Below are 576,716 nucleotides of genomic sequence, written 5' to 3'. Positions count from 1 at the left end.
AAACGGCCACAGATGCCTTTTCGACGTGATGTTGCAAATGAGGAATTCGAAGGGCGGCGCTTTCGGTTTCCAGCTAGCGGCGAGGAGATGCCCACAGGTCTGACTGCAAATATAACGTTCTATTGTTCAATGTCCTTGAGACAGGGCCCATGGCGAGGAAGCAATGATTGATATGAATAGTTTGGGATGCGCAATAGCTACGTGGGCGATGAGGCCGGCCATTCCCAAATACATGTTACTTCACAACACTGGAATTACGGGCTGGGGCACTGTGGATTTTGCAGGCTGCATAACGCACAGACTCAATGGATGTTTCTAATGTTATGTGAGTAATTATTCAGGCGTTTTGATCCCGGGATGAGGGAATGATGAATGGATGCATGGGCAGGTGATTTGATACAGAGTTTGCCATGTACAGGGCTTCTTGGGATCTATCCGCCTCCCCTACGCTATGTGATGCAGGGCTGCCATAGTGGGACCATCGTCTATCTGGCCTTGTTGAGCCCTCCCTGTCTCGACGCGCCCTCAGACACTTGTGTCCATGCACGTTAACATTCCCATCTGATGGATTCTGTTTTGACAGACGCATGCACAGGTACACTCGTTTGTGATGGTGTTTGCACCTCGATATAGATGGTTATGAGTCGCAAGTGGTTTTGGGGTGGTGATGATCCTTTGGAGTGGGCTAGCATGCATATGGCTGTGGATTTCGTGTGATCATTGAAGTGAGTTGTTGGAATGTAGTTCTGATGGCCATTCTGTTCTTTTTCTTTTCTTTTGGTTGACAGGTATCTCCTCCCCTTTTGCCACTGCCATCTGTATGCCACTCCTGCAGATGGGTTTTACTCCCGACACCTGCTGCTTCGTGTTAATCAGTGGAGCAGCATTACGATCTTATGGGACGATCGCCAATGGCCCACATGCCCTTACGCAGTACTGGTGGCTCGGAGCAACATTTCGGCCTTTCAGCTGGACTAGTGCCTCCCCATTGGGACGGCCCTGCGGTTCTGTGCGCTTCCATGTTGCCTTTTCGTACGTGAATGTGTCTCTGTGTACCATGGGGGAACAGGGCGACACACAAGTAGTGGCTGGTCATTTCTTGCGGATGCAGCCCACAATGGTGATTAGTGTTTTGGAGTTCATGGCCTGATGGCTGTATGGGCTTGGTGACTTTGATGTGCATAAAATTTCTATTCTGATTTGGCCCGTGTAGCGTTTTTCTTTGCAAGTGATGTGGCATATGCCTATTTGGGGGGCGATGTATTGTGAGGAGATCTGCATTGGGTTCCAGCTTCGGAGTTTAGTTGCGTGGTACTGTACTGGGCGCGTTTGCCTACTAAGCCCGTGAGGTCAGGGATGGGGGCTGCCAATATGACAGTTTGAATGTTGTCATGCTCAGGGGCGGGGGATTGGGTTTTGTGTAACAGATGCCCGTCAGCCAGGTGGACTGGTGGAATGATGTGATTCTAGGAATATTGCTGGTCACAGGTGCCTGTGTTTGCGTGCGTTTCTTGGTAGGGGACTGTGGTCATGTCCATTGGGATGGCTTCTGTATTCGTGCCATCTGTGCCCTGCAGCTCCCATTGGCCCCTCTTGTGTTTCTTTTGTTCGTTGCCATGCATGGGTGACTTGTACATTTCAATGGTTGCATTGTGACTTCATTGCACCTACGGGGAGTTGTACTTAGTGGGCAGGGAGCGGTGTACAGGCACTCAGTGGGGCCGTTTAGGGTTGATTCGCGATGCCGTACTTCTCACCATGGCGGAATGGTACATTACGCCATGCCTGATGGCGTTAGGTACATGTCCGCTAGGGTCGGAATTGGCGTACCCTTGCGCCATGGTGGTGTTTGCGGTTTCGCATGGCGCGCGTGCTTGGTGCAGTTAGCGTTGGCGTTCACTACGGTGTCGCTAATGGCTTCGTACTTTGCGGTGACGGGTCATAGTCGCACCGAGCGCTATTCGATGGCGGTATTGCATTTCCGCCATCGTTTTCCGATTTCCGCAAGGGTCGTAATGAGGGCCTCTGACTTTCGTCTAGCATGACGTTGTGTTGTATCTGACCGGTTTCCAAACATTTTAATTGCATCAAATTCTAACTATAATCACTTATTCTTTAAGAGCGCCAAGAAAATGTAAGTAAAGATAATGATAAAATGTAGACAAATCAGTTCAAAACAAGACAGTTTTTGTCAACATCCCATATGCTGTTGTTGAGTATTTACTTATATGCCTGGTCCTTTGTGAAGGCACAAGTAGGGCAGGTTATTACGCTTGCTACAGTAATGAGAAGGAGGACATCTCTTGGGCTTTGTGGGTGGTGCCAGGATTATCCCGCGCATTTCCAAATGTGATTAGTGGGGCCCAGTCTGTCAGAAACGTTGTCATTGTTCCCTACATCGCTGCCTCAATTTTGGACATGGCAGCTACATACCATATTTTGGCCCACCATTCTTTTATGCCTATCTTGTTTTGTGACTTCCAGTGTTGTGCAATTACCAGACAGGCTGCTACTAGAAAGAAAGTAATTAATCTGGCGCTTCTAGCTGTTAGTTTGTAATGTCCATGTGCGTCTTTATTTCCCAGAAGTAAAACAACCAGTGGATCCATTTCCAGTTCAAACCCACATATTGCTTTGATCTGGGTGACTACTGTCTGCCAAAAAGTTTGCACTTTTGGGCATTCCCATCACATATGGAAAAAGGAACCTGAGGGTGTGTTGCTAACAGGTGTGGGGAAGGGTTGGAGTAATGTTGTGCATACGCTCTGGAGTGTGATACTTGCAGAGTATTAGTTTAAAGCTATTTTTCCTGAGGTGAACCGCTTGAGAAGTCTTATTGGCTCTTTTCCAGATATTCAACCACATGGGATAATCTATAGGCCTCCCTTCATCTGACCATATATGCGTGCAGGGGTTTAAACCTGGTTCCATTGAGCACCTTGTAAAGAGTTGCTTGCTTAGCTCCTGGGAGATAACCAATAAACAAATCCTCAAATACAGTGGTCTTGCGTTTCCCCAAGGGTGCAACTCGTTGGGTGGCTCGGTGGTGAAGCTGCAGATGCTTAAACCTATCCCTCTCCCCCACCATGTATGCCTGCCTACGCTCCTCAAACGTGCGAGGAAGGTTGTCTCTTTACAACTGGCCCAGTGTGTGTAGGCCCCCTTCTTTCCAGCGGGTAAATCTTCTCTTGTCCAAACCCGGGCGAAATTCCTTATTACCCCAAAGACCTGTTTTAGGCGAGGGAAATGTCACGTTATATTTATGTGCAGCTTTGTCCCAGTATTCCAATGTGGCATTGGAGGTTGGAAGACCCCGCACCCCAATCTTGCATATCTTGGGAGATACCCAGTATGCCTCATGTAGAGGGGTTCCTGTGATTTCTTGTTCATTGTTCACCCAATGTTTAGTTACCTGTGTTTGGGGCGCCTTCTGACTCTGCAGAACCGGTGCTAGCTGGGCCAGGTATAGATAACTTTCAATATAGACCCCCTGCTATTTTAGGTGCCATCAGTGTATGTCTGGCTACTTTCTGCCTCTTCCGGGACCATATAAAGTGAAATATCTGCGATTGCAGATCTTTCAGGGGCGTTTCGGTATCCAAATTGGCAGCACCTGGAAGACATATAGTCAATGTGGTAGTAGAGTCATCTTGACCACTGTTATCTTCCCAAAGCAGGAGATTTCAGACTTGCCCCATCTTACTAAGTCTTGTTTGATTCTAACTAACAGTGGGATGACATTAGCCGTGTAGAGGTCAACATATTTTGCCATCAGGTTCACCCCTAGGTATTTTAAGGTTCTTGGGACCCATGAGAACGGGAGAACTCTCTTCAGTTGTGTGACCGTTTCTGGTGACTTTGTAATAATAAGTATAGTTGATTTTGTTAGGTTAATTTTAAAGCCTGAGACCTCACAGAATCGTTCCAGTAGCGTAATGTGTGGTAGTGTGGTTGGCAGTCCTGCATATAAAAGAGGAGGTTATCCTCATATAGGGCCTGCTTATGGTGGTGGACTGCTATTTCAAACCCTTTAATGCCTCCAGATGAGCACACGAAACTGGTGAAGGGTTCCATAGACAGAGCGAACAATAATGGGGACACCGGGCACCCCTGGCGAGTGCTTCTGTATAAGCACACTGGATCGGAGAGAATACAGTTTACTTTAATCTTTGTAGATGGTAATACGAAGTAGCAATTTGCGGAAATGCTCGCCTAATCCGAACCCCTCTAGGACCTTGGACATATATGACCAATTAACATGATTGAACGCTTTCTTAGCATCAATTTAGAGTAATGCCATTGCTAGTTTGTGTTTTTGCGCCCAAGCTGAAAAGTCTATTGTACGCCGGATGTTGTCATGCACTTGGCATCCGGGTTTGAACCCTGATGATCTGCCAACACCAATTCTGGTAGGATCTAGGCCAGTCTTGTGGCCAGCACCTTTGAGTAGATTCGAGAATCGTGGTTGAAGATGGCGATCAGTCGGAAGGATGAGCAAGGGTAGGGTCTTTATCTGGTTTAGTAAGCAAAGTCGGGAGAGATTCCCCCATAGAAGGTGTGATTGAACACATCTCTGCAAAGGAATTAAACATCATTGCCATATAAGGGTAGAGAACTGCTGAGAATTTTTCAAAGAAGGTGGCCGTGTAGCCATCTGGACCAGGTGCTTTATTGTCCGGGAGGGATTGAATGGCGCATGCTATTTCTTCTGCTCTAATTGGTGCGTACAGAGCTTGTCTTTGTTCGTCTGTGACCATCACATGACCCTTGACCTCTGATGACATCACAGGAAGTGATGTCATCTTACCCCACCCCGAAGTGACATCATTGGAAGCGATGGAGCACAACCTTTCACCCCTTGACAAAACAGGAAGTGGCATTATATAGCAATGTTTCTAAGTACACTATGAAAAATATGGTTACGGAATCACTGTAAAGTTATATACATTGCATAAAAGAATGGATCACAATGTATCATTAATATCAGTGCTTATAGGCCCATATTAGCAAATTACTGTGAATGCAAGCAGACGTCCAAGGCCAAACGATAATGATGTGTTATTATATAGCACTTACACTTAAGCGCTTCTTAGAACAAATATACATACAATATCAACCAACCAGTGTTGGTGCTCATTTATCAACCTCAGCAGGCAGAAAGGCTGAGTTGACCCGGCCAGGAGTCGAACCTGCAGATCACACACACATTGCAGCAGCGAGTGCTCTACCCACTGACCTATAAGAGCCACATGCTGCTGGTCACAGCCGAGGAACCTCCAAAAAAAGGGGTAGCAAGGGAGACCATAGGGGTAGCAAGGGAGAGTTCAGGGGTCGCAGTTGCGACCCCTAAATGACATCCATGTCTGGGCCGGATCTATCCATACCACCGTCAAGTACCAAATTGAAGTCCCCTCCCATTACTAGCTCCCCTTGTTGGAATTGTGCTATTTGAGGAAATAAATCTGCATAGAACTGGGCTTGTTGTTGATTGGGGCCATACACTGATACTATGGTAAGGTCTTTTCCTGCTATGCGCAAAATAACCTCTATATATCTGCCCATGGCGTTCTATATCACTTTCACTTGTTCAAAATGTAGAAATGTCTCTATTAAGATAGCTACCTCAGCTTTCTTAGTAGCTGTGGAGGTGAAATACTGATGCTGGAACCATCGTGATCTCATCCTAATCTCGTCTCGGCTCAACAGGTGAGTCTCTTGGAGAAGGGCAATGTCCGTCTTGAGCTCTATTAATTTCGAGATTACGCCTTTCGTTTTTCTCTGTGAGTTGAGCCCCTGGACATTTATGGATACAATTTTTATATCAGCCATGATCTATAACTATACCAGGTATTTCTAGCAATCAGTTCCCGTTTGCGCAGACAAAAACCAGTTTATTGCTATGGCCCCGTTATACCCATTCCCCTCACTAGGATGTTGTACAATATTCCAACTCTTGGTGCAGTAATACTTCCTGCTACTTTTCTGGATGTATGGCCACACAATAAAAAGAGAAAAGAAGATGGTAAAGAAAGACAAAACGAAAATAACCCTGTGCGGGTTCAACATCAAGCAATCTACTTGAATAAGGGTACGTGTTCCTATTGCCCCTATGAATATAAATGGTTGCAAAAATAATCAACTTGCTGCTGCGGTTACAATTATTTCACTTGGTATACAGCTATTTGGTATCATAGTTTCAGAGTACTTGAACCCCCAAGTTTTCAGTGATGTTACTGAGGGAGCTAAATTGAGCTAGGTCACCAAGCCCGTCATTCAGTCTGGTGCTTCTTCGTCCCCCCTCCTTTCTCTTTTGTCTCCTACGGTCTCAGCGTCTGCTCTTCCTTGACTTTGTTTGCGACCATGGACGTGCCAAGGCTTCTGAGGCCATTTCTTCTGGCATATGTATGTTCGCTTCTGGGATCTTCAGGGTTTCTACTGCTGCCTTGAGTGATATAAACTGGTGTTGGGATACATCCATTTGGAACATGATCTGGAATGGATAGCCCAATTTGTAGCGGATCCCCTTTTCCGAGAGCCAGTGGTCAATGGCCTAATTTGTCTGCGGTGTATTGTTCCCTGGGAGAGATCTTGGAACAGCTGCAGAGCCGATCCTCGGAATAGTAGGTTGCCCATTGCTCTAGCCTTTGGAAAGATGAGGTCTTTGGTTTTTTAAAAATTGACCCGTACTAGGACATCTGTAATGAGATTTTGTCTCATCTAGAAGTTGAAGAACACTCAATGTGCAGTCCAGTGTAAGATCTGCGGTGTCGTCTCAAGAGTATCTCTTGGAATAGAGCTTGAATGTACCCTTCCAGGTTACGGTCTAGGATGTCCCTTGGCAATCCTCTTATTCGTACGTTGTTACTGCGGGAACGATTTTCGGCATCCTCTTGCTTTTCTTCTGCCATATGTCGGTAGGATTCCAGTACTGCCACCCTTTGCTTGAGTTGGTCATGAGATTGCGTTTGTTCGCAGAAGGCTGTTTCCAAGTAATCTAATTTAGATTCATTTTGCTGTACGGTGTGTGACAGTTCTTGAAAGGAGCTTTTTAGGTCTTTTGCCATCAACGCCATCTCTCTTTGCAGGGACTGGAATAGGTGCAAGATGTCCCCTTTAGTGGCAGGCCGAGCTTCCTCCTCAAGCGCCGGTGATAACTCTGGTGGTGGCTTTGGGTGTTGGAACTTGTCTCTGATGGAGGCCCCTGCTTTCTCCTTAGCTTTGCCTGTCTTCATCCTGCCCATAAATTAGATTTCGTAGCAGGGGGTGTGCTGAGTTCTTTCTGGCTGAGGTGGAGTAGAGGGTTTCTATTTTACTGTTATCACTTGATTTATACAACCTTCGAGCTTCCCACTGGAGAGGAGCATTCAGGGTAATTACTCAGCATGCAATGCGCTCCCGGGGAACTCCCCTGTGCTGTATGTCATTGCTGGGGGTGTCTGTTCACTCTTATTTTCTTTGGGTCTCGGGTGTGTTACTAATAGACTGCTGAAGATTTGGGTACCAAGGCTCACTCATCTCACAATACAGCCCGTGGGTGAGCAGGTTATGGCTCGTTGATGTGGTTTGAGGGGGTATTCATTCCCCAGGCTTCACAGCTCTCTGGCTGCTTGAGGTGGTGCAGTTTTGTGTGGACGTTGGGCTCAGGAACAGCTCCCTCCAAGTCAGCTCTAAATGCTGCTTTTATCTTGCTTGGAGCACCTGTAGCTGCTTATTCACCCCTCCCCCGCGAACTTTGATGGCTTGGGTGCCGTAATAGTCAGTCTTGGGGGGGCTCGGCCTGCCCTGCTTACTTGCCCCCTTGCCTCTTAGTTCAGTATAACCTGGGTGCGTGCCACAGCCCCAGTGAAGTGCTCCCTTCCCCAGAGCAGGATCAGTGACAGGGAGCTCCTCTGCCTGCTGGTGCCGCGCACCGCTCTTACCTGGAGTCTTAGCGGGGGTTTCAAATGGTGTGGTCCGCCTTTTGGTTCTCCACCGATTTGTTCCCTGTGGGGTTGGGGGCGGGGTGGCGGCGCCGCTCCGGCCACAGGGTTCACCCAGACAGGGGTTCTTTCTCGGTCCGTGCACTTGTGTTCCTCACTACGGCTCCGTCAGCGCTCCTCTTGCGATGCCGCGCTGAGTTGTGGCAGCCATTTTTCTTTTGGTTGCCGGCCCGGACAGACGGACGGGCTGAATTCTGTAGGATTTGCGGCTCCACGGGGCCTTAGATGGTATGTACAGCTTGGCGATAGTTTCTGTTACCGTAATTTGTCAAAGGTAAGGCTTCATAGCTGTTTTTTGGCATGCAGCAGCCTGATGAGCTTCCCAGGGCGACGGAGCCTCTGAGATTAGTCCTCCATTAGGTTCCAGCCAGGCCACGCTCTTTTTAAATTCTTTTTTTATTAATTTTCAGCAGCGAAAGACAAAAAAAAAAGTCCTTCAATGTACCCCCTGCTTCCTATTCTGACCTCCCTTTACCTCCCATCCCCATTGGGGCCAATATAACCATCAATAAGTAAGATACATAGCCATAGCATTCCAACTAGGATAAGTACAACAGTTTTAGGCACTGGGGACACCATTGGGCTCTATAGTCTTCCTGTAGGAAGGACTGGACCTCCCTCCAGTCCCTGGCAAATCGTGTTAAATTGTTGTTCATTGCATATGTGTTTTTCTTTTTTTCTTTATTTAGTGTTATACTTGTTAAATAAAACTTTGAACACGTTTAAAAATCCACAATAACAAGTTTAGACAAATACAGTGTACAAAAGAAAAATGGGTTCAACCCTTCATTTAAAAGATTACAAAAAAATAGCTAAAAATAATCACAATTCCTAATACATATAGAGAATTACATGTGCATATCATAATATATACACAATTCATACATGTCCATCATTAAAACACCAAAGTACCAAGTACTAACATCACAGATCTCATATATTTGATATCCTTTTAACAATTTCAATCCACATATAGTATAATGTAAAATTCATAATGGTACTTTCTCCCGAGTACAAAAAGCTCCATATTTGGTCAGTCTGGTAATTGTCAATTTGATGTCTTATATTCCGAACACCTTTAGCATGCACTTCATTTTGTTAAGAGATGTCTGGGTGTTTCTATCTCCCAACCACATAATTGACACAATCAAATTTCATATGCCATTTCCTTCCAAGCTCCAATATGGGATAGCGTAGGAAGTTACTCCAGTCTAAGCAATATGATAAATCTTCTAACCCTATGTTTGAAATGGTTAGTGAGATATTTGCATGGAGTGTCTGCTTGAAAACCTTGTTTAACATATAACGTATATTTCCTTTGTAATCCCAATATTGTGATATGAACATCTCTGTCCCATGCATTTGCACATTTAACTAACCATTTCTCATTATCTGAAATAGGTAGTTTATTCTGGTATTCAAAACCTATATCACAGAAAATGTTACCCACTCGTACAACACATTCCCAGCCAGACCACTTTTTATCTTAGTTTGGTATTTGACAAGAATTAAATCACATGAAATACTACCACTTAACAACCGAATATAAAATATTCCCTTAGCTATCTTACATTGTGTGTTCAACAAAATGATGCCTAATTCAGTATGAATGCCTTGAATCATGGCATTTGATGGTAGACCTAATGCTCTTCTCCAAAGTTTGCCTTCTACTTTCTTTATCCATTCGATTTCTCTAATTGTGAAGATTTCTAAGCCGTAGCAAAGGCTAGGGACATGTTTTATATAATAAAAAAAACTCTATTGGAAATCCACCTTTTGTTTTTGATGAAATTCAGTATTGTCGGAAATCTTCTTTCCCATTTTCAATGAGACATGTCTTTCCATTTCACTCATTTTCATAATTTGACATGTACATACTCAAATAGACATGTCTTTCCATTTCACTCATTTTCATAATTTGACATGTACATACTCAAATAGATATAAGATAGCACAACCTCAATTGTCTCATCACCCATCTTCCACTTCCATTTTGGATCTTTTATTTTTCCCGGTCGAATTGTCATCATTTTTGTTTTCGAATGGTTTATGAGCAAACTATTCCTCAAGGGCTAGTCGCATAAAGCGTCTATACTCCTTTGCAGTCCTATCTGCGTCTTATCCATTTGGACAGTGCCGTCAGCATAAGCCAACCAAACAATTTTCTGCTTATCTATTTTTGGAGGATAATTGTTACATTTTTCTAAATAAGAGCCCATATTAGAGACATATATAAATTATACAAAGTTGGTGCCAGGGGGCAGCCTTGCTTGATTCCGAAATTGGAATCCATTGTGTCAGTCAGAGCATCCTCCTGGTACAACCTAATCTGAAATTTGGTGTTGGTATAGAATTTCCTAATAAAATATAATATCATAGGGTTCATATTCGACAATTTTAATTTTTCCCAAAACAAATGGCAATCCACTGTATCAAATGCTCCTTTGAAATCAATGAAGCATATATATAATGCACCTTCTTTTTTCTTCAGGGAATCCTATATCTGATAGGGCAGTGTCCAGAGGTTAGATTTGAGACACATTTTTCTTAAATCCACTCTGTTGGTTAGAGAGCATCTTGTTACTTTTTATCCATTTATTTATCTCTGGAAGTAGTAATTTTGCAAAAATCTTAGAGCACACATCAATCATGGATACAAATTATCTCTCTCCCTCTTTTAAAATATAGGGATTAGAATCAAAGCTTTCCAGCTGGTTGGTATCAAGCCAGTTGTCATAATGGTAGTATATATGGGTCCCAAAGTTGTACCCCAAAATGCAGGATCTTTTTTATATACTAGATTCGGAATCCCATCAGGGCCATAGATGTTTTTAGTTTAACAATTACTCTTTCGACATCTTCTACCTCCCAAGATATACTCTTCTGAGTGCATTTTTGATGTGCCCTATATGTGTCTGTGACCCTCTCCTTATAATACAACTGTCTGATGTGCATTTTCCAAGAGTGCTCAGTTATAGAGTTAATTTCATTCCCCTCTGGTATATTCTTTGTGCATATTCCAAAAATGGCAAAAATCAGTTCCTCCAATCATATCCCGCATTAAAAACCAATTTTTGGCTGAGGTGGAAGCTTTGTCACCTAATAAAGTTCTTATACCTTGTTTTGAGGTGGGCTATCTTACTGAACATTAATGACATTTCCAATCCTTCATTTTTTAATTTTCTTGTTGGTTTACATAGTAATCATTTTTCGATGGTGAAGTGAGTTGGGAAGTGAACACAGTTTGGCATAGGACCATGCCTGGCTCCTTTTTGCTTGCTTTCCCTTTCTTTGCTACTTGGATCTCAGAACGGCATCTTGTGCACAACAATCAACTGCCTGGCCTGCCATGGAAGCTCAGCGCTCTGTTGGCTAAGCCTACACATCTTCATAAAATCTTGCTGGCTGCGCGAATGCGCGCACGCGTGTGGGGTAGTGAGTTTGAAAGTGAACACACAGTTGGCACAGTACTTTGCCCGGCTCCTATTTGCTTGCTTTCCCTTTCTTTGGCACTCAGATCTCCGAACGGCATCTTGAGCACCACAATCATCTGCCTGGGAGCTCGGAGCTCAGTTTGCTAAGCCTGCACATCCTCATAAAATCTCGCTGGCTGCACGAATGGGGAACTATTTACGGTGAAGCGTCGGGCTCCTGGCCCTTTTTTAGCTCATACACTTAAAAGTCCGGCTCTACTTTTGCTGGGTGTTATAGCGGACCGAGCGTTATCGATCACCTCACTGGATGAAGTCTTCGAAATGGGCGTGGTAGAAGGCTTGGGCAGCAGCCTACTTGATATCCCTGCTAAAAATACTCGCAGTGCGAAGTGTGCTTGCCCTCAACGCACGGTGAAACTGGCTGAGACTACCAACTAATTCTAAAATTAATTATTTTTATTTGGCACGTAAGAAGGAATGTGATTGCATTGTTTCTTCCACCAGAGTTTTCACGGAGGACTACATTCAGGAATTTTCCTCTCCCCTTAAGTGTTTGGGATCTAAGACCATCAAAATAGTGGCCAGGGCTCTTACTATTTCTTCAGTGCCAGAACACTCCGTGAACACAGCTTCCATCAATACTGCTTTGATCCAACTCTTATCTTCCATTTTAGTGCCCTCCTCTAATATTGCTTTTACTGTTTTGTTTTAATCACTATCTAATGACACAATTATTTCCTCAATCTGTGGGGGAAATATTGTGTGGTGCACACTCGTCTACCTCCATCTAATGTTGTTCTGTCTTAAAACATCTCATCTGTGGGTTTGCCTGGATCAAATTTGCTTTCGCCAGTGCCAGATTATTCTCTTGATATTCCTCTTGCCCCTCAAAAGACACACCACATTGATCAACTTGGTGACTTACATCCTGTTTTATTGCGTAGAAATATTGGTTTCTCCTAGCCAGCTTCCATTCACACCACTGCTTCTGTTGATTTTGTCGACAAGAGTTGCTCCTCATCGGCCATGTTCAATGTCCTGAAATCATTGCTGACTGATTTGACTGTTAAATGCAATGTAATGACAACTAAATTGGACTCTCAGTACTTGCAACTTGTTAAAATTATGAACATGGTAGTTGGGTTATTTTAGGCTTTTGTTCGCCAAGAATCCATTTTGACTGAGGTTTGGCATCATATGACTTCTCATACTGCGCCATTGCCAAATCCCTTGGCTTTGATTGTATCCTTAGATGATCCCGGATTGAACAGCCATTTGCCCAACTGCCCTGTGGAAATTGCCAAAAGAAACGGCCTCGTAAGGTCGTCAGCCAGGCTTTGATGTAGGAGGCGCTCATTCATTTTTTTGAAAAAAAGACACAGGCTACGGTGGCAGCGAGACTTTGTGGGAAACTCTGTGGAAAAACCTGTAGCACTGTTTCCTATTTTTTAACCTCCCCCTGATCCCGATTTTAAATCTGTTGTTGCTGGAAATGTTTTAATTTCCTCTAATTGTGTACTATTTGGGGATGTGCATGTGGGTATTTTACCCTTTGAAAATGGCCTACCTGCCCAAAACTTAGTGCCTCTTGTAGTCACTCTGTCTAGCAGTGCCCCCACGGATTCTTTGTTAATGTCCCAGCCCGTGGAACCACTGGCTGTCATGGTAACCCGTAAATACCAATCCCCCCCTGACCTCTGCCTTAAATGCTGCTGGAAAATCTATTGCCAGCACTTCTGCTCAGACGGAGAGCGGACTTGATTCTGGAGCCCTTTATATGGCCAATAGGGTACCTTCTCCTGGGAAGGCACTTGCTGCAAGCCCGCAAGATCTTGGTAGACTGATCCCAATGGGGGGAACATGGCTCCCTGCCCTTGTAAGCCCGATTCTAGGGCTCTTTTGATTCACTGTCTCTTTAGTGATGACAATGAGCGTTTTTAAAATGGTGCACGTTTGCTGGATGTATTTCATTGTGTCATTTTGCTTTGTTTTATTTGAAGCGATGACATAAAAATAGTAGACATGTGTGAACTGCACTGTAAAGCTACATCTGTTATCAGTTTTTTTGCAAATTACACCATGGCCTTCATTTTAGAACACTCCGACTCATTCAAACAATTAGGTTATGAGTGTACCGCTATTGACATTGCATATGGTAGAAGATAACAGCTATTGTTTGTTTGTTTTATTCACTTTTTATGCACGCCAGACCCAGGGGTAGCAGGGCGCGGTGGCAAGAAAATGCAAAGCTTACAGGTTACATCAAAGCATAGCGTACAATATAAAATACAGTGATTACAAAGTATACAAAATTCGAGAAAGGTCAATCCAGTTACAGGTTACATCCTGGCAGAATGTACAGTAGAAAATACTGTGAGGTCATGGGACACAAATACTTACAAAATATACATGGGACACAGATAATACAAAATATTATACAAGGTTCGAATGCAGGCAATCGGGTTGAAGGTGACATAGGTCATGTGAGATCAGCTGAGGTTAGTCGAGGTGAGGAGTTGGATGACATTTTTTCTAAAGCAAGGGTAGGGTAAGTCCACTCTCAAGTCTTGTGGTAGTGAGTTCCAGGTCTTTGCAGCCTTTACCTGAATGCTATTACCACCGATCATCTTAAGTCTAAAGTTCGTTATTGTCAGGCAATTGGAATTGACAGCTCTATTCGGTCTGAGGGATGTTCTCCTGTTTAATTTGTCAATCAGGTATTTGGGGGCGGAGTTATTGAGGGCTTTATGGGTCAGGGATAACATCTTAAGTGTTATTTTGTTCTCAGTGGTCAGCCAGTTGTGATGGCGTCTGGCGGCAGAGATGTGGGATCTTTTGTTTATGCCTAGTGCTGCTCTCAGGGCATTATTTTGTAATATTTGTAGTCTTTGCGTTATAGTTTTATTCGCTCCGGAGTAGAGAGCGTTGCAGTAGTCAATCCTAGAGAGTATTAAGGCTCTAGCCAGTATTAAGCAGCTCTTGTTGGAAAGGAACAGTTTACCGGCTCTTATCAATTTGCACGTGTAAGCCGTGGAGGAGGCAAGGGATTTTAGCTGTTTGTCAAGAGATAGGGTGGAACCAAGATAGAATCCCAGGGTTTTTACGTCCTTGGACACTTGGATGATATTCCCATCTATGTTAAATGAGGAGAATTCCTGACCTAATTTTTTGATATTAGTTTGAGTGCCCAGGATAATCAACTCTGTCTTATCATTGTTCAGACAGAGACCATGAGTGGCCATCCAAGCCTGGATGATAAGATATACCCTGTTCACCAATTCCGTGTCTTTCGCATGATCCCCAGAAAGCGGGAGGAGGATCTGTGTATCATCTGCATAATTAGTGTAGGTGATACCGAGATGGTCCAAATCATCAAACAAGGGCTTGGTGAAGATGTTATATAGAGTTGGGGAGACGCAGGAGCCCTGGGGGACACCGCATAAGATAGGGGTGGGATCTGCCACTGCCGAGGGGGAGAAGACTCATCGTTCTTTCACTCAGAAATGACTCAATCCATCTGATGGCTTCCGGGGAGAAATGGGCAGCGGAATCCAGGTGACTACAGAGGACTTTGTGATCCACCAAATCAAAGGCGGCTGAGAGGTCAAGGAGTAGCAGAAGTACTGTTCTCCCTTTGTCTCGTAGCTCGTCAATTTGGGATTTCAAGTCAATAAGGGCAGTTTCAGTTCCATGTAAGGGACGGAAGCCCGATTGTCTCTCTCCTAGGAGGTTGTGTAGTTCTAGATGCTTTTGAATTTGGTTATAAGCGGCTTTGTCCAGAATCTTGAGAAGAAACGGTACCGTAGTAATAGGGCGGTAATTAGTAGGGATGAGGGGGTCTAATGTCTGCTTTTTAAGTAGGGGGAGTACCCAGGACTGTTGAAGGTTGGCAGGGATGGTGGCTGAGGCAAAGGAGGCGTTAATCAGTTTGGTGATAAAGGGCGATAATTCTCTGGCAGCGTCTTTTATTAACTGTGCTGGGTAGAGGTCACCTTTTACAGTTAGATGGTTTAATCGACAGGATAACTTTTTCTACTTCCAAGGTGGTCAATTTAGAGAAGTGGGAGGAATCACTGTGCGCCAATAGATTATTGGTGTTGGGCATTTTAGGCGAATCCTGAATTTTAAGGACTTCTCTTTTTTACTGGATTTTATTTTGGAGAGTAATAATTTTATGTGTTAGGGCTTGCTGGATGTCTGTGCACCAAGGTTTGTCCTTGGTACAGGCGTCCGGTGTGGCGATCGGCGACTCAAATTCCTTTAGAATAGAAAAGAGCTCTTTCATGCTGCAATTAGAGTTGGCTATACGGTCATCATACGAGTTACGTTTTGCCTGGCAAACTTCTTTTTTGTAAAGAGAGGAGAGAGAGGTTAGTTTGGCTTTGTTGTCGACTGAAGGACAGAGCCTCCAGGTGGTTTCACTTTTTCTTTTCAAGATGCGCAAGTCTCTTAATTGTGGAGTAAACCATTTGTTTAGGTGGGCTTTTGGTTTGCTTGGTCTGAGTTTGAGAGGTGCCAGTTTATCTAGGGTAACGAGCATGATATTATTGAATTCTTGTACTAGGGTGCTGGGGCTTAGATTAGCTGATAATGCATTGAGGGTCGGTAATATAGCTGGGATCACTTTCTCTACCGTAATGCATTTTTTATTTCTGGTTAAGCAAGGCGGTGCTATTGGAAAGATTGTGGGGTTAGGTCTAGACGTGGCTAGGTTAAAGGACACTAAAGAATGGTCTGTCCAAGGTAGGGGTCTTATGGATAGGATAGTGGCTGAGCAGTTAGTCGGCTATCCAATCTAGCGTTCTTCCCTTCAGATGCGTAGGCTTGTCAACTCTTTGAGATAGGCCTAGTGCGTGAATAGTGTTGGCTACCACTGTAGCATTAGTATCCGTGGTGTCATGGAAACCTAAGTTAAAGTCCCCAAGGAGGATTATTTGAGAACAAGGTTTGAGGTTATTAGTGAGAAGTTTGTGGAGTCCTCATCAAAGGTGCCTAAGGGGCCTGGTGGTCTCTATAAAAGGTGGATGGTGAGAGTTTGATTATTATTTATCTGGAGTTTAGCAGATAGTCTCGCAGGATTGGATCGATTGGGTAGGTACTAGTCTGAGTGAGAGGCTTGTTTTGGAGATTATAGCGATACCACCGCCTCTTGCACCTTATCGGTCATTTCTGATTATAGTGTAGTCATCCGGGATGGCTAGCATGAGCGAAGGTCCTGCTGCATTGTGTAGCTAAGTCTCTGTGATGGCGGGAAAGTCAAGGTTGCCTTCTGAGATTAGGTCGGCAATGTCTAGAGCATGGGCGACAAGCGATCTTACGTTCAGGAGTGCTCCAACGATAGTTGGGGGTCTTGGAGACCTCTGTGGCTTGGGGGGGTGGAGTAGTAGGTGTATTAGATGTAGTGATCTTATTGTTGTGAGTAGGGCAAGTATTGGAATTGGGTGAAGGAGGTAGTCTAAAATAGCGAGGATTGCAGATTTGCTGGAAGTTAGTTTTGATGTTGGTAGGGGGAAGAGACCTACGGGGAGGTTCCTGCAGTTTGGTTAGCCTGGCGCGGAGTCTAAGGTTTCTACTAAGTGTATCACATGGACATGATGCAGAGGTGGATGTCTCAAGGGATCCATGGCTAGGATATAGGTATTGGCCTGGAGAGTTACAGGTCAGATGTATTACTGATGTCAGAGGAGGCAGGGTGTTAGGTAGGTTAACATCTAGCATAATGAATAGATGTAGGATAGTCCTCAGTAGGACTGTGTAAATGGCTGGTAGATACATAGTTATATAAGGAGACCTATCTAAGATACCACATTAGTAGTTGGTGGGAGCAGTTGGTAACCGGTAGGAAACACAATGTATGCTGGAGGTATTAGCATGTAGGAGCAATCTGGTAATAAGAGTCACCTAGATACTAAGTGCTAATATGATATATGTAGTCAATGACTCAGTAGCAATGATTCAGCTATACCGGCTAGGTAGGTGCAAGAGCAAATGCAATCAAGGTCGCAGAGGCAGAAGTTTAACTAAGCTGGCTAAGAAAGTACATGTGCAAGTGTAATCAATGACTCAGAGGCTGGGCCGACTAGGTGAGAACAGAATCAAATGCAAGCAGGTCTCAGCAACAAAGATTCAGCTATGCTGACTAGGAGGGTGCAGGACCAAAGATACAATCAATAATACTAGGCAATAGTTTGGCTAGGTCAAGTGGATGAGTGCAGCCGGTTACAGGTTAAAGTGGTCTGTTGGTGACCATGAGGCACAACACCATTGTAGTGATCTAATAGCGACCATAAGGCACAACACAATTTAGGGTGGTCTGATAGCGACCATAGGGCACAACACAATTGTGGTGGTTTGATAGCGACCATAAGGCACAACACAATTGTAGTGGTCTGATAGCGACCCTGAGGCACAACACAATCTAGGGTGGTCTGTTAGTGACCATAAGGCATGACCATACTAAATGCAAATATGGGCGCAGGGTATCCCTGGGCAAATCAGAGCAAAACACAAATGCTAAATGCAGATTAGGGTCAGAGCAAACACATAGAGCACAAATACTAAGTGCAAATATGGGTGCAGGGTATCCCTGGGTAAATCAGAGCAAAACACAGATGCTAAATGCAGATTAGGGTCAGAGCAAAACACATAGAACACAGAAGCTAAATGCAAATAGGGGCGCAAGGAACCACTGGGTAAGGCAATGTAGAGCACAAAGAGGTTAAATGCAGTTGTAGAGGCATAGTACAAGTAGGCGTATCTATACAGAGCATATTGGACTGAATGCAAATGTGGCGTGAGGCCCCTGCAGACGAGGAGATGCGGGGGAGGCCGTGCAAGAGATGCTGCACAATGCCAGACAGATATTTTGAGTCAATACGTTTCTTGCGGGTGAAGGGTGGTTGTGACTGACCAGGCGCAGGGGACACCAGCGATGTAGAGTACTTTAAGGCTGGGGGCAAGGTGTTAGGTGTTACCTTAGCTCCGGGAGAGTTCGTTGCTGGGCACCGCTGGTCAGGTAAGCATGAAGAGACCACGGGCGTCGTAGCAATCAGTGGCAAAAAGGGCATAGGAACATCGCCGGGCGCTGATTGCACTCGGTCAGCTCAGTCAGAGCCTGAAGCCTTTTTTCCTCGCCTTGCTTCCGCGACCCGGCTTCCGCCTGCCGACGAATCGCGTTGAGTTAAGGGGAAGCGAGGTAGCCAATCAGGACACGGTTAAAGGCCTGGTGGGGACAGGCAGAGGAGAGGACACGGCAAATCAAGGACGGCAGCCATCTTAGAATGATAAAGCACCTTGGGTGCATATGGTGGATGATGGCAACAAATGGGCTGATCAGCCCACGCTCTGTGTAGGAGCGTCGTGATGGTGAGGGATTGTCGTGTGCATTCCTAGCACAAAATAGGAATCAAATTTTGGTGGGACACCGAGGGGCTTATTAGAATTCAGCGGAAAAGGTATTGTTGCCCCTGGCCCCAGACATATTTCGCCTCTTATACCTAGCTTGCCTTCTGGAGCAGGGATTGAAGTGGCCTCGTCGGGTGAAGAGTACCATCCGGTATGGCTGGCCAAGTTGGTTGCTCAAATGGGGGATAAATGGCCCTTGGCTCTGGAAGTGTGGCGCACAGTTTGTTAGCTGGAAGACCCGTGGGTACTCCCAGCTATTTGAGGACATTGGGCTTATGGACTAACTTGACCAGTACACAATGGTGGCTCTTCAGGAGACTTGGTTGGCTGAACTGGCAGTGGTGGATGTCTGGCAACTTATCTATAAACTGGCCATACAGGGCCTCCTTGGACGCCCAAGGAGGGGGAGGGGGGGGGGAGTCTCCTATTGGGTTTTAAGAATGTTTTGAGTTTGGTGGAATTACCCAACATTCTTATGGGAAGGGTCTCCCTTCCTACCTTTAAGGGTAGTAGGGAGGTTGTCATTAATATTTACGACCCCCCATATAGGCAGCCCCATGACTTGGTGTTACTCGAATTTGAGGCCCTGAATAGTGCATTGATAGCTCGCCTCCCTTGCATAGCGTATGGGGATTTCAATTCTCTGGATTCGCAGCACTTTCAATTTGGCTGATTGTGAAGGGATAAACTCCTCACCCAACCTGGATGGTGGCTTGCTGTCTTGCTATTGCAGGAGGGGACTTAAGAAGGCCAGTTTACTTTACTCTTTTATGTTCACCATGGTCAATGGTGCATCCCTTTCGGAGTCCCCACATCAATGCACTTGCTTTGGACCTCAATTTGGTAGCATCTTGGACTACGTTTTTACTGCTAACAATTCTTATTTAGTTAGCAACATGGATATTTATCCGCGTTTAGTGAGTGACCACATGCCCTATGTGATGACACTGAACTTCAGTGTGACAGCCCTTGCCCCCGAAACTACCAGGGATTTTAGGGATAATGCCACCCTTAATCGCATAGCATGGAATGACAGACAGAAACTTTGTCCAGCTTTCGGTTTAAAAGTAGTCTTGGTTTCCTTTATCGAACGCTGTGTGACTAAGTGTATGGAAAACCGTCATGATTACCCTGCTGAAGTAATTAGGGATTTTGGGGAAGTTATAGGGCTACTGTATCCTCCATATTTGCTAAGAGAGGTACTAGGGCCAAAAGGACTATTCCCCCTTCCGCCCGTCTTGCCACTGTCACCCCTTTGATGGTTTCATTGCCACTAAGAGGAGTGAATTGCGTAGAGAGATGCCAACACTAGTGGGAATGGAATTGGCCCTCTCCGAATGTGCTTTAAGTTTAAATAAAGCTAAACATCTGTATCAGAAATGGTATATTACCAAGTGTTACCACTGGCGGTCTTTATTCAGCTTAGCCTTAGCTAACGACGCATGAACATTTTGGGGGTGGTCGATAGCCGCTGCCCTGCAACGTGCAACATCCTTGGTGCTCTTGAATCTGTTTGGGTTGAGCATGTGTTAAGAACTTCAGGTGGATGGGCTAATACGCTTGATGGCCTAAGTTTACTCATGGATAGATGGGATCCTACTCAAACCCCTAACAACATCTTGAGGATAATCCTCGCGGGACCCTGGCCCTGACAGAATTTGCAGTGCTGTGATTAAGAAGGATGCTGGTTGTTGGGCTACTGCCCTGGATTGGGTCTTCCACTGGATTGCAGAATCCCAATTTATCCCTTCCTCTTGGAGAGACAGCGTTGTCATCCTCATATGGAATAAGGGTGATTGATCTGATCCTGGCAATTATCGCCTTTTAGCTATACTTGATGCAGCATTGAATGTTTTTGCCTGCATGCTTTTGAGTGAACTATGGTCTTGGGCCGATGACGCCAAGCTTATTTCACTACATCACACCAGCTTTCAAAGGGGCCTTAGTATAACGACTAACTGCCTCGCCGACTGTTACTCTGTCAATTGTAACAAGTTTTGGCCAAAGTTATCAGATTGGAATATACCAACAGGACTACTGTCTATGATAATTTCTCTCCATACTAATACAAGGGTAAAAGTTAGACTGTATCATTCGGCAAGAGTACCCCTGGATTCCTACGGTAAGCGGCCTGAAGCATGCTTGTATCCTCTTGCCCCTTCTGTTTGATTTAGATCTAGCAGACACGGGCACGGCATTGGTCAATCAATAATCGATTTCCCCAAAATTGGGCAACTTGCCCCTGCAGTGGATGGGCTATGCAGATGATATTGTCTTGCTAGATCTCACTCCATCTGGCTTACAGGCTTCTGTGAGAAGCTCATTATGACAAGTATGATAGACACTAGTGATCACAGTTCAAGGGTGTTTATTGAACAATGAAAGTGGTATGCAGCTTGGAAAACGCCTAATCTAAACCTAAATTTAAGATGGGGGCAGGTGTCAACCATCAAATAAAAAAAGGCAGTCCTAGTGGCGTCAAGTCAAATAAAAGGTCCTATACTAAGAAACCTATTGCCAAACATCACAACTAATACAAAAAGAGGCGTGGGATGGTTCTCAAGAAAAGAAAGAAGTGTTTTTAAATAATAGGTCAGGATATAGTAGTCTCCCCTTCCCCACGTTTTGGACATGGGATAATATGGGAGTTTGGAGCACAGTACGGTCTCGGGCCTTCCCAGTATGAGGCAACAGTTCCAGTGACAGTTTTTAGGGCACACTCTCGTGTTTGTCAAGCATGGGATGACAGTTCAGCTTCTGACCCTCAAGCTTTCAGTAATCAGAGCTGTTGATGGCCAAGTCTTGTTTCACTTGAAAGTCTCTTGCCTTTGAGGACCGGAAGTGTTCAAACAACAAAACAAAAGTTCCTTTAAACTCTTAAGTGCCAAGGACGAGTATGCTTAACAAATTAAAGTTATTTCCAATGTTCACTGGGTGATGGTTTCACCCCTTGGTCCCCCTCTTCTGGGTTGACCCTTCTCAATATTATTCCTAGATTCTGATAGGGTGATGGTTTCACCCCTGTGTCCCCCTCTTCCAGGCTGACCCCTTTGAATTATAATAAAAAATGTATATATATATATCTGTTTTCATCTTGAATCTTGGATGATAGCTTCACCCCTGGATCTCCCTCTGTCGGGCTCGGACCTCTCTTGACTGTCAGTACTAGGTTGATGGCTTCACGCCTGGAACTCCCTCCGCCAGGCTCAGACTCCTCTTGACTGCTAGTACTTGGGTGATGGCTTCACTGCTGGTTCTCCCTCGGTCGGGCTCGGAAGCCTCTTCACTTTAACAGGATTCAATACCCTTGGTTCCTCAATGTTCAGTTTCGTGGTGGGACTCACTTCCCTTTCTTTTTGAATGCTTGTAGATCGAAGTGTTTGGATTGTATGGGGATTTTGCTTGACCCTCTGTAGGACTATTTTGACATATTCCGCAGGCCTTCCTACGTCCTTCTGGTACTTGTAGTTTTTCTCATATGGGGCTTGATCAGAGTGTCTCAAGTGAGCACACATGTGGTGCCGCTTTCCCTCTGCAGCTGGTCTCCCCTTCACACTTTTAGCAGTTCATTCAAATTTTATTAGCTTTGGTTCAAAACTTGCCACTTTGCAATTCTCACTCATCACAGCCCGGTTCTTATCGGTTCTCCCCTCGACTCACCGGCCATGTTGAACCGTTTGACTTGTGGCTTCTCTGGAGTTAAGGCCGGTACCACGACGTGGGAGCATCCTTTGCTCCTGCTTATCTGCATAGGCTTGCCCTGTGTTCCATTGACATCTGCTGCAGGACACTTGTGCTATTGTTTTTGCGGTTTTGGGTTCTCTTCCCTGAAGGTTCAGCAGGCCTGGGACGAAAAGGGCAAGGTCACTTCTCGCCTCACCACCCTCTTGATGCCTGCCGCCTTTCTCCTTTTGAACTGCCGCGTGGTAGCCATTTTGTCGTGTTGTCTGCTGTACTCGCCTTGCTCGCACTGCACTCTTGCGCTTCACCTTTTATCCCTATGGGGAAAAGGTAGGGCCGTCAGGTGTGTGTGTGATTTGTGTCAATTGCCTGACTTTGCCTGATCCTCGGGCTGGGGCATGTCAGGTACATAGATTTAACATTATAAGTCTGTTGTCTGTCACAATGTGAGGAAATGTTCAGAGTGGAAAAGGAAGGTGGCAGTGTTCCCGAGTGCCCTACAGGGTAAAATGGAAAAAAGGCATTGTCAGATTGTCCGATGTGATATGATGGGGAAGGTTTGCAAAATGGATGAGAATGACCGGGATGTAGAATAGAACATAAGGGATTGTGGGAAGGGTAGTACTCTGTCCTAGTAGATTGGGATTTCGGAAAATGATAATTGGAGGGACGTGAAGGAGGATGATGGGGAGCATTTGGATAGGAAACAGGAAAGCAAGGATTCTGAGAAAGATTATCTTTAAATACAACAGGATGGATAATAGATTTAGCAGAGGTGGAGGGGATGGTGAATTCTCAAAGGGGAAGTTTATCGGGTGGAAGGGAGGTCAATTTACTACAGCCTATAAATGCTTTGGGGACCTCCTCCTTGTCCCTTTCTCCGTTATAGTACCGCTTCTCACCTCCGTTATTTCCTAGAGTACACCCCCGGGATCCCTTATCCAGGTGATCCTCCCCCACTAATCCAGCCCCAGGAACTGGATCCAACAGCGATGGCCGTGTCCTGGCCACCTGAATAAGGGATCCTTGGGGTCTTACTGGGAGAATACCTTCAGGATTCTCACACTATCTTAGACCTGTTAAAAAAAAAAAATTGCAGATTCTTTACAACTTGTGGTAAACATTATCAAAACCAAGGTTATGGTGTTCCATCCGCCGGGTCATAAAAGACTATTGTGCCTTGGCATCTCGACAAGAATAACCTTGAAGTAGTTAATGAATACCAATACCTGGGAATCCATTTTGAGCATAGATTACGTGGCATTCGCCACCTAGATTATGTTAAACTAGAGTGTTCACAGGTCACAGGGTGCTTGGGGAAATTGCCCCGTTCTGGAGGGGGCTATTTTGTTGGGATCATGGCGTGATTGTATTTGGCCAAGATCTGTCCAATTATTTTGTATGGGGCTGAAGGTTGGGTTCCCAGTAACGCAACTGGAGTGGTGAAATTGCAGTCTTTGTTGGTCAAGAGGCTGTTTTGCTTCCCAACCTGCGCCAGGGTTGAGACCATTTTTCTGGAGCTTCGCATGTCTGGTTTGGCTACCTATTGGAGACTCGCAAATGCCCAGGATGGTCTTTGAATTCTATCATCTTTGATACTGGCTGGATTAAAGCTGCTCATATGCAGGGAAGTGCTTTATCTTCCATTAATTCTGTTGCCACTATGGGGGTAATTCATGGATTATTTGCTCTGAAAAAAACTGGATGTGTGAGGCATTCTGCCCGCAAATCCCTGTTTAACAAATGGGGATTTGCAGGCAGAATGGCGCACAGATCCTGATTTTTTTGGTGCAAATAATCCATGAATTACACCCTAGATGGTTGGCCTTGGCTCCGGGAGACCCACTGAGTTGGCCTCTCGAGAGGAATTGTTCCCTCTTATCACGAGCAGTATATCGTGGATCTTGATACCAAGGGGCCGATTCATGGAAGAAATGTGTTCCACAAATCGTGGCGCAAGCGTGAAAAAGCAAGCGCACAACTGCGATTCATGGAAGGCCCTGCGCGTTTTTCCCCCGGGAAGTGCGCCAAATCCATGCGAGGCACACACAGGCGCACACATCATTGCAACATCCAGAACGCTGTGCACGAGGCGCACAGCGAAAGCGCACAACGTTAGCGCACACACCAAAAAGGGGGCGGAACACGGGACGTAACGCGCGCAATTGAAAATAAGGGTGTAACTGGGGATGTACTGCTGGGAAGTACAGGGAACGCCCACACGCACGCGAACCACACTTCATGGAATCGAATAGGGGAAACCCGCGCATGGCCCAAGACACCCACAGACCTAAACGCGTCCGCCACACGAAGGCAGGCGGTAGCCTCCCTGTGCATTACAAAAGGGTGCGCAAACAAAAAACAAGCATATACTGCTACGATGAATGTCCCATTCTGTGGCCCCCTAGGAGAAATGACGTGTCACGCAACGCACAGGAATCCCATAAAATCAAGAAAAAGAGATAAGCAACCCCTGTTGCCCACGTGCATGTAAAAAAAAAACACGCAGTACGCTGTGGCAGCCAGGAGCACAAAAAATATGTACGCGATCAACACGCAGGTAGTATGACCGTAAAAAAAAAAGGGGTATGTGACAAACAGGGACACTCGCAGTGGGAAAAATAGCGGGTGACTCACCGTCTGCCTTGCGTGTAGAAGAATGCGTAGCCAACACCCACCCGCTGTGAAGTAATCGCGTGTGAACCCCAACACCTGGAAAACGCACGCACCGCTTTCCACGAAAAGCATGTACAGAGCGATGGAAACCCATGTGGGATCTTCAACCCGTGCCAGGGGAACGCACACGCGTGTCACGTCACAGACACGTTTACGCGCCAAGGGCCTTTCCTCGAATTTCACGCTGATGTGCTATTTTTCCCCGTGCCAATTCACTCCGTATCAAGCTGGCCACGCGACAACACATGGAAGACGACGCTCCTGCCCAGAAGGCCATTTTTCTGCCCCGCCAGAGCCCTGAGCCCGCTCCCACCTGCCTGCTGGCCACGTGCCCTGCTATTTGCTGCCTGCACGTCGCCCATCTGCAGGGGTCCAGTTGTTGTGACCACCCCTGCTGGAACAGAAGACTCGCGACTAAAGTTCCATCACTCCACAGCCCAGCACCAGGACCCAGTTGCCCACCCACACCTGCCTCGGGGGTTGCCATTGCAAACCCCAGCTAGAGAGGCAGAGGGCTACCAGCTTCAGTGCCACAGAAGTTGGTATCCTGGTGGAGCAAGTCCTGGTGAATTATGATGCCCTCTTTGTAAGTTCACGCACCGACAATGAAGGACGGAAGAGGATCTGGAAGGACATTGTGGCTGCCATCAACGTGGAGGGGGTGGCAGCCCGCGACATGGCACATGTCCGGAAGCGCTGGGAGGACTTCAGGTCCAGGACCCTCAGCAAGACCCGGCGCCTCTTGAAGGCAAAGCATGCAGAGGGGTGCTGGGTCCGCCTAACCAACATCCAGATGATGGTCCTGGGATGCATACACCCAGTGCTCCACCTCCAGGTCCTTCATATTCCGACCCGTCCGGAGTCGACCGGTAATTGTCCATGCGTACTGATTGGACGCGGTGCATGTTGAGGTGTGCCAGGAGTGTGCAGGTTGGACATATGTCTAGAAAGGGCCATGTATGTACAGGGACATGAGTCCAGTCATGTGAGTCACATCAATGGTGTATGTGTTTAAATGCATGATGGCCAAATGCATGTGTGGGTGAACACATGTTTACATTTCTGTGTATGTACTATGGCATGGTTGGGGTGTGACACATGGATGCTGGTTCCACCTTCATGTGCGTGAGTGTGTATTTGACATGTGTGCCACTGTGATACACCATGGATGCATGTGACACCGACATGTAGGAGGCTGATTGGCAGATGTGACATAGTTGCCGATGATTTCACTGTGACAGGTGGTGGAGATGTACAGATGCATGTATGTCTGGTGCCGTGTGTGCATGTGTTCGGCACCCCCATGTTGCATGTGATGTCAGGCTGACCTTTGGTTGCTCATGCTGTTGTATGTGTATGGATGGTGCTGCCTGCTGCATCATTCCTGTTATTTGCGCATGTGTGTGGGTACAAATGATGTGTGCTACGGAGTGTGATGCCATCTGTGAAGTTCGAGACTGCCACTCATGTACAACTGTCATGTGTGTATCAGACCATTGTACAGTGCCCTGATGCCTCTGTTCTGTCTCTCCCTGTCTGCAGCGTCAACTGATGAAGAGGGCAGAGACGGTGCTGTGGAGCTCAGCGGCAGGGATCCCACCGCCAGCCGGAGTCGCAAGGCCCAGATCCCCCTCCCAAGTTGTGATCTCTTCGGGGAGTGAAGAGTCTGGTTCTGCTCCCGCGGCCACAGCTGCCGAGGGTAAGTCCAAGAGGCGGCGGTCAGAGGTGGACTCCTCGGCAGCAGAAGGGGCAGCTGAGACCCCACAGGGGCCTATGGAGGAAGATGACACAGAGTCATCCTGGTTGTTGAGGGGTTTGGTTGAGGAGGAGGCCGTGGAAGGCCCACGCACGGGGCCTGGAGGAGGGATTCCACTGGCGCTAGTGGTGCAGTCCAGGGGCAGGGACAGGAGGCAGCACAGGCGGCCGCAGAGGTGCCTGTGTGTAATCCTGTCCCTGATCCTGTGACTGCATCATCTGGCACCAGCAGGGATGCCTTCGTCCAGACCCATTCCCAGGGAGGGTATGCGCAAACAACAACTGGCCTTCCTCTCCCTGCGGACGCAGCAATCCAGGACCGTGTTGAGTCTGTCCTGGCTGGGGTGGCGTTGCGTCAACGTGGCATTCATGAAGACGTGCAGGTTTCCGCATGGACAATGCACGTTTTTACGGATGCCTCGTTGACCGCATCGACCAATCTAGGACGGGTCACCAGGGCTGGGTTCCTCCGTATGCTGGACCTTCTACCGACCCCCTCCTCAACTGAACCCCCTATGTGCCAATCGTCCTCCATGCCATCTTCTTGGCCAAGTATCACCTGGCCACCCTGTGGATCTGCCCCTGACCCAGCGGCCAGGCTGGTGGAGGACACATCCCTGCCACAGTCGGAAGTCGTAGGTCCAGCAGTGGTGGCCACCCCAACAACTGGACACCAGCAGGAGGACGTGCAGGCATCGACAGGCAGGGCACACATGCACGGCAGTAGCAGGCTCAAGGAGGGAGCGATGATGGCTCGGGGCCATCAACATCACAGGGGCAGGCATCAGCCAGAGGGCAGGAGGACCCTGGATTGGGAGTGTCTTCCGTGTGGCAGCGGTAAGGTCAGCAAATAGATGCGGAGCAGCGGCGGGAGGAAGAGGCATGGCTCACTATGGTCAGGGCAGAGAACTCCATGCGCAGGGCGTTGAGGCAGGCTGAGTGCCTCGAGGAAATTCGCAGGGAGTTGGAGGTGGACATGGCTTTATCCCTGCGAGACCTCAGGGCGAGGGAAGAGGCCCGCCTCCAGGACGGTGAACAGGAGTTCGATGATGCCCTGGCCCAGGACATCAACAAGTGAGCCGTTGGACTTGCCCACCGCTTTTGTAAATAGGTCTGTAGGTGTAAGTTTCCTTTCTATTTTTATTTCTTTTGGGGCTCATGGACTAGGATTTAGGTTATGTTTCCTTTGGATTGTTGGGCTCATGGACACTTGGATGTTCATTTGTAAATAGTTTTGGACCTGGATTTCATTTTCTTGGACCCATGGTGGAATACTTTTCTATTTTGGAACTCTGATTTTTGTTTAATGGACGGACTCATTGGAGCCATTTCACTTTGGATTTTATTGGTTACAGCATTCATTTATTTTTCCTTTTTTGGACTTCCGGACTTGGAATATTTTTTATTTTATTATTGTCTGCTTTTGTTTTATTCATTTGGTTTATTCTTCAATACACTTTTTTTCTATAATTTACTTGTGTGGTCATCTCTCATTTGTTTCGTGCATGTCACAATGTGGTTTTTCACAGTCATGTGTCTCCATTGTGTGGGTCTGAGGGACAACGTATTCATGGGCATGCTGGTTATTTATTTTCTATCATGACATTGGAAATTCAATGTGGAGTGGATGGAATGCTTGGTTGGGTGTTTGGACTGGGGTGGCGTGGGGTGGGATTTGGGTGGCCATAAGGGCCATGGGTCTGGAGTGCGATGACGTGTCGGGTGGGGAGGGACATGAGTCGGGGCCTGCTGACAGGTGCCCGTCAATGGTGGGTGGGGGGACATGTGTTGGGGCTCACAAGTGCATGGTGCCATGTGGGCTGCCTGCGGGGCATGGTCAGGGGTGTAGGGTAGTCCCATGTGGTGTGGGCTTCCTGTGGTGCATGGGGAGAGTGGATGGGCTGCCTGCATGTATTCCGAGGGGTGTGCATGGATTTTTACATGCATTTTCGATAGGGCGAGAGCGGTATGTGTATTCCGAGGGGTGCGTTTGGACTTTAACACACGTTTTTGTGCTTGGGGGGGGGGGGGGGGGGGAGTTTATCCGGGTCCCCTGGCCTTTGCGCCATGTAGGAGATTTGTGTGATGCTTTTTGTGCATGGGGCAGGATTGGGGCTTTACTGGCGCTGCTGCAGGGTCGCTGCGCCACGGCTGGTTATGGATGTTAAAATCCATGAATACGCTGTGTGCTGAAATGGGTTTAGGCGCACGCGGCTGGCGCAGACTGCTGCACACGCACACTGTGCACCAGCCGTGCACGCCACTTGTGCGCCGATTTCTATGAATTACCCCCTAAGTCTAATGGTCAATTATATCCTTGCGCGGGAGCACATTCTGTATTACATCGGACAGTTTGTGGGTAACTCATTGGTTTGGGACTATCTGAAACTCAAAACGAATTCTGTAAAGACTATGGATATTATGGGTGCTTGGAATAACATCCTAAGGCACCTATGTTTGTGTCGCTTTTGTGGCTCTACACAACTTGAGCCTGTAAAACACTTGTTAACCAGCTGCAAAGCTATGGTGGTTAACAGCTCTTCTTGCGGCTGGATTGGACCCCTCTTATTCTAGGGAGGCCCTTTGGGCACTGATTATGGGGGGAGGGTGGGAATAGTGAACCTTGCATCACATTTTTTACAATCTTTTGGAGAAAAACTATTTGTATCCTGGAGGATTGCAATCTCTATTCATGTTTTGTGAGACGGGACCAGATGTTGTTGGGTGGGATTGTTTGGATTGAGAGTATATGCTGTTCCATGTTGTGGATTATGAACTGTACGGATTATGTTGATTGTTTTTTTCTTTTTTTTTGGTACTGCTATGTAACATGGGTAAATAAAAAAATCGTTTTGCTTTTATTATTAGTATAGCAAATGTTTCTCTTCCAAAGGAACTTTTTGTCCTAGTCTTTTTACTTTTCTGCGTGAAGCATTTTGCCTCTTTGTATATCCACCCCAAATCTTGCGTTTGCATGATACCATCTGGACAATAGTTCTTAACCAGATTCTCAAAGCATAACACATAATTATCTATTTTTTTCACTGTCCAATATAATTTGTTCTACCCTTATTGGTCATAGTCTGTCCAATAGTTTTGTCTTGCACATTGGATGTAAATTTTAAACCTGGTTGGTTAACATGATCGCTTAAATTGTTAGGGATCAAATGCAATTTGCCCATCAAATTGAACAGTGACGCTGGGAACAATATATAATTAATCAATCAATGACAAACTGTCCCCCACAGTCCAAGTAAACTGTTTAGAACAGCAGTCATTGCATATGTTGCCCACTCCAGCGCCACAAAGTCCCAGATGTTGCAGAGCCAGAACATACCTCCACTGCTGTGCTATGAGTAAACATTGCTGCTTCCCCAAAGACCTGGACCTGTGACTCCTGCACCTACCTCCAGAATAGCTGGAGTTTGGAGCATCTCCTCCAAATGTGGGACCAGGTGCCTACCTCCCCGCACCCTCTCTAAAATCCCGCAAAACACAAGGATACATCTTGTGAAGGTGAGTCGGAGTATAGTGCCACCTGAAAAATAATTTACAACAACATTCTTGTAGTGGAGAGGCCTTGGGCACCTTTGGTATCCGCCTCCACAAGCTCTCCCAGTCATCCCTGCTCATTTCCCTCCCAATCATCCTCTCCCAATGTACCATATAAGGCCATGTTGCCCAGGGCATGACCTCGTCCAGGATTTTATAGAGACTCGATACAAGGCCCTTTGACCCGCTGTGTGTTAAATGGAACTTTTTGAAAGGGGTAAACTGGCTGCTGCCTGCTGTTTTAGTCTCTGGGATTTGGAGCCAATGCGTATTTGAAAATATTGCAACCTCTTGTTTTCATCAACCCAGAAACATTGCTTGTACTCAATAAATTATCTGATGGTTGGGCCCTGAAAAATAGCTTGCAGCACATGGCATCCTCCTTCTTGCCATTGGGTAAATTCACCCTGTTCCTTTCCCAGCGTGAAGTCTGGATTATTAAAAATAGGTGGGACAAATTGGCTGTGAGATATGGGATCACATCCTTTCCTTCCCCATTTACCCCTGTCAGCCACCAACCTCGATATGGCACTTAAGTACATATGCCTTGGCCTGTGCTGGTGCAGGAGCCACAGTACCTCCCTCAGATTGTGCCTCACCACTGTCCGATTCAGAGCTACCCACTCACTGTATCCTGTGTGTCCCGAGAACCACTCCCATATTATCTGCAGTTGTGATGCCTCATAATATAGTTGGAAGTTGGGGAGCGCCATCCCTCCTAGGGTATGTCAACAGGAAACAGTTTATCCCCGTCCTCTTTCCCCTCCCTTCCTGTCTTTCTCAACTCCCTGAAGAATTTATTCAGAACCGCCAGCTGGATAGCCTGAAACAGTGGGCCTCATCACGACTTTGGTGATAACCCTTAAAATCGGCAGTAAAGCTATTAGTGCCGATTTTAAGGGTCCGTCGGATCACGAGTTGAAATACCGCTGGCGCAAGTACAGCCGGCTGTACAAGTGCCGGCCATAACAGCGCCAGGAACCATTTGCGCTAAAACTTCAGCAATCACGAGTCCGGCGTAGGCGCTATTAGCGCCAGAAAAGCGGTGGATAATCCGCCGAAAATACCTCCATCAAAAAGCTGGAGGTAACACAACACAGGCCACAGCAATAAGGCCCAGGTGGAACCAATGCAAATCAGAGGCCTACAAAGGAGCCACCCATGCACAACACACCCTCCCCAACACCATTACACCATTAGGAGCAGGGAGGAGACAGCAATCAGGGCCCAGGTGGAACCAATGCAAATCGGAGGCCTACAAAGGAGCCACCCATGCACAACACACCCTCCCCAACACCATGCTGCCATTTGGAGCCGGGAGCCTTGATGTTGACTTCTACCTGCTGCGCATGGAGCTACAGAGGCCAGCCAACCAGGCCAGGGCCCTGGGAGTGCAGGGGGCAGTGGGGATGAGGAGAAGTAGGAGGAGAGCAGCAACAGCAAGGCGGCCAGCCATCCCCAGGGTCAGGCCAACACCCTGGGCCCTGACTGATGGTCAGTTGGTGACAGAATATCGGCTGGACAGGGCAACCATCACCCAGTTGCTGGACACAATCCAGGGTGATATTGGCAGCCGCATATCCACCACCACGGCAGGACCTCCCCTAGTGAAGCTTGTGTCTGTGCTTCAATTTCTTGGGACTGGCAGCTACCAACATACCGTTGCCATGATGTATGGAATGGCCCAGTCCGCATTCAGTGCCATGCTGGGACAGGTGCTTGATGCACTGTTGAATCATGTGAACAAACACATTGCATTGCCAGCCGCACAGGTACAGGTACACCAGCTGAAGGGTCAATTCTATGCCATTGCCCAAGTCCCGAATGTAATAGCAGCCCTGGACTTCACACATGTGGCACTCGTACCCCCTCCTCCCCCCAGGCACATGAGGCTGCCTACAGAAACCGTAAACAGTACCATTCCCTCAACGTGCAGATGACATGTGGACCTGACCTCACCTTCAGCCACTGCTGTGCCCGCTACCCAGGATCCACTCACGACTCCATGGTCCTGCGCAACAGTACCTTGCCGGCGTACATGGAAAGGCACCGTGGCCAAAACACATGGCTACTGGGCGAGTACAAATGTATACCATAAAGCATGTCAATCCACAACTGATGGTGCCTGTCACAGAATCCATTATTCCCAATAGGCAGCAGCATTACTGCAGCATTCACATTCAAGCACCTTGCACGATAAACCTTGGACATGTCCAACACAGCAGAACACACCCATGCATGATGTAAGACATGTTGCAACACAGTGGCATATTGAAGCCCCACCACAATAAAGCCTCCTGTGTGAGTATCGCCATGGCTCCCAACACGGAGACAGTACAGAAATCCCACCCTGGCCATCCGACAGTAATGAAATTCCAAACCATAAGCTGGCACATCCACAAATGCACCACACATGTAGGCCGAGTAATGACAATGTACATCCCACGAACACTGTCCCCAAAATGGCCAGGGAAATGCATAGAGAACAGTACAGAATAGTGACGACCAGAAAATGCAACTTTAGCCAAATGGATTTGCGATGACACATGAGGCAGCCACTTCTGTCATGCAGAAGTAGATGGAAGGGCCCCCTTATCCTGCGACAAGTGAATGAGTACTGTTACATACAGAAACATAGGCGTCCCAAGTGGGAAAGTACCCCATTGATTCAATCGTGCCCGTAGGACAGCACACTCCACAATGTCATGGGCCAAATGACAAATATGGCAAAAATCACACTGATGACAGAGCACTGTACACCCACTGGATTTACCTTGTCCCCATACCGGTTTCTCTCCCCTGCAGGTGATTCTGGATATCCCCAGTATACATGGCTCATGACCCCTGTGCGTCACACACACATGGTGGCGGAGCGGGCATACAACCTTGGCCATGCCCGTACACGGATCTGCGTGGAGAGGGCATTTGGACTGCTGAAGGCACGCTTCCGGTGCCTTGGCCGCACGGGAGGGGCAATGATGTATGCACCAGAAAAAGTTGTCAAAATTGTACTGACATGTGCCATGCTGCACAACATCTGCTGTCGCAGAAATGTGCCACTGCCCCTGATGCTCATGTGCAGCCACCTGAGGATGGTAGTGAGGGCGATGAAGTGCCAGAAGGTTTTGCACATGCACAAAGGATTGGGCTGAGGGAGGGGAGGTTGGCAAAACAGGGATTGGTGGATTCTTTTAGAAATGGGTAATGGGTAAATTGGAAATATGTCACTTTAACATTAAATTGCATTAGTAACAATCACTACTGTCCATGCATTGTGATTTTTCTAACGGGATTTATTTTCCGTCCAACAAACCCCCCCTCCCCCCAGTGAACACCCAGCACACAATCCCCTCCTCCCCGCAGTGAACTACCCCCAACTGTGCAGATAGGCACATGTGTTTTATCAGGGCACCAACAACGATGCCATGCACCACTAGGATGGTTGTGGGTGCTTTCCTTTTCCGGGCCCCTCTGGTGTGCGTGCCCTTAGGTGGCGCATGGACCGGCACCTATGAGATGGCTCGAGGGATCCCTCCGTGGATGTGGTGGATGTCGAAGGGACTGAAGGGGCGGCCATCATGTGCTGTCGCATGAGGTTGTTTCCCTCCCTTGTTTGCTCAGCAAGTGCTGAAACTGCCTCCGTCAACTCCCTCACTCGTTGCCCGAAGCCTGTCAGGGCAGCGGTACATTGTTCAACGACTCTGCGTGTGCGTGCATTGTCCCGCGCTATGTATTTGCACCCATGCTGTAGAGATGCACTGACAGCCTTGATGTGCTGGCTCTGCACCTTGGCCATTGATTCCACCCTGGCCTGTTTTGCCTCAAAGATGTCGAGTTGGCCCATCACTGCTGCCCCAGTGATGAAGGGCACCCCTTGTGTGTCTTGTGTTGGCCTGCGACTTGTGTGCTGTCGGGGATGGGGGGGGCTGCATGGCGAGATGGCGCCAGCTTGGACTGGGCTGCCTGGCTCAGAGTGCCGGTCTTCTGGGCTGCAATATGATGGCGTGTCCATGTCCGGCTGTGGTGTGCAGACACGACGCACAGGCACATGTTGACTTGGGCTTCCCTGGGGTGTGACCATCCCTTCGGCCTCACTGCTTCCGGGAGAGTGCTGTCCTCCCGCATGATGGCCAGGTGGAGGTGTTGCTCCCACGTTGGGCTCAGATCCAGACCTCTGTCCCTCAGCATCGGGGCTGTGACTGGTGGCTTGGGGCGAGCTGGCGGTGGCCTCCCTGCGGCCATGTGGCTGCTGCTGCTGTCTGGTGGGGTTACGTTGGGGTGAAGTGGGTGTTGGCCTGGGTCGTCTCCCTTCCGTACGGCCTCTTTGTGGGGTGATGGTGCTGGTGGAGGCGCGCTGCCGTGGGCGCTGTGTTGGTGTGGCGTCCTCCCCATCATCTTCGCCCCGTTGGGATTCACGTGTGCCTGTGGGGTACATAGGGTGTGGTTTGAGTTCAATGCTGCATATATTTGTGTGATGCAGTTCATGCTAACAAGTGTGATTGAGGACAGTATCAATCACGCATTCAACTTGGATTCTCTTCAGTCGCCATGTGGTGCTTGTTTTGAGTGTTTATGGAAGTACACTGCATGGGAATGTTGGAGTGACAAGATTGCATGCGTGGTTGGGGTGCACTGCACTCTGGGTTTTGAGGGTGAATTCATGCACACTCAAACTCTACGTAGCTATCCTATGGCTATGGATGTCTATCCCCTGCCCTTCATGCACTGCACGTGCAGGGTCGTCTAGGCAGCACTACGGTTCAATGGATGTAGGCCTCACTTATGGGTGTATGCAGTACTTCACACACATTTCTTCACATTCATTCACTCAGGGTCTGCATGTGTGGTACTTTTAGCTGCATACATTTGGGGTGGGACTCGCCTGCAGTTGGTTTTACAAAGGTAGCGGAAATACAATGGCAATTCCAATCTGAACGAGAGTACCACCAGCAACCCCATACACGTGTTTCACCCTTGTTGGGGATCATCAGTGTGTATGGGGTTGCTGGTGGTACTCTCGTTCAGATTGGAATTGCCATTGTATTTCGGTGCTGGACTGCCCCTGGGCAGGACAAAGACTGATATGCAAATGGATATTTCCCATCTGTGAAAGGCACAGTGAGTAAAAGCAGTGGCTGCGAACTCTCAAGTGGTTAATAACCACTGAACAGGTTATCATGTCTGTTCTTGCGAGAGAGGGGCGCCCGCTACCTTTGTAAAACCACCTGCAGTTGGGTCGATGCCATTGCCTGCCTCCGCTCCACCAATGCCCTCGATGGTGCCAACATCTATCAGGGCTGTCATTTTCTCCTCCCAAGGTGTGAGTTCGGGTGGGGGTGGTGGTGGGCCTCCTCCAGTGGCCCTACCTACTTGCTCTCTGGTGCTGTGAAGGGATGCCATGGACTCGCACACGCAGGTCGTTCAGACGCTTGAGGCAATCCTCCCCATCCCGGGGCACGCGCCCCACAGCACTGACCCTTTGGCTGATTGATCGCCAAATTTGTGCTCTGCGCTGGCCACTTGTTTTGCGCTGCTGCAGCTCCTCGTGGTGTATCTCGGCCTCCTCGACCAGTACAGTTAGCTCCTGGTCACTGAATTTGGGCTTTCGCACCCTGTCCAGAGCGGTCTTGCCCCTAGTGCGCTCCTGAGACAAGTTTTGGGGTTGGATGGCGTGGATGGCTTCCAGGGGCTGTGATATCCGGTGGATTGTGATTTCCAAGAAGGCCGCCGCTTTATTTCCCCGTTCCGGCAGTGACGCGTTTACCGCGCGATATGGCGGTAGAGCACGGTGCGCCGAATTTAAAGGTTCGCGCTATTCACAATACTGACATGGACCGGGGCTCGTGCACGATAACTCGTGATCTGGCGGATTATCCTCCGGGGGCCTTGGCGTTAGCGCTATTTACGTCCGCCAGATAATCCGCTGCATTACCGCCGAAGTCGTGATGAGGCCCATTGTCAAAATCTGTACATTCAGAAGTGCGGCTCACCTGTCTTTTCTTTTGCGTTGATTTACTTGGGTGTTTCTGCTTGCATGGTTTCTGTTTGGTGCGGATCTCATGAATGAAGGGGTGAGCCTCCCCAGACGCCACCCTGCCTGAGGGAAAACACTCTGGCAAGGGGGCTCCTATGAGACTGCCAAAACAGGAAAACCAGTAAGAGTGACCAAGAACCAGGTTGGAAAGAGAACGGCAATGAGAAGGGATAGCATACGAGAAACAAAGGAACAGTAGCGCTGAGCAAAGTACTTGAACACCAAACATTGAGACGTGCTGAGCTCTGGCGGCGTCTGATTAAGAATTTGCAGGCTCCAGAGAAAGTGCTAGGAGACTAGATTGTTACGCCTGATTCCAGGAGTAACACTGGGCGCCATGTTGGGAGGAAAAATGGTGCTGGCGACCTGTGAACGGTGTCTCCAGGCAGCCCACAAGGACCAGGGACGAAAAGGCATGATAAACAGGTAGAGCAGCCGCAGGAGCGTCACCATCTTGACTGCTGCCATTCTGCCCACCCAAGAAATGCTAAGATTCTTCCACTTATGTAGATCCGCTTTTATAGTTAGTAGCATGGATGGGTAATTGGCTTTTAGACAGTTTGGTCCTACACCATAATTTAGCCAAAAAGGTTACAGAAGACTGCCTGACTAAACCAGGCATCAGCCCTGGAGCTGACATCTAGGCAAGTCCATATGGTTGCCTTGCATTTTGTATCTATTGGTCTCTAGAATGGCCCTGACAAAATAAGCATTAAGCACTGTAGGAAGTTGAATCTTTGTGACATGAAATCCTCTATATTGCAGAACACTATTAACCAAGTCTTCGACAGGTCGAATATGAACAATCTTATTAAGTTACTTTGCATTTATATAGTGCCTTATGTACCATTGGTATGATCTCAAGGTTTGCTGAAGACTGTATCTCTTTAGTGTGGTCTAGCTAGATATTAAGGGGTGCCCTGCATCCAACTAGTTTGTGGACTTCTTTCTGTTTCAGAAGAAATTAGGAAATACGTTTGGTAAAGCAATCTCGTTATGCATATACAAGTCTGATATAAGGACACACCTGAAGGACAACCTTGTCAAAGAAAACTGTAAATGGTTCCAAAGAGCTTGATACTAACAAACGCTACAAGCAGTGGCAACTTGCCCCTAATGGGTGAGGGCAAACAGACCCGCCAGTTTTAAGGAGAAACCATTCCAACCCAATGGAAACACAGAATGCTCCCTCAACTGCAGCAAGTAGCTGAGAATATGCTCCCAGGCTTTGTTAGGGAAATACTATTTCCCTTGACTTACAAAACCTCAACATGCATTTTCCTTCCCCAGCCTTGCATGACACATGGCACAAACATTTAGAGGGCCTGTGGCATTCTGTTGAAGGTGCGTCTGATCTAGTTATCAACTCAGGAACCAATAATGCAGAGGTGTTAAACATTCCAGCTTCCTATTTGCTGGTGTGCGGTAGTCACAGGGCCATCTGCAGGAGGGGTTTTGGGTGGCAGTGGCTGCAGTTTCAAGCTGGAGCAGAAGTGTTCTGTAGGTAAGGAAAAAATAAATATTTGTGTATTTATGGTAGTGGTTGTGTAAGTGCATATGTGAATGACAATGCAGTGTGTAAGTTGTCGCGTTTGTGAATGTGTATTAATGTGTGCATATGGGCGTGGGTAGGAGATTTGCGGATGGTAGGTGGGATGGTCCCAAACTGAAATCTTAATATTTTTACAGACATTATGGCAATGCCAACACGAATGTTCTAATGTGTGGATGCTGGCCTTTATTGGTGCAGCCACCACTACCATGTTTTCATATATAATTATGACTGCCACTGTTCTTAAAGCAAACATAAGTATGTTCTTACATGGACATCTATTTACACAGGCAGCACGAACATGTTTAGGGTGGCAGATTACTAGTATATTTGTGATCAAAGAACTGAAAATGAGTTGAAAACTACTCCTGTGTACTGTTAATGACTTGGCACCTGATGGTTTTGTTACATGCATCATTCTACAAAACCAATTGTAAAATGTTGTGGCATTTACCCAATTCTTCACAAAGTGTGCTGTAAAATGCATCATTGTAGCACATTATTTAAAAAAAAGGCTAATGGACCTCAAGATGTCGGCCGGCGGAGGAGGACGTGAGAGTGCCTCTCCCCTCCGGGCCGCGACAACAGATTGACAATAAAGCATCGTGTTGCCAAAGTAAACCTCTCCAAAGCGGGCGCACGACGGCCCTGACCGACAGGTGGAGGTGGAGGCTTGTAGAAAGGTGTACCCCTGCAGAGACTCAGTGAGCTCCGAGACGTGACCTGTCGGGGATCCATCGGAGGAGCTGTGGCGAAGGACAAGCGGGGGGAGGGAGGTCCTTGCAGACGTGTCCCCCAGCAAAGCAGGAGCAGTAGGATTAAAGCGGCCAGTTCTGATCTCCCCGCGGCCATTGTATAAGCCAGGGAGACTCAACTTCTCCCCCAGCAATACGGGGACTACGGGTGCCGTTCCACACCCCCAGGGGCATAGAAAGCGACAGAGAAGGCATCTGGAGCTCAGGGCGGGACGGCGACAGAGCATTTTAAGGGCGGCAGAGATCAGAGGGGCACCATCCATCCGCCAAGACAGCGCCGGGCGGGACGCAGGCAAAATAGGAACAGGGAAGGAAAACGGCATTGAGCATCCGCGAAAGAAAAACGGAAGGGAAACTAGACGAGATCACTGAACATCCCGATCCATAGGTGAGTTGGCAGACTGGGTTCGGAGAGGCCCCATAAAGAGTACAGAGCCCCCCTCCAAACCCACGGACTGGCAATTCAAGTTTAAAATGGGGTACGCCCCCACGGCGGCCAACAGAGGGTTCTCACACTCCTCGCAAGAGTAAGTGACAGCACCCCCCCCCCCTACAAGCCGCAAAAAACAACGGGCACAGCCGGGGCGAGGTCCACCGCAACGGCATGAGAAGCAGTACATCCCAAGAGGCCATGGGGCTTTATCCTCCCGTGTTGAAGACGTGTCACCTCATGGAAGAGAAAAGTTGCCACCAATAAGTACATTCTCCCGGAGGGACAGAGGGAGAATAATTAGCCTAGCAGCCATGCACCTGGGGCCTTTCCCGGCAGTGAGCGTAGAGAACATAGCTAAAGGGCACACAACATACGGATGACAGTAAATGCAGCCATCCAAGAACAAATATAAAATGAGATGGCATTTCAAAGAGGGGTGAACTGTGAAAATGAAGCTGCCTCCTCCTTCAAGAAGGGAGAAACACGAAAAGAAGGGCCTCCTTGAATTAGGGGGGAAAGCGACAGGGGGCGAAGCAACTAACGACCAACAGCCCGCTTCAAAATCCACCCCCACGCCAAGGTAAAAACCACGATACAGCAGGATATAGGCATAATGAGAAACCTCAAAACTAGAGCCCTCATGTCTAAGACAAAGGGTAAAGTGGCACACACATCACAAAACACTCCCCCAGAGCAACAAGAAACCAGCATAAGGCAACTGTGGAAGGTGGACAAACCCACACCATCGCAAAGTGGGGGACAAGGGCAAACACGTCAAATTCCAGAGTCATGACCTTAGCAGTCAATGGAGGCTACTAAGGAAGACATGCAAAGGTGGTTCAAGTAGTTTCAGGAGCAATTTATGTCCTCCTTTCAAAATCAATTTGAGTCACTAAAGGAGAAGATGAAACTGTCAGTACAGGAACTAAGGGTGGATGTAGCAAAACTGGAAGAAAGGACAGACACGCTGGAAAGGGCAGTACAAAACGTGGAGGAGGAAGTAGTACAATACGGGAAAACCCAAGAAGCCTTAGTTACTTACCTGTAACTGTACTTCTCCAGCATTGGTATCTTTCATAGATTCACATGCTTGAATATTGGCAGTCGTCGGACTAGGAATCCTCGCTGATAAATATTACATTTTTTTAATATACATCCTTTAGTCCATAGAGAATACATGTGAATACACCACAAGTGTTTCTTCTTTGGCCTCTTTGACTGGCCATTCCATTATTCCATAAAGAATGCATGTAAATACCCCATTATGGCCTATGAGCCATTCCATTGTGTAGTCCCTCCACCTCACTTTGGTCCTATATGGCCTCAACCAGTGAGGTGGCAGGGCTTAAGCTCCGCCCCAGTCAGCCATCTTCAGATTTTGAACAGTAGGAACTACAGTATGAGTGCGGAGCGTAGGAGCAGCATCTCAGGGGAGGAATACAGTTACAGGTAAGTAACTAAGACTTCTCCAGCATTGGATCTTTCATAGATTCAGATCCTTGAATAGAATACCAAGCAGTTAAAACATATATATATATACAGCAACACAATGGTTACATACTCAGGGAAAGGGAGCTGGTCCTACCTTATGCAAAAAGGTGGCGGAGCACTGCCTGTCCAACTGCAGATTCTTTGTTGGTATCCTCTGCCAGGCAGTAATGCTTAGCGAATGTGTGAAGGGTGCTCCAAGTAGCGGCTCTGCATATGTCCTTCAAGGCTACCCGTGCGTGAAATGTCACTGAAGCCGCTCTCTCTGCAGTGGAGTGCGCCGAAGGCGGCTTGGAGAGGGAGTCGCCCTTTGCTTGATGACAGTGGGTGATACATAGAGAGACCCAACGTGCCAGACCTTGCTTGGAGATATGTTGACCTTTTGTGAGACCAGAAAAGGCTATGAACAGTCTGTTTGAGGACCGGAACCCCTTAGTCCCTCTGTAAGTAGAATTTCAACTCTAGCCACATCTAAAGAATGCAATGTCCTTTCTGCCTCCGAGGTATGGTTCTGAAAGAAAGACAGCAGGACAATACGCTCTGTGTCATTTCCGATAAGACCCTGGGAAGGAATTTAGGGTGCGTTCTCAAAATGACATGGTTCTTCTGAAACAAAGTAAAAGGAGGTTCTGAAGACAAAGCTTGTAACTCACTGATCCTCCTGGCCGATGTAATGGCTATCAAAAAGTCAGTTTTCCAAGATAAGAATTTCATGTCACATCTGTAAATGGGCTGGTAAGGGGGTTCCATGAGAGCCGTTAGTACAGTGTTTAGATTCCAGGTTGGGACTGGTGAGGGCGAAGGAGGGTAAGTACGTATCAATCCCTTCAGGAAGACCTTGACAGCCGGAAGAGAGAGTAATGACTGTTTCTGGAGTCGTTGTGTATGCTGATATGGCCGATAGATTAACTTTGATAGAGGACAGTGAGAGCCCTGCCTTAGCCAAATGCAATAAGTAAGGTAGTACCTGCTCTACCACAGCTCTAAGTGGGTTAATTGTAGATGTCTCACACCACTTAGAGAAGCGATTACATTTCTGGACGTAGGTGATTCTCGTAGAGGGTGCTCTAGAGGCCCTGATTATGTCCCAGCAGTCTTCAGGGAGATTCAGATTCATAAGTTTACGCTGCTCAGGAACCAAGCCTTGAGGGAGAGGCTCGCTGGGTCGTGGTGAAGGACTTTGTGGTTCTGTTGCGTCAATAGGTATTGATGCGATTTGAGGCGAATTGGGGGCCATCGAGATAGATGCTGTAGAGTCAGGTACCACATCTGTCACGCCCAGTCTGGCACTATTAAAATCATAGAGCAATTCAGTTCCTTCTTTCTGCGTAGAATTCTCGCTATGAGTGGAATGGGGAGAAAGGCATACAGGAATTTCCCTGTCCAGTCCACAGAGAAAGCATCTCCTGCTGACTGATGTTCTGGGTACCTTGAGGCAAATTCTTGGCATTTTCTGTTGTTTCTGGTGGGAAAGAGGTCAATCTGTAGATGGCCCCATATAGAGAATCTGCTGGACTTCCTTTTCGTCTAGCTCCCATTCGTGAGATGACGTGTAGTCCCTGCTCAGTTTGTCCGCTAGGACATTGTCTACTCCCGGGAGATGTTCTGCCCTCATCTGGAATCTGTGGTGTAAGGTACATGCCCATAGCAGCTAAGCTTCTTGTGACAAGACCTCTGATTTCGTGCCCCCTTGCTTGTTTGTGTAGTGCATGGAGGTTGTATTGGCTGTCTGGACGGTCAGTACCTGTCCAGCTACTACTGGAAGGAAGGCTGTCGGTGCCCACAGTATCGCCCTGAGCTCTAAAACATTGATGTGGAGCTGTGATTCCTGGTCTGATCAAGTCCCTTTGGTTTGGAGGTCCGCCAGGTGAGCTCCCCAGCCCAAAAGGGATGCATCTGTCCTTAAGAGAAGGGTAGATGTTGGTGTCTGGAATGGCATTCCTTGTAGCAGGTTCCGCAGAGTATTCCACCACCAAAGTGCCTTGTGTACTGTCGTCGGTATCTGGACTACATCCTCCCATGAACCTATAGCTTGTTTCCCTTGGTGGTCCAGGGCCTCCTGGATTGGTCTCATGCGAAGTCTGCAATTTGGAGTGAGAAATATACATGAGGATGTCATGCGCAGGAGGGATTTGAAAGACCGTACCATGGTTGTCCCTTTTTCTGGGAACCATGAGGTTCAGCGGAGGATCGCTGTTACTCTGTCCGCCGATGGTCTTACCCTGGGAATGCTGGTGTTGAACTCGGCCCCCAGGAACTGAACTGTCTTGCTGGGTACTGGGCAGGATTTTATGTTGTTTATCGAAAAACCTAACCCTTTTAGGAGTTTTATAGTTTTCGAAACTGCCAAGCGAGCGTGACTGGAGGAGCTCGCCCTTATCAACCAGTCTAAATATGGAAAGACTTCCTTTCCCATCCTCCTGAGTTTTGCTGCTATGGGCACCAGACATTTGGTAAACACTCTCGGTGCTGATTTTAGCCCGAAAGGGAGCACCCGGAATTGGAAATGCAGGTCGCCTACAGCAAACCTGAGGAACTGTCTGTGGGCAGGATGAATTGGAATGTGGAAATATGCATCCTCCAAGTCCAGAGTGGCTAGGAAGTCGTTTCTGTTTAGCCACGGTAGGACGCCTTGCAGGGATATCATTTTGAATTTGATGCGTTTGATGCATTTGTTGAGTGCTCTCAAATCTAATATGGGTCTCCACTGGCTGTTTTTCTTCTTGATCAGAAAGAAGCGGGAGTAGAAACCTTTTCCCTTCTGAAGGTAAGGAACTGGTTCTATTGCTGCTTTGTGCAGTAATTTCTGGACTTCGGACATGACGTGCTGTAACATATGCACTTTGAGAGGGGTGGGAGCAAGGGATGGAGGTTGGTCTAAGAATCCTATGGTGTGACCCTCGCGAACCACCTGCAACACCCACTTGTCCGATGTTATTGAATGCCAGCATTGAAAAAATTGTCTTACTCTCCCCCCCCACAGGTGTGTGACGTTGAGGGGGAAGATCCGACCTGTCAATTTTGTTTGTTCTGGGCTTTACCTTGGGTAGAGCTGTGCCTTCCTCTCTGGGAGTACTTGTTGGGAGGATTGGTATCTGTTGCCCTGGAATGTGTTTCCTTGCATCTTTTGACCATAGGAAGAATTATTATATCCTCTGTCTTTTGACGATGAGCCTCGAAAAGGGCGAAAAGACCTACAGTCTCTATATTTATCCTTTAACTGATGGCTCGAGCTGTGTCCGTGTCCTTCTTTAGTCCTTTTAGGTGGTCATTGACCTTCTTACCAAATAACTCTTGCCCATCGAAGGGCATGTCCAATATTTGTGCTTGCACCTCAGGTCTGAAATTCGTGGCTTTCATTCAGGCCTGTATCCTCAGTACAGTGCCATGGGCCATCTGCCAGAATCCTGACTGAGCCACATCGACTCCAGCGTCGATCATGTGATCTGAAGTAGCTTCTCCGTCTGCAATGATTGACCTGGCTTCTTCCTGGAGATCCGCAGGTAGATGTTTGGTCAGCTTGAACATGTGAAGCCAAAGCTCGCAGTCAAACCTAGCTGTCATGGCTAGCGCGTTGCCCGCTCTAATAGTGAGAGATGCTGAGGAAGACACTTGTCTACCCATGGCTGCCAACTTACGACCTTCCTTGTCTGGCGGTCCTGACAGTGGTGATGAAGGGTTGGCTAACTTCTTTCTGGCCGCTACAGTGATAAGAGTCTGGCTTAGTATGACCCCTTAGACAAAGCGGTGCTGAGTCTGGTGCCTTGTATTTCTTTTCAGGTCTTGAAACCAGAGCAGGTGTGGATAATGGTGTGGCCAGTATCTTCGACCCAGACTCCCATATGGTATTGAGAAGAGGAATGGTGGTAACCGTTCTTCTGCGCTTGTCCATGTGTTCATAAAGCACGGACTTCTTCTCTTCCGGTGTAACTTGTAATTTGAACAAGTCTGCAGCTTTTCCAATAATTGTATGAAACGATACTAAATAGTCTGGTGGTGAAGAATCACCTGGAGAGTCTTTCTTTCTGGGCTTCTCAACGATATAATCGTCCCATTCGCTAGGAGCATCAGGCTCCTGTGTGATCTCCCCTTCCTCATGGTCAGAGAAATCCCTGAAGGGGTTCTCTTGCCAATCCAAGACCGACACAGACAATGGCACCATAGTTGGACCTCGAACTGGAGATCAAGGTCTATGTGACGATGCTGGAGACGGGACCCTTGTCGGTGAAGCACTGAGTGTTCTGCTCCTGGATCTACGTGGAGGCTCAGGCGATCATGCTCTTTTGTGGTCTACTCCTGGAAGGGGAGTTTCTTGGTGTACTATGTCGAGGTGAGCTGTCCCTCTGGGGGTTTCTCGACTCCTTTGGCACAGATGACCTATTCTTTTCTTCTTGACGTCTGTTGAATTCCTATTTGATCCTTCGCAATGATTCCATGAGCACAGGGTCATAAGGATCGGCAACGACCTCAGTAGACAGTTGCCAGGGAGGACTGTGTTCCTTGGGGGTGAGAAAGGGTTGCTCACCAAGAAATTCTGTGTCTGAGAACTCCTCTTGAAGAATGAGGTCAGGGAGCTCTGTCATCTCTTTTAAAGGAGAATTGTGCTCCAACTGACTCAGGAGCTTCTGAAATAGGAGGCATTGCTCCCATAGGCTTGGGGAGACTGCTCAAATTGGATGGTTTATCCGTGACGTCAGCGAGGGGCATTTTGGGCCCTATTTCTTCCTTAGATGAAGAAGTTTGCGGTGTCGTCGACGGTACTTTCGTTGACGGTGGCTTCGTGGACGACTGCTTCATCAACGGTGGTTTCGTGGACGAAGACTTTGAAGATGGTTGATGACTCTTATCCGTGGAGAGCTTTGTGGGCGAGAGCTTTGTCGACGAGCGATGAGCTTCCTTCGTAGACGACTGTTTCGATGAGGCTTGGAGTGTCGTCGATGAGGATTTGGTTGACGGCTTTGTCGTCGGTGGATCTCTATCTTTACTGCCGCTCGTAGACGGCTTCTCCGTGGACAACTGTCCCCCCCCTGGTTTTTTAAAAACGCCTCCTTACCTTTGGAGGTGGTTTTTTCTTCAGGATGTCCCATCTTGTGGCCTCCAGAGCCCAAGGGAGTCATGGAAGAAGTGGTTTCCAGCTTTCTTTTACTCTTTTGAGTGTGAGAGGAACTCCTTTCCACTGAAGAGGCCCTTCTCTTAGACGTTTGTCTCTCAGATGGTTTAGTAGACAGTACAGGAGATGTTTTGGCAGACTCCTCGTCAGAGGACAGACCTTTGGCTTCTAGACTTAACAGAAGTCTCCTGTGTCTGTCTTGCAGGGTTTTGGTGGAAAAAGACCTGCACATTTATTGATGTCATGAGGGTATAGGCAGTAGATGCAGTGGTCATGTTGATCCTTCATGTAGACCATTTTTTTCCTGCACCTCGTGCAGTCCCTGAACAGGGAAGGCTTCTTGGCAGCCTGAAGTTCAGCCATGCTGAGGAGAAATTCACTCGACGAATTTGGGGCAAGAAAAAAGATTCTCGTGCCCAAAAGTTCAGAATAGATAGCCCCTAAGCAGGGAAAACAGTAGAATATATTTTAAGAATATATATACTACACAAAAAAGGAGAAAATTATTCGAAAGCTCAGAGAGCTGGAGGATTCCTTCTGTCTGTTAGACTGCGGTGAAAAATCTGAAGATGGCTGACTGGGTGAGGTGGAGGGACTACACAATGGAATGGCTCATAGGCCATGTAAAGACCAGGGGGGGGGGGGGGTTCTGCACTTCCGCTCCCTATATGGTAGAGGGGAGGCACAGAGACCCCTGCCAAGAGTCTCCAATATTGGTAGTTGTGGTCGAGCAATCAAGGCCTTGCTTCTCAGGAGGTGATGCGAGCTGGTTCTTAAGTACAGTGTAGCCCCCATGCACCCACAAAGGAATGTCCACACTGTATCGGTTACAACACAGTCTTTATATAATGAATGTTCAAAGGTATATACAATATCACGATAACTCACTTTGTACTCTGAAAATGAGCAGTGGTAAATATATACAGTTTCTAAAGTGGTACCACTAACGTTATTAGATCGCATTAAAGTGCATATGGTCAGGTTGACACACAGATCAGAATAAAGAGGAAACCAGCAGTAGAGAGAGGAAGGAAAGCAAGATGGTTGAGCAATTGGCAGAATACTGGCCCCGTACCACTAGACACAGTTCTGTGCGGAGATTCCCCCCCCCCCCCCTCCTGGGCAACCTGTAGAAGAAAGATACAAGCCCAGTCCATATATTGTTCCCACTAGACTTTCCAATAGTTCTGCAACCCCAAAGTACCTTGGCGTTGTAGCGTTCCGCGTCGGGGAATCGACGGCCCTTCTTGAGTGTCCTCCCTTTCAGGCAGGAGTCACGGGTTGTCGAACGTCCGACAGAGAACAGGTCGAGCTACAACGGTGAAGTGGCCGCGTCGTTCCTAGCGGTGCTCTTTGAGGGGGGAAGCGTAAACGTCCTGCAAGGAAGAGGCGTGCAGGGCATCTCAGTGTCGATAGTTCTGGACCGCAAAGAGTTTGAAGAACTGTGGCCCAGTAAGGGCGTTTAGTCGTCGGCGTCTGTGGTCTTTGGGTGGCAGGAAACCCACCGGTGGATGCTCCTCAGTGCGTTGACGGTCAGGCCTTCTCCAGCAGGATACAGCGGCGACGATGCGGAGGAGAGCGTCCTTGGATCAATGAAATTCTTAGGCAACGGGAGCACGGCGGCTCCAGTCAGCGACGGCGGTCGTCGACAGTGGCGGACAATAGTCCGGGCGTTTCTCCTTGGAGTTCCGCAGCAATCCCCGTATCGGGTCGGCAGCCTGTCGAAGGTCTGTCTGTCTACCAGGGAGCTTAGGCAAAGATCAGCTGGTGTATGATGGTCCTCTCTGGGTCAGTCCTTGGAGGCACAGCAGCTTTCAGATTGTGAAGGAGAGCAACAGCAATTCTTCTCGTCCAGCAGGGCTTCAAGGTCAAGCTTCAGTTACTCCAGTTACTCGTCATAGTGGACTTCAGCTTCTGAACACGATTCCTAGCAGTGAGATATACTGTTGATCTCCCATTCAGTCCGCTGGGTCACACTCAAGCATCCAATCACGACTAAGGGCATTCATGCAGGCAGGCAGCCAATCAGGCACACGGGGCATTCAGGCCAATCACTTCTCTCCAGACACTCGCAACAAGTTGTGTATTGGGACAAGTACCTAGCCATTCAACACTCCAAGCTGCATTCATACCAGTTTCGGGCAGGGCTTTCGAGGGGATTGGGTCCTCCGACGTATTCCATATCTATGACAGGTAATCACCACAGCTGTGCTGCTTCGGAAACTTTTCCGGCGTCTGCGTCCTGCGTCGATACGCCGACGTCGAGGACCTCCTCCGACGTCCGACGTCATCCGATGTGATAAGTAGGACGCACGACGCCTGTAGCCTCAGTTCCGTTTTTTCCGCGAACGTGTTGCTTCGTGTTTCTCGGTTCTAGGCCTCGACTCTTTGGAGTTCTGTTCTTTCTGGTTCTTCGAACCTGTTCGTTTGTGAATTTCCTTCGGCGATGTCTTCCACTTCGTCTTCAACCCCGCGTCCGGGCTTTAAGAAGTGCGGGGAGTGTGGGTCCAAGATGTCGGTGACTGACTCGCACGATGCCTGCCTCTGGTGCCTCGGGGAGGCCCACGACACGGATGACTGTATCGACTGCCAGTCGCTCACGTCCAAAGCCTTACGCGAACGTAAGAAGAAGTTGTCGGTAGGTCGGGTGTCCAAGCCCCGGAAGTCGAAGTCGGCGGGGCTTTCGACGGATGATTCGAGGGGTGACTCTCCGCGTCATCGTCGGAAGTCTCGTCGGTCTTCTTCTAGGAGTGGGTCTCGCCACTCCTCGGCCTCTTCGAGGCATTCTCGGAAGCGCCGTCACCGGTCGCCTTCCAGGTCCTCTTCCGAGGATTCTGCACGGCACGTTGGTTACCCCACCAGCCATGCGACGCCGGAGGAATGGGCTTCCTTCGGGAAGAAAATGTTGGCGATTCTTGAGTCGCAGGGTACTCAGCCGTCCGCGCCCCCGAGTGGGGTCGGCCGTGTGAGGTCGAGAGACGCCGCTCGCAAGAGTGGTCGGCACGGGTCACGGGAGCGGTCCCGTTCGGACAAGGAGGCTCGTTTTCGCCGTACCCGTTCCAGGTCCCGGTCCTCGACGCGTTCGAGACCGTGTGCTCCTGTGAAGTCTTCGGGGAAGACATCGACGTCTGAGGCGTCGAGGGCGTCGACAGGCTTTCTCGAGGCTCCGGCTTCGAGGGCCTCGTCGACGCCGTCGACGATCAGGTCGTCGAGGGACACGCTCGGGGCTCCGGCTTCGAGGGCTGTGTCGACGCCGCCGATACTGGAGGCGCTGCATCTGACGTCGACGCCGATTTCCTCGACGTCGATCCTCTCGGCGCCGTTGCCGGTTTTCTCGGCGTCGGCGCTGATTCGCTCGACGCCATCGACGCCTTTCGTGTCGGAGGTGCCCCGTGTCACGGGTGTACCCCCTAGGAAGGCTCTGGTTAAGAGCAAGCACTCTCGGGTGCCTTTTCGCCACCTGGAATATATTTCGGAGGCGGATGAGGGTTCTGATGGCCTGGTTCCTAGTCTGGTGCCGGATGAAATTGTCTCGGCCCATAGTCAGTTTGACGACTTGAGGCAGTCACTGCATGATGCCAGTGGACTGGACACCTCTCCGGAGGTGGAATTTTGTAGGCCTGAGCCTGGCTCCCATGCCGATTCCTCGTACCGGCGCCTTATGGCTAGGGTGTCTGAGTATCTAGGATGGTCTGCTCCCCCGGGGGAGTTTGTGCAGGATGATCTGACGGACATCCTTGATGTTGGTCCCCCAACTGACCCGGTACTGCCATTCCATATGGCTTTACAGAGAAGGGTGGCGGCGGCTTGGACTGCTCCGGAGAGTCTCCCGGCGGTGGGCAGATCCTTGTCGCGTAAATACCGTCCAGCCAGTAGCGACCCCTGCTACTTGACCAGGCACCCCACTCCGGAAAGTTTGGTGGTGCAGGCGGCCCCGGCCCCGGCAAAGCAGGCGTCGTACCCTACCATCCCTCCTGATAGGGACGACAAACGTTTTGATGGCTGGGCGAAGAGTGTTTTCTTCTGGTGGTATGGCGCTTCAGGCGGCCAACTCCATTTGTGCCTTGTCACGTTTCACGCACACTCTGTGGAACTGTGTTGCGTTGGCGGCTGAACATATTCCCGTAGGGGATGAACGGGATGGTTTCCTTGCTATGGTCCAGGATGGTAAGGATGCCATGTGTGAGTCCGTTCAGTCGGGTCTGGACTTGGCTGAATGCGTCAGTAGGTCCATGGCGGCGAGCACCGTGATACGCAGGTTTGCGTGGTTGCGGAAGTCGGGGTTTGCTCCTGATGTGCAGTCCCGGCTCCTCAACATGCCCTTTGATGGTGAACACCTTTTTGGCAGCAAGGCTGACGAGAGCCTTGAGAGGTTGCAGACCTCAAAAGCTGCAGCGAAGTCGTTGGGCGCTGCAGTTCGCCAACCTCCGCCTTTTCGTCCTAGGGGACAGCAGTGGAAGGGTGGTTCCTTTCGCTATTACTCATCCTTCAGTAAAGCGAGAGCAGCTGGCAGTCAAAGAGGCCATCGCAGGGGTACCAGAGGTGGACGACAGGGTACCCGTGGTGCCAAGGCCGCTCGGGCAGTTGCCTCTTTGCCCTCAGGTAACGCCGCAGCCGCTCCCACTCTGTCGTGAGGCCATGTCCCATGGTTCGCCGGTTGGGGGAAGGCTGGCGCAGCATCTTGTAGAGTGGCAAGCCATTACTTCAGATGTGTGGGTTCTGGAGATCATAACCCACGGCTACTGTCTTCCTTTTCGGCACAGGCCTCGCGACAATCCACCGGGGAACCTCTCTTGGCGGAGTCCGGATCCGCTCCTTGCGCAGGAAATTCAAGCCCTGCTGGAGAAAGGCGCCATAGAACTGGTGCCTGTAGCGGAGAGGAACAAGGGATGGTATTCCCCTTATTTTTTGATTTCCAAGAAAGACGGGGGATTGAGACCCATCATGGACTTGCGCGGTTTGAACAAACTCCTCAGGAAGGACAAGTTCAAGATGGTTACTCTCTCTCAAGTCCTCCAGGCCCTTCAGCTTCGGGACTGGTTGGTGTCACTCGACCTCAAGGATGCTTACTTCCATGTGCCGATCCATCCCAAGCACAAGAAGTACCTGAGGTTTGCGGTTGGCGACTCGCACTTTCAGTTTCGGGTCCTGCCGTTCGGATTGACCTCCGCCCCGAGGGTTTTCACCAAGCTCATGGTGGTGGTGGCAGCGCATCTCAGGCAAGGGGGGATTCACGTCTACCCCTACCTGGACGATTGGTTGATCAGGGGGAGCTCTCCCGAGCAAGTCCTGGATCATCTGTCCGTCACCTGCCACTCCCTCCACAGGCTGGGCTTCTCCCTCAATTTAAAGAAGTCCCATTTGACGCCAACGCAGAGGCTCCAGTACATCGGAGCAGTGCTCGACACTTCCCTGGGGCAGTGTTTTCCTCCCCAGGTGAGGGCTCTTCACATTCAGCAGATGGTGCACAAGTTTCAGCATGCCCAGACGCTCCCAGCGTTCGAGTTCTTGAGGTTGCTCGGCCTCATGGCATCCTGCATTCTTCTGGTGCCAGAGGCTCGCCTGCGCATGAGATCTTTGCAGTGGGCACTCAAGATGCAATGGTCGCAGTCCTCCGGCAGGATGTCGGACCCGATTCAGGTGCCGCCCTCGGTCGCCCAGGACCTTCTGTGGTGGGCCGTCGAAGGCAACTTGATGAAAGGGGCTCCATTTTGGCTTCCCTGGCCGGAGGTGACGATCGTGACGGATGCATCCCTCACGGGATGGGGAGCTCATGCCAACGAGCTGACAGTCAGCGGTCGTTGGTCTCCGTCGGAGTCCAGACTCCATATCAATCTGTTAGAGCTGAGGGCCGTCAGGCTAGCCCTGAACGCTTTTCTGCCGACTGTGCGAGGAAGGAATGTCCTGATCCTGACGGACAACACGGTGGCCATGCACTACCTCAACAAAAAGGGGGGGCAGGGTCACTTCCTCTGTGCAGGGAGGCGATGCAGCTCGAGTTCTGGGCCATCCAGCAGGAAGTTTCGGTCTCGGCAGTTCATCTGGCCGGAGTCGAAAACGTGACGACGGACGCTCTGAGCAGGCAGAGCGCGATCTCTCACGAGTGGGAGTTGGTTCAGGAGATTCTCCTGGAGATCTTCGCCCTTTGGGGGACCCCTCAAGTGGATCTCTTCGCCTCCAGTGTCAACCGGAAGTGCGGGAGGTTCTGCTCGCGGGAATTTCCTCCAAGAGGAGCCTTAGGAGACGCGTTCGTGGTGGATTGGTCGTTCCCGCTGCTGTACGCGTTTCCTCCAGTCCCCGTCATCCCGCAAGTGCTGCGGAGGTTGCGGAAGTTCGGTTCCCGGATGATCCTCATTGCTCCGGCGTGGGCTCGGAGGACGTGGTACCCGGACCTTCTCGACTTGTCCATCTGCCCTCCACGTCGTCTTCCCTACCGAGACGATCTGCTCTCACGGGAGGGGGGTCTGGTTCTCCATCCAGAGGTCAGATCCCTCAACCTTCACGCTTGGCTTCTGAAAGGTTGAGGTATAGGGATTGGGACCTCCCTGAAGACGTGATGGAGGTGTTGCTTTCGGCCCGAAGGCCAGCAACTAAGTCTCTGTACCGTTGCCGTTGGCGTAAGTTCTGCGACTGGTGCAGAGTTCGGAATGTGGATCCTTTTGCATGTGACATCCCCATGGTTCTGTCCTTTTTGCTTTCTTTGGCCCACAGGGGCTTGCAAGTGGGTACCATTAAAGGTTACCTGGCGGCGCTGTCCATCTTTAAGCGCTCGTCTGATGAGTGTTCTTACTTTAAGATCCCTTTAATTTCACAGTTTCTGAAAGGGCTCACTAATGTGTTCCCTCCGTCACCTTTCCTGGTGCCCGGTTGGGATTTAAACCTTGTTCTTAGGTTTCTTATGGGTGCTCCGTTTGAGCCTTTACATTCTTGCCCTTTGAGGCTGTTAACTCTGAAAACTGTGTTTTTAGTTGCGGTTACTTCCGCTCGCAGAGTGAGTGAGTTACAGGCACTTTCAGTTAAGCCACCCTTCACTGTTTTCCACAAGGACAGGGTTGTCCTTCATGTTCGTCCTTCTTTTCTTCCGAAGGTAGTGACGGAATTTCATTTAGCCCAGAAGGTTGTTCTTCCGGCATTCTATCCTCCTCCGCATCCTGGTAAGGAAGAGGAGAGGCTCCATAGGCTTGATCCTAGGAGAGCTTTAAGCTTTTATGTTTCACGCATGTCCCGGGTCAGAGTGGACGATCAACTCTTTATTGGTTACGCTGGTAAGCGTTTGGGGCAAGCTGTGACGAAACAGACTTTGTCCCGCTGGATTATTTTGGCCATCTCGGAGTGTTACCGCTTGGCGGGTAAGGACCCACCGGCTGGCTTGCGGGCCCATTCTACCAGGGGTATGGCTGCATCTACTGCCCTGCAGAGGGGTGTTCCTATTCGCAACATCTGTGATGCAGCCACCTGGGCTTCAGTACATACATTTGTACGGCATTATTCCCTCGATTCCATCAGAGGGCAGGATCTGGCCTTTGGCAAGGCGGTCCTTTGCTCTGCTATTTGATTGGCTATTCTAAATTTGTTTATAAATTCTTTCCCTCCTCCTTGCTCTGGTACTGCTTTGGGAGTCTGTCATAGATATGGAATACGTCGGAGGACCCAATCCCCTCGAAGAACAAGTTACTTTCTTACCTGGTAACGTTCTTTCGATGGGATGGTCCGACGACGTATTCCATATCGCTCCCACCCTGCCTTCCCCGCTGCAGAATTTCTTTTGCGATTGCAGCTTACGTTCCGCAAGGCTTTGTGTCTGACTGGCAGTTGACTTATGTCACACGTTCTGGGGGAAAAAACTACAACTGAGGCTACAGGCGTCGTGCGTCCTACTTATCACATCGGATGACGTCGGACGTGGTCCTCGACGTCGGCGTATCGACGTCATCGACGCAGGACGCAGACGCCGGAAAAGTTTCCGAAGCAGCACAGCTGTGGTGATTACCTGTCATAGATATGGAATACATCGTCGGACCATCCCATCGAAAGAACGTTACCAGGTAAGAAAGTAACTTGTTCGTCTGTCATTGTGTCAACCACCAGATACTAAACACCCACAACATAGAATGCATATTCGTCACACACTCCATTCACCCAGGTCCCCCCCAACAGGCGTACCCACAACATACGGTCGTTGAGAAGGCCAGTCTGGTCGGCACTTCCCCACAGTACCATATACGGAACTTCCACCCAACAGCCAGTCAGGAGGAAGGGACAGAGGCAGGGCTTCCTGGGACTTCGGTGAGATCAAGGTAACAGGTGATGGAAGGCAAGAGGCCATGGGGGCCATTTTGTCCCCATCCGGAATCTACCGATTCCAATGACGGGGCCTGGGCATCCCAAAATGGAGGAGGACGCTCAGGGCACCAGTCATTTCAGCACGTAGCTGCCACCAGCCCGTACCCTGCTCTGTGGGTCACACACAGGTGCCTACAAACATACACTAGGGGCACAGGGTTGCACCCCTACCCATGGGTGCCATAAGGGTATCCCATGGGTCTGTTCACCAAACCAAAAAAAGAGAGAGAGCTGCACCGCCAGGAGTCCCACATGAACTCCTGCGCGGAAAACACGACAGAACACACGATAAAAAGCAGTAAAGGACAAGGATACGGAGGCCCTGTCCCTCCGATGCATTTCCAGCATCACAGGCCATAATGGGGTATTTACATTCATTCTCTATGGAATAATGTATGTATATTAAAAAAATGTAATAATTATTTTTATCACCGAGGATTCCCAGTCTGACGACGGGGAATATTCAAGCATTTGAATCTATGAAAGATCCAATGCTGGAGAACATCTGGTTTGCCTCACGCACAATTTAGAAATTCAGTGCGAGGACCTTGAAAATCACTCCTGCAGATCCAATATAAGAATCAAAAACATGGCGGAATCCGTGTAGGACAAAAACCTAAAAGCAACAGTTCAGTAAGTATTCACAGACATTTTGGCAATCAATGGGGATGAAGAGATTCATCTGGATTGAGCACATCGAGTTAGACCACGGAAGGCCGGGGTGCCGGGCGCACGCCCTAGAGATGTTTTGGTGGCCCTGTCCTCGTATCTTCAAAAAAGAGCAAATCTTAAAAAAGGCAAGGTTAGCAGGGCAAGTCTGGATGAACGGGGCAAGACCTCACCCAGTCCACGCTGCAAAAGAGGAATAAATGGGCCCTGTGGTGAAGTATCTGACGGCAAAACAAATTGGATACAAACGGACGTACCCCTTTGGTTTACTATTCGCTTGGGTAGGCAAACAATACAGAATCACAACATGTGAAGGACTGCAGACCCTGAATATACAAGAAGGGGAAGGGGACGGAGTCGAGAAACAAAGCGTAGACCGAGGGTGCAGAAAACTATGGGAATGGAAAAACCATTCAACAAAGGGAAAAAAAAGCAACAGCAACAAACAAAACGCAAACAAAAAATGACAGTTTGTGATGAAATTGGAGAAACATGAGGTAGTAGGCCCGGTATGTAAGCTGGAGAGGATATAGACAGCATACATACCCCGGCAAGGGCTAACTGGGTATATGGTCATAAGAGCACCTGTGGCCCAGGGGACGATGGAGTGGGGGCGCGGGGGGGGGGGGGGAGTGTTGGAATCTTAAGTGGGGTTTAGGATTCCCCTCAATGTTATCTCTGAGTACGAAGGGGGCCGGACGCGAGGGACATGTCGTCCAAGCGGCCATAGGATCCCACACCCTGCTCAGGGGCCTGGTTGGGTTAGGGTGGGATACACAGATTTGGCAGTTGGTCTGGGAAGGGGGGAGGGAAGGAGAGGGATGGCTAGGGGGCCAAAACCAGAAGGGGGAAGAAAGAAAAAGGATCCAGTTAGCAGGTGGGAGTGCAGAGGGATCCGGGGGAGATGGTTGGGATAATACTTCTCACATTTAATGTACAGGGACTGAATACCCTGGTGAAAAGAAAAAACTAGAAAACGTCCTGCACAGAGGGCAATTTGACGTTTTAATGCTGCAGGAGACCCATGTCAACAAAAACGATAAAGGGAAACTGCGAATTAGCAGGTTCCCCCCAACTGTATCAAGCGAATGTGCGAGAAAAGAAAGCAGGGGTATTGATGGCATTTCATAAAAGGCTGAGAATACACATACACGATTCATTGGTACATATAGAAGGGAGGTTTTTACTTCTGCATGTGACCCTGGAGGACAGCCCTCTAACGCTGGCGTCAATATGTGCCCGAATGCACGACAGGAGAGGTTTATGAGATATTCTGCAGAAATTAGAATGCCTCTCAAATTGAGACATAATAATGGCCGGAGACTTCAACATGGCATGACAACCCAAGTTAGATAGGAGTGGTAACAGGGATCGGGGAATAAGGGCCACCTCAGGGATGCTACGATGAAAAATTGACACTTTCCCTCCACAACCTCTGAAAAGAACTAAAAGGTCAAGAACACGGTTTCACTCACTACTCCCACTTACATCTAACAATATCCAGAATCGATTACATTTGGGCTTCTACAGGTCTCATGGGGGAAGACAGAGAGATGGAAGTGGGTGCAATCTTGTTATCAGACCATGCCCCACTCTGGCTAGAACTATTGTCAAGTAAGAGGAAAATGGGGCTCTAGCAGTGGAAACTTCCCACAGATGATCTACACAATCCCGTACATGCAAACCTGATTAGAGAGTACATCGAGGAATTTTTTAGGCTAAACGATACGGTGGAGATCTCACAAGAAACATTATGGGAAGCCTTTAAGGCAGTCACCAGAGGCCAGCTGATAGCTATTAAGACTTTGAGGAACAAACAAAGATACCAATGGGAAAGGGAATTAGAAGGGAAATTACGCGATATGCAGGAAGAAATGGCAAAGACTCCCAATAGCTCACTAAAACGAGCTTTGAGACACGTCCAGAGTCAATTAGAAACTATCCGAAAGAGAAAGGCGTAGACAAGTTTTCTCCATTTAAAACACTGGCATTACATTAAAACTAATAAAGCGGACAAACTCCTGGCCAGAGAATTAAATAAGCAACGCACGCAAAATATTACAAAAATACGAGATAAAACGGCAATTACAGACTAAGAATGAAGGCATAGGGGAAATCTTTAGGGAATATTACCAGTCCCTGAATACATCGGATGTCAGGACAGGATGATTATCTGTCAAAGTTATAATTCCCACAGATATTGAGAGAAGAACAAGTTAATTACCAACTGGTAACGTTCTTTCGACAGGATGTTCCTCCAACGTATTCCTCATCTTTGATATCTCGACCAGCTTCGGCTGGTTTCGGGAAAAAAAAAAATATCTCACCAGAAGGCGCTGTGCGTCAGTCGAGTCGGTGTCCCTCGAAGGCCTCCGCCAAGGGTGACGTCATCAGGTGTATATGTAGCACGTGCTGTGCCCGTTGGCCTCAGTTCTGTTTTTCCCTCCTGTTCGTGTTGTGCTGTCAGCTTAGGCAAACAGTAGTTAGCCCTGCGAGAACGGAAGCTGCAATAGCATAAGGAATTTTACAGTGGGGTAGGCTGGGAGGGAGATGAGGAATAACCAGTCGAAAGAACGTTACCAGCTGGTAAGTAAATTGTTCTTCGAATGGATTGTGTCCTCCAACGTATTCCTCTTCTTTGATAGACTCCCAAAGCAGAATGCAGAATTTGGTGGAGGGAGTAGAATTTGAAATTGTCAGCATTTTACAAGGCCGAATACAGTACCGCCTTACCAAAGGCAACATCCTAAGAGTGGGAAGCATCTAAACAGTAATGCTTTGTGAATGCATGCAGCAATGACCAAGTTGCTGCAGCACAGATAGATTTAATAGGTATGGCCGTTTGAAGGGTGACAGAAGAGGCTATACCTCTGATAGAATGAGCTATCAAGCCTTTTGGCGGATCCTTGCCTGACAATTTGTAACTTTCTGAGATACCATGAATAATCCACCTTGATAATGTCTGTTTTGAAACAGCTTGACCCCATTTCCTTCTGGTGTATCCAATAAGGAGTTGGTCATGCATTCTGAGTTTGGAGAACCTAGAACTATAAAAGCTTAAAGCTCTTCTAGGGTCCAACCTATGGAGCCTTTCTTCCTCTTTACCGCGTTGCGGTGGGGGGGTAGAACACCAGCAGAACAATCTTCTGATTTAGATGGAAATCAGATACAACCTTAGGTAGGAAGGAGGGTTTTGCCCTTAACACAACCCTGTCCTTGTGGAATACAGTATAGGGTGGCCAAAAGGAAAGTGCCTGCAACTCGTTCACTCTACGTGCAGAGGTCAATGTAACCAACAATATGGTTTTAAAGGTCAACAACCTCAATGGACATGTGTGCAAGGGTTCAAATGGGGTACAAATTAAAAACTTTAGAACCAGATTAAGATCCCAAACTGGGACTTGAAAAGAAGAAGGTGGGAATAGTTTGTGAGCCCTTTCAGAAATTGAAACACCAAGGGAATTTTAAAGTAGGAGCATTCCTCTGAAGAGCGCTTGAAAATGGAGAGTGCTGCCAGGTAACGTTTAATGGTTCCAACATTGAGACCTTTGTGTGCCAATGATAAGAGGAAAGCTAACACCTCTGGAGTTGAACATAGAAAAGGATCAACATTCTTTGCCCTGCACCAGTCGCAAAAAAATGTGTTCCAAAGGCAACAGTACGAGATTTTATTGCTGGTCTTCTTGCCGAAAGCAACACCTCCATGACGTCATCTGGGAGGTCCCAATCCTTGTTTCTCAGCCTTTCAGAAACCAGGCGTGAAGGTGGAGAGTGTTGACCTCTGGATGGAGAACCTGTCCCTCCCTTTGTGAGAGAAGATCCTGTATCTGCGGAAGACGAATCAGAGGACAGATGGACATATCTAGAAGGTCTGGGTACAACGTTCTCCTGGCCCAATCCGGGACAATTAGGATCATGCGACTTCCGAACTGTCTCAACCTCCTGATTACTTGAGGAATGACGGAGATTGGTGGAAACGCGTAAAGCAGTGAGAATTCCAAATCCACCACGAACATGTCTCCTAGAGCTCCTCTCAGAAGAAATTCCCTTGAGCAATACTTTTTGCACTTACGGTTGACGCCAGTCGCAAATATGTCTACTTGAGGGGTTCCCCAAAGGGCAAAGATCTCTTGAAGGACTTCCTGAGCTAATTCGCACTCGTCGGAGACTGTGCTGTGACTGCTCAGAGCGTCGGCCGTCGTGTTTTCCTCCCCAGCTAGGTGAACTGCCGATAAGGAGATTCCTTCTTGAATTGCCCAGTACCAGAGCTCCATTGCCTCTCTGCACAGTGGTAGTGATCCTACACCACCTCTCTTTTTGAGGTAATGCATGACCACTGTGTTGTCCGTCGTAAACAGGACATTCTTTCCCCTGACCGAGGGCAGGAAGGACTTCAGTGCTAGTCTGATAGCCCTCAGCTCCAAAAGGTTGATGTATAGTTTGGACTCCGACAGAAATCAACGACCGCTGGCTGACAGATCCTTAGCATTGGCTCCCCTCCCCATGAGTGAGGCATCCATCATTGCTGTAATCTCCAGCCAAGGCTGCCAAACATTTTCTCCCTTCAGAATATTGTCCTCGCAGGCCCACCACAGAAGATTCTGTGTGACCCTGCTTGGAACCTGAAGTAGGTCCGTCATCTTTCCAGAGAACTGGGACCATTGTGTTCTTAGAACCCATTGAAGTGATCTCATTCTCAGGAGGGCTTCTGGCACCAGAAAAATGCAGGATGCCATGAGGCCGAGCAACCTCAAGAAATCGAAGGCCGGAAGATTCTAGGCAGTTTGAAATTTGGTAACCATCTGAAGAATGTCTTGAGCCCTCTCCTTGGGTGGCGAGCTCTTTCACAAGGATGTGTCTAGTACAGCTCCGATATATTGGAGTTGTTGGGAAGGTGTCATCTGTGACTTCTTGAAATTGAGGGAGAAGCCAAGCCTGTGAAGGGAGTGGCAGGTGACTTTGAGATGATCCAGGGCTTGTTCGGGAGAATGTGCTCTGATCAGCCAATCGTCCAGATAGGGGTAGACATGAATCCACCCCTCTCCTGAGATGCGCTACCACCACCACCACCATCAGTTTGGTGAAGACCCTCGGGCGGAGGTCAAGCCAAATGGCAGGACTAAAAACTGATAGTGCGAGCCGCCAACAGGTATTTTCTGTGTTTTAGATGGATTGGCACATGAAAATAAGCATCCTGAAGGTTCAATTACACCAACCAATTCTGTAACTGGAGGGCCTGAAGGATCTGAGAAAGTGTGATCATCTTGAATTTGTCCTTCCTGAGCAACTTGTTCAAGTATCTCAAGTCCAAGATGGGTCTCAGTGCCCCATCCTTTTTGGGGATCAAAAAATTTAGGGAATACCAACCCTTGTGCCTCTCCGATACAGGCACTGATTCTATAGCACCTTTCTCTAGCAGGGTTATTATTTCCTGCACAAGGAGCGGATCTGGAATCCTCAGAGTGTTTCCCCAGTGGATTGTTGTGAGGCTGCGTTATAAATGGAAGGCAGTAACCTTGGGATATTGTCTCCAGAGCCCATGCATCTGAAGTAATGGCTTGCCATTCTTTGAGATGCTGAGACAGTCTGCCCCCCACCAGTGTTTCTTGACGCAAGCTATCAAAGTGGTTTTGAAGCGGTTGCTGCAACTGCTGATGGCAAGTAAGCTGTAGCTGGCTTTGCACTTTTTCCTCGTCCACCAGGAGTGTTTCTTCTTTGGCCTCTTTGACTGGCCATTCCTCTCGCCTTTTCAAATGAGGAGTAGTAACAATAGGATCGCCCCCTCCATGGTTGTCCTGAAGACCGAAAAGGCAGAGGTTGCCTAACAGCGGCCCCTAAAGATTTTGCAGCCGCCTTGGAGGTCTGCAACCTCTCAAGGCTCTCGTCAGCCTTGTTGCCAAAAAGGTGAGACCCGTCAAATGGCATGTTTAGAAGACGGGCTTGCACATCTGGTGTGAAACCCGACTTCCGTAACCATGCAATTCTGCGCATAACCGTGCTTGTATCCATGGACCTGCTGACGCTGTGTGCAGTGTCCAGTCCAGATTGAAGTGATTCCTGCATGGCTTTTTGCCATCCTTAACGATAGCTAGGAAACCTTCCCTTTCCTCCCCTTTTTTGTATGTGTTCCACCACCATTCATATGCACTCCCACAGAGTGTACGAAAATATGGCAAAGGCACATGTGGAGTTGGCCGACTTAAGGCCATGCTTCCAGCTGAAAATACCTTGTGCGCCCATCCATCCATGCGCTCGTCGTCCCTATCTGATTTATAAGATGTAGTTGTGGCTGCCTGGACTACCAAACTCTCAGGAGTGGGGTGTTTGGACAGATGGCTGGAGTCGCTACTGGAAGGGCAGTATTTCCTCGTGAGGGATTTATTCACCACAGGGATAGAATCTGGGGATTCCCAATTTTTGGCCACCCTATTTTGTAAGGCCATGTGAAAGGGTAAGATTGTGTCTGTAGGTGGACCTTGGTCCAGAATATCAGTAAGGTCATCCTGGATGAATTCAGCTGGTGGTTTAGCCCAACCTAAGTATTGAACTACCTTTGACATCAGGTGCCGATACAAGGAATCTGCGTGTTCCCCCGGCTCTGGTCTCCTGAACTCAGTTTCAGGTGATGTGTCAACACCACTAGCATTGTGCAGTGTGTCAACCAGATCTCTCATCTTACTCTTATCTGAGATTAAACAATCTGGCACATTAGGAGTTGAATACTCAAGGCCAAAGGGAACCTTCTCATCTTCAGACCTCTCTTCTTCCTCAAAAATCTAAGAGAGGGATTTAAAGTACTCCTTTGTAGGCAAAGGAGTGTACATTTTGTCGGGAACCACCAAAGCTGTATGCTTTGGGGGAGGCTTTGATTTAGCCTCTTTGTGGCTTCAACTCAGCCTTCTGAGCAAGTTAAAACTGGCAGTCATTTTTGGCACCGATGATTTTGGTGTTGACGTCGACAAATGCGTTGATGGAAATGGTGCCGACGGCGGCGAAGATTCGACGGTCGCCTTCAAAGATTTCCTCTTTGAATTATGTGGAGTTTTCGATGGCGTCGATGACCTCGAGCGCCCGTCTCGACTTGTGTGACTTTCTTTCATCGGAGACCTTGAAGGTTCTCGATGAGTCTTTCTTCGATCACTCGGGCTCGAGGGCACGCAAGTGTCAGAAAGGGACCGCTCTCGTCCGGCTTCCGAAGAAGGCACGGATGGAAGATTGCCTTTCTCAAAAATGTCTAGCATTTTCATACGAAATGCCTCCCACTCTGCAGATGAAGAATGTATGTGGGGCACTTAAATTTTCTGGGGGATTCATCTGACGATGATGAAGAGGATGGCGACCGATGGTGCCGTCTCTTCGATCGTTTCATAGAGGATGACGAGTGGCGGGAGCCACTACAGGATCTTGATCTCTTTTTGCCCTTTTCGCGTCAAGGAGGACAATCTCCAGATTCAATGGTTGAGGAACAATCAGTTTTAGGGCCTACTTGCAATTTTCCCTTCCTTTCTCGCAGGGCTTTACTTGTTATTGCCTGACATTTCGAGTAGGAATCCGTGATGTGGGCCTCCCCCAAACACCATAGGCACGAGCTATGCGGATCCGTGATAGACATTTTCGAATCGCATTCTGTGCACTTTTTGAAACCCGAACGAGGTGTAGTTGGGTGTCGATGAAGAAATGCCGTCGAAGTTTATCTGATTTTTGAATGAGGTACGCCGAGTCTCCGAAGCAAACACGTTTGCTGAAAAATGGAACGGAGGCCAACAGGCCCGCACATGTTACTTATACACCCAATAACGTCACCCTCGATGGAGGCCTTCGAGGGACACCGACTCGACACCATCGACGCACAGCGCCCTCTGCTGAGAATTGTTTTTCCGAAAGCAGCCGAAGCTGGACGAGATATCAAAGATGAGGAATAAGTTGGAGGACACAATCCATTCGAAGATGAAGAAATTGGATGAAGAAATTGGGTTAGAAGAAGTTAAAGCAATATCAGAACTGCCCCCAAATAAAGCCCCGGGCCCAGATGGTTTCACAATCTTTTATAAGAAGCATACCGACATACTAGCATCAATTCTGTCAAAACTATTTAATACATTTAAAGATAAAGGGAACAGCACCTGTCAATGAACGAGGCTAAATAACTGGTCTTCCACAAACAGGGCAAGGACCCGGGCCTCCCGGGACCCTACTGGCCGATCGCACTAATCAATCTGGATGAGAAATTATACACAAATTCTAGCAAATGAACTCATACATTTGCTCCCCAAATTAATAGGATGGGATGAGGCAGGCTTCATTCCCGCCAGACATACCTTCAACAACACGCAGAGAATTATACACCTACTAGAGAAAATTGGGGTTACCCAAATCCCAGCCATTCTAGTCTCGTTATAAGCGGAAAAAGCGTCTGACCGGGTAGAATGGTCTCTTCTGTTTCGCACATTGGAACATATGGGATTCGGGGAGCCTTTCATAAAAATGGTGCAAGCGAACTATAACATACCGGGTATCCGTATAGCCGTAAACAGCATCGTAACAGACAGGGTAATGATAAAGCGAGGTACAAAACCAGGTTTCCCCCTATGACCACTGCTCTATGCTATTTATCTAGAACCTCTATTAATTAAAATTAGGGGCTCAGAGCACCTTAGGGGTATCGACGTGGCAGAACCATCTCATAAGGTAGTAGCATATGCGATGATATGCGGATTGCAGAGACTGACCCAGAGCGTTCACTTCCGGCGCTAATATAGGAATTGGAGAGGTTTGGGAAAAATAAATAGATTAACTACAACCCCGCGATTAAAAGTAGCAGAAAACAGGGTCTCATATCTAGGTATTACCAGGTTACTCACCGTAGTGACCACCTTACTCCTAGTCCATAGTCCCCTTTCCTCCATACTTGTGGGACATCTCTCCGTCCTGTGGGACGGGACCAGAGCACTTTGTAAAAAGCATCCACATTTTTTCAAAAATGTGTCCCTCCTCTCTTTCCTGCGCGGGGCCCAGCACGCGGCCGTAACCCCGCCCACCTTGGCTCTGCCCCGCGCATCGCCCATCAGTCCTTTTCTATCGCCAGGTCAAAGACCCCTTAGCAATAACAGAGGAACCTTATTAGAGGGGGACGGCGGGCGGGCGTATGGAGGAAAGGGGACTATGGACTAGGAGTAAGGTGGTCACTACAGGTAATACTCCTACGTCCCGTCCCCTTTCCTCCATACTTGTGGGAGATTCCCAAGCACTCCTTACAGGAACTACGGGTGGATGGAACTACCCCTTACTGAAGCAGGTTCTTCAGCACAGCCTGACCAAACTGAGCGTCAGCTCTTGAGCTCATGTCGAGACAGTAATGCTTACAAAAACCAGATGGGGAGGCCCAAGTAGCTGCCCTAGCGATGGACTCCCAGGGGACATATTTCTGAAAAGCAACCGCGGCTGCCTTCCCCGCACCAGGTGTGCATGGATACTCTTAGGAGGTTTCAGCCTTTGGACTGTGAAAGACTCTGTGATGCAGGTGGAAATCCACCTAGAAATAGTTGCTTTAGACGCTGGCTTGCCCTGGGGGTTACCGAAGGTCACAAAAAGTTGAGAAGAACTCCTAAGCTCGGAAGTCCTGTCCAGGTAGAACTTAAGAGCTCTTCGAACATCAAGACAGTGTAGAACCCTTTCAGCCTCTGAGGCAGGGTTCGGAAAAAAGACCGGAAGGGAGATCGACTGATTCAGATGGCATTCGGTCACCACGTTCGGTAGAAAAGCCAGGTTTGTCCGAAGGACTACCTTGTCCTTGTGAAAGACCAAGAAAGGATGCTCCACCGACAATGCCTGGAGCTCACTCACTCTCCTTGCTGACGTAACGGCGACCAGAAAGGCACGTACTTGAGGTCTACCGCAGCCATTGGTTCAAAGGGTTTATGGCACAGCGCCGTCAGGACTACATTTAGGTCCCATGGGGGGGTACGGATTACGAACCGGAGGGTAGAGGTGTGTCAAGCCAGCAAAATGCCTCTTCACCACTGGGTTAGTTAGTTAGAGAATGAGAACAAAGGTCTGTAGAAAGGTAAGCGGAAACCGCTGAGAGAGAAGTCCTGCATGACAGAACATGAACCCCTGACTCTGCTAGGGTCGGACACGAAGGACAGCACTGTGTCAATCGTGGCCACCCTCGGATCCAACTTCTTCTCCAAACACCAACGACAGAACCTGAGCCATCTACTCCTGTATTGAGATTTGGTCGAGGGTTTCCTGGCTGCCAGGATAATGCGCATGTTATCCGCAGACAAACTCAGATGCTCTAAAGACTTGAACTCGGGCACCATGCCGCTAAGCTGAGCGATTGTGGGGAGGGGTGCCACATCTGTTGTTCCCCCTGGCGAAGAAGATCGGGAGTTACTGGTAACCTGATCGGCGGATACACCGACAGGTGTTGAAGTTCTGAGAACCAAAACCTGGCCGCCCACCACGGGGCTATCAGCAGAAGGGAACAGTTCACAGAGTTCTTCAACTTCCAAATTGCACGGTGAACTAGAGGCAGAGGCGGGAAGGCGTAAGCTCTCATGTTGTGCCATGGAATCTCGAGAGCATCCCCCAGAGAGAAGGCTCCCAGCTCCCCTCTGGAGGCATACTGAGGAAGTTTCTTGTTCACTGCCGTGGCGAAGAGGTCCACCATCGGTGTGCCCCAACGTGAGAAAATCCATGATAGGACCTCCGCCTTCAACTCCCACTCGTAACTGACCACTGTCTGCCGGCTGAGGGCATCCGCTGTGACATTCAGCTGGCCCGGGATGTGCACTCCAAGCAGCCAGTCACCATGAAGCACTGCCCACTCCCAAATCTGGATGGACAGGTCCACGAGGGGGGGGAGACTTTGTTCCCCCTTGCTTGTTTATGTAATACATTGATACCACATTGTCCGTTCTTATGCGGACCACCTTGTTGACAATGAGCGGACTGAACGCTTTGAGCGCCAGGAAGATCGCCAGAAGCTCCAAATGATTTATGTGCAGGAGCTTGTCCAGAGGCGACCAGAGGTCCGAGACCTGAAGAAGATCTAACGTCACACCCCACCCCAAAAGGGAGGAGTCCGTCGTGATCGTCACCATGGGGGCTGGGTCCTGAAACCCCGCACCCACTGACAGGTTGCTGAGAGATGACCACCAGTCCAGGTCCACTCTCATGGAATCCGAAATCATTATCCGCTTGGAATCCGGGTCCACAGACTGACGCCAGGAACTCCGAAGAGCCATCTGGGTCCGTCTCATTTTGAGATGAGCAAGAGGAAGAGCCACTACACACGAGGCCATGAGGCCCAGAAGCCTCTGGAACCACCAGGCCGACATGCTCTCCGACTGCGCAAACATCTGACACGTGGCTAACAGATCCGCCATTCTGTCCCCGGTCAGATACACTCTGCAGTCGATCGTGTTCCAACGAAAACCCAGGAAGATCAGGTCCTGTGAGACCGTCATGGAGGATTTCTGCCAGTTCACTGACAGCCCAAGATGGAACAGGAGCTGAAGGAGAGACTGGAGGTTACCCGCTGCTGCCAACGGACAAGGGCTGCGTAAGAGCCAGTCGTCCAAATAAGGATACACATGGATACCCTGGAGACGAAGATAGGCAGCAATCACCGACATCATCTTCGTGAAGACACGCGGCGCCGAGCTGAGGCCAAAAGGAAGCACCCGAAACTGGAAGTGCTCCTCTCCCAAAGAGAAGCGGAGGTGTCTCCTGTGTGGGTTCCAAATCAGGATATGCATGTACGCATCCTGAAGATCCACCACGCTGAGCCAATCGAGGAGCGAATCTTGCCAGACGTGATCATCTTGAATTTCTCTTGGGGTAGGAAAAGATTTAACTGGGAAAGGTCTAGGATGGTGCGCAGGCCAGCCTGGTTGGGTTTGGGCACCGTAAACAGCCGGGAGTAGAAGCCCTCCCCTCGCTCCCCAAGGAGAATGGGTTCCACAGCTCTGAGGTCCAGAAGTTTCTGAACTTCAGCCTTGAGGGAGGGTGAGCCCGACAGCTGAAAAGGAGGGTTGAGGGGTTGGGTAGGGGGTAAAGGCAAGCGGAAGCCCGCTCGAGCGATGGACAAGACCCATCTGTCTTCTGTGATGGTCTGCCACGCCTCCCAATGAGACGCAATGCGTCCTCCCACCGGGGTCTCGTGCGAGCGCGGAAACCCTCATTTGGCAGGCTTATCGGTGCGGTGCCACCTGAACCTGATGAGGAGGCTGAGGAGCTGCAGAAAAACCGCGTGCGTTGTTGTCTACGGCGGTTATTCCCCGCAGGAGTATCCACTCTGCGAGATTTGCGGTCGAGGAAGCCCCTAAAACCAGAGGAGGGTCGACTTTGCAACAACGGTCTCTGGGATTTGAAAGGAGCTTTGACCAGAACAGACAATGATTTAGCCGTCTGAGTGCTATCCTTGGTCTTGGTGAGCTCTACATCAGTAGTAGAATGAAAAAGCTCCTTACCATCGAATGGAAGGTCCAACACCTTGTCTTGCGCTTCCATAGAAAATTCAGTAGCATGCAGCCACGCCTGCCGTGAGGTATCAACCCCAAGCATCAGGCCCCGAGCCGAGGTGTCTACGTGGTGAGCCGCAGCCTCCAGGAGATCTTGGGCCAAGACCCTGGCATCGGAAAGGCCTCCTTTGAAGTCTTCCAACTTCTCAACCGGGATGTGCTCCTCAAACTCCGACAGACCTTTCCACATCCGCATGTAAGCTCCCGCCAATATCAATTCGGCGTTGGCCTGCCTGAGCTGCAAGGCCGAGTTGGCGAAGATTTTCCTCCTGAGGGAGTCGAGGAGCTTGTCCACCTTTCCCAGAACCTGAGTAGCCGTCGTGGAAGAGGATGCTGCAGGCCTGGACTGCAAAGTGGCCGCAGCCACCACTGTGGAGGAGGGAGGCGGACAAGACGACAGGGCCACCTATTCCGAAAAATGCAGCCTGTACCTTGCGTCAATCTTTTTATTGACAAAAAGTCCAGAGTGTGGCTTTTCCTAGACTCTTCGGACCTCGGCCAGAACGTCTTTCTGCAGGAACAGGCTGGTACGCTCCAAGGGAGACAGGGTGAACGCCCCAGAAAGCACGCCCTCCTGCAGAGCGGGAGCCTCGGGCACCGGAACATCTAAGAAACTCATGTCCAGTACCCGGTCATGAAAGGCTCTGATAGAGAAGGGAAGGTCCTTGTTGTCCTGATCGCCTTGAGGGTCATCTGATAGGTCAGGATCCTGCTGAGCCGTGTCAGGCACTGCCTTGTCCACTGGGGACAATGGAGGCAAAGACGGGAGAGCAGGGGGGGACACATCTCCTTGAAAAGCCCTTTGAAATATTCCCTCATGGGGTCGATGCGCATAAGAGCTTGAAATTTACCGAAAAAGGCATCCTCAAGAGATTGTTTCGGGACCTGAGGAGGCCTCTCATGAGGGCACCGGCCCCTCCACCGACGTATCCACATAAATCAAAGGAGCCGCCCCCACGGGCAACGAAATATTGTGCGGAAGAGGCATCCGGGCGTTCCAATCATAAACCAGCCGGTAAGGATGCGCACAAGGGTTCTTAGGTTCACCCAAGAGACCAGCCCTACACCAGAAGCCGATGGCGTAGTTGTAGGGGTAGCACCTAAAATGGCCGCCGCCGTCGTCGTGGCGGGAACGGGCGCCATTTTGTCCTCATCTGAGGGGAACTGCGGCACATGAAGTGAGGCAGGGGTCCCCGTTGATGGATCAGGGGTCTTATCTTAGCCTTAACATAAGGAACCTCGGCCGAGCCGGTACTATGAGGCCTGGAATGTTACTGTGACATACCAACCGCCAACTCAGCCTTCGAAGGAAGGACCTCGGCACTGCCGAGTAAAAGAAGAACTTTGCTTCTTTGCCCCCTCAACAGATCTGGTGTCACCACAAGAGCGGGAATGGTCCACTTTCACCGACAAAGCCTTGACCGGCCTCTCAGAACTGTTGGTAGCTTTAGCCTCTGTACGAGGGACCTCGGACCCAGGCCCGGTAACAGCCTTTTCTGCGCGGGCCTCGAACATCCGTTCGGTAACTACAAGCCCAGCCAAGGCCTCGGGACGCACCCCGGTTTTGTTTTTGAGGGAAACCGACAGAGAGGCCTCAGAGCGAACTCCGGTACCCCACGACTCAGTAGAACTGGGTCTACAAACAGCCCCCACAGGAGGGGCCTCGGAGCGTACTCCAGTGTTCACAGGCCCCTTACGGAGACCCTCAGAGAAAACTCCGGTAGAATTATTAGGCCCAACGGGCACCTCAGGGTGGACCCCGGTAACAGAGCGATCAACGCCCCTCCCGGACCGAGAGGAACCCGGGAAGGTATCTCCCGGTCGGGGTGCTCTGAAAAGTAAAGAACTTACCGGGCGTTTTTTTCTTCTCTTCGATGAACGCCTGAAAATGCGAAGGAGGAGTTCGTCAGAACACCTCCTCCCACCGCTCCAACCGACGTTGAAGTGCCCGGACCGAAAGGGAGTCACAGTAAAAACAGGAGTCCCAACGGTGATCCGGACCCAAACACTCTAAACAAAGAGGATGGGGATCCGCCCTCGCGAAGCGACGGTGACACGATGAACAATCTGGAAAGTCTAATTTGAAAGACCTAGACAGACTAGTAAACGAACGCTAGCGAGAGCCAGAGAGGAAAAAAGGGAAGACAATCTTCCGAGGATGCAAGTGCGTTCGGCCCCGATCGAGCGGAGAAAAGGACTGATGGGCGATGCGCGGGGCGGTGCCAAGGTGGGCGGGGTTACGGCCGCGTGCCGGGCCCCGCGCAGGAAAGGGAGGAGGGACAAATTTTTGAAAGAAATGTGGATGCTTTTTACAAAGTGCTCCGGTCCCGTCCCACAGGACGGAGAGATGTCCCACAAGTATGGAGGAAAGGGGACGGGACGTAGGAGTATAACTCACTAAAAAGATAGGGCAACTGTATGGCGCTAACTACCGGCAGTTGCTGGCAAGAATCAAACAAGCTCTAGAAAGATGGAATCCACTCACGATATCCTGTGGGGTAGGGTTACATCAATAAAAATGAATATTTCACCAAACACTACTTCCAGGCACTGCCGATTAGAGTACCAACATTTTTTTTTCAAATCCCTTAATAAGGCACTATCATAGCTGGATAAAAAGACCCCCGCCCGGGTGGCAAGAGCATTGCTAATAGCACCAAAGAATGAAGGAGGGCTGGACCTCTCATATTTCCAAAAATATGAGGCAGCTCAACTACAGGTAATCGGGGAATGGCCAGAGGATGAGTCTCACAACATTTTGGCCAAACAAGCGTTAGCAGATTTGCCCTTTTCGGAAATGATGTGGAAAAATAAATGACACAGACACCTGAATCTTCACATAAGCAAAGTAATGGGGGTGGGATTGGAGGTGTGGGACGAAGTTTTAAAAAAGGGGGTACTATCGCCAGCGCCATTTAGCCCGATGTTTGGGAATCCAGATTTTTGCCCAGGGCTGGAAAGGAGGGCATCTAAGAAATGGAAGGAAGCAGGCTGTTTAAAAATATGCAATATGTACCCGGGCCAAACAATTAGATCCTTTGAGGAGTGTACAAATGTACTCGGCCTGATGCAGAAAGACAGATTCAAATATGAACAATTGAAACCCTGGTTGAACACTAACGCTCACCTGGTATCCACGGGGACGCCACTCAGCCTGTCTGGACCTCCGACCACTTCGAACCCTTCCTTGGAATCTGCTCAACCAAACACAGGTCTGAAACACAGGATTGCCAGAGGTCAACTCCCTATTGGTTTTGCTGGTCTAACCTCCCCTTCTTTCGTGGGTCCCAACCGTCCCCCGGGTTCTCTCCTCACCTCGTTTTCTGATGTGGGGCGCTATCCGTCCTGCCTTCGGTGCAGGGGTGCGTTGGGTGATGCGGGCTGGATGGTGCCCAGTTACTTCACTGGCACAGGCCCGACGGACAGGGCTTGCTGTGACTTCAGCCCGACCAATAAGTGGAATGAGCCTTGCGAAAAGTCTGAGGGCTCTAGTCTCTTTAAACTATCTTTCCTTCCTTAGGTGGTGAAGGTCTTGGGGAGGAAGAGGCGCTGCTGAGGTGAGAGAGTGCGGAGCGCGATGCTAGTTGGTTTCCTTTGCACTAACCAATGTTTGTATTTTCTGTGTCCTTTTAGGTGCCGCAGTAACCCAGCGTGGAAGCGAGCTGAGGAGATGAGCTGCGCGGTGAGTAAGCGCAATGTGCAGCGCCTCATAAATGTCTTTTGCGCTAACCTGATGTGTCTTTTCCCTTTTTCAGATCGGCGGAATGCTCCGGAACAGAAGATGTCTGATCGGCAGGAATTCAGGTAAGGAACTAACTCTCCTTGTAGTTTTCGAGAGGGTTAAGGTACTGCTGAATGCTTACTAAAGTTTTTCTTCTGTTCTTCTCCCCTTTCGTAGGCGCGGCGCGCCGAGAAGATAACACTGCCGATGGAGTCTGCAAGACTGAGAAAGAGCTGGGCAGAAGCTGGATGCTCGTCAAGGTGAGTATTGGTAATGATGTTCTTGCAGGAGCGATGGCGCGGAAGAAAGAAGTAGGCCTCTTTGAGAGAGATCCGAGCACAGTGAGTGTCACACTGCAGGTGCAGAGAAACGCAAAGCGCGTTTCTTGTGCTGGGCGTGGTTTAAATAGTCTGTAGGTATCCCAGGTATCCCAGGTATCCCTGGGCTGAACCACACCCAAAAGGCTAGACTGCTCATTCAGTTCAGGGAACTGAATTACATGGGGGCATCCATTGGCCCATAATACATTGCAAGTCCAATGTTACATGGATCTTAGGGCTGTGTGTGAGATTGGTGCCAAAGGCGCCAAGTCTGGGTCCAAGTAGGTATCTGGGGAGATGGAGGTCCTTAGAGGCCAACTAGGTGATCGAGGCTTGGCTCCAGCCCGATATGCCGGAGGGCTGGGGGCAGGAATCATGACAAACACCCCAGGTATAAAACAGGCGGCGACAAGAGGGCTAACGCCATTTGAATCCTTCATTACATCCAACTCCGGATGAACGAAGCTGGTCTCAGACATATATAAACACTTAAACACGCACGATGAAGAAATTCAATGGACTTATATGAAAAAATGGGAAAGATCTTTAGGCGAAACAATCCCGAGGAATACATGGGAATATACCTGGGGTATCATCCCAAAGCTAATGCGAGCCATACAAGTTAGAGAAATGTGGATACAAATAAGGGTACAATGGCACTACACCCCAGAGAGGTTACATGTAATGTATCCACAAGTGTCGAACCAATGTTGGAGAGGATGTAAGCAAGTGGGGAATTGGAAACATAATGTGGGGGTGCCCGTATTAGAGCACTTTTGGGACAAGGTGAAATACAAAATACAATGGATGTTTCAGGAGTTGAGTCAGGTGAGCAAAAGAGTTTGGTTTCGCGGCTTGTGGGACCCCAAAGCTAAGGGTCTGACCAAATCACAAAAGCACAGTTTCATGAGCCTCTTAATCGCAGCCTGGCTAGTAATAGCACACAAATGGAAACAGCAAGCACTTCCTACGTTCCTAGACTGGTTGCAAAAAGTGTGATCATTAGTATCGATGGAATGGGTAACCTACAAGATACAGGGATATCCAGAGAGCTTTAAGAAGGATTGGGGTCTGGTACTATAATTTCTACAAGTGACAATATGGTGCAGTGGTGCCTGCACAAGCTCAGAATTCTGGACTTGCTAGGATCCTGAGAGTATGAACTCAACGGGTAGGAAGGACACTTCTAGTCGGGTGGGGGGGTGGAGGATAAGGGGGGGGAAGTTGACTGTTTTAAATGTTATGATGATGTATTACATGGAGAAACTAATAAAAATGTGAGGGGGGGAAAAAAGGCTCACTGTGTGAAGGGGAGAACCCCGAACATTCTTTGGTTGGATGGGGCTCCATTGCTATGCTTGGTTGCTAGTCTACATTCATGGGCAAGGTTTACACCCCTATAATTAAAACATTTACCAACCGTGCACTGCCTACAAGAATATATGACTGCAACAAGAAAAGTGGTTTTCAATGTGACCAGCTGTACATTGGCTCCGGGTCAATAGGTTTGAAAAGTGTGCAAATAAATGCATTCAAACAATCTTTTATCTTTAACTGGGTGAAGGGTCCTAACTGCGGGCTACCCTTAGATTTCTTATGATTGCGATTAGAAGCAAAAAAGGAGATACTCTGAATTCTGGAAAGCTCTGAGTGCTGCCAAATAAGATATATTCGAATCCACTTGAACATCTAACCTAGCCATATTGGAAATTAATGGCAAAACATTGTCTGAAGAAGAGGTTATTGGGTTAACATACCTCTCCAGATGTCAATAACAGAGTGTAGTGCTCTTGTAACAATATTAAGTGGACTTATTTTTGCTGCTTAAATGATATGCAAGTTATCATGGAAAAAAAACAAGCAATTCCAAGTTATTGATTAAGAAAAACCAGGATGCTAAATTAGTTGGGTGATGGGGTAAAGAAACTATCACTTGCTGAATGAATAGAATATTCAGCTGTGCAAGCAACAACAGAGCAATAACTTGAGTGGCAATATGCAAAGAGGAGCAGATTGTGTTCCCCCGTTGCTTGTTTAGGTAAGTAATTACTGTGCATTAAGGTGAGAACAGATTGTTCTGGATTGTATGTAAGGAGAAAGGCCTTGTGCTGCAAAATGTTGATCTATTTGTTTCTGTCTTCAACAGACCAAAGGCCATCACTGACAGCTCCGCATGTGGATCCTCTTCTCACCTCCTCTGCTAAACGAATTGGAAATCATTTGTTGCAACCATATCTGGGGTGTTCAACAGTTGCAACTCTCCAAAACAACAGAAAAGGTTCACCTCCGACTGAAAGTCTCAGGTCCTCTCCAGTATGGTACACACAGATACCACTCTCAAATCCTAACCAGTATACCACTCTCAAATCCCAACCAGTCTATAAAACTCAGTCTTTGCATAGGGGTCGTGACTAATTTTTGTTTACTGATTCCCTGACCAAATCAAAGTGAAAAGGAGAATCTAGAAGGGTTTGAAGCGCTGACAGGAATATGGCGAGACTTGAAGCTCAAACTAGTCATTAGGCTAAATAGGGCTATACAGGAATACCAAAAGAATCAGATCAGAGGCTATTACTGCCATCCTTTTTGGGTATCCCTGCATATTATCCCCACCAAAAATATTGCGTTACATATGGTCGTTTGTCTCGCCATAGGCAATATTTTCGGGGGGATAATTTGTGGGAGCGGGGGTTGCGAGGGTGTGCCCCGCACATTTAAAAATAATGCAGGGGTTGCGGGGCTGTCCCCCGCAGGGTCCATGGCTAAATATCACTCCAAAAATAAGGCGATATTTGTGCGGGGATATTAACACATGGAACCCCGTTTTGTATATACATGAGAGGCCAAGGAGCAGGAGCACAGAGTATGTGGGTGCTCCAAGGCCTGGGCACCCTGGGGAAAAGCAATCTGCCCTAAATATTTATAGACTTTTAATGGCACTTCACTAAAATCTAGTTGCCTGCACCCCTAGTAAATCCTTACATTGGCTTTTCTGCCATGGGGAAATTTATATTTTATTTGTATTGCGCTCATACACATGTGTTTCAGAGCTCGACGAGGCAAGCGAGGGGAAACAAGGGAGAACACAAACAACAATCTTACTAGGCCCAGTGACATTGAGAACGTGCAAGTGCAGGGGAGAGAGAAGGGGAAAGTGCAAGGGGCAGGGGGAAGTCGAAAGTGCTGTTCATAGGAATGAGAAACAACAAAAAAAGATAGTGCAGGTGGCAAGTGCTATGTTTAAGGCACCTACAGGGGGGTCTGATAAGTGCAGAGAGGGGGGGCTCTAGGGTTACAGATACAGACCCCAAGTGCAAAAGGTTACTAGGAGGCAGTGCAGGTGCAGGAGAGGGTGGGAAGTACCTGGGCACGAAATCAGAGGGTAATCAGGTGCACAATGCCTAATCAGAACAGATCAACTGGGGAGAGGAAGAGAGAAGGCAGACGCAAAGAGGAAAGTCTTGAGGTGCTTCCGGAACCTGAGATGGTTCTCCTCAAGTTTCAGAGTGGCAGGGAGGCTGTTCCAGAGGGAGGCCAAAGCCGAAGACAGATCTACCTCAGCACGTTTCTTTGAGAAATGACTGATGCTGAGGGGGGAGGAGCGAAGAGCTCGAGATGGAATATATTTGCGGAGGGAGAGTTGAATGTCTTTTGGACCCAGGCCCCAGAAAGCCTTGTGAACAATGCAAAGGATCTTGAATTTAATCCTTGCAGCCACTGGGAGCCAATGTAGAAATTTCAGGGCTGGAGAGATACGATCCCAGGGCTTGAGGCCCAGGACAAGTCACGCAGTCCTGTTCTGGATGAGTTGCAAAGGGCAGAGAGTAGAAGCAGGTAGATTTAGAAAAGGGCTGTTGCAGTAGTCGAGCCTAGAGAGCGCCTAGGGCTCAAGAAACAGTGAGCTTCTGGGGGAAGGAGAGGAAAGGCAGAATACCTCTGAGGAGGTGCAGTTGGGACTTAAGGAAAGCATGGAGTCGAAAATGACCCTGGTGTTCTTAGCCTCACAGGTGGGGGTAGGAGGGGGCCAAAGGAGACCGGCCAGAGTGTGACAGGAAAGGATGGAGAAGGTGTGCCGATGAGGAGGATCCCTGTCTTACTGGCATTAAGGCAGAGATGGTTGGCGGCACACCACTCCTGAATAGCAGACAGGCCGTCAGAGATGAGAGAAGGAGAAGAGGCTGCCGAGGGAAGCCTGAAAATGAGTTGAGTGTCATCCGCATAGCACTGAAAATTGGAGCAGAGAGAGGCAATGCGATGGGCGAGAGTTGCCAGGTATTCGTTGAAAAGCCAGGGGGAGAGGGAGATGGAGGAAAGGAAGGACCTAAGTTGGACCTGGGAGGGTCAATCATAGAGGAAAGAGGTCAGCCAGGCCAGAGCCTGATCAGTGATACCCAGGTTGTCACGGAGACGGTTGAGCAGGATGGTATGGTTGACTGCGTCAAAGGCAGAAGAGAGAGAGAGTAGAATTAGGACAGAAGGGATGGTAAAGTCAAGGTTGGAGAGCAGGTCTTCACAGATGTTCACGAGAGCAGTTTCCGTGTTTCTAGCAGCTCTAAAGCCAGATTGGCAGTCATGGAGACAACCAACAGAATACCGAATGGAGATTAAGCTGTGAGATGGCCAGCTTTTCCAAGAGTTTGCCCAGAAAAGGTGTGATGGAGATCGGCGATAGTTTGTCCACATAGGGGGGAAAAATAGGGAAGCACCATGTACTGTCTGTTGCCAATCGAGAACTGGAGAAAGGAAGGGAGGCCATTTTGGAACAGTAGGCGGCAAGAGATCTGTAATGGAACAGTAAGCCGGTCTGATAGCACAGCGAGTAGGACGTTCACTTTGACATACGTGCAGAGCCTGCCTATGCAGGTTCGAATCCCGGCAGGGCCAAACTCAGCCTTTCAGCCTTCCGAGGTCGATAAATGAGCACCACTCACCGTGGGTAATAAGCAGCGCTCAGATGCCTTAGGGTTCGTAGTGCTATATAAATTATTAAGATATGCATCTTCTTTGAGAACCTCCACACAGATCCACTCTCATTGGAGTAGGACAGACTGGTATGCACAGGTTTATCACCATAAATCTCACAGAGAAGATGGCGATTGAAGGAAGAGAGGTCGTAATGTATGGTTGTTCTTCAGTATTACAATGCACTTTGAGAAGTAGCCCGACCTTCTCTCGGAGATCATGACCTCCTTGACCAGCCTGATGTGTAGGATCTTGCTCATCCCCCTATGGAACTGCAGATCCCAGCTCTAGGTAGGATAATTGGGAAGAAGGGGGGAGTAGGAGATTATACCTATTCCCGCTACCAGCTGGATCCAAGTTTTATTTAAGATACTGGAAAGGTGATCTTCCATCCAACCCCCAATGGGAAGGAGTGCACCAGAAAGAGGGAGGCATTGCTTGAGTCTTGGTTCAGAGGAGGAGGGCTGAGAAGAACAAAGGACTTACCCCACGGATTACACCTCTTAGACATAACCATATCCTGCTTTGCAGACTATGAAATGTTTCGACAGCAGAGGGCGCTGTGCAGCATCGAGTCTATGTCCCTCGACGACTGCCATTCCCACGTCTGGACGAGACGTTGATGATAGTATAAATAGCATGCGTTGCGCCCATTACCAAATTTCTTAGTTTTTCCCCTTTCTGGACAGTCGACTTGAGGATTAAATAACCTGCATGGACGTTGAAAGAGAAGTATATTAAAATAATGTTCCCACAGTCAGAGGGGTAGGCTAGGAGGGCAACGCGGAATCTGTGGGTGGAACATCCAGAAGAAAGAACATTACCAGTGGTAAGTAATTTGTTCTTCTAATGGGTCCTCCCATGGATTCCTCATCTTAGATACACTCTCAGAGCAGTTTTGTAGATTGAGGTGGGAGAAGAACAAGTTACTTACCAACTGGTAACGTTCTTTCGACTGGATGTTCTTCCCACGTATTCCTCATCTTTGATGTTCATATCATCAGCTTTGCTGCTTCTAAAAATAAATTCCACACCAGGGGGCGCTGTGCTCGATGTCATGGCGTTGATGTCCCTCGAGGGCTGCCTTAGAGCGTCAACGTCATCTGTAGTATAAATAGCTTCAGCAGCGCCCATTGGTTTCAGTTCTGTTTTTTCGATATCCTCAACTGAGGATTGGACCAGGCGTACCCTTAGACCGTAGGATCTCAAGGAACAGAGTATAATTCACGTAAATTTTACAGAGGGGTAGGCTGGGAGGGTCGATGAGGAATACGTGGGAGGAACATCCAATCGAAAGAACATCACCAGTTGGTAAGTAACTTGTTCTTCAAATGGATTGTGTCCTCCCATGTATTCCTCATCTTTGATAGACTCCCAAAGCAGTGAAATTTTGGAGGAGGGAGTACCAATTAACTCTAATCATGGACCGTAGCAAAAAGACCTCCTTGGGATGAGGGCGGATCTTAACAGTAATGTTTCACAAATATATGCATATATGTCCAGGTGGCCACTGCATAGATATCCTGCACCGGGACACCCCTTTGAATAACTGTCAAAGTTGGTGTGCCCCTACTGGAATGAGCTCTTAGCCCATCTGGAGGTTCTTTACCTGCCAGTCTGTAACATTCTCCGATTGCCAAAATTATCCATCTGGATAAGGTTTGTTTTGTTACTGCCAGGCCCAATTTGTGGCCGGTATATTAAAAACTTTGCAAGTCTAAAAATGTAAAACACAGAGAGACGTTTTTGCGTCCAGCCTGTGAAGCCTTTCTTCCTCCTTACCTGCATGAGGGGGGAGGATAAAAAGATGGCAAAGTAATGTTTTGAGACAAATGAAAGTCAGAGACTACCTTGGGTGGGAATGAAGGTGGGACTTTGAATATTACTTTATCTTTATGGAAAATGGTGTGAGGAGGCTTACGAGAGAGAGCCTGTAACTCATTCACCCTGCCGGGCTGATGTAATAACCACTAGTAGGACGGTTTATAATGTGAGAAGCCTTAGACAACAAGAATGCAAAGGCTCGAAAGGAATGCATGCAAGGAATTTTAATACTACATTTAGATCCAACATAGGGACATGGAATGGGACTTGGGGTACACGTTAGTGAGACCTTTCAAAAACTGTACAATCAAAGGTATCTTGAAATAAGACACTTCCTCAGAGGTGCGCTGAAAGATAGAAAGCGCTGCTAGGTGTCCTTTTATTGTACCAATCTTAAGCCCCAAATTGGCTAAATGTAATAGGAAAGAAAGCCCCATAGGTGTGCCACATAGGAATGGATCCACATTCTTATCCCTGCACCAGTTACTGAACTTATTACGACGACACCGGTACAAAGATTTTGTTGCTGGCCTTCTGGCTGAGGTGTCCTTTTATTGTACCAATCTTAAGCCCCAAATTGGCTAAATGTAATAGGAAAGAAAGCCCCATAGGTGTGCCACATAGGAATGGATCCACATTCTTATCCCTGCACCAGTTACTGAACTTATTACGACGACACCGGTACAAAGATTTTGTTGCTGGCCTTCTGGCTGAGGTGTCCTTTTATTGTACCAATCTTAAGCCCCAAATTGGCTAAATGTAATAGGAAAGAAAGCCCCATAGGTGTGCCACATAGGAATGGATCCACATTCTTATCCCTGCACCAGTTACTGAACTTATTACGACGACACCGGTACAAAGATTTTGTTGCTGGCCTTCTGGCTGAAAGGAAAATCTCCATTACGTCACCCCGGAGGTCCCAATCCTTATATCTCAGCCTCTCAGAAACCATGCGTGAAGGCGGAGTGTCTTGACGTCTGGATGGAGAACCCGACCTTCCTCTTGCGAGAGAAGATCCTCTTTGTGGAAGAAGTATTGGAGGGCAGATGGACATGCCCAGAAGGTCAGGTTACCACGTCCTCCTGGCCCAGTTTGGGGCAATTAGGATCTTGGTTTTCCTGAACTTTCTCAACCTCCGGATTACATGAGGAATCACAGGGACTGGAGGAAACGCGTACATGAGTGGAAATTCTCAGTCCACCATGAACGTGTCCCCTAGGGCTCCTTTGGAGGAAATTCCCTTGAGCAGTATTGATCGCACTTCCAATGGACCTCGGTCATGAACAGATCACCCTTTGGGGAACCCCTCAAGTGGAAGATCTCTTGAAGGACTTCCTGAGCTAGTTCCCATTCGTGGGAGACTGTGCTCTGCCTGCTCAGAGCGTTTCCCTGCTTGTGTTCTTCTCTCCGGCTAGGTGAACTACCGCTAGAGAGATTCCTTCTTGTATTGCCTAGACCCAGAGCTGCATTGCCTCTCTGCATAGTGGTAGTGACTCTACGCCTCCTCTCTTGTTGAGGTAGTACATGGCCACTGGGTTGTCCGTTATTATCAGGACATTCTTTCCCCGTACAGAGGGCAGAAAGGCCTTCAGTGCAAGTCTGATTGCGCTCACCTCCAAAAGGTTGATGTGTAGTTTGGACTCCGATGGAGATCAACGACCGCTGATTGTCAGATCGCTGGTGTGGGCTCCCCACCCCGTGAGTAAGGCGTCCGTCACTACCGTCATCTTCGGCCATGGTTTCCAAAAATATTCTCCCTTGAGAATATTGTCCTTGCAAGCCCACCATAGAAGATCTTGAGCCACTCTGCTCGGAACTTGCAGAAGATCTGACATATTCCCTGAAAATTGGGATCACTGAGTCCTGAGGGCCCATTGAAGGGATATCATTTTCAATCTGGCCTCTGGCACCAGAAAAATGCAGGATGTCATGCGGCCGAGCAACCTCAGAAAATCCAAGGCTGGCAGATGCTGGGCATACTGGAACTTTGTTACCATCTGCAGAATGTGCTGAGCTCACACATCAGGAGGCGAGGCTTTACCCGAGGAAGTATCAGGACTGTTACGATGAATTTGAGTCTTTGGAATGGTATCATATGACACTTCTTGTAATTGAGGGAGAAGCCCAGACTGTAGGAAGTGGCAGGTAACCCTATGATGTTCTTGGGCCTATTCGGGTGAACAAGCCCTGATTAACCAATCGTCCAGGTAGGGGTAGATGTGAATCTCACATCTCTTGAGACTCGCTGCCACTACTGCCATCCGTTTGTTGAAAACCCTCAGTGCGGAAGTCAGCCCGAATGGCAGAACTCTAAATTGAAAATGAGAACTGCCAATCACGAAACTCAGGTATTTTCTGTGCTTGAGATGGATTGGCACATGAAAGTAAGCATCCTGAAGGTCCAATGCTACCAACCAGTCTTGGAGATGGAGAGCCTCAAGAATCTGAGAAAGGGTTACCATCTTCAATTTGTCCTTCCTGAGGAATTTGTTCAAATTTCTGGGTCTCAATCCTGCGTCGTCCTTGGGAATGAGAAAGGGGAATACCAATCCTTGTTCCTCTCGCTACAGGTACATGTTCTATTGCACCTTTCTCTAGGAGGGTTCACATTTCCTGCACACGGAGCGAATACTGAATTTTGACAGAGTTGTATCCCGGTGGATGATCCTGAGGTCTTTTCTGAAAAGGAAGGCAGTAACCTTGGGTTACTGTTTCCAGTGCCCAAGCATCTGAAGTAATGCATTGTCATTTGTTCAAATGCTGAGAGATCCTGCCTTCCACCCGGGTCTTCTGGGTCAAGACCTCAGAGTGGCTTAGTGGCGGCTGCAGCAGGAGCTGAGGGGACAGTTGCCGCTGCTGGGGATGATCTAGCACCCTTTCCTTGTCCACCACGAGGAAATCTTTTTTGTCCTTTTGACTAGCCTGTCCTCTTACCTTTCCAAATGAGGAATAGAAACGAAAAGAACAACCCCTCCAGGAAGATGGGCCCGAGTAGGAGTGTTGCTGAGGTTGACGTATAGAGGCGCTAAGTGACTTAGCCTCTGCCTTAGAGGTCTGCAGCTTCTTTAGACTCTCATCCGCCTTACTGCAGAACAACCTCAACCCGTCAAAGGGCATATTGAGTAGCCGGGCCTGCACATCCGGTGCAAAGCCAGACTTGCTCAGCCACGCAAACCTGCGTAGCACGTTGCTAGAAGCCAGGGGGCTGCTGATGCTGTCAGCAGTGTCCAGTCCTGACTGGAGACATACCCCCATTGCCTCCTTTCCATCCTTTAGAATAGCCAGGAAGCCATCTCGTTCCTCGCCTTCCGGAATGTGCTCAGGCGCCATGCTAACACAGTCCAACAGGGTATATGTAAACCTCGAAATGGTACAAGTAGCATTGGTTGATCTTAAAGCCATACTGCTCGAAGAAAAGATCTTGCGAGCGTAGACATCAATCCTCTTGTCATCCCTTATCGGGGGAATAGAAGGATAAGCAAAATGTCTGGTGGATGTAGCTGCCTGGACCACTAAACTTTCAGGTGTTGGGTGCTTAGTCAAATAGCCTGGATCAATGGATGAAGGTCTAGATTTTCTGGCAAAATGTTTGTTTACCGCAGTTCCAGACTGGAGTCTCCCAGTTTGACATGACTTTCCTTTGAAGGGCTGCATGAAAAGGCAGTACTGGCTCCTTCTGAGGACACTGGCTCAGAAGATCTGTCATGTCATCTTGTTCGTAGGTAGGAGAATTCCTGCTCCAGCCCATGAACTCCACAACCCTATGAATAATATTCCTGTAAGCTGAATCAGCACGATCAGCTGGATCAGGTTTGTCAAACTCCAGTTCAGATGAAGTGTCTATGCCACTAGCTGACTGGAGGCAGTGATAAAGATCAGACATCTTCGATTCTTGGTCAATCACCTCCTCAGGAGCGTTCTTTGTTCTATATTTCAACCCAAATGGGGAAGAATCCTCCTTAGAAGATTGTTCCTCCTCATAAATGCAAGTCAGACTTGAAAACGTCTTTCCTTGGCAAATGGGTATAAGTCTTACCCGTGAGTTGAGGCCATGAAGGCATCAGCATTGGTTTCGCCAATGGCGTCGATGACGCTACAGGAATCAAAGCTGTCTTTGACAGAGGCGTCAATGGTGTTGACGCTGGATTTCGATAGTCATGGAACGTACCTTAGACAAAGGTGTTGCCGAGAATGGTGTTGATGAAACCTTTGACACTGGTGTCGATGGAGGTTTGAAACCTTATGCCATTTTGTCCGGAGCTTCCTTCGATTTATGCACCGATAGGCTTGTCCGCTTGCTCTTTTTCCGAGGTATCGGAGAAGGTTCTCTAAACGGTAACCTCAACGATTTATCACCAGATTTAGAGAGTTTAGTAGTCTCTGACCTTCCTCTGTCATCCAAAAGATGAGCTTGGGCATGGCCTTTGCGTGATTTCATCGAGGGGGTCAGCACCGTATTCTCGAAGATACGCATCATCGAGGCTCTGGAAGCCTTCCATTTTCTAGGGGAATCATGTTTAGTTGGACAAGTGATAACCTTTGTGGAGTCAGAAGAGGTAGATCGGTGACGTCTCTTCTTCGCCTTAGAAGACAAAGATTTTCTCAACCGAATCCTCGATCGAGACTTCTTTGACTTGCGCCGGGACAAGTCCCTAGACTCCCCAGAGTCTTTATTCCTCTTCGATGAAGCCTTCGAAGTTTCCCTCCCGACCGCCAATTTACCTCTGCTTTCCGTGAGAGCTTTTCCTGGCATGGCCTGACAGGACCCGCAGTAATCAGTCCGATGTTCGGATCCCAGGCACCACAGGCAGATGCGATGGGGATCAGTGATGGACATTTTGTTCCCGCAATCCTGGCATTTTTTTAAGCCAGTTTTTGGGGGTCGAAGGATAAGAAGATGAAGACATCTTGATGAAAACTGAAGCACCGTTTAAAACACTTGAACAAAAGCTTTTGGACAAACGGAACTGAAGCCAACGGGCACGGTTCGAGCTATTTATTCTATGGATGATGTCGACACTCTACAGCAGCCCTAGAGGGATATCAACGCCACGATATCGAGCACAGCGCCCTCTGGTGTGGACATATGGTTTCCGGAGCAGCAAAGCTGATGACACGAATATCAAAGATGAGGAATGCGTGGGAGGACACAATCCATTGCAAGTGGATTTTTGTATAATTTTCCTGATTATAGATTTATATTGTGCAGAACCACTTTTCCAAATAGTGTCCTGGCCTGACATTGTCTAAGTAGTAATGCTCTAAGAAAGCATAAAGTGAGGACCAAGTTGCAGCATTGCAAATGTCCTGCACTGGAACAGCTCTTTGGAGAGCCACAGTGGTTGCCACTCCTCTGGTTCAATGGGCTCTTAGATTCTCAGACATATATTCCCTGCAATGGAGTAGCGCTACAAAATGTATAGGATGATCCAACGCGAAAAAGTTGGTTTGGTCACGGCGTGGCCTAGCCTGTGCCGGTATCACCAATACATAGTTGGTCATCTTGCCTGACATTTGCCATCCTAGAAATGTAGAAATTAAGAGCGCTTTTCGTGTAAAGCTTGTGTAACCTCTTTATCCTTAGAAGGGTGAGGAGGTGGATAAAACGCTGGTAAAGTGATTTTCTGTGTCAGATGGAATTCAGACACCAGTTCGGGAAGGAAGGAGAGACAAACCCTCAAGACTACCTACTCCTTGGAGAATATAGTAAATAGTAGTTTGCATGACAAAGCCCGTAGCTCACTCACTCTGCAAGAAAAAGTGATGGCTACCAAAAAGATAGTTTAAGGTTAATAACCAGAGTGGACAAGAATTGAGAGGTCCAAATGGAGTTCCTACTAAAAAAAAAAAAGTGTGCACCAAATCTCAGGACAGAACAAGAAAAGGGACAGTTGTGAAAGTATTTGTCAGACATTTCCGACATTGTATGACAATCCGCATCTTGAAGTAAGAGCCTTGTTCTGGCCGGAGTTTAAAAATGGATAACGCTGCCAGGTACCCCTTGGCGCTATCCTCCTGCAGCCCCTGATGGGCTAGGCACAGTAAAAAAAGAAACCACTGCAGGTGTATTACAAGAGAAAGGATCTATATCTGTGGCTCTACACCAGCTGCAAATTGTGGCCACCGGTAGTGGTGTAGTGCATTTGTTGCAGGTAGTCTAACCGAAAACAACACCCATATCACGTCTCACAATCCTTGCATCTTAGCCTCTCACAAACCAGGCGTGAAGGTTCAGAGTTCTTATTCCTGAGTGAATAAGATGGCCTCCATCTTTTTAGAATACCCTCTGGGGAAGACAGAATGTAGGACAGAGATGGACACTTCCTTCTGGGGCAATCTGGATCATGGGCATCCCAAACGTCCTCAACCTCATGAGGGCAATGATCTCTACAAGGACTTTCTGAGCTACCTTCCACTCGTGGGAGCTCATGCTCTACCTGCTCAGAGAGTCCGCTGTCGTATTCTCTTCTCTGGCTAGGTGAACAGCCGACAGGAATCCAGTTTCTTTAGCGCCCAAAACTAGAGCTGCATTGCCTCCTTGCACAGTGGTGGGACCTCCTCGTTTATTGAGTTAATGCATGGCCACTGTGTTGTCGGTCATTATCGGGATGTACTTCCCCTGTATGGAAGGCAAAAAGGCCATCAGCAGTAGCCTGATCGTCCTCCGGTCTAACAGGTTAATATGTAGTCTTGATTCTGATGGGGACCAAAGTCCGCCGATCGTGAGATCACTCATCTGAGCTCCCCTTCCTGTGAGGGAAGTATCTGTGACTACAGTTATCTCCAGCCAGGGTTGCCAAAAAGGTTCCCATATCACCACATTTCCTCGCAGCCCCCCCCCCCCTGTGCTACCTTGGCCGGGACCTGAAGCAGGTCCGTCATTCTGCCTGAGAATTGTGACCATTGATTGGGATCTGAGGGCCCACTGGAGGGACCTCATCCTTAAGCATACTTCTGGCACAAGGGAAATGAAGGATGCCATGAGGTCCAGCAACCTCAGAGAGTTGAATGCTGGTAGATGTTAGGCATTCTCAAATCTCATTACCATCTGCAAGATATGTTAAGCCCTCAACTCGGGAGGTGAAGCCTTCCCTGAGGAACAGCCCAGGTTCGCTCCAATAAATTGAAGCTTTTGAGAAGGTGCCACCTGGGACTTCTTGAAGTTGAGGGAGAAGCCCAAGTTGTGGAGAGAGTAACATGTGCTGTTGAGATGTTCAAGAGCCTGTTCGGGAGAATGAGCTTTGATCAGCCAATCGTCTAGGTAGGGAAAGATGTGAATCCCTCCGCTCTGTAGATTTGTTGCCACCTCCAACATCAACTTGGTGAAGACGCTCGGGCAGAGGTCAGCCCGAAAGGCAGTACTCGAAACCAATAGGGAAAATAGCCAATGGCGAACTTCAGGTACTTAATGTGCTTGGGATGTATAGGCACATGAAAGTAAGCCTCCTGAAGATCGAGTGACGCCATCCAATCCTGGGTGAACCAATTAGGCTTTGACTAATACAGCCAGTTTTATTTTCACCGCCTGCTAGCAGTACTTCTCTTTTGTTGATTGCTGCCATACAATCCTGTAGCTGAACAGCCTGCGAAAGAGGGACCATCTTGAATCTGTCCTTCCTGAGGAACTTGTTCAAGCGTTTCAGGTCCAAGATGGGTCGCAGTACTCATACTTTCTTGAGAACCAGAAAATAGGTGGAGTACCAACCCTAGAATTGTTCCGCTGCAGGTACCTTTTCTACTGCACCTTTCTCCAAAAAGAGAAGAATCTCCTCTAGAGGAGTGAATCCAGTTCCTGACTAGATTGCTTTCTTTGTAGAAATGAGAGACAGTACCCTTGGGAAACTGTCTTTAGTGTCCAAGCATCGGAAGTAATGCAATGCCATTCTTGCAGATGATGGGTCAACCTGCCTCCCAACAGGGCTCTGTGTGCAAACTGCTCAGAGGTTTTGGGACTGTGGCAGAGGTCTGTGAGGAGGTGGCTTCCTGAATAGTAGTTTTTCCGCCACAGCTTCTGGGGCACGTGAGAACCTCCTTTGTCATCTCTGGGTAGCCTGACCTCTTCCCCTTTGACTAAAAGACGGGTAGCAGCGAAAGGAATGCCCTCTTCATACCTGCGGTGGCGGGTGTTGTGGCTGACGAATGGCTGCCCTTAAATATTTTTCAGCAGCCTTAGAAGCTTGTTGCTTTTCTACTCTGTCTGCCTTTGGTCTAAAAAGGTTGAACCCACCGAAAGGCATGTCCAGGAGGCTTGATTGGATGTCTGGGGAAAACCCACGCAAATCACCCGATTACTGCTCTCAAGCCCATACACCGGCCGACGCAGTCTGACACATCAAGGCTTGACTGAAGGGACTGGCAGGAAGCCTCCTTAGCATCATTGGTGCGATTGTTAAAGCAATCTCATCTCCCCTTCAGGAAGGTTTCTGCCATATATGCAAGTGTATTTCACCAGAGCACAAATGCATTGATGGCTTTCAATGTCATGCTTCCAGCAGAGAGTATCCCCTTAGCCAGTGCATCTTATTTCTTATCATCCCTATCTGGTGGGATAGTTGGATAAGCTGAAGCTTTTGAAGTGGAAATAGCCACCTGCACCAACTGTCACAAATAACACAAGCACTGGCCTGTGAATAGTTGTGCAGCAGCAGCCAGAAGCAAAGTGGTCTCAAGTCGTTTCTGTGGAACGTTGAAAAAGGGGGGAACAGTCCCAAAGAACATCCGGTGTCCTGAAAGGGCGACGTGTATCCTAAGGGCTGAGCCCAAAGAAACCCCCTGTAGAAGGGAGGTAGTCATTGCGGTGATAGTTCTGGTAAGCGAAGCAGAGCAGGATTGGTCAAGTAAGAAGGAATGCAAACTCAAGCAAAAACAACCAAAGTCTCAAAAGGTGCGGGTGGGGGGCAAGTGGAATGGAAGTAGCCAGGAAGGTAAGGACAGCAAGAGAGTACTGCAGACAAAGAAAAAAGGGAAAGCATGTACAGTGTCAGCACTTAGAGAGAAGCGGTGCAGATTACCTAGCAATCCGCCTTTGTATTAGTCGGCATTACTCTCAGAGCCGTGGGGGCGCTGGCAACCGGTTTCTCGGGTGCCATCTTGAATTTAACTAGTCCATTACACTTATTGCAGTGTAATGTCAAAATCTACCATCCTGGATAGGGAAAAAGCCTGTTCAGATGTCCGTCTTCATATTTGCCATAGGGACCAGGATGTGTTCTTGTTCCCAACACCAACCAACCTTCTGGTAAAGGATGCAAGGACAGAAAGTCTGGGTCAACAGAAGGTCTGTCCTTTTTGACCAACTCCTTGTTCACAGCAGGAGTGGTGTTGGGTTTTTGCCAATTTTCGAATTTTTTTTTATTTTTTTTAATTTCTTTATTGTATATTGGTTTAAAAAAACCTTTACAAATTTAAACTTGATAAGAGAAACACTTATCATTTAACACCAATAGTAAAACATCATTTTGCATAGACATGTAGAAGATTTGCGAATTTACAGTATCAAAAAAAAAATTATAAAAACAATTCTCGTTTACCACACAAAAAATAGACAATTCATTAGCACAAACCTCTAAAAACATCATTTTGTATAAAGAATAGAAATTCATTTTTTTCTCTTTAGTATAACTCGTAAATCTGTTTTCATTTCATATATATAAAACCAATTAAAATATATATCACACACTTGAGCCATTCTTTTCGTAAATATTTACTATCAATTCTTTAGTTCAATTATCTTCAGGTAAGATTGGTTCAGTTTCCCCATCTAGCACTAATTTGCCTTTTCCTTCAACTACAATAAACATGTCTATATACTCTTTACTTAGTTACCTTTTCATTGCTATTGTTATACGACTTTGCAGACATTTGCTAGGAAGGCTATCACCCTTATTTTCAACGAGATGTTACAACCATGCAGCATTTCAAACCATAAATGCTCTCTAACTACACAAGAGGTATCAAATACACAGTCCGCAAAGTAGGCAAATCTTTCTCTCTTGAGCATAGGGCAACCTAGTAACAAATGTCCAAGTGTTTCGGGAAAGTCCTCATTCGAGCAAAACCGACATCTTTTCATATTTTCAGGAATCAATTTCCTAATAGCAGCTATTTCATTTGTATTCATTACATTAAATCTGAATCTCATAATGCTATGCCGCAGTTTCCTGGAGGGACATTTTACTAGGTATCGTTCAGGTTCAGGGAACCATTTCCAGAACGATAGAACTTGAGCATACAATTTTGAGTTCATCATCACAGAATTGTTAGCAACCCAGTCGAATGCTTTAATCAGAGATCTAGTTTTAGCAGGTCTCTCCAACAAACATTTCATTGAAACGCCTATATTACTTATAATGTTTTCAACCTCTTCTTTTAAATTAGACATATATTTCCCAGTATCGTTTCCACAGACCTGATACAAAGAGTTACGCTTAGCAAGTAAACACTTTCTATAGAGCATTGCTTTTTTACAATCCATCGAGCATTTTAAAGAATTCAATCCAAACTCGTATCTTATTAATTCGATCGGTATACTTTTCGGTAAAAAGAAGAGTAATTTTTTCCAAATTTTTGATTCCATATATTTTAAGTATAATCGTTCTTTCTCAGGATAGAACTCTAGTCCATATGCCAGCCTTGGGATCACTTTCATCAAGTAAAAGTCCCTACTTGCTCCCATTGAAAATTTCCCATATTTACTTTCTATGACTCATTTGCTTTGCCGCATCATTCGCTTTGACTTCAAGCTATTTTTTCACAAAACGATTTGTCAAGTTACTTGCAAAGGCATAACCCAAATACTTAAATGCTTTCTGTAGGCGAATTGCTGTACCTTTTACAAACCATACCGGGTTTAAACATTTCTTATTGCTGTTTCCCAAATTAATTATTACAGTTTTCTTCGGATTGATTTTTAATTTCATATCACCAACAAAGCCCACAAACGCATTAATAAGCCGTTGCAGGCCAATCTTTGTTCTGTCAAAAAGCATGAAGTCGTCTGCGTACGACACCCATTTGATCGTGAATCCCCCTACCTTAGGGGCTATTAAACCTGATGGATCCAGTCTATCCTTAGCTCCTGAAACATATAAGTTGAATAAAATTGCAGCCAAGGCGCAACCTTGTTTTAAGCCATTCCTTGCACAAATTTCCCTTGACATCAGACCCTCGTTATTGAGTCGTACCCTTAAAACTGCATTTGTATACAGATGGATGATCATGGAGAGTAGTCCCCTCTCTATTTTCAGGTTTACAAGTCTCTGCCATAAGAGAGGCCTATCCACCATATCAAAGGCGGCGGAGAGGTCCATAGATGCAGCGTAAATTGGTGCATTCACCGTTCTTGAAGATTGATTCTGCAATATAGTGAGTACTAAGCTCCCAGCATCAGTTCCTATGCCTTTACGAAATCCGATCTGCCGGATGTCAAGAATATCCTTATCCTCCATCCAACTTAACAAATTATCTAAAATTATGACGGAGAATATCTTAGTTTCAATATTTATCAGAGAAATAGGTCTATAGTTATTCGGACTCCGACGGTTGCCTTTTTTGAAAATTAATATTACATATGATAATTTCCATGAGTCAGGCATGGTTTGAGTCACAATTACATCATTAAAGATCATATGCAATATATGTGCCCAGAGAGAGTCATTTTGCTTTAGCAATACCATCGACAAGTTATTGGGTCCCGGAGTACCGGAGGCTTTCATTCTTTTTATTACAGATAACACTTTTGTGATGGATACATCAAGGTTCCACTTATGATTCATTTGAACCATCTTATGATCCTCATTGCTAGAGCGCGCATATAATTTCTCAAAATATTCGCACCACACCATCTCACTAATGGGATTAGTGTTCAGTTGGGTTTGAGTAAGCTCAGTACTGTTGATCAGAGCCCAATAATTTCTCGAGTTGGTTTCTTTCATTGCTTTAAGCATTTTTTCACCATCCCTCTGTAATACACAGGCCTGGTGATGAATCCTCCAGTTCTTATATGCTTGTCGCCTCAATCTACATTTCTCAGCAAACACATCTGTAGGCAACTTATATTTTTGTTTTTTTAGTACTCGGAGGTCCTTATTCAACATTGCTCTTTGTAATTTCATATCAAGATCGAAGGTATGTCTGTGAGTTTTTTTCTTTGAAATCCCCACCAATGTAGAGTGCTCAAACTTGGTCATCATTGACCCCAGGAACTCATCAAATTTGTCGACCGAATACTGAGTCTTTTTAGCCTCCAATGCACAATTCTCAAAATCAAGTTGCATTAGACTATTAAATTTCGCTGTTTTTTTCCTGTTCCACTTTATTCTGGAGCCCCTAACATTTACAGTTATTTGAGGACAATATGCATTGCTAGTATTACTTTGTTTCTTTATATTCAGATTCATTGATAACATGATCACTTTCAGAGTTAACTTCCACAAGCATATTTGGCATATTACCAATTAGATTTTCACTCGCAAAGATGTAATCAATGATAGAGGAAGCCCCCCGGACATTCCAGGTCGGTCTCTCATTATACATCTGAGTCAAGCCCCAAGAGTAAGCAAAGTTACACCATAGAGCCCCTCTATGCTGTTTATTATTTTTTTCCGTGTTATTAGGCCCTTCTCCACTTAAATTCCAGGCTTTCTCACTGCTTGATTGTTCACAATCCGCATTCATATCACCTGCTAGGATCATTAAGCCATTTGGGGTAGAAATTATCCACTCCTCTATTAGTGTATTCAAATCCTGCAGCAATTTTTCAAGTATAGTATCGTCATTTTCAGCATCATTCCAATAGATGTTAATCATCATGAGCTGGATAATGCCCTTCTCTGATGCAATTCTAAAGATAGCTGCTAGGCAAGACGTGTGTATATGTATCTCTCTAATCATTGATATTTCATGGTTATTTCTGTATGCAATTGCCAAACCTCCCTTGGGCCGGACTTTTTTGCCTTTTCGGCCAAACATGCAAAGCATAACAAAACCATCCCATAGCAGAGGACCACAAGCCCAAGTTTCCTGTAGTAAGACAAAGTCAAATTTCTCTAAAGTCTTACATACTATTTTATTTTGTACCAAATGCATATGTCCTCTGGAATTCCAGGACACCAGTTTAAATAGGTTGTCATTACTAGCTGGATTTTCCCATCCCTTTTAATTGTTCAAGAGTCTCCTTAAGTGAAATCGCCATAGCTCTCCATTCATTCATATCACTTATAGATAACTGGCCAGCGCCAGCTTGATTCGTCTCGTTTTCAGTCTCTCTTGTACTATAATATCGAGATCTTTGGTCCTTGTTTTTCTCTGGTAAATAGTCACTGTGGTCCACATATTCGTACGTATCAAAGCCCCTCTTCTGCAGCGCTCCAGCTTCCTTGAGAATCAGAGCCCGCACCATTGATGAAGCAATTACTAAACGTACGAAGTCCATCCTATTCGGGTCGATAAAATCAACCAGTTGGATGTCACATGATGATACAAGAGCTAACTCTGGGATGTCTCGAAATAGACTCAAGACATATGATCTATTAAGGATGGGAGAGTGGCCATCATTAAACACATAATATAGGATCAAACTTGCTTCTGCAGGCTGATCAGGCCTTCGCATTTTAACGTTGTGATTACTAATCTGGCTTTTCCCTTTCACATAGTTATCGTAATCTAGATCTTGCACTCTCTGTGGGTACACGAGGTCTTGTAAAACTTCCCTATCTCTCACCGTACCTCTAAGTTTTCTATTAGTACGCCCCGGAGCGCTCACTTCATCCTTTAAATTTCCTCCATCAACTTTTCTTGTATCATGATTTCTGCTGTCAATAGGAGGATTATTGCCTATAAGTAATTTTTCTGTGGTCATTAATTTATCGGCCAAGATTTCCTTTATTAAATCTCTTACATGCGCATCAGTCAAAGGCTGATTTCTGCCCTCTAAGTCATGATTGTTAGATGGCGGCCTGGGTCTATTTTCCCTTACTTGAGGTAGCGATGTATCTTCAGTGCAGTTCGAAATACTCGCCTTATAGTCAGCGATTTCTTGTTCGCCGTCAGTTGTGCACTTTTGCTCATTAACTCTGGCTTTCAGTTTAGTCATGTTCTCCACATCCAGATTGGACTTAGGAGGGGCATTTGTGTCTCTTGCGGGTATCTTTATACGCATCTGCGCGTCAGGATTCTTGAATAGATCAAAAATATCAAGCATACCCATTTCCAAATTCCTTAGGTTAGTGTCAATTCTATCAGTAACTATTTTATTTTTCATAGCGTCTGATAATTTGTTTACTGCGTCGGAATATTCAGATGCTTTTGTGTTATTGGTAGACCCCCTACCAAGACCACCCATCACATTGTGTTCATCACCTACCCCTTTTTCAGTCGTATTCTTCCCAAGAATCTCCTCTATATTATTTGCACGAGGACTCAGTGAAGGGACTACTGTCCTAATCCCTTCATTAAGCACCCCGTCTCCATTCGAACCACCCAGTGATACGGTCTTTGCCTGTGCAGTCACTCCTTGCTTCAGTATAGTCATATCGGAGTCACAAATATTAGTTTCTCTCAAGAACTTTAGTGAAGATACATTAAAGGCTTTTTGAGCACGCGCTTGTTTTTGCCTATTTTTCTTCATTTTTTTTTTAGATATCTTAAGGTTGAATATATCCGCAACCTTTATAGGCTCATTCTCAACTACTGGAATTATTAAGTCATCCGCCCCCTTGATGTTCATCACGGTATTAGCCACTTCAAAGACACTCAGGTCTTTCTCCTCAATCACAGTCTTGGGACCACACAGTTGAACATCACTCAAAGCCTGGGCACCATTATTTAGGATCGCTGTTTGTTTATCAGTTAAGCCATTGCTTTTCGATGCATTTGTCTTTGCCATAATTCCAGCTAGCATATCTGGGAAAGCAGTCAAGGCAAGCAGAATTTCTTTCAATATAAAAGTCTGCGACTTTACTTCTCTTAGTATTTCACCCTGAATCCTGTCATTTCCTTCTATCGGTTGCGGGCCATCAATCCCCCTGCACTCATTCCTTGCTACTGCAGTCTCACCCATGCTGCTCATAGAATTGGGGCATTGCGTAGATGAACCAGGATATACCGATAAACCCAACAAATTCAATTCCTCGGAAGCAGATATGGGGGGTGTATATAAGAAGGACTCCACGGTCCGCCCTTGTGGTGACTCGATCAACTCAGTGCCGCAGGTAGCAATCCCAACATCGCCTCTCAGTCTCGGCTCCTCATTGAATAGAGACTGCGAGGAGTCCTCGCTAAACACATCCTGCCTTTCAGTACTTAATTTGGCGGATTCATTTTGAGCGCATTCAATTAAATCCTCATCCGAATCCGAAGAAACGGTAAGCACTAGAGCAATTGCATGCGCCATGCTCATACGCCTAGTCTTAATAGTATTCGTTAACATTACCATATCTTGTTTACCACCGATGAACCTTCTTTTCATTTCTGCACAGTTTCAATGAGTAAATCACCTCCCACCTCTTAACCACGCACAGAGATTACAATCTCTCGCACCTTGCAATTGCTTACCTCACACAATAGGTCACGCCGTACAATATATCCAGTTAATCTGGAATCACAAATCCCACGTTCTTTAAGAGCCACATGAAAGTTGTATCATCTAATGGAAAATCTCATGTGTTTACAACCTGTCTGCCCACTGCACAAAGCAGCAAACAGTCATACTTCGCGTACTTCCCGTGTGCGCGCGCGCGCGAGTGCACTACACACACGTTTTTCAATTGAGAGGGTGGGCGGGGTCAGGGCGGGCTTGGGATGCCAAAACCCAATCAGAGCATCTGTAGAGGGAGGTACAGAGAAAGGACGTTAAGGACCACACTAAAGCTTTTAACTTTGTTAAACTGACAGATGGAAGTCCATTTAAAGTTAATACTTTGAGGCACGTAGGGGACAGGCAACTTCCGTGTTGCTTGCATATACGTCCGCTCCTCGGTCAAGCAGCGAGTTCTCCTTCACGGCTCGCAGTTTGCCAATGTTCCAACAGTCAACAGTCATACTTTGCGTACTTCCCGTGTGCGCGCGCGAGTGCGCTACACACACGTTTTTCAATTGAGAGGGTGGGCGGGGTCAGGGCGGGCTTGGGATGCCAAAACCCAATCAGAGCATTTTGAGGCACGTAGGGGACAGGCAACTTCCGTGTTGCTTGCATATATGTCCGCTCCTCGGTCAAGCAGCGAGTTCTCCTTCACGGCTCGCAGTTTGCCAACGTTCCAACAGTCAACAGTCGTACTTCGCGTACTTCCCGTGTGCCTAAAATAAGATTCCTTATTGCTAAATGGAAGGGTAGTACAGGCGCCTTAGGAGTACCTCTATCCAAAATGTCTAAGGTCATCCTGAGTAATGTCCTTAGCAGGAGGTCCCCAACCCAAATACTTAATCACCCTATTCATGACCATTCTATAGGCTGTGTTAGGGTGACAGTGTATGTATGGTGTGTCAAATTCCACCTCAGGAGAGGTATCCAGACCACTTCTTTGAGACATGTGTCTAGGTTTTCAAGCCGAGATTGGTCCGAGACGAACTCTTCTGGAACATTGGGAGCCCCAAAACGTTCATACCTGAAAGCTAAAACATCATATTCCTCCTCGTGGACCCAACAGATCTGAAGAAATCAGATTTAGATCTGGGTTTAAAGTTCAAAGTTGTCTCTGAGGTCGACGTCGAGGGGTCCTTCACCTTTTTGCATCAATAAAGTCTCTGTGGTCGACGCTATGCTTGACAATGCCTTACTGGACTCTCTGCCAGTTTTGGAAGATGCACTGGGTTCAGCAGACTTTTTCATCTCTTTCCAGGGACCAGGAGGAGCGGCCTTTCAAAAGACCTCCATCATCTTTTCTCTGAACTTTTCCCATTCGGCCGCAAAAGTGGTCTTATTGGGAAAATGTAACTGACGCTTGTCAGGTGAGAAGGATGAGGAACGATTGTGCCCTTTCTTTGACTTGTTCCGTGACGACGAAGAGGAAGAGTGATCGGAATCACTCCTGGATCTTGACCGTTTGGAATGTCAATAGTATCTTGAGCCCTTCAGGAGATTATGTCTCCAGTGGAGCTTCTAATTTCGGAAGACTTCATCTTCGAACGCTTGGAAGATAGAGACTTGGAAGTCGACCGATCTAGGGTGAGCTTCAACCTTCTCTCCTTCAAGGCCTTGCTTGCCATCGATTGGCAGGAGCTGCACTTGAGGACTTCATGTTCTTTGTCGAAGCACCAGAGACAAATCTTGTGCGGATTACTGATAGACATCTTCAAATCACAGTCTGCACATCTTTTAAAGCCTCCCCGAAGGCGTTGACATCGTGAAGATTTCACTCAAAAAAGTAAAGATGTTAGTCTAGACAACAGATACGCTGAGGCGAGTCAAAAAACAGAACTGAGACAACGGATGCAGTGTGTGCTATTTATACTATCATTGATGTCACATCCGGACGCAGGAATCGTAACCACAGAGGGACATTGGCTAAATGCCGTACAGCGCTCTCTGCTGTTGAAACATTTCCGAGACGGCAAAGCGCAATATGGATATATCCAAAATGAGGAATACGTGGGAGGACACAATCCATAAGAAAAAAAACTTTAGGGAAATATGCTCCTGCCTGCACCAATGTATACTAGCGGACGTGCCCCGTTGTCTGCTCCTTCTGACTTAGAAGCCCTGACAATCACAGAGAAGCTGAGATATCGCTCCTAGTTTCTTTTTAAATCTGCTTGCCTCTTTCATGAGTTCTAATTACATGCTGCAAACGGGCCATCCAAATTGGCTTGACAAAGATGTAGTGCTGAATTCTGGTTCACGCTTCTGCCAAGAGTCCAGGAGTTTGTCTATTGGAAAGTGGGGGTAAGGAAGCAGAAGTGCTGGAGGCCCTTTTGCCGCAGAGCATAGCTGCAGGCCCCACAGATGACTGTACTTGGGGTTCAGAAAAGAGACCTCTTTTCTTGATGGTATATGCCTATAGCGCCCATTCATTCTGTTATTCAACAAGGAAACAGAGTGTTGCTTCTCCCATGCTCTAGGTGCCTCTTTTAGCACATGCTTCACGTGGATGCCCAGATTTGACCATAATACTTGTTCAAAAGAATCTAGGAGGTTAGCACGCTCTACAGAGTGCTTCTATGTCTGAATGCCCAGTTATTCCAGAACCCCTACATCCCACTTGTGAAATGCCTTTTTTGAGGTTGATAAATTGGTATGCAGTGATTGTACCGAATTAAAAATAACTAATAAACATTTTATTAAACATTTTAGCCGAAAAATATTGATAAAAAAGTGTGTGTATGTATATATATATATATGGTAGGGGGTTTTAACGGGTATTGTAAATGAAGTTAAACGAGGGTTTGGGGGGTCAAAAAGGTATTTTCTAATTCAGTAAAATCACATTTAACCAATAAATCATCCACTGCATTGGTTATTGTATCAGGAATATCACCACTGACTGAATCTGGGTGATTAACGACACGATCCTTAAGTACCACTGACCTAAGAGGATCAGGAGGAGGGGGGCCAATGATAATGACAACCATACTAATTCTTCAGGTACAAGTGTAATGGGGAGCAAAGACGGATGCGCTGTAGAATACGCATTAACCTCCTTGATAACCCATGAAGTGGCTTCTCATTGCTTGCGAGTAAATTATTTTCTGAAATTACAAAATGAATCTTCCTTCTCCCGGTTATGATTGGGCAGATTCTGGCATACTGCTCAGCTGAGGTAACCAAGTCGGTCCCTTGGGAATAGAAGACTATGGTTCTACGAAATGTAAATGAGAGAACCACCAGATTGCAGATGACATTCTCACAAGGTAATTTAAGTCTTCTTGGCCTGTGTAGGAAATTGATTCTTGCTTAAGACTTCTCCACAGGGCAGCAGAAGAAATCCAAAGTAAACAAAAACTGGAATTTGTCCCCACCCTGCAATGCCCTGAAGAGGCAGACCACAATTTTCCTCCACTTCCTGAAAATTTCTGGCATAGGATGCTACCAGCAATGGTTTTGCCCATTCCATCAAGACCACAGATTAAGGATCCAAAACAGTGACCTAAAACTAACTCAGCTGCCCCATGGGTGACCGATAAGTGCACCACTCTAAAAAGCCACAACTCCAGAGAGAGGAATATCTGCATGTGGCCTGCTCTAGTCTAAGCCTTTGAAGAACCCAGTAAAAAAATATCAGTGGGAAGCTGTATGTCCTTCGGAACCATGCCCCTTGGTTTAGCCACTGTTGTGTCCTTAGAACATCACAGTATCACCACCATGTTTAATATGATAAGCCCATGAATGGGAATCCTAGATGTCCTCTCTGCTCAGCCCCACATCTGAACGTGGCTACCCTCCCTAGGATCACTGAAGTCTTCCTGGGGTTGGAGACACCTAGAAATCTAGACCTGATGATATTTCCACACACATCAAGAGTGAATTGCACCATATTATATAGATTGCCTCATGTGAGACTCAAAGTTCCACCCTGTACTTCTGTCTCAAAACTCCTAACCTGATTTACTAGATATTTTACTGATGAGTCATCAAAGGTGTTACCAGGGAAGTGAATCCCAAGGCTTACTGGTTTTCTTCCATATTTGCTGTGTCAGCACCACTGGTTGCTGATCTTGGTAGCAGCCTCTCTGAGTCCAGTACAGGTAGTGCCTGTTGTACCTAGTGTGTCATTTCCAGTAATGCCACTGTATATCCAGCACAGACCCAAACTGCCAGGCATAGTCACCACAAGATTGAGTGGGATACAGAGGTTGCCATACACAGTCATGGCTACTGCCCGTCTCGGATGGTCAGCACCAAGATACCATAAACCGATTTCACCTGTTTGTGAGTAGTGTCTGGGTTCAAGATCTCAAAGTACCTGTTGTAGAGCCCAGGCAGAAGCGCTCAAAAATTGAATGAGTCAGCCCCTCAGTGTCAGGGTAGTCGCCAAAGTTTGAATGAATGATGGCAGCTGAGTTACCCTAAAATGGCCTATTTAATTTGAGAGTCTGAATCCTTACTTTGTGGAACCTGTGGGTGAATCCTGAAGCACAGAAGACTCCTAATTGATCATCCAATGTCTTTCCACTCCAAAATCATATAATTCCTTTTGTAAAGTCCTTTTAATCCCCAACCTTTAGCCAGACATCTCCTGTTTTCTCTTTGGTGGTCGAGCCTCTCTTTGACCTGCTTTAAATGGCCGTACGTATTGATCCACGAGTACCTCGGGAAGATGGGAACAACCCTACTCGGGTGCAGGGAGAAGAGATCCAATGGCCCGATGTTTGAAGCACAGTTGGACAATGTGTTGAGATGGCCAGGGCTGATTACTTACATTGCAACGTTGTGTATTTGTCGTAATAAACAGTCAGAACAGACTGGTAAAACCACCATTTGACAAAGTAATAAAAGGAGGTGAAGTGTACATGTATGGGCACAATGGAGACCATCAATGCTTACATCCTTGCTGGGGTAGCTGAGAGAATGGTAGTACTATATATCCCAAGGATTTGCAGCCCTACGAACACTCAGAATTTGGCCTGGAATGGGGTTACATATGGGGTCTTAAAGACCGAGACAAGTTTCTTGGGGTCATCCACCTTTCCTCCAAATACATGAGAAAAGGTGGTGCATCCTTTGAAGGTTTTTAACCTCCTATGTAACTCATTGATGCTACAAAAGATATGTATTTTGCCATTATTTGACAACTGATATAACCACCCTCCTGGTAAAACCACACTATGCTTGTGAATTCCTAAGATATCGGCCACATGCTTACAAATCTTAACATGAGAAAAATCCTAAGGTTCCAGTTTGGGGGCTCTGAAAGGTTCTGTTTCAATGCTACATGCTGGTACTTAAGTGTGAAATGCGGCTAAGCAATACGGGATGGAGAGAAAGTTTGAGGGCACAAAGGAGGAGAGGATTGGCCAATGGTACCAGAGAGGCAGAGGGAGTCGGTCACCCTCTGACAATAGACAGTTATATTTCAAGGTCTTTTATGAAGCACCTTCTATGAATGAATTATCGCTAGACACAGGATGCCGGCGAAAATCCACAGAGCGCGGTTATCTTGGTGTCTAAGATGGTGTTTAGCGACTCGCGAACATATATAAAAGGCTGAGGGGGTAGGTAAGCTGGCATTACTGATTTGAGGTAGTCCCACATGGAGCAGAATTACAGTAGCTTATTCGTTTACACGTGGACACCAACTACAAACTGTCCACTAGCCAGTTTGTCATATTGAGCGCACATTCGCACTAGCTGTGTTTTAGGCAGTATGCCACCGAATGGCACAAACTAGATTGGAGCCTTGCATTGACCAGTCATTCACCAGCTGCTTTATTTGAAGTTACAGACTGGCAAAAATTGATTGTTTGCAGCACCACACTGGACAGACTGACATTTAGCATTACACTGAGCAAACACTTGCATTGAGCTGGTTTGTTTGCAGCACCACCTTGATTACAGACCAACAATAGCTAGTTCCATGAAGATGGACATCAAACTTCGTGGCATGAGATGTTTGCATCTTGACATTGATGGAGTGTTGCAAGGTGGGTCGTTGGGTCCATCATTTTGAAATTGAGCAGCACAGGGTGGCACTAGATCAGTTTGCCTTTTGATATGGAGCATTGACTTTTGGCAGAATATAAGGCAATACTACAAACAGCTCTACGAAGCACTGCATAGTTCCTTTCACCTGGTTTACCTCGGTAACGACACGAAAGAAGCTTTCTAAACAAAACATTCCCTGATTGTAGCATTAGCGATTACATAATTACAATCTGGTGACAGGTTTATCAGCCAATGATTATGTCCTTACGTACTGGCGGACATTCACATTCCAAGAACAGAACATCTTAAATAAACTTGGTTGTAGATGTTCATCTCTGCAGAGGCTTTCAGGACAAAATATGCAATGAGAGTTTTTAAAGACATATTTATTATTTTCAAAAATGTTGTACGTCGTGATACACGAATACAGGTGTGAGATACATTTTATTACACAAGGCACATTAGTAATGAGCTAGAAATTAACACGTTTAGAAAATAAGTAACATTTCACAAAACTATAGCTTTAATGGATAAGAATATTCATTTTAGTGTGAATAGTGCTTTGTTTTGGCGTGTAGTCGTCCACTATGGCATGACGAGGTGCATTGAAAAAAGTGCACTGAAAAAGACGATGGTTAACCTTGGTTTATGCTTTTGTATATGTATTTGACAGGCATTAATTGTTTGGCAGCTGTTACTATAACATGCCCACGTAGTCATATCATTGGCCAGGTATTGTGAAACTGGGGTGGGAAGTGAACATAATGCTTTCTCGCAGTCGGTGCACATTCACTCTCTTCCTGCAAGTTCACAGCTTACTCTCCTTTTCTTCGAGCATCCACTTCACAAAATGCAAGGCTCTGGTTCATTTTGCAATGCACTACTTTGCATGTGTTAGAATAGGAATGACACCCAAAAATTAGAAAATAATCCAGGTAGAAATTAGTTTTTTGAGGTGGAATTTCTGCGACATTTTTGCAATTTTGGGAATTAGGCCGAAAAAAAAAAACTTTTTTCCACCTCGATTTTGTTTTCTCGTTTTCTTCCCGTACATCCGTGCAGTACTTAGTCCATTCCACCTGCTAATCATTCTACCGTGTACATGGGGATAGTTGCCAATGGGTGGCTTTGCCAACAATAAAGACTCTACTACCAGTTTGTCTTTTTTTTTTCACCCAGGTATAATACCTCACACGATGTACATGGTTCTGCAGCTGTTGAGACTTCTGCTTGTTTCTCTCTGGCTGCTTTGGATGGGTCAATAATAGTCTTTACAGTAGCCTGAAACTACTGCACAAACATTGTTTTTGTGGGTTGGAGCTGTGATCAGAGGGCACCATTCACATTCGATTGCAATCACTTTATGAGGCAGACCCACACTCAAGCTAACATATGAGGGTGTCGTAAACAATCGTGTGATGGACTACTGACCTGTGTAACATGACTTATAACCACACACAAAATACTAACTGCAATTGTAAAATTATAAACCTGTACATCTATATTTAACAATTTAATAGAAAGGTGTAACACTTAAGAGGGTTTATAGTTCATGGTGAAAATGCAATTAATTCAGCCTGTTAAGTAGGGCCTTCAATAGGTCTAGACCGCTACCAATGGCACCACCAGCAGGGGGTTGCCTCATCGGCCCTTGGTTATGGTAACATGTCACCCCCTAATGCAACTATCTTTGCTATATCCCCCCTCATAGGTATAGGTAGGGCTACAGAGAGACCTCCAACCACGCACAGGGTTTGCCTAGCAAACACAAATTGTGCACCATGGTTAGAACACCAAACACGGTTTTTGCCATAGCTTAAATCTCAGCATTATTGGAGCCTTCGATTTGGGATAATTGTGGAGAACTGAAAAAGGTGGTTTTCAAGAAGTCACTTGTGAAACCAGAGCTCCGACTTCAAGTTGAAATTCAGCTGTGGCACAGTTCAGTTAACCAGGTGCTTCTGAATGAAAGTTAAAGGAGACCCTCCGCAACCAAGGTTGCTGTGGTAGAGAGGCCATACACCCAGTGGAGATGAACGGTATGGATGCACTGCATTTCTTTTCACATTTTGATAGTGTGTGTGACAGTTCCTTTATTGAGCTTAATAACTGCTGCAATTAAAGTGGGAAACTTGGTACAATATGGTGGTAAACCAAGGCCAAAAAGCAGGCTTTCAGAATTCTAGAAATGAAATTGGCCATTAGCGTTTAACTGTGTGCTGTTTGTTTTGCCAGCTTCAGGACACTTCAAGAAGTAACTTTTGAGAACTTGTACTACACAGGTTTCTAGAATTTGGTATTCGGAAAAAGAATAAGGGGTGTTGATCCTATGGGGCTGATTCATGGAATTATTTGCGCCGAAAAACGGGGATTTGTGCACCATTCTGCCCGCAAATCCCCATTTGTCAGACAGGAATTTGCGGGCATAATGGCGCACAAATCAGTTTTTCAGTGCATATAATTCCATGAATCATAGTATCTGTTTCTTCAATCACCCTTTGGGTTGAGGAAATAACCTCTCCAACCAAAACTCCTCCCTCCCCCATCTCCAAAGGAAGAACTCTTAACTCGATGACCCAGTGTCTATTGCCAAGACACTAGTTGGAATGTCTAACATGTTCTTTTAGTTGTGCAGATGAAGGGTTCTTCTGGAAGCATGGGGTTCATACTGCTGTGCTGCTCGACCACTGATGATCATTCCTATCTGTTCTTGCTGGGCTGTGAGCCAGAGTAAAGCCGGATTGCTTTACGGCAAATTAGGCAAAACCAGTAGACCTGTGGTGCCATGATGGAGGCGTTGGCAACGTTACAGTGCAGAGGAATGTTAAAAGGGACTTTGTATAGTGGAATCCCATATTGTTTCCCGTACACATAGTACATAAAGGGGAAAAGAAGAATCCGGCAGAGGAAAAATGTCAAGAGCACAAGTACTCCATTCACCTTGTAGAGAAGTGTATCCTGCTTCTTCACCTGTGAAAAAAAATAAAAACATGTCACTCAAGGCCCAAGTAATGCTACAAGTCCACTGCATGGTCAGATGCATTTGTACACTGATCATAAGGCTTCAATTACAGAATGTCATGGATGAAAACGGCAATCAAACCCATTGTGTGCTCTCTGATAACATCTCTTGAGGTCTCCAAATGTACCCTTACTTACATTAAAGTGCGGCTGAAATTTATTTTGCAGATAAAAAGATTTTTACGCCACTCCCCTCCCCCAACTGGACATTTTGGGAAAGACCAGTTAAAAATTAAAAAAAAGTTATTAAAGTTTTTTTTTAAAAACACTGTTTCAGCCTAGTCCCCATTCATTTTCCCATAGAGAAAGAAGTCAAAATTCTTGTCCACCGCACAACCAAAACAGCTTGTCGATATTGGACCCGTTAAGAAACAAACATACAATTTGTGCATGAAGGATTGACTGAATTTCCAAGGTGTGGGTGCGTGGGGTGCGGGGGAGGGAGTGGGATGTCTAGTGTTATTGCATCCAGTAATTTTTTTAAAGGGTGCACCCTTCTCCCAAAATTATATCTATATCCTCCATGGTGCTTTGCAGGAGAGAAGCTTTTCTAAAATAAAAAATCTGCAATTTTTTTTTTGTTTGATGTGAATGATAACCGCGGTTATTATAGGAATACCCGTGGCTAGCTGAAAACGAAAAGTGGGAAAAGTGTGATTTCGAGGAGGAAACATGATGAAATGGCATCAGGCTAGGGGTGTGCAAGGGGGAAAGCAGACACCATGTGAAATTGGGGAGCTGGGGGGGGTGGTCCTGAGACCAAGTTCAGGGCTCTGATATTTTCAATTGCTGCAGTTATTGGGCAGATAACCGCGGCTGTACGATCATGAAAAAAGTGTCAAGAAAATAACTGGATATTAGCAGGCGTTTACGGATAACCAGGTTTTATTTGTATTTTACATTGACCATATGACTGGGATTATGGCGGGGAGGGGTTGGGGGGTAAAAAAGAAAAGTTAAAAAAATTAGAATTTTACAGTTAGCTAGTAGGTCCAAAAGACATGTATAGTGGCCACTGCCAAAGGCTGTGGCCACCTAGTGGGTGCAAAAGAGACCTATTGGACGGACATTTATAGGGGAAAGGGCCGAAGGCCATGGCTAGTAGCCCAGTAGTGTTTTAAAATATATAGTGGGCATGGCCAAAGGCCCTGGCTAGTTGGCCCGAAAGACATGTATAATGGCCTCATCTGTGTGCAAAAGAAACATATTGGGGGAACCATCTACAGTAGACACGACCGAAGGCCATTGCAAATGGGCGGTAAAAAAAACTATGGTATAACAAAACCCATGACATTCGCTAAAAAACTTTAGTTAAGGTGCAGTTAAATTGAGCAGATTTAACACAACCAAACCCTTGAAATTCAGCGGATGTGGGAAGTCATGACCAGATTAACTCTGCGCGTTCCCGTTGCAAAGCCCAAGAGCATATACATATTATAAGAGAAGGGATTCACAAGGACATACAAAATTGCATTCTGGGCGACATCAACAGGAAGGCGCTGAGTTAAGCTGGTCATGACTTCCCACATCTGCTGAATTTCAAGGGTTTTGTTGCATTAAATGTGCTCAACTTAACTGCCCCTTAACTAACGTTTTTTCAGTGAATCTGTAGAAAAGGTTACTTCTCTCTAATCTCAGTTCTCCGTCATGGTATCTCGTCAAATTAATATCCTTGACTATCCCACATGGGTCAAGTGTATCCTGAAACATCCATGATATTTTAATTTAAAAGAAGAGAACATTTCATAAGAGGTCATATTTAATATAAAGCAAAAATAAAAAGGACACGCTAGGAGCACCAAACAAGGGCTGTATTTATTTTACAAATAAATCCTGATGAAGCAAGTTGATTTCCCCTCTTTATTTATTTGTAATGCAGAAAGTAAATGGAGAAAGAGCAAGCATTCAGACCACTGAGACAGTGATAGTGATTGCACTTTCAGGCCTGTACCAGTGGTAACATCCTGGATAAGGGGTACCCACACAACAGAAAAATAACTCTTGAGAGAGTGTACTTTATTAGCTAATAATCCACTTAACTGTAGGGAAGCTGCAGTAGTGCTGTGTGTGTATGCTGCTTAAATTGTGCGTGTAAGAATAGTCATATCTGTTACTGTGGGTGTGGTAAGTCAGACATAGGTTACAAACCAGACAACATTGTTCAACAATTGAGTTTAAAGAAAACCTCCAAACCCATTTCTAATCAGCATTGGTGCTTTGTTTAACCTACTGGTATTGAATCTGTTTATTCTGTTTGAAAAGTGTCTTATAACCTCATGTTTGAGCTTTGGAACCCTTGGGTTCATCTCCTGGATGAGTGTTGTCTGTGTTCTCAGCAGTTTGTGTTCAGAAAGGTTTTCTCCTGCTCCTGCTCTCAGCCCTGTGGGCCAGGTCAGCCATTTTTGGTAGCTTGTGTCTCTCGCCCCCGTCAGAAATGAAAGCAGGACACAAAAGTGTCATGTTTTCGGTTAAGGACTTTTAGTAACTTAAACAGGATGGGAAAATGCCTCTCTGGCCCTGCTCTGAAGAGGAGTTTTCCTACCTAAAACTGAAAACTAAGATTCTGTCTGTGTCACGATGTCCGGAATCAAAGCCGTCCTTGTGTCCAAACATTCTATCCTGACCCTCACACTACAAACAAAATAATAAAGTGAGAAGGTAAATGTCTTAAACCTGGTATTGGCAAAAAGTGATCACAAATAAACAGAATGGCGCCAACGTACATTTTCTCCAAGATTAAAAGACTTTGGTTCCAGGGGGTCATTCCCTTCCCCTGGATTCTTTAATGGTATGGCAATGTTGCTTGGTCTAACAGTTCTTTGTGTCTTTCCAGGCCCACAACAATCCTGTTAGGCAAAAAGCTCTTTAGCCTAGTAAGTCCTTCTTTAACACAAGTTCTTTCTTTGTTTAAAAAACACTGCCCTTTCTGAAAACTTCTTGTAAATTGCCAGTTTTCCTGGTATACATTCCTGCCAGGACTTCTTATGCACACGCAACTGCCTGGTATATTCCCTGCCAGCACTTTTCTCTTGTACTTTCAACTGCCTGGTATACTACTCTTGCCAGGAAGTCTCATTCATTACTGTTCCTCTTTACATTCAAAACCACATATACCTTTCTTGGTTTGGTATATCTATCTGCTTCAATGTTCCTTTAAGCTTTCCCCACATCTACATTCCATGCACTCATATGTTATTGGGATTTGGATTCTGCCCTTTTGACTCAAAAACAATCTTATGTTTTTTGTCTCAGCAGCTTTACAAGGCTCAACTTGTCATTAGCGTGGTCGCCAAAACGCCCTGCGGTCCCTGCTAGGGATTGCTCACCGGCTCTGTGTGGCCTCTTTGGTCCTGTTCCCGCGTACACAACGTAGCTCTGCTGCTTGCTTCCCTCTGTGGGCTTCTCCAACGTCTCTCCAGCTTCTCTCATTGCTCAGTTCCTGCACACCTGCTTTTCTTCATGTCCCAGTAAGGATAATGCTGCCTCGTTAAGCAGCCGAACGTACAGGAATCCGCTTACGGTTTTTGGCATCTCCACAGCACTTCCTGTTAGCGCAACGTTACTTTCCTTCTCTGCTGGCGAGCTCCTCTGCTCTGCCATACCAGCTCATGCCTCCAGTGTCCACACACCTCTGCAGGAGATACATCCTCTTCTGAACCGTTTCTCATAGTTTGGTGCCCTTTTTATTAAATCTCCCACACACAAGTGTTTTCACCAGACAACTAGCACGCTCATTGAGCTTGAGGCTCTTGCTGCCCTGCATCAATTCCTGCATCCTCCTCATCTCAGTACTTGGGTTGTTGTGGGAATTGGAGTCCATTATGTCACTTGATATATAGCAGTTGAAGAATCTCTCTCATTGATTCCATATGAAAGATCAGTTCTATATGAAGGCATAACATATCACTGGTAGTTGCCTCCTCACATGTGATCCTCCCTCGAAGCCGCGCCATGGTCAGGATCCAGCAGTGGTTGCCGTTCCCTGGCCACATGGCAGGGGGGTTACCATTGGGGAATCTGATGTCGCCATTGGATTCATCACACCCCCTCTGGGGTATTCAGGTACACAGGTACACAGCCCATCATGGGCTAGTGGCTGTCAGTCTCTCTTTTCTCAGTTTCTTCACACCTTTGTGGGATATTTGGTCTTGCAGCCCTGCATAGGCTTGTAGCTTTCTCAGCCAATTCACCTCCTTGTGGGGTATACCGATTCTTAGCCAGGTGAGGGCTTTGCTCTTGCCTCACCAACCTCTGCCTGCTCTTGGTAAGAGTTTGCGTATCGCTCTTTCATTGGTGGGGTCCATCCGGGCTTCCGTTTCTCTGGCCGGCGCGGTTCTGCATCTCAGACCTGGCTTTAGTCTGTGCAGTCTTGTTTCCCTCTGCAGCTTCTCAGTGTGGACTAGCTCTGGATATCGCTCCTGCGGGACGTCGTCCCGCTGCTGCTGGTTTGGCTTTGCTTACTCCTGTTTTGGTGGTTCCAGGGTCTACGGGATCTCTGTCTTGCAACAAAACAGCAGCTTTCCAAACTCTCCACCCACCACATTAACAATTTGGTTTCTCGTTCTCCTTCCTTTGAGGAAGGGACTCCCTCATCTGTGCAGTTGTGCAGTTCAGCGTTTGTTCTCCTGCTGCTTCTCTCTTGTGCTGCTGGCATCCAGGTGTATTTGGCTTGCCCCTGGTAGGAAAAGGGAAGATGCCATTGGTCCTGGTCTTCACAAGAAGGTGGTAACAAACGGGCCAGAAACCAAGCCATCCACTTTAACGGGCCTGGAATATGATTACCCTGTTGAACTCCCATGCAACCAACATTGAGGATTTAGAAGTAAAGGAGGGTGGAATCCTTACTTGGGCATTTCTGATCAACCACAGTGGTCCCCACTTGCTCCTGTCCCGTAAAGAGGATGTGGCAACTCCATTAAGATGGTGAGCGTATGCTGAAGCTAACAAGAAGCAATGACACCAGAGAATTCTAGTCAGTAATTTGCTGGTTAGAGGGGAATCCAGACACTGCATTGTGCAATTTGGTGCCAGAGAGGAGTTGGATAGAATTTCTGTTAGCCAGCTTCAAGAACCCGGTGACGAAGTGCAGGCCGGAGAAAACCACTTGTTGGTGTCTTCCTCTGGGGGAACAGTCTCTTCTAGATCTGATGGCCAAATCTTCCTCCTTTAAAGCAGCAGGGCCAAATGGCCAATGCCCTGCATCATGGAAATCGGCGGTTATTATCCCGCTTTTCGAGGGGGGTGACCGGCTGCAACCTACAAACTATCGGCCGATCGCCCTCCTCGATATCGAGAGTAAACTCTTCATGAAGATCTTATTGGGGAAGCTAGAGGGTTGGGTGAAGAAAAAGAAGATACTCTCAAAACATTAAACAGGCTTTAGAGGAGGGCACTCAACAGCATTAAACGGCCTGATGTTAAACATCTTAAGTGAAAAAACAACAGTTATATGGCGCCTGGGTCGATTTCTCAAAGGCCTTTGACCTTGTGAATAGATCCCATCTATGGTCAAAACTAAGGAAACGGGGCATCCCAGAGGGGCTTTTGTCTATGTTGGTAGAACTCCATAAAGATACCACTATTAGAGTCTGGCTCGATGATGAAGGTCATCTGTCAGAATCGATCAAGGTAGAAAGAGGCGTACGTCAGGGCTGCCTGGGAGCCCCTTTATTCTTTAACTTCTATCTTGCTGATATGGGAGAGTCCTTAGAAGAATCAGCATTGGCTAGCCCTATAATCAACGGATGTAAAATCCATTTGCTTGCCTATGCCGACGATGTAGTCCTGCTGGGCAAAACACCAGGAGGGCTGCAACGTCTTTTGGACAAACTCGACGTCTATGCAAAGGAAAACGACCTAGCCATTAATCCAAAGAAATCAAGGATAGTCGTCTTCAAGCAGCCACTCAAGAAGATAAGCTATCTATATTGGAAGTTAGGGGGCCAGAGCATCCTAAGAGTGGAAGATCTAACCTACATGGGTTATAAGGTCTATGCCGCAACATCGCAGGGGAAGGTCGAACAGGATGTGCAACTGAAAATCTCGCAGCTAGTTCCCCAGATGAAAAAGATCTCAGCAAAATTCTGTACATTTTCAATCATTCCTTTGATTAAATTTTATACATCTAAAGTGGTCCCAGTGATCATCTATGGTTTAGAAACGAAAACATATCTATGCAATGTAGACTGGCAAAGACTGGAGGGGCTAGTCTACTGTTGTGTCTCCCATGGAGCCTTCCAATGTCCATGCCAAGATTCAAACTGGGCTTATGCTCATTCAAATCCCAGTCAGACTGGAAATTAATTTCCCTCTTGCGTTTAATCATCACTGCTCAGAAAGATACCTTGTATTTCGACATTAAGGCCCACCTAGAAGTAAAAAAATCCAAAATACTTTACTCTTGAAGAAAGGTCAATAGAGGGTCTGGAAAAAGCAGGAACAGACCTGGAGACATTGATACACAGCCCCCCTAAAAGGCAAACAAAATCTAGATGAAACAGACTGGATAACTACAATCAATAAAATGCGCTCCCACACTCCTGAAAACCTCTTTTTAAAAGCGGAAAAAAGGGGTTATAGCCCAATACCTTCTGAAGTTCCCAGACTGGAGGATTAGGATGAACTTTCTCAGAATAAGACTCAACATAGCACACACAGAGCAGATTCTATTAGTCAGTGGAAAAGGGGAGAATTGTCTTTTGCAATATCTGTAAGATAACCTCCAACCAACTGCTGGAGTGTGAGGGGACTTGGCCTGTGAGAATTTCCTTCTTTGCAAGATTTGGAGTCAGTAGAAAGGATCACATTGCCGATTTGTTTTGGGATAGACTAATCTCTGGACATTTGAGCTCTCTGACAACAGCAGTGGTAAAAGTTCGAGCAGTATGACATTGTGATGAGCAAGAAGGCGGCAAAGGTCCCTCCCTGAAAATTGTGCTTCCAGGAAAATGTCCTCCTTAGAGAATCAGTAAATGAGACAGATCTAGACCCCCATGTGTTCATTAGTTAATGTGTCCTATATAGACCATCTTTTCTTCTGTGCGCTTTTTTAGCAAATGTACATTTAAAAATTTAGTTTATTCTGCTTGCCTGCATTTTTTTTTTAGCGCTGAATAGCTATGCTAGTGACTAGAGAAGGAAGACTGCATTTTGATAGTCTTTCTTTTTGTTTTTATTGTGAATAGAAATAGAAGATTTTGTAAAAGGTTTTTGTATAACCAAATACAAAATAAAAAATAAAAAAAAGAGGGTACTGTATAGCAGGCTCACCTCGCTAGTCCCAGAGGGACAAATTGCCTGGATTCGTCACAGGACTAACTATACCTCTTACTGTGCATGTGTAGACTCACATACTTTGCAGAGAATATGGAGATTGGGTTTTTTAGTTACCAGGTATGCGGCACTGGCATTCTCTTGTTGGGAATCTTGGGACTGGCCACACCAGTCCCTGGGCATTGAAGAAATTAGCTTTACCGTACACAAATCTCAACACTTACATTATAAACACATCATAAATAATCCATGTTAAAATGTAAATTCTTTTGAGAATACAGTACAAACATTTGTATATATAAAAGCTTTCCAATAAAATGTATTAACCACATTCCAATTCAAGAATTCAATTAATATGAATTCCTCTCTTAAATAAATCTCTTAAAAATGATAGCCGGGAAACAATCCCATTAATTAGCCTCTCCCACAGGCTAGGGGCAATATTATATATGGGATACATTACTCACCGTAATCGTATTTCTGATGCTTGTATCTGCTTAGATTCACATGCTGTGCATAGGCCGACATCTAGTGGAAGCTGCGGAGTATTACAGTTTGTTTTTCGAAAGTCGGAAAAGGGCGTCGACACAGGGCGTGCCAGTAATACTATCCCTAGTGTGACGTCCACTGTACCCATGATCCCTCACGCGTCTAGGATCCCCAGATTGTGTTTTTCCTGACATGAGGTAGCATGAGGAGTAGCGTGAGTACAGATAGTCCAAGCAGATAGACAGAAAGGTAAGACTACAAGCAACCATGCGCCTTCTCTCGGAGGGGAGGAAGGGTGGGTCGCATGTGAATCTAAGCAGATACAAGCATCAGAAATACGATTACGGTGAGTAATGTATCCCTTCTGAGGCTTGTGGAATCTGCTTAGATCACATGCTGTGCATAGATTAGCGAGCAGTACCAGAAGAAGGAGGTGGGATGTGAGAAGGGTCATGAGCAAACAGGTGTCTCAGAACCGCTTGTCCCACTTGTGTATCTGTCTTGGAATGAGTGTCAATGCAGTAATGCTGAGTAAAAGTGTGAATAGAGCTCCAAGTAGCTGCTTTGCAAATGGTGTCGAGGGGAACATTTGCAATGAAAGCCAGAGTGGCCCCAATGCCTCTAGTAGAGTGGGCTCTTGGCGTAAAAGGCAGAGTTTTTTCAGAAAGAGAGTAACACAGCTGTATACAGTTGATAATCCACTTCGAGATAGCGCCTTTAGAGACGCGATCTCCCTCTCTGCCTGTAGCTACGGAGACAAACAGTTGATCTGTTTTCCTTAGCGGTCTGGTTTTATTTACATAGTAGAGGACCGCCCTACGCACATCTAGGGTGTGTAGTTTCACCTCAGCCGTGCTTTGCCGGTTCTGGAAGAAAGCCGGAAGCTCGATGGACTGGTTTACATGGAATTTAGATATAAATTTAGGTGAGAACCTAGGGTATGTGCGTAAAACCAGTTTGTCTTTGTGGACAGTAAAGAAAGGATCCTGCACTGACAGAACCTGAATTTCACTGACCCTTCTTATAGAGGTAATGGCTACTAAGAAGGCAGTTTTATAAGTCAGGTGTTTGAGACTACTTTTATGCATGGGTTCGAAAGGGGGGCCCATGAGCTTAGCTAGCACCACATTAAGGTCCCATCCTGGCGGTGGGTTAGAAATAGGGGGGTGAAGTCTCTTTACTCCTTCCATGAAGGCTTTAACTACTGGTACTTTCCACCACGACACCTTGTTATGGGATGTGGTGTAAGCCGAGAGGGCTGCCAGGTGTACTTTCAGAGAGTTAAAAACCAGTCCTGCATCCAGCAGGTGGAGCATGTATGTCACAATGTTGGAAGGAGTGCAATCAACCGGGTTGATTTGTTTATTCTGGCACCAAATAACATATCTCTTCCACTTGTCAAAGTAACAGTGCCTTGTGTTTGGTTTCCTGGATTCTTTTAGTATGTCCATACACCTCTGTGGTAAATTGAGATTTCCAAACTCTATGACCTCAAGAGCCATGCTGCCAGGTTCATTGAGTTGGGTTGCTGGTGCACTGTTTGACCTTGTTGCTGGGACAGTAGGTTGTACCAGGCTGGAAGTTTGATGGGCTCGCACACCGCCATCCTGCGTAGGTGTGGAAACCATGGTTGTCTCGCCCACATGGGAGCAACTAGGATGAGCGTCATCGATTCCTTGTTCATCTTGTACACTACCTTCTTGATGAGAGGAGTTGGTGGAAAAGCGTACGCAAACATCCCTGACCAGTTCATCCACAGGGCGTTCCCTTGGGAGTTTGGCTGGGGGAACCTGGATGCAAATCCTGGGCATTGTTTGTTTTCTCTTGTGGCGAATAGGTCTATAGTGGGGAAACCCCACTGAGAGAAGAGATCTTCTACGATCTCTCTGTGAAGGACCCATTCGTGTTCTTCTGGGAGGGAGTCTCTGCTTAGAGCATCCGCTAGGGAATTGAGCTCCCCTGGAACATGTTGCGATGACAGGAAGATGTTCCGTCTGAGTGCCCATATCCAGATTTTCTGGGCAAGCTTGGACAGATTTGGCGAACGAGTCCCTCCTTGCTTGTTCAGATAGAACATGGCTGTCGTGCTGTCCGTCCGGATCTGCACCGACAAGTTTATTAGATGGGGCTCGAATGCCCGAAGCGCTCTGAATACTGCCAGAAGCTCTAGCAGGTTGATGTGGTTCTTGGCTACTGAGTGAGACCAGAGACCCTGAGCTGTGTGGTGGAGATGGTGAGCTCCCCACCCAGTCAGGCATGCATCTGTAGTCACCACTGCCTGTACCTCGGGATCGTAAAAGGGTTTTCCCCTTGCGAGATTCTCTCTTGTCCACCAGTGTAGGCTCTGTACAAGTGTTGGCGAAACGACCACTAGATCGTCCCACTGACCACTTGCCTGAGACCACTGTTTCGCCAACCATTCCTGCATAGGACGCATGCGCAGTTGCGCGTGGGGGACCAGGTAAATGCATGATGCCATCATGCCCGTAACCGCATTGCTTTGCGTACCGTTATTTGTTGACCGGACTGATAATGTGGAATTTGCAGTAGTATATTCCGAATTCTCTCTTCCGAAGGGAAGGTCAACCCTTTCTGAGTATCTAGGATTGCTCCTAGAAACTGTTTTGAGGTGCTTGGCACTAGGCTTGACTTCTTCTTGTTGATTGAGAAGCCTAATTCGTGGAGGAGGTCGATAGTCCTTTGAATGTTTGTCCTGCAAATTCCTGGGGTTTCCCCCGTTATGAGCCAGTCGTCCAGATAAGGGTACACTGGGATTGCCTCCCTGCGTAGGTGTGCAGCTGCCACCGCCAGTACCTTGGTGAATACCCTTGGTGCTGAAGCTATCCCGAAGGGCAGTACCTTGAATTGGTAGTGGCGACTGTCCACCTTGAAGCGCAAGTACTTTCTGTGCGCCGGGAGCATGGAAATATGAAAATAAGCATCTTTCATATCCAAGGTTGCCATGTAATCCCCCTTTTTTAGGAGGGGGATTACCTCTTGTAGCGTGGTCATACGGAATTTTTGGGGCTTGACATACTTGTTGGCAGGCCGTAAGTCCAGTACTGGGCGCATTGTCAAATCTTTCTTAGGCACAAGGAAGTAAGTTGAATAGATACCCTTGTTTACCTGGTGTCCTGGGACGAGTCCTTTTCTAGCAGAATGGCAATCTCCTCGAGAAGGATCTTCTGATGTTCTAAGGAGTGTACTCTTTGTCGTGGAGGATGGTTCCGGGGACGCTGCAGTAATTCTATACAATATCCTGTGGACACTGTTGACAGCACCCATCTGTCTGAGGTGATCCCTTCCCAAGCCTGGGTGAAGTTGGAAATGCGTCCCCCTACTGGGGTTGCGTGAGAAGGGACCCTGAACTGAGCGTCACTGCTTTGGTGGAGGCGTGCCACCTCCCTTGTTGGGGCTGCCTCTGCCTGTTCCACGCCCTCTTTTGTTACCCCTGCCGTAACTTTGGGTAGACTGCTGGTTGTTGTTCCACTGTGTACCCTGTCCCTGGGCATAGTTGCCTCTTTGTGAATTTTGGCCGCGTGGGCGACGAAAATTACTATTCCCCCTCTGGTTAGGGGGTTTGTTGGTTAGTTGGCCAAGGGATTTCAGTGTCTCGTATTCGTCCTTGGCGTTTTTCAGTGCGTCTTCGACCGCTTTCCCAAACAATAGATCGGGTTCCACCGGCTTGTCTATTAATGAAGCCTGAGTTTCTGTTTTGAACCCCGACTGCCGTAACCACGCATGTCTTTTGATAACAGTACCTTCTGCTATCAATCTTCCTGCGTTGTCCGCGGCGTCGAAAGTTGCTTTTAATATGCAACCAGACACGGCTCTCCCTTCTGCCGAGATCCGAGCCAATTGGCCCTTTAACGGTTCAGGAGCAGAGGCTATGAGCGCCGCGACCTCTTCCCATTGATGGCAGTTGTAGCTGGCCAACAGGGTGGTGGAGTTAGCAATCCTTGCTTGGTAGGCGGACGTTGAGGCTACCTTCCTGCCAAACCCGTAAAGTTTCTTGCTCTCCTTGTCGGGAGGAGCTTCTGATGAAGATAAGGGTGTTCCAGCCCTCTTCCGAGTGTTGGTAACAACTAGGGAGTCTGGTTTAAGATGTCCTCTTATATAGAGAGGGTCAGACTGGGCTGCCCGGAAAAGCTTTTCGACCCTGGGGTTGACTGCTCTGGTGAGGTTTGGGTTCACCAGGGACGGATCTATTCTTCGTTGGATGGATTTAAGGATAGGGATGGTCTGAGCGACCGGCCTCCTCTCTCCCACCAACTCTTCTGCGAAGTCCCTTTCCTCCTGTACACCGTGGGTGTCGATGTGAAAATGTTCTGCCGCGCGAGCGAGAACCTCATTAAGGAGGGGCTGGTTATCGACTGGCGAGTCGGTAACTGGGGCTTCGTTCTCTACCGGGGAATCTACTCTGTAAATTTCCTGCTCATCTTCTCCCTCCTCCTGATCCTCATCATCCGCATAGTATTCCGTCCCGGTTTGTTCCTCCATAATTTCAAACTCCTGGTCCCCCTCAGGGAATGGAGTAGAGTAAGGCTGCACCTCGAAGGGTTCAGGTCTTTCGAACCGGGCCTTTTTACTTAGGGGGATAGGATCAGTGGAACCTGAGGGTGTGGCCACCTGAGGGTCATACGAGAGGAAATGCTCTGGATCCTTGTCGTAGAAATCAGCCAAGGAAGACATCCTTGACATGACCCTGTCTATGTCTTCACTGGACCATTCTTTGGAACAGGGGATGACTTTAGTAGGCAATTTAGGGGACTTATCAAGGGTACCCTTGCTGGATGTTGATCTCTCAGTAGACTTGTATTTGTCTGTCTGCTTAGGGGGGAAGGATGGTCGTACAGGAGTGGAAGAATGTGCTTTCCGCTGTTTCCACCCCTCCCCGTGCGTGGAAAAATGTTTTCCCTGTCCCTTGGAGGCCCCGGAGACTTTCGACGCCTGGCGTCGAGGATCGGGAAGGTATCTGTGTTTTTCGAGCGTGGGGCCTCGCTGGTGTTAACTGCGGGCTCCGTCTCTTGGAGCGCGGCCTGGGGGTGGAAGTCGTCTTCGTCCTCCGACGATCGAACTTCCGTTAGTCTAGGGAGCGAGGCACTCTTGGCAAGAGTGGATGATTGCCTTGCGTCATGAGGCGATCTCGATCGAGAGCGCCCAGAGGACACCGAGTCGGACCGTTCTATCTGTGCCTCTTTCCGAGAAGTCGACGTCGTCGAGGTTCGGTTGGACTTAGTGTGCTTAGTGTGTGTAGGGTGTGTAGCGCTTGCGTCGCCGGGGGTCTTCCCCATAGCCGCCCTGCCGGACGACCTTCCGAGGTCGGAGACCTGCGCTCGGCCGTCTTTCGACGCCGTAATGCCCTCGCCGTCCGAAAGTACGGCGTCGCTGCCATCGCTGAAGGCGCCCTCCGCTGCCATGGCCGCCTGCCTGGCGTGGTGGGCCCAACGCTTAGTCGAACGGTCCTTAAGTGTCTTAGGTTTAAACCTACTACACGCTCTGCAGTTCGCTTCGGGGTGGTCCCTCGGCAAGCAGAGATTGCACGAGGCGTGCCTGTCGACCCAAGGGTATTTGCGGTTGCACTTGGGGCAGAATTGGAAAGGGGTACCCTCCATACGCACCTAAAGGCAGCGGGCTGATAAGTGTATGAAATATATAAGATAAGGTGTACCTATATACCAAGATGAAGAGTATGTACCACCCCCCACTCTCCCTACTTGCAGGGCCGAGGCCAGCGGCCTACCAGGCCCGGGCCGAGGCCAGCGGCCTTCCGAGGCCCAGATCCGTCGTGCAGCAGCCGACGGTCGATGTCTTCTCCAGCCGTCGTCGAGTGTCGAGGGTGGACGTTGGGGTGGGGAAGGATGTCAATAAAGAATTATAAATTTCTATTATTAGCAAAAGTATGGCTAAGGCCAGGGGACTCCGCAAGATGCTTCCGACCAGTATGGCGGAAAAAAACAATCTGAGGATCCTAGACGCGTGAGGGATCTTGGGTACAGTGGACGTCACACTAGGGATAGTATTACTGGCACGCCTGTGTCGACGCCCATTTTCGAGTTTCGAAAAACAAACTGTAATACTCCGCAGCTTCCACTAGATGTCGGCCTATGCACAGCATGTGATCTAACCAGATTCCACAAGCCTCAGAAATATATATATATATATATATATATATATATATATATATATATATATATACATACATACATACATACACACACGCGCACACACACACACACACACACACACACACACACACACTCTACAAAATTGTGAATGGCTGGTAAATAGCCATTTACAAGTTCAAAATCTTTTACCAGTTAAAAATATAGATCTATCTCAGGGACTTGCCAGTTAAATATCTAGCTTGCAAAAGCTGCTGGGGTGGCGCTACGTGCAGTACTGCTCTGCATGTCATTTGTGTTTTCCGCAAAAGGCACAGAGCTTGGATTTGGCGCTGTTCGGCTGTCCTCACTGGCTCCACTGACCGTGTGAGTGGAGCGGATGCGTGAATTTAATGAAGACAGCCTGAACAGTAGGCGGAAACGTGATTCTAGCATATAGTGTCCATAAGCCAGATAGAGGTGCTTGGTTGGAATCAACAGCAGCGGGGCTCTGCTATTAGTCGTGACTTGGACTGTGGCGAGAAGTGTAGATCATGCACATTCGCCAACCGTGCTGATGGGGTAGGGATTGGGGAGGGAAGGCATTTAGGTGAGTGCCGGGTGAGGGAGACTGGTGGCATCAGCATGTTAATGACTTATGTAACCACATAAATTGATTGTTTTGCTAAAATTTCAAATGTTCCTTAAGGCGAGTATTAAGCAGCAGTACAATCCAGATGTAGATATTTAGATGAAGCCCAATCCGGCTTCTTTGTGAATGATATGCTGCAAGGAACACCCACAGAAAGCTGCCATACTGGCGAGACACTGATCCGCTTCCCTGCTGTTAAACAACGCCAATAATTGTAGGGCACCAAGTCCTTGGCGCCGAGCCACATAGAATGTAGGCGTGCCACTTGCAGCATGGCTGATTGTTTGGCTGCCCTCCAAAAAGTAATGTGAATGCTGATGCCATATCTCAGGGATTTGCAGTGTGTGCATGAAATGTGCAAAAACTGAACAGCCGCTGTTGAGCTAGGAATCCAGATGTTCAGGACAGAGATGCTGAATGGCACGGTTGCAAGTATGGAATAGGAGTCAATGGGGACAGTTAGTTTGGCAGTGGTTACAAAGGAGGGGTAGGCTACTGACGTGAAGGAAGGTCTTGGAACCATGCACTGTGACTTCTGCACACAGTAGACTCCGAAGCAACAAAGGTGACTAAAACACTGAAGGACTGAACATATGCGTCGAGTCCTGGTGGCCTAAGGAAGCTAGAACTTAACTTGCAACATAGCTATTGTTCACCTTCGCATAATAAGATTTTACGACATTGACTAGATAGGTGAATTGGACTTTCTGGTTGGTCTACTTATTGTAATGCTAAAGATGCATGTGTACGCTTTAGTTGGAAGGCAGGTCCTAAGACGTAATCAGGCCCTTGAGAGTTGCAAACCTAAAGGTAAGCTACATTTTATTACAGCCCAGGGTCTGGCCTTACTCTACCTCTACATAATGTGAAATGTTCATGTTTTGAAAGCCATGTTAATTCCAACAGTAGGTTAATGCCTGCAATAAATGAAAAATTTCTAATCTTTTATCAATTACTGATTTTGTATGTAACTTTACATTACTGCAAATAGTATGTTTATCCTTGGGGGATATGTACGAAGAAAAACAATTCAATTACTGGTATTGCTACTGGCTGAATCAAAAAAGATGGCAAAAAACATTATTTCTCCAGGACGTTTCAAGTACATGCCTGTGCCGGTGCTGCCACAGCATCCTGTTCCATTTTGAGGTTCAAACCAGGAATTTCAAATCAAAGAACAAGTTACTTACCCCTGGTAACGTTCTTTCGATTGGATGTTCCTCCCACGTATTCCTCATCTTTTGACAATATCTTTCCAGCTTCAGCTGCTTTGGGAAAATAAATTCTCGACAGAGGGTGCTGTGGGTGGTCTCATCGAGATGATGTCCCTTGAGGGCCTCTGTCCAACTGTGTTGACGTCATCACTAGTATAAGTAGCGCACACACCGCCCATTAGTTTCAGTTCCGTTTTTCCCGCTCCAGTAGAGGAATTAAAGGCATGCCATAGACCGTAGGCTCCAAGAAAGCATAACGTGTAAAGACACGTAAATTCTATGGTGGGGTCGGCTGGGAGGGGAAATCAGGTATATGTGGGAGGAACATCCAATCGAAAGAACTTTACCACTGTAATGAACTTGTTCTTTGAATGTATTGTGTCCTCCCACGTATTCCTTGTCTTTTGATAGACTCTCAAAGCAGTAATAATGTTGGTGATGGGAGTATGAATTGTATTTTGTCCTTAAATGTTACCATGAGCTGAATGAAGGTCAGCCTTCCCAAATTATCCTTCTTGATTGGAAGATGAATCCAGGCAGTAATATTTCACAAAAGTGTGAACAGATGACCAAGTGGCTGCTCCACAACTCGAACACCTCTCTGCAGAGCAGAGTTACCATGCCCCTTGTGGAATGTTCCCTCAGACCTTTTAAACCTTCCAGTGGTTCTTTAATCTGTATCATTACCCAATAACCAGAATAATCCATCTTGATACGGTCTGTTTTGTCACAGCCAAACCTAATTTAGGACCTGTATACCCAATGAATCATTGGTCATTCTGACGAATCGTGGACATTACTGAAAGCCCTTTTAGGGTACAGCCCATGTAACCACTCCTCCTTTCCAGGATGAGGAGGTGGGTAGAAGGTTATCAAAACGAAATTAGGAGACTACTTTCGGCAGAAACAACCTTGTCTTTAAAGAAAACAGTGTTTGGGGGGTTTACAGGAAAGTGCCTGCAACTCGCTTACCCAGCAGGCATACGTTATTGCCACTAGCAAGACAGTTTTTAAAGTTAACAGTCTTAATGGGCAAGAATGCATTGGTTCAAATGGAATGCATGTTAGAAATGTTAACACCAGATTGAGATCCAATATAGGGACTTGGAATGGTATTGGTGGAAATACATTAGTAAGGCCTTAATTTGAATAATCAGAGGAATTTCTAAATATAATGATTCCTTCGAAGAGCGCTTGAAAATTAAAAACGCTGCAAGATAACCTTTAATTGTCCCAATCTTGAGTCCCAGATTTTCTAAATGTAACAAAAAAGGTAACACCATAGGTGTACCACATAGAAAGGGATCCACATTCTTATCCCTGCACTGGCTGCTGAATTTGTTCCAATGGCAGCGGTACAAAGATTTTGCTACTGGCATTCTGGCCGAAAGCAAGATTTCCATTACGTCATCCGGGAGGTCCCAATCCTTATATCTCAAACTCTCAGAAACCATGCATGAAGGTTGAGTGTCTTGACCTCTGGATGGAGAACCCAACCCTCCTCTAGCGAAATGGTCCTCTCTTTGTGGAAGACGTATTGGAGGGCAGATGGACATGTCCAGAAGGTTTGCACTTCCGGTTGACACTGGCTGTGAACAGATCCACTTGAGGGGTTCCCCAAAGGGTGAAGATCTCTTGAAGGACTTCTTGAGCTAGTTCCCACTCGTTGAAGACTGTGCTCTGCCTTCTCAGAGTGTCTGCCGCTGTGTTCTCTGCTCTAGATAGGTATACTGCCAATAGAGAGACTCCTTCTCAAATTGCACAGAACCAGAGCTGCATTGCCTCTATGCACAGTGGTAGTGACACTACGCCTCCTTTCTTGTTGAGGTAGTAATTTATTTATTTTCAAATGTGTTTATTGGCATTTATTATTTAATACATTTACAGGACACCAGATATGTCCGTAATTCGAGGATAATGAGCATTTCAGAATAAAACATTTAATAAATTAACATTACAACATTAACTATCTCCCAGTGTTTTTCCCGTTGAGCTAATGCCGCTTGGTGGAGCAGAGGCCCATGCCTGTGAGAGCCCAGTGAGGTAGCAGCGAAATGGTCACAGGTCTTGCCAATTCAGTTCATGGGTTTGTTTTCAGTGGATTCATACCAGTTCATGGGGGCTTGTCATCTGAGGGGTAAAACAGGGAGTCTGAGTTCTTTCCAGGCCTCCAGGGTCATACTAGAGTCATCTGTGGATCTGGCTACACTGTCCTCCCAAGCAGTTGTTTCTGCTCATACCCAGCGTTTCAGCTCACAGTGCCAGCTTTTCTGTTGGGGCCCGGCCGTTTTCTTCCAAGACATTGCCATAGTCCTCTTTGCCAGTATACACATAATGTCCATTAGTCTAGTGAGGTGCTCGAGTTTGGCCGGTCTAGTTTATGTTCCCAATAGGCATTCCTCCGGGGTCCATTTGTATCTAGTCACCCCCAGATTATTGCTTGTATGCTGTATGGCGGTCCACAGGGATTGTGGCTTAATGCACTTCCAGAACATGTGGATCAAGTCGGCATTATTCTGTCCACACCATGTGCAATTGGAGGGCGACACATTATTGATTTTTGCCAGCCTGGATGGGGTTAAGTATGTTCGGTGTAGTAGGTTGATTTGTACTTGTCTGAATCTGTGGTTTCTGGAGACAGACTTGGGAAATGTCAAGGCCCTCTCCCATTCTCCATCTGACAATTCCCGGGCCATGTCTACTTCCCATTTGCCTCTCAAAACGGCACTCTGTGGGTTGGGGATGTCACTTAGGTGGCCGTAGATCTGGGACACCGGCTTCCAACCTTCACCCAGGGCATAAAGTAGCGTAATCAGGGGGTTTGATTCCGGTTCCTCCGGCCATGACGTCCACTTGGTTCGTGCTGTGGTTCTCATCTTCTGATACCACAGGAACTGGCCTATATGGACTCTGTCTACTTCCTGAAGTGTTTCAAAATCTTTAAAAGCCCCATCCACAAACAGGTCCCCGCATGAGTATATCCCATTCCTTTCCCAGTGTCTGAGGTGGTGCAGATCTGCGACGGAGCAGCATAGGTCCGAGAGTAGTGGTATGTCCGGGGAGTAGTGGCGCTTGGTGCAGGTAAGGGTTACCGTCCTGCGCCAAATATTTTGTCCCCGGATTGCCATGAAAGCGGCATTTCGCATCAGGTGCGAGGGGGCCCAGATGAGTTCTTTCATATGCAACGGGGATACTAGGGTCTGCAGCAGGGGGGTCTCAGATGTGGCTTCATCTGCTAGCCATTTGGTGACAAAACTAAGCTGTGCTGCCAGGTAGTACTTTTCAAAGTTTGGGAGTTGGATTCCCCCCTGGGTGTACGATAGCATCAGGGTGGAGAGTGCTATTTTGCGTCTCCCTGACCCCCACAAGAAATCCCGAGTTATCCTTTCTAGCAGGCGGAAAAAAGGCGCATTGATGTAGAAATATATATTCTGGAACCCGTACAAGAATCTGGGAAGGACAATCATTTTGATTATTGCAGCTCTTCCCATCATGGATAGGGGAAGTTTCGCCCAGAATTGCATGGATTTTCTCAGGGCTGGGATCGCAGTCTTCGTATTGTGCTCATGCATTAATGTAGGGGTATGCATTATGTGTATCCCTAAATACTTGAATGAGGTCAGCTCCCACTGTATTCCTACCGCGGGAAGTTCTGTTATGTCTTTCCCCTTGAGGCCTGCCAGGGGGAATAGGCAGGACTTCGCCCTACTGAATTGTATACCAGAAAACTTTGCAAAGTTGTCTAAGACGTCTAACATCGTGGGCATGTTGTCTTGTGGGTCTCCGACGTACAGTAGTACGTCGTCTGCGGAAAGAGAGCTAATATGGTCAATGCCCCCCAGCGGTATCCCGGCGTCAAAGAATTGTCTTCGGAAGTATATAGCAATGGGTTCCAGTCCCAGTAAAGCATGGGGGAGAGCGGGCATCCCTGCCTAGTGCCCCTACATATGTCCCAGGCCTCCGATATGTATTATCCTGTTTTTACTCTGGCCCAGGGTTCATTAGATGGATCAAGATACTTTATACCAAACCTAAGGCCAAAGCCAAAACCAATAAGAACCGCCACTAGCCACTCCCAAAATATAGACTCGAACGCCTTAATGGCAACAAGGGACAGCAGCGCATATGTCTCCGTATTAGCCTCCGTCTGAGCAATAATCTGTTGTACACTACGTAAGTTCATGGTCGTGTTCCGGTCTGGTAAGAAGCCACACTGATCCTCGTGCACTTCATCCCCTATGATTTTGGCCAGTCTATCTGCTAATACCGTGGTCAATATTTTCACATCGTAATTAAGAATGGCTATTGGGTGGTAGGAGTCACATTTTTCGGCAGGCTTATTAGGCTTGATAATTGGAATTAACAGGGTCTCCCTCATGCTGTCAGGAAGTATCCCTCTCTCATGTGTCTCCTGAAAAACCTCATGTAACAAGGGTGTTAGGGAGGTCTCATACGCCTTATAGAACTCAGTGGGTAGTCCGTCACTCCCGGGGGTCTTAGCGGTGGCCAGTGACTTGATTGCCTCGGTTATATCCTCCGCTGTGATATCTGCGTCAAGAGCTTCAGCCTGTTCAGGGGTCATTTTGGGGAGCCCTATTTCCTCCAGGGCGTCTATGATTTGCTCTCGGGGAACCTTATCCCTGTGAGAGTAAAGGTGTTCGTAAAAGCCCTTGAAGTTTTCGTTTATATCTTGCTGTGTCTGTACTACCTTACCTTCTTCAGTCTGTATCATGGTGATCCTGTGTTTGGGGTGTTCTTTCCTACATAACCAGGCCAGCATTCTGCTAGGTCTATCGGCTTCTCTGTGCGTTCTGTTTGTTTTGGTGGCATAATCAAATTTGGCTAGTCTTTCCCATGCCAGGGCACATTTAACTCCAAGTTCCTTAAGGTCATCTTCTCTTTGCTGAGTGTTCACCGGGGTAGCTTCGAGTTGCTCACCCTGTCGTTCCCACTGATCTAATTCACCCCTCAATTGTTTCCTGATGCCCCCTGCTTTCGCGATGATTTCTCCCCTCGCCACTACTTTAAGAGCGTCCCACATCGTGCTCAGGTGGGTAACGCTCCCCGTGTTCCTCTCAATGAAACTATCTATAAATTCATGCAGTTCTTCCCTGAACACCGCGTCACTTAGGGCGTCTATCGGCATTCTCCACATAGGGATAGGGGGTCTTGGGCCAGTTAGATTCCATTCTATTAAGAGCGGCGAGTGGTCAGAAATGGTTCTTCCCAAATGTTGTGCTTCTTCTATTTGTGACAGGTGTTCTTTACCTTTGAAGATGTAGTCTATCCTCGTGTGAAGATCATGAGCGGAGGAGAAGTAGGAGTACCCCAGGGAGTCAGGATGACGCTCTCTCCAAATGTCGGCTAGGTTCAATCTATCTGATAATAAGGACAAGGCTGTGGTGGCCGCTGAGGGGCCTTTCGGGTGAGGCAGGGACCTGTCAAGGTTCGCATCATGGACACAATTAAAGTCCCCCCCCCCAGGAAAAAATTCCATGTCTGTAAGGTGCGATTTTAGCATACATAGAGTTCAAGTGTGCTGGAATGTTAGTATTGGGAAGGTAAGAGTTTACTATGCATATTTCCTCGGTGTCCAGTCAATTGGTCGAAAAAAAACTGGTCGACTGCAATTTGGTCGACGCAATTTGGTCGAAAACCAAATGGTCGAATTTTTTTTTTATTTATATATTTATTTTTCGGGTTTTCGTTTTGTAAAAAAAGGGGTTTTCAGAGAAAAAAAGGGGGTTGGGGGGGACCCCCCCCAAAAAAGAAAAAAAAGGGTTAAAATAAAAAAAAAAAAATTCGACCATTTGGGTTTCGACCAAATTGGTTCGACCAAATGTCTGGTAACCTATTTCCTCCTGTTCCAATCGGCCCCAGAGAATTACAAACCTGCCCTAAGGGTCTGTCTCAGACCTGATTAAGCGGAATGGGAGTTGGGGATGGATCCAAGTGTACAGACCTCTTGCGTATTTAGAGTAGGTAGTGCCCACGCCCTGTCCCCCCCAATGTTCCCCCAGTCTAGCAAGGGAGTCCGCCGTGCAGTGTGTCTCCTGCAGCAGCGCTATTTGCATTCTTTTTCTGTTCAAGTAGGACTTGATTCTGTTTCGACATAAGTAGGTTCCCAAGCCCCTCACATTCCAAGTAATTATCTTTATTTTAGTGTTAGATGCCATGTCGGATCAATCAAATTGTCTCTGAATCAGTCCGGCACCTACCAGTGTCTTCTGCAGGTTCACCTGATCCCTGCCATCTCCCCTCCCGTCCACCTTCTTCAGCATCTTTTGTTTCACTGGTAGGAGATTCTGTAACTTGAGTAACTCCCATTGCCTTGAATGGGGAAAACAAACAAAACAAGTTGAACAGTCACTAGCAGTTGCTCCCAACTTGCAATGCTCAGGGGGTCCCGAGCCTTCCAGGTCACTCCTGGCCTTCCGGATCAGGCTGTGTGTGAGCAGACTGCTCACACAGTTTCCAGTGGGGTGGGTTGCCTAACTTCGCTTGTGTGGTCCTTTGAGCTCTCGTTCGGTGTAGCTTACTTTACAGAAGACTTGCATTGAATTGTGCTTGGCTGGGGTCGGTCATTATGTGGGGAATACCTGTTTCCTTCTCTTTCTGGCAGGTTCCTGCTCCGCCCCGATCCGACTTTGATAGACCTGTTCCATCATCTGCCAGGTTGTTATGTTCAAGCCACATGTTGGCCGCGGCTGGAGTCTCTAGGAATATCGCTTTTCCGTTATAGAGAACCTTGAGGCGTGATGGGTAGAGCAGCATGCATTTTAAGTTAAGTTTCCTTAGCCGGGCTTTTATTGGGATAAAGGAGTTCCTTGCACGTTGCACTGCAGGGGTATAGTCGGGGTATATAACTATTGCTGAATCTTTCCTCTTTATCTCCCCACCTTCTCTGGAGCATCTCAGTATGGTTTCTCGATCTCGTAAATTTCAGATCTTGGCTATAATTGGGCATGGATGGGATCCGGGCGGAGGACGTTTCTGAAGGGATCTATGGGCCCTTTCCACGGAGAACCCTTGGGAGAGGTTACCCGGTCCTATTTCCTGTAGCAGCATTGTTTCGATGAAGTCTGTCGGGTCTGGGCCCTCCAAGTCCTCAGGGACCCCTATTATGCGAATATTATTTCGGTGGGCTCGCCCTTCGGCCTCCTCAGAGCGGGCCTCCAGCCTAACCACTTTCTGTTCCAGATCCTGGACCGTCCTCTTCAGGTCTCGGGTGTCCTCTACGTTTTCCTGGAGAGTAGTCTCTGCTACCGTGACCCTTTCAGTTAGGTTGCGGGCGTCCTGACGCATGAGCTGTATGTCCGATTTCACCTCTTCCAGTCTTCCTTCAAGTGATGTACGGAGGGCAGCTATTGCTTGTAGGACTTGCGTATGTTTGAGATCCTCCCCTTGTTGGGGCAGTTCGTCGACAGGTTCTGGATCTTGTTGTGACTGTCTCTGGGTTCTAAAAGTCGTGAAGGAATCCATCGTGACCAGTTTCAGCTTGCCCTTGGGGGGAGACATCTCTTATTTTGAGGCTGTGGGTTCGTTTCTGTGCAATGTGCAGGTTGGCCTAGCGGCCCCTTTAATCGGCTAATGTGTTTTAGATATCAAGTAGCCCTTAGCAGTTCCATATCTGTCGGCCCAGATGCGGTTTCACTAACGCACCTCTCACGCTTCCAGGCAGTTGGGCGGGGTACTGTCGCTGTTGTTCGGACTGCCGATCCGGCCAGGTGTAGGCCCTTGCTGCCCGCTAGTTTCAGGGTCTCAACCCCACCTTTGCCACTGTGTCTAGCTCCCAAGGGCCAATCTGCAGTCTCTCGGCCAGTGAGTTTAGTCCTAGGAGTATCAAAGATTCGGGTCCAAGATGGCGTTCCCTCAGGAGCTTATTTGAGATTTGAAGGGGTGGACCGGCGGGGGTCCCGCACCTGTGTTGTCAGTGGGCTGCCGGTGGCGTTTGGTGTTCCCGGCCTTCTGTAGGATTAGTTCCCAGGGGCTTACTGTACGCCCCAACGCTTTTCTGGGAGCTTCGATAGAGGAGCCGTGAGTGATTCCCCTGAGCCTCAGGGGGCCGCTGTCTAGCGCGAACCCCCTCTCACAGGTCTATCAGGCAGGGCGGGGGCCCGCTCCCTCCTCCTCACCTGCTGCGCCAGCCACACCGAGGCCTACGCACTCCGAAGGCTGCAGCTCCTCCCGGCCCGCTCCTGCTCCGCGGGGCGAGCTTCTCCTCTTCTGCCTCGGTCCTTCTAGCGGGGGATACCGACGCAGCTGGAGTCCCGAGGCCCCGGTCAGCTCCGCCTCCGGCAGCCGCAATTGCTCCGTAGGCCCGGGGGGTGCAGTCCCGGACTTCTCCGCTCCTCCACGCAGTCACCAGTGTTGAGGCGGAGCCGGAGCGCGATCGGTCAGCCCCAGCAGCTTCAGTGCAGGCGCGCGTCTCGCCCTGCGGTACGTCGCACTTGGTCGCAGCTCTAGTCTTGGCGTGCAACGGGCGCCACCATCTTGCGGGCCCCAGAGGCTCGACTTTGGGCTTCCCGTTTTCTGACTTTGCTTCTCCGATTCGGACCGGGGATCAGGACGAGTGTTGGGAAGTGGTTCCCCTTCCGTTCCGTCCGGTCCGTTCCTGGATTACCGACCAATTACAGCGATATTCTTGTCATATGGAAGCATCACGGACGGAGCTCCGCAGGAGCCTGTCTTCACGGCATGCGCGCAGGCCACGCCCCTTGTTGAGGTAGTAAATAGCCACTGTGTTGTCTGTCATTATCAGGACATTCTTTCCTGTACAGAGGGCAGAAAGGCCTTCACCGCTAGTCTGATTGTCCTCAGCTCCAATGGGTTGATGTGTAGTTTGGCGTCCCTAACTACAGTTATCTCCGGCCATGGTTGCCAAAAAAGTTCTCTCTTCAGAAATTTGTCCTTGCAGGCCCACCACAGAAGATCCTGTGCGACTCTTCGGAACCTGAAGAAGGTTCACATCTTGCCTGAGACCATTGAGTTCTGAGAGCCTATTGGAGGGATCTCATTCCCAGGCGGGAATCTGGCACCAGGAAAATACAGGATGCCATGATACCAAGAAGCCTCAAAAAGTCGGAGGCTGGAAGACACTGGGCACTCTGAAACTTGGTGACCATCTACAGATTGTGTTCAACCCTCACCTCGGGTGGCAAGGCTTTTCCCAAGGATGCATCCAGGACTATCTGATGAACTGGAGTCTTAGAGAGGGTATCATGTGGGACTTCTTGTAATTCAGGTAGAAGTCCAGTCTGTGGAGAGAGTGGCAGGTGATGCTGAGATGTTCCAAGGCCTGTATGGGAGAACTTGCCCTTATCAGCCAATCATCCAGGTAGGGGTAGACGTGAATCCCCCCCCCTCTCCTGAGACTCGCTGCCACCACCATCAACTTGGTGAAAACCCTTGCGTGTAGGTCAGCCCGAATGGCAGAAATCAAAATTAATAATGAGAACCGCCAACGGCAACCCTCAGGTACTTCCTGTGCTTGTGATTGATAGGCACATGAAAGTAAGCAACCTGAAAATCCAATGACACCATCCAATCTTGGAGCTGGAGGGCTTGAAGGATCTGAGAAAGTGTAACCATCTTTAACTTGTCCTTCCTGAGGAACTTGTTCAAGTTCCTTAAGTACAAGATGGGTCTCCAGTCCTTCTTGGGGATTAGGAAGTAAGGGGAGCACAAACCCTTGTTCCTCTCTGCTACAGGTACAAGCTCTATAGCACTTTTTTCCAGCAGGGTCAACATTTCCTGCACAAGGAGCGGATCTGTAATTTTGAAAGAGCTGTTCGCCTTTGGATGATCCGGAGGCCTTTTTAGAAAAGGAAGGCAGGAAACCTGGGCTACCTTATCTAGTGCCCATGCATCTGAAGTATTGCCCCGCCATTCTTGCAGATGTCGAGAGTCTGCCTCCCACTGGGGTCATGTGGGCTAAGGCCGCAGGGAGCTTTTGAGGTGGGTAAAGCAGCGGCTGAAAGTAACATTGCTGTTGCTTGGGCGGACTTAGTACCTCTCCCTCGTCCACCACGAGGGAATCTTCTTTGGCCTGTCCTCTCCCTCTTACAACTGAGGAGTACAGTCGAAAGGACTTAACCTTCCAAGATGATGAACTGGGGTAAAAATGTTGAGGCCGACTAATAGCGGCACTGAGAGACTTAGCCGCCGCTTTCGAAGTCAGCAGCTTTTCTATACTTTCATCAGCTTTGCTGCCAAACACCCTTGAGACGTCAAAGGGCATATTGAGGAGCCTAGACTGTACATCGGGTGCAAATCTGGACTCCAACCACGCAAACCTCGCCAGGAATCTGCTAATGCTATCTGCAGTATCCAGACCTGACTGAGGCCTTCACACAGCCTCTTTACCATCCTTCATGATAGCCAGGAAGCCATCGCTTCTCCTTCTGGGATGTGGTCAGCCGCCATAGCTGCGCAATCCCACAGGGTAAATGTACATTTTGACAAGGCAGCAGTTGCGTTAGCTGATTTCAAAGCCATACTTCCATCAGTCAACATTTTTTTTTCGAGCCCAACCATCCACTTGCTTGTCATCCCTATCAGGAGGAATACAAGGGTATGCGGATTGCTTTGTGGATGTGGCTGCTTGAACCACTAAACTCTCCGGTGTCAGTGTTTCATCAAATATTCTGGGTCACTACTGGATGGCCTATATTTTTTTGAGAAGTTTGTATTTACTGCAGCTGTAATTTCTGGTAGCAGGAGAGGGAACGAAGGAAACTCTTACAGAAACAGGCCCAACGTGTCCCCCAGGCTCCTCGGTTGGTGTAATCTGCTGGCAAACTTCTAGCATTTGGAGTTCGCCGCCATCGCAAACAGATCGATCTGGGGCCTGCCCCATCTGACAAAGATGCGGTCCACCTGGTCCTGCCGAAGTCCCCACTCGTGGCATTAGCTCCATTCCCTGCTGTTGGAGTCTGCAATGGTGTTCTTGACTCCCACTAGTTGAAGAGGAACAGGGAACATCTCTTGTTCGACGGCCCAATGTCACATGTCCTGCGCTTCCTTGTAGAGCACTGGGAATCGAGTGCCCCCCTGTTTCCTGATGTAGAACATTGTGGTGGTGGTGTCCGTGAAGACCCCCCATCACCTTGCCCTTCAGAGATGTAAGGAATGACTTGAGGGCCCAGAACACTTCCTTTAGCCCAAGGATGTGGATATGGAGATCCTTCTCCTCCGGCAGCCACAGGCCTCTGGCATGCAGACGCACAGTGTGGAGTCCCCATCCTTCCAGGGAAGCGTCCGTGGTATCTCCTGGTATGGAGGGTTTTGAAACCCTGTGCCCCAGGCCATGTTGGAGTGGACGCCCCACCACCTTATCGCCTGGCGGGATCTTGTCCGCGAAGCTTCCGGACACCTGTATCCAGCGAGCGTCAAGGAACTCCTGAAAAGGTTCCATCTGTAACCTGCACAGTCGGCCGAATAAGGTAGATGCAGGACATCATGCCGAGCAACAACTTGATTGTTTGCACCGTGGCGGTCTTAATTGACAACAGCCACTGCATCTTCCCTTGAATGGCCGCTATCCTCTCCTCCGAGGGGGACGCCAGGCAGGACACCGTATTGAGCCTGGCTCCTAGGAACAGCACATTCTTCAATGGTGTCAAGCAGGATAGTTAATGGAGAATCCCAGATTCGTCAGCAGGTGGACGGTCGCCTCCGTGTGTTAGACGGCCAACTCTTGCGAGCAGGCCCAGCTGAGCCAGTTATAGGAGGTACGGGTATACATGTATACCCCGTAGATGCAGATGGGTCGCCACTGGTGCAAGGCACTTCGTGAACACTCTGGGGGCGACTTCAAGCCGAAAGGTAGGGCCTTGAACTGGTAGTGCTGTCCCTGCACTAAGCAGCATAGAAACTTTCGGTGTTTCCTGTGAATGGGGATGTGGAAGTAGGCATCCTCCAAGTCCAACGACGTCAAGAAGTCTCCTTTTTCCAGTTGGCTGAGCACGTGTTGCAAGGTGACCATCCTGAATTTTTGGGACTTGAGGTATTTGTTCAGAAATCGCAGGTCTAAAATGGGCCTCCAGCTCCTGGTCATTTATCTGACCAAAAGTATCTGGAATAGACTCTGGAGCCCCAGAGTCGCTGGGGAATTAGCTCTATTGCTCCTTTTCGCAGTAATGCACGTACCGCCTTCAAGAGCTGAGTGATATGCTGCTCCTGACGCGCATTAGGGAGTGCCATTGTGAGTGGGGTCAGCTGTGTCAACGCTGTAGGACTCTCATGCTTTGTTCCATTTTGCTATAAAATTACTGTGATTTCACAGAAGCTCTGCCCACTATCCCAGTGAACACGAATATAACTGCTGGGGCGTGCACATCCGGAAGTGCCCTTGCGAGTGCGGTCGGCTGTGTCGGCGTGGAGAAGACAGTTGGACTTTCGTAAGATTACTGTGATTGTACAGAAGCTCCGCCCACTATCCCAGTGAACACCAATATAACAGCTAGGGCACGCGCATCCGCACGCATTCGGGAGTGCCCTCGTGAGTGCTGTCGGCTGTTTCATGGCTCAGGGCTATCCTGGTTTTTCCATCTGAAAAGCTGGAATTAACAGAAGGGCGTGGAAAGTAGGTGACTATCAATTTACGGTTAGCGCTAGATTCTGTCAAAGGTGATTTAATTACACCTTTGTCTGCAGTGGAAAATAAGTTCAGCCTACTATATAATGTGGAGGAAAAGAACTACGTCACTCTGGAAGGATTCTCTCCCTCCCCTGCTCGGCCCTTCAGTTTTTACAAGAAGGCGCAATAGTTTCCTGCAGGCACTTGCCCTGCCCTTGCCGGACTCTGCACCTACAGAGTCCATAGGTGTACCATGGGAGCATCTGGGGGGGAAGAAACTGAGGAGGCCATAAGTAATGCCCAAATAGAGAGACTTGTCTCAGTCCTTGTTTCTGGAGGAAGTGGATTTGCAAGCCTTGGAACCCTTCTAAAGTATGATAGGCGAACATAAAGGGTTGGCATCCAACGATAATCGGAATGCTGACAAATCTATGCTAGACACACCCCTAATATTCGATACGGGGGAGATCCCTCTACTGGCCTTGTCTGAACACCCCTATGTGGCAGAAAGCAATAATAGACCCCTGGATTTGGATCCTCTGGGTTGAACCTGTTTAGTGATTCCTGCAGTTATTCTCCAAGCCTTGATCACAGCAATTAACAATCTTCAGGATTCTATTTATAATGAACTAAAAATGAACTTCACAACGTAAGGAGCTTGTATCAATCCTAATGGTCTCAGATAGTATAAAAGAGAACACATCTCAAAATATTTCATTATGAGTTCCGGAATACTATACCAAACTACGGTTGTTGCACATTTTGTTTACGAATCGAACATACAAATATGTTGCACATGCACAATGGATGTTGATATGTTTAGCCCTTGATCGTCACGTAACTCATAATAAATATGTTCTGGGGTGTTAAAAAATTGGAACCTTTCTGTTGATTACTAATTGTTGTTTGAAATATTTTGACTGTATTTAGACAATGAATTATAATTGTCTGACCTAAGTAGAAGACTTCACAAGCCTTGATGAAGGACAGATCTGTCCGAAATGCATTGGCCTTCTCGTGCATCTGCATAGAAAAGTGAAATACTCAACTATTTACAGATATAATTAACGAATAAATCAAGATATTATTGGAAGAATCGAGTTATTATTTATTGAACATTGTAAAGAATGACTAACCATTTATGTGGATATTGGCAGTGCAGCCCACACCGCTGGCTTTATAGCCAAAGTCCTTAGCAAGTATAAAAAAACTCACTCAGGACCCTTTGGCCGAGTTGAGGTTCTAAAAAACGTCTTCCTGCAAATATTCGCGAACTTTGGCACACAGCGACCTGGAGGATTTTCAGACTGGCAGAGAGAGATCTCCCACTAAGAGGATCGGAGACAAAATTCGAAGGTCAGAGTATGACTGAACCACATGAGCAGGATTTGACTGAACCACGTGGGGTGGATTTGATGGAATCAAGGGGGTGGGGTAGGCACGGAGAGCCTAGAGGTGTGTGTGAGATTGAGGATGATCCGTGTAATGAAGAAACATACTAAGAAACCAACATTGCTTTGAACGACTCCTTACAACAAAATCAACGTCAAAGAGATCCTAAAAACATCCATTACAGGAAAAACATATGAGACAAAGAAAAGATTACATACAACATATTTAAGGCTAAAACTAACAAGAAAGAGTTAGCTACCAAGAGTAACCCTATTGTGAAATTGGAGGCAAGGCGGCAGATAACGCCCAAGATGAGAGCCAGTATTCCCCCCTCTCTTAAAGGATATTTTGCATACATGAACTCTTAAATAATTGCTGAGCAAAATCCCCCGGAAAGTATGTCTAAAAGGGAAATAAAGGATTTAGTCAGACAAATTCTAAACCATTGATACCGGGGAATCTTGGTAGAGGGGGGAGGTTACAGATTGAGGAAAACTCTGGAGACCGGTATGGAGAAAACCCAGGGTGGGAGACAGAGGGGTACAGGGTCCTGGGGAACCAGTCCCAATGGTGGGTCGACTACGGAGTGTCCATTACAAGAAAAGGATCAACTTAGGTTTAATGAAATGGATATGAGTCCCAGAATAATAATTAGTGGTATAACAAGAACTGTTACTTGCCCAAACCTAGGGGAGGGAATAATAGGCATGAATGAGATAAAAGCCAATTGCCATGATAACTTATTCCGAGAGCCCCGAAGAGAAGACCGGGGCAAAGTTCTCGACAACTCCATCAAGGGTGTATGGTAGTGAAATGATGAACTTGAGAGAACCATTCTTTGTGGAGGATTCTAGCCTAATTCTGACCTATATGTTTGAAGGGGTTGCCCCCCCCCCCGTCCCTTAACAGTTATAGAATCTTGAGCCTATTTAATGAGACTCAGGGGCCCAGGGTTATTTCATCTAAAGACATCAGGCTTGTGGACCTTATATATAACACACAATACGATTATGTGAGATTGATGATACCCTCTAGAATGGTTAATGAGCGAAACAGAAAATCAACAAAGGTTTGGTTACAATATTTTTCCGTTTAACCATGCCTGTAACAAAGAAGATCATAATAGTGAACAATTTAGCTCTGTAGAGCCCTCTAGATCAGTTCCGCTAGCTAGAGACATCACTTTGGAAACAAGGCAAAAATTATTAAATCAACTAGAGATGGCTAAAACGAACTCTCAAGGAATCCATTACACAACTAAAGGATTTGAAGCAAAATCTTTGGTGCTGACAATATCACGTTTATATCTTGGAATCTTAGGGGTCTATTAAGGCTACATTCTTTTCCTGATCTGTGTGGTTATCTTCAATCTTTTACCATAATATTTTTCCAAGAAACATGGCAGGTAGACCTAGTGATGTTTGATGGCTCTGAGGTCACCAGCCTGCCAGCCCTAGGAGGCCCAATAAGGCCGAAACATGTCTGGGGTTGCTTGTGTTTCCGTGCAGAAGAGACCTGGCCTAGCAGTTCGGGCTGGGCTGTTACCATTGGTGGCAGTACCTGACTGATTTGCGTATGGCTGGACCCCTTTTGCAATGGCCAGACGGGCTAAAAAACGGTGGTGTGGAAGGTTGCCCAGAGCAATGCCAGTGGTTCAGATTCATTCAAAACCTTCCACCCATCACTTTTGTGGTCACAGTTTGTCTCACTATGTGAGAGAGGGTATGCGCAGACGTGGGTCCCTTGCTCGCTGCGCCATGGGGAGCCAAGCTGCACCTCACTGAGGAGGCCCAACAAGGCCGAAACATGTCTGTGGTTGCTTGTGTTTCCGTGCTGAGGGGACCTAGCCCAGCAGTTCGGGCTGGGCTGCTACCATTGGTGGCAGTACCTGACTAATTTGCGTATTGCTGGACCCCTTTTGCAATGGCACAGACAGGCTAAAAAACAGTGGTGTGGAAGGTTGCCCAGAGCAATGCCAGTGGTTCAGATTCATTCAAAACCTTCCACCCATCACTTTTGTGGTCACTGCCAGCCCTAGGGGACAGCTGGGAGACACGCTCGGGGCTCAGCAGTCACCATAGAAAATCATATGGGTTTCCTTAAACGGGACGAGTGAATTATCTCTAGTGGTATTTTGGTTATTTCCCTAGACAGTACCACACATTTTAATCTGAAATGGTTATTACTAATAAACATATAGTGGTCCCTGAAGAATAACCTAGATGAGACACTAGAGAAATTGGGGGGGAATAATATGTGAGTGGCTGGTTGATCATAGAGGGGGGCATATTATAGCAGGAGGGGACTTCAATTGAGATGGTCTCTCCGAGGCTATAATGGACATGGAGATGATATTGTTAGATACCAACCCTGAGGCTTTGGTAGGGGAGTTCAAAGACTCGACTTACGTAAAAAGGTTGAAGGGGCAAAATGGAAATCCCCCATGGAAAATTGGGGTCTATCTATCGTTTGTGGTTGGGATTGCCAACATGGCCTGCCCGAGGACTCTCATCTATGATAGATTATACTCTCTGAAAAAGAGTACCATCAGGAGAATTGCCTAGCATTTCGGCGCTGGACTGCCCCTGGGCAGGACAAAGGCTGATATGCGGGGAAATATCTTCTCTGTGAAAAGGACAGTGAGCTAAAGACTTGGTAGAGTCTCTCCCAGGGGTTATTCACCCAAGAACAGGTCATTGGGCTGTGTTCGTGCTGGTAGAGAGATTCCCAGACCCCCCTTTTGTTTGCATACATTAACTTTGGGTTTCACCCTAAGTTAACAGGGCAATCCAGACGTGGACCCCTTGCTCACTGTTCTTAGAGAGGCAACAGTTTCACCTCGCTGATGATGCCCAACAAGGCTGAAACACGTGTATGGGGTTACTGATGGTACTCTTGTTCAGAGGAGAATTGCCTAGCATTTCGGCGCTGGACTGCCCCTGGGCAGGACAAAGGCTGATATGCGGGGAAATTTCTTCTCTGTGAAAAGGACAGCGAGCTAAAGACTTGGTAGAGACTCTCCCAGGGGTTATTCACCCAAGAACAGGTCATTGGGCTGTGTTCGTGCTGGTAGAGAGATTCCCAGACCCCCCTTTGTTTGCATACATTAACTTTGGGTTTCACCCTAAGTTAACAGGGCAATCCAGACGTGGACCCCTTGCTCACTGTTCTTAGAGAGGCAACAGTTTCACCTCACTGATGATGCCCAACAAGGCTGAAACACGTGTATGGGGTTACTGATGGTACTCTTGTTCAGAGGAGAATTGCCTAGCATTTCGGCGCTGGACTGCCCCTGGGCAGGACAAAGGCTGATATGCGGGGAAATTTCTTCTCTGTGAAAAGGACAGTGAGCTAAAGACTTGGTAGAGTCTCTCCCAGGGGTTATTCACCCAATAACAGGTCATTGGGCTGTGTTCGTGCTGGTAGAGAGATTCCCAGACCCCCCTTTGTTATGTTATGATAGATTATATATATATATGTCAGTAAAACCTTAAAGTCAAAGTGAGGTGTGACATTTACAGTGATCATGCTATGTTGTGTGTCGACTTCGGCTGCGGTTTAGTTGAGGGTATGCTGATCATTCCCAATGTATCTGTCCTCTCGAATGTGCAGAATCCAGATTAAACTGGAAAGCAAGGAACATGTGTAAGTTAAAGTCTGTAATGCTTAGGGATTTTGAAAATAGCAGCATGGACAGTAAGCTTAAGAGCTATTCTCATCTGAAATTCAAAGAAAAAATAAAGGGGCTTATTAAAAAAAACAGGACTGTGAAAGCTGACTATAACAAAGTCAGACAGCCTAAGTCGCATAGTCATACGTTTAATTATTTTGTTCAAATAAATACGAAAGCCCTCCAGAAAAGCATTAGAGTTATTAATAGAGTCTTCCCTATGAGTCTTGAGGGTCAAATCAGGATTAAAAGAGCGAAATTGTATTACAAGAACTGGCTTATCTCCTTTTGCCACCAACTTCATCAACAAGATTGTGAAAGCATGATGGCGGCTATTGGAGATAAATCAGCGAAGGCATTCTGGGCAAAAAATTAATGAATTGTAACGCGTTTAGGTGATCCCGATTTCAGATTTTGTCTGGATTGACCATTTCCAGAAGATTTATAGGAAAAGTATACGGGAGTACAGCAGCGGAGATACACCCAACTCCTATTGGTCATTACACAACAATTAAGAAAATACAGATACTGAGAGTGAGGTCGAGTTCATCTATAGCAGGTGTCCCTAACCAGCTATCAAATCTTCTGTTCAAGAATAGCCCAGATTTATGTGCCAGTCTTATTTGTGCTCTTTTGGAATATTGTCAATTCAAAGCAAACAATGGAGAGCTGGAAAATATCGTATGCGATACCAATATATAAGAAGGGCACTAGAACTGCCCTAATTATAGGCCGATCGCAATCACGGACGCAGTCTCTAAGATCTTTGCCTCACTATTGTTAGAACATATTGAGATGTGGTATTCTGAACATAATATTCTAGATTTTCAGCAGATTGTCTTTCGGAAACAAATGGGACTGATTGTGGGGTTTTGTTAATGTGTACCTTGCAGGAGATGGCCTGGGAAACCAAGGCTTGTCCTATTTATGTAGTCTCTATAGATTTATTGTTGGCATTTGATAGAATGAATTGATCTGTTTTATGGCAAAAACTGTATGCTGTAGGCATACCGGGAGGTCTCCTAAGTATGTTAATCCATCTGCATGAGGATTCTCATATACTGGTTGAGGTATCAATAGAAGGACACCTGACTAGACAAATAACATCTAATGGATTGTGAGAAGGATGTATACTGGACCACACTTTATATCATCTCTACGTGGCTGGGGTGTTAGATGCAGCTTCTTTTGTTGCCCTAAAAATTGGAGGTTTGAGAATGGCTTGGACAGCCTATGCAGATGATTTTGTTCTAATTGGCCATACCTCGGATGGACAGAAAAAACGGATTGATGTCTTTGATAAATACTTAATACATTGAAAATCAATCCGGCGAAAATAGTCACTCAGACTTTCCAAATTGATAGTTTCAAAATTCTCACAAACAAGATTTGTCTGGAATGTAGGTGACGTAAAGATATTAGCTAAATAGAATATGATTTACTTGGGGTATCTGATTTTAGCAAATTCATCGAAGGCTTTTTGTAGAAACTGAGGGATAAAGCTTCTAAATTGGCAGCCCAGCTAAGACTTGTAGATAAAAGATTTGGTAAGTTCTCTTTGATTCCAGCTATTAGATTTTATACCACCAAAATAATTCCAAAATTTTGTTATGGGCTTGAATTCTTTCCATCCTGGGCACAGGAAGAGATTAATCTATATGAGGCGCTGATATGGAGACAAGTGATTTCATATCCCGAAAAGTGTTACGTATGCAGCTATGTGTTAATTTATTCTCCATACATAGCATCATTGAATGGATGACAACTTGCTTAGAATATTATACACCAACAAGGACAACACGTTTTACTTGAGTGTGGATGTCATGGCTGGGAAGCTAAAGAAGGGATTTATTCATGACTTGAAACAAGAATCACCAAAGGTATTACTCAGTGCGTGAATATCTGTGAATTTATTTCTTCTACGACTTCAAAAAGTCAAGAAAATCTTACAAATGAGAGACTGTGGAAACACTGACAAAAACATTGGAAACAAAGTTGTATGCTCAGGTGGTTTTGCATACCAAAGGTCCAGGTACTATGTAACCATATTTAATATGTTTTCTGAGTAAAATGATGAGAAATTACTTGATGCAAATAAGAATGAATGTTTTAGGAAATAGAGAGATTCTAAATATTAGAGGAATTTAAGAGGACTCAAGTTGTAGATATTGTAAAGTGAAGGACACAGTGGAAATATATCATAGTGCTATGCTGTCCGGTATTACTACGCTTTAGAATTAAATATTTTAGTACGTCTGTGTCAAATACTGAATATGTTTGTCTGGACTTACTCGTTTAACATGTTGCATGGAAAATAAGGTAGTTTTAGTTTGTTAGTTATAATGTTTTAAAAAGTGTATGTAAAAATGTGTTTGTGGATTAGACATTGAAGGAATGAAATAACGATTTAACTGACAAAAAATGTGACATTAATGGTTTTAAGTTTGTAATGGTTTTAAGTTTGTAAAGTTTAAGAGGAACCTTTTTAGGGATACAAACACTTGTGTATAGGCGCGTTATAAATGCTATATCATATCATACCAACTTAGGTACCTCAGCGCCCAAAATTGTTCCGTCGTATTGGACAAGTTGTTGCATGTTTTGTGAAAAAATCTACAGAGACATTGGGCCTCATTACGAGCTAGCCTTTCGGTAAAACCGGCAAGTCTACCTCCAAACTCGCATCCGGGTCCAGCACCCGCAAATGGGCAATTACCGGGCTATTCCGGTCCAGCCGGACCCGGTAATTGCCCTTTCGCGGGTGCCGGGCCCGGTACATCCCCATTCCCACTTGAGCCCTGTAGGGCTCAATGGGAATGGGGACATTGGATGCACTGGCACCGTTTACAACCGTGCCGGTGCATTCGACTTGCTGTCCTCACGGGTGCCACAGGCTGACAGACACCTCCAAGCACAGCTCATAGTATGGCGGTACAGTAGCAACGGTGCCGGTAGCGCTACCAGCACCGTTGTTGCCTTACCGCCATACATCTAATATGGGTCCAATGGGGTTATTTTCATAGGCACATGCGCCACAAGAAAAACCCTTGACGCTGATAAGTTATTTCAACTTGGCTCAAGGTTTATTTCCTGCTCAATATATATGCTGGCCCTTTTTGATGACACGTGCGTCGGCATATTCTTTTGCCTTTTTCTGATCAGGGCATTAGCCTCGTTTACCTCGGTTATCTTCTTAGTCTGAGTATTCCACAACTGCATGTCATGGGTTAAATCCCGCCTGCAAAGTCCATACTCTAGCGCATCTCGCGTCAGTTCTCAGGTTTTCTCTAAATGGTTTTAAGGGTCCGGCAATGGATACAACTGTTTTATTGTAAAAAAAAAATAAAGAATTAAAATGTATTGTATATTAAAAAAATTTAAGTATTAAATTGTTAAATTATCTCATTTTATATTTTTGTAAAGGTTTATAGTAAATCAAAACAAATAAAATAAATAAAGTGCTGCTCCCGACGGGCAACCAGAGGGATCCACGGACACTGGAGCTGAAACCCCAGTGTATTTTTTTGGGGCGAGAGCGTCCAGCACCCATCTGTCAGTGGTGATCTTTTTCCACTCACTGATGACCCTCGCCAGCTGGCGTCCCACCGGGGTGCACGGGTGGGGGCCGACGTCCTAGTCAGTTTAGGCTTGCTTCGGCGCCGGCGTCCTGCCCTGTGGGCGACAGCGACACTGTCCTCTGCCACCGTTGGTCTGGAAACGGCCTCTGTAGGTTTCCTGAATCGTGGATCTGGAAGGCTGACAGTACGATGAGGAGAAACCTTTTGAAAACCTGCTCGACTTTCCTCGGGAGGAGCAGAAAGAAGAGCAGTGCTGCTGGAGGGTGCCCAGGGAACGGGTTGTCTCAGTATCCGCCTTGATGGCCTGTAGGGACTCGTCGACTAGCTTCCAAAAAGGTTATCTCCGTCAAAAGGCATGTCCAGCACGTTCGCTTGGACCTCCTGGCAGAAATTTGTGGCCTTCATCCAGCCTTGGCGACGAAGGCAGACACCGTTCCCCATCTGCCGGAACCCTGTGTCGGCAATGTCCATCGCCGCTGATGTGGTCCCATGCCACCTCCCCTTCCTGGTAGAGCTATTGCCTCCATCTTCTTGTCGTCGGGAAGAACCTCCAAAATTGGACCCAGCTTGTACCACAGCTCCCTGTCGTACCTGGCTAGGATTGCCAGTGGGTTGGCCGTCTTGATGGTGGACGCGGCGGTGTAAATCACCTTCCTTCCCATGGCGTCGATTTTCTTCCCCTTGCTGTCGGGAGAGCATGAAGACGAGGATGGGTTAGCCGACCGGTTCCTCGCGGCCGCTGTGACCACCGAATCGGCCATGGTTGCGACCTCAGGCACTTCAGTGTGGATTCCGGCTGTCACCATCCATGCCCCTGACCCCCTCAGGTATAACAGCCCCTTGGCAACAGTGGGGCTAAAGCCCTTCACACCGGCCCCAAGGGCCTTAAAACTCCATCAGAAACATACATGGAGTCAATCCTGGCGCCTTTGATGCCAGGCTCATTATCAGGAATAAAGCAATACCAGTTTTGGACCTTAATACAACACGGAAGCCTATTACACAGCTCAGTTGGCCTGGAACTACTTTATCTAGGCTATTTAAACTACACCCAAACAGCAGAACACGCTTCACGTTATTCTGCACTCCTGCAGCTTAACACTCACCGTGTCCAGCTCCTGCTCATCTTCTCCGGTGGCCCGATCCTGAAGCCCTGGATCCGGATTCCATTAATAACCTGGAAGAACATTAGCAAGCAAGAACACTTACCTGTGAAATAACCGGCCTTGAATCCATCCTGCGCTTCGCTCACCTCGCCCATCTCCGGAGTTCGCCGCAACCTGCAAAGGTAAAGAAACAAGGACAGCATTAATAACACTTCTTACCTGGGCAAGCTGCGAGTACTGGCAGCACCCTGCGCTTCTCTTACCTCGCTTATCTCTGGGTTTCACTGCAACCTGCAAGGGAGAAGGAACAAGGTCAGCATTAACAAAGCACTTACCTGGGCAAGCAGCGCTTCGATCGCTCATCACTCCAGAACATCACTGCAACCAGAACAAAGAAGAGAAGAGAACAGAGGTTAGCAATTAACACCAATAAACAGTACAGCTCTCCGCGCATCAATAACTCACTGTGGTCTTCGCCATCGGCGCGGCAACTCTGAGATCGCAACCATCCCTGTGAAAACAAAAACACATTGTTAGGGAACAGCGTACTGGAGCAAGACGCCGAGAAGACAGAGAAAACGGAGGGAAAGAAAGACAGAATAAAGACGGAAAAGACATAACAACTGGAAGACAGCAAGCAGAGTCAGAGTCACAGTAGGTCTCAACCCGACATAAGGGCACACGGACCAGTGAAGCAACTAGGTCCACGGAACGCCCGCACCAACCACGTGCCCCTGCAGAGAGACACAGGACGGAGAGTTCAATGCACAAAAACCTAAGGTGAGCAATAACCCCAAGGGAGGGGATTTGGACCAGAGGGAGGTGGGAGTCCACCCATCACAGAACCAGTATCTTATCCCTACATTCTCCTGTCTAGGCATCTGGCACATAACCAAGCAGAGAGGGGTCCAGGATAGCGCTTAGACCTCCATCCAGTATCGTGTGGCGCCCCCGTGGATACCAGGTGAGCGTAACACCGGCACCTGGTACTTTTTCTCCAGCCTATCCAGTTTGGCCAGAGCCGTGCCAGGCCCTCCTCCCACACGTCGTTCAGAAGGGCCATCGCCATGATGGTCTTCATATTGGCCTCGCGCCTCTGGTACAAGAAACCCTCTTTCCTGGTTTTTTCGGGCACAAGCTGGAATAGCTCAGAGGCTCTGGCGATCATGGAATGTAACAACCCCACCTCATCCAGTGGGGACTCCCTAGGCTGTGGAGACCCACCACCCGATACGACGATATTGTGGTTGTCGTGGCCGTACCCATGTCTGGGTCTGCTGGGGGCCTGACGGGGATTTGGTGGCTGAAATGGGGGTGTCAGATGAGGCTTCCCCTTTGCTGGCGGCTGATTGGTGGATTGGGGGACCATTGGGACCGGGCCCTGTGGCTCCCTCTTCTGGATCTGTGACACAAGTTCCGGAGGGTCGACAGGATGTCCAGCCACACATCCCTCGGCTGAATTGGTGTGATCGGAAAACTAAACCCCAAAACCAGTGTCGCTGTCCTCCTCTTCCACATCCTCGTGGACCGTGTGTAAGGACTCCAGGTCCTCATCATCCTTGGACAAAACTTCCATGGTTTAGACCACGGCCTGGGCATGATCCAGGTCCTCTGTGCCCCCCGCACCCCTTTCCAATTTGTCAGGCTGGAACCAGGTTCCGAGACTGGCCTCCCTTCTCCGGCGTGCCAGCAGACTTTGCCGGGGGCAGGGATACCTTCTGTGCTGCATGGGCTACCTTCACAGGTCAGCCCCTTTAGCCTCTGTGAGAGCAGCCACCACCAACTCTATCGTCGACAAAGTCTTATGCTGTGCCGATTGGGCTTTCTTGGCCAGTTCGGCCTTCTCCTCCGTCTGCGGCTTCTCGGGATTCTCCTGCAGTTTAGCCAGGTTGGATGATTGCCTTTTCAAGGAGGAGCTTGATTGCCGGCTGGCAATGGAGTCGGAGGGTGATGTCGATCACGCCATGTCTACCGTGGGACACGCTTTGGGACCCAGATGTACCCGGACTTGCGGTTCTTGACCTTGTCTTGTGCTGCCACAGATGAGGCGCCCTCAAAAGACTTAAAATAGCGATCCTTGGACCGCCGGTTTTGGGTGAGGCATAACCCTGCTAGGACCATGGGGCAGAGGCCACACCGTTAGTCTACTGTGCCTATACTTCGTCGTCTTCTTGGAGAAACCGAGGCATATCTTGCATTCTCCTTCCTTGTGGCCTGGATGCAGGCAGTAGAGGTATTGCAGGTGCTTGTCTTCAATAAACACATTCCGTAGCCCGCACTTTGTGCAGGACTTGAAGAGGGATCTTCCTTCCTTCTTCTCCATCATGGTTGGAGGGCGCGATGTAGGCCCGATGGCCTTATGGAAAATTTGATGATCTTCGCCCTTGAGGGGTGCTGAAATTCACCGACAACGGATCCCTGCTGTCGACAGATGGAGAAAAGTGCACAGTCTTTTTCAGAACATAAATAGAACCTTTTTCCATTGAAAAAAATGGAGGATTCCAACACTTAAGTGTGCGATAAAAATCTGAATATGGTTGCTAGAGGACGGGTTTAGGGAGAGGACTGTCATTGGTTGAGGGCAGTATGCAGTATGACCCAGAGGACAGTTATTGGTTTAAAGGAGAAGAACAAGTTACTTACCAACTGGTAACCTTATTTCACATGGATGTTCCTCATCTTTGACATGTAGTGTTCAGCTTCAGCTGCTTCGGAATTTTTTTACGCTGCATACGCCGCCGTGCTTTAATGGCGTCGAGGCAGTGTTCCTCGAAGGCCACCGTTGAGGTCGAAGTCATTGGGTGTTATATATAGCACGCACAGCGCCCATTGGCCACAGTTCAGTTTTTCCCCCTCCTCGTGTTAGCAAAGTTGCCTCTTAGTACAGGCAAGCAGTAGTCAGCCTTGGAAGAACGAAAGCTGTAATAGCATGGGAAATTCTACAGAGGGGTTGGATGGGAGGGCGATGAGGAATATCCAGCCGAAAGAATGTTACCAGTTGGTAAATAACTTGTTCTTCGAATGGATTATGTCCTCCAACGAATTCCTCATCTTTGACAGACTCCCAAAGCAGTATCCAAGACTGGAGGAGGGTGGACAATTTAGAATTGCCAATTTTCACAGGGCAGAATAAAGTACCGCTTACCAAAAAATGACGTCCGGCGCGTGGGAAGTATGAACGTGTGCAACGATGACCCCGTTGCACGATCACAGACATTTCGAATGGGTACTCCCCTTTGCAGGGCTGCCGAAGAGGTCATGCCCCTGGTGGAATGTGCCCGCAAACCCTCTGGTGGGTCTTTGCCCACCAATCTGTAACATTCTGAGATCCCAATGATGATCCACCTTGACAGTCTATTTAGAAACAGCTTGTCCCAATTTTCGTCCAGTATATCCTATAAAGAGCTGGTCGTCCACTCTCAACTTGGACATCCTAGAAATATAAAAGCTTAAAGCTCTTCTAGGGTCCAATCTATGGAGTGTTTCTTCCTGTTTACTGGGATGCGGTGGAGGATAAAGCGCTGGCAGAACAATGTTTTGATTTAAATGGAAGTCCGATACCACTTTAGGCAGGAAGGAGGGTTTAACCCTCAACACAACCCTGTCCTGTGGAATATGGTAAAGTGTGGCTTGGAAGAGAGTGCCAGCAACTCGCTCTCTCTAGGCGCAGATTTTAGAGCAACCAACAGTATAGTTTTCAAGGTTAACAACCTCAATGGACAGGTGTGCACAGGTTCAAATGTTGCACACATTAGGAATTTTAGAACCGGGTTAAGGTCCCAAACTGGAAATTGAAAAGTAGAAGATGGGAACACGTTTGTGAGCCCTTTCAGAAATTGAATTATCGAAGGCATTTTGAAGTAGGAACATTCTTCCGATGAGCGCTCGAATATGGAGAGCGCTGCTAGATAAACTTTAATGGTCCCAATGTTAAGAACTTTGTGTGCTAATGAAAGCAGAAAGCAAAGCACATCCCGAGTCCAACATAGAAGGGAATAGTTTCTTACCTGTAACTCCATTTCTCCAGCATTGGTATCTTTCATGGATTCACATGCTTAGAATATTCCCCGTCGTCAGGCTGGGAATCCCCGGTACATTATATAGACCCTTTCCCGTAGGAAAACTTTTTCGACGCTTATGCGTCCTATCCACCTCGTTTTGTATCATGCGTGCTCGCACCGTCAGGACGTCATGATATAAATACAGGACCCGCCCCCGCGCTCCCTCAGATTTCGGCCCCCAAAGTAGTGGGGGAACCGGTTTGCATGTTCAGGGGAGGCAGGTGGGCGCATGTGAATCCATGAAAGATACCAATGCTGGAGAAATGGAGTTACAGGTAAGAAACTATTCCCTTCTCCAGCATTGGATCTTTCATGGATTCACATGCTTAGAATAGATTACATAGCAGTACCACCCCCAAAGAGGAGGCGTGCATGCAAACCCATATACTTTCTTCGCAAAGCCTGTTCCCTATGATCATGTATACATTAGTAATCGTTAACATAGGAAAACGAACCACATACAGTCATAAATTCCACAGGATGCAACCCCTCAGTCGGGGCTTACCTTATTGGAATAGGTGTCGGAGCACCGCCTGTCCCATCCGGGTATCTTCGGCATGTTGCTGCGACAGGCAGTAATGGCGGGTAAAGGTGTGTGTAGCCGCCCAGGTAGCCGCCATGCAGATGTCCCCCAGAGGGACTCCGGCCCACAGTGCCGTCGACGATGCCGCTGCTCTAGTTGAATGAGCTCTTGGCCGTCGTAGAAGAGGCTTCCCTGCCCTGGAATGGCAGTACGAAATGGTAGATGACACCCATCTTGACAGTCCTTGCTTTAAAATGGCTTTTCCTCTAGCACCCAAACCATAGGCCACGAACAGTTGTCTCGTTTCTCTGAATGGTTGCGTACGATGAAGATAAAACTTGAGAGCCCTTTTTACATCCAATGTGTGTAACGTGCGCTCCGCTCCCGAGCATGGCTCCAGAAAAAACGTAGGCAACACAATAGAGGAGTGTTTATGGAACACCGAAGGAGCTTTCGGTATGAACTGTGGGTTAGTGGCAAGGGCTACCTTGTTCTTGAAAAATCGTAAGTATGGTGGGTCTACCATTAGAGCCTGAACTTCTGAAATACGTCGGGCTGAAGTGATGGCCACCAGGAAGGCCAATTTCCACAACAAAAACTTTAGAGACGATGATGACATTGGCTCAAAAGGAGGCTTCATAAGAGACGTTAAGACCAGATTGAGGCTCCACTCCGGTGGAAATTTCTTCTCTGGAGGGAAACTCCGAAAGAGGCCTTTAAGGAAGTGCTTAATCAGGCGGTCGCTGAACAATGGTGCCGAATGCCGTCGACGAGTAAACCTGGAAATGGCGGCCAGGTGTACTTTTATTGACGATACCGATAGGCCCTTTTGAGCTAAGAACAGCAAGTATGGAAGGAGCTGTTCCGGCTTAATCGATTGCGGGGCCAAACCTGGTTGATCCTCACACCACTGACAGAAACTTCTCCATTTGTACGTGTATGAGGCGTTTGTGGAAGGTGCTCTTGCCGCTTGCAGGATACGCCTACAGTCCTCCGGAATCGTTAGCCGACCGAATTCGGCGAAGTCAGGAGCCAGGCCGTCAGCTTGAGGCTGTCCGGGTCGTGATGCCAAACGACACCCTCCTGTCGAGACAGAAGGTCGGGGGTCTTCTGGAATCTCATCGGTTCCACCACCGCTAAGTGTAGCAGGTCTGAAAACCACACCTGTCTGGCCCAGTACGGGGCCACCAGAATTACCCGACATGGGTACCTGAGGATCCATTGCAACGTCCTCCGGACAAGGGGAAATGGAGGGAATGCGTACAGGAATTTGTTCGGCCATGGGAAGGAGAACGCATCCCCCAGTGAGCCCTGCTGAGGCCATCTGCTTGCGTACTGATGGCACTTCCTGTTGTTCTTCGTCGCGAACAAATCTATGGAAGGATGTCCCCATTTCTTGAATACTTGCTGTAGTTGTTGGTCGTTCAGCACCCATTCGTGAACTTAGTTCATTTCTCTGCTGAGGGCATCGGCTTCCACATTTCTCACGCCTGGCAGGTGGAACGCCAAGATTTGCATGTTGTGTTGTAGGGCCCAATGCCAGATTTTCTGTGCCTCCGTCGATAGGGACCTGGAACGTGTCCCTCCTTGTTTCCTCAAGTAGAACATCGTAGTGGTGTTGTCCGTCATGACACGCACCACCGAGTCCCTCAGTTGAGGAAGAAAAGATTTCAGAGCCCATCGCACTGCTCTCAGTTCTAGCAGGTTGATATGCAGGGAGGACTCCTGCAACGACCACTGGCCTTGTACCTGTAACGTATCCAGACGAGCTCCCCATCCGCTCAGCGATGCATCCGTCACCACCGTCTTTTGGAACTCCGGTTCCAGTAGAGGCATTCCTTTCGTTAGATGAGTAGACACTCTCCACCAGCAGAGTGCTTGTACTAGTTGTTCGTCGACGACCAGTCTGTCGGACCAGCGACCTCGGCTCTGCGCCCAACGGTCCGCTAGAAATTCCTGGCAAGGCCTCATAAACAGACGGCAGTTGCTTATCAACGGAATGCAGGACGACATGGTCCCTAGCAGGGACATGTATGTGCGCACCGACACCTTGGTACCGCATCTCCATTCCGACGCCTTGCTTTGAAGTTTCTGAATTCTTTCGCTGGATGGTCTCACCAGGCTTGTGTGTGTATGAAACTCCGCTCCTAGAAAGACCAAGGTCCTCGAAGGCTCTACGGAGGACTTGTTGAAGTTTATTGCGAAGCCCAGTTCCTGTAAGAGGGACATTGTGGCCCTTAGACTGTTTCGTGTTTGTTCCCTGGACGAACCTCTGACCAGCCAGTCGTCCAGATATGGATAGACATGGTGACCATCCTTCCTTAAATGGGCCGCTATAGGGGCCAAGCACTTGGTGAACGTCCTGGGGGAGGACTTGAGCCCAAACGGGAGGACCTTGAACTGAAAATGCTTTCTCCCGACAACGAACCTTAAATATCTCCTGTGTCGTGGGCGTATTGGGATGTGAAAATAGGCGTCTTGAAGGTCTAGTGACGACAGATAATCCATGGGTTGCACCGACCTGATAACCTCCTGGAGCTTTAGCATTTTGAATTTTAGGCTCTTTAGCCATTTGTTGAGTACCCTCAGGTCGAGAATAGGCCTCCATTTTCCATTTGGCTTCTTGACAACGAAGAACCGGGAATAAACTCTGTGTCCTTCCTGTGCCACAGGAACTCTCTCTACCGCTCCTTTTCGCAACATAAGCGCCGCCTCTTGTCGTAGGATTCGGAGGTGGGGCTGGGTCGAAAATATAGGAGGAAGACGTGGAGGCTTGTCTTTGAATTGTAGCGCATGACCCATGCGAATCGTGTCCAGAACCCATCGATCTGTGGTGATGCATTTCCATTGGTCGAAGTGATGAGAGACTCGTCCCCCCAGGACGTTCCGAAGGCCGTCATTGGTTGCTGGTTTGCTTGTTCTTCGTCGACGAGGGACCTGAGCCTCGCCGCCTGGAAGCTTGATAGTCTCTGCTTCTACGTGCCGACTGGGACGCTCGTCTGAACCCTTGTGAAGAGTACGAGGGCCTGTTAAATCCACGGTCCCTCGAGGCTCCAAAGCGGGAGTTTCCAGAAGCACCCCTAAAGGGGCGAAAAGAGCGAAAGTTTCTACCCGTTTGGAGGGCGCCGAGGGACCTAGCAGTATCCGTGTCTTCGTTCATCCCCTTCAACACTTCATCAACCTTTTCGCCAAACAGGTGTTCCCCTTCACATGGCATGTCAAGGACTTTGTACTGGACTTCAGGACGGAAAGTAGTACATTTGAGCCACGCTTGTCGACGAAATACTACGCCATGGTTGATTTGTTTGAAGCCAGACTCTGCTAGGTCAACTGCAATATTAATTGCGTGGTTCGAGGCCTCTTCGCCATCCCGCACCAGTAACATGGCTGCTTTCCGGTGTTCGTCTGGCAGGTGTTCTAGGATAGGGGCTAGTTTGTGCCACATTTCTCTATCGTATCGTGACACGATCGCTAAGGAATTGGCTGCTCTTACCGTCGTCGCACCGACCGAGAGCACCTTTTTTCCAAAGGCGTCTTGCCTCCTAGCCTCGCTTTCTGGTGGAGTTGAACATTTTTGCTGTACCCTGGCCTTCCTAGCCGCTGCCGCCGACACCACCGAGTCAGACAGAGGTTGTGATGTTAGACATTTTGGAGTGGACTCCGGAGCTTTAAACTTTTTCTCAATCCGCCCCTTCATAGCTGGCTCCGAGAACGGATGGCGCATCGTCTTGAGACCTTCTAGCCACACGTGGTCCAGAATTGGGATGGCAAATACCGATTTCCTCCTTTGACCCATATGGTCAAAAAGGAAACGGTCTTTCTTCTGCTCCTCAGGAATCAAGCCGAACTCGGAACAAGCTTTTCCCATCATTGCATGGAAGGCTCCCACATCATCCGGAGGAGATGGCTGTGTCTGGCTCCTCGTAGACTCTACCTCTACATCCGAATTCCATGTTGGGTCCCTCGACGGTGACAGGGAAATGTCTGACCCTGAGTCACCCAGTATAGAATCGGACTCCGACAACTCACCCTCCTCCTGCGCTCGAGGACGATCTTTTACCGCCTGGGGAGCCGATGGGTTTTTAGTCGTCGAGCGAGCCGCACAAGTTTGCTCATCGACGGAAGGTACAGAAAAAAGTGACGATGAAGTCCCAGGTTGAGAGATCTGCGTATCCAGCCGCTGTAGGAGCTTCTGAAGAGTATTAAGCACATCCAGAGACAAAACTGTCTGGGGGGTCAGTAACGTTGATGATATAGGTACCATACCCCCACTCGCACTCGTCGCCGACGTGGAAGGCCGTAAGCCTAAATCCGATGGCTGCAGAACCGTGCCACCTTCTCCTTCCGCCGAGCAGGCCGTGTCTGGCTGCAGTAAGACTTCAGGGGGGATCGGGTCATAGACCTCTGGCAGCCAAGCCATAGACTGAGTCTCCGTCGACGAAGGAATCCCAACCGCTGCTGCTTGAACGGTAATAGGCATCGTCAATGACACCGAGGTCGACGAGCAAGTAGTCGTCGTCGGGCCCTTAGACTTCGTCGCCGATTTCGATGCCGACTTCCTGGCTGAAGCGTCTCGACTCACGGAAGACATGGGACGGTCCCCTGAGGAGGATTTTGACAGCGCTTGCCTCTCCGTCTTAGATGATGAGGAGGAGGAGGGCTTTTTATGTGATGAGGAAGACCCAGCATGCTTCCCCTTATGCTTGTCCTCAGCGCGGTTTTCTGCTGGCCGTACCTTTTTCGATGGAGGTTTCGACTTGCTCCTGGAGGCCGTGGAGCCAACTTCCGAAGCCGGGTATGCACCCGCTCCGTCATTAAGCCAGTCGACCAGCCTTCTTTTACGGTCCTTAAGGGTTTTTTGGGAGAAACCCTGGCATATCTCACATGTATCCGCCGTGTGGTGCGGGTGGAGACAGTAGATACAATCCATGTGGGCATCTCCTTCATAAACTTTTTTGAGGCCACATGTCGCACAAGGGCGAAATAACGCCTTTCCAGACATAATTCTCCAGAATTTGAACGTCGCCGAAGCGAAACAGAAAAACAACCTAGTTTCCACTAGCAGTAATCACGAGGATCCCACTACTTTGAAAGACGGTTGAAATCTGAGGGAGCGCGGGGGCGGGTCCTGTATTTATATCATGACGTCCTGACGGTGCGGGCACGCATGATACAAAACGAGGTGGATAGGACGCATAAGCGTCGAAAAAGTTTTCCTACGGGAAAGGGTCTATATAATGTACCGGGGATTCCCAGCCTGACGACGGGGAATATTCTAAGCATGTGAATCCATGAAAGATCCAATGCTGGAGAAAAGGATTAACATTCTTTTCCCTGCACCAGTCGCAAAACTTATTCCAATGGCAATCGTACAGAGATTTTGTTGCCGGTCTTCTTGCCGAAAGCAACACCTCCATCATGTCATCCGGGAGGTCCAATCCTTGTATATCAGCCTTTCAGAAACCATGCCTGAAGGTTGAGAATGTTGACCTCTGGATGGAGAACCTGACCCTCCCCTTGCGAGAGACGATCCTCTCTTTGTGGAAGCCGTATCGGAGGACAGATGGACATGTCCAGAAGGTCCGGGTAACACGTCCTCCTGGCCCAATCCGGGGCAATTAGGATCATGTGGCTTCCGGACCATATCAACCGCCTGATTACTTGAGAAATGACGGGGATCGGCGGAAATGCGTATAGCAGCGGAAAATCCCAATCCACCATAAACTTGTCTCCTAGACCTCCTCTTGGAGGAAATTCTCTTGAGTAGTATCTTTCGCCCTTCCAGTTGATCCTGGTCGCAAACATATCTACTTGAGGGGTTCCCCAAAGGTTGAAGATCTCTAAGGATTTCCTGAGCTAGTTCCCACTCATGGGAGACTGTGCTCTGCCTGCTCATAGCATCCGCTGTCGTGTTCTCCTCCCCAGCCAAGTGAACTGCTGATAGGGAGATTCCTTCTTGAATTGCCCAGTACCAGACCTGAATTGTCTCTCTGCACAGTGGTAGTGATCCTATACCTCCTCTCTTGTTGAGGTAATGCATGGCCACTGTGTTGTCTGTCATTATCAGGACATTCTTCCCCCGTACAGAGGGCAGGAAGGCCTTGAGTGCTAGTCTGATTGCCCTCAGCTCCAAAAGGTTGATGTGTAGTTTGGACTCCAATGGAGACCAACGACGGCTGACTGTCAGATCGTTGCCGTGGGTTCCCCACCCCATGAGTGAGGCATCTGTCACTACTGTAATCTCCGGCCATGGTTGCCAAAAGAGTTCCCCACTTCAGAATATTGTTCTCGCAGGCCCACCACAGAAGATCTTGTGAGGCCCTGGTTGGAATCTGAAGTCGGTCCAACATCTTTCCTGAAAACTGGGACCATTGTGTTCTTAGAGCCCATTGAAGGGATCTCATTCTCAGGCTGGCTTCTGGCACCAGAAAAATGCAGGATGCCATGAGGCCGAGCAACCTAAAGAAATTGAAGGCCGGAAGATTCTAGGCACTCTGAAATTTGGTAACCATCTGAGGAATGTTTTGAGCCCTCACCTTGGGTAGCAAGCTCTTTCCCAAGGATGCGTCTAATACAGCCCTGATGTACTGGAGCTGCTCGGAAGGTGTCATCTGTGACCTCTTGAAATTTAGGGAGAACCCCAGCCTGGAAGTGGCAGGTGACTTTAAGATGATCCAAGTTTTGTTCGGGAGAAAGGGCCCTGATCAGCCAATCCTCCAGGTAGGGGTAGACATGAATACGCCCTCTCCTGAGATGCGCTGCCACCACCACCATCAGTTTGGTGAAGACCCTCGGGCGGAGGTCAACCCGAATGACAGGACTCTAAACTGATAGTGCGAGCCGCCAACGGCGAATCTCAGGTATTTCCTATGGTTGTGATGGATTGGCACATGAAAATAAGCATCCTGAAGGTCCAATGACACCAATCTTGTAATTGGAGGGCCTGAAGGATTTGAGAAACTGTGACCATCTTGATTTTGTCCTTCCTGAGGAACTTGTTCAAGTATCTCAAGTCCAAGATGGTTCTCAATCCTCCGTCTTTATTGGAGGGGATCGAAAAAATAAAAGGGAATACCAACCCTTGTTCCTTGCTAGATGGACTGGTTCTATAGCACCTTTCTCTAAAAGGGTTCATATTTCCTGCACATGGAGCGGATCGCGAATCCTCAAAGAGTATTTCCCTGGTGGATTGGTGTGAGGCTGCATTATGAATGGTAGGCAGTAACCATGGGCTATGGTCTCCAGAGCCCACGCCTCTGAAGTAATGGCTCGCCATTCTTCGAGATGCTGAAAGAGTCTGCTCCCCACCAGTGGTTTTGAAGCGGTTGCTGCTGCTGATGGCAAGGTAGCTGCAGCTGAAGTTGGCTTGACACCTTTACCTCGTCCACGACAAGCGAACTTCTGTTGGCCTCTTTGACTGCCCATTCATCTCACCTTTCCAAATGAGTACTAGCAAAAAGATCGCCCCCTCCAAGGCTGTCCCGCTGGACGCAAAGGCTAAGGTTGCCTAACAGCGGCCCCTAAAGATTTGGCAGCCGTATTTGAGGTCTGCAACCTCTCAAGGCTCTCGTCAGCCTTGCTGCCAAAAAGGTGAGACCCGTCAAATGGCATGTTTAGAAGATGAGCCTGCACATCCGGTGCAAAACCCGACTTCCGCAACCCCGCAAATCTGCGCATCACGGTGCTCGTGGCCATGGACCTGCTAATGCTATCCGCAGTGTCCAATCCAGACTGAAGGGACTTGCACATGGATTAATAGCCAGGAAGCCGTTCCTTTCATCCCCTTCTGGAATATGCTCCTCCGCCAAGAATATGCACCCCCACAGAGTGTACGAAAATGTTGCTAAGGCACATGTGGAGTTGGCCGACTTAGGGGCCATACTTGCAGCTGAAAATACCTTCTCTGCTCATCCATGCACACGCTTGTCGTCCCAATCAGGAGGGATGGTAGGGTACGCTGCCTTGTTTAAGGTAGCTGTGGCTGCCTGGACGACCAGACTCTCTGGAGTGGGGTGTTTAGACAGGTAGCCGAGGTCGCTACTGGAAGGGCAGTATTTCCTTGTAAGGGATTTGTCCACCGCAGGATTGGTGTCCGGGGTCTCCCAATTTCTGGCCACCCTTTTTTACAGAACCACATTGAGTGGTTATATAAGATCTGTAGGTGGACCTTGATCTAGAATATCAGTCAGATCATTTTGAACAAACTGTACCGGCGGTCACTCCCAGCCTAGGTACTCCACCACTCTGTCCATTTGTTGCCGGTATGAGTCCGCATGCTCCCCAGATTCTGGCCTGCCGAACGCCAACTCAGGAGAAGTATCAATGCCACTGGCATTATGTAATGTGTCACAAGGGGGGTGGGGGGTGTGGCTAAGCAATCATGAGATGGGACGGGTCTCGGTCTCCTGCTGATCCTTTTAAGATCCTGAGGTATACAGATGCCTAAACTGAAGCATGGACTACAGGAAAGCACCTATGGCTGTGTGAAATCATGGGGTAAAGAAAGGATGCTTTCCTGAAGAAAACCAAACTGTGGCACTGAAGTTACGGAATATAAAGTAGCAAGCGCGGACTGTGGCGACCTCAGAGGAAGATGGCGGCCAACCCTGAATAAAGAACAAAGGACGGAGCTGATCGGCAAAGTGACGAGCCCTCAGTGCGACTGTAATGGAAGTTGCTTGAGACCAACTATTAACACAGGGCACACTGCAGCACTAGTGTGGACACAAACCCCTATAGACCCGAAGCGGGTGAAAACTGCCAAAAGAGCGAAGGAGATGCCGGGTGCAGGGCCCCAGCGGCGTAACGCGAAAGACGCCGGAGCGTACCCCACTCCCTGCAGCAGGGTGCCCAAGGAAAGGGGCTTACAAACAGTGGATATGGGAGCCCCCGCATAATATGTATGTCCGCCAGGAAGCTTGGAGGGCTGCATGTTATTTATCTGACAGACCTCGACACACAGAGTGAGGGATGCAGACTGAGTCAGCTCGCACTGGATGCTGAGAAGCCAGATGGTGCTGCAGCATCAGAGTGGACGTATCGAAACAACGCAAGTCTAGCCGTATTCAGAAGCGGGAGAAGATTCAGGTTGCCACTGTAACACATGGAGTGGCGTACTGCCTGAATCCGAACAATAGACTATCAAATGGGCGGACACCGACTGTATCGACCGGACGGAAGAGGCACCAAATGAAGTTATGTTTGCCACAGCTGACTAGAGGTAAACAAAGAATAGGATCAAGGTTCGTAGGCAACAGTCCGGTAAAGACGCCTTTGATCAGGGACCGGACGTGGCGCGAGGGACGAACAACACAGTCTCTGTGCACTGCAGTTCAAGGGAGGAGGAGCTCCACTTGGAGGCCCGTGCAAATAACGTTGACGCGTGGGCTGCTCTTGGTGAGAAGTGAATCCCAGTACCGCACGAAGTGCAAAAATCTGCATAGGCGAGACGGACCTGGTGAGGCCCCCATGCGTGGTGCTGCAGACGGGAGGCAAACAGGCTCAAAGGTGTGGGTGCATGGGAAGCCCATGGCTGTAAACTGAAGCAGCAGATGAGCAAGAAACACCACAAGCAAGCAATATTGCACCCCACTCCGGCAGTGATCTAACTGCAGTCTTGAACCCAATACATAAAGAGGACTGGGGGGGCACCTGGATGAACCCTAGACCATTACCCAACACTGAAAGGGGCAACAACACTTCCAAGCTTCACTATACACAAATCACACGCTACAGCTCTACTGTCTCACAAGTGGAGTCCCGTTACGGTGGTAAGATACAAGCACTACAAGGTGGTCACAACTGCAAAGCACCAAGGTATAATTGCCAGCCCCGGCTCCTACACAGACACTAGGAACGTGGATGCAGGGTCACTGCCAGCAAAAACAAGAGCGCAACCCAGCACCTGGTGCTCTACAAGCAGAAATCTAGTCTTCTGCTTCTGCGGAGGGGGGCCTCAACTAGGTCGTGGAATAATATATGCCGTCAAAACCAAGCAAACCCAAGGGGAAGCAGCCATCAATAGACATATTTACAAAATCGTCCCACGCACGAGAGATGCGGAAACCTCCCCAGCAAAACAAGCATGAAGAAGCTGCCCCTCCAAGGGATGACCGTCAGATCCTGGAAGCAATTGCAGATTTGAAAGTGGCGTGGGAATCCAAGCTGGGATCCGCCATCGCAAACTTGAAGGCATCCCTGCAGGGCAAAATTGACGCAGTCAGTGTGGACGTTAAACTCCTGAGACAAGATGTCAGGGGATTGGCAGAACGCACAGGCAGGTAGAAAAAGAGGTGGAAGCAAACACAAGCAGCTGCACCACTAATGCTACAGATGCCTCTCTGCTACAAGAGCAAGTGTGCAACCTAGAGAGCAGAGCAGAAGAAGCCGAAGGACGGGCGCGCAGAAACAATATCCGCATTGTTGGACTTCTGGAAGGAGTAGACTAATTACATACAGAACTAACTGCTGCAAGACATAGGAGGTGGTTCGCTCACTCAGGGGTCCACGGTGGAAAGAGCGCATAGGGCCTTGACAAGGAAACCACCACCTGTAGCTCCCCCCAGGCCGATCATCGCCAAAATCTTAAAGATTCTGGAACATTTTCGCAAAGGAGGTACCATCAGTAGAGCATCGGCAACCATAACAGCATACCCGGATTATACCTTCCAGGTACAAAAGCAGTGGTTGAGCTATGTGTCGATCAAGAGACGGTTGCGAGAGTCCGGCTTCAAATACATGTTGCTGTACCCGGCGAAACTGAAAGTGTTGCATAAAGATAAAGCGATCTTCAAGTCCCTAGATGATGCGACGAAATGGATGGACACGCTGAACTGCCCGGAGAACGGATGACCAGACGGGGAGCGTGGTGTAAGTGAACCTGCGTTTCCTCTGGGACATATATGTGGACTGCTCAAGGGTGGCTGAGTATTGCATACTAAGGGAGAGCAACCCGGGAGTATGGACAAAACTAAGACTGAGATGTTATTAACATAATGAGCGCATGTAAATAATTAACTAGGTGACCAGGTTGTATACTGTGGGTAAAAGCGCAGGAGACACAATCTGCTCCCTAGTGAGCAGACTGAGAGAACCCACTATCACCCCCCCCCATAGTTAGCGTAGTTAGGATACAGGTAGTGCGGTATCCTCCTGCAGCGTTCTGAAAACTGACCATCGGTCGGAAGAAGGGCGAGATACAGGATAGCCTGAGATCCAGTTGGGAACAGTTTGGGTGGGAGGCCTACATATATACATGAAGGATGCGAAAAAGAGAAGGGAGAGGGGAGGTGGAACTCATAGTAGGGCATGAAAATGGGTGATCTGAGAATTGTAACATGGAATGTCAGAGGGTTAAATAGCTATATTAAGAGGAATAGGATCATGACATACCTCAAGAGCCAGAAAGTTGATATAGTGTTCTTACAAGAGACTCACACCATCAGAGATAAATTAGACACACTGACAAGGAAATGGAGAGGTATCGCGGTCGGTACGGCCTTTTCAACATATGCGAGAGGGGTCTTGATCTGGGTGGCACCAGGAGTCCCGTTTAAAGTCCTCCAAACTGCAGTGGATAACGATGGCAGGATGGCTATTGTCAGAGGCATGGTAGAGAACAAAGAAATATATGTGTCATAAATACGTATGCCCCGAATCAGAACACAACGGCTTATTTTAAGGCGATATACCCCAAGTTCAGCCCACATAGGGACTGTGGGTTCATATGGGGGGGGACTTTAATTGCACAATAGACCCGACAAAAAAAAGGTTGGACGATAAGGTTTCTAGCCCAACCCCAGCGGCCAAAGCATTGAAGGCATTAATGCGGGATCTGAAACTGGTAGACATATGGAAGAAATTGCACCCGCTAGATCGAATGTATTCACATTATTTAGCCCCACAAAACTTGTATACGAGACTGACTGTGTGTTTGCAGGCGATGAATTGATGCACAAGTTTACACACGCTGGATATAAAGCTAGAGTCCTGTCTGATCATGCGCCCCTGGTCATTACAGGGCAGGCACGGCCTCCCTGCGCGAGGATCCCTACCTGGCGACTCATAGCTGAAGCTCTAAAAGATGCAGGGTTCAGTGACCACATGAGATCAGTGGTATAGGAGTATTTTACACATAACACCGGTAGAGTATGTTCAGCTGGGGTGCTATGGGAGGCATTCAAGGTGGTAGTGCGGGTAGAGGCAATAGCCAAGTCCAAAGGGTTGCAAGGGGAAATAGAGCCGGAATTGCAAAAAGAAGAGAGGAAACTGGAAGACATGATGGAGTTTGGAAGGGGGACACAGGAGGAAGCAAGGGAATCGCCACGCTTCCAGCAGGAATGTATAGTGCAATGGGATAGGCTGGGTAACCTGAGCTATAGGAAATACATTGACCGCCAACATGCAGAGAGGGATAAGCCTGGCCGCCTACTAATGTGGCTATGTAAGAGTGAGGTCACACAACAACCAATACGGGCGGTGCAAGGGGCAGGTGGTTGCTTGCGAGAAACCCAAGAGGAGGTAAGGAACAAGTTACTTACCTGTAACTGTTGTTCTCCAGCATGGGTCTGGCATGGATTCACATGCTCATGAATATTCCCCGTCGTCAGGCTGGGAATCCTCGGTAAAGAAAAAAAAAACAGTATCAGTTTCGTTTCTGATCTGTCTTTCGTAGTAATAACCAATCACTGGTCTCTGCGTCATACTGACCACAGCCAATGACTGCCCTCTACCTAAGCACCGCCTCTGGCAGCCATCTTCAGATTTGGAAGCACGTGAAGTGGCAGTATGACCAAGTGAAGAGCCGCAGAGGGGTAGGCGGGAGGGTTCGCATGTGAATCCATGCCAGACCCATGCTGGAGAACAACAGTTACAGGTAAGTAACTTGTTCCTTCTCCAGCATGGGGTCTGGCATGGATTCACATGCTCATGAATAAAGAATACATAGCAGTACACACATGCACAACCACGGGAGGTGGCAAAGGCTCAACATTAAGCAGTACATCAAACTCAACATTAAGCATCTTACCTCCTCACCAGGCTCACCTCAGGCGAGCAGGTTGCGCAGCACTGCTTGGCCGACCCTGGACTCCTCCCTGGAATCCCGATCGACGCAGTAGAATTTCGTGAAGGTGTGCGTCGACCTCCACGTAGCAGCCCTGCATATGTCCAGCAGGGGCACACCAGATAGGAACGCCGTGGTAGCTGCGATCGCTCTGGTGGAATGGGCTCTCGGACGGCCAGGCAGCGGTCGGTTTGCCAACCGATGACAGTACATGATACAGCCGGAGAGCCATCTGGAAATGGAAGCCTTCGAGAGAGCCTTCCCCTGATTGACAGGTCCAAAGTTCACAAAGAGTTGTGACGTCTTCCGAAAACACTTCGAACACAGGCAACACCAAGGGTTCGTTGAGATGGAAGTCCGACGGTACCTTGGGCATGAAGGAGGGGTGCGTCCTGAGCACTACCCTCGTGTCGTGAAAAGTCAAGTACGGGGCCTTGCAGGAAAGGGCCTGGATCTCTCCCACCCGTCGTGCGGAGGTGATGGCCACAAGAAACGCTGTTTTCCACGACAGAAACTTCAACGGGCCGAGTGCAGAGGCTCGAACGGAGGTCCCATGAGCTTGGTCAGCACCACGTTGAGCTCCCACGCCGGGGCCGGAGCCTTCACCGGCGGGAACGATCTGAACAGTCCCTTCATGAACTCTTTCACCAGACGATGAGACCACAAGGACGTCCGGCCCGTTGTTCTGGTGTATCGGGAGATCGCAGCAAGATGAATCTTGATGGACGCGTGTGCCAGTCCAGCTTTGGCCAGCGTCAGCAGGTACGGCAGTACCTGGGGAGCCGTAATCTGTAGAGGGTTAATCTTCTGTGCGTGGCACCAGACAGAGAACCTCTTCCATTTGTGTCCGTAGCATTTAAGAGTCGAGGACGCCCTGGCCTTTGCAAGAACCTCTCTCTCCAAACTCTAGCGCTGCAGGAGCCAGGCCTGCGAGTTCAGCGATTTCGGGTCGTGGTGGAGGATTGCGCCTCCTTCCCTGGAGAGTAGATCCGCGTCCACCGGCAGCTTGATTGGCGGGGACGCTGACAAGTCCAGAAGGTCCGGGAACCATATCTGCCTCGGCCACGCAGGTGCGACGAGGATCATCCTGCACCGTGACCTCTTGAGCTGGTTGACGAGCCGGATTAGCAGTGGCAAAGGAGGGAACGCGTAGAGGAACAGGCCCTCCCAGGGGAACGAGAAAGCATCGCCCATGCTCCTCGCCTGGGGAAACCTGCTGGCGAACCTCCGGCACTTGGAGTTCGTCGCCGTCGCGAACAGGTCGATCTGGGGTGTGCCCCACCGTCGGAAGAGGCGATCCACTAGATCCTGCCGTAGTTCCCACTCGTGGCACGAGCGCAGCTCCCTGCTGAGTGAGTCGGCGATGGTGTTTTTTATCCCTGCCAGATGAAACGGCACCAGAAACATCCTTTGGGCGACGGCCCAATGCCACAGGTCCTGCGCCTCCTTGGACAGCGCTGGGGACCTGGTTCCGCCCTGTTTCCTGATGTAAAACATGGTGGTGGTGTTGTCGGTGAAGATCCTCACCACCTTGCCCTTGAGGGACGGAAGGAAGGACCTGAGGGCCCAGAACACTGCACGGAGCTCCAGGACGTTGATATGGAGGGACTTCTCCGTCGGGAGCCAAAGGCCTCTCGCGTGCAGGTTTTCGGTGTGCGCTCCCCACCCTTCCAGGGAGGCATCCGTGGTCACTGTCTCCTGGTGGTCTGGGGTCTGGAAGTCCATGCCCGCCGTCAGATGCGCGCGGTTGCCCCACCACCGGACCGCTCGGCGGAAACTCTCGTCGAGTGTGATCCTCTCCTCGAAGCCGCCCGTCGTTTGGATCCAGCGCGCGTCCAGGAACTCCTGCAACGGGCGCATCCGGAGCCTGCACATGGGAATGAGGTAGATGCAAGAAGACATCATTCCGAGGAGGGACTTGATGGACCTCACCTTGGCCACGTCGGAAACCAACATCCGCTGTACCTTGCCCAGGATGGACCTGGTCCTTTCCTCCGACGAGGAGGCCAGAAGGGACACTGTGTCGAGCTTCGCTCCCAGAAACAGTGCGTTTTGCGCGGGTACCAGGTGGGACTTGGCGTAGTTCACGGAGAATCCCAGGTCCGTGAGAAGTTGGACGGTCCTTGCCGTGTGCTCCACGGCGAGCTCCCTCGTCTTGGCTCGGATGAGCCAGTCGTCCAGGTAGGGGTAGACGTGGATCCCCTCGCGGCGCAGCTGCGCCGCCACCGGTGCAAGGCACTTGGTGAATACCCTGGGTGCCGACCGTAGTCCGAAGGGGAGGGCTTTGAACTGGTAGTGACGCCCTTGGACCACAAACCTGAGGAATTTTCGGTGGCCCTTTAGGATGGGAATATGAAAGTAGGCATCCTCCAAATCCAACGACGACAGGAAGTCTCCTTCCTCCAGCTGCCCCAGGACGTGCTGGAGGGTGACCATCCGGAACTTCTGCGCCTTGATGAACTTGTTCAGACGTCGCAGGTCTAGGATGGGGCGCCATCCTCCCGTCTTCTTCTTCACGAGGAAGTATCTCGAGTAAACTCCGGAGCCCCGAAGCCTCTTTGGGACGAGTTCGATGGCGCCCTTCCTGAGCATCGCCTTTACCTCCAGGAGAAGCTGAGGGACGTGAAGCTCTTTCCTGGCCACGGGGGGGACGCGCGGGCACCTTCTTTGAAACTCGAGCGCGTGGCCCCGGGCTAAGGCGTCCAGCACCCAACGGTCGGTGGAGATGGACTCCCACACGCTGACGAAGCTCGCCAGCCGGCCTCCCACCGGGGTGCTTTGGTGGGGGCCCGACCCCACGGCCGGTTCAATCCTGTTTCGACGAGGCTTTGCCGCCTTGACCTCCTTGGCGACGACGGCGGGGTCCGCCAGACTTGCCTCGTCCTCTGTAGACCTCCTGAGACGACGAGCGGGCCGCTTGACGGTAGGTGGAGAAACCGCCGCCGGAACCTTTGGAGGCGCCCTTGCCTCCGCTGCTCCGAAAGGGCGTCCGTCGTTGCTGCAGAACCCCAAGGGCCCGGGCCGTCTCAGTGTCCGCTTTAATGGCCTGAAGGGAATCGTCCACTGTTTTCCCAAACAGGTTGTTCCCATCGAAAGGCATGTCCAGGACTCTGGTCTGTACGTCTTGACGGAAGTCCGTAGCCTTGAGCCATCCACGCCGCCTAAGGCACACGCCGTTGCCCAACTGGCGAAACCCAGTGTCGGCGATGTCCGTCGCAATAGTGATGGCGTGGTCCGACGCCACCTCACCTTCCTGTAGGATCTCCAGGGCATCCGCCCTCTTGTCGTCCGGTAGGAAGTCCAGCAGGGGAGCCAGTTTGTACCATAGCTCCCTGTCGTAGCGGGCCACGATAGCCAAGGCGTTGGCCGCTTTAATCGTCGTCGCTGCAGACGAGATGACCCTGCGTCCCATAGCGTCCAATTTCTTTCCCTCGCCGTCCGGTGGGGAAGTCGATGTGGAGGCCGCACCCCCCCCCGCTTTCTTCCTGGCCGCCGCGGAGACGACGGAGTCCGGGGTAGGCTGCGCCCGGAGGCACAGGGGGGCCGCGTCCGGGACCCGGTACTTCTTCTCGTACCGGTCTCTTCTAGCTGGCGTCGTGGAAGGGTTCTTGAGGAGGGCGAGGCCCTCATCCCAAATGTCGTCCAGTAGAGGCACCGCGAGGACCGTCTTCCTCTTGGCCTCACGCCGTTGATAAAGGAATCCTTCCTTTTTCTTCTCCTCAGGGCAGAGTTGGAAAAGCTCGGATGCCCTGGCGATCATGGAGTGGAACGATCCAATCTCGTCGGGCGGAGAAGCCCTGGTGGGAGGTGACGACGGTAGATCCTCGTCGTATACCTCGTCGTCCGTACCCGTCGCTGCCGTGTCAGTCCCCGTATCATCCCCTCGGGTGGACGGGGAGGAGGGCTGGACGGGGCGCGACGGCTGAAAAGGAGGTGGAGGGTGAATCCTTCTTTTCTTGGGCGGGGGAACACCAGAAGGTCCCGGTTCAGGATCCCCCGACGGGAGAGGTTCCTCCGTCGGCAACGGTAGTCTCGTCCTTATCTCTGAGCATAAGGACTGTATAGCCAACAAAATGGCCGCCGAGTTGTCTTGCGGCGCTGGCAGAGGGGAATCCGACGGGCGATCAGGGGCCCCGTCGGCACCCTCGTCGTCACCTGCGTCGGGATCCATCCCGACGGGCCGGTCTTCTTCCACGCCAAGGCCGTGGCTTAAGACCTCGATCAGCTCTTCCTCCGAGGTTGAGGCCGAATCTACGACGACGCCCTGTCCCCCCTTTTTCTTCCCCACCGGGGATTTCACGGGGGTCCTATCGATGGGCACAAAAGAGGACTCCCTCCGAGGTGGCAGGGAGACTCTGAGCCCCGAGGTCGCCACCACTGGTGTAGCCTCCACAGGCTGAGCCAGGGCCGCCGCGACAGTATCGATAGAGGGCTTGGCCGGATGGATTAAGGCCTTCACCACCTTAGGTGCGCTCACCGCCTTATCCTTGAGGGGGGGGCACTGCCTCGCTCCCCCTCCGATGGGGCCTTCGAGCTCGACCGGGGCCTCTCCAGGAGCTTCGCCGGGTGCTCGCCTTTCCTCTTACCCGACCCAGAGCGTTGGCTCGTGGTTGATGGTGCCGGGGAGGGTGCGCCCTGCCTGGCGCCCGTAGAGCCCGACCGTTCAGCGCTCCCGGTGCCAGCGGACTCGCGGTGCTTGGCCTTGTGTTGGACCCCGTCGCCGGGGCGTCCTCAAAGGTCTTAGAAGACCGCTCGGATTTCTTCCTCTTCTTCTCGCCTGACGGGCTCTTCCCTTCCAGCCAGTTGGCGAGACGTTGATGGCGGTCCTTCATGGTCCGCTCCGACATATTGCCGCAAAACGCACAGTCCTTCTCCACGTGCGTCTTGTCCTCATGTAAGCAGTAGAGACAAAAGGAGTGTTCGTCCTCCTTAAAGACGTTCTGCAGCTGGCATCCAGGGCAGATCCTGAACAGCTTTCCGGGCGTCGAGCTTCCCTTCTCCTGGGCCATGTCCGGGCCTGAGAAGCTTCTGGAGTCCTCCAAAAGCGTAGCTCGACGAAATCTTCACCCTTGAGGGGCGCAGACGAATCCGACACGGGTCCCCGTTGATCGGATGGAGAGTCGGTGGAGCTTGAGGCTCTTTTGACCGAAAAAACAACGTTTTTGAGAAAAAACGTGAAAAAAATAGCACTAACGCTCGAGAGCAATAGCACGAGGATCCCAACACATGAACGTGCGGTAAAAATCTGAAGATGGCTGCCAGAGGCGGTGCTTAGGTAGAGGGCAGTCATTGGCTGTGGTCAGTATGACGCAGAGACCAGTGATTGGTTATTACTACGAAAGACAGATCAGAAACGAAACTGATACTGTTTTTTTTTTCTTTACCGAGGATTCCCAGCCTGACGACGGGGAATATTCATGAGCATGTCAATCCATGCCAGACCCCATGCTGGAGAAACAAATGTTTTTAGGACTTTTACAGAGATCTATACAGTGTGCCCATAGAGGAGGAAGTAGTGGACATGCAGGGGGCACTATCGGAGATAAGTCTCCCCCGATTCACTGAAGAGGATAGGGACACACTAGAAGTCCCGATAACGATTGAAGAACTAGAAACTGTGATTAAAGGTCTGCCCACCAACAAGGCTCCAAGGGGCGGATGGGCTCCTCAGTGAGTTCTACAAAGAGTATAGAGCAGATATCCTCCCCCATTCGTCGGTAATAGTTCCACTTCTCAAACCTAACAAACTAGACAGTGGGCCTCATTCCGAATGTGGTGGTAGTCATGGCGCTATTTGTGCCATGACTACCTCCCATACCGGTTCCGACTTGGTTCAATGGGGACTTACCGGTGTAGTCCGACCTTTGCGGGGCCGGTAAGTCCCAATTGAAAAATCATTCCCCATTCCCATTTGAGCCCCCATAGGGCTCAATGGGAATGGGGAAGGCGCTAATAACGGTACCGCAAATTGTGGTACCATTATTGGCTCTGATTTCCCTTAACTGGTCCCATCCATAACGCCTGGTCAGACCAGGCCTTAAAGGAGGGACCCGCTAAGGGAACTCATAGTAGGGCGGTAAGGGATTACCAGCACCGGTCTCCTTACCGGTGCCCGGTATCCCTTACCACCATGGGAATCAGACTGAGGTCGATGATGGGCAAGATTATTCACCCGGACCACACAGGGTATGTCCTGCACAGGAACATCACCGACAACCTGAGAAGGCTGCATTACATGGTAGATTATATGAATGGGAAGAGAGTCGAGGTAGCAGAGGTTTCACTCGATGCAGTGAAATCATTTGACTCGGTTACGTGGCCCTGGTTGCTGGCGGATCTGAAGGCTTTTGGCATGGGGCCCATGTATATAAGGTGGATGGAAATATTATATAATGCCCCAATGGCCAGAGTCAAAATCGGCTCTGTGATTTCGGATTGGTGGCAATTAAGCAAGGGAACGAGACAGGGGTGTCCATGGTCCCCAATGCTCTTCATACTAGCGCTGGAGCTGCTGGCGGTTTACCTGAGGGCAGAGTTTGGAGAGGTGGGAGTAAGCACACAGGATGGTAGACATTTGGTCACGCTTTATGCGGATGACATGTTGCTGTATCTGAGTTATCCGGAAGAGAATGTCCTGGAAGTGCTGGCAAGATATGCCTCAGTGTCAGGTATATGGTGAACCCCCAGAAATCTAGTTTCTTCCCTCTAGGGAGTTACACAGGGAAGCCCATGCATAGTCTGCCGGTGCTGCCTATTACGTGGGAGCTAGCCACGTTCAGGTACCTGTGAGTGGATATATATATCACAATCCCAAGGAGGAACATAAGCACAACAAAGAGAAAGCGGTGGAAAGGATAGGGAAGAGTATAGCATTCTTGGGGAGGTTGCCATTAACCATGATGGGACTGGCGGCACTATTGAAGATGGTTGTGCTGCCGAGACTTTTGCATTATTTCGCCAATGCCCCTTTTGTGCTCCTCAAAATGTTTTTTGGTAAGTTACACAGTGTTTGCCAGAGCTTTATCTGGCACAAATCAAGAAACAGAGTGGCGTTGTGGAAGCTCCAGAACTCATACGAACAGGGGGGTTGGGGGGGGATAAAATTGCCCAACTATGAGGTGTACTTTATAGCATGTCAGTTGCAATACGTGGTCAGATGGCTGTCAGACGAACTGACTATTGATTTGAGGCTGTTGAAAATGGTGGGCATATCGTTCTTCTTGAAGGAAGCGATATGGCTACCTGAGTTGCACAAAAACAGTGGGCACCTCCTGCTGTGTCTGGGCTGCACCATGTAGCGCAGAGTACTGATGCTGCTAGGTTCTGCAGCACTGTATTCCCCGCAGGTGCCATTGGCAGCACTCGCGGAGATAGATGAGCAGACCAGGAAAAACATACAGAAGAGCTGGGAGCCCATGGAAGTAACAACAGTGGGAGATGTGCTTAAAGAAGGAAAATCCCAGAGATTCGAAGAACTAGTAGTAGATACCGGGATACAAAGCAGACAGCTTCTGAAAAGCTTGGAACTGAGATGGCCAGACCCCGACACGCACATGCAGCCGAATAGGGTGATCAACTCCTTTTATGATGTATCGGAAGGGGACATCCAGTCTCACGTATATACACTTTATTGATGTCCGCAGTAGGTGGGGAAATGGAGCAAGTCGGGGAGAAGTGGGAGGTGGACCTGGGAATACCACTGTCAGATGGGGATTGGGACAGAGTGAAAATATATCATAAGAAGGTTTCGCGAAACGTATGATTCCAGCAGATTCAGCTGTATGTGACGCATGGGGCATATTTGACTGCGCATAAAATAGCCATGTTTAATCAAGCAGGTAGCCAGGTGTGACCTAAATGTGGGGAGAGAAATGCTAACTTGGTGCATATGTTTTGGGCATGTGTGGAAATTAGTAGATTCTGGAAGGAGGTGGCGCAGTTGCTGGCAAACGCTGGGTTCACGTTAGATGTGGAGTCTCCGAAGGCCTGCCTACTTGGGTGCTTCCCGAGATCCAGGCGGAATAAACATGTAAGTAAGCTGAATGATTTCACGTATATCCTGGCGAAACGGAGATAGCGGTGGGGTGGAAAGCACAGACGAGACCAGTATCACGTATATGGTGGGCAGATTTGTTAAAATGGGCCAATGTGTAAACCACGGCGTGGTTGGAAGCGTCCAGTAGAGAGGAAGAACTGGGAGCGAGTGGAGTTGACATGTGGAAACAGCTTAGAGTAGGCCTGAAAAGGGCGGGGGGGCGGAGTTGGGAAGGAACGTTAATTGTTTTATGATATTCGTTTGTGATATTAAAAAGGTGTACATCGTTGTGAGTGTTAAAAATAAATAAAAATTGTTTTAAAAAAAAAAAAAGGTAAGGTGTCAAAAAGCTCTTCCATCTTGCTCTCCTCTGACATGAGGCATTCCGTAACATTGGGGGTTCCATACTGAAGCCCAAAAGGGGATCCTCCCCATCTCATCTTTCTTCCTCCTCAAAGATGGAAGAGAGATTTGAAAAAAATCCTTCTTAGGCAGATGAGTGAAGATTGTTTTTGGAGCACTGACTGGTTTTGAAGGCATCGATGTAGATTTATTTTTAGCCTTTTTATGAGTTTCCTCAGTGCCTGGAGGCTGACCTGACGCAACCGGTGCTTTTGGCGTCGACAGTTTCGACGTTGACAATGGCACTGATGGCGGCGAAGCTTTAGACGAAGTTGATGGGTCGCTTTGGTGTCGGGGGTTCTACGTGCTTTGAAGGCGTTGATGATCTCGAAAGCTGGCCATGTCTCGAGTGACTCTTATGCAATCGAGTCCTCAAGGGCTTTTGATGCGAATCACGACGTCCAGCCGGGCTCAAGGGCACGTAAGTTTCAGGTCGAGACCGCTCCTTGCCGGCTTCAACAGAAGGCGCGGGCGGAGCCTTACTTTGTCTCTCAAAAAATGTTAGCATCTCTACACTGAATGCTTCCCACTCCGTGGGCGTCGACTGTTTGGTGGGGCATCTTACCCTCTCGCGGGAGCCGCCCGATGAGGACGAACAATAGCGTGAGCCACTACGGGACCTTGATGATCCTTCGCCGAGGAGAGGAGTCTCTCGACTCGGCGGTCAAAGACCGATCAGGTCGACTCTTACAGGGTTTGGATATCTTCCCTACATGCAACTTCCCCTTTCGTTCTCGCAAGGCCTATCCTGTCATAGCTTGACATTTTGAACAGGAATTAGTGTCATGCCCTTCACCCAGGCACCAGGGACAAGAACGATGCAGATCCGTGTTGGACATCTTTAGAGCCACACTTCTTGCATTTCTTGAATCCGGAACGAGGGGTTGTCGGAGTGGAGGACGAAGACATTGTCAAAGGTAACTGTGCAATTGGATAAACTACACAATCACATTTCAACAAGGCGCGCTGAGTTTCGAAGCAAACACATTTGCAGAAAAACGGAACAGAGGCCAAAGGGCACCGTGCGTGCTATATATAACACCCGATGACGTCGACCTCAACGGAGGCCTTTGAGGGACAGCGTCCCGACGCAGAGCACCCTCTGCCAAAAAAAAATGTCTGAAGAAGCCGACGCTGGACACTACATGTCAAAGATGAGGAATACGTTGGAGGACACAATCCATTCGAAATACAGTTTGAAAGTGTAACTGTATTTCTTTTACCGATGATTCCCAGCCAACGACAGGGAATATTCATGAGCATGTGAATCCATGCCAGACCCTATGCTGGAACCCAGGAATACTTGCCTTTTTGGTGTTGGTCTCCAGACAATAATACTGTCAAGATAACCTTTTGAATTGATTGAAAAATCAATTTTTTTCTGTTTATCTGGAATAACCCTTCAGTCGTATTGGCGTCCTCCCAACCTGTCCTTATACTTCCTATTTTTGGGATGTTCCAGCACACAGACTGAGACGAGGGAGGTAGAGACTCTGTCCATGAAGGATCTTTTATAATTCAGCAAGTTACTACTACCCTGTTGTCCAGTGTGTTATGAGTATTTCCATGTTTCACATGACTAAGCAGATTAACCAACAGTGTTGGGAAGGAGGGACAATCGTCCCAGAGCCCAATCACTTTCAGATGCGACAGAGGCCTGGGCATGTGCAGTAGGGGCTCGGGGAGGATACAGAGGAGAGGGGGTGTCGGCACGGGAAGGGTAGTGCATGCTTCGGCTACAGAGTACATTGGGAATCAAACGCCATCTTGCATACTAGCAGCCATATTGAAATCTAGGTCTAGCTTTGCGGTGCAGCCAGGGCTGCAGGCCCAAGCCACACACATGGAAATAAATGTATGGATCTGGGAATAGGTTGTAGCTTGGGACACCGGTGAGAAAGGCCAGGGCAGCAGAGATTCATTCATTGTCTCATGTTGCAAACATTCGTATCCCAGAAGGAATGCTCCCTGCATGGGCACAATGGGATTGTGAGCGCTCTGCCAAAAGCGATCCCACAAGAAGGAGGGCACGATCCTCTGACCTTCCCTGTCCCAGCTTTAAGTAATAGCAGCCAGATGTCCCTGTCCTGAGACCCCCAGCATTCCAAAGTACCAGTCAATCCCAGACCACCGACCATAAAACTGTTAGACCCCCAATCGATCAGAAAATATCAGAAAGCAGGGAACATTTGCCTTCATCATAGGTCACGTGATTTGTACTGCGAAGTGTCCGGAGGGGCGAAATAAATCTAATACGAGGGTGGGAAACTTTGAAAGCACGCTGATGTGTCTGGAATCGAGATGTAGTCTGACCTCGAAGTATCCTCTTAGCCCTTGTCTGCAGTACGAGGTGCACACTAGGATAGAGATAGAGCATGTATTGTTTTTCTTCGCAAAATGACCAATTAATTATAGCTTCATGCCTGATGAAGCGCAAGGAGGCACCCACTTGAACAAAGATGGACAGAAGGGGCTGGGACCAATGGCCTGGCATTCCCTTATGGAGCAGGTAGCCTATGTATAGGGTCTCACCAACCAGCCGGTCGGATATGTACATTATGTAATTTACGTCACTGATGACGCTGTGTGCCTTCATAAAGTGTTGCTCATCGTGATTTTGGCAGAACATTCCTTGGCAGCAGAGTGCTTTGCTGGCGCATTTTTATTTTTGTGGAAATAAAACGTTTTCCTCGCAAGAAGTGTGCTGGGCCTTTTTCCCTAGTGGCTTGCAATCTTTCTGGTGTAGGCTTTGGGAGGCTTCTATACAACAGCTTGAAATTTGCACACACATGTATGAATACATTAAAACACAGTATTTATTAATTTTATTTTAATGGCGGATACTTCACACAAATGTGTACAACTGTGCATATGGGAAAGCAATGACCCGTTTTTATGAAAGCAACCACCTTGAGGACTTTTATGAAACCGAAAGCTTTAACACCAACTGCATTAGCATTTGATGAATGGTTTTCTTCACTGCATTTAACGTTTCATTGCTAATGGAAGTAACTTTTTCTCTTTTTTTTTTTTACAATGGATGCAGAAGAAAAACGCTACTGGGCACGATTGCCCTACATTTTGTGTTTAATTGCTCAGAAAGAGATGTTGCATTTACAAGTTGCTACACGGGCTCCGGTTTAGAGCCTCAGTACACCTCATAACTTCTTGAGCGAGAGCAGAAACCTTTTAGGTTCAAAAGTTTGGAATTGACAAACATCTCGTGCCAAGATAAGCACTTTCTACACATGCAATCAGAAAACACATCGTTCACAGCTCAAGGGAACAGTTAATGTAAAACTGAATTAAATGCATGGGATGAGACATCTATTTGGTACGCTGGCAGTCTCTGAAATACTTAATTAAACTAACAAAATCAAAAGGCTTCAGGTGGCAATTAATTTGTCTTGATATCTGTTCGGGCCCAAGACAAGTTTTGTAATAACCAATTAAAAAGGAAGTGATATGCCACTTATGAATAGTTTATAGTTGCTAACGCATGAATGAACGAACAAGCAGTCCAATATGTTCTAGGTGCACTCAATTGTTACCTACTTGCCTTGATTGAAATTACATTTCTGAAATTTCTAACCAATTTATGGTGCAGGGTGACTCTAGGGGTCTACCCTGCCCTAAAAAACTAACCACTAATAAACAATCTACAATCGCAAATCTTTAATCATCGCCTCGATTTACTTTGCTTTAATAGAATTTTACTTGGATTCACTACGATGAAAAAGCAGTATTACAATTATCAAAACAAAAATCGACATATCCAATTTATTTGTAACAGTCAATTATTTACTTTCCTTCTTCAGTTTGTTGCATTGATTCTTCATAACATAAATGTGTACAATGAAATCAATATAATCTCAATTTCCAACTTTCTTATGAAAACACAAATCCAAAATGAGTGTCTGTATTATGGCGCAACGAGTTTCAAATAGTCAACTATTCTCCTTCAGGGAGATACAATTTAATGAGAGAGATATATATATATATATATATAAACAAAGTGCGAGATGTCATACATCCACAGTATGTTGCACATCTCCATTAACCATATTGATATGGGCACAGTGCCAAGATGGCCGACTGCATATGTGCATGTTACACTTGTGCTGAATGATGCCAACAACAGCAATGATGGACAAATAATGAAATGTTAGAAACTATAGAGAGCACATAAATAAGTGAAAGCAACCACTATAGTTGTATGTGACCAAGCTACAAATGTGTAGCGAAACCAGTCATCTTTTGTCTGCTGGTTTGATCCCCCTGAACATGGGGATTTCCTGTCATTAAAGGACTTTTTGTAAATTCGCATCAGCAACTTTTTTTCTGCAATTTTACTGCCAAGAGTCGAAGGAGCGATTAGAATTAGACCTCTTGAAATATTATCAATCTAGCCATATCACCGGGCATTGGCCGGGTCTGTAGCTGTAACGCTCACCTGATTCTCGCAGAGGCGCCGGTCTTGACTGGGCGACTACTGTATCTTCAAAGGTGATGTGTAGCACCCGGTTGGCTCTTTGGGCTGGACCTCTGTGCACTGTATGCCTGACGTGTAGAGTAAGATGTCTTAGGTAAGTGAATGCCGAGCTCTCCATCTGCCTCGGGGCAGGGTGCTGTAACCAGTTTCTTCACTGGATAGGTAGCGCAGGCCTCTTGACTTCAGAGGACTGCTGTCCGTCGTTTACTGCACGAACGGTAAGTTTCGAGTCATTCAAATGTCTTTAAAGTCTTTAGTAATGATGTCTCTTGTTTTGCAGGGTTCCGGCGATGGCGGATGACGGGCTGAAGTGAGTTGAAGATGGAGCCTGTGTGATGAATAGAAGCGCCTGGAAGCACGTAAGTAAGCGCTTGTTGCCTGCTTCACTATGCGCTCTAACTGTCTTTTTATTTTGCAGGTACGAGTTCGGAGCGGCTGCAGGGTGCCGGAATACCCACTGGATTAGCTGTGGAAAGGAGTAATGGCACGTGAGTATTAAAGTTCCCCAATGTCTTTAAACGCACCTTGTTTTGTCTTTCAGATGCGGGATGCAGCGCCGAAGGCCTCCGGAGCGTGCAAAGAGTTGGTAAACTTTTGTCTTTCAGATGCCGGAATGCTAACCTGTTCTTTCTTGTCTTTATAGGTGTTGCTGAAGACTGGATTCAGGATGGTAAGCCTTTGCCTTTCAGATGCCGGAATGCTAACCTGTTCTTTCTTGTCTTTATAGGTGTTGCTGAAGACTGGATTCAGGATGGTAAGCCTTTTTCCTTAGGCCCAGGACCGGATGCAGAAGACACGATGAGCGTTCTGCTGCAGAGGTTGCAGAATAACGCAAAGCAAGATTCATCCACCGGGTGTGGTTTAAATAGCCTCCTGTAGTGCTTAGGTGTCTCCTTCCACAGCCACGCCTAAGTAAGAAAAGAGTTCCTGGTAAGAAAAGAGTTCCTGCCTTCCAGAAGAGTTCGTGTTCTGAATCTAGGGAGTGGCTCCAGCCCCACCCAACAGGAAAAGTAGTTCCAAACAGAAGAGGATCAGAGGCTCAACTGGCAGGCAAGTAAGCAGCATGGTCTGCTGAAGGTAAGTCCACCCAAGCATTATGAGCCCGGCGCTTCCAGCGCTGGGACTGGGCATATTTATGAGCCTGGTGCCACTGGCGCCAGGACTGGGTCCAAAAGGTCCCAATTGGGACTGGTTGGCACTCGGAACCTGGGTTATGGATCTGCTTCCAAGGGAGTTGGGGAAAACCCTGACCTTTTGGAAGCAGAGATCATGACAGTACCCCCCCTCAAGGCCCCTCCCAAACCGGGCTTCTCCGGGGGTTTTGGCTTGTCAGGAAATGTTCGGTGAAATCTTTTGATTAGGCGAGGAGCGTGGACATATTCAGCAGGTTCCCAGGATCTCTCTTGGGGGCCGTAGCCTTTCCAGTCAATTAGGTAGAATAGTTTAGATTTGGAGATCTTGGAGTCCAGAATGCTTTTGACTTCAAACTCGAGTTCTCCATCCACTAGGATAGGTTTTGGAGATTTGGTTAGTCGGGTTTGAGGTTGCACGGGTTTTAATAGAGAGACGTGGAAGACCGGATGTATCTTCATGTGCGGGGGAAGTCCAACTTGACCGCTACTGGGTTTACTATGGTAGTGATGGAATAGGGACCAAGGTATCTTGGGTTGAATGTGCGTGGCCCTTTTAGAGATAGATATTTGGTGGATAACCAGACTTGATCCCCTACTTGATAGTGAGGGGCTTCCTTCCGATGTTGATCTGCTCCTTTCTTGTATTGTTCTTTAGCCCTTTGAAGGTGAGAAACAGCTTCCTTAAAGGCTTGGGTGATTGTAGAATGCAGGTAGTCTACTGCTGGTGTTTCAAGATCTTGGAGGGGATCCAACTCCGAGGTTCGAGGGTGACTGCCGTACAAAAGAAAAAACGGGGTTTTCCCAGTTCCCGAATGGACAGAGTTATTGTAGGCATACTCGGCTATCCAAAGGATATCTTTCCAAGTTTTTTCAGTTTGTTGCAGCATGCAGCGTAAATACTGTTCCAGAGTTTGATTGGTCCTCTCGGTTTGTCCGTCGGTCTGAGGGTGGTGACTGGTCGATAGTCTCACATCAATTTGAGCCGACCGACAGCAACTTTGCCAAAAATGAGAAATAAATTGACTACCTCGATCCGAAATTAGAACCGAAGGAAAACCGTGCAGTCGGACGATGTTTTCGAGAAATTCTCGGGCCAGAGTTGCTGCTGTTGGCAAGCCTTTGAGCGGAATGAAATGCGCCATCTTGGAGAATAAGTCCACGATTACTAGAATCGTATTGTATCCGGAGCATGGAGGTAGATCGGTGATGAAGTCCATAGAAAGCGTATGCCAAGGGCGAGGTGGGATGTCAATAGGGCGTAAGAGGCCTGCTGGTCTTTCCTTTTGACTCTTGTTTTGGGCGCATACTCCACAGGACATTATAAAGTCTCTGATATCTTTTTTCCAAGACGGCCACCAGAAGTAGCGCTTGATCTTTTCTGAGGTCTTGGCTATACCGGGATGACCTTCCATTAAAGAGTCGTGATAACAAGAGATTACTTTTTTCTGTAAATCTGTGCTGGGTAGGTATAATCGTTCTTGGAAATACAATAAGTTGTCCTTTACTGCAAAGTCCTTTCACTGCAGATGCCAATTCTGTATGTCTGCTGGAGTTACAAGTTGCCTGGCTTTATCCTTAACTTCCTCTATGGATTCTGTGGCGATTACACCCAGAATTCTTTGTTCGGGAATGATTGGTACAGGTTTAGGGTTGACCAAGTGTTCTTCCACTCCCATCCGAGAAAGGGCATCGGCTTTACCGTTCTTTGTACCAGGTCGATAGGTAATTATGAAGTCAAACTCGGCAAAGAATAATGCCCAACTGAGTTGTCTAGAGGATTGGGCTTTTGCGGTCTTCAAATATTGCAGGTTTCGGTGATCCGTAATCACAGTAACGGTGTGTCGGGCCCCCAGCAGATGATGCCGCCAAGCCTTAAAGGCAGACTTGATAGCCAGAAGTTCCTTGTCAGTAATCGTGTAATTGATTTCAGGAGGCGAGAATTTGCGGGACCAAAATGCCACGGGATGCAACTGATTGGCTACCGGGTCCTTTTGTGATAGAACTGCCCCCATGGCAAGGCTTGAAGCATCAGTTTCCACGATGTAGGGGAGTTCGGGGCGAGGGTGTTTTAAGATTGGTGCAGAGATAAATTTAGTCTTCAAATCCTGGAAAGCTTGTTCAGCCTCGGTAGACCATTCAAAACGTTTGTTTTTCTTTAACAAGGCAGTGATGGGCTGGACTATTCGAGAGAATTCGGGGATAAACCTGCGGTAAAAGTTAGCGAAGCCTAACATGCTTTGCACACCTTTTATGGAGGATGGTGATGGCCATTTGAGAACTGCATCGACCTTCTTTGAATCCATACGCACTCCGCCAGGTGATAATATGAATCCCAAGAATTCAACTTCAGTCACGTTGAAAACACATTTTTCCAACTTAGCGAAAAGTTTGTGTTGACGCAATCTTTCGAGGACCATTTTCACGTGTTTCCGATGTTCAGATTCCGATGAAGAATAAACGAGGATGTCGTCAATGTAAACAACAACACATACATCTATGAGCTCTCTGAGGACATCGTTCATGAAATATTGAAAGGCGGCCGGGGCATTGCAAAGTACGAAGGGCATGACCTGATATTCAAATAGCCCATACTTGGTGCGGAAGGCCGTCTTCCATTCATCGCCCTCTTTTACTCGTACCAAGTGGTAAGCTCCTCTAAGATCCAGCTTTGTATATATGCATGCTTTTCTGACTTGGTCCAGGAGTTCAGGGATCAAAGGTAACGGATATCTATTCTTAACGGTGATCTGGTTCAGGGAGCGATAATCGATACAAGTTCTAAGGTCTCCTTCCTTTTTTGGAACGAAGAACAAAGCTGAAGAAGCAGGGGACTTGGAAGGACGAATAAACCCATTTGCCAGGTATTGATCCAGGTATTGTCGAAGGTGAAGGTTCTCAGGCTCAGTGAGGGCATAAATTCTACTACAAGGAGGAGTAGATCCAGGTATCAGGTCTATCTGGCAGTCATAAGACCTATGAGGAGGTAGAGAGTTAGCCTGATCCTTCCGGAAAACATCTTGGTATTCTAGGTATTCGGGAGGTAACTGGGGAGTCTCTGAAGAAATTGCGGCCAGTGCAACACCAGGTGGAGGGTGACAAGTAGAGACACATTCTGGAAACTGGACCGTTCTTGCTCGCCAATCGATCAGAGGATTGTGTTTCTCTAACCAAGGTATTCCTAGAATAATCTGAAACTGAGGGGCCTTGATCACATCGAACACGATCTTCTCATGGTGTCCATCTTGACTTACTAGCGTCACCTCTTGAGTGGTATGCGTTACTGGCCCGGAGGCTATCTCCGTACCATCCACCGTAGTAATGACGTCCTTTACAGCCTTGGGACAAAGAGTTAGATTCATCCTCAAAACCATTTCATGATCCACATAATTGCCGATGGCACCGCTGTCGACGTAAGCTTCAATTGCATGTAATCGATCCGGATTATCAGGGCTAATGAGGACCATAGGTATCACGAAATGCGAGGTCACGGAACTGGTTTTCACGCTCGGCAAGAGGACCTCTATTCTTGTCGGGCGAGGTCGTTTCCCTGCTCAGAGTTTGTAACTTTGGTAACTGCAGCTCCTACTGCCTTCCTGGCAGGTTTCACCGGACAGTCTCGAAGAAAGTGCCCTGAGTTTCCGCAATATAGGCATAATTGCAACTGTTTCCTCCTTTCCCGCTCCCTTTGTGTTAGAGGACCTTTCAGACCCCCTATTTGCATGGGTTCCCCGGAGTCTACTCCTTTGGAAGGAGTTGGAGGTTTGGAAAATACTCGAGCATCAAACTTGGAACGATCGGCCTTCCTGTTCTGCAGCCTGTGATCTATTTGAACAACCAAGTCTATATAATCCGAACAGTTTTGTGGGGGATTCACTACTTGGGCTAAAACGTCTTTGAGCTCTCCACGTAGACCTCTATAAAACAGCGTAATCCTTTTGTCCTCAGGCCATTGAGTTTCCACTATTAGTCTATTGAAAGATGCAATATAAGCCAAAAGGTCTTGATTACCCTGTCGCAACGAAAGAAGCTCATTGTCCAAGGCCTGCCCCTGTGAATGTCTTGCGAACAGTTTTTCCATACTAAGCTGAAAGGCTTGAAAATCATGGAGAACCGGATCATCTTGATTAACTAGAGGGATCGACCAGTCTGCCGCATTGCCACTAAGGTACGAAAGTACAAAAGCTACTTTTGCTTGATCAGTTGGAAAGGCTGCTGGCCGGCATAAGAAGTGCAACCGGCACTGATTGATAAATACTGCAAACGTCTTTGGGTCACCAGAAAATCGTTCGGGCGGAGCCAGAGGTACATTCCCAGGTAGGTTGATCTGCACTGGATTCATAGAGGATGTTGAAGGAAGATTTGCCCCTGATGCGGGTAACGGGGTCTGTCCAGCTTGTGACTGTAGCACTTGTCTAGCAAGATTGTCTGTTCTCTCCTTGGAAATAATTAGTTCCCTTCTTAGAGCATTCGTTTCCTGACGAGCTGCATGCACTTCTGCCCTTAGTTCCCCAAGTAACCGGGCTAGGGGGTCAGTATCCGAGGTTTCCATAGCGCCTGGGCGAGAGTTTTGCGGTAGGCTTTGCGTTCTGTAACGCTCACCTGATTCTCGCAGAGGCGCCGGTCTTGACTGGGCGACTACTGTATCTTCAAAGGTGATGTGTAGCACCCGGTTGGCTCTTTGGGCTGGACCTCTGTGCACTGTATGCCTGACGTGTAGAGTAAGATGTCTTAGGTAAGTGAATGCCGAGCTCTCCATCTGCCTCGGGGCAGGGTGCTGTAACCAGTTTCTTCACTGGATAGGTAGCGCAGGCCTCTTGACTTCAGAGGACTGCTGTCCGTCGTTTACTGCACGAACGGTAAGTTTCGAGTCATTCAAATGTCTTTAAAGTCTTTAGTAATGATGTCTCTTGTTTTGCAGGGTTCCGGCGATGGCGGATGACGGGCTGAAGTGAGTTGAAGATGGAGCCCGTGTGATGAATAGAAGCGCCTGGAAGCACGTAAGTAAGCGCTTGTTGCCTGCTTCACTATGCGCTCTAACTGTCTTTTTATTTTGCAGGTACGAGTTCGGAGCGGCTGCAGGGTGCCGGAATACCCACTGGATTAGATGTGGAAAGGAGTAATGGCACGTGAGTATTAAAGTTCCCCAATGTCTTTAAACGCACCTTGTTTTGTCTTTCAGATGCGGGATGCAGCGCCGAAGGCCTCCGGAGCGTGCAAAGAGTTGGTAAACTTTTGTCTTTCAGATGCCGGAATGCTAACCTGTTCTTTCTTGTCTTTATAGGTGTTGCTGAAGACTGGATTCAGGATGGTAAGCCTTTGCCTTTCAGGTGCCGGAATGCTAACCTGTTCTTTCTTGTCTTTATAGGTGTTGCTGAAGACTGGATTCAGGATGGTAAGCCTTTTTCCTTAGGCCCAGGACCGGATGCAGAAGACACGATGAGCGTTCTGCTGCAGAGGTTGCAGAATAACGCAAAGCAAGATTCATCCACCGGGTGTGGTTTAAATAGCCTCCTGTAGTGCTTAGGTGTCTCCTTCCACAGCCACGCCTAAGTAAGAAAAGAGTTCCTGGTAAGAAAAGAGTTCCTGCCTTCCAGAAGAGTTCCAGTGTTCTGAATCTAGGGAGTGGCTCCAGCCCCACCCAACAGGAAAAGTAGTTCCAAACAGAAGAGGATCAGAGGCTCAACTGGCAGGCAAGTAAGCAGCATGGTCTGCTGAAGGTAAGTCCACCCAAGCATTATGAGCCCGGCGCTTCCAGCGCTGGGACTGGGCATATTTATGAGCCTGGTGCCACTGGCGCCAGGACTGGGTCCAAAAGGTCCCAATTGGGACTGGTTGGCACTCGGAACCTGGGTTATGGATCTGCTTCCAAGGGAGTTGGGAAAACCCTGACCTTTTGGAAGCAGAGATCATGACAGTAGCTGACATGCACGTGGGGGTCTGCTATAGCCTTGTGTATGTTATATTGTGTTCTAACTTTTGCGAGCAGAACCGTCATTTAACCGCTTCAAACATAACACGAAGTGCTGGCTTCACAACATGGACTCTATGACAGCCTAACTTACTGCTCCTATCGTGATTTTCCGCTGATTGTACACTATGTATGTATGACATCTTTGATCATGTTTATATGCACCTGCAACACTAAATATGTACATACCTGTAACTGTAACATAACCCTTGTTGACTGCTTTTAATTGTAACTGTAACCAGATCCAATTTACGCGCCCGTATGCCCCCGGGCCTGGCTGCGCTTTATAAATAAATAAATACAATACAATACAACTGCCTATTTTTGAAAAATTGGCAATCTCCCGGAATAGCCTACACTGATAGCACAGGGCCGGACTCTGCTCCACCCCTGTTTAGGGCGAATGGGTGGGGTTGGTTAAATGTCACTGTTGCTAGTAGAACCCAAACTGATATGCTGACTTCGGGCCAGATTTACAGCCCACCAACTGTTGTGGGGCTGGAGCCAACAATCGCAAAATCGCCAATCTCCCGAAATCGCCTATACTGATAGCACAGGGCCGGACTTGCCGAAAATATTTCTAAAGGGTAAAATCCCAGAACATCTTTGGTGGTGGAGATCTGACTATAATCATCTAGTGATGGAGGCACTAGCAAAGTGAACAGACAAAGTGTGTCAAAGTAGACTGACTTGCCACGCATGGTTAGGGCCAGTATACAGAAGACCAAGTTTTTAGGGATCATCCTCAGAAAAGAAACCTGTACAACTGGTACATGGATTAGGTTAACAGCATTAGCTTCATAGAAATAAGCTAAGCCTGAAAATGCCCGAGAATGTGGTCGGCCAATTGAAGATAAAAGTTTTAGGTTCATAAGTTTTGTTGAAACACAGTCCTAGTATGCATAAAAAAAGACCTGTCGAGGATCACAATGGACTCTGCAAGATGTCTGAGCCAGAGTCGTGTTAAGTTACTCTATTTGATACTCTTAATGTAATTTGCTGAAACTCTTGCATGCTGGTCAGAACAGGATCCGGACCAATGTCTTGGGTTTGCATATCTCATTAGCATGGAGGAAACAGGACAGGATTCCGGAGCATATTATCGTCAGCTATTCAGACCTTTCTAGCAGACTGAATGGCGCACCAGACACTTTGTGAACACCAGAAAGATTTGAATCAGCATTGAACAGAAGTGCCTCAAATACCACAACATGTCCCAGCCCACATATATTGGTATGCAGCATTCTATGTTTTGCACACACTGGAACTCTGACGTACCGAATTCCATTTCCCATATATCAGTAATCTTTAGCCTAGTCAGTAGAAGACAATACAACATAAGCATTAAAAAGTGAATACAATTATTTTCAAAAGCAAATCAAATGAAGCAAATGTCAGAAGGAAGATTTCAACCTACCCCTAAAGCTGAATACACTCGTAGATGTGCCCAAGGCACTACTGGTAAGGGCAACTACCTTCTTCCTTTCACGTCTGAATTGCCTATTTATACACCCGTTGGCAGCCGCAAATAAAAACATCGGCTACCTGGCCAGGTTAACTGGCACAGTGTGTCCCGAGACCTTCAACATTAAGGTACAAAAATGTTTGCTCTAGGACCCGTAAAATTAAACATATTGTTGAGCTACTTGTAGAAGTACAAGAAACATACTTGTGATCTCAGTTCACCTTCTCTTTATTATAACCATACATGCATGGGAAGGAAACTGGAATAGTTTTTACAAAGAGAAATCTCTTTACAACAAAACCATTTTGAAAAAAGTACCCTCTTCGTTTAAAAAAAAAAAACATTTCACCCAGAATAAAAAGATATACAAAAGAGTACTATTTGGAGCTCCTTCTATTATTTGGGAACAAAAAAATAGCAAGCAAGACATAAATGCTGTCAGTCTTCTGTTTACACACAGGAAGCCTCTGTCACTTTAAGGGTAGAGTTTTCAGAGATGATCCATCACGCGCTTCACTGGTAGTTGCCTTTCCTGATTGAGTCCACTATAATCTGGCATATTTTTCCCTTCACTTTGACAATGACAATATTAAAACAAAGAGGCAAATAGTCTGCCATTTCAAAATGAAAGTAGAATACTGCCTCGTGACAAAGTGTTTGGGGTGTGGGAAAACCTAATGTACTACACAAGCTGAAGGTGGGGGCGTGAGCAACAGTTTATGTTCCCAAGCAAAAATCAGAACACAAGTTAACCCCAGGGGCAGCTGTCGAAGAAAATCAGGTTGCTTGGATCATGCACTAAATACCACAATCAAAAGCCTACGCTCTGAGCAACCTGGCCTGCCATCTTCCCCCGCCTTCCCTTTCTCTGCTTCACCACCTGTCTCCTTCCTCTTCCTCCCTACCTAATTTCTCTAGTAGCAGCACTACCGCTGCTCCACATACACTGCAAAAGGAGCCCCTCTTCCGTTTCCATGGTGGCCATCTTAAGTGAGTATTAGTTTGAATGAATTGGGAACTGCGAACAGGCACTCGTTTATTCAAACTAAAACATTGCTGCCAGCACCCCAAATTAAAAACCTGGGGTGCTTATAGCAATAATACCCTTCCCGGTCAGCTAGATGGTTGGCAGCAGCATCAGGCCCATCATTAGGGCATGAGCGTATTGCTTAAATAGCAGGAGTACTTTGCTATAGATTCCAAACCAAGTAAACAACAAACATTGGCAATGCCAACAATTTGTGTAGGACTGAAGGAACAAATTACTTACCTGTAACTGTTGTTCTCCAGCATGCGTCTGGCATGGATTCACATGCTCATTCCCCGTCAGGCTGGGAATCCTCGGTAAAGAAAAAAATCAGTTTCAGTTTTGTTTCTGAACTGTCTTTCTCCTAATAACCAATCACTGGTATCTGGGTCATACTGCCCCCAGCCAATGACTGGGAACAAAAATGGTGCGTCAAGCACAGAGAAATTGAAAACTCCTCACTACTACGACCCGGGGGATGGTAGAGATTGACCGATTGTCTTCACATACAGCTTAAAAACACCATAAACATATCACCAAAATGCACATTGTGATGACTCATTGAAACTAGAGAGCAGTTAGAACAATCCAAGTGAGGAAAATATATAAATCTTACTTTATTAATAAATATTAAAATCAGTATATATTCATACAGTAGTGCATCACGAAAAACACAAAAGACTATCTGTCTATACAATAGGACATACAGTAGGGAGAGTGGAGATTTTATCAGTCCTCCTTTCAGATTAGAAAAATTCGACTATAGCGGTTATGCTTAAACGCTATTAGAGAAAAAGAGTGTCGATATGTTTCGGCCAGAAATCAGATTGGACACGTTCTCAGGTGTCCATTCAGGAATAAGTAAAATGGCCATCTTCAGGACAACAAATTTCTTTATGATGAAGCTTATGTGTAGTTTAGATGAGACATCATGGATTTAATTCCACTGGGTCGGGTGTGCTGGAGTAGATGCAAAAATTAATTTGTCTCAGAATTATTTTACATACGTCTGGCGGCACACTGGCGGCACAAACCGTAGAAACTATGGCAAGGTTCACCACATCAGATGGTTTAGTCACCAGCGCCCTTTCCACTATGTTTTAACACTGCGTCTTGATTCTACAAAGAAGCTGCATATGTGGATCAAGAATGAACGCAACCAAAGTTGGAGGTGTGTGCCCTCTCAGAAAGCTCGGAATGTATCTGCTGTGGGTGGCAAAATGAAAGCCTCTTGCATTCACACTGGGAGACCGGGCATATGGGCGTCCGAACGAGATGTTAAGCAAGATGTTAGTAAATGTGTCCAAAATGGAGCACATGTGCAACGTCCGTGGGGTTCTGGGTCACAGAGGTACCGAGATCAATCGTTCACTTCGGATGCTGGCTAAACTCCCAGCCAATGACTGCCCTCTACCCAAGTCCCTCCTCTGGCAGCCATCCTCAGATTTGGTAGCTGGTAAAGTGGCAGTAGGACCAAGTGAAGAGTCGCAGAGGGGTAGGAGGGAGGGTTCGCATGTGAATCCATGCCAGACCCATGATGGAGAACAACAGTTACAGGTAAGTAACTTGTTCCTTCTCCAGCATGGGGTCTGGCATGGATTCACATGCTCATGAATAGAAGAATACATATCAGTACACACATGCACAACCACAGGAGGTGGCACGGCTCAACATTAAGCATTTAATCAACTCAACATTAAGCATCTCTTACCTCCTCACCAGGCCCACCTTCAGGTGAACAGGTTGCGCAGCACTGCCTGGACGACCCTGGAATCCTGGTCGACGCAGTAGAATCTCGTGAAGGTGTGCGTCGACCTCCATGTAGCAGCCCTGCAGATGTTCACCAGGGGCACACCAGATAGGACCGCCGTGGTAGCAGCGATCGCTCTGGTCGAATGGGCTCTCGGACAGCCGGGCAACGGTCGGTTTGCCAACCAGTGACAATGCATGATGCCTTCGGACAGCCATCTGGAAATGGAAGCCTTCGAGAGGGCCTTCCCTTGGGTCACAGGTCCAAAGTTCACAAACAACTGTGATGTCTACCGAAAACTCTTTGTGCGGTCCACGTAGAACTTCAGCACTCTAGCTACATCCAGCGAGTGCAAAGTCCTCTCGGCCGGCGACGAAGGCAACGGGAAGAAAACCGGTAACAGAAAGGTCTTGTTGAGATGGAAGTCCGACGGCACCTTGGGCATGAACGAGGGGCGCGTCCTCAGCACCGCCCTCGTCTCGTGGAAAGTCAGGTATGGAGGCTTGCAGGAGAGGGCCTGGATCTCTCCCACTCGTTGTGCGGAGGTGATGGCCACAAGAAACGCTGTTTTCCACGACAGGAACTTCAATGGTGCCGAATGCATAGGTTCGAATGGCGGCCCCATGAGCCTGGTCAGCACCACGTTGAGCTCCCACGCCGGGGCGGAGCCTTCACCTGTGGGAAATATCGGAACAGTCCCTTCATGAACTCCTTCACCAGGCGATGGGACCACAGGGATAAGCGCCCCGGAGTTCTGGTATAATGGGAGATAGCCGCCAGATGGATCTTGATGGAGGCATGGACCAGCCCCGCTTTGGCCAGTGATAATAAGTATGGCAGCACTTGAGGGGCCGTAATCCGCAGAGGGTTAATCTTCTGTGCCCAGCACAAGACAGAAAACCTCTTCCATTTGTGTCCATAGCACTTGAGCGTTGAGGACGCCCTGGCCTTTGCAAGCACCCCCTTGCAGTCCGCCGGGATATCGTACCCTCCAAACTCTAGTGCTGCAGGAGCCAGGCCTGCAAGTTCAGCGACCCCGGGTCGTGGTGGAGGATGGCGTCTCCTTCTATGGCGAGGAGATCCGCGTCCGTCAGCAGCTTGACTGGGGGGTACGCGGACATGTCCAGAAGGTCCGGGAACCAGATCTGTCTCGGCCACGCCGGTGCGACAAGGATCATCCTGCACCGGGACCGTCTGAGTTGGTTGATGAGTCGCAGCAGCAACGGCAGGAACGCATACAGGTACAGGCCGTCCCAAGGGAATGAGAAGGCATCACCCATGCTCCCCGGCTGGCGAACCACCGGCACTTGGTGTTCGTCGCCGTCGCAAATAGGTCTATCTGGGGATTGTCCCATTGTTGGAATAGCAGATCCACTTGATCCTGTCGCAGTTCCCACTCGTGGCACGAGCGAAGCTCCCTGCTGAGTGAGTCGGTGATGGTGTTCTTTATTCCTGCCAGGTGGCAGGGTACCAGAAACATCCCTTGGGCAACGGCCCAGTGCCACAGATCCTGGGCCTCCTTGGATAGGGCTGGGGATATGGTGCCTCCCTGCTTCCGGATGTAGAACATTGTGGTGGTGTTGTCGGTGAAGATACTCACCACCTTGCCCTTGAGGGACGGGAGGAATGACCTCAGGGCCCAGAACACACCTCGGAGCTCCAGGACATTGATGTGTAGTGACCTCTCCTCCGGGAGCCAAAGGCCTCTTGCGTGGAGATCTCCGGTGTGCGCTCCCCATCCCTCCAGGGAGGCATCTGTCGTCACCGTCTCCTGATGCACCGGGGTCTCGAAGTCCATGCCCGCCGCCAGATGCATGCGGGTGCCCCACCACCGGATCGCTTGGCGGAAGGCCTCGTTGAGCGAGATCCTGTCTTCGAAGCTGCCTGCCGCTTGCATCCAATGGGCGTCAACGAACTCTTGCAGTGGACGCATCCGCAGCCTGCACAGGCGCACGATGTAGATGCACGAGGACATCATGCCGAGAAGGGACTTGATGGACCTCACCCTGGCCACGTCCATGGTCGACAGCCGTTGCACCTTGCCCAAGATGGCATTCGTCCTCTCCTCCGACGGAGAGGCCAATCGCGCCACTGTGTCGAGCCTGGCTCCCAGGAACAGTGCGACTTGCGACGGAACCAAGTGGGATTTCGCGAAGTTGATGGAAAGTCCCAGATCCGTGAGCAGTTGGACGGTCTTCGATGTGTGCTCTATGGCAAGTTCTCTTGTCCATGCTCGGAGGAGCCAATCGCCCAGGTAGGGGTAGACGTGGATTTGCCTTTTGTTGGGCCCCCGTCGCCGGAGCGCCCCGAGGAAGTATCCAGGACGGCTCCGATGAATTGGAGTCTTTGGAATGGCATCATATGAGACATCTTGTAATGGAGGGAGAAGCCCAGTCTGTGTAGGAAGTGGCAGGTAACCCTCAGATGTTCCTGGGCCTGTTCATGTGAACGAGCCCTGATTAACCAATCGTCCAGGTAGGGATAGATGTGAATCCCACCTTTCCTGAGACTTGCTGCCACTACCGCCATCAGTTTGGTGAAAACCCTCGGGTGGAGGTTAGCCTGAATGACAGAACTCGAAAATGAAAATGAGAACTGCCAATCGCGAACCTCAGGTACTTTCTGTGCTTGAGATTGATAGGGAGAATTCTCATTTATGGCTAATTTCCCTCACCTAGTGAGTCCCCCAGCAGCTTTGCTGGACTTCTGGAGTTTATTTTTTTCCATTTGGTAAGAGTGAGAGCTTTTCCCCCACTCTCACCTGTGTTTTGCTATGTGTTTCCATCTGTTTGTGATTGCGGACTCTGAAGTACACCACTTTAGTAGCCCCCTTCTTTGTGTCACACAGCACCTTCAGTACCGTGGCACAGGGTTGTCTTTGAGACTTCCCTCGACTATTTCTGAGGCGACTACTATCCCCCAGAAAAGGGTAAAGTTACCATTAACTTTACTTAGACAATCTACCACAGATCCAGTACACCCCATCTTCCATGGAGTACTGGAAAGGGTTAACTCGTATCCCTTTTTATCTGTACCTCCTAGAGCATTGTTTCGCTCTTAACATTTAGACTTGGCTGGTGGCAGTGGTATCTACCCTTACTTTTCTACCGCGATTATATTAGATAAACGTGGTACTGTTCTTTGCTATTATATTAGCCTCGAACATAAACCCGCTGGACCAAATAGTCTTTCTTTTGGCTCTGGTTGGGTTTATTCGCCATTTCTTTTTGTTAAAATCCTTCTTGTGTTTTACTCTGGGCCGCAAACTAGGTTTGCCTTCTTTGTTGCCTGTCTTTTGGCGGGCTTCTGCTCAGAAGCCCTCCTCAAGGCGCCTGGGTGTCTAGGTGGGCTGAATGTGAGGGAGGGGTCTAGTCACCCCCTGCACAGGGTATCCTAGGAAACCCAAGTCGCACTTTGTCATGATCGGCCAGGGTAGTTGTCCGGGCTGGACAACCCCCCTGCTGGGTGATTGACAGCCAGGCTGCGTGAATGGGTGTTTTTCGCATAAAAGGCAGGTCTCTTGGGCTAGAAGTCAGAGAGTCGCCACTGGAACTACAAGGAACTGAAGAGAAGCGGAGAGAACGACGGCGGCTGCAACTACCCCATCCCGGTGAAGCCCTGCTGCAGTCCTGAGCTATCTGCCCTTCAATGACTCAGAAGATCCAGTCTGGAGTCTTCTTCCCTTGAGCTTGGTGGGGATAACCAGCTCATCTTCTACAGCCAGAGGATCCTCTTCTGTGGTCAAAATCGCTGCACGCTGCTGCAGTGGTCCGGATAGCCACCTGAAGAGCCTCTCCTGTTTTCAAGGAGCGCACCTTTTATTCCGTGTCGCTGCTGCCGGCCTCATCCCTGTGTGGTGCAGACCCCCTTCAGACGTCCTTCTAGACGAAGCTCCAGGAATCGTGGGTCTGCGGGAAACCAACAGGAACAACTGCCAGGGCACCAGCTGCACCATAGGAACAAGGTACTGTGTTCTGTTGAGGAAACTGGGTGAATCCCTTTTTCTTCATTTCCAAGGCTTGTCCTCATCATCCCTCCTCCTTATAACTTAATTCCGAACATTGACAATATCGAAGTACTTTTGGCTCTGTTGAATAGTGAACTGTTAGACCGTGTGATCTTTGGCAACTGGCCCCGGTGTCTTTCAACCCTGGCTCCGGCCCTTTGACTTTTGAACTCCTGTCTGAGTGTATCTTGATTCTGCCTGCCTAACCAAAATATTGCCTGTGATTTTTTCCTCCAACTCCCTCTGGGTATCTCAGGTGCTAAGTGTGTTTTTGCCCCGGTAGCATTTCATGTCACGGATACAAGTTTGTTTAGTAGACCGAACTGTCAAAAAGTGATCGCAATCGTATCCGCAGTAACGTGTTTTGTGCCTAACACCGGTTCATTCCAACACAGTGTACTTACCTTGAGACTTACTGTACAAAGTGAATTGGTTAGTTGTAGTATATTTAACGTGTGGTTTTTATTGAAGTTTAGTAGAAGTGTTGTGTTTATAACGAATGGTTTAAAAATAAATGTACTTATATTTTTCTACCTGAAACCTTGAGTCAGTGTTTGCTTGAGTCACAGTAATTGTGGTCCCTTTGTGTAATCTCTGCTACTGCTCATATACTCTTGAGATAAGCCTGACTGCTACCACTATGACATAGTAGTACAGGCTTGTACCAAAGGTAAAACTTGTACCACCAATTGTGTGTAGTGGTCCCTAAGGGCACTGCACAGGATTCTGCATAACAGAGATGGATTGGCACATGAAAGTAAGCATCCTAAAGTTCCAATGATACCAACCAGTCTTGGAGTTGGAGAGCCTGAAGGATCTGACAAAGGGTTACCATCTTGAACTTGTCCTTCCTGAGGAATTTTTTGCAAATTTCATAAGTCTAAGATGCATCTTAATCCTCGGTCCTTCTTGGGAATGAGAAAGTAAGGGGAATACCAACCCTTGTTCCTCTCCGCTACAGGTACATGTTCTATTGCACCTTTCTCTAGCATGGTTAAGATTTTCTGCACAAGGAGCAGATCCGGAATTTTGACCGAGTTGTATCCCTGTGGATGATCCCGAGGCCTTTTCTGAAAAGGAAGGCAGTAAACCTGGGCTACTGTTTGCAGTGCCCAAGCATCTGAAGTAATGACCCGCTATTCGTTCAGATGCTGAGAGATTCTGCCTCCCACCGGGGTCTTGTGGGTGAAGACCTCAGAGTGGCTTAGAGGCAGCTGCAGCAGCCGCTGAGGGGACAGTTGTCGCTGCTGGGGCTGATCTAGCACCCTTTCCTCGTCCACCACGAGGGTATCTTTTTTGTCCTCTTTGACTAGCCTATCCTCTTCCCCTTCCAAATGAGGAACAGAAGCGAAAAGGACGACCCCTCCAGGAAGATGAGCCTGAGTAGGAGTGTTGCTGAGGTTAACGTTTGGAGGCGCTAAGTGACTTAGCCCGACTTTCTCAGCCACTCAAACCTGCATAGCACGGTGCTAAAAGCCATGGATCTGCTGATGCTGTCAGTAGTGTCCAGTCCTGACTGGAGAGATTCCCCTGCTGCCTCCTTTTTATCCTTTAGAATAGCCAGGAAGCCGTCTCGTTCCTCGCCTTCCAGACTATGCTCAGCTGCAATGCTAACCCAGTTCCACAGGGTGTAGGTAAACCTCGAATCGGTACAAGTAGCATTGGTTGATTTTAAAGCCATACTGCTCGAAGAAAAGATCTTGCAAGCCCAGGCATCAATCCTCTTGTCATCCCTATCCGGGGGAATAGAAGGATAAGCAGACTGTCTGGTGGCTGTAGCTGCTTGGACCACTAAGCAGGTGTAGGGTGCTTAATCAAATAGTCTGGATCAATGGACGAAGGTCTCTATTTTCTGGCAACATTGGAGTCTCCCAGTTTGACATGACCTTTCTTTCAAGGGCTGCATGAAAAGGCAGTAGTAGATCCTTCTGAGGACCCTGGCTCAGAATATCTGTCATGTCATCTTGTTCGTAGGTAGGAGAATTCCTGCTCCAGCCCATAAACTCCACAACCCTATTCATAATATTCCTGTAAGCTGAATCAGCGTGATCAGCTGGATCAGGTTTGTCAAACTCCAGTTCAGGTGAAGTGTCTATGCCACTAGCTGACTGGAGGCAGTCAAAGGTCAGACATCTTCGATTCTGGGTAAATCAGCTCTCAGGAGCGTTCTTTGTTCCATATTTCAACCCCAATGGGGAAGAATCCTCCTCAGAGGATTGCTCCTCCTCATAAATAGAAGTCATGGGCCTCATTACGAGTTTGGACGTAGTCATGCCGCTATTTGCGGTATGGCTGCCTCCAAACTCGGGTCCGGGTTCCTTGAATGAGGAATTACCGGGCCATTCCAACCTTGGAAGACCAAGCAATTCTTCATTCAATTTACCCATCCCCATTTCCCCATTCCCATTTGAGCCCCTATAGGGCTCAGTGGGAATGGGGAGGGAGCTAACAACGGGCCTGTTAATAACCTAGACCTCCCTGGTCCTTTAGCGGCTCCCACTAAGGGCTCCTGGTAAAACCTCGTAATGCGGCAGTTAACCCCTTAACGCCAAGGTCAGAATGCGGCCCATAGACTTGAAAAAGTCTTTCCTTGGCAAATGGTATAAGTCTTACCCGTGGGTTCAGGCCATGAAGGCATCGGCATTGGTTTTGCCAATGGCGTTGATGACGCTACAGGAATCGATGCTGTCTTCGACAGAGGCATTGATGGCGTCGATGGTGCCTTAGACAAAGGTGTTGTCAAGAATGGTGTTGACGATACCTTAGAGCCTGGAGTCGACACAACCTACAACACTGGTGTTGATGGAGGTTTGGAACCTAACGCCATTTTGTCTGGCGTTGCCTTCCATTTGTGCACAAATAGACTTGTCGACTTGCTCTTTTTCTGAGGTATCGGAGAAAGTTCTCTAGACGGTACCCTTGATGATTTCTCATCGGATGTAGAGTGTTTAGTAGTCTCTGACCTTCCTCTGTCATCCGGAAGACAAGCTGGTGCATGGTCTTCGTGTGACTTCGAGGGGTTTGGCCGCATTCTCGAAGATACGCATTGTTGAGGCTCTGAAAGCCTGTGATTTTCTAGGGGAATCATGTTTAGTTGGACAAGTGATAATCCTTGTAGAGTAAGAAAAGAAGACGAAGAAGAGGAAGATCGGTGACGTCTTTTTCAATGAAGATAAAGATTTTTTCGACCGACTCCTCGATCGAGACTTCTTCGACTTACGCTGGGACGAGTCCCAAGAATCCGCCTTCATCTTTATTACTCTTCGAAGAAGCCTTCGAAGTTTTCCTCCCCATCGCCAATTTACCTTGGCGTTCCTTGTGAATTTTCCTGTCATGGCCCGACAGGACCCGCAGTTATCGGTCCGATGTTCGAAACCCAGGAACCACAGGAAGACGAGATGGGGATCAGTGATGGACATTTTCTTCCTGCAATCCTGACATTTTTTTAAGCCAGTTTTTGGGGTCGAAGGGTTAGAAGATGAAGACATCTTCACGAAAACTGAAGTGCCGTTTAAAACACTTGAAACAAAAGTGTGACAACCTGAATGCTAATGCGGGGGATGTCACCACTAAAAGCTTAGAACCCACGTGGTGGGATGCGTACCTCAGTAATGACCATATCACGCCGACAGGGAATGGTAGCTCACACAGTGGGAAAGAAGTCATGCAGACCAACAGAAACGTTATTGCGGCTGCAACCTGGCCCCTAAATCAACATAAAAGCAAACCGCGTGTTGAAATCGCACAGCGGAGAGCGGCTGCATTCCGGACAATAAACAAACATGAAATCAACACATCCCAGCGAAGCAAAGCATGTGCAGGAGTGGGAAGGACAGAACGCCGCAGCACAACCAAGTTGCGGGAAAAGGGTAAAAGCCATTATGAGCTGCGGGAAAGAGTAAAAGCCCTTATCAGCTGCCGCTTGAACGGCAGCAGATGAATAAAAGGAAAACAAATACTTCCGAACAGTTATTTAACTTACCTACTGTTTCGGTCTCTGAAGGCAGCAGTCCCGGTCCTCACCTCAAGGTACACGCGTGGATGGCATTATGGCGGCCAGTATCCCTGAAGGAAGGGGGCGGGGCTTGTTTTTTTTTCTTCAAACCTACAATGGATGGAGGGCCCTGATTGGTCCAAAGGTGTCCAGCCCCTATTTAAAGCAGACAGAGAAGAGGGACGGAGTGTGAATCCTCCTCTTTTCTGCAGATCCGAAGTGGAAGCGAAGAGACAGCAGCGCCATATTGTTGGGCCTATGAGGACTAAACCCAGGTTTCTACCTTACCCTCCAAGGAAACCTCTCAGTACTTCAAGCCTGAATCTGATTAAGGAGAAACTGAGAGCCTGACTGGAACCATTCTTTTTTTTTTTATTCATTTTTTTTTTGTCTTTTCTCCTTACTTCAGTAATTAGCTTTCAGAAAAACGGAACTGAAGCCAGTTGAAGCTCTACGGCAGCTCGCAAGGGATATCGATGCCACGGCATCGAGCACAGTGCCCTTAGGTGTGGAATTTTTTTTTCTGAAGCAGCAAAGCTGATGATACGAAAAAGATGAGGAATACGTGGAAGGACACAAACCATTCGAATGAGTCTTTAGTACGCAAAGGTGTCATGGGACATTAAATTAACAACATGTTGCTATGTGCAAGGTAGTAGATAAATACACTGACGTCCAGTATATGAATTGTGACTACTAATATGTACCTATGTGGTTCTGGTTAAGTTGCTGTTTCCATAGGAAGAGCACTTTTTGGGCGGCCTATAACTCTGCTCCCCCTGTACGAATCCTATATGGGCCACTCTGAATTTTTTTGCAACGTTTGCTGATGTTTGGTCCGGGGGGGGAGGGGAAAGTTATAGGGGGGTCCCCAAAATGTCTTTTCCCCATAGACTGAATGGGGGAAAACTTTGCGCACGCCTACAGGTGAAACCGTTGGACGGATTGTTACCAAATTTGCGGCAGGGGCAGCGGCTTGGTCCTGGAAGCGTGCTTTTGTAAATTTGGTGCCAATCTGTCCAGTAGTTTCCTTTAAAACGACCAAAGAATATGTCTAAAAATATCTGTGATATCTATGTCCGCTCCGCGGTTATACTTCCCTGTTCGCTCCGCGGACAAGATATCGATTGGCCAGGGGGGTAGCGTCATGACCGCGGACACGCGACGTCTTCGCAGATTGGCTACAACGGGCCGTGATGTACATCAGAATGTGTGGATGCGCCCGACATCCTGGATCCAAAGACAGCGCGGTCGCTACCAGAGGCAAAATGCTGCTTCGAAAAGTGTTTTGCTCTGCTACAGTGCGTGGGGAGGATTACAGAGTAAGAGATGGGTTAAATACTGTACTTGTTTGGGCGGTAGGTGTTAATGATGTGTTCGCCATGCGAAATGGTGTTTGGGAAACTATTTTGATCTCCTATAGTGATTAGGGAGGTTCAGAGAGTAAGAGATGGGCGAAATACTGTGCTTGTTTGGGCGGCAAATGTTAATGATGTATTCTCAATTGATGCCTTGTTCAGGATATTTGGATGTCCAGAAAATGAGGGGTGTAATAAGGGTAGTATTTCAGTACGTGCTGTGTGCAGGCACCTTGAAAATGATCGAAGGACACGCGTGGTGTTAGTGACCATCGAAATCGAGTACATGTCGTTATTACATTACATTTTCAGATGGGTCTCTAATTGATTAGTACGCCACCATGGTTGTGACATGCTGCGGTGGTTGTGGGCAGGGCCTAGAGTTTTGGATGCATGGCTGTAGGCCGTAGGCCATAGGCCATACTTCCAAAACTGTAGGCCCTGGCCACAACCACTGCAAATTGTCACAACCATAGATACACCTGTAGTATTGACTATGGATTACATGGTTGTGGGGAGTGTGTGCTGTGTTGGGTGCTTGTCCGAAGGCCATGCACCCAAAAACAAAGTTATAAGGGCTGCAGGTATAAGCCAGTGCACACCAACACATTGTAATATCTATGGACATACAGCTAGGCATGCAGTCTCTGGCGAGATCAAGTGAAGCATACCACTCCTATCAATACACCCCTTCCACTGCACATCACTGAGGTGGTTGTGGGCAGGATGTAGAGTTTTGGCTGCATGGCTGCAGGCTGTAGCCCATATACAATACTTCTAAAACCCTAGGCCCTGTCCAGAACCACCACATCATATTATAGCAATGCATACACCCGTAGTATAGGTTAGCATGTTAGATGGTTTTGGGGAGGGTGTACAGTGTTGATGCATGGACGAGGGCCATGCACCCAGAAACAACCTTATCAGCAGTGCAGTTATAAGGCAATGTACACGTATACATTCAAATGTCTGTACGCACATATCCAAATATCTAGGTCCAGCCCACAAGCACTGCAGCATATTAGACAGGCACGTTAGTGGATGTGTTGTTATGGTGCACTTGCTGTTTCCATAGGAAGAACACTTTTTGGCAGCCTTATACCTCTGGTACCCTTGGACGGTTTGTTACCAAAGTTTGCAACAAAAAAAAAATCTAAAACTCTGACTTTCTTTGGAAAGTTCAGTGATGTTTGGGGCAGGGGGGCGAAAGTTATAAGGGGCAGGGGTTCTGAAAACGTCTCTTTTCCCCTTAGATTGAATGGGGGAAAAAGTTTGTGCCCACAAACATGTGGCTCTTTCCCTGATTGGTTGTAGAACAGCGTGAAATACGTCAGTTTTGGTTGTAGAACAGCGTGAAATACGTCAGTTTCTTTTGTGGCTCCCCTATCTTTTATTCATGTTTTACTGTACGCGTATATCGCCAAAAACGAATCCAAAGGAAGACAGCATTGGACTTGTCACACTCATGTAATAGTATTTCAGAAGGTGACCTTTGAGGGGGGCAGAATGGGATGTGCAAGTACAAACTGAAAAAGTGGACTTTTCTTGTCAAGTGATACTTTTAAATGGAAGTTTGTGCTCACTGTACCACGATTAAATACGGCGTGTGAGTTACAATGTTTTTGAAATTAAATTGTGGTCAGACTGGCATTGTAAGTTTACAAAACTAAGGACACCATCTGAAGTGTTTGCTGGAAACAGCGCTTCTGGAGGTGTATGGGAGTAGCAGTTCTCATAATTGGATTGCAATATGTTGCTTCAAACAAAGAATGTATTTGGTTTCTCAGTGAAGGCCACATGAGTTGCCTTTTTGGTTGACCGCTCAATACGCCCACGCATCCGAGTGAATGTATAAGGGGCAATTGTTTTTGGACCTTGACCAAAAGGGAAAGTTAGTAGCAATTCACGGAATGAAAAGGTTGAAAAAAATAGCAATTGATAAGGTTATGTTTTAAAAAGTTTGCAAGGGACTGGCAATATCAGTATACGAAGATTCTTCTATGCAAATACATTGGTGTGTGACTTGCACAAACAGAATGGAGGCAGTAAATATTATGTAAGTTTATTTTTGCCCACTCTACAGCCACCCGCGCTTTATTGTACCATTACCGCACATCTAATTGTGCTAATATAATTGCCGTATTATCTTTATGCACTGTTACATTTTTCCTGTAATGTTGCAGAGTGACCAGGTTGTACGTTTGTAGCTTATGAGTGCACTCATCCTTTTTTAGAATTAATATTTTTTATTTGAAACAGTAACTTTGTCCCCATAGCTTTGGGTGTAACTTTGCACGTTTTTTTGGTATTCTTTGAAATGAGGAGACATAATTTATTTTTTTTTGATTGTCCTTTGTAATTAATTTCATAAACGATTTATCCTCTTCCTGTGTAGTTGGTATTTTGTTTACTCTTACAGCTATGGTGGCCAAATGTCCTGGATTTCGGGGGATTGTCCCGCAATTAGGTGCTCCGTCCTGCGGTTTGCAGAGTGGCTGTGCGGGACGCAGGTTGTCCCCAGTTGCGTCGGAAGAACCTGTCTCCAGCACAGCCACTCTGCATACTGAAGGGGTCATGTACACAGCACGGTGCTGCCGCCTACTGCTTTTTTTGTCCGCCGGCTCTGCAGCCCTGGCTCCTTTTGAGTCTACAGTTGGAACTGTAATGCTCTGACACCTGGCTTCATTGAAATGCTAACACTTTGTTCCTGGGGTCGAGATGGGCATGCTTGCAGTTAAAAAACGTGACCATCCCCTCCCAAGTACAAACCATTTGCATTTCAATTAAGCCAAGAATTAAGAGCCATTGAAAAAAAATTATATTTACAAAGGGGCGGGCCAAGTGAATGACCTGACGTCACGACCGCCTTGTGGGCAAGTGTCCCGTGACAGTCTATTCAAAGAGTTGGCGACCCTACTTATGGCTCATGCAAAATGTTGCCATTTGTAGCCTGCTACTATAGGTTCTCATGGAAATTAGTACAATTTCACTAACATGTCATGTTTGAACACGTACATTTGTGTTGTACTTTACACATTTTCTGTGTCTTTTTTGAAATGTTTTGGTAGAGGTTGGTTATTGACACGTACTTTCTGTAACTTTTCCCGCCTAGGTATATCATGCCATACTGTGTCTGCCATGGTTTTCAAATGCCAAGTGAGGCCTTCTTCAGACGGCAAATGCAACTGCTGGTGAGCGGTTGCCTGTCCATAATAATTATGTGGAATGAGACTAAACCCGATTTGTCCGTACGCTGAACTCGCTATTCAGAGCAACGGCACTTCATTTATGGTGCTGTAGGCTCCAGGTCATGACGACTTCTGGGACATAACTGTGGAAACAAAGCGACTGCTTCAACGAAGAGTTAAAAAAATGTGTATGGCAAAAAAACAACATGCTCCTTTCTTCACCATTTCCTATGCCGCCATTACAAGCATTGTTATGATCGTATTGAAAATGGGCTTACTCCAATGGACCCCGCCAGTTTGTTGTTAAATAAACCTACTTTGCAAACTCTATAATGTTCATGTTTTGTTTTACCTTCCACTGTATTATTTCCAAATGTAAGTTATTAGGTTGTACGTCGCTGTATGTTTATTTACAAGTGTTGCGTCACGTCACGTACTTGTGCTTTGGGCAGCCTACAACAGAAAGGCAAGAGAGCGTATGTATGCAATAACCACCTTCCCTTCCTATGGCGGCCATCTTGAAAGAGGATTTCGTTTTGTAATCCAAACTGCCAAAGCCGCCCCGGATTACAAGTAGGTGTACTTTTCAGTAGCACACGTTACTGCTTTCCTAATTTAGACTATTACTGGCAAAGATGATTTAGCCTTTGTACTTTATTGAGAAATATGCAGTATTTGGAGTGTATGCCAATTTATTTTTTCTTACACTGTGAAAGGCCGTTATTAACGCATTATTTCCTTTGCTTACGGGCACCTTTCTTTTATGGCACGGCATGCAATAAGGCAATTTGCGAATGGCAATGAGCAAAAAGGCAACAAATGGTAATATGGGTTGGTAGATGTACGGCGACACATTTGATACGTTTGTTATGTGCAAGGTAGCGCCACTGTTTCTTATGCTTTCACAATACACCACTGCTGCTGTTTCTTAGGAAGGAATGTTGCCTTTAGCTGATGTGTTTTCAGATAACTACAACTTTTGCTACCAACATATAATGTGTAGTGCATTGCTAATCGTTGCATACCAATACATGTTGGCGTTGTGAATGGCAAATGTTGGAGGTGGACATTGCTACATGATTATAAAATGCATTTCCACACTGCCCACGAGGCATAGATCGTACAGTTAAGTGTGTACTGATTCTGGGACATGTCACGGTGTAGTATGCCAGCATACCTTCATGTGGCTTTTTTCGTAAGGTTTATACTGTTAACCAAACAACCTTTGCTAAAGGGACGTTATGGTTACGTTGCTCTCCTGAAAATCTGTGAAATGCAGTACACAATTTTTTTCTTAACAAGACCTTATACTTACATTATCCTACTAAAAACCCATACAATTCACTAAAAAAAAACTTTAAGGGGACGTTATGGTTAAGTTGCGCTACTGAAAACCTGTGAAAATCACTAAACAAACTTTACAAACGTGCCATTATGGTTCCAAGTAAAACCGAAAACCCCCTGAAATTCCCCAGTTATGGTAAGCCAAGCAACCATAACTCGCGCCACCACCGTGCACTGCTCAGACTAACACCCAGGATATCAAAGATGACATCACAAATGTAATTGATGACATCACTGATGACATCATATGTCTGGCTCACTCTTTTTTCCTTTACTGACATATCTAGCTCAGTAACAGTGAGGAACTAAAAAATTCAAGAAGTAGTATATGTGTACACTTATACTTGAAATATGTTCTTAAAGTAATTTACTTAATGTCCACTTAAAGCATTTGAAACATATACAAAGGGGAAAACAGTCTTGGACAACAGCAATGCTTTATATGTATGAAGATGATTAGTAAGGTTATCAACACTGTCTTATAGTACTTTTTTTTTACTTCTGTACTTTCCCTGGATATGCTCATATTTGTACACATTGCACTTACACTACTTTCCTTAGGGCCTAGTCACAATATGTGACAGTTATACATAGAGAAGTAGTAGCTTTGAAGCAGAGCAATAATTTCTGTGCATGAAGATAATTAGTTAGGTTACTTCACTTTCCTTGTACATGCTGATATTTGTATGTGTTGTTGTCTGTGTTGTGTGCAGTAATGCAATAATGTAGTAAGTGGATTTTATTAGGTATTCACAGTATGCACAACTCTAATAAGAAAGCATTTATAATTTTAGTACTTAACATGGCACAATTATTAACATTGCATCTCCATCATGTCTGCTGCACACTATGTCTATGTTCCTACATATGTACATTAGTATATTGCAAAAAACTTCACAATGCAATGCTAATTGGATTAATGCATTGCTTAATGCACTACGTACCTCATGATATTTATTCCAATGATCCGTGACACTTTTTTTATTAACATTACAATAAGAATCCCTTGTACAGACTTTTCATGAAAGGTATATGCACACGTGACGTCATCAGTTATGTCATCAATGACATTTGTGATGTCATCTTTGATGTCCTGGGTGTTAATCTTAGCAGTGCACAGTGGTGGCACGAGTTATGGTTGCTTAGCTTATCATAACTGGGGAATTTCAGTTTTTTTTTGGTTTTACTTGGAACCATAATGGCACGTTTGCATTATGGCACGTTTGTAAAGTTTGTTTAGTGAATTTCATAGGTTTTCAGTAGCGCAACTTAACCATAACGTCCCCTTAACAAAGATGAACAAGTTACTTCTTACCTTGTAACGTTCTTTCGATGGGATGTTCCTCCGACGTATTCCTTATCTTAGATAGGCTCCCATAGCAGTATTCTGTTATAGGAGGTGGGAGTACTGACTTCACGCTTCCTCTTATTGATGAATAGAGTGCAATACTGCCCTTCCAAACCTAGTTTCTTGACTGGAGGAGGAATCAAAGTTGTAAAACCGTGTAAAGGTATGGACGGACGACCATGTGGCAGCCGCACATATTTCTCGAACCGGCACTCCTCTTTTGAGGGCCGATGAAGCTGCGATACCTCTGGTCGAATGAGCCCTAAGATTTTGAGGGGGCTCTTTTCCTGCCAGTTTATAACATTCCAAAATGGCTAAAATGATCCATCTGGAAATGGTCTGCTTGGTTATCGGTAGCCCCAGCTTGTGACCTGCGTAGCCTACAAACAGCTGGTCTGCTTGTCTTATCCTAGCCAGTCTACTAATGTAAAAACTTAAAGCCCTTCTTGGGTCTAGCCTGTGTAACCTCTCTTCCTCTTTCCCCGGATGGGGAGGAGGATAGAAAGATGGAAGGGTAATCTTCTGTGTGATATGAAATTCAGAAACCACCTTTGGGAGGAAATTAGGCTTCACTTGCAGAACAACTTTATCTTTGTGAAAGATTGTATGAGGGGGTTTACAAGAAAGAGCTTGTAACTCACTCACCCTTCTAGCAGATGTAAGTGCTACTAAAAGAAACCTTAACGAACAAGAGTGGAGTGGTTCGAAAGGTGTGCCCATCAGGAAAGTTAGGACTAAATTTAAATCCCATAGGGGAACCTGGAATGGTCTTGGGGGATAAACGTTAGTTAACCCCTTTAGAAACTGTATTACCTAGGGTAACCTGAAATAGGATGGTTCTTCCGCAGTGCGCTTAAAGATGGATAGCGCTGCGAGATAGCCCTTGATGGTGCCAACTTGAAGGCCTGAATTCGCTAAATAAAGTAGGAAGGACAAAACCATTGGTGTACCACATGAAAAGGGATCGATATTCCATTCCCTACACCAGCTGCAAAATCTGTTCCAATGGCAGCGGTATAAAGATTTTGTTGCTGGCCTTCTTGCCGAAAGCAAAACCTCCATAACGTCATCAGGGAGGTCCCAATCCTTGTACCTCAGCCTTTCAGAAGCCAAGCTTGAAGGTTGAGGGTTTTGATGTCTGGATGGAGAACCTGACCTCCCTTCTGTGAGAGCAGATTCTCTGAGTGGAAGTCGAATTGGAGGGCAGATGGACAAGTCTAGAAGGTCCGGGTACCACGTTCTCCTGGCCCAATCCGGGGCAATTAGGATCATGGTTTTCCGGAATCTTCTTAACCTCCTGATCATTTGAGGAATGACAGGGACCGGTGGAAACGCATACAGGAGTGGAAACTCCGAGTCCACTATGAACGCGTCTCCCAGAACTCCTCTCGGGGGAAATTCCCTTGAATAGAACAGATCGCACTTCCTGTTGACACTGGTGGCGAACAGATCCACCTGAGGGGTTCCCCAAAGGGCAAAGATCTCTTGAAGGACTTCCTGAGCTAGTTCCCACTCGTGGGAGACTGTGCTCTGCCTGCTCAGGGCGTCCGCTGTCAAGTTCTTCTCTCCGGCTAGGTGAGCTGCCGATAGAGAGATTCCTTCTTGGATTGCCCAAAACCAGAGCTGCATCGCCTCTCTGCACAGAGGTAGTGATCCTACGCCTCCTCTTTTGTTGAGGTAATGCATGGCCACTGTGTTGTCCGTCATTATCAGGACATTCTTTCCTTGTACAGATGGCAGAAAAGCCTTCAGCGCAAGTCTGATGGCCCTCAGCTCTAACAGGTTGATATGTAGTCTGGATGCCGATGGAGACCAACGACCGCCAATGGTCAAGTCGTTGGCGTGGGCTCCCCACCCCGTGAGTGAGGCATCCGTGACTACCGTTATCTCCGGCCAGGGTTGCCAAAACTGCTCTCCTTTCAGAATGTTCTCCTGACAGGCCCACCACTGAAGGTCTCGAGCCACCCTGTCGGGAACCTGAAGATCTGTCATTCTCCCTGAGAATTGTGACCACTGAGTTCTCAGTGCCCACTGGAGAGATCTCATTCTCAGGCGAGCCTCTGGCACTAGGAAAATGCAGGATGCCATGAGGCCTAGCAACCTCAAAAAGTCAAAGGCTGGGAGACGTTGGGCATTCTGAAACTTGGTGACCATCTGTAGAATATCTTGAGCCCTCACCTCTAGTGGCGAGGCTTTTCCCAGGGAAGTGTCCAGGATCGCTCCGATGAACTGGAGTCTCTGCGATGGTATCATTTGTGACTTCTTTAAATTGAGGGAGAAGCCCAGTCTGTGAAGGGAGTGGCAAACATGATCTAGCTGGATCTGAGCTTGTTCCGAAGATACAGCTCTGATCAACCAATCGTCCAGGTAGGGGTAGACGTGAATCCCTTCCCTCCTTAGACTTGCAGCCATTACCGGCATTAACTTGGTGAAGACCCTTGGGGCGGAGGTCAGCCCAAATGGCAGCACTCGAAATTGATAAGGAGAGTTGCCAATTGCGAACCTCAGGTATTTCCTGTGTTTGAGATGGATTGGCACATGGAAATAAGCGTCCTGAAGGTCCAGAGATACCAACCAGTCTTGGAACTGAAGGGCCTGAAGGATCTGAGAGAGATTAACCATCTTGAATTTGTCTTTCCTGAGGAATTTGTTCAATTCTCGCAAGTCCAAGATGGGTCTCAGTCCTCCATCTTTCTTTGTTATGAGAAAGTAAGGGGAGTACCAGCCCTTGTTCCTCTCCGCTACAGGTACCGGTTCTATGGCACCTTTCTCTAGCAGGTCTAAAATTTCCTGCAAGAGGAGCGGATCTGGAGCTTTTTGAGAGCTGATCCCCGGTGGATGACTCTGAGGTATGCGTAGGAGAGGCAGGCAGTAACCTTGTGCAACTGTCTCCAATGGCCAAGCATCTGACATGATAGCCTGCCATTCCGCCAGATGTTGAGTTAACCTGCCTCCTACAGGTGTCTTGTGAGGGAAGTCCTCAGAGTGGTTTTGGGGCGGCTGATGCAGATGCCGATGGTAAAGAGGCACCTGCTGTTGCTGCGGCTTTTGAATATCTACCCCGTCCACCTCGGGTAGTTCTTCTTTGTCCCCTTTGAGCCGGTCGTCCTCTACCTCTTCCGAATGCGGAGTAGAAGCGAAAAGACTTGCCTCTCGCAGAGGTTCCTGTGGGACGAAAAGGTGTCTGACGGATTGCAGCGCCTCGGGATTTTGCTGCTGCCTTTGATGTTTGCAGTTTTTCTAAACTGTCATCCGCCTTTTTCCCAAACAAAGAAGAGCCATCAAATGGCATGTTCAAGAGCCTGGCTTGCACATCTGGGGCAAAACCAGACTTTCTCAACCAAGAAAATCTCCTGGTTGTTGTACTTGCCGCCATTGCTCTGCTGATACTGTCAGCCGAGTCAATGCCCGTCTGGAGGGCTTCGCACATAGCGTCTTTACCGTCCTTTATGATATTTAGGAACGCCTCCCTTTCTTCTCCCTCCGGGATGCAGTCAGCCGCTGTAGAAGCACACTCCCAAAGTGTATGGCTAAATCTAGCAAGGGTGCAAGTAGCATTAATAGATTTTAACGCCATGCTACATGCCGAAAAGACTTTCTTAGCCATAGCATCGTATTTTTTATCGTCCCTGTCCTGTGGGACGATAGGGTAAGCAGTCTTGATGTCAGTAGAAGATGCTGCCTGTACCACCAGACTTTCTGGGGATGGGTGTTTGGACAAAAACTCAGGGTCTGCAGAAGATACCCTGTATTTAGTAGGCAGTTTTTTATTTACTGCCGGGACGACATCTGGGGTTTCCCAGTTCGTCATGATTTTTCTTTGAAGAGCTTTATGAAAAAGGTACTACAGGATCCTCCTGTGGACCTTTATCAAGAATATCTGTGAGGTCATCCTGTTGGAAAGCCTGTGAAGGTGTTGACCACCCCATAAATTCTGTAATCCTGGCCATTAAGGCTCTATAAGGGGTTTCAGCATGCTCCCCCGGGTCTGGCCTAGCGACCTCCACCTCTGGGGAAGTGTCTAAACCACTTGCCTCATGTAAGGAATCATGGAGTTCCTTTAATCTGCGTTCCTCTTTGGATAACTCCTCTTGAACTGGGGTTGCAGATCCCTGCAACTCAAATGTCTCTTCTTGGTCAGATAGTTCTCCCTCTTCCATAATTGAGGACATTGTTCTCAATTGTTCTGAGCTCACAAAGGGTGTGAAAACCATCTCCAAGGCAGGAGGTGCCAAACTTGTCGTAATCGGCCTCGAAAACGTAGATGTCGTCGACGCCGACGGCTTCGAACGTGGCGTCGAAAACAAAAGGTGGAGGCCTCGAGGTCCTCGATAGAATCGGAATTCTGCTTGAGGATATCCACAAACCCGACGACATCGTCATCGAAGACCTGGGAATAGCCACTGGGTGCGTCGCAACCGTGACTTTCCTTGGCGTCGACACCGGTGTTGAGGATGGCGTCGAGTCGACAGACCCGTGTGTCGAAGGTCCCTTCGATAATGGCGTCGAAGACATCGACCTCGGCGGAACCTTCGAAGAAGGATTCAAGGTCTTTGCTTTACTCGAGGGTTCGTGACGCGCTCGAGAAGCTTCCTTCGCCGGGTGCTGCGACTCGCGGCGTTTTGGACCTTCGGGTCTTTCGACCAGAGCATCGCTCTCGGGAGTCTTCGAGGGGGTCGAGGCCGCTTTCTCGAAGGCGCTCATCATATTTTTTCGGAATTCCTCCCATTCAGCCCGGGAACTATGTTTCGTGGGGCAAGGGATTCTCTTAGGTGAAACAGAGGAAGAGGACGACGAAGAAGGGGATATTCAGCGTCTCCTTTTCGAGTGCTTCGATCTCGAGGAGTGATGGGACCCGCTTCGAGACCTGGAGTGCGAATGGTGACGAGGAGACGAATGTCTCGACTTCGTCGAGGAAGAAGAAGCTTTAGAAGTCTTACCCTTTTCCAGCTTCCCCCTACGCTCCTTCAGGGCCTTAGCTGTCATGGACATACAGTCCTCGCACTCCGAACAATGGTGTTCAGCTCCCAAACACCACAGACAGACTCTGTGAGGGTCCGTTAGCGACATCTTTTTTCCACAGTCTCGGCATTTTTTAAAGCAGGACCGAGGGGTTGTCGGTTCAGACGAGGAAGCCATCGAGTATGGATCGAATATCTCGAGGAAAATGGAATAATATCTGTACGAAACTGAGCAACGATATTCCGAGGCACTGAGTAAGCACGGAAAAACAGAACTGAGCAACGGACGCTGCGCGCGGCCTTTATAGGCAGGATGACGTCGATACGGCGGCTGTCGAGGGACATCGACTCGGCGGACGTCGACGCGCAGCGCCCTCTACAGAGAAAAAATTCCTGAGGCCAGCGAAGCTGGAAAGAGATATCTAAGATTAGGAATACGTCGGAGGACACAATCCCTTCGAAATATATATATATATATATATATGACAATGCATTACTTACTGTAAAAGCATTTCTGTTGGTTGTATCTGCTTAGATTCACATGCTGTGCATAGGTCCGACATCCAGTGGTCACTGCGGAGTATTGCATTTTGTTTTTCGTAGTCGAAAAGGGGACGTCGACAAGGCATGTCTGTAACACTATCCCTATAGTGACGTGCGGTGTACCCACAATCCCTCACACGTCGAGGTCCCTCTGTTTGTATTTTTTCTGCCCTGAGGGAGCCTTCTAGACGTGAGTGAGTACAGAAAAGAGAGAGATATAAAAGGATGTCTATGTTCCTTCCATCCGAGCGGGGAGGAAGGGTGGGCGCATGTGAATCTAAGCAGATACAGCCATCAGAAATGCTATTACGGTAAGTAATCCATTGTCTTCTGATGTTTGTTAATCTGCTTAGAATCACATGCTGTGCATAGACTAGCGAGCAGTACCCGGAGTTGGAGGTGGGTTGTGAGAAGGAACAGTAGAGAAAAGGTGTCTTAATACTGCTTGTCCCACCTGGGAATCAGCTCTAGAGTGGGCATCTAGACAGTAATGTTTTGTAAAGGTGTGTACAGAACTCCAGGTTGCCGCTTTGCAGATGGACTCAAGGGGAACATTTGAATTGAATGCTATGGATGCCCCAGTGCCACGAGTAGAGTGTGCTCTTGGCTTGAAGGGTAGTTCTCTCTTAGCAAGAGTATAACAGAGTGATGCATTGAACAATCCATCTAGATATAGTGGACTTTGATACTGCATCTCCTTCTCTTCCTGCTGCCACCGAGACAAAGAACTGATTAGTCTTTCTCAGTGGTCTAGTTCTTTCCATATAAAACATGACAGCTCTGCGCACATCAAGTGTATGCAGGCTCTTTTCTCCTAGATATGAAGGATTTTGAAAGAACGTTGGTAGTTCTATTGACTGGTTGACATGGAATTTCGAGATGAATTTCGGTGCAAACCTTGGGTGTGTGCGTAGAACCACCTTATCTCTGAACCGCTACAAAGGGGTCTAGAACAGAAAGAGCCTGTAGTTCACTTACTCTCCTAATGGAGGTGATAGGTATTAGAAAAGCAGTCTTAAGAGTGAGGTCTTTAAGAGTTGCCTTGTGCATGGGTTCAAAGGGTGAACCCATGAGCCTGGCGAGTACCACGTTTAGGTCCCAGCCGGGAGCTGGGTTTGCTATTGGAGGGTGTATCCTTTTTGCCCCTTCCATGAAGGCTTTGATCACTGGGACTTTCCACCATGACACTTTGAGTTGGGAAGTGGTGTATGCAGAAAGTGCCGCTAGGTGGACTTTAATAGAATTGAATACTAGACCTGAGTCCAGCAAATGGGTCAGGCACAGAACAATTTGTGTGGGAGAGCAGTCAACAGGGTTGATGCTTCTTCCTCTACACCAGATGACAAATCTCTTCCATTTGCTAGAATAACAGTGACAAGTGTTAGGTTTTCTAGCTTCCCTGAGGATGTCCATGCACCTTTGTGGAAGTTGTAAATGTCCAAATTCTATGACCCCAGGAGCCAGGCTGCTAAGTTCAAGGTTTGAGGGCATGGATGCAGTGTCCTGCCCTTGTCCTGTGACAGCATGTTGTACGGACATGGCAGTTTCACTGGTGGAGACAGAGACATCTCCATCAGATGAGCGAACCATGGTTGACGGGCCCACATAGGGGCCACTAGTATCATGGTGGCTTGTTCCCGGTGCATCTTGTGCACAATCCTGTTGAGAAGGGGAGTCGGGGGGGAAAGCGTAAACAAATTTCCCTGACCATGGTATCGATAGACCGTTCCCCTTGGACTGGTTCTGAGGGTACCTGGAGGCGTAATCTTGGCATTGTGAGTTCTCCAGAGTTGCGAACAGGTCTATTTCTGGGAAACCCCACTGTGTGAAGACGTCGAAGATGATGTCTTCGTGTAACCGCCATTCGTACTCTGCGGGCAGGGGGAAATCTCTGCTGAGTTCGTCTGCTAGCAGATTGAGTTCCCCTGGTACATGTTGTGACAGTAGGAACATGTGTCTGAGAGCCCACTTCCAGATGTTCTGGGACAGCTTGGACAGTCCTGGAGAGTGTGTTCCCCCTTGCTTGTTGAGGTAGTACATGGCTGTGGTGCTGTCCGTGAGGACCATCACCGTCTTTCCTTGTAGGTGTTCCTGGAAGACTTTCAGTGCCTTGAACACCGCCAGTAACTCCAGTAGATTTATATGCTTGGATGCTACGCTCGGAGTCCACACTCCGTGAGCAGTCTGATGGGATAGGTGAGCCCCCATCCTGTGAGGGATGCGTCTGTGGTTAGAGTGGCTTCCACTGCGGGTGTGGCAAAAGCATTCCCTATTAGCAGGTTTTCCTTTGTCCACCACCGTAGCGAGAGAACCAAGGCCTGCGAGACCACCACTAGATCGTCCCATTGTCCGCTGGCCTGACACCACTGGCTGTTGAGCCACTCTTGCATTGGGCGCATGCGCAGGCGCGCGTGAGGTACCAAATAAATACATGATGCCATCATTCCTAGTAAGCGCATTGCTTTGCGCACCGTCACCTCGACCTGCCACATATTGGAGGATCTGAAACAGCATGTTTTGGACCCTCTCGTTGGAGGGGAAGACAAAGCCGTCCTTTGTTCGAATTAGAGCCCCTAGGAATTGTTTGATCTGGCTGGGGTCTAGGCTGGACTTCTTCTCATTGATGGAGAAGCCCAGTTGGAACAAAAGGTCTACAGTCTTTTGGGTATTGGAGAAGCATGTTTCGTAAGAATCCCCTGTTATGAGCCAATCGTCGAGGTAAGGGTATACTGGGATGGACAACCTGCGCAGATGGGCCGCTGCCACTGCCAGTACTTTCGTGAATACCCTTGGTGCTGATGCTATCCCGAAGGGTAGCACTCTGAACTGGTAGTGTTTGTTCTCTATCCTGAACCCGAGTTATTTTCTGTGCGCTGGCAACATTAAAATATGAATGTATGCATCTTTCATGTCCAATGTTGTCATGTAATCCCCTTGTGATAGCAAGGGGATTACTTCCTGTAAGGTTACAATGCAAAACTTTTGGGGTTTGACAAATTTGTTCGCTGGGCGCAGATCTAATACATGGCGCATGGTTAGGTCCTTTTTGGGTACAAGGAAGTACACTGAATAAATACCTTCCGTTACCTGAGATAGAGGCACAACCTCTATAGCTCCTTTTTCCAGTAGCTGTTCCACTTCCTGTAGAAGGATGTCGAGGTGTTCTGGCGTCATGCGTCCTCCCCGTGGGGGTTTGTATGTTGGGGAACTGTTGAATTCTATACAGTAGCCGCGGGCTATGTTTGATAGTACCCAACGGTCTGATGTTATTCCCTCCCATGCTGGAAGAAACTATGTTAACCAGCCCCCGACCGGCGATGCATGGGAGGGGACCCCAATCTTCGGGTCATTTGCTGTTATTGGCCTGGGAGCCTCTAGGGGTAGAGGCCCGACCTCTCCCCTTGCCACGGCGTTGGCCTCTCTGATTGTACTGGCCACTATTACCCTGGTTAGAGGACCAGTTGTTAGCAGAGTATTGTTGTTGTTGATTCTGCTGCTGGCGTTGGCCACGAAAAAAGTGCTTATTGCCCTAGCCGCGTCTGTTAGGGGGCCTAGAAATCTGGTCAAGGGTCTTGATTGTGTCAAACTCCTTTTTAGCATTTTCTAGAGCCTCATCAACTGCCTTACCAAAGAAATTGGTATCCTTTATAGGTTTGTTGATCAGGGAAGCCTGTGTTTCAGGTTTAAACTCCGAATTGCGCAGCCAGACATGGCGTTTGAGGAGTATCCCTTGGACTAGGGAACGCCCAGCAGTCTCTGCAGCATCTAAAGTGTTTTAACGATGCTTTGGTTCACTAGTGTCCCTTCCGTGATTGTGGCCAGAAGGCGTGTACGCAGGGGTTCTGGTTCCTCTTCAGCGTCGCTACGTAGCTTGCTCCACTGTGCGTATGCGTAGCTTGCTAGTAAAGAGTTGTTATTAGCGATTCTTGCTGAGAAAGCGGCGGAAGCTGCGATTCTTTTCCCCAGGGCATTCAGCTTTTTCCCCTCCTTGTCTGGAGGTGCCTCGCTGGTGGACAGTGGCACCCCTGCCCTCTTCCTTGTATTTGTTACTACAAGGGAGCCTGGTACGGAGTGGCCCGTGATGTACAAAGGGTCAGAAGGAGATGGACTGAAGAGTTTTTCTATTCGAGGGTTGACCCCTCTGACCAACGCAGGAGTGTATAGAGAAGGGGTGATTCTTCTTTTTACTGAGGCAAGGAGTGGAATGGTTTGACTGACAGGGGGTTTCTCCTTAATTACTTTTTCCACAAAGTCAATGTCAGGAGAGGTCTCCCCTGTGTCTAATATGAAATGCGCTGCTGCTTTGCGCAACAGTGCATTAAACGTAGGTTGGTCATCTATAGGAGATGTGTTCCTAATAGGCGAGTCTTTGGGAGGAGATAGGGTTATGGTATCAGGGTCAGAGTACGCTGATGGGGACTGCCTGGGGGTGTGAGGTAACTACCTCTAGTTCTTCTCCGAAGCCCCCTGCACCTGTATCTGGATCTTCTTGAAAACCCTCCTCCTCTAGGTTTCGTTCTTCCTCTACACCCAAAAAATCATCCTCTTCCTGAAAATGTTGTTCCTCTTCAGTGAGGTCATACACATCTAATTCCTCATGTGAAGGATTAAACAGCCTAGGAAATTTGACCCTGGGGTCCTCCTGGGGTCCTTCTCTTGGTCTTTTGGGTGTTGGTAGGTTTTGGTTTTCCATAAACCTTTCCATTTTCTCCAAACAGAAATGGAGTCTCTCCAGAGTTTCATGGGGTACCCCCGAGTAGTCTAGGTGGGGGGGAATTAGTGTTTTCTGCCTGGAAACGCTTTGACCTCTCCCACAACGTCGAAGAAAGGTTTCCGTCGCCGTCTGAAAAGCCTTCCGGTAGGCCAGGAGTCCCTCTAGATGAAGGGGGCAGTTCCTGGCTCCCCTTCGGCTTTTTCGGCATGTCTTTAGCCCTTTGCGCGGTTTTTGCCGTGTCTTTCGTCGTCCGCATATCGGTATCGGCGGAAACAATCCTCGCTAGGCTCTCGACAAGTAAATTGTCTGTGCAGGTTTCTGGTCTCGACGTTACGGGCGTTGCGTGTTGTACTGCGATGGGCGCTCTTACATGGAGCGTTACGTCGGATGGTTTTGGGGTAGCGCCTTTATCTGTGGAAAGCCCAGTCGCTGGTCGCGGCTGCGTTTGCGAGTGGGGCTTTAGACTCTTAAGGTCTGAGGTAGACGCCGGGGTGCCCTGCGTCTCCTTCGGCGCTGATGGATTCTTCGTTTTCGACAAAGAAGAGCCGTGGGTTGTGTGCTTATGGGAGTGAGTCTTTTGTGCGTCCTTGTCGCCGGGGTGTTCATCCCCATAAGCAGGGCGTGAGCCGAGCCCGTCGGGGCCGGGGACGGACGTCGAGGAGCGTGAGCGCTCCCTCGAGAGGTTTAAGACTTCCGCAACGGAGGTTGTGTTATCACCTTCCTCGTCACTTTCCGCGACGGCGGCGGCGGGTGAGGAATCGGACTTCGACATGGCGTAGGCCGCCCACCTCTTGACTCCAAGTTCTTTTAGAGTTTTGGGTTTTAAAAGCTGACAAGCCGCGCAGCCGTCTTCTTTATGATCGAGGGGCAAGCAACGATTACAGCGTTTATGCTTGTCCTTCCAGGTGTACTTGCCCTTGCAGCGTGGACAAAACCTAAAGGGTGTCCTCTCCATAGCTGAGGCAATAATTTGTGGTGATAACAACCGAGGGAAAGGGAAGGGAAAAGGAAAGGCATTCTCGAAGAGAAACAAGATAGTTCCACCCCCACTCTCCCTACTGTATGTTGGCCGGCGAGGCCAGGTCACGTGTTCGGCAGCACCAAAGGATCTCCTCCGTCTCGTCTCCTCCGTCGAAGATCTTGTTCGGCGGAGAAACAGCTTCGCAGCGACATCGAGGGGAGGGATCTATGTGTTAATGTAATAAGTCAGGACCAAGGTCCAGGAAATATGTTTTGCAATGTCTCTCGAGGAGCTCCGCGTAAAGGCAACCAAAAGCTGGGCGGAAAAAAACAATCTGAGGGACCTCGACGCGTGAGGGATTGTGGGTACACCGCACGTCACTATAGGGATAGTGTCATAGACACGCCTTGTCGACGTCCCCTTTTCGACTACGAAAAACAAAATGCAATACTCCGCAGTGACCACTGGATGTCGGACCTATGCACAGCATGTGATTCTAAGCAGATAAACATCAGAAATATATATATATATATATATATATATATATATATATATAACTCACCGTAATCGTATTTCTGATGCTTGTATCTGCTTAGATTCACATGCTGTGCATAGGCCGACATCTAGTGGAAGCTGCGGAGTATTACAGTTTGTTTTTCGAAACTCGAAAATGGGCGTCGACACAGGGCGTGCCAGTAATACTATCCCTAGTGTGACGTCCACTGTACCCAAGATCCCTCACGCGTCTAGGATCCTCAGATTGTATTTTTTCTGACATGAGGTAGCATGAGGAGTAGCGTGAGTACAGATAATCCAAGCAGATAGACAGAAAGGAAAGACTGCAAGCCATCATGTGCCTTCTCTCAGAGGGGAGGAAGGGTGGGTCGCATGTGAATCTAAGCAGATACAAGCATCAGAAATACGATTACGGTGAGTAATGTATCCCTTCTGAGGCTTGTGGAATCTGCTTAGATCACATGCTGTGCATAGATTAGCGAGCAGTACCTGAAGGAGGTGGGATGTGAGAAGGGTCATGAGCAAATAAGTGTCTTAGAACCGCTTGTCCCACTTGTGTATCTGCCTTGGAATGGGTGTCAATGCAGTAATGCTGAGTAAAAGTGTGAATAGAGCTCCAAGTAGCTGCTTTGCAAATGGTGTCAAGGGGTACATTTGCAATGAAAGCCAGAGTGGCCCAAATGCCTCTAGTAGAGTGGGCTCTTGGCGTGAAAGGCAGAGTTCTTTCAGAAAGTGAGTAACACAGCTGGATACAGTTAATAATCCACTTCGGGATGGCACCTTTAGAGACGCAATCCCCCTCTCTGCCTGTAGCTACGGAGACAAACAGTTGATCTGTTTTTCTTAGCGGTCTGGTCTTATTTACATAGTAGAGGACCGCCCTACGCACATCTAGGGTGTGTAGTTTCACCTCAGCCGAGCTTTGCGGGTCCTGGAAGAAAGCCGGAAGCTCGATGGACTGGTTTACATGGAATTTAGATATAAATTTAGGTGAGAACCTAGGGTGTGTGCGTAAAACCAGTTTGTCTTTATGGACAGTAAAGAAGGGATCCTGCACTGACAGAGCCTGAATTTCACTGAACCTTCTTATAGAAGTAATAGCTACTAAGAAGGCCGTTTTATAAGTCAGGTGTTTGAGACTGCTTTTATGCATGGGTTCGAAAGGGGGGCCCATGAGCTTGGCTAGCACCACATTAAGGTCCCACCCTGGTGGTGGGTTTGAAATAGGAGGGTGAAGTCTCTTTACTCCTTCCATGAAGGCTTTAACTAGTGGTACTTTCCACCACGAAACCTTGCTATGGGAAGTGGTGTAAGCCGACAGGGCTGCCAGGTGTACTTTCAGTGAGTTAAAAACCAATCCTGCATCCAGCAGGTGGAGCATGTTTGTAACAATAGTGGAAGGAGTGCAATCAACGGGGTTGATTGATCTACTCTGGCACCAGATAACGAACCTCTTCCACTTGTCAAAGTAACAGTGCCTTGTGTTTGGTTTCCTAGATTCCTTTAGGATGTCCATACACCTCTGTGGCAAATTGAGATGTCCAAACTCTATGACCTCAGGAGCCATGCTGCCAGGTTCATTGAGTTGGGTTGCTGGTGCACTGTTTGACCTTGGTGCTGGGACAATAGGTTGTACCAGGCTGGAAGTTTGATGGGCTCGCACACCGCCATCCTGCGTAGGTGTGGGAACCACGGTTGTCTTGCCCACATGGGAGCAACTAGGACGAGCGTCATCGACTCTCTGTTCATCTTGCTCACCACTTTCCTGGAGAGGAGTTGGTGGAAAAGCGTACGCAAACATCCCTGACCAGTTCATCCACAGGGCGTTCCCCTGGGAGTCTGGTTGGGGGAACCTGGATGCAAATCCTGGGCATTGTCTGTTTTCGCTTGTGGCGAATAGGTCTATAGTGGGGAAACCCCACTGAGAGAAGATATCTCCTACGACCTCTCTGTGTAGAACCCATTCGTGCTCCTCTGGGAGGGAGTCTCTGCTCAGAGCATCCGCTAGGGAATTGAGCTCCCCTGGAACATGTTGTGATGACAGGAAGATGTTCCGTCTGAGTGCCCATATCCAGATTTTCTGGGCAAGCTTGGACAGATTTGGCGAGCGAGTCCCTCCTTGCTTGTTCAGGTAGAACATGGCTGTTGTGCTGTCCGTCCGGATTTACACTGACAGGTTTAGTAGGTGGGGCTCGAACGCCTGAAGCACTCTGAATACTGCCAGAAGCTCTAGCAGGTTGATGTGGTTCTTGGCCACTGAGTGAGACCAGAGACCCTGAGCTGTGTGGTGGAGATGGTGAGCTCCCCACCCCGTCAGGCATGCATCTGTAGTGACTATTGCCTGTACCTCGGGATCGTAAAAGGGTTTCCCCTGTGCGAGATTCTCTCTTGTCCACCAGTGAAGGCTTTGTACCAGTGTTGGTGAAACGACCACTGGATCGTCCCACTGACCACTTGCCTGAGACCACTGTTTCGCCAACCATTCCTGCATGGGACGTATGCGCAGGCGCGCGTGGGGGACCAGGTAAATGCATGACGCCATCATGCCCAGTAAACGCATTGCTTTGCGTACCGTTATTTGTTGACCGGACTGATAATGCGGAATTTGCAGTAGTATATTCCGAATTCTTTCTTTTGAAGGAAAGGTCAACCCCTCTTGGGTATCTAGGATTGCTCCTAGGAACTGTTTTGAGGTGCTTGGCACTAGGCTTGACTTTTTCTCGTTGATTGAGAAGCCTAACTCGTGAAGGAGGACGATAGTCCTTTGAATGTTTGTCCTGCAAATTCCTGGGTTTTTCCCCCATTATGAGCCAGTCGTCCAGATAAGGGTACACTGGGATTGCCTCCCTGCGTAGGTGTGCAGCCGCCACCGCCAGTACCTTGGTGAATACCCTTGGTGCTGAAGCTATCCCGAAGGGCAGTACCTTGAATTGGTAGTGTCGACTGTCCACCTTGAAGCGCAAATACTTTCTGTGCGGTGGGAACATGGAAATATGAAAATAAGCATCTTTCATATCCAAGGTTGCCATGTAATCCCCCTTTTTTAGGAGGGGGATTACCGCTTGTAGCGTGGTCATACGAAATTTTTGGGGCCTCACATACTTGTTGGCAGGCCGTAAGTCCAATACTGGGCGCATTGTCAAATCTTTCTTTGGCACAAGGAAGTAAGTTGAATAAATACCCTTGTTTATCTGGTGTCCCGGGACGAGTTCTATCGCGTCCTTTTCTAGCAGAATGGCGATCTCCTCGAGGAGAATCTTCTGATGTTCTAAAGAGTGTACTCTTTGTCGTGGAGGATGGTTCCGGGGACGCTGCAGTAGTTCTATACAATATCCTGTGGATACTGTTGACAGCACCCATCTGTCTGATGTGATCCATTTCCAAGCCTGGGTGAAGTTGGAAATGCGTCCCCCTACTGGGGTTGCGTGAGAAGGGACCCTGAACTGAGCGTCACTGCTTTGGTGGAGGCGTGCCGCCTCCCTTGTTGGGGCTGCCTCTGCCTTTACCACAACCTCTCCTATTACCCCTGCCGTAACCCGGGGTAGACTGTTGGTTGTTGTTCCACTGTGTACCCTGCCCCTGGGAATAGGTAGATCCTCTCTGAGAATTTTGGCCGCCTGGGCGACGAAAATTACTATTCCCTCTCTGGTTAGGGGGTTTATTGGTTAACTGGCCAAGGGACTGGAGTGTTTCGTATTCGTCCTTGGCATTCTTCAGTGCGTCTTCGACTGCCTTACCAAACAGATCGGTTTCCACCGGTTTGTCCAACAATGATGCCTGGGTTTCTTCCTTAAAACCAGACTGCCGTAACCACGCATGTCTTTTGATAACAGTGCCTTCCGCTATCAATCTGCCTGCGTTGTCCGCAGCGTTGAAGGTTGCTTTCAAAATGCAACCAGACACAGCTCTACCCTCTGCGGAAATCCGAGCTAACTGGCCCTTTAAAGGTTCAGGAGCAGAGGCTATGAGTGCCGCGACTTCTTCCCACTGATGGCAGTTGTAGCTGGCCAACAGGGTGGTGGAGTTTGCAATCCTTGCTTGATAGGCGGACGTTGAGGCTACTTTCCTGCCGAAACCGTATAGTCTTTTGCTCTCCTTGTCGGGAGGAGCTTCGGACGATGACAAGGGTGTTCTAGCCCTCTTACGAGTGTTGGTGACAATTAGGGAGTCTGGCTTCAGATGTCCTCTTATATAGAGAGGGTCAGACTGGGCCGCCCTGAAAAGTTTTTCAACCCTGGGATTGACTGCTCTGGTGAGGTTCGCGTTCACCAGGGACGGATCTATTCTCCGCTGAATGGACTTAAGGATAGGGATGGTCTGGGCAACAGGCCTCCTTTCTCCCACTAACTCTTCTGCGAAGTCCCTTTCCTCCTGGACACCGTGGTTGTCAATGTGGAAATGTTCTGCTGCGCGTGCGAGAACCTCGTTTAGGAAGGGTTGGCAATCGACCGGGGAGTCAGTAACCGGGGCTTCGTTCTCTACCGGGGAATTTACTCTATATGTTTCCGGGTCCTCCTCTTCCTGGTCCTCATCATCCCCATAGTAGCCCGTCCCGGTTTGCTCTTCTATCATACCAAATTCTTGGTCCTCACAAAAGGAAGCCTCTCCTTGATACAGTGAGTATGGTCTTGCGTATGGTTGTACCTCGAAGGGTTCTGACCTCAGTGTTTCAAACCGGGGCTTCTTACTCGGGGGGCGGGGGGGGGGGGAATAGGATCAGTAGAGCCTGAGGGAGTCGCCCCTTGTAGATCATACGAGAGGAAATGTTCTGGATTTTTATCATAAAAATCTGCCTAAGAAGACATTCTTGACATGACCCTATCTATGTCTTCACTGGACCATTTTTTGGAACTGGGGATGACTCTCTCAGCAAGTCTATGGGATTTATCTTGAGTAGCTTTGCTGGTTTAAGACATATCAGCAGACCTGGTCTTGTCTGTTTAGGGGGAGTGGTGTGTTTCACAGGTGTGGAAGAGTGCAAAGGTTGTTTCTTTTGCTGTTTTCCCCCCTCCCCGTGAGTGGAAAAATGTTTTCCCTGTCCTTTAGTGGCTCCGGAGGTTTTTGACGCCTGGCGTCGAGGATCGGGGGTGGTGTCCCTGTCCTTGGAGCGTGGGGCCTCGCTGGTTTTAACTGCGGGCTCCGACTCCTGGAGCGCGGCCTGGGGGTGGAAGTCGTCCTCGTCTTCCGACGATCGAACTTCTGTTAACCTAGGGAGCGCGGCACTCTTGGCAAGAGTGGATGATTGCCTGGAGTCATGCGGCGATCTTGATCGAGAGCGCCCAGAGGACACCGAATCGGACCGTTCTGTTTGTGCCTCTTTCCGAGAACTCGACGTCATCGAGTCTCGGTTGGACTTAGTGTGCTTAGTGTGTGTAGTATGTGAAGCGCTTGTGTCACCGGGGGTCTTCCCCATAGCCGCCCTGCCGGACGACCTACCGAGGTCGTGGACCTGCGCTCAGCTGTCTTTCGACGCCGTAATGCCCTCGCCGTCCGAAAGTACAGCGTCGCTGCCGTCGCCCTCCGCTGCCATGGCCGCCTGCCTGGCGTGGTAGGCCCAACGCTTCGTCGAACGGTCCTTAAGTGTCTTAGGTTTAAACCTACTACACGCTCTGCAGTTCGCTTCGGGGTGGTCCCTTGGCAAGCAGAGATTGCACGTGGCGTGCCTGTCGACCCAAGGGTATTTGCGATTGCACTTGGGGCAGAATTGAAAAGGGGTACCCTCCATACGCACCTTGAGGCAGCGGGCTGTTAAGTGTAGGAAATGTATAAGGTGTACCTATATGCCAAGAGTGTAGAGTATGTACCACCCCCCACTCTCCCTACTTGCAGGGCCGAGGCCAGAGCCCTTCCAAGGCCCAGGCCGAGGCCAGCGCCCTTCCGAGGCCCAAATCCGTCGTGCAGCAGCCGACGGTCGATTTCTTCTCCAGCCGGCGTCGAGTGTCGAAGTTCGACCTTGGGGTGGGGAAGGATGTCAATAGATTATTATTTTAAATTTTTAGCAGAAGTATGGCTAAGGCCAGGGGACTCCGCAAAATGCTTCCGACCAGTATGGCGTAAAAAAACAATCTGAGGATCCTAGACGCGTGAGGGATCTTGGGTACAGTGGACGTCACACTAGGGATAGTATTACTGGCACGCCCTGTGTGGACGCCCATTTTCGAGTTTCGAAAAACAAACTAATACTCCGCAGCTTCCACTAGATGTCGGCCTATGCACAGCATGTGATCTAAGCAGATTCCACAAGCCTCAGAAATATATATATGGTGTTGGGGGGGTTTTGGGTTGGGTGGGGGGTTGCGGGGGGGGGGTTTCCCCCCCGTATGTATGTTACAATTGACCTTCACAATTCGGTCAATTGTGAAAAGGTCAATTGTAATTCGAACAGTTGTAAAACGAGCAATTCGTATACAACCGCAGAAGGTGTGAGCTGAATAACTTGTAAAGACTTAATTTTAGCAGATAAGGCACAGTGTGATAAAAGGGTTTGCCCGGGAGAACTCATTTTGGTTAAGTGGCAAAGCCAGGATTGGAGAGCAGTATGCAAGTCAGGAGCTTGAGCACATCTCTTCCCAGATGCAATTGGAAGAACATGGTTTGCAAAGGTCTTTTTGAAACTTTGGTTTGGAAACACTCTGACTGTGAAAGGTATTGCAAAAATGTGGCGATAGTGTTTTGGTAACTGAAACTAACTGGTGTATTTTTGCAGAAGTTTCCGGATTATTTTTATTGAGTGCATATTTGGTCATATTGTCCAAATTAGCAATATGCTTTTATTTCAGAAGTTAAGGATTATTTTGACTGTCAAAAGAAATAAACTCCAAGCTGATAATAACTACTTGTATGAAGTGTTGCTCACTACAAAATGAGAAGGGAGTCTCATTAATGTAGCCCGTGAGCCTTGATTAGAGGAGGTGAGCAGCCCAGAACTGTTTGCCGTATGCAGGAATAGCAGGGGATCCTATAGCAGAGACAGCTAAGCCAGTTAGGAGACTTGTGAGATGTTATATGTTTATACCTTCCTGTAAATTATATGGCTTTTTTCCTATTTCTGCGGCAACCTGTCCAGTAATAAGTGTTGTTCTGACCTTTGGATGAGTACGGCTCCATGGCTTAACTCATGTGGGATCCTTTTCCCCCCCAGAGCAAAATCAGAAGCTAGCTCCCATGAATATATCTCCACAGTAAGTGAACATATCACTTAGATCAATTGACATTTCCCCTTGAAGAAAGTTCACAAGACAAGAGAGCATTGGCCTTTCAAAAAAAGTAATCACCAGAAAAATAAACCAGAGGAAATTGTCCAATAAATACGCTGGCAAAAGGTGCTCACCTTTTAAACCCAACAACATTTAGTGAAATATTCCCTGGAAAACAAAATCCCAATACGAGACGTGGGTTTTGATGACAATTTATGTGGTCTTGTGAGTAAGCGTCTGCATTGGGAATATGACATCCCGAGTGAAATCCTAGTGCCAAATGCTTGAGCGAGCTTGCCAACCATTAAGACACCCCAGGAGATTGTGTTCACTCTCTGAAAAACAATAAGCTGTCCACCCACATGTTTCCTTTACTTGCGCCTTGAAAAGCAGCACATGCCACAATTGGGGCACAATAACTACACCAGTCTCTAGTATTGCAACCTCTCTTGCCACATCCTGGGCAAATATTCACGACTCACTTGCCCTCATCATTTCCCCTTCTCAACCCTATGTCTAGCTTTCAACAATACTCTTCTTTATAAAGATGAATTGAAACGTACACATACTCAAATATATACATCCTTATAGAAATGTTAAGCAAAAAGTGTACAATTGTGGCATTATTCCCTGCATCTTAACTGGGAGACTACAAATACCAGAAAGCGCAATGTAAAAAAATGGCCTTTGGGTTTTGAGAATGTACTTTCAAGACTACATGTAATGTGTGAAAAGGTTTCAGTGTTTGACAAATCCAGGGTTCCTATATGATGTGATGAAAATATTACATTTACCAGAAATAAACGCTTTTTGGCGTCTTAAACGTGAACATCTGAAAATAATGTTGTTTAAAAATATTCTGTGTGATATAATAGAATTTAACTGACCTGGAGAGGGGCGTAGACTTAGACAGCTAATGTGTGCTTTCAAAATGAAAATCGCTATTTGCATTTCTTAAGACAGAAAGTTACGAACGTCTTTGTCCAAAGAAATGGCCTCTTAAATGGGCCATCACTTGTAAATCACCCCCACGTTAAATGCTCTGCTTGAAGAAAAACTGCTAAGCCGTTTTCGAACACCCTAGCGGGTGTTTGGCATTGCTGATTGGTCAATCTGCGGGCTATACGCACTGGTATAGCCTGCAGATTGATTACAACCCGTAGTTCGGGCTGCAAGGAGTTACGATATCCAGCAGAGCTGCCCACAGCAGTGGAAGCAATGGGTCAGCGTGTGTATTCCGGAATGGAAAGAGTTCACTTTCTGTTCCAAAATACACATTCATAGACCAACGTGTGCACGTAGGCTGACAGACAGGAAAAAAGGAAAGCAAAGCAATGGGACAGGAACAGTGCTGGACTGGGAACTAAAAGAGGCCCTGGAAATAATTACTGGGGACCAAAAGAGGCCCTGGAAATAAAGTTCAAAGTGGCCCTATATGACACATTTTCAGCAAGCCCAATGTTACCCGGGACTCAAGGGGTTAACGCTCGTGAGCCCCCTCCGTTGGAAAGGCGGAGTTTGACTGGGCAAGGGGGTTATGGGGCACGTGCGCTGCGAATGCCAGTTCCTGTTTGGTTGTGAAAGAATAAAGAAGTTCCTCCTATCTCTCCGTGTGTGCGTCTTTCATTTGGGCCTAGATCCCTAGGCAACATTTGGCGACGAGGATCTCTCCCGCGCACCGGAGTCCTCCTCCAAGGCAGTCCGCCTGTGGTGGCCGATCCAGCGAGCCTCCTCCTCCTGCTCCACCTCCGCGCAACACGGCACTCCGCCGAATCCGCCTTGCCGGACCTCCTCCGTCGAACCTCCGCGGAAGCGACCCCGCCCGCGCACGCGCGGGCCTTCTCTCCCAGGCGCCATGAGCACCTCCAACCCTGGGTCCAACCCGGGGTCCAGCCAGGGCTCGCCTCAACTGCCGCGGGTGGCGAAGTCGATTCAACTACGACTGCCCCCGCCGTTCACTATGACTCCTCAGGCCACCAAAGGCCCCAGATGGACCGACTGGATGGACGATTTTCGACACTTCGTGAGAGGTTCCGGCGACGGGGACTCCCCCAATATGAGAGACATTTTCCTTAACCTGGTAGGGGGAGAGATCAAAACGGTCGTCAAGGCCATTCCGCCCGCAGACCAGGACACTTTTCCCAAGCTGATCGGCGCTTTGGACAAACTGCTTATCATCGAAGTCAATCGGGACTATGAAAGATACCTGTTCAATCAATGCACCCAACTCCCGCAAGAGACCGTCGACGAATTCATCACACGTCTACGGGTGAAAGGGGCGAACTGCCAATTTGATGCGTTCTCGTTAGAGGAAGCTATCCGGCTGAGGGTGATCGAGGGATGCCTCTCCCCCGCACTCAAGAAACAGCTCCTCAAGAAACCGCTCACCATGCCCGAGGTCAGTGAACTCGCCCGCATCCACGAGAGGGTGGATGCGCAGGCCTCAGCCATGGGCCACTCCAACAACGCGAAAGTGGACTCAGGGGAATTCGTGGCCGCCATACTGCCCCCCCGTCAAGGCGACAGGGGCCCTCAGCCATATAGACCACCGATTGCCCCGTCGATGTCAACCCCGCGTCTGCAAAGACAGTGCTACCGCTGCGGGATGTCCTTCCCCCACTCAGGGTCCTGCCCAGCCCTGTCCCAGCGATGTACCAACTGCGGGAGAGAAGGACACTTTCACTCCGTCTGCAGGGAGGGCGTACCATTTCCACCGATGCGGCCCCAGGCGGCCCCCAGAATGCCGTTCCGCCCGCAACCCCTGCAATACAGCCAGCCGAGACCATATCAACAGGGCCTCGGCCAGAGGCGTTACGTTCGTGCGATGGACGAATACCTAGCGGCAGGATATGCCCCTCCGTATGACCAGGCCGAACAGCCCAGACATTTCACAGACGAATACGACAACCCGCCTGCAGAATACAGGCCGGAAACCCTCTGCCAAGACGACCAGGCGGCGGCCTACTACGCGCCGCAGGACCACTACGACCAGGATGAGTTCGTGAACCTCATCCTCGACAACAAAGAGGCCAGGGAGGCCCCGCAGATCCCGCTCAAGATGGCGAATTGCCAATTTCAATTTATGATCGACTCTGGGGCCACAGTGAACATCATGGGCGAACAAGACTACGTCAGGATACCATGCCCGCCACAACTCAGTCCGTCTCGCTCCAGAATCTTCCAGTGGGGTGCCGCCACCCCGCTCCAAACGGTGGGTCAATTCACCCAGTGCCTTCTCCTGAATGGGCGGCAAGTCGATGCGACCATTCACGTGATACGGTCCCTCGCCAAGAGCCGATGCCTCCTTAGCTACCACACGGCGTCGCACCTCGGACTGATCGAAATTCACGTGAATGCGGGAGACGTGATCACTGCCGCAGCGGCCAAACCCGGCCAGGGGAACATGGTAGATGCGATTGCCTATCATCAAACTCAATCGCTCGTCTCACAAGAAGACATCGCGGAGGCCTTCCCCAAGCTCTGCGTGGGGCTAGGAAAACTACGGGGACCCCCCATCCGGCTCCACATTGACCCCAACGTGCGTCCAGTGCCGCAACATCCCAGAAGGGTCGGATTCCACCTTCAGGAGACAGTTTCGGAGGCGCTCCAGCAACTGCTCCGCGACGACATTATTGAACCGGCGACGGGGCCGACGCCGTGGGTGTCCCCCCTTGTGGTGGTACCCAAGGAAGGGGGTAAGATCCGCTTGTGTGTGGACATGCGGGTGGCCAACACGGCGATTCAACGGGAGCGACACCCGGGACCATGTATTGAGGACATGATTGTGCTGCTGAACAGTGCCCAAATGTTCTCCAAACTGGACTTAAATCAGGGATACCATCAGCTGGAGCTCCACCCTGATTCCCGGCCCATAACCACGTTTGCGACACACGATGGGCTCTTTAGATACCGGAGGCTGAACTTTGGAATCTCATCTGCCGCTGAGATCTTCCAGGAAGCTATACGCCAGATCATCCGACCTATCAAGGGGGCTCTCAATTACAGCGACGACATTCTCGTCTTTGGATCGTCCAAGGAATCCCATGACAGGGCTCTACACGACACATGCGAAGCCCTTCAGAGTGCCGGCCTCACGCTCAACATATCAAAATGCCGGTTCAGCAAAACAAAACTCAAGTTCTTTGGACATATCTTCTCCAAGGACGACATGCTGCCTGACCCCGAGAAGGTCGAGACGATCACCAACCTCGCCGAGCCCCGACAAGTGGCGGACGTCCGCTCGTTCCTTGGCATGGCAGGATACTGTGCGAGGTACATCCCCCACTATGCCTCCATCACAGACCCGCTGAGGAAACTGCTACAGAAGGAGTCGCCGTTTGAATGGACACAGGCCTGCCAACAGGCTTTTGCGGACATCAAGCAAGCCCTCGCCGAGGCCCATCGCCTCGCATATTTCAACCCACAGTGGCACACCGAGGTGGTAGTCGATGCCAGCCCCGTAGGCCTCGGCGCCATTCTGGCCCAAACCAGTGGCGCGGATGTTAACCCCAGACACGTGATTGCATACGCGAGCCGAGCGCTATCAACACCTGAACTAGCCTACTCCCAAGCCGAGAAGGAGAGCTTGGCAGCGGTCTGGGCGTGTGAGCATTTTCATAACTTTATAATCGGAAAGAAGTTTACGCTGATCACCGATCATCAGGCACTCCTCTCATTGTTTGGGAACCCGCATACCAAGATGCCACCGAGGATTGAGAGGTGGGGCATCCGCCTCCAGGAATACGATTACGATATCGTACACCGCCCGGGGGGCGACCTTAACCCCGCTGACTACCTCTCCCGACACCCAGTAGGGGCCCCGCTGGCACGGAAGGGTGACGTTGCGTATGTGCAATATGTGGCGGCTCAGGCGCTGCCCCCGGCACTATCACTTGAAAGGGTAGCGGCCGCATCGGCAGCCGATCCGACGACAGCCCTGGCGATCAGCCTCACGACGGCCAACAAGTGGAAAGATCACCACAGAGCCACTCTAGCTCACCCGGGCGTGAACAAGCAAGAAATCGAACGGCTAGCCAGGGTCCATGGTGAACTGGCGGTAAAGGACGATAACATTCTGCTCAGAGGGTGCAGGATCGTCATCCCTGCCACACTCAGGAGCGAGGTGGTCAGCATAGCTCACGAAGGTCACAGGGGAGCCGAGAACACAAAGAAGCAGCTCAGATGCCATGTGTGGTTCCCCTTCCTGGACGCAGCTGTGGACGAGTGGGTGAAGAACTGCCACGCCTGTCAGTGCACAGCCCCTGCAGAACGTCCGCCCCCGCTCCAACACACTCAAATACCTGAGCACCCATGGGAACGAGTAGCCATGGATTTTTACGGGCCCACTGAAGCGGGCGACTACATTCTGCTCTTCGTGGATGAACACTCAAGATTCCCGATTGCCAAGAGAGTCAGTTCCACAGCGTTCTCTCAAGTTGCGGCAACGATAGAAGAGGTCTTTAGTGAGTGGGGGATCCCCAAGTGGGTCAAATCCGACAACGGACCACCGTTCTGTGGACACGAATTTGGGACATTGGCAGAGCACCTGGGGTTCAGGCACATGAAGATCACACCACGCCACCCCCAGGCTAATGGAATGGCGGAGCGATTTATGGCATCGATTAAGAAGGCCATTCAGAGGGCACGGCTGGACGCCGTTGATACACACCAAGCGCTATGCCGCCTGTTAAGAGACTACAGGAACACTCCTCATGAGGTCACAAATAAGACGCCTGCAGAGCTCATGTTCAGATATGAGGTGCGAACTCGCATCCCGAGGAGTACGGTGCAGGCTGAGCCGGCCGACCAAGATCTGCTCCAGAGAGATGCGGTGGCAAAAGAGATTGCGAGGCGTCGCACCGATGCACGAAGAGGAGCGGTGCTGCCGGAGCTCCAGGTGGGAGACGAAGTCCTGGTACAGCAGCCGGCAAGCAGGAAGACAGACCCGCGGTTTGCTCCAAGCCCCATGAGGATTGTTGCCATGAAAGGCACGATGGTGACGGCGGAAGATGAGAACAGGACCATCACCAGAAACTGTCAGCAGTTCAGGCCATATGCAAGGAGAGAGCCCACGGAAGGAACCCAAAGGGCACTTTCACCGGAACCACGGATGCAGAGGGATGATGAGTGGTTTCCCCCGGAAGGGGACCCCCGGGACATGGCCCAGAGTGAAGTGATTGAAGAGGAGCCCGATCTGGGGACTCGAGGTGAGAGGCCGAGACGGCTCATAAAGAAGCCGATGAGACTTGTTGAAGAGTGTTGAGTTATTTGTTGAGACACAGCGTGTCAAGTTGATGTTTGGACATATTGTCCGGGGGTAGTGTTACCCGGGACTCAAGGGGTTAACGCTCGTGAGCCCCCTCCGTTGGAAAGGCGGAGTTTGACTGGGCAAGGGGGTTATGGGGCACGTGCGCTGCGAATGCCAGTTCCTGTTTGGTTGTGAAAGAATAAAGAAGTTCCTCCTATCTCTCCGTGTGTGCGTCTTTCATTTGGGCCTAGATCCCTAGGCAACACCCAATGCTTTTCCTATGAGAAATTTTGGAAATACCACAGAAAAGAGGCTCAGGGTGCAGAGGCCCACCGGGAAATCTTCAGAGTTCCCTAAAGGCCAGTCCACCCCGGGACAGGAAAAAAGGAAAGCAAAGCAATGGGAACGCTTTCACAGCATCACGCTCACGTACATTAAGTTATGAAATAAAAAAGCAAAGGAAACGCTTTTGCAGCGTTTCGAATGAAAAAGGGGCTGACATGAGCTGCCCTGCAGCATAATGGGGAACAAATGGAAAAGTTTACATTTAGCAATGAAATCAGAGAAAATGTTGCAGACATTTGGGGACGTTGCACAGAAAGGTAAGTACATGAATTGGCTGTTAAGTGAATGTATGTACATGTAGAGCTTGTAGAAGTTTATTAACTTTCATGTTTGTGTGGAGTAAGTGGTGCCTAACATTTTTGTAGTGGGGGAAATAAAGCACACCCAAAGTAAATGTAATTAGAGCAGGGGGCAGGCATAACCACACATGATTCCACTTTAGTATGAGACTACCCCCCCACCATATAAAAAAATAAACATGTTTACATGTTTCACTAGTTCACACATTTTCTAATGGGAGTGTTCAGGAGGTAACTGCGACGAGTCGGGAGACACGCTGACTCAGAAATACACGTGTAGCAGAAGACTGGGTAAAATAACCTAGCCTCACAGTCGCTCTCTGTTAATCCCAACCTATATATTGAATTTCAAAAAATATCTTAAGCTTGCTTATGTAATCATTAAATATGTAGCTAAGGTATCCAAATGGGTATAAATCCTCAAAAATGAGTCTGCCTTGAGTTGGTCATATATCTGCTGCTGGTTGATGCATCTCTTGCAGCCTGGGCACTGGAAAGCACTGTCAGACAGCGCCCCCTGCTTGATGCCATATTTCAACCAGTGGGCCAGTGTGCTCCCATATTGTGCATTCTATGAGTATTAGTTCCCAGTTGCCATGCTACCACAGGTTACATTTGAAGATGGAATTCTACATCTCTAACACCACTGAGATTCCACTTCATCCTTCCACTGCGTGACTTCTCAGACAAATAGCCGAGTTAACCCAGTCCCCCGTGTGTCTTGCCCCCATAAGTAAGTGTGTGGTGTTCTTCCAACTCGTGTAGCAGAAGACCGGGTAAAATAAACTAGCCACAGAGTCGCTCTGTTAATCCCAACCTGGGATATTGAATTTCAAAAAATATCTGAAGCTTGCTTATGTATGTATCTATTTATTTGGATTTGTAGTGCGCACGTCAGCCCGAGGGCATCGTGGCGCTTGTTACAGACATATCTTAGTTGCATATACACGAGTAATACATAATTTACAGAAATAATCATTAAATATGTAGATAGGTATCCAAATAGGTATAAATCCTCAAAAAATGAGTCTGTGCCTTATTTCTTTTACAAATGGTTTAATATACAAAAAAACAATCTAAAAAAATGGTCACTAATAACATCTTAGTGAGGAAGCGGCCAACACATTCTAAAGAAACAGACTTTATATGCCAATGCATTTCAGAGATTGATCTCCTTCATCAGGGTCAGTCTATTACATAGTAAAGAAAATGCATCACAATGAATACATAGGTAAATACAACAATAGCAAAAAAAGGTGAAGAAAAGGGTAACATACCATGCGTAGATAGTTTCAATTGTTGGTAGATTACCGGAAAGGAAATGGTAAAAAGAATTGTGTAAGAGACAAATCAAATGTAATCTTGGGTGAAAAGATAAAAGAATGTATAGGCTTTACCTGAAAGGTGTTAAGCCTTGTGCTAATCAGGAGTATACGTGTAGCAATGTAAATTCGGAGTACTTGCTGAGAACACTCAGTAGTTGGCAGTGAATATCCTCCTGCCGCTCTATGGTGAGCAAAATAGACGTAACGTATAATCAGTTTAAGGGGCACCGTATGTTGGTGAGGCAGAATAAAGTAATCTTTCCTTGGCATACCCGACGAGTTGACAGCAGTCCCTGTCAGTGTTCCTCTGCAAGCCGAGCACGTACGCGAAGCCGAAGGCTTCCTTGTTTGGCCGTCGCCTAGGCAACGGCACTCTTGAGTAACCCGTGACCATGTTGCGTCCGAAAGTGGCACGATGCAGAAGGAAATTGCACTGAGGCAATAGTATAAGCTAGGGATTTGCTAAATTAATTTTGAATACTTGCGCAAGTCTCTGATGCCATACTGAGAATTGTGGTACGTGTAATTGAAAGCAATAATCAAACACAAATAGACATAAAAGAAAGACTGCTAACAAAACTTAAACGTTGTCTGACGCAACATAAATTCTACTGAATGTAAAACATGAATTGCTGTGTTTCACAAAATCTGAATATTTACCTGTGGGCACAGATGACACGTGCCTAATCAATGTTGTAGGAGTTAAACCAACTATTACAGTATGCCATACTGTCTGTATGAGCGGCAATGACACAGATGGTGCCACTCAGGAGCAGCACCTTGGATCCCAGACAGGGGGTCCGGGATTAGTGTCAATGGTGCTGTATATTCAATAATGCTTAATATATCTAAAGTGCAATCAACTGTACAATGGGAACCAACTGCTAAGGGACATGGTGTGTGACACAAATGATGTTAGTCCAATGGAGTGCGCATAATTAAGGGTAGCAAATCCTTTCTAATACATTGATGTAGGTTAATACATATTAATACACATTGAGTCTGCAATCTACATATTTAATGATTACATAAGCGAGTTTCAAATATTTTTTGAAATTCAATATCCCAGGTTGGGATTAACAGAGAGCGACTGTGTAGCTAGGTTATTTTACCCAGTCTTCTGCTGCACGTGTATTTTTGAGTCAGGGTGTCTCCAGACTCGTCGCAGTCAGCTCCTGAGCGACTATTACAAAGTGGTGCCTACTTATTTTTGCTTTGCTTCTTCTCTCTCCCTTTGTGAGACACACAGTAGTGGAGGCACACATTTTTTTTACATTTTTTTATTTTTTCAACAATATTTACAAACCAACATGTCATTTGAAGGCATTGAAGGACTTTCATCTAAATGCGCTGAAACCCTAGGGTTTTCCACAGAGGAGGCTTCAGCCATTCTTGAACTCCTCAGTGAAACATTGAATGGCACACATGGGACTACAACCAAAGATCCAGCTAAACGGATTAAACAACTAGAGTATTTAATACGCAGAGATCAACAGAAAACTCCACGCGATCACATTAGGTCGCTACTTCAAGAACCAACGGATACCTAGAGGCTTACGCATAGAACTCCGTCCCACCTTATGCAAGGAGAGTAAAGAGTGTGTTCGCAAATGGGAAGCCATTTTGAATAAATGCTCCTTGGACCTTATTTTGTTAAGGATCGAAACATTTGACTTCCCTTAATACTGAAATCAAAGATATTTAAAAAGAACTAGTAGGATCACTGGGCAAGGAAGAATATGACATTTTGGCAGACATCAATATCAAACTAGAAGATTACAAAACTGAACTAGAGCAAAAGAAAATCAAGAAGTTTAAACGTGACACCTATGATTACAACAATGAAGAAGTGTACACGTGGATGGATAAATGTGGACCAGTAGTACCTAAAAAGCTTTACAAATAACCATCTGATAATACATCCAGTTCCGATTCAGAAGCAGAGAGATCCTGAGATTCCCACAGAACAAACAACAGACACTTCCAACCGCACAGACAGTCCATCAACTCAAACACCCTCGACTTTGGCTTTTTTAGGTACCCGCCCAAAAGAACCCACAGGGGGAGGAGGAAATCAAAGAAACAAACCCCAAACGAGACTGCAATTGAGGAAAACTGTGATATCCTATCTGAGTGATGTCTGTGTGGGTGTGAGGGCTTTGTTGGAATGCTAGTGGAGCTTGGAGTGTTTGGGCACCTGCGTGTTCCAGAAAGGACGGTTGGGGACTTGGAGCTTGGCAGGGAACCAGGGTGAAAGCTACTGATCTCCTCTCTCTTACTTTCTGAACTGAACCTGTAACTAAGAGAATAAAGCTTGTTTCCTTTTCTACATACCTGGGTCAGCCTGGTTCCTGCTCCTTGTTATTACTGGCCCAGGGCAGATCCTGCAGGAGGCAGGATACTTCAAAAACCTAGTGATCAACATCTCCCAAAGAATATTGACAAAACCGGAATAAGACACTACAGAAGGGATTAAGTTTTGTACCCACATACAACATTATTCGATACCAAGATCGAGCTTTACAAATTTGTTAGGAAACTCAAACTTACGGTTTTCTTTGACGAATTAGAGACACAAGAGAGATCTGTCACAAGATCTCCTGAATATCAAGAATTCCGGGCCAAAAGTGGCTTTGTACCACCTATCACGGTACCATCAATCGACATTTTTCAGAAGCTTGTCACTAAAGAGCTTGAACAAATAAGCTACAAATCACCTCCATATAAGAATCTTAAACCTCACGAGATGCAATTAATCAAGGATCTTTAAAGCAACAAGAATATAACAATACGCCCAGGGGACAAAGGGGGTGCATTGGTTATGAATACAGCCAACTATGATGTAGAATACTTAGACAATTACAGGATCGTACTATCTATGCTCCTTTGGATCATGACCCCACTATGTCCATTAAACACACTCTGGAGATACTATTGGACAAAGCCATGGAACTTGATTGGATTAACAAACACACCCGCAAATATTTGAACAACCAACATCCCAGGATTTCAAATTTCTACACCATACCCAAAATCTGCAAAGATTTGACCAAACCTCCTGGAAGGCCTATTGTTGCAGGCATGGACAGCATCAATCAACCATTAGGGGTCTACATTGATTCATTTTTACAACCATCAATACAAAATACAGCCACCTACATCCGTGTTACCACACATTTCTTACAGAAGCTGAACACCACGTTTTTCCAACAGGACCATCTAATGTTTACCATTGACGTTAAAAGCTTATACACGTCCATACCCCATAACCTGGGCATGGAATCGGTAGAATGGTTAATACTATAAGCACCTGACATTCGAGCAAAAGAATAATTCATACTGACCCTTCTACAATTCATAGCTGAGAACTCATACTTCCAGTACAGAAATCAGTTTTTTCTACAGATCTCAGGAACATCGATGGGTGCCACCCTGGCACCCACATGTGCAAACTGCTTCATGTATAAATTTGAGATGGACCACATACTCAACAGGCATGAATGGAGTAAGAACATCCACCTTTGGGTATGTTACATAGACGACATTTTTGGGGTTTGGACAGGCACTGATGCAGAATTTGACACCTTCTTTGAGTACCTGAACAATATCGACAGATGAATCCAATTCACCAAAGAAACATCACATAACGCGATCACCTTCCTCGATGTCAAAATAGAGAACAAAGAAACTGGCTAGAACACCACCCTTTTTCGCAAAACCACAGACCGCAATAATTTGTTACATCGCCTTAGCTTCTACCAACCAAGCTTACTCAAAAATCTTCCATCCAGTCAGCTCTTACGAGTTAAGAAAATTGTCAATGATCCGGAAGACTATCTTGCACAACAGACTGAAATGAAGGATAAGTTTCTGGCAAGAGGATATAAGAGAGAGGAAATAGATTCAACAACCCAAAGAGTGAACATTTTGGACAGAGACACACTGCTATCAAGTGCTCAAAAAACCAAGAGAGAACTCAAGTCGCCTGCCTATGTCTCCAGATTTTCCGTCCAAAGCAATAAAATCAAAAATACCATTAAGAAACACTGGAGTATTTTTAGGAATGATATTAGAGTACAGAATCTGTTTGATGAACTACCAGTTTTTGCTTATCAAAGGAGCCGGACCTACGTGACGAATTAGTGCGAAAAAGACCACCAACAAGAGAACCTATAACAACGCACTGGAACATTCCCCTGCCTCCACTGCACTAATTGCAATTTTGTAATCAAGGGCAATGTAATATATCGTCCATGCACAGGCAAGACAATCTTCCTTAAAACATATGGCACTTGTGATAGTGCTAATATTATCTATGGCATTAAGTGTCCATGCGGTAAGTATTATGTGGGACAATCCACCAGAACAGCTAAAACACGCTGGAATGAACATCGCTCCTGCATTCGCAATGCGAATACTAACTCTGCAGTGGCCCGCCATTGGATCAACAAAGGTCACAGCTTAACACAAATTAGGTTTCTGATCTTAGAAGTTTTGACCAAAAATATTCCAAATGAAGATTTGGGCTTACGGCTCAACAGAAGAGAAACTTTTTGGATTGATAAACTGGGCAGCCAGATTCCAAATGGTCTCAATGAGGAGATTAATTACCATTGTTTTATCTGAAATGATTAGCCACACTTCTTGTTGAAGACTCATATTTTCTACTAGTATACACTGTGTATACCAGGCTTTTAAGGGTTACAGCCCATTCTGATTATAATGACATATTGTGCACATGTACAGATTCAATATGTATTAACCTACATCAATGTATTAGAAAGGATTTGCTACCCTTAATTATGCGCACTCCATTGGACTAACATCATTTGTGTCACACACCATGTCCCTTAGCAGTTGGTTCCCATTGTACAGTTGATTGCACTTTAGATATATTAAGCATTATTGAATAAACAGCACCATTGACACTAATTTCGGACCTCCTGTCTGGGACCCAAGGTGCCGCCCCTGAGTGGCACCATCTATGTCATTGGCGCTCATACATACAGTATGGCATACTGTAATTATTGGTTTAACTCCCACAACATTGATTAGGCACGCGTCATCCGTGCACACAGGTAAATATACAGATTTTGTGACACAACAATTAATGTTTTACATTCAGTAGAATTTATGTTGCATCAGACACCGTTTAAGTTTTGTTAGCAGTCTTTCTTTTATGTCTATTTGGGTTTGATTATTGCTTTCAATTACAGGTACCACAATTCTCAGAATGGCATCAGACTTGCGCAGGTATTCAAAATTAATTTAGCAAATTCCCAGCTTATACTATTGCCTCAGTGCAATTTCCTTCCGCATCGCGCCACTTTCGGACGCAACATGGTCACAGGTTACTAAAGAGTGCCGTTGCCTAGGCGACGGCCAAACAAGGAAGCCTTTGGCTTCGCGTACGTGCTCGGCTTGCAGAGGAACACCGACAGGGACTGCCGTCTACTCGTCAGGTATGCCAAGGAAAGATTAATTTATTCTGCCTCACCAACATACAGTGCCCCTTAAACTGATTATACGCTACGTCTATTTTGTTCACCATAGGGCGGCAGGAGGATATTCACTGCCAACTATTGAGTGTTCTCAGCAAGTACTCTGAATTTACATTGCTACACGGATTGCTACAGGTATACTCCCGATACCTTTCAGGTAAAGCCCATACATTCTTCTATCTTTTCACCCAAGATTACATTTGATTTGTCTCTTAAACAATTCTTTTTAGCATTTCCTTTCCGGTACTCTACCAACAATTGAAACTATCTACGCATGGTATGTTACCCTTTTCTTCACCTTTTTTTGCCATTGTTGTATTTACCTATGTATTCATTGTGATACATTTTCTTTACTATGTAATAGACTGACCTTGATGAAGGAGATCAATCAGGGCCAGAAGTGTGTCAAAGTGTGCTGGGCTGTTTGGCTGGACCCACTCTTCAACCCTTTTCGGATGGTAGCAGTCGGCAAGAAGAAGTTGTATCAAAGCCGTACCACGCTGCTGGACTAACTCATTGGATTTCTTTGTCTCCAGTAGGACATCAGGTACTTTTTTATGAACATCGAAATCCCCAAGTGAGACCTATCGTGCCGTGCACTTTGTGCACGGCAACTACTGCTTTCTCACCTTACTCCTTTACAGGCTCCTGATTCTTTTTTTTTTTTTTAGACGCTGGCCAGGACCCCGCCGCAAGCCCCACCCACTGCCCGCACCGATTGGAACGAACCTGGTTTAAAACACACAGGCACACGCACCGAAGTGTGTCAAAGTGTGCTGGGCTGTTTGGCGGGTCGGCAGGGTGGCAAGTGAAGCCCTAAGTCTGCGATACGAGCACTGGGCACATTAGGTTAAATGTAAGTAATTGTCCTTGCATCAAATTGCTTTGTTGTCTTGCGTAATCAAAAAATTGCCCAATTTCTATCTGCTCCTTGTATCAGAACGTCTAAATAATACAGACTGTTTTTGTTGTTTTTGCATTTGTTATTGCTGAATTGGGCACTTAGACACATCTATTCAAATTTTAGTACCTGGGGGACAGTGGTGTACCAATCAACTAGCATCCTATCACTGTAAATAAGTGTTTGAAAAAATGGTTGGCAGTTTGCGTAGTGGCAAAAGTCCTGCCGATCCTGATGGCAATGCACAAGCAGGATTGAATGCAACAAATCCTGTGTTACTACAGGATTCTGGTGCTGAATCGAACATCATTGCACTACAGGTAACGGTGTACGATGATTGTATTACCGACATAAATAATATCCCATAAAGCATGCAATCATTGGCCACCGAACCCAATGACGCCACAAATGAGCAACCCCCTTTTTGCATTCCAAATGATTCTGCAGAGGATATGGATGCGAGTAATCCTATGTATAAAAGAAACCCTAACATTGTAACACTATAAAATGAGCCACAGATTATCAACAAAGCTTAAAACCATACTGACATTCAATCTGTGTTACCAAACATCATTTCAGAGGTTTCCTTCATGGCACCTGCACTTGTTAGCGAATGGGAAAAACGTTGCAGAATCTCTCTCACCCCCCAATCACCAGTTGTATTTTTACCCTCCGAAGCTGAAAGAATATGTCTACATAACGTACAAGAGGGTCATTCCACGCACTCTATGGGAGGGCTTGACAAATATCGTGAAAGACCAATGACACCCTCATGTAGTTCTCCCATAAATGACAATGGGAAAAATGGTATAGGGGGCAATTCTGAACCTGACCCCCATATGAATAAAACATTTGATTAAGATATTTGTCGTGAGGAAAGGGTTGGCTCTTATTCAGATAAAACTGCTGAACCCCAGTTTCTGGGACAAAAATATGAAGATGTTCCGAACTTTCCAGTGATTACATCTCTACTAAACTTATTAGGTAAGGGCCATGATCTAACCCACATGCACATCAACACCCTAAAGGAAGGGATGATGGCCCTATCTAATAAAATATCGACCATTGAGGGTATTTTGCTGACTCAATCAGCTGGCCAATCAGAAAAACAGGGTCTTGTCGATGCATGTTTACTAAAAGCGCTAACTGCCACTGAACAGAGGGGCAGGAATCAATATACTCAAACAACTGACCCTGCTCACATAACGACTCATGACTCAGGCACTTACGCTAGAGCTGTTACGGAAGGCTTAAAAAAGGTCTGTCCTCCAAAAGAGCCATCAGTAACTCAAATAATGGCTGTAGTTAAGGAAACTGAAACTGCATGATGTATTCTGTTTTCTTTCAAGACAGCACTTAGACTTGAAATATGGTGGTGAGAGACTAAGTGAATATGCTGATGCAATTGGCTCGCTGGCAATTCCAAAGGAGATATCACCTAATAGTCCATCTCCGCTCGTGAATGTTATAAAGGAAGCGGAAGCGAAACAAATAAGATGTGATTCTCAAATTGCCTCAAACTTGGCCAAACTGAGTGAAAAGGATGAAGAAATGAACAATGGGTGTGAGGATAATGTTCCAGAAGGAAAACAGACAATTTATTTGTCTCGAAAAATGAAGCGTGCACATGTCAGGGCCTTAAAAAAGGAAAATAATTTTTTTTTAAAAAGAACTGTAGCACACAAGTAATGTCTGTTAATATAAAAGCTACTAAGAAAAACAACAAAAAAAACAAAAATATTGACATAAATGACGAAGAAATTAATGTTGGTCTATCTACTGATTCATCTATGGGATCCTCAAATGAGCCAAGGATTGACTTGGCCCAACTGAATGACGAATCTAAGGCTGTCTTAAATGTGGGTGCACCCATTGGTATACAACATGAAACAAAACAAAAGGGCAGCAATAAGCTGCGATCTCGGGATGGTCAGGGGGAGGGTGAGCAAGTGCATGCAGGACCCCTGTCACAAGGTCGCCCATCGTCTTTTTATCCCCTTAGCGAAAAAAAAAACACTGGAAAGGCTTTGGAGAGAGAAGAAATTCCCATGTCTAACATGGGCGCAGTGCCTAACCAAAAAACAAAAAAATCTTTGCCCCATGAATGTTAAACCTAAATCCACAAGTAACACGACTAATTCTGCAGGCCCAGCTAATAGTGAAAATCAAGGCATGCCACCCGACCACGGAAATGTAACACCGAGTGCGAGGGGGTGTACGACTCAGAGGGAAATGGAGTGGAAAGGGATATGGCTGCCAAGGACAGGAAGTCCATATCCCGAGCTAGTTCTGAACTAGATGAAACCGAATATTCCTTCAACAGAGATACAAGGTATATTTTGGGCTGGTCTAATGACCAGGCTATAAATGGCAAACAGAGATTGAATAGATCATTTCTGTTTAACATTTTTAAGTGTAGTCCTCACCCGAGGACCCTTCACTCAGACGATATTGAGTGGCTGAGGTTGGCAAATCACAATAACCTAAGAATGATCTGTGCTCCACAATCTGTAATACTGAGGTTATTGTGGGAACATAGGGAATGACTCCCGTGGCCTAACATTACGACTTTTTTAGGACTATTGAGGAGGCGGACATGTTCTTAAATGAAGTCTCTAAACCTGATGAATCAAATGGGGCATCATCAACAAACCCTCAGGCTGTCAATGCTCAAACAAGTGATCTTATATCCAAAATCTCAGAAATGGTGGGGGCAACTTCTAACATCACATGGTTAGCCGCTCTAATGACTTCTTATCCTTGAATTCTCAAATAAACAAAACAAATCAGACATGCGCTGTTGTAGGCTAATCAACAGGGCTTTAAAATGTTATCTTTGAACAGCTCTGGAAAAAAGAATTTAGAGCATTGGCTATCAAGTTATGCAAAAATGGGTTCACTAACACTCTCACTAATACAGGAAACTATGTGTTCGGTGAACTCAATTTTGATGGTTTCTCAAACTTTTGTTTGTCTGCAGAAAAGGGCCCAACTGGTCGTCCTTATGGGGGGGATTGCGATACTTGTTTACAATGTTATGAATCACAAATCCAAGGTTGTTTACTCGAAAAATGGCATGTTGGCTATTGAGTTTCTCTCAAATGGATTATCGACTTGAGTGTTCTTGGTTGGTATCCAGTCATAATGTCGAATACAATATTTTCGAAAGTAAAAATGTCGAAAATATTTAGTCGAAAAACAAAAATGTCGACTTTTTTTCGATTTTTTTCGATTTTATGTGTTAATAATAAATATTTTATTAAACTTTTTTTTTTAAAATAATTAAAGGTATTTCCATGTAGGGTGGGGGTGATGGGGAGGATGGGGATAGGGGTTTGGGATGGTTTTTTTTAAATAATTAATTAATTATTTAATATTATATTAAAGATTTTTTTAAAATAATTAAAGGTATATCTATGGGGGGTGGGGGGGATGGGGAGGAGGGGAGGGGGGTTGGGGTAGGGGTTTGGGATGGGGGGGTTGGGGGGGGACCCCCCCCATAATAAATGTTACTATCTGGGTAAAAAAAAAAAAAGTGTTTTGGGTTTTCGATTTTTTTTCCGACATTTTTTTTTCGAAATTATGACTTTTCCTATTATATGTATGTGTTTTCGACTTTTTTACATTCGACATTTTTTTTCGACATTTTTGCTATTCGACATTATGTTTTCGACTTTTTGACTATAAACCTTCTTGGTTGTATGTGTATATTTTAACCCTGGAAACTCTTCCATAGAAGCCGCATTTGACACCATGGATGACATACTAGAAGAGGCAATGATTCGCAATCCAAATTATATGATTGTTATTGGAGGCGATTTTAATGCTGTATGTTCACCATCCATGTCTGCTCAAAAAAACAAACGAATGCCTCCTAGTAGCTCTTCAATTACCATGGGGAAGCGCTGGGTAGCTTATTTTAAGGAATGGAACTTACAATTGGTAGACCATGAAGCTGGCCCTCATAGAGGGACATGGTCAAGGGGGCCTCTAACCTCATATATTGACTACTTTTTTGTTTCTACCTCACTAATCACTATGGTCAACAAAGTGTTAATTATTGAAGATACTCAGAGTGATCATAATCCGATCAGTATCAGCATTAGATGTGAATTGGCAATCTTAAACAAAGAAGCCGCATTGGGATTGGTGACCCTTCATTGTGCGCAGACGTCGCTTGGTTGGCATCCAAAAATATGCAGAGAACTATCCTACTTGGTACACAGAGATGTAATTAGGGTGCCTAACTCTCAAAATGTGTCTATTAATGCTCACATGAGAGAAGAATGGAATACTCATAATAAAAGAGCATATAGAATTCCTTACGCAAAGAGTGGCACTGAATAAGCTAAATGTCTCTAGAGGATATATTCTTGAAATTGCCCAAATCAAACGGGAAAAAAATTGTTTGTTAAGAGCTTTAAGTCGACTGTCATTAAATTATGCCAAGTATTATGAAGCCAAAAAAATGATAAAATTGAAATATAGCCGCATGCTAAAAATCACAAAAATGAATCTACAGCTATATGCCAATCAAAAAATGATGAAGTATATCATCACCAATAATACTAGAAACATTTGGGCAATATTGAACAATAAAAAAGGGGTCACGCGCACGATTTAGGGTCCCAGATTGCAGCATCTATATGGCAGGATATTAAAAATAAGTAGTCTACCCCCTCAATTCCAACACTTTGACTCTGGATTAATACACTATAAATGTAATGAATGTATATTATTCTTTATAGAGGAAATTATTGATGCAATCAATTCACTCAACTCCTCAAAGGCGGCCGGGCCAGATGACTTGCCTGCTTTTATCTTAAAAGATGATCCTTACTTTTGGGGTGCCATTCTCTATACTAAATTTTCTTACATCCTGGCGACCAACATAATCCCAAGGTCATGGCTAAACGCCATCATTATTCCAATATATAAGAAAGGGAATCCAGAGCTGCCCTCCAATTTTCGACATATAGCACTTATGGACGCCTCAGAAAAAGTAAGTTCCATCATTCAACTGCAGCGCATACAAACTTTCATAGAAACTTAGAACATCTATTCAAAATTTCAAACTGGATTTCGCAAAAACATGGGTACCTCCTTAAATGCATTCATTATCTCACGTATTTTTGCGCAATCTAAAACACCTGATACCGGTGCAGTCTATATGGCAGCATTGGATCGGAGTAGTGCTTTTGACACAGTCATAAGAGAAGCACTCTGGACCAAATTATTAACACTGGGTTTTCCTAAAAGGATAGTACAATTTATTGCCTTGCTACATAATAGCACAAATTTTCAAATTAGGATAACCAAATCTGGTGCTCTCACAACTCCCATTGACACCGAAACCGGGGTTAAACTAGGATGAAACATGGCCACCACATTGTTTAATTTATATCTTTGCGATATGGATAAACTATGGAATGAGACTGGCTTGTATCCCGTACAATTTGGGGACTTAAAAATATCATGGCTATGTTTTGCAGATGATATTGTACTGATTGATCGAACCCCTAGTGGGCAACAATTGAAACTAAATCAATTTTCCAAATTTTCAGCATTACATAACCTGTTGCCAAACCCTTCTAAATCGCAAATTGTCATCTTTCGCAACTATGAAAAAACTAAATCATACACTTGGCAACTGGACGGAAATGAAATTGAATGTGCAAGATCAATTCGCTAGCTTGGTTACCCCCTAAAGACCAATATTCCAAAAAAAGTGGCAAACTCATTTGAATATGAAGGTGCACCCTGTGGCATCCACGATGATGGTGATAATCGGAAAATATTGTGAGTTTTCTTTAATACCGCTAATTGAGTTCTACTTGTTGAAAGTGGAACCAATCCTTCTATATGGATTGGACATGTGCCTTCTGGATATGGGTGCAACTTTAAACCTTATACAGGGCAACCTATGGAAACGTATTTTGGGATTATCTCCATCGGTCCCTAACTCAATCATTAGACAGGAAATGGGTTTGTCATCTCTAGCAGCGAGATGGTCATGGCGCAAACTGTCAAGATATGCAGATATAAAGGCACCCTATCATAATTCCCTTTATTTTGATCTAAATGAGTTACTCGACACTCGAAAACTTAAATCCCTGGATAGGTATGATATCGAAATGAAAAGCATTCTAGATGACTCTGACTGATCGATCTCCGACCTTGTCATGCACCTTCCAAAAGTCAAACTAAATCTATATGATCGTGACTGGTCTGAAACTTTGGATTGCAATAATAAATATATGACATATTTGGAATATGCGAAAAGACCAAGGAAGAGAGAACTGAGATCTTCTCATCTTTCTCGATGTCCATCTACAAAGATCCGTCAAATTTATATGAGGTTTAAATTTAACCAGTGTCACACACTTGAGAGAATCCAACATTGGAATGAAAACAAAAGTGAATTAATTAACTTGAATTGTCGCTTCTATGATTGTGGAACGGCCGAAATCCTGAAACATCTTGTGGTTGATTGTACCTTTCTTCAAAAGGACAGAAACAATTACCTGGGGATATATGCTCCGAAAGATTGTGACATCTCGAAATCTTCTTTATGGGAAAGATGTATGCATGGAGAGAGTATGGCTCTCATACTATCCTTAGTACGCATTTTGAGGAAAATCGAAAAAACGCACTATCAATTGAAAATGAATCACTATTTACTGGAGGTAGAAATATTGCATAAAAACCTCACAAAAGGAATGCAATTAATGCCGTTTCTAAATTCCCATGTTTGAGTTTGATTTTATGATCTAATCTGGAAAAGAAAAATCGACTTAAGCAACTTGTTGGTTGATGAATATTATTTTAATAATTGTTCAAAATGTCTTCTAAAAACAAAATGATGAATTTGGATCTTAATAATGATTGTTTTTATAAATCGGTTTTATTATTTTGTATGAGAATGACAATGTTGTAAAAGTTTTCTTTATGTAAAACTAAACACAACTTTAAATTAAAAAAAAAAGAAGGAGATCATTCTCTGAAATGCACTAGCATATTATGTCTGTTTCTTTAGGATGTGTTGGCCGCTTCCTCACTAAATTGTTATTAGTGACCATTTTTTGAGATTGATTTTTTGTTTATAAACCATTTGTAAATGAAATAAGGCACAAACTCATTTTTTGAGAATTTATACCTATTTGGATACCTTATCTACATATTTAATGATTATATCAGCAAGCTTCAGATATTTTTTGAAACTCAATATCCTAGGTTGGGATTAACAGAGAGTGACTGTGTGGCTAGGTTATTTTACCCAGTCTTCTGCTACACGAGTTGGAAGAACACCCCACACTTACTTTTGGGGGCAAGACACAAGGGGGACTGGGTTAACTTAGCTATTTGCCCGAGAAGTCACCCAGTGGAAGGATGAAGTGGAATCTCAGTGGTGTTAGAGATGTGGAATTCCATCTTCAAATGTAACCTGTGGTAGCATGGCAACTGGGAACTAATACTCATAGAATGCACAATATGGGAGTGCACCGGCCCACTGGTTGAAATATAGCATCAAGCATGGGGCGCTGTCTGACCGTGCCCAGGCTGCAACAACCAGCAGCAGATATATGACCAACACTGGGAAGCTGGAACACTTGAACTAACACATAATGCCATTGAGCCGGTGAGACAATCCATATGTCTTAGAAATATCCCAGCTGCATGCCATAGTCAATTAAATCTATGCAGCTATTGGGCAACACTAAGAACCAATCAAGACACGAGGTAATCACTAAAAATCTAATCAATCCCAGAGAGGGACATGAAGTTGTCTAGGAGATTACTAATCCAGGCCCATTGTACCACATCCCAATGGGTATAAAAGACGCTGGGTTAATTCAATCAGTATTCTGGACCCACAGGAAGTAGACATCACTGCTGATGCTAATACAATGGGGCACTGCTGGAGCGAGGAGTCATGGAAGGATTGATGCCTGGAGAAAAGCAGTACTAGCCTTGGGAGGCTGAAAGGAGAGGGTGAGTTGTTAAATCTTGGAAGAGGATGGCTGATCTAAAGGGCACCACAGCTTCTCTCCATGCATTGGTTGAACGGTAAAGCCAAATGCTGAGGCTTTACGTCCTGACACCACTGGAGAAGGTAAATAAGAGGTCTCAAGGCCCTTACAGAGAATCCTGTGCTCTTGATACAGAGGAGACAGAAGAGAGGGCCCGATAGAAAGGGAGTCATACCAAAGCCTAGGAGAGAGGCCTGTTGTGAAGCTTGCTACCCTAAGCCTAGGAGAGAGGCCTACTGCAAATCCTGTGCCAAAGTACCTGTTGCGAGTCCTACTAAGTAGATGGAGAAATAAATAACCCTGATAAAATTGGGAAATGTAATGGAAGGTCCAGGAGGGACCCGTAGTGAACCTTGAAATCCAAGATCTTGGAGGTGTTTCTTGAAATGTTTGAAAGACATAAGAAATAAGTTGTTAGTTTTGCATTAGAAGAGAGTCGAACTTGGAAGGGTATGTTTATGAACCTTCACTTTGGCTAAACCCTTGGAATCTGTTACTAGCACAGAGTAGCCGGGAGGCTACGACTCATTAATTTTAGGATTAAGACTTATGTTGGCCACATCAATTGGACATACCTTTGTAGATTACGACACCCCCGTAGCGACAAGGACTTATTGCAGTAGGTTTTGGACATTATGTTTCAACACATGGGGAACAATGGGAGCACTTTACAGTTTTATTTAGAAGTCATTCTTTAGTTGTAAAACTTTCTTTAGTACCTGTTAGGAGTTTATCTAGCTGTAACCATGATCATTCTATTTTTGAAAGAAAGATTTTGTTGAACCACATCTCTAGGTGTGATATGCACCATTGCCTTAGGGGAGGATAGAATGGACCAAGGAATCCTCCCCCATGACGTCCCCAGATCCTGCATTAGATGATGGCAGGATCCAGCCCCCATGTTCATCCCATACATTATCATTCGAGCCAAGCAAGGAACTTCATCACAGGAGGTCAAAAAGACATAGCATTCCGTGAGCCACTGCAAATGTTTATCTGGTAGAAAGAGAAACACTAAATTCACAGGGTGGCTTCGGCAGAAAAAAACAAATAAATAAACGGTGGCCATTCATTTAATCAATTCCTGCTGGGCAACATTTCTCATTAGAAAAAGGGAACATCTTGAAAATGAACAAACCAATCCAGTTACGGAAGGAAGAGGAGGCTAGAAACCCACTAACCCCTGAAAGGAAAAGGAGTTAAAGGATGGGTCAGACCCTATAAAACAGACAGTTGATGTATACAGCAGGAAAAAGGAGGTTTGAACAGAAGCTCTGGCTTGAAAAGGGCAGAGAAACCTGGACAAAGTCCTCTGACTTAACATGAAAGGTGCTAAAAATCGTCACAGAATAAAAACCTAAGAACCTGAGATTAGCTGAGAATATGAATAGTCATTATACTGGAGAGCTGCAGACCACTATGACAGGAAATTAACTGAGAGAGGCTAAGAGCCTCGCGAACACTTGGACCTGAGATGTGCAGAGAACACTGATCACTTGAACCTTAGCAGCGCTAGGAAACCTGAATTCACTGGAAACTGAGAATGGGAGGAAATCCAAGTGGCTCAACAAAATTAGGTAAGGCAAGAAGAGAACAGTTTGGAGTAAGATTCCACTTCAAAGAAACAGAGGGCTAAGAAGAACAAGTTACTTACCAACTGATAACGTTCTTTCGATTGGATGTTCCTCCAACGTATTCCTCATCTTAGATGTATTCCATCCAGCTTTAGCTGCTTTGGAAAAAAAATTCTCGGCAGAGGGCGCCATGCATCAATGTCATCGAGTCGATGGTCCCTCGAAGGCCTCCATCGAGGGTGACGTCATCGGGTGTATAAGTAGCACGTGCGGCGCCCGTTGGCCTCAGTTCTGTTTTTCCCACCTTCCTATTGGTTTCTCATTGTGTCGACTGTGCCGGCAGACAGGTATTTGCCTTGCGAGAGTTAGAGTGGCAATAACCCGGAAAAATCTACAGAGGGGTAGGTTGGGAGGGCGATGAGGAATACGCTGGAGGAACATCCAATCGAAATAACGTCACCAGTTGGTAAGTAACCTGTTCTTCGAGTGGATTGTGTCCTCCAATGTATTCCTCATCTTAGATGGACTCCCACAGCAGTATGGACAATTTCTCTGGAGGAGGGATTAGATTTTTTTGATACCCCTAGATGGCTGAATATAGTATTGCTTTACCAAAATTCAGCTCCTTAGACTAGGAAGCATCCAGGCTATAGAATTTTCAAAAAGTATGCAGCGAGGATCAAGTTGCTGCTTCACAAATGGAACTTATAGGAACACCTCTTTGTAGGGCCGTCCAAGAGGCAATGCCTCTGGTGGAATGAGCCCTTAAACCATCAGGTGGGTCTTTTTGTGCTAATCTGTAGCATTCTGAAATACAAAGCACAATCCAGCGTGATATTGTTTGTTTTGTCACTGACTTACCCAATCTTTTTCCTGTGTAGCCAATAAACAGTTGATTGTCCATTCTAAGCTTAGAAAGCCTAGAAATGTAAAACATCAAAGCTCTTTTCTGATCCAACCTGTGTAACCTTTCTTCCTCCTTACTAGGATAAGGTGGAGGATAGAATGTGGGTAAAACAATCTTCTGACTTAAATGAAAATCGGATACCACTTTTGGCAAAAATGAGGGCTTAACCTTCAACACAACTCTGTCCTTATGGAACACAGTATAGGGTGGCCCAGAAGATAGTGCCTGCAGTTCGCTCACTCTTCGTGCAGATGTTAAAGCAACTAGGAAAGCAGTTTTCCATGTCAGTCATCTTAATGGACAAGTGTGCAAAGGCTCAAAAGGAGCATACATTAAGAATTTTAGTACCAGATTTAGATCCCAAATTAGCACTTGAAATGGATAAGGAGGAAACGCATTAGTGAGTCCTTTTAAGAATTGCACTATCAAGGGAATTTTGAAATAGGAGCATTCCTCCGACGAGCGCTTGAAGATGGAAAGCGCCGCAAGATAACCTTTAGACCTATGTGCTCGGGTCAGGAGGAAGGACAGTACTTCCGGAATAGAACACAGAAAAGGATCGACATTCTTTTCTCTGCACTAGTTGCAAAACTTTTTCCATCTGCAATGGTATAGAGACTTTGTTGCTGGCCTTCTTGCCGAAAGCAACACCTCCATGACGTCATCTGGAAGGTTCCAATCCTTGTATCTCAGCCTTTCAGATACCAAGCGTGAAGGTTGAGCGTTTTGAACTCTGGATGGAGAACCCGACCCTCCATTTGAGAAAGAAGGTTCTCTCTCTGAGGAAGATGCACTGGAGGACAGATGGACATGTCTAGAAGGTCCGGGTACCACGTTCTCCTGGCCCAATCCGGGGCAATTAGGATCATGTGATTTCCAAAGCATCTCACTCTCCTGATGACCTGAGGAATGACGGGAATCGGAGGGAACACGTACAATAGTGGGAAATTCCACTCCACCACGAACGCATCCCCCAGGGCTCCTCTCGGGGGAAATTCCCTTGAGCAATACCTTTCACACTTTCGGTTGATTCCGGTCGCAAATAGGTCCACTTCAGGGGTTCCCCAAAGGGCAAAGATCTCTTGAATGACTTCCTGAGCCAGTTCCCATTCGTGGGACACTGCTCTGCCTGCTCAGAGCGTCTGCCGTCATATTCTCTTCCCCGGCTATGTGAACTGCCGTTAAAGAAATTCCTTCTTGGATTGCCCAATACCAGAGCTGCATTGCCTCTCTGCACAGAGGTAGTGACCCTACACTTCCTCTTTTGTTTAGACAATGCATGGCCACTGTGTTGTCATTCATTATCAGGACATTGTTTCCCTTGACAGATGGCAAGAAAGCTTTCAGCGCTAGTCGGATTGCTCTCAGCTCCAGAAGGTTGATGTGTAGTTTGGACTCCGACGCAGACCAACGACTGCTGATTGTCAGCTCGTTGGCATGAACTCCCCACCCTTTGAGTGAGGAGTGAGGCATCCGTCACTACTGTGATCTCCGGCCATGGTTGCCAAAAAAAAGAATTCTCCCTTCAGGATATTCTCTGAACAAGTCCATCATAGAAGATCTTGACGAACCTTGTTCGGAATTTGGAGATCTGTCATTTTACCTGAGAACTGGGACCACTGAGTCTTTAGAGCCCATTGAAGGGTTCTCATTCTCAGACGATGCAACGTTACTCCTCACCCAAGAAGGGAGGAGTCTGTAGTGACCATCACTTGTAGGTAGGGCTTCTGGAAGGAGGCCCCCACTGAAAGATTGTTGGTCGAGGACCACCATTGTAGATCCGCCGTCATGGAAGGTGGGAACAGGAATCATCTTGGAATCCGGATCCGTTGCCTGAGACCAGCAGCTCCAGAGCATTAGCCGAGTGCTCCTCATTTTCAGACATGCAAGGTGTAGCGCTAGCACGCAAGAGGCCATGAGGCCCAGAAGTCTCTGGAACCACCAGGCCGACATATGCGAGGATTGGAGGAAGAGCTGACACGTGGTCTATAGGTCTACAATCCTGTCCGCTGTTAGGAACACCTTGGTACTGACTGTGTTCCAATGAAAACCCAGGAAGATCAGGTCTTGAGAGACAGTCATGGCCGATTTCTGCCAGTTCACCGACAGCCCGAGCTGAAACAGGAACTGAAGGAAAGACTGAAGATTGGTCAAAGCCGTCTGAGGTCACAGACTGCCCAGGAGCCAGTCGTCTAAATATGAGCATACATGAACCCCCTGTAGTCTAGTGAATAAAATGTATCTAATCATTCAGGCATGGATGGTCACCCATGGCCTCTGCCTGAATGATAAAACTGAGCTCCTGATTCTAGGCTCCCCAGCTAACCTAAACAAACTCAGCACATATTATGCATCCTTTAACATCGATGGGAACATCATAGTGGCCAAAGAGGTAAAAACTCTGTGGGTTTTTATCTAGACTACACCGAACTTACACAAACAAGTTAACGCGATGGCATCCGCCACAGCTTACACTGGTAAATTGATAACGGCTTGCAAACCTCTTCTCTCTACAGAGCTGTTTTACCTTAGCCAGAGCCCTCATCCTGTCAAAACTGGATTATTGTTAACACTCTACTTAGGCGCTAGTAAGTACGTTGTTAAGGACTGCTTTGAGCATTTCAAGGAGAGAACATATCTCAGAGACAAGAAGACAGCATAAATGGCTGTCCTTCAAGGATAAGATTCAGCTTAAAACTCTTACGTATAAATCCCTTAATCATGCCGCCCCACCTTACCTAACCGAGAAATTTACCATTAGATCTTCAGCACGCGTCACCAGGTCGACAAATTCCTCCTGCCTGGTAGTCCCTAGGTACAGACTAAAAAAGTCAGAAGGGGAGCAGTTTCCCAGTAATGGCGGCCCAGCTCTGGAACACACTCCCACCCTCCCTAAAGACGAACCAGTCTTTCTCTAACTTCAGGAGAAAATCCATTACATGGCTAACCGAGAAGGACCAATGTCGAGAATAGGATAGCACTACCTCGAAGGTCATTTGTTGCCTTCTACTTTCTCTGTACTGCTCATGTTATCTGACTTCTCACTGCCTGTATCCCATTGCTTTACTCACTGTTGAATGTACTTCTTTGTAATTTGTGATTTTGCCTATTTGTAACATGTTCCAATGCGCCCAGATACCGCTGGATTCGGTGCGTTACAGAAATAAATAAAACAAACAAACAAGAGGCAGTACAGGCGGTCTAGTGTAGATTTCCATAAACAGATCTTTAAAGTACGCCTTGATGGGATCAGAATGCATGAGCGTCTGAAATGTCCCAAAACACACATCCTAGGATGAAGGTCTAGGCGCTGGAGTGGGCAGAGGCCGCTTGGAAGTGGCATACCCCCATGTACGCAAAGAGGAGGGTTGCCATGAAGGACAGATGCCAATTGGGTCCACATAGATCAGGGGCACGGACCCAGGAGGGAGCGAGACTGTATGAGGCAGCGGTACCCGAGCACGCGAATCGATTGAAGGGTGGAACGGGTTCCTGCTGTACACTTGATGTGGAAAAGGCTGCTCTGCCCCAAAAGGTGTCCCAGCACCAGCTATGGTCGTCAGAGGTTGGGCCGCCATTTTGTCGACACCTGAGGTGAACTGTGTCACAGGAGAAAGTGAGGCAATGGTCTCCTGAGGGGTCTTATGTGACATTTTAGCCTTGAAGCAAGGACCCTCGGCAGAGCCGGTACTGGCAGATCTGGGGCGTTTACTGGACACCTTAGGGACTGACCCAGAATTAGCCTCCAGTGGAGGAACCTCGGTAGAGCCAGTATTGGAAGGTCTGTGACCGCCTTCTTTGCCCCCTCGACAGAACTGGTACCATCACACCCCTGAGCATGGGAGGGTTGAGGAATGTACCTCATCACCAGGATCCTCAAAGAGGATGCCTCAATTCGGTCGGTATTGAGTTTAGCCCTGAGGAGGGAAACCTCAGGATGGGACCTGGTATGTTTAGCTCAGTCAAGAGGTGCCTCGAGCCGAGACTCAATGTGGGAAGCTCCAGAAAAGGAGATCTCAGGGCGAACCCTGGTACCCAGAGCCGCAGAAGATCTTGGCCCAACTTAAGCCCCCAAACGGGGAACCTCGAAGGAGTGTCCGGTTTTGGCAGGCCTACTGCTGGGAGCCTCAGAGGAAGCTCTGGTGTGCCTATTAGGCCCCTTACGGGACACCTCAGGGATATCCCTGGTAGAAGAGCTACTTGAGCCCCCCTCCCGGTATTGGAAACCCCAATAAGGAGTTCCTGGGCTGGGGTGCCCTAAAATGAAAAGAACTCACCACACGTTTCTTTTTTTCGTCGATGAAGAGCTGTAAATGTGGTGGAGGAACGCGTTGAAACACCTCCCACCTGACAAGACGACGATGGAGTGCCCGAATGGAAAGGGAGACACAATAAAAACACGAGTTCCAACAGTGTTCTGGGCCTAGACACTCCAGGCAGAGAGAATGGGGATCCGCTCTTGCAGGAAGAACGGGACACAAATCCCAGACGCTCCGGCATAGACGAGGACAAGGAGACCGAGGAACCGGAGCAGGAAGGAAGGACAAAGGGGAATAAAAGAAAAACATTCCCAAAGATGCAAGTGCGTCCGACCCCGACTGCGTGGAGAAAAGGACTGAAGGGCGATGCACGGACAGAGCTCTGGAGGGTGGGGTTACGGTCACGTGCTTTGGTCCCGCATAAAAATAAAAGGACAAACATTCAATTTTTGATGTTTTTGACAAAAGTGTTCCGGTCCCGTCCCAAAGGACGGAATGTCCCACAAGTATGGAGGAAAGGGGACGGGAAGTAGGAGTAAGTAGGTCTTGGAGCCATTACCAGTCTCCAATGGGTGCTGGGACGTTAACTTGGGTACCTTAGTCTTGGAGAAGATGCCTCAATCAGAAGAGGGCTCTTCTTAATAGGTGTAGGAGCAAAAGACATTGGTTCTCTTATTTATGGCTCCAGAGGTTCCGAGATAGTCCTCTCTGGGATCCAGTGTAAAAAATGGACAGGCATTGGACTCAACAGTGAGCAAGCCACTGGCAAGGCTTTCAAGATCGAGCATCTCAATGTCCAGTTGTTCTTGTGGTCGACAACAGTGTTACCGGCATCCTCTACTGGAACTCCTGGGGTATCAAAACTAGCCACAGAGACTCAAAGTATGTAGAGCATTTGTCTGCAAATGCAACAGTCTTCAAAGTCAAGCCATTCAACTATGTTCTCGCCCTTCCATACATTCTTCCATTCACAAGAGCAGCACAATGCCAACATCCTGCCCAGGAATAGGTCAGAATTAAACCCTTGGAGGGAAAAAGATGGAAAAAACGTCATACCATCATACATTTCGCTCAAGAAAGCAAGCCGGCGCTAATAATTCAACCCAGATGTGTGACGTAGGATCAACAGACCATGCATGTTCTCATATGAAATTCAAGCAAACTTTATTAACTGTCAGGATGGGTTTTAGGGGAGTCTTACTAAAGTATCCATTTATTAGTTATAGTGCAAGTGTATGGAAGGGTTAACTTGAGGTGTTGCAAAGGCCAAGATATGGTTCTCATGATTCCCTATTCCAATGTGTAACAGTCTTAGGGATATCAGCCAGGCCAATTTGTGGTTCAAACTCAGAGGGCTTCATTAAGTGTTACTTCTAGTAATACTGCAAAACAGAATAACCAGGTTATTCACCGTAGTGTCCACCTTACTCCTAGTCCATAGTCCCCTTTCCTCCATACTTACGGGACATCTCTCCGTCCTGTCGGACGGGACCGGAGCACTTTTGTAAAAAAGCATCAAAAATGTTGTCCTTTCTCCCTTTCCTTTTCTATCACCAGGTCAGAGACCTATTAGCAATAACAGAGGAACCTTATTAGAGGGGACGGCGGGCGGGCATATGGAGGAAAGGGGACTATGGACTAGGAGTAAGGTGGTCACTACGGTGAGTAACCTGGTTATACTCCTACGTCCCGTCCCCTTTCCTCCATACTTATGGGAGATTCCAAAGCAATCCTAACAGGAACTACGGGTGGATGGAAATAACCGTTACTGAAAAAGGTTCTTGAGCACAGCCTGACCAAACTGAGCATCAGCTCTTGAGCTCATGTCAAGACAATAATGCTTACAAAAAGCAGATGGGGAGGCCCAAATAGCTGCCCTAGCGATGGACTCCCAGGGGACATACTTCTGAAAAGCAACCGAAGCTGCCTTGCCCCACACCAGGTGTGCGTGAATGCCCTTAGATGGCGAAAGACTCCGTGATGCAGGAGGCGATCCACCGAGAAATAGTCGACTTAGACGCCTGCTTACCCTGAGGGTTGCCGAAGGTCACAAAAAGTTGAGAAGAACTAAGCTCGGAAGTCCTGTCAAGGTAGAACTTAAGAGCCCTTCTGACGTCAAGACAGTGCAGAACCCTTTCAACCTCTGAGGCAGGGTTCGGAAAAAAGACCGGTAGGGAGATCGACTGATTCATATGGAATTCAGTTACCACCTTCAGTAGAAAGGTCGGGTTTGTCCGTAGGACTACCTTGTCCTTGTGAAAAACCAAGAAAGGACGCTCCACTGACAAGGCCTGGAGCTCACTCACTCTCCTCGCTGACGTAACGGCAACCAGAAAGGACACTTTCCAGGATAGGTACTTGAGGTCCACCGTGGCCATTGGTTCAAAGAGTTTGTGGCACAGCGCCGTCAGGACTACATTTAGGAAACCGCTGAAAGGTAAGTTCTGCATGACAGAACGTGAACACCCGACTCTGCTAGGGAGGATACGAAGGACAGCACCATGTCAATCGTAGCCAGCCTTGGATCCTACTGCTTTTCCAAACACCAATGACAGAACCTGAGCCATTTACTCCTGTATTGAGATCTGGTCGAGGGTTTCCTGGCTGCCTGGATAATCTGCTTGTTATCCGTAGACAATTTAAGATGCCCTAAAGACTTGAACTAAGGCACCATGCCGCCAAGCTGAGCGATTGTGGAGAGGGGTGCCACATCTGCTGTTCCCCTTGATGAAGAAGATCGGGGGACACTGGTAACCTGATCGGCGGATACACCGACAGGTGTTGAAGTTCTGAGAACCAAAACCTGGCCAGCCACAACAGGGCTATCAGCAGAAGGGAACAGTTCACAGAGTTCTTCAGCTTCCAAATTGCTTGATGAACTAGAGGCAGAGGCGGGAAGGCGTAAGCGCTCATGTTGTGCCATGGAATCTCGAGAGTATCCCCCAGAGAGGAGGCTCCCAGCCCCCCTCTGGAGGCATACTGAGGAAGCTTCTTGTTTACCGCCATAGCGAAGAGGTCCACCTCCGGTGTGTCCCAAGGCGAGAAAATCCATGAGAGGACCTCTGCTTTCAACTCCCACTCGTAGCTGACCACTGTCCGCCGGCTGAGGGCATCCGCTGTGACATTCCGCTGGCCCGGGATGTGCACTGCAAGCAGCCAGACACCATGAAGCACGGCCCACTCCCAAATCTGGATGGACAGGTCCACGAGGGGGAGAGACTTCGTTCCCCCTTGCTTGTTTATGTAATACAGTGATACCACATTGTCCGTTCTTATGTGGACCAACTTGTTGACAATGAGCGGTCTGAACGCCCTGAGCGCTAGGAAGATCACCAGAAGCTCCAAATGATTTATGTGCAGGAGCTTGTCCTGAGACAACGAGAGGTCCGAGACCTGAAGAAGATCTAACGTCGAACCCCACCCGAGGAAGGAGGAGTCGGTTGTGATAGTCACCGTGGGGACCGGGTCCTGAAACCCTGCGCCCCCAGACAGATTGCTGAGAGATGACCACCAATCCAGGTCCACTCTCATGGAATTCGGAATCATTATCCGCATGGAATCCGGATTCACTGCCTGACGCCATGAATTCCGAAGAGCCATCTGGGACCGTCTCATTTTGAGACGAGCAAGAGGAAGAACCAGTACACACGAGGCCATGAGGCCCAGAAGCCTCTGGAATCACCAGGCCGACATGCTCTCCGACTGCGCAAACATCTGACACGTGGCCAACAGATCCGCCATTCTGTCCCCGGTCAGATACACTCTGCAGTCGATCGTGTTCCAACAAAAACCCAGGAAGATCAGGTCCTGTGAGACCGTCATGGAAGATTTCCGCCAGTTCACCGACAGCCCAAGATGGAACAGGAGCTAAAGGAGAGACTGGAGGTTGCCCGCTGCTGCCAACGGACAAGGGCTGCCTAAGAGCCAGTCGTCCAAATAAGGATACACATGGATACCCTGGAGACGAAGATAGGCTGCAATCACTGACGTCATCTTTGTGAAGACACGCGGCGCCGAGCTGAGGCCAAAAGGAAGCACCCGAAACTGGAAGTGCTCCTCTCCCAAACAGAAGCAGAGGTATCTCCTGTGTGGATTCCAAATCAGGATATGCATGTACGCATCCTGAAGATCCACCATGCTGAGCCAATCGCCCATCTGCAAAGAGGAACAAATCTGGCCGGGCGTGATCATCTTGAATTTCTCTTGGGGGTTGGAAAAGATTGAACTGGGAAAGGTCTAGGATGGTGCGCAGGCCAGCCTGGTTGGGTTTGGGCACCGTAAACAGCCGGGAGTAGAAGCCCTCCCCTCGCTCCCCAAGGGGAACGGGTTCCACAGCTCTAAGGTCCAGAAGTTTCTGAACCTCGGCCGTGAGGGAGGGTGAGCCTGACAGCTGAAAAGGAGGGTTGAGGGTTGGGGTAGGGGGTAAAGGTAAGCGGAAGCCCGCTCGAGAGACTGACAAGACCCATCTGTCTTCTATGATGGTCTGCCACGCCTCCCAATGAGACGCAATGCGTCCTTCCACCGGGGTCTCGTGCGAGCGCAGAAAACCCTCATTTTGCTTGCTTATCGGTTGCGGTGCCACCTGAACCTGATGAGGAGGCTGAGGAGCGGGAGAAAAACTGTGTACGCTCTTGTCTACGGCGGTTATTCCCCGCAGGAGTATCCACTCTGCGATTTTTGTGGTTGAGGAAGCCCCTAAACCCAGAGGAAGGTCGACTTTGCGACAACCGTCTCTGGGATTTGAAAGGAGCTTTAACCAGAACAGACAATGATGTAGCCATCTGAGTGCTATCCTTGGTTTTGGTGAGCTCTACATCAGTAGAAGAATGAAAAAGCTCCTTACCAACGAATGGAAGGTCCAACACCTTGTCTTGCACTTCCTTAGAAAATTTAGTGGCAAGCAGCCACGCCTGCCGTGAGGTATCAACCCCAAGCATCAGGCCCCGAGCCGTGGTGTCTACGTGATGGGCCGCAGCCTCCAGGAGATCCTGGGCCAAGACCCTGGCATCAGAAAGGCCTCCTTTGAAATCTTCCAGCTTCTCGATCAGGATGTGCTCCTCAAACTCTGACAGACCTTTCCACATCCGCATGTTAGCTCCCGCCAATATCAATTCGGCGTTGGCCTGCCTGAGCTGCAAGGCAAAGTTGGCGAAGATTTTCCTCCCGAGGGAGTCGCGGAGCTTGTCCTCATTTCCCAGTACCTGAGTAGCCGTCATGGAAGAGGATGCTGCAGGCCTGGACTGCAAGGTGGCCGCAGCACCACTGTGGAGGAGGGAGGCGGACAAGACGACAGGGCCACCTATTCTGAAGAATGCAGCCTGTACCTCATGTCAATCTTTTTACTGACAAAAAGTCCCGAGTGTGGCTTTTCCAAGAATCTTCGGACCTCGGCCAGAACGTCCTTCTGCAGGAACAGGCCGGTACGCTCCAAAAGGAGACCGGATGAACGCCCCAGAAAGCACACCCTCCTGCGGAGCGGGTGCCTCGGGCACCGGAACATCTAAGAAACTCATGTCCAGTACCCGGTCATGAAAGGCTCTGATAGAGCGGGGAAGGTCCTCATTGTCCTGATTGCCTTGAGGGTCATCTGACAGGTCAGAATGCTGCTGAGCTGTGTCAGGCACTGCCTTGTCCACTGGGGACAACGGAGGCAAAGGCGGGAGTGCAGGGGGGGCACCACGGGCAAGGGAGGCGCCGGCGGAACCACCGGAGGGACAGGTGGAGCCGGAGGCGCCGGTGGACAAATCTCCTTGAAAAGCCCTTTGAAATATTCCCTCATGGGGTCCGTGTGCATAAGCGCTTGAAATTTACCAAAAAAGGCATCCTCAGGAGATTGTTTCGGGACTTGAGGAGGCCTCTCATGAGGTGGACAAATCCAGGGACGTTAACGGGGAAGGGTGCCACACCGGCCCCTCCACCGACGTATCCACCTAAATCAAAGGAGCCGCCCCCGCGGGCAACGAAACATTGTGCAGAAGAGGCATCCGGGCATTCCAATCATAAACCGGCCGGTAAGGAAGCGCACAAGGGACCTTAGGTTCACCCAAGAGACCGAGCCCTACACCAGAAGCCGATGGCGTAGTTGTAGGGGTAGCACCTAAAATGGCCGCTATGGTCGTGGCGGGAACGGGCGCCTTTTTGTCCTCAGCTGAGGGGAACTGCGGCACGTGAGGAAGTGAGGCAGGGGTCCCCGTTGACGGATCAGGGGTCTTAATCTTAGCCTTAACATAAGGAACCTCGGCCGAGCCGGTATGAGGCCTGGAATATTTTTGTGACATACCAACCGCCAACTGAGCCTCCGAAGGAAGGACCTCGGCACTGCCGGTAAAAGAAGAACTTTGCTTCTTTTCCCCCTCAACAGATCTGGTGTCACCACAAGAGCGGGAACGGTCCGCTTTCACCGGCAAAGCCTTGACCGCCCTCTCAGAACTGTTGGTAGCTTTAGCCTCTGTACGAGGGACCTTGGACCCAGGCCCGGTAAAAGCCTTTTCTGCGTGGGCCTCGAACATCCGTTCGGTAACTACAAGCCCAGCCAAGGCCTCGGGGCGCACCCCGGTTTTGTTTTTGAGGGAAGCCAACAGAGGTGCCTTGGAGCGTACTCCGGTGTTCACAGGCCCCTTACGGAGACCCTCGGAGAAAACTCTGGTAGAATTATTAGGCCCAACGGGCACCTCAGGTCGAACCCCGGTAACAGAGCGATCAACGCCCCTCCCAAACCGAGAGGAACCCGGGAAGGTATCCCCCGGCCGGGGTGCTCTGAAAAGTAAAGAACTTACCGGTCGTTTTTTCTTCTCGTCGATTAACGCCTGAAAATGCAAAGGAGGAGTTTGTCGGAACACCCCCTCCCACCGCTCCAACCGACGTTCAAGTGCCCGGACCGAAAGGGAGTCACAGTAAAAACAGGAGTCCCAACGGTGTTCTGGACCCAAACACTAAACAAAGAGGATGTGGATCCGCCCTCGCGAAGCGACGGTGACACGATGAACAATCTGGAAAGTCTAATTTTAAAGAAATAGATAGACTAGTAAACAAACGCTAGCGAGAGCCAGAGAGGAAAAAAGGGAAGAAAATCTTCTGAGGATGCAAGTGCGTCCGGCCCCGATCGAGCGGAGAAAAGGACTCATGGGCGATGCGGAGCCAAGGTGGGCAGGGTTACGGCAGCATTCTGGGCCCCGCGCAGGAAAGAGGAGGGACACATTTTTTAAAATAATTTTGATGCTTTTTACAAAGTGCTCCGGTCCCGTCCCACAGGATGGAGAGATGTCCCACAAGTATGGAGGAAAGGGGACGGGACGTAGGAGTAAAATGGAGATAGATCACTTGCAGCATCTTTTATTATTTGTGCCAGGCAATTATCGCCTCGACAATTTGCTGGTTTAAGAGAAACTTATTTTTTCAACCTCCAGTATGGAAACTTAGGTGAAGTTGAATCGTTCTGGTTTGGCAAGAGTGTGTGATTTGTCGGTTTGGGTTGTATTAGGAGGTATGTTTAGCTTTTTCTTATCAATTTTAACTTGGAGAGTGGAAATCTTGTCGCTGAGGGCCTTCTGGATGTTGGAGCACCATGTTTTATTTTTGACACCGTTGTCAGGTACCAGGATGGGGTTCTCCAATTCCTTTAGTATTGTTAAGAGCTCCTTGGTGACCGATTTGGCTTGCATTATTTTGTTATCAAAGCTTTCTTTTTCGGCTCGCCGTATTGCAGTTTTGTATTTAGTAGAGGTATTGATAAGGATGGCTTTATTTGCCTCTGATGGTGCAGGTTTCCAAGCGGATTCACTCTTACGCTTCTCATTTCTTAGAGATTTTAGGTATGGGGTAAACCAGGCATTTAAGTATGCTCTAGGTTTACTGTTTCTCATTTTTAATGGGGCAATAGTATCCAGGGCATTGGCCATGACTCTGTTAAATTCATTAACTAGTGTGGATGGATCTAGTGTGTCTGGCAAAGAATTTAAAGGTAGGGAGAATTAAATGGTAATAATCTGTCTGTGGTTATATTCTTTTGATTCCTTGTTAGAGTAGGGGGTGCTAATGGATTATTTTGGGATAGGAAGATTTTAGCGTCAATAGAGAAGGCTATAAGACAGTGGTCTGTCCATGCTTGAGGACTGATGGATGTGATAGTTGTGTTGCAATTATGGTCAGCCACCCAGTCAAGTCTTCGACCTTTCTCATGGGCAGGCTGTGTCACGTTTTGGGTAAAGCCGAGCTCTAAGAGGAAATTGGCTATGTTCGTAGCTTCTACATCTTTATGATCATTAAAGCCCAAATTCAGGTCTCCTAGTAGAAGGGCTTGTGATGTATTTTTTAGGTTATCTGATAGGATCGTAGAAATGTCCTCTTCAAACGAGCCGATGGGGCCTGGTGCCCTGTAGATAAAGGTGTTTGCAAATAGTTTATGAGTTAGATACGAAAATCTTGACAGTTAAGGTTTCACAAGATTTGGAGTACAAGGGTGTTTCTATTCTTATAGGCAGATTAGTTTTGGCTATTAAAGCTATGCCTCCTCTACGGGAGTAGGTTCTGTCTTCTCTAAAGATAGTGTAGTTAGAGGGCACATCAAGCATCAGGGCAGGGCCAGCTGCTTGGTGAAGCCAGGTTTCGGTAATAGCTAAGAAGTCATAGTTACCTATTTGTATAATGTCGGCAATTTCTGTAGCATGGACTATTAGTGACCTGGTGTTAATAAGTGCTCCTTTAAGGGCGGGGCTAGATGTTAGTTGAGTGGGTCAGGTAGTGCTATTGTGTTTGGCTGGCCTAGATGTTCGTCTATACTGTTTGTCTGTTTCGTGGTTATAGTTGCCAGCGGCACTTGGTGAGGGGTAGTTTTGTTTGTTAGGAGTGGCCTTATGTTGATTTCTATGCTGGGTGCATGCAGTATGATACCTGGCAGGCAGTTTGTATATTTTTGGTAATCTCGAGCGTAGTTTGGCGTTCCTGAGTGTAAGGTCACATGGGGTGTTGGTTCTAAGGGAGTTAGGTATGAAGTTGGGAATGGGTAGCATTCCTGAGAACCGTTCAGTATCTGGGGTGGTCACGGACAGTTTCGCATTAATTTTTGGCATTTCTGTGGACCTAATTTGTGGCAATGGGTTCGTTAGAGGCGTTGTGGACCAAAGAGCAATTAGGTAGAGGATGATAAGCATTATGATCTCAGACCATGTGGATATCTTGGAAGCGAACAGCAAAACTTAGTAGGCTAGTTAGCTGGGCAGTACGGCTGTCAAAATCACGGGAAAGTAACACTGCTAAATGGGCTAATTCACCAGGCCGTAAATGCAAGGGATCGTATACAATCAAACTCCATAGGTCAGACTAAGGTCTTGCATTTTGTTAGTTACTTATGTAGAGCACTAACGGACTATAGGTTGATACAGGAGGCAAGTTTAGCAGCACGTTTAATTGACTCCAGTGGCTAACATAGGTAAAAATAGTCATAACCTACTAGACAGTTGTGGGTAGGTTATGAATTAAGCAACGTACGCGCATTTGTACAGTGGAATTATAGCAGGTTAGACTGACGGCAAGGTGAGGTCATAGGTACTCACACATATACAATATCTTTCCATGGCTGGGAATGTTCCTTTGTAGTTAGGAACAGGTTACTACTATTCGAAGGACATCCCCACTCCTCCTTTTTGGCCATCATTAAAATCTAGGTTACTCACTGAGGTACAAGTGCCACCCCTCAGAGTAACACAGCTGAACATATCCCTTAGAGCATAAGAAAGAAAGCAGAATGGGCAGGGTGCTACATCCCAGGGTTCCTGAGTGAGTAGGAGTCAGAGTGGGTAGTGTGCTGTGTTCCTGGGTGCTTGAGAGAGTAGCATGCAGAGTGGGCGGGGCAGTAGATCCCTTGGTGCATGATCAAGATGGTGGCAGAGCAAGAATGGCGCTCTATCCCTATGTGCTGGAGTGAGTAAGATGCCAGAATAAAAAGATCCACTTAAAGGGAGGCTTTTGCATGTTAAACCAGCTGATGCATGCACAGAATGTAAGTGCTAAGACACCCAAGAGAGCTGAAAGCTCTGAGAGTCCCAAGAGAGAAGTGTGAACCAGAGACACCCAAGGGGCCCAAAGAAGCTGCAGGCACTTGCTGTTTTTGCTTTGCTCTTAAAAGTCAAATCTTGCTGTTTTTGCTTTGTGCTAGAAAGTCAAATCTTGCTGTTTTTGCTTTGTTCTAAAAAGTTAAATCTTGCTGCCCATTGCGAAATTCTCTGCATTTTGCTTGTATACTGTTTCTTCTCTGTAACTTGCCAGCCCAGTGACCTCACCACTCTTGTCCCACACCTACCTGCCTTAGCCCCCCCAGTATCTTCATCTTCTCCTCACTTCCACCCCAATGGCACTTTCTGTTTCTCCTATTTTCTCCAACTGCTTCTCCATTGACTATCCTTCCCTTCTCACCAAGTCTGGTAGGAAGAAATTAAAAAAGGATATCTTGGCCTCTAACCCTGGTCTTCCTATCGCCGACACCTTCTCCAATGCTTCCGCCAGACACACCCTTACCGACATCCTCTTTGTCGTTCCTTAGCCACATCTATGAACTCCTCATATGGTCTCTGTGCTCTGCCCGATCTCCTCCTCTCCCATTAATGGTGGCACTCGCTGGGAAGGTTTCAAGGCTTCCTTCGACTCCTCTAAAGTCATCATTAATGTCTACCTAAATGGCACTGTCATGGTCCAAGGCCCTCAGGCCAATCTCCTCCTCTCTGATAGGCGCTTCCCTTGCCTCATCAATTTCCTCTCATCTCCTGCTGTCCCCTCCTCTCCCCCCTTAGCTACCTTGCCCTCTCTCTCCTCCTCTGCCCCTCTTAGGGGTCTTTCTCCTCCGCAGGGCGTACCTCTGATCTGTACCCCTCCCCGGAAGGTCTTTAAGGCTGGGAACCTTCTTCATATTGCCACTCTCAACTCTCGCTCTGCCGTCAAACACTCCTCTGACATCTGCAACCTCCTAGAAGAACTAGACCTTGATGTCCTTGGTCTTACTGAGACATGGTTCACGGCCAGCTCTGTCACAAGCTTTGACACTCTCCTCCCTGATGGCTACAAGATCCTCTCAGCACCCAGATCCTCCCGGTCCGGTGGGGGAGAGGGGGAGGGGACGGGGTAGCCCTGATCTTTCCTGAGTGGATTCCTGCCTCTATCATTCCCACTCAGACCTACTCCCCTATTGAATGCCTTGTCTGTAGGCTTTCTCTCTCGCCTGCCCATTCTCTTATTGTGGTTACCATCTACCGGCCTCCGGGTGAAATCACCTCATTTCTCTCTGAGTGGGCAGACCTCTCCTCCTCCCTCCTGGCCTCTACCACTCAACTCCTCCTCCTCCTCAGTGACCTAAATATACATTTAGCCTCTCCTTGCTCCTCCTCGGTACTCTTCCGTGACCTCTGCGATTCCCTCTCCCTGTCCATCCTCCCCTCTGGCCCGGCTCACTCTGCAGGGCACACACTATGTCTTGATCTCCTCTGACCTCCCCCTCTCCATCCCTCTTACCGCTCCTCTCTCCTGGAGCGATCACTCCCTCCTCTCATCTCATCTCTCCCTCTCTTCCCCCCAAGCCAAGTCTACCCCAACACTGTCACGTACCTTCTCGGGCATCCGGCCCATGAAGCGTGTGTCAGTTGAGGCTTTTGCCGCCACTTTCTCTCCCCCCCTCCACCTTTGGCTGTCACACATCCTGACACAGCCCTGTCTCTGCTCTACTCCTCAATTTCCGATATGCTTGATGCTCTTGCCCCTGTGATGAGGATCCGTTTGAAGTCCAAAGCCAAGTGCAATTCCTGGTATGACTCTGACCTAGCTACGCTTAAACTTAAGTGTAGGGCAGCTGAGAGGAAATGGAGGACTTCATGTTCCTCCTCTGACAAACTGGCCTGTCGCCTGCTACAAAGGCAATACAGACTCTTTGTCCTCAACAAGAAGAGAGTCCACATTCAAGCTCATGTCTCTGCGGCATCTAACAACTCGGCCGAACTCTTTAAAATCTGCAAGGAGCTGGCCAACCCTGCTGCAGTCTCTACCTCTCCTGTTGCCTCCCAGGCTCTTTGCAATGCCCTTGCCTCTCACATCATTTAAAAAAAAACAGGACATCCTGTCAACCCTCTCCATCCACACCTCTCCTCTTTCCTCTCCATCTGTGCTTGCTGACCCTCTTTTAGCCACCCTCCCACCATCCTTCTCGTCCTTTCCTCTTTTCACCCCTGACGAGGTCGCTAGACAAGTCCGATCTATGAAAGCCTCTTCAAACAGGTTCATCCCTGTTCCTCTAAAACCATCAAGGACCATATTAACACCCTCGCTCTGCCCTTGCTGATTTTTGCAACCACTCCTTTGCCTCAGGATCCTCTCCCCTCTGAAGCACTCCTTTGTGCATCCTCTTCTCAAGAAACCCACAGCTGATCCTTCTTGTCCAGCTAACTATCGCCCAATTTCCATTACTCCCTTTCTTGGCAAACTCCTGGAAAAGTTGGCCATCTCTCAGCTTAACCTTCATTCCAATTCTGTTGGCTGTCTCCATGACGACAAGTCTGGCTTCAGAGCTGCTAGAAGAACCGAAACTGCTCTCCTGAGCATCCGTGAAGATCTGCTCTCCAACCTTGACTCTAACATTCCCTCTGTCCTCATCCTCCTCGATCTCTCTTCTGCCTTCGACACGGTCAACCATCCCATCCTGCTCAACCGTCTTCGTGAAAACCTGGGTATCACTGATCAGGCTCTGGCCTGGCTGTCCTCTTTTCTCTCAGATCAACCCTCTCAGGTCCAACTTGGGTCCTTCCTTTCATCTATCTTCCTCTCTACCTGTGGTGTTCGGTTACCAGTCATTTGGTCGAAAACCAAAGGATCGAATGCCATTTGATCGACAGTCAAATGGTTAAAAAAAAAATGGTCGATTTTGTTTTTTAAATGGGGGGGGGTTCCCCCCAAACCCCCATTTTCTTTATTAAAAATATTTTTTAACCAACAAAAACTAAATATATATATATATATATATATAAATAAAATAAAAAAATTCCGACCATTTCACTGTCGATTCGATCTTTTATTTTCGACCATTTGACTGGACAAATGGTCTAACCTCTCGCCCTGGCTTTTCAACCAATACCTGGCAACTCTCGCCCACTGCATTGCCACTTTCTACTCAAATTTCCAGTGCTACACTGACGACACTCAACTCATTTTCAAGCTGCCCTCTGTCACCTCTTCTCCCTCCCATCTCTGATTGCCTAACTGACATTCAAGATTGGTGTGCCGCAAATGATCTTTGTCTGAATGCCAGCAAGACAGAGATCCTCCTCATCGGGACACCTTCACCATCCTTTCCCCTCACTCTCTGGCCGGCCTCCCTTGGCCCTCCTCCTACCCCCACCTGCAAGGCTAAGAACCTGGGGGTCATCTTTGACCCCACCTGTTCCTTCTCCGCCCACATCGCTGAGGTCTCTAAAAAGTCAAATTTCCAATTGCACTTCCTCAGAGGTACTCTGCCTTTCCTCTCCTTCCCCCAGAAGCTCATGGTATCCCAAGCTCTGGTTCTCTCTAGCTTGGACAATTGTAACAGTCTCTTTCTAAATCTACCTGCCTCTACTTTCCGCCCTCTGCAACTAATCCAGAACAGGACTGCAAGACTTGTCTTTGGCCTCAATCCTTGTGATTGTATCTCTTGCTAGGGAGAATTCTCTGTAAGGCTAATTTCCCAAACCTAGTGAGTCCCCCAGCAGCTTTGCTGGATTTTTGGGGTTTATTTTTTTTCTCTCCTGCTAAGAGTGAGATTCTTTTGCTCCCACTCTTCGACATGATTTGAGGTGTTCTTTTAACTTTCCATGTGTTTTATGGGCTATGGGGTCTTTTACTCCATAGGGTCTCATGTGTTTTTTTATGTGGGTTACACAGCACCCTCCGTGCCGTAACCCAGGGGTGTCGTGGTGACCCCCCCAACATAGACTCCATACCCTGGGACTGACTACTGTCTCCCAGGGCATGTAAAGTCACCATTGGCTTTCCTAGTCCCAAATTATTAACAGAAACCAGTACAAACCATCATATTGTGGACGTACTGGTCGGGGCAATTCGATTGCCCCGGGGTCTGTTGTTCGAGGGGGCACGTCTCCGTCCCCCCTGATCGAGTTTTGGCTGGTGGCAGTGGATATTACTTTTTATATTCGACCGCGAATATATCTCTATGGGATTTTCCCATTGTTCGAGGCAACCAACTTTAGTTATTTAATTCTTATAGCCTCGAACATACCGCCGGTTTATTTATTAATTCACCGGTTGGTATTTTTGCCAGAACTCTATTCTAAAATGGCGTTTGTGTTCTCTTCTGTGACTCCAGCCCAAGTCGAGCCCTTTGTTCCACTTTTTGGCGGGCTTCTCCACAGAAGCCTCCAAAAGTGGTGCCACTCTGTCTGGGTACCACAGGGGATGTGGGAGGGGGTTTAGGCACCCTGATCTGAGTTACCTTGGTAACTCAAGTCACTCTTGTGTGATTGGCCAAAGTGGTGAGCCGGCCGGCTCACCACTTAGCATGTTTGATTAACAGCTAGGTTGAGTGAATGGTGGTGTGCTGCATAAAAGCAGGGCTTTGGGGACTGGAACTTCAGAAGTCGCCACAGGACCTAAGAATCCGAGGAGGGAGAAGCTGAGCCGACCTGTAACGACAACACCACCGGTGGAGCCCTGCTGAACCGTCTCACCACTTTTCCCGACGACGGAGATCTCCAGTCCGGAGAGTCTTCTTCGTTTGACTGGTGGGGTTAACCAGTTTCGCCTTCTTTTCACCTTCCTGGAGCATCTCGTGGCCGCCTTGCCCGTGCCCAGCACCCCGGCAACCGGAATACTACGGTTTACCATTACAGCAAAGAGAAGGGTAGTACCTTTTAACCGGAGGACTCCGCAGCTGGTTTCTTCCCTGGCAGTGCAACAACCTTCATCTTTCCTCCACGGCGAGACCTCTTCTTCCCCTGGACTAGAGACCGACTTGCACCTGCTGCCGGGAACAACTGCCCCCGCTGGAGCTTCCTTCACACTTAAGGTACTGTGTCCCGCCTGGCTTCCCTTGCGACAGATCGTTCGGGGTGACAGTAAAGCCTCGACTTTCTAACCTGGGCTAGCCTGGGACAACCTAGCTAACTTTTCCTGACTTTAATTTCATCCTTTTTGTGCGAACTATCTACAAGACTCTTTGGGCATAACCCCACTGTGTGAACCTGGACCCCTTCTGCTTGCTCTCTCCAAGAGTGGGCCTTGCAATTGACTTCCTTGCTCTCCAGTAGAACTCTGCCTATCCTGCCTTACTGTGGTTCTTTGTAAAAGTATTGAAACTCGTGTGCTTCCTTAAGGCTGCCTTTTTCCTCCCTTTCTTTACAACTTATTACAGCGTCATCTTATGTTAAACGCTCACCTCTGTCTGAAAATAAGTGGTGTTTCTCACTAAGACTTGTCTAATAAGTGAATAGGGTTGTGTATATATATATATATATATATATATATATATATATATATATATATATATATATATATATATATATATATAATAGTGACTGTGTGCTGAATTTACTCACCTCGTTTTTGCTAGTGTAAATTACAAGTGTGTTTTTAAATAAATAATTATATACTTTTACACCAAAGCTCTGGTCAGTTTGTTTGTTTGTACTACTGTGTCTCTGTACCTATTGTGTATACTCTGCATACTGCCTAACTCTTCTTGCGGGAAGTCTGATTGCTCAGCCACAGCTACCAAGTGAATCTGTGTGGTACAGACTGCTACCAAGTGGGTTTACTGCCAAACACCTGTAGTCTTAAATCTTTTGCAGTGGTCCCTAAGGGAACTGCACAGGTTTCTGCCTAACATCTCCCCAGCTCTGAAATCTCTCCACTGGCTCCCAGTGGATGCAAGGATTAAATTCAAAACCCTCTGCATTGTCCACAAGGCTTTCTGGGGCCTGGGTCCAAAATACCTTTGGCTATCCCTTCGCAAATACCTCCCCTCTCGAGCTCTTCGCTCCTCTACCTCCAACTCCCTCAGGGTCAGTCGTTTTTCAAAGAAACGAGCGGGTAGTAGATCTCCATCTTCGGCTGGGGCCTCCCTCTGGAACAGCCTCCCTGCCACTCTAAAACTTGAGGCGAACCATCTCTGGTTACGGAAGCACCTCAAGACCTTCCTCTTTTTTCTGCCTTTACTCTCCCTCTCTCCTGCTGATCTGTTCTCTCTTGGCACCGTGCACCTGGCCACTCTCTGTCCTTCGGGCCCAGGTACCTGCTCACCCTGCGACCATCCCGCACTGCCTCCGGGCCACCCCTTGCACTGGGGTCTATATCTGTACCCATACCGCTCCCCCCTTTTTCTTCCGGCACTTATCAGACCTACCCTATCTGCTGCCTTAAACCTAGCACTTGCAAATTGCTGGCTGCATTACCACTGTTTGTTGCATTTATTATTTATTTATTGTTATTTACCCGTTTCTCCTCTGCTTCGCACTATCCACTTCTCCCCTCTTTCATGCACTTTTCCCCTCCCGCCTCTCCCATGCACTTGCGCGTTCTCAAGTAAGCCTAGTAAGATCGCTGTTTTGTTCTCCCCTGTTCCCCTCCCTTGCCTTGTCGCGCTCTGAAACACTTGTGTATGAGCGCGATAGAAATAAAATATCGATCAATCAATCATTAACGAACCTAAAAAGCAAGTGCCTCTTGAGTGAGAGCCAAATAGAGGAACTTTGTACTTGAGGGACTGTAAGGAAGGTATAGTATAAACAGTAAAACAGACACAAGTGACCACAGTTCAAGGGTGTTGATCGAACTTTCACAAGGGCGTGATAAACGCCTATCTAAACCTAAATCTACAGATGGGAGCAAGCTACGACCACCAAATAATAATGATTCAGTCCTAGTGAAGTCTTGGCAAAATAAAAGGGCCTATACTAAAAAACCTATTGCCAATCCTTATTGCTAAATTTACAAATAGTGTGGGGTAATGTTCATAAAAAAGAAAGAAGTTTTCACAAAATGATATGTCAGGATGTTTGGGCCATTGGCCTCCCTTCCCCACCTTTTCAGCATGGGGCAAGGCGGTTCACTCGAGCAAAGCACACACTCTGGCTTCTTCGGCACGAGGATACAGTTCTATTTCCAGCAACAGGGCATTCAGTGCCCAAGTCTCTTATCAAAGTCTCTTGATTCAGAGGGCCTGATGTACAAACTATTAGATACAGAGTTCTGTTCTTCTTATAAGTATTCAACTCGGGTGCTTCACCCTGGATCCCCCTCAGCCGGGGTCATACCCCGGTTATTTTACGGTCATTCATGTGGATCCGCCTCTTCCTGGCTCAGATCCTACTTTTTAAACAAAGGTCAGAGAATATTAGTTCTCAGGTGACTCACGGTTTACCCCGTATCCGCCTCAGCCGGGCTCAGATGTGTCCCCTTTTCCAATTAGTCTCCATCAGCCGGGCTCGGACCAATTGTAGTTAACCTTGGTTTATCAAAGACTTTCGAATGTGCACAGGATTTAGCGTGACCCGTTGCAGGATCACTTTGATACAAACTTCTGTTTTATAATACAGTCGCCATTTAGTTGGATACCTAACATAGACCTTCGAATGAGCACCCATGTGGCACCGGACCACTCTGTCTATTGTATCTTGTTTGGCCTCCCCAAAGTTCATTCACTCGTTTGGTTTCCAATTATATTCGCGTCGTTCATCACATGCGTTTCACACACTGTCCTCTTTGGATTTCTTCATACCATTTTGCCACTTGCAACCTTGGTTCAAACACATGCTGGTTTGGTATCAGTCTCTCCGACTCACCGGCTGTCCTGTTGTCATGATTCCTGCCCCTTGTATCCCCAGCCCTCCAAGATGTCAGACTGGAGCCAGGCCACAATCACCTACATGGCCCTCAAGGGCCTCTCCATCCCTCCAAAGACCAACTTGGAGTCAGACTTGGCGCTTGTGGCACCAGACTCACTCACTCCTATAGGATAACATTGGGGATTGGACTTGTAGTGAATTGATGGGGACAAGATGGATGCCCCCACATATTTCGGTTCCCAGAACTGCATGTGCGGTCTAGTCTTTTGGGTGTGGTTCAGCCCAGAGGCACCTGGGATACCCAGCGACTATTTAAGCCACTCCCAGGCTGAGAAACATGCTTTGCGTTTTCTGCACCTGCAGCGTAACACTCACCGTGTTCGGATCGGTCTCCAGTAGGCCTGCATCTTTCTTCTGCGCTCAGCTCCTGCAAGAAGAACACCGTTAGGAACAGCCTTACCTCGCGGCGCTTCTGCCCATCAGTTATCGCTCCTTCTGTTCTGCGGGCATCTTCGCCGGGGTCATTCCCATCCCGGCACGCCGCTTCCTAAGGAGAAGGGAAAAGAACAGAAAAAAAGGCATTAGTAAGCATTGTGCAAATATTTGCTTATTTTTAAATACTGTACGAACTTCAAACGCTTACCTGAATCCCAGCCGCTCTGGGGGAACCCTGTCTCCGGAACTTCTCATCCATCTGCAAGAGGGAAAAGACACTCCAGGTTAGCGTGGAAACATCTAGAGGCGCTGCATACCGCGTTTACCCACCGCATTTGTTCTTCGTAACCGGCATCCACGCTAAAAACGCAACAGCACCTAAAAGACACAGAAAAAGAACTCAGTTCAATGCAAATACGAAAGAGGTGCATCGCGCGCTCTCACCTTCAGTGCTACTCATCTCAGCAGCACGCCGCCATCCCCGGACGCCGGCCATCATCTAAGGAAGGAAAGGAACAAAGTTAGAGAACTGTTCAAAAGGCTCATTATACTTACCTGTTGGACTCTTGCCAGTGAATTAACCAGGCAGCAACGAGCCCGCATCCATCAACGCGCCCCTGCGCTGAAGGCAGGATGGAGAGCACACTATCCAAGAAAACAAGGTGAGCTGTGGATCAAAGGGAAGGGTTGGACCCTGGGGAAGAAGGGGTTCAAGCACACAGAGACAATAGGGAGTTAAACTCTACCAATCCTGTGTTTCAGGCCCAGTCTCCAGTCGAATAGCCTCCAGGGAAGGGTTTGAGGTCGTAAGAGGTCAGAACAGGCTGAGTGACGTCCCTGTGGATACCAGGTGAGCATTACACCTGTCTTTACTGGTACTGCTTTGTTGTAGGACCCAAGGACAGTACCACAGCGGCAATCGTTCCTCCCGCCTTGGTTATCGACGCAGGAGAGCCCCGCGTACCTTCGATGCACAGTGTATGTTTGTTCAGCTTTAGTTCCCTGTCTTAGGCTTCTTACTCTCCAATGTTCCTGAAAGTAACAGTCTTTAAAGGTCAAGGGCACTTATCTCCTTGCAACCCTCTCTGGTCTTGCTGTCTTTCTCCTTGTATTAACCTGCCATCTTGGAACTGCTGTTTCCTTGTGTGCTTTTCCTCGCTCTGAGTGTGCTTTCATGCTCCGCATTTTATCCGTGTGGGGAAGTGTGATGGATGTCAGGTGTCTGTGTGTAATGATTAGTGATACCTGACAGTGACAGGCCAATTATACAGCTCTGGTGTTAGTCTGTTGCCTCTCAAGGTGAACAGTCTGTGAGACAGTGTTTGTGTTGGGAAAGTGGGGTGGGGGAGTTGAGTTCCTAGATATCCTACCTGGTAAGATGGGAAAAAGCTATTACAGGGAAGGGGATACTGTGTCTCACCATCCGGTGCCCCACTTTCACTCCCCGAAGACACTTCATTCAGGTGGTCCTCCTGCACTGGTCCACCCCCAGGAACCGGATCCAAAAGCGATGGGCATGTCCTGGCCACCTGGATGACAGATCCCCGGGGACTAGCGGGTGAGGCACCTTCAGGTTCTCACAGGGACATACAAGAAGGTGATCATGTCTGTAAGTGGCTGTGAGAAATGATTGGCCGTAACTTGTCCAGAAGGGTGACCCAACCAGAGGGGTGAATATTTGGTGCCAGCTGTGAGTGGGGTGATATATCTCTAAAAGCATAGTGGGCAGGGTGCTACATCGCTGAAACTGTCCCAGAGTGAGCATGGCACTGTATCCCTAGGCGCATAGTGAGCTGGGCAATACATCCCTGGAACTGTGGTGTGACTATAACCCTGGGCATTACAACAAGCGGCTAGGCACTATATCCATGAGACTGTTTATAGTGTTATGGATGCTAGGTGCAGACAATGGGTTTAGAACAAGGAAAGGAAATAGGACAAAGAAACAGAAAAAAAACAGTAGGCCTGTTAGACAGGGAGAGTTCCTGGTGCACTACAGTTTATCCCTTTCATGCACCTTTTGTTTATACTGTACAGAGAGGAAAAAGTGTTTATACTTTATAGAAAAAACCCTAGGACATATAGGTGCTTATGTGATTACCAATTCTGACAAGAATAAAGTCTTTTGAAATATGCCATTAGTTAATTGTTCTGTTGGTCTAGCATATAGCTTAGTGATGAATATACACATGTGACTGACCGGTGGAGGAGTGTGAAGGGTGAGTTTTGGTGTGCACTGTACAATGGCATTTGCTTTCACATGTGCAGCATCACGGTATTGGCCATCACTATGTTTATGAGGGAAGTGGGTGGGGTGACTGTGGGAGTGTTACATGTTCAGGATATTGGCACATGATGCTGTGTAACACACATTTCGTGCTTTCCCCTTCACCAACATGTGTTTGTGCAGTTATTGTCTCTGGTTTTGGGTTGCCTCTTGCACTGACATGCAATATTGGCATTACTTTGGATTTACACAATGGCAGACCAATGCAGCAGTCTCGGTGCGTGGCGCACTGTCTGATTGCCATGTACTGAAGTCATTCCTCTTTGCTTGTGCTTTCTGTCCTCCTCTACCCTGCTGAAATCCTGTCTGAATCTGCACTGGTCACCTGGCTACCCTCTGACCTCGGGCCAAGGTTCCCTCGCCCGCCACTTGCACACCTGCACTGACTCGCTGGCATCCCCCGCACTGGACTGTTTTTCTGATGTCTGCACTTAGCCTTGCACTTGCCACCAGCCGCCCACACATTGATGCTTTTCATTGTTATTGTATTTCTCATGATGTCCTTCCCATGTACTGCACTGCCCCATCCATCTTCCCCCCGCAATTGCCACCTTCCCTACTTCCCATGTGCTTGCGCCATTTCAATGTCACCTGGCCTAGCAAGATCGTTTCCGTCTTCACTCTGTTCCCCCTCCCCTGACTTGTTGCGCCTTCAACCTTGTGTATAAGCGCATTATGAATGCCATATCATTTTATTTGATTTCATATCATATCCTTCACACATGTGAGGTACAGTGATGTGTTTATTGGGAAATCTGTTCTGGTAATAGCAGCTCATTGAGGGTCAGGCCGTGACAAGCCTGGCCAGTGTCTGTTCATGTGGCACACATTGAGGCTGCTTTTTATTATGTCATTGTCTAGCTATTTCTCTGTGGGGATTTGTGACATGACATTATCACATGGCCAGCAGGGCCTCACTTTACCATTGACTTGTTACATGTGTATGTTAGGAGATGGTTGCAGACAGCAATTGTGTTTGAGCAGCTGCCACACTCAAGGATTTGGGACAGGTGTATGCATTAATGTGCCACCGGGAAATTACAAGTCACGGCGGAGCGGGAAGTCAGGCGGCGGATTTGTTAAGTTCCCATTCCTATGGAGTCCCAGACGACTCCATGGGATCAGGTTCAAAGAAGCATTGGGAATTTGATAACGGTGCCGGTGCTTCCGTGACAACTCTGCAGGTGGGTGTTGTTGCGCCCAGCAGGTCAGACCTGCTGGACAAAATTGCCACCGCCTGCAGATTCGCAGTGTGGCAATCCGTAGCTACTTGCACCCTTATTTCAGGACCACCACACTCATGATGAGGCCCACTGTTTTCCAAGGGTTATGAGCTGTTCTGGCTTGGGGAATATGGTGGGTACCATTAAGGAGTACGTCATAGCTTACCTGGATCATGAACACCCCGATCACGACAGAAAACATTAGAGGTGCGTCCAATTAACCACCCTTGACAATAAACAACACTCCCCAATAGGAACATCGTAACTGCAACCACAGCCCCAAGCACCGAAGCGCCTGACCCGACGAAGAAGAAACATAACACAAGCACATGCAGGAAGTTGTTTGTTAATGGTTGTTTGTTGTTGTTAATTAAATGCAGGCATATGATACACACACCGAAATGCATGATTGTAATTAAGTAAGTGCCAATAAAAACATTTAAAAATAAAATAGCTTACCTGGATCAAAACTTTACCAAGTGACACAAATGGAGTACTTAATTCAGCTACAAGGAGGCATCCCACAAAAAAATCTCCAAGATCTCGTCTAAAATACTGTGGATGCAAAGAAAAACAATACAATTACATTTAGGCGGGTGTGTATAAAAACACTCATAAATATTGCCCGAGTTAAATATCAAAAAGACAACATTCATGGCATTAAAAGTCATAATGGTGCAATAACCCTTAAATCTGCATATGTGATCACACCACACAAAGCTTGCGATGTAATCCAGCAGACTGTGCACTTAATGTCCCAGGTAGTGCACACAGGCCTACAGTGTGTAACTGTACAGACTCATAAGTGTTCACAATCTAACATAATACACTGCACAAGCCACATGCACTGTCTGCAGCATTACCCCTCACTTGGCATGCATACATGCACAATGTCCAGAACAAAAGCAAAAATGACTGAATTATGACTGTCTTGTAAAATAACATACCAACTTTACATTTGTGGACTTTTAGTCTTGATTTAAGAAGACCTTAATATTGCACTCCAAGTCCTTTGTCGCAACACATTGTATCTGTATATAGGCAATTGCTATTTCTTCATAGCCATGTTGCCATTACTAAAAAGAATTTGATATGCTCGCACATATTCTTGGAAACAAGACAGGGCTAAGCAGCACAGGTTCCATAACCAGTCCTGCGCTTAGACGGTGGTGGCCGGCTTGAAGCGAGTTAAAGGGATAGTATAGTAAAAAAAATGTATTTAAAAAATAGATAGGCCACATAAAAACAAAAATACTAGCATCCTCCTTTTTAAAACTTCCTATGTAAAATTTTGAGCTATTCAAGCTCAAAATTCGAAAAAGCAAGCACAGGGGCGCAGCCATTTTGTGAAATGGGGGCCCTCCTGTGCTGGCTTTTGCTTTTGCGGCACTAATGAAGGAAAAGCCAGCCAGCTGTAGTAAACAAAGTCTACCGCTGGGTGGCTTTCCCTTCATTAGTGCCGGGACTCGAAGGACGCGGACCGGAGACCAGAGCAGGAAAGCTGCAGCTGAATCTCGGTAAGTGCTATTTATTTTTTTTACAAAAAATAAGCACTAGCTGCGTTTTTTTTTCCTAAGTTTTCCGGGCTGGAGGAGCCCGGAAAACTTAGAAATAAAACTGCAGCTTTAAAAACGTTGTATTTATGTTTGCGGTCGCTTCAAGTTATTGTGTTGGAAAACGCTGCGGTTTTTCTTTCCAAGTTTCTCAGGCTCCTCCGGCTCGGAGGAGCCTGAGAAACTTGGAAAGAAAAACTGCAGCGTTTTCCAACACAACCGCGTTGTGTCTGCCTGAATCTGCTTTACCATTTGGGGCTCTCGGGCTCCCGGGGAGCCCGAGAGCCCCAAATGGAAAAGCAGATTCAGGCAGACACAACGCGGCATTGCGGAAAACAACCGCGTTGTGTCTGCCTGAATTTGCTTTTCCATTTGGGGCTCTCGGGCTCCCCACGGGGAGCCCGAGAGCCCCAAATGGAAAAGCAGATTCAGGCAGACAACGCGCCATTGCGGAAAACAACCGCGTTGTGTCTGCCTGAATCTGCTTTCCCATTTGGGGCTCTCGGGCTCCCCACGGGGAGCCCGAGAGCCCCAAATGGGAAAGCAGATTTAGGCAGACAACGCAGCATTTAGCATTTCCCATTTGGGGCTCTCGGGCTCCCCACGGGGAGCCCGAGAGCCCCAAATAGGAAATCAGCTGCAGGTAGAAACACTACGCGGCATGTAAACATAACCGCGTGTGTTTCTGCCTGCTGTGGCTTTCACTTTGGGTCTCCGGTGCTCCCCTGGGAGCACCGGAGACCCAAAGTGATAGCCACAGCAGGCAGAAACACACGCGGTTGTGTTGGAAAATGCTGCGGTTTTTCTTTCCAAGTTTCTCAGGCTCCTCCGAGCCGGAGGAGCCTGAGAAACTTGGAAAGAAAAACCGCAGCGTTTTCCAACACAATAACGTTGTATTTATGTTTGCGGTCGCTTCAAAAGCGACCGCAAACATAAATACAACGTTTTTAAAGCTGCAGTTTTATTTCTAAGTTTTCCGGGCTCCTCCAGCCCGGAAAACTTAGAAAAAAAAACGCAGCTAGTGCTTATTTTTTGTAAAAAAAATAAATAGCACTTACCGAGATTCAGCTGCAGCTTTCCTGCTCTGGTCTCCGGTCCGCGTCCTTCGAGTCCCGGCACTAATGAAGGGAAAGCCACCTAGCGGTAGACTTTGTTTACTACAGCTGGCTGGCTTTTCCTTCATTAGTGCCGCAAAAGCCAGCACAGGAGGGCCTCCATTTCACAAAATGGCTGCGCCCCTGTGCTTGCTTTTTCGAATTTTGAGCTTGAATAGCTCATAATTTTACATAGGAAGTTTTAAAACGGAGGATGCTAGTATTTTTTTTTTTTATGTGGCCTATCTATTTTTTAAATAAACATTTTTACTAGACCATCCCTTTAAATAAAACATTTTTTTTTTAAAGAAAAACAATAAAATAGAATTTATGTAGTGGCAGAATTTTAAACACAATCAGCATCCGGTTACAGGGAACAGACAATCAGCTGGGAAAGGGCTGCATTCCGATGCATGGTTTTTGCCTTCTCTCCAGAACACCATCGGCCCTCACTGCCTCGACCCGCTGCCTTCGCTGACCTCTGCTTCCTTTCACGCTCAAATGTGTTCTTTTGTTTTACGTGAACCTGTTTGATTGCACTTCAAAGCCTTACCTTTGTTCCCTGCCAGGTATGTTAGCGGAAAATGATCTATGCAAGTTCCCTTTGCATTTCCATAGCAGTCATCTTGTCTGCACCATTGCCTTTGCCAGAAAACAAAGCCCTTAGCACCCAAGATGTTATGCCAGAGTAATCGATGGGCTGAAGTAAGAGCAAAAGAGCAATACAAACTGGCAAGGGTTCCTCCCATAACAAAACAAAAGCACTTTTGCTTTGCCGTTTTCAGTAGATAGGGACATGGAAATAAGAGTCCTGGACATCTAAAGACACAAACAAATCTAGCAGCTCCATACATTGGGGGTTCTGAGCTAAAGCCACCATCTCAAATGTGGCCTTGCAGAGATGTTTGTTGAGGAGCCTCAAGGTTGCAGAGTAGCTTCAAGCCCAGAATGGGCCTGAGGCATCTGTCCTTTTGGGGTATGAGGATATTGCAGAAATAGCAGCTTTCCCAATTTCTGCAAATTGCACAAATACCATTGTTCCCTTAGAAAATGCTTATAGATTCATAGATTCTTCTACGAGATACTATTTCTGGATGGGGCATGAGAAAAGAGCAGGGTTTGTGGAACGACCTTTGTAGGACTTGGAGTTAGTAACAGTGGGACACAATCTGGTCGGTGCAGTGCTGATGCTATGGGTTCCCACTGTTGATAAACATCCTCATCCTGCCCGCCACAGGTGGGGTGTGGGGCGGTGTGTGTGTGTGTGTGTGTGTGTGTGTGTGCGCATGTGTGTGTGTGTGTGTGTGTGTCCGTCCCCTCCGTGACCTCACTGGGAGTGACTCCCCTTCAGTGAACAAGGACTCCCTTTCATGAGAGCAACTCCTATAGCCAATGTACCCTCTGCCTATATAGTAATAACGTTATGTTTGACTAAAGATAAGGCTTAACTTTCCTCCTGCTTAACAACTTGCAATGAACACACCCCTTCTCATTACAGGAGCAAGAATAAAGGGCCAGAAACCCTTAAATAGGAGGAGGAGATTACCAATGCCGAAGTGACTCATTCAGGTGAGAGAGTCAGCAAGGGGAGGAGCTGTGCAGACCAGTGGAGCCTGTTGGAGCACGTAAAGAAGCAGATCTGAAATGCCACATGAGGAGACGTGCAAGGCTGGAGAAGCAAAGGCCAGAGTGAACCAAACCTCGAGGTGGGACCATGTACAGGACATGCTGGGCCCAGAACCCGCTAACCGATGCAGATTCCAGGGACGAAGGGAGGATTGGATATTCTGCTCTCAGCAAGTGAGCCAGCGAAGAGTGAGAGAGAGAGAGAGAGAGAGAGAGAGAGAGAGAGAGAGAGAGAACGGCGAAACCCGAAAACCCATAGCATCCAGTATAGAAAAGCAGCAAACAGTGGAGAACGCTGCTGCCACTTGCAAGACAGTCCCTCCCAGGAGCAAGCACCACAGATTAGCAGGAAAGCGGGTTGCCCACATCGGAGGTAGAAAAACAACTAAGTAAGCAAGCGGGGAAGTGGGAAGGACTACCTTAACCACATCTAAGGGTCACACAGAACTGAAAAGCCTGAGGGAGCAAGACGAGTTAAGGGGTTGCCGGAGCCTGAGAGACCAGCGCAGCATAAACCCACCAAAGGGTCACAGGGATCCTAGCAGACTAAGTGATATATTAGTTAAGGGGAACCCAGACTAGCCCCAGGGGCAGAGCAAGAACAATAGCTCACAGGAGCACCCAGAAGTTGCTCAAAGTGTGGCGAGATCGACCAAGTTGGTGGAAGAGAATCGGGTAAATACCCCTCCATATAAAAAAGATTTGACATTTTGTTTTTCCAGGAACTTGAGACTATTTTGAACTTTGAGGACCTTTTTGATAGACTGACAAGAACGGTTTTATTTGAAAGGAACTTTTGTTACCTAATATTATTGTATCAAGACCCAGGATGGATTCCTAGATAAGACAGAGAACTCTGGGAAGATCCAAGAGTGCAGGGCACTCCTTATATTTCTTTTTGGTTTTTCTAAGTGGTAGGGCCAGTTTAGCAGATGGGTTTGGACCGAGGACTATTTTGTTTTGGCCAAACACATGCACCTTAGTTTTGTTTGATTAGGAAGGGAACTCCCTTTTAGTAGTAGGGTCAGTGGGCGGTTTCCTTTTATTTTAAATAAATTTACATTCAAACCTCTGGTCCGAGTCCTTCTTTTGGCTTGCCACAACCCACACACTAAGGACGCTACTTACAGTGCAACAGGCACCCAGGATCCGGTGAGGGAGCCCCATGCACCATACAGTGGTGTGGGAAAGGATTTCCTGACATGTATGCTCTAGGATATTTCATAGATCAGGTAATATGTGGAAGGAATGTATCCATTAGTATCAAGCCACTAGTCATCTTGTTAATCCTTCCTTGAAAAGTGTAGTACTTTCATGACTTGTAATACTTTTTCAATATTACCAAATTGTACAGAGAACGTATTAGTAGATCGAAATTAACTAACTGGGGGAGTGGGCGGAGCCTACAATAATTTAGTGTTGGAATTCAGGACGAACACATTCGCCCTTAGCACTTAAAGGGCTGAATGAAGGGTGTTTTTGGCATCCAATGTGTGCAATCCACTTCCTGGTCATGTCACAGGAATGTATAAAGTAGGTAGCAAAACCTACTGTAAAAAGAAAGTCCAAGCCAAGTTTCAGCACATATTTAGGGGACATTTCAGGACCCCCATTTCTCTGAAATATCTCCTAAAATCGTCTTAGGCAGATTTCTCATTATCATTATTGATTTGATATTGCCGTTAGGAATATTATTTTTCCCGGAAAGAAATTCCAGGCAGCCATTTTTATTGGTTCAAATTATAAGCTCATACATTTTTCTTTGACTACATTCAGTTCCTATAAAAGAGACGACTTCTTCATTTGTGGGATTATACGCTCTATGAATGGAGATTCAAGCTGTGGTCGTATTTGTTTTCTATCAGGTTATGGCAGTGGCAGCGATGTGAATTTGGAAAATATTTGAAAGAACCAATAAATGGATTCGGTGCAAATCATTATGCTGGCATGATATGGCAAAGTGTTCCTACTTTTTCTGGTTAGAATTACTGGACGTGGGCTTAAGCTTTCTGATAATTGGTTATGTGACGAATTGAGGGAATTTGTTGTCCTTTTTTCCCCCCCAAAGGGAGCTCCTCTCACCTCCATATCCTCCTTCTGTGAGGCTAGGGAGGTGAGCTAATTCTGCAACACCCTCCATAGGGGTTGAGGCAAGTAGGACCTCACCGGGAGAGACTCCCCTTTGGGGACAAGGATTCCCATACCTGTGAGGAGCTCCCTGAGGCCCTCCAAGTGATAGCTTATATGGACTTGTATACTAAACCAGAGTGTTTTCAGTTGCATGAAGATAAAGTGAACCTATTTCTTCAGCCATGAGAAACAGGATAACCCTTTAAATCAGACTCTGCAATAGTCTTTGCTGAGGAGCCTAACGAGCAATGATATGCCAGGGAACAAGAGAGTGAGGGCAGAGAGCAAAGAGAAGGCAGAGAGCCGAGAGAACCCGGTATGCTGAGAGAACCACAGGAAGCAACCTATACGTAGCAGAGCAGAAGGAGGAGAGGCTGTCGCATAACGCAGAGCCAGCATAAACCAGAGCGGTGTGGAGCAAAAAAAACCTGGGCAGAGCAGAGGAAATCAGAACATGGTGGAACTGAGCGTTGGTGGTGGCATGACCACTAAGCAATCGTGGTGGGCAGCTCCTCGCCCCCATACAACGAAGCCAACAGCATCAGCGGGAGTAAGACATTCCCGATCCGAGTCACAGGCCCAGTGTTATACCAAAGGCAAGAGCGGGAAGCAGAGCGGAGACGCTGCAGACACTAAGCCACGGAGCAAGGAAGAAAGCAAGAGAGAGTCCAAGGTACAACAGCTACCAATGCCGTTACCCCTGAAAACAGTGAAGTAATACAGGGAACGGAAATACCAAAAGGCCAAGATGGACTCATAAGTTAAACGAAACTCGTGCCGGTAATAATGCGAAAAGAAGTAGACATAATCTGACAAACCAGAACTGTGTTAGCGGTTTTCGTGTTTCACTTGCTCTCATCAAGAAGGGGGAGAGAAATAAAGTTGAAATGTTATTACCTCAGAACTGTGGTAAAAAGAAACACTAAAACAGAGTGGGATAGAAGCAAAACTAGAATATTATTACACCAGAACTGTGTTACTGAGAGAAGGAGAAACACAAAGCCAGAGTACAAGAGAGAAAGTTGGAAGCTTGTTAAACTGGGAAAAGGTAAAGGTTAACCCATATCCAGAAGATAAGAAAGAAAGCTTGAATTAAAAGTTACTCACCGTTGTGACAAACATACTCCTAGTTCAAAGTCCTCTTTCCTCAATACTGCCTGGGTGTCGTTCGCTGGGGACGGCAACTGAGCCTTTTTTCCCCCTCGCAAAAAGCGCATTTCTCTCTAAATTACAGACCCTTTAGTGTGCATGTCTACAGGTGCATGCACGCTCTGCGGACCCTGCTCTCCGGCGGCTCACCTCAGTCCCCCTCTTTCGTGTTCACCAGTTTAATCGATACTGACCATCTCCTATTAGGGGGGTGGATGGTGGGTCATATGGAGATAAGGGACTATGGAATCGGAGTAAATTAGCCACTAAGGCGAGTAACTTAATTACTCCAATGTCCAGTCCCCTTTCTTCCATACTGCATGGGCGATTACAACCCCTTTCAGACCTTTGGGATGTGAGTGGCTCATTATGCGAACAAGTTACTCAACACTGCCTGGCCAAACGCTGCGTCTCATCTGGCGCTACTGTCCAGTACAACCTGAAGGCTAGCCTGGTTCTTTTTCTGTATGGTGAAGATCCTTGAAAAGAATCCTGAGCCCCTCTGTAAGGAGAGGTACTTCCACCACTGCAATGCTTCGCATCAGAGAAGTGATCACCGCCAGTAGTGCTGGAGACATATCTGAAGAAGGGGGGCAGAGAACGGCGGATGGGGAAGAATTGGGAGCCAAAAACCTATGAAAGTGACTGACCGGATCCAGGGGTCTGAGAACAGATGACACCAGTGTAGACTGGAGGGCTAGTCTGCCCTCCACCCCACACCCTCCACCAGAGTACTGTGGACCCAGATGCCACCCTTCTAGTTTTTTTTGTTTTCTGCGGTTGGGACTGGGGCTAGGAAAAACCCCTTTGGTGTTTGCTGTTTTCGCCTACGTAGGTTTGTCCTGCCCATCTGTCCTGATAGCCCCTGAATCCTTAAAAGGATCTAGGTCTTTCCTCCGACCTGCCCTGTCCAAAGCTTTTGGCTGCTTGTTTAGCTAGAATGGGCAGGGACATGGAAATCTGGGAACTCACGTCGTTTTAGTAAACTCCTCTTCGGTGGATGAATTAAACAAGTCCACCCATTCTAACGGCTGGTCCAAGATATGATCCTGCACTTCCGAATTAAACCTTGTTGCATGCATCCATGCTGTGTGCCACATCCAAGTTGCGATGCATACTGCACGCCCTGCTGTATCTATGTGGGCCAACAATGACTCTATCAGTTCGTGCGCTACAATCTTCGCCTCTGCCAATCCAGCCCTAAAGGCCGCCTGCCTATGCAACGGGAGCTCCAGCAGGAAATATGCAATCTCCCGCCAAAGTTTCTGATTGTCCGCCGCTAGTAAAGCATCTGCACTGGCCTGCCGTAAGTGTACCCCGGCGTTGAGATGCACCTCCCCCCCCCCCCCCAACGGCTTTGAGGGCTTTGTCCTCTCTGGAGAGGAGCGACACTGCTGCGGCCGACACTCCAGCAGCCGACTGTGGCTTAGTGTAGATGAAGGCCGCTGCTCTAACTGAAGAATGTGGCTGTGGGATTGAAAACAGCAAAGTGGCCTTATTTTGCTTGCCTATACTTGGCATCCAGTCTCTTGTTACCACATGCGTGGTGTGGGGCTTGGCCCAGCCATACTTTGTCAGAGCTGCCACGTCCTTCTGTAGGAATCCCTGACTTGTTTGCTGCCCTTAGGGTCAGTATTTCTGACCAATATGACCCTAGTGCCAGTCCCTCTAATCTATCATAGAAGGCTTTAGCGGATGATGAAACCTCTGTATCCTCCTCATCAGTATCTTGCTTGTGCACGACCCTCTGGTCATCCGATGTAGGGTCAGAGTTAGCAGAGGACGTGGTTTCCCCGACCGACTGCGCCCCTTCTGTAGCGGTTCCAGGCACCGGCTGTGCTGGGGTTCTGGTTGAGGAGGCCCCTGTGCCGCTAAGGGAGCTTGCAGGGTTGGGGGGGCTTTGGTGGCTGGGGGGCCCTGCGGGCTGCGCAGGTATGGGTGGTTGCAGTTGTGCCGGAGGCTGGGCTGGCACCTGTGGCATTACCTTCCCAATCAGGGTTTCAAGTATCCCCACCATTTGTTGGGACCTCATCAGACTGATAAACTTAATTGAAAAACCGCCTGCTGCTGAGGTTTTTCCTGCCACCATTGGCGTATACATGGCTGGCACGGGTCTACTAGGCCCCTGCCTTGATTGTGCGTAGCTCACCTCGGAGTATCTGAGAAATGTGGAGGATATGGGGTATGCTGTGTACCATGGTCTGAGGATGACAATTCCACTGGGGGTGTGAAGTCGGCCTTAGTCTGAAGGCTGTATGGGACCTCCCTGACGTGGATGATGACGCATGTCCCTCTATGAGCGGCCTACCAAAGACTTCCTGGCTAACAGCCATTTTGTCGCCTGACTCTGCCATTTTGTCCCCTGTTGTATTTGCAGGGATCCGCACGCACTCTTGTCCGGTGCAGCGCCTGAAGTTATAGGTCCTCTGCACTCGAACGATTGCACAGTACTTGTGGTGCACCGTTGGACCTGGACCCGGTCTCAGAGCTATGAAGCCCCATTAAGGTGACCCCGGTACCAAAGCCTTGCAGCCCCTCAATCACAGATCTGGTAGGGCCTGCAGGCCCTTCGACCCGTTTCCGGTAACTCTATGAGCCTCGGTACCTTGACTGGTGTCAGGACCAGAACAATCCCTCCTGCTCAGTGGATTACCCCAGAAAGGACTCCCTTTTGTGGGTTGCTTTACAGAAGAGAGTACTTACCTTCTTGTGTCTTGACTTTCGAACAAACTCCTTCTGGTGGTCCGGCGGAGACCTGGAACACAGACTAGTCAACGGTGGTCAGCTCCCAGGCAATGCAGGCAGAGCGTGTGGGGATCTGAGGCCGGGCAAGACCTGTCACAGGATGTACACCTGCTAAATCCCACCATACCCGACATGCACCAGGGGAGGCCAGGCACCAGTGGCCGGTGAGTACAACAGAAAACAGGTTTGGGAAACACAAAGGCGTCATAGCAGTAGAAAAGACAAAAACGAACACGAGCACCATGAGAATCGGTCCGCTGCCATTAGCGCGGAAGAGGACTAATTTGAGGCACCAGAGGATGGGGTCTGCGGAGCGTGCATGCACCCATAGCTGCGCCCCCTTGTGTGTGAAATGTAAAGGGAAGTGCGCTTTTGTGCATGAATGAATGCATGCATGCAACATTTTTTAAATGCGAGGCTGCCGGATTCGGGATAGAAGGCTGCATGGTTCTCGGCTTCAGTATTTTAACATAGAACCGGAATTGGGGACTAGTACTAGTGCAGCATTGCTGGTGTTCTGGAAGGAGTGAAGTGTTGAAACTTACTTCTGAAGGAGGAAGGGCCACCTCTGCGGTATGAACGTCAGGTGATGCACAAGGTTTTGAAATAAACCCTTTTTTGATGTGTAGCCAGCAGAGAGTATGTAATGCTGCAGTGATATGTTCAAACAGCTTCCTTCTGAGAAGTAGCCTTGCCACTGCCAATTGAAGTTTCCTATTTTTTTTTTGTTTTAGTTGTTTAATCAAAAAAAAGATTTTTACAATATTCTTGTCTAGTCACATGATTGATCAATCGTCTTGAGTTTCTCAACATGGCTACATATCGAGTAGATTGACAGTGATGTACTCCAGGATTTTTGCCGTGGTGATTTGCCAGTTTGTTCTGTCGCCTCCGATGAGCCTGCACCACCAAGTTTCTTCCTCTTGTAATATGTCTGTTCCCGCTAAGTCCTTGAGGTATCGATGTCTTATTGTGCAAGTTGCGGGACATACCATCAGTAGGTGCCGTATGGTTTCTTGCGCAGGCGACGCTGTGTCGAGGCAAAATCGACAGACCGTTTTGTGCAATCCCTCTGATACGTAGAATTTCATTTGTTTTTAATAGGTTGTGGCGCGCTTGCAGTATTAAGTTGCGAGCCTGTCTATTCGGGAATTTCTTTAATAGATGTTGCATTTCGTTCCGTTTTCCCGTGTTGGATGGAAGATGTCAAGTCAGATGTAGTTTTGCCACTGCGTCTATGGTCTTAATCCAATCTGCATCCTTCAATTTGTTCAGAAATTTACACTGATTGTCTATTAGTTTTTCCTCATCTGCTGCGATTAAGTGGAGTAGGGCTTTGTTGTCCCTTTGCCAGTTTGTTAGCATGACAGATTTGCCTGCGTCCATTTCGCATTTGATTATCTTGAAGATTTAGTTGCTTTCGGACATTATACATTTCCTGTGCAACATAACTGTGTTGCAGTTTACGAAGCATTCTAAAGACTGCAGGCTCAGCTTGCGTCTTATAGCGTGTCCGGAGGTTGAATTGGGGAGCTTGAGCACCTGGCGCCAAAATACGGCTTCTAATTTGGGCCGTATTTTCTTTGGCATAGTTGGCATAGCTTCTGTGCTGTATATTACAGCGGGCACCACCTTCATTTTGTAAAAGTTGACGGTTGGGATGAGGGAAAATGTTCAGAATTTGTTGTATATTGCCTTCGCCTGGGCCGCTAACTTTTTGATTTTTGCGTATAGAACTGATTGCATGGTGGTTTCGTGCATTGAACTGTCTAAGTGCACTCCTAGGTATTTAAAAGTTTGGCCAATCTCAATTTTTGCATGTCCCAGGTGCCAATTTGGATTTCTTTTCGTACATTTGTAGAATCATGATCAGGTTTTTTTTCTTTATTGATTTCAAGAAACTATTTGTTTGCATACCGTAGTAGGCCATTGAGCTGACCCTGTAGACCTATTGGGGTCTGATCACATAGCGTAAAACCGTCCGCATAGAGGAGGCGTCCAATCGCCGAATTGCCGATTTTTGGCGGGAAAGATCTGATCAGCTTCTCGCTTTCTTGGAAGTCTCCAATGTAGGCCAGAAAAAGCGCAGATGCCAACCGGCACCCCTGTTTTACCCCTCGTGTAGTGGGAATTTCCGCCGATAGTTCACCTTCGCGACTTAAACGCACCCTCATCGCGATGTTGCAGTGCAAGGCATGAATTGGGGCCAATAGGCCGTCAGGACAGTTCCAAGCTTTTAGTTTCTTCCACAAGTGAGCTCGTTCGACACGGTCGAACGCTTGGGTGAAGTCTACGGGCGCTAGGTACAGACGTTGTTTATGTTGTAGGGCTTTGCTTTTCAGAATTCTGAAAATCATGATGTTTCCGGTAGTTCCAGCCTTCTTTTTGAAGCCTGCTTGGAGATGGTCATTGCAGCTTGCAGTTGCCGCCCAAGCCTGAAATTTCCTCAAAAGCAGTGATGCGTATACTTTTCCCATGACGTCCAGTAGGGCGATTGGGCGGAAGTTTGTGGGGTCTTTTAGGTCGCCCTTCTTATAGATTGGAATGATAGTTGCTCTTGTCCAAGAGATAGGTAGGGATCTTGTTTCGGCGCAACGTCGAGATGACACTCAGCAAGTCAGCCCACTCCTTAGGATGAGCTTTGAGTTTGAAGTTGGTAATGCCGTCTGGCCCGGGTGCTCTTGTATTTTTTAGTTTTTTGATTGTTTCTAAGATGTTTTCTCCATTTTCCAGGTTGATCCACTTTGAGCACCCTTGCTGCATTTCTGCTGTGTTGACAATTGTCACCAATTTGAACACTTCGGTGAAATGCTTTTCCCCATGTGTTTTGGGCGATGTTATTCAGGATTTGGTTTTCCAGTGGCTTGTTTGTGGCTCTCAGTAAGGTCCAGAAGTCTCTTGTGTTGTTGGTGGCGAGAGCTTTTGTGATGTCTTCTGCGTCTTGCTGGTATAGTTTGTGTCTATGAAATCTTGCCCAGGCTTTGCATTCGGTTTTTATGACTTTGCTTTTTGTGTTATCAACCATTACTAGTTGTTGTTTCTTTGCTTGTCGCGGTGATTTTCTATAGTCGCGTCTTCTCTAGACTAGTTCTTTGTTGTATATGCGATTTATGCAGGTTTTTGGTCCTTTGTGCTTTTTCTTGGTTGCATGTAAGGTGTGAGCAGTGGTTGGTAGTCAAAGGAGTTGATTTTTTCAAGTGGAGCTTTCGCTTTGTATTTAGATGTTAGGGCCTGGATTGCTGCACCACTTAACTTTAACCTTGACCCCTGAGCATTGGGCTCGATTTGTAGATTAACACCATCCTTCTTGGTGCTTGGCAGTTGCCAACAAGTTTCTAGTAAGTTGTGATCACTTGCTGCTGTGCGCCGCACATTGAACGCGGTGGTCGTGCGTAGAATTAGCTGTGAGACAAAGATGTAATCGATAGTTTAGGCTGAGTTTGCTCGCTCCCAGGTGGGTATTCCTTTTGTCTGTATGAATGCGTCGTTCAGGTTGTGAAGCCCACGTGACTGTGTGAAATCGAGCCACGCGATCCCTCATTGTTCAGCCAGGGATTTTGAGTTTTTTGTTGGACATTTATTCTGTGATTTGCACACTGCGTTGAGGTCACCGCATAGGAGTACAGAGGTCACCAGATGCGTGGTCATGGCTGCGTCGATCGTTTGTTCACACAGAGATGAATTTGCCTTCTGTAGTTGCCGCCGGGTTCCAATATGTGTTGACGATTGCAGTTGTGTTGAGAGATTCCTTGTTTTCCCAAGTTAGTATAACTGCCAGAATTGACAGGTTAGCGGTTAGTGTCTTTCCGATGGATATCCCGCATCCGCTACGGCAACCAATCATTAATCCTGAGGTGGGGCGTCAAGCGTGTCCTTTGGCAGCGGGAGCTAGGATGATTTGATATCCTTCTATAGTTGGTGGCTGAAGCAGCCAGGTCTCCTGGAGACATGATGTCATATGCTCCTAAATTGACCTCGCCCGGCACTGTCAGGTCTGAATGACCTCGAGAGTTCCATGAACAGAGCTTTATGTTGTGCGGGAGATCCTCTGCTCGTAATGTTGCCGCTGTCTTCTTGGTTGAATTCGCGGATTGCTAATTCTTTCGCTGTATTGTGAGTGCTTTTGGTAGCCAGGCCCAAACTCCATGTTTGTTACCTTGGGTTAAATTTTGTTCTTGTTAAGTCTGACTATTTTGTACTGATTGAGAGAAGGATCTTGATGTTACTCTCTTTGTGGTTTTTGTCCGCTGATCTCTTTGTTCATGACCACTATGAGGTGAATCGCTTTTTTTCGTTCTATTTCTTGCGGTTGATGGCTCTCTGTTATCTTTTGGTTCGTTTGCCATGTGATCACACTCATCATGTTTGAGATGCTTTACTATTGTGTGCTCTGCACAGTGTCTTTTCGCAGACTCACTCTTTTTGTGCTTTTTTTTTAAACGCATGTGGGTTCTGCGTGTCGGCTACCCGCTTCTGTCCTTCTGGTTGTTGCTCTTTTTTCTGTGTAGTCTCCTCGCTTCGTGACGTCTTCTAGATAGAAGCCATGTCTGTAAATTTCGTGTTTAGTTTTGTAGATCAGTTTATGTACAGCTGCAGAGTCGATGTGGAGCAGAGCAACTGCTCTGTGGTGATCGTGCAAGGGTTTGACAATGGTCAGGTCTTCGGAGTTAATTGTCTTTAGGTTGATGCTTTGATGGAGAATTGATAGTACATATCTTCTGTTGAGGATGAGCTCTTCGTTATTACTTAGTCTTTGTGCCATTCTAAGTGTTCATCTGAATGCTTTACTTTTCCGTGTTGACTGATCATTTCCCACTACTCTTGATCTGAAATGAATTTTCTGGCCCGTTCTCTACAGAGGTTCTCTGGACTGTCGTTCGTGGACTGATCTTTTCCTACGTTTAGATTCGTGATTGTTTTTCCTTCCTCTTGAGCTTTGTCTTTCACTCTTTGGAACGTACTGTTTTACATTTGTGTCTTGCTTTTGATTAGTGGCTTGTGCTAGATGCGTCTGTGCTTTGTTTGACCTGCTTTCAAAGTTTTGATCATTCTTCCGTTCTGATTCGTCGTGTCTGTTCTTGTCACTTTGCGCTTTTCTTTCGTCTGTTCGATCGTACTTTTTTGCTTTTGCCTCTCGTTGTTCGTTGTTGTTTTGTGCCTGCGTCTTTCTGGTTTTGTACTGATTCATTTTGTTGAGAAGCTGATTGCATTTGTCTTCCAATGTTTCAAAGTCTCTTTCTTTAGGGGCTTTCTTTGTCTTTTCGTTCGGAATTGGCGACACCTCATCGTCTGGATACACGCTGACATCCATTAATGAGTTATCTAGACCCGATTCCCCTGGTGATTTCAGCAAGGCCGAGGCGGATTCGTTATAGCTTTTATCTTTTACGGTCCCTGGTGGTCTTAATTCCAATGGACGCGCCTTGTCACTTAATGAGTGATTTTGTCCATACGCTCGATAGCGAGCATGTTGGCCGCATATGCGTTGCTTTTGTGGTCTTCCTTTGCGGTTATGTAGCTTTCTAGATGTGAAACCTTGGTCAGAGTCATGGCTTGCATAGTTTGTTGATCTTTGACTGCGTCATTAATCGCCTCGTAAAGTTTGCAGAAAGGGGCCAGAGCGATTGTGAATGCAGACATTATGCTTAACATATCGGGCTTCTTTGTGCACGTTTCTTGTGTTACGCCTGGCGTTGACAGAGAGGGGCCCCTTTCTAGGTTATGTGCGTGTTCACTTGACCTCCTTCTCAGCGTTTGAAAAAGAGTGGAAACACTTGTTGTTTTAAAGGGTGAGCAGTAGGTGGCGAGGTCCATTGAATGTCTCCTTTTATCTTGGAGCTTGCTTTGTGGTGCCTGTTCCGCAACCGTTGGTTCTCTATGTCTTTGGTCTAAACTGTGCTGATTCTTCCTTGTCGGTTGCGTGGTTTCTGCTAAGATAATTTGCGGTGACTCACTGCAATCTTTGCTTTCGGGGAGTAATTCTAGACCCGTTTGCTTTTCTGGCAGTATGGTGGATTTAGGTGCCCTGTGAGGGGTTGATGCGTCCCGGCTGGATTCTGCTTGTTGGTCATTTTGTTTGACATCAGAGTTTGGGGTGGGCTCACTTATGTCTTGTTGCGATTGATTTGTTGTCTCTTGATTTTGCAATTGCGGTGCCCACCCCACTTTGTTCAGGTGTGTATACCGCTTTCTCAATTGAGGGACTGGATGTTGGGGTTCTCTCTTCTGGTTCGATCTTTTCTGATGAGCTGGTGTGTTTTGTCCTGACTGTGTTTCTGCCAGTCTCTGCTGTCCTGTCAGGTTGCCCTGGCTCTGTAACTCACGTGCTTCCACTGAATCAATCATTGTATTTGCTGTGTTGTCCAGTTTACGTTGTTTTTCTCACAGAAAGTTTTCTCTTACAGCGGCCAGCATTTCAGCATCGGACAGTTCAGTGTATTTTTTAGTCTTTGTGAATATTTGGGTCTCAAAGAAGTCAGTTAGTATTCGCATTGTGTTTTTTTTTTTTTACAACAGCCATGGTAGTGTTGGTGTTGGATCCACCTTTGTTGGCTTGATGGAGGGTCTTTTTGGGCGCACTGTTTTTACCTCGCATTTGTTCTTTTTTTTGAGTTTTTTTTGTTGTATGTTTTTACTTAGCACTGGCTTTTTACTGTCCTCTCTGGATCTCTTCTTGCAGTTTTTTCTATGGATAATCGCGCTGATTCGAGTTACGCATTTGGTTTGTAGTCTGTTGTACATTGAGCATCTGCGCTGTTGTTAACAGCGTGCACTTGTGCCTTTGTGATCAAAGCTGTGGCCTGCTGATCAGGCTGCGTGAGCCTGAGGTCGCTGTGCCGGTCCCCTACTCTGGCCGCCATTTGATCCCCTGTTATTGCCATACACTCACGCCTGTGTTCGTGGTCCGTGCTCAGCTCATTGCCCCTGCTGGGGGCGAGATGCTGGAACTTCATTGAACTCGTCGTTGCGCCCGTTCTTGGGCTTGTGGTTGAGGGTGCAGAAAGTGATTTCTCGCTGTCTAGTGATGGCGACAGGGGTCCCACGTCATATGTTGTCTGCGCCTTGCCATCTTCGGGTAAACAGTTATTCTTAGTTGTTGACATGATAGGAGGGGGGCTTGGTGAAATAAGCACTCCGCTCAACTGGTTAGAGCGTTCTATGGGATTGGAGTCGCATTGAGAACCTTGTGTTTCTCCTTTGTTGTGTGTTTGTGGACCCTGTGTCAATCCTCCAATTTTACTACGTGAGCTGCGGAGGCAACGTCCGTCTTCTTCTTTGTGACTAAGAAGGTTTGCCACGGTTCTTGCCGACTTTTGCTTTTTCGCCATTAACTCTGCGTCTGTAGAGCGAGGGCGAGGAGGATGTGTGGAATACAAAGCACGCCACGTCCTACTTAGGAATGTGCTTTGTTGTGACAGTAGTTCGCACTCTGCTTGTGCAGCTTGTCGTATTTTTTGTTGTTTGGTGGTCACTGTCATGATTCGGAGGGTTTATTCAAGTGATGTGCCTCCTGGTATCAACTTTTAGACCCTTGCCGGGCCATGACAGACCGCTTGTCAGGGAATTCCCCAAGTATGTTGACAATTTACAATTAAGTGAGCAAAGAAACTGACACCATGTGGGTCAAAGGATTATCCGCAGGGCCCACGCAGTTGTGGATGTGGTCACTTAGTTGTGTTCACGTGTCAGTACAGGAGGAAACCGCATTGGTCAAAAGAATTGCCTGCAGTCTACACTCGGATAGGTCTATTTCATTGGAAATGAATGTGGGAAGCTTTCTTCAAAGAGCTCCGATGTTCTAAAGGACTCTGAAGTTGAGCCGCGTGGGTCAAAGGACTAGCCCGCAGCCCCCACGCGGTTGTGTACACTTTTCTCTCAAACCTAGTTAGAGAGAAGATAAAAGCCGAGCATGCACAGGCGGGATCGCTCGCCCTGGGTGTACGCTTTGCAGAATGATGCTTATACGGATCTGAAAGTAATGGATGCAGTGACTGGGAAGGGGAGCGTGGGTGACAGGAGACATTGATTTCAGAGCACGGGCAGCGCAGCCAGAAGTGGCTTACCAGAGTTCCAAAGGCATGCCTAGTCGCTCGATGTTCATGTAGATGACAGCTGAGTCAGAGTGACGACGCTGCTATACGCCGCCGAACTATGGCAAACACCACTTGCCCCCCACTTTCACTCCGCTTTTGCTGGGGGAAGTGGTGATAAGTGTTGATATGGCTTCTTCCTGCTGCCGGCAGTTAAAGGATTAGTGTCAGTATTACGGATAGCAAGATCCCGACACCGGCAAACACCACTTGCCCTCCACTTTGAAGTTTCCTAATTACGAGTCTGTGATAGAGGCTGTTTGCATACTCTAGTTTGGATAGTATTCAAGAAATTATGGCCGTGGCCCTGTGGGTGAAAGTTAAGTAAGGTAAGATGCGGCATAGAATGCACAGCTGGGAGAAACAGGATTTTACAGGTGGCAGAAAGGGCGGTAAATTGCTATTCCCTGGAGACCCATAGTACTCTATGGAGGGGATTGCCGGTATTACCGGCACCGGTAATACCAGCAGTTTTTTTCCAGCGGAGGCCCGATTTACCTCCAGCTCTTGGCTGGAGGTAAATCAGTGACCCCCACCGGCAAACTTGTAGTTTTGCAGTGCAGTAAAAGTGCTGGTCACGGAATTACCAGCACTTTTCCTGCACTGCAAAACTTGTAATCAGGCCTTTATTTTTACTTTTCTATTTACTGCTATAATACACTCCTATTCCCCCGGTGTTGCTGCAGCATCTCCCCCTATTCCTCCTATCCCCTTCATTTAATTGCTCTTTTCACTGCTTTGTTGAATGATTCATAATGTAATTTTGCTTCCACTTTTATTTTGTTGATGTTGTTATGTATTATGTTGTTCCACTGTACAGCGCCTTGGTGTAAAGCGCTTTATAAATCAATCAATCTCCATGCTCCTCCAAGCCACTTGGCCTGCCTGTGAACAAGTAGGGGCACCCTCCTGCTAACCTCCATTGCTCTAGGACTCTCCTGTCCCCTTCTTGTGGTTCTCTTTCCTACCTTCTCTAATGTATGTGACCTATTCTATACTATGCAGTTTGGCGATTGGGGAAATGATTGCCCAATTACCAACTCCCCTTTCCTTCTGAACATCCTGGATAAAACTGTGCATGAGCAAATTCAGGCTTTCTTGGCTACTAATAACATACTGGCCCCGAAACAGTCAGGATTTCGAAGAGCGCATGGTACCAAGTCCACTTTGCTTGACCTCAAGACAAACATCCTACATTTTATGGATAAAGGGAAGGCTTCATTACTTCTGCTCCTGGATCTTACAGCAGCTTTCGACCTGGTGGACCACTCCATTTTGGCTCATAGACTATGTGAAAGAGCATCCTTTTCAAAAGGAAGCAGTCAGCTGGGTGCTTTTGTTCCTATCAGATCGAACGGCCAGGTTTTTCCAAGAGGAGGCAATGTCAGAGGGTGTTGCTCTGAGCTGTGGAGTACCGCAGGGATCATGCTCATCACCCACCCTCTTCAATATCTTCATGCTCCCGTTTTTCGACCTATTGGATGCCAAAGGAACATGCTATGCAAACTACGCGAATGATACCGAGTGCCTATTTCCACTATCAGGCGAGTATGCCAAAGACACTGAAGTTATCAACACCGCCTACAGCAAAATACAACATTGGATGCTGTTCAATGGATTAGCACTAAATAATGCCAAAACTGAGATTATCTTGGACACTGGCGCCAAGTTGCGTCAGTTGGACAAATCCTACTCGTCCATTCAAATTGCTGACTGTATATTGCCAACCCTCAAGAAAGTAAAAATTCTGGGAGTCAGCTTGGACCAAGAACTTTCAATGAGGGCTCATATCAGCAGCCTGGTAGCCAACTCATCCTACTATATTAAACTTTTGGCACAGATTAGACCCTTTCTTGATGTCTCAAGCTAAGAGTTATGTTCCGCACCTTGAGCCTCCTCGCACACTCCTGCTTATATGGCAAGAGCCCTTCATACCTGGCGACACAGCTGAAATGGCTTTGGGTCAGACGGAGTCTGAGATCCAATAACTCAGGCCTGCTCCAGACAACCCAAGTCAAAATTCTCTCAAGTCAAGGAGGGGCGTTTTCCATCCTCTACTCCACATCTCTGGAACTCCCTCCCACCTGACCTGAGGCTATGCTCCGGCCTCTCTAACTTTAAAAGCAAATTGAACACCTTCCTATTCAAAGGAGTCCCCTCATGGATACTTTCTTCCTGGTTAAAGACCTTGCTTAAATGTCTTGTCTTAGAGCTCTCATGCCCCTGGGCTCTCCAGCGCTATAGAAATTAAATAAATAAATTGTATTCTCACTCCAATGTTAACTATGTATGGTCTTCCCCATATCCATTGGGGTTCCGCTTCTCAAGTCCACTTACAGTGTGCCTTCTTTATGTTCCCGCCCCCCCCTGGTTCATTTTCTAGCCTCCTCTAAGTTAATATTATTTTCTCACCATCCTGATGTTTGTTCGTCTTCTGACTTCCTCTCTTATTATCACTTTCTCTCCCTCCTGATCCTTTCGTAGAATATCACATTCTCCTCTTTGGAGGATCATCTTCCAACGTCATCTCTTTGAACATCACTTTCTTCCCCTTCTGGCGTTCACCTTTACACTTCTTTGGATAGCACTTTCTATTCCCTCCAGAGGGGGTTTCACCTTCCCACCTCCTCCCTCGTTTGTACATGCTCCTTAACTCTAACAGCTCCAGCCAGCTTTCCTCCAAGGTTTCTTGCTATTCACCTCCAATCTCCTCCCACAGCTCCTTTTCCAATCCCCCTCACTCGCAGACTAAAGTACTGGTTCATGTTGGTTGTGCACCCCTCCCCTTTGGCTGGCTTCCCTAGTTTGGCCGGCACCTGTGGACTTGGGGTTGTTCCTGTGTTTACTTGGCACATCTGATGAGGCTCAGTTGGGCTGATAGGGATCTGCACTAAAACTATTTTAAGGTCAAATGTCATTTTGTATCATAAAGTGGGGTCAATCATGTGGCGTGCTTCTCCGCCACCTTCTGCATTATTTTACAACGCATCTCATGCCACAATGTGCTCCTCTGCTGGTCCAACTCAGTTAGAGAAACCTTTGGGAAGTTTGGGGCACCATTTGTTTTTTTTTTTTGTTGCTGTCTTGGTTTGTGCAACAATGTATCATGCATGCATACGGTGGATGCAAGAGGAACCATGTTTGTTCCTTTCCTGGCTCTCGCAGTCAGTGAGTCATGTCTGGAGTGAATGAGATGGGGCTGCTGTTGAAAGCTCTGTGTGTTTGCGGGACTGAGTGGGCCCCTTTTCGAAACCTGTCGCTGGTAGTCTGTGGAGAGAGATATTGGCGTTCCTTAAAGGGGCAACTCTCTCCTTTTATGCTATATGTTTGAATCTAGATACCGGAATGGGCTAGGTTTGTGAGGTATACAAGTTCACTGAGCAAATAAGAAATGACCCGCCAGATAAAAAAGCAGTGCTTGCCTTGCCCAGTCGTTTTGTTTCTCCCAATCATAAATGAACAGCTAATATTAAAGGTAAGCCCATGATGATGGTCATGTAAGCAATAAATGACTCTTTCGAGGGTCTCCGCAGCCTTCATTACTCTGACCAAATTTAGGACAGTTCAGCAGGTTGTTTATGTAAGGTAGAAGAGGGGCACTGATCAGGGCATCCCTGTGGCGCTATCCCTATACTGCTTGTATAGGTGCTTAGGGTCTAATTAATTTGCTTCCAACATTGCCTTGGATTTTCCTGTCTTGGAAAGTGCATATTATACATCCAAAATATTTTCCGAGAGGATAGCTTGCGAGGCAAAGCGTTTGTCTTGATCTTATTTTTTTTTATTTTTTTATTTTATACTTCATTTAACCTGAGGGTTTTAAAAATACATTCCTTCATGTATTCAGTCCATTTGGCTACTTTTCTTTGTCAGAAGTTAGAAGGATTGCATCTAAGATTTTCGCTGTAGCTGTGACCCAGGTTGTACGGCTGCATCCAATAAGTCTCAACCACCAAATCTCCTCGTCAAAAGTGTGAGCCGTAGCTAACACCGCCTTCAGATAGGGTCTTCCTATAGCCTCCACTCCTGTCTTGATCTTATGGGTTGGGCAAGTGGACATTGCTGAGTCTTGTCACAAAGAAGAGCCAGAGCAATGCTCATCAGCCATTTATGTATAGACATGGAGTTTAGAAAAGAATCCTGTCTTTTACAGTCAACCTGTGCATTGAAGCTCAGGTGGAAGCAATATGAATCAAGTTGTAAAAGCTGAGTGCACCTCAAGACATCATGTAACGCTGCCTGTAGTATTTCTGGGGTGCTTTGCACCAGATCACGATGAAGAGAATTCCTGGAATGTAGCTATAGCTCGTACTATGTATTTCAGATTTTGGAAAAATTGGAAGAATGCTCTTAAGATTCCCAATTTGAAGAAGGCAAGATTTGATTAACTTTTTGATTTCAGCACCGGAAACACATTTATTCCAAGTAGAATGCATACCAAATAACGTGTCAGTTGGATTATAGGAGATATGGTTGCAGTAGGCATATACAGGCGAGAGTTTGCGAGTCAGTCTTTGTGTGTGAAAAGAATAACTGACATTTTCTCACGATTTATTTTTCCAGTGGCACATCATACAAGTTTATGTGACCAGTAGGCAGCATCAAAGATGATCCTTGTAGTTAACAATGAGAATGATATTGGGCAGAGATTTGAAAAACACCTCAAGCCTTTCAATCAGTAAAAAAGTAGAAGTTGATTAAGATTAAGCAAAAGGTGATAGAAGAGGAGAGCAATGAGGAATGCCACAATAGAGTGTAAGGAGGTGAAGAAAGCGGCAACATCATATAATTGTGGGTCCTATTGGAGAGAAAAAAATCAAACTACTCCAGATAGAGGCAACCATTGCCACACAATGTCCAGCCTAATCAGAAGGCTACTGTGGTCCACTGTATCAAATTCTGTATTTATGTCTCATGTGCAAAGCCATGCACATCTTTCATTGTAAGAGGCCTGTGGCAGATCACCCCACATTGCTAGAGGGCCCGCATCTAGCTGTCATGGATGAAAACCAGATTGTAATTTGATCATCAGCAAGAGTTGGATAATAAGGCTGCACAGTTGAAGGACAGCAATTGTATCAGGAGTTTTAGAAAGTTGAGGCATGACGACAATAGGCTTATAATTTATTGGCGAGTAGGGGGCCAAATGTTAGCTTTTTATTTAAATGTCGGATGACTTAAAGATTGTTTAAAACACTCTGGAAAGAGCCCTTAGAGATCGAGGATGGATATGAAAATCAACATAAGAAAGGGGCATTCAATTAAAGCTGTAGGTTAAACCGAATAGATGAGGACCACCTTAAAAGCTGGGCAGGTTAAACTTAAAAAAAAGCATTCCTTTAAAGGTGAACCCAGCGGCTATAGGAATTTTACTCCTGTGTATCAAGGAAAACAAGGGATTCCCTTATTTTAAAAATATTGTTCTATATAAATCTGCAATATTAGTAGTGTGTCGCTGTGATGGAGCAGCCTTAAGTTCTAATTATGGAGGTGCGAGTAGTTTCTGCTCTACAGAAAATTATTTGGTATATGTAGCATAATTAAAGACTCTTTATGACTAAAAGGATTGCTTACATTGAATAATTACTTTGTGACGTAGTTGAGCTATTTTGTATAGTATACTTTGTTATTGCTGTACTACTTGGATTTCAAGAGTTCTTGTGATATCTGTCTATGTGGGAGAGGGACTAAAAAAGGGGACTGTTATCCCATCACGTTGTTTATAGCATGGTATGTATAAGTGTTTAAAAAACCTATGTGAGGCATGAGCCATAGCCAAACTAATAGGATCTGAAAAAAAGCATTGTATAATGGTCTGACCATACAGAAAGGAGCCTGGTGAGGATTGACTTAGATACCCTTAAACGATATCAGATGGAGTATGTGCCCTCTTTATGTATAGCTCCTGTAGCTGTGCGCGATCAAGTCAAGCATGCTACATAGTGGAGGGACAGCCTTGATGGGTACACCGATAATATGGATTAAATGATTGATAATCTCCCAAATCCAATAATGACTTGGTATTAGCACAAAACGAGGAGATTATGGTTTCATGTTGGTTTGCTTGTGCAAATTTAACTGAGAATATATGTAATTGGATGCGTAATATTTCGCTGGCCTGCCTTTTGCAGATTTACTAGCATATTATCTCCTCCAGTCACATATTCTTAAACATATCTGAGTTATTGGCTTCAATAAAACAATATAATAATCATCCCACTTCCCTTTTCCTCAGTTCTGCCAGCCTAACTAAGTATAGCATAACTAAGAATATAAAACAAGGCAAGTGTTGTAGCTGATGTACTCCTCGCCAGCAGTTTGATGCCTCCTTAATGGGGGAAAAGTTGAGTTTATACCCATCTTAGGAATCAGGTGCAGGACAATATTTTTTGGGCAAAAATGTAGTTGTTGACGAGAACCCAGACTCGTGTGTTGGGGCAATGGTCTAAAGGCTATGTGGCACAAAGAAGATATCCCATAACACATGAATCAGCACCTTCTGGTTCTAAAGAGCTAAGAGGCAATGCCCTTTCCTTAGTCACACAAAGTCATACGTGCAAGTTCTTTAATAGCCATCACCTCGCACCCAGCAGCACTGATTGGCTGGTGTGTGCAGGAAAGAAGGGATCTACAGTCTTTGGATCACCAGCAGACAGTGGTTTCTGAGGAATGGCAGGCTGAAGCATGGGCCTCTTTCCTCAGGCTCGCTGATTCAAGGTGGGAAAGAGACAGTAACCATGTCAGCTAAAGAGTCTGATTAAACATGGCTGCAGCTGGGAGTCTGGGAATAGCTGTTTCTTGCAGGTTTGTAAAGAATCCTGACAGCTGCAGAGTTTGACTGAAACTGGCAACAGCTAAGAGTCTGGGAATAGATGTTTCTCACAAGATACTAAAAAATCCTATCGGCACCCAGGAGTCTGGCCATTTACGGCCCGACCACGAGGTAAACATTTACAGGTCACAAAATGATTGTCTCCACATCTAGCCTTAGCTTTTACTAATGCATCTATCTGTTAATTATTGAGCTTTTGTCTGCTCTGTCTGTGGTATTATGAACTACAAATGCATGTGATTTAAGGGTTTTTATATAGCATGAGCCACACCATTTGCAGTCAAATATAACGTACAACGTCTTGGCAATTATTAATAGTAGATAGATACAATTCAGATTTTCATGATTCGGTATACTGAGGCTAAGGTGTGGAGTTGGAAGATGGGGATGGGAGTAGAGGCTCGAAATTATCTCTTGGGTACTTATACTGAAGTATTTTGTACAGTAGGGTCTTTATCTTGATGCTGACAGAGAAGCATTGGGAGGGTCTAGGGGCCTTGAGTGTGGGGCTCTTCCACTCAATGGAGACAAAGCCATGATGGACTTCCTTTTATTGCTCTTGGGAGTCAGCTTTTGAAAATGAAGCAATAAAAAATGCTGCAAATTTGACGATAATGGGATTACTACCAGCATTTTACTGCACAGGCCAAACTCTTAATGAGGCTGCTTTTATAGTGAGAGCTTTCTTATTAATACAAGGTGCTCTGAGGAAGTGATATCATAAGTCTGACAAGTATTTCTCCAAAATGCTAATTCCCATTAAAGCACTAAAAGAATGTTAAAACATTATCTTAAATGCAGCAAACTTGCAGCATTTTTTGCTGCAATATTGGTAATTGAAACCCAGAGCAGCAAGAGAAAGCAAAAACCTTTAACCGAATGTCAATCAACACTCAAGGATGTTACATCACAAGCAAGTTGGCTGACTTCGAGCAAGCAAAACATTGTTAGTGCGCATATCACCAAAAATGAATGTGTGTGTAGCTTCCAAAACATTAACATTGCTATGACCATGGTACGATAAGTCCTGACTGAAACTTAGTAACTTCACATGAAATACATAGCTAGCAGGAAAAAATAATGTCTTGGAACTCACCAGGGCAATGGGGACAAGAATTGTCAAAATGGCGATGTGATGCACGCACATGAGAAAGTCTTTCTGCAAGAAGCTGTTCATCGCTGTGACGAAGTGTTTCTTTGCGTCCAAATCCTTTTTTACTTTGCATTTGTACCAGTGGCATAGGTACATGGCGTAGGTATCGTAGACCATGTATGGGATTAACAACCAGACGTACGCCGTGGTGAGCCAATGTCTACAAGAAAGCAAACACGTTTCAGCCGTGCTGTTTTAATCCGTTTAAGGATTATCGAGGTATGCCAAAATATATAGACGGATGATCATGTGCATTGAAATACTGTACTTTATTTTAGGCCAGGGAGTGTTTGATCCATTAAGGCATCGTCATAACCAGGTTGTCAATATGCATTCCATAAATCGATTTTTGAAACACAAACATTCATTACAGATATGCAGCTACAATCTTTAATAAACACAAGATTTAACTATCGAAGGAAAGTTCTCTAGTTTGCAATGTATTCTTTTTCAATGGCAAACTATCTGTTAATATACTTATCAAATATATCCCTGACTTTAACAAAGTCTCAAGATAACATTTTATCACAGATTTCCGTACAGTTCCATATCCTTTACTTGCGGGCTGCAGTAAGCACCTTCTCCAGGCCTAATAGGAATCGCACTACCAGGCTCAGTCAAAAAACATAAGGTCAAGTCCCATGCCGAACCTTGGGGATCGATAGTGGGGTGGTCAAAGGGGCCAGTGGCTGCCAGAGCATGCTGTCCTGGAGAAGGTATATAGGGCTACTTGGACACCCTAACTGGTCCCCCTTCACTAAGGCACTAGGCAGTCAAAGGACCTTTTCCAAACATAAAGACACCTTTGACCACTTAGGAGGCAGTCACTGGAGCACACAACCTTTTTAACACTAAAGTTACCTACAACTACCTCAGAGCTACTCCCAGGAGCTTTTGCAAACTCGTAAATCTCTACAAACGCCCATGATCACCTAAGGGACACCCCACCACCCCTACCCCTATCAGTGAAAGCCACAGGATCTGAGAGATGCCCATAATCCTTAGAGAGACTCCTTCTCATAGGGCGAACACACTTCAAAAGCCTTCTTCTTCTTCTTGTTAGGATGACTCCAAAAATCAGAAGCCGGCAATTTCCATCTATTAAGATGATGCTCGCCAAAAAGTGCACCAATCAGCCATTGACCTCCACTAGATCTCATCCCACTGCCCAGTCTCCCGCTACACTGTTAATTCACCACCCTCTTTTCCAACTGAACAGATCAGATAACCCCTGTACAACTACCCCAATGCCACTCATCCGGACTGAGTAATTCCCGCTGCACATCAAACTTCACACAATCCAACATATAATGAGGCACAGTTTCTGGGCACCCGCAAGCCTCACACGCCGCTGATGTAACTCTACCCATCAAACACTTCCATCCCGCCAACCCCTCATGACCCACCCTAAGGAGATTCAAAATAGTTTCCTCTCTTCGTGTTAACTCTACCCCCCTCAAACGGCCAAGCCCGCACTTCCCTGCACACTGCATACAACTGCCATTCCTTTGAACTCATATCCCATTGATCCTGCCACATATCCTTAATTTTTCCACGCACCATCCCCTTTATCTCAGCCACACTCAATGGAACTTTCACATCCACCTCCCCCCGCAACGTGGCCTCGTATGCAGCCTGAAAGCCATTCAAGCTTCTAGCCGGACCCATCTAAGAAAGTAAGGCACTCCCTTTAAGCAAGCAATGTTGCAACATTTCAAAGGCCTTGACAATCGAGGATATATATATTTTTTCTTTGCCACTAGAAATAAAGGAATTATTTTGCAATTTGACCCAAGTCACATATCCAGTAGTAGCCCTGTGGTTACAAAGTTGCACTTTAACAACAAGGAAGAGATTTGCATAGAGCGTGCAAATAAGAAAGCAAACAAACCTCATTCACCGAGCATCCCAGGGATTGCATATCTACCAATTCCAAGTGCGATGAAGGAAGTTTAATGTAACAGACAGCTTCTCATGCTTACCCCTGAATTTTTTTACTTTGGATTCACTCACTGTGGGAGCATGTGGGCCCAGACTAAAACAGGCATTGGAAGCAGGGGTAAGAGACTCCAAACCTGCCTATTGTCTTTACAGAATTCAAAATGTCAGTAGGACTTTATGTAAGAGTCGGGTAGCCCCTTTCCAAGCTACATGCTCAACACATGGCCCAATCACAAAGCATCACAACCCTCCATACACGGTTGTCCTCAATAGCATTAAGCAAAACCCAAAGGGAGGAGAGACCCTACTATAAAAGTCAGCCATTTCAGTCTGGCGCTGTGGGGAGTTAGAGTAGGAGTTGTAGTAGGAGTTGTAGTAAGGAGTTTGGTGTAGGGTGGCAAGAGATAGAAAGGTACTGAGAGCAGGAGGAGAGAGATGGAGTTTGAAAGAAGAGTTGTCATTAAGAGGAGAAAAGTTATTGGGGAGTTGAGGCAGATCAGAGAACGTGAAAGCGGTGTGAGGAGGTTGAGGGGAATTGGCACCATCTAGAGAAGAGTGTGGGGAGGTTGGAGAAGTTCCATAAGGACACTAGTAGACCATGAGGCGGAGGAAGTGAAAGGCCATGCCATCAGTGGTAGAGAGAAAACCAACAAAGATATAGTTACACTACCTCAGGAGATGGAAGGAGAATAGGAAATTCCATGAGAGAGAAAGATCAGATGTGTTCCGGCATCCAGGTCAGTTCAAGGCAGTCTTCAACCCCACAGGGAGATCTTAAGGATTTCCACAAGCCCAGGATGTGTTGGCACGGAGGCCCAGATCATCATACTCAAGCAACCAGGGGTTCAGAACCCTGCAAAACCTGCAACCCGAAGACAAAGACCAGGTTTGTAGACTGGACCATCGAGTAGAGCCAGGCCAAGGCCAGTCCCAGGAACTTTATCAGAGACTTTGCTCTAACTTTTCCAGGAAGACTGTAAATGAAGAAGCAATGGTATATGTTTTTTGCTGTTCTTTTCTATATCACTTTTTCATGGACTCAAGACTGCTATAACCAAAGGTGTGAGGCCTGAACACCCAAGCCAAATGATTTTTATTTCCTTTCTGACATCCCCCTCCTCACTTTAGCTTCTCATGTCTTACCTAAGTTACCCTTGGAAAAAGAAATACAAAATATTTAGTTAATGTCGACACTGGGATTGTGTCGCCAACTCTGCGCCCTCTGGCACAGTGGCCACAAGAATAAACGGGGTAGACAAAGTGCAACAGAATATCATGACTTCTCTGGAGGCTGTGACTAACTAAATTCCAGAGGAAAAAAACATCCAGAGGGCTTTTCATCTGCCTCAATGGTTCTGGGGGAATGACAACAAAAACAAAGGGGGTCAATACGAGTTTGGAGGCAGCCATGGTGCTGTTAGCACCATGGCTGCCTCCAAACTTGTGTCCGGGTCCGGGTTCCTTGAATGGGGACTTACTGAGTAAATACCCATCCCCATTCCCATTCGAGCCCCCATAGGGCTCAATGGGAATGGGGAGGGAGCTATAAAGGGGCCCATTAATAACGGGCACGTTATTAGCTCCCTGGTCCCTTAGCGGCTCACGCTAAGGACGGCTGGTAAAACCAGCCGTCCTTAGCGGGACCCGCTAAGGGACCTTGTAATGCGGCGGTAAGGGGTTAACGGCACCGGCATCCTTACCAGCGCCGTTAACCCCTTACCGCTGCACTCGTAATGAGGCCCAAAGTCTTTGTCCAATGTCTCTGCTGGGTAAAAAACACATAAATAAAGTCGGAGTTCTGCCCAATGCTTGGGACATGCCTTATGTCAGGGCCCTTGAGGAGGATTTAGCCTAAAGTGTGTTTGCTGTGACATCTCCCATTTTATTCTATTTCTTTCTTTCTCTTTTCTTACTGGTCTTGGATCGGATAGCCTCCTCTGAGATCTCTGCAGTTTGCTCCTACATACAGTCAACCCCAGTGGAAATATGGAAATATCTGAGTCTCTTAGAGTGAGGGGAGTGATATATATATATATATTCAGTGAAAAAACTTTGTTAAAGGGACGTTATGGTTAAGTTGCGCTACTAAAAACCTATGAAATTCAGTGAAAAAACTTAAAGGGACGTTATGGTTCAAAGTAAAACCGAAAAACCCCGGAAATTCGGCAGTTATGGTAAGATAAGCAACCATGTCTCGCGCCACCGTGCACTACTAACACTAACACCCAGGACTGGTGAGACTAATTTATGTTTTTTAAAACAGGTATGTCGCCCCATTTTGCCTATGTCACGATTTACAGACTCCAGCGGATGGGGTCTTCAACTGCCAGGTGCAGGTTCAAATATGCAACTTCATGACCCTCACCATTTTATGGGACAATCGCCAAGGACCAATATGCCCTTACGCAGTACTAGTGGCTACAAACAACATACCAACCAATAGGGTGGTCTAATGGCTCGTTGTTGGAGCAACCTTCCGATTATCAGAGCGACCATTTACTGCTTTTATCATAAACCAACAGCCTATCTACCGCAAAGGAACAATGCGTGGCTCAAAATAAACTTTTGCTGATCGACAGCAGAGACAATAGCAAATCGCTGAATATTCACTAAACATTTCATGTGAAATAAATGTACTTTACCAAATGTACAATCCTGCTGTTTACTTTTAAAACACAGTTTCATATTCCGAATTGTGGTACGCTGTGTTGTGACATAATATGTGTTGTCTTCCGGGTTCTGTGTAAAGTCACTTAGGACTGGAGAGGACTGGGCGCGTTTGATGACGCACCCTGTAACGTCACGGAGAGGGGCGGGGAATATGAATGCTTTGATAATATCAGGCTTAGGGGCGGGAGATATTATTTAGTGTTGCAAAAGCAAGTCAGCCAGGTCAATAGCACCAGTCATAGCATTATCACATAATGTCGGCGCACACCAGCCGGATTTATCGTTTCTTTAGTGGACAAAAAGTCGGTTGACGCCCATAGGAAATTGTACTATTAGCGGACAAAAGGAGTGGTCTTTAAACACTTTCACCCTGACAACGAACAATACAAACAACGTTCTCAGAACACCCCCATTTTGTGTAATTGCAACCTTTCGGGACACCGCGAGTGTTCTTAGAACACATTCAACTAGACAGATTACAATACAGACAGCGTCCTGAGGACACCCCCAGTTTGTGTATTTACGAACAATTAAGTACACCGCGAGTGTTGATAGCTCATTTTTACCTTCCTTGCGAACAAAAATGACACATACTCCGTCCTCTAAACACCCCATCATTTAGTTTATTTACAAAATGTCAGAACAGCCGTGTTCTCCGTGGACAAATTGAACACAACAAAAACGTCTAGCACATAAAAAAACAAAACATTGAACCTATCTCATACTCCCCCACCCTCCCCAAACACTCTTACACACCCACACATGGCACTTAATACAATTTTTTATCCACGTTTCACCGCGCTGTACGCGGTCGACGGCGAATACAAGATGGCGGGCGCCACAGAAAATCTAACGCTCTCCACGCCCCTCGCCGTCCAATCAGCGAACACGTCGCATGTCCGCGGACATGACGCAAGGCCATGGGCCAATCAGGGTGCTGTCCGCGGAGCGAACAGGGAAGTCCGTCCGCAAAGCGAACACAGATATCACTAATTTTTTTGCCTTACGTTTTGGTCATTTTATAAAAAACTACTGGACGGATTTACACCAAATTTGCAAAAGCCCGCTTTCGGGAACAAGCCCCTGCTCCTGCCACACATTTGGTGTAAATCCGTCCAGCGGTTTGGCCTGTGGCCGTGCGCAAAGTTTTTTCCCATTACGTCTATAGGAAAAAACACAAGTTTTGGGACCCCCCCTATAACTTCCCCCCCCCCTGGACGAATCCTCACCAAACTTTGCAAATAAATTCAGAGTGGGCCATATGCTTTCTTTGCAAAGTTTGGTGAGGATTCGTCCAGAGGGAGCGAAGTTATAAGCCACCCAAAAAATGCTCTTCCTTTGAAAACACCAACTTAACCATAACTACTGCGTCCATGTAATTAATATATATATATATATATATATATATATATATATAATACAATACTCACCGTAATCTTATTTCTGATGCTTGTATCTGCTTAGATTCACATGCTGTGCATAGCCCGCCATTTAGTGGAAGCTGCAGAGTATTACAGTTGTTGTTTTCGAAACTCGAAAAGGGACGTTGACAGGGCGTGCCAGTTATACTATCCCTATCCCTAGTGTGACGTCCACTGTACCCATGATCTCTCACGCGTCGAGGTCCCTCAGATTGTGTTTTTTCTGACATGAGGTAGCATGAGGTGTGGCGTGAGTACAACTATATCCAAGCAGATACTTATCAGACAAGATCATAAGCATCCATGCGCCTTCTCTCAGAGGGGAGGAAGGGTGGGTCGTATGTGAATCTAAGCAGATACAAGCATCAGAAATACGATTACGGTGAGTAATGTATCCCTTCTGAGACTTGTGAACTCTGCTTAGATCACATGCTGTGCATAGATTAGCGAGCAGTGGAAGAAGGAGGTGGGACGTGAGAAGGTTCATGAGCGAATAAGTGTCTTAGAACCACTTGTCCCACTTGTGTATCTGTCTTGGAACGGGTGTCAATGCAGTAGCGCTGAGTGAAAGTATGTATAGAGCTCCATATAGCTGCTTTGTAAATACGGTCTAAAGGAACATTTGCAATGAAAGCCGCGTGGCTCCAGTACCTCTTGTGGAGTGGGCCATCGGCGTAAAAGGCAGTGTCTTATTTGAAAGGGAATAGCACAGTTGGATACATCTGACTATCCACCTTGAGATGGCGTTTTTAGAAATGCGATCTCCTTCTCTGCCTGGCGCTATAGAGACAAACGGATGATCTGTTTTTCTTAGCAGTCTGGTCTTGTCTACGTAGTAGAGGACCACCCGCCTCACATCTAGTGTGTGGAGTTTTACCTCAGCAGAGCTTTTGGGTTCTTGGAAGAAAGCCGATAGCTCAATAGACTGGTTAACGTGGAATTTAGAAATTAACTTAGGTGAGAACCTAGGGTGAGTTCGTAAAACCAGTTTGTCCCTATGTATAGTAAGGAACAAGTTACTTACCTGTAACTGTTGCTCTCCAGCACTATCAGTTTCGTTTCTGATCTGTCTTTCTTAGTAGTAACCAATCACTGATCTCTGGGTCATACTGCCCCTAGCCAATGACTGCCCTCTCCCTAAGCCCCGCCTCTGGCAGCCATCCTCAGATTTGGTAGCACGCCAAGTGGCAGTATGACCAAGTGAAGAGCCGCAGAGGGGTAGGTGGGAGGGTTCGCATGTGAATCCATGCCAGACCCATGCTGGAGAACAACAGTTACAGGTAAGTAACTTGTTCCTTCTCCAGCATGGGGTCTGGCATGGATTCACATGCTCATGAATAAAAGAATACATAGCAGTATACACATGCACAACCACGGGAGGTGGCAACAGGCTCAACATTAAGAGATACAACAACTCAACATTAAGCATCTCTTACCTCCTCACCAGGCTCGCCTTAAGCCAACAGGTTGCGCAGCACTGCTTGGCCGACCCTGGACTCCTCCCTGGAGTCCCGATCGACGCAGTAGAATCTTGTGAAGGTGTGCGTCAACCTCCACGTAGCAGCCCTGCAGATGTCCAGCAGGGGCAAACCAGACAGGAACGACGTGGTAGCAGCGATCGCTCTGGTCGAATGGGCTCTCGGACGGCCGGGCAGCGGTCGTTTCGCCAACCGGTGACAATGCATGATGCAGCCGGAGAGCCATCTGGAAATGGAAGTCTTCGAGAGAGCCTTCCCTTGATTCACAGACCCAAAGTTCACAAACAGTTGTGACGTCTTCCGAAAACTCTTCGTGCGGTCCACGTAGAACTTCAGCGCTCTAGCTACATCCAGCGAGTGCAAAGTCCCCTTGGCCGGCGTCAAAGGCAACGGGAAGAAAACTGTTAACACCAAGGGCTCGTTGAGGTGGAAGTCCGACGGCACCTTGGGCATGAAGGAGGGGTGCATCCTCAGCACCACCCTCGTGTCATGAAAAGTCAAGTATGGAGGCTTGCATGAGGGCCTGAATCTCTCCCACTAGTCGTGCAGAGGTGATGGCCACGTGGAACGCTGTCTTCCATGACAGGAACTTCAAAGGTGCCGAATGCATAGGCTCGAATGGGGCTCCCATGAGCCTGGTCAGCACCACATTAAGCTCCCACGCCGGGGCAGGGGCCTTCACCGGCAGGAATGATCGGAATAGTCCCTTCATAAATTCCTTTACCAGGCGATGAGACCACAAGGACGCCCGTCCCGTAGTCCTGGTCTATCGGGAGATGGCAGCCAGATGTATTTTTATGGAGGCGTGAGGCAGTCCAGCTTTGGCCAGCGACAGTAGGTACGGCAGCACTTGAGGGGCCGTAATCCGCAGAGGGTTAATCTTCTGTGCACGGCACCAGACAGAGAACCTCTTCCACTTATGAGGGTAACACTTGAGAGTCGAGGACGCCCTGGCCTTTGCAAGAACCTCTCTGCAATCAGCCGGGATATCGTACCCTCCAAACTCTAGTGCTGCAGGAGCCAGGCCTGCAAGTGCAGCGACTGTGGATCGTGATGGAGAATGGCACCTCCTTCTCTGGAGAGAAGATCCGCATCCACCGGCAGCTTGACTGGTGGGGACGTTGACAAGTTCAGAAGGTCCGGGAACCAGATCTGCCTCGGCCACGCCGGTGCGACGAGGATCATCCTGCACCTGGACTTCTTGAGCTGGTTGATGAGGCGGAGCAGCAACGGCAACGGAGGGAACGCGTATAGAAACAGGCCGCCCCAAGGGAACGAGAAAGCATCGCCCATGCTCCTCGGCTGTGGGAACCTGCTGGCGAACCTCTGGCACTTAGGGTTCGTCGCTGTCGCGAACAGGTCGATCTGTGGTTTGCCCCATCGTTGGAAGAGTTGATACACTTGGTCCTGGTGCAGTTCCCACTTGTGCCACGAGGGCAGCTCCCTGCTGAGTGAGTCCGCAAAGGTGTTCTTTATTCCTGCCAGGTGGAAGGGAACCAGAAACATCCCCTGGGCGACGGCCCAGTGCCACAGATCCTGGGCCTCCTTGGATAGGGCTGGGGATCTGGTGCCTCCTTGCTTCCGTAAATAGAACATCGTGGTGGTGTTGTCGGTGAAGATCCTCACCACTTTGCTCTTGTGGGACGGAAGGAACGACTTGAGAGCCCAGAACACTGCTCGGAGCTCCAGAATGTTGATGTGGAGAGACTACCCCCCTGGGAGCCAAAGGCCTCTTGCGTGGAGGTCTCCGGTGTGGGCCCCCCAACCCTCCAGAGAGGCGTCCGTAGTCACCGTGTCCTGAAACGCCGGGGTTTGAAAGTCCGTGCCTGTCGTGAGGTGAGCCCGGGTGCCCCACCATAGGATGCCCGACGGAACTCCTCGTCAAGAGGGATCCTGTCCTCGAAGCAGCCCCTCGCCTGAAACCAGCGGGCGTCGAGGAACTCCTATAGCGGACGCATCCGAAGTCTGCAAAGGGGCACAAGGTAGATGCATGAGGACATCATCCCGAGAAGAGACTTGATGGACCTCACCGTGGCCACGTCCGTGGCTAACAGGCGCCGCAACTTGCCCAGGATGCTCTTGGTCCTCTACTCTGAAAGGGAGGCCAATTGCTCCACTGTATCGAGCTTCGCCCCCAAAAACAGTGCTACTTGCGATGGAACCGGGTGGGATTTGGGGTAGTTGATGGTGAACCCCAGCTCCGTGAGCAACCGGACGGTCCTCGCCGTATGATTGACAGCGAGTTTCCTTGACCTTGCCCGGATTAGCCAGTCGTCCAGGTAAGGGTAGACGTGGATCCCCTGCAGGCGCAGCCGCGCCGCCACTGGTGCCAGGCACTTGGTGAAAACCCTGGGTGCCGACTTTAATCCGAACGGTAGGGCTCCGAATTGGTAGTGGCGTCCCTGAACCACGAACCTGAGGAACTTCCTGTGCCTTTTTAGAATGGGGATGTGGAAGTAAGCATCCTCCAGGTCCAAAGACGATAGGAAGTCGCCTTCCTCCAGCTGTCCCAGCACCTGCTGGAGGGTGACCATCCTGAATTTCTGCGCCTTGATGTACTTGTTTAAGCGACGCAGGTCCAGGATGGGGCGCCAACCGCCTGTCTTCTTTCTGACGAGGAAGTACCTTGAGTACACTCCGGAGCCCCAGAGCCCTCTGGGGACGAGCTCGATGTCACCTTTCTTGAGCATCGCCTTTACCTCCAACAGCAGTTGAGGGACGTGATTCTCCTTCCTGGCCACGGGAGGAATGCGAGGGCACTTCTTTTGGAATTCCAGCGAGTGCCTGTTGGCCAGGGTGTCCAACACCCAACGGTCGGTGGAGATGGACTCCCACACGTTGACGAACTTCGTCAGCCGGCCTCCCACCGGGGTGCTTCGGTGGGGCCCCGACAACCCGGCCGGGTCAGTCTTGCTTGGAGGCGGCCTGGCCGCCTTGGCCTCCTTGGCAACGGCCGCAGGAACCCCCTTGCTTGCCGCGACCTCGATAGGCCTCCTGGGAAGAGGAGCGGGCCGACTGGCGGTAAGTGGAGGAGCCACCGCTGGATCCTTTGGAGGCACCCTGTCTGCCTCCGGAGCTCCGAAAGGGCCGTCGCTGTTGAAGCACCCCCAGGGCCCAGGCCGTCTCCGAGTCGGTCTTGATGGCCTTTAGGGACTCATCCACCGCCTTACCAAAGAGGTTGTTGCCGTCGAACGGCATGTCCAACACTCTGGTCTGGACGTCCTGGCGAAAGTGTGTTGCCTTGAGCCATCCTCATCTGAGGCAAACTCCGTTGCCCAGTTGGCGAAATCCGGTATCGGCAATGTCCGTGGCCACAGTTATGGCGTGATCCGACGCCACCTCGCCCTCCTGCAGAATTTCTAGGGCCTCCGCCCTTTTGTCATCAGGCAGGAAATCTAGCAGGGGAGCTATCTTGAACCAGAGCTCCCTGGCGTAGCGGGCCACGATCACTAAGGCATTGGCCGCCTTAATCATCGTCGCCGCTGACGAGAAGACTCCTCGTCCCATAGAGTCCAACTTCTTGCACCCGCTGCCTTCTTCTTAGCCGATGCCGAGATGACAGAGTCTGGCGTGGGCTGGGCCTGAGGCACAAGGGGGCGGCATCGGGGACTCGGTACTTCTTCTCGTACCTGTCCCTCTGGGCGAGTGTCGTGGCAGGGTTCTTGAGGACAGCAAGCCCCTCGTTCCAGATGTCGTCGAGTAAAGGCACCACGAGGACAGTCTTCCTCTTAGCCTCTCGTCGTTGGTACAGAAACCCCTCCTTTTTCTGTTCTACAGGGCAGAGCTGGAAGAGCTCGGATGCCCTGGTTATCATGCCGTGGAAAAAGCCAACCTCGTCGGCTGGGGACACCCGCGGGAGGGGGGGCGGGGGGGGCCGGGGTGACGGTGTGGGGGGGGTATGGCTTTGACGACGGGATGTCCGCTGTGTCATCGCCGCCGTCATCGTCCGTCCCTGTATCCGTCGCCGTATCCTCTCCTGGCGAGGGGGATGAGGGGTCCACCGGTCTCGCAGGCAACAAGGGCGGAGCGGGGTGGACTCTCCTCCGCTTGTTCGCAGGGCTTCCCGACGAGCCTGGTTCTGGCTCCTCCGTCGGGGTGCGTGGTAATCTCGTCCTCATCTCGGTACATAAGGATTGGATTGCCAACAAAATGGCCGCCAAGCTATCCTGGGGCTTGGGCAATGGCTGCGACGGACGGGATGGCCGCTCCACTGGGCCCTGTTCGTCGTCGCTATCTTCGATCACGTCAGTAGGGACCGTCCCCTGGGAATCGAACCTTCTCGAACCTCTCGTTGAGGTTCATGAACCTCTCGTTGAGGCCTATGGACCTATCGTTGAGGCCCTTCTCAGTCTCCACCAGTTCCTCCTCAGAGGCTGATTCAGAGTCTGTAATGGCCACCGGCCACCCCTCTTTTTCAGCCGGGGGCTTCACGGGGGTCTTAGTGATGGGCTGGAAAGAGGATTCCCTCCGCAGCGGCAGGGATACTCTGGGCCCAGAGGCCATTTCCATTGGCGTAGTCTCAGCCGGCTCCGCCAGGGTCGCAGCGACCACTTCGGTAGAGGCCTTAGCAAGGTGGATCAAGGCCCTCACCACCTTAGGTGCGTCCTGGGTCTTCTTCGCCTGGGGGGGGGGGTCAGTGCCTCGCTCCCCCTTAGAGATCGACCGGGTCCACTCCAGCAGCCTACCCGGGTTCTCAGACTTCCTCTTCCCCGAACCAGAGCGCTGGCTTGTGGTCGAATGTGCTGGGGAAGTAGCGCCCTGCTTGGCAACCGAAGAGTCTGACCTTTCGGCGCTCCTGGAGCCCACAGACTTGCGATGCTTGGATTTCTGTTGGGCCCCCGTCACCGGGGCACCCTCAAAGGACTTAGAAGCCCGCTCAGACTTCTTCGCCTTCTCACTTGATGTGCCCTTCTCCAGCCAGGTGGCGAGGCGGGAACGACGATCTTGTTTGGTCCGTTCCGAAAGGTTCTTGAAGAACGCACAGTCCTTCTCCAAGTGCATCTTGTCCCCATGGAGGCAGTAGAGACATCGCGAATGCTCGTCCTCCTTGAAAACGTTATATAATCTGCATCCAGGGCAGTTCCTGAACAGCTTGGATCCGGGCGTCGAGCTCCCCTTGTCCTAGGCCATGTCCGTTAAGGTAGGCCGCAGATCTTCCGGAATCCTCCAAGAAGTGTAAACTCGACGAAAACTTCACCCTTGAGGGGCGTTGAAGAATTCCGAAACGGGTCCCCGTTATCGGAAGTAGAAACGGTGGAGCTTGGGACTCGATTAACCGAAAAAAAGAGAGATTCTCCTGAAAAACGTGAAAACGCAGTAAAAAAAACTCGAGAGCTAAACACAAGGACTCCCAACACTTGAGCGTGCGGTAAAAATCTGAGGATGGCTGCCAGAGGCGGGGTTTAGGGAGAGGGCAGTCATTGGCTGGGGGCAGTATGACCCAGTGATCAGCGATTGGTTACTACTAAGAAAGACAGATCAGAAACAAAACTGATACTGATTTTTTCTTTACCGAGGATTCCCAGCCTGACGACGGGGAATATTCATGAGCATGTGAATCCATGCCAGACCCCATGCTGGAGAAAGAAAGGATCCTGCTCTGACAAACCTTGGATTTCACTGACTCTTCTTATGGAAGTGATGGCTACTAAGAAGGCAGTTTCATAAGTCAAATGCTTGAGACTAGATTTGTGCATGGGATCAAAGGGGGTGGGGGGCGCATGAGCTTAGTAAGTACCGCATTAAGGTCCCAACTTGGTGGTGGGTTAGAAATTGGAGGGTGGATTCTCTTTACCCCTTCCATAAATGCCTTGACCACTGGCACTTTCCACCATGACACCTTGTTCTGGGAAGTGGTGTAGGCTGATAAAGCTGCCAGGTGCACTTTAAGTGAGTTGAACACTAACCCTGCATCCAATAGGTGGAGCATATAGGTGACGACATTAGAAGGAGTACGATCAACTGTGTTGATTTGCTTATTCTGGCACCAAATAACGAATTGTTTCCATTTATCATAGTAACAGTGCCTTGTGTTAGGTTTTCTTGACTCTTTCAAGCTATCCATACATCTCTGGGGTAAATTGAGATGTCCGAACTCTATGACTTCAGGAGCCATGCTGCTAAGTTCAATGAGTTGGGCTGAGGATGCACCGTTAGCCCCTCGTGCTGGGAGAGTAGGTCGTACCGGCACGGGAGTTTGATTGGGTCGCACACCGCCAGCTTGCATAAGTGTGGAAACCATGGTTGTCTCGCCCACATATGAGCAACAAGGATGAGCGTCATCTGTTCCCTGTGGATCTTGTTCACCACCTTCCTCACCAGTGGGGTTGTTGGAAAAGCGTAGGCAAACATCCCTGACCAATTCATCCATAGGGCGTTCCCGTTGGAGCCTGGTTGGGGGAACCTTGACGCGAAGTCTGGGCATGGACGATTTTCGCTTGGGGCGAATAGGTCTATAGTTGGAAATGCCCACATGTAAAAGAGGAGTTCTACGACCTCTTCGTGTAGACGCCACTCATGTTCTTCTGGCAGGGGGTCTCTGCTCAGTGAGTCTGCTAGAGCGCTGAGTTGCCCTGGAACATGTGAGATGTCAGGAACATCTTCCGTCTGAGTGCCCATTTCCAGATTTTCTGTGCAAGTCTGGATTGATTTGGAGAACGTGTCCCCCCGTTTGTTGATATAAAACATTTCTGTAGTGCTGTCTGTTAGGATCTGCATCGACATGCTCGTTAAATGGGGTTCGAATGCTTGGAGGGCTTTGAACACTGCTAGAAGTTCCAGCACATTGATGTGGTTCTGTGCCGTGGAGAGAGACCACAGACCCTGAGCTGTGTGGTGCAGGTAGTGCGCCCCACACCCCGCTAGCGAGGAATCTGTTGTGAGCACTGCTTGTATCTGTGGATCGTAGAAGGGTTTCCCCTTGGTCAGATTCTCCATTGTCCAGCAGCAAAGGTATTGTACCAGTGTTGGCGAAACGACCACTAGATCGTCCCACTGACAGCTTGCCTGAGACCATTGTTTCGCCAACCACTCCTGTATGGGACGCATGCGCAGGCGCGCGTGGGGAACCAGGTAAATGCAAGATGCCATCATGCCTATTAAATGCATTGCTTTGCGTTCCCTTATCTGGCGGCCGGCCTGATAGTGTGGTATTTGCAGTAACAAGTTCTTTACTCGTTCTTCTGAGGGAAAGACTAACCCTTCCTCTGTGTTTAGAATAGCTCATAAGAACTGTTTGGAGGTGCTGGGCACCAGACTTGATTTTTTCTCGTTGATCGAGAAGGCCAATGGAAAGAGGAGGTTGATTGTTGTCTGAATGTTTTGTCTGCAAATCAGAGGTGATTCCCCTGTTATGAGCCAGTCGTCCAAGTAAGGGTACACTGGGATTGCATCCCTGTGCAGGTGCGCTGCCACCACCGCCAGTACCCTGGTGAATACCGTTGGAGCCAAGGCTATTCCGAAGGGCAGCACCTTGAATTGGTAGTGCTGGTTCGCTATCTTGAAACGCAACCTTCTGTGCGCTGGAAACATTGGAATATGAAAATAGGCATCTTTCATATCCAGTGTTGCCATGTAATCCCCCTGTTTTAGAAGCGGGATTACTTCTTGTAGCGTGGTCATGCGGAACTTTTGTGGCTTGACATAGTTGTTTGCAGGCCTTAAATCTAATACAGGGCGCATTGTTAGATCTTTTTTGGGCACAAGGAAGTAAGTTGAATATATGCCCTTGTTTACCTGGTTGGCTGGGTCCACTTCTATGGCGTCCTTTAATAGAAGCTCTGTAATTTCCTGTAGAAGAATCTGTTGATGTTCTTCGGAGTATACTTTTTGTCTCGGGGGATGATCGCAAGGTTTTTGAAGAAGTTCTACACAGTAGCCCCCTGCTACCGTTGACAGCACCCATCTGTCTGAGGTAATACCCTCCCTTGCGTGGGTGAAGTTGGAAATTCGTCCTCCTACTGGAGATGCATGGGAGGGTACCTGGAGCGGAATGTGACTTGCTCTGAGGTGGTGTACCATCTCGAGCTTGGCCTCTGCCCCGAGAACCACTTGTCCTCTTGGGTAGCACTGAAAGGACTGTCCCTTGTTGGTATTATAGGAACCCTGGCCCTGGTTGTATCCCGACCCCCTCTGGGAATTCAGTCCACGAAAGCGGTGAAAATTGCCGTTGCCCCTCTGCCCTGTGGGTTTGTTTGTGAGTTGGCCTAAAGACTTGAGTGTTTCGTATTCGTCTTCAGCTGTCTTTAGTGCGTCTTCCACCGCCTTGCCAAAGAGCACATCTTTCTCCACCGGCATATTAATTAAGGTGGCCTGAGTTTCCGGCCTGAAGCCAGATTGGTGAAGCCAAGCGTGTCTCTTGATGATAGTGCCCTCAGCGATGATTCTACCCGCGGTGTCTGCTGCGTCAAAATTTGACTTTAGAAGACAAGTCAACACCGCTCTACCATCTGCTGCCACCTGGGCTTAATGGGACTTAAGTGGCTCGGGTGCAGATGAAAGTAATGCTGAGACCTCATCCCACTTGTGGCAGTTGTAGCTTGCCAGAAGTGTAGCATTACTTGCGATGCAGGTTTGGTAGGCTGCAGAAGAGGCTACGTTCCTGCCCATTGCGTAGATATTTTTGGTCTCCTTGTCCAGAGGAGCCTCGGAGGAAGCAAGGGGGGTGCCTGCTCCCTTTCGTGTGGCAGTGACCACCAGGGAGTCCGGTCTTAACTGGCCTCTTATGTAAAGAGGGTCGGAAGGTGAGGTGCAGGTCTAAACATTTTTTCAACACGCGGGTTAACGGCCCGTGTGAGGTTGGGTGCTTCCAAAGAAGGTTGGATTCTGCTTTCTACACACTTCAAAATTGGAATAAATTGGCCCACTGTTTTTTTATCTCCCAACAATTGCTCAGCGAAGTCTCTGTCTTCTACCACCTCCGGGGTATCTATGCTGAAGTGTTCTACTGCTTTTGTTAGAACCTTGTTGAGTAAAGGTTGGTTATCTATGAGGGAGTCTACTACTGGAGGATCCTGATTAATGGGTGAATCCAAGGAGTAGATGTTGGCCTCCTGGTCTGGGTCTTCATCGTCCCCCTGATAGAATTCATCTAGGTCGTCATTCATAAGTTGAGGATCCGACGTGTCAATAAAGGAAACATCGTCCTGTCCTTCTGGACTGACCTCAGGGTCATACAGATCTATAACTCTGCCCTGACATGGGACATCAGTACAAACCTTCTTAGGAGGTTGAGACAAAGGGGGTCTAGAGCTCGAAGGGGCTGAGGTTGGTGGGGTGGACTGAAGGCTTATAAAAGGTGTTCAGGGTGTTTTTCGACGAAGTTACCAATGAAGGACATCTTGCACATAACCCTGTCGATATCCTCTGCGGACCAATCTTTCGAGCTTGGAAAGACAATTTCGGGCTTGGAGTCGGGAAGGCCCATGTCTACATTAATGGGTGGGATAAGCTTAGGCCTAGGGTCTTCAGAGCTAGGGTCTTTAGTTTTCCCCTTGGATAGGCCTTTTGTATGGGAGGACTTATGTGATTTATGTTGATTGTCCCCACATTGGGTCCCAGAGGAAAGAGAGACTGACTTCTTGGGCCCTGACGTCTTACTAACAGAAGAACGTCGAATTTCGTGTGTGGGGGCCGAGTTTTTCATCTGCGGACGAATGGGTCTCGGATGTGGTTTTCCGCGAGACACCCTTGCCGTCTTTTGACGTCTTAGCGTCTTTCGACACTTTAGTTCTGTCATGCGGTGATCTAGATTGCCCAGAGGTCAGGGATTCGGTTGACCGGTCTCGGGGTGCCGAGCGTTGTCGAGTACTTGAATCTTTCGAGTGTCGACTGGGGGTTGTGTCTTTTGTGGTGTGTGTAATTGTTGCGCTACCGCCGCCGGGTGTAGTCCCCACAACATGGCCGCTGGCCTCTCCTACAGGGTCGGGGGCTTGCGCTCGGGTAGCGTCAGCTACTCCGGTGCCCCCGCCGTCCGAAGTCGCTGCCATCGCTGAAGGTTCCCTCCACTTCCATGGCCTCGAGTTGCCTGGCATGGTGGGCCCAGCGCTTAGTTGAACGGTCTTTCAACGTTTTAGGCTTGAAGAGCCTGCAGGCTCGACAAGACGTCTCGACGTGATCTTTCGAGAGACAAGTTACACACAAGATATTTGTCTACCCAGGGGAACTTACGGTTGCACTTAAGGCAAAACTTAAATGGGGTGTTCTCCATAATACTGGGTAAGTGTGATGCCAGCTGGGCGAACAAAGTGTAGGAAGAGGAGAATATGCATTCTACAAATGGCCTCCTAACAATGGCCTCCCCCTCTCTCCCTACAGTCTGGGCACCGGGGCCCAGGGCGGCCTTCCAAGGACGTTCGGTCCATCACGATTATTCTTTGACGGTAGTCTTTCCGATTCTTCGGCGTAGTGTAACGAGGTCGAAGAAAGGATAGAAAGAGAAACTTTCTTATTTCAACAAAGTCAATGGCTAATTTGCCGAAAGGAACTCCGCTATACGCGTCCGTCTAGCATGGCAGAAAAAATCAATCTGAGGGACCTCGACGCGTGAGGGTTCATGGGTACAGTGGCCGTCACACTAGGGATAGTATTACTGGCACACCCTGTCGACGTCCCTTTGAGTTTCGAAAACAACTGTAATACTCTGCAGCTTCCACTAGATGGCGGGCTATGCACAGCATGTGATCTAAGCAGATTCCACAAGCCTCAGAAATATATATGTGATCAATATGTGTACACACATAGTATCACGCACTATGCACTTTATGGTAATACCGAATGCAATACCATGAACATTGTGCTGTGCAGATGCATTTTATGGGCACACACAAAGTACCAGGTATTATGCACTTTATGTGAATCCAACTACAGTGGAATATAATCCATACCTCAAATTCTAAGTACCATGCACTTAAACGGTAATAATCAATGTTATATTATGAAAAGTATGCCTTTGCGGATGCTTTTGATGGGCGTATTCATGATCAACTACTTCAAGCATTCTGCACTTCCTGATAAGTCAACCCTTAACACAAGTGACCAATAAATGCACTTACTGAGCCTCATTACAAATATAGCTGTATTAAGCACTAAGCACTTTGTTAACCCGATGTCTAGTGTAATGCAATGGGCCTCATTACGAGTTTGGAGGTAGCCATGATGTTTTTACCGGCATGGCTACCCCCAAACTCGGGTCCAGGTCCCGAATAATGGGAATTACCGGGCCATTCCGACCTTTGCGGGCCCAGTAATTCCCATTCGTGGGACCAGACCCGGTACGTCCCCATTCCCATTGAGCCCCCACAGGGCTCAATGGGAATGGGGAGGATGGTAACAACGATCCTGTTAATAACGGGACCGTTGCTACTATCCTGTTCTGCTAGCGGGTGCCACTTTTCACATCTGGTCTGACCAGGTGTACAGTGCGGCCCCGAGAGCAGAACTCGTAATGTGGCGGTAGAGTTATAACGGCGCTGGCAGCACTACCGGTGCCGTTATCACTCTACCGCCAGGGTCGTAATGAGGCCCAATGTGTATTTTACAACCTAAGCATCATGCACTATGCACTTGCGGCCCAATTACAAGTTTGGACATAGGCTACCTCTAAACTAGCGAAAAAATCCAGCACTCGCGAATGGGAAATTACCGGGTCATGCCGAGTTTGGCGGACCCGGTAATTGCCCATTCGCGGGTGCCGGTTATAAGGGACTCCCCATCCCGATTCGGCCCCATAGGGCTGAATGGGAATGGGAAGGGTGGTAGCACCGGTACCATTAATAATGGTACCGGTGCTACCATCCAGTTCTGCTCGCGGGTGCCGGTACGGCCACCAGGTCTGACCTTGTGGCTGCAAGGGCACCTGCAAGCAGAACTCCTAGTATGGCGGTACGGTAGCAATGGCGCCGGTAGCGATACCGGCACCGTTGTTGCCTTACAGCTATTAATGAGGCCCAAATTTATGTCAATACTCGAGGCAACCTTTTGGAAAACATTTTGCACGATTTATTGAATGGTATTTTCATTTGCACATAGGAGTCCTGCAGAATATGACACATCCCCTTTTTACAGAGTCATTATAGCTGCTAGGCATCTGGCACTTTATGCAAATGTATCCCTAGTGGAAAGTAATTTGTACCACATAATTAAGCTATCATGCACTTTACACTAATATTCTAACTTATGAAGAATGAGGTGTATAAATTATCAAACAGCATACTGTATATGTATACACCTGTGCTGAAATGCATGGCACAGCTCTTATTTATACAAATTATTATTTGTGCGTTGATTTCAACTAACATTGAATGATAAATGAAGTGTGTGAACTACATGTCTATATAAATCAGATCAGCATTCCTTGTGAGTTTTACTAATGCAGCACCCACACCCAATATGGCGACCAACTGCACTGAGGAACATCATTGTGCAACCATTACATGTGTTTGCAGTGGTCGAAGTGGGTGGGAGCGGTGCTCCTCTACTTCTTTTAATTAAGTTTTACCGTTCCTATACTTTTATTTTAAAAAGAAACCGTTCCGGAATGGTTTCGTTTTAAAATAAAAGTGTAGGAAGAAGTTGAAACTTGCACTTTCAGTGCACAGCACTGGACGTTCCCTTAAACAGCAGGCACATGTGTTTGGGGGGTTGTATTGTGCATGGGAGGGGGCATGGCAATGGGGTTTGTGGAGAACGGTGCAGGCCAGTATGGAACATAGTTCCACTACTTCTTTTCGTACACTTCGACCACTGTGTGTTTGGAAATAGAAAAAGTACCAACCCGTGATGGGAAGGTTAAAACCCAGAAACCCTTTTTTACTTTTCACAATTTGACGAAGCCTGTAAGGGTGAAACGCGTTATTGGTACTGCTCTGCTGTATCCTGTCCACTGTATGCTTAATAAAGTGATTCCTGGAATTATAGGAGCGCCGTTCTTGGCTGAGTGCAATCAGCTTTCTTTTTTTCCTTATAAATGTGCCCCTCTCTAGAAAGAACATGGCATGATAACCCGTTCTGTGTTTTTATCCCACTTTGAGAGTCTGCAGCTATCGCTTTTTGCTCACTGTACTTTTCACAAAGGAGGACTATCCATGTGCATACAGTGTTTTAGTACACTGAGCTAAACCATGTGGCTGCGGACTTGGAGTGGGTAAATTCCCATGGAACAGGTTATCATGTAGTGTTCTTTCTTTCTCGCAGAGGGGCGCCCGACATATATATATATACATATATATATTCAGTGAAGAAACTTTGTTAAAGAGACGTTACGGTTAAGTTGCACTAAGAAAAACCTAACAAATTCAGTGGAAAACCTTTGTTAAAAGAGATGTTATGGTTACTAGTAAAATCAAAAAACCCAAGAAATTCGCCAGTTATGGTAAGGTAGGCAACCACAACTCGCGCCACCACCGTAGAAAATCCAAATTCTACCATATATGTTTCCAATTCCCCATCTCTTTCCTAATTAAATGTACGTTTTTGTTTTCAAAATAGGTGTGTGTATACTGTTGCTTTTTAAAAAAAAAAAAAAAAAATTTAATGGAGGTGTCCCCGAACACCGCGCCTGTCCGGGCATGTCCGCTCGCACGGGTCTCACTTTTAATTTGTTCGGGGACTCCACCCATGTCCTACAGACACTGCCACGCAGGCGTACATCATCTCCCGCCCAATAGGTGTCCGCAGGACAGCCATCGAGTCCTCCGGGGACGTCATCATTAGACTGCATCGGCGCAATGGAAGTATCCGCGGACAGTTTCCGTACCCCTGGACAGTTTAAAACTGCATTTCTGGTCAATCTAAGGTGTTTCAAGCTAATACTTTACCCTTGCAGAGCTCCTAGACCATGGGTCTCATTACGAGGCGGGTGGAATGGGTTTAACGGCGCCGGTAATGGTGTCGGCACCGTTAATGGTGCCGGCACCGTTAATCACATTCCACCCTATTAGGAGGTTCCCTTGCGGGACCCGCTCTGGACATCTGGTCAGACCAGACGTCCATTGTGGGTCCCGCGAGGGGACCAGGGAGCTAACAACGGGCCTGTTATTAACAGGCCCGTTGTTAGCTCCCTCCCCATTCCCATTGAGCCCTATGGGGGCTCAAATGGGAATGGGGAAGGTCCGGGTTCCCTGAAGGAGGAAATACCGGGCCCTTCAAATTCAGAATGGCCCAGTATTTCCCCATTCGGGAACCCGGACCCGAGTTTGGAGGCAGCCATGCCCTTATTAAGGGCATGGCTGCCTCCAAACTCGTAATGAGGCCCCGTGTCTTAGTTGATCTGTCAACATTGTATTACTTTTTAAGCCCCATCTGTTGCTCGATAGTCCGTGGACAGCCGTGCGGTCCGCCAACAGCCCCTCTAAAGGGACCCATTCTCAATCTGGCTCCTCATTCTCAATCTGGCTGTCCAGGAGAGAGCACCCGCTGATTTTTCTGTGCTTGTTGGAGACCACAATGGCATCTACTATGGCCACTGCAGCTCCCCACGACGACTATCTGGAGGGCCTGGAGAGGGGAACAGGCATGGTGATACAGAAGTGGATCAAGAGGAAGATCAAGATGAGGTACTGGAAGTCCCACTCTCCAGCTCCAGTCGTGAATCCTGGGTGTGGTAGCTTTTTACCACCTTTGGGGGTGTACCAAAGGCTCGGGCAGACAAGGTTCGATGTACTGAGTGCAAGGTTGGACTCAGTTGCAGAAAACCAGGTCTGTACTCCTACGGGACCACCTCCATGCAGCACCAACTCAGGTCCAATCACAAGGGAGCAGGCGAAAGGTTCGAAGGGACGAGTAGGCTGACACCCACTACCTCATCCTCATTCACTCCCGTCACCAAAAGTGACACTCCTGTGGGGCAGAGGATCCCAGAGGAAGCCTCAGAGGCCATCCATAACACAGTCAACCCTTACCTTTCGAGGGTAACAGTGCTGTGCATATACTGTGACACACTGCTCTAGTGTTTGAGGCTGCGGTCAAGGAGCATGCAAAATACTGTCCCCTAACTGATTAAGGCCCTCCCAACATCTTCCTCTCTCAACCTGCCCCTTTGTCCCTGTGGTTGGTGCTCCTTCCCTTGTCTCTCCTGCGAAAAAAAGCCCCAAAAAATATAAAATACAAGCAACACAAAACAAGGTTCCTTTAGGAGCCACCTTTCAAAGTTGAAAAATAGAAGCACCCAAAGCAGACTACCGATCCACGGACACCGTGGTAGTCTGGGGACAAAGAAAATGTGTGTGGTGGTGGCATCAAAAACATTTTACTCTTTTGTATGAAAAAGTGGTGGCCCTGAAAATAACCTTTTTTGTAATTTTTTTAAAAAAGTTTTTTCAATTTTTAAAGTAGACTAAAGCACATTTTATTAAACTGAACTATTTCTTTAAACTTGCAAAAAAAGCAGGCATTTTGTTTTCGCCACGTTTCCATGTTTTTACTTTGCACCTACTGGAAAATGCTTTCTATATTTTCAAAAACTGCTTTAATGCATTTTGAATGTTTTGCAGAAAAAGCTGATTACCAGCATCAGTAAGATGTACTCCCTCTCTTTGGAAAATATTGGCAATGTCAAATTTTATAATTTTCATTATGGAAAGGCGTCATACCAACATCTCCCAAAAATGTACACAAAACCTTCTTGCCACTACGCCTTGCTTTCTCCATTTGTAGACCAAATGAACTTGAGCGCATCCACATCTGCCTCTGGGCAATGCTCGAACAAATATCAGTCTAGAATACTGGAAAATTTCCTTCAGTTTGCCAAATGTCTCCTATATTGCCAACTGCAGTGAAATTCCAGTGACATACCCTAAACTGTTTCCTCCACAATGAACAATGATAATGTCTGGACCATATTAACAGAAAATGGGAGCATGTCCACCCGCATCATGCCGCGCACTCCATACCATTGCACATGAACATCATCAAATGCAAGATTTTCACCCACTCCACAGTGCTCTGCATACACCTTCAGCCAATGGATACACGAGTCCCCCAACATGCATACACTCTGCCTTCTGAAATGTATAGTCATAGCCATGTACAGTCCACTCAGCAAAAAAAGTCTGCCAGAGTCATTCCTTATGTACCTCTTCCAGTAAACCTGATTGGCTAATCCCCTCAGCTGCAAAGTCCATTTCCATTCCTTGCATCCTCAAAAGACCCGGATGTGGCACATGCCGTCCACGGACTACCACGGACAGATCATCCATTGAAGGGGGTGAGGAAAGAAATTCAACACAATGGGCCTCATTACAACCCTGGCGGCCGCGGTATGAACGGTGCTGGTAAGGTACCGGCACCATTCATACCGGGCCGCCACATTACGAGTTTGCTCACGGGTGGCGGTATGCACGTCTGGTCTGGCCAGATGTGCATACCGGCACCTGCGAGCAGACCAGGATGCTAACAACGGACCCATCATTAACAGGTACGTTGTTAGCATCCTCCCCATTCCCATTGAGCCCTCGTGTCCGGGTCCCGAAAATGGGAATTACCGGGCCCGTAAAAGTCGGAATGGCCCGGTAATTCCTTTTTTTCGGGACCCAGACACGAGTTTGGAGATAGCCATGCCGGTATTGACGGCATGGCTACCTCCAAACTCGTAACAAGGCCCAATGTAAGTTATTTAATCTTTAATGGTGGCTCTGAAAAGAACCTTTTTTCCAGTTTTGATGTTTTTTGGGGGCTTTTCAGGTTTCTTTTTCCGACAACTACTAACATGCAGTCTACATCATTTTCAGAGGAACTTTGATATCATCCCAAAACCATTCAAAAATTAACATACCCCTTTTTTCACAAGACGCCCTCCTGCGTCTTGTTGGGGACAAAACACATTGGTGCATCTCCATAGTGCCCTAGGAGTTGTGTGAATAGATTATCTTTCCATGTGGAAATAGTTCCATTAGTGCTTTCAGCATATGTTTCAATGCAATCTACAAAGATATTGCACTGATGTAGTCAAAACCATTTCCTCCACAGTGGACCACAATGAAATCTGGACATTGGAAATGAGACATGTTTTTGCAATGTACAAATAAAGTCTCCCAGTTTTGGCCAGGCACACAATACCATAAAACTTCCACTCCCTCAAATCCAATGTTAGCAGAAATGCCACACATTTCCGAGTACCTTTTCAGATTCACCATCCAAGAATCTCCCACCATCTACGCAGTAAGCCTTCTCATCTCAACAACCACAGCCATCTTCCCTACACACACCAATGAAAATAACTGCTACCCTCTCTTCCTATAAAGCACAATCAGCACACCTCATTGGCTAATCCCCACAGTCCCCTTTCCATGGCAGGCATCCATAAAAGACCTGGATGTGGCACGCCCTGTCCGTGGATTACTGTGCTGTCCGTGGACCCCGTAACACAGAGCACCCCTTCTTCCCTTTCCACTTTAATCTCTGTACCACTCCGTCATTGTCTACTTTCAAGCAGTCACACGCCATCCACCAATCACATTCAAATACTATACATCTTACTCTGTCATCTTAGTTCAACAATTCAGATGTAATGTTGAACTCTCAGAGTACATTTCTCCTGTTACTCACACAGCTGCATTAAAAACTACAATACACATTTCCAAGACTTCTATCTGCAGATTCAACCACATCTGCATCTATCAAAGTACAGGTATGCTTATATTTTTTAAGTTATATTTCCAACTCTTTTACAAATGCATGTACACAGGGTTCCTGCCACTTACCCGCATTAACCAAGTCAATAATCATAGGGCCTCATTATGAGTTTGGAGGCAGCATGCCTCCAAACTCGGGTCCGGGGAAATACCGGGCCATTCTGACCTTGGAGGGCCCAGTATTTCCCCATTCAGGGAACCGAGGCCCGAACCATCCCCATTCCCATTTTAGACCCCATAGGGCTCAATGGGAATGGGGAGCATGCTAACAACGGGCCTGTTAATAACGGGCCCGTTGTTAGCATGCTGGGCCGCTCGCAGAACCCGCTAAGTACGTCTGGAAATACCAGGTGTCCAGAGCGGGTCCCGCGAGCGGACCTCATAACAGAGCGATAAGGGGTTAACGGCTCCAGCACCATTACCGGTGCGGTTAACCCCTTACCACCCACCTCGTAATGAGGCCACTAGTCTCTTCTGTCTCACCTCCTGACATCAAGTGTCAGTTACTTACAATGCTGTGTGGTTGCAAAGTTTTCTTTTAATGAGTATTTCCATAACAGTCTAAAAATACATATTTGCAATTTCAGCAGCACTGTGTCTTTTTTTGTGAAAGAAAAGAAAACCACATCTAAAACATTTCTACATCATGTTCAAATGACAGACCCTGTGTGAAAGTTCAATATATTGACAGTACATGCATAATTGCCAATATGACCCTTTATAAGCCATCAAGTGTTTTTTTCTTTCATTCTGTCACTTTCAATACCACTTCTCCCACTAGCAAAGTTAGACTAAAACTCCCACCATGCAAAGTCAAAACAAAAACTGCATGTATGTTCCTAAAGCATGGCATGTACATGCAATGAAAAATGGCAAAATGCAATGCGTTTACAAATATTAATTTAGCACCATTTCAAGTCAAACTAATAAATGCATGCATACATTTACAACAGTACTGTGTGTAATTTTAAAAAAGAAAAGGGAAACAATTTGTGCAACATTTTAAAATAACACTCAGTGAGTGCAATTTTATTAACTTTGCTGCATATGCATACTTGCTAACGTTCCCCTTTGTAATCTGTAGGTGCGTATTGGCGCCTCCTTTTTTCTCTGCATTCTGCAACTTGTAGTGCACTTTTTCTAATGCAAAAAGTGCAATGACAACCCCCCACAATATAAACAAAAGAACCATCATTTAATAAGCAACACCACATTAGAATGCATCACATTCGCATGTATGCATGTACCGACAATATAATAAACCTTCACACAAGTGGCACTTAAAATTGTTCTACAAATATTTTCCATCTCCATTTCTTTGTTTTATAAAACAATGTTACGCACAGTGCTGCTATAAATCCACAAAACCATTTTTTTTTTAATTTCATGTACAGCCTCCCAAAAAGGACAGCTTTTTAAAACGCCCAGCATTTTCCATTTGGCATTGTATACAAATGTCACACTTTCCTGCTACGGTCCCGTTAGGCATACTTTTCACGAGACCACCCGCCCCATTAACAACAGTGCCAGTGCTCCCGTGTCCCCATTCCCGTAGAGTCCTATGCGACTCCACTGGAATACGGACTAACATTTTCCGGCACCTGACTTTCCAGGCCAACAAGACTTGTAATGTCCCGGTGGCACCAGGAAGCTAGGTGTGGAAAAATGATTAGGAATCCCGTGGCAACCCATCTGCAGCACCGGCAGGGTTACCACCATACTCGTAATGAGGCCCAATGTTATTAACTCTTCTTCCCAACAACTCCTCCTACATTCATAAATAATTCCTTCTTGGACTAAAAGTACTTCACCATTACTATATATACCCACTAATGTTCTTCTTTCGCAATAGCAGTGAACAACAACCTCCTGGAAGACAACAACCTGAAGAAAACTACTCTTCACATCATAGAGTAAGTGCATTAGTGTAGTAGTAATCTGTTACTCGTACAGTATAGTATAGTCACATAGCCTACAAAATTCCTTTCAAATCAACATTTATTTTGCTCTTATTCCTTACACCTCAACATGTACACTTTTTGTATTCTTACATAAACACCATTATGACACCCACTATTATCCTGAAAACATCGTAATGTCCTTACTTATTCATTCACACTACAACTCTTACGCACTAACCCAAGCCCTTCACACATCTACACACACAGCTACTCTTACAACCTTTCTCAACCAAAACTAGCAGCCCATTGCACAATCACACATCCCTCTATTTATGTCTGCCATCATATTCACACACTCATTCACAATACACGCAAATACATTCCACAACTTTCAAACCCACATTTTCCTGTTTTTCCAACAGACAGAACAGAATGCCTACTAAAAAGCAACTCCGTAGAAAACAAAGAAATATAGAGCAGATAAAAATAAAAGCATGCCAAATACTCATTCACCTCCAGCAGAATTTATAGCAAATATTGAAACAAAACTGCTAATACAATCAGTCCACAAAACTGAACCAGCAACCACTAAAAAAACTAGGGCCCCTCCTCCAAAAACTGAAGAAAAAACGTATAAAGAAGAAGAAAACTGCTAATGACCCTACCACTATATGTAACAATGTTAACGTAGCCACAGTTAAGCATTCCCCAAAAAATATTTTACAAACAGTTTTCCACCGTAGAGTACTTCACAATCTTATGAAAACAGCCGATAAGTCCTGCTGTAGCCTTAGAAATTACTGCAGAAGACTAATCCTGGAAGCTCTAATTGGCAGCGCAATTCTTCTGAAAAGAACATTGTTTATATTCATTTTAAACAGAATGAAAATACTAACAAATGTATCAGTAAATTACAAAAAGTACTTCAAATCATGTGCATGGTCCACATAGATAACTTTTCAAACTTCTGTGAAGGTGAATGGATTCACACAAGCAGCACAGAACCATATTTCAATGGAGGCTTATAAACAAGAACAGAAAACCCCAATTGCCATACATAGTAATGGCCGGGGGTATGAAATGGTAGAAAACACCATTATGGCACAAGAAACCCTTATCGAAAAAACGTCCAATAAACTTTCAATCAACTGTTCATTTCACCCAACCAATCCGCCTAGTCTATAAATGGCCATGCAGCTCCATACTGTAATGTACAGCAACAATCCTTCAAATCTTTACGCCAATTCCTCAATCACTACGTGAAAGGAAAAGACAAAATTAGAATAAAAACTTTACAAACCATGGACTCCTGTCCAGTGCGCAACTACACTGAACTGTAAGGACATTCATTAGCCTGCATTTCAGGAACTGCTTGCACAAGCACCTTCCACCACATCAAAATGTTAGGAACACACCATTCCACTATACAGAATCTTCTGCAGAGACTGTACTATGCAAAAAGTTCTACTTTACAACTGCAACATTTTAATGACATTCTCCTACATGGAACAGCCAAAGAACTCCTTCAACAAATAGAACACATACAATGTAAATATTTTGGAAGTGAAGATTCAGTAACTTTAGAGAAAATCAGCGAAGATTTTACAAACACCAATCTTCTAAAAAACACATACAAAAAAGAAATATCAAAGTTTAAAAGCACATCTGCTGAAGTACCAGAACCAAGTATGGGCCTCATTCCGACCCTTGCGTTAAGTTGACGCCGGTATTTTTCCAACTCCGCCATGGTGAATGGCGTAATTACCGCCCCATTCCAAGGTTGGCGGGGGCGGTAATTCCCCATTCACCATGGGCCCTTCCCCATTCCCATTTTTGGCCCATGGGGCTCAATGGGAATGGGGAAGGCGCTAATTACGGCACCGTAAATTACGATGCCGTAATTAGCTCCTAGGTCCCTTTGCGGGTTGGTTTTTTAACGCCTGCAAAAAGCAGGCGTTAAGTAACAACCCGCAAAGGGAACTCGGAATAGGGCGGTAAGGGTTTAACGGCACCGGTCTCGTTACCGGTGACCGTTAACCCTTACCGCCCTACTCGGAATGACCCCCTATGTGTGTGTTGTCGCAGAACTTTTTATAAAAAGAAATAGCACACAAATCGTAAATATGACTTGACAAAATAGAGGACAATGAGGAATCCCAATGGTTCCATTAGCTTTATATCTTATAACAGAAAATAAATACAATAGGTGACCCCCTCAATACTTCACGCGTACTGCAAAACAAAGCTGGACAATAGCCAAATGCCATCACGTGCTGACACGAAAAACTTGGAAATATTCCCATTTACAAACGTCAACAACTTAATTTGTACGAGAGCATTATAATCCAAACAGTACACCCATTTCAAGCTATAATGCGCCTTCAACCCAAAACAGCCAAATTGCCTCCTTCTGAATTATTAAAAGGCATTTGTGGCAAAGTAGTATACTTGCCATTAGATCTTAGCGAAAACGTAGAAACTCTAGGAGTGCCACGGCCACAAGATCAATCTTTGATTATCCTAGTTAATGGTGTACCAACAAAACAAAATAATTTGACAACAACTAGTAGACTTAAACAGTTAGAAAAGCCCTACAATATCGAAAAGAACACAATGAGTACTCCAAAGATATAAACATTGAAGAGAACCTAAGAGAAACCACCCAAATATTTCAGTATTCATCATCAACTGGCTAATTTGAACGTGTAGATCCTGTTACTGCAGCCAATATTTTGGACCAGTATACAATTCACCCACTACCTTCCAAAGACACCATAGACTATGCAATAGAAACATATCAAATGCGTCAAGCCAAAGGAGCTCCTATCAGCGTATTGGAGAAAAGCGTAGAAGCACGTGCCTTTCCTCTACTCTTTCCTACAGGAAAATGAGGAAGATATGATGAAAGATCCAAACATACAGCATCAGAATATCGCTCTTTAAAAATGTATTCTGAAGACCCCAGATTCAGACAAAATTTACACTACATATTGTACCTCCTGTTTGAAAGCGAACTAGCAACTCTATGTTATGGAGATGCACACACATTAAAAACAGGCTGTAATTTTTTAAACATGTCTGCTACGCAACTACTTCAAAAGATAAAAGACAAAGACAAGAAAGTTTTGCAGTCAAGTATCACAAATCTCTTGGCACACATGCGTGGTACAAAAAAATACCGGTTCCGACGTCACGCTTATGTACGGTGTATGCTAAGGAACCTCGGCCCACCCACATGGTATGTTACTTTAAGTTGTGCAATAAGCATGGGAATACTTGCACAACTTCTTACGCATAGCAAACCAAAATAAGGAAGGAATAGAGAACTCCGTTCTCTTGACCGTGTAAATGTATCGAGATACTTTTACAACCACTTTATTAACATGCTGCACTTCATCTGTAATAAAAATATCATATCCCTCGGAAAAGTGGAACACTTCTTTTGGAGAAAAGAATATCACTCCAGAGGAGAACCAAACATTCACATGCTTTTGTAGATAAAAGATGCTACTAAATTGGTCATGACAGGGATGCCACTGTTTTGTAGTTTATTCACAAATAGATATCCTGCGACTACCCTTCAGAAACCACACATACTGAGCTATGTACACAAATATTAGGCTTCCAAAAACATCTGTCTGGCAAATACTGCTGACGCAGATATAAAAACAAAGGTAAATACTACACCAAATGCTGCTTTGGTTTCTTCTGTTAGACACAGTGTGAAATGCAAATCGCCTTAAAAACACAGACAGCATTTAAAGAAATTAAGCTTCAAAGTACATCAATGATTACAATGCAATCATTGCACTCTTGTGGAATGTAAACATAGACATACAATATATTGCAGACAGTTCCACTTCTGTTGCAAGATATGTCGCATCCCATCTAACCAAAGCTGAAAAAACAGCTAAAAGACATTTGGGATGACATCATCTGACAAAACACTTTCACAAAAATAGTACAGCTTTGGCATAAAAATGCTGTCCCATAGAGAATGTGGATGCTACAAAGCTACAGACAGTACGTGCACAGCTATATGGCAAATGTGAACACAAAGTCTGGCTTAGCCTTGGTCCAGCTGCATCCAGAAAAAGAGTGCTGAAATCCTACCAAGACATAGAAACAATAGCCAGAAATGACCCCATCAGCCAGGACATTTAAAAAAACTATATATTAGACACATACTACCCAAACAGAAGTAATGCTTTGGAAAACATGTGCCTGTACCACATAGCCCAAAGTTTCTCCTCCAAAAATAATGTGAAACCAGATCAAAAATGTGGAAAATATGTGGTCTCAGCTTGTGAAGGAAGCCTCGTCAAACATACCAAACCCAACCTATTTAATCATATAAAACTCAACATAGAGGGTCCTACTGCAACTATTAAACCATGGAGAAAAGAGGATTTATTATGTAACCTTGACTCAGTTGAAGCTGCATTCAATGCAAATGAAAGCAGTATACAAATGTCAATTTCAAGCAATACAAAAACATGTTGGAGAATGAACGCCAACAAGAGGAAGAAGTTTAAGCACAACTAAATGAAGACACTCGTTAGGGCAGTTAACCTTCTCTTACAGGAAGCCATGAGCCACTTGGAGAGCCACTCATTCTAAATGAAGCAGAAATAGCCATGACTGAAGTAGAAAACACCATGCATCAGTATGAACAGTCAGAAGAAAACTTGTCAGTACTGAAATCACAGCTAAATGATGAGCAATTTAAGCATTTACCTAGAAGTGACTAAAGAAATTGAACATGGTTTGAAGGATGAAAGTAAAACTTGTAGCTGTCAAAATTATAAACCTCTGCTCCTGTATGTAACTGGTGAAGCTGGTTCTGGTAAAACATTCTTAATTAAAATCATCAGCAAATTCCTCCAAAACTTAACAAACAACAACCTTTAAGCTGTTGTAACAGCCCCACAGATTTAGCTGCCTACGACATAGGAGGTGTTACTTTACACCAACGACTGCTCCTTCAGTAGAACACCAAAACAAATTAAAGTACTACAAACTATCAGCAGAAGCTGCTACTGAAGTACGTAGAATTCTGAACCAAATGCAAATTCTCCCAATAGATGAGGTAAGCATGGTTTCCTTAAAACGGACTACTAAGAACTATTTGGAAGAAAACACGTTATTGTTTTTGGAGATCTCCTACAATTAACACCAGTGAAAGGTGAACCTATTTTTAAAACCTTAGGACACAAACAGTGTTGCAACACACTTGGCAGCATAGGAAAGGTAAATCTCTGTCAACATTTGCAATACAGAGAACTTACTCAAAACATGCGTCAGTCTGCAGACCTCACTTATGCTAACATTTTTAAAAGCATTAGAACTGGTCTTCTTTCTAAAGGTGCACAATCCATCTTAAATAGTAGACTCATCCATGAGCTATATGGTTCGTAACATCTGCTCCTGATGTCATGGAACATTAGCACAAAAAAATGTAAAATGTATGTTCTTAATGCCAAACCTAGCAAGCTGTATTCGATTCAATGAGACAATGTTTAAAAAAAAGAAATGCAACTAATAGTGCATATTAGCTCCACAGACGAACTGGAAGTGCATGAGATGACACTCCCTATGTGTCAAAAAGCAGCAGCACAACTAAATATCTTAGAAAAATGTATCTCCAACACAGCTGGTTTGGAGAGAATGTTAATGTGTTTAAACTGCAAAGTAATTCTAAAACTTAACCTTGACGTGGACCAAGTTAAGTCAATGGAGCAATTGGTACAGTTGTTGACTTCCAGACGTATCCGCATGACAACAACATTCAGTGGGTCAACATCCATTTGGACAAACTTTCAGAAGTTAAAAGGATAGAATCCTCAACAGCACGATTCCTTCTTTTCAAAGACATGTATGTACGCAGAGAACAATTCTCTGTCTCTTAATCGCAAGGTCTAACCCTAGATCAGGCATTGATTGACATTGGCAGTCTTTAACCTCTTAAGCGCCAAGGACGAGCTATCTCGTCCTTGACATTATGTACGTGTTGCCAAGGACGAGATAGCTCATCCTTTTCAGCACAAAAGTGAGATCCAACCCCCGGGCTATGTGAGGAGGAACTTCTTCCTCACGGGCCGGGGGTTGGATTTCCTTCAGTTGCACGTCAGCACGCGTAATGCTCGATCCGTGCCCTGCATTGCTACTAGACCATAAGGGATCTGTTTGTGACGTGGGGGGGTACAGGAGGCTGCGTACTATGTAAGCAACCCTCTCCCCTGGCCCCCAAAGCATGGGGCCACAAGTATTGGACCCCCTGGTGGGAGATGGGTGTCAATCTGCCCCTAGGGGAAAATAAAAAAACTAAAGATTTGGGTGGAGAGCCTGAGGGGGGGGACTAGACCACCAGGATTTTCATGCATTGAAAGGGGGATGGCCCTCTCCCCCACACCCTAAGTGGATGGGGGGCGCCTCATGTAGCCCTCCCTGCGGGGAAGATTACAGGTACATGAGATGCCCCCCATCCATTTGGGGTCGGGGGGAGAGGCCACTGGAAATATTGGGACAGGCCCCCCAATCCTGGGGCAGTACATTTTGCCCCCCCATCTGCCCATAGGAACGGGGCAAAAATAAAAATATACATTACTTGTGGAAAAGGGGGTGGCCCTCTCCCCCACCCCAAATGGATGGGGGACATCTCATGCAGCCCCCCCTGAGGACCGATTGCTACTGCAATCTTCCCCTAGGAAGGAGTACATGAGACGCCCACCCATCCATTTGGGGTGGGGGTGGAGGCCACCAGAAAATATTGGAATGGCCCCCCAATGCATGGGGCAGTGCATTTTTCCCACCCTGGGGGCAGATGGGCACACTAACGTTGACCTCTACCCTTTCCACTCTCCTTCTCTTTCCCCATCTAGGTCTTTCTGTCCTGATCTTATTGCACTCTCATTGCATGTGTCTTTCAACTGCACCCTTGCACCACTACCTCCTTGCACCTCCTCACTTTCACTCATTCCAATTCCCTCCTACACTCTTTCCCCTTCTCTCTTCTCTCCCTTCACACCCCCTCACTACACTACATACAACTGGCACCACCCTCGCTCACACGCAATACCATATGTCTTAATATGTGAGGTCATTTTTATTTTACCATAAAAACATTAAAAAATGTTAATACAATAACGAAGATGAACCCTCAAAAAAACTGCCAAAGTCTCCTTGGCACTCCGCTCCACCATCCATCCTCCACCTGGTCTCTTGATCCACCTCTGCTCCATCTGATATCACCTGAACTCTTTTCAATCTCCTCTGTGCTAGCTGGGCTTTTATAGCCCAGCCTATTCCCTTCCAACACTCCTCCCAGCTCCCATTGGTCTCCCTGGTCACATGCTCCCCTTGGCCGATCTCTGGCTGAGCTATTCCTCTTAAGTTGGGACTTGCCCTGTAAGGTTTTAAGAAGGGTTTTAGCCATTACCCCTTTACAATCTCCATTTGCAGGGTGGCAGCCATGTGCGCATGCTGCTCTTTTTCCTTGAGTTTCCTCCATGGGCTGATGAGTTTCATTTTCAGTTTGATTTCTATGGCCCCACCATTGCCTGGGGGTCTGTCTGTGGATAGAGGGTCAGGTGTTGGATGCTTTATCCCTTTTGCCAGTGGAAAATCCCAGTCCAGGTATACTTGGCTGCACGTCCTTTAATTCAAGGAGGTACAATTTTGAAAATGACAAAGCAGAACCCTGGCCAGAAGAGAGGCTGGCTGGCATTATGGAAGGGACAGCGGTACCAGCAGTCACTACAAAGTGTGTGGAAGATGTAGGTAAGAGCCTGGGCTCCCCCAACTCCCTCACTCCACCTTAGGACTGGCTTTGGTATATGACCTAGCAGGTCACCTGCCCCAGATCGGGAGAGGTCTCTGTTCCCACTGGAAGGGCCATAACCATGACACTGTCACATACATCAGGCTTTACACAGCAGAGCCATCGCCATACCTGGGGTTGCAGGACACCTTGTAATATAGTATATTAGTGCACGTTGGTCCCAACCTTTTGAGTGGTAGGGATTTGCTTGGGTATTTTCAAAGCATTGCGTTAAGTCCTAGGGGATGCTGTTGGCAGCAGCCACAAAAATAATGTTGCCCGATGGTTACTGCATCGATTCACTATTCCGTGACTGTTTACGTGTTAGGCAGATTGGGAGTTTTGTGAGCCTGTGTCGGGCCGGCATTTAATCAGGAGCTGTATCTCCGCAGCAAGTGGTGTGAATGTTTCTCGCAACATGCACTAATATACTACATTACAAGGATTTCGGCAACCCCAGGACCATCAAAACCAGTAGCCCTTATATGCCACACACCCTTGCCTTTACAAAGACCCTTTCGGTCAAAACACGTGTTGGCTGTTCTATCCTGTAATGTTGCTTTTTGCTAAATTGCGACTACAACCTGTCACAAGTGCAGGCATGATCTTGCCAAACATATATCACGATTGTAAATATGAAATGTAGCATCACCACATGACTGATAAAGCACTTTAAAAACCCGGAAACAAAAAACTGCATGCACAAAGTTTGGTCCTTCTTGTTCAATGTAGACAGAAGAGCTAACCCAACAAATACCTCCTTGGAGGGTCAGGCTTTAGACTGCAGAGCTTTTTTTTATTGCATATACTTTGCCCTACATGGTCAGGCTTTTGATAGAGTTATAAAACTAAATTGCACATATTGCATCGTACATGGGCATGCTTTAGACAGCAAAGCTATCCCTCTAAATTTCCCATACAACCAGGAACAGATATAGAATCAAACTAATTCCACCAACGTCTAACGGACCATCCAATAATTTTACCGGAGGTTACATATTATCTCACTGCTGTTTGTCACCCAATGCTCCTTTCCTCCACTACGTGCAGAATGAGACATGTTTTCTTTGTTGGCATAAAAAGGCTGCAGATTTATTTTCACAACATAATAAACTCAAAACACTGCAAACAAACTTAGTGAAAATAGTTCTGAAGATGCAGCGACTGCTCTGTGTCCAAAACCTGCTTCCCCATTTCCCAACCAAGTCAACAGTAGGCTAGAGCTCCCCCAACCCTTCTTCTGGGCTGGGGGAGTGCCGTTTAGACGGGGGAAGCTGAGCCCTTATTGCTACCACCAGCGCCCCTGCTGCTTAGGCCCCCAAGAAGTGCTGGTCCTGAGAAGAGCGAAGACCCTTCCAGCTTTCCCACGGCTCATTCAGAGTCTGATTCTGCCACTGGTCGCTAAAATACTGCCACGCCAAAATTGGGTCCCCCCCTTTCCAATTTCATAATTCCAGCAGCTTTGTGCACAGATTCCAATAAAACATATCCATGACAAATGCACTACATCCTTCAAATAGTATTCAGGGGACTTCATCTGGGGAAAACCTCTGTCCCTGCAAAATGTTGCATTGCCCCATTCAACTTCCTCCTCGATTTTTCCACTGCTGAATGGCTTTCAGCGGCCCTCCATTCCTGTCTTCGAATGATCTTGGACCACAGGATCTCGGTTTTCCCCAACTGTGAGGACAACTCCTGTAATGAGAACATCATCCCCCTCATCAAAGCCCCCCTACCCAGGCTTGTCAAATCGTTGGCGCCTAGGTGAATGATCAAGACGTCCAGCCTTTACTGCTCACCCAGCAATTTGTTGATGTTCCCCTGCAGCTGCGCCCATCTCATCCCAGGCACCCCGTGCCACCAAATCCAGTACTCGCCGGCAGTCAATTCCTCTCTCTGCTGTCCAGCTTGCCCCGCCCCTAGACACAAATGAATGCCCCACCACCCAAACGAACTGTTGCTATTTGGAAGGAGATGAGAAGGAGGACATTAACTACATTTTACTAGGCCTTATGTACCCCTTGTAACACCCTGACTTCCATCCCGCAATTCTCGTGATTGCTTGCTGACCCATTCCTACCTCGGCCGCTGATGTGGCTGGCCTTATCCTGAAGGAGTGTGTACCAAACACGCCTCCAGTCTCCCCCATACCCGTCAGTGCCATGTCCATGACCCTCCTGAACTGAAAACGACTCAAGGCCGACCCATCCCCATGCAAGAATAATGGTGACCCTATCACCGCTGGCTGCCTCCCCTGCTGGTATGCCGTCAGTCCTGCTACAGGACACACTGTGCTCCCCTGGATGCTACAGAGGGTGACCGTCCTCCCCCTGCCCTTCTGGTCGGTCTTGGACTTTCTTAAATAAATGCACACTTGTTCTTTTGTTAACTGCACATCCTCCACTCTTACAAACCCAGACCCCCTTCCCTCTTTATTCTCAGGCACCAGCTTGCTTACTCTAAAGGTTCCAAAGAAGGCCACTGAAAAGGCAGCGCAGAACAAAACCCTCTTCCTCTCACTATGGCAAACCGTCCGAAGGGTCTCAATTAAACGGTGCAGTTTTACAATATCAATAGGCCGCCTCACATCCGGTTTCCTCTCTATCAGCTTCCCCCAGCCCTTCATTGCCAGCATAATGTAATGCTCCTTGGTCGGATCGGGTCCCTCTCCCCCGACCCCCGCCCCGAGCTAGAAATAATGCGCAATTGCCGCCAAATGCTAAGACATCCAGGATCTGGTTTTCCTAGACCACCAGTCCCATCCGACAAAGGCACGCACTGGCGCTCCCCTCTGCCCATCTGTCAAAATTTCACTTTGAAAGTCCAAGAACCGCTCCCAGCACCCCTTCTATCTTCTTGCCATGCCGGGGGCCAGAGCAGTGTGGATTAAAGAACTAAGATACCCCCAATCATGCTCCACCACTGCGCCTTGAATGAAGTCATCGTCTTGCTTGCCTCTGGACAGTTCCCCCAAAATCTCTCCCACTGTAAACGAGAGAGTAAGCAGGCACGTTTTTTACTCCCGGAATGTGTTGTGCTCCAACTTCGGTGTACAATTTAAGCTGTCTTTTTGTGAGCTCTCTAAGTAACTTCAATACCCTCGTGTTGCTGAACGTCCCCTGATTGATGATAGGGACCACTGCCAAGTTATCAGACCAGAGCACCACCTTCCTGTTTTTTAATTCCTTCCCTCACAGCTTCAAAGCAACTACAATAGGGAACAGCTCCAGCAACGTGATGTCCCTGGTAATCCCCTCCCAATGCCATGCAGGTGGCCAGGCCTGGGCGCACCAGTTGCTCCCCAAGATGGCCCCGAAACCGTGAGAGCCTGATGAGTCAGTGAAGAGCTCGAGCTTCTCGCTAGTGGCCCACTGCTCCCTCCATAGCAGTACCCTCATCCAGAAACCCATCCCACATTCGGAGATCCTCTTTCACCTCGGCCCTCAGCCGCACATGCTGAGATGCGTGTTTCCAAACCCACTGTTTTGAGCTCAATACTCCTGGCGGGATAACCTTTCCCGCAAAGTTCAGATTACCCGCCAGTGATTGGAGCTCCCACAGGGTAGCCTTACTCCTGCACCTCATCTTCTTGATGGTTTCCTTCAGCTTCATCAACTTGTCCCTTGGCAGCCTGCACCTCCCGGACACCGAGTCGATCTCTATTCCCAAGAATGCAAGCTTTGTGAGTTGCCCAACTATCTTACCCTTGGCCAACGGGACCCCCATCTCCTCAATCAATTCCTGGAACCTGCTCATGAGCGACCCGCACTCCGCCGTCCCCTCTTTCCCGATGAACAAGAAATCGTCAAGGTAGTGCATTACTCCCCCACCCTGTGCCCTCTGCTTCAGAGCGAACTCTAAAAAGGTACTAAACTTTTCAAAGTAGGCACATGAAACAGCACAGCCCATTGGTAAGCACCTGACATAAACGTATTCATCTTCCATTGATATGAACTGCTCCAACTATTCATCAGAGCAGCAAAATCCTGGCCTGAAAATGAAAAAAGGCACCAATCCCTCAGTGCAGCGGGTGTCCTTCTGCGCTCAAGCCGGAATCTCCTGTGCAAGGAGGCTGGGCAGTTTATATGCTGCCTGGCACACCCCCTCCCATTGTTCAATTTGCGGGCATCTGTTTTTCGCGGGCTTCCCGGCCCTTGGCCCTGTGACCTGCACACCTCCCCCTTACCCAGGGGGGAGGGAGGAGAGGACCCTGCCCTTGTTATTAGGGCGCCTCCTCCATTTTTACGTCGACACCTACACTATCGTGGTATATCTCTGGAAATATTTTAATTTACTGTGAATGTATGCGTATCGGCTGTGTACCTCCTCCCAAGGAAATGCTCCACTACACTGTTTCCCATTGTAAGGTGTTCCTGGAAGAAGCGCAATGGCCTTCCTCTTGGATTCAGCGTATTGCAGTCCATACAACGCAGACAAGGGGTTAATTGTATTGCGTTTCCCTTTAAGAGGCAAACATCCATTGTTTATATAAAACTTTACTGGCCGTTTGAATTCTCTAAATGGCACAATGTAGTATGTTTGTATTGTGGCATTTGCTAATTAATCTATGTAAAATTGAAAAAATATATCAAAAGGTTACAGGACTATATGACAATGTCCCCTACCGTGTCCCAAGGGTATATGTGCAGTCCGTTCAAGGGCTGGGTCAATCCCACCAGCATCCAAGTGATGTGAGACAGAGGGTGGGGGTCCGTATGGGGAGGATTTTTGTGGTCAAACGGTGCTGCCAGAGTTAACTGGCCGTTAAGGTTTGACTGCAGAGGTAGCGACCACGCACACCATTAGGAAGTGTATGTGCGTATCAGCAGACATGCACCTCAAACAGAATTCCGAGATGGTGGACTAACTTTGTTGGCTTGGCCCATGTGAGGAGAAGCCCCATTGACTTTCGAGCCTTTCCACCTGACCTGAGGTGAGGTGAACACATAGTCGGGATTTATCCAATCCTGCCAGGGAAGTAATAATGACAGTCAGCTGGCTGGACCTGGGAAGGGATGTGGAGACGAGGGGGTGTTAGAAGCACTTATAAGTATTGAGTCTCAGCGTGCTGTTGTGGCTGTTTGGAGCTCCAACGAGGCATGGGGATATGGAGGTGGAAGAGAGCTGCAAGTTAAGGAAGAGGTGAATGTGCAGAAATACGCTGAAAGGGCAGGAGGAGGTAGAGGTGCACAGAATAGTGTTGGTAGAGGAGATGGAGAACATCAACGCAAAGGGAGCAGTACAGAAGAGGTTGGGTAACCAGATTACAGCCCCAACTAATGGAATATATTGCGCAGTAAATAGGTAGGGACTTTGCATGACAAACCGCGTGCGACACCCCGTTCGTTGCTACACGGAATTGACAGCGCGGGACTTCTATGTACTTTACGCCAGCTCAGCATGTCTCTGCGAGCGGCCGAGTGCCTTGCGCAAGACAACACACAGAGCATGGAGGTGGCCCGAGTAGGGGGCAGAACACGAAAAATTAGGAAGAATAAGGGAAAATGTGGGCATTACGAGGGACGGGCCGCAGGCAGTCCATCACACGCCCACAAATGCCCACAACCAAGTGTATTAATGGATCTGACTGCACAACCTCTCGTCAGGGAAAGGCCAGCGCAAAGCTCTCGATATATCCGCCACCCGAAGGCAGGCGTATATACATTTGCGCATAGGAATCGCTGCGCAGAGGCGAGATTGGATGTTGGATATAAGGGTGCATTCACGCAGAAGGGGGTTCTGATCTAAATTAGGGGGTGCGTATGCAGTGTAGCGGGGGCAGGAACGGTTTACAGGGAAAATGGAACGCAAGTTGTCGGGGTGCTGGTAAGTTACAGGGGACCCCACTGAGTGTCGCTGAGGTGCTGGCTTGGTTGTGGAGGACCCCACGCTGTGTTACTTGGATGCAGGAGTTCGCCCCCGAAGAGGCCGCAAAGTAGGAGTATGTGGCTGAATTTGCTGGAAGGGGGATATGAGCCAAGAATTAGAGTTGGAAAACTGGAGGAGAGGCAGGAAAATAACTGGCAAGGAAGAAGGGATGGAGGCACTAGAAATAAGACAAGGAGATGGTGGGAACTTCTCTGGAGGTGCATGGCCAGTCACATACATTGAGACAGAGTCACTAACATTTTCTGTAACAAGTTGGAGAAGAAACAAGCTTGTTGCAGAATGGCAAGGAGGTCAGGTGATAGCATGAGGATCAGAGTTGGGACTTGAAGTCCGTCCGCCAGGCACAAGTGAGCATCAGTTCTTGAGGGCAACATTAAGAGGGGCTTGGGTAATAGGATTAGGTCCCTGAGGCAGGGAAGAACTGCAGGACCTGCTTCACACCTAGAGACAGCATTACCTGTAAGGTTCGCGTCTGGGCAGCTTTGAGTTATTCTTTATCTGACCATGCATCTTTCATCTGTCAGCACACACTTGCTTTGCAGCCCGTCGCATGCATGAAAGTGCAGCAACATGCTTTCTTCAATCTGATTGGTTTGAGGCAGCCTACCAGTTAACGTGCGTATCTTGCCCTTTTACACATGTAAATATGGCAAATACGGACCATTTAATTTTGTACTGCGTACCGTGTACGCTGTGATTTATTCATTAAAAAAAACACTTTCCACCACTAGATGGCAATGTAGCATTTCTTTTGTCAGCAGCATAGCCTTCTTATGAATGATGGTGAATTTCCAACTGAAAGACCAAATCTGTGACAGCTAAGCGAGCAACACAATAAAGCATGCACCCTTCTAAAATGTGTTCATACCCATAACGTATGTGTTGGATAAGTTTTACTCTCTTGCAGAGGAGAAAACAAATTTTTACTCTTGAAATTGCATTTACGCTCTAATTTGAAAAATCATGCATAAAATACTCCCACCTCAAAATCTTATCTGAAGCACTGGTTTGAGGTATCAAATCAGAATGAAGTGTGTCCCATCTCTGGCTGCAGTCTATTTTATATGACAGGGGGGTATGGTATCTGGGCCTTTACAAAGAGGCATCCAGACCCTGATAAACAAAGTTACTGTGCAGAGTAGCAGGACCTACCCCTAGTGATGATACCACCGACTGACAGATATTTGGAGGAGGCACCCAATGCATGCCGAGCGAATAGTGCCGAATCCGGAGTTACTGCTTTTCCACCAAAAGGTACCTTTACGTACGAGCCGTAATGAATCATTGGGGCCGGGAGGGGGGTGGAGGGTGGGGGTGAGGGTCAAGGCATCAGGTAACAAAAACTATGCTCACCTACTCTGCTCAATGTCTAAGGTACATGGCCCAAGCCTGATACAGAGGGACTTAGAAATAGTGTGTAAGAAAGAGACAGGGGTAAGCTTGCAGAAATGGAGACATAAAAGAGAACAAGAAAGAAAGTGAGACAAAGAAAATGTGAAAGGACATAGAGCAAAAGAGATATGACAGGAACTAGTGGGCAGAAAGAGGAAGGAGACACAAGACAAAGAAATAGAAAGTAAGAGTGGAGTGAAAGAAAGACAGTGGATGAGAAAGTGAGAGGCAAAGTCCAAGCATGCAATGCAGGCATGGGATTAGTGCAAGAGATGACTGAAGTAGCGGGTGATATGGATGAATGTGCTGGTGGATGGGTGGGTTTGTTAAATGGATTGAGTATGATGGTGGGTGGGTTTTGGTGAATAGATGTAGATATGTAGATGGGGTTTGGTCTTTGATGGATAGGTGAATAGACAGGGTTTGGAGGATGGATGGATTTTGTGGATGGATGGGGTTTGGAGGGTTAATGGGGCTTGGTAGATGTGAAGATAGAGCTTTGTGGGTGGATGTATTTTGCTGGATGGGTGGATAGGTCTGTTGGATGGCTGATAGTGTTTGTTGAATGGATGGTTAGGGGTTAGTGGGATGTGGGTTAGTGGATGGATATGGGTTTGTGAATGGGTCAAAGGGGGTTGGTGGCAAGATGTGGTTTGGTGCACAGATTAGGGCTGTACCGAATAAAATATTTAGTATTCGGCCGAATACCGAATAGTTTGTAAATTATTCGGCCGAATATGAAGCTGAATAGTTGCTTTATTTAATAAATCATGTTCCAAACTTCAAGAAACACACATTAAAAAAAACAAATAAAGCATCATTTTAAATGCATTCTATACTTTTATTTCTCTTCATTGTAATTAATGTAGCATCTTTATTTAAAGTATAAAAGCCAGAAAAAAGCAGATTTAACCAAAATGAAGGGACCAAATGTACAGAAGATTGTTGCATATTCAGTGCCAGTTAAAGTAGGAGGCTTCATAAATGCAAAAGGACTGTCTTTGTGAATCAGATTCATTGCATTCTCTGTCCAGTTGCAAAGTTGATGCTGTCTAGTTTCGAAACTTCTTTGCAGCTCACACAGAAATGTATAAAATGGTTCATGTCAGCTCACGCAGGACACAAGTCAAGAGGAAATCTGAAATGCGTGAACTCCATCTCAGAACTATTCACCACACCCAAACAAATGCTGCTCACTTTTCACTTATCCTAGCCACTCCTTCTCGCCAATACACAAACATATGCAACTTATCATTCCTGATAAAATATCAGATAATGATAAACTCAGGACTCAAGTCCTTAAAAAAAAAAGGGGGTGGTGACTATGACGTATGCAATGGGACGTGACATGACAGGAACTGAAAGTATCTATGCACATTTCTTTCAGTTTGTCTTTTCGAACTGAAAAAGTGCTCATTGCATATAAACATTTGCCAAAAGAAAATATTTTCCTGTATTGTTGCAGGCTAAGTATAAAAGATGAGCACCTTTTATGTCTAAAAATCTGTAACAAAACATGTCCTAAAGAGCAGATTACAATACAAGATATTTTTCAGCTGTGTGATAGCAATTTTACTGGTCTAATTCAATTCAGCTTTGCGAACTGAAGTCTATATTTGCCTTTCTGAGTTCACGTTGCATTGTATTCAAATGAGAATGTCCAAGTATACGGCAAGAGCTGAATAGCAAGAAACTATTTGACCAGAGCCGAATAGCTTTTTTTCAGCCGGAATTCGGCCAAATACTTACTCGAAGCCGAAGTTCGGTACACCCCTAGCACAGATGGATATATTTTTTTATGGACTGGAATTGGTGATTGTGTCAGTGCCAAGAGGACCGTTGGCTAAATCCACACTCCGGAAGCCAAATGGAACACAGCCCTCGCACCTTGGTTGACACCGGTTCACGATATAGCAGAAACAGTTCACCACGGGGCAGCCAATGCAGGGAAGAGGGTTGTTTAGAGGTTGTGGATGGAAGGGGGTATTGGGAAAACCCAGATAGAGGATCAGGTTAAACAATTGGATAGATATGGGGAATGGTAGGAACACACAAACATACAATGAAACCATACATCCTGTAGGGCTATACCTCTCACTTTGGCTAATACCAACACATGTCGTAACCACTCTTATTTGTGGCAATGACACATACATCAACATTTAGAGGGTTAAACCCATTTCTCAACTGTCTAAGCAGTCAACCAAACAGGAACACTTAGCAGATGCATTAAGATGAAGCAGGCTCTTGGACAACTCAACATATTCAACAAATAAGCATGGCAAAGTTCTTTTGCCTTGTTTATAGCACGGGTAATCGTCTTGAGTGTCCATGCACATGACCTATTCCCTCACAGGATACTTCTGTGAACCAGGTAAAGTGCCATCGGAAATTGAATATCTATAACAGAAAGTAACTCTTTTGTATGGAGTTTGTCATGTTAGGTCACACCCACACACCCAAAATTAATCACAGAGAACAGGACTTCTCTTTGGCCCTGGAACCCAGGGCTAAATGCAGTTGGCGCGTTTGCTCCGTTCCTTCACAGAGACATGCCCAAGACTTCCCAGCCGGTAGCGCGTGCGTGCCAATAAGTTTGGCGAGTGTGGAGCAATGGAGCGCCCGTTCAGTATGTTGTAAAGCAGTGAGCAGTGAGCAATGGAGCAACCATTAGGTGTGTCTGGAGGTGCCGAGCACTAGAGCATCCATTCGGCGCAAAATAAACATTGAGGTGAGCTGCCTGGGCCTTGTCCATGCTGTGTGCATCAGTTACTGACAAAGGCAAGGGCGGGGCTTAAATAGTGTCCTTGGCTATTACAGAACCATAAGGGATTCTGGTATTGTAGTTCTGGGGACCTTGGCCCTGGATCTCCAGTGCCTATTAGCCCTTTTATGGTGAAAATGTCCACAGAAGGTTTCATAGCCTACCACTCTTCAAATCCTGTTAGAATCACTGAAGGGGGTTTCGTGGATGGAGTTCGATGAGTGGATGGATGTGGTTAAATGGGTGTATGGATGAGTTTAGGGAGTGGATGGGGTTGATGCATGGATGGATGGGGGGTTGGTGGGTGGATGGATCCGGGCTGGTGGGTTAATGGGAGTTGGTGGTTGGATGTGATTTGGTGGATGGATGGAAGAGGATATGCAGATAAATAAATAGGGATTGGCGGATAGTTGGGGTTGGTAGATGGATGGGTTGGTGTATGGATAGGAGTTGGCTTAGGGGTTTTGGTAGATGGATGAGATGGCTAAATAGGGTTGATAATGGATGGTGTTGATGGATGAATCAGATTTGTTGTATGGATGGGGTTTGATTAACGAATAGGGGTTGGTGTATGAGGTTTGGTAAATGGTTGGGGGTTAGTGGATGGATGGGGCTAAGGTTTATGGGGTGGTTGATGGATGGGATTTGGCGGTTGATAGGTGACTAGATGGAGTTTGGTAGATAGGTGGGTTTTGAGCTTAGATGTGGTTTGGTAGGTGGATTTGGTTTGTATACGTGAGGTTGGATGGCTAGGGCCTGGTGGATGGATGTGGTTTGTTGGATGCCTGATGCAGTCTGTTAGATGGATAGTTGAGTTTGGTGGAATGTGGGTCAGTGAATGGGTAAAAGAAGGTTGTGGTTTGGTGGACAGATGGTTAGGTTTTGGTGGACTGAGTTGGTGGACGACAATGTGGTTTGGGGGACGAATTGCATGCGTAGACAGATGAGGTTTGATGGATGGGATTTTGTGGATGGGTGGGTGGGTTTGGTAGGTGGATGGGGGTTGGCGGATGGATGGCGAGGGCAGGTGGATGGGTTAATGAGAGTTGGGGGTTCGATGCTATTTGGGGGATTGATGGGGTAAGCAGATATGGGGGTTGATGGATGGAAGTTGGTTGAGGCATGGATAGGGGTTGGTAGGTGGCTGAATGGATGGGTCTTGGTAGATGGATGGTGTATTGCGTTTAATGGATGGGAATGGATAAATAGGGATGGGCAGATGGGAGTTAGTTTATGATGGACGGATGAAGTTTGGGGTTAATTAATAGCTGTAGGAGGTCCGGGGTAGATGGGTGAAGGGAAAGCTGGAGTTTGGATAGATGGGTGGGGGATTGTGCTAGATTGGGGTTAATAATGGGTAGATGGGGTTGATGGGTCGATTAGGTCTGGTGTGTGGATGGATGTGGGTTGACGGATGGATGGAGATGGGTGGGGTTGGTCCAAATATGGAGGCTGAAAGATATGGGGTGATGGACAAATGGGTGGATTGTTGGAAGGGTGGGTGGGTGGTGTTAGGTGGGTGTATGGGGTTTGAACGGTGATTGTTGGTTGGTGGATGATGTCTAAATGGGAATAGATGGATGGCTGAGAGTATGGGTGAGGGGGATATTTGATGGGAGTTTGTGCATAAATGTGGTGCGACCGAATGACTGATGCTACCCATGGTAAATAGATGGATGGTGTTTAGTGGACAGATTGACACATCACTGTCAATCATGATTGCTGCAGTTTCCCACCGTTTCACACTTTTAACTTAAGCCCATCATGGCTTCAGCTGCTGACCCCCGAACAGGCAGCTATGCTTTCTACACGAGTACGGCTAGAATAAAACCTGCAAAGACCCAGGGACAGCAGAATGAGCATAAGAACTGAGCTCCTTTTCTGTAAGTAAGGGGAAGGAACTACATTTTACATGTGGATCTTCTGGAGGCCACCAACCTCATGTCACTGTTGAAACCTGCAATGCCCCTGGTGCCCCCTAATGTGTAAAGTAATTCAATAATCGATTTGTACAGGATCGAGTACGTGGCTGTGTGGGGTTAGTGGCAACTGTGTGCCCCTGGCTAAAATGTATCTCTTTGGTGATGGTCTAAATGATCAGCACACAGACACATGTGGTGCAGTGCCTATGCCTTGTTGTGAACATCAACAATATGGTCCAAGCTGCTGTTGGCTTCGTTTTAATTATTCCTAAAGAAGAACAAGTTACTTCTTACCTTGTAACGTTCTTTCGATGGGATGTTCCTCCAACGTATTCCTTATCTTTGATAGATCATCTCCCTGCTTGCTGGCCTCGGAATTTCTTTTTTTTTTAGTAGAGGCCGCTGCGCGTCGACGTCCCTCGAGCCGATGTCCCTCGACGGCCTCTGTATCAGCGCCGATGTCATCACGCATATAGACTCGCGCAGCGTCCGTTGCTCAGTTCCGTTTTGATGTTAACAGTTGTTTTACATGAATTGGTTATTGACCTTGAAGGAGCGTAAGCTGCAACCACAAGGGAAGTATTACTGCGGGGATGCATGGGAGGGGCGATAAGGAATAAGTCGGAGGAACATCCCATCGAAAGAAAGTTACAAGGTAAGAAGTAACTTGTTCTTCGAAGGGATTGTGTCCTCCGACGTATTCGTGATCTTTGATAGACTCCCATAGCAGTAGTGTGTAATTGGAGGTGGGAGTTAAACGCCATGTTTCCTTTTAGGAATGAACCAAATGTAATACGGCTTTGCCAAACCTAGTCTCTTGACTAGAGGAGGAATCCAGGTTGTAAAATCTTGAAGGTATGTGCGGACGATCATGTGGCAGCCGCACATATATGTCTCGAACCGGAACCCCTCTTTGGAGGGCCGAGGAGGCTGTGATACCCCTGGTTGAATGAGCCCTAAGATTTTGAGGAGGCTCTTTCCCTGCTAGTTTGTAAAATTCCAGGATGGCCAAAATAATCCATCTGGAAATGGTTTGTTTTGTTATCGGTAGTCCTAATTTGTGCCCTGAGTAACCTACGAACAGTTGGTCTGCTTGCCTAATCCTAGCAAGTCTGCTGATGTAAAAGCTTAAAGCCCGCCTTGGGTCCAGCCTATGTAACCTTTCTTCCTCTTTCCCCGGATGGGGAGGCGGATAGAATGAAGGTAAGGTAATTTTCTGAGCGATGTGTAATTCAGAAACCACCTTTGGGAGGAAATTAGGCTTCACCTGTAGGACAACTTTGTCTTTATGAAAAATGGAATGAGGGGGTTTACAAGATAGAGCTTGTAATTCGCTCACCCTTCTAGCAGCTGTTAAAGCCACTAAGACAGTTTTAAGGGTGAGAAATCTTAGCGAACAAGAGTGGAGTGATTTGAAAGGAGTACCCATCAGGAAATTTAAGACTAAATTTAAATCCCATAAAGGAACCTGGAAAGGTCTTCGAGGGTAGACATTAGTTAATCCCTTTAGAAATTGTATTACTAAGGGTAATTTGAAATACGAAGGCTCCTCTGCAGTGCGCTTGAAGGTCGATAGCGCTGCGAGATAGCCCTTGATAGTGCCAACTTGAAGGCCTGAATTTGCCAAGTAGAGTAGAAAGGATAACACTGTTGGTGTACCACACGGAAAGGGGTCAATATTCTCTTCTCTACACCAGCTGCAAAATATGTTACAACGGCAGCGGTATAAAGACTTTGTTGCTGTCGTTCTGGCGAAAGCAACAACTTCATGATGTCATCAGGGAGGTCCCAATCCTTGTATCTCAACCTTTCAGAAGCCAGGCATGAATGTTGAGGGTTCTGATGTCTGGATGGAGAACCTGACCTCCCTTCTCAAGGAGAATCTTCTCTCACAGTGGAAGACGAATTGGAGGGCAGATGGACATGTCCAGAAGGTCCGGGTAACACGTTCTCCTGGCCCAGTCTGGGGCAATTAGGATCATGGTCCTCCGGAATCTTCTCAACCTCCTGATCATTTGAGGAATGACAGGGACTGGTGGAAACGCGTACAGGAGTGGAAACTCCCAGTCCACTACGAACGCGTCCCCTAGAGCTCCTCTCGAGGGAAATTCCCTTGCACAAAACAGATCGCACTTTCTGTTGGTACTGGTGGCAAACAGATCCACTTGAGGGGTTCCCCAAAGGGCGCAGATCTCCTGAAGGACTTCCTGAGCTAGTTCCCACTCGTGGGAGACTGTGCCCTGCCTGCTCAGAGCGTCCGCCGTCAAGTTCTTCTCTCCGGCTAGGTGAACTGCCGATAGAGAGATTCCTTCTTGAATTGCCCAAAACCGGAGCTGCATTGCCTCTGCACAGTGGCAGTGATCCTACGCCTCCTCTTTTGTTGAGCTAGTGCATGGCCACTGTGTTGTCCATCATTATCAGGACCTTTTTACCCTGTACAGATGGCAGAAAAGCTTTCAGCGCTAGTCTGATTGCTCTCAGCTCTAACAGGTTGATGTGTAGTCTGGACTCCGATGGAGACCAACGACCGCTGATGGTCAAGTCGTTGGTATGGGCTCCCCACCCCGTGAGTGAGGCATCTGTGACTACTGTTATCTCCGGCCATGGTTGCCAAAACAGTTCCCCCCTTCAAGATGTTTCTGGCAGGCCCACCACTGAAGGTCTCGAGCCACCTTGTCCGGAACCTGAAGGAGGTCTGTCATTCTCCCTGAGAATTGTGACCACTGAGTTCTCAGTGCCCATTGAATAGATCTCATTCTCAGGCGAGCCTCTGGCACAAGGAAGATGCAGGATGCCGTGAGGCCTAGCAACCTCAAAAAGTTGAAGGCTGGGAGATATTGGGCATTTTGAAACTTGGTGACCATCTGCAGAATATCTTGAGCCCTCACCTCTGGTGGCGAGGCTTTCCCCAGGGAAGTGTCCAGGGCCGCTCCAATGAACTGGAGTCTCTGTGATGGTATCATCTGTGACATCTTTAAATTGAGGGAGAAGCCCAGTTTGTGAAGGAAGTGGCAGACATAATCTAGCTGGATCTGAGCTTGTTCCGAAGATACAGCTCTGATCAGCCAATCGTCCAGGTCGGGGTAGACCTGGATCCCTTCCCTCCTTATACTTCCAGCCACTACTGACATTAGCTTGGTGAAGACCCTCGGGGCGGAGGTCAGCCAAAATGGCAGAACTCAAAATTGATAATGAGAGCCGCCAATTGCAAACCTCAGGTATTTCCTGTGTTTGAGATGGATTGGCACATGGAAATAAGCATCCTGGAGGTCCAGAGATATCAGCCAGTCCTGGAGCTGGAGGGCCAGAAGGATCTGAGAGAGTTACCATCTTGAACTTGTCCTTCCTGAGGAACTTGTTCAATTCTCTTAAGTCCAAGATAGGTCTCAGTCCTCCGTCTTTCTTCGGTATGAGAAAGTAGGGGGTGTACCAGCCCTTGGTCCTCTCCGCTACAGGTACCGGTTCTATGGCACCTTTCTCTAGCAGGTCTACAATTTCCTGCAAGAGGAGCGGATCTGGAACTTTCAGAGAGCTGTTCCCCGGTGGATGACTCTGAGGGATGCGTAGAAAAGGCAGGCAGTAACCTTGGGCAACTGTCTCCAATGCCCAAACATCTGACGTAATAGCCTGCCATTCCGTCAGATGTTGAGTTAACCTGCCCCCTACTGGCTTTTTGTGAAGAGAGTCCTCAGAGAGGTTTGGAGGCGGCTGATGCAGATGCCGAGGGTAAAGAGGCACCTGCTGCTGCTGCGGCTTTTGTATTTTTACCCCGTCCACCTCAGGTGAATTTTTTCTGACCCCTTTGAACCGGCTGTCCTCTGCCTTTTCCAAATGCAGAATAGAAGCGAAAGGACTTACCTCTCCAAGAGGTTCCTGAGGGACGATATGGTGTCTGACAGATTGCAGCTCCTAGGGATTTTGCTGCTGCCTTTGATGTTTGTAGTTTTTCTAAACTGTCATCCGCCTTCTTACCAAACAAAGAAGAGCCGTCAAAGGGCATATTCAAGAGTCTGCTTTGCACATCTGGAGCAAAACAAGACTTTCGCAACCAAGCAAATCTCCGGGTTGTTGGACTTGCCGCCATGGCCCTGCTGATGCTGTCAGCAGAATCGATGCCAGTTTGAAGGGATTCGCAGATAGCGTCTTTACCATCCTTGATGATGTTTAGGAACGCTTCCCTTTCTTCTCCATCCGGGAGGCAGTCAGCCGCTGATCACACTCCCAAAGTGTGTGGCTGAACCTTGCGAGCGTACAAGTAGCATTGATGGATTTCAACGCCATGCTACATGCGGAAAGGACTTTTTTGGCCATAGAGTCATATCTCTTATCATCCCTGTCCTGTGGAACAGTAGGGTAAGCCGATTTACTACCTGCTGAAGTAGCTGCCTGAACAACCAGACTCTCCGGAGTTGGGTGTTTGGATAAATATTCAGGGTCAGCAGAAGAGACCCTATATTTAGCTGATAGTTTTTTTGTTAACTGCCGGGATTACCTCAGGTGTTTCCCAGTTTGCCAATATTCTCCTTTGTAATGCCGCATGAAATGGCACCAAAGGATCCTCCTGTGGACCTTTGACCAAGATGTCGGTGAGGTTGTCTTGCTGAAAAGCAGGTGAGGGTGTGGACCACCCCATAAACTCTATTATCCTTGCCATCAAGGTTCTATATGGGGTTTCAGCATGTTCCCCTGGGTCTGGTGTGGCAAATTCCACTTCTGGGGAAGTGTCCAACCCACTTGCTTCGTGTAGGGATTCATGGAGGTCTTTCAACCTACCTTCCTTAGAGGTAAATTCCTCTGTTGCAGATCCCTGCAACTCAAAAGGTCTTTCCGGAGCCGAATCGTCCCCTTCTTCATAAATAGCAGATAAGACTCTGGAGTGATCACGTCTTGAAAATGGTATAAATCCCATTTCCAGAGCAGAAGGAGCCAAATTCGTCATGATTGGCTGAGAAAACGTCGACGCGGACGTTAAAGGCTTCGAAGCCATCGAAAAAGGCGCCGAGAAAGGTGGTAGAGGCCTCGATGAACTCGAGAGTATCGGGATTCTACTCGAGGTGGTCGATGACATTCTCGTGCTCAAGGCTCTGGGTATGGCCAATGGCTGTGAGGTGGCTGTGGGTTTATCCTTTCTCGGCGTCAACGTTGGCGTCAAAGACGGCGTCGACTCGACTGACCTGTGCGTTGAAGAACCCTTTGATAATGGCGTTGACGACGCCGATCTATGCGTCAAAGGGATCTTAGACAACGGCAAAGACAACTTTGCCTTTACTCGAGGGTTTGTGATGCTCTCGAGTGGCTTCTTTCGCCGGGTGCTGCGAATCGCGGCTTTTTGATTTTTTCGGGTCTTTCACCCAGGGTATCACCCTCAGCAGTCTTCGAGGGGGTCGAGGCCGCTTTCTCGAAGATGCTTAGCATCTTTTTCCTGAATTCCTCCCACTCATCCTGAGAGCTATGTTTTGTGGGGCAGGAGACCCTTTTTGGGGAAACGGAAGAAGACGAGGAAGAGGATCTTCGACGTCTCTTTTTTGAATGCTTAGATCTCGAAGAGTGATGGGAAATGCTTCGAGACCTAGAACGAGAATGTCTTTTGTGATGGCGAGGAGACGAATGTCTCGACTCCGCCGAGGAAACTTTCGAAGAAGTTTTAACTGCCTTACCTCTCTCGAGCTTCCCCTTACAGTCCTTCAAGGCTTTCGCAGTCATGGACATGCAGTCCTCGCACTCCGAACAATGGTGCTCGATTCCCAGGCACCATAAACAGATCTTGTGAGGATCCGTCAACGACATTTTCTTTCCACAGTCTCAACATTTTTTGAAGCCGGACCTTGGAGTCGTCGGTCCGGGTGAGGAAGCCATTGACTACGAGTCGGTATTCACGAGGAATAATGATATATTGACTGAACTGAGCAACGATATTCCGAGGCCCCACGAAGCGCAGAAAAAACGGAACTGAGCAACAGACGCTGCGTGAGTCTATTTACACGCGTGATGACGTCGGCGCCGATACAGAGGCCGTCGAGGGACATCGGCTCGAGGGACGTCAGCGCGCAGCGCCCCCTACTGAAAAAAAAATTCGGAGTCCAGCAAGCTGGGAGACGATCTATCAAAGATGAGGAATACATCGGAGGACACAATCCCTTCGAACGTAATGATTTGAATATATAGAGTGTATCCTTATCGATATCACTTCAAACATTCTGGCTATATCAAGTTCTGAAAGCAATGAAGAGAATCTTATAGTGGAAAATCTGAATTTATTTTCGTAAATATTGTGATACAAAGCACAATGCACAAAAAAAAAAGTAAAAAATGAAAGGAAAAAGGTAAACTGAAATCACATAGTTCAATCCAACTTGTGGAGCAATAAGAAAGTAAAATGTTAAGTCAATATGTCATGCACAATTACAGGAAAAAGTATAGAAGCAGTATGGGCACCTAGCTAAGGTGCAATGAAGCAACAACATAAATTGTTAGAGCACCTACTAGCGGTGCAACTTGTAATCAGCCACTACTTTTGAAAAAAGTGGCTGATAGATTTTGAACAGGTCTGTAGTGAACATCACCTGCTAAACACTTACACCATTCAGACACTCAAAAATGATCAGTGGCAGTTGTAGTTTCTGTGATATGCTTGACGTCGCAGACTGCCTCCCAGCCGCACTAACTTACCAGCAGCTGGTCCTTTACCAACTTCTTTGCCATGACGTTTACTAAATAACCCTGGTAGGTCACCCTTCTTTTTACATTTCTCAATTCCCTGGTACTTTTTAGGTCACCAAGTCTTTTAATTCCAGCTTTTTACCCTTAGGCACACGTACTTCCTCTGCTCAGCATCTTGACCAAAAATCTCTGTCCTGAAGACAGTTTGGTGCCCAACAGCAGCGCTGCTCCATTTTAACAGCCACTGCTCCTTTCTATCAAGCACCGAACTAGAAACACCATCAACCAATGTGTCGACAATTTTAGCGTATTGCTACATGATTGATGTCCAGCAATACAAGAAATAATTGTCAATTATGCTACTAACCCATTCTTATGCATACTACAATGTATTTTCATATGCATACGAAACGTGCTACCTAAAGGCACTTGCCTATGTATGAATTTATGTTTTTCATGTTATGTTGAATTAAAAGCCTATTTCTGTTGATAAATTGAATCAGACTTCTTTTAACGTTTGGTGACCTTTTTCCATTGCACTAAGCTAGCTAATATCTAGCTTCACGGCCAGCAGTTGGATGACCTCCCCATAACGCCCATGACTAGGGTACCTTTGACTGTAACCCTCCTTTTGCTACATATGCTTGATAGGAGCATGCCACTACACACCAAAGCGACAGCTCAGTGTGTTCATTGTTAGACCAAGAAACCTGTTTGACCTGGAAAACAAATGGTCTATTCCTGTGTTGGTTAACTCGGCCCATCTCAAAGCTATGCAATAGCTTTCAAGACATTTCTTTTAACAGAAAGAGCAGTTTCTTCATTGAGCTGTCTCCCGTTAGATGCCCCGGTGACAAAGCAGTTAATTATTTCACAAATACCTGCAGTAGGTCTATGTTAGCCTTTTCCCTAGAGTTTTGCGACTTTGAAATGAAATCTTACCAAGCCTCGACACTGCTGCTTCTTGTCCCCAGGAGATTTGCTTTAATTTCTACCCACAGTCTTTTACTGTGCCAATCTCTTCGCGCTGCAATTAGCAGGGGCGTTTCTGTGAGATAGGAATCCGGCCTGCAAGCTGCACTGAATTTTAAGCAGGGAACAATAACATGTGTACAAATAAATCATGTCTTAACCTGGCTAAAACAGCTCAGTGCCCTAACTAAGCACTTGCCGCTTTTATGTGGGCAGCATGCAGTCGTCTAGGCCAATGCAGTCCTTCATCCTTTCCTTAAGAGAGTATACCTCTTTTAAAAAGTGCCGCTAATATGGGACTTCAAAACATTACACACAAGTATGCACACAAGTATTTTATTGCCGCACACACTGCTAACATTTTGTGGGTACATTGCTGGAGACCCTCTTGTCCAGCTTCACCTCTGGCAGACGGTGTGGCCTTACTACAGCAAAGCTTGCAACTTCAACAGGAGTGTTCTAGTTAAGGGTTGCAACCCAACTTCCAGCCACAGGTAGAGACCCACCATGGTCCTGGATATTATCTAACAAAGCGTAATTGTCCCTGAAAGACTGAGCGACACCGTTCTGACGCAATGAAGCTTTTCTTTGGTTTACCATTCTGACCCATACATTTATGTTGTCCAGCTTTTGCACATAGCCCCAAATATGACCTGAAGTAGATTTATGAATTGCGTCCTCTGTGGAGTCCACTTAGCTTTGTGGCAACTAACATACAGAGCATAGATGCTTCCTTAGCAATGGGCTAGGGAACGGGAAATGTTGATCGCTTCAACAAACCAGCTATTTTTTTTCTCTGAAAAAAAAAAAGTTTTTTCAAAAACGATAAATCTATGTGTTGGTCAAACACTCGTGAAATGACAACATGCAAAGCATTCCTTCAAGTCTTGGGATGGGTATCTAAAAACTGGAAACACGCAATGTCAAAGCCATCCATTTTGGCCTTGTGTTGGCATGTGATATGCATTTGCCAGGTGCTGGTATAATGGTGCTACCTGGCTATATGATGGCAACACCTGGAAAGTGGAGCGATTACCCGGACATACGATAGATATGCCTGAAAAATGTAAGACAAGACAAAGCTGTTGGCTTTGCCCAGGCTATTTTTAATAGAAATTCAGTGCAGGCAAAAAATGTGAGGACACACATGCTGCCTATGAATCTAAAGACATACTTGGTTAAGAAATGTTCATTACACCTGTAATGCATGTCCAGCTGCAGTTTAAGCTATTAACTCTCAGAAAACTGCCTATACAGCACAGTGATGTTACTGCTTGACAGACCAACCTGAAAGAGATCCCAGGAGGATGCGTTTAGGGCGTGGATGGGCATGTAGTGGATGGGTCTGACCATATGATTTAGCATGCCCATGGTCAGTCAATGGGTGGGTAAATAACCAAACACCCACAAGCTATGCATCTCTCCTCTCATCCAATCTTTCTCCTACCTGTACTCCAATGCAATAGTTTTGGCTTATATGTGACGTTACGCACCACCTAGTAGCCAAAACTAAACATGGCTCTCCTGTGACACTAATACACTAGGAATTGTCTGATAAAATCAGAAAATTAATAGTGCACTATGTTGTCAACAGGTTGTGTTTCTCAAAGCACTGCTAGTTGAGGTTATTATTGCAATATGGAGTTGTTGCAGAAGCCTCAACACTCCCCCCGCAAACATACTCCCAAGATGACAGATGCCACCCACTGAAAACAGCCCCACAGACTATAATTGGATGCCATCAATCACGAAGAGGAGACATTGCTGGACACACCTATAGAGACATTAACCAGGGGCCTTAGCACCCGGGCGGAGAGAGCCAGCCAATCAGATGGCTAGGAACACTGGCTTGAACCGCCGGTACAATCCCACGTTCCAAGTCACCTGACCACCGGCTCCCCCGTGCCATCTTGCCCCCACACTCCATCCCATTTTATATATTTTTTTCTCCCCCTACTTAGCTTGTTTCTGCAGTGACCAATGCAACCGCTGCATCCACACCTTTCCTTTGCCTCCCACAGCCCGCCATTGGTAAGGGAAGAGGTGCTCTGTATGGAGCTCGCCTTCCCGGTCCATGGCGACCCTCTTGGAGAAAAAAAATTCCTTCCGACAGCGAGACACAGCGCGCGTCCAGTTGAAGAAAGGAACATCCTTTTAGCACCCCGGGTTACTACTTTGGCAACCCGGGGAGGGGGGGTGCTAATGGCCTTCATCCGCCGATAAGGGCCTGGAGCCCTAGTTATCCACCCTCGCTTTGCTTGGGCCGATAACTTCAGCTGCCGGGCCGTTATCCACGTTCCAGCCCCTGGAACGGGGGATAAACGCCCCAAAAGAATACAGATGAACTGCTCGCTGGCACCTAACAGCAAGTACTATGAACAGCCATGAAAACAAAATGGAAACCACAGCTGCATTGAAATTAATAGGGAAGGCTTACAACACAGGGCTGAGACCTGACAATGAATTTCCTGAGAAACACAAAACAGCCCTGCCAAGGACACTGGGGGAGAGACCGAGTTAGCAGAAAAGATACAACACCCTCAAGGACAGATGGCCGAAATCCCTCATAAATGCCAGGAGAGAAAAATCTCTTTTGTGGTCCCTGAACACATGACCTGGAGCTGGGGAACAAGGCCCATTCATCTGATGCAGACTAACTGTCTTTCCCATCAAAACCCGAAGACAGAAGATAAAAAAATTTAACATGAAGATGCAAAATGGAATGTCCTTGTTAGAGGCCTGGGAAGTTAGAGGGGTGAAACAGGTTGGGAAGGTGATCTCAGAGTACCACCTATCATTTTCGTTCACATGTTGGTTAATTTCCTAAATTGACAAGCCTTGCACAGACCTCCTGGGGGTGATGCCAGGCAGAGCTACCACATCAGGCCAGACCAATCAAATTATCAGTCCCATATAGGATGTACACACATCCATACTGTTCACCCAATCCCATTTTCACCTGGAGCCCAGGAATCTAACTTTTGTTTGTGAGGTCGCAGTAGTTTAAAACCTCCATGCTCGCCTGTAACAAGCTGAGAGTGCATGTGTAAACTGTAGAGATGTGTGTGCTTATCCCTGCTTGGATTAATGAAGCAGAAATTTGTCACATTTCTGGACTCTACAGTTTCTTGGGCATCAGGGGAGTTCCCTCCAGCCAACTGTTTTTTAAATTCCATTTCAGAGTGTTCACAGCCCCATGTAGGGAGACAAACTATAACCAAAAACGTGTTGGGTGGAAGGTTTTCAATCAATCTGAACCACTGGCACGGCTCTGGGCAACCTTCCACACTACTGTTTTTTTGGCCTGTCTGTGCCATTGCAAAAGGTGTCCAGCCATATGCAAATCAATCAGGTACTGCCACCAGTGGCAGTAGACCAGCCCAAACTGCTAGGCCAGGTCTGGAGGGTTGACTAGAGCAATGCTTGAGGTTAGGATTTAATTCCAAACTTCCAGCCATTACTTCTTGTGTTTTGCTACAGCACTACGTAGACATGGCCCGAGGCAGCAGCCTATCAGGTCTCTTATGTGAGAAGACCCCCACACCGCCCCATGCCAGAAAACATAGTACTAACCACAGCACTCCTGGTCAAGCGAGATCATTGGTACTTCGTTTATCATTATTGGTACCCCTTTCTCGCTCGCTGTCTCGGACCCCGGTAATCGAAGAACAAGAAATGAAGGGAATCTTTAAACCATGTATAACCTAAAAGCAGTGGTCTTTAAAATGTGGAGCTGGCCACCCTGTTTTTGGGGATGGAGGGACACCATTAGGGCGGCTCTTTCAAAAAAGGAGGGTTGGTGCTGCCTTATCAAGAATATATTACCAGTAGAAGTATCGGGGGGATCTTGTACAACATTTTGTTTACTAAAGGGTATGGCTCAGTATGGAAAGGTTTGCTGACCACTAGCCTAAACTACTGTCAAAGAGGGAAGATGTTCTTGCTTGCCACATGGCATCTCTGATACCTGCATACAGCTAGGCACATTACTGCTTCAGCTTCTTCTGGGTACTGCGGTTGGATTATTAGTTTCTTGCCCCAAAGGAGACTGTCTGACCGGTCTCGACACAGACTGCAAGATTACGCAGAAGCTGTGGTAGAGCCGATGGCCGACTTTAATCCCTATTGGACAGGTCTGTCCTGCCCAGACGAAACACACATCGGGAAATCCATTACATTTATTTGCGTGTGGCTCTGCGACTAAGCATTTCATTAAATACTGCTGCCGCGTGCGGTAACACAAAGGGTCTGCATGATTTTGACCATTATGAAAACCCTCCAGCTATTCAACATTTTGTTGACATCAACGTACACATTTATGTGGAGGTATTTACCAACGCACAAAAGCAGATGGCTTTTAAGAGTTAGTAACTAAACTCGTAATTCGGTGGAGCAGTAAAACAGGGGGTATGTACGTTTGGGAATACCCAAAAGCCATTACCGCCTACAGTAACTAATTTTAGGGGTGATGGACTCTAAAATGATTCCCCAATGGACTCAACTGGGAAAATGTGGCATTACCAGATTCAGCAATAGCACATGGTGAATACCCCATCTATTAATGTAATCTAGTAAATACTTCCACCAAAATGCATGCATTCTTTTTGGATTTGCACTTTCGACCCCATAACATAATAGAGTGGTAAAGAAAAACAGCATTCTGGAATACTGCATGTTACCGCACTATGCATAATTAGGGCCTTTTAAGTCAGCACCTGCATCTAAGAATACACGAGTGACAGACCAGTCCCAGATAATCAGCTGTGCAATTTGAACAAGCTCCGGAGAAGGTTTCCGAGAGCATAACATTTACCTCTACAGTATCTTGGACATAAAAATGTACATGTGGTTGCTCTGCCTGGGCAGAGACAATGTAGACAGACAGTACAGAGAACATTGAGTTTGAATGAGAACACAGGAGCAACAAGCACATGCAGCAGTCTGAGTCTACTAGACAGCCTTAAAGGAGGATGAATATCAGTATGATAAGGAGTGTGGTTACTGCAGAGGAAACTATATATATATATATATATATATATATATATATATATATATATATATATATATATATATATATATATATATATATGATACATTACTCACCGTAATCGTATTTCTGATGCTTGTATATGCTTAGATTCACATGCTGTGCATAGGCCGACATCTAGTGGAAGCTGCGGAGTATTACAGTTTGTTTTTCGAAACTCGAAAATGGGCGTCGACACAGGCGTGCCAGTAATACTATCCCTAGTGTGACGTCCACTGTACCCAAGATCCCTCACGCGTCTAGGATCCTCAGATTGTATTTTTTCTGACATGAGGAAGCATGAGGAGTAGCGTGAGTACAGATAATCCAAGCAGATAGACAGAAAGGTAAGACTACAAGTAATCATGCGCCTTCTCTCGGAGGGGAGGAAGGGTGGGTCGCATGTGAATCTAAGCAGATACAAGCATCAGAAATACGATTACGGTGAGTAATGTATCCCTTCTGAGGCTTGTGGAATCTGCTTAGATCACATGCTGTGCATAGATTAGCGAGCAGTACCAGAAGAAGGAGGTGGGATGTGAGAAGGGTCATGAGCAAACAGGTGTCTTAGAACCGCTTGTCCCACTTGTGTATCTGTCTTGGAATGAGTGTCAAAGCAGTAATGCTGAGTAAAAGTGTGAATAGAGCTCCAAGTAGCTGCTTTGCAAATGGTGTCGAGGGGAACATTTGCAATGAATGCCAGAGTGGCCCCAATGCCTCTAGTAGAGTGGGCCCTTGGCGTAAAAGGCAGAGTTCTTTCAGAAAGAGAGTAACACAGCTGTATACAGTTGATAATCCACTTCGAGATAGCGCCTTTAGAGACGCGATCTCCCTCTCTGCCTGTAGCTACGGAGACAAACAGTTGATCTGTTTTTCTTAGCGGTCTGGTTTTATTTATATAGTAGAGGACCGCCCTACGCACATCTAGGGTGTGTAGTTTCACCTCAGCCGAGCTTTGCGGGTTCTGGAAGAAAGCCGGAAGCTCGATGGACTGGTTTACATGGAACTTTGATATAAATTTAGGTGAGAACCTAGGGTGTGTGCGTAAAACCAGTTTGTCTTTGTGGATAGTAAAGAACGGATCCTGCACTGACAGAGCCTGAATTTCACTGACCCTTCTTATAGAGGTAATGGCTACTAAGAAGGCAGTTTTATAAGTCAGGTGTTTGAGACTACTTTTATGCATGGGTTCGAAAGGGGGGGCCCATGAGCTTAGCTAGCACCACATTAAGGTCCCATCCTGGCGGTGGGTTTGAAATAGGAGGGTGAAGTCTCTTTACTCCTTCCATGAAGGCTTTAACTACTGGTACTTTCCACCACGACACCTTGTTATGGGATGTGGTGTAAGCCGAGAGGGCTGCCAGGTGTACTTTCAGAGAGTTAAAAACCAATCCTGCATCGAGCAGGTGGAGCATGTATGTCACGACGTTGGAAGGAGTGCAATCAACAGGGTTGATTTGTTTATTCTGGCACCAAATAACGAATCTCTTCCACTTGTCAAAGTAACAGTGCCTTGTGTTTGGTTTCCTGGATTCTTTTAGGATGTCCATACACCTTTGTGGTAAATTGAGATGTCCAAACTCTATGACCTCAGGAGCCATGCTGCCAGGTTCATTGAGTTGGGTTGCTGGTGCACTGTTTGACCTTGTTGCTGGGACAGTAGGTTGTACCAGGCTGGAACTTTGATGGGCTCGCACACCGCCATCCTGCGTAGGTGTGGAAACCATGGTTGTCTCTCCCACATGGGAGCAACTAGGATGAGCGTCATCGATTCCTTGTTCATCTTGTACACCACCTTCCTGATGAGAGGAGTTGGTGGAAAAGCGTACGCAAACATCCCTGACCAGTTCATCCACAGGGCGTTCCCTTGGGAGTCTGGCTGGGGGAACCTGGATGCAAATCCTGGGCATTGTTTGTTTTCGCTTGTGGCGAATAAGTCTATAGTGGGGAAACCCCACCGAGAGAAGAGATCTTCTACGATCTCTCTGTGAAGTACCCATTCGTGTTCTTCTGGGAGGGAGTCTCTGCTTAGAGCATCCGCTAGGGAATTGAGCTCCCCTGGAACATGTTGCGATGACAGGAAGATGTTCCGTCTGAGTGCCCATATCCAGATTTTCTGGGCAAGCTTGGACAGATTTGGCGAACGAGTCCCTCCTTGCTTGTTCAGATAGAACATGGCTGTCGTGCTGTCCGTCCGGATCTGCACCGACAAGTTTATTAGATGGGGCTCGAATGCCCGAAGCGCTCTGAATACTGCCAGAAGCTCTAGCAGGTTGATGTGGTTCTTGGCTACTGAGTGAGACCAGAGACCCTGAGCTGTGTGGTGGAGATGGTGAGCTCCCCACCCAGTCAGGCATGCATCTGTAGTCACCACTGCCTGTATTTCGGGATCGTAAAAGGGTTTTCCCCTTGCGAGATTCTCTCTTGTCCACCAGTGTAGGCTCTGTACAAGTGTTGGCGAAACGACCACTAGATCATCCCACTGACCACTTGCCTGAGACCACTGTTTCGCCAACCATTCCTGCATGGGACGCATGCGCAGTCGCGCGTGGGGGACCAGGTAAATGCATGACGCCATCATGCCCAGTAACCGCATTGCTTTGCGTACCGTTATTTGTTGACCGGACTGATAATGTGGAATTTGCAGTAGTATATTCCGAATTCTCTCTTCCGAAGGGAAGGTCAACCCTTCCTGAGTATCTAGGATTGCTCCTAGGAACTGTTTTGAGGTGCTTGGCACCAGGCTTGACTTCTTCTCGTTGATTGAGAAGCCTAATTCGTGGAGGAGGTCGATAGTCCTTTGAATGTTTGTCCTGCAAATTCCTGGGGTTTCCCCCGTTATGAGCCAGTCGTCCAGATAAGGGTACACTGGGATTGCCTCCCTGCGTAGGTGTGCCGCTGCCACCGCCAGTACCTTGGTAAATACCCTTGGTGCTGAAGCTATCCCGAAGGGCAGTACCTTGAATTGGTAGTGGCGACTGTCCATCTTGAAGCGCAAGTACTTTCTGTGCGCCGGGAGCATGGAAATATGAAAATAAGAATCTTTCATATCCAAGGTTGCCATGTAATCCCCCTTTTTTAGGAGGGGGATTACCTCTTGTAGCGTGGTCATACGGAATTTTTGGGGCTTGACATACTTGTTGGCAGGCCGTAGGTCCAATACTGGGCGCATTGTCAAATCTTTCTTTGGCACAAGGAAGTAAGTTGAATAGATACCCTTGTTTACCTGGTGTCCTGGGACGAGTTCTATCGCGTCCTTTTCTAGCAGAATGGCGATCTCCTCGAGAAGGATTTTCTGATGTTCTAGGGAGTGTACTTTTTGTCGTGGAGGATGGTTCCGGGGACGCTGCAGTAATTCGATACAATATCCTGTGGACACTGTTGACAGCACGCATCTGTCTGAGGTGATCCCTTCCCAAGCCTGGGTGAAGTTGGAAATGCGTCACCCTACTGGGGTTGCGTGAGAAGGGACCCTGAACTGAGCGTCACTGCTTTGGTGGAGGCGTGCCACCTCCCTTGTTGGGGCTGCCTCTGCCTCTCCCACGACCTCTTTTGTTACCCCTGCCGTAACTTTGGGTAGACTGCTGGCTGTTGTTCCACTGTGTACCCTGTCCCTGGGCATAGTTGCCTCTTTGTGAATTTTGGCCGCGTGGGCGACGAAAATTACTGTTCCCCCTCTGGTTAGGGGGTTTGTTGGTTAGTTGGCCAAGGGATTTAAGTGTTTCGTATTCGTCCTTGGCGTTTTTCAGTGCGTCTTCGACCGCTTTCCCAAACAATAGATCGGGTTCCACCGGCTTGTCTATTAATGAAGCCTGAGTTTCTGTTTTGAACCCTGACTGCCGTAACCACGCATGTCTCTTGATAACAGTACCTTCTGCTATCAATCTCCCTGCGTTGTCCGCGGCGTCGAAAGTTGCTTTCAATATGCAACCAGACACGGCTCTCCCTTCTGCCGAGATCCGAGCCAATTGGCCCTTTAACGGTTCAGGAGCAGAGGCTATGAGTGCCGCAACCTCTTCCCATTGATGGCAGTTGTAGCTGGCCAACAGGGTGGTGGAGTTAGCAATCCTTGCTTGGTAGGCGGACGTTGAGGCTACCTTCCTGCCAAACCCGTAAAGTTTCTTGCTCTCCTTGTCGGGAGGAGCTTCTGACGAAGATAAGGGTGTTCCAGCCCTCTTCCGAGTGTTGGTAACAACTAGGGAGTCTGGTTTAAGATGTCCTCTTATATAGAGAGGGTCAGACTGGGCTGCCCGGAAAAGTTTTTCGACCCTGGGGTTGACTGCTCTGGTGAGGTTTGGGTTCACCAGGGACGGATCTATTCTTCGTTGGATAGATTTAAGGATAGGGATGGTCTGAGCGACCGGCCTCCTCTCTCCCACCAACTCTTCTGCGAAGTCCCTTTCCTCCTGTACACCGTGGGTGTCGATGTGAAAATGTTCTGCCGCGCGAGCGAGAACCTCATTAAGAAGGGGCTGGTTATCGACTGGTGAGTCGGTAACTGGGGCTTCGTTCTCTACCGGGGAATCTACTCTGTAAATTTCCTGCTCATCTTCTCCCTCCCCCTGGTCCTCATCATCCGCATAGTATTCCGTCCCGGTTTGTTCCTCCATAATTCCAAACTCCTGGTCCCCCTCAGGGAAAGGCTCTCCTTGGTACCTGGGGTGAGGAGTAGAGTATGGAGTAGAGTAAGGCTGTACCTCGAAGGGTTCAGGTCCTTCGAACCGGGCCCTTTTACTTAGGGGGATGGGATCAGTGGAACCTGAGGGTGTGGCCCCCTGAGGGTCATACGAGAGGAAATGCTCTGGATTTTTGTCGTAAAAATCAGCCAAGGAAGACATCCTTGACATGACCCTGTCTATGTCTTCGCTGGACCATTCTTTGGAGCAGGGGATGACTTTAGTAGGCAATTTAGGGGACTTATCAAGGGTACCCTTGCTGGAAGTTGATCTCTCAGTAGACTTGTATTTGTTTGTCTGCTTAGGGGGGAAGGATGGTCTTACAGGAGTGGAAGAATGTGCTTTCCGCTGTTCCCCCCCTCCCCGTGCGTGGAAAAATGTTTTCCCTGTCCCTTGGAGGCCCCGGGGACTTTCGACGCCTGGCGTCGAGGATCGGGAGAGGTATCTGTGTCTTTCGAGCGTGGGGCCTCGCTGGTGATAACTGCGGGCTCCGTCTCTTGGAGCGCGGCCTGGGGGTGGAAGTCGTCTTCGTCTTCCGACGATCGAACTTCCATTAGTCTAGGGAGCGAGGCACTCTTGGCAAGAGTGGATGATTGCCTTGCGTCATGAGGCGATCTCGATCGAGAGCGCCCAGAGGACACCAAGTCGGACCGTTCTATCTGTGCCTCTTTCCGAGAAGTCGACGTCGTCGAGGTTCGGTTGGACTTAGTGTGCTTAGTGTGTGTAGGGTGTGTAGCGCTTGCGTCCCCGGGGGTCTTCCCCATAGCCGCCCTGCCGGACGACCTTCCGAGGTCGGGGACCTGCGCTCGGCTGTCTTTCGACGCCGTAATGCCCTCGCCGTCCGAAAGTACGGCGTCGCTGCCATCGCTGAAGGCGGTCTCCGCTGCCATGGCCGCCTGCCTGGCGTGGTGGGCCCAACGCTTTGTCGAACGGTCCTTAAGTGTCTTAGGTTTAAACCTACTACACGCTCTGCAATTCGCTTCGGGGTGGTCCCTCGGCAAGCAGAGGTTGCACGTGGCGTGCCTGTCGACCCAAGGGTATTTGCGGTTGCACTTGGGGCAGAATTGGAAAGGGGTACCCTCCATACGCACCTTGAGGCAGCGGGCTGATAAGTGTAGGAAATATATAAGTGTATGTATATACCAAGAGTGAAGAGTATGTACCACCCCCCACTCTCCCTACTTGCAGGGCCGAGGCCAGCGACCTACTAGGCCCGGGCCGAGGCCAGCTGCCTTCCGAGGCCCAGATCCGTCGCGCAGCAGCCGACGGTCGATGTCTTCTCCAGCCGTCGTCGAGTGTCGACGTCGGTGTGGGGAAGGATGTCAATAAAGAATAATAAATTTCAATTATTAGCAAAAGTATGGCTAAGGCCAGGGGACTCCGCAAGATGCTTCCGACCAGTATGGCGGAAAAAAACAATCTGAGGATCCTAGACGCGTGAGGGATCTTGGGTACAGTGGACGTCACACTAGGGATAGTATTACTGGCACGCCTGTGTCGACGCCCATTTTCGAGTTTCGAAAACCAAACTGTAATACTCCGCAGCTTCCACTAGATGTCGGCCTATGCACAGCATGTGATCTAAGCAGATTCCACAAGCCTCAGAAATATATATATATATCTCCCTCTCTCATTTCCTGACCTGGAAGGGCAGGAAGCAGGCTGAACTACAAGATGGCCAAAGTACAGACAAAAGACCTCGTGGCACGGCCATGTTTGGACTCTAGTCACAGTCAGCAGTAAATGCATTTAGGCTAACACATAATACTTCAGAAATAGAGAAAAGGTAACAGCTCCCACCAGTCTGTTCCGTAGCGCATCTAAAAGTAACCGAAAATTCCCTGGAGCTATGAATAGGGCAAAATGAAAAGAGACCCCACTGCACTGCATTGGAAATTGCATTGTGCAACGATAAAAAGTTACCAAAATGAAACTAGGTTTCCCAGTAATGACAGCCTGAAAGACTAGTCAGTCTCCCCATAACATGCAAGCAAAAGCCCAGTTGAGCGAAGCTGACTGCTTCAAATCACTGTAAAAAGTCAGCACAGGACAAAAAACAATAGCAAAACGTTTGGGGGGGCCATAGAATATGGAGGAAAAGTTGCTAAAAGAGAAAAAGTTCCTAACCTAGAGGAGTGCTTATGTGGAGACAATATCCATGACGCCATTAAAAAAGGTTTTGCACCATTCAACCATGGAAAACTTTGTGGCCGATCTAACGGATGCAAAGTGGTTCTCGAAACAGGATAGCCATGTTGGGCACAACAAGCTTCTGCCATACAATCAAACCATGTAGGGCTAGGTAGCAAGGAATGCCTAGGTTCTGGGGGTTTTCTGTATGCAGAAGTAGTCTGCAATGCAGGGTGAAAAGTATTGAGTGGACTATTCGGAGTTATGGAATATTTTTGGTAGATGAAAAGAACAAGTTCCTTTCCGCAGCTACAGTTCTTTCAACTGGATGTTCTTCCCACTTATTCCTCATCTTTGATATTCAATATCCAGCTTCAGCTACTTCTGAAAAACTTTTGGCAGAGGGTGCCGTGTGTCGATGCAGTCGACTCAATGTCTCTCAACGGCCACCATTTCAAAGATGATGTCATTAAAGGCATAAATAGCACATGCAGCACCCTTTGGCTTCAGTTCTTTTTTTCACTCTCAAGTAGAACTACCCGCATCAAAACAGGTTTGACCGCACTAGGGTTTGAAGGAACGAAAGCTGTAATAGCATGGGAAATCCTACTGAGGGGGTAGGATGGGAGGGCAATGAGGAATACGTGGGAGGAACATCCAGTGGAAAGAACGTTACCAGGGGTAAGTGACTTTCTTCGAATGGATTGTGTTCTCCCATGTATTCCTCATCGAATGTTGTTATTAATCTAGTCCTTGAACCAAATGGAGGACAGCTTTTCCAAAGCTTCCATCCTGGCTTATGGTAGAATCAAGGCAGTAATGCTTAGTGAAAGTGTTTATTGTGGACCACGTAGCTGTTTCACAAATGTTTTTAATAGGAACTCCTCTTTGCAAAGCAGAGGAGGTAGCCATGCCCCCAGTGGAATGGGCCCTCAAGCCTTCTGGAGGATCCTTGCCCGCCAGCCTATAGCAATCTGAAATTGCAAGAATAATCCATCTGGATAAGGTTTGCTTTATCACAGCCTGACACAGGTATTACCTGTATAACTTATGACTAGGCAGTCGTCCAGATGAAGTTTTGATAACCCTGAAATGTAGAAGCTCAGAGCACTACGTGGATCGAGCCTGTGCAACCTCTGCTCCCCCTTGCAAGGATGAGCTGGAGGATAGAAAGTGGGTAACAATCTTTTGTCCTAAGTGAAAGTCTGAAAATACCTCAGGTAAAAATGAAGGCTTAACCCTCAGGACGACCTTGTCCTTGTGAAACACTTTAAACAGAGGTTTTGAGGATAGTGCCTGCAACTCACTCACTCTACGGGCTGAAATTAGTGCTACCAGAAAGATGGTCTTGAAAGTTAGTAACCTTAAGGGTCATGAATGCAGAGGTTCAAATGGTGTAGACATAAGACAGTTTAGCACCAGAATGAGGTCCCAAACGGGAACCTGAAAGGGAGATGGAGGGAACACATCAGTGAACTCCTTCAGAAATTGAATCATGAAAGATATCTTAAAATATGAAGTTTCCTCAGACGAGCGCTTGAAGACGGATAGCGCTGCCAAATAACCTTTAATGGTCCCATCCTGGAGCCCCAGATTGGCTAGGTAGAGTAGAAAGGATAACACCTCCAGTGTTTTGCAAAGCAAAGGGTTCACATTCTTGTGCCTGCACCAGCTTCAGAATTTGTTCCATCGGAAGAGGTACAGAGACTTAGTTGCTGGCTTTCTGTCCGAAAGCAAAATCTCCACTACATCACCCAGGAGGTCCCAATCCTTGTATCTCAGCCTCTCAGAAAATATGCGTGAAGGGTGAGTCTCTTTACTTCTGGATGGATAACCTGAACCTCCTCTCTTGAGAGAGGTTCCTCTCTTTGTGGAAGACGTATTGCAGGGCAGATGGACATGTCCAGAAGGTCTGGGTACCACATCCCCCTGACCCAATCTGGGGCAATTAGGATCATGCGTTTCCAAACTTTCTCAACCTCCTGATCACGTGAGGAATGATGGGTAATGGAGGAAACGTGTAGCGGAGTGGAAACTCCAGTCCACCACAAACGCATCTCCTAGAGCTCCTCTTAGGGGAAATTCCCTGGAGCAATACAATTCGCACTTCCGGTTGACATTGGTCACAAACAGGTCCACTTGAGGGGCTCCCCAAAGGGTGAAGATCTCTTGAAGGGCATCCTGAGCTAGTTGCCACTTGTGGGAGACTGCTCTGCCTGCTCAGAGCGTCCGCTGTCGTGTTCATCTCTCCAGCTAGGTGAACTGCTGATAGAGAGATTCCTTCTGGTTTTGCACAGAACCGGAGCTGCATTACCTCTCTGTACAGTGGTAGTGACCCTACGCCTCCTATCTTGTTGAAGTACTACATGGCCACTGTGTTGTCCATCATTATCAAGACATTCTTTACCCCGTACAGAGGGCAGAAAAGCCTTCAGCGCTAGTCTGATTGTCCTTAGCTCCAATAAATTGATGTGTATTTTGGACTCTGATGGAGGCCAACGGCTGCTGATTGTCAGTTAGTTGGACTGGGCTCCCCACTCTGTGAGTAAGGCGTCTGTCACTACAGTTCTCTCCAGCCATGGCTTCCAAAAAGATTCTCCCTTGAGAATTTTGTCCTTGTAAGGCCACCATAGAAGGTCCTGAGAGACTCTGCTCAGCACTTTCAGGTGGTCTGACATTCTGCCTGAGAATTGGGACGATTGAGTCATGAGAGCCCACTGGAGAGATCTCATTCTGAGGTGAGCCTCTGGCACCAGAAAAATGCAGGATGCCATGAGACCGAGCAACCTAAACAAAAATAAAACGAAGGCCGAAAGATGCTGTCTGGAATTTGGTGACCATCTGCAGAATATGTTGAGCTCTCACTTCAGGTGGCAAAGCTTTCCCCGAGGAAGAATCCAGGACTGCTCCAATAAATGGAGTTTTTGAGATGGTTTAATGTGGGAATTCTTGTAATTGAGGGAAAAGCCCAGTTTGTGGAGAGAATGGCAGGTTATGCTGAGATGTTCCCGGGCTTGTTCGGGTGAACGTGCCCTGATCAGCCAATCGTTCAGGCAGGGATAGACGCAAATCCCCCCCCCCGGCTCCTGAGCCTTGCTGCCACAACCGCTATCAACCTGGTGAAAACCCTCGGGCGGAGGTCACCCTGAACGGCAGAACTTGAAAATGATAATGAGAACTGCCAACCGCGAACTTCAGGTACTTTCTGTGCTTCTGATGGATAGGCACATAAAAGTAAGCATCCTGAAGGTCAAATAACACCATCCAGTATTGGAGTTGGAGAGCCTGAAGGATCTGGGAAAGGGTAACCATCTTGAATTTATCCTTCCTGAGGAACTTGTTCAAGTTTCTTAAGTCCAAGATGGGTCTCAATCCTCCGTCCTTTTTGGGAATTAGAAAGTATGGGGGGTACCAACCCATGTTCCTTTCCGCCACAGGTACTGGTTCTATAGCACCTTTCTCTAGCAGGGTCAAAATGCACAAGGAGCGGATCCGGAACTTTGAAAGAGTTGTTCCCCGGTGGATGATCCGGAGGTCTTTTTTGAAAAGGAAGGCAGTAACCTTGGGCTACAGTTTCCAGTGCCCAAGCATCTGAATGAATGCCTCGCCATTCTTTCAGATGCTGAGTAAATCTGCCTCCCCCCGGGGTCTTGTGATTCAAGGCCTCAGAGTGGTTTTGAGGCTGAGGGTAAAATTGCTGCTTCTTGGGTTGGATTAGCACCTCTCCCTCATCCACCATGAGGGAATCTTCTCTGATCTCTTTGACCGGATTGTCCTCTTCCTCTTTCAATTGAGGAGTAGAATCAAAAGGACTTACCCCTCAAAGAAGATGAATCGGAATAGGGGTATTGAGGCTGCCTAATGGCGACACTAAGGCATTTAGCCCCCGCTTTTGAGCTATGCAGCTTTTCCAAACTCCTCAGCCTTGCTGCCAAATAGCCTCGAGCCGTCAAAGGGCATATTGAGGAGTCTAGATTGCACATCTGGTGCTGCAAATCCGGACTTCCTCAACTATGCAAATCTGCGTAACATTGTGCTAGTTGCCATGGATCTGCTGATGCGGTCGGCAGTATACAGACCTGACTGGAGGCATTCACCCAATACCTCCACCTTGATTGCCAGGAAGCTGTCTTTTTTCGCCTTCCGGGATGTGGTTAGCCACCATAGCTATGCAGTCCATAGGGTAAACTTAAACCTTGACAAAGTACAAGTTGCGTTAGTTGCCTTTAACGCCATACTTCCAGCAGTAAATATTTTTCTCCCCCAGGCATCTACTCTCTTATCATTCCTATCAGGGGTGATAGAGGGCTATGCTGACTGCTTAGTAGATGTTGCAGCCTGAACCACCAAACGTTCTGGTGTTTGGTGTTCTGTCAAATACTGTGGGTCGCCGCTGGATGGCCTATATTTTTTAACATTTTTATTTACAGCAGCTGCAGTCTCTGGTATTTCCCAATTTGCTGAAACCCTTTTTTGTAGTACAATGTGAAAGGGCAAAATGTGATCTTTTTGGGGACCTTGATCCAAAATATCTGTCAGGTCATCCTGCTCAAAAGAAGGAGTAGGCCTGTTCCATCCTAAAAACTCTATTACCTTACTCATCAGCTTCCTATATGAGAATTTATATGGTACCAGAGAATAAGGCAAGTGGCCAAAGGGAAATGGGACAAGTGGCCAAAGGGAAATGGGAAAAGTGGCCTGAAGAACCAGGGGTGACCCCCCCCCCCCCCTGCTGTCAGAATTTTATAGCCTGAGTGATGGATGATAACCTGTATCCAGGCTCTACCGCCAACTAAAGGATAGGACCAACCCCCAAAGTACTGCACTTAAAGACAGATGGCAAAAAGACTTAGGAGTACCCATTACGGACAAGGAATGGGAAAGGGCCCCGATGCACCCCAAAGAAGTGTCCAGGAATGCCAAGTTTCGATTGGTGCAGATGAATGTCCTATACAGAACATATATGACACCACTCCGGGTAGCAGGCTTCAATAAGCAGACTAGGCCAGTATGCCCGTGGTGTGGACGAGAAGAGGCGGGCCTGATGCATATGTTTGGGGATGTGGGAAAGTAGAGATTGTTTGGGCCAAAACAAAGCGAGCATGTAAAAAAGCAGGAATTAATAGGTATGATTGATCTCCGAAGGAGTGCCTCCTGAGCACATACCCCAGGCTAAGTAAATTTAAACACATAGTGAAGCTTATGGACATGGTGTGAGTGTGCTGGCGAAAAAAGGGCAATCGCAATGGCATGGAAATCGAAAGCGGGCCCACAATTTAATAGATGGAGGAAGGAATTGGAGCACTGGGCTGCAACGGAAACAGACTTTGGGTGCAGGCCTCACTGGATAGGAGGGAGGGAGCAGCATCACATGTGAGGCATCGAAAGCGCTAACAAGAGACATGTTTCTCCCATCCAATGACGTGCCCCCCTGAAAATGTAAGAGGAACATGTAACATGCTTAACATAACACAAGCACGCATAAGATAGTAAACTGTTCACAGTCCCACCCCTACGATGCAAGAGATGGATCTGGACCTACACCCCCACACCCAATGGACAAACCGAAAGTAGTACTGAATTAACGAAGACAGCTCATGTTAAATGTTGTTTAACTGTTATTCTAAATGAAAAAGTTGGCAGTGATATTAACATGCAAATGCTATGTAACTCTTTAACTTGTGTACCCTATAAATGCCAATAAAACATTTACAAAAAAAATATCAGCTTCCTATACGAGGAGACAGCATGGTTAGTAGGATCTGGTTTACCAAATTCCAGTTCGGGAGAGCTATCTAGCCCACTGGCTGATTGAAAGTTATCATAAAAGTCTTTTAACCTAGACTCTTCTGAGATTAATTCCTCAGGCACATTAGGGGTGCCATATTGTAACCCAAATGGAGGTGTGTTATCATCTGAAGGTTCATTATCTTCATAGATATATAAAGGCTTAAAAAAGTCTCTTTAGCAAAGGTTTGAAAAGCTTTTCCTGGGTTACTGTTGGCTTCAACAACTTCTAAATCAGAGTCGATTTTGTCAGAGTCGACTTCGACACTGCCCTCGACAGCTCCAACTGCGTTAGCGAAGGCGTTGTCGACTTCTTATGCTTTTTAGAAGGAACCCTCGATGGACCGATTCCTGGCTTGTCGAAGCCCTCAATGATTTCTCGTTGGATCGAGATTTTTCTTGATGCTGTACCGGTTTATGGCTCGGTTTCGAAGACTTTGGGCCTCATTCCGAGTGCGGCGGTAAGGGGTGAACGGCACCGGTAAGGATGCCGGTGCCGTTAACCCCTTACCGCCGCATTCCGAGGTTCTTTAGCGGGAGCCGCTAAAGGACCAGGGAGCTAATAACGGGCCCGTTATTAGCTCCCTTCCCATTGAGCCCTATGATGGCTTCCCTGAATGGGGAAATACCGGGTCCTCCAAGGTTGGAATGACCCGGTAAGTCCCCATTCAGGGAACCCAGACCCGGAACAGAGTTTGGAGGCAGCCCTGCCACAAATAGCGGCATGGCTACCTCCAAACTCGTAATGAGGCCCTTTGTCTTCGACTTCCCTTTGTCGTCTTTATGCATATCGACAGGAACATGGGATTTATGCTGGTCCTTCGAAAGGGGGGGTGGGGTTGAGCCGCATTCTCGAAGATCTTAAGCATTTCATTATGAAAGGCACCCCATTTTGCTGGACAGTCCGACTAAAATGGACATTTGATTACCTCAGCCGAGGAATAACTAGAGGTCGAAGGTGACCTATGATGTTGTTTCTTGGTCTTCTTCGAAGAAGAATGAAGCAATTGACTTCTTGCTCGAGATCTTTCAGATCTTTTCCATCGAGAAGAATCTCTTGACTCAGACTTCATTTTTGAGCTCTTCGAAGGAGACTTTGAAGGCCACCTCCCTGCTGCCAATTTACCTTTGTGCTCCCTCAGAGCCTTTTCGGTCATCGCCTGACAGGAGTTAGTCAGAGGTACGGTGACAGGTACCAAGACACCACAGACATATGCGGTGGGAGTCGGTGATCGACATCTTCGATCCACAGTCTTGGCACTTCTTGAAGCCTGTCTTAGGCGTTGATGGAGCCGACGGGGAAGACATTTTCGATGATTGAAAATGGCTGACGAAGTTCAGTGAAGAACCGAAGCGCACCGTAATTCTTTGAAGTGTTAGCTAGGAAAAATGGAACTCAAGCCAACGGGCGCTGCGTGCGCTACTTATATTGATGATGATGATGTCAACAGTCGAACAGAGGCCCTCGAGCGACATCAACTCGACGACACGGGACACCGTCCCCTGTTGAAAAACATGTTGAAGCAGCTGAAGCAGGAAGGATAATTATCATAAAATAAGGAATACGTGGGAGAAACACAATCCATTCAAAAGGACCTATATATATATATAGCTCTGAACCAGCTGCAAAACGTTTTCCAACAGCAGTGGTATGGGACTTTTGTTGCTGGTCTTCTCGATGAAAGTAACACCTTCATAACATCTTCTGGAGGTCCCAGTCTTTATATCGTAGCCTCTTAGAAATCAGACATGAAGGTTCAGCATTCTGATTTCTGGGTGAAGAAGACTGCCTCCCTCCTACAAGAGTAAATCCACTCTCTGAGGAAGACAGAATGGAAGGCACAGCCTCCTAGCCCAATCTGGAGCAATCAGGACCATGGATTTCTCGAACTTTCTCAACTGCCTGATGGCCTCAGGGATGACGGTGACTGGTGAAAACACGTATAGGAGTGGAAATTACTAGTCCTCTACGAACGCACCCCAGAGCTCCTCTTTGAATAAATTGCCTGGAGCAAAAACATGTCACACTTCCTGTCGATATTGGACGCCAAAAGATCCACTTGAGGGGTTCCCCACTGGGCAAAGATCTTCGGAAGGACTTCCTGAGCCAATTCCCACTGGTGGGAGATTGTGCTCTGCCTGCTCAGAGCATTAGCCGTTGTATTCTCTTTTGTGGCTAGACGAAGAGCCGACAGAGAGATCCCGTTTTGTAGAGCCCAAAACCAGAGTTGCATTACCTCTTTGCACAGTAGTGGTGACCCTACACCTCCTATTGTCGAGGTAATGCATGGCTAGTGTTGCCCGTCATTATCAGGAGGTTCTTTCCCTGGATAGTACGCAAAAAGGCCATCAGCGCCAGTTTGACCACCCTCAGTTCTAAAAGGTTTACGTGTAGTCTTGATTCTGCAGGGGACCAAAGCCCACTCATTGTCACATCTCTCATGAGAGCTCCCCATCCCATGAGGGAAGCATCCATGACTAGCGTTATCTCCGGGCAGAGTGGCCAAAAAGATTCCCCTATTATCACACTCTCTTTGCAGGCCCACCACAGGAGATTCTGTGCCACCTTGCTCGGGAAGTGAAAAAGGTCCATCATCCTGCCTGACAACTGTGAATATTGGGATCTGAGGGCCCATTGGAGGGATCCCAGCAACCTCAAAGTCGAATGGCGCTAGATATTGGGCGTTTTGGAATCTCATTACCATCTATAAGATATTTTGAGCCCTCAACTCGGGAGGCAAAGTCTTCCCTGAGGAAGAGTCCTGGACTGCTCCAATAAATTGAAGCATTTGACAAGGTGTCACCTTGGACTTCTTCAAATTGAGATAGTAGCCCAGTTTATGGCAGGAGTGGGAGGTTCTGTTGAGATGTTCCAGGGCCCATTCGGGCGAACAAGCTCTGATTAACTAATCTTCTCGGTAGGGAAAGATGTGAATCCCTCCCCTCAGATTCGCTGCTACCACCAATACCAATAAAATACCTTCAGCTATCCCTCCGCAAATACCTCCCCTCTCGAGCTCTTCGCTCCTCTTTCTCCAACTCCCTCAGGGTCAGTCGTTTTTCAAAGAAACGAGCTGGGGGTCGATCTCGGTCTTCGGCTGGGGCCTCCCTCTGAAACAGCCTCCCTGCCATTCTAAAACTTGAGGAGAACCATCTCCTGTTCCGGAAACACCTCAAGACCTTCCTCTTTTCTTCTGCCTTCGCGCCCCCTCTCCACTGCTGATCTGTTCTCTCTTGGCACCGTGCACCTGGCCACCCTCTGTCCTTCAGGCCCAGGTACCTGCTCACTCTGCCACCCTTCCGCACTGCCTCCCGAGCACCCCTTGCACTGGGGTCTGTATCTGTACCCATACAGCCCCCCTCCCCTTTTTCTTCCTGCACTTATCAGACCTACCCTGTCTGCTGCCTTAAACCTGCGCCCAGGTCCCCCACTTCTTTCCATCCACCCAGAGGGGTGAGGGCAGGAGCCCCCCCAGCCCCCCAGCCCAGCAGAGGACCCACAATAATACCCAGGCACGGAGCGCGCTAACTGAGCAGGGCCTGCCTGACCCTGTCCACAAGAGGTGCCTGACTCGCCCATGCCGGGCGCATCGCGGCACGATATCGAGGCTGAACCTCGATTTGAAACGAAAGAACCGCCGGCAGGCGGATTCGCCGGCGGCCAGTCCTAAGGCCATACAAAGGCCTGTTCTGCGCCTGTTACGCGCATGAGAGCGCGGAGTGGCCATCAACACGGAGCAACTTGCAACCTACCCACTACCAGAACCCTCCCGCATAAAAAGAACGCATTGTAAGTACTTCAAGTACCGGGACATTACTGTACGCATGGACTCTTAGCCACCCCCACTCAGTTGGGTCTATGGTCTCTAGTACTACTCACATACCCTATGGCCGCATTTAGACCACACTACTGTGTTGTGCCCTATGGTCGCATTTAGACCACACTACTGTGTTGTGCCCTATGGTCGCATAGTGACCACACTACTGTGTTGTGCCCTATGGTCGCATTTAGACCACACTACTGTGTTGTGCCCTATGGTCGCATTTAGACCACACTACTGTGTTGTGCCCTATGGTCGCATAGTGACCACACTACTGTGTTGTGCCCTATGGTCGCATTTAGACCACACTACTGTGTTGTGCCCTATGGTCGCATAGTGACCACACTACTGTGTTGTGCCCTATGGTCGCATAGTGACCACACTACTGTGTTGTGCCCTATGGTCGCATAGTGACCACACTACTGTGTTGTGCCCTATGGTCGCATAGTGACCTCACTACTGTGTTGTGCCCTATCGTCGCATAGTGACCTCACTACTGTGTTGCGCCCTATGGTCGTATTTAGACCACACTACTGTGTTGTGCCCTATGGTCGCATAGTGACCTCACTACTGTGTTGCGCCCTATGGTCGTATTTAGACCACACTACTGTGTTGTGCCCTATGGTCGCATTTAGACCACGCTATTGTGTTGTGCCCTATGGTCGCATAGTGACCACACTACTGTGTTGTGCCCTATGGTCGCATTTAGACCACGCTATTGTGTTGTGCCCTATGGTCGCATCGTGACCTCACTACTGTGTTGCGCCCTATGGTTGTATTTAGACCACACTACTGTGTTGTGCCCTATTGTCGCATTTAGACCACGCTATTGTGTTGTGCCCTATGGTCGCATAGTGACCACACTACTGTGTTGTGCCCTATGGTCATATTCAGACCACACTACTGTGTTGTGCCCTATGGTCATATTTAGACCACACTACTGTGTTGTGCCCTATGGTCGCATTTAGACCACGCTACTGTGTTGTGCCCTATGGTCGCATTTAGACCACGCTACTGTGTTGTGCCCTATGGTCGCATTTAGACCACACTACTGTGTTGTGCCCTATGGTCATATTTAGACCACACTACTGTGTTGAGCCCTATGGTCGCATTTAGACCACGCTACTGTGTTGTGCCCTATGGTCGTATTTTAACCATACTATTGTGTTGTGCCTTATGGCCGCACCGATGTCCCTCATCTGCCTATCCTCTGCACGGCGCATTGCCCCTAGCACACACATTATGCTACTTTGCCTTACCGTGATCATGTTCCCCTTCTGTGTCATGCAAAGCAATATACTCTGCAACGGTAACAGCTACTTAACCCATAAAAATGGACTAGCTAGACCCGCCTGCCCAAGACACTACCCTATCGTTTGCCCCACACCATTCCTGCCCACTACTCCAGCCTTCCTCCCGGTCCCACTATCTGCCTATCCTACCTATGACCATGCACAATTTTACGATGTCCTAAACAACAAGAGTGCAGATAGTTCCAAGCAGAACCCAACAGACACTAGAGCACCCTGCCCCACCCATCATCACAGCCCCTCCACGATGACTGACCTTACTGTCTCTCAACCAACCACCCTTATCCATACCGATCGCAACAACAGACTCGGTGCCAGAATCCACCACAAAACGAGCAAACGCCCATCTAAACCACCCAACAAAACCAACAAGTACACTATAACCCCCATCATCTCGACCCTCCATACACTAAAAGGAGCTCTTCTAAATGTTAGATCCCTGGTCGCCCACTCTACAGAAGTCGCCGACATCATTCTGACTAACAACCTAGACTTCCTTGCTATGACAGAAACTTGGCTACATGAGGCTGCGGGACCATCCCTTACCCTAGCCATCCCTGACAACTATACTATCCTCAGAGTAGACAGACCTAACGCTCGAGGAGGTGGTGTAGCCCTCATCTTCAAGTCCTCACTCGATATCAGACTAGGCTCCTCTCCTTCACTCAAATCATGTGAACACCTCACAGTTAAACTACAAACCTCCCCTAAGAGTACGATCACTATGCACATAATCTACAGACCCCCGGGCCCACCGGGCTCTTTTGAGGAAGACATCACCTCCCTAGTAGCCGAAAGCTCCAAACCTTCAGCTCAAATAATTATACTGGGAGACTTCAATCTTGGGTTTAATGACCCTCATGACTCCCCCGCCACTGCCCTGGCCACGGCATTAGAGGAGCATGGCCTCCTTCAACTCTGCTCTAAACCCACCCACTCGAAAGGTAGAATCCTTGACTGGATTACCGCCCTCAATTGCAACATTACCCTAAAGGACCCTGTACAACTCATCTGGACGGATCACCACTTCCTCCCCCTTGACATTAATATAAACAACCTAGTGCACAAAAAGCCTATTATTGCTCCGGCCTGCCAAGCTAGGAAAAAGAGTAACATTACAGATGAAGCCTTAATGCCTCTGGTGACCCCCATTCTGAACGCCCTACCAAATACAACTGACTTAAACTCGATGGTCAACACCTATAATGACTCCATAGCTAAAGCTATCGACACCATTGCCCCACTAAAAATGCGTAAAGGGAAACCTAAAGCGCACCTGAATACATGGTACACCCCAGAGCTCAAACTTCTCTGACTACAAAAAAGCAAACTGGAATCACTATGGAAATCGGTGCCTTCAGCAGACAATAGAACTAACCTCACCAACTTCTCCACCCACTACAAAAATGAGATCACGCGTGCTAAAAAAGAATCTCTTAATTCCAGGATTTCACAGGCAGGCTCCAGCACAAAAGAGCTCTTTAACATCTTAAAGGAATTAGAAAACCCCACTCCTCCTGAAGATACCTGCACAAAGGATAAACCTTGGTGCACAGGGATCCAGAACGCCCCTGCTAACAAAATCTCAGGGCTCCAAACTAAAATTGAAAACAAACGGCAACAGCTCACTCACGACCCCTCCTCCAGACCCACCCATCCCCCACTCACCGCCTCTAGCTCAGGCTTCACCTTCAAAAAGGTGACCACACTTGAAGTACAAAAAATTATAGCATCCTTGAAACCCTCGAATTGCAAGGGGGATAGCTGCCCCGCACAGATAATCAAGGATGCTGCAAGGGATCTCTCCCCCTTCATCACCAAATTAATAAACTTGTCTTTTTCTAACAATATGGTCCCAAGTAATCTGAAACAATCCTGGGTCCTACCCTTGCTAAAAAAAACAGACCCTCGACCCAGACATACCCACAAATTATAGACCCATTACCACTGTCCCATTTTTACTAAAGATCCTTGACAGAGTGGCCTATTTACAAATTCAGGATTACCTTGAAACTAACCGATTACTAGGTACTCGCCAATCTGGCTTTCGTCCCCAACATGGGACGGAAACGGCCCTTGTTGATCTCAAGAGCCAGATAGACGAAATCAAAGATAAAGGGAGAGCTGCTATCCTGCTTCTCCTCGACCTTTCCGCTGCCTTTGACCTGGTTGACCACAAAATCCTGTGCAACCACCTATCATCGGCAGCACACTTCTCCCACTCGGCGGTCACATGGATCCAATCCTTCCTGGACAATAGGACCATGCGAGTCTTCTCACCCATTGCAGCAGCCGACCCTATTCCCATTACCTGCGGTGTCCCACAAGGATCGTGTGTTTCACCCACCTTGTATAATATATTCACAAAGCCCCTATTCGATAAACTGGACCATCTGGGTGTCACCTACACTAACTACGCAGATGACACCCAGATACTCCTCACTTTATCAGGCAACCACAACACGGATGCCAACAGGATCGGTGAAGTCTTCTCCATCGTTCAGGCATGGATGGCCACACATGGCCTCTGCCTGAACGATGACAAGACCGAACTGCTCCTTGTCGGCTCACCCAACACTATCCGGAATCTCAGCCCGAGCTACTCTAGCTTCATCATTGACGGCAACACCATTCCCACTGCCAAAAGTGTAAAAACTCTTGCTTTCTATCTCGACACTAACACCAACCTCGCCAAACAAATTAATATGACCGCCTCAGCCACCGCTTACACTGGGAAACTAATCAGAGCCTGCAGACCTCTGATATCCCCCAACAACTGACTTACTCTAGCCAGAGCACTTATACAATCCAAACTGGATTATTGCAACAGCCTGTATGTAGGTGCCAATAAAACGGTTAACAAACTACAAGTTCTACAAAATAATGCACTCCGTGCCGCCCTTAATATTCCCAGAAGAGAACACATCTCAGCCACAAGAATCACATGCAAATGGCTCTCCATCCAACAAAAAAATAGACCTAAAAACTATCTGCCTCACCTACAAAGCTCTTAACCACCTGGCCCCACCTTATTTAACCGATAAATTCATCTTAAGACAGAATATTAGAACCACCAGATCCTCTAATACACTACAACTGACAGTGCCCAAATACTCCCTCAAAAGAGCCGGCGGATCCAGTTTCCCAGTTCTAGCTTCACAATTATGGAACACTATCCCATCGGACATCAAATCTACCCCTACATTTCAACCTTTCAGAACTAAGATCATCACCTGGTTACTTAACAATTAACTAGCACCGTATGTATGTATTCCACTCAGTCTACTATAACTGCTGTCATAACCGATGTTGTAACTATACTTACATTGCACAATTGTACAAATGTTCCTACCTATGCCTGTAACTTGATGCTCAAGCGCCCATATACCTCTGGGTCAGGTGCGCTATACAAATAAATAAACAAACAAACAAACAAACAAACAAACTTGCAAATTGCTGGCTGCACTACCACTGTTTGTTGCCTTTATTATTTATTTATTGTTATATGTCTCTTTCTCCTCTGCTTCGGACTTTCCACTTCTCCCCCTTCCATGCACTTTCCCCCACCCCCTCTCCCATGCACTTGCGCGTTCTCAATGTCACTGGGCCTAGTAAGATCGCTGTTTTGTTCCCCCCTGTTCCCCTCCCTTGCCTTGCCGCGCTCTGAAACACTTGTGTACGAGCGCGATAGAAATAAAATATCAATCACCACCACCATCAACTTGGTGAAGACCCTTGGAGCGGTGGTCAACCTGAGAGGGAGTACTCAAAATTGATACTGAAAGCCGCCTATGGCATACCTCAGTACTTCCTGTGACTGGGATGTATAGGCACATGAAAGTAAGCGCCATGAAGATCGAGTGAAAACATCCAGTAGTGGAGGAGAAGGGCCTGGAGAATCTGCGAAGGAGGGACCATCTTGAATGTGTCTTACTGAAGAACTTGTTGAAGTGCCTCAGGTCCAAGATGGGCCGCAGACCTCCGTCTTTCTTTGGGACCAGAAAATAGGTGGAGTATGAAGACTGGTTCCATTCCGCTACATGTACCTTCTCCACAGCAACTTTCTCCAAAATTAAGAGTAGCAGATCCAGATACCAAAAAGAGTGTGATCCGGGGACCATCTGGAGACCTTTGCAGAAATGGGAGACAATACACCTTGGCTATTGTTTTCAGCGCCCAAGCATCGGAAGGAATGGCGCCCCATTCTTGCAGATACTGGGTCAATCTGCTTCCCACTGTGGTCTTGTGGACGAAGTGCTCAGAGAGGGTTTGGGGCTGTGTGTGTTGCTGAGTTAGGAGGGGGTTGCTCCCTGGGCAGTCTTTCCTCCACAACCTCTTGGGGCATGTGTAAATCTTCTTGGCCCTTGCTTTTGTCCTGTCTGACCTCTTGCCCTTTGACTGAGGAGGAGTAATATTGAAACGACTCCCCTCTCCAGCTCTGTAAAGGTGGGTGTTGTTGCGGGTGGTGGATGACTGCCCCAAGAGATTTTGATGCAGCATTAGAAGATTGTAGTTTTTAAAGGGTGTTTTCCACCTTCGGGCAAATAAGTTGGACCCATCAAAATGCATATCAGGGGCCTTGATTAAATATCAGGTGCAAACCCAGATTCACGCAGCCATGTAAATCACCTTATTAGTGCGCTAGACCCTCTGTCAACGCAATCTGATGGGCCTAATCCTGATTGCAGGCTTGACAGGAAGCCTCATTTGCATCATTAATCAGATTATTAAACCCCTCTTGCATCTACCCTTCAGGAATGTTTTCCACAGCTTGCACACTCACATTCCATAATGTGTAGCTATATTTTGCCAGTGCAGAAGATGCACTAATGGCTTTTAACGCCATGCTCCCTGCCGAAAAAGCCCCTTTTTGCAAGGGAATTATAACGCTCATCATCCCTGTGTGAGGGATAGTTGGATAAACAGCAGCATCGGATGTTGAAGTTGCCGCCTGTACCACTAAACTCTCTGGTATTCGATGCTTAGAAAGGATATCAGGCATTTACTTTTGTACCAACTCCTTATTTACAGCTTGAGCGCTGTATATTTTTTCCACTGATCCACTGTAGGATTTTATTAGTGCTGCATGGAATGGCAGCCCAGGCTCCTTAGGAGGACCCTTGTCCAAGATGCCTGTTAAGTCATCTCTTGCAGGACAACCCCAACCTCAATACTCACCATATTCATTACACTCCCATAGGCTGCGTTTTGGTGAGAATTCACACCTGGCGTCTCAAATTCAACTTCAGGGTAGGTATCCAAACCACCGACATCTTTTTGGAATGAGACTAAGGGCCTCATCAGGGGTTGGGCAGAGTGACAAAAAAGCGGTGGTAATGGGATTCCCACTGGATTACTGCTCCACCCAATCCAGAGTTTGGGTGGAAAGCTGAAAGCTGGAGGTAAATCTCCAGCTTTCAGCCCATTTCCCCCCTCAAAAAATGGACAAAAAAAAAAAAAGGTGGATTTACCACCTTAGGACTACTTGGGATCCGGCACCAATAGCGCCGGACCGAGTAGCCACAACGCTAATAGAATTGGCGGTATCCCGGCGCAATTACCGCTGGTATACCGCCAAGGCTATGATGAGGCTCCAAGTCTTTTATCCGTGATTCCTCCGAGATAAGTTTCTCTGGAACATTTGGTGTTCCAAAATGTTCATATCCAAAGGGGATGCCATCCTCTTACTCCACAAAAATGGATCAAAAAGATGGAAAAACTTTTTTGATTTATGTTTACATTTTGAAGTCGACACTGATGTAGATGGTCCCTTCTATGTTGACTTCGAGGGAGATGTCACTGAAGACTTTTGCTTTAATGCTAACTTGACTGTCAATGCCATCAACAATAATCCAGTAGAAATCACAGAGGTCTTAAGACTCAGGCTTTTGGGTGAGTGGGTTGAAGCCTTAATTGATACCCTGCCAGTCTAGGAGGATGCAGTGGGATCAACAGCCTTCTTTGGCACTTTCGTGGGACCAGGAGGGTCAGCCTTCGAAAACACCTCTAACATTTTCGCACAGAAATGTTCCCATTCGGCCGCTGTGGCGGTCTTCTTAGGAAAACGTACCCGACACCTGTAGGATGAGGAATCCAATGACGACGAACAATGGCATTGTTTTTTAACTCTTGTTCCGTGAGGATGAAGAGGAGTGACGGGAATCACTCCTGGAGTTCAAGCTCTTGAAATGTTTGGAGTGTTTTTTGGACCTTTCCAGAGACTTGTCTCCAGTTGAACTCCTACCTTTGGAGGATTTTCTTTTTTACGAAGAGGTGGAGGACAGATTTCAAAACCAACCAACCTAGTACGAGCTTTACCCTTCTCTCCTTCAAGGCCTTACTGTTTGATGACTTCATGGTTTTCATCAAGGCACCAGAGACAAATCGTGTGCGGATCAGTGATCAATATCTCTTGAAGTCTTTTTTCTGCATAGAAATTGTGAGCAAATTACAAGAACCATTCAGAGAGTGTGCTGTGCTTGCGGAAAAACAGACCTGGAACTTGGACAGCGGGCGCTATGCGTGCTATTCATACTATCATCAGTGACACGTCTGGGCTCGGGGATGGTAACCATCTAGGGACAAAGCAAGATTCAAATAGATCTATGATGAGGAATCAGTGGGAGGACAATCAATTGGAAATTAACAAATTGACTTCCTTGAAAAGATACTGACCAAGGAAACACATCAAATGTGGCTCAGCAAAAGCCTATGTTACGCAGTGACTGCAAGTAAGACTTCTGCAGGTTCAAAAACAAGTGATTAGAGCAGAACCAATGTACTCAAAGCATTGGTGGCTTGCATTTGACAAGATATAGAAAACTATGGAGGCAATACATCTTAAGACTGCTGCCACTGAGTCAAGCATTTTGAGAAAACCTGTGGAGGGGATTTCAGGTAAAATGGTTGAACACAAATCTGCCAATGGTCGTTGCACACTGAACAATGATGCTAACTGAAAGCATGGCCAGTTTGTGGGACTGCATTTCCAGTTTGAAGTTAATTCATTGCTTTTAGTTCACCTGGACGTATCAGGGCCCTGTTTAACATCTGACAGAAACCTGAATGCTCATTGCAGACTAGATTGACATTTTTCAATATTCTTTCTTCTGCTAAAACTAGCTTTCCCCCGTGGAACTAGAAAGATGAACTGTCTTATCTTTCAAATGTCCTTGCTGCAGCAAGTCAGGAATGACACCCAGCTCTCAATCCAGATTGTAGTAGAAGCTATCAATGAATGTTCTGGCAGAAGGCATCCAACTTTAGGTCTTCCTTACCTGCTGGCACTTAAGTATACACAGTTCAGAGGGCATATGTATAACAGTGCAGTGTCAGTTTAATATATTTCCAGGCTTGCTACCCAGTACAGAGTGGAAAAGTAAAAAAGACTTTGTAATCAAAATATTTGTTGTTTTAGCAGACATCTTCATTCTTCCATTGTTGTATTCAACTAAAACACCATGAAGTTGAACGGATTCACATAAAGGTATTCCTTTGTGGTCACTGTCTGGGACATTCCCTTAGGTGTCACATATTCATCCCACTCATCGCTATCTTAGTGTACATCATCTCAAACAACTTTTCTTGTAGGAGTTAGAATCACAGCACATAAATAAGGGATTGATATTCCTACCGTCCGAGCCAGCAAAAAGATGTAATCAGATAGCATGGAGACCTTGGCATTGGGAAGTTGCGACTGGCAAAGCAGCAATAGTTGTCACAGGATAAGATACAGGGTATTACTGTAATGGTAGAGAGCAAGGTAGAATGCACCTGAATAAGCAGTTTATGGATGTAACGGGGGAAGACAAGGGTGGTGGTGAAGGATGCCATGCTGCCACAGAACACTATGATTCTTCCCCCTATTCTTCTAATATTGTGTCTGGAAGGAATACATGAATTATGGATACCACAAAAGGAAGACGGCAGGCACAGTCTTCCTTTTTAACAGAGGCCCCAAATTTCTCAAATGAAACATGTTTATTTGCTGTCAAGGCAGTCATTTTTAAGCAGAGACAAAAAGAGGGAGGGTGACACATAGTTCAACTTGTGCAGAATTCCAACAGGTCAGCATACACATGCTAATTAACAAAAACACGGAACCCTAAGTTATTTGACAAAACCGATTCTAATATATCATGATCAGAGATTTTATGAACAGTCCACACGTTATTAGAAAAATAAAACAAGTTACTTATCCCCAATAATGTTCTTTCGACTGGATGTTCTTCCCACGTATTCCTGATCTTATGATATTTTACAGCGTCAGCTTGGGAATTTCTTTTTCGGCACAGGACGCTGTTCGTCAATGCAGTCAACTTGATGTCCCTTGAGGGCTTCCATCTCGGAGTGGACATCATTGTTGGTGTATAAATAGTACGAGCAGCGCCCATTGGCTTCAGTTCTGTTTTTACGCCTTCCTCATGCAGAATTGCCAGCATCAGTGAATCATGAACAGTACCAGACTCTGTAAGTGTGTAAAGTGTAATGCCTGGAAATTCTACAGCGGGGTAGGTTGGGAAGGGCGATGAGGAATATGTGGGAGGAACATGCAGTGGAAAGAATGTTACCAGGGGTAAGCCACTTGTTCTTCGAATTGATTGTGCTCTCGCACGTGGTATGATATTCATTAATCCCTCCCCCCCCCCGTTTATTTTCCCCCTGCAGCACTTGTTGCAGGACATTTGTTGCTTAAAAAACATAGAAGAAGATGGAGGGTGTGTGTGGCATATGAGAGGGGATTGGGGTAGTCGAAGCCCGCACCAAATAAAAAGAATGATTTTTTGGGGGAAAAAAGTGCAGCGAAAAAAGAAAAATGAAGAATTAACATAAAACCCTCCAACGTATTCCTCATTTTATGATAGACTCCCAAAGCAGCGTTAGGTTTTGGAGGAGGGAGTCAAGATTTTTCATGGATTGAATATAGGACAGCTTTCCCAAATCCTCCATCCTGGCTAGAGGATGAATCCAGACAGTAATACTTTGTAAAACTGTGGATAGTAGACCAAGTGGTTGCCGCACAAATGTCTTTTATAGGAACCCCTTTTTGAAGAGCCAAAGATGTTGCTATGCCACTTGTGAAATGGGCTCTTAGGCCTTCTGGGGGATTTTTCCCAGCCTATCTGTAGCACTCTGAAATGGCGAGAATTATCCATCTGGATAGAGTCCGTTTAGTCACCGGACGTCCCAGTTTGTGACCAGTGTAGCAAATGAAAAGCTGGTAATGTTGATGTATTTTTGTCATCCGAGAAATGTAAAAGATCAAAGCTCTTCTGGGATCAAGCCTATGTAGCCTTTCCTCTACCCTTGCTAGGATGAGGTGGCGGATAGAAAGCTGGAAGCCCAATTTTCTAGGCTAAATGGAAATCTGACACAATTTTTGGTAAGAAAGAAGGTTTGACCCCAAGGACAACCATACCCTTGTAAAAATGGTAAATGGAGGCTTAATAGAAAGGGCCTGCAACTCACTCACCCTGCCGTCTGATGTTAACGCAAATAACAGAATGGCTTTAAATGTAAGTAGCCTTAATGGACATAAGTGGAGTGGCTCTAAAGGAACACACTTCAGAAATGTTAATACTAGATTAAGATCCCAAATTGAGACTTGAAAAAGTGTAGGAGGTGCGCTTGAAGATGGAAAGCGCTACCAAGTATCCTTTAATGGTCCCAATCTGGAGCACCAGATTAGCCAAACGTAACAAAAAAGACAACACCATAGGTGTATTGCATTTAAAAGGGTCCACATCCTTTTCCCTACATCAGCTGCAGAATGTTCCAACAGCAGCAGTGTAAGGATTTTGTTGCTGGCCTTGTGGCTGAAAGCAAAATCACCATTACGTTGTCCGGCAGATCCCAATCCTTGAACTGCAACCTCTCAGAAACCATACGTGAAGGTTGGGAGTCTTGACCTCTGGATAGAAAACTGGCCCCTCCGCTCACAAGATAATGTCCTCTCTTTGCAGAAGAAATATTGGAGGGCAGATGGACATGCCAGAAGGTCCGGGTACCACATCCTCCTGGGCCAATATGGAACAATTAGGATCATGGATTTCCCAAACTTTCTCAACCTCCTGATCATGTGAGGAATGAGAGGGACTGGAGGAAACACGTACAGAAGTGGAAACTTACAGTCCACTACCAACGCGTCCCCTATTGCTCCTCTTGGGAGAAATTCCCTGGAGCAGAACAGTTTGCTCTTCCGATTGACACTGGTTGCGAACAGATCCACTTGAGGGGTTCACCAAAGGGTGAAGATCTCTTGAAGGATATCCTGAGCTAGTTCCCACTTGTGGGAGACCATGCTCCGCCTGCTCAGAGTCACTGCCGCTGTGTTTACATCTCCGGCTAGGTGAACTGCTTTTAGGGAGATTCCTTCTTGAATTGCCCAATACCAGAGCTGCAATGCCTCTGTGCACAGTGGTAATGACCCTACACCTCCTCTCTTGTTGAGGTAGTACATGGTCACTGTGTTGTCCGTCATTATCAGGACATTCATTCTTCGTACAGAGGACAGAAAGGTCTTCAGTGCTAGTCTGATTGCCCTCAGTTCCAAAAGATTGATGTGTAGTTTGGACTCGGATGGAGACCAACGACCGCGGATTTTCAGATCATTGGCATGTGCTCCCCACCTCGTAAGGCATCCGTAACTACTGTTATCTCTGGCCATGGTTGCCAAAAAGGTTCACCCTTCAGTATGTTGTTCTCGCAGGCCAGCAAGCCCTTTTCTCACTCCCTCCCCCCCCCCCCCAGAGGCTCAATGTTACCCGAGCCCTGGTTCTCTCTAGGCTTGACTATTGCAATAGCCTGAATCTACCTTCTTACACTATGCGACCCCTCCAGCTAATCCAGAGTAGGGCAGCAAGACTTATCCTTGGTCTTAAACCCAGGGACTGCATCTCAAATGCCCTAAAAAGTCTTCATTGGCTCCCAGTTGTTGCACAGATTACATTCAAATCCCTCTACGTCACCCACAAAACGGTATGGGCCCGTGGACCACACTATCTTCAACTTTATCTTGCTAAAAACTCTCCCGCTAGACCACTTCGTTCCTCTGGCACAACTCCTTGTGTGTAAAGTGCTTTGCTAAACTGAGGGTAGGTGGTCAATAGCTTCCACAGCTGGCTCCACCCTATGGAACAGCCTCCCCCTGCCTCTGCGCCTTGACCAGGACTTTAAATTCCAGAAGCTCCTCAAGACCTACCTCTTCATCACCTCCTCCTTCCCTTCTTCTCTTCTGTGCTAATCCCACAGTTGCTGTGATTGGTAGCCGGGGCCCTTATGCATCCTCGGGGCCCCTGCCCTCCAACACCCAATCTGCCCAGCTCTTGTCTACCTTCAGCACTAGCCTTGGCACACCCTCCGCCTCAGAGGTTGGCACTTGCTCCTATCATGGCCCCTGGCCATGTAGCGCTCATCTACCCAAGCACTTCATCTGTGACTCACCCGTGAGCCCGAAGTATTTCACTCCCTTGTTGCTTCCCCTCGCCCTGTGAACGTTTTGAAACCGTATTTTACTTGCTGTATAAGTGCCTAACAAGCAAACAATAAATAAAATAAATAAGGTACTAGGCGATACTGCTCAGAACCAAAGGAAGGTCTGATATCTTGCCTGATAGAGGCCATTAAGTTCTGAGAGCTCATTGAAGGGATCTCATTCTCAGGCGAGCCTGGCACCAAGAAAATGCAAGATGGCATTAGGCCGAGCAACCTCAAAAAGTCAAAGACCGGAAGACGCTGGGCACTGGAATTTGGGGAACATCTGCTGAATGTGCTGAGCCCTCACCTCGGCTGACGAGGCTTTTCCCCAAGGATGCATCCAAGACCGCTCCAACGAAATGGAGTCTTTGAGATGGTATCATGTGGGACCCTTGTAATTGAGGGAGAATCCCAGTCTATGGAGAGAGTGGCAGTTTATACTGAGATGTTCCAAGGCCTGTTCGGGAGAACTTGCCCTGATCAGCCAATTGTCCAGGTAGGGGTAGACATGAATCTCCCCTCTCCTGAGACTCGCTTCCACGACCGGCATCAGCTTGGTGAAAACCCTTGGGGCGGAGGTCAGCCCGAATGACAGAACTTAAAACTGATAATGAGAACCGCCAACAGCGAACCTCAGGTACTTTCTGTGCTTGTGATGGATAGGGGCATGAAAGTAAGCATCCTTAAGGTCCAATGTCTCCATCCAATCCTGTAGCAGGAGGGCCTGAAGGATCTCAGAAAGTGTGACCATCTTGAACTTGTCCTTCCTGAGGAACTTTTTCAAGCATCTCAAGTCCAAGATGGGTCTCAATTCCCTGTCCTTCTTGAGGATTGGGAAATAAGGAGAGAACCACTGCTTGTGCCTCTCCGCTACAGGTACTGGTTCTATAGCACCTGTCTCTATCAGACTCAAAATTTCCTGCAAAAGGAACGGATCCAGAACTTTGGATGAGTGGCTCTCCAGTGGATGATCCCGAGGCCTTTTTAAAAAGGGGAAGCAGTAATCTTGGGCTACTGTTTCCAACGCCCATGCATCTGAAGTAATACCTCACCAAACCTTCAAATGCTGTGAGAGTCTGCCCCCCACCCCCACTAGGGTCTTGTGGGATAAGGCCTCAGAGGCTTTGTGGCGGCTGAAGCAGCAGATGATGGTAAAGTAGCCGTTGCTTGGACAGACTTTGCACCTCTCTTCATCCACCATGAGGGAATCTTTTTTGGACCCTTTGACCTGCAAATTCCCTTGCTCTTCCAACTCAGGAGTAGCTGCGAACGGACCTACCCCTCCAAGATATTCCCACGGGGTGGGATGATTGTGACTGTCTGATAGCGGCACCAATGGATTTGGCAGCTGCCTTCGAGGTCTGCAGGTTCTCCAGGCTTTCGTCAGACTTGCTGCCAAACAGCCGAGTGCTGTCAAAGGGCATGTTGAGAAGCCTAGACTGCACGTCCGGTGCAAAGCCAGATTTCCTCAACCACGCAAATCTGCGTATCACAGTGATTACCGCCATGGCTCTGCGGATGCCATAAACTGAGTCCAGTCCTGATTGAAGAGACTCACACATAGCCTCCTTACCGTCTCTTACATTATTCAGGAAGCCGTCTTTCTTCCCCTTCGGGAATATGATCAGCTGCCATTGCTACACAGTCCCACAGGGTGAATGTAAAATTGGTAAGACACAAGTGGTGTTTGTAGACTCCTGAGCCATGCTCCCGGCAGACAATACCTTTCTACCCCAAGAGTCGTAACACTTATCATTCAAGTCTGCTGGGATGGTTGGGTATGCAGCTTGCTTTGAATTGGACGATGCAGCTTGAACCACTAGGCTCTCTGGTGTTGGGGGCTTAGACAAATAGTTAGGTCACTACTTGTAGGTCTATATTTTCTGGTTAGGTTTTTATTAAACTCTGGACTAGATTCTGGAACCTCCCAATTTTCCATAACTTTTTTTCTGGAGGGCAACATGAAAAGGAAGAACAGAATCATTTTGTGGACCTTTGTCAAGAATGTCTGATAGGTCGTCTTGCTCGAAGGGTGGTGCAGGTCTGCCCCATCCCAGCAAATCAATAACCCTAGTCATAAACTGCCTGTAGAAGGCATCAGCATGGTCTGCCGGATCTGGCTTGCCAAACTCAACCTCGGGTGATGTGTCAATCCTGCTAGCTGTTTGTAGATTTTCATATTAATCTTTCAGCCTAGATTCATAGGAGATAAGAGCATCTGGAACATTTGGAGTGCCAAACTCAAACCAAAAGGAGGAGTGTCCTGCTCTGAAGGCTCATACTCCTCATAAATTGAGGATAAGGATTTGAAAAAAATCCTTCTTTGATGAAGGTTTGTATTTATTTTCCACTTCCTTTTTGATTACTGTTTGAGGGAAAAGACACCGATGGGGTCGACATCAATGGTTTCAACAGTCCTGAAGTCAATGGTCCCCGACACCAATTGCATCAATGACTTTGACGACTTAGGTGTCGATGGAACCCTTGAAGGGCTTGACCCTCGACTCGATGGAGTCTTTGACGGTTTTTCATCGTGTCGAGACCTCAGAAGTTGGAGGGGTCTCCGGCCTAAGTCCAGCTCTATGGTGCGCAGGATTTGGCCTCATCTCGCTTTCGACGGCTCGACAGGAGCAAGGCTTTTTTCCTTTCTGCTTCAAGGGGGGTCAGGGCCTCCTTCTCAAATATCTTTAGCATTTGTCTGAATTTCTCCCACTGGGCAGGAGTGGGGGATTTGGTTGGACACTGTAAGGAAGGCATGGTATCAACAGTAAGACACACGTGACCATAGTTCAAGGGTGTTTACCGAACTTTAAACAAGAGGTTGGAAAAACACCCATCTAAACCTAAATCTAAAGAAGGGCGCAAGCTACGACCATCAAACAACAAGGCAGTCTTAGTGGTGTCTTTTAATAAAACCTATTGCCAATCCTTACCTCTAATCACAAATTTACCAGGTTACTCACCATAGTGACCACCTTACTCCTAGTCCATAGACCCCTTTCCTCCATACTTATGGGACATCTCTCCGTCCTGTGGGACGGGACCGGAGCACTTTGTAAAAAGCATCCACATTTTTCTCAAAAATGTGTCCCTCCTCTTTCCTGCACGGGGCACGGCACGCGGCCGTAACCCCGTCTACCTTGGCTCCACCCCGCGCATCGCCCATCAGTCCTTTTCTATCGCAGGGTCAAAGACCCATTAGCAATAACAGAGGAACCTTATTAGAGGGGACAACGGGCGGGCGTATGGAGGAAAGGGGACTATGGACTAGGAGTAAGGTGGTCACCACGGTGAGTAACCTGGTAATACTCCTACGTCCTGTCCCCTTTCCTCCATACTTATGGGAGATTCACAAGCACTCCTTACAGGAACTATGGGTGGATGGAAATACCCCTTACTGAAACAGGTTCTTCAGCACAGCCTGGCCGAACTGAGCGTCAGCTCTAGAGCTCATATCGAGGCAGTAATGCTTACAGAAAGCAGATGAGGAGGACCAAGTAGCCGCTTTAACGATGGACTCCCAGGGAACATGCTTCTGAAAAGCAACCGCGGCTGCCTTGCCTCGCACTTGGTGTGCATGGATACCTTTAGGAGGTTTCAGCTTTTGGACAGTGAAAGATTCCCTGATACAGGCGATAATCCATCTGGAAATAGATGCCTTAGACGCCGGCCTGCCCTGAGGCTTACCGAAGGTCACAAACAGATGGGAAGAGCTCCGAAGCTCGGAAGTCCTGTCCAGGTAGAACCTAAGAGCTCTTCGGACATCCAGGCAGTGTAGAACCCTTTCCGCCTCCGAGGCAGGGTCCGGAAAAAAGACCGGAAGGGAAATCAACTGATTCAGATGGAATTCGGTCACTACCTTTGGTAGGAAAGCTGGGTTCATCCGAAGGACTACCTTGTCCTTGTGAAAGACCAAGAAAGGGTGCTCCACCGACAATGCCTGGAGCTCACTCACTCTCCTCGCTGACGTAACGGCTCCCAGAAAGGACACTTTCCAGGACACGTACTTGAGGTCAACCGTAGCCATTGGCTCAAAGGGTTTATGGCACAGCGCCGTCAGGACTACATTTAGGTCCCAAGGCGGGTGCGGATTACGAACCGGAGGGTAGAGGCGTGTCAAGCCTGTAAAATGCCTCTTAACCACTGGGTTACTCAGAGAATAAGAGCATTGGTCTATAGCATTATAAGCGGAAACCGCTGAAAGGTAAATTCTGCATGACAGAACGTAAACACCAGACTCTGCTAGGGAGGACACGAAGGACAGCACCGTGTCAATCGTAGCCACCATTGGATCCAACTGCTTTTCCAAACACCAACGACAGAAGCTGAGCCATTTACTCCTGTATTGGGATCTGGTCCAGGGTTCCCTAGCTGCCTGGATAATACGCATGTTCTCCGTAGACAAGTTAAAAAGCTCTAAGACTTGAACTCAGGCACCATGCCGCCAAGCTGAGAGATTGTGGGGAGAGATGCCACATCTGCTGTTCCCCTGGATGAAGAAGATCTGGGGTTACTGGTAACCTGATCAGCGGAAACACCAACTGGTGTTGAAGTTCTGAGAACCAAAACTGGCCGGCCATCACAGGGCCATGAGCAGAAGGGAACAGTTCACAGAGTTCTTCAGCTTCCCAATTGCTCGATGAACTAGAGGCAGAGGCGGGAAGGCGTAAGCTCTCATGTTGTGCCATGGAATCTCGAGAGCATCCCCCAGAGAGGAGGCTCTCAGCCCCCCTCTGGAGGCATACCGAGGAAGCTTCTTGTTTACCACCGTAGCGAAGAGGTCCACCTCCGGTGTGCCCCAACGCAAGAAAATCCATGAGAGGACCTCTGCCTTCAACTCCCACTCGTAGCTGACCACTGTCCGCCGGCTGAGGGCATCCGCTGTGACATTCTGCTGGCCCAGGATGTGCACCGCAAGCAGCCAGACGCCATGAAGCATGGCCCACTCCTATATCTGGATATACAGATCAACGAAAGGTGCCCACCCCGCAGGCAACAAAACATTGTGCGGAAGGGGTATCCGAGCATTCCGGTCATAAACTAACCGATAAAGATGCGCACAAGGCCGAGAAACTAGCCCTACACCTGAGGCCGATGGCGCAGCTGTAGGGGTAGCGTTCAAAATGGCCACCGCGGTCGTGTCGGGAACAGGCGCCATTTTGTCATCACCTGAGGGGAACTGCGGCACGTGAGGAAGTGAGGCTGGGGTCCCCGTCGATGGATCAGGGGTCTTAACTTTAGCCTTAACATAAGGAACCTCGGCAGAGCCGGTACTATGAGGCCTGGAATGTTTCTGCGACATACCAACCGCCAAAATAGCCTTCTCAGGAAGGACCTCGGCGCTGCCGGTAAAAGAAGAATTTCCCTTCTTTGACCACTCAACAGATCTGGTGTCGCCGCAAGAGCAGGAACAGTGAGAAACAACCTTCAACGATAAGGCCTTGGCAGACCCTCAGAAATGTTGGTAGCTTTAGCCTCTGTACGAGGGACCTCGGACCCAGGTCCGGTAACAGCCTTACTCGCGTGGGCCTCGAACATCCGTTCGGTAGCACCAAGCCCCACCAAGGCCTCAGGGCGCACCCCGGCATAAGAGCCAGTCGTCCAAATACGGATACTCATGGATACCTTGGAGACGAAGTTAGGCCGCAATCACGGACATCATCTTCGTGAAGACACGCGGCGCCGAGCTGAGGCCAAAAGGAAGCACTCGAAACTGGAAGTGCTCCTCTCCCAAAGAGAAGCGGAGAAATCTCCTGTGGGTTCCAAATCAGGATATGCATGTACGCGTCCTGAAGATCCACAACGCTGAGCCAATCGCCCATCTGCAAGGAGGAGCTTATCTGGCCGGTCGTGATCATCTTGAATTTCTCGTGGGGTAGGAAAAGATTGAACTGGGAAAGGTCTAGGATGGTGCGCAGGCCAGCCTGGTTGGGTTTGGGCACCGTAAACAGCCGGGAGTAGAAGCTCTCCCCTCGCTCCCCAAGGGGAACGGGTTCCACAGCTCTGAGGTGCAGAAGTTTCTGAACCTCGGCCTTGAGGGACAGTGAGCCCGACAGCTGAAAAGGAGGGTTGAGGGGTGGGGTAGGGGGTAAAGGTAGGCGGAAGCCCGCTCGAGCGACTGACAAGACCCATCTGTCTTCTGTGATGGCCTGCCACGCCTCCCAATGAGACGCAATGTGTCCTCCCACCAGTGTCTCGTGCAAGCGCAGAAAACCCTCATTTGGCAGGCTTATTGGTGGCGGTGCCACCTGAACCTGATGAGGAGGCTGAGGAGCGGGCGAAATACTGCGTACGCTGTTGTCTACGGCAGTTATTCCCCGCCGGAGTATCCACTCTGCGAGATTTGCGGTCACGGAAGCCCATAAAACCAGGGGAAGGTCGACCTTGCGACAACGGCCTTTGAGACTTGAAGGGAGCTTTAACCAGAACAGACAATGATTTAGCTGTCTGAGTGCCATCTTTGGTTTTGGTGAGCTCTACATCAGTAGAAGAGTGAAAAAGCTCCTTACCATCAAATGGAAGGTCCAGAACCTTGCCTTGCACCTCCTTCGAGAACTTAGTGGCATGCAGCCACGCTTGCTCCGAGGTATCAACCCGAAGCATCAGACCCCAAACCGAGGTGTCTACGTGATGAGCCGCAGCCTCTAGGAGATCCTGGGCCATCGGAAAGGCCTCCTCTGAAATCCTCCAACTTCTCGACCGGAATGTGCTCCTCAAACTCCGACAGCCCTCTCCACATCCGCATGTTAGCTCCCGCCAAAATCAATTCTGCATTGGCCTGCCTGAGCTGCAAGGCCGAATTGGCAAAGATTTTCCTCCCTAGGGAGTCCAGAAGCTTGTCCTCCTTTCCCAAGACCTGAGTAGCCGTCGCAGAGGAGGATGCTGCAGGCCTAGATTGCAACGTAGCCGCAGCCACCACTGTGGAGGAGGGAGGCGGACAAGACGACAAGGCCACTTCTTTAGAAGAATGCAGCCTGTCCTAAGTGTGGCTTTTCCGAAACTCTTCGGTCCTCGGCCAGAACGTCCTTCTGCAAGAACAGGCCGGTACGCTCCAAAGGAGACAAGGTGAACGCCCCAGAAAGCACGCTCTCCTGCGGAGCAGGTGCCTCTGGCATGGAACATCTAAGAAATTACACAAATCCAGGGACGTAACGGAGAAGGGTGCCACACCGGCCCCTCCACCGACGAATCCACATAAATCAAGGGAGCCGCCCCCGCGGGCAACGAAACATTGTGCGGAAGAGGCATCCGGGTGTTCCAATCATCAACCGGCCGGTTAGGATGCGCACAAGGGACCTTAGGTTCACCCGAAGGACCGAACCCTACACCAGGGGCCGATGGCATAGTTGTAGGGGTAGTACCCAAAATGGCCACCATGGTCGTGGCGGGAGCGGCCGCCATTTTGTCATCTGGGGGGGAACTGCGGCACGTGAGGAAGTGATCGCCAACTGAGCCTTCGAAGGAAGGGCCTCAGCACTGCCGGTAAAAGAAGAAACTTTCTTCTTTGCTCCCTCAACAGATCTGGTGTCACCACAAGAGCGGGAACGGTGCGCTTTCACCGACAGGGCCTTGCCCGGCCCCTCAGAACTGTTGGTATCCTTCGCCTCTGTACGAGGGACTTCGGCCCGGTAGAAGACTTATCGGCACGGGCCTCGAACATCTGTTTGGTAACCTCAAGCCCAGCCAAGACCTCGGGGCGCACCCCGGTTTTGTTTTTGAGGGAAGCCGAAAGAGCGGCCTCAGAGCAAGCTCCGGTACCCCACGACTCAGTAGAACTGGGTCTACAAACAGCCCCCACAGGAGGAACCTCGGAGCGTACTCCGGTGGACACAGGCCCCTTACGGAGACCCTCGGAGAAAACTCCGGTAGAATTATTAGGCCCGACAGGCACCTCAGGGCGAACCCCGGTAATAGAGCGATCAACGCCCCTCCCGGCTCGAGAGGAACCCGGAAAGGTATTCCCCCGGCCGGGGTGCTCTGAAAAGTAAAGAACTTACCAGGCGTTTTCTCTTCTCGTCGATGAACGCCTGAAAAAGCGAAGGAGGAGTCCGTCCGAACACCTCCTCCCACCGCTCCAACCGACGTTGAAGTGCCCGGACCGAAAGGGAGTCACAGTAAAAACAGGAGTCCCAAAGGTGTTCCGGACCCAAACACTCTAAACAAAGAGGATGGGGATCCGCCCTCGCGAAGCGACGGTGACACGATGAACAGTCTGGAAAATCTAGTTTAAAAGACATAGACAGACTAGTAAACGAACGCTAGCCAGAGCCAGAGAGGGGAAAAAGGGAAGAAAGTCTTCGGAGGATGCAAGTGCGTCCGGCCCCGATCGTGCAGAGAAAAGGACTGATGGACGATGCGCGGGGCGGAGCCAAGGTGGGCGTGGTTACGGCCGCGTGCCGGGCCCCGCGCAGGAAAGGGAGGAGGGACAAATTGTTGAAAAAAATGTGGATGCTTTTTACAAAGTGCTCCGGTCTCCTCCCACAGGACGGAGACATGTCCCATAAGTATGGAGGAAAGGGGACGGGACGTAGGAGTAAGTGTGGGAAACAGTGTTATGTAAAAGAAAGAAGTGTCCAAGAAATGGTAAGTCAGGATATTCAGGCCGTTGTCCTCCCTTCCCCACGTTTTCAGCATCGCACAAGGTGATAGACTAGAGTTTAGCACAGTCTCTAGCTGCTCTACCACAAGGGTACAGTTCAAACATTAGCATCAGGGCCTTCCGTGCCCAAATCTCTTTGCCTTTCAAAGTCTCTTCTTTCAGAAGGCCTGATGCGACAAACAATAAGGTATTTTCTTCTCAGAATTAAACACGCACTCAATTTCACAGGTAATTCACTATTCACCTTGGATCCCCCTCAGCCGGGCTCAGATCGGTTTCAACACAATGTTCAATCAGTCACCCTCTACCGATTTCGGACCAATTTTTTATTTACTTTAAACACAAACTTGCTTTAACCAAAAGCGCTCAACTGATCCTCCTCGTTCGGGTTCGGACCAACTTTATCTACTTCGTCATCAACTTTCTTTAGTCTATTAACATCGAAGACTTTCGATTGTGCACAGGATTTTGCTTTTCCCGTTGAAGGACCACTTCGATTCACAACCCTTTGTCACCGTTTTTGCCAGCTCTCAGTTGGATACCTTACAGAGACCATCGAATGAGCATGCATGCAGTGCCGGACCACACTGTCTAGGGTATCGTATCTTGGTTTCAAAGTTCAATCACTCATCTGTTGTCCAATTTTACTTGCGTTGAATTTCACATGCGCTTCATACACTGCTTGCTTCAGCGTTCACCATACAATGTGAACCATGTTCACCATCCCCATCCTCTGTGGCGTCCCACAAGGCTTGTGCGTCTCGCCGACCTTATACAATATCTTCACTAAGCTATTGTTCGACCGCCTCGACAACCTGGGTGTCACATACACAAACTATGATGATGATGATGATCATACCCAGGTTCTCATCACCCTATCAGGCTGCTATGAAGAGGACTCCATATGGATCAAAAACCTCTACCTGGAGATCCAGGCGTGGATGGCAGAACACGGCTTATGCCTTAATGACGAGAAAACGGAGCTCCTGCTCATCGGCTCCCAACCACACCTAAACAAACGGGACCCCCGTTACGCCTCTATCAACATAGATGGTAACCTAATAACAGTGACCAAAGAAATTAAAACTCCAGGGGTTTATTTGGATTCCACACTCTCACTCAAAAAACAAGTAAACGCCACAGCCTCCTCCATGGCTTACACAAGCTCATCAATGCCTGCAAAGCCTTCCTCTCGCCTTCCATTTGCATTACACTAGCCAGAGCGCAAGTGCTCTCAAAAATCGACTATTGCAATGTTCTCCTCCTTGGCACTTCAGAGCGCAACTTGAACAAACTGCAGGTGCTGCAGAACAATGCCCTTAGAGCGGCCCCGAGTATCCCGCGGCACTCACACAGCTCCAGCTATAGACAAGATGCCCACTGGCTCCCTGCACAAGACAGAATAACCCTCAGATCATTCATCATCGTCCATAAATGCCTCTCTAATGATGCCCCCAAGAACCTCGCAGACAAGTTCAACAAACACATATCAGCCAGATCAAGCAGATCGCTGGATTCCCACTGCCTATACATCCCCAAATTCTCCCTTTTAAAAAAAAAAAAGAAAAAAGAAAAAAAAAAAAAAAAAAAAAAAAAAAAGCAGGCGCCTCCTTCCCGGTCCTAGCTGCCAAACTGTGGAACGCCTTACCTTTGAACCCCAGAACCTTCCTTCTGGACCTTCAGAGCAAAAACAAAGTCCTGGCTCGCCAACAAGAACCCTCCCATTGCCTGACTTACTAACCAATTCATCACCACTGTATTCTTCCTGTCTGCCCCTCGACCAGCATGTAACCTAGTCATTTGCACTTGCTGTTATTATCTTGTATGTCTATAATCTGTTGTAACCTGCTCCAAGTCTCCGGCGCCCAGTTACCTCAGGCATCGGCGTGCGGTATAAATAAAGAAACTAAACTAAACCCATAAAAGAAAGTGACAGCCTACAAAATTGAACGTTTTCTCAAGGTAACAGAGGATTACCAATCTGACGCTAGGGAATATTCACAGCATGTGAATCTATGAAAAATCCAACGCTGGAGAAGAACAAGTTACTTTTTACCTTGTAACGTTCTTTCAACGGGATGTTCCTCCGACGTATTCCTTATCTTTGATAATACGTTTCCAGCTTGCTGGCATCGGAATTTTTTTCTGTAGAGGGCGCTGCGCGTCGACGTCCGCCGAGTCGATGTCCCTCGATGGCCACCGTATCGGCGCTGACGTCACCATGCCCATAAATAGCCACGCGCTGCGTCCGTTGCTCAGTTCCGTTTTGTAGCATAAGAAAAGTCATGCCTGAATTGGTTATTGACCTTGAAGGAGCGTTAACTGCTACCACAAGGGAAGTATTACTGCGGGGATGGATGGGAGGGGCGATAAGGAATACGTCGGAGGAACATCCCATCGAAAGAACGTTACAAGGTAAGAAGTAACTTGTTCTTCGAAGGGATTGTGTCCTCCGACGTATTCCTTATCTTTGATAGACTCCCATAGCAGTGGCATGTAATTGGAGGTGGAAGTAAGAATGTTATGTATCCCTTTAGGAATGGGCCGAATGTAATACGGCCTTGCCAAATCTGGTCTCTTGACTAGTGGAGGAATCCAGGTTGTAAAATTTTGTGAATGTATGTGCGGACAACCATGTGGCAGCCGCACATATGTCTCGGACCGGTACCCCTCTTTGGAGAGCCGAAGAGGCTGCAATACCCCTGGTTGAATGAGCCCTAAGATTTTGGGGTGGCTCTTTCCCTGCCAGTTTGTAACATTCCAGAATGGCCAAAGTAATCCACCTGGAAATGGTTTGTTTTGTTATGGGTAGTCCCAACTTGTGACCTGAGTATCCTACAAACAGCTGGTCTGCTTGCCTGATCCTAGCCATCTGCTGATGTAAAAGCTGAGAGCTCGCCTTGGGTCCAGCCTATGTAGCCTTTCTTCCTCTTTCCCCGGATGGGGAATAGGGTAGAACGAAGGTAAGGTAATTTTCTGAGTAATATGAAATTCAGAAACCACCTTTGGGAGGAAATTAGGCTTCACCTGTAGGACAACTTTGTCCTTGTGGAAGATTGTATGTGGGGGTTTACAGGAGAGAGCTTGTAGCTCGCTCACCCTCCTAGCAGATGTTAGTGCTACCAATAGGACAGTTTTAAGCGTGAGAAATCTCAGCGAACAAGAGTGAAGTGGTTCGAATGGAGTGCCCATTAGGAAGTTTAAGACTAAATTTAAGTCCCATAAGGGAACCTGGAATGGTTTTGGAGGATAAACATTAGTTAATCCCTTGAGAAATTGTATCACAGAGGTAGTTTGAAATACGATGGTTCCTCCGCAGTGCGCTTGGAGATAGCCTTTTACAGTGCTAACTTGAAAGCCTGAGTTTGCCAAGTAGAGTAGAAACGATAACACTGTTGGTGTACCACATGAAAAAGGGTCGATATTCTCTTCCCTACACCAGCTGCAAAATGTGTTCCAACGGCAGCGGTATAAAGACTTTGTTGCTGGCCTTCTGGCCGAAAGCAACACCTACATGACGTCATCAAGGAGATCCCAATCCTTGTACCTCACCCTTTCAGAAGCCAAGCGTGAAGGTTGAGGGTTCTGGTGTCTGGATGGAGAACCTGACCTCCCTTCTGTGAGAGAAGATTCTCTTTGAGTGGAAGACAGATTGGAGGACAAATGGACATATCTAGAAGGTCCGGGTACCACGTTGTCCTGGCCCAGTCCGGGGCAATTAGGATCATGGTTTTCCGGACTCTTCTCAACCTCCTGATCATTTGAGGAATAACAGGGACTGGTGGGAACGCGCAAAGCAGTGGAAAAGTCCACTACGAACGCGTCTCCTAGAGCTCCTCTCGGGGGAAATTCCCTTGAACAGAACAGATCGCACTTCCTGTTGGTGCTTGTGGCGAACAGATCCACCTGAGGGGTTCCCCAAAGGGCGAAGATCTCTTGATGGACTTCCTGAGCTAGCTCCCACTCATGGGAGACTGTGCTCTGCCTGCTCGGAGCGTCCGCTGTCAAGTTCTTCTCTCCGGCTAGGTGGACTGCCGATAGAGAGATTCCTTCCCGAATTGCCCAAAACCAGAGCTGCATTGCCTCTCTGCACAGTGGCAGTGATCCTACGCCTCCTCTTTTGTTGAGGTAGTGCATGGCCACCGTGTTGTCCGTCATTATCAGGACATTTCTCCCCTGTACTGATGGCAGGAAAGCTTTCAGCGCTAGTCTGATCGCTCTCAGCTCCAATAGGTTGATGTGTAGTCTGGACTCCGATGGAGACAAACGACCGCTGATGGTCAAGTCGTTGGCATGGGCTCCCCACCCCGCGAGTGAGGCGTCTGACTACGGTTATCTCTGGCCATGGTTGCCAAAACAGTTCTCCTTTCAAGATGTTCTCTGGATAGGCCCACCATTGAAGGTCGCGGGCTACTTTGTCCGGAATCCGGAGGAGATCTGTCATTCTCCCTGAGAATTGTGACCACTGACTTCTCAGTGCCCACTGAAGAGATCTCATTCTCAGGCGAGCCTCTGGCACAAGGAAGATGCAGGATGCAATGAGGCCTAGCAACCTCAAAAAGTCGAAGGTTGGGAGACGTTGGGCATTTTGAAACTTGTTGACCATCTGCAGAATATCTTGAGCCCTCACCTCTGGTGGCAAGGCTTTTCCCAGGGAGGTGTCCAGGACCGCTCCAATGAACTGGAGTCTCTGTGATGGTATCATCTGTGACTTCTTTAAATTGAGGGAGAAGCCCAGTTTGTGATGGAAGTGGCAGACATAATCTAGCTGGACCTGGGCCTGTTTCGAAGATACAGCCCTGATCAGCCAATCGTCCAGGTAGGGGTAGACGTGGATCCCTTCTCTCCTTCGACTCGCCGCCACTACTGACATTAGCTTGGTGAAGACCCTCGGGCGGAGGTCAGCCCAAATGGCAGAACTCGAAATTGATCATGAAAGTCGCCAATTGCGAACCTCAGGTATTTCCTGTGTTTGAGATGGATTGGCACATGGAAATAAGCATCCTGAAGGTCCAGAGATACCAGCCAGTCCTGGAGCTGGAGGGCCTGAAGGATCTGAGAGAGAGTTACCATCTTGAACTTGTCCTTCCTGAGGAACTTGTTCAATTCTCGTAAGTCCAGGATGGGTCTCAGTCCTCCCTCTTTCTTTGGTTTGAGAAAGTAGGGGGGATGGGGGGGGTGGGGAGTACCAGCCCTTGTTCCTGTCCGTTACAGGTACCAGTTCTATGGCACCTTTCTCTAGCGGGTCTAAAATTTCCTGCAAGAGGAGCGAATCTGGAACTTTTAGAGAGCTGTGCCCCGGTGGATGACTCCGAGGGATGTGTAGAAAGGGTAGGCAGTAACCCTGAGCAACTGTCTCCAATGCCCAAGCATCTGACGTTCTAGCCTGCCATTCCGTCAGATGGGGAGTTAACTTGCCCCCTACAGGTGTTTTGTGTGGAGAGACCTCAGAGTGGTTTGGGGGCGACTGATGCCGAGGGTAAAGAGGCACCTGCTGCTGCTGCAGCTTTAGTACTTTTCACCCGTCAACCTCGGGTAGGTCTCCTTTGGCCTCTTTGAGCTGGCTGTCCTCTGCCTTTCCCGAATGCGGAATAATAGCGAAAGGACTTTCCTCTTCCAGAGGTTCCAGAGGTTCCTGAGGGGCGAAAAGGAGTTTGGCGGATTGCAGCTCCTAACGATTTTGCCGCTGCTTTAGATGTCTGCAACTTTTCCAGACTGTCATCAGCCTTCTTTCCGAATAACGAAGAGCCGTTAAGGGCATATTCAAAAGTCTGGCCTGTACATCAGGGGCAAAGCCCGACTTTCGCAACCACGCATGCCTGCGGATTGTTGTACTTGCCGCCATAGCCCTGCTGTTAATGTCAGCGGAATCGATGCCAGTTTGAAGTGATTCGCACATGGCATCTTTGCCATCTTTAATAATGTAAGGAAGGCTTCCTTTTCCTCTCCTTCAGGTATGCAGTCAGCCGCTGATGAAGCACGCTCCCACAGTGTGTGACTGAACCTGGCGAGTGTACAGGTGGCGTTGATGGACTTCAACGCCATACTACAAGCAGAGAAGACTTTCTTCGCCATAGAATCGTACCTCTTGTCATCTCTATCGTGTGGGACAGTAGGGTAAGCAGTCCTACTGCTAGATGAAGTTGCCGCTTGGACCACCAGGCTCTCTGGAGTCGGGTGTTTTGATAAGTATTCAGGGTCAGCAGCCGCTACCCTATACTTGGCTGACAATCTTTTATTGACTGCAGGGATAACTTCAGGAGTTTCCCAATTAGATGTAATTTTCCTTTGTAAGGCTGCATGGAAGGGGACCACAGGGTCCTCCTGTGGACCTTAGTCTAATATGTCTGTCAGGTCATCCTGTTGAAAAACAGGCGAAGGCGCAGACCAACCCAGAAATTCAATAATTCTTGCCATAAGGGTTCTATAGGGTGTTTCGGCATATTCCCCTGGGTCAGGCTTAACAAATTGCACTTCTGGGGAAGTGTCCAGCCCACTTGCCTCATGTAGTGACTCCTGTAGGTCCTTCAACCTACTTTCCTCGGAGGTGAAATCCTCTGAAATAAGCAGTGTGGTCCTCTGCAACCCAAATGTTTCCTGGTCAGAATCTTCCCCCTCTTCATAAATTGAAGATAGCCCAGGGTACTCTGACCTCTGAAATGGTGTAAAACCCATCTCTAAGGCAGAAGGAGCCAAACTGGTCATTATTGGGCGAGAAAACGTCGATGTCGTCGACGCCGATGTGACCGGCTTCGAAGGCGTCGAGAAAACTGGAAGAGGTCTCGAAGAACTCGAGAGGATCGGGATCCTAATCAAGGATGTCAACGACGGTCTCGGCGTCGTGCCGGAGGCCCTTGGAATCACTGTTGGCTGTGGAGCAACCTTGGTCTTCTCTTTCATCTGCGTCGATGTCGGCGTCGAAGATGGCGTCGAGTCGATCGACTGATGCGTCGAAGAACCCTTCGACATCGGCGTCGATGCATGCGTCGAAGGAATCTTCGACGACGGCGAAGATGGTGCCTTCCTACCCGATGGCTCATGGCGCTCTCGGGTGGAATGTTTCACCGGGTGCAGCGACTCGCTGCGTTTAGATTTTTTGGGTTTTTCACCCGGGGTATCACCCTCAGCTGTCTTCGAGGGGATCGAGGCCGCTTTCTCGAAGACGCTCAACATTTTCTTTCTGAATTCCTCCCACTCAGCTGAGAGCTGTGTTTTGTGGGACAGGAGACCCTTTCTGGGGAAACAGAAGACGACAAGGAAGGGGATCTTCGATGTCTCTTTTTAGAGTGTCTTGATCTCGACGAATGGTGGGAGCTACTTCGAGATCTAGAATGGGAATGTTTGACGGCGAGGAGACGAATGCCTCGACTCAGCCGAAGGAACCTTCGAGGAGGTTTTGACTGACTTACCTCTCTCGAGCTTCCCCTTGCGCTCCTTCAAGGCTTTCGTGGACATGCAGTCCTCACACTCTGAACAATGGTGCTCGGCTCCCAAGCACCATAAGCAGATCCTGTGTGGATCCGTTATCGACATTTTTTTACCGCAGTCTCGACATTTCTTGAAGCCGGATCGCGGCGTCGTCGGTTCCGATGAAGATGCCATCGAGAACGAGTTGGTATTTATTCAAGTAGATATAGAGGGTTTTCCTGACTGAACTGAGCAACGACGTTCTGAGGCCCCACGAAGCACGGAAAAACGGAACTGAGCAACGGACGCAGCGCGTGGCTATTTATGGGCATGGTGATGTCGGTGCTGATACGGTGGCCGGCGAGGGACGTCGGCTCGGCGGACGTCGACACGCAGCGCCCTCTACAGAAACATTTCCGAGGCCTGCAAGCTGGAAACGTATTATCAAAGATGAGGAATACGTCGGAGGACACAATCCCTTCGAAATACTTTTCTTCTCAGAGGCACAGTCCTGTATTCCCTCCATCCTCATCCTGTGTTGAGATGTGCCTTCGGTCATTGGGGTGCTGGTCAGGTACTACAACAGGCACCTCATGATTAAGTTCAGGTATGTGTATCCTCGGGACAAGAGGAAGAGCTAACAAATGTATTACATGTAAATAGCTAATGTGGTTGCCCGTTTACCAAAAAGGTCAAAACCTCATCGATCAGGACTATTACAAGGATTAGTGGAATTAAGCCCCACCACGATTACCAGAAAGAAACCAGTATTTGAAGCAATAAGGTTGCAGCATCATTCTCTTGCCAGGAAGCACTGGGTTCCAGGGATGCAGTTGACAGGATACAGAATTCTTACAATATTGCCTGTAAATCAAGGTTTGCTTTGGATGAAGAAAGAAATGAATCGCTGGTACAATTCTGAAGGCATTTAAAATAAGTCACAAAAGAAATCCAACACGCAGTTCTTTAAGCAATAAAACAAAGCCTGAGGTACTTCTCAAAGCCACACCTAGACTACATTATGTGTGCCAATGTCTACAGCGGTGTTGCCAAACCCACTCGGTGGTTTCTGCCTATTATTACATCCATAACCCAAGCTAGATAGAAGTAAAAAAAAAAAAAAAACAGCAAACACAAGCATCCATGGAATGATGGGGTGTCTAAACTATTACTGCAAAACACACAGGGATCATGTGGAGCAATAGAAAGTTAAATACCCCCAACGCCCCATATTTACTCACAGCTGGAATGTACATTTGGGGGTCTTGTATTACTCAATTAATGCCATTTTAAAATCAGTAAGCCGAGGATGTGCAAGCCGTTTCATCATTCCTTTACCTTGACAGTGTGCCCAGACATAAAGTTCAAAACGCAATACCGTACACACCTGTTGTGAAATCACAGCATGCTACTGCATGCTCCAGTGGCTTCTTCTGAACCGGTCTATACACTTTATTAGTCCTTCACAAACTGGGAAAAATCAACACTTGGGGAAATCGGTAGCTTTGCCAGAACCAGTACAAAATTATGCCCGTAAAAAGGTTAACAAAATTCAAGATTAACATTTGAAATACACTTTTCTACCATACACATGGATATGTGGTTGAGTGGACAGCTTTGCATTTAAATTTCCCAATCAACTGTTTCTCTTCAATCCACGGTTTATAAATAATCTACAAATTATACAGAGTATAATCATTTGTCCCAAAAAAAAAAGAAAGTAAGGACATTTTTTATATTTATTTTGTTTAAATCTCACTAATGCGAGCTTTGCTCGCTGACAGAGCTCGTTAAGATAGATATTGGAAAGGGACCATGATGCTGGTCAGCTGCTCTTTCGCCTATAACAAGGGCGTCCTGGAGAAAGCTTTGTTACAGAATGGATGATTTTGTAGGACAAGTGGAACGGTTTAAGTTGAAATGGCTTGTTTTGTTTCCCAGCTGCTTGATGAAATTATGTTTTTTGAAATTGTGTATTGCATTCCATTATCCTCATTATATCACGGACTCATTCCTGTATTTGCTCACATGGTACAATGTTTTCAGAATTAGTAAACGGTGTTCTGTACACTGCATGTAGGGAAATCTGTTTACTGTGTCAATTAGGATTGTGCTATGTTTGCAAAGCTACACTTCTGTAGCTATAAAATGTATTAGCATGTATATTGGAGATATACAAGAAATTCTGATTTAACAGTGTGCTTTTTGTGGGATGGAAATATCACCATTCAAAACGTGTGGTTGAACCTAGATACCTGGTGAACGTTACAAATCTGTGTCCAAGTTACTGTTTGCAGACACAACACAATTAGAATAAAAAAAATTAAAAAATACTTTCGTCCAACACCTTGAACGGAAGTATTTTTTACTATGGGCCTCATCACGAGTTGGGCGGTAACGCCGGTAGCCCTACCGCCAAACCCCCCGGGGATATTAGCGGCGGATCACGGGTTTGGCGGAAGGGTTATTACCCATTCCCATTGGGCCCATTCGGGAAGTCCTCATTCCCCATTGGGCCCAATGGGGAAAAAATTCACACTAACTGCCGGCGGATTTCCCGCCGGCGGTAATCGTGCCGAAAATCGGCAATATTGCCGCGGATTTCCCCCCAGCTCAGAGCTACGGGGGAAATCCGCCAAAGCCGTGATCTGGCGGACCCTTAAATGCGGCGGTAATAGCGCTACCGCCGCATTTAAGGGTTACCGCCAGACTCGTGATGAGGCCCTAGGTCTAATAGTTCTGTACTGTATGACAGTGCCCTGTGGAATGCTAAGACAGAGGAAGGCAGACGGCCGTCTGACTCAACTCTTGTGTGCCTGTAAACAAGCCCATCAAGATTGATATGAAGTGAGGCTAAGTCTGACGAAATCACAATTTCTCTGCATGAGTAAAGTGATGAATAGTGGCTAAACCGCCTGGCTAGGCCCAAAGTACAACTAAACCAGCAGTGATCACAATCAAAGGTGAAACAGGCATAGCCATCTCCTTCACCTTATGTAGGTGCACAGGCAGAGTGTAGGCTACATCTTCAGGAAGGATGTGTGCTGATAGCAAACCAAACAACTTAAAAAATTGTTTGGAAATTTACATTTCAAATCAAGTCTCTAGAAAAGAAAAAATATTTTTTTAATCAAACAATAAAAAGTAAACAACTTATCGGGAAGCACTATAAAACCTCACTCCTTTCAAAGAAGCACAGAGAATGCAGACCTTTATGAAAGGGCACTATGAGCAGAGATGTTCAGGTAATTGATTGGCAGCACAGTCTAATGAAGGCATGGTATCAACAGTAAGACAGACACAAGTGACCACAGTTCAAGGGTGTTTATTGAACTTCAAAAAGGGTTTGAAAAACACCAATCTAATCCTAAATCTAAAGATGGGAGCAAGGTATGACCATCAATAACAGTCCTAGTGGTGTCTTGTCAAAATAAAAAGAGCCTATACTAAAAAAACCTACTGCCAATCCTTAACTCTAAATACAAATAGTGTGGGAAGCAGTGTAAAGGAAAGAAGTGTTTAATAATGATATGTCAGGATATTCAGGCCTTTGGCCTCCCTTCCACAGGTTTTCAGCACGGGACAAGGCGGCACACTAGCTTAGCACAGTCTCTAGCTTCTCTAGCACAAGGCTGCAGTTCCAACATTAGCATCAGGGCCTTCTGTGCCCAAATCTCTTTGCCTTTCAGAGGGCCTGATGCGACAAACAAGTTCTTTTCCTCTTAGGATTTCACAGTCAATTTCTCAGGTGATTCATTATTCACCTCGGATCCCCTCAGCTGGGCTCAGATCTGTTGTAACACAATGTACAATCAGTCTCCCCCCGCCGGGCTCAGAGCAATTTAATTCATTCTAACACAAACTTGCTTTAACTCAAAGCTTTCAATTGATCTCCTTCGTTCGTGGCTCAGACCAACTTTATCTACTGTGCCATCAACTTTCTTGGTCGTATCAACATCGAAAACTTTCGATTTTAGGCATGATTTTGCGTGACCTGCCGCAGGGCCCCTTCGATGCAGTTCGTTGCCAGTGTTTCACCTTTGTCAACTCAGTTGGGTACGTTCGAATGAGCATGCACGCGGTGCCGGACCACTCTGGCAAAGGTACCGTATCTTGGTTTCAAAGTCCACTCACTCATCTGTTGTTCAGTTTTATTCGTGTTGGTTATCACATGCGTTTCATACACTGTTCACTTCAGCGCTCACCATACAATATTGCCGCGTGCAACCTTGGCTTCAACACAGACCAGTCTGGTATCAGTCTCCCCACTCACCGGCTGTGTTGATTTCACTGGCGCTGCTATGTTGTAGGAGCCAAGGACAGTACCACAGCAGCAGGCGATTCTCCCCACTTCGATTATCAACGCAGGAGGGTCCCGGATTTCTCCGACACACAAAGGAGGATTCTTCAGCCTGGTTTCCTTGTCTTACGCTTTCTATTCAAGGTTTTGTGAAAGCAACGGTTCCTTGTCGAAAAGGTCAAGGGCACTTCCCTCCTTGCGATACCCTTCTGTTTTGTCGTCTTTCTCCTCGTGTTAAACTGCCATCTTGGACCTGCTGTTTCCTCGTGTGGTATGCCTCGCTCAGAGTGTGCTCTCGTGCTCCGCCTTTTATCTGTATGGCGCAGTGTAATGGGAGTCAGGTGTGAGTGAAGGTCAGTAATTGCCTGACCCAGCCTAACCATTGTGTATTGGGACGTGTCAGGTATACGGCTCGGGATTCAGTCAATTTTCTCTCATAGCGAGCTGTCCATGACAGTGTTTGTGTTGTGAAAGGAGGGGAGGAGGGGAGGGGTTGAGTTCCTAAGTATCCTACCTGGTAGGATGGGGTAAGGGTGTTACAGGGAAGGGGATACCACGTCTCGCCATCCAGTGTCCTACTCCCAGAAGACCCCCCCTTACCCAGGTGATTCTCCCACACTGGTCCACCCCCCAGTAACTGGATCCAAATGTGATGGCCGTGTCCTAGCCTCCTGGATGACAGATCCCTGGGGACTAGTGGGTGAGACACCTTCAGGATACTCACAATGGTCACTGTTCAAGGATATGACTTTGAAGAACAAGCTAGAGAAGGGGGACTTAAAAGTCACTATACACACAAAACGTTGGCCATAGGGAACATGGCTTCATTACAGTACTTTTGTTCTTGTATTTGGTGCTCAACAGCGTTGAGCCCAGCCTTTCGGTGTCTATCCTGGAGTCAGAGCACTTTTGACTCCAGGCTTGTGTCAGATTCTAACGATGTAGTGCTGTTCTACAGTGGCCTTGGCTTGTGTGTCAAACACACTGGGATGGGCAGGTGGTGTCAGTATGGCAGCGATTAACCACTGACCTCAGGGATGGAGAAGTGGAGACTTCCCTTCAGTGGTGAACGGGTTTGGCTTGTCCAGAACAGCATCAGGGTACTGCAGTGGTGTAGACTTGGAGCTTGAAGAAGCTGGTGACATGATGGGGGTTTTGAGCTGGTAACGCTAGATGATTCGGTGGGTCTCAGATTCAAACATGGCAGAGCTTCACTGTCAAGTGAAAATTGGATGTGTGGCATCAGTTCGGCATGGGTGTGGGAGGGGACTCCAGCAGTTCCCATGCGGCAGCTTGGAGGACATCACAGGTACCCAACCGACACTGATGCGAGAACCACAGGTAAACTTTATTGATTCTGTAGTTGCTGGGAGTCCCAATCCAGTGGCTCAGGAGGAGTCATTCTGCGCTCCCACTCTAGGGAGCTTGGCTTGCACCTACAGAAGATCCTTCATCTCCAGTACAGCCAGTATATTCCCTGGAAAGTGTTCGGGGACAGAGCTCTCCTCTGGCATAAATGGCGTCTGTCCTCACCTGCCTAGCAGAGGACTTTGGGGTAGACCGTATCCACAGAGGTCAGGAATATATTCATGTCATTGTGGTATTCCAAAGATGATTCAAAATAATAAGGAGTGCCCCCCCTCCTTTTACATGCAAAATGCCACAGGGGAGTGTTCCAAAGCAAGCCTGTTGTAGGGGGTGTGTGGGTGGTGGTCAAAGCCACATTTGTGACAAGTGCCCCTTGCCTTATGATAGGAAACCCAGAGTGCCTTGCCTGAAGGAAATTTAAGGAACGGTAAAAAGGAAACCAAGACATCAGGTCCCTTCTCTCAACCAACATCTGCTCCCTGGCTACCTTTAACTCTAACACCCTTCCCATTGTTGCTGCCTTCAAAGGGACTCCAGTGGTCTGCAACTTGAGGGTGGGGGGAGTGGGGGCTTTTGTTATGTCAGTGACTGCCTTGGAAGCATGGTTATCAGGAGACTTCCTTTGGCCCTAGGGAAGGAGTTACTGTTCCTGAAGGTGAATCCTGGCTTTTACTCCACATCGCTATAGTGAAGGTCAGACCAAACTTCAATTCACATCAGTTCTGTCATAGCTGGCTCTGCTCGCACAGCTGATACTAGTGTGATATCAAGTTGTTGTGGCTGTATAATTGTGTGCTATTGTCACTATCCTCTGCATAGCTTATAATTAAATATGTACCTACCACCATACTGACTAAGGCATACAATTATTATAATTTGGATCAGAGGTATAGAAGATTAAAAAGTCACCTGCCTGAAGGGATTTAGTATCCCAGCAGCTGTCAGGGATGCGCATATGACTGATGAACCTGTCCTGTGCAACTTCAGAGCTGCGGCTGAGGGCACCTGTAGGCTCGGAGTAATTTTGGCATGGAGCATTTATGAACCCCTTTCAGAAACAGAAATAACTCCATTTTCTATATTAAAAAACATGTTAAAAGCCAAGGCTTTCACACCGTCACAGATGGCAATCTGTCACAGTAAGTTAAGAACGTTTGTGTGCATGCATGAACGCGTTTGTGTGGGTGCAAGTTAGTTTGGCGGGGGACCAGCCTGACATGAATCTTTTCTTCAGTGGCATGCTGGCATTTGTATAAGCACATCCAGCATGAGCAAGTGTTGAAGAGGCATGATGAAAATGTACTTCACAGTGGCATGCGGGCACATATTTCAGGGCAAAGGAATTAAGCAATTGTTGTACAATGTTCCTCAGTACGGTTGGCCATCTGGCTTCAATACAATGGATTATTTACATATCTTACCCCATTGAAACAATTGCTCATTTCAAATGCACAATTTCCACCCAAATTTCAAGTCTAAAGGGCAACCACTCCACACCTCCTAAACGTCTAACACCTTATTTATAAGGCACCAACTCACCCGAAGCCTTGTACTCTCATGCCCAGAAAGTGCATCAGCTCCACACAAAAAAGGAGGAATATAATGTACCTCTGAAACCAAGAATCCCAGAGCAAAAGCATCTTCTGGGCCAAATGAGATCCTGCATTCCCAAAAATCCCCCAATTCACCAAATAGGTGGTGGATGGCATCTCTAAATATGAAAAACAAGAAAAAAAGGGGCCAGTCAAGATTTTAGCCCAACTATGTCATTTAGAGTTTATGGACATGGGTCTGAAATTAATATTACTGAACAGAGAGCTTGGACATATGAGAACTGGACAGCCTTGAAGGACGGCAATGTTGTATACATGAAATGTGCTGCGATTAGCACACTGAAAAGTGGAGAGAGGAGATACCATAACAAAATGTCAGTGGAACAGGCATGTCGTGGTATGTACATTGATAATCCATGAGGATATTCTGGGGGCCATACGCTTTCAAGATGGCAACAACCTCGATTTGGAAGTTACAGAAATGCTTGAGTGGCGCCGGCTGGGAAAGTGAGGCCAGAGCAGGGGTAACGAGCCATTCTGGTAAAGCAAGCACCGCAGTAAGGTGGTGAGCCACTCACACGGTCACCAACACAGGACAGGAGGGGAGGTACGGCGGATGATGTGGGGGCTGCACCAGCCTGGCAATGAACCGCACAGTGGATGGCAGGAGCACAGCAATGGTGGAGAGGCTCGGGCTGAGAGGTGTACGGGCTGTAGCGACCATGACCGCAGCGGAGAGCCTGGAGAGCAGTGCGCCAGAGAGTAGGCTGGAGAGCAATGGGAGAGAGAGAGAGAGAGTGCAGAGCGAGCCGGAGGCGTGGAGGCCCAGATAGCAGTCTAGGCGGTGGCCAGTTGAAGTAGCTGCTGGGGCGCAGGAATTATGCTGTGCAGCATGGGCTATGGCTGGTGGACGGAAGAGATGGATAAGTGTAGCACCAACGCTCATGGGCGGCAGGACCTCCCAGAAAGCCAGTGCACAAGCAGAGGTGGAGACAGGAAGACCCAGGGTGGTGGCTGAGTGCTAGTGGTGGGCGCACCACCTGGAATGGCACGAGAGGGAAGGCACCCTTGGACTGCAAAGGAGATTACATCACTGCAATCTGGCTGGGAAAGGTTTGAGGGAACACCCTGGGCTGCATCTGGTGCGGTTACTGAGTCCTCAGGAGGAGGCCAGACATAGATGGGACCGAAAAGAAAAGGAAAGGCCCCCCCAAAGGCAGAATACAAAACATGGGGGAAACAGAGCAGCGGCAAAAACATCAGCCAGCAATCCAATTCCGGATACCCATTGGTAGAGGAGACCCAACAATGTCATTCACAAAAGAGGATCCGGAGGCGGCTCGGAGTACGTTTGAGGGGGACATCACAGAAATAGTGAAGGCGGAGGCAGCGAGCATTAAGGAGGAGCCCTCTCAAGCCAGAGTCACCAATTGGCGAGATTTAGATGACTCGGGAAATAGAGTGGTGGAAATGGAACAGAAGCTCACAGAGATGGTGGAGAAGATCCCCCGAACTTTCGCAGCAGGCATACGGGACGGATCAGAGGATAACCATACTGGAAGAAAAAAGCAAGGACTTGGAAAACAGATCATGGAGAGATAACATCAGGATTCACAGACCTGAAAGAAGAAGTGGAATGGACAGACATAGAAGAGTGTATGAGGGACATCTTTGCTGGACTGATAGAGAATGCGCAAAACACACAACTAAAGACAGAGGGGGTACACCGCGTGGGCAAACAAGAGATCAGTCCCATGGGCGCGCCCAAGGGACATATTAGTGAAGATAAGCAATAAGCTGACACAAGAGGACAATTCAGGCAATTGGTCAGATCTACGGAAAGTACCCTCCGCAGAAGTAAGCAAATGTTTTATGAATACAGGAATAAGGTAGGAACGGTATTGGCGAGACAGCTTAACGCCAAGGAACAGAAAACCTTTATGCAGGGGTTGGAAGGTGCTGTCAAGCAGGTAGTAGTGTCGGGGGATGGGGGGATGCAAACATAGGGTAATGGCTGAATTATTTGAGGGACTCTATTCAGAGGAACCGCAAGAAACGAGGGAGCTGGATTAATGCTTAGCAGGGTGGGGGAGGGGGCAGACTGTGGAGTGCGGGGGCTGGGAACAGCAGGTGGAATGTTTAGATGCCCCAATGACGAGGGACGAAGTACAGCGATCAGCAGATTGAAGTGCAGATTTAAGTGCAACAAAAGTCCAAGGGCCAATGGTTTTATGGCGATATTTTATAAAACATTCAGTCACAAGCTGAGCCACAAGCAGAGCCGTTCATCGAATTTAGGAAGGATGGTAGGCTGTCACCATCAATGGAAATGGCGCACATAACTGATCCCGAAACTGGGAAAGAACCTACAGTTAAGCGCCTCCTACAGACCAATAGCGCTTATGAACATAGATGCCAAATTATATACAAGAGTCTTAGCCGCTAGGCTAGAGGGAGTCCTTCCAGTCCTGATTCACCTGGAACAATAAAGGTTTATACAAGGGAGGATTATCTTTATCTATAATATGTAGCAAGCTTCTGATATTGTCAAAGCTAATAAGGTTGGAGCTGCCAAGCCCACGGCTCCGGTACGCAGAGAAATCGCTTCACTGTGTAAACTGGCCCTTCATGTTTAAAGTTTTATGTCCACACTTCCCAAGGATGGTACAGGCCAACTATATTTCCCAGATGGCAAGGGTGAATGGGAGGTTAACTAGTCAGTTGCCTATAAAAAGAGGGCCCAAACAAGGGTGCACGTTGTTGCCCCTTCTCTTTGCTCTAGTCATGGAACCATTTGCACACAAAATAAGGGGGAACCAAGCAATACAGGGGATTCAGAGGCAGGCTCACAACATCAAACTGGGCTATTTGCTGATATAATGATAGTGGCAGACCCGGACATATCATTACAGGGTATAATGGGAGATGAACAAGTTAATTACCCCTGGTAACGTCCATTCGACTGGATGTTCCTCCCACGTATTGCTCATCTTTGATATTCGATATCCAGTTTCAGCAAAATAAATTCGGCAGAGGGCACTGTACGTCGATGCAGTCGACTCAATGATGTCATCGAACGCATATATAGCACGCGCAACACCTGTTGGCTTCAGTTCTGTTTTTCTTACAGAAGAAATACCCGCATAACTTCAGGTTTGACCGTACTCAACTTTGAAGCAGCAGAATCTGTAAAAGCATGGGAAAAATTCTACTGTGGGGTAGGTTGTGAGGGCGAAGAGGAATACGTGGGAGGAACATCCAGTCGAAAGAAAGTTGCCAGGGGTAAGTAACTTGTTCTTCGAATTAATTGTGTCCTCCCACGTATTCCTCATCTTTGATAAACTCTCAAAGCAGTGTTTGATTTGGTGGCGGGAGTACGAATTTAGTTTTTAATGGTTTTCCTGAACCAAATGCAGGACAGCTTTCCCAAAACTTCCATCCGGACCGAGCGAAGACTAGAGCTAGTAATGTTTTGTGAACGTGTGAATAGTAGACAACGTCCCTGCCTCACAAATATTTTTAATCAGTACACCCCTTTGCAGGGCTGTAGAGGTAGCTATGCCCCTGGTAGAATGGGCCCTTAATCCTTCAAGGTGATCCTTGCCTGCCAGTCTGTAACATTCCGAAATTGCCAGAATGATCCACCTGGATAAGGCCAGTTTAGAAACAGCCGACCCAGCTTGTGGCCTGTATAGCCAATGAATAGCTGATCATCAACGCAAAGCTTTGATAGCCTAGATATGTAAAAGCTCAGAGCTCTGCGCGAGTCCAACATATATAATCTCTCCTCCTCTTTGCCAGGAGGAAGCAGAGGATAGAAAGAAGGTAAAACTATTTTCTGTCCTATGTGAAAAATCACAAAGGATTTTGGGTAAAAATGAAGGCTTAACCTTTAGAACAACCCTATCCTTATGAACGATAGTAAAGGGTGGCTTGGATGAAAATGCCTGCAATTCACTCACTATGGGCTGAACTTAAAGCTACAAAGATAATGGTTTTAAAATTTAACAACCTTAATGGACATGAGTGTAGAGATTCAAAGGGTGCACACATTAGAAATGTGTACCAGATTAAGGTCCCAAACTAGCACCTGGAAGGAAGATGGGGGTTGGGGGGGGGGGGGGGGGTGGGGGGACACATTGGTGAGAGCCCCTTTAGAAATTGTGTCACCAGTGGAATTTTGAAATATGAACATTCTTCTGATGAGCGCTTAGAGATGGATAGCTCCGCTAAATAGCCTTTAATAGTTTCAACCTGGAGCCACAGATTGGCTAAGGATAGTAGAAAGGATAACACCTCTGGTGTTTTGCACAGAAAAGGTCTACATGTTTGTCTTTGCACCAGTTGCAGAATTTATTCCAGCGGCAACAGTACAAGGACTTTGTTGCTGGCCTAAAGCGAAATCTCCATTACATCATCCGGGAGGTCCCATTCCTTGTATCTCAGCCTTTCAGAAACCATGCATTAAGACTGAATGTCTTGACCTCTAGATAGAGAACCTGACCATCCTCCCTCAAGAGAAGGTCCTCTCTTATTGGAAGACGCATTGGAGGGCAGATAGACATCTGCAAAAAGTCTGGGTACTACGTCCTGCTGGCCCAATCCGGGGCAATTAGGATCATGCTTTTCCTGAAATTTCTCAGCCTCCTGATTACGTGAGGAATGGCGGGGACTGGAGGAAACGCGTACAGGAGCAGAATGAAATTCCCTGGAGCAATACAGTTTGCACTTCCGGTTAACACTGGTCGCAAACAGATCCACTTGGGGGGGGGGGGGTCCCCAAAGGGTGAAGATCTCTAGAAGGACTTTGGGACTTTGTGAGCTCGTTCCCAGTCGTGGGAGACTGTGCTCTGCCTGCTCAGAGAGTTTGCCGCCGTGTTCTCTTCTCCGGCTAGGTGAACTGTCGGTAGAGAGATTCCTTCTTGAATTGCCCAGTACCAGAGCTGCATTGCTTTTCTGTACAGTGGTAGTGACCCCTACACCTTCTCTCTTGTTGAGGTAGTACTTGGCCACTGAGTTGTCCATCATTATCAGGGCAGGGCATTCTTTCCCCGCACAGAGAACGCTAATCTGATTGCCCTTAGCTTCAAAAGAATGATATGTAGTTTGGACTCCGATGGAAACCAAGGACGGCTGCCTGTCTGATCGTTGGTGTGGGCTCCCCACCCCATGAGTGAGGCGTCCGTCGCTAATGCAATCTCTGGCCATGGTTGCCAAAAAGGTTCTCCCTTCAGAATGTTGTCCTTGCAGGCCCACCACAGAAGATCCTGTGCGACCATGCTTGGAACCTGAAGTAGGTCCAACATCTTTCCTGAGAACTGGGACCATTGTGTTCTGAGGGCCCAGTGAAGCGATCTCATTCTCAGGTGGGCCTCTGGCACCAAAATAATGCAGGATGCCAATAGGCAAAGCAACCTCAAAGAAATCGAAGGCCGGGAGATGCTGGGTACTCCGAAACTAGAGCCCTCACCTCGGGTGGCGAGCTCTTTCCCAAGGATTTTTCTAGTACAGCCCCGATGAACTGAAGCTTTTGAGACGGTGTCATATGGGACTTCTTGTAATTGAGGGAGAAGCCCAGTCTGTGAATAGAGTGGCAGGTCATGCTGAGATGAGAACTCGCCCTTATCAGCCAATCGTCCAGGAAGGGGTAGAGTTGAATCCTCCCCTCTGAGACTCGCTGCCACCACCGCCATCAGTTTGGTGAAAACTCTCAGGCGTAGGTTAGCCGAATGGCAGAACTCGAAACTGAAAATGAGAACCACAGAGAACTCCAGGTATTTTCTGTGCTCGAGATGTATTGGCACATGACACCACCCACTCCTACAGTTGGAGGGCCTGAAGGATCTGAGAAAGTGTGACCATCTTGAACTCATCCTTCCTGAGGAACTTGGTTGAATATCTCGAGTCCAAGTTGGGTCACAGTCCTCCGTCCTTCTTGGATATTAGGCAATATAGAGATACCATTCCTTGTTCCTCTCCGCTACAAGCACTGGTTCTATAGTGCCTTTCTATAGCCAGGTTAAAATTTCCTATCTGTGGATAAAAGGAAGGCAGTACTCCTGGGCTAAGGTTTCCAGTGCCCAAGCATCGGAGTAATGTCTCGCCATTCGTCCAAATGCTGAGTCAGTCTGCCCCCCCCACTGGTGATCTATGACTCAAGACCTCAAAAGGTTTTGAGGTCGCTGATGCAGTGGCTGATGGTAAAGATGCCCCTACTTCAGCGGGCTTTGCACCTCTCCCTCGTCCACCATGAGGGAGAATCTTCTTTGGCCTCTTTGACCAGCCATGCCTCTCGCTCTTCCAACTGAGTAGTAGCAAAAAGATCTATCCCTCCAAGGCTGTCCACTGGGGCCAAACGTCTGAGGCTGCCTAATAGCGGCACCTAAAGATTTTGCTGCTGCCTTTGAGGATTGTAACTTCTCAAGGCTCTCGTCAGCTTTGTTTCCAAAAAGGTGAGATCCGTCAAAGGGCATGTTGAGGAGTCTGGAATGCACATCCGGTGCACAACCAGACTTCCTCAACCATGCAAATCTGTGTATTACGGTACTACTAGCCACGGTTCTGCTGATGCAGTCAGCAGCATCCAGACCTTCCTAACGAGACTCACACATGGCTTCTTTGCCGTCTCCAACAATAGCCAAGAACCAGTCTCTTTCCTCCCCCTCGGGAATGTGCTCTGCCGCCATGGAAATGCAGTCCCATAGAGTGAATGAGAATTTTGCAAGGGCACATGTTGAGTTAACTGCTTTGAGCAACATACTCCCTGCAGAAAATACTTTTCTTGCCCATCCATCTACTCTCAGGTCATCCCTAACTGGAGGGATAGTAGGATAAGCTGCCTGCTTGGAAGTTGCGGTAGCTGCCTGTACCACCATACTCTCTGGAGTGGGGTGTTTAGACAGGTGGTCGGGGACACTACTGAAGGGCAGTATTTTTTGCTCAGATTTTTGTTCACTGCCGGATTAGGTTCCGGCGTCTCCCAATTTGCTGCCACCCGTTCTTTGGAGAGCAATATGAAAACGCAGTATAGGATCCATCTGTGGACCCCTATCCTGGATGTCTGTCAGATCATCCTGTTTAAATGGTAAGGGAGGCCTACTCCACCCCATACAGTGTACTAGCTTGGACATTAGGTGTCTATATGAAGCATCAGCAGTCCCCAGCCTCACATCTTCCAAAATCCAGCCCCAATGAGGTGTCTACCCCACTGGTCGTCTGTAAATTGTCATAAAGGCCTTTCAACCTTGAGTCTTCAGAAATAAAGCTTTTAGGCACATTTGGTGTACCAAATTGGAGACCACAAGGTGAATCATTGTCCGAAGGTTCATTCTCCTCATATATTGAGGTGAGAGACTTAAAATATTCTTTCCTTGGTAAAGGAACATACGTTTTTTCAGGAATAGGCATCAAGGGTTTGATAAACTGGATTTGACAGGGGTCAAAATCTTTTTTGCCTTTGATGGCACCATAGGTTTAGATGGCACACAGTACAGCTGACAGAGGGCGCAGCCGGTGTCGGTGGCTCTGCTGCTGTCGATGGCGCTGCTGGAGTTGATGGCGCAGCTGGCATCAACCACCCGACCTATGTTTATCTTTTCGGCTCGAAGGATCCTTCGATGACTTGTTATTGCGTCGAGGCCTCGATGGCTCTCGAGGATCAGGCCTTCGTCCCGGGATCGAGGGCACACAGGATTTGGCTCGAGCCCTTTCCTTACCGGCTTCTTTGGAAGGCGCCGTAGGAGCATGGCTTGCCATGGGTTTTTGTTGTTGAAATATTTTCAGCATTTTGTCTCTAAATGCTTCCCATTCAGCAGGTGTGGAGTTTTTAGTGGGGCAAGATACGTGTCTGACGAAGTAGAAGAAGGCAACCTATGGTGCCTCTTTTTTGACTTCTGACGACGAGTGGTAGGAGCCACTCCTTGATCTTGTTCTTTTAAGTTATTCCGAGGAGAGTCGCCTCTCGACACGTTGGTCGAAGGTTTTTTGGTAGGGGTAGATGAAGTTTTTTTGGTGTTTCTACCTACAATTTCCCCTTTTGCTCCTTCAGGGCCTTTCCAGTCATAAACTGGCACTTGGAGCAAGCCGAGGTCTTATGCTCCACCCAGAGACACCATCAACTATTTCTAATCACAATCTCAACACTTCTTGAACCCGGTCTTCGGGCTAGTCGAAAAACATATTGCGAAGTAACAATGAAGTGCACCATAATTCTCGAAGCGATAGCTTACGCGGAAAACCAGAACGGAAGCCAACAGGCACTGCGCATGCTATATATGCCTTCAATGACATCATCCTCGAGACAGAGGCCCTTGAGTCGTCTGCACTGATGCAAAGCGCCCTCTGCTACAATTTTTTCAGAAGCAGCTGAAGCTGGAGATTGAATATCATAGATGAGGACTATGTGGGAGGACACAATCCATTCAAAAAGCAAGTATAACAGTTACATGGATGATAGCAGTACCTGGCAGTATAGTGAACCAGGTCAAGTATAACAGTTACATGGATAATAGCAGTACTTGGCAGTATAGTGAACCAGGTCTGCTATGTAATCAGCAGAAGGGCCGGGGGAAAGGGTGTCATTCCCCAAGGCATTGCGGACATTGTGAGGAGCCTGAGAAAGGCCAAGGGAAGAGGGTTATTCTCACAATGTCCACAATGCCAGGGGGAATAAGAGCATACTTGGCATGTTAGTGAAGCAAGTTGGCCCAAGACTGGGGAAGGGAGTCATTCCACCAACTTGTGCGAACTGGGATAAAAAAAAAGGGCCTGAAAAAGACCTGGGGAAAAGAGGACATTTCTCCTACTATGGTGGAACTACAAGAGAGACAAGGGGAAGGAAGCCATACACCCTGGTGTTGTCTACCGTGAAGCAAAGCTAAGGGAGCCACTCCCCTGGCACTGTGAAAGTGCTGAAAGCAGAATACCGGGAGAGGGAAACATTCTCCAGGAAACCAATAGTGAGAAAAACTATGGGCAATAAGGAATGTTCACTTAATTTTATTTCCTAAGAAATTCTGAGGGAGCCATTAGAACTTTACTGGAGGCAGGGAAACCCATCATAGATATAGGGGGAATATAGGTAAGAACTAAACACTTATGCCAACAAGCATGCCACCTGTGTGTCAGTCTCCTCCTTCTGCCCTCTTACAGTACTTACACCCCTCAAGTCACAACAAGCTAACAAAGGGTCAGGGCAGGAATATATACCAGTAGATTTACAAAAGACAGCCTGAACACCTGAGCTTAATACCATTACACATGATATCATTCCCCACAGCTGGAGGGGCATGGAGAACATTTCAATTTTCAAAAAAGAATATCAAAGTGTAGCCTCAAATTATCAATCAATGTCACTGATCTATGGCAAAGTTCTAATACAACACATTTGGGCAGTTAAAAAGTCATCCTAGATCTGCAAACCAGATTCAAGCAAGGCATAAACACCATCAACCAGTAATTTTGCATGTACCTCATACGCTAAATATTTGGCATTATTCAAACATCTATTGTATTTGTGGTTTGTAGATTTACAAACCGCCTTTCACGCAGTCCCATCCAGCAGACTCCAGAAAAATGTAGGTAAACAAATACTGCTATAACATTGCCTGTGTACACTTTGGTCCAGGGGATGAATGAAAAGCACCCATCCCAACACCCAGGGTAGCAAGACAGGACTGCGTTTTAGCGCCCCTGCTATTTTCATTATACATTATATATGAGATCACAGAAGGCTTACAAAATGTATCTGTTGATGCTCTTAAACTTGGCAGAAAGCTAATCGATATCTTGCTCTCAACGCAAATGCAGTCTTAAAAATCACTACACCAAAAGGATTGAAGCAAGAACTAAAGTGATTTGTTGGGCTGTGCACCAATTAGTTTGACACCATAAAAAAAAGGGACAAAAATGAAAATGAATTGACGAGGTACAAGTATCGATAAAGTGGACTTTTTTCATTACCAGAGGGTTCTTTTTTGTACACCTGGCCTATGGTCAGCTGAAATTTAAAAAATCCATTACCATGGCGAGACAGGGAGGAGTCGTAAAGTTCTGCAAGCTTTGGAGGGAGGGCAGCTTAGCCCGAACGTGGAAACGGATCATTCTCAAGCTCTGATAGCAGCAACATATGGGGCTGAAATCTAGGGAACCCGGAAAGCAGATTTATCAGATTAAAAAATGAAAACATGTTCCTCAAATCTTGATTATTAACCCTCCCACGCACTACGCCAAATGCCCCCTTGCGGCTAGGGATGGAGATAAACAGATTCCCTTATGAAGTAAAAATCATACCATTGCTTTATTGGCTTAGTATGTGGGCTCATCCATCCTTTATGATGTACAACAGAGTTTTGAGAAATGTGCTTTCATATGTTGAAGCCAGATCTTTAGCATGGTTTGAACATATTCTAGAAATGGCAAAAAATGTGAACTTCGAAGACTTCTGGCCTGAACAAGGGCATCCCCCTCGTACCGAAGAAATACACTGGTCTCCACCTTCGATGACTGTTTTCTATCATGTTCCCTTGCGATATGTCGCCAAGAGAGCATAGGGCCATTTCTTAGATAGAAACTACACACTGAGACATGAGCTGTATTTGAACACCATGAACATTTATTTTTCAAAGTCCCTTTTCTGAAATTCCGATTAGGTATTGACCGAATATCTGTGTTCACATCAAAGTGGACAAACAACTTGGGAGGGATGTAAAGATACGATGTAAATATTAACAAAGATATCCAATACTTTTTGCTATTCTGTCCTCCTTATGACAATTTAAGGAAATGAAGGTCTTTCCCATTGTTCAGGAAACGTTGAGTTTTCACAGTGCATAAAGATTTGAATTTCTGCTATTGGACCAGTGAAGAATACAATATTTCGGTGTTTCTAATTTGCTGTCACAATTATGGAAACTTTGTTCAAGTAGCTTAACATTAAATTAGAGATGGTAAGGAGGTATTTATAAATACCTGACTTCAGAAGCTGATATATAATTTTAGGAGTTTGTTTACAGCTAATAGGTGGCTCTTAATCGACTATTTATCATTGTCTTGACTGCTCACTGATGCTTTTGCTCCTCAGGGATAATGATGTGATGTGCGCTACTGCCGAATTCTTTGGAATAATGGTGTAGAATTGTAAAAACGTATCTATATTATTTATAATATTGATATCAGATAGATACTGGAAGATGTATGCTTTTATCTATTTTTGTGATGTTTGTAGTGATTATGGGCTTGGGCCGAAATAAACAAAATTTTGACTGACTGACTTGCCATGTCACAACACAAATTCAGCGCAGACCTACACTACAATAGAGACAGACCTTACGAAAATGCACAGACACAAACTAAACATGAGCAGCTCTCCATGCGCTCACATTTTAGAAGCATTAACCCTGAAGTCCATAATTATGATGTGCACAAAGGAAGTATCTCAGACAAGTTGTTTGTATTGTGATCTCTAGGATTATGTGGGATCGAGAGATCACAATACAAACAACTTGTCTGAGACACTTCCTTTGTGCACATCATAATTAAGGACACATTCGCGCACCCACACTAGACAACCCTGCCAAAGATTTAAGATTAAAGCACATTGCCCTACGACAAAAAACAGACCGTCTTCAAACACACGTGAACACAAACCAATCACCCCAACAGTAATATGAATGCCACACCATGCACGCAGCACCTCTTGCCAAAACAGCATACATTAAAAGTACATGGGCGAAATTACCAACTAGTCCAACAACTTCACAAGTGTGCAATTCTCTTCCGAAACGTTCTGTATCCTGTCCAGGGGTACAGGTGGCAGGGTTGTAGGGAAACAAACTGTACTAATTGTCATTCATGCATACAAGTCCCACTTCACTGAACATAAAAGGATTTGCATATGTCAAGGTGACTGATTTTTCTACACCTTTATAGTTGCTACAATGACATCTTCATTCAAACATGCAATAACATTCACCCGTTTATCGGCAAACCAAAACAACCACATATTCACAATCATCCATCCACCTATAGAGCCATGTTCAACAACTCAAACAATCATCTACCAACCCGTAAATCCATCCTTCTATCCACCTATAAAGCCCTATTCATCGGTCCATACAACAATATTCACCTGCCCACCTATTCACTCATACTTAACAAAAAAAGCCAGACCTATTGCCTTTGCCAATGCTTGTTAAAAATAGGTGTTACATTTTGGGGCGCTGTTGCGTGCAGCTTGAGATGGCTGCTGCCTGAGAGGCTCCGGCCAAGGCATTCATATCCTGCCCGATAGTCTTCCTTTTTAGGACCCGTTCTTACTCGGCGGAGCTCCGGATGACTCATGAACTTGCGCAGCACCCGCGGGTCAAAGTTTCGCGGCTGCGGGCCGGTCGTCTGCCGCGAACGGGAGGGGGTGCCAGCTGCGGCCTTGTTGGCAGTGCTTGAACTGCGGGGGGAGGATGGGTGGCCTCCCAGCGCTTTGCCTTGGCTGCTTCTCGCCACCCCTTACTCCTCCTCGCTTCCTGCGGCTGTGGAGTCCGGGGCCGCCTCGGCCTGCTGCTATCGCCGACGGACCTGGTTGGAGCGTCCTCCTGGAACACCGCGTTGCTCCTGTGACTGTTTGGAGCTTTGCTGATCCGCGTTCAGTCCCGCCCCTTGGACTCGCGGTTGGCCGGCTCTCCTTGCGTTGCCTGGCCCCTGCTGCCTGTGGGGGTTCGTCGCCTGCTCGGCGCCCTGCTGCGGACCACTGCGCAACTGGCAGTGCTTTAAGTGGGGTAAGAAATTGAGGGGGGGCCCTCGTTTGGGGGCGTGGCTTCCATTGTGGGCATGGCCTAAAACGTGCACAAATCATTGTAAGGTGCGCAAACAAATATATAAATGTATGTGAGCATTTATATATATGTATGCGTACTACTATGGTTTGTGTACCTTTCAAGCCTTATAAACATACCAATGTTACGTATTTCTATATTTATAAAAAGGTGGCCTGAAAAGTGCACAAACCATAGTAATTTACGCACACTTGTGTGCTTACCTTACTATGGTTTGTGCACTTTTCAAGCCACCTTTTAGAAGCATAGAGATTTATAACATATTTCTATGTTTATAAAAGACGGCTTGAAACGTAAACAATTCAAGGCATCTTTTATAAAGCGTTGAGGACGGACAAAACCCGAGGTGGCTTTGTCCATCGACAAAGCTTTATAAAAGATGCCTTGAATTGTGCACGTTTCAAGCGGTCTTTTATAAACATAGAAATATTTCTACGTTTATAAAAGATGGCTTGAAACGTACACAATTCAAGGCATCTTTTATAAAGCATTGCCAACGGAGATAGACGCCTCGGCTCAGTAATCTATCTGCTCTGAGCAGAGATCACTGAGCCCGAGGCGCCTTTCACCCTCTGCGAACCCGCGGGCTCCGTGATCTAATCTGCATATTAGATCATGGAGCCCGCAGGTTCGCTGAGTGTCAGTGACCTGGCGAGGGCAAACAAAGGAACTGTAACTTCCCTGATGACCCTTCAGATGAGGGGACATCAGGGAAGTTACAGTGACTGACAGAAGTGCCAGCCAGCCTCAGCGACGCTGTGCCTGGCTGGCACTTCTGTCAGCTCGCCTGAAATTAAACTGGCGGGTGCATCTCCCGTCGCGGCTGCGGCCGCGGCGGGATAATGCATCCCGCCAATGTTGTGTGGGATGGGGGGCCCCGGCAGGGCCCCGGCTCAGTCCCACTTTTTGGAGACTGCCGGGGCCCGGCCCCGGCAGGCCCCAGCCCACTTTAAGCACTGGCAACTGGATTCGGATACTGGCTGGGGCTGCATGGACACTGGAGAACAAGGTGAGGCGCGCCCCGTTGTGTCCTCCTGGCTTGCGGGGGGGACCCATTCCCCGCACACTCCCCTCCCCCCCTTTCTTCAGCTGGGGCGCGATCCAGATCACTCCCCCACTGCCTGATCCTGTCCGGGGGGTTGGGGGGGCCTTGCCCCTGGGTGGGCGCTCTTCTATTCTGCAAAGCGATCGTCTCCCTAGACACTGACCCACACGCCACCAGGTGTTGGGTCCACCTTGGGGAAGCATCCTCCTGCATATATCGCCACTGCTTACTGGACCCCCCCCCCCAGGCCCAGGCCGATTGCTATCGACGTGGGATCAACGCACTGCTCCTTGGACTGCAAGGTGTGGCTTCCTCTACGCTAGGACCTGACACGATTGTGGGGGATCCCTGTCGGTATGTATGCTCCGATTCCAGCGGCGCACCCCTATCCCCCCCCCCACTCCTGCTGACCAATCCTGAGGGGGAAGTGGGGGGGGGAGGGCTCCCCCCAGTTGTCCACTTTCCATAACAATAATAGCAAGTTCTCCAATTGGTGTTGGGCTCGTGAGCCCCAGGAGTCATTTCTGTCTGGTGGATTAGTGCTTCATTCATTGGCTTGCTGTTGGCTCACTTGGTTCTGCAAGCAGGGGGGAGCAGCATACAGGGCGCTGACTGCCTGGGCTGCAAGGGGCAGTAACGCGGACTCCTGTTTTGCGGAACACTGTGGTCCCCTTCTGCACTGGACATTTACATAGGCTGCGGGGGATTAAACCCCACCTGCACCCCCCACCCTGCTGCTGGATCTGTGCCCCCCAGGCCCCCATCTACCTCGCTATGGGAAATCACAAGAAACAGGCTAAAATAGAGCAGTTTGCCCGTGCTGACCAACCTTCCAGGCCGCCATCTCCCTCCTTGAGCCAACCTCCGTCCGAATTAATTGCTACCCTGAATCAGACTTTGCTTGCATTAAAGAGCAGTACTGACAGCCTGGGCACAAAAATAGACTCCTTAACCTATAAGTTGGACACCTCAGCCATACAGATTGACAAATTGTGTGGGCGTATGACGGAGGCAGAGCAGCGCATAGGGGAGGGCGAGGACAAACTTTCCACTCTGCAGCACGAGGTGGCGGTCCTGCAGCAGGCTATTAAAAAAAAAAAAAATCACAGCTAAGAGCGAGGACTTGGAGGGGCACTCCAGACGGAACATACGCATACTTGGGGTGCTGGAATCCACGGCAATTGATAATATGGAAAAGTTCACAGAAACCCTCCTTACTGAAATCCTGGACCACCCCCCACTTACGTCGATGTTCATGGTGGAGCGGGCACATCGCTCCCTTGCAGCGAAGCCCCCACCTGGCGCCCCGGAACGTTGAATCATAGCTAGAATTTTCAACTATCCAGATCGTGACATCATTCTGCGCTCTGCCATGGAGAAGGGGGAATTGCGATGGGGCTCATCTGTGATCCGACTGTTTCCAGACCCTGCAGTCCAAGATCAGCGCAAAACGTTTCAAGCTGTCAAAACCGTCCTCAGACGAAAGGGGATTAAGTATGCAATGCTCTACCCGGCCCTGCTCCATGTTGAACATAATGGATCCGCGGTCTTCTTCACCCCCCCAGAGGCCGCCGAGAGCTTTGCCTCGAGCCTCCCAGATACTGCAGGTCATCCAGACCACTCTGCTTCTCATTCCAGCAGTGCTTATTAGGCTAGTGGCAATGGTGATTGCCGATCTGTTAGGTTGGGTCCTAGAGACATCTCCTAATGACTGAGGCCTTTTGGAGCATGCTGGCTGCCTACAGCGCTCCTCCACTACCTGCAGACTCTGCGGTTTGATTGTTAATTATGGGGTTTGTTGGGGATGGGGCAGGATGGGGCTGCCGGTAGGTTCTTGTTTCTGGTGTGGGTGGGTCTGGGGGGCGGGAGAGCCATGGCTCTGGCTGGGTTGTTTTTAATTGCCTCAACGCCCAACGGGTCTTTTGAACACCCGCGCAGACAAAATAGGTCAGTAATTGTTGCATGAATAATGCCCACATCACAATGTTCCCTTGGCTGATATGTTCGCATATATGATGGGTGGGGGTAGGCAAAAGACTCTTTCGGTTCTATCCTGGAATATAAAGGGATTTACAAATCCAAAGAAGTCCCGCTTGATTGCAAATTTCTGCAGGAACCATGGGGTCAACCTACTTTGCATTCAGGAAACCCACCTTCCTAAGGGGGCTCCTCTTCCTAGGCTTGTTGGGTGGGGTATCCATAGGTACGAATCATCCTACACGTCCCATTCCAGGGGGGGTGGTCTTTACATCCACGGCTCCTTACAATTTAGGCTACATGAGAAACCTATGGACGAAGAGGGTAGATTTGTGATTCTGGCGGGAGAGCTGTATGGTATGAAGCTGCTGCTCATAAATGTGTATGCGCCGAACACAGACTCTCCGGAGTTCTTCCATCGGTGTGCGGCGCACATTCATAAATTCCCGGGTTATGAGATTGTGTGGGCTGGTGATTTAAATTTGGCCCTCACGCTGGAACTGGATAGATCTGCGTCCAGCCAAACTTCCCTCCCCTTGGCGGCTAGAGCTTGGACTGCCATCTCCCAGTACCACAGTCTGTATGATACATGGCGATCCCTACATCCAAATACTAGAGAGTATACCTTCTACTCGGGACTGCATGGTAGCTGCTCTAGAATCGATTACGTCATGGTCACTACCCAGCTCCTTAGGAATGCTGTTGCAGCTGCTATTCTTCCCCGTACCCTTTCTGATCACTCTCCTGTTCTAGTATCCATTACTGTTCCTGGGACCCCCCCACCCCCCCTCAAGTCATCTCAGGTGGAGATTTCGGGTGCGCTCCTTGGAGGACGTGGCCTTCCAGTCTGAGATAGGGCAAGATATCCAAACGTTCTTCCAATTTAATACAGATTCAGTCCCGGATCAGAGTACAGTTGGGGAAGCTTTCAAAGTTTACCTGCGAGGTTGTTGCATTTCTTGGGAGGGTGGGGTGCTTAAAGCCGTCAGGAGGTCTATGCAGGTTCTTGAAGACAAGATTACGGAAGAGGAGAATTGCAGGGCGAAGCTGACACCCCTGAGCTCCGTCATGAACTGCTGGCCCTCAGGGAGGACTTACTCCAATTGGCCACCAGTGAGGAGAGGTTCATGGGAGATGCTATTCTAGCGAAAAGATATGGTGAAGGAGATCGCCCGAGCAAAACCTTGGCATGGGCAATTTGGATGGGACGCCAATCTACCATAGTGCCCGAGGTTGTGGGGCGAGATGGAGCCATGATTAAAGACTTGCAGGGGATCAATACGGAATTCTGTGAATATTGCAGTCAATTATACGCATTGCGCCCGCTCCTGGGCATGATGTGTTGACCCAATATCTTGATGAGGTGGCACTGGGCTGGTTGGAGCCGGAGCAGGGTGCTTTGCTCAATAAACCTATCACGGGAGAGGAAATACGCAAGGCTATAAAATCTATTCCTAACGGTAAGGCTCCTGGGCCTGACAGCAAATTTTATAAAGCGTACGTGGACCTAGTGCTCCCCCACTTACTCAGCATGTATGACAGTGCTTTCTCGAGCGGCTCTCTTCCGGAATCCACAAGATCTGCTCTGGTAACAGTGCTCCTTAAGCCCGGGTGCGACCCCCGACAACTGTCTTCGTATCGTCCATTGTCACTTATCAACACGGACAATAAAATCCTCCCAAAAATACTCACCGACCGTATCCTACCCCACATGCCAGCTTTGGTTCTCCCGGACCAAGCTGGTTTTATTCCGAGCCGCTCCACTCAGTTTAATCTGAGACGCTTATTCACCTTAATGCATAATGTGAACCCTGAGGTCCCAATAGTCGTAGCGACGCTCGACGCGGAGAAGGCCTTCGATTCTATCGAGTGGCCTTTCCTTTTCGAAGTGCTTTGCCGATCTGGGTTCGGATTGACATTTATAGAGTGGGTTAAAATATTATATACCGCTCCTAGAGCAGCAATATGCACTAATGGTACAATCTCGGAGCACATTTACCCTACGCGGGGTACCCGCCAGGGATGCCCCTTCTCGCCTGTCCCATTTGCTCTAGCAATGGAGCCATTAGCTTGCCACATCCGGAAGCAACACGCGCACAGAGGCGTGGTGGTGCGCTCGCACCGAGCTGTGATATTCTTATACGCTGATGACATCCTCCTGTTTGTTAAACATCCTCAGCAAAATTTTAATCCCCTAACTCAAGAGGTGGTCAGGTTTGGCGAGCTATCTGGCCTCCGAATTAATTGGACCAAATCTGAGGTCCTCCCCTTGACCCCCTCCCCGTGACAAGTGGATGCAGGGGAAGGTTTTCGTTGGTGCCCACAGGGGATACTTTACCTAGGGGTGAGAGTCTCCACCACGGTAGATGTCCTATATAGGGAAAACTACTTACAAACCCTAGCGGAACTGGATCAGAAGGTTGAGTCTTGGATACTTCTCCCTGTGTCTCAAGCGGCCCGTATTGCATTGTCCAAGATGGTCATCCTTCCTAAACTATTATATATTTTTAATAACGTCCCCTTATGGCCTCATCTACGTTTCTGGGCTTGTGTCAGGAAAATGATGACGAGACTAGTCTGGGCTGATAAGCAACCTAGGGTAGCGTATGAAACTCTCGCCCGGCTGTACGACCAGGGTGGCTTGGAAGGCCCCAATATGTTCCTATACTACCTCACGGCACAGGCGCAATACATTGCCGACTGGAGTTTTCCGAGTCCCGAGGTCCCACATAGCCATCTTGCGTCAGCAATCACCTCTCCTAATGCACTCATGGGGTTGTTATGGGGCAACAGGTATCCTATTCCGAAGAGGGAAATCCAACCGCTAGCAGTGACATGTAAAGCCGGGGATAAGATCTGTCTGCTGCTCGAATCCACTTCCCGATACCCGCCCTCTTTCCCAATTTACAACATAGTTGGGGTCCCATTCACAAATGAAAAATCCTTTAAAGAACATTACATGAGACTTGGGGTGCAGACCCTTAGCGACTTAGTTTTTAATGACCAGATGGTGACTTGGGAGGAACTTAAATCCAGAGGAATGCACAATTCAGTGTCTTTACTCTACTACTATAGGCTTCGGGGTATACTTAAGGATATTTGGCCGGAATTCCCCCGAGCTCCCTCCCCTCATCCAGCCCTGAGTATTATCACACAACCACAGTCATCTGATAAGCTTGTGTCTACTATTTACAAATTGATCAGGGCTGGGAGTGAATGTGTTAACAGCAGTCACACATGCATATGGCAATCAGCCCTTGGAGAGCCTTTTAGTGAGAATCAATGGAGGGCAATTGGCATGCAAACCCGATATATATCCTTGAATTGCCGATATAGGCTGATCCAGTTCAAATTTATCCATCGGGCCTACTATTCCCCTGCTGCTCTAGGCAAGTTCTTCCCCGGGAGATCTTCTGCATGTAAGAGGTGCGGGACAGCAGACGCAGACTTTTTTCATGTCGCGTGGTCTTGCCCTTGCATCAGGCGCTTCTGGTCCAGTATAGAGGTGGCAATGAATGCGATGCTTTCCTCACCACAATCTTACTCCCTGGAATTCTGGTTGTTGGCCCTGATAGAGAGTGGCTGTTACGCTCACCTGGTTCCCACAGAGGCGTCGATCTGAACTGGACAGCTGTGGTCTCCACCAGTGTGACGCGTAGGGGCGAGATGACGGACTGGACTGGCCCACCTAGCTCCATTTGCTTGGCCCGTAGGAATATTCTTCTGTAAATGGAGAAAGGGAATTAACCACCCGTGGGGTTGAGCGTAAATCCCCCCACCCCCGCTGTTCTCCCCACAGATCACCTTTGATGTCCCCTCCTATAGTCTCACCTGACGGTTTGAAAAGATGAGCTCTCCATCCTGCACTGAGCGCAGGGGCGCGTTGATAACCAGTTGCTTCACTGGCTCGAAGGAATTGGTGAGTTCCATAATATTGACTCCGAAAAGTATGCAGTTCGTAAGAGTTCACATGTCTGACTTTCAATCTTGTCCGATTCCTTGCAGTTTGCAGCTTGACCCCAGCGAAGAGTTCCTTGTGGTAGCTGACGAAGTTCAGGTAAGGATTTGGCTTATCCTACAGTTCAATAAAATAAGGCCAGAATGTAACCTGTGGCTTGCTCCCTTATTCAGGTGTGGAGAGAAAATATGAAGTTCGGGGAATAATGCCTCCGGCGGTAAAATTAGGTAAGTCTATTGTGGTGAGAAGAGTTCCCCTTGTTTGTCCCTTCGTCTCACCTTGTTGTCCTTTTGTTCCCCTTAGCGGCCCGGGGTACGGCGAGGATGCAATGGAGACTGCGCCGACCCGTGGAGAGGAATAGTACCCCCGGCGGTAATCAGGTAAGTCTATGGGGGTAGTTACTATTGCCTTTGTTTATTCCCTTGGCTCACCTTTGCTGTTCTTGTGTTCCCCTAGGTGCCAGAGTGCGGCGGAACGTGCAGAAGGATGCGGTGGATCGTGAGGATGCTGCGAAGGCCGGTGAGTTCAGCGCGGCGCTGCAGCAGGTGAGGCGGCGCACGTAAAATGCTTCTTTCTTCCAGCTTGAAGGCGCTGTGGATCTGGAATTCAGGTAAGGATCGAAGGTTTTGCTCTTCTTCTAACCTCTTCTCCTTCTGTGCATCCCTTTTTCTAGGAGCTGCAGACTCGAGGCTGGCGTGGCAGAAGACTGGATGCAGGCTTGCAGACATGGTGAGCGTTACGCAGCTGGATGCAGAATAACGCGAAGCGTGTGCTGCTCTTCGGGCGTGGTTTAAATAGCCTCCAAAGTAGTCCCAGGTAAGTATTCCTCCCCAGCCCCACCCGAGTAAAAAATAGTCCCTAAGTAAAATAGTCCCTTCCAAGCCTCATTTGGCTTGGAGCTCTGCAGCATGATCTGCATCAGGTAAGTTCTACTCTATGAGCCTGGCGCCATAGGCGCCAGGACTGACTCTCCATATGAGCCTGGCGCCATAGGCGCCAGGACCGCACCCAAACAGCCCCTAGCAGGGGTTTTTGGGCTTGCTCAAAATAACTTGATGCCTGCTTCCGGGGTTGCTGGACCTGGTCTGGTTCCCCGGGGGTAGGCATCATGACAGTGGCACTCGCTCAGAGAAGAAACTATTAGGTATGGCCTCTGTGCTGGCTAGGCACCTTATAGCCAGATATTGGGGGAGGTCTAACCCGACCACTGTTACTAAATGGCTGGAGCTCATGAACACATCGGAGCGAAGAGAGACTAGGTACGCTTCCACTTTGCCGGCCTCCAACCGCCCTCTTGACTATTGGTATCCTCCGAGACAGTACATGGCGGATAGGTCCTCAACGATGCAATCCCCTTCCCCCTCCCCGAATCACGCTTACTAGTGCAAGCCTGTGGCCAGCTGGCCTGCCATCCCGGAATCCGGGGAGGGACTAGAGTGAACTTTTCCTTCTCCTGTTGTAACCTGGAACTGTATGACTATACTGGGTGTTAATGTTTTTGTGATGGGGATGGCGAGGGTGGGCGGGAGAACCTGTGGGCTAGAGGTAATTTGTTGTTTTGTTTGCACGGTTTTTGAAATTCAATAAAGAAAGTTAAAAAAAAAAAATAGGTTTCATTTTTTCCAGCGTTACAAGTTTGCTAAAATGAATGTATAGATTTGAACTAGAACCCATGATATGAGTTTACTCTCATGCACATTCTTACCGTGGTGCTGGTTACTCGCCTGCGTGTGCATTTTACCTGCCAGCCCTATGTGTGTAAATTAGGATGCCCCTTGCAGGCTTGTGCATGCATCCCACAACATGTGAAGTTGGTAGTAACTTGTTCGGTCCTTTTTTTAGGTTGTTTTATGTAGTTCATTCCGATGTAGCTTTGCTAAATTAAGTGCACCTCAAGAGCCCTACATACATATGATATATGATATTTTATTTGTATCGCGCTGGTACACAAGTGTTCAGAGCGGGAAAGTACATATATACTTTCTTTAATATGACCTTTGAAGCGAAGCAGACCGCAACAGAGGAAGCAGTGCGTTACGTCTTAAATTCAATTGAGACAAACTGGTCCCTTCTATAGAACAAATGTAAGGTATGGTTTTCTGCACCTGATTGATGCTTATAAAGCGGTCTTTCTCTCGCTAGGACACTGCAAGCTGTCATTTAAGCCGGCACTTTAAATGTTTACCGGTTTCAGAAGCCATCTCCTTTATCTGGCTGCTGGATGTCTAGCAAAATAGTATGTGCAGCTTGCTTGTCAACCTTGCTATTATGCTCCATAACAGGGGAAGGCAACTTGTGAATCTCGAGATGCTGTAACGTAAAACTCTCATGAGCCCTCACCATTGACTAAACTTCATAGGGTGGATAGGAGTTGTTGACCAAAACAATCAGAGCGCCGGTGGAGTGGCAACAATCTACTCTAGTGTGCAAAGATTTAAGGCCTGGATGGTCTTGGCCGTTCTGGTCTACGTACAGGCCCATGGAGCCTCATGAGTTCGGCGGTGTGGTGAAAAACTATGGTAATAGAGTTACCGCTGCATTACTACACCGCCCAATTATGGGTTTGGAGGGAAGGTGGAGGAAAAACTCCATAAATGGGACTAACACCGCCATACCGCGACTTGTAAAGACGGTAATTCCACCGGACCAAGTGACAGTAACTGTAAATCCGTTTGGTGGTATTTCAAAGGACTTACCACTGAGATACCACCAAACCTGTAATGAGGCTTCATGTTTGATAATCATTGAGAGTATATCATGATGCTCAAGCAAACATCAGCTCATGATGCTTTATTATATACTATTTACCTTTATTACATACAAGGGAACCACCACCTGAAAGACCAACGGAAGGCTTGAAATAAAACGGGCATGCAGAGCGAGGATTAGCAAACAGTCCTTCCCCAACTATGTGTCAACATACCAGAATAACATCCCAGTTGCGATCCGGACAGCTCCTTTTATAAAGTATCTTTAGACATGGTTTTCTAGGGAATTCCTAGGTGTGACTTAGGATCTACTGTCCCCAGATTACCACCATTCCATGATTGTCCTGTATATGTACCCATCTTGCTCTGCATAACGCATGTGCAGTGCTCTGAGCACCCGAGCTAGGTTAACATTATATAAAACATCAAACACAAAAATACATTTACAATTCAGTTACTCTAAACCTATGAGCACAGAGAACACCCACCGGCCATTCACATCCTCCCCAACACAGACCCTCAACTGAGGACCCCATAGGGTATATTATCTTTTATCACAGGAAAAACAGCCAAACTCTTATTGCTACCGCATATGATAAGCGTGCAGTAACGTGAAGGATCTGCATTCCTCAAAAGGCTCCATCAGAGCCTGATACCACCAACGCAAAGAGTTACCGCTACTCGGTCCGGCGCTATTAGCGCCGGATCATGAGTAGCAGTAAGTTCCCATTCCCCATTGGGTCCATGACGCTATTACTGCCGGCGGTAGGGGGACATTTTTACCTCCATCAAAAAGCTGAAGGTAAAACTCCCACTTACTGCCCAACTCCTGATTGGGCATGCCATTAAATGCTGCGGTATTAGCGTTACCGCCGCATTTAAAGGCTGAGGCCCTACTCGTGATGAGGCCCAAATTCAGTAATGGCTTTCCTGCAGAAGAAATTCCATCCAGGCAAAACCAACCGTTTTTTTTAGCAAGTTGTACATGTTTGCATACTGAATTTTACAGTGCATTAAAAGTGCTGGTAATTCAACTATTGCCTCTTTTTTACCACACCACCAAACACTTAATGAGGCCCTGAAATACTGTGGCGACATGTCTGAACTACCCATACTGTGTGGGGGAATATCAGGGACTCGGCTGGTTCAGACGCTACCTTGGGTGCCTCCCAGTGGGTAGATGAGGAGGGATCCCAAGGCTTGCTATCCCCGACAAGATGAGATATTACCTTCTCCAATGTTAGCCCTCAAGCTACCGAGGACTGAAGTGGCCCTTCCCCATTCACCGTCAGGTAAATGGGAGAGCACTTGGAGGGCAGAGAGAGAGAGGGCGGAACCGCATGAGAGGTTGAGACCCGTCCCAAAGGTAGTGTGAGGCAGAAAACCAAAGCCCCATGTGAAACGATCAGTAAGCAGACTGTCAAAAGGGGATGGGGACCTTTCTCAGCCTAGGGTGGAAGGCCTACCAGGATGGAAACAAGAGCTACTGCTACCCCTGAGGGGGAAGTTAGTTGGTAGGGCCCCAAAACCTGTCCCTTCCCAGTGCCAGCCTGCAGTACCACTGACAATTGCACTGTACCTTTCTCACGTGATACTGGCCAGTCTTTCTATCTTTTGTTACAGACAAACCACATCATCTAGCATCCCCCATCTGGGGAAGCACCTTTTCCAGCTGGCCAGAAGGTTTCAAGAGTAACCGAGATGCCAAATACAGTCACCAGCAGCATGGGGAGAAGAGATTGCTTAGCGGCCTGGGAATTAAGTGGTCCGCAGCACAGTGTAGGAGAGATGCTGAGTGAACCAGAAGCGTCAGACAACCACACATATGAACGTTTTATGGTCACTGCACTTGTCTGGTAGAGAGCAGTAGAAGGTTTTCCTAGTCAACCTAGCAGATTAACAGACCAAAGAGGCCCACACACAAGCTGGGACTTACTCAACATTGCGATTACCTGAGAGATAGCCGTGAAAAGGCTCCATAGCGAACTGAGAGCCTGACAGTGCCTGCACACGAACTGGACCATAAATGCCATAACCTACCAACATGGGCCGCCATTGCTAAAATGTGGGAGACTCATGCCCAGGAAAGGATGAAGCTTAGGCCCCATTTTCTGTCCCGTTTGTAACACCTCCCGGGGTGGGAGGACGATTGACCTGGAGAACTAGTTGTGAGAGATGACCAATGGGGAGAAAGAAGGACGTATAAAGGGAGAGTTGGAAGGCAGGAAGTTGTGGGTTGTTCGGGTGAGGTTAGAGGTGGCAGAGGTGGATCGAGAGACCAGTCGATGGAAGGACGGTACAGAGTAGTGGGGATGAGGATAATACTGGTGGTGTGCAAGGTGAGTTATTGGTTGGTGCGAGGAAGTGGTACTGGAAGTGAATGTCCATGTGTATGAGTGGAGTGGTAGGAGAGAGAAGGGAGGTGCATGAGGAAATGAAAGGAGGGTGATTGGGAAACAAGAAGTCGAGGAAAGTAGTGGTGTGGAGAGGGGAGAATAGTACAGTGAGTAAGATTGGAGAGCAGAGTTATGCAGCAAGGAGAGAGGGAGAGGAGAGGCGGTGGGTGGATTAGGAGGAAGGAGAGTAGAAAGAGGAGTGTGAGAAATAGAGAGAATCAAGGAGATGAACAAAAGGGGCTGAAAGGTAAATCGAGGGTGAAATTCAGTGTCTCAAAGGCACACTTCATTCATGTGGGAAAACCCTTGTTTAGGGGTCCTGAGAAAGTTGAGTTAGAAAATGCTTTAGCCTTAGGCCATCATCAACAGTCAGATAACTCTTTAACCAGTAGGGTTTACCAATCTCTAGTACCAGCATGGGGTCGAGGAATGCCTGGGTTATGGTGTGTTCGCCTCTTTCTAGGTTAGAGAGCAAGAGGAGGGACTGCCATTCGGCCCACTGCTGAACAAATAAAAACCCTTGAACTGTCTCTGCGAACTGGTGTGTTATTAAGGCCATCTGTGACACCCATTCTTTCACCTGTATGCTCAAAATATTGATAAATACCATGTTGAACTCCAACGCCCCTAAGGCACTGTTTCAATGTAGGGAAGCCAGGAGGGAAGGAAACCCGATGGAAGCAAACATGAAACTGCATTCTTAACTTCTGAAAAGCTCTTCCAATGTGCTGAAGATCTATATCTCCCATACAGCATCAGTCCCCAGGAAAAACAAAAACAGACAGGATTCTGGAAGGCTTAAACATAAAATGCGAACAGAAGGGGAGGCAGGCTACATATATAACATCCAGAATGGCCTGTCACCATAGCATGCCCGGAATCCAACCCAAGGAAACACACTGGCACACAGAGGGCAGTGAGAACCAAGAGCAGGGACTGGACACTATAAAACCAGGGTAAACCCGGAGACATGCCTGATTCACGAGGTGGAGCATAACAAACCACGGCACCTCTTGCAGAGCCACTATTCTGATTCCAACTGCATCCAAGATGCTGGCCAGCTTTTGGAAGGCCTGTGCTAGCCTAAGAAATAGATGAAGTGTTACATTTCAAGTTTGCGAATGAAGTAAAGATGCCAGAAAGAAAGAAATATGAGATATCAGGCTCCAGCAGCCCAGGGGGCAAAGACTCAGCAGGTTTGAGAAAGGGCTACTGGGGAAAAGAGCTATGAGGAAGGACTATAGAAAGAGGCACATTGCAACCCATTGTGTATCTAGGAGAGAGGTTGATATTCCCTGGAATTTCCTGCTTCATCGTGCCGGAAGATGAGGAAAAGGCGTCAGCACCCTCGATACGGAAAAAGGGGAATCTTTGTCGCAGCCCAAGGAGTAGGCTGGTTAAAAAGATGCAAGGAGATTGTTGCTGATGGAAAGGAGGCCCGAGAAGGAGAAACTGCTGGTCAAGAGCCCATACCAACGGTACACTGCAAAGACCGGAGACTGGGGCATACACTGAACCCAGACCCCAGTGATAACCACATGTGAGGAAAGGGGCTAGTATTACATCTGTTGTCTGATGGAGAGGGGTGAACGTAAAGACCATGTTAGAAGGGTGAACATCACATGATATCCTAGAGTGGGGGTGAACATGAAGACCCTAAACAGAGTGCCCCAGCATGATTTAAAGAGAGAAACCGACAGCAAATGGCCTCCTACTGAAAAGCTAGCTCTTTTAACACTGTGGAACGGTTATGAAATCCTCAAGGGAGACTGGTCCCTAGTGTTTGAACCTCTGTTACAAGATAGGAATGAACATTCCGAGACAGGTTAACACATTTGCTTTGGGGATACAGTTTGAACATTTTGTGTTTTAGAATCAGACGATCCAGGAGGTGGAGAGACACTTAAGAACAGGTTTTGGACATGAATGTTGCATCTGGAGATAAACCATGGAAAGACTAAGGGCACATTAACGAGTTAACCCATCTTGACACGGTTTGATGAAGATGTTCCTCTTTAGTTTAGACTTTACCCAGTCCCATTAGGAGATTATCAACCCCTCAACCCAGTCGAACTTTGACATCAATGAGATACTGTTGAAACAACCTTTAGCATCTACAGTGTTTCACTACTTCATTTTCCCCACATTACACAATGCTAAGTAGCCAAGACACAGGCAAGAAAAAGAAAGGCCCTCATGACTGGATTTGCCGAGATATGAGCAAGTAAGTAAAGCTGAAAGTTAGCCAGCAAAGTATAATAAATCTGCACCCAAGTGCTGGGGGGAGCCAGGAGCCCAGAATGCCTGTTATAGGGCAGGAGCAATTCCAGAGAAGTACCACTACATCAGGGAAAGCAAGGGGTTTTGAGAACAGCCCTGTGGAATCCAGCACAACTGGGGAAGAAACAGCTGCTGCTTACCCAACCAAAGCAGGACATCAAAGTGATCAGAGCAGTAGTGCTACCGTGCGCGTTTCGCTACCTTCCTTTCCACGGACAAACGAGCCTGCAGATAGCCGGAAACCTGCTTCTGGAGGGACAGCACAATTCAGGATCATGCCTCACACACAGCGATCAACCTTTCAAACCTTGAGGTCCTGCCCTTTAGCTGAGCTGGTAATTAACCAAACCAACATGGCAATCTGATTAATAACGCCTTAACAAATATAATTAAATCTCACCAACGTCGTAACCAATTACGAGAGGAGATTTAGATTAATAGGAGAAGTAGCCAATTGGGATCCTCCCCAAACCCAGGTAGCTAAAAGGGCTGTGGAAATATTAGTTAGGGAGTGCCTCCTAGGTGTAGACATGCAAACTACTGCTCCCTTGACTAGAGTGGAGAGATCCAGACGAGGATCTCAAGACAGCCAGACAGTCTGAAAAGAGAACACAGTCTGGAAGAGGTTGCCGGAGTCATCGCCTGGTGGAAGGCAGCTCAGATGCTGAAAGCCTGGCAAGAGATCATGTAAGCTGCCAATACTTCAGAGGCGCAAAGAAAGGTCTACCCTGGAGCTATCTTGAGAAAGATGAGGATAAGGATGATCTGTTGAGAATTCTTGTGAAAGCTGAAGGCCAGGAAAGACCTGTTGAGAAAGCTTAAGACCAGAAGGTACCTTATGAGAATCCTTGCGAAAGATGAGGCCCAGTGACCGGTCAGGTAACTTTGAGGAAGCCCAAGGGCCAGGAGGGATCCGTTGTGAATCCAAGCACCCAAGTTCAAGGAAGAGTCTTGTGTGAATCCGGAGAGCTGTGGGAGGTGGCAGGTATAAGTGGCTAGGACCTGGAGGGACTTAAGAATCAGTGGTATAAATTAATGGGAGAGGCCCTGAAGCCTAGGCGTTAAAGGAGATCAGCCTATGGTGAATTCCAGAAAGATAAACTCGAAGGAGCCGTCCCAGGAATCAATCTGTTTATTTACTTTTTGCATTAGAGAAAAGGCTGCTCTCTAGGATTGCAAACAATCTAATCTATACAATCTCTTGATCACAGAGTCCAAACCCTCGGAAGGAGTATCATTTTTATGTCAAAGGCACAGCTGATCTAAGGCGGTGTCTGGATTATCGCTATTAAATACAATCCCTATAAAAGACAAGCATCCTTTGCCCCTCGTCACCAAAATCCTGGAAGCAATGAAAAGATACAAGATCTTCACTGAGTTAGACCTCTGAGGCACATATCTCATAAGCATATATGCTGGCAATGTATTGAAGGCCATGTTCAGGGGGCCCTGCCCTTTAGTCACCAAGCACCAGGCCTTGCCATTCGACCATGCCAATGCCCAGCAGTGTCCCAGTGCTTCGTGGTGAACATTTTCCACCTTGCTGCTTCTTTTAGTGATTGCGTACTTGAATTATACAATATTTTACCCTGGCCAAAAGAACACACTGCTCATATACTCATAGTCTCAGAGCTAACAAGCTTCTTGCGAAGCCAGTAAAGGGCACCTCTGATCGAACTTATGTACTTTATTTGTGCTTGATCTCATGGGGAGAAGGCGAGTAGTACCCTGGTCTTGTTAGGGTAACAAGGGTGAAGGGAGGTAGGTCCAGCACAAATCCCCCCCGAGCATCCCTTCTCCCAGTGCCAGGATGCTGTAGTGCAGACCTCTGGATTCCAAATCCTGTTCTCAATCCCTCACGCCGCTAGCAGTGCCCAAGAAAAAAAATGAAAAAAAAGGAGAATGAGCACAGACGCAGCTCCAATCGCCCGCCACCAAAGCAAAGATAGGACGACCTGTCAAGCAGGAAGATCGCTGTGGAATTTATGAAAGCTGCCCCATTCAAGCAGGCCTCATTCCCAAGCTCTTAGAATCCAAGGCAAGGGCAGAAGGAGCCAACACCCCCCACCCCCCACCCCCCACCAACCACCACCCCCAAGACTCCCTGTGGGAACTGTGAGACAATGGAAAGGGCGCATGCACCACGACGCTGGCTTCCCGACACCTTTGATTTCAATCTATGGGCCGCTGTTACGAAGGAAGGAGGGGGCAGGGCTTAACACCCTTTTTGAGACTCTCAGTCACACATACACTTCTTAGGATGGGAAGACAGAAATTAATTGGCTAACGGGAGCAGACCAATGAGGGCAGTGGGATAAGGATTTGGCCAGGGAACAGAAAGTAGAAGAGGTGGGTAACCCAAGTGAGGTCAGAGGTGGCAGGGGAGAAGGACCAACATACCAGCAGGAGAGAGAGGGATGTAAGCCTATGGAACTACGCTGGGAAAGGCGTGAAAGAGGTTATGCAGTGTGAGTATGCGTGTGTGGGAGACAAGTGGATAAAAGCCCCAGCAATAGTGTAGTGTGAATGTGAGGCAGCTGGGACATGGTGAAAAGAGGGGGATTCAGTGTGGTGGCAGTGGAGGAAAAGGTGGCAGTAGTGGGAGGAGCAGTGGTAATTGTGGGAGGAGAGGTTACAGGGGAGGAGGTTTGGAAGTAGTTGGAGGAGTGGTAGTAGTAGGTCAAGGGATAAATAGTTCATATGAAAGGGTGGAGGCGAGAGAGAAAAGAAGATGCAAGAGATTAGAAAGACAAGAGCCTGGTGCAATGAAGGCAATGGAGAAGGCTGGAAGAGTAGAGAGAAGGCAAGCATGGATGTGAAAGAATTGATCAGAGTCAAACTGAGCGACTGCAAGGCACTAACACAACTACCTGTAGAACACCAACACCAGGATAGTGTAGGTTCAGATTGGACGCCCATGAGGGAGTTTAGAGAGGCATCGTTTAGGGTGACCCCTGTAGCTCAAGCCAGAACTAGACAGTAGGGGTTACGGATCAGTAGCATTAAACGGTGTTGAAGGATGCCTGGGCTAGGGGAAGAAGGCCAAGGGAGATGAGAGAAAGAGAGAGTCTGACTTAGGGTCCACACATTTTGATGAAGACCCTTGGACTGTCACAGACTCTGAGCGATTTCTGGCCCCTCTTTGACAAAGGGCATCTGCCTTCACTTGAATGGCAGTCATCACAGTCTGCAAAAGAGATTCAATGTTTCCTGGGCAAGGAAAAACTAGTATAAGTTTATCCCTGGATATTCACAAATGACTATTCTCATGACAATTATGAAGATATGCAGTACATTTCTTTTATCACAAGAAGCCAAAAAAGGGATCCCGTTCTTTGTAAGGTACATTCACCCATGCACCCATTCTCAGTCAACCTGACACCACTGTACCAGTTGTAGTAGAGGCAGGTGTTCAGACAGAGCCATTAGAAGTCTTGCTCAAGAAGATAGAAGGCTAGCAGCAGCATCCAGTGGCGTACCTCTCCGAAACATTAATGGAGAGTGAAAGAAATTGCTCTTATTTTCAAAAAGAATTGCTAGCAATCAAGTCAGCATGCCGAGAGTGGAGCCATCTGCTCCTGGTAGTTTGTTTACCTGTCAAAATCTGAAGAACTATCATAATGTACAGGTTCTCCAGCAGTTTGGATGCCACAATAGTAGAGCAGCACAACTAACATTTTTTGCATAGTATGACTTCTACAACTTGATGGATCTTCCTGGCTCCGCCAATATGGTTGCAGATGCTCTATCCCATAAACACTTAGGGCATTATACACAGAAGTATTTTATAATGGTGCAATCCTACTGGAAAACGTTTTGTGAATCAATCCCTTAGAACTGGAATACCCACCTAGGATCTCTGAAAAACATTTTAAAGATAAGACCATTGTTTTCAATATATCCACTTTATTGCAACAAGTTCAGCAAGTCACTAGTGACTGTCTTCCGGGAGCTACATCTGTATCATTGAAGCTTAAAAAAAAATACTAAGGCATGTGTTTTGAGAACAGATTTATTTTATACTTTCCCACCAGCTCTTCACAAAACCAAGTGTTGACCCCATGTCACATCTTGGGAACCGGTATTAAGGTACAATACATCGCTTAGATTTGGTATGGGGTCGTGTTTCTGTGCTCGGTATACTTTAAATAATGCTCAACCAGATGCTCAATTTATATAATCACTGTTTATTGACTTCACTCTTAGGTTCCACTATTATTCATATGTTGCTTTACATATTTCTTTGGTTCTTGGTTGTCATAATGTATTCTGTGCATGTGTGGTCTAACATTCAATTAAACTTCTTTTTCCTGTTTTTAAGTTTCTGTTACAGTCCTTATAATTTTCAACGTATCATGGTACTTCCTCTTTGAGCCAATTACACAGATTCCAAATAGAATAAGACCATGTACCATTTTTTTCAGAGAAAGGCAACACTTGGTATGGGGTTGTGTTTCTGTGCTCGTTTTATCTTAAAGGATGAGTAAATACTAACTCTAAGCTTTATATTTGTTATTGGACAGGCACAATAACTGGAGAGCTACTAGCGATGGTTTCCTACAACAAAATTGAAGAATAGTCGCCAATATAGATGACATAACTGTCAACCTTTTTCATGAAGCTACACAGGAACCATAGAACAATACTTCTGGTGGCCTTCCTTTACGGCTGATGTGCAGGAGTATGCCGCTACGAACGGTATTCGCATGCAAGCCAAGACCCTAAAACAATGACCAATTGAAAAGCTGCAGCAACCTAAATTGCCTTCTGCACAACAAGCAATTAACACAAATGTCAGTGGACGTGTGACCATCCAGTGGATGTACCACCACAATAGTTAGTGAATTCATTCAATCAGATGGCCCATTTATCTCCCCTAACCAAGATAGCCTTGGCCCAGAAATGGCAAAGGAATTATTTAATAGGTTTAGGCGAACAAATTACTTACCACCGGTAATGCTCTTTCTGATGGATGCTCCTCCCACATATTCCACATCTTTGATATATTCCCCTACTTTGCAGCGCTCTCATTAACTCTTTCCCAGCTGGGGAGGACGTGCAGTCTGGCGTCGAGGATCCTCAAGTCATTAGCTTCGGGAACTAATGTGACCTTGTCTGTACAAAATGCACGCTCTGCGCCCTATGCCTTCAGTTGTCATTTTTTCCCCCTGCACAGCCACGTTAAGGATTGGAGACAAAAGAGTTGTCACTTAATCATTAAAGGAGAGAGTCATTGTAAATTCATAGGAGGAAGCTCCTTAACCATGGGGCAGGCTGGAAGGGCGATGAGGAATCTATGGGAGGATACCAGGGTTAAGCAATTTGTTCTCCTAATGGATTGTGTCCTCCCACAAATTCCTCATCTCAGAGAGATTCTCATGGCAGTAAAACATCTTGGAGAAGGGGAAGGAGCGAACTCCACAGCAATTATGTCATCACCAGTTGAAGAACAGCTCTGCCAAAACTCGTGTATACTGTGTCCAGGCAATAATGTTTTACAAACGTGTTTATGGAAGAACATGTTGCGGCCCGAGATATCCTTTTACAGGTATTCCTTTTTAAGAACCAAAGTAGCTGCCACAACCGTAGTGGCGTGTGCCCCAAAGCCTTCAGGAATCTGCTTACCCGCTTTAGCATAGCAATCGGAAACACAAAGCACTAGCCATCTTGCAGTGGTTTGCTTGGTTATTCCTTTGCCCATTTTTGAGCCGGTATAACCAATGAACAGTTGGTCTTCTAGTCTGAATTGGTTTGGCCTGGCTATGTAACAATGCAGAGTCTGCGCAGTCTCTCTTCCTCCTAAGATGGATTAAGAGGTGGATAAAAAGCTGGCAAACAAATAGTCTGCGACAAATGAAACTCCCACAGACCTTCGGAAGGTAGAGTGCCCTTGTCACTTTGTCCTTGGTAAAGACTATAAAAGGTGGCTTACAAGACCAGGCCTGCAATTCACTCATTCTTCGAGCTGAGGAAATAGCGACCATAAAGGCAGTTATCCTTGAAAGTAGTCTTCGAGGACACAGATGCAATGGCTCACATTGAGATCCATAAGGAATGTTAATACCAAGTTCAAGTCCTATGCCGGCACCACAAAGGAGGGCAGGGGGGGGTGAGGTGTTGGGCTTTTTAAAAATGAAACCACCAAGTGGGGGGGGGGGGATCATGAAGTACGACCCTTGTTGTGGCATGTGCTTAAAAATGAATAGCGTGGCTAAATAGGCCCTGGTGATGGCAACCTGAAGGGCTTGGCGTGCCAGTTAAAGTTGAAAAGACAGCACCCTGGAGATGTTGTATAAAAAGGGATCCAAATCCTGAGCTTTACACCAGCTGCAAAACATTTTCCAGCGGCAGAGAGCCTTATTTGCTATCCTTCTGGCCAAGAGCAACACCTCCATCACATCTTCCGGAACGTACCAATCCCTGTACCTTAGCCTTTCAGAAGCCAGGTGTGCAGTTTGAGACTGTATATACTCAGGTGCAGAGCCAGCCCCCTCTCCTGAGAGAACTTCTGGGTTCCGGGGAAGACTATGTGGAAGACAGATGGCCTTATCCAGTAGGTCATGGTAATTCGTCCTCCTGGCCCAGTCAGGGACAATGCGGATCATGGTTGTTCCGTGCCTCTTCAACCTTTGGATCACTTGTAATCACAGCTATTGGTGAAAACACATAGGTGCTGGAAGTTCCAGTCCACTACAAATACATCCCCCAGTGCTCCTCTCTGGGGAAATTCCCTAGAGCAGAAAATTGTGCACTTCCTGTTCACATTGGACGTGAACAGATCCACTTAGGGGGGTTCCCCAGAGGATACAGGTCTCTAGAAGAACGTCCTGAAACAGCTCCCATTCATGGGAGAGTAACCCTGCCTGCTCAGGGCTTCCATTGGTGTATTCTCCTTCCCTGCAAGGTGAAATTGCCGCCAGGGAGATCTTGTTCTGTAACACCCAGAACCAGAGCTGCATCGCCTCTCTGCGCATGGGGAGTGACCCTACACCACCTCTTTCGTTAATCTAGTGCATGGTCAATGCGTTGTCCGTCATGATCAGGACAGTCTTCCCCTGTATGGAGGGCTAAAATGCCATCAGTGACAGTCTGATCGTACTCTGCTCCAACAGGTTTATATGAAGTTTTGTCTCCCCCAGGGGCGACAACCTGCTCAATATCAGCTAGCTCAGGTGAGCGCCCCAGCCTTTCAGGGATGTGTCAGTCACTACGGTCGCCTCTGGTAATGGTTCTCCCCAAGAGCCCACCACAGGAGATCCTGAGCGACTCTGCACGGGACTCGAGTCAAGTCCGTCACATTGCCAGTGAACTGCTACCATTAAGATCTAAGGGTTCATTGGAGCAATATCATTTTCAATTGGGCCTCTGGCACAGGAAGATGATGCAGGCAGACCAAACGTAGGAAGGCTCATGACAGAACTTGCCGGCAGAGAGGTGTAGGTGCTTGCCTTGTTGTCAACAGTAGCTGCTTGCACCAACAGACTGTCATGCGATGGGTGTCTGAGGAAGCCGGTCTGTACTTCCTGGTAAAATACTTGTGCACTGCTGGAGCCAAGCAGGGGGAGTTTTGACAGCTCTAAAAGGGGATTTTTTAATGGCATTTTAGAATGGTAGGTTAGGTTCCACATGTGTTCCCTTGACCAGAATGTTCAAGAGGTCACATTCCTCCATCTCCCTTTCAGGCGGGAGCAGCCCAAAGCATCAGCCACATTTTCCTGTATGCCACACTACGGTGGCTTTGAGGATGTCCTTGAGAGATACCTATCTAAGGGGAGGTATCTAGGCCATTTGCATCATGGAGCATGGCCCGATCAGCCAATCTGCTCTGGTCAACCTGAAACTCCTCAGGTAGTCGAGGGACCCATGGGTTCAAAACCAAAGGGAACTGGGTCATCATCCTCATCGAAGAGGTCTTGAAAAGAAGACATCAAATCCTTTTTGACATAGGTGTGAAACATGAAGTCGAGGGGACTTTTAATGCCTACCGGTTCTTTGATATCTATGACGATCGAGCCGGTGGGACGTTGAGGAACACAGCAGTCAACAAACATTTGTGGCGTTGATAGCTCGCAAATTCTTAATGAGGCCTTTATTGCTCCTGGTCTTGGTGGGTGATCTGAGTCCCTGCTGGCGTGTCTTGGTGCGGTGGCACAATCGTCTTCTTCCCGCAGGAGAGAATTGGTGGGCCCGCTTTTTCAAATACCTGTATCATCTTCATTCAAAACCCTTCCCATTTTTCTGCCAAAGTGGTTTGAGGGGAAAACGTACCTGTTCCAGTGAAGAATCAGGATGAGTGCATCATCCTTCTCTTCTTTTTGGACAAAGAGGAGGATGAATGACGGGAGTTACCTCAAGTGGGAAAGTTTGCAGTGTTGTTTCTACCATTTTCTCTACCTCTCTGGCGATGTCTTGGCTGCCAAGTGCCTGGCATCATTGGGTTTTGGCTGCAACTGCATAAAACGAGGCGACTGATGCTGAACGGCCCAATGGCATTTGAAGGCTCTCTTAAGGTTTTGGGGGTCATGGTTTGACATGATCTGCGTAGCGCCACAGTATGGTCAGAACCGATGCACCACAGATAAACTCTTTGGGGGTGGGGGGGGGGGGGTTTCGGTCAACGTAATTTTTGCATAGCAATTGCAACACTTTTTAAAAACTAAAAGGTTAAATCGACATAGTTGAGTTTTATGAAGAAATTCAAAAAAACCTTTGGAGTGCGTCAGTGAATTTCTCTGAGGTGTGTTGTGAGTATCATGCTGGGTATGCCGAAAAAAGGAACTGCAGTGACGGGGTGCCGAGCGTGCCATTTGTACAGACATTGGTGTCCCATCTGGTCCCAAAGCCAACAAATCGAGGATCCTCGACGCCAGACTGCATGGCACCCACTGCTGGGGAAAAGTTTGAGTGCTGCTAAGCAGGAGAATATATCCAAGATGAAGATTCCATGGGAGGACACAATCCATTAGAATACATTGTTTACCACCATCTAAGATTGTAATACCCAGAATGTTTCTAGATTTTGGACCGGTCTCTGTACAAATAAAGGACTAATAGCACTCGGGTTTCGCCCTCAGAGTAATGGACACATTGAAAGATTTACCCAAACTTTGGAACACTACCTTTAGTGTTTTTGAGCAACCCAAGACAATTAGCTGTCTTTGCGTCCCACTCATGATTTCTTTTCTACACACACTTCAACCCAAGTAAGCCAATTTTTCTGCTCCTCTGGTTATCACCAGGAGATATTTCTGACTGCTTATTTTTCCTACATTAGTATACACCCCCTAGATTATTTACTTGCTGAAATAAACATGACATGCAAAAAAGCCATTGTTAACCTAGAGTCCTTCCGTGCTAACACCAAGAAATTTGCTGCTCAAAAACGGAATGATGCATCCCAGAGTACAAAGTCACTGATCATGTTTGGTTGTTTTCTCAGACATTACCTGCCCATCTAAACTCTTGTTGAAACACTTTGGTCCTTTTCTTAACACAGATTTGATTAATTATGCCACCTACAAGCTAAAGCTACCGATTTCCATGAGACATATCCACCATGCGTTTCAAGTCTCTCGCCTGAAGGCATTTTCCCTAGGATGTTTTTCACGATGGTGGAAAATACCTCCAATACAGTTTTACTTGAAGGGACACCTAAATAGCAGGCTACCCATATCTGTGACTCCTATTACACTGGTGTTCACTGCAACATTTGGTGGATTGGAAAGGCTATTGCTCCTTGCTGCAACCATTAGTGAGAACCAGCATCTTATGTCACGCCCCAACACCCATGGAAACCCAGTGTCCCGGGGCTCAGCAGGGGGGCATGTTGTCATGACTCACCTCCCTTTGAAACACTACTCCTTGTGGAGATGGTGGTGTTGGGGAGTTGTGGCTCATAAGTATGAAAACCAAGCTGGTCCTCATTTGCTCATAAGCTCTGGCCAACTGCTGTCTACACACAGTTTTGGCCGAAGGAACTCGCACAGCACATTGTGAAACGTCCCAGCACAGAATGCCCATTCCAAAAGTTTGGCTCAAACAGCATTACTGTCAGATCCAACCCACACTAAGATAGAGGATTCCCGCTTTCGGGTGATCCCAGGAAGGACCATAGTCTGGCCTTTTTATTTTAGGGAAGAAGACATGGACCCCTGTGCATTGCAATGCTCTGTCCTAGGTACATCATGCCTCTTTTGCTTTTCTCTTGTTAACGTGCCTTTTTTTTGTTATTTTATTGTTTAAAGAGCGGACCTAGCTCGAGAGCAGTAGAGTGCTGTACAGAGTGGGTAGCCAGCATTTGAGCTGGCATCTTTTCACAGTAGTGCAGTGTTGGGAGGTCTGTGCATCCATTGCAATAAGTCCTTGGTCAGGTGTTGAAATAGTCATATTTTGAGAGATTTGTGAAATTGGAGAATTGTGAAGGCATTCCAAGCATACACCCGGAAAGAGTTCCATGGAGTGGGTGCATGACAAGAGGATTGCGGACGAGTTGTGATTCAAGCCGGTTGGTCAATTTGCTGCCCGAGTAGCCTGTGCTGCTAGAATTGTGGAGCTTAGCCTCCATGTACACTGCAGTGCTACTCGTGACTGCTTTCTAGAGGATACATGCAGTCTTGAATTCCTGGCTTGTAGTGGAAACCAATGTAGTTTGTGTAGGATGGGGGTAATTTGGTCAAATTTCCGTGCTCCTGTAAAAAGACTTGCTGCAGCGTGGTGGACTGCTTTTAGGGGAGCCAAGTGAGCCGCTGGAAGCCATGTAATGAGAGCATTTCCCCCCCATCGATGTGCGAGACCACAAGGGCCTGCAGTACAGTCTGGAAGTCCTGTGGCTGGATGAAGGGTTTGATTTTCCGAAGGGTAGAGATTCTGAGCCAGGCTATTTGGTCTTCTTGGCTAGGTCTTTCTGGAAGGACAGATCACACTTGAAGCCCCAGAGTTGTGGATCAAATCCTTCTAGGCGCATGTCATGGAGTCATTGTTGGACAAGTTGTTTTTTAGCGGGCGGACGGATGACCAATTCAGTCTTGGATGGCTTTAGTTTGAAGTAGGCAGTCGAATTCCAGGCCTGGATGATGACTAGGAAATCGCAGAGACAAATGACGTCCTGTGCGCTAGGTACTCATGTACAACTGAGTATCGTCTGCACACTGGTGGATGGCTATATTGGGATCTTTGAGGAGAGTGCCCAAAGGCTTCATGTTAAGGTTAAAGAGTATTGGTGAGAGGATGGAGGCTTGGGAAACTCCATAGGAGATCTGAAATCTGTTAGAATGCAATGAGTTCATCTGGACAGCCTGGTGACTGCCTGAGAGGTAGTATGTAAACCAATTCACAACAGTGCCAGAGAATCACACCCGGTCAGCAAGGAGGGACAGAAGGCTGTGGTGGTCGATGGTGCTGAATGCAGCCGAGCGGTCAAGGAGGACGAGGAGGCATGAGACACCCTCACCCATGATTTGGAGAGCAGCAACCATCTCGAATAAGGCTGTCTCAATGCTACACTTTGTGCAGAACCCTGACTGATAGTTAGGAGGTGGAGTGGTTAAATTCTGGTGAATAGTTGTGTAGCAACTACTTTTCCCAAGATTTTGCTAATAAATGGGAGGTTCGTAAAGGGCCTGTTGGCCAGGTTGTCGGGATCTAGGGTTGGTTATTTTCAGAAGAGGTTGTATGGGACCAGTTTTGAAGGTGTCTGGGAATGATCCTTCTGCGAGGGAGGCACTGATGATGCTAAAGAGCGCATTGAGTGCCGAGCCCGTCAATTGTTTAATGATGGAGGTCGGAATTATATGGTCAGAGTAAGAAGTAGGATTGAGGGAGGAAATCATTTTTAGGAGATCCGGGGGAAGAGAGGGGAGATAATTCAGTCCAGGGGGCAGTGTGCATGCCTGGATGCCAATGCTGTGAGAGGTTGATTCGATGGTCTCTTGGCTTTTGTCTATTTCTTCAATAAAAAAATGTGTTTATTCAGTCACATTGAGTTGCTGGTACCTCAGAGTTCAGAGTCGCTTGAGGGTTTGGTATAATGCTCTACTACTTCAAAGAGGGTTTTGCACCGGTTAGAGGCTGCCGCAATGGTGGCGGAGTAGTAAGCAGCTTTGACCTCGGTAATCAGAATACTACTTTTTACCCGCAGAGATTGGAGGTTGGTGAGGTCTCCCAGGTTATGGTTTTTGCACCACTGTTTCTCTTCAAGACTCTGACAGAGCGTTTGTTGGAGGCTAGCTCGAGGGTGTACTATGGCGTGGATGGTTTGGTCTTAGCGCAGCTGCATTTTAGGGATGCATGAGTGTCCACCAGTTTCATAGCAGAGTTGGTGAATAGGTCCAAGAGGCCTGAGGCATTCCCTGTGGTGGGAAAGTCTGCAAAGTTTGCTTCCAGCTCATGGACCTTTAATGTTTTGAATGGGCGGCATTGAGTGAGCGGGCATTTAGCCTAACCTTTGTGAGACGTAGTTGAGTGGGTGACCGATAATGGGATGGAAGCGTGGATAGGGTCTGCATAGGTGGGGAAATGCTGTGAAGACCAAGTCTAGGGGGTTGCCTTTGTTGTGCACAATTTGCTTAAGGTCCATGGAAGCGGTCAGTGCAAAAAAGCATGCAGTGAGAGCGATTATCAGCCTGTGACTCAGGGGTGTTAAAATCACAGAGAAAAACATTTGAATGTGCTAATTTGGTAGAGGAGTGTAGGTTGGAGATGTCTGCAATGAAAGAATCATTCCTGTGAGGTGCCTTGCCTTGCTCTACTGCCTCAGCTTCCAACTGCTCACTTTGTGCCTCCTTCTTGGATCCAGGACCAACCTTCAGTTTTTGCCAGCCTACTGCCTGTCATCTGCAGTATAAACACCAAGAGTTGTTTTACCATGGTTGGGGGGTTTTCCTCAAGGGTTGGCAACTGTGAACATCCTTCACTGAAACCCTGTCTAAGGTCTCATTCAAGGTGGCAAGGGGAAGGCAGACGCTTCCTGGTCCCAACCCTGGGGGTGCTGTACTCCGGGAGGATCACCTGGGTGTAGGTCCAGGGAAGTGAGGAGATGCGTTGGGATGGGACACAGCATTTGTCCTTCAATGGGGAGACTATTACCACTGTGCCAGAGGAGATCAAAGCTTCCTGTCATTTGAATGTCTCTAAACCTCCTATGGAAACGAACGTGGTAAACTGGAAAATTGTAACACCAAAACTTATTAGGCCAAAAGAAGAAATCTTTTTGGTACCTAAAATTAAAACTCCTCACGACCAAAGGTACACTACAAGTAATGGCGGAAATGTCTTCTTTAAATCATCTTCCTCTAACACTTAAAACATACAGCCCCTCTGTTACAATTACTAAGCAAAGTATATCTACCCTTAAAAGATATTTCAGACGGAGAAAAACCTCACTTTAATAAAGTGCACTACATGTCCCAGAATCCTATAGGGAGTTAGACGAAGAAGAGGGCTGAAGAGGTATGTAGATATAGTAGTCAGGCAATAAAGCCTAACAGCCTTTGTCCAGGTCAGGCAACTGAAGTCAATGGCTTACACCTGAAGCCAATTGCCAAACCTGCGAGGCGTTAAAGGCTGTAGCAGGAGAGGAGAGAAGGAAGGAGCTGGAACAGGAGTTGGAAGGCTGGCAGTAGAAGCAGTAGTAGCAGAGCACGAGGCTAGCATTTCACGAGGAAGTGTGATCACAGACAGGATGCCGGAGTGTGGAGACAGCATACTTCAACTGCAAGTTCGGAGAGGCTCCTGTGGTCTCAAACCCTGCATTGCTGTGGCTGCACTATGGAAGACGTGCTGAGAGTGAAGCTCCCCCTCCCCCCATGTTCGCCTAGTAGCTGTGATTGCAGAGCTGTGACCGTGCTGAAGTCCGGGCCTGCAGCAGAAGGCAAGCTGAGGGACTGAGGGGTGAAGGAGACTCCCAATTAACGTGGCCAGACCCCAGACACCTGTGCTGCAGAAGGGGGTGGGTTTCAAGAGTGCCAGCGGCAGTAATAGCAGTTGAAGAAGTCAGGAACGTGAAGCAGCCTGCAACAGCAGTCTTCCTGGAGCCAGTGAGTGAAGCTTGCCATTCAGGTTCACTTTTCAAGCCTTGCTGGTAACTTACCAGCTAAGAAGTAACTTGCGTGAGGTCTAAAGAGAGTATAAACTGTTCGCCGTTGTGGAAGTTCTTCTTAAATAATGGCAATGTATCACACGCACTATTAGTGAAAGCAATAGTGTTCGCGGGAGAAGGCTGTTAATTCCATTGTCAAACATTATACTGTTTCCGGAGTGGTTGCCTATCCCTCATAAAAAGGGGAACGCTCGTAATAGCCACTCTGAAAACCTTACTTTAACTTCGACAAGTGTTACAGAATATGCAGCATCAAAGGAAGGTCGTGTGTGACCTATTCTATTTCCTTACAGAAGCAGTCTGTGATATTAAATAAGAAATACAATAAACAGTATCTTTAAAGTATCTTTCTTTGAAGATTGAACCTTGCAGTAGTTGAAACATGTATTCTTAAGTTCTGAAGTTGTTGCATTGACTAAAAGAACAAGCATTACCCAAGCCAAGAGGCAAACCCTTTCCATATGAAAACCAGCCCTATTAAGAACCATCCATCTGGTTTACGAGATTGTTAAAGGTCCAGTGACCTTGAAAAACAAGGTGTCATTATTACCTAAACTTGGAAGAGGGTCGTTTCTGGAAACAAGAATGTGTGAACAAAGCTGGGGAAGGGAGCTGGGTACTTGTAAAGGGTCAAGCAGAAGTACCCAAGTAGCAAGAAGGCAGACAGAAGAGGCAAAGAGGCTTCCTTTTCTTGGAGTATAGGAAAGACGATTGCCTTGCCTACCTGTACTCGTCGAGGAGTCTTATCTTTATATGCCCAAACCAAATTGTAGAAGTAGCAGAAGTACCCGAACTGTGGTGGTGTATAAACTACCAGTGAATATCACATTGAAGTTGGATGAAGTAGTAGTATACTGTGGAACAAAGGAGGCTGTTCCCATGGTAACAGTAGTAGAAGGTTGGTTGTCAAGAGGAAGGCAACGAACCAAGTAGAAGCATCCTGACAATTATGCCAAATGTACTGCAGAGATCTTAATCAATTGTTCAGTTGTAAAGACGTTGTTAACCTAATCTTTGAACTGTGGCTATTAATCTTGGAAGGAAAATGTCCAGAATTACCATTGGTGCTATTTCCTTGGCTGAACTTAGCGGATCTTCAACCGATAGCTGAAGAATTGTTACCTGTGGATTTGTTTGATGAACTTTTGTATTTACTTGGAACTCATAATAACTGGTTCAATACTTTTCTTTTCCTTTCAACATTTGGAGAACTGGCTTTGAAAAACCCCGGGGGAAGGGATTTACCCAGGAAAGGTGAAAGTCATCCAAATACTGGTTAAATGTTGTTTATCGTTTTTTACGTTGTTTCGGATTTCCTTTGAATTTGTTGTTCTTTAGTGTGAGGGACAGTTTGCTTATGTTATGTCACCTCCAATAATGGTACTGTAAAACAAATGTTATGTTCAGCAATCACAAGTCCAACAATGACATTAACCATCCATGGATATCCGAAATCTGAAACCTTGAACTATATTTGGATCCAAGTACATAGCTAAACTTAAGCTTAAACCCGACTATGGCCTATAGCATATATACTCTGGGATAACTACAAAGACCTAAGGCAGGGTTCGACATTGCTGGAGGCAATGGGCAACTGCTGCTAGTAGGAGTTACTTTTGAATCCCTATGCAAATGGATAACTGGCCAACTGATGCCATACAAAAAAAGTCTATGCAACATTAATGTTGTGTTTGGGAATGTGTGTAAAGAAGTATGAGGAGACAGCTACATAACACTTAATACATAATGGTCAAAGTTTTGCATCTTGTGAGGAATCCAGATTTGGGGTGCTATGTACTACCTAATGGTTCACCTTGAAGGCCACAATAATGAACATATAGCTCAAACACTCCTCAAAACAATAGCCTCAACCAACTAGGAAAAACCACAAAAAAAAACCACAAAAAAAAAGGTGAGACATACATTTACCAACCACCCAGTCACACCACTTAACACTGCCCTATCCCCGTACATACGATCCCTGTACTCACAGGCCAGAACTAAACATGGGGCATGAACGGACAATGAAAGACAGCATAAGCGGTGCACCAAGTGTCCGCGCTGACCTGGACCCTGGCCAGTGCCGAATCAATCCACCATCTAACTAAGCAAACATAGTTCCATACGTGAGACCAAGGATGGATAGTGCACACCACATCCAATACATGTCTGAGATGTGCATTTAAAAGCCTTCAAAATTACTAGAGAACCTTAACGTGGAAATAGGGTGAAAAGTACTCATACTGTCCCCTCTTCACAGTGTTAGGCACTACCCCGGATGTGCAGAGCATTCACCATCCCTAACCTTTGTCACGCCATAGGTGCATTACGGGTTCCATCAGGACACAATTCTAAGTAACACAAGCAACACTGAAATAAATTCCACCCTTTTTTCCCTTCTGATGGGTACCACGATGCATGGTGACAGAGCTGGGAACCACGGACAGCATTGGCTGCTGGTGCAGTAAGAGCCGCCCACGTCATCATTTGCTCCTGCACTCCATGTGCCTGGGAATTCCTTTGCCCAAAGTTTGCAGAACGGCAATAACGTGGAGACTAGAACCTGCCCAAAAACCATGCCTGCATCTGACAACCTGTGAAGCCAGCAGCACTTTAAGAGAGCATCAGCCAAACCACCACACCGCAAGGAAGGCTCGTTTATTTGTATTTACTCCTACGTCCCATCCCCTTTCCTCCATACTTGTGGAACATTCCTTCCTTTGGGTTGGGACTGGAGCAGTTTTGTCAAAAAGCATCAAAATTAATTTTTGTCCTCCTTTTATTTTTACGCAGTCACCGCGCATGGCCACAACCCTGACCTCATGAGCTCCACCCCGCGCATCGCCCTTCAGTCCTTTTCTCCTCGTGGTTTGGGTCGGATGCACTTGCATCACTGGGAATTTTTCTTTTCATTCCCTTTTGTCCTTCCTTCCTGCTCTGGTTCCATGGTCTTCTTGTCCTCCGTCTATGCCGTAGCATCTGGGATTTGTGTCATGTTCTTCCTGCGAAAGCCGTTTCACAAGGGCAGATCCCCATTCACTTTGCCTGGAGTGTCTAGGCCCGGAACACTGTTGGGACTCATGTTTTTATCGCGACTCCCGTTCTGTTCGGGCACTCCAGTGTTGTCTTGCCAGGTGGGATTTGTTTCAACGCATTCCTCCACCATATTTGCAGCTCTTCATCGACGAGAAAAAGAAACGTCCGGTGAGTTCTTTGCTTTTTAGAGCCCCTCGGGCCGCCGGAAAGCGGAATCCTTCCCAGGCTCTTCCAGGACCCGGGAGGGGCTTGAGTAGCTCTTCTACCAGGGATATCTATGAGGTATCACGCAAGGGGCCTAATGGGTGCACCGGATCTTCTTCTGAGGTTCTGCATTTGGGGGGTAAAGTTGGGCCCAGTTCTTCTGTGGCTCTGGGTACTAGGGTTCGCCCTGAGGTTTCCGCTTCTGGAACTAACCACACTGAGTCCCTGCTCAAGAACCCTTTCGAGGTGGCTAAACGTACCAGGGTTAAACCTGAGGTTTCCCTCATTGGGGAAAAGTCAGACATCGGCAGAATTGAGGGTCCTTCTTCGAGGATTCTGGCTGGGAGGTACATCCCTCAGCCTTCCCACGCTCATGGCCGTGGTGATACCAGTTCTGTTGAGGGGGCAAAGAAGGCGGTCACGCACCAAAGACATTCCATTACCAGCTCTGCCGAGGATCCTCCTCTTGAGGCTAATTCTGGGGCAGTCCCTAAAGAGTAGAGTAAACACCCTAGATCTGCCAATACGGGTCTGCCAAGGCTCCTTCCATTAAGGCTAAAATGGCACATAAGGCCCAGGATTCCCCCGAGGAGACTATTGCCTCACTTGCTCCTGTGACGTAGTTCACCTCAGGCAATGACTAAATGGTGGCCCAACCTCTTACTTGCTCCCATGCATGTGTTGCTCATTCATGCCTCCGGCATTCCCTTTTAAGCACCAGCATTCGATTTTGACTCTGTTTCATCAAAGGATCATTGCGGATCAGCATGAGCTCCGCAGAAGATGCATCCTTCTACATGTCCATGCCGCCTCAAAATGGCAGCCCAACCTCCAGGGAAAACGGCAGCCATTTTGTCCACCTCTCACACTAACTTTCACTATGGCTGGTGCTGGGGTGCCTCCTTTTGGGGCAGAGTAACCCGTTCCACGATATGCGGATAATCAGAACCCGTTCCAGCCTCCAATGGATTGGCGTGTTCGGACACTGCTGCCTTATACAGTCTTGCTTCCTCCTGCATTTGCACACTTGATCTATGTGGACCCAGTTGGTGGAGGCCCATCCTGGCAACCATCCTCATTGCGTTCATGGGGGTAAACCCCTTCCGAGCAGCCTCTGCCCATTCCAGCACCTAGACCTTCGTCTGAGGATGTGTTTTTTGGAAGATTTCAGACGTTGATGCATTCTGATCCCATGAAGGTGTACTTTAAGGATCTGTTTAGGAAAATGTATCCTAGGCTTCCTATGTCTTCTACTCCGGCAGACCCTACGCAGGTACCGGTGTGCCACCTCCACCGCCACCTCTTCCAGTCAGACCTCCTCCACCACTTCCTCCTCTGCCTCAACTATCCCCGGTAGAGAAAACTCTGGGAGCGCGGCATAACAACACTTTAGGACCTGAGGCAGTAGGTGCAGCAGATCAACCCTCCTTCAGTGTATGAGGATCAGGCGGCCGATGACAGCGATGAGCCGCCCTGCTCTATTAGAGCATTTCACAACCTGGTGCTGGACATGATGGCGCTGCTTGACATTCTAATACCCAAGGCCCCAGTCCCACAATTGGGGGTGCTTTCCGGGGCCTTTACTCTGTCGACTGTGGAGCGCACTGGCCTGTTCTTCAAAAGGACGTTTTGGCTGAGACCCGCAAGGTCTGGGGAAAAACCTCATTCCGGGCAGCATCTCAACAAGAAGATTGACGCTCGGTACAAGCTTCATACTTCTGAGGACAACTGTCTGCTTGTCCGATCCCTTCTTCAACTGTGGTGGCAGCAGCCACCCTCCAGTCCAAGCTGGCCTCTACATCCACCACTGCAGCGGCTCAAATCCTCTCCAAGGAGGACAATCTTCTTGATGCCATTGGGAAGAAAGTCTTTTCCAATTTGGCTCTCCAGCTTTGTCAGACAAACACCGAGCTGATCCTTGTGGCTTCCAATGTCAAACTGTGGAGGGAGCTAGTCGACTTCCAGGAATGTATTCCTGCGGATAAGCTCGAAGACTTCAAAGCCGGTTTGTCGGATGCCAAAGTACAGGCACAGGATCTACTGTAGGCTGCGGCTCATCACGTGGACCCTTCCGCTCATGGTCGTGGCCGACATCTCCTGCCAGGCGTGGCACCATGCTACAAAGTTCTCAAAAGAAGTTCAAGATAAGGTGCTGATCTCCCTTTTGATGGTTAGGAATTATTCAATTTCTCCACAGATGAGGAACTAACCAAGTCTAAGGCAAGCACTCAGACAGCCAAGTCTTTATCGGTCCTGGCGAAAGCTCCAACTAAGGCCCCTTATACACAGAAGTCAGGGTTCCAAACATGGTCCTTCGCTGGATTCCGAGGTTTTCTGGATCGCTGTGCTTGCCGATCTGATGCTCTGGCTGGCGGACCCCACCGTAAGCAACAGCGGCAAAGTGTCCAGTTTTTCACTCGGCCAACAGCCTCCTCTCCTGCGACAGGTAGTCTACTTGCCGACAAATCATTCAAATTATATTTTTTGTCGGTCACACAAGACTCCGGTGGGAGGACGAATTCCATATCATCTGGAGGCGTGGAAGACCATCACTGAAGACCGATGGGTTTTGTCAATCGCTTGGGTGGGCTTTCGCTTGCCCCTCCCCCCTACACCACCCTTCAACCCTCCCTTCCAGCAGAATGAGTTGCCCTCCCTCAGAGCCGAGGTACAGAAACATCTGGACCTCAGAGCGGTGGAGCCTGTTCCCCTCAGGGAGTAAAGGGAGGGCTACTACTCACCGTGCCCAAACCCAAGCAGGCTGACCTGCGCCCTATTCTCAATCTTTTCAAGTTCAATCTTTCTCTTCCCAGAGAAATTCAAGATGATTACGCCCTCACAGATAAAAGTCTTCTCTCCGGAAGTAGTAGACCTCCAGGATGCATAAATGCACATTCTAATTTGGAGCCCGCATCGAAAATATCAGCGGTTCTCCGTGGGAGCAGAACACTTCCAGTTTCATGTACTCCCTTTTGGTCTCAGCTCGGCTCCACGTGTCTTTACAAAGATGATGTCGGTCACTGCAGCATTCCTCAGAATGCACAGGATTCATGTATACCCATACTTAGACGATTGGCTCCTGCGCAGTCCTTGCCCACTGACGGCTTCAACCAATCTTCAGTCACTCCTGGACCTCTTTGCAACTTCTTCAAACAAGAAACTTCCTCTTTATGCATCCAGGGATGGGCTCAGAGAGCCCTCCATGGGGGACGCCCTCAAGATTCCGTGGGACAACATGAGGGCTTATGCCTTCCCCCATTACCTCCAATTCATTGGTCACTCTGCAAGCTCAGGACTGCATCAAACTACACTCTCCTGTTCATGGCTCCCTGGTGGCCAGCCAGATTCTGATTTTCGAAACTGCAACATCTGTCAGTACTTCCCCGATCAGATTGCTGCAGATTCCCGACCTTCCTCACCAGAGCAACCACCAGCTGGGGCACCCCTCCCCACAATCATTCAGCTTGGCGGCCTGGTGCCCAAGTTTCGATCTTTAGCACAGTTCAATCTGTCCGATGACAACATGCGCATTATCCAAGCGGCTAGGAAACTTTCTACAACTACCCAGTAGAGGAGCAAATGGCTCAGTTTTTGCCATTGGTGTTTAGCTAGTCAGCTCGACCCCAGGGATGCTTCAGTCGACACTGTTCTATCCTTTGTGTCTCACCTGGCAGCTTCTGGCATTCATGATCTCATGTAGGACTTATTTATCCGCTATTGCGGCCTACTTGTCCACGGACAGCTGTTCTTTTTCATTGACCAATCCAGTCATCAAAAGGCATTTTGCAGGGCTTCTTCATCTCTTCCTGCCGGCCTGGACTCCTCATCCCAAAATGGGATCTAAACGTGGTCCTCACCTCGTTGTCATAAGCCGTTTGAATCCATGGCAACTACCAATCTTCAGTACCTCTCCTGGAAGGTTGCATTTCTGTTCGCAATTACATCAGCAAGGAGAGTAAGCAAGCTCCAAGGTCTCTCCGTGGAACACCCATTTGTCACTTTCAACAAGGACAAGGTTGTGCTATGTGCTCATCCTTCCTTCATTTTCATTTGAACCAATCAATCTCCTTGCCTGTGTTTTTCCTCACCTGGCATCTGATGCTTCGAGAGTTTTGCATTACCTGGATGTTGTACCTCGATAAAACGAGTGAACTCAGAGGCTCCTCACAGCTGTTTGTTACATTCAGAGATCTGAAGGGGAACCAGCTTCCAAGGCAACCATCTCCCACTGGATTGCCTTGTGCATTGCAGAGGCCTATATTGTTCAGGACCTTCAATCACCAAAGGGCATCCAGGCACATCTAGTCCATAGCAAAGCGGCTGCTGTTGCCTTCCAAAAGTATGCCCCTTGGAAGTCCATCGTCAAGGTGGCTACATGGGCCTCCCCATCTACATTTTGTAGACATTACCGTTTAGACCCGAGCTCCAGGGCTGATGCCCAATTTGGCCAGGCTGTACTCAAAAAACCTATGCCATTAAAGGGATTTTCCATCCACCCGTATTACCTATGGTTGTGCTTGGGAATCTCCCACAAGTATGGATGAAAGGGGACGGGACGTAGGAGTATAACAAAGTTACTCACCATATGACTACCTCACTCCATAAGCCCGCCTGCGGTCCCCTCTAAAAAGTATCCTATATTATTGCTTAAAGGGTCTCAGACCTGGCGATAGAAAAAGGACTGAATGGGCAATGCACTGGTGGAGCTCAGGAGGGCAGGGTTGCCGCCACGTACGGTGACCCGGTGTAAAAATTAAAAAAGGGACAACACATTTTTGATGCTTTAACAAAAGTACTCTGGTCCCGTCCTGAAGGACGGAATGTCCCACAAGTATGGAGGAAAGGAGACTATGGACTAGGAGTAAGGTAGTCACTACGGTGAGTAACTTATTTTCGAGCAAGACCTCCACTTACCTAGTGGCATTTGCAGGACGTTGCTCCCTGTTGCGTCTCTCTCTTGATGGCAAGTGCTGTCCAAAACTATAACTACAGGCTATTGCTTCACACAGCCTCCTGGCGCTGCTTCGTCTATGCACTAGGAAATATTTGCTGGCTGAACTCGGTTTTGAACAGCACCACATGGCTTCATGCTATGGATGTCTTTAACAGTGTACTGGAGGGTCTAAAGTAGCTTCCATCACAGCTGAATACCAGAGCAGGAGACCTAGGAAGAGACAACCATTATTCTGCCAAGCCTCCTGTTTCTATGATTAGTTATTCATAAATCTGTCAAGAACAGAATAGCGCGTTTCATGTTGCAAGAACAGGGAGGGCCGGAATTACTGGAAGTTGGGCAAGGACAAAGACCTTGAAACTCAGACATCATGGCAGAGATAACATGGACTGTTTTATTTAATTAAGAACAAAGGCGATACTCTTGTCCTCTCCTCCATCTCAATAAACATGTCATCATGCCTCCAGTTCACAGAGTGTGGCCGTATGTTAACTGATAAGCATATGTCCTTTTCACTGCAGAAGTAATTCAGAGCTTACCAATAATATTCCAAGCATGATGAGGTCATACATTTTTATGAGATGTTTTATGGGTGGGACCTTAGATAGAGAGTTACCCAATCAGTAGGGTGGGACGTATAGATACTATATGTATCTTAGCAATTAGGACCAATGAGTAGTAGAGATAGGTTTTCATAGCTCAGTGATTATGATGAGATCATTGTGACTCATCTGTATTATATAAACTGGGTTTGCTGTTCATAACAGAGGAATTTGAGAAAGAGCGAATTTGCTGTTGATCTTGTGTTCTCCCAGCTTTGCATACTTCCAATAAAGCTGGGTTACCTTGCATTTGGCATACCACAATCCACTCTGTGTTGGCTCTTTATTGGCCATTCCGTTTTTGGACCTCCGATTTTCACTGCCTTTGAATGCTCAATATTACACAATTTATCTGCAGCTCTCCTTCCCCATTAGCACACCCCTATGGATGGCTGAGAGCCTGAAATACTAGGCCAGATCCCCTCTGCATGGAAACACAAGCAAACACCGACATGGTTGGGCCTCATCAGTGAGGTGCAGCTTGGTTCCCTAGGGGGCAGTGAGCAAGAAACCCAAGTCTGGGCATACCCTCTGTCACACAGAAGACAAATTGTAACAAAATAAAGTGATGGGTGGAATGTTTTATCCAGACGTGGGTCCCATGGCTGTTGGGCCTAGAGATCCCAAGCAACTCCTCACTGATGCCCAATGAGGGTGCAACGTGTCTCGGGATGTCTGTGGTCTCGTGCAAAAGTAATGTGACTAAGCAGTTTAGGCTGGACTGCCCCTTTTCGGGTGGAACCAAGCCTGATTTGCACATGGTCTTTCCCCTTTCTGTAATGGCTTGGCCGGAGAAGAACAATGGTCTGGATGGTTGCCCAGAGCGATGTCCGAGGTGAAGTTCATTCTAAAGCTTCCAGCCATCACCTCTTGTCTTGGTAATGGGATTATCACCACTTTTACTGCATCACCAAACTTAGAGTTTGAAAGTTGTGTGGAGGAAATGTCTTCCTCAACACAAAACTATTTGCATATGCAGGAATGACCACTCATGGCAGCCACTTAATTCAGGAATTACCAATCCCAATAGAGTCATGTGGGACTACAAAACGGGGAATAACTGATGGGACTTGTGTGGGGTCAGCAATGACAGGTAGACAACTTTTCGATGATTCCAAAATATGCCATTTCATTAAAGTAAAAATGATATTAAATGCCTCGCTATCCCTATTATAATGAGGATTCCCCTGCCTAACAAAACTAAAGGGAAACACTAACACAGGATGTCTGGCCCTCACAATTAAACACCAAATACAAAGAAAATGTATGGCAATTCAAATAATATTCAGTTTCTTGATAACCTCTCAATAACCTGGGCGAGTTCCCTTCCCCAAGATTTACTGTGAATTCAGCTCCAATGTTCAACAAAAAGAAACAAACAAGGAAATCCTGTAGGTAAGATAGTCTCCGATCAGTTTTTGATGTTTCAATGTCAAGGTAAGGTTTTGTTAACCAAAGTTCCAACAATAACAAGTTTGTTCTTCTTCGTGAAATATGCACTTTCCATTTCCTCAAAACAGCACCAATGGTATTCCCAGCCATGATGCTTTGCCACCACTTCCAATAATCCAAGAAGACTTGCCACAGTTCAAAAGAAATGTAACTTCTACAATTGTTAGTGAAACACAGTTCTTGGTTAACAGTTATGTCACTATTCACAAGTTAGGATTCACAGTAGAATTGTCAGGATGACTTCACAGTACTGCTGCATCTACAACTTCACTTCTTTTAAAGTGTACCATGAGGGCATTCTCCTTTATCTTGCAGTACTCCACTCCACTTGGTTTGCATACACTGACACTATACCACCACAGCTTCAGAACATTGTGATTTATAACAGGTTTAGTTCTGACAAGATTTACGTTAAGGCACTTCAACACCTTCAAACAGGCAAGGCACTCTTCCTCTGAATATCTCTTCAAAAGGAGCAGCCTCTTTGCTTCACTTGTCTGTCTGCCACAACGACAACTTAAGTTTGCCTTTATGAAACACTTCTCTCCAATGCTCAATGTCTTTGGCAATTTAGATTGAACTTCAAATTATATTTAGGAGCAGCAAGTTTCCCTTCCCCAACTTTGCCTTCCTCTCTCTGCTAACTCTTAGCCAAATATTACGCAGAAGCCTTGGTGGCACTTTCTTGGCTTCAGGTAATGCTTGCACGGTTTATATCTTAGTTAAGGTTAGACTTCTACTGGCTAACAGTCTTGGTTGGATTGTTATCTGGCTTTTAGAAAGGCTGCTTTGTCTGAATCGGTGAATTCTCTTGGATTGGGCAATGTTTGGTCTATTTAATTGTAGATACAAAATGTAACACTTTACGAGTATTCAATATTTGCTTGACTAAAGATGAAAAGGGCACTGTTTCCTTGTAAAGTGAAATTAGGCACACGCGAGCACTTCTTCGTACAGTTTACGATGTTTAAAGTGATACATGGCTTTCTGCAGCATTTGCTCTTCACGCGAGTGAAATAATTGCTGATCACATTTGAGTGCTACTTTCTCAATGTCCCATTGTTATAAGTTTAACAAACAACTTCAGCTCGCTTCAGCATATCTGCAAGTGAAGATTGAACTGGATATTGTTGATGGCAGTGCTTGCGCAAGGAATCAGAACGCCAGGTTTGACTCACCGGCTTCCGTGATCCTTGTTTCACGGGTTGAACAACTTCCACAGCTTCTGGCACAACTTCTACTGTTTCTGGCTTCACAGGGACCCACACCCTTCCTTGATGAAGGGGTCTCTGGTCCGGTTACTCGATTTAGGAGCCCTTCTCGCTGCTGAGACCTACGGCTTTACAGCAGCTCCTCGGTCTCTGACACACTTCTTGCTGCATAATCTCTGCAATTAGGCACACATGGGGAAAGGAGGTCTTCCTGCATGCCTTTCGCTGAGCAGCATCTACAACTCAGTTTAGGAGAACAAGACCCTGTCAGAACAAGCAGGTGAAATCTGCTGCATCACCGTTCCGAAGTCCCTTTGGTTCTCCCACTGTGAGAATAGAATGGTTGACCGTATCAAAAGAAGGAGAGGTCAAGGAGAATGAGAACAGCAGGAGAGTTAGAATCAAGACTTGCTTGCAGTTCTTCACAGGTGTTCAGCAGAGCAGTTTCCGTGCCATCTGGATGCTCAGAATCCAGATTGATGGTCATGTACACAACCAGCAAGTTTAGTGTGTTGGGTCAGTTGGGGGGAAGACAAACTTATTCAGGAGTTTCCCCAAGGAAGGGTGTAGTAGAGAGGGCGGTAGTTGGCCAGACATAAGAGGTTAGCTGAAGGCTTTTTTAGGAGTGGGTGCACAAGGGAGTGCTTGAGAGAGGAAGGGAAAGAGCCAGAGGCTAATGAGTGGTTGCAGAAGTCAGCAAGAGTCATAGTGAGGGAGGAGATTCACTGATGTCTTTAGATGTGAGCCTGGGAAAGTAAGGAACAAGTTACTTACCTGTAACTGTTGTTCTCCAGCATGGGTCTGGCATGGATTCACATGCTCATGAATATTCCCCGTCGTCAGGCTGGGAATCCTCGGTAAAGAAAAAACCAGTATCAGTTTCGTTTCTGATCTGTCTTTCGTAGTAATAACCAATCACTGGTCTCTGCGTCATACTGACCACAGCCAATGACTGCCCTCTACCTAAGCACCGCCTCTGGCAGCCATCTTCAGATTTGGAAGCACGTGAAGTGGCAGTATGACCAAGTGAAGAGCCGCAGAGGGGTAGGCGGGAGGGTTCGCATGTGAATCCATGCCAGACCCATGCTGGAGAACAACAGTTACAGGTAAGTAACTTGTTCCTTCTCCAGCATGGGGTCTGGCATGGATTCACATGCTCATGAATAAAGAATACATAGCAGTACACACATGCACAACCACGGGAGGTGGCAAAGGCTCAACATTAAGCATCACATCAACTCAACATTAAGCATCTTACCTCCTCACCAGGCTCACCTCAGGCGAACAGGTTGCGCAGCACTGCTTGGCCGACCCTGGACTCCTCACTGGAATCCCGGTCGACGCAGTAGAATTTCGTGAAGGTGTGCGTCGACCTCCACGTAGCAGCCCTGCATATGTCCAGCAGGGGCACACCAGATAGGAACGCCGTGGTAGCTGCGATCGCTCTGGTGGAATGGGCTCTCGGACGGCCAGGCAGCGGTCGGTTTGCCAACCGGTGACAGCACATGATACAGCCGGAGAGCCATCTGGAGATGGAAGCCTTCGAGAGAGCCTTCCCCTGATTGACAGGTCCAAAGTTCACAAAGAGTTGTGACGTCTTCCGAAAACCCTTCGTGCGGTCCACGTAGAACTTCAGCGCTCTAGCTACATCCAGCGAGTGCAAAGTCCTCTCAGCCGGCGACGAAGGCGACGGGAAGAACACAGGTAACACCAAGGGTTCGTTGAGATGGAAGTCCGACGGTACCTTGGGCATGAAGGAGGGGTGCGTCCTGAGCACTACCCTCGTGTCGTGGAAAGTCAAGTACGGGGCCTTGCAGGAAAGGGCCTGGATCTCTCCCACTCGTCGTGCGGAGGTGATGGCCACAAGAAAAGCTGTTTTCCACGATAGAAACTTCAACGGGGCCGAGTGCAGAGGCTCGAACGGAGGTCCCATGAGCTTGGTCAGCACCACGTTGAGCTCCCACGCCGGGGCCGGAGCCTTCACCGGCGGGAACGATCTGAACAGTCCCTTCATGAACTCTTTCACCAGACGATGAGACCACAAGGACGTCCGGCCCGTGGTTCTGGTGTATCGGGAGATCGCAGCAAGATGAATCTTGATGGACGCATGTGCCAGACCAGCTTTGGCCAGCGTCAGCAGGTACGGCAGTACTTGGGGAGCCGTAATCCGTAGAGGGTTAATCTTCTGTGCGTGGCACCAGACAGAGAACCTCTTCCATTTGTGTCCGTAGCATTTCAGAGTCGAGGACGCCCTGGCCTTTGCAAGAACCTCTCTGCAATCGGCCGGTATGCCGTATCCTCCAAACTCTAGTGCTGCAGGAGCCAGGCCTGCAAGTTCAGCGACTTCGGGTCGTGGTGGAGGATGGCGCCTCCTTCCCTGGAGAGTAGATCCGCGTCCGCCGGCAGCTTGATCGGCGGGGACGCTGACAAGTCCAGAAGGTCCGGGAACCATATCTGCCTCGGCCACGCAGGTGCGACGAGGATCATCCTGCACCGTGACCTCTTGAGCTGGTTGACGAGCCGGATTAGCAGAGGCAAGGGAGGGAACGCGTAGAGGAACAGGCCCTCCCAGGGGAACGAGAAAGCATCGCCCATGCTCCTCGTCTGGGGAAACCTGCTGGCGAACCTCCGGCACTTGGTGTTCGTCGCCGTCGCGAACAGGTCGATCTGGGGTGTGCCCCACCGTCGGAAGAGGCGATCCACCAGATCCTGCCGTAGTTCCCACTCGTGGCACGAGCGCAGCTCCCTGCTGAGTGAGTCGGCGATGGTGTTTTTTATCCCTGCCAGATGAAACGGCACCAGAAAAATCCCTTGGGCGACGGCCCAATGCCACAGGTCCTGCGCCTCCTTGGACAGCGCTGGGGACCTGGTTCCGCCCTGTTTCCTGATGTAAAACATGGTGGTGGTGTTGTCGGTGAAGATCCTCACCACCTTGCCCTTGAGGGACGGAAGGAAGGACCTGAGGGCCCAAAACACTGCACGGAGCTCCAGGACGTTGATATGTAGGGACTTCTCCGTCGGGAGCCAGAGTCCCCTTGCGTGCAGATTTTCGGTGTGCGCTCCCCACCCTTCCAGGGAGGCATCCGTGGTCACAGTCTCCTGGTGGGCTGGGGTCTGGAAGTCCATGCCCGCCGTCAGATGCGCACGGGTGCCCCACCACCGTATCGCTCGTCGGAAACTCTCGTCGAGCTTGATCCTTTCCTCGAAGCTGCCCGTCGTCTGGATCCAGCGCGCATCCAGGAATTCTTGCAACGGGCGCATCCGGAGCCTGCACATGGGAATGAGGTAGATGCAGGAAGACATCATCCCGAGGAGGGACTTGATGGACCTCACTTTGGCCGCGTCGGCCACCAACATCCGTTGCACCTTGCCCAAGATGGTCCTGGTCCTCTCCTCCGACGGGGAGGCCAGAAGGGACACTGTGTCGAGCCTCGCTCCCAGAAACAGTGCGACTTGCGCGGGCACCAGGTGGGATTTGGCGTAGTTCACGGAGAATCCCAGGTCCTTGAGGAGTTGGACGGTCCTTGCCGTGTGGACCACGGCGAGCTCCCTCGTCTTGGCGCGGATGAGCCAGTCGTCCAGGTAGGGGTAGACGTGGATCCCCTCGCGGCGCAGCTGCGCCGCCACCGGTGCAAGGCACTTGGTGAATACCCTGGGTGCCGACCGTAGTCCGAAGGGAAGGGCTTTGAACTGGCCCAGGACGTGCTGGAGGGTGACCATCCGGAACTTCTGCGCCTTGATGAACTTGTTCAGACGTCGCAGGTCCAGGATGGGGCGCCATCCTCCCGTCTTCTTCTTCACGAGGAAGTATCTCGAGTAGACTCCGGAGCCCCGAAGCCTCTTTGGGACGAGTTCGATGGCTCCCTTTCTGAGCATCGCCTTTACCTCCAGGAGAAGTTGAGGGACGTGAAGTTCTTTCCTGGCCACGGGGGGGACGCGCGGGCACCTTCTTTGAAACTCGAGCGCGTGGCCCCGGGCCAGGGCGTCCAGCACCCAACGGTCGGTGGAGATGGACTCCCACACGCTGACGAAGCCCGCCAGCCGGCCTCCCACCGGGGTGCTTCGGTGGGGGCCCGACCCCAAGGCCGGTTCAATCCTGCTTGGACGCGGCCTTGCCGCCTTGACCTCCTTGGCGACGACGGCGGGGTCCGCTAGACTTGCCTCGTCCTCTGTAGGCCTCTTGCGACGACGAGCGGGCCGCTTGACGGTAGGAAGCGAAACCGCCGCCGGAACCTTTGGAGGCGCCCTTGCCTCCGCCGCTCCGAAAGGGCGTCCGTCGTTGCAGGACTCCAAGGGCCCGGGCCGTCTCAGTATCCGCCTTGATGGCCTGAAGGGAATCGTCCACTGTCTTCCCAAACAGGTTGTTCCCGTCGAAGGGCATGTCCAGGACTCTGGTCTGGACGTCCTGCCGGAAGTCCGTAGCTTTGAGCCATCCACGACGTCGAAGGCAAACACCGTTGCCCAGCTGGCGGAATCCAGTGTCGGCGATGTCCGTCGCCACGGTGATGGCGTGGTCCGAGGCCACCTCACCTTCCTGCAGGATCTCAAGGGCCTCCGCCCTCTTGTCGTCCGGCAGAAAATCCAGCAGGGGAGCCATCTTGTACCAGAGCTCCCTGTCGTAGCGGGCCACGATAGCCAAGGCGTTGGCCGCTTTAATCGTCGTCGCTGCCGACGAGATGACTCTACGCCCCATAGTATCCAATTTCTTTCCCTCGCCGTCCGGCGGGGAAGTCGACGTGGAGGCCGCACCCCCCCCCGCTTTCTTCCTGGCTGCCGCGGAGACGACGGAGTCCGGGGTAGGCTGCGCCCGGAGGCATAGGGGGGCCGTGTCCGGGACCCGGTACTTTTTCTCGTACCGGTCTCTTCTAGCTGGCGTCGTGGAAGGGTTCTTGAGGAGGGAAAGGCCCTCATCCCAAATGTCGTCCAACAGAGGCACTGCGAGGACCGTCTTCCTCTTGGCCTCGCGCCGCTGATAAAGGAAGCCTTCCTTTTTCTTCTCCTCAGGGCAGAGTTGGAAAAGCTCGGAAGCCCTGGAGATCATGGAGTGGAAAGATCCGATCTCGTCGGGCGGAGAGGCCCTGGTGGGAGGCGACGACGGAAAATCCTCGTCGTATGCCTCGTCGTCCGTACCCGTCGCTGCCGTGTCAGTCCCCGTATCATCCCCTCGGGTGGACGGGGAGGAGGGCTGGAAGGGGCGCGACGGTTGAAAAGGAGGTGGTGGATGGATCCTTCTTTTCTTGGTAGGGGGAACACCAGAAGGTCCCGGTTCTGGATCCCCCGACGGGAGAGGTTCCTCCGTCGGTAACGGTAGCCTCGTCCTTATCTCGGAGCATAAGGACTGTATGGCCAACAAAATGGCCGCCGAGTTGTCTTGCGGCGCTGGCAGAGGGGAATCCGACGGGAGAGCAGGGGCCCCGTCGGTATCCTCGACGATGTCGTCGTCGTCACCTGCGTCGGGGTCCATTCCGACGGGCTGGCCTTCTTCCACGCCTAGGCCGTGGCTTAAGACCTCGATCAGTTCCTCTTCTGAGGTTGAGGCCGACTCTACGACGACGCCCTGCCCCCCCTTCTTCTTCCCCACGGAGGGTTTCACGGGGGTCCTATCGATGGGCACAAAGGAAGACTCCCTCCGAGGAGGCAGGGAGATTCTGGGCCCTGAGGTCGCCACCACTGGTGCAGCCACCACAGGCTGAGCCAGGGCCGCCGCGACCGTTTCGATAGAGGGCTTGGTCGGATGGATCAAGGCCTTCACCACCTTAGGTGCGCTCACCGCCTTATCCTTGAGGGAGGGGGCACTGCCACGCTCCTCCTCTGCCTTAGAGCTCGACCGGGGCCTCTCCAGGAGCTTCGCCGGGTGCTCGGCCTTCCTCTTACCCGACCCAGAGCGTTGGCTCGTGGTTGATGGTGCCGGGGAGGGTGCGCCCTGCCTGGCGCCCGCAGAGCCCGACCGTTCGGCGCTCCCGGTGCCAGCGGACTCGCGGTGCTTGGCCTTATGTTGGGCCCCCGTCGCCGGGGCGCCCTCAAAGGTCTTAGAAGACCGCTCGGATTTCTTCTTCTTCTCGCCAGACGGGCTCTTACCCTCCAGCCAGTTGGCGAGACGTTGATGGCGGTCCTTCATGGTCCGTTCCGACATGTTGCCGCAAAACGCACAGTCCTTCTCCACGTGCGTCTTGTCCTCATGAAGGCAGTAAAGGCAGAAAGAGTGTTCGTCCTCCTTGAAGACGTTCTGCAGCTGGCATCCAGGGCAGACCCTGAACAGCTTTCCGGGCGTCGAGCTTCCCTTCTCCTGGGCCATCTCCGAGACAGGGCCTGAGAAGCTTCTGGAGTCCTCCGAAGTGTAGCTCGACGAAATCTTCACCCTTGAGGGGCACAGATGAATCCGACACGGGTCCCCGTTGATCGGATGTAGGATCGGTGGAGCTTGAGGCTCTTTTGACCGAAAGAATCGAAGTTTTTTGTAAAAAGCGCGAAAAAATAGCACTAACGCTCGAGAGCAATAGCACGAGGATCCCAACACATGAACGTGCGGTAAAAATCTGAAGATGGCTGCCAGAGGCGGTGCTTAGGTAGAGGGCAGTCATTGGCTGTGGTCAGTATGACGCAGAGACCAGTGATTGGTTATTACTACGAAAGACAGATCAGAAACGAAACTGATACTGGTTTTTTCTTTACCGAGGATTCCCAGCCTGACGACGGGGAATATTCAGGAGCATGTGAATCCATGCCAGACCCCATGCTGGAGAAAGGGGATTTACCATCACATAGTTATAGCATTGAGTTTTCTAAAGTCTTTGCAAAACCTCCATGATTGATCGGGTTTTGCCACTAGCACTATTGGGGAGGACCACAGACTTTGCGATGGTTCGATAATGTCTGCATTCAGCATTTTCGGCACCTCTTGGAGGACCATTTCTTTTTGGACTTCAGGGATCAGATATGGCTTAAGGTTGACTTTCCCGGGGTGAGTGCGTATATGAGGGTAAATCCCCTTTACTTTCCCAGGCTCACATCTAGAGACATCAGTGAATTGATCCAAGAGGTCTTAGATGTCTTGTTATTTGGATGGCGGAAGTTCAGCTGGTACTAAACAGGATCAGTCTGTCTTCTGACAAGAGGCTGGACATTACTACGGAGGAGGATTCCACTGGGACCCCTTTCCACCGATTCAAGAGGTGAACGTAGCATACCCAAGTCTTAAATCTTTTATCAGGGTGGGAGATGCAAATGTTACATGGGCCAGTCTGTTCCAACAACTCATTTTATGTTCAGAAGCAGGCAGTAATACTAGAACCTTCTGTCCAATAGCAAAAGATTGAACGACAGCTTTTTTGTCATATTGGGCCTTGGAAGTGAGGTGGGCATGGGCGATTTCGAACACAACCCTGCGGTGGCTTGAGGGTGCGGGGCACTACTATTTGGGTTTGAGGGGTCCCCTCATTGGTGGTGTCTCCTCTATACAGTAATCCCTGCTTCAAGAAAAAAAATGCCTGCTTCAAGAAAAGAAAAAACAAAACAAATGGACAGTCTTTCTGCCCTTCACCTCAGAGATGACTGAGGAAGGCTTCAGCCAACACCAGGTCATTGCGTTGCGCAAATACTAAATCTGGTATTCTCAGTCTCCCCCTCCTCAGTACTTTGCTTGGGTAGATCTAGGTTTGGATCATATCTTGGTCGGATTCCCCAAAGCCCTTAGCCCCTCTCTCTGTAAAATCTAACTCTGGTACTTCTAGGAGTTTGGGGAATAGGGCACTCTCGAGAATTCCCTGAGCAATCTTCACTCATGCAATTAGCATGTTTACTATTATTCTCGAGTAAGATCTTAATATCTCTTCTATAGACTGGGTCCACCACTGGGTCCACCACTTCCGGCAATTACATCCAGCCCATGCTTCCAAGCGAGTCCTGACTTGGAAGCCAGTCAGATGTACATACCCTTGGGGGCTGCCAAGACTAAGTCAGTAGGTAGGAGTTGTCTCTCTCCTGGTTCTATGGTTTGATCTCGACTGCAGGAAAGGTCAAACCCTATGAACTCTGTAGAGCAAAAGATGGGTTAGTGGCTTAAACACTTAGTTTAGTGAATTCTGTGAATTGTAGAGTTCCCCGGTTTGTGTCAACTAGGCCAGATTCCACTCCCGAAACATATGCAAGGGTGCATAAGGAGGAGGCTGACTCACTAGTGGCATGGTTGTTGGCATAAACGTTTCTAATACCAGAAATAAAGAGAGAACCTACCTTTCCCTAACTCTAAGAGGGGTTTCAAAAACATATTTCTGTCCCTTACACTCATAACAAAACTAATGAAGTGGAGGACCTTCTATTCCAGAAGAATGGCTCCCTTCTTATGGAAAACACATCACAGTTCCAAGTCTTTGGTGGGATCTTTACCCGAGGAAATGACTTCCTTCCCCAGGTCTTAATCCCTTTCCAACGCACAAAAAAGTTGGAGGTTACTGGCCACCAGGGGGCGCACAGGCAATCATGCTCTCTGTGTGAGCTCTGTGACTGCGGCCCAAAAAGTGGACTGAGCCCCCACTTTTGGACCCCCCCGCGGATAAACAACGAGCGACCGACATACGAATACCCCCCCCCTTCAGCAGCCGAAATTCTGGGGAAAATCGGCATGAAACTCCCCTAAAAATCATCTGCCAAAGATTACGGCCTGCCGGACCCAGACCGGAGAAAATGAAAGCAAACAGGCGCACGTGAACTGTCTGACTCTACGCTGCTCAACGGTCGCCCTGCAGCGCCGTGGACAGTTCGCCGGCGTGTGTCACCCCACTCCATTACCGAATGGTACGTGGCTTCCAGAAAACAGGCAGGCGACCAAGTGTACAGATGAAGAGGGCAAGCCCAGTGAAGAGAGCGACCCCCCCGGAGCCCGTGACCCGCTCCTCCCCACACCCATACCAACAGAGCACAATGAAACTATCCGCAACAGTGAGCGTTCTCACCCTGTGCCCTGGAGCTCGCGGCACAACGCACAAGACGGGGCTGCGCGGCAGAAGCGGCCGGAGCCCCCCACCGGCAGAGGACCAAAAGTGAAGACACACGGGACACGTTCAGCGCCCCAAAGCATTCTCCTGCTCGTGCCGAAGACCCGAAGTAGATTGCCCTGAAGTGTGCGGGGAGCCTAGGAGACAGGCAGACCTACAAGACAACGTGTACCCGCGAAGGGAATCCTGCAGGCGCAGCGGACATTCGTGCGGTGAGTAACAAATAATAGAGCTGGCTCACCCCTGCGCCTCCACGGCCCCGTGGCGTCCAAGGCCAACCAACCCTGCGCACTCTCATACCAACTGCTGGTGCGGCACGAACATAGTTGGGCACCGCTAATGGCAATGTCTAAGCCCTGACACACTGCATAACGCCACATGAGCGGGCAGGGAACGGAACAGGGAGTGGGGAGCGCATCAAAGGACTAGCTGCCCAACCGCATGCAACTAGTGGAAAACCAAATGACACATTACATGTGCAGCAGCAAAATGCACTGAAATGAACAATCTCAGCTTCCAATCTCACAGCAACAAGAGAAAGTGAACCTGTGAACTCCAACAACGCGTTATTATTGGGCCCCATCGGACACCAGCCCATCCAACACCCGTACTGCAGTGAGCCATATACCTTCCCACAATTGGGTAATAGGGGGAGGCCCACACCAACCCCCACTGGATGCAACTCGAGAAGGAATGAGAGGAGGGAAAAAAGGAGAGAACCCAGCGCAACGAGTGAAAAGCACTACCACTCCCCCTCTTCCTCACGGTGAACACCGAGTGGAGGACAAACACACCCAGGGTCCAACACACCTAAAGCAGACTTGACAAAAACCCTGACATCGCTGCCCTCTCCTGGAATCAATCTGAAGACATCTTCACATACGTCAGGAGTACTACGTACATGCAGCCCGACTTCTCTTCAAGAAAGTGGTGCGGGGACCACAAGAGGAGAGAATAGTACAGGAAAACTGGACACTACCTCACACCCCAAAAGGCCGCTAGTGAACCCCTGCCACCTTAAGGGCCGGTATACACAACTAACACCCTTTCAACAGCAACACCAGCTAGATTTTGAAAGAGGCAGAATCAAGCACCCTATTCCTCAGCGCCCTGTGGGATTGCTTGACATTTACTTAAAACCATCATCACGAACAATCAGCCGCCAGGGGCCGCACGGATGCAGATCCCTTCCGTGTGAGCTCCTCTCCCAGACCCCCAAAAGTGCCCTGAGCCCCCACTTTTGCCCCCCACCCGCGCAACAACGACTGCCGAAGCTTCAAGAACTCGGCCCCCACCTATGGTGCGAAAACCCAGGGAGAATCGGAGCAGTCTTTCCATAAAAATCGCCTCGACCCGCGCCTCCCCCTCCGGGCCCTCGTAGCAGCGTCCTGGACGAACACTGCAGAGGCGGGAGACCTGGGACAGCCGGCCCCGCCCATCGCTCTCCTGTGGAGTCCCCGAGCTGCACTGCAGCTCCCTTTGCCGGCTGTTCCCCGCCCCCCCTGCCTTGCCCGCAAGCCTCCGTGGACCGGGAGTGCCCTGCAGGAGAGGCGCACACTTCCATCTCTTACGCCGAGGCACATGTGCAGCCCCAGACACCGCGTGCGAGGCGAAGGACCATCTGGGCGAGTGCCCTCTGCCCACCACCCGTGTGGCCTCCCCTCAGCCCCTGCGACACGTCCCTGTGGAGGCGCTCCCGTCCTTCACACCACCCGCGGGCAGTGTTCCTCTGCCCGCAGGGGTGAGCCTTTCTCCCCACCCCTGTTCACTAACGGGCTCAATCGGAGCGGGCCTGACACTCCACTGCCAGCCACACCCCCCACGTGGAATTCGCGAGTGTCGGCCTGGGCAACCTGACCCCCATTGTCTCTCTCCAGCAGAGGTCCTCAGTGATCCACCGGGGTCACGATCACACGGTCCTTTGTACCGGCCCACCATCGTATGACGGACGCCACAGAGGACCCATTGGTGGCAAGTTGGGCCCACCCCCAGGCACTATTGAGCCCCACGTCTACCTTACGTGTACCCCCACAGGCCCAGGGTGCCCCACCTGACCCAATAGCATTCGCCAATCTGCGAGGGCAGCCCCGCGCCAAAGCATGAAGGACCTATTGGCCGTCCCCTTGGGCCAACATAAGCCCTTGCTGCACCTAAAGGATATTATATGGAGTCCATCGCCTAATCAAGTGTCCTAGGCCAGGCGCCTCCAGACGGTATAGCCGCGCCCAGAGCTCCGCTCCACCACCTTGGCTGCACTACTCCACCAGGACCCTACCGACTGTGGCAAGGAATTCGCACCCCGCACCGAGGCCAACATAGAGGGTTGGGCCCCCACTCCTGGGGCGTGTGCCCTCCTCTATACGCCTCCTTCGAGCCCTCGCTGGGACCCAGGCTTTTCACCTCCAAACCCCCCCCCCCCCCCCCTGACGCAGCCGTGCCGGGACCTATGTGCCGAACCACACAACTGTTGTGATGCCTCGGACACCGCAAGAGAAGCAAGATCAAAGACCAACGCGCCGAGAGTGTGACACGATCGGAGGGTAGGGCCCCTGACCCCAGGGCGTGTGCCTCCTCCCATCGTAATACCTCGGCCTCACGGGACACCTGAGGCATTGCCCTATACCCTACGCCAGCAATGGTTTGAAGTCTCAGTGCAGAGGGTAGGGCCCCCACTCTAGGGGCGTGTGCCTCCTCGCACTCACACATCATATGAGCACCAAAAGCAAACTCACCAAATACGCCTACATCCCTCCGCGTCTGGACTCAGATACCAACGGCAAAATGTCGGCAGAGCCCCCGGAGGCGGGAGCGGCCGCCACCAAGGGAGACATAGCCCCCCTCCTAAGTGAGATCATAAATATGGGGGCTAATCTAGGAGGCAAGATCGACAAAATGACCCAGAGGGTTGATAGCATCGAGCAGAGACTAGAAGGCGTCGAAAATAATCAAGCCTCGATTGACACATTGGAGGCCCAACTGGACCTCAGAATGCACAACATAGAAAAAAGAGAGGAGGACATTTGTTTGAAAATTGACGATTTAGAAAACAGGGAAAGGGGCAACAACCTGAGATTTTTTGGGATTCTGGAACGTGAGGGCGAAACAGAAGAGGACCTCAAACAAACTATATATGACATTATCAGGATTCTAGTCGCTGACGAGAATGTCGACGAACCCACAATAGAACGGATACATAGAACTGGTGGCCCCTCAGGAGGTCCGAGATCTGTATTAGCCAGATTTCATCGATATCAAGACTGAGCAAGAATTCTCACGAAGGCCAGGTCAGGCGATACCCTCACTCTTGGAGGAGCTCAAATAACCATCTTCCAGGACCTCTCATCCCTGACCCTATCCCTACGACGTCTCTGCAGCCCCCTAACAAAATGGCTCAAGGAACAAGGCACGAGATATAGGTGGGGATACCCCTTCTCTCTCACCTTTGAACATGGAAGCAGGCGGATAACGCTCCGCTCCGAGGACGAAATTCGAGATTGTATCTCAGACCTCCTTGGCACTGACCCACGAGAGGGATCACATGACGAATCATCACAGGACAGAGCGAAAATGGGGCCTCAGGGCCTGAAAAGGAAAAAAAGTCAAGGGATCCAGAAAATATAGACGTCCTAATGATACCCCGGACAGCAGTAAATGAGACGATACGCACTAAACTCTCATCCTGGAGATGTCCATCCAGGACTCACGGGTTGGAGATTCTGCACCTTGTGATAGCGCAATACCTCATAGCAGCCAGACTTTGCCCACAATGAGCTCACTACTCGATTCATAACGAATGACTGGCTGGCAAACAATGAACCAAGAAATCGCACGTATCGTAACAATTTCCTTATTATAATAACAGTTGTTGCTTGTTAAATTTTAATTGAGGTTGATTTCTTTAAAATTGGTGGGAAGGGGGCTCAAAATGTTAGTTTGGCAACATGGTAGATGGGGGGGGTCGCGTGGCTACGACCAAGGGCGGTCTGGCGTTGGGGCGGCTATGTAGACCTGGTCCGACGCAGACGCCATCGACACTGGTACTCAGTTCTTCACGAAAAAGAAAAAAAGATCGACCACAACTCAGAACTGAGAACTATGGGTATCACACCTAATACCCGAAAAGGGAGGGAGGGGGGTGGGACGAACGAAACTGCAAGGCCCTATTTGGCTCGAAACATCTATCAGTATACTTCCACAGCGGCGACCAATCGCAACAGACGATGCAATGTGCATACCGAACCTAGAGAACTCAGCAATGTTCAGCGGTCGTAACGAATCATGTGACAGGCACGGCACTCTTAAAATTGGCACACTCAATGTCAAGGGTCTCAACTCCCCCACTAAGATCGCTGGTATCCCGAGAGCAAATTTAGATGTACTTTTCTTACAAGAAACCCGATACTGTAAAGGCTAAGAACAGAGGGTCCTCTACCCCAAACTAGGCACAGAGCACTGGGGCTCTGGCCCGCTGAAGAAAGCTGGAGTGGGCATTTTGATCAACAAGGCAATACAATTCGAGCTCCTGAGATCCTGGTCAGACGTGAGCGGCAGAGCAATCGTGTTGGTTTGCAAGATACAAGACACCATTATCACACTCGCATCCGTGTATGCATCCAACACCGGCCAATCCCGGTTTCTCCAACAAACGATCCCAAAGGTTATGACTGAAGCGGAGGGTGAAGTGATCCTAGGAGGTGACCTCAACACCTGGATGGACCCAGAAGTGGATAGGCAAGCAGGCAACCCTTCCGCAACCCTCCCACTGAGCGGTACCTGCTCGCGGGTTGCAGACCTGATGGATGTCTACAACCTTACATATGCATGGAGACATATGAATCCGACTCAAAAAGGCTTCACCTTCTATTCGACACTGCACGCCACGTACTCCAGGATAGATTATGTATACTTAACGACTACACTCACCACAGCAACGATAGAAGCCAGCATATCTCCGGTTACGTGGTCCGATCATATGGTGACAGTCCTTCTCGACCAAGTGGCTCTCCCTCGGAAGATCTCCAAATGGCGTTGTAATGAATCGCTTTTTAAGGATCCAGTCTTCCGGGAACAGCTGGAGCAGGATATCACCCATTACTTCGAACAAAACAATACGGGCGACATCTCCACAAACACAGTTTGGGAGGCAGTCAAGGCCACATGGAGAGGAGTCCTCAGAGAGGGAGCAGCGAAGAAAAGAGAACGCCAACTCATTGAAAGTAAACTTAGAAGTGAAATCACCCAACTAGATTGTATGGCCCAATCTGCGACTTCCGATAGACTACACAAGATTGAACAAGCCTCTGCCAAAAGGGAAGAACTAAGACAGCTTGAAACAGGAGACATTGTGTACAAACTCCAATGCCTGAAACAGAAACACTATGAACATGGAAACAAGGCCGGGGCCTTACTCGCTGCAAGACTCCGCGGCCGGCGCCGTGAGCGGTGGGTGTCTACCATACACGATGAAGAATCATGCCACGACCATCGCCCCCCCAATATCCCCGAAGCCTTTGCCAATTTTTATGAGAAACTATACACATCGCAGGCTGCACCACACGCAGAAGCGATCATGGACTATTTGTCCATAGTATCCATGCCATCCCTCCCATTGGACATCGCGCAAGCCATGGATGCCCCCATCACGGCGGAAGAAGTAGAGGCTGCAATTAAAAGACTCCCAGCTGAGAAGGCTCCCGGGAACGATGGATATACAGCAGGATTCTATAAAACGTTTCAGAACGCCTTACTCCCATTCATGGTTGACCTCTTCAACAACATTCTTCTCTCCGGTGTGGACCCCGAATCCTTTTCAGAAGCATTGATAACAGTCATCCCCAAAGAAGGAAAAGACCCTAAGCACTGCGCCTCATATTGAACGATATCTCTTTTGAATATTGACGCCAAAATCTACACAAGGATTCTCACAGCACGCCTAGAATCACACATGCCCTCGATAATCCATAGTGACCAAGTTGGCTTTATCCTCGGTAGACAAGGTGCAGACTCCACACGCAAAAACCTCCACCTAATACAAGCAACTAAAACATCTCCAGGTATGCCGGGATTGCTATCAATTGATGCAGAGAAGGCGTTTGATAGAGTCGAATGGCACTTCCTAGAGGCCACGCTGAAGCAAGTAGGCCTGGGCCCCACCCTTCGACGAGCAATTAAAGCGGTCTACACGACCCCGAAAGCTTCTGTAATGGTGAACTCCCAATTTTCTCGCTGGTTCCCGCTCACTAGAGGAACGAGACAAGGTTGCCCCCTTTCGGCGATACTTTTTACACTGTCCCTGGAACCACTCGCCCGAGCCCTCTGGGCGGACTCCGCCGTAGAAGGAATCTGAGTAAATGGTAGAGAATATAAATTGGCCCTGTACGCGGACGACATCCTGCTCCATGTACTGAACCCGCTGTCATCAATCCCTCGTGCGATCCACCTCATAGAAGAATATGGAACACTCTCTGGCTTTAAAATAAATAGAACCAAATCCATCCTCTTTCCACTTCACGAACCCTCCCGAGAGCAGCATACAGAGCTCGAACACCTTGGCCTGACCATGGAATGTGGAACGGACACTGATGCTGGTGGTTGGAGAGACTGAAGCATCCTCCTTCATATACTACTCACATATCCCATTTATGTATACCTAAATAAGTATGTAAATGTATCAGTAAAACCTTTTTCTATATATAATATAAATGTCCCTCATCTATACTACAGATCTCAGGGCTTGAGGCCAAGGACACGTCTTGCAGTCCTGTTCTGGATGAGTTACAGAGGGCAGAGAGTAGAAGCAGGCAGATTTAGATAGAGGCTGTTGCAGTAGTCCAGCCTAGAGAGAACCAGAGCTCTAGAGACGGCGAGCTTCTGTAGGAAGGAGAGGAAAGGAAGAATACCTCCGAGGAGGTGTAGTTGGTAGTTTGACTTCTTGGAGACATCAGAGATGTGAGGAGAAAAGGAAAGTGTGGAGTTGAATATGATCACAAGGTTCTTAGCCTCACTGGTGGGAGCAGGAAGAGGGCCAAGGGAGGCCGGCCAGAGAGTAACAGGAAAGGCGGGTGCAGGTGTGCCAATGAGGACAATCTCCGTCTTACTGGCATTAAGGCAGAGATCATTGGCAGCACACCACTCCTTGATAGCAGACAGTCAGCGATGAGAGAAGGAGAAGAGATGGCAGAGGGAAGCATGAAAATGAGCCGAGTGTCACCCGCATAGCACTGCTATGGTTTGCCAAGAAGAAGATGCCTTATGGTATTCTCCCATTGTCGTTGCGGGTCCCAGACCAGAGCTTTCCTCTGGTTTCCGTTTGGCAGACCTGGTTCACTCTCTTGCCAGGTACTGACACAAAGAAGATGAATTATCTTGATAGTTTGATGAGGAAGATGACTGGCAATTATCTTCCTTTTTGGTTGAGAATCCCATACCCTGTTCTCTGTGCTTCCTTCTGCACGATTATTAGTGTCCTTTGATATACTATGAGGACTTTCCCTCTTTCCCCTGTATTGGGAAAAATGTGTGGTTCTCCTCCTGTTGCCTCTGCAACTCTTTTGTGCTCCAAATGACCGTTCCATTAACCCCTATACCTTTGGGGTTGTCCCAGTATCTCCTGTTCGGTCATGGGATTGTCTGTGTTCGGATCTTGTGCAGCTTCCCAGGATCTGCGGTGTGCTACAGCGGCTCTGCAGTTGTACGTCCTCTGCAGGTGGGGCATTTTCCCTTGACTGCACTGTCAGACTCCTGCGCTCGCCTGGACCTCTGCTCTGCCAGCTCTCACCAAGTCCATCACTGCAGGACCGCATGTGGACACCTCTCTTCCCACACTGAACTGCTTTGTCATTTTCTGGTTCCTCCAGGGAGGGATTGACAATTGGGGAAGTCCTTCCTTTGTCTTTATTCGGAAGAGCCACTGACAACTTGAATGTTCATTCACGTTCCTCACAGTGCTCTGCACCTCCTTGTTCGATCATCCCTACTCGTCTAAGTGAATGTTGGAAATTCAGTCTTACAGACATACACAGAAGTGGGTGATATAGAAGTGTGGTCATGCTGTAGAAGGATGTATAGGATGCCAGGTGAGGAGCGTCCTACTGCGTTCTCCCTAGATGGTCGTCCTTGTCCCCAGAGAGGGAGTATCTCCCATTGAGATCCTCCCACTGTGTACCACCCCCAGGGGGGACTGTTGGTTAGGGTCATCACCACCCTAGCCTCATGGGAAGGGGGCTACCCATTGGGGAGAGGTGATGACACCTAAGGGTTCGTCACATGCCTCAATGATCATGTCAATCTCAACTTCATAAAACAAGGAGTACAGAACTCGTACCTGGCGCTCTGACTATTGTGTAGGAGATCGCTGGCACACTGAGGAATAATTCACAGTACTATGCAAGACCAGCTGCATTAGAAATGTTTGCATCCTGGACTATAGCGTGCAATGTTCACAGCATTTCACAAAAATGTGAAAGTGTAGTGTACATGGTCTATTCCAGAAGTAATACAATGTAGTGAGCAAACGCCACAGTATTAAATAAGTATTATACTGTGGTGTGAAAGATCCACAAAATATTGCTAAATAGTGTGCAATACTGAACTATATTTCATACGATACTCGCATCATCGAGAGCTATTTTACAAAGGTGTGAAAGACTCATAGTGCTACAAAGAAAACTAGCTTTCAAGAATGCAATTGAGTGAAATATTACACTAAAATGTGCAAAGTGTAAGGAATTACAGAGACCTACTAGTGTGCAATGTCTTACTGGCCAATATTACACCATACTTTGCGTCACACAAAGCATTATTGCAAAAAACAAAGGCTACTTTAACTTGAACGGTTAACTAAAAAGTGGGAGGTTTCCAAAATAATTAAAACAGTGTGTGCCCCACATGAACACATAGCCAACGAGGACTCTTTCAGCTTTGCAATAATTGCTCGAAGCTATAAAACACAATAACATGTCTAGATAAGATCAGGGTTAGAAATTAATGGGAGCTCGGAGCTATTTTGCTCCTGCTTCTAGCCTAGAACAGCCTGGTTAGCTTGAAACCAACAGGTACCAGGAGCTACTTTTGGCTCCCCAGGCAATTGGTGCCTTACAAACATGCATATGTTACAATAACTTTGAGTATTCAAAACTGCTAATAAAGAAGAATTAGGACACATCTAGTACACATTTAAACATAATGAAACTTACATAATGAACAAAGTTAGTGTGCATCTAATGTGCAAGTTAGATTCGCAGTGCTCTGGGTATTTGCTACATGGATCCCCAGCGGTAGCTCCTGCCTGTTGGGTGATGTCTAACACCCAGGAGCTGGTTTTAGCTTCTGCTCATTGAATCTTAATTTCGAACCCTGTAATATGAGGTTGCAGATCGCAATGTTTACAGGGCACTCCAACTTGCTATCTTTACCTTGGTGCAGATTACGAAGAATGAATACATTTCATTTCACTGGATGATGTTGGCTGTAAATCACGCCGCCAGCTATACGCTAAAAATATCTCTGAATCAAGATATCAGGCGGGGACACAGTGAACTGTTTATCTGCATGTGACTTGGCAGTGTGCTGCCACTGTTAGCATAGTTGAGTCTTGAGCTGATAATGGTTCTGCTACACTAACTGGGGCCGTCCCCCTGGGAGAGAGGTTTGGGAGGAGGGGATAATGCAGCTCAGTTAGAAGAAGCAATATGTGGCGACCCAGCAAACAAACTTTGTGTTTGGGGAGATTTCAGCCACAAATGACACCTACAGGGTCATGTTGATGCAGGCAGTGGAGGGGCTGGATGATATTATAGATATCCCATACTTGTTAGTATCCAGGAGTTCTACATAGGATGAAGTACCTCCCACTGTACGTTTCAAGAATATTGCAAGCGATCGAGGAGTTCCATTCCGTGACCAAATAGGTGACCTTACAAAGGAATTCAGCCTCTAACTCTGAGATAAGTTGTAGCTAGTATTTTACTCCTTCTAACATATGGCCATAGACTCATTGAATTTAATACCTGATCTCTTCCTTACAGTAGAGACCTTCCATTTGATGACCCATGTATAATCAATGTAGAATCTGTTTGGATTTCAAAAAGCTAACATGCAGCTACTATTTTGTGTTACAGAAAAAAACGTTTTCCTTTTCAGCTTTAAACAAGTAATCGTGCAGATTTTTGCTCACACGAGTTAAACGTCAGCAGTGCACACATACCATCATAAACAGGTATTTTTCAATAAACGGAAAACCATTTTCAAAGCAAGTCATTTGAAAAGGTTGTCGCGGCTTTAATTAAATGCTGCAGTGCCCGCTGGAATTCTGCTCTGTGCTTTCTGAAGTGGCCGGCATTATGATGTTGCAACGGAAACGCACTAACTGATTAAGGAGAAGGTGTAATGTCATTCCTATTACCGGTCAGTTATGATTTCACAACTAGCCTGTAATAAGAACATTATTTCCATTCTTTTATACGGCTATTGCAACTTGCCATGTATTATAATTGTATTAAAGACAACAAGGAGAGTATGAATGTGTCACTTCCTTTACTACCAAATACAATCCACGCAATAAACTACATTTACCAGTAGTAACTGGTTTTATACGGTATTTTCTTGCATTGTAACATTTGAATAAATCGGAAACTATAGTCCCATCCCACACTTTGGCTCTCCCATCCAAGCTCTTCCGGTTTCTTTGGGGTTGTTAGCCCAACAGAGCCGCCCTCACCAAGACAAACCAAAGGTGTCGGCCTTAGCAAACAGTGTGCAGTTCCATGATGGAGGCCAACAAGAACAAAAGAGACACTCCAACGCACGCAGATAACTTTCTGCCCACCACTCACTGGCAAACCTATCATCCTCAAGAAAGTCGTCTTGGGGCCCACCCCTGAGAAGAAAAACAATAGGTCTGACATGACACAATGGTATGCCACACAGACAAACGGACCACAAGAAGAAATCGCTGTGCACAACATGATACACAACAAGGTACTCCCCACTGTGTCTTTAATAGAATTATAACTCCCTGATACTAACAAGTATGGGAAATCTATATTCTATGGAAAGACAATGAGGCGGTTATTATGCTTGTGCAAAGCTTACACAACACCAACAAAGACACATCTTCAGTCGGCTTAAACTAGAGCTCCTTAAAACACAGAGAAAATAACCAGCCGAGTTCATGATATTTTCTACCCATGTAAAGGAGACTTGGATGCCATATCGCCCTTGAAAGAATGAGCCCTAAAATGCGAAACGTTAATGCCTACCTGTTCAATGAGACTAACTTATTTGTAATTTCATCAGGAAGCGCACCAGTCACTGTCCTGATACCCGTCTAGATATGGCAGAAAACAACAAAGTAGACTCCCTCTGGAGACCAAATCCTAAGTGAAGTCTTGAACCTACTTCAAAAACACCCTTGCAAAGCACTAGGCAGAACAACATGGGGAGCACTGTTCTTCAACCTCTCAAAATTTCAGAACAACCTATTCAAATATCACAGAGAAAAGTATAAAGATCAAACTTAACACCTTTCAACAAATGGCAGACCAAATTGCTTGCCATCAGCAAATTTGTGTCTGGCTGAAATGGCTCTCGTAAACATGCCCACAATTTGAAAAGTGTTAAGAGTTAGGGATGGCAACAAATTCAGCACCTTCAATAAAGAGCTGAAACGAGATCGATATCCCACTCCACATTGCCTCATAACTCCTTTCTGTATAGGGACCTAGGCACTGGGGCTATGTCGAAAGCCCAGGGACATCTCACTAAGTCTTAAAACAAGACTCATTGCACAACTGCAGATAGAACTCTTTGGATGGATCAGACAATGTATGGATCTGGATAAGTAGGATTGGAAAATCTGAGGAATGTTCCAGACGAAAAGGAAACCAACGGTGTACAACCCCGAGGGGGACTATCGGGTAGCGGCCTCACTACCCTGGTCTCATGGGAAGGGGATCCCCCTTGGGCAGAAGTGACGACTTCTAAGGATTCGTCACATACATCAATGATCATTTCAATCCCAACTTCATAAAACAGGGAGTAAAATACTCATATCTCTAAGCCCTGACTATAGTGAAGGAGATCACTGGCATCACTGAGCAATAATTCACGGTACTATACACGACCAACTGCACTAGAAATGTTTCCACCCTGCACTATAGTGTGCAATGTCCACAGCATTTCGCAGAAGTGTGAGCCTGAAGTGTACACAGTATATTCCAGAAGTAATACAATGTAGTGAGCAAACGTCACCATATTCAATAAATATTATACTGTGGTGTGAAAGATCCACAACATTTTAGAGAAATATTGCAAAATAGTGTGCAATACTGAACTATATTTCATACGATACTCGCATCGTAGAGCGCTACTTTACAAAGGTGTAAAAGACTTGTAGTACTACAAAGAAAAGTAGCGTTCAAGAGCCCAATTGAGTGAAATATTACACTACAATGTGCAAAATATAAGGAATTACAGAGACCTATTACACATTAGTCTCAAAGTGATCAATACCATGGAGATCTTCTCTTGTATTACATTCAACAACACTGTCTAAACAGGATGAGGTGGGGACATGCATGTTCCCTCCCTGGTCCCTGTGGGACGGAAGTAATCTGTCACTGGTGCAAACAGATATGTCCACTTACTGAAGAAAAGCAGTAGAAGAGGATTGAGCATAGAAGCATAGACGTTAGTCTGCAGGGGCCCAATCAGTGCTAACACTCTCACAAAAACCAGCAGATCCAACCTCCAGTCTGCCATCAGGGACGTTGGAAAGGCCCAGCAAAAACTCTGCAATCACTGAAATCGTCTTCTGTCGGAAATAGTGCCAGAGGTTCTTTGCAAATTGCTCAAGGAGCTTGGAACCCTTGCCACATATGTGGTAAATATATATCCCCCGCCAATAAATTGTACTTCTTGAGTAGGTTGCATGCATTCACGTGATCTCTGATCACAATGGATCTAGCCAAGAGTTCTAAGCAGTTGATATGTAAGGCACTTTTGACTAATCAAACCTTTCCGGTCCCTTCCCTCTTCACCTCAGTACACATCACCAGCAACCTTACTGCAACCCATCACTGAATGAATCTCTGCTACCTCATGCTTATCTCTTTGAGTACGGAAGTCATATTTCTCACAGGTTCCAAGCCATCTCTACCCTTTCCTCTCCTCCCTGTCGGACCTTCATCTTCCTTAGGCCAAGGTTTGCAACCATGAGGTCTTCTTTGATAGAGACCTCCATTTGCAAGAAAACATCACCACCACTGCCTCTGCTGCTCATATTAAACTTCTAAATATTTGGAAAATATCTTACTCAACATGCTACTAAAACTCACCACCTTTGTGCTCAGCAAACTAGACTACTGCTGATGCCTGCAACTTGCCTTTTTCTTTACTCCACCCTCTAGACAGTCATTTTCATGACCCGCACACTCTACAACCTACCCAGTTCCTCCCCCACTTCTACCCAACGACATCATGCTGGTTGGCTCTCAGAGCACAACTGTTCCATTTTCAAGTTCATTTTCCTTCTATACAATGATCTCCATGTTCTTGCTCCTCTGTACCTGTCTGAATGTATTTTGATCTACTCAACATCTTCTTCCCGCCACTCCTCCTCAGCACTCAACCTTACTGCTCCGCACCTCCATTTGCCTCGTCTTGCTTCTGCACCTTCTCCCTACTCGCCCTGCAATTTTGAATATTGTACAGTACTCCTCAGTTAGCAGCACTCACCCACCGAGGTTAATATTATCTTTGCCTCCTGTTTTTTTGGACCCTGATCCGAGTTCCCACCATCAAGAACTGTCTCACCACTTGTTTTCATCTTTGTGGTATTGTTCAAGCACCTTTCCTAGGAATGCCACTACAATCTGTAATTGTTAAGTCATTTCTGATCGAAAGTAACATCCCTGTTCTTCAACTAAATATAAATACTTATAGTATGAACTGCTCAGTGTCACATTGATGGGGATCAGCCAAGAGAGGTGCTGGGTATATGAAATGAGTGGAATAAACACACTTCCATAGAGTCCAAGCAATGGTGCACATAATTAATGCATTCTGCAACAGCAGAACATAACCTCAAGTCAACTGCTTTGCCCAGCGCTCCCTTGCAATCAGGACATGATTTGTTTATCTTGACATAGTCATGGTCCCTGAATTATAGACCTGGCTGACAGTATCTACATCCTCAAGATACTAATCAACATAATGCTCACCTTCAACCCCCTCCTCCAGGTACTACCAGACATCTGCTGAAGTAGATATGGTTCTAAAGATCTCCTTTGAGCCTTAAATGTATTATGCTGAAGAACCCTCAGCTACTAGGAGGATTGGCTTGAGTGCCAGCTAGGCTAAGAGCAGAGGAATATATATTTTCAGGTTAACTGTAAACCAGAGTGAACGGATGGATTTTGTGAGCACCACCGCAGTCGAACGTGCATCAAACATTAAGTGTGTGGCACCCGCACGCTGTTGCACTCTTTATGAGGCAAAGGGAAATAAAGTAAGCCTAGGGTGGCGCATGCCTCATTTAGCCCGTATCTTATCGGTATGTGCTGCAAGGCCGCTCCAACTCCTGTGGTTCCAACACCATCTCTCATTAGGTGCAGAGCATCAGAGATGCATCCTGAACCTTGCTGGCCCTAATTCTACTAACACCAGTATTCCGAGACAAGCCATGCTAAAGGTGAAAACCAATTGAAAGCCACAGCAGTGAAATGCCAGAGAATTGACCTGGCACTGAGTAGCGGCACACAGAACATTTCCATGAAAGTGGTGAGAATGGATGAGTGCATATGCTCTCGGCAGCCCTCTTAAGTGAAGGCAACAAACTTATGACAGAAAATAGAGGGCACAGTTGCAGAACACACAATATTTCAACTCAAGGATTCAGCAGCAATTTGCCACAAAAACACCAAATATGAAACAAATCTGGAGAACCCCGATGCTGAATAAATGAGACAGAAACAGAAGTCAAAATACTGATAAATTACAAAGGGTAAAGATACTAATCTGGTGAAAAAAAAGCAAAAAGGTGGAGGAGCTAGGAGCAGGATGGGAGGTCATAGGTGTAGAAACATGCAGAGGGTTTGGACGATGGCTTCTGACAGTTTCTTAGTAGTTTTCTTGTTTTTGTAAAGTGGAAACTGGTGTTCCAGGGAAATGTTTATTGGGAGAATTGTGCCTGCTGCTGAAAGAATTAGTAAAGGAAGTGAAGCAGAACACTCGCCTCTGTCTATGGTCACAGAATTTAATGGTAAAGTTAAGCTCCTCACCAGTCAATTATAATCCATGCCATTTCCGTGCTATTGCAGCACACAGAGCATTAATACAACGTCCTACTGCAGATCCAAAACATCGATGTAATGTTCATGCAAAGAGAAATACCAAAAGGTGTAAGCCCTTCTGTCACTTTCTGCACATGCAAAAACCAAGCAGAATCCATATGGATTCATGTTAATGCTACCCACCATGATTATTTGTAAGTCTGACTTACAACAACCCTTTCCAAAAACAATCAAATGTGCATTAAGAGGACTGTGGACACAAGTATTAGCAGCCCTGGTCTTCTCAGGGCAGGGATTTATTTCTTTAAAAGACCAACCCACATCATTTAATAAAATGAGCACCTTCCCAATCATTCTCCAGGATGAACATTTCTACTTAGGCATTATAGATGCTACATTGGCCACCAGGTATCTTATACAAAATCAGGCATAACCAATAGCCAGTACTTTCACTACATTCCTAGGTACTTTCACTACATTCCTAGGAACATTAGCAATTACAGATGACCATAATCGAGTAATATGGATTAAATTTCCTTCCTTCATATGGTGCTCACTTCTTTGGGGTACTTTGCACAAGATGTATTAACAGTTAATGAAATTACATATTGGTACTAAAGAATAAGTTCATGCAGATCACAGGATTCGATTGGCACAAAGTCTATTTCCAAATTGGCATGTGGGTCACGCTACACACTTCAGGCAAGAGTTAGAGGTTCAGCGTGTGTCCATATTGAACGAGAACAAAATCCTGTGATCGGAGATACTTTTCTGATAGCTCACAACCCATAGATAGCAATGCTCCGATACAGGGTCCAGATCTGCTCACTCTGCACCACATCACAGAAGGCACTAGCTACAGAGAGTACATAAAAAGGAATAGTGGGGCTTTTCGAAGAAATGCAAGCTCAAAAGGCCCCCCAATTCACACCAGATGTTAAGTGTTGGAGAACAGCAAGAGTAAAGCCAATGAATAAGTAGAAGTATTCTCCATGATGAATTAACTATGGAAAGAGGCAAACTAGTCAGTCACCATTTACTGTAAATAGATGTGTATCTGGAAAGCATCCTCTTACGCTGCAAAGCACACTTTTAGCTCACTGCCCCCTTCATGTACACGGATTTCTGTGACCACCTGAATTTATTTTTAGTATTTCTTATTATTTACAGGGTTTGGGATTCTCCAGAGGCTGGAAGCCCATATATTTGTGGTGCACAAAAAAAAGAGACATAGAAAAATGCAATTGGAAATTTTCAATAACAATTGCATAAATACGTACTGGCAAGGAACCAAAATCGTTGCTTGGGATATCACCAATGACACTTCATCATGGTACACCCCTACTATTTGAGCTGTACAATCTTGAGCACACCTCACAAACATACATTTGATGGTGGCGTGTTCAACCGTATATGTGGAAATCTGTGAGACTTAGGTGAAGTGAGACTGGCCACTATTGATGTACATGGCATCTATGATGTTGGACTTGCCATAGCATATGCACAGCTGATCAAAGAATTCAAAATCAGTGCATGGGTAGCCTATAACTGTATGGTGACAGAGTCTTAACTACCAGCACACCTGTCCATGAATTTCTACATTTGCTTTACTCTTTCGCGTTTTTCTGGAGTCACTTCAGGAAGGAAGTATCAGAGAGCACATCTTTCACAGTTCATTCTCCTGCATGCATCCTTTGTGGTGGAACATTGGAAGCTGTGGAGCCAGGTAATTCTTTGGCCATGTTCTGCTGTACTCTAAAGTCCACACAAATTCATAACTAATTGTGCACAATTTTGTAGAGCAATAGTATCGATGATAAAAATATATGGAGCTTAGGCCCAAATGGAAGCCATACACGGTGCGGATACATGGTAATACAAAAGATCTACACTACCTGTCATTAATGAAAGTAAGCTTTTGACAAATATGCTGCCACTCCCTAGTAGTACTCCAGAGACTTAGTTGAACCTTGAGCTGGGGCATGTTTGTATTTCTAATGATTTACAAATGAAACCCTATATATATCGATGAACACTTTGAAACTCCCCTTACCTTGTCAATAAAAGAGGCCTTGAAAGACATGTGTGAAGTCCCTCCATTTGTTTAAACATAAGAAATACACCAGAGAAGATTCATTATCTGTTATGGAAAGACCCATGTCATTTGGGAGACCAATCACTGGAGACAGCTAAGAAAGACTACTCAAATAGGGAAATGAGCGATATTGTTGAGAGTTGCAGGGAGTCCTTATGCATATACCTATCTTGAGTATAAATACTCATCCAGACATAGAAGGGTGTCAGAACGAAAAAGAGCCTGTGAGTGCTAGAACGCTGTATCAAATTTCGCTTGGGCACAGTCCAGTCTGTGGCATTTACAGTCAACTGGAAGGAGGGGACTAAAGCGCGGAGCCCGAGGTGCCCTTATGCAGGATTTGTAAAATCTACTCAACCACTACCATAGTCAAGTAGTTTTTATGAATGTCGAGTACCATTTGCATGGTACCCAACCTTACTGGCGAGTAGAATGAAATTTTGGGAGGTTTTAAACATGTATTTGACATTTACTGTAAACAAACGGTTTGCAGTAAGTCTCAAATAAAGGGTTCCCTATGCGTGGATGGCCTCAGGGTGGTAGCAGTACACCAAATATGAATGGGATTATGGTGACACCATTTGTCAACTCTATCCATGGTTGAGTTAATTTATTAATTAGGTCATGTACCTAAGCTAAATTACTCGACATGCAGGTCTAGCAAGATTTTAAAGAACGTGTGAAGCCTGGCTACCTACCCCTCTTTTAAAGACAGCTTCATACATTTTGTTTCAGTGTGAACCTTAAACAAGCCTACGAGACAGAAATGGCTGCCTCCATATTTTAGAAAGGTTGGTGTGAGCGGTCTTAAGGAAACAAAAATGGTAGTATGCAACTTGATGTACATAAACATGTATTGTCTGCAAAGTCATAACTTTTATTCTTAGCTTGGGACCACTGGAAACACTTTTATAAAAATCGGTATCTGAACCGATTATGTTTTTTGAATTGTTTAATATACTAGGCACTTTCTTATTCACACTTTAGTGAAGGTTAAGTACAAAGCATCTTATTGACGTTGATGCTTAGTTGAGTGGATTTTATTAATGTGTGTTATTGTCTGCGGTCATGCATTTATAAAATCAGTTGCAATGTTGCACATGTCTTTCGCATGTGATTCTTTGTCAAGACCAGAGGCGAGCATTATGCTTCTCTTTAATATACTTTCAACACAAATAACTCTGCAGCAGGATTTTAGCTAATCAATTGTCCCAGAAGTCATTACACTTACTTAGATGCAGAAATCCTCCTGATCCAGGAAAGAACTCGGTAACCAAACCAATTAACCATAACCTGGAAACTTGCTGGACTCTGTGTCCCAGGAGCCTCTGCCAGTTTGAACTGTGGCCACTGAATTTGTGACCTCCCATAACCAATATCTATCAAATAGGTCCCTTAAAAGCCTGTAGCTCTCTTGCTGCTTCCTCTTTGCTGCTCACAGCCAGTTAACTACCTTTACATTCACCTTTCTATGGTAGTGTGTGTATTTTGACCTACTTAATGTTAATCTGTGTACTTTAGAAGTGCTGTCTCTTTTGCGCGTATATTCGCATAGGGCTTCTGTACACCCGCTGCGCGGGCCTCTTCCGCATGTAGGGGAAAACTCTTGAAGTGTTTTTCATTGCGCTGCATCGGGCTGCCTCCCTCGCATCGGCGAACCGCTAGCTGCACGATGTCGGGAGGCCAGTGGAGCTTCCTTTTCCTCGCTCCACGCCTGTGGGTACTTAGCAAGCGGTTCCCCCTAGGTAACAAGGAAATGCACTTCAGCAGTGAGCGGATGCAGAGCCAATGGGCAGGCCAGCTCCATCCAGGCGCTCAGTGACGTGTTTCCTCTTGCCTTAGAATGAGTAAGAGAGTTGGTACGAGCGTCGAACAAATGGAGCAGCACGCCACTTCTGCATATTGACTGTTAAAGGCACTTTTTTTCATTGAAAAGACACACACCTGAGAGGATGGCACACTATGACCCTCAGGAAGACAAGGATTGCTCAGAGGAGGAGGCCTGCCCAGAACAGGATTTGGCCCTGGCGGTCAGCTTCAAAAGAGTCCTTGGATCCTCTGTAGAAACCACTATTAAGAAAGCAGTGGCGGACATGCTGGTGTCCATTCAGCTGCTCCTAGATGATAATAAGGTGCACCTTAGTAAAGTTCCCAATACCTCTAAGGGGAGCACCCAAAAAAGGAAGAGCGACCTCCCAGGGGGTTGTAATCCAGCCCGCAAGAGGAAGGATACCTCAGTGACCCGACCCCTACCTCCTGGGCCAACCAAAGCCAGCAACAACAGCTCTCTCCAATTCCTTCTCAAGGCTGAAGAAAGCCTTTTTGGAAAGGAAGGAGACCCCTTGCGGCTATGGATCCTCTGGCCCGGAGAATAAAATGGGTGGCAGATCCTCTAGCCCAGAGGATGTACAACAGGGCACCGACAAGGATCCTTCACCTCAGACGACAGAGGATCTAGATGAAAACCCACAGATATCCAGTCTGAAGACCTAGCGGCCCCCATACTCATTAAGAGGTGTAATGCTTCCTTCTTGGAAATTGTGGAGACGGTGGAGATTCCATTACAATACCCATTACGTTTCTTGCCGTTCCAATATGAACGGTCTAGTGTTTTACTAAGATGACTGCCACCAGTATATCCTGCCTCTTGCAATGCATCTCGGTGCGTTGCAACCTTTGGAGCCCATCATTGGTAATAAGCTAGTCATTTTTCGGACTTTGGAGCCAACGCTCTGTGCTTGCCTTCCTTGGTACTTTTCGGCCTCTCTCAGCGTCCGTCCGTTGTTTCATTTCTCCTCCGCTCACCTTGTGTCTTTGCTAGCTCTCCCAAGCCGTTCTACCTTTCAGAACCATTCTCGGTTGGCTCTTTCCTCTTTTTTCCTTGCCGGCTCTCGCCCCGGTTCCTTTTTTCTTTAGTTTGTTCCGGGTCTCGCCCCGGTGTCCTTGCTCTCCATTCCTTTTCCCTCCCTCTCTTGCCTTTTCTCCTGTCGGAGTTCACAAACTGCATAACGTAGCCCTGGGCTACAATCCCCGTCCTTGCTTGCCATTTCGCCACTTACCTGGGAGTATTGTCATTCCGCAACCTCCGTTATTTGTATCAGCACTGCCGTGCTGCCATTCTTCTGGGTTTGGATCTCGAGGCGTGTTTAAAGCAGATTTCCACTTCTGTGGGATTCACACAGCATACCGAAGATTATTCCAGTCTTCCTTGGACTCAACCATTCTGTTAGGATTACACAGGTTTTCTTCTGCCAGGAGGCTTTCCCCCTGTTTTTGAGTCTTGCTCCCGGAGATTCCTTGTTGTGCGGTGTCCTACAACCAGACAACGTGGCCTCCAGAGGAGATCAACCCTACTTGCACGAAAAGAAAAAAATACAAGGAAGGAGGAGAGAAGAAAAAAAAGAAAGGAGCAGAAAGAAGACAGATCCACAGGAGAGCTCTACGGAGGAACCAGGTGAGGAGGAAGGGAGGGAAGATTCGTCAAAGTCTGAAAGAGGCAGCTGCAGAGAGTGGAGGTCCGCTCAGAGCAAATGTTTATTCCCGGAGGACCTATTTCAACCAAGATCTTCAGACTGGGCCGAACCCTGCGGGCGGCAAAAGTATATTAGAGTTAGGCTATGGAAGTCACTAGATAAACAAGTTAGAGCTAAGATCAGGGCGGAATGCCCACGGCCAAAGATTGAGGGGTAAGTGGTGCTTACTCCGGGGCTAGATGCCAGGATGATCACCTTTCTTGGTAAGAACAGTAAAGACCACAAGAAAGGAATAGATCGGGCAAGGAGTTCCTGCTAAGGATAAAAGTCCTGGACGTCACTGAGCCGTTAGCTAAGATCCTAGATCTGTCTGAAGAGGCCATGGAGATGGGCAGGCTATAGACCACCTCACCCTATCAGGATGGGCTCAGAATATCCGCAGAAAGACAGAAAGGCATCCTCATGAAGATTGACCCAAAGCTGGGGGAGCTAGCCACGTCAAAGTCAGGGCCGGCCGCCCCACGGTTCCTGCTCGGCGACACCTTTGTAAAAGAAATGGACAAATGTGTTGCCACCTTTAAGGATCTTAAAGCTCAAGCATCTATGAAAAGATTATTCTCTCGAGCTGGAAGAGGCAGGGGCCGCTCCTCCGGCTGCTTTGCATTGGACAGAAGGTTACACCAGTTCCAAGAGTCATCAGGCTATTGGCAAGACAGAGCTGACACTTTCTTTCCCTCTAGAGAAAGAACCAGGGGCCGCAGCTGGAGAAGGTTGGCATGACAACCAGCAACACAGACCACAGGTGGGTCTCAGCTGTGCAGGACCGGCACCGTGCGTGCCGATAGGAGGCGGGACAGCGCGATTTGCGCAGTAGTGGGAGTCCCTATCAAGAGATGTTTGGGTCCGGGACACATCAAGTGGCTATCGCCTTGACTTTCGCAGATCCTATGCAAACCCAGCGCCCGTGACCCATATTTATGCCAGCCGCGGACAGAGCTGTGTTAGATGTGGAACTGTGCAGCCTGGAAGAATTTGTCCTTTACTGTTACTTCAAGATGAAGGGCATACACATGATCTGGGAGCTACACATGATCTGGGAGCTATATATATATATATATATATATATATATATATATATATACATACACACACTCCTGCCCAAAAACTGGTTGGCCCGCCTCGACCTCAAGGATTCTTATCTGGTATAGTTTACCCGCATAAACACACAAAGTTTCTAAAGTTCACCTGGATGGTGCTTGACAGGGAGTGCACGAGCTTGCCCTTCGGGCTCTAATCGGCACCCTGAGCTTCACCAAACTGATGAGGCCAGTGCTAGCATCCCTCCGGGACAAGGGGATGAGGTTGATATCATAATGTTGCAGAGAGGCCCTGGTCAGCAGCATGCGCGGACCGCCATAGATCTTCTCTACAGCCTGGGTTTCCTAACACATTTGGTCAGCCTTACTTCCCTCTCAGCAGCTGGAGTTCCTCGGCTTTGTGGTGGACACCGAGGACTGCCAAATGGGGCTCCCAACGGCCAAAGTACATGCTACGTGCCAGTAGATTTTGAGCAAGGAGACAACCTCTGAGGGAGTTAGCCAGAGTGATAGATCTACTCTCCTCTTCCATTCAGGCCATATTCCCAGGGCCCCTGCATTTTCGTGAACTGCAACATCTGAAGGGCCAACACCGGAGGTGCTGCCTCTTGTACTCTCAGCATCTGGCCTCGACGCCCAATGCGAGGACGTAGCTGCACTGGTGGCTAACCCATATGAAGGCCTGGAATGGCAGGGCAATCTTTGGGTCAGCACCAGACCTTGTAATCGAATCAGACGCTAGCCGTATTCTATAACATATATTATAACATAACAATCTATAACAACAATTATATGGGTAGTTCCAGATCCAGGTAACTTGCAGAGTTTGCCAAGGACTTTTGGCACATTGGTCTTCAACATCAGATTTTTGTGACAGCAGAGTACATGCCGGGAGTGCGGAACAAAGTGGCGACTGGGACTGCAGGTACCTGTCAGACTCCACTGATTGAAAACTGAACTGACTGGTTTTCCTTCGCTTGCAGCGCAGGTGGGGTCCTCTAGTCGTGGACCTATTTGCCTCCCGTCTGAACACCCAACAGCCAGTATTTTTCAGCTGGAGGCTGGATACTGCCGTGGTGGCGGCGGATGCGTTCCTGCGGCAGTGGAATGAGGGGGCATTTTATGCCTTCCCCCCCCCCCCCATTTGCTATGGTTGCGCGGACCCTGGCGAAGGCCAGTTAGGAGCAGACAGACTTAGTTCTCATGGCCACAGTTTGGACCTCTCAGCCCTGTAATCCAGCTGTGAAAAACCAGAGGGTGGTTCAGGATCTAGTCCCCAGGAATCCTGTACTCGGGTGGCCAGGAAAAGGCCATTGCTTTTGGATTCCGACCCCTGGGAGTGGACAAGCGAGGGAGGATTCCCCGGGGTAGGGGATCCTCAGGGAGTGGGGAGAAGCACCCAATGGTGAGACATGGTATACCCCTTTTTCCGTAACCCATCTTGCCCCCGTTTGTTTTGTTGGAAACTACAACTCCCATAATTCCTCCCACTTTGTCCTGACAAAAGCACTGCACCAAGGAAGATGAGGAATGGGGTCAGAAGGATTACCTCATCTGACTTGCATTGGCCCTGCCCCTGTAATGAGGCCAGGCAGAGTCAGGCACGTAGCTCTAATATTGTACACCTGCCACTTATTATGACTCCCTGTGAAAATAAAAGGTGGTGCGCACAAGCACACTTTGAGCAAGACTGGGTCCGAGAAGGAGCAGCTCTTCCGAAGGTGATGCAAACCAGGCTGTGGGAGTTGGAAGGCCAAGATGAGATCAAGTCAGGCACGATTTCAAGCTTTCGGGAAGCCGCGAGTGTTCGAAAAGCAAAGCCGAGCGAGCGGAGGAAAGAAAGCTTCAAGGTACCAGAAGGGTGAATGGCAGAGTTGGGGAGGAGCAGTGGAGGCAATGGTAACAGACTTAAAGTGCGGGAAAAAGATAAAGAAAGTCATTTAACATAACCAGTGAGTTACTGAGAGCAACAAAATTCCAGTTAATGTTAAAGAGAAAGTGACTGATTTGAAAGTTGAAGGTTGCGCGTGTCGATAAAGTGCGAATGAAGAGGGCAATTGTTAAATGAAATGTGATAGAAAGTAGCAGAGTGGTCCTGCGAGAGGAATTTGCACATTCGAAAGTCTCTGAAATGTTAAGAACTTTTTATTTTTTTTAAAGTTATTACAAGCGGAGGTCAAATGAAAGAAAGTTAAGAGCCAAAATAAAATATAACTACAAGGCCAACAAGGCCAATGAATAGAGAATAACAACTACGAGTACCAAGAAGCATTGGTGCTACAAGAAAAGATGTGAACGGTGAAATATGCCAAGGGGGCAAAAGTGAAATATATGAACTACCAGGTACCCAGAAGCATTGGTGGGAAAGAAATAAGTATTGGTGTTGAATATTAACTTTAGAAAAGGCCAAGAGGAATAAGAACAGATGCCAAGAGGCATTGGGGAGCGGGGAGGTGGGAGTGGGAATAAAGACCAAGGAGGTATTGGTGTTACCCACAAACATTTGAACAGGCCAAGAGGGCAGACTAAAGAGAGGGAGAATTATAAGTACCAAGAAGAATTGGTGTCACAAGAGGAGTATGGATTGTGAATATTGAAAAAGGCAGGTCAAAGTGGTCATGCAGAGGTCTATGTACATTTCTTTCAGTTTCGAAAGACTGAAAGTTATCTTGAATAAAATGTGGGGAAGGGAATCCACATGAGCAACAAAACAGGCTCAAGCCCGGCAGAGGGAAGCCTGTGCAGAACTGTGAGAAATTAAGAGCATAATTTTGAGAACCAAGTATTGATGGCAAGACAGGGGAAGCCTAAGGAAATGTTTGAACTACCGGAAGTTGAAAGCCTAAGATTGAACCGTTTAACCGTTCCAGTAAGCCAAAGTGTTCAACACTGATAGAACTGTGCCATCCACCGATCCTTTGTTTATTGAGAGACTCTATGTTACGCTCACCTGGTATCCACAGGGACGCCACCCAGCTGGGTTACTCGCTGGTATGCTTCTCAGCTGTGCCCTGATGTGGTCTGCGGGGAAGGTTCTGCCTGAAAATACAGGAGGACTGTGTTCAAAACTGACCGACTGGGATAGGTATCCTCCCTCCACCCCCGTATGCTTTCAGTCCCTCTGGCGCCCTCTCCTCACCTTGTGGTAGAAGTAGGCGTGCTCTCCGTCCTGCCTTCTTTGCAGGAGCGCGTTGTCTTTCATGGGCGAGTGCGGTCCAGTTACTTCACTGACGCCGGCCCGTTTGATATTGTTCAGGTAGGTCTTATTGCTGTTCTTTAGTTTTGTTGCTATCCTGCGTGCCTTTCTTTGTTTAAAATGTCTTTTTTTCTCCGTTAGGTATGCAGAGCTTCAGCGCGGCGAACTGGCTTGGTTGAGCCCCGCTGGTAAATGATGGCGCATTAAGAGGACTATGATGCGGTAAGTAAGCGCTATGCGCAGCGCTGCAAAGTCTTGCCTTTGTTAACCTGTGTTTTCCTTCCTTGTAGGTCGCGGTGTTCTTCAGCACGAGTGGAATGTCCGGAGTGGTGCCAGCCGAGAGGCGACCAGCCAGGTAAGCTTTTTGAGCAATTCGTAATTTGTAAATGTCTCTACAGCTTTCTTTAATGTTGCCTCTATCTTCCCCTTTCAGGTCGTTCTGTCCGGGAGGCGTGCAGTTTCGAGGAAGCTGTTCTCAGTAGCTGCAAGTGTTTAAAGATGAAGACCGCAGGTAAGATGCTGCTGCTAATGATGTTCCTTTTGTCTCCTTGCAGGTTCTGCTTCTCCGAGGTAATAGCTGAACACGGTGAGTGTCATGTTGCAAGCTGCAAAGTAACACAAAGCATGTTCTGCAGTCAGGGTGTGGTTTATAATAGCCCAGCTAAAGTAGTACCAGGGAAATTAGTTCCAGGCTTGCCACACCCAAAACACTAGACCGCATAGCTTGGTTCTTAGGAACCAAGCTATGTGGATGCCTCCATGTTGGCTGACAATTCAATAAAGTATTTCCCAAGCACATTGTTGTTCAGGGTGTATGAGCCTGGCGCCATAGGCGCCAGGACTGGCCCCATGAGGGCTTTTGAAGAGGATGCCAGGCTCTAGAGGCCCGAGTCCTGACTCCACCAGGCCAATGGGTTTGCCACAGGGGGCTTTGGGCGAGGGTCGTGACACTCTAGACTACATGGTGTTGGTGTTGAAGCCATTCTGACATTTATTTTTGACACTATTTTCCTTTTTGTATTTCCTTATCACATTTGTTATCTTGAGAAGGAGGGCAAGGTTAGGAATTCTTAGAATAGGCCTTTTTATTTTGACCAGACTGACGTGGACGTATTTGTTATTGTTTAATGGTCGGAATTACTCCCATTTTAGAGTTATGGCAAGTTAGGAATTCTACCATCCCAACCCTTGGAAGACTCCCCCACATCAGCCTACACACAAAGTTGACCATTCAGTGAGGTGAGTGAATATCAATATCAGATGACGTATTGAATTTAAGATATTGGATGAGAGACAGATAGAAACAGTATTACTTATTAAGGATTCTTTTTTTACAGGACAAGAGACAGTTGGACAAAAAAGGTATTTCGATGCCTAGCCCATTTACAAGGCAGGTGAAATCATACACGCAATTACTTACATGCATTTAGATCAAACAACAAAAGGTTAATTCTATTAATTGGGATTATTTTTTGATCACCAGGATAGTGCACATAACAAGTAATTATGTGAAAAGCGAAGCAAACTGGATATTCCAGACAACTTCAGGACATTAGAGGTATTGGCCTTAAGAGGTTTCTTAGAACGTTGAACATTATTATGGATGAATCTGGAATTGAAATTATGATACTTAATGATGGTAATGTGTTTTTTTAATTGTTTGTCGCAATATCGTATAATAAATTCCCCTGATGAAGAGAGATCCACTCGAAACGCGTTGCGATTTATTAACATTTTCTTTATTAATAAAACACTTGGTACAAATCAATGTTAAGAAATGAATATAAGTATTTTCTTTACTTCAATAATTGAAAATTATTTCCAAAAATTGTTCACCATATATATCAAAAATCCTTAAAATTTACATTTGAATAGGAAAGTCAAAAATGTTTTGGCGATTAGCCCAAGATAGTGTGCAGGGGACCGGAGTTCCCAGTCTAGGGAACTCACTCGATTACATATATACCTGCTGCTCATGTGCCAGGGCAGTCCATTCTCCACTGCACCTTATTTTGTTACTAAATAGCCTAGACCTGATCACCAAGTTACTGTACATTTATTTACCCTAGGGTGTGCAAAGCGCAACATGCCAAGCACCTCATTTTCTTAACTGTCAGAGCAATGTCAGAAGGGGACACTGCCTTGAAGGAGAATCAAAGAAGAGGTACCCCAAGAGATAGGCAGCTATTTTATATTCCCTCTTGCTCCCACTTAACTCACCCTCCCCCCTCTCAGAGCAGCCAGAGCGTCTTTTGACAATGCATATGCGAGTAGTGCACAATATAAATCCCAGTAACATAAAATAACTTATGAGGCAGAGTAATCCATTTAGCTTGAGAAACAGGGGCATAAATGAGGTCCACTTAAATTGAAGAAAGCAAATTAGAAGTAATCAAGGGCATGAGAGGCTGAGTTCAGATGTACAACCAACTGGTGCCGTAATCTCTCTGTAGATGTTAAACACTTATGCAGATTTATTGGATGCCTCCAGCACCAGCTGTGGCTGATTCTGTGCACGCACATTGCGGCATTCCGGAACGGTGGCACCGGCATACGGAAATACCAACAACCCCCCCCAAAATGCCAACACCAGCATCCTCGGTGCCGGTGACTCCGATTCCGGCAACATGCTCCCAGAACTACCGGCACCGGTAACAACGGTGCCGCAATTACCGTGACTGGAAAAACAGTGTTTGCCGGAACAAAAAAATCGTCCGGCAGCCATTAGTAAAACACAATCCATTGCAATCCTGACAGCACAGGCTACAGACAAGAATACTGAGCACAGAAAAACAAACATTAACATGGCATCAAGAGTCTGTGCGATCCGGAGGCGCAAGCCACGCTTCAGTGAGGTGGAGCTCAACATGTTGGCGGACAGCATAGTCCAACATGCTGATGAACTTCGACGGACCAGCACAGGCAGGCGCAGCTGCGCAAGAAGACCATCTGGGAGGAGGTTGCCCAGAAAGTCACAGCAGTTGGCACAACGCCCCCCGCACTGTGTGCGACTGCCACAAGAGGTGGGATGACCTGCGATTGAGGGTGCGCCACCTCCTGTCGGACCAGCGCATCCCAACTCCACCAGCTGCCCTGGGAGGAGACGTGCAACAGTGTGCTGCACCTTAAGGCAATAGAAGGGGTTGGTGCTGCAGAGGCTGGAGCCACCTCCAGCTAAGGGGTTGTGGCCCACATTTCCCCTTTTTTCTAACTTTGATGTTCTGTCAGCTATCCAGCGATTGAAATCTGCCTCCCCTCCAGATGCCATACCTTTGGCTATTCTACAGGAGGCGTCTGGTGACTTAATCACCCCTATTACCTCGGCAGTTAACACCTCTTTTGCCACTGGAGTGATCCCACGTTCACTTAAGCACACTCTAGTTATTCCTCTGCTTAAAAAGCCTTCTTTGGATCCGGAAGTACTGGCCAATTATCGCCCTATTTCGCTCCTACCATTTATGATGAAAGTTCTGGAGACACTGGCATCTCCCCTTTTGTCTACTTTTTAAAATCCTCCCAGTATTTCGACCTGTTTTAATCTGGTTTACGGCCTGGTAGAGGTACCGAATCGGTCTTAAACTCAGTACTGGATGACTTGGTGTGCCTGGTAGATCAGGGTGGTGCCGGAGCAGTCCTGCTATTAGACCTGTTGGCTGCTTTCAACACTGCTGACCATCTCCTGATTTCCCGTCTCTCTGGAGGCCGGCCTGTCTGGCCAAGTCCTGTACTGGTTCACAGCTTTTCTGGCAGACCGCTCCCAATCAGTGTCTCTTCCTCCCTTCCTCCCTTCCGCTCTGTTCTGGCCTCACTTTTCTGCGGGGTTCCCCAAGGATCAGCACTGTCCCCATTATATATAATATTTATATTAGATATCCTCTGCTCCTCATTCAGTCACATGGGTTTCGTTATTACTCTTATGCAGACGATACCCAAATCTGAGACAGCTACCCGGCTGAGAAAGTGTCTTGAGGAGCTGGGGACATGGATGACATCGAATTGGCTTATGCTAAATGGCAGTAAAACCGAGGTCCTGGTTGTTGGTACTACATCTCAGCTGTTTTGGATGGCCGATTTCTGGCCCACATCCTTGGGCCCTCTCCCCACGTCTGTCCTGTCGGTCAGGAATTTAGGGGCGAGGATCTCTGCCCATGGATGAGCAAGATGCTACGGTTTGCAAAACCGGTTCCTTTAAGCTCAGTGTTCTCCGGAGGGTCCTCCCTTTCATTCCTACAGCTTGTCAGGCTCCGGTGGTTGCAGCTCTGGTTCTAAGCGCACTGGATTACTGTAACTCACTTTATTCGGCGCAGCCTGGCTATCTGATTAGGTGTTTACAGTTACTCCAGAATGCCGCGGCCAGATCCATTCTGCACCCCCCTTTTAGACACCATACGACTCCTCTGCTGAGGAAATTGCACTGGCTCCCTGTTGTCGACAGGATTATATTTAAGTCCATAAGCATGCTACATCAGGCCTTCGAAAGGCATGGGAGCTGAATACTTGCAAGTCAAATGTATCCCCTACATGCCTACTCGCTCTCTCCGATAACAATCGGCTCTGCGGGTAGCAGTTCCCCGGTTCAGGTTAGCCCGAAAAGGGGGGTGCGCTTTCTCAGTGGCAGCCGCCAAAGGCTGGAATGACTTTCCTCTTGCTCTCCGGGTGACCATAGACCACTTTGAGTTTCGTCGGAAACTGAAAACAATGCTATTTTAGAAACAGTGATATCACTTGAATGGCTCACACCTCCAGCGCCATGCCGCCTCCAGGCGTACGTGCGCTTTAATAAATTTGGTTAGCATAACACGACATCTGAGGAGGATGGTGAGTACAAGTAACCCCAATGTCACATGAACCTCCCCGTCTACCCTGCACCCACTACAGCAGCAAAATAGGTCAAGTGCGTTGTGCACAACACCAATACAGCCATACCGGACTCCGCCCCCCCATACCCGCAACCTGGGTGCACACATCGACATACACCTTCCCCCAAAACCTCACTCATACCACAAATACACATAGAACATAGCAGAGGCACCCTGTATCTCCAAAACAACATGCTCCTGCTGCCACTCGGACACATATCCACTTGCCACAGCAAAATTGTTGTGGGTCTGCCGTGCTAGCCCTGGTACAAAGTCAAGTCAGTGCTAAGCAACTTCACCACCCACAAATGACCAGCGTCACACACCAAGGAAACATGTGACTCCCTCGTCCCAAACAGCCCGACCCATGAGCACAAATTGCCACCTATCCCTATAAGTGTTACAGGTAGCAGGCACATGGCAACCCCATCCATGGCACAACCCCTTCCCCTCCCAAAACCAAGTCATGGATGTTAGCAGCAGACTTGTTGGCAGACTTGAATTTAAGGGTGTCAGCCATCAGGCTGGGGCGTAGGTTGGCTGGCAGGCAAGGAAAGAACAGTAGGTGCAGGATCAGGGTATTGAGGAACTTAGGGCCCAGCACTCAAGATGCTCTGGGGGATGGGCATTACCAGTCAGGGGGGGTGACCCGAGGAGTGCTAGAATCCTCACAGAACAAGACAGGAAGCAGAAGGTCAATGGCACAACAGCTGGTGTGGTTGCCCTGTACCATAACAGTACCTTTTCAATAGACATTGATCACCATTATGGAACTAGATTGGGCACCAAGTCGAATTTTTGATCTGATGCCACCATTTATTGAGTAGGAGATGCAGATAGAGAGCTTATGTGAACTGGATATCCTAGCCCTTTGATGAGTAGCAATTACCCTAGAGATGGATGGGGATGCAGATTTGTATTCATACATCAATAAATCGAAACGACTCCGGTAGTTGGCAAAAGGAAGACTATCTAAAACAGGGAGCATAACGCAAATCAACGAACTCACTCGATCCTCTTACTCAAACATTCTTAGTAAAGACTGAGATCTTATAAGAAAAACTCATCACCAATTACGTTAACCTACGTATGTACTAACGTCATCCTACCTGGCAAACTACAAAAACCTACGAGTATGGGTGATTGGCTCTGAGTGAATATCTAGGTGAATGATCCATACTAGTCTAAAAAAGTGTGAATATGTTATTGGCTACGTATCAGGAGGGGCAACTAAGCCCTCCCCTAAAAATGACCACTATGAACGTCACTAAATACACGACGTCCCATTGGTTTACACAGCTATAGGACACCTAAATACTCAGTCCTCTACAATTGGTTGGCACTCTAACCTCCGTCATTACTTTTCCACCTACGCCTAACAGCATGTAGGCTGGCCATCCAGGTGCTGGTGAGCTCGCCTTAACCATTGCTTCCCACCAATTAGCATATCAATCCATCACCACCTCAGTGGTCTACTGTTAATTAGGCTTTGTAGCTCGGCCTTGCGACTGTTCTTAGCTCTGAGAAATGTAGGGAGTGAAAAGCACAGTCTGCCTCGTGCGTAGGTGTGACCATCTCGTTCGTCCAACTTCATGCTTCCATGTGACTAGAGACCATGGAATCGAGCCTTTTGGTGCATTTAATACAATTTTCTTAATAGACCTCAAACGTCTTCCTCGTTATGTTCATGCCTTCTGAACAGGAATTCTGTTCTTTCACACGATTTGTATCCAATGTCAATTTGCTCCAGTTTGATAAGACCATGGCTTCTTTGCTCATCCATCTCTGTCTGCTGAGATTCGCTTTGTAATTCTATTTGCTTTTTAACTGCAACACACTAAAATTAGGCCTTCTTGCTACTGTCCAGCACTGCTATAATGCATAGTGGAAACATCCATCCTTCACTTGTCCATAGGTATATATGTTGGCGCTTGCCGCAATCTATTCACTATAAAGCCAGTCTTAAGTTTACTTAGTCTGCTTGTGTTTCTTTTGCGTCTGTACACGTGCAAAATGACTTAATGTCTATCTTTTTCTGTGACATAAGCTTCTTCACCTTGATCCTAAAATGTCACTTATCCTTGATACTTTCTTGATGCCTTATAGAATATCTGCATTCTGTGGTCTCTGCATCTCTTCTAAGTATGTCATCTCAGCTCTCTGTGACGTATCCTGGCAATGGTTAGTAACGTTACCATTCTTCATTGCCGTTTATTGGCTCTGCTTCTTCAGGGATTTCATTCAAATGGCCATCCTATTTTCTTGTATGAAGGTATGGTTTTCTCAATGGGAACCTTGCCTCCAGGAGTCTTTTTGCTGTTGTATTTTCACTGGTAGCGCAAAGAGTCCATATTCTGCCCTTTGTTGGTTCAACTGCTCTATGTATGTCACATACTCTGGTTTCCAACATACAGGTAAAAGGGGCGGGACAGTTGAGGTGGGGGGCTCTTGGCTCCTCTATACCCCCGCCCCTCTGGGCGATTAATCGACCACTCTCTCATCATCCTTCACATCCAAGCATTTAAGTCTGAAGAAAAGCTTCTTTGGGATCCATATCTTTATGACTCTTTAGGCATCCAGCTGATTTAACATGCTCATCTTTGCTCCATGTCATAAGACCACATTGTCCACTTGGACTGCAATAGGTCCATCTTCCTACATACTTCTTGTGATTCTTTGGATACAGGAACTTCGTCCCCTCAGGTGCATGGATACTGGCCTTCACAAAGTCTGATATCTTCATCTCTGGATTTCCATCCTGATTCGACATCGATCATGATATTCATCCCTATGGCTTTCTTTGCCGTTTTCTTACATTGTGAGATTATTATTTGATCACACAAAATCCAAGCAACACCAACATGATCAGGGCTCCAAGAAACTTGAACATGTCTGCCATCCATTGAGGAATCCAAGAGAAGAGTGATCCAAACCAGCTGTCATCAGCAATGTCTTCTACTTCGTCTATCAACTGACCATGGAGCTTTGTCATCATGTCTTTGGCCTCTGTGAAGGTGCCATTCTCATCATCATGAGAAGGTATAAATGTGCAATATGATTCTCCGCTTTTTGCACAAACAGCTCCATCCATTGCTGTAATCATATCCAAGACGTATCTGTTCTGAAGAGTCATCAGTCGTATAGCTCTCATCTCTTCTCTGATAGCATTGAATCCCTTTATGGTCGTGTTGATAGTCTGTAGAAGTTCCCTTCGGGTGATTTGAAGCCATTTTGTATTCGCTCCAACCTGGCTTCTCGGCATGAAAATTAAGGTGAACACTGATGAGGTCTGGCTGAACAGCCTTTGCTCATATGGAATGGAGTCAAAAGCTTCTATTAACTTTGCTGAAAAATAGCTCTCCCTTTTCATCCTCTATCAGCTCCACAGATCTCTTCTTCCTCAGGTGAGCATCTGCTTTTGGGAAACTGTCAAGACCTAGATCACTTTTTGGAATCACCAATGCTGGAACATGGACGTTCACTAATGAGCGCATCGTCCTCCCCAATCCTTGGATAGCTTCATATATGCCCTGGATCAACAAGCCCAATAATGATCCATGATAACTGCTGCTCCAAGTACCATTCCTGCAACGTCAAAGATTCGACCACAGTTCTAATTCTCTCAAACTTTTCTTGCGCCATTATTTCTGAAGCACAGCTTTGAACTTTCCAATGGCACCATCTGCAAGGGTCCTCCTCTATCTTCGACCGAAATCAGTAGCTTAGCAAGTTTTGGCTATAATGGCTTCCAGCCATTCTGCACTATGTCAATGGCAGGTTTGTAACACCCAATGACCAACCAGGTTGTGCAGATCACCACTCCTTTTTCCCATCCGTCTGGTGATAACACTGATCCCCAGATCCGCAACTGTCCTCTGTTCTTCCATCTTCGAATGTCCTCTGCAGGTTTTACTGAACTCTCCAGTTTTTTTGTTTACCTCCCATCTTATTCCAGCTCCTTTCACTCCAGGCTTTTTGTATCTGATCACATGATTCTTAGTATGGGCTCTGTTTCCTGTCTTTGTATCCTGGATATAGTCATCTTCATCTGGATCTATCCATTCAGTTGCCCATTTAAGGTAGGCATCTCGACCCATAAACTGGCCTCTAGTTGCTACGTGTGAAAGACAATGTGTTGTCTGGACATCTATTTCGATAGCGATGAAGATTTTAGACTTCCCCATTCTGTAAGGTAGGAGTGCAAACACAAAGCATTCCTCGTTTGAGGTTCTTCTCCCCACTTCTTTCATTTGCCGATACGAGATGTTATTTCCAAAGTGAGCTGTACTGTCCAGTTAGTCATTCAATTCGAAATCATCTTCTTGGGTGTTTCTTTTGGTTCTCATTCTCCTCATTTGACCTTCCATAATAATTTCATGAAGTGTGCCAGCATAACTCCTTCTGACTGGATACATCATGGGCACATCTGTCAGTGGACGGGGTACACCTACATGTGTTGTCTGAGTAGGAGAAAGTTCAGAAAGTTTCATCCTCTCAACATACCATTTGGGCATGAAAATGTCTTGCAAAATCTCCATGTGCGACTGTCTTTTAAGGATCATCTTTGGGTCATTTATAACAGAACCAGGTGTGTTTGCATGGATTACCTGTATAGGTTCACCGTCCAACAACCTCTTGTCCTGCCTGTCTTGCCAAGCCTGCCTCTTCTGTCCTAAAAGGGTCTCTAAGACACTTCTTGTATGTGAACGATTGCTAGTGACACTTATCTCAGACTCAGGTCATTTATCATCTTTTTTTGGAACAGGAATAACTACATAGGGTCTTGGGTGCCTAGTAGTTTCCACGATTGCACCTTCCTTCTGCTCAAGAAGATTCAGAGGAGTCTTCACTCAATGTATACCAATATAGTATGATGTGCGTACTCTGAGTGAAAGCAGTACGATTATGAACAAAATGCAAGCATAAATAACACAGAGATATGTCAATTTGCAGCATCAATTTCATGTACAACATGGACGTCTCTCTGCATCTGGCATTATTATATTACTGTTGATACTGCCGATTTTAATTGCCTAAGGAAGGAAAAAGTAACTTTAATACATCAGCATTATGTACTGCTTCTGGAAGCTGCGGCCTTAATTTTGTCCTCGATCTACTGTCTGCTTACTGGATGACAAGAACAAAACTCTCAATGTCTCCCTGGAACCAGTTTTTAAACAGACGAAATGTGGATGCCTTTCCAGCAAGAAGAAAAAACGTTGTCAGTAGGTCTTTAGACAGGTTCAACGACATACACTAGTTCCCACTCTATTCTTCGTATCTGCCTTAGACCAGATGACATGATGAATTTCTTTCAGCAGGAAACACAAGCTTTGTCTGACCAGCAGCCTCTTGATCTGTCCCTCGAAGGAAAATTTCACTCTGATCTTAGATTTCTCGCAGAATAGTCGTTCACTTGCAGTATGAAACCTCTCAAGATTTCATTTAGTGCTGCACTGCTCCTCGGATCCCTTAGGACCGTATGCACATCAGTGCGTCTTCCAACAAGATGTGGGTATTCTTCAATCAGACGATGGAAAACAACACCTACTAGTCTGTGAGCATCATCAGCTGATGGGGGCATTTGTTATTTCCCCACTATACTCTGGCAACTGCAGAATTTGCTTGATTATTGCTGTGAGCAACCTTCTTACTATTGGACCATTCTTAGGATCTTGCAGAAAAACAAACGCTAGTAGCTCTCCCAACAATAGCGGATACGTGTGCAGAATGAAGAGAAAAACTTCAAATATGATCCTTGAGACGTTGTCATTGGGAATCACCATGGGCAAATCCAAACAGGAACTCAGTGAGAAATGAATCGGGGTACTGCACCCTCTTCCAATTGTCAAAAATGAACTCGGAATTTGGCATATTTCTTTTCTTATCAAGGCTTAAAGCATGCCTCAGTCCGAAGTTAACAAGTTCCTGTGGCTTTAAGAACAAAAGATTTTTCTTTCACCCTGAAACGACTGCACCGAGTGTTTGCATCAGCTTCCCTTTCTCTTCCAGAAGTGACTAAAAGTGTGTCTCGAACCAAGCCACAATTCAATGAACTCTTTTCTTTTTACTCGCCAGCCTCTGCGTCCTTCTTCCTCGTTATATACCTTGTCGGCATTTGCTGAGGTTCTTCCCTGATGCTTGCTTCTGTAAGGGGTGGGGGTAGAGGGGTTTCTCCAGTATAAATGTTGACGTCGCTTAAGAAAATACAAGCACGTCTGCCTTGCACTCTGACTGCAGATGGCGTGACATCTTCCACAGTGAAAGGGCCGTTAAATCTTGGTTCGTGCCACTTCCTCGTGAAGTTACAGATTAGGACTGCATCTCCAGGGAATAATTTGGGAATACAAAGTTCTTGAGCACTACTTGTTAAAGCATCTCCTTCTGTGTTCTGTACTGCCCCACACCCTTTTTGCCGTAGCTGACCTGAAATGACAGAGATACTTGAAGTCATACACATAAGATACCCACGAGCTCCATTCCTAACAGTTCTGCGGTAGGCTGAGCATCACTTCTAACTCGGGATGGAGGCGTGTCCGCATCCGTCTCCCTGTCACTATCTCATGGGGTGAGAGATGGTGGTCAGAACCTGGTTGGTTCCTCAATGCATATAAGGCCAGTGGTAGGCATTGCAACCACCATTTCTTCAAGGTAAACTTCAACTTGGCTATCCTTTCTTTAAGCAAGCCGTTGAGCAGTTCACAGATCTCATTTCTTTGTGGATGATAGGCTGAAGAGAACTTGTACTTTATACCAAGCAACAAGTTTATCTGCTCAAATGTTTGATTCACAAAATGGGGGCCATTATCTGACCTTATTACTTAACATACTCCCGATCTGGGAAACACTTGCGGCACTAAGAATTTGGCTGCACAGGTAGAGTGTGGGTGTGCACACGGACCAGCCTCAATCCACCGTGAAAAGGGACAAACCACAACAATCATGTATCCATATCCATTACATACTTGCGGCATGTCGACGTAGTTGATATGCAAATGCTGAAAGGGGCCAGTAGGTCTCGGAATAACTCCCCTAACTGTGCGCAGTGTGTGCCCAGCCATGTATTTTTGACACACAATGCAGTTCACTACATAGAACGCAACATGTTCTAACAAATTTGGTATGAACCAATCCTCTGCAATAGTTACAGCGAGGTTCTCTCTAGTTGTGTGCGCAGGGTAGGGCAGCTGTTCCAGAGCCAACCTCAAGGCTAAAGGCATCACCGGTTTACCAGTGCTGTCTTGTCGCCACAAAGATTCAGAGGGGTTTAAAGAAAACCCTCTTTGCATCCGCAAATCCTTCTCATCATGCGGTGCTTCCCCCGGAATTTCCATTAACTGCGTTTTAAACAGATCACTACATCTTTCAGACACATTCACCATTAGAACCATGTTCTCATTTACATCAGGTGTTTCAAACGTCATTACATTTTTCGAACATGCAGCGAGTTTCGCTTCTTAGACTGCTGCTTGATTTCCACGTGAGATAAAGTCTGCCCTTTTAGTATGTGCTGCGCATTTAACGACTGCAATGGCTACTGGGAGTTGCAGTGCTTTAATAAGCCTGTCCAATAAGACGGCATGCTGCACTGGCGGGCCATCCGCTCGGAGGTAGCCCCTCCTTTTACAACGGGCTAACCCTGCGTGCAAAGTTGACATCACATAGGCGGAGTTGCTGTAAACTGTTACTTCCTGGTCTGCATGATTCTTGAGCATGACAATCAGCGCCACTAACTCTGCAGCCTATGCGGAATAGTGAGACGGGAGTCGTGCACTTACCAATGTCTGAAACTCCCGATTGGCTGCGTTTTACCACAGCGGCACCTGTGTATCTCTGTCCATCATTTTGATCGATTCAAGAAGAACCGTCAATAAACAAAATTTCTCCTCCTGTTAAAGCATTTTCTTTTATTCTAGGGAGTTTGTCATAGAACTCTTCATAGTTCGAACAATCATGCCCATGCTCATCCTCTACCAGTGGTTCAGCTACAAACATGGCAAGTTTCAATATTCTGCAGCAAACTATTTTGATTGCCAGATTTGATATGACTACCTTGTAGGCAGAAGCCCTTTGAGAAGTCAACGTGCCTTTTGGTTTCGCTAAAATGGCAAAAAGTGCGTGCTCAACAAGTAACGTCATAGAGCATCATATAACTAGGCTAGCAGCTTTCTCTATAGCGAATGCGATGGCTGCCAGCGATTGTTCGCACGGAAAGTAACCCCTTATTACTGGGTCCAAAATCCCACATAATATGCAAGGGGCTTGTACCCCAATGTGGTTCACTATGTAAGGACTGCTGTCATAACAGTCCCATCTGTATGCGAGAATAAACATAATTCCTCGGCTTAATTAGGAATCCCTAAACCTGGAGCTGTGCAAACTACTTTTTTCAACTCATCAAACCCTTCTTCCATTTCCTCAGCCCACACGATTTTTTCCTGCGTTGCCTGTGCTTTCTTCAAAGCCTGCAATAAAGGCCTTATATATGAGCTGTAGTCAAAGGCCCATGCTCTGACATAGTTAAACAATCTCAAAACTCTCTGCACATGTTCTATTGTGTGTGGTTTTGTGGTTTTCAAAATAGCCTCAGCTCTCTCAGGAGCAACCTTCTTTCCTCCATGTGAAATCAATTGGCCTATGTATAACACATCCTCTTGACAAAACTAACTTTTCTTTGTCAACCTTTTATCCTTTTACAGCAAGTGTAATCATCAGCTGAACAGAATTGCGTCTGCACTCTTCACCTGAAGTGCTGCAAACTAAAATGTCATCTACGTATTGCAACACAACACTTTCTAAAACAATGTTACTGAAGTGCATCTGCAGGACTCTAATGAAAAATCGACGGAGATTCCCAATACCCTTGAGGCAATCTTGTGCTTTTTAACTTAGTCTGTCTGAGCGTAAATGACATCAGATCCTGCCAGTCTTTCTGTAATGGGATTGAGAAAACACATTTTTCAAATCAATCAGTGAAATATCATGCTTCAACAGGTATATTACATACGATTGTAGCCGGATAAGGAACCCCCTTAGATTTCTTGATAGAGTACACTGTGGTATTACACAGTGACTCTGACGTCACAAAGATACCCTGATCCATCATTGCGGAAATCGTCTTAAAAATACCTTCATCTGCCTCTCAAGACATGGGATACTGTCGTGCTGGAGGTAAAATTGCTGCTGGTTGCAATTTAATGTTCACTTCTCCAACCCCCTTCAACAGGCTTACGTCATAGGGACCTGTAGTCCATAATGAGGTTGGCACTTTAGCCATGTCTTCATCAAAATACTCAGGACAGGGTTTTGTGCTTGCATCCTTTTTTGAGGCACCTCTCGTTTGATTGCTCTCACCCAATAGGTAATACTATCAAATATCACTTTGTCATCAGACGGATGAACTCCAAACAGATCGTCATCAGTGACGTCAGTTAATCTGTAACCTTCCCCAATGGCAATAACTGCACACCATCGTCTGCCTTTGTCATCATTTCCATCAAGTAAAGCCATTTCACCTCGCAATATGGCTGCTTGGAGCTCTAAGGGAAAAACATGTCCCTCTTCTTCACGCATAGGTATTTTTGGCCTAACTAGAAATTCTTCAGGTATTCTCATCATACTGCCTACTAGGCCTGGTAGCCATGTTAATAAAATGTGTACTCAATAATGAAGGTATTGCTCTCATGGCTTTCTGTCCTGAAAATGCCATAATAAATGTGCTCACGTCTAAATAATGCATTCCCGGTTTGAGCACACGATGCCTTAATCGGTAAACGAGATTGTCATATTCAACTTTGTCATTAGATCTCGACCTAATATATTGACAGGTGTCTGCCTTAAATACAGCAAAGGCACATTAATGTTGCATTCTCCTATAGACTGGTAATTCATCAGTAAAAGGAACTCTACTTGTAGCTCCTGAAAAACTCTGAGTATTCATAGCATTGCCAGACATTGAAAACGTTCCCTCTCGTATACATGAGCGCGTTGCACCCGTGTCTACTAAAAATGAAAAACTTTTGCCTTCTATATTGACGTCTATCCCCTGTTCCTCATGAGGATTCGGCATCACTTATAGCACTGAACACATCAAGTCTCCAAGTGAGCTGGCCTATTGTGGGTACAGCCTCATTCCGTTACCTGTAAAAGGATTGCCTCCATCGACAGTGACAACCCCTACTTTAGGAGTCATGAGCTGTCCTGTACTTGTACTCTGCTGAATCTGCATGGGCGACTGCTGCCACTGCCCTTGCGGCGCAGTGACTGCTACCTGCTGTGTTTGCAAGCCCTGCTGCACTCTCTGCATCTGCTGTTGCTGCATCATTTGATTCTGAGCAACCCCATCTCCACTGTGCTGTGAATATGCAGGTGGATTTGAAGCCCCCCCCTCTTCAGAACTGGCCGTTTTGCACAAACCCTTGACTTCTAGACATACAAGCAAAATGCCACGTCATCCCGCATGTCCAACATGTAGGTGGCTTCCTAATCTGCCCATCCTGCATGTTTTGACAGTCATTCTGCAGATTTTGAAACCCACCTTGATTGTTCTGGAAGCTTCCCTGATTATTCTTCCAATTCCCTTGATTGTTCTGAAAGCCTCTTCCTCGAAATCCTCCCCTTCCTCGCGGAGCAAATCCATTATTGCCCTGATCAAACTGCCTTTGGTTATTCACCTGCGGCATATTCGTCATCTGTTGTGAATTTGATCCGTCTACACTAGTCAACATTGCCCCTGAATGGCATATTTAGACAGTTTCTTCTGTACTAATTTGGCCTCTTCGCTTTTCCTAGCATCATCTTTTTTGCAATTCTTTTCCTGCAAGAGTCAACCGTAATGTGCAATGGTCAGCTGAATCTCCGACCACGGTTTGGCTTCTATACATACTAATTTCTTGAGCTGCTTCTGTACAGGTTCTGGCAGCCCTTGGCACAATATATGACAGAACACGGGTATAGATTTTTCCCCAAGATTTGAGCGCCTCCAAGCTCCACTGTTCCTGAAAATTCTGAATGTAAACAAGCGGATCATCTCCGTCCTGCATCTTTTTTGTCATTATAGCACCCATGTCGGACGTATCTGGATACAGTATTGTAAGCGCTTTCCAGATTGCCGCCCTACAGTTATTGTATGGTGCGCCATCGTGAGAAGTGTTAACTGTAGTAACACCAGCATATCCTGTTCTTGTCCACACGTCATCAGCTCTCTCACCGAGTATGGCAATCAGGAGACCCTTAATGTCCCCTATAGCTAATGCGTTTCCTCCCATCATTTTTTCTAATTCATGTATCCATTTTCCAGCGCCAGAAGTTAAACTCAGGAGTTTACACCTTAAATTATCCTTGTCCATTTGGGACCACGGTATAGACTGTGGTCTGGGCCCCTCCTTTTTGCAATAAGGGAAACTTCGAAGCCCCAAATTCATTCTCATCTCATCATTGGTCTGTCCACTGCAGGTGACAATATTCCCACAGCGCCTTCTTCGTGGTAGCGATCTTAATCTGCTCACATAAAGCAGCGACTCCCCCCTCTCACCATGGAGTTGCCCTTTAGGTCGATCTGACTGTGTAAATGGTTCAGACGCCCCAGATATAGGTGCATTTAAATCTGACCATCTGACTTTTCTCCATTGAAAAACATCCTTTAGGACCACATACGTTCCCTCGCTCTTCCCCACGGAAGGTATCCCCGTCTTCATCTGACATTTCTTGTGCCCAACTCGTGCAACTTCTCTCCTCCTCATCTCTGTTCAAAGTCAGTCTATCTAGAGACAGCTCCTTATGTTTCATACTACATGAGGCTCCCTCTGTGTCATTCAACTGAGTGCTCTCGAGTCAATTTTTTTTCCTTCCCTTTTGATTCTTTCTGGGCTTTCATTTCATGATATACTTTATCGATCGCTTACCCAATGCTCCTAGAGTCAAACTCATCTTCTAGATTTACTCTAGACGGGCTTGGTAATGACTCGTATTCTGGAAAGAATTCCTCTATGTCCTCCCATGCTACTTCTGGTTCATGATCCTTTATCTCCTTTTCCAGGCTATCAAGATCGCGTGCTCTCTGCCTTCTTTTACGTTCCATATCGTCGTCAAATTCTTTGTTTCCTTGCTTCCTCTCTAACTCTGTCTTCCTCTTTTTTCTTCATATCCCTGCTCTCGTTTGCCCTGCGTATCTCTATCATTTCGTCTCTGTATTTTCTTATCCCTTAACTTCTGTTCCTCCTCTTCTATTTTTTTTCATTCTAGCCTTTCCTGCTCATCGATTGCTCTCTGTGGTCACTTTTTTTGCTCTTCTGCTCGCTTGTTTTCTTGACTGCTCCTTTTGATATAACTGCTCTCGTCTTTGCCTATCCTTCGTTTTCGCTCCTTCGTATTTTGATAGTTCCTCTCTTTATCTCTTTCATCTGCGTGTCTTTATCTTCCCTGTCTTGCATCCTCAATGCCTTTACCATAGAGTTTAAGCAAAATCTGGCCACCCATCCATTAGGTCTGTAAGAGCGCTATCTTATCAGCTTTGTCTCTTTCTCCCTTCCATCTCTTTATTTCTCTTCCTAAATCTAGAGTTGTGCTTGCTCGATCACTTCTCTCTTTATCACATCTCTCCTTGTCCCTCGGACCTTAGAGATTACATCTCTCTCAATATCTTTGACTGGACCCTTGTCACTACTTTGCGTAGGCGACTCATGTGCCGGGTTGCTATACCCCGTTACTGCCTTAAGCTCCCTCAGTGGGTATAACCCATCGTCTTTCGTACTGTCATCTTCTATTTCAGCCGTGGCATGGGGTAGCAGAGGGCTCCTCACTCCCCTCTTTGCATACATTAAGTATCCAATCTACAGGAGGCGGTTAATCTCGCCCCTCTTGGTACATCTTCCAAAGCTCTAGGCTAGCTAATCGCTTGTCTAACTTTTATCCCATGTACGCTGCATGCAAATATGTCTTCATATGCTGCAGGACTGCCTCCAATAGTGACCCTCCTTGCGGCCACTGCATAAACTTTTTTCTGCGGTTCCTTTAACCAATTCTGCGCTGTACTGTCTAAGCTTAGGTGCATGTTTCGGCAACTGCTTGCAGAGATGCACAAGTGAAGTAATATCCTCCATTCTCAACTGTTTTAAGCTTGCTTTAATCACAAATTTAAAAAATACATTTCAGAAAAATAATACAATATGAGCGAGCACCAATCGTCGCAAGCTCCAATCCCTATAATGAACATTTTTACTTTAATCTTGCTATAAAAAAAAAAACACCAAACAATCAATTAATTTTTCCATTTATCAATTTTCAAAACCACATAAAACAGACAGACCTGACCGGTCACATATATCTCCTACGATCTGCTCTTTAAGACTCAATTTGCCCTCTAAAATACTCCATACGGAGTGTAAATTAACCTCTTTAGATTCACCTTTAATCGAATCCGTTGTCTACGTCATCCGCTATGGGACTCTAGGTTCAAATTTCTTCCGATACGTTTGTAAAAAACGCAGGCCAGGGCATATTCTCTTATCATAGCCTCTCTCACGATATTCTATTGCTTGGCCACACTCAAGTCAATATCTCATTCCCCATATTTATAACACTCCTTATTCTCACACTACGTTTATTCCCGCCACCCTCCGTTACTCACTTCTTCACTCATCAGCCATGCTTTTGCCAACTCACTCAGTTTTTACTCACGCTCTCGTTTTCATCTTCCGACTTTCGGGATCGAACGATCGATCAGCCTCTCGTGAACGTGGGAGGGGATTCCGTAGAAACCAGGGGACCCGTCACACCCAGCTTGCAAGGCTTTTTCAAATTATATTAACCACTATCTACAGGGAGCTTCACGTCCTTTCAGCCGAATGGTAAAAGTCGTCCGATATTTCCGTAAACTCTAAAGTTTACACATGTCGATGGCTCTCAACCATCGTCTGCTACCAAGTGAGGTGGATATCCCAGCCCCTTTGATGAGTAGCAATTACCCTGGAGATGGATGGGGGGGGGAATGCAGATTTGTATTCATACATCAATAACTGAAATGACTCAGGTAGTTGGCAAAAGGAAGACTCTTTTAATATCAAGTATCTGGCAAACTACAAAAACCTAAAACAGGTGACTGGCTCTGGGTGAATTTCTAGGTATACGATCCATACTAGTCTAAAAAAGTGTGAATATGTGATTGGTTACTTAACATCAGGAGGGGCAACTAAGACCTCCCCTAAACATGGCCACTATGAACGTCACTAAATAAAAGACGTCCCATTGGTTTACACAACTATAGGACCCCTAAATACGCAGTCCTCTACATTTGGTTGGCACTCTAACCTCTGTCAGTACTTTTCTACCTACGCCTAGCAGCATGCAGGCTGGCCACCCAGGTGTTGGTGAGCTCGCCTTAACCATTTCTACCCACCAATTAGCATATCAATCCATCATCACCTCAGTGGTCTACTGTTAATTAGGCTTTGAAGCTCGGCCTTGAGTGTTCTTAGCTCTGAGAAATTTAGGGAGTGAAAAGCATGGTCTGCCCTCGTGCGTAGGTGTGACCATCTCGTTCGTCCAACTTCAAGCTTCCATGTGACTAGAGACGATGGAATCGAGCCTTTTTGTGCATTTTAATAGACCTCCGACGTCTTCCTTGTTATGTTCATGCCTTCTGAATAGGAGGTCTGTTCTTTCACACGATTTGTATCCAATGTCAGTTTGCTCCAGTTTGATAACTCCTTGGCTTCTTGGCTCATCCAGCTCTGTCTGCTGGGATTCACTTTGTAATTCAATTTGCTTTTTAACTGTGAAACACTAGAAATGAGGCCTACTTGCTACTGTCCAGCACTGCTATAATGCATAGTGGAAACATCCATCCTTCACTTGTCCATAGGTATATATGTATATGTTGGCGCTTACCGCAATCTATTCACTATAAAGGCAGCCTTAATATTACTTAATCTGCTTGCATTTCTCTTGCATCTGTACACGTGTAAAATGACTTAATGTCTTCATCTATTTTTGTGGCATATGCTTCTTCAGCTTGATCCCAAGATGTCACTTATTCTATAAGGCGTCAAGAAAGTATCAAGGATATCTGCATTCTCTGGTCTCTGCATCTCTTCGAAGTACGTCATCTCAGCTCTGTGTGACGCATACTGCCGATGGCCGTTACCATTCTTCCTTGCAGTTTATTGGCTCTGCTTCTTCAGGGATTTCAGTCAAATGGCCATCATATTTTCTTGTATCCAGGTATGGTTTTCTCAATGGGAACCTTGCCTCCAGGAGTCTTTTTGCTGTCTGTATTTTCACGGTACTGCACAGAGTCCATATTCTGACCTTTGTTGGTTCAACTGCTCTGTGTAGTCCCATACTCTGGTTTCCAACATACAGGTAAAAGGGGCGGAACGGCTGTGGTGGGGGTAGTTGGCTCCTCCTCTACATATGAGCATGTGGAACTGCTAGGCCTAAGATAAGACATGGGTGTTACTTAGCGTGTCCCTGAAGGAAGGGTTAACTTAAGTGTTGGCAATGGGTAAACCAGGATTTCATGCAGGGGTGGATTTTTATTTTTTTCATTGAGGATTAGGCAGTTCACCCTGGGAAAGTAGACCATAGTGTAAACGTTGGAGAAAATGGGGTAGACAGAGAAGGACATCAGGAAGGGAGTGGTACAAGTGTTAGTCTGAAGACCACACTGCACACACAGGGAGAGGCAAAGAACAAAGGGACAGCTCAGGACACGAAAGTGGGATGAACCTAACAAAAGACGCTCTAGTGAATGAAAACTGGCAGTAGCAGGAGGGTGGAGGTTAGCAAAGTATGAATAGGAGAGCAAGAGGCTGCCACAGGAAAGCAAAACTAATTGTCCCAACAGTTATCACCACAGTGCAAGGCAAGGGGGCACTGGGAAGTGTAGAGAGGAGATGCAGTTTTAAGCAAAACCAGCTAGACCCAAAAAGAGGAGAACATAGAGAGCAAGTCCTGGGTTATGAAGATAATATGGATACAAGTGTTTTGTGAATGGACTTTGGCTGTCAAACAGTGATGAACTAATCTGAGTGACATTTACAATCTAAATGCAATCAAAATGAATCCAAATACAAACATTATCTCCCACAACCTTCAATTGAGTCTCTCATCCTGCCTTTGATGACCTCACCTAAGTTCAGGTCACAAGTCTATCAGCAACATGATTTCATTGTTGCTTGCAAGATTTAAAAAGGATAGGCTGTGCGCTCAAAAGATGCAGGCGTAAATCACTCCTACCCATAGATAAAGATATATATCTGATGCCACACTGTCACTACAAATCCTTGATTCAACATTTCAAACAAATCATATTACTCTGAGTTTTCAAAGTCAAGAACGCCCAAAAAGAACTATTCAAGGTACCGACTGAATTCTCCAATTCATCAGCCTCAGACTCCTCCTACATCTCTTCTCAATAACTTTGATGACAGTTCCTATTTTCCAAGTCAAGATGGAAATTCAGCTGAACAACTTAAGGAACCCAACTCCCTTAACCAGCACTATCCCCATCAATTCCAGAAATCCACCTACTTCCAGCATACCCCAACTTTCCATATCTTTGAACTATCACTGCTGATCCTTTTAACACATTATTCACCATACACAATTCCTTCCGTTCACCTTTTTTAAAGTTTTTTTTATTGTTTTTGCAACAACTAAAATCACAGCAGTTCACCAATCCAAGAGGTAACTCCCAGAGCCCTAACTTTTAACAGAATCCTGTGTTCCATATAAAAAAAAGGCAGTCCATGTTGAAGTCCTTGATGACCAGCAGTGCGCTCAAACACATCAGTAATACCATGCAAGCCTCTGTTACTGCATTTCAAGTTAGGGTTTTTGTGCAGCATCTTATCATCAAGGAACTCCCGCCACCTCTGCCACCAATATTTCGAAATGCCCGACCTTCTCTGTACCACTCCAATAAGTGCTCATAAATAGACTTTAATACCAACCCCCACAGTGCAATGATCAAAGCTATGGGACCGGAGCAGCTAGCATATACCAACCGATTAATGAATACTCTGATCTTGTAGAATCAACCTGCGCTTTAGAAATCATATGTTTGTACGGTCCCCAAATATCACTATGTCTAGCCCTCGGATACACCATGGTTTCATATTCTGTTTCACTATCATTACAATAAAGCACATCTTTTTCCCTCCATTTTTCCACTGTAGGAGCACATCTCCCTCCCTAAGTCATGGCCACTGTTCGTCTTACGAATACTACTAAAAGTCCCATTAACCTTCTGACATTACGAGAGACATTCCCCGATATATTCCAGCAAAGCCACCAATGGAGAAGGCGCCACTTGTTCCCTATCTATGCCAGTCACTACAGAGAACACTAATTCACAAAACCCCATAACGCGAGGACAGCTCCATGATAAGTGAAGAAAATCAACAGGTGAGAATAGGCATCTCCTACATTCATCTGAGGTATCTGGAAAGAAAACACGTAACATCACTGGGGTGTAATACAGTTGGTGGATATATTTGAAATGTAATAATTTGTACGCGTTCACCTCTTGGCTGTTCCTTGCAAAAATCTTCATATCCGTCCAACCTGCAATCTTCCATTAGCTCCTTGACATTGTGAACCTTTCTCTCACCTCTAGCATTGCCCTTCCTCCCTAGATAGTATCTCTGCGCATAAACTAGAACTATACCCGTTAGATCTCCCAATTACAGACTCATCTCAAACCGCCACTTCCTTGACAAGCTACTTAAACAAGCTGCCTCTGATCTGCTTTTGTTCTACAGAGAAAGCAATTGCATCACTGACCCATATCAAGCAGGCCTATGACCCAACTGGAAGGCAGAGTTGCCCCTGGTCTCCCTCCTACAGCCAGAACCTGTTATTCCCACACATTTGTAAAATATCTATAACCAAAGCATGAATGTTTGTAACTTATGATGCTGAGAAATAAATACAGTTAGTAAAAAAAAGAAATATATAGATCTATAACCAGAAGTACAAGTGTCAAGTAACAAGCTACTAGCCTGGCATTCAGAGTCTCTTGCCTCCTCAGCTCTTCACATACGCACAGCACACCATTTCTTACTCACCAAAAGTAATTACCACTAGCCAAAGGCTATTGGCAAGGGCACATTCTGAGGCCTTTTATAACTGAATGTGCTTGATTTGGTCTTCGAATTTTATTAAAGAAAATACCCAACCATTTTTTTAATAAAAGGGTGTACGGATTGCAATAACCCCATAAATCCTGTAAAACTTGGCATGGTGAAATGTTTGGACGAGTCAAGTGCATGTAACATTTAATGCGGATTGATAAAAAAAAAAATATATATATATATATATTTCTGAATTAATTGAAATTTCACTAACAGCATGGATACAACAACCTCACCAAGCTTCTTCAAGTGCCAGATCTCACCAAGACTGGAACAAAATCAGAGGTTAACAGGACTTGTTAGCTGTACTACTTGCAGCACATTGACAGTAGTTTGTGTTGTACGTTTTCAACCAATATGTTAATACTTGATTTGAAGACATCTGCATGGGCATTTACGTTACTTTACTAAATCTATGTACATCGTACTTCTGCATCCCTAGTAGGGTGAATTATCATTACTCTCTGAGGGCATTGCTTTCTTGCAATACTTCTCGGTCAGGGGCATATTGTTGTTCCACAAGTCCCCCAAATTAGTCTGCTCCTTGATTAGCGTCTCTGGCAGAGGTGGTACTTACTGGGTTGCAAGCACTAAACTCCCCACGCGCCCCATTAACCCCTTTGTCTGCCTGTGCAACACTGCAGGCTAGCTTACAATCGACCCATCTGTAGTATTTGGTGTCAGTGGGAGCAATGACATCAGTGCTGCAATGCACCATCTGTACCCTACAGATGCCAACAGGGAACTTGATTTAACTGATGACCATTGTTTCTCTTGTGGCACAAACGTGTTTCTGCTTCGAATACTGTTTCTACTTAATATAAATGTAGTTCCTGCTAAAGAAGAATAAAGTTTATTAATTTTATTTTTTGGAAAGCTATACATACTACCGTTTCGGCAGCCTCAGATAATCAGTGCCTGGGAGAGGAGAGAAAACAAACACGCACACACCCCCACACCCTCCAAATCCCAGTCCAAAATGTGGAACTCTGCTGTCAACCAGGCAGACGCTGGAGGGTGAATTTGTTGGCATGGGCTGTCCTGGTGAATATCAGATCATTCGATAAACCCTACCGGAGGGTGAACCTCTCAGTAAGGAAGGTTTTGGGTCCAGTCTGACAACAGTATCAGTGAATGAGCACAGTAGTGTTACTAGATGAGGAAGAAGGATATCCATAAAGGGATGGGGTGTAAACACGAAAGCAGAGCGCAATAGTAAAGTCTTTACACCCCTTCATCAACGATTGGAGATATGCCAGGAGAGTATTTCAAATTCTTCAGCCGTGAGCATGGAGAAATCCGCCCAGGTTTGCCATTTTCGGGTGCCTGAAATGATGAGTACAAAATTAAAGGAGGGTGGCCCAAAGCCTGGAAGCACACACTTCAATGCTGACTTAATGTCGCACTGATGATTGCAGAGAAGGATGATCCAAGCAGCATGATTTTGAACTTGTTTAAGTTTCAAATGTATCTTTTCTAGGAGCTCTGTATAAAAAGATGTTGTAGTGGGCAAAGGTGGAAGACACTACTACCAGAAACCATACTATTTTGTGAGGTTACTGCAGGACAAGGACACCTCAGCAGACTTACAAAGTAGAACCTGCTGTTAACCACATTCACCTTAGCGAAAGAGGTTCCTATCAAACTAAACACCCCCAAATTGTACTCTTATTGGGTGGGCATTAAATTTGGGCCTCGAGTAGCATGAATAAGATCTTGACCCACAGAAACAGAGCATATTCTGTTTTTATCCAGTGGTAACCTAGTTCAGGCAGTGTAACATGTCTTGAATCTGGGTGTCATCAGCATACCTGTGATGATCGATGCCATGAACTTCAATAGTGCAGGCCATTGGGCCATGTAGATATTGGAGATCGGAAAAGGGGCGAACCTTTGGAGTTCTGGAAGATGCCAAGTTGAGCTTGTTTTGGTAAGTGTTTTGAAAAAACAGAGCAAACCAGGTGGGGGCTATGATGTTAAAAGCTGCTGCGAACTGTGGGATCCCTGCAAATGAATTGCCACGATTCTGAGCAAAAAAAAGAAAATCTCTTCTGTTGTTCTTACCTTCATTTCAGTGCCACGTCTATGCCTGCATACTGACTGAAAGTAGAAACAGGTCACTGGAATACAGTTAAGAGGAGGGCTCATTAAGGGTCATTACTTTCAGTGTTCGTGCTGAAATGGATCAGCAGTTAACCAGGCTGCCAGGATCCGTACATGTACTTTTAGGAATGATGTAATGATGGCATGTTGCAGAGCCCAAGGTACTTTGCCAGAGAAGGGATGCACTGGTGCATTTTGTAATGATGGTGGCGAGTGTGGGTTGGCCTAGGTGGATGGCACCTTGGTGTTCCAATAGTTGGATGGAGATGAGGTTTTGTTAGTGAAGTTAGGGTCTTTCTGATGTCTGCCCCTTGGGGAATGGAAAACGCACAGAGGGCTGTTTGGCAAAGTGTTTCCATGAGGCAGACCATGCCACTTGATGGCCCCTCAACTGTGATGTTTTGTGGTAATTAGTCAATGTTGTTCGCAAATGAGGCTATTTGGGTTATTACAACAATGAATAGTTGGGACAGGCTAATTATGTGTTTATCTAGGACTCACCACTTTCATGTGGACGAGCTATGTTGGTAGCATGAGGGGCACTGAGGCTACCAGTTTAGCCATTTGATTGTTTTAATGACTCCCTTTCAGAACTGTATCTGAAACCTTTTAATTTATAGCCAATATATCAAGAAAAATGTGTTTTAAAATATGCCAATTTGACTCATGCCTCAAAATCTGCTCTGGACAATAGCCCCTGGCTAGTAATAATTGACCCTTTGTAAGAAATGTGTGTTGTGGGTATGTGGAGAATTGAGGGGGGTGACTTTGTGCAAGGCTAGTAATATGCTCCTTGAAATGGTTACAACCCGATTAGCAGGAATACAAAAATAATAAAGAAATCTAGACGAGGAAGACCACTACATTTCTCTATTCTATTGGAAAGGATCGAGTACCTTTCACAGCTGGCTCACTCAGAAAGATAGCTCGTTTGCAAAATGGCCAACTGGCCCCTTTGCATAAGAATCATCTTTACCCAGACCGGCTTTTTTTTGTAACCCAACAGCACTTTAAATGCTGGGACTTGTTCTTTCACTTTGCCCTTTATAGGTAAGATCCCACTAGCCCCCGCTTACAAGATGCTGTTTGCTACAAAGCCAGGACTGGTTTGATATATTTTTTTAAAAAAATATTTATTGTTTTAGTTGAATTTACAACTTTTTCAATTTACAATTCATTTTTCATCTTTATCAATTGTCTCAAATTTCCAGATGGAGAAAAAGAAAAATGTATTTCATAGGCAGTTAAAAATATTAAACATCCTTAAATAGCATAATATCAACATATTCATAATTGATTGATAGGTAACATTTGCTACACATAAAACATATTACATAAAATTCATTTTTAAAATTATCTAAAAAATGTAAATAAAGTCAATTGGCAGTGAACATATACACATGGTCATTTGTTTATATATGTAATTGTAACTAGAATACTCATAGTTTTCATGTCGAGATTCTAGGATATATAGTAGTACGGATATCATTAATCTAGTGATAACAATTTTAACTCTTTCAGGAATTGAATATCGATAATCAAAGAGGTATTAGCAGTGTTAAAAATTCAATCACACAATTCTTCTTTTGATATTAACAATCTGTATCTAAAATGTTTATATAAATACCGCATTCTAATATCCAAAAGTGCTGGACATTCAACCAGAAGGTGTCTTGTAGTTTCTATAGTATCACTTTCGGTACAATAAGAGCAAATTCTCGATAGGGGGGCTAAATGATTAATCAAAGCTATTTTATCTTCCGTAGGCATTAAATTAAACCTGAACCGTAAGAATGTATCAGCATATTTCCTATCAGGGAATTGATTAGATACTGAGGGAGGACATCAACTGCTCGTAATTGAAATGCACCTTTTTTATAAGCCTGGTATGTACCAATTTGTTCGATAGTACTGATCCAAATACCTTCGCCAAAGTTTCAATTTGGCTTTATCAGGAAAATTTAGTAACAATTCTAGCGGTATATCAGCATCATTCAAAATTGATAGACAGCAGTTTTTCCATTGTAACAATGGTTTATATAATGGTTTCTCAAGAGCATTTTTTAAAACTGGAAATAGGTTCATATCTAAATCAGTGGCAATTAGGCATTTTCGATACAAAGATAACATAAACCAAGAAACTGTAGCCTTTAGTGATACAAGACCTAGTTTGAATCTAATGAGGGCAATAGGAGTACATACTGGTAATGGTAGAATATGTTTCCAGGATAAGCCCTCAACATAGTCCGATTTTATATATTTTATGTTAATTTTAGTTTGACTACCATAAGTTATTATAGGGACCACTTTCTGCAAATAGAAGATTCTGGCTGGTATGATCGAAGGTTTTCCATAGTTCTTTTTTAATGCTTTCCCTTGAATAGCAAGCAGTTTCATTTTGCTAACCATTTCGTCTTGGTACAGAGAGTCAAGCAAGTGCGAGTTAACATTAACACCTAGATATTTATATTCTTGGATCACATCAAGGGAACAGTTTCCAAATTTCCAATTAAAATTAGTTTTTGGTGGTAAGCGACCGTGATGGAACATTATATTTGATTTTGCAGTATTAATTGTTAATTCATTTTTCAATGTGTAGTCATAGAGTGCTGTTAATTTCCTTTGCAATCCAATTGGGGTTCTATCTATTATCACTAAGTCATCAGCGTATAATAGATATGACATTTCACAACCATCAATTTTTGGAGGGAAGGATTGCACAGAATTAAAAAAACAGTGCAAATATCATTAATATACAAATTAAATAGTATCGCCGCAAAAGGACACCCTTGTTTTAAACCAGAGTTTGTTCTAATTGGCTTTGATAGTAGTCCATTCGATGTAAGTTTGATTCTTATAAAAGTGTCAGAATAAAATGTAGTAATTAAGTATCTAATGTATATGGGACACTTAATGTCACTGAGCTTCTTCAATAAAACTACTCTTGATACCGAGTCAAATGCGTGTTTAAAATCTATAAAGGCCATAAATATCGGTTGTTTGGATAAAATTGCTTGGTATTTTAATACTGATAGAATAAATAGATTTAGACCAGTGCCAATACCAGATTGATTGATGTCAAAGTGTCGCTCTTTATTCAGCCATTTAGTGAAATCTCTAAGAATTAGTTTAGCAAAAATGTTCCCTGGGACATCTAGCAGTGCTATCGGTCTGTAATCCACAGGTTCTGATCCATTTCCTTTTTTAAATATCAGGATAATAATTGCTTGTTGCCATGACGGAGGAATTTGATTTGTGTCAACGACTCTTAAAAATTGATTTTAACACATTTGATATAACTGGTGACATGGGAAAGTTGGCAAATGTTCCTTTCATGTCCATGTGGTGTTGTCCCTGAAGAGAAAGCAATGCCCCAAGCAAGCATGGACCCAACCTCTCAGGATTGCAATCAAAGCACTGCAACCACCCACTACAGCCATGGAAAAATTTGCTTACCCTGGGGTGTGGAAGTTGGGATAATTAGTTATTTTAGTTTCTGTGAGAGCCATAGCTGCCATGTGGCAATACATCACGTGGACTTCAGCCAATTCTTCTATAGCCAGAATACTTTGCATGCTAGGAATCGCAGTCCTTTAATTGAAAAAAATAACTTCAATTTGCATGATTGACCTTGTAGTTTAGTTTTTTCCATAATGTGCATGGGGGTTCGAGTGCCACCATGCCATCTTGAAAAAAGTTACTGCCTAGGTTATGAATGGTTATCCCCATTACGGCAGCTCCCCTTACTCGCATCAGGTGTCATGTAAGGTGACAAGGGAGGGTGTGCTGTTTAGTGCGGGTCAAAATAACAAATATGCGAGATACAGACACCAACAGCCTGATTCACAAAAGCTATTTATAACGGCGCAATCCCACTGGCCTCAAGCCCAGGCACTGCATCTCTCCAGCCTTAAAAATTCAAATCCCTCTGCATCATCCATAAGGCTGTCTGGGGCCGGAGACCACGCTATCTACAACTAGCTCTTACTAAATACTCTCCTTCAGATCTTTACCCTCCTTCTGCACCAACTCTCTGAGCGTCAAGCACTTCGATAAACAGCCTCTCCCTTCCTCTTGAGCCGGACTGCCTCAAATTCCAAAAGCTCCTCAAGACTTCCCTCTTCACCTCCTCCTTCCCCCGCTCCCTCCTTTGCTAATCCCCAGTCACTGAGATTGGTGACCAGGGCCCTTATGTGGCCACTTAATTACTTAATGTATAAGCGCCTTAAAAGTACAATGAAATTAAATTGGCAACCACTCTGTGAATCAGACCTTACGTGTCTAAAGACAACAAAAGCCTCCAGTGCAGGTGACAGCAATTTCACACAAACACCCCCACTGCCCCCCCATGTGCCGGATAGATAAATTACCTGTCATACTTCACATCCTTGTTGCATGAACTAATGATGATAAGTCCGGAGGCAGTAGCCAATACAGCTTGAAGGGAAGACACAAGCCTAGACAAAACAAGAGCGAAAAGCAGAAGGCATCAAAACACAGTTAAATTCCAATAAAAATAATCTTGTTAAAAACAGTTCTAACTCGCTTCTTCCTCGCTGTGCATGGAGCACCAAAGTCAAGAATTCCCTAGTGAGATTTATTTAAATGTCTCAAAATTAAACTCCAGCAGAGAAGCGTTGATAGTGTGCAAGATGGTTCAATTGGTTAAGCAGAAAGTGTTCAGATAAGCCCGTACTCGCTCCCCTTTTCCCTCTCTCCAATTTTATCTACACCATTACCTTCCTTTTCTGAATCAGCGCCAAAGACCTTGCTACTGTTTTGATGTATTTCCCACCGGGAGAAGATTGTTTTGTGTCTTATTATTTTGCAGAGTTGTGTGTTATATAAAGCGCGTTATTGCTGCCTGGGATTAGGTCCACGTTTTACAAATACCTATAATAAATATAGGTAAACAGAGGTGGCCCATCCTTTAAAATAATTAGCAAGGAGCTTGGTATTCACAGCTGAAGCTGCAAGACTGTAGCACTAAGGGCTATATAAACATTGTGTTAGTACACCGACTTCTGGCTAAAGCTTTTGCTTTCTGTACATCATTCGCATGGGAACATTTTAATTCCATTTAAAAGTAACGTCGCAAATACCACTAGACAAGTTGCAATGTTCGCAAGCATCCCATTGTTTGCCAGTGACTTTTGCGCAGTGCCCAAGGTCAGTTATCCAGGACGCAGTGTTTTACAAATGACTCTTCACACGATGATGCAACCTTGTTTTGCTACTAAAGGCCTCGTCATGAGCATGGCAGCAATGGTATAACCTATTTTAAAAACGTCCTATTTTCAAAGTGTCACCTTATCACGGGTTATGTCAAGATGCACACAGACAGTATTACTGTATGGGTTATTTAGCCTTTGCAGTACTTTCTGTTAACATAATGTCGAAAATATTTTATCTGACCCCAATTCATAATTAGGTAGTATTTCAAAACGAGGAGCTATTCAAGTTATCACCCCTTTATTTTTATTGATCAAAATAGTACATTGCAGCTTAATAAAAAACTTTTAGTACAATTCAAACATTTTCCTACTATACAAAGACACATTTAAAAAAATGCCAGTTAAAGTACACAAGAGAAATTCAATTAACAAAAAAATTTTTAAAAATCATTTCAGTGCTCCCCCAAAAACGTTGTACAATGATAAATTAGTCCCTCAAAATATTTAAACCATAAACAAGGACATACAATCCTGGGTAACATCTAAACAAAAGCTAGCAGGATGGATCTTCTAACAACTTTCAGGGCTTTGCAATCTATCACCATGTGTTTGGCAGTTTCCAGCTTGGACTCACCACACAGTCAATACTCACGTGTATTCAAGGGTAATCCCAAAAGTTCCCAACCTGCTTCTTAGGTAGAGATCAAATTAAATGTAAGCCTTAAATATTTATCAATGATCCAATTACAAGGAGATGCAGTAAAATAATCCCCAACCTTCGGCGACTGCAAATAACAATCAATGTATTCCACCGATGAAGATTTGGTTGCCAAGTTAGTCAGAGTTTGCTCCAAGTCCACTGTGTAGACCATTCTTTTATGTCTAGTGGTAACCTTATGGGAAAGGTATTCAATAGGGGTCATGCCGAATCTAATAAACCAGGTCGCCAATTCCCCATGCATCTTATATATGGTAACGTCTCCACAGCCCAGGATAGTGGACTCAATTATCTACCCATTAATGTACTGTAAAGAGTTATATCCACATGCAAACTTTCGTTGGTTAATTTCAGTAACCTGCTTGGGACATAAAGATAATTCGCAAGCCACCGCATATTCCTACATCTGACGTGATCAGCATTTGTCTTATGCATTGAAGCCTGATAAACATGAAATTGCTGCAGGCACAGCTGTGCGTGCATGTAACGGGTGGGTGGAGAGATACCTAAAGTACTTGGCAGGACAGTGACAGAAAGTAGTTGTTTGAGATGCATTTTCTTTCAATGCGTCTTTCATTTTTGACAGTACAGTTGTAAAACAGTGTTCGGTGGGGTGGTGTATTGGAAGAAAGGCAGGATCCAGGTATGGGTTTGTGTTGTGGGGGCACGGCATGAGGGTGGGTATGAGCAGGAGCAGAGCTCCACTACTTTTTTGTACACTTTGACCCCTGCAGTTAATTTAAGGTTAGTTGCAGAAAAGCAAGTCCAAGATAACAAATCAACCGAGTAAAGTTCCTGCCTTAGTTAATTCAAGGGAAATGTTAGCAAGACAATAAGTTAAAAGTAAAACGGGTGCTGGGCTAGCGAAAAGTAAATGGTGTGCTGGAAGACGAAAGAGCAGAACCAGGTGTAAGGTGAAGGTAAGCCTATCAAGAAGCAAGGGTGATATTTATTTTTAAAAAAGATTAACGTTTTTTCCCCATGAAGTATGGATGTTTTTTTCTTGAGCTGGAGTACGGCATACCAGATAAGAGCATCTGCTGAGTCCAAAGTTTACTCACCAGATCTTTTTTTCCTTGGAGGGGCAATGGCATCAGCCCGGAAGTGGAAGATCTCAGGAGTTTATGCGTCTTGGTTTTAGCAATGATGTAACCCAGACCACAGCCCGACAAAGCTCTGTGCAACACACAGAGGGACATTTCTTCAAGTTGGACCAGTACAGGGTAAAAAGAGCTTGGTTGCTGTGGTCACCTAGTTCCAGGTCAAGAACCAATTGACTAGCCTTATTTTGAATCAGCTGATGTTGATGGGTGAAGTGTTTCGCGGGCCCAAGGTAGAGACTGTTGCTGTAGTCTAAGCAGTATGTTCTCATGGATGAAGTGACATGTATTCTTTCAGATATGTTCAAGAGAAGGTGTATGAACCTTTAAAAAGAAGCCGCAAATGAGATTTTTTGGTGATATCATGAATCTGCTGAGAGAAGGACAAAATTCCATCAAAGACTACACGAAAAAAATGTGCAAAGCTGGCGAGCAATGGAGGGGGCGGGGCCCCCATGGAGGTGGGCCATGCGAAAGGAAGAAGGGCACGGAATGGTTGCACTAAAGTGGATTGTTTTAGTGTTTGCAACATTCAAGCAGCGGCTGTTTTCAATCGTCTATTGGGATAATGGAGTACGAGTTTGAGGTCCTGAATGAAAACCAGAGGACAGGGAATTCGATCCTGTGATGAGGGTGCAATGAAGCCTGAGAAAAAAAAGAGTTATCAAGTCCGAATCGGTTAGGAGGGGATAGAGCCGGAGAGGAAGGTGCTGTGGAAAATGAACAGATTTGCCTTGTCCAGCTATAAAAACACAGGTGGCGAATAAAGCGCGTACGCAAAAGCAAGTGCGAAGGAGTGCAGACGGCAGTCGATAAGGTGCCCAGTGTAAACTGGCTTGCAGTGTCTCGGTAAGCTTCTTACTGCTGCACAATAAAAATAAAAAATAACACAATCCTATGATAACGGCTGTGTGCCACCTTGCATTGGTAACAGACACAATGGAGGTCATTACAAGCTACCAGTCTGGAAACACTGTGCCGGTAACACAGATTACCGGCACAGTTTCTGGACTGCTGCAGTGCCCCAGTACGACCCGCAAAGCCACGTTGCCACTTACATGGGCCACTGTGCAACCGCAGCCAACAGATCTGTGAACTGTAACCCCGGCAAGCCCAGAAGGCCGTGCCAGACAAACCGGCGCGACGCTACCAAGGCAGCATTACGACTGCTGTCTACACGGAAACTGTGGCAAAAAATGCCATTGTCACAGTGTAAACCCCGCTGAAACACTGGCAGCACGGAGCAGGCGTTAAACAGGACCAGGTGTCTAACAGCCCACAAGTGACCCTAATCAGCCTAGCTGCACGCACTGAGCGTTGAAAAGGACCACACCCCACACACCTTCCAACACAACCATGCTGCCACTCGCAGCAGCAGCCATGGAGCTGTGGGCTCTGCATGCAGGGATGCACATCTATGACCAGGAGTTGCAAGAGGCGAGGAGGAGGAGGAGGAGGATGATGATGATGATGATGATGAACAATGGGCAGCAGGTAGCACCCTGCAGGCAACCACCCATACCCGCATAAGGGCCACACCCTGGACCCTGCCCGACAGTCATTTACAAACAGTATCGCCTGGACAGGGAGACCATCTGCAACATGGGGGCCTAACCAAGGACGACATCCGGAGCCTAATTGGCATCCAGACTGCCATACCGCCCCCTTGCTGAAGGTGGTGTCTGTGCTGCATTTCTTGCCCACCAGCACACTGTCGGGGAGATGCACAGAATTTCCCAGCCCGTTTTCTCCAAGGTGCTGGTGCAGGTCTGGTATGCCCTCCTGCATCATGTGTCCGAGCACATTGCCCTCCCCATAACACCGGCCCAGGTCAATGCCACCAAGGTCCATTTCCATGCCCTGGCAGGCATGCCCAATGTACTTGGAGCGCTCGACTGTACGCACATCGAGCTGGTGGCCAGACATGCCATTGAGGAGGTATATCGGAACTCGAAACTATACCACTCGATGAATGTGCACCACCCTCTGACTATGCTAACCAAAACCTATGGGGATCCAGGGTAAGGGGGCACGCAACGCAGGCGTGGGACCTGTCCATCTGGAAGTGCATGGTCATGTAAGGTGTAATCTTAGGTGGGGGAAGCTGGACTTAGACCAGATCGTGCCCCAGGTTTATCATGAGGTAGCTCCTCTTCTTGGAAAGATGGCAGTGGTCCACCCAAATAACGCTACTGAACCGATACACTTGCACGATAATATAGCCACTCTCATCGGGGCTAAATCCTCGAAGTCGGGGGGAGCCATCCGAAAGCAGACAGTGTCTGTGACCCCCCCCCCTGGTATGATAAGCATGTAGGATGGCCAAGAAGCGCTTGATCAAAGCAGCACTGAGGGAGGATGTGGTTAAAAGTAATGAATTGAAAACACAAGGACCGGCTATCATAGGCTACTGAGGGAGAAAAAGAGGGCCTGGCACGAGGATACCTGGGGTGCACTACTTAGTGCAAAAAAACAAGGGGGTCCTGGGAGTCCATCTGCCGGATATTCGTCCCAGTTACGAGAGCCTTACCCAGATTCTTCAGCTCACTATCTCACTCTGTACAAGAGTGCCAACAGTATCCCCAGACACTTTGAGTCTCACCCTAAGTTACTTGGGGAATCCAGACGTGGACCCCTTGCTCACTGGTCTTAGAGGCACAGCTCCACCCTACTGATGAGGTCCAACCAGACCGAAACACGAGTTTGGGGGATGCGGTTGGTACTCTTGTTCAGAGTAGACTTGCCTAGCATGTTGGTGCTGGTCTGCCCCGGGGCAGGCCAAAGACTGATATGTTTTGGATATTTCTCCTCTGTTAAAAAGTTAGTGAGCTAAGGAATCTGGATAAGGCTCTCGTAAAAAACTAGGCAAGGCACAAGGGTGGCCATAGACCTTTATGCAAATGAACCTCGCGTGTGGGTACCATGTTTAACAAAATTATTAATGGCTGCCTTGGCTCAGGATGGGGTGCCTGAATCCTGGACTAAAGCGGAGTTGGTACTGTTCCACAACAAAGGCCCTAGAGACCAACCCTCTAACTACAGGCAAATTTCTTTATTGGATTCCAGGGGAACCATTTTTGCTAGGGCATTATGGTTCCACCTGGAGGATTGGGTAAATACCAACCAAATACTTGATCGGCAAGCTGGGTTCTGTGAGGGATTGAGCACTGTGGATCAGAGCCGGAGGTTACGATTGATCATTGATAAGTACTCCTTTCTTAGGAATAGACGTGTACATGCATTTTATGTGGACCTGAGAACTGCGTTCGACACAGTGCCCAGACAGCGCCTCTGGGATGTCTTAAGGAGCCTGGCATTCCAGAGGCCCTCCTGTGTGCCATCCAGAGCCTGTACACTGGCAACAAGGCTGCAGTGCGATGGGGGACAGATCGCAGAACAACAAGCTGGATAAATGTGCAGAGGGGCCTCCGTTAGGTGTGTGTTTTGGCACCTAAGCTCTGCATTTTCATTAACGCGGTCATTAGAAAGGTGTTGGCCATGCAGACTGATGCCCCAGTGCTACCAGGTGATAAGATACCGGTGTTGATGTTTGCGGATGACGCAGTCTTCTCTCTTACGCCTGTGGGAGTGCGCAGGCACTGGCACTGAATGTAGCTAAGACAAATTCGATATATCTTTAAGGTCAACCCATGGGAAAAGAAAAGGTTCTCAAGCTGTCCCTGGAAGAGGGAGAGATCAAGCAAGTGGCATTTTAGGACTACTTAGGGATAAGGGTTATGGCCATTGGTAGTTGGTCCATGCAGATGGAGAAGGCATGGGCCACTTGGGCAGATATGGGGGTGCGTTAGCCAGATTCAAAGGTGAACATAGCAATGGGGCGGTACATGTCTCTTGAAGCCTATAAGGCCCAAGCAAGACAGGCTGCCATCTACGGGGCCGAGCTGTGGAGGCAGCAAGATATTCGCACACTGGGGATAGAGGTATTTAAGACCATACTTGACATTCCATCAAGCACACCTACTACGATGGGCCTCCTGAAGACCGTCATGCAGGGCATTGAGTTTATTTGCTTGCTTTGCCCAGTGCTGTACTGGATCCGACTCTGGGCCAATGCGAACTTGGTTACATTCGGGGATGCTTTGATAGAACTCCTCTCGCAGCAGGCAGGGGTTGGGGGGGGGGGGATCATGCCTGAAATGGGTTGTGCATGTCAAGCGGTCCCTCGAAGCCATGGATCTTGGGAGGTACTGGATGAAACAGAGTTTAATCACCAAGCATACAAATGACATTGTGAAAAGAGCTGCCTCTAAAACTACAACAGGAGAGCTGCAAAAGCCTGTGGATAGTCAATTTTGACAAGCTACATGAGCATTAAATCGCAGACGGAATATGAGGAATATCTTGACTGTGAACCCGAAGTGGGAAAGATCTTTATACAAAGAATTTCGATTTAGCACATTGCCATTGGCAGCCGTGACGTCCAAGCGGTGGTGGGGCGGGCGACATCTTCCTTTTGTCCTTTATGTAAAAGAACGAATGAGGACTTAGTGAATTTCTTTATGCTTTGACCGTCTACGTTGTAGCCAAGGAAGCGCTACCTGAAGCCCTTCCTGCGTTTGCGGGGTTTAAGGACCATTTCTGATGCCATGATTGCCTGCCTTATTTCCACGTATACTCCCGCTGTATTCAAAACTTGCAGGTTATTTGCGGTGATAATGATGATAATGTCTTACCTATTGAAGCAATGAGGCCACAGAGATAATCATGGATAGTAGTACAAGCTGCAAGCTTGCTCTTTAAATTGGTGATTGTTTTCATGGTTCCATGTTTTAATCAGTCTTTTCAACTTGTGCCTATCTTTTGCTCATAATTTGTTTATTGCTGAAGATGTACTGACAAACCTGTTATTTGGTCATATTTTAACTTGTTTGTATTCATCCTAATGTGCATTAATTATTTGTATTGTGTTTATCTGTATATGCTTGGCTTTTATAATGATTAATTGATCGAAATAACGCTAAATGAAACTAAACGAATGTACAGTTTTTCTGCGATGTGGATGCATCATCTCACACTGCTGTGCGCGTTTTCCTGGACCCACCCATGACTCCATGGTGCTGCGCAACAGCATGCTTCCAGGGTACATGGAGCGACACAGCGGAGAGCGAACCTGGCTGTTGGGTGAGTGAAAGTACCTACACACACGACGCATAGCATGCGCGCTGGGGCATGGGGAAGGTAATCCACTGTCACCAGTGCACACGCGGCAGGCAACAAGTAAATGTATGGACACAAACTGCATGCATGCACGGGAGTACATGGTTGGCATGTGGCACATTTGTAAACAGAAGGACACACCATCACAATCTGGGCACAGGTGGACAGGCACATGACATGCACCAAACATACAATAATGCATCACACACACAGGTCACCTACTTCTCCATGTCCACACTGTGCCCATCCCCCAACGCCTGCGCCACAACCACGCCAGTGTAATCACATTAACCTCCCAACCAGCAGCGAGTGTCACAGCGTGCAGCAAGGTGATTGGCCTGTCACAAGCGCACATTCCCATATGCGTGTCACAGGAATCTGAACAAATAAAGGATGACAGATTATCATAATGAATAAATAATGGAATATGGGACACTTCACAAAAAGAAGGTGTGTGTGGTGGGATAAAGGCAATGGCCAAGGTGTGGGTCGGTGGGAGGGGGTGCCCCCGCAATTTAAATGACAATAAATATACATTGGGTCATTTGTGCCATTCGTTGCGTCGCAGTAATCCCATGCGACACAGACCCTCATCCAAACACGGCTGCATTTCTGCAACCACCCCAATGACTGTGCCGTGCCCCCCTGATGTCCCTCCCATGCAGGTGATTCTGGATACCCCTTGTTGCCATGGCTTATGACACCTGCCAGGCATCCACAGGACCCCCAGGAGAATACATTCAACAGTGCACACATCAGGACGAGGTGCACCATCATAGAGAAGACCTTCAGACTCCTATAAAGTCAAGGCTCCGCTGCCTAAGTCGATTAGGTGGGGGGAGGAGGTTGGGGGGTGCACTGATGTACAGTCCTGTGAAAGTGGGTAAGTTCGTCCTGGCCTGTGCAATGTTACACAACATGTGCGTCAGGTGTAACATTCCCCTGCTCCCAGAATATGGACATTCCTCCAGCGGAGGGAGATGTCAGCAGCGATTCTGAAGCCGAGATACTACCGCCCCATCGCAGGAATGACAGGGACGGGCGTAAAGCCCACTGTGAACTAATTAGGAATGTCTTCTAGGCACAGAGCACAAGCTCATGTCCTAGGCCATACACCTACGTGAGACTGCACAAAAAATAAAGGACACTATACCACAAAGAAATGAATGTAACACCCAGTGTATTGTCAAATGTATACAGAACAGTGAACTGGTGGACCAACACCCCCTCCCCACTCACTATTTCCAACTATCCCTCCCCAACTTGTGGAACAATGTAAAAACCCTAGTGCACGATTGTCCCAAACCACATGTGTATCCTGGGTCCATTTATGTGGCTTCTTGCCACATGACCCGCCCTTCTGCTGCAGAGCAGACAGGTGCATGGACCGGTGCCTTGGGCTGCTCTGCTGAGAGCTCACAAGTGCGAAGTGGTGGATGGTGGGTCTGCACTGTGTCAAGGGTTTTGACCCATGTTGAATCCTTAGACTGGGTAGATGTGGGGATGAGTTGTGCCGCCCATTAGTCTATCCCAGAACAAACTAAATAAATAAATAGACTGGGTAGATGTGGGGATGAGTTGTGCCGCCCATTAGTCTATCCCAGAACAAACTAAATCAATAGACTGGGTGGATGTGGGGATGAGCTGTCGCCGCCCACATTCACGCCAGAATCCAGGAGAACTGTGCAGTTGGCACAAGACCACTTCAAAGATACAACCTTCTTGTGGGGGGTTCCACATCACCACTCTACTGTAAGGACGCCATCAAAACAATGTTAAGTAAGGGTCCTATACTATCAAGCAAAAGACCACTATTGAAATGCAGTAATTCAAGACAGATCCCAAAAATGGATGCACTACCGGTACTCACCACTATCAGAAAGACGGCGTTTTAAAAACCACCAGACTTTTGTGTAAAACTGAACAGAGGAACCCAAACCAGGCCAAGGAAAGACTTGCTAAGAGGTGGATACAATGTAAAACTATATTCTCAAATGACTTGAATGAAGTAATTATTTAATGTATATGTAAAAATTGGAAGTTTTGATTTAAACTGGGAACTAAAGTGACATTTAGCTGAATTCTGCCTGACAACAACCCCCGACAGGAGTTGAAACTTGATCAAACTGCATTCCCAGGCCTGGCTGCCTCCCGCTTCCCCACCAAAAGGAGATGACACCTCTGATTACTTTAGGGGAGGGCACCTGCAGGAGGTTGAACAAAGCCTTGTCCTGGACTCAGGCAAATGTTATATTGGGGGGGGCCGTAAAGTGGCTTCCTCTTGGGAGAAGTGGGAGGAGAAGTGCCTCTGGGAGCCACCCGAGCTGGAGGCAGGGACAGACAAAAGCTTCCCCCATGTACTTTGGAACCTAAACCACACCCATCTGGGCCAGAGCATCATTTTAAAAAAAGATGGATAATTCATAGTACGGACTTGTCAGAATTATACAAGTAATATCATTATTCTGGTGATTTTTCTGTGCACGTTTTAAGAGGTGTTAGGACCCTGTAGTGTATTCTGGGTGGTTGCTAGCGGAAAATAGTGTCTTACTCCAAATGTCTGCATGTTAAAAATCTGACACTTCATCAATTAATGTCCATACTCCTTGCGCACATGTGTGTAGTTTTTGGTAAATGTCCGATATTAGTAAACCAGTCAAAAAGCGCAAAATGTTGTCATTTTTTAATGCAAGCCCCCAGGAAGATCAGAGGCGGACAAGCATGGACCATAAGGAATATATAATGTGTACATGTAATTTCAACAAATTGTGTATCTGGGAAATATGTATTTGAATCAAATATAGATTTGTGGGCAAATTGACCAGGGGAGGATCCTCTGACCCATAAACAGACCACATCATGATGACAATCCATTTCCTTCCCCAATCATGGGAGAGGGGAGAATTGGGCCAATGACAAGTAGAGAGGGGCAGGCTCAGTTATGCCACGCACACACCCACTTCCAAAACACATAAAAAGAGACTGCTGGGACAGGTAGAGAGATTCATTTTCCATTTCTGCGGAGCATTTTGATGGCCGACATCCCATCCAGACAGAGACCAGAACCAGAGACCCATAGACTACAGAACTTTGAACCTAGAAGGCCCACTGCAAGCAAAGGTATTCTCAGCAGGCCTTCAGAATCCAGCAAAACTAACCAAACTATTCAACAGCCGGGCGAGCTGTTTGAATTCTTTGCCAAGAACTTTTGCCGGAACTGCAGACCAGACCCAGACCGCTGTGAGCAGAACCAGAGATCCGGATCGCTGTGAGCAGGACCGGTGCCTGATTGACCCGCCAAGCAGAGAGAACTGCCGCTGGACGTGTTGACCAGATCCGTGACGAGGCCTGTTTCAAATTTATATTGTGGGTACCTAGCAGAACTGTGCAGAACCAATCTCTTAGTTGAAATAATCTAATGCAAACTATTTTAGCCTATTAGAACTGCCTCCTAGAAAGCTGTCATCTGTCATTTTTAAAGCTGCACAACTGTCACCTGTCAATTCTGCAGCTGCAAGCTGTCACCTGTCATTTTGAGTTTACTTTAAATCCGAAAATCTACCTTTATTAAATCATCCGGATCTTTGGAACCGTTTGTCCTAGGAACGAGATTTAACTTTCCTCTGAAAGCTTAGAATCTAAGAATCTAAGCTTTCCAACAAGCCTAGAACCGACTTCCTACTCCTTATACTTTTACCGCAATCGCGATTTACGCACTCGCAAAATTTACCGCGATTTGGCTCAATTTCTCCACTTGTCAAAATAGCAGCTCCATTCTTTCCTTTGTTAAAATCTGTTTGCAACCTGGTTATAACTCAGAGCATTGCTAAAGTGAGCCTGAACTAATACCAACAAGCGTCTACCACTCACCCTGAACCTCCTATAGGGAATTAAAAGCAATTTTAGCATTTTTCACTTCCTTGCCACCACATTACAAATCACTCTTGCCCGTGTTTTAAAAAGCATACCTGTTGTCTAAGCTTGCTGGGGGTTGGGGGGGAAATGAATTCCGTATTGTATTTGATTGTATTCCTGAAGACTGTGTGTGTTACTTCCATCTCCTTGCATTGCATATAGGGGGGGTGAATTGCCACCAGGGGAAACGTGAACATATTATCTCTTGTGAAACCATATCAGTTTATTTTCTGTACTGCATTTATTCCACCTTGCATTTCCTTGAAACCATAAAGCATTTCAGCTACCTCATCCTCTATACTACTTCTAAGTAACCAAATCAGTTTACCAGTAGACCATTATCCATTGTTGATCACTGTCATATTTTAAGTGTGATATCCAATATTAATTTATTATAAAAGTGTGATAGATATATATTGTTATATTTCTCAAATAAACCTTTTAAATTTGCAAAACAGACCTACTTCTTGGCTCAGTGGGATCAGGGGGATTCTAAGAGAGGGGTGTTATATAAGGGTTGTCATCCAGAGTACATGAACTGGACCTAAAAATATATCAATAAGGGTTTCCCTCAGCATCCCAGACTAGGCATTGACTTAGCTGTAGTGTTGAAGTGAAGCCGCTTAACAACTGTCTACCTGCTAGTTCTCAAGTACTGCACACAGGGCCAGTGCAAGATTCTCAGCCATGGCTGAGACGGCCCCATTGCCCTCCCAGACCCTCTGTGCCAGGTGGACAACAGCAGCGACAGTCCGGCCCTGGGCACAGCAATTCTGCTGGGTGACGGTCTGCACAGACTCATTCATGAGTTGCATTTCCTCCCACATTAGGGTGGACTCCTAGAGGTGCTGGTGCACTAGCCCGGCCAACTCCTCATATCGCTCATCCATGCAGCAGAGACTTGCATCCATATCCCTGATGCTGGGGAAGGCTGGTGGTGTTGTGCTATGCAAGTGATGGGGGCTGAAGGCAGGACGTTCATAGCCCAGATCCTCAGATGTGCCGTCTGTGGTGTCACTGGCATCCAGGCCAGCATCCTCATTGCTGGATGCACCCATGTCCACAGGTGCCTGGCGTGGAGGTGAAGGTTGCCTCCCATGATGTGCTACTGCTGTGGTCACCAGTGTTGGTGCAACTGTGGTGGTTGTCGCAGCTGTCATGGCCGCCTTTGCTGGCGCAGCTGTGGTGGTTGGCTGGCATAATCGCAGGTACGACGGGTCACCACCATTTGGATGTCATTGGGCATGGGCAGTGTTTGAGTAATGCAGCCATACTGGGCCTTGTGTAATGCCCAGCATGCCTGTGCAGGGCACAGTTCCACGCTCCGGAAGGCAGGCTGGAGATACAAGTAGGGGAGTGGGCGTAGTGAAGGGTGGGGCAAACAAGGGGCTGTTCACGTCACGTTTTGACGGCAGCAACGGGGGCATGTGCAAGGGGCGCAGGGAGTACTTTGCAGATGATGGGGTGCCCATGGGCAGGTGACTGTGGTGGGGATGGAGCCTCCATGTCACAGTGTGAAACATGGTGGTCGGGGCCACAGATGTCCTGGTGTGTGGGGCCAGTGTTCATGGGGTGTGTCTGTTATCAGTGGGTGCCGGTGCTGGGTTCCTAATCCGGGAGGGGAGTAGTGACAGGCCTGGGGGATCCCATAGGAATTACAGGATGACTAATCAGGATGTGCATGGGGGAGATGCAAGGACTTATGTGGGTGGCTTGTTGCAGTCGTCAGGCCCAGTGCAAACCAGTGCTCCACAGCCATTTGCATTAGGGTTGTGGCATGTAGAGGATGGGATGAAATCGTTGGTTGCCAGTACACTGACAACAGGGTGTGGCCCTTACCCGTCTTGCATGGATCAGGGCGGGGATGGGCAGCAGTCCATGTTGCGTGATTTGCAGTCAGGCGGTCAAGCGTGGAGCGGATGGGGTGGCTGTGAATGTGTGGGTCTGAGGGTGGGCAGTGTGTGATCAGCTGTGGTGCATGCGCGATATCTGAGGGGGGGCATGGTACATGTGTAGGTCCTCCTGTGTTCATTCCCAGAGCAGGTCCAGTGCACATGTGCTGTGTTTCTGTGTGTGGTGGGGTATGTGTTTGTGCACACTCGGCCGCCTGGTATGCATGGTCTGATAGGGCTGGCCGTGGCCTGTTGGACGTGTCATGTGGTACATTTGCATGCACTCTGTTACAATCATGTTATTGCACATTTTACTCACCGCCCTCTGCTTCTGCTCCAGCCTCCGCCGACAAGACTCATTCAATTCCTTCCAGATGCAGCATCTATCCTCCCAGAGCATGATTTTTATGGGCGGCGCCGTTCCACCGACTGTCGCCATGCAGTCCCTCCTGTGCACATTCAGCAGGTGTCTCACTCGCAGGCGGAGGTTGTCCCACCGCTTTTGGCAGTCACGTGCACTGCAACGGATGGGACCCACAGTCGATACCTCCTCTGCCACCTCCAGCCATATGGCGGCCTTGCGCTGCTGGCTAGTGTGCCTGCAGTCAGCAGAGAACAGCTCCCCTGCATTGTACACTATGGTGTTGGCGAGGAAGGCGAGTTTGGCCTCCGTGAATCTGGGTTTCCACATGCAGACTTGGGTCACCGGGGATTTGCTTCCTCCAGACATGTTGCCAGTGTTTAGGGAACTGGATGGCAAAAGGAAGTAGTGTATTTTAAATGGATTGTGGTTTCCAAAATAGCCACTGCCTAACTTCCTTTTCCTGCGTTGACGTGGTTTCCAATGTGGATATGCTGATAGCGGTGCGACCGGCATTGTGAATCACAGTGTTTACGCCAACTGTGATTTTTCACTTTGATTCCGTGGTGCCGGTGTCACCGTTTCCATCATGCCGGCATGCACGTGCACTTGGGATTGGTCGGTGATTCCGTGATTGCCGATGATTAAAACGGTGCCACTGTCATCACGGAATCACCAGGCACTTACCAGCTAAATTGTAATGAGGCCCAATGAGTCATAAAGCCAGGGTACCTGATGCGTAGTAAAACATGCAGTGAACAGGTCGGTCAGCCTCAATCTGTTTAGGATCAGACTCTAATGGCCCATACAGGGGAAGCAGAGGGGACATCCCAACTACCTAAAAATTCAAGCTTAGTTGACCGGGTTCAGCAGGATTAGCCACGGCAAATACAGAAAAATTCCAGAAACGACTGGAAAAATAACTGCTTATTATGCAGCCAAATCACCATTCTGTGTCCCAGGTAGAGGGGGGGCAGGTGGTCAGGCAGACGAACAACCATCAGAGTATCACATCACACCATTAGGACAAGCAGAAGTTGAAAAAAAGGGGGAAGAAATCTCCCATAAATCCTCGGATATTGATAACAACTCTTCATGGCCTCCGTTATATCCTCTAATGAGAGGCAAATGAACTATTGAGCGAAGAGCCTGCAAATATATTACATAGAACACTGAAATACCCGAATCCTCCAACATGGGTGAGGAGGCTGATAGCAGTGTGAGCATTAGAAATGAATCATTAATCTGTGGTAACTGAAAGGCAAGGTCATCACCTACCTATGGGTGAACTACGCTCACTGCTAAAAGCCATTCTGGCACTTTGTACAAAAATGTATGAACGGCAGATACTGCATAGCGGAGTTGCACGCAAAAGAAAGTGCCAGGGACCTCTCGACTGCCTATGCATCCACTTTCATAGGAATGGATTAGCACAGCTCTCCAATACGGAGAATCAAACAATAAGGTTGAATGATGAAGTCGAGCCATCAATAATAGGGCAGCCAGCAGATAGCAGTAATAATCTACCAGAAGATCAACAAGAGAATGGCAGGAACACAAACCAACATGAGCACACTGAGCCTCACAAGGATGAATGTTTACCAGCATGAGGTCATTCTGCCAATTCAAGAGGGCCCGACTTTGGTGGAAAATGTAGATGGCTCTGAAGAACTGTCGTCCCAACCGACCAGGACTTTTATCAACCGTGACAAAGCCACGGAAATAAGTGTAAAACGTACAAGCAAAGTAGCATAGCGAGTAAGGTTGGAGGCCTCCAAAAACAAGCCAAGATGAATGCTGGTGCTCTTGCGCAGGTTGATAATTTGAGATATACATGTATAGACAGGGGTGACAGGATTGAACTGAGGGAAGTTAGCAGCAAAGGGATGAAGAGCAATAAGAGAAGGGATGAAGCAAAGGTGGTTGGCACTTTAGATAATTGGATAAGAATCATTCTTACCCCTCATCCACCAATCCACCAACCCCTAGTGAGGCCAATAGTATGATCATCATCGCGGAAGATTAAGCTGAACAAAGACATTTCCTTTGGCTCACTGGCCGAGAATGTGGCAAGCGTGAACGTTATCAAGAGAAAAAAGAGGAATATCTGGCCCAAAAGAGTGTAGAAGAGCTACTGGGGAGCTTGACTTCTCAATAGGACTAGCGAAGGCAATTCTTTGAAACAGAACCCCAAAGCGGACAGAACGTGCATTACCATCATGGACATTTTTGAGAATGTGGAGACGCCATATCTAAAATCAACAAGAAGCACTTAAACTATTGCATATAATACATAACTTAAGAGTACTGTCGACCAGGGATCTGGTGCAAGGAGAGCTTCCAAGATTATGATTGGGAAGAGAATTGGGTTTGCCTCCACAACAGAATGACGAGCAAGTTTGTTTATTATGGCTTTTGCTACTAACTCTCAAAATGGGATACCTGCTTGAGCTGGGAAATGTACACAAGGAAGATCTATTTAAAGCCTAGACAGCACCAGAGAGGCCGGATACAGCAAATACTCTTAGGGAAATGTATACTAGATGCAATGATAATAATGTATCTTCTCATGTGGAGTGGGTTTGGAATCCTAGAGCACTTACGCATAAGTGAACCTCGGCTCTGCAGGACATAACCCACACCCTTATGAGCTCGAACACCAGAGGACATGCTCACTTTGTACACAATCAGCAAGAACTTAGATCTATTGGAAAGTGACATTTTTATCCTTCAAAAGACGTGGTTGTTTAAGGATGTTGTGTTGGATGGCTATGCTATAATAGTCTCGCCTATAAGGGTTGCATGAGGCCTGTTAATAGGCATCAAAAAGGAAATGTTGGCTAATCGGATTGTGATACATAGTGCAAAGGAAAATCGATTATTAGTGCAATTTAGGGAATCAAACAACAAGCATGGTATACTCACCCTTTTGATAAACGTATACGACTGCCGAGGTGGTGGCCGCACTTAGTCTATTATGGCTGTACTCACGGAGGTGATTAGCGATTGGGCAGCCGACAATCCGTCTGATGCAATTGTAGTGGGTGCGATTTTAATGTCCAGTGTAACCTGGCTGCACAACTCAGAAAAGCTGAAGCCCAGGTCCATACGAGGCATGGATGTGCAAGTGCACGTCTGAGGAAAGGCATGATGTGGTGGAACTATATGCAGATATTATGTCTTCATTACCTGGTCCCCAGGAAATCCGTCCCCTCTGCCGTAAACGGCACTGTATCCAACAGGAAACATACTAGCTGGAGTGAGGCAAGGACAGCATATAAGCATATGTTAGAGCCTGTGTTAACTCTGGTAGGAAACAAATTGAGTGTCCACAAAATCCTAAAGGTAGGATGGATAAGTCCCCACAAGGAGGAAGTAGCAGTAATGAAAGGATAATAGGAGGTAAATAGTAAGGGAAACAGGATAAGGTGGACTGAGAAAAATCTAGCTACTCTAAGTAACAGACTTCTAATGTGGTGACTGAAATATCACACATTAGCAAACTGGAAGAAGTCACCACACTGCTGTCAAAATATTAATCAATTTGTTTCTTGAGATGAACACATCCATCAAACAAGTGCAAAATAAAAATTCATAACATTTAAGATTGTATGCAAAGAAACATAGCAAAAAAGAAATGTTTTAAAATGCATTACTAAAAGTCCATTCCAGTGCAGATATGCTGGGTACAAAATCGGAAAAATTCAATTTACAACACACCCTTTCTAAGATACACTTTTTTTTTTGTTTTAATGACAACAGAGCCCAAGCAACTTATGAAGGAGGGGTGGGGTGGGAAGGGAGTAGCAGATAAAAGATCAAATAGAGCAGATCAATGTTGTCTCAGGTTAAAGTGTCTAAAAACAAGCAGGATAGTGGCCTTTCTAATGTCCTTGTAGGCAGGATAAAACATAAGGTGCTTTAAATCTTCCACAACTTGCTGAATCATAAAAGCCCTTCCAGTTGGCGGTGTTATTCCACAACAGCAGACTGTTGAACCTGGCATGGGTGATCAGCCAGCGGCCTGCCTTTTTTGGCTCAGAACGAGATCAGGCTGAATTGGACCCACCCGACTAACAGCATGGGCTTGGGGCAGGGGGGGACGGAGTACAGAAGCATCGGTCTTGGTTAAAAAAAAATTTTAAAAAAATTACTTATAAAAGAAAGCCAAGGAATTTCATGCCAATTGTCCCTGGCCATTAGAGACTGAATGATAAAATGTGTTAAGCTTGCATTCTCATTTGACCAGAGATGTAGCCAGAAAAGTATTGTTGCTAACGTTCATTGGTCCTCCAAAAAGCTCACTCCCAATTCCTTGTTAACGGAATAATTGGGTGCAGACCCCAGGAGTTGCAATAGGCGTTTGAGAAATTTGTTTTCCTGCATCTGTAACTCAGACATTTCCGTGCAGACCCAAAGAGAGGCTCCATACAGGACGTCTGAATGGCATACATTTAATATCAGGTCCAATGGTTGACCTTGGCACCAAGCCATGAAGCTGGAAAGCCCACCCACGTATTGGGTCATCTTTATTTCTTACTGAGATGAGCTTGGCCCACTACTGCCGCTGAAAGGCGGATGCCTAAATAGTCAAAAGTCCTTGACTCTTGGAATAACCGCCCCATTAAAAACCATAGGGTTTATTTTCACGGGCCTCTGACCCCCAGCACAGATTTCACAGTGTTGATGTTCAGCTCTGTGTTTATGAAAACGGAGTATACATTGCCAGAATGCCAATCGCCCTTCAGAAATGGATCAATGAAGACAGTATCATCTGCGTAGGCTAGGGTTGAAATTGCCCAGACACCCAACCTCAGGAAATCTGCCGGGGAGTCCACCAGGGCATCGTTTAAACCATTGATGTACAAAGTAAAAGAGGACCAGAGCCAAAACAGCAATGACAAACCCCAAGACCAACATCAACGCAGAGTGTACATTGCCCTTCAGGCCCACTCTCCACACACGCTTGGTTTCCACTATGGAGTTACCGCAAAACAGTCAGGATCTCTGCCGAGGACTTGGGACCCGAGCACTGCCCACAGCTTTTATCTTTTCGAAGTACGTTCTCAGGTCCTTGAAAGCATATGCAGCCAGGTATGTACAGGGTAGGGGTAACAAAAGAGTTTCCTTGGTTAAAGGCCATAGGTGTCAATAGTAGGCGCAAAAAAAAAAACAAGGTTATCAGACATGCCGAAGCCATGGTAAAATATGTTATATTCCAATAGAGAAAGGCCCTGGGATTATTGCCAATATATCCACCAAGTATAAAAAATATATATCCACCAAGTATACAAATACACAAAAGTAGTACAAGGAGTGCTAGATGGCAAATGATACATATGCTACTAAGAAATAATGACAGCAAAAAATATTCTGGAGAGGTAAATGAGGCTATAAGTCAAAAGATGGAGAGATGATATGGTCAACCCGATAAGTAAAGCATCCTGGGAGCAGTATGCGGAGACGTTTTATAGATTGCATGCAGCGACCTCTCATGTTGCCTCCATTAGAACCAGGAGGTAGGCATTTTTCCAGAAGGTAGCCTAGTCACCATTAGGAGACTAATAGATTATAAATCCCCTGGCCCTGATGAGCTTTCGAACATGGTTATTACGAAGCAGTTATTACGATATAGGCATCAAGGGAGTAGCAAAAATGTTTGTATGGAAAACGATTGTGTTCTTATTGAGAGAGTACACACCTGTTTATCTAGGGGCACTAACAAGTGATACATGCTCTGCCAAAGCCTTGAGAGAATGTATTGTTACACAGGCAATGCATACATTTGGAGCCATACGTAAACTCAGAACGACGTCAGGTGGGAGCTCCACTGAAGGCCTAATCAAAGTGTATAAAGCAAGCCCAATTTCAAGTATGCTCTATGGATTGGAGATGCATACTGATAAGGAATTAAGTAGCTGAAGATACTAGGAGGGAATATTTGCCATTGTTAATTGGTACTCCCACAGGGTACCCCTATAGAGGCTACACAGTTGGAGCTTGGTCTTGTGTCGCTAACGACAATGATTAAAATCAAAAGAAGTCTGTTACCACACAAAATTAGGACTGCTGATGGAAGTACTCAATATGCCTGGTATAGCCCTCTTGGTGGTGAAAGCCAGACGGATTCTCCCATGATAAAAGCATGGCTGGATGCAATGAGTTCCATGCCCAGATAGATTTTAGTATGGACTACGGAGATAACATCATGGTGGTTAAGAGGCTACTAATGAAAAAGGCAATGGATTCGTACAGGATAGCTAATATAAAATATCTAGCTGGAAAACAAAAATTATAGGTTTTATGCAGAACAAATGCTCCTGTATCTAGAAGACAACATAAGACACGAGACAGATACAGGAGCGTTAGATCAGGTCAGGGGTACTGTTAATTAAAGAGGGTTTTTAGTTGTCCCCGGAATCTTGTGATATATTGTTCCTGCCTCATGGCCTGAGAAAGAAGAAGAATTCCCCAATCCCTTGGTTTGTTTCAAAGCTTAGAGTGGTAATCAGTGTAGGTTCAGAGGTGGTTACCATGTTTTTGAGGTACCCGCCAGGAGAATGCATTTGGGGCTGAGCCCCCTTTGAGCCGGAGTGAAGACGAAGTATGGCTGAACCTTTGTTTTGGGCTCTATACTGCGCCTCTCTCCTGCCCCAGAGCACACTGGGAGTGATACCTAAGCCCTCCCCACCAGGCCCCCATTGGTGGTTAGGCCTAGATGGCAGGGCTGAGGGAGAGGCCACCAAGCTGCTACTGCTAGTACTTACAGGTCGGGTGCGGTGCAAGGCAGCAGCAGGCAGTTTTAAGTCCCAGCAGGCCCATGCGGATACAATGCCAGCCGAGGCAGACAGCAGCAGAAGCGCGGCCTGGGAAGTCGAGGAGGAGGTACTCTCCCCTGCCCCCCACCCCCGTTTCGGCCCTATCTTTGCTTCCTCTTTTACTTTACCTTCTCCCCCTACAACTCGACATGGACCGCCGTTCTCATTTATTTGACCTCTCACTGCTCTGTTTTTGGGTTTTTTCACCCAGTCCCCCAACTCCCACAGGCCCTGGCCTTTTCACACTTTACCCACCCCCCCCGGCCCTCTCACCACTGCTCCTCCAGTCCCCATCAACCTGAATGCAGGGCAGAGCTGCCTAAACACCCTGGGATTATACTTAATTTAATTTTTAAAGTATTTTATTGGCATTTACTTTATTTACATTTGTGCAGTAATCAATTAGCATACTCAATTTCAATAAGGGAAAAAGGGGGAGGGAGAAAACAAACTCGAACAATAAACAGACTGTTTAAACAACTAGTCTTCTTACCACGGAAATAAAAGTTTCTAGGTGACAGGCCGGCAGAGGAGTACCAGGGGAGTACCAGGTCTAATAGTTCAGTGAGTATCATTGTTGGGTGTTTGGTTGTAGGTTCAATTCAATAATGTCTCGTAGGCCAGAGGGTGGTTCAGGGGGTTTGTCGTCCGACGGGTGAAACATATCTTGTATTAATGCTTTCCAGTCTCCATACGTTGGGCTTGCCTTTCCACCTGCTCCGTCTATTCCCTCCCCCCATATTTTCGGTTTGGGCCCTGACCAGTGTTCCAGGTCTCTACTCCATTTCTCAAAGTGCGGGCCCTTGTGAGATTTCCATGCCATGGCAATGGCTCTTTTGGCCAGCACACATACCATGTCCATAAATTTCACTGCGTGGCGTATTTTGCTTATTCTTGGGTATGCGCCGAGTATGCATTCTTTCGGAGACCACGTGTATCTTGTTACTCCAGCTCTCCTGCATGCTTGCTCTATTCTGGACCAAAAGCTTTGAATTTTTGGGCATCCCCAAACATGTGCATCATTCCTGTCTTCTCTGAGTAGCATCGGGGGCATAGCAGGGTATTGGTCTTGTTGATCTTGGCTATCCTTCCTGGCGTCATGTAGCTTCTGTATAGGACCTGTAATTGTATCAGCCTAAACCGGGTGTTTCTCGACACTTCTCTAGGGTGCTCCAGGATTCTTTCCCATTCTTTTTCGGTAATTTCCTCTCCCAGGTCCGCCTCCCATCTCGATTTCAAGGCCGCACTTTTGGGGTTGAGTCTGTCTGCAAGGCGGGCGTAGAGCCTGGATGTTGGTTTCCAACCGCCCCCCAGGTTCTATAGTAGGTTGACCAGTGGGTCCGGTTCTGGCTTGCCCGGCCACTCCTTCCATTGTGACTTGGCCCCTTCCCTGATTCTCCTGTATCACAGAAATTGGCCACTGGGTAGGCCTTCATAGTGTCAAAGTCTCTGAAAGTTCCCTCTGCGTACATGTCACCCCAGGTATAGATGCCGTACCTCTCCCATTGTCTCATTCGGGTTATGTCCGCCTTTTCCTTGCATACTCCTGCTACGATTGGTATGTCTGCGGAATAGGGGCGTGTCTCTTCTCTGTATTTCTGAGCTCTGTACCAAACCTTCTTACCCAGCTCCACTAGCATCGGAGTTTCTCCCAGACACCGCGTTGGGACCCATAATATTTCTTTCAAGTTTGCTGGGGTTACGTGTTGCCTGAGTAGCCTGGTTTCCGAGGTGTATTCATCCGCCAACCAGTTGGCCACGTGGCTTAGTTGCGCTGCCAAGTAGTATTTGCTTAAGTCTGGGAGCTAGATTCCCCCTGCTGTGTACGATAATGTCAATATGTCTAGGGATATTTTGTGTCTGGTGTTATTCCACAGTAGTTCCCTTAGTAGTTTTTCTAATATTCGGAAAAAAAAGACGGGGATGAGGTAGTGTATGTTGTGGAAGAAATAGAGTCTTGGAAGGACTATCATTTTGGCTATTGCTGCTCTGCCCAACAGTGATAGCGGAAGTTTTGACCAGAATATAATTGATTTTCTGAGCCCATGTATCGCAACCTGGGTGTTACCCCCATGTGTTTGTTCGGGCGTGTGCCATATATTGATTCCCAAATACCTAAAGGTGTGGAGTTGCCATTGGATTCCCACCATTGGGAGATCTGTTTCGGTTCGTGCAGCTAGTCCTGCTAAAGGGAATATGCTGGACGTTTCCTTGTTGAAGGAGATCTGGACACCTAGGCAAAATTCTTTAAGACCTCTAGGATTGTTGGGAGGTTAAGATGGGGATCTCTCAGGTATAATAGAATGTCATCTGTGTATAGCGAGATGATGTGGTATTCCCCCCTATTCTAATACCGGCATCGAAAAATTGGTTCCTCATAAATATAGCTAGCGGTTCCAGTCCAAGGATGTATAACATAGGTGACAGTGGGCAGCCCTGCCTGGTACCCCTCTGAATGTCCCACAGTCCTGACACCATCCTTCCAGTTTTGACTCTAGCTACTGGTGCTTGATACAATATATTAACCCATCTGATGAAGCATGTCCCCAACCCAAATAGTTTCAGGACCTCCAGCAACCACTCCCAATATATGGAATCGAAAGCTTTGGTAGCGTCTAGAGAGACCACTGCATATGGTTCACTTAGGTCTATAGTTTGTGCTACTATGTGTTGTAGGCGTTGTAGGTTCACTGCCGTATTCCGGCCCGGTATGAACCCATTTTGGTCCCCATCAATTAATGTGCCTATCACTTTTGAGAGTCTTTGGGCTAGGATAGTGGTTAGTATTTTTATGTTACAGTTGAGCATAGCTAATGGTCAGTAAGACCCACATACCTCTCTTGGTTTCCCAGGTTTGGGGATGGGCACTATTAACGTCTCCCTCATGCTTTTGGGCAGTGTCCCTTTCTCGTAGGATTCTCTAAAGACTTGCAGGAGGATGGTGGCCAGTGTCGAATCTTTATAAAACTCAGGGGGCATCGCTACCCGGGGTCTTACCCGCTGACAGTGATTTAATTGCCTCAGTTATGTCTTCTATGGACAAGTCCTCGTTTAGAGTGGCTTTCTGTGCTTTGTTTAGTGTTGGGAGGCCTATTTATTCCGGTTCTACGTTATTTCGCCGACCTATATTTTTTTTAAACATGGGATTTTCATCGGCAGAATTTTCATCGCCAAAAACCCTGTTTTTTTTTTTATTCTGGGGGGGGGTTCACCCCCCCAGATCCCCTCTTAGTATTATAATCATACCCCAACCCCTACAAAACACCCCCCAAAATAAAAAATAGAAAAAAACTGGGTTTTTGGCGATGAAAATTCTGACGATGAAAAGTCCCATGTTGAAAAATAGGTTGGCGAAATGCGTGTATATCTTTCTTCCAGGGTGTCTAAGATTTCCCTTTGTGGTATCGTTTGTGTGGCTGTATAGCTGGGAGTAAAATTTACTGAATGCCCCGTTAATTTGTGATTGTGTTTCGTAGTTCTCGCCCGTGTGGGCCTTTATTTCAGCGATCCGGTGTTCTTTTTTGCATAACCACGATAAGAGTTTGCCTGGTGTGTCGCCTTCTGCGTGTGCTCTAGTGGTTCTGGTTATATAATCGAACTTGGCTAACCTTGCCCACGCCTCCTGACAGTCATTCCTGACTGTGACAAGTTTGTCTTCTGCTGCTCTCGTTTTCGGCTCAGCAGTTTCAAGTTGGGTGATTCTCTCTTCCCAGACTTCTAGTTCCTTCCATAGTGTTTTCCTTATTCACCCTGCACTGGCGATAACCTCCCCCCTAGTAACAACTTTTAGCGCTTCCCATATTGTATCCCATCCTTTAACTGAGCCTATATTGTTGTCTAGATAGTCCTGTAATTTCTCTAGGAGGTCTTCCTTGAAGGCCCCGTCTGTAAGGGCTTCTGGCGGCATGCGCCACATTGGCGTGGGTGGCCTAGGTCCTCGTGCCCTCAACTCCATAAGGAGCGGGGAGTGATCTGATATGGATCTTCCCAGGTATGATATCGATTCCATTTGGGGTAGGTGCTGTCTGTCTATGAGCAAGTCATCAATCCTAGTGTAGAGCGTGTGGGGAGATGAGAAATATGAGTATGCCCTGTCCTAATGACGTTCTCTCCATACCTCAGCTAAATCCAGGTTTTCAAGTACTTTGTTCACTGGGGACTGGGCAGGAGCAGTTGGGAGTGTTAGGGGTTTGGATCTATATAGTGTGTGGCCACGTGTGCAATTAAAATCGCCCCCCCAATATGAAGAGGCCCTCGCAGTAATGAATCAATTTGGCACTTATCTTGGATAGGTATGCTGGGATGCCGTTGTTGGGGAGGTAAGTGTTGACAATACATATTTCTTTCTGCTCAATGCTGCCTTTCAGTATCAGATATCTACCATCCTTGTCCACTTCTTTCGATTGCAGTTTGAAGGACACTGTGCTATTGATCCAGGTGTAGACTCCACGTGCGTATTTGGAGTAGGGAGCCCCAAATCCTTGTCCTCCCCACGAGTCTGTCAATTTGGTAATTCCTTCAGCTGTTAAATGCATTTCTTGCAACAAGGCCATGGAGACGCATTTTCTGTGCAGGTATGATTTAATTCGATTCCGTCGCATGTAGGAGCCCATCCCTCTGACATTCCATGCCATCACCCTTACATAAGCCTCCATCATTGTGTTGCGCTTTCTTGACCAGCTCCCCGGTCGTCCATTGTTTCCGCGTATGTGTTGTGGCAAAGACTAACAAACTTTGTAAACAATAACTTGATGAACTCAACAAACTGCACCCAGCAGTCGCGCCTCGCGGGCGGTGCGCAGGTGCCCCTGCCTTCTCTTGGCCATTCCAAGCCATCCTTGGCGGGTTGTGATGCGGTGGCAATAGGCCTGCATCAGTCTTTTCATGGGGTTGTGTCATTCTGCAAGGGTCAGACAGCGTGGTGTGCCCCGTCTTTAATGGCTCAAGTTTTAGTAGGCGTGGTTGCTTTTCGTAGGTATAACATCCCTGTGCGGTTTCTTTATGTCAGTGTTGTGATCCTGCCGTCGGCTCCTCGGCTTCAGCCAAGTTTTTGTGTTCAAGCCACATTTTGCTGCTGCTGGGGTCTCCAGAAAAATAGCTCGCCCTTTATATATGACCTTGAGCCTAGAGGGGTAGAGTAGCATATATTTTAGATCCAGCTGTCGCAATCTGGCATTGACTGGGACGAATTAATTTCTCGCCTTCTGGACAGTCGGGGTGTAGTCCGGATATATTGTGATTTTTGCATCGTCAGTGTTTATTGCGCGAGTACCGTAGTATAACCTCCCTAGCCTGGAAGCTCAGGATCGTAGCTTCAATCGGACGAGGATATGAGCCGGGTGGTGCCTTTTTCTGGAGTGCTCTGTGTGCCCTTTCAACAGCAAACCCTTGGGAGAGTCTGCCGAACCCTTGGGAGAGTCTGCTGACGCCCACTTCCTGTTGTAGTAGGGTCTCTACGAAGTTCGTAGGGTTGCGTCCCTCCAATCCCTCCGGAACACCAAGTAGGCGAACGTTGTTGCGCCTGGATCTTCCCTCCGCGTCCTCCGCCCTGTCTTCAAGTATTCTGTTGCGTTTTTCGAGCTCCTCTACTTTGGTGTAGACCTCTTTTAGCACTGCAGCCATCTCTTGTTGTTCCAATTCTGTGGTTGTCACACGTTCTGCAAGGTTGTGCATGTCTTGACGCATTAGTTGTACGTCCATCTTCACCTCCTCTATCTTGGTGTTGATGAATGTGCGGAGTCGCGATATAGCTTCCAATATCTGCTCTTCTTTGGTGTGTCCATCAGAGGCATCGTGTGCTGGTTCAGTCAACTTGACTTCTTGTCTCTGTTCCTTTGGGCGGGCAGCTGCGATGGATTCCATGATGTTAGTTTTGCCATTTTCTTTGGGGGTGGAGTGGACATTGCTTGTCCTGTGCGCCGGGTTTGCAAGGGGTCACCAGTCTGCACCAGTACACCTGCGGCTCAGGCCTGCGTGTGTGTGTGTGTGTGTGCTTCTGTGATTCTAACTCAGAGTATGTCTGGTTTCAGCCTTTCTTGCTTTCCTGGATTATAGCAGGGTCCTCAAGTAGGCAGTGTCTTCCAGGAGGTAATTTGTCCAGGCAAACTTTTATCGTTGCGTGGTGCAGTGGCCAATGTTGGTTCCGGTGGTCAGTGACGTGTGTAATTCATAGGGTTATGCACATGTCCGTTGGTGACCCTCAGTTGGTCCTTCGGCTTCTATCCTAGTTAGCATTCCGAGTGGGTTTGCCAAGTGTTTGTTTATAATTGGCGAGGACTGTGTGATCCACTGCCACTGGTATATTCCGCGCCGTACTGGAAGTGGGCGGCTCGGGCGTGTCTCAGTCCAGTTAATGCTGGTTTCTTCAAAGTCAAAGCCTGTTATTTGCCAAATCCCCCCCCCCCCCCCCGACTTCCAAGATTACAGCGTTGTGCAGTGTGGCTCCCTCGTCTCATGGTGGGGATTGCGCTCAGGGTCACTGATCCTCGTTTTTATATTGCATGCCACATTGCAGCTCCGCTGCTATATGCTGCTTTTTGTTTGTTGTGCCGGGGGGTTTGTTCGGGAGTATCGTGTCCCTTGTGGGGATCTCTCCTGCTGTTTTTCCCTTGCTGCGTGCTTCCTCCTCGCTAGGCATTGTGCGGGTGGGGGATGCGGGGGAAATCGAACTTGGGGTCGGTTCGATCGCTCTCCGTCTATTCTTGGAGAGCTTCAGCCCGTTAACAGGGAGCCATACGCGGACGTGCTCCCAAGGCTTGCCCCTCATTTCCCCCAGCTCACCTTGCTTTAGTGGCTGCTCGCCCCTGAGCGGATGGCTCGTTCCCGACCTCAGCGCAGTCTGCTCTTCTGTCCGTGTAGTCTCTGGATACCATCTGGGTGGCCACTTCTTGGGTGCACTAACAGGAATTTGAAACCGCAACTCTTGAACGTGCTGTCAAGTGTATTTAGCTCTCTGAGCTATTTCACAAGTGCCGCATACACTGCGTTTTGTGACTGCCAACTTGACACCCTGTCCATCACTGCCATATAAATTCAGAGAAGTTTCGGGCATAGTATGGAAAGTCAATATTGGGAGGGAAAGCTTCAATCATACTCCTTCTGCTTAACCTATTTTTACAGAGGGTTTATATAGTTGTGAATATGGTTTATTATGATTTACATACTTCTCAAGTAATTTCTTTAAAACAGAGTATTCTGTTTCGATTGAAAATATTAAAAGCTTGTAATCCTCACATTTATATCAACTAGATATGAGAAAATATGCAGGCGAAGTCCCTAAATTGGGAATGGTCTCACATTCCCGCTTCACCACATAACTAAAGTGTGTGATCCTAAGCAAATCAGTTTATCCTTCCGTGCCTTATCTGCAGGAAATGTCTTAATATATAGCTCACACTCTTTCCTTGGGTGAAGCAATGGCATCGTGAATAGCCAAAATCCCAGGGTTTTGTATTTTCAAATGTAGGCAAGTCTGATGCAGGCTGAGCCTAGGTAACTGCTTTAAACATTGTACACTACTTTACCAGAACGTCTGGTAAACTACAATGTTAAAAGCAGTTCACGCTCTCCCCCACGTTTGAAACCACATGTGCATTATATAATTTGGAGCATCTGATGTGTCCACGAAGAGAATCACAAAAAGTTACATGCCTAACTATATTTGTGAACCTGGTGACCCAGAGGTAGACATGTGGATTATGCATTTTAGCAAACGTCACTTACACAAGGCATCTTTAAAGTGGCATGGACCTCTGGCTTTTCATCCGAGAGCAAATATATGTAAACCGCTATATGGGAACATCCATTTGCCTGCTGGTGCCATGTACAACAAGTATCATATTTAATATATTGGGTATTACCCAAGGGAAGCAAGAACGAAGGGCGAGAGCAAGTCAATCATAATGCCCAGGGCGTCAATATATGCAAATCCTGCTAGGTCCCGCTCTGGCAGTGCAGAAGGTGGAGCTAAGTAATGCTCGCATGGAAGAACAAAACGCCTCAACACAAAGGGATTCACTATTTTCTATTGGGTAGAAAAAAAAAGAGACTCACGTATCCTGCCTGATATGGGTACCATTTGGCATGCTGGTGCTGCACAAGTCATGAAATGCTTAAGTAGGTTAATACAAGAGGCCCCAGCCATTATGGCCATAAATCAATGGCACCACAATTGCTGTTGGGTGGAGAGGAGTGATTCACTCAATGGATTTGTCATTGCATCTGGTGCAGCTCTAAGAATCAGGCTACACTAGACTAATTAAAGGCTATCAAGGTGGAATGTGTCCTCAAGTGCATTGACCTTTCTAAACTCTTTGGTCCAACTCCCACACACAGGCACACTAATAAATATGCAATTAATTACAAAGGTTCCAGCCATGGGTGTGCAGGAAAACAGACACAAAAGAAACATACCTATATGCACATACACACATGTATATATGCACATAGACACAGGCACGCTCACACAAAAAGACAGTGGCACTCACATTTTCATACAGATACGTGCACAAAATTAAAGGCACACACATATATAGGAAAACTCATAAACAGAAAGATATGCAGCTTACTATATAAACAGACATAAAGGCAAACACTACAGATGAAACGGAAGCTCAAAAAAGAATTACATTATTGTTTTTTTATGTTTTTCATCCTTTTCTTTTTCGTCAAAGGCAGCCACGTTGAGGCAGATGATTTCACTTGTCACCTAGATAAACCCTGCTACTTTATACAGGTACAATGTTGCTTCCTTCTGACACAGCAATACGGTCTAATGCAAAACCTGCCATGGCTTCAGGTGGGCATTTAGACCCCCTTTGGGGTGATGGTCATGCTACGGTATGTGGGCTATGATGTAGGTCATGACAAAGCATTGTTACCCTTTTCATCAAGTAATGTCTTTACATGTTCTTGTTTTCCCTTGAATTCCAAACGTTTTTTTTTGTGGTGGTGTTAGTACTCCTTGCAGCTGTACCTTCTGTTTAGCGGTCATGTTGTTCTCCCATTCTACAATTCTAGTGGTGTTGCTCCACCTTATGAGGGCTGCTACAACCTGGGTAATATAGAGGGGGTCAAGCAGGGGCAGTGATGGCTTACATCTCCTTCCTTGACTGTAGGATATGCAGTAGATGCTAGCCAATGTTTCCACTGTTCTGCGCCCCCGCCCCCTTGCACCAAGTTGGCGACTACGTGTAAATGCAGTCATATAACAGCCGGTGATGTCACTTCCTATATTTGGGCACCCACCCAGCTAATTCATAAGTGCGCTCCCCTGCCCAGAAGGATCCTTGTGGAAACATATTTTCAGCTTATCTTCTAGGTTTCTCACACAAGTATCTTTAAAATTTAGAGGGATGAGATGATTAAGATTGGAGAGGTGCACAAGTAGCACTGTTAAATCAATTATTTACACGTGCCAAAAGTCCTAGTCTATATCTCTTTTAATTAAATGGTCCTTTCTATTAGGAATATGATGTATAGTGCAAAGTTTATATATGTTTTTCTTGTTATATGATTGTTTTATTGCTAATAAGTTAAAAGGGTTATATTAAACCATAGCGCAAATGAAAATTAAGAGGTGGACCCTGAAGGGAGCATGTGATGAAGGGCCCTGAAGGAATGGGACCCATGGAGTGTAGGAAAGCGGGATAGTGAGAGGAGTGCTTGAACCAGGGAGGGATTATGAAGTCTTGAGGAGGCTGGGAGTTGATTCTGAGAAGAGGATGGTGGGGTACGTCGCTTTGATAGGATGCAGAAAACGGTGATGGAGCCTGATGGGGTGATTCAGTATTGGAAGACATAAAGCCTCCCGAGTGACTGTGATATGGGGTAGGTGGTGATGAAGTCTTAAGGAAGCTGATTAAGTCTGGTGGAGGTTTGTGTGAATGAGTGGTAGAGAGGAAGGATTTTGAAAGACGATCACGAACTCGTGAGATAGTTTTGACTGTGATCGAGTTTGGGAGGGCATGTGATGAGGACTGTGGTGAATGAATGTTCAAATCTAAGAAATTTCGGGGAATGGTGACAGCGTTTTGTTTTTCCTCCCTCCCTACCTGGCCGCGATGATCGCACACTCTGCCTGCGTCCATGCTGGCAGCGCCCTCTGAACTCCCCGGCTTAGAAGCACGAAGAGGCCGGGGAAAAGGACAGAGCCGGCTGTCAAGACCAGCAGCATCGCCCGGGAGACTGGTATCTGGCCAGAGGTGCCCAGAGGCGGAGCCTTTTAGAGGTTGGGCCACAGGAGGCGTGGACAGCGCCCTACTCCGCCTGCTTCACACAAGTCTCTCCGGCTAAGAAATAAAAGAAGGAAGCGTAGTTGTCGTGGCGTAAATTCAGATAATTAATTTAGCCGCCATACTGTAATCGGAAGATGACCTGTGTGGTAGGGAACGCCTTGGAAAAAAAACCTGCAGTACATTAAAGACAAACACCTTGTGGTCGTGGTAAATATTTAACTCTTCAAAAAAGGTATGAGAGGGTTTTCTGAAAATCTGTATAATGTCTAAACTTATTTACATATCCTGAAAATTATCAAAAACCAAAATGCAGTGAACTTTCGAAGATATATTTACATTTTTTCTTTATGTATTCTAACGTGCAAAGTACGCTTTGTACTTTCATAAATCTTGGCAACGTCTGTATTGGAAATACACCATCACAAGATGGCTGACACATCGGACCGCTCGCTCTTCAGGAGTAGCTAGAGACGTTCTTCAACACAAAATAATGAACCAAAAGGGGCGGCTGAGGAATGTGTAGAGAGGCGGTGTCTTCCCGCCCATTCCTGTCATGCTAGCCTCCCACTTCTAACTGTACCCGGGGACCAAGGCTGTGGTAGACAATCGCTTCTGGCGGTCCTGAAGTTAGTGTCCTATTCGCTATTTTATTTTTTTGGGACTATAAATTTGCTTATGAATCTTCAAGATTCCTATTCACAGTTCAACACCCCGTTTCTGATAGCTCACTCCTCTAGAAACTTGAGATCTCTAAAATCTCTCCCCTGGGTTCTACTTTCAAGACTTTAAGACAGTGTTTGTGTGTGTTATGCGTGGGACAAAATCACCCGATTTTTCCTTGGCAGATACTTTGTACTGTGCCGCTAAAAAGCGCACAGCCAATGGAAATACACTAGACATCTTTGCATTATTTGAGAATATGGTTTCACTTTTTTGGTCATTCACATTTTTTCTGTTAATGGAAAAAGGACAAAATAAGCTGATACAGGAGACTTGTGTTAGGATTTGGTATTGAGATACATTTGTGTCTCTTCCACGATTGATTTTACCACAATGGTGGGCTGGCCATATGGGTTACAACCAGAACCTGCCTCACATCTGTTAATGCCCGGGGTGAGGAAAATAAATGTTGCGCCCTCTCCTCCCCCCCAACCCGGGTTCCTAGGGGGGGAAGGGGACATTTTGTTTCCTCGCCCCATTGCTCTACAGAGCCGCTGTCCAACCAGCAGAGGCGCTATATTTAATTAAGTGATTAACTCCAGCGTTTGAAAAGCTGCTCCATGCTGGTTTAGCATGAGCGCTCTATTGTTTGTTTGTTTGTTTAGTATTTATTATGCGCACCGGACCCTGGGGTATAAGGGCGCAGAAAGTAATAATATGTACAGCTTAGAGCATAAGTTACAGTTACAAGTTACAGAAATTACCAGTTACAGGTGCAAGTTTACAATACAAGTTTACAATCGTATGGTGCAGATGCTGTGTAGCAAACAGGCGTAAGAATTATCATAGGTTCAATTAGCAGTTACTGTCGTTAGCCAGTTAATTACAATTTGCCTGAATTTGGAAAAAGAGCATTCTAGCCTTGCGGTAGTGGGTAATTCGTTCCACAATTGAGCAGCTTTGACTGGGAAGCTAGCTCCGCCTATAGTGGTCAGTTTAAAGCGTGGTACTTGTAGACGATTGGTGTAGGCAAGTCTGGTTTGTCTTGTGGGGTGTGATCTAGTGAATCTGTCCTTTAGGTATTGAGAGGCTTTGTTATGTAGAGATTTGTGTGTGAGAGATGCAGTTTTGAGTCTGATTTTCTCATGGGTGGAGAGCCATTTGTGTTTCCTTCTTATTGCTGTAATGTGTTCTCTCCTGGGGATGTTCAATGCTGCTCGGAGGGCCTTATTTTGCTGTATCTGGATTTTGTTGATGATGGATTTAGTGGCTCCTATGTATAGTGCGTTACAATAATCTAGTTTAGAGATAATAAGGGCTCTGGCTAGTGTTAGACAACTGTGCTGAGAAAGGAATTGTTTCCCTGCTCTAATGAGCTTGCATGTGTAGGCTGTTGAGGAAGCTAGGGAGTTTACCTGTTTGGAGAATGATAAGGTAGAATCAAGGTAGATCCCTAATGTTTTAACTTCTTTGGCAACTTGTATGCAGTTCCCATCTATGGTAAAGGAAGAGTAATTTGTACTTAGTTTATTGATGAGGGGTGCGGTGCCTAGGATAAGAAGCTCAGTTTTATCATCGTTCAGGCATAGGCCATGGGTTGCCATCCATGCCTGAACGATGCTGTATATTTTGTTCACCATAGCTAGATCTTTTTCGTAAACCCCTGTGAGTGGGAGGAGGATCTGGGTATCGTCAGCATAGTTAGTATACGTGATACCCAGATGGTCCAAATCATCAAACAGGGGCTTAGTGAATATGTTATATAGCGTTGGTGAAACGCATGATCCCTGTGGCACACCGCAGGTAATAGGGATGGGGTCTGCCGCTGCTGTAGGTGAGAAAACCCTCATGGTGCGGTCACTAAGGAAGGATTGTATCCATGCTATAGCCTCAGTGGAGAAGTGTGCTGCTGAATCTAGGTGGTTACATAGGACTTTATGGTCCACTAAATCAAAAGCGGCCGATAGGTCTAGTAGCAGGAGGAGTGCTGGTTTTCCAGAATCTCGTACTTTGTCTATTTGGGCTTTCAGGTCACTCAGTGCAGTTTCTGTGCCGTGAAGAGGGCGGAAGCCAGATTGTCGGGAGCCTAATAATTGGTTTTGTTCCAGGAAGTTCTGGATTTGGATGTATGCCACCTTGTCCAGTATCTTCAAGAGGAACGGAACCGTAGTAATAGGTCTATAATTAGTGGGTATAGTGGGGTCTAGAGTAGCATTTTTTAAGAGTGGGAGCACCCAGGACTCTTTTAAGTTACTGGGGATAATGCCTGTGGTAAAGGAGGCATTAATTAACTTAGTGATAAATGGTGCTAGATCTCGTGCGGCATCTTTGATGAGTTGTGCTGGACATAAGTCTCCTTTGCAGTTGGACGGTTTTAGACCGAGTATTGCTTTCTCTACTTCTAGTATGGAGACTTTGGAAAAGTGGAATTGCGTAGTGGGTTTGGAGTTAGGAAGTGTCTTAATAGGCGGTAATATATTGGGTGCTAAGGTCTCGCGTTTTAGTTCTATTTTCTTTTGGAGGTTTCGGACTTTGTTAGAGAGGGCTTGCTGGATTTCAGAGCACCACTTTTTGTCTTTGAGACAGTTATCTTGAGGTGTTATTGGGTTTTCCAGTTCTCTGAGTATGGCGAACAGTTCTTTTGTACTTGATTTGGCTTGTGTGATTCTGTTATTGTAGGTCTCTTGTTTAGCTAGGATGATTTCTTTTTTATAATGAGAAGAGATGTTGACTAGTTTCAGTTTATTTTCTGGACTGGGGTTAGTTTTCCACGTATTTTCCCATTTCCTTTTTTCTAATCTTAGATTTTTTAAGAGGGGGGTGAACCAGTTGTTCAGGTGGCTCTTTGGCTTGCTGTTTCTGAGCTTGAGTGGTGCGATGTCGTCAAGGGTTTTGTTCATGATGTTGTTAAATTCTTCCACTAGGCTGTTAGGGTTAAGGTTGTCAGGTAGAGCGTCCAGAGTGGGCATGATGCCGGGGAGTAGTTTGTCTAATGTCATGTTTTTTTTGTTTCTGGTAAGTGCAGGAGGTGCACACGGTTGTTGTAGTTTGGGGGTGGTAGTGTCCAAGGAGAATGAAATTAGATGGTGATCTGACCAGATTTGGGGTGAGATGGAGAGATTGGCTATATTGCAGTTGTGGTCAGCAATCCAATCAAGGGTTCTCCCTTTGATATGGGTGGGCTCAAGCACTCTTTGTGTGTAACCCAGTTCTGTTAGGGTGTTGGAAGCTGCTGTGGCTTGTAAGTCGTTGATATCATTAAAGCCAATATTGAGGTCACCTAGTAGTATTGATTGAGTAGTATCTTTGAGGTTTTCTGATAGGATGGTAGTTAAGTCTTCTATGAAGTTCTTGATAGGACCTGGAGGTCTGTATATCAAGTGAAGGTTAAGAGTTTGTGAGTTAGCTGTGGGTGTCTTGGTGGACATTATCTCACAAGATTCAATGGTTGGTGAGGGGGTGAGTCTCATCCCGAGTTTAGTTTTGACGATGATGGCTAGTCCGCCACCTCGAGCTCCGCGCCTATCCGATCTGAGGATAGTATAATTGTTGGGCACAGCTAGGGATAGTGCTGGGCCTGATGCCTCATGCAGCCAAGTTTCTGTAATGGCTAGGAAGTCGTAGTCTTCTGTCAAGATAATTTCAGATATTTCTATGGCGTGGGCGACTAAGGATCTAGCGTTTATTAAGGCTCCTTTGATTTTCGGTGTGTGGTTAGGGTGTGTAGCAGTATTTATTGCGGCATTAGGAGGGGCATTTGTTTCTTTGTTTGTTTGGTAGTTATTATACTTAATGTAGTTATGGGTGAATGGTTTGCGAGTGGGTTCCTTTTTGGCTCGAATGGTATTAGTTTCGTATTTGATGAGTGGATCAAAGATTCTGGGTAGTCTTGCTCGTAGTCTTAGGTTTCTGTCAGCTATGTTACATTGTGTAGTGGATCGTTGTGTTGTGGTTGCTGTAGGGGGCGACATGGTGAGACGTTCCCAAGGGGCGAGTGAGGAGGCCAGGTATACTAGATAGGTTAGTATAAGGAGCATTGTATAATGTGTGAGCATCCTGTATCTAGAATGATGGCTAGAGTTATAGTTTTGGGTAGTTTTGGTTTTATAGTTATAGTTTTGGGTAGTTTTGGGTGTGATAAAAAGCACCAGCATTTTACCACAATAGGGTGCCTGCAGCACCTTCACACACCGCGCCAGCTCTGGGGAGCCCTTGAAAGACTATTATTCAGGAAATTACTCAAAACCTGTCTCTTCACGCCATAACTAGAAAGACCGGCCACAGGGGCACACACACAAATAAAACATCAATGAACGTAGAGCGACCCCCGATACACACCGATCAATCAATGGGGAAAAGCCAAGGTAAATATCTCACGACATATTAAACGACCAAATGGGAGACAGCCGCAATACGACCAAAGACAGTAAACTTGGCAAGACAAAGACAGAAACACTAGGACAAATCATCAATAGGATCATGACCTTAACTATTACCATCCACAACAGCCCTAAGGACAAAATATAGAGAGGGAAAGGAAGCACTGCACCACAAGCCCCAATCTAATGGGTGAGAAACAGAATGTTTCATCACTACTGTCCACCAATACACAGCAGGAAGCACAATGCCCCACCATACAAAAAGTACAACTAAACAATAGTCCCAAGGATGTTCACCCCACGGAAACCAAAGAACCAGTCAGGACAGAAGGATACGAATGACTGAATACACAGGCTCACCAAGACGGATCCACTAGGACACCACATCAACACGACTCCGACCCTGAACCATTCAAAGCCTCAACCGACCAGGGTCACACTAGATAACCTGAGAATAGATATTACCTACCCAGTCCCACACCTGAAGATTAGGTTCATACGCACCTACCAATCCAAACAATACTCAATATGATACAGCTGGATCAGTGCAGCACCACCAAAGCGAGTCGGCCCACAAGGAACCAGCAACAACCCAACCCACAGGTATACAACTCTAACGGAACCATAAGTACCTGAATCAGGATACAGACCCCACTAACCCAACCCTCAATCTTCTGCATACTTAAACCCACACACAGCCACACAATCATCTCTCTCCCATTAATCCGCACGCACTTTACCACACCGCATCAACAACACATAAACTTCAGCCACAGCACTCAAGGCCTCACCCGATCCGATACTAGCACTAAAACCCAGCACTCAGTGTATACCGAGCTGAAGCTGCCAACTGTACACCACTTCTCCCACTCTCCTTCTCCCCTCCTCCCGACTAACCCTATCTGTCCTTCCTGTTTACGGATCCGCCAGAGTGCCTGTGGACCAATTACGTTGGTGGCGGTGCACTATACAAGTACCTTTAACATAACATAACATAACATAACTGTTACATTTGCCTATGGAAGACTCTCTGCTCTTCAGTATGTTGTTGAAGTCATTCCTGTTCCCACACTAAGTTAACGTCAGTTGATACAACAGCTACTGTCAGTCTGACACAGGGGCAGGAAGCTTGCACCTGGTGCCAGCGTACTTAAAGGAAAGGTTCACTCACATGTTTATTTCTACCAATAGCTGCAACACCAATATCGCAGCATATATTGATGTATTGAACTTTTATTTTCACAGACCATGACTTTCATTTGGAATTCTTAATAACTGTGAACTGTACCTGTTCCCATCTACCATCTTGTGTTAATGTAATCTGCAGGACGATCCACCTATGGTCAAGTGCCCTGGCCACAATAAATCTTAGCACACGCCACAGGTTTTGACGTCAGCTGCTGCAGCCACAAAGACACACCTTTGGTCGTGATGTGAGCAGACTACGCAGCTAAACATCCTGTCTAGACAATGCATTTACATGTTGCCATGGAAAAGCACAAGAGACTTTAGTGTTCTAAAAATATCCTAAAGGCCTTTTTCCTCATTCCAACATTAGAGTCTTGCGACGGTCAGTGTTTATTGTATTTATTTCTGATCGACCTGACTCTCAACTAGTGGTAAACTCCAACATCGTCTTTTATGTTTCTGATACCGCAAACTGCTCGCCTCCATGGGTATATGATGAAGCAACTATACATTGGGAATTAGCTATTACTCCTAATATGTCCCCACTGATGTGTATATTTGCACCATGAACCAATTGACAAGTTACAAGTTTATTGTAATTTTTTAAAATCAATTTTTCCTACCCACTCTCTTTCTAATTTAAGGTTTTTTTAAACGCACAATTAGCTTTATTTCATTTATTTTAAACAGATTGTTAATTCCTTATTGACTTTAAATTGAATACCTCTTTTTTTCTATTTAAACAGTTATGTTTTTTATTTCTGTTGTTAAAAAACATGACCGGTATTCAGGGGTTCAAATATGAACAGGAATGCACAGACGCAGAAATGGAACCAAGGCAAAGCTTGGAGGAAACGGTGATCCCTGATACATAGGACGATTCACCTGATGGAGAACCTTACAGAATGTAAGACACCTTTCCACTGCGTGTCACGGCCATCGTTGTCAAGTAATTCCAACTTTGGATGAAAATACTTTTTGTCAAGAAAACATAACCTGCATGATGTATCGAAAGATGATCCTCCACCACTATGCATAATAGAGCAAGGTGACTCCAGACCACCATGCCTTACATGTTTGGTTCTTCGAATGCTGATTGTCCTTATGCATGAACTTCGTGGCACTGTTCATCAACATATTTCCAGTAATGAGTCAGTATAGTGTTACGCTCACCTGGTATCCACGGGACGCCACCCAGCCGTGGTTGGATGATTTGCACTCTCAAACCCTCTCCCGGTCCCTTGGTAAGGCCTCTGTTTAAAGATGGGTCTGCAATATAGGAGCGCTGGATTCAATGCCAGATTGTCTTTATGTTTTCCCACCTCCCTTGGCCTCAACTCCTTCCTCCCCCTTAGGCCCTCTCCTCACCTTAATATTGTAAAAGGTGGATTCTCCGTCCCGCTCCTCGTGGCAGGGGCGCATAGATGTGGGGGGGCGAGCAGCGACCAAGTTACTTCACTGGTGCAAGCCCCCCTGTGGGAATCCAGGCCTACTGCGACTCTGTAGGTTTGCTGCTTTACAGTCTTTATATACAGTTCTTATGTTCCTCTTAGTTCGAATAATAATGTCTTGCTTCTTTCCTTTTAGGTATGGTAAGGTATTTTGTTGTTGTCATGCAGTTTGAAGATGAGCATGGGCCGGTAGACGAAAGCGTGGTGTGCGCGATGCTGTCCGGTGAGTAATGCGCGATGCATGGTGCTGTTTCGACTTTTATATTGCTAACCTGTGTCTTTTCTCTCCTTGCAGGTTGCGATGTTCCTCGCCGAGTGCCGTAATGTTCCAGCAATGATACTGACTAGGAGATGACTAACCAGGTAAGAATTGTGTGGCTTTCTTCATTCGGGAGGAAACATGAGTAAACGAATGCTGTCTTTCTTTCTCCTCTTTCCAGGTTATGGTATTCCAGGATCCATGCAGTGCCGGATGATGGAGTTCGTACCTTCAGGTGAGTGGAACTGAAGTCGGCGATGGATTAAAGACAGGATACTGTTCCAGGTAAGTTTCGTAGTGTTCTTTCTCTCTCTGCAGGTCCTTGGTTGCAGGTAAGCTGGCATCAAAGAACTGGACACGGTGAGCGTTACGCTGCCCACAGCAGAATAACGCAAAGCATGTTCTGCTGTTTGGGTGCGGTTCCTTGTAACTGAGCTATGTGTGTGCCTCCATATTGGCTGAACCCCCTCCAAGTTAAATAATCCCAAGTAAATAGTCTCATTCTAATGTTGGTCTTCATGATGGTTATGAGCCTGGCACCAAAGGCACCAGGGCTGACTCCAAGAGAGTCTTGGATGAGGTTTTAAGGCCTTTGACCTGGCCCTAACTGGATGGCTGACTTGCCAGTTAGGGCCAGGGGCAAGGGTCACGACATATAGTGTCTATTTTACTGATTTAGCAACTTGTGGTTTGTTTCAAATTACTTTACAATCTACATGTCCAACATTTCAAATGTGTTATATTTTTGGTATCTAATATTTCTTGTTTTTTTATTGCAGTCAAACAACCATTGTTCGCATTTTAATTATTTAATAATTTGTTTTCAAAGTTTCTGTTCACAATCAAAATCCTAAGCATTTCTTTTTAGAAATATAGCTTTATTTTATAGTGTCCCAAGAAAAAGTATCTGGCCTCATATTTATATTGCTAATTTTCGATCTATTTTTTGTCAACCCATGATGTTCAGTGAATTTGCATTTCACAGTTCTATCAGAGTATACAGTTAAATATCAAATTTTTAAGAGATGGTACAGGTTTGTGGCGTATAAAGGTTCTACTTGATATGATATGGCATTTATAATGCGCCTATACACAAGTGTTTCAAGGCACGACAAGGCAAGGGAGGGGAAACAGAGGGAGAACAAAAAACAACGATCTTACTAGGCCTAGTGACATTCAGATTGTGTAAGTGCAGGGGAGCGGGTACGGGAGAAGTGCAGGGTGGTGGGTGGGAGGATAGATAAGTGCAATACAAGAAATCAACACAAGTAGTGCAGCCAGCAGGTGACAAGTGCGAGAGTTAAAAGCACAGACAATGAGTGTCTAATAAGTGCATGGAGGGGTCTGTAGGGTTACAGATGCAGACCACACGTGCAGGGGGTGCCAGGAGACAGTGTGGGTGTGTAGCTGGACAGGCAGGGGCCTGGGCCCGAATTCAGAGGATAGCCAGGTGACCAGTGCACTATCAGACAGATGATCAGCAGGGGAGAGGAAGAGAAGAAGGGACCAGAGATGATTCTGCTCAAGTTTCAGAGAGTCAGGGAGGCTGTTCCAGAGGGAGGCGGCAGCCAAATAAAGAGATATGTCCCTAACTCGTTGCTGGAGAAGCGACTGACCCTCAAGGAGTTGGAGGTGGAGGAGCGAAGAGTTCAAGTAAGAAGATATTTCCGTAGAGAGAGTTGGAGGCATTGCGGTCCCAGGCCCCAGAAGGCCTTGTGGACAATGCAGATGGTCTTGATCCTTGCAGCCACTTGGAGCCAATGGAGAGATTTCAGAGCTGGAGAGATACAATCCCTGGGCTTGAGGCCAAGGACAAGTCTCACAGTCCTGAACTGGATGAGCTGTAGGAGACGGGGAGTAGAGGCAGGTAGATTTAGAAAGAGGCTGTTGCAGTAGTTCAGCCTAGAGAGAACCAGAGCTCTGGAGACAGTAAGTTTCTGGGGGAAAGTGAGGAAAGGAAGAATACCTCGGAGGAGGTGCAGCTGGTAGTTTGACTTGTTAGAGACGTTAGAGATGTGAGGAGAGAAGTATAGTGTGGCGTCGAAGATGACGCCAAGGTTCTTAGCCTCACAGGTGGGAGAAGGAAGAGGGCCCAGAGTGGGCGGCCAGAGATGGACAGAAAAGGAAGTTGCTGGTGAGCCGATGAGGAGGATCTCTGGCATTAGGGCAGAGGTCATTGGCGGCACACCACTCCTGGATTTCGGAAAGACAATCCAGGATGAGAGAGGGAGAAGAGGCGGCTGAGAGTATCCTGAAAGCGAGCTGAGTGTCATCTGCATAGTTCTGAAAGTTGGAGCAGAGTATGGCTATCCAGTGGGCGAAAGGTGCCAGGTATTGGTTGAAAAGCCAGGGAGAAAGATTAAACCCCTGGGGAACACCACAGGTAGAGAGAGAAATAGAGGAGAGGAAGGACCCAAGTTGGACCTGGGAGGGTCGGTTAGAGAGACAGGAGGTCAGCCAGGCTAGAGCCTGATCAGTGATACACAGGTTATCATGTAGCCGGTTGAGCAGGGTGGAATGGTTGACAGTCTCAAAAGCAAAAGAGAGACTGAGTACGATAAGGACAGAGGGGTGGTTAGCATCCAGGTTGGAGGTCTTCAAGGATGTTCCGGAGAGCAGTTTCCGTGCTTCTCACCGCTCTGAAGCCAGATTGATGGTCAGGAAGACAACCAACAGATTCAGTGTGAAGGGTTAAGCTGCGAGATGGCCAGCTTTTCCAAGAGTTTGCCCAGAAATGGAGTAATGGAGATCGGGCGATAGTTAGCCGGACAGGAGGGGCAGGCTGAGGGTTTCTTAAGGAGAGGGTGCACAAGAGAGAGCTTCAGGTGGAAGGAAAAGTTTGAGTGGCAAAGGAGTGGTTACAGAAGTCGGCCAAGGCTGAAGCAAGGGTGTCAATGTGATCCTTGATGGCTTTGGATCAACAGGGAAGAACCTGTTTTGATGAGGCTTTCATAGATCAGACTTGTCTAGAAACCTTGTCAGGGGTGAACAAAGGAAAGGAAGAGAAGAGAGGAGGAGAGATGGCTGCAGGAAGGCCAGAGGTAGAGGATAAAGTGGAGGAAGAAGGAGGAGTGGAATATAAGGTGGACAGGATGTCCTGAGTTTTCAGGATAAAATGCAAAGCCAGGGCCATGCAGAGGGCTTGGGAGGGGACAGGAAATGTAGAGACTGCAGCAGGTTTGTCCAGTTCCTTGCAGATTTTAAAGAGTTTGGCAGAGTTGTTGGATGCTGCAGAGACGCAGGCTTGGACGTGAGCTCTCTTCTTAGTGAGGGCAGGGAGTCGATACTGCCTTTGGAGCAGGCGGCAGGCCAGTTTGTCAGAGGGTGCACAAGATGTCCGCCATTTCTTTTCAGCCACCCTACACTTGCACTTAAGGGTGACGAGGTCTGAGTCGTGCCAAGAGTTGTACTTGGCTTTGGGCTTCAAGCGGATCCTCATGACAGGGGCAAGTACACTGAGAGTGTCAGCAATAGAAGAATGCAGGTTTGAAAGGTCTGTGTCAGGATGTGAGTTAGCCAAAGGTGCAGGAGGGGGAAAGAAAGTGGCAGCAAAAGCCTCAGCTGAAACACGCTTCATGTGCCGGATGACCGAGAAGGTGGGTGGCAGTGCAGGGGTTGGCTTGGTCTGCGGGGTAGAGAGAGATGAGAGGAGAAAGTGGTCACTCCAGGAGAGAGGAGTGGTGAGAGGGTTGGAAAGGGGAGGTCTGAGGAGATCAGAACATCAAGGGTGTGCCCTGCAGAGTGAGTCAGGCCAGAGGGAAGATTGAAGAGAGAAAGAGAATCGCAGAGTTTGCCAAAGAGTACAGAGGAGGGACAGGAAGCATCCAGGAGGATGTTGAGGTCTCCGAGAAGGAGTAGTTGAGTGTTTGAGGCCAGGACTGAGGAGGAGAAGTCAGCTCACTTGGAGAGGAAGGAGGTAACCTGACCAGGTGAGCGGTATAAAGTAGGCACAGTGAGAGAGCAGCCAGGACAGAGAGAGAGCCTGCAGACCAGGCATTCGAAGGAGTAGACCCGCATAGGAATGATAGAGGCAGGGATCCACTCCGGGAAGATGATAATGATGCGTTATTTATGTAGCGCCTTTATCCAAAGCGCTTTAAAGAGCAAGGATATACCCCCACCAGGACGGTGGCATCTGGGCGCGGAGAGGATCTTCTAGCCATCAGGGAGGAGGTTGTCAAAGCGCGTGACAGATCTGGCCGTGAACCATCTCTCGGTAAGACTGAGAACATCAAGTTCGACTTACAAAAGACTTGGAGGACTTACAAAGGCTCAGGTGTCAGGGTATGTAGAGTTATACCAGCATATTGTTACACTCACCTGTATCCACGGGGGCACCACACAATACTGGATGGCGGTCTAAGAGCTATCCCGGACCCCTCTCTGCTTGGTTATGTGCCAGACGTTGGGTAACGCCTATAACAGGAAAATGGAGGGTTAAGATACTGGTTCTGTGATGGGTGGACTCCCACCTCCCTCTGGTCCAAATCCCCTCCCTTGGGGTTATTGCTCACCTTAGGTTTTTGTGCGTTGAACTCTCCGTCCTGCGTCTCTGTGCAGGGGCGGGTGGTTGGTACGGGCGTTCCGTGGACCTAGTTTCTTCACTGGTTCGTGTGTCCTTATGTCGGGTCCAGACCGGCTGTGACTCCGACTCTGCTTGCTGTCTTCCAGGTGAGTTATAATGTCTTTTTCGTCTTTATTCTGGTTCTTTCTTTCCCTCCATTTTCTCTGTTTTCTCGGTGTCTTGCTCCACTACGCTGTTCCCTAACAATGTCTCTTTTTGTTTTCACAGGGATGGTTGCGATCTCGGAGTTGCCGCGCCGATGGCGAAGACCCTGGTGAGTTATTGATGCACGGAGCGCTGCGCTGTTTATTGGTGTTAATTGCTAACCTGTGTTCTCTTCACTTCTTTGTACAGGTTGCGATGATGTTCCTGAGTGATGAGCGATCGAAGCGCTGCTTGCCTAGGTAAGTGCTTTGTTAATGCTGACCTTGTTCCTTCTCCTTGTAGGTGGCGGTGAAACCCAGAGATGGGCGAGGTAAGAGAAGTGCAGGGTGCTGGCAGGACTTGCTGCTTGCCCAGGTAAGAATTGTTATTAATGCTATCCTTGTTTCTTTACCTTTTCAGGTTGCGGCGAACTCCGGTGATGGGCGAGGTAAGCGAAGCGCAGGATGGATTCAAGACCGGCTCTTCACAGGTAAGTGTTCTTGCTCGCTAATGCTGTTCTTGTTCTTCCAGGTTATCAATGGAATCCGGATCTAGGGCTTCAGGATCGGACCGCCGGAGAAGCAGATGAGAAGGAGCTGGACACGGTGAGCGTTACGCTGCAGGAGTGCAGAATAACGCGAAGCGTGTTCTGCTGTTTGTGTGTGTTTTAAATAGCCCAGGTAAAGTAGTTCCAGGCCAAGTAGTTCCAGGCCCAGCCACACCCAAAAGACTATACCGCATGGCTTGGTTCTAAAGAACTGAGCTGTGTAATAGGCCTCCATGTTGGATTAAGGTCCAAAACAGGTATTGCTTTATTCCTGATAATGAGCCTGGCGCCAAAGGCACCAGGACTGACTCCATGTACGTTTCTGATGGAGTTTTAAGGGCCCTTGGGGCCAGTGTGAAGGTGTCATGCCTCGGGGAAGGTGGCGGGTTTGGAACCACTGGCGCTACGGTCTGCCATAGCATGTTCCATCACGTCTTCCCTTTGCGGCACGTACAGGTCTAGTTCTTTTTGTTTCGCGCACGTAACCGAAAGTACTTAAACAGTCACTTCGGGGTTACGGGCACGTTGCAACATTGCCTAGTTCCTAGCCTGTGTTGCTGTCGCTCGTGTTCTCCTTTTCCGTACAGTCCCCCGTATCCGTCTAGTTTTCTCCTTCCTCTCTTCCCGTGATTTTTTGGGATACTCCTTCTTTTGCTTTTGCCTGCTCGCCCCTCTCTCTTCTGTGCTCTCTCTCCTCCTGGCTCCGCTTCTTTCCCTGTCTTTCCGGCTTCTTCGTCCTCTCCCTGCCTCTCTTTTCCGCCAGTTTTCTGCCTTTTTGCCTTTCTCCTTGTACTCTCCAATCAGCCTGTGTACCAGACCTCAGCCTGCCTTTTGGACTGCCTTTTGCCATTTGCCTTGTACTCACCAACCAGCCTGTGTACCAGACCTCTGCCTGCCTTTTGGACTGCCTTTTGCCATTCGCCTTGTACTCACCAACCAGCCTGTGTATCAGACCTCTGCCTGCCTTTTGGACTGCCTTTTGCCATTCGCCTTGTACTCACCAACCAGCCTGTGTACCAGACCTCTGCAACCTTGGAACTGCCATCAGCCTCGACTTACATCATCTTGCCTTCCTGCTTACCTAAGACTGCTCCGCAACCGCCTTGTGAAAATCTCATAGGGGTTTTTTGTGCCGCCGGCTTTTTCCCCTCTTTTGACGTTCCCGGAGGATCGCCCCACCTATACGGTGGCACTTTGGCGTTCTTCTGTGGACGTCCATACCTACACAAACAAAAGGAGAGACTCGGAAGCCGGGAGAAAAGGAGGCCCAAGAGGAAGGATGAAGGTGAGGAGGTTGGGAAGGGTGGTGAGACGGAATCTTCTTTCGAGGAAGAGGATATTATCGACTCCTGTGACAGAAGGGCTTTAGCCCCACTGCTGCCAGGGGGCTGTTATACCTGAGAGGGTCAGGGGCATGGATCGTCACACATATATTGAGTGTTATACCAGCATATATTGAGTTTCCAAGTGTGACTCGTGAAGTCGGAGGGTGTTAACATACAGGCCAATCAAACAGCATTTAACATACATTTTTGGGGTAAAAAAAAAGTCAGAATTTATTTTAATTTTTATGTTTTTGACGTTTTAACCACCTCAACTAAAACAATTAAAAAATGTACTAATTGTTTGAATTGATTTTTGTTCCTTCGGTGCAAATCAAGTTACTGTTTTTCCAATTATTACTTGACACATTATAGACACGTGATGTGTGCACTGTGTGAGAAACCAAAGGGTGTCTCACCTACTAATCCCTGGGAATCTCTCTCTCAGGTGGCCAGCGCACAGCCATCACCTTTGGATCCAGACCATGGGGGTGGACCAGTGCGGGAGGATCACTTGGGTGATGGGTCTTTGGGGTGTGGGAGTGAGGCAACCGATGGTGACACACGGTATTCCCCCCTTTCCCATACACATGACCCCTCCTATTTGATAGGATTCTCCAATGTCCCAATCCCCCTTTCTACACAAACACTGGGCTGAGGAAGAGGCGACTGAGAGTAAAAAGACTAACCCTTACATATCTAATTGGTCATGTCCTGCTAATCGGTTCAGGCAAAGCCAAGCACTTGACTTTAAGTGCATACATCTGATACCAATTAGCTCTCCCCACACGGATAAAAGGCAGAACATAGAGGCACATTCTGACCAAGGTGACACATGAGCAAGAGCAGAACTTCCGGGGTGAAGGCGTATCTACTGGAGTAGAGCAACAGACCAAGTGACGAGAGCGAAGGGTAGAGAACCCCTAGGATTTCCATGCAGGAGGTTGTTGCCTCCAGAACGCTGTGAAAGACGTGTGGAGAAGGCCAAATCCCAGATAAGAAGACTGCATTGTGTTATTAAAGGGCACCAGCGACCCTCCCGGGTGAACGGCAGAGTTGGGGAGGCGAGATCAAGCCTGTGGTACTAACTTTGATTCATGGGGGCGTAGCCAGCGGCGATGTAGGGAGAACGTGTCTGCCTTGAGCTCCCTGTCACATCCTGGAAATGAGATAATGACGTGCTTCAAATCGCTTGGCAGTGCTCTGATTTGTAAGCACAAACATTATGAATCCACTGCGGCACCTGTCTGACAACAAGAGATACACATAGGCAAAGAATCGGACTACAAATCGCAGAAGAGAGTTGGCCCCTGTCTCTACCTAATTGGCGGGCACAAGTCACTGAGCGGAGAACCAAAAAGAGCCCTCCCAGAGGCAGCCCCAGGGTGCTCGGGCAGCCCACAGCAATCCGACACACTACCAGCATGGTACAAGAAGGAGGGAATCATGGAAGATTTCAGAAGGGGAACCCACGGGAGAGCCAAGTACTGGCTGGATGTGAGCGACAAATAGGCAGAGCAGACCACTGTGGCACCAGAGGCACAGAGAAGCAGCAAGGAGAGCGGGACAGGCAAGTGGTGAGCGCAAACCGAAGTTGCAGACAGTGGGAGTGGAGGCAGGAGGGACGGCAGTGAGAAGGCAGGAGACAGATAACAGAGACACCCAGAGGTCTGTAAAGTTCATTGTGCACCCCAGGCTTAGCCACACACAACGCAACCACTGAATCCAAGAAAACCAATCGGGGTCGGGAAGAAATCAAAGGCACTGCACACAGAGTGGGACGAGCACATAGAGTGCACAGCACCCAGCAGTGAAAAAGGGATAGAGAAGGTGATAGAACAGAGGCTGTAGAGGTGAGTGCGCCCCAAGCCCCCCTCCTCTGATCAGCCAAGTGCAGCCCCCCCTGGATTCCCATACCCCCTCGTAGGGGGAAGCATACACAGTCAGTGGGCCAAGGCAGGGACAGAAGGCCACAAAACAGAGTGAGTGCGGCAACAGTGGTCCGCGCCCAGGGTAGCTGGCAGCTGAGTAAAAACTCAGAACACAGGCAGATTTAATGAAAGCAGTAATGCCGCCTGTGAACATGGGAGGGAAGTACCCTCAGATTGGTTGAAAAAAGGAGACAAGCGGCGGGCAAAGGTGTGTCCATAATTGAAACCATTGTCCATATTAGTCTCCCGATGAATTCTGAGAGCATTCTCCTAGGTGTGTCAGTTACAGGAGTCTACTCTTAGTCTGCGAATGGCGCTAAATAACACAACTTCTGTTATGTTATGATATGATAAGGCATTTATAACGCACCTATACACAAGTGTTTCAAGGCGCGACAAGGCAAAGGGAGGGGAAACAGAGGGAGGACAATGATAGCGATCCTACTAGGCCAGGTGACATTGAGATCGCGCAGGAGAGGGGGGAAGGGGAAAAGTGCAGGCGGAAAGGGGAGGGGACAGTGCAGTACATGGGATAACAGTAAGATAAATGAGGCCAATAATTAAAGTGCAGCCAGCTGGTGGCAAGTACAAGGGTAAGTGCAGACATCAGGTGTCAAGTGTTAGTAAGGGCTGCAGGGATACAGAACAGTCACTGAGTGCAAAGGTTGCCAGGGAGGCAGTGCAGGTGTGCATCTGGTGGGGAGGGGACCTGGGTCAGAGATCAGATGGTAGCCAGGTAAACAGTGCAGTTTGAGATTCAGCCAGGAGATCAGCAGGGGAGAAGAGAGAAAGCAGAAGCAAAGAGGAAGGTCTTGAGGTGCTTCCGAAACCCAAGATGGTTCTCCTCAAGTTTCAGAGAGGCAGGGAGGCTGTTCCAGAGGGAGGCCCCAGCAGAAGAAAGAGATCTACCACCAACACGCTGTTTGGAGAAGCGACTGATCCTGAGGGAGTTGGAGGTAGATGAGCGAAGAGCTTGAGAGGGAAGATATTTACTAAGAGAGAGTTGAAGGTATTGAGGTCCCAGGCTCCAGAAGGCCTTGTGGACGATGCAGAGGGTTTTGAACTTAATCCTCGCCGCCACTGGGAGCCAGTGCAGAGATTTAAATCCTGGAGAGATACGATCCTTGGGCTTGAGGCCAAGTACAAGTCTCGCGGTCCTGTTTTGGATGAGTTGCAGAGAGCGGAGAGTAGAGGCAGGCAGATTTAGAAAGCGGCTCTTGCAGTAGTCCAGCCTAGAGAGAAGCAGTGCTCTGGAGACAGTGTGCCTCTGGAGGAAGTCGAGGAAAGAAAGGGAGAATACCTCTGAGGAGGTGCAGCTGGTAGTGTGACTTCTTAGAGACGTCCGAGATGTGAAGAGAGAAGGAAAGTGTGAAGTCGAAGATGACCCCGAGGTTTTTAGCTCCAGAGGTGGGAGCAGTAGAGGCCGGCCAGAGAGTAACAGGAAAGGAGGGAGCAGGTGTGCCGATGAGGAGAATCTCGGTCTTACTGGCATTAAGGCAGAGATCATTGGCGGCGCACCACTCCGCGATGGCGGACAGACAGTCAGAGATGAGAGAAGGAGAAGAGGTGGCGGAAGGGAGCCTGAAGATGTGTTGAGTGTCATCTGCATAGCACTGAAAGATGGGGCAAAGAGCGGCAATGCGGTGGTTAAGAAGTGCCAGGTATTCGTTGAACAGCCGGGGAGAGAGGTTAGACTCCTGGGGAACACCACAGGTAGAGATAGAGATAGAGGAGATGAAGGACCCAAGTTGGACCTGGGATGGTCGATCGGAGAGGAAGGAGGTCAGCCAAGCCAGGGCCTGATCGGTAATACCCAGGTTATTATGGAGACGGTTGAGCAGGATGGCATGGTTGACCATGTCAAAGGCAGATGGGGAAACAGGGGGTGTTGGAATCGAGGTTGGAGAGCAGGTCTTCACAGATTTTCAGGAGAGCAGTTTCCGTGCTTCTGTTAGCTCTGAAGCCAGACTGATGGTCATGGAGACAACAAACAGATTCAGTGTGAAGATTAAGCTGGGAGATTGCCAGCTTTTCCAGGAGTTTGCTCAGGAAAGGAGTGATGGATATTGGGCGATAGTTAGCCGGGCAGGACGGGTCGGCCAAGGGTTTTTTAAGAAGATGGTGCACAAGGGAGTGCTTCAGGGAGGAGGGGAAGACTCCAGTGGCGAAGGAGTGGTTGCAGAAATCAGCCAGAGCAGGAGCCAGGGTGTCAATGTGGTCCTTGATGGTTTTGGAGGAAAAGGGGTGAACCTGTTTTGACAAGACTTTCATCGAGTGGACTTGTCTAGAACCTCATCTGAGGAGAACAGGGGAAAGGCGGCAAAGAAGGAGGGAGGAGAGGTAGCCGCAGAAGGTCCAGAGGAAGAGCAGGGAGTAGAGGGAGGAGGCGTAGAGGAAGAGAGAGAGGACAGGATGTCCTGAGTTTTAGAGATGAAATGAGAAGCCATGGCTGTGCAGATGGCCTGGGAGGGGACAGGAGAGGTAGAGACTGCAGCAGGATTGGCCAACTCCTTGCAGATTTTAAAGAGTTTGGCCAAGTTGTTTAGATGCCATGGAGATGTTAGCTTGTATGTGGGCTCTTCTCTTGGTGCGGACAGAGGGACGGTATTGCCTTTGGAGCAGGCGGCAGGCCAGTTTGTCAGAGGATGTACCGGAAGCACGCCATTTCCTCTCAGCACCCTGCACTTGCGTTTAAGGGTGACGAGGTAGCTTGTATGTGGGCTCTCTTCTTGGTGCGGACAGAGAGACGGTATTGCCTTTGGAGCAGGCGGCAGGCCAGTTTGTCAGAGGATATACCGGAAGCACGCCATTTCCTCTCAGCACCCTGCACTTGCGTTTAAGGGTGACGAGGTCTGAGTCGTACCAAGAGTTGCATTTGGCTTTGGCCTTCAAGCGGATTCTCATGACAGGGGCAAGAACATCGAGAGTATCAGATATAGCAGAGTGGAGCATGGAAAGGGTTGTGTCAGGGTGTGAGTTGGCCAGGGGGCAGTGGAGGTGAGAAAGAGACGGCGAAAGCCTCAACTGACACACGCTTCATGGGTTGGATAACCGAGAAGGTAGGTGGCAGTGCTGGCGTTGGCTTGGGCTGGGGGGGTTGAGAGGGTGAGATGGGAGGAAAGGAGAATGTGATCACTCCAGGAGGGGAGTGGTGAGAGGGATCGAAAGGGGAAGGTCTGAAGAGATCATAACATCCAGAGTGTGCCCTGCAGTGTGAGTCGGGTCAGAGGGGAGAATAGAGAGTGAGAGAGAGCTGTAGAGGTCAGGAAAGAGTCTAGTGGAAGGGCAGGAATCATCCAGGTGAATGTTGAAGTCTCCAAGGAGGAGTTGAGTGGTTGAGACCAGGAGGGAAGAGGATGGTCAGCCCACTCGAAGAGGAAGGCGGAGATATGACCAGGTGGCCGATAGATGGTAGCCACAGTAAGTGAATGGCCAGGAGAGAGAGAGCCTGCAGACGAGGCATATGAAAGAGGAGTAGGCCTGCGTAGGAATGACAGAGGTAGGAATCCACGCCAGGAAGATCAGGGCTTCACACCCTCCGGAACGATTGGATCTGGGAGCGGAGAGGATCTTGTAGCCATCGGGGAGGAGAGTGTCAAAGCTTGTGACAGAGCTGGTCGTGAATCATTTCTCAGTGAGACCGAGGACATCGAGGTCAAGATCCTCCAGGAGGCGGCAGATGTCAGAGGAGTGTTTGGCAGTTGAGTGGGAGTTTAGAGTGCCAATATGAAGAAGGTTGCCATCCTTGAAAGACTTCCGGGGAGGGGTACAAATCAGAGGTACGCCCTGCGGATGTGTAGAAGAAGCCGAGGGGGGGGCAGAAGAGGAAGGAGGAGAAGGCAAGGTAGCCAAGGAGGAGACAGGAAGGAGTGGTGAGGGAGCCATGGAGGGGAGAGAGGGGAAAGCAGGAGAAGAAAGGAAATTGATGAGGCGCGGGAAGCATCTATTAAAGAGAAGTAGGTTGGCTTTAGGGCCTTGGACCAAAACGGTACCATTCAAGTAAACATTAATGATGACCTTGGAGGAGTGGAAGAAGGCCAGGGGGCCTCCCACCGGGTGCCACCATTAATGGGAGAAGAAAAAAAAGGGAGAGAGCACAGAGACCATGTGTAGAGTCCATAGGTCTGGCGAGGGAACGACAAAGAGGATGTCAGTGAAAGTTTGCCTGGAGGAGGCGCTGGTATAGGTGTCAGCGATAGGGAGGCCTGGGTTGGAGACCAGGATGGCCTTTTTAAACCTCTTCATACTAGCTTTAGTGAGGAGAGCAGGATAGTCAATAGAGCAACAGTTAGAAAAGATAGGAGAGACAGAGAGCATCATAGAGTAGGTAGGGAGAGGAGAGAAGAGGAAGGGAGAGGGAAGGGAAGAACACTAGGAAAGGACACAGGGCAGAGTGCAAGCCGATGAGACAGAGAGAGACGAGACAAGTTGACAATTGGACAAGATGACCGACACTTAGATTTTAAAGACTTTCACAATGCAATTTTAAAAACATGAGCAAAACACACATAAGTTTGAGAGTCTGCTATATGGACAGGTTTGCAGGGTAGAGTGAGGTTCAATACCTAATCCGGGACACTCCTACCTTCGTTAGTCACTGCTGGTTGATTGCTGGCTTCCCCTGCTGACACCTGCAGACACGATAAGGAGCCGCCCTTTGCCTAGAGGCCCTTAGCCGCAGGGGCTACACAGGCAGAGGGTTGCCCTGGTAGGGTCCGTTAAGTGATACACCCGGGCCAATAGGGTGGAGCGTGGGCGGGCTGGAAGGCGGGAGGAGGGAGGAGAAGGAGACAAAGAGGGGAGGGGAAGAAGAAAGCGAGTGTGGATGACGGTCCGGGGGCTTCACAAAGTTATTAGAAAAACACTCAATCAGACCCACGAGGGTCGTGCTACAGTGCAATCACATTTGGGCACACAAAGATGTTCAAAAATTACAGTAGCTCGTAATTGGAAGTCCCCTGAAGGCCTATTGTAAACTTTTTGGTGGATTATGGCATGGGACATTGTGGTGGCTGAGAGAATTACCACAGCTAAGGAAGATATGTTACACCAATTTACAAATATTTGGACCCCCTTTTTGGGGTATGATCTAAAATTTCCAGCGTTAACACTCAAACCCAAACTTTTGAGACAATTTCTGCGGATTCCTTGAATCATGGAGGGCCAAACTTTTTGAAGGGGGCGGGATGAAAAGTTTGAGGAATATACAATGCTATGTATCTTATTTGTAACATTGCTTCTTATGTAACATAGTATTTTTGTAATGCTTCACATGTGTACAACCTGACAATAAAGCAAAAAAAAATAAATGAGCACGTCTCATCACTTGTGCCAACATGCAGGTGCCCCTTTTCTTCCCTTTCAGCATTTGCGCAAATCAGGGGGCCTTTTTTTGCGCATTTAAAAGTGCATCCCGAATTGACATATGGGATCGGCTTTTATATGCGTGGTAATGAGGGTCACCCCCCCTGCAAATCATGAGTCATTTCTGACCATGTCATACATTTAAGTGTCACAACCATGTTTTAAACCGCGGTTGTCACAATTGCATTTCCTTCCCTCAAAAAGGGGAAACATGCTTCTTTTTTCAAGCACTTTATAGAGACAGGCACATTAAGGGCCTTTCTCTGTGAAATGCGCTCCGAGCGACCATGGGGTTCCTGGGAGCCTGCTATACATTAGTACCAGGAGCAAGGCAGCTGGGCAGCACATCACTGTACTACTGTCCAGCTGCTCTTAAAATGCACAGGTCACCTTTGAGAATAAGGTGAACTGCACATTTCTAAAAAGAGCGCAAATGAAACTAATGCATTCTCTGCCCCCCATTCATTTGTGCTACTTTTTGAGAATCTGCACACATGTATTCCTCTTCACCAATACTTTCCCAGTCACTTAAATGGATCCCTGTTCCTTAATCCATCCTCTTTTCCTACTGCTAGAGTGTACATAACTCAGTTAAGAATGTTCCCTGGTTTGGGAGCACTAGTGGAATACATCATGTATTCATTTTGTTTTAGGTAAGTATTGTTTACAAGGCTTACTGGCCCTTTTTAAAAGTTTGCCTGTATCCTGCCGGTAATTCTGGGGGGATACAAGCAAACTTCCCATAGCATTAACAGCGCCTGATATCCCTGTATTACCGGGATGTTCTAGGTGCTGGCAAGGCGGTAAATAATCGTTCCATGGAGTCCCATAGGACAGCATGGAATGGGATTTCCGTCCAGTGCCGGTAATTCTGGCATTTATTTGCCAGTAGGAGCTTATTTACCACCAGCTCTTGGCTAGTAGTGCCCCCACTGGCACACTTGTGTTTTGCCTGTCCAGTAAAATTGCTGGTGCCGGAATTACCGGCATTTTTTCTGGACTGCAGAGGTGCTGCCGACTCTGTATTTCAATCTTTGGTTTCAGGCCCGGTGCAGTCGCAGCAGGTTATATTTAATATTACCAATGGAAAAATCAGAGTGGTACATTTCATTGCGACCAAAATACTGAAAAATACTGATTTGTTTTGTTTTATTTGGTGTGCTCCCCCACCCAAGCCCCCTGTTTTTCT

At 47.3% G+C, this 576,716-nt stretch overlaps 1 protein-coding gene across 1 annotated transcript; it reads right to left on the bottom strand.

Annotated features, from left to right (window-relative positions):
- Window positions 1-100,164: 100,164 nt before the first annotated feature.
- Window positions 100,165-553,780, bottom strand: TLCD3A (TLC domain containing 3A). The gene is made up of 5 exons (XM_069615169.1): window positions 553,536-553,780; window positions 522,698-522,784; window positions 294,378-294,594; window positions 268,522-268,617; window positions 100,165-102,763 (listed from the first exon to the last, which is right to left on the bottom strand). The coding sequence occupies exons 1-5, from the start codon at window positions 553,655-553,657 to the stop codon at window positions 102,494-102,496; spliced, it is 792 nt and encodes a 263-aa protein (XP_069471270.1). The 5' UTR covers window positions 553,658-553,780; the 3' UTR covers window positions 100,165-102,493.
- Between the last annotated feature and the right edge of the window lie 22,936 nt (window positions 553,781-576,716).

The sequence above is a fragment of the Ambystoma mexicanum genome, chromosome 9 (assembly GCF_040938575.1).
Source record: "Ambystoma mexicanum isolate Mex_15411 chromosome 9, UKY_AmexF1_1, whole genome shotgun sequence".
NCBI classification, from domain to species: Eukaryota; Metazoa; Chordata; class Amphibia; order Caudata; family Ambystomatidae; genus Ambystoma; species Ambystoma mexicanum.
The sequence above is the reverse complement of the archived record's forward strand: the minus strand, read 5'-3'. Positions and strand labels throughout refer to the sequence as shown.

Excerpts from the sequence above, each read along its gene's own strand:
- TLCD3A (XM_069615169.1), bottom strand. The coding sequence starts at position 553,657 with ATGCTGCTGGTCTTGACAGCCGGCTCTGTCCTTTTCCCCGGCCTCTTC. Across the intron at positions 522,785-553,535 it reads TGTGCGATCATCGCGGCCAG|GCTTGTGTCTTCCCTTCAAG; the intron begins GTAGGGAGGGAG and ends TGTTTTGTCTAG. Across the intron at positions 102,764-268,521 it reads TTGGTAAAGTTTTGATCCAG|GTGAAGAAGCAGGATACACT; the intron begins GTAAGCTATTTT and ends TTTTTTTCACAG.